At 44.5% G+C, this 519,801-nt stretch overlaps 1 protein-coding gene and 1 non-coding gene across 2 annotated transcripts; both read right to left on the bottom strand.

Annotated features, from left to right (window-relative positions):
- Positions 1-33,680: 33,680 nt before the first annotated feature.
- Positions 33,681-442,050, bottom strand: VPS53 (VPS53 subunit of GARP complex). Its single transcript, XM_069757361.1, has 22 exons — positions 441,915-442,050; positions 358,346-358,426; positions 351,066-351,115; positions 340,046-340,112; positions 296,401-296,487; positions 282,711-282,826; positions 281,027-281,146; positions 253,745-253,823; positions 250,910-251,053; positions 246,744-246,886; positions 231,745-231,886; positions 198,316-198,414; positions 187,053-187,147; positions 174,414-174,656; positions 162,554-162,701; positions 161,206-161,288; positions 156,691-156,769; positions 118,489-118,637; positions 108,105-108,174; positions 74,403-74,540; positions 52,738-52,842; positions 33,681-34,464 (listed from the first exon to the last, which is right to left on the bottom strand). The coding sequence occupies exons 1-22, from the start codon at positions 441,996-441,998 to the stop codon at positions 34,297-34,299; spliced, it is 2,490 nt and encodes an 829-aa protein (XP_069613462.1). The 5' UTR covers positions 441,999-442,050; the 3' UTR covers positions 33,681-34,296.
- Positions 442,051-442,540: 490 nt separating this feature from the next.
- LOC138673337 (small nucleolar RNA U3) lies at positions 442,541-442,758 on the bottom strand. The gene has a single exon (XR_011319974.1). It is a non-coding gene; the product is annotated as a small nucleolar RNA U3 (small nucleolar RNA).
- Between the last annotated feature and the right edge of the window lie 77,043 nt (positions 442,759-519,801).

Below are 519,801 nucleotides of genomic sequence, written 5' to 3' on the forward strand. Positions count from 1 at the left end.
CGCTTAAAAGCACTACCAAGGACCGCCTGGCGTTGGCGGAACTCGGATACCCAGGAGGAGGCACCTAAGCCAAAGGCTCGGCCCGGAACCAGCTGACGGTGCTGGAACCAGGTGGTGGACCCGAAGGTCCACAGGAGAGGAGAGAACAGCTAGGCCGCGAGGCAGCCGCAGTTACCGAACCCCAACAGTCCTACAGGGGGAGCTGGGCCTACTGGCACTACAGAACCAGCCTTGACTACCAGTTCACGCAGCCCACATAGGAAGCTCCTAAACTGGAGGCACCCTGGAGTTGGCTAACTCGACCGCACCACGACGGGGCAAGCATAGGCGTCTCAGTGAAGTTGACACAACCCCGAAACAGCTGACGGTGCTGAAACCAGGCTTGGCACGAGGGAGTACCTGTGACAAGAACACTGCCGAGAACCAGCTGGCGGTGCTGGAACCCGGATGCGTTGCCCCAGTGTGCAAGAGCCAATGGCACGACCGAGGACCAGCTGACGGTGCTGGAACCCGGTTACTAAGCTGTAGGTGCCCGCGCTTAAAAGCACTACCAAGGACCGCCTGGCGTTGGCGGAACTCGGATACCCAGGAGGAGGCACCTAAGCCAAAGGCTCGGACCGGAACCAGCTGACGGTGCTGGAACCAGGTGGTGGACCCGAAGGTCCACAGGAGAGGAGAGAACAGCTAGGCCGCGAGGCAGCCGCAGTTACCGAACCCCAACAGTCCTACAGGGGGAGCTGGGCCTACTGGCACTACAGAACCAGCCTTGACTACCAGTTCACGCAGCCCACATAGGAAGCTCCTAAACTGGAGGCACCCTGGAGTTGGCTAACTCGACCGCACCACGACGGGGCAAGCATAGGCGTCTCAGTGAAGTTGACACAACCCCGAAACAGCTGACGGTGCTGAAACCAGGCTTGGCACGAGGGAGTACCTGTGACAAGAACACTGCCAAGAACCAGCTGGCGGTGCTGGAACCCAGATGCGTTGCCTTGCCTATTAAAGATGGTCTTCCTAGAGCCCCAACTAGCGGTGTTGGAGCAAAGGGTAAGCAGGGGGAGATGAGTGTAGGCCGAAGCCTGCACTGGAGGCAGCTTTGTGTCTGCGTTGCGTTTGCAGGACACTTTGCCGGCTACACACTGGGGGAACAGCTGGCGTTGCTGAACCCCACTAACACAATGGCGTGTGTTTTTCTCTGTGCAGCTAGCACTTGCGGGCAAAAACTAGCAATGTTAGAGCCCGTGTTGAAGCAGGAGGAGGAGGAGAGGAGCAGAGTGTAGGCCGAAGCCTAGTTGAACCAATTTCAAAGGAAACCTTTAACCCCCCCCTCAGGTGTTACAAAGTACAAGAGACACACCTTGTGCAGTATTAATGCTGCACAAGTGAAAGGTTGCTCTATTAATTTGTCTACTTGCACACGCTGAATGAAAGACATACACAATTTACCCCATTCTACAGTCAAACTGTAGTGGATGCGTGACTTGGTTTTTTGATGAGACGCAGCACAGGTGTCCAAAATAACGCCTTGGTGCTTGGCGCAGCTTCCTGAGCGTTATTATTTGCTGTACAGGAGTCTGCGCTCTTGTGTTATCCCTTGGCAATGCCCTGTTAGCGCTGCCCATCTTATGACATCATTTCATGTTGGCCGGTGCGGTTAACGATGGCCATAAATCCCAGACCCACAGTGTCTTTTCATAAAGCCACACTGCGGTGCTGGGATTCGTGGCCTTGAGCAGTAAATATTTTGGCCGCTCACACACGTCCTTACACCTGCTTCAGACTGGGCGGCCTCTGCTGATCCCTTCTCGCATGCCGCGGCCATGAGGCTGCACAGTCTGAAGAAGGCGGAAGGAGATGAGTTAAGACAGGCGAAGATATGCACTGCTCGTGCCCATCAATCACACCCTCGCAGTCAAAATAATTAAGACAACGAGGAGCATTTTATTCAGGCAGGGCGGACGAACAGGCGCAAGTAGCCAACCAATGATGTCAGAAGACGGGAAGCGCTACCAAGGGGGTGCTGCGTATCATTAGAAAGGAAAGTCACACCTCAGGGACAGTGGAATGGTCTCAAAGAGACACATTTTGTACGTGTTGAGTTCCACGTGGGCAAGGAGAAAACATCAGCCACCTTGTACAAATGCAGCAGTACTGCTGTACAAGGTGGCTGTTATACATAGAAACACCTGGGGGTGGGGGCCAGGCTCCCTTCAATTTCAGTTCATGTGCCTGCGTGGCGTTTGCAGGTCACGTTGCAAGCTGCACAGCAGGGGAACAGCTGGCGTTGCTGAACCCCACTAACACATTGGCTGGTGTTTTTCTCTGTGCAGATCGCATGTCCGGGCAAAAACTGGCGGTGTTTGAGCCCAGGGTCATCAGGAGGAGGAGAGGAGCAAAGTGTAGGCCGAAGCCTGCACTGGTGGCAGCTTTTGGTCGGTTGTGCCAGCGTGGCTTGTGCTGGACACGATGCCGGCTACACAGCGGGGGAACAGCTGGCGGTGCTGAACCCCACTAACACATTGGCTGGTGTTTTTCTCTGTGCAGCTAGCATTTCCGGGCAAAAACTAGCGGTGTTTGAGCCCAGGGTCAGCAGGAGGAGGAGGAGAGGAGCAAAGTGTAGGCCGAAGCCTGCACTGGTGGCAGCTTTTGGTCGGTTGTGCCAGCGTGGCTTGTGCTGGACACGATGCCGGCTACACAGCGGGGGAACAGCTGGCGGTGCTGAACCCCACTAACACATTGGCTGGTGTTTTTCTCTGTGCAGCTAGCATTTCCGGGCAAAAACTAGCGTTGTTAGAGCCCAGGGTCAGCAGGAGGAGGAGAGGAGCAGAGTGTAGGCCGAAGCCTAGTTGAACCAATTTCAAAGGTTACCTTTAACCCCCCCTCAGGTGTTACAAAGTACAAGAGCCACTCCTTCTGCAGCATTAATGCTGCACAAGTAAAAGGTTGCTCTATTAATTTGTCTACTTGCACAAGCTGAATGCAACACGTACACTATTTAGCCCATTATACTGTTAAACAGTAGTGGAGGCGTGACTTGTCTTTTTAAAGAAAAGCAGCACAGGTGTCGAAAACAACACCTTTTTGCATGGGCGCAGCTTCCTGAGCCTTGTTAGTTGCTGTACAGGAGTCTGCGCTCTTGTGATCCTTTGGCCATGCGCTGTGAGCGCTTCCTGTCTTATGACCTCATTTCATGTTGGCCGTTGCGGTTAGCGGTGGACATGAATCCCAGACCCACAGTGTGTTTTCAAAAAATCACACTGCGTGGCTGGGATTCGTGGCCTTGTGCAGTAAATATTTTTGACGCTCACACATGTCCTTACACCTGCTTCAGACTGGGCGGCCTCATCTGATCCCTTATCGCCTGCCGCGGCCATGAGGACACCCAGTCTGAAGAAGGCGGAAGGAGATGAGTGAACACAGGCAAACATATGCACTGCACATGCCCATCAATCACACCCTCGCTGTCCAAAAAAATAAGACACCGAGGGGCGTTGTTTCGAGCAGGGGAGATGCACAGGCGCAGCCAGCTAACCAATGATGTCAAAAGACGGGCAGCGCTAACAAGGGTGGTGCTGCGTGTCATTACAAAGGAAAGTCACACCTCAGGGACATTGTAATGGTCTCTAATGAGACACATTTTGTACGTGTTGAGTTCCACGTGGGCAAGGAGAAAAAGTCAGCCACCTTGTACAAATGCAGCAGTACTGCTGTACAAGGTGGCTGTTATACATAGAAACACCTGTGGGTGGGGGGCAGGCTCCCTTCAATTTCAGTTCATGTGCCTGCGTGGCGTTTGCAGGTCACGTTGCAAGCTACACAGCAGGGGAACAGCTGGCGTTGCTGAACCCCACTGACACATTGACTGGTGTTTTTCTCTGTGCAGATTGCATGTCCGGGCAAAAACTAGCGGTGTTAGAGCCCAGGGTCAGCAGGAGGAGGAGGAGAGGAGCAAAGTGTAGGCCGAAGCCTGCACTGGTGGCAGCTTTTGGTCGGTTGTGCCAGCGTGGCTTGTGCTGGACACGATGCCGGCTACACAGCGGGGGAACAGCTGGCGGTGCTGAACCCCACTAACACATTGGCTGGTGTTTTTCTCTGTGCAGCTAGCATTTCCGGGCAAAAACTAGCGGTGTTTGAGCCCAGGGTCAGCAGGAGGAGTAGAGGAGCAGAGTGTAGGCCGAAGCCTAGTTGAACCAATTTCAAAGGTTACCTTTAACCCCCCCCTCAGGTGTTGCAAGGTACAAGAGCCACACCTTGAACAGCATTAATGATGCATAAGTCAAAGGTTGCTCTATTTAATTTTGCTCCTTGCACACGCTGAATTAAACACGTACACTATTTAGCCCATTATACTGTCAAACAGTAGTGGAGGCGTGACTACTAGTCTTTTTAAGGTGACGCAGCACAGGTGTACAAATTTACACCTAGGTGCTGTGCGCAGATTCCTTACCGTTGTTATTTGCAGTACAGGAAACTGCGCTCTTGTGTTATCCCTTGGCAATACCCTGTTAGTGCAGGCCGTCTCATGACCTCATTTCATGTTGGCCGGTGCGGTTAACGATGGCCATAAATCCCAGACCCACAGTGGCTTTTCCTAAAGTCACACTGCGGTGCTGGGATTCGTGGCCTTGTGCAGTAAATATGTTCGCCGCTCACACATGTCCTTACACCTGCTTCAGACTGGGCGGCCTCAGCTGATCCCTTATCGCATGCCGCGGCCATGAGGCCGCACAGTCAGAAGAAGGCGGAAGGAGGGGAGTGAAGACAGGGGAACATATGCACTGCTCGTGCCCATCAATCACACCCTCGCAGTCAAAATATATGAGACAACGGGGGGCGTTGTGTCGGGCAGGGGGGACGCACAGGCACAGCCAGCCAACCAACGATGTCAGGAGACGGGCAGCGCTAACAATGGGGGTGCTGCGTGTCATTAAAAAGGAAAGTCACACCTCAGGGACATTGTAATGGTCTGTAATGAGACACATTTTGTACTTGTTGAGTTCCACGTGTGCAAGGAGAAAAAGTCAGCCACCTTGTACAAATGCAGCAGTACTGCTGTACAAGGTGGCTGTTATACATAGAAACACCTGGGGGGGTGGGGGGCAGGCTCCCCTCAATTTCAGTTCATGTGCCTGCGTGGCGTTTGCAGGACACGTTGCCAGCTACACAGCAGGGGAACAGCTGGCGGTGCTGAACCCCACTAACACATTGGCTGGTGTTTTTCTCTGTGCAGCTAGCATGTCCGGGCAGAAACTGGCGTTGTTTGAGCCCAGGGTCAGCAGGAGGAGGAGAGGAGCAAAGTGTAGGCCGAAGCCTGCACTGGTGGCAGCTTTTGGTCAGTTGTGCCAGCGTGGCTTGTGCTGGACACGTTGCCGACTACACAGCAGGGGAACAGCTGGCGTTGCTGAACCCCACTAACACATTGGCTGGTGTTTTTCTCTGTGCAGCTAGCAGTTCCGGGCAAAAACTAGCGGTGTTTGAGCCCAGGGTCAGCAGGAGGAGTAGAGGAGCAGAGTGTAGGCCGAAGCCTAGTTGAACCAATTTCAAAGGTTACCTTTAACCCCCCCCTCAGGTGTTGCAAGGTACAAGAGCCACACCTTGAACAGCATTAATGTTGCACAAGTCAAAGGTTGCTCTATTTAATTTTGCTCCTTGCACACGCTGAATTAAACACGTACACTATTTAGCCCATTATACTGTCAAACAGTAGTGGAGGCGTGACTACTAGTCTTTTTAAGGAGACGCAGCACAGGTGTACAAATTTACACCTAGGTGCTGTGCGCAGATTCCTTACCGTTGTTATTTGCAGTACAGGAAACTGCGCTCTTGTGTTATCCCTTGGCAATACCCTGTTAGTGCAGGCCGTCTCATGACCTCATTTCATGTTGGCCGGTGCGGTTAACGATGGCCATAAATCCCAGACCCACAGTGGCTTTTCCTAAAGTCACACTGCGGTGCTGGGATTCGTGGCCTTGTGCAGTAAATATGTTCGCCGCTCACACATGTCCTTACACCTGCTTCAGACTGGGCGGCCTCAGCTGATCCCTTATCTCATGCCGCGGCCATGAGGCCGCACAGTCAGAAGAAGGCGGAAGGAGGGGAGTGAAGACAGGGGAACATATGCACTGCTCGTGCCCATCAATCACACCCTCGCAGTCAAAATATATGAGACAACGGGGGGCGTTGTGTCGGGCAGGGGGGACGCACAGGCACAGCCAGCCAACCAACGATGTCAGGAGACGGGCAGCGCTAACAATGGGGGTGCTGCGTGTCATTAAAAAGGAAAGTCACACCTCAGGGACATTGTAATGGTCTGTAATGAGACACATTTTGTACTTGTTGAGTTCCACGTGTGCAAGGAGAAAAAGTCAGCCACCTTGTACAAATACAGCAGTACTGCTGTACAAGGTGGCTGTTATACATAGAAACACCTGGGGGGGTGGGGGGCAGGCTCCCTTCAATTTCAGTTCATGTGCCTGCGTGGCGTTTGCAGGACACGTTGCCAGCTACACAGCAGGGGAACAGCTGGCGGTGCTGAACCCCACTAACACATTGGCTGGTGTTTTTCTCTGTGCAGCTAGCATGTCCGGGCAGAAACTGGCGTTGTTTGAGCCCAGGGTCAGCAGGAGGAGGAGAGGAGCAAAGTGTAGGCCGAAGCCTGCACTGGTGGCAGCTTTTGGTCAGTTGTGCCAGCGTGGCTTGTGCTGGACATGATGCCGACTACACAGCAGGGGAACAGCTGGTGGTGCTGAACCCCACTAACACATTGGCTGGTGTTTCTCTCTGTGCAGCTAGCATGTCCGGGCAGAAACTGGCGTTGTTTGAGCCCAGGGTCAGCAGGAGGAGGAGAGGAGCAAAGTGTAGGCCGAAGCCTGCACTGGTGGCAGCTTTTGGTCAGTTGTGCCAGCGTGGCTTGTGCTGGACATGATGCCGACTACACAGCAGGGGAACAGCTGGTGGTGCTGAACCCCACTAACACATTGGCTGGTGTTTCTCTCTGTGCAGCTAGCATGTCCGGGCAGAAACTGGCGGTGTTTGAGCCCAGGGTCAGCAGGAGAGGAGCAGAGTGTAGGCCGAAGCCTAGTTGAACCAATTTCAAAGGTTACCTTTAACCCCCCTCAGGTGTTGCAAGGTACAAGAGCCACACCTTGTGCAGCATTAATGCTGCACAAGTAAAAGGTTGCTCTATTTGTTTTGCTCCTTGCACACGCTGACTAAAACACGTACACTATTTAGCCCATTATACTGTCAAACAGTTGTGGAGGCGTGACTTGTCTTTTTAAGGAGACGCAGCACAGGTGTCAAAATTTGCACCTAGGTACTGGGCGCAGATTCCTGAGCGTTGTTATTTGCTGTACAGGAGTCTGCGCTATTGTGATCCCTTGGCCATGCGCTGTGAGCGCTTCCTGTCTTCTGACCTCATTTCATGTCGGCCGTTGCGGTTAGCGATGGACATGAATCCCAGACCCACAGTGTGTTTTCAAAAAATCACACTGCGTGGCTGGGATTCGTGGCCTTGTGCAATAAATAGGTTTGCCGCTTACACATGTCCTTACACCTGCTCCAGACTGGGCGGCCTCAGCTGATCCCTTATCGCCTACCACGGCCAGGAGGCCGCACAGTCTGAAGAAGGCGGAAGGAGATGAGTTAAGACAGGCGAACATATGCACTGCTCGTGCCCATAAACCACACCCTCGCTGACAAAATAAATATGACAACGAGGGGCGTTGTTTCTAGCAGGGCGGATGCACAGGCGCAGCCAGCTAACAATGATGACAAAAGACGGGAAACGCTACCAAGGGGGGTGCTGCGTATCATTACAAAGGAAAGTCACACCTCAGGGACAGTGGAATGGTCTCAATGAGACACATTTTGTACGTGTTGAGTTCCACGTGGGCAAGGAGAAAAAGTCAGCCACCTTGTACAAATGCAGCAGTACTGCTGTACTAGGTGGCTGTTATACATAGAAACACCTGGGGGGGTGGGGCCAGGTTCCCTTTAATTTCAGTTCCTGTGCCTGCATGGCGTTTGCAGGTCACGTTGCCGGCTACACAGCAGGGGAACAGCTGGCGTTGCTGAACCCCACTAACACATTGGCTGGTGTTTTTCTCTGTGCAGCTAGCACTTCCGGGCAAAAACTAGCGGTGTTTGAGCCCAGGGTCAGCAGGAGGAGGAGAGGAGCAGAGTGTAGGCCGAAGCCTGCACTGGTGGCAGCTTTTGTTCTGTTGTGCCAGCGTGGCTTGTGCTGGACACGTTGCCGACTACACAGCAGGGGAACAGCTGGCGGTGCTGAACCCCACTGACACATCACCTAGTGTTTTTTCTGTGTAGACAACACTTCCAGGTGGCAACTGACAGTGTTGAAACCCAGGGAATCAAAGAGGAGCAGAGTGTAGGCCGAAGCCTGCAGTGGAGCAAGTTGAAAGGGAACCTTTAACCCCCCCACCCCCCAGGCATTTGTTGCTGAAAGAGCCATCTTGTACAGCAGTAATACTGCACATGGAAAATGGTGGCTCCGAAAATTATGCTCCTTGCAAACGCTGAAGTACACACTCATATAATGTGTCCCCTCACACCGTCAAACCATCCCGGAAGTGGGACTTTCCTTTGTAATGTGACACAGCACAGCCGTCTTTCCAACCCCCTTGGTGCCGGGCGCCACCTCCTCAACGTTGTTTGGTTCTGTCACGGAGCCCGCGCTGTAATGTTATCCCTTGGCCATGCACAGTTAGCGGTGCCCGTCTTCTGACATCATGTAGGTGTCAGGCTGGCAGTGCCTGTGCGTCCAAGCTGCCCGAGATCCAACCTTGCAGTGTCATCTAATGTAGTCCCACTGCGGGCCAGGGATCCATGGGCATGCGCAGTGCATATCATCGCCTCTCACTCACCTCCTTCCTGCTTCTTCAGACTGTGCGGCGTCACGGCCGTGGCATGCTATTAGGGATCAGCTGACGCCGCCTAGTCTGAAGAAGCGTGAAGAAGGGGAGTGAGAGGCTAGTATATGCACTGCGCATGGCCATGGATACCAGGCCCACTGTGGGATCACATTAGACGACACTGCGAGGTGTGATTTCGGGCAGCGTGGACGCACAGGCGCAGCCAGGACGACAACAAATGATGTCAGAGGACGGGCAGCGCAAACTGTGCATGGCCAAGGGATAACATAACAGCGCAGGGTCCATGACGGAATCAAACAACGCTAAGGAGGCAGCGCACGGTGCCAAGGGGGTAGCAATGACGGCTGTGCTGCGTCACATTACAAAGGAAAGTCCCACCTCCGGGACGGTTGGACGGTGTGAGGGGACACATTACATGAGTGTGTAGTTCAGCGTTTGCAAGGAGCATAATTTCAAGAGCGACCTTTCCCTTGTGCAGTATTAGTGCTGCACATGGTGGCTCTTTCAGTAACAAACGCCTAGGGGGGGGGGGGGGACAGGTCCCCTTACATTTTAGTTGTGCCAGCGTGGCGGTCGCATGACACATTGCCGGATACACAGCTGGGGATCAGCTGACGTTACTGAACCCCAATAACAGAGGAGCGACTGTTGACTGTGCACACAGCACTTCCAGGCACCAACTGGCGGTGTTAGAGCCCAGGGACAGCAGGAGGAGCAGATTGGAGGTATTGCCGCACACACAGCTGGGGATCAGCTGACGTTACTGAACCCCAATAACAGAGGAGCGACTGTTGACTGTGCACACAGCACTTCCAGGCACCAACTGGCGGTGTTAGAGCCCAGGGACAGCAGGAGGAGCAGATTGGAGGTATTGCCGCACACACAGCTGGGGATCAGCTGACGTTACTGAACCCCAATAACAGAGGAGCGACTGTTGACTGTGCACACAGCACTTCCAGGCACCAACTGGCGGTGTTAGAGCCCAGGGACAGCAGGAGGAGCAGATTGGAGGTATTGCCGCACACACAGCTGGGGATCAGCTGACGTTACTGAACCCCAATAACAGAGGAGCGACTGTTGACTGTGCACACAGCACTTCCAGGCACCAACTGGCGGTGTTAGAGCCCAGGGACAGCAGGAGGAGCAGAGGAACAGAGTGTAGGCCGAAGCCTGATTGGAGCAAGTTGAAAGGAAACCTTTAACCCCCCCCCCAAGACGTTTGTAGCTGAAAGAGCCATCTTGTGCAGCACTAAGGATGCAAAAGGAAAAGGTTGCTCTTTTAATTATGCTTCTTGCAAACACCGAAGTAAACACTAAAAATGTGTCCCTTTATACCGTTAAACCGTTCCGGAGGTGCGAATTTCCTTCGTAATGGGACACAGCACAGCTGTCATTCCTATCCCCTTGATGCCGTGCGCTGCCTCCTCAGCGTTGTTTTAAGCTGTCACGGAGCCTGCGCTGTTCTGTTAGCCCTTGGCCATGCCCAATTAGCGCTGCCTGTCTTCTGACATAATTTGGTGTCAGGCTGTCAGTGCCTGTGCGTCCACGCTGCTCCAGATCCCACCTCGCAGTCTCATCTAACGTAATCCCACTGCGGGCCTTGGAACCATGGGCATGCACAGTGCATAACCTCGACTCTCACTCCCCTCCTTCCCTCTTCTTCAGACTGTGCGGTGTCACGGCCGTGGCATGCTAGGGATCAGCTGACGGCACACAGTCTAAAGAAGGCGGAGGGAAATGAGCGAGAGCCCGAGGGGAAGATATGCACTGCGCATGCCCATGGATCCCAGGCCCGCAGTGTGACTCAATCAGAAGACACTGCGAGGTGGGATCTCGGGCACCGCGGCCGCACAGGCGCAGCCAGCCTGACACCAAATTATGTCAGAAGACAGGCAGCGCAAATAGGGCATGCCCAAGGGATAACAGAACAGCGCAGGCTCCGTGACAGCTTAAAACAACGCTGAGGAGGCAGCGCATGGCACCAAGGGGGTAGGAATGACGGCTGTGCTGCGTCACATTACGAAGGAAAGTCCCAGCTCCGGGACGGTATAACGGTATCAGTGAACACATTTTATAAGTGTTAAGTTCTGCGTGTGCAAAGAGCTAAAAAAAAAGAGCTACCTTTTCCTTGTGCAGCATTACTGCTGCACAAGATGGCTCTTTCAGTAACAAACGACGGGGGGGGGGGGGGGGACAGGTTCCCTTACATTTAGGTTGTTGTGCCAGCGTGGCGGTCGCAGGACACATTGCCGGCTACACAGCTGGGGATCAGCTGACGTTACTGAAACCCAATAACACTGGGTCGTATGTTTTTACTGTGCAGCCTGCACTTCTGAGCCGCAACTGGCGGTGTTGGAGCCCAGGAATAGCAGTTCAGGTGGTAGAAAGATGAACACAGCAGGAGACCTGGATGACACCCAATTACTTAATCAGGCAGAGGAGTGGCAAATTCCTGCGAGATCCAGGCCTGGTTCATTTTCAGGAAAGTAAGCCGGTCAACGTTATCGGAGGATAGTCGCATGCGACGGTCTGTTAGTACACCACCTGCGGCACTAAAGACACGTTCCGATAAGACACTAGCCGCAGGGCAAGCCAGCACCTCCAATGCATACTGGCTTAGCTCTGGCCATGTATCCAGCTTAGAGACCCAAAACTTGAACGGGGAAGAGCCGTCTGGGAGTACAGTAAGAGGGCAAGCCATGTAGTCTGTCACCATCTGACGGAACCGTTGCCTCCTGCTGACTGGAGCCGCCGGTGATGGTGTAGACATTTGGGGCGGGCACACAAAAGTGTGCCAGAGTTGTGCCATACTGGGCTTGCCTTGGGCAGAGGCACTGCTTCTGCTCCCTCTTTGGGCAGAGCCTCCCCCACTGCCTCGACGCACTGAGCTGCTTTGTAAAGCACTAGCAGCACTCCTCTCAGTTGTACAGGAGATGATGGAATTCACCAGTGTGTCGTGGTACTCCCGCAATTTACGCTCCCGGGTCAACGCAGGGATGAGGTTTTGGACGTTGTCCCGGTAGCGAGGATCGAGGAGGGTGAACACCCAATAATCAGGCATGTTGAGAATGTGGTCGATGCGGCGGTCGTTTCTCAGGCACTGCAGCATGAAATCCACCATGTGCTGCAGAGTGCCAACTGGCCCAGAAACGCTGTCCCCTGCTTGAGACATGATCTCTGCCCGCTCGTCATCACCCCACCCTCGCTGTACACACTGACCACTGGACAATTGTGTCGCTCCCTCCTCTGGACGGAGCTCTTCCTCCTCCATTGACTCCTCCTCATCCTCCTCACAAATTGGCCCCTGCGTACCCCTTTGTGAGGAACCACGTGGCGCTGACTCTCCAGAAGCTGATGGAAAAGGTGACTCCTCATCCTCCACCTCTTCCACCACATCATCCCTTAACCCTTGCAAAGTTTGCTGAAGCAGGCAGATAAGGGGGACAGTCATGCTGACTAGTGCATCATCTGCACTTGCCATCCGCGTGGAATAATCAAAAGGACGCAAAACCTGGCAGACGTCCTTCATAGTGGCCCACTCTGTGGTTGTGAAGTCTGATCGGCGCTGACTGCGACTTCTTTGCGCCTGATGCAGCTGGTACTCCATAACTGCTTGCTGCTGCTCACACAACCGCTCCAACATATGTAACGTGGAATTCCACCGGGTAGGTAGGTCACATATGATGCGGTGTTCCGGAAGGCGGAATCGGCGCTGCAGAGCAGCAATGCGGGATCTGGCCAAGCTGGAACGCCGCAAGTGAGCACACTCTAGGCGGACCTTGTGCAGCAGGGCATCAAGATCCGGATAGTCCCTCAGAAAACTCTGCACAACCAAATTGAGCACATGTGCCAGACATGGGATGTGAGTGAGGTTGCCAAGGGCCAAAGCTGCCACCAGATTTCGGCCATTGTCACACACTACCATGCCTGGCTGGAGATTCGCTGGCAGTAACCACACATCGCTCTCCTGCTTTATGGCATTCCAGAGCTCCTGCGCTGTGTGGCTTCGATGCCCCAATGAAACTAGTTTCAAGACGGCCTGCTGACGTTTGGCCACGGCTGTGCTCATGTCGGTTATAGGTAAACGTTCACGGGTCCATGTGGGGGTGGACTGTGACGGATCCTGCAGAGAGGAATCAGAGGAACTGGTGTAAGAGGAGGAGTCGATGCGTACAGACTGGATTCCTGCAATCCTTGGAGTGGGCAGGACACGTCCTGCGCCACTCGCACGATCTGTACCTGGCTCAACAACATTAACCCAATGGGCAGTGAGGGAAACATATCGCCCCTGTCCATGCTGACTGGTCCACGCATCGGTGGTGAGGTGGACCTTGCTACTGACGGCGTTCAGTAGCGCATGTTTTATGTTTGCCTCAACATGCCTGTGCAGGGCAGGGACAGCCTGCCTGCTGAAGTAAAAGCGGCTGGGCACCTTGTACTGTGGGACTGCCAATGCCATCAAGTCACGGAAGCTGTCAGTCTCCACCAGCCTGAACGAGAGCATTTCCAGGGACAACAGTTTGGCAATGCCTGCATTCAGAGCCTGTGCTCGGGGGTGGTTGGCCGAGAATGCCCGCCTTTTCTCCCATGCCTGTACTACCGATGGCTGTAGAGTAGACTGGGAGTGTGAGGATGACTGGGAAGGTGGTGCTGTGGGTGGAATTACACAAGGTCTCTGGGAGGAAGCCAAACCAGCTGTGCGTGAGCTGGAGGAAGAGGCAACACGAGCTGAAGAGGTGGTAGCTGCCGCTGTTGGTTGGCCTACATCTTCAGTGTGTTTCTGTAACTCCACCGCGTGCCTGGTCCGCACATGTTTCCACATATTTGTGGTATTGAGGTTGCTGACATTTTTCCCTCTTTTTACTTTATGATGACACAGCTTGCATTTGACAAAACAAATGTCATCTGCAACTGTGTCAAAAAAGGACCAGGCACTGCAAGTCTTGGGAGCGCCCTTTTTGGCTTTGGAAAGAGACAGGCTCCTAACGGGTGCCAAAGTGGAGGCTACAGGCTCCGCAGTCTTCCCCCTCCCTCTCCCTCTTTGGCCCGTAAGAGGAAGCTCTTCCTCTGAGCTGCTCCCACCACCTTCCTGTTCCTCACGCCACGATGGGTCAAGGACCTCATCATCTCCACTACCCTCTGCCACCAACTGCTCCTCCTGGGTAGTCTCAGCAGCACAGTACGCACGAGAAAGCGGCACCTGAGTTTCATCATCAGATGCGTACTGCGCTGTGGTCACCGGAGGCACTAGCCCACCTGCCTCTTCAGAGTCAGAGAGAAAAAGGTGTTGGGCATCACTGCACACTGCCTCTTCTTCCATTTCTCCAATGCTGCTTGGCTGGCCCCCTGTTTCCAAGCCAAGAGATTCAGAGAACAGAAGTAGAGACGGCTCCTGTCCTGGGCTCTCTGACTGCCTGGCCAATTTGGCAGGTGGTGAAGAGACAGATGGCTGCTCTCCAGTGCTCTGTGCCTGAGAGGATGTGGCACTAACTGAAGTCGATGCCGAGGCGTTAGCTGCCATCCACCCGACAACGGCTTCAATTTGGTCTTCACGCAGCAGCGGTGCACGGCGCTCTCCGACAAAGCTGCGCATGAAGGACTGTTCCCTGCTGAAACTGAGTGACGACGAGTCACCGGCGCCCGCAGCAGGCACAGAATCACCACGTCCTCTCCCTGCTCCTCTCCCTGCTCCGCGCCCACGCCCACGTGCCTTACTCCCTGCCCTCTTCATCTTGGTTGACAGATAAAGATAAGCAGAAAAGTACTAAGGCCTTAGTGTGCTTATTCCTGTAATGCTCCTCCTAACAGGTGTAAGAAACACTAATGTTGTAAATTGTGGACTAAACTTTATTATTTTTCAAATGTGGCCTACACAAGTGTTAAGTTGTGTTTGGTGAACTTAACTTTTTTTTTTGTGCAGATCGGGCTACAGAGCTAGTTTAAATCACACGGAGACCGTGCAGACAGCCGTAAACAGCGCTGCAAGGCCAAAAAACCCTCCTCTAGGTTATCCTATATAGTGTTTTTCCACTATTTAGCTGGATACAAGTGGAAAGACACTAATAGGAATTTTTTTTTTCAAATTTTAAACTGGCTGCACTATTTGAAAAAAAGGAAATTGTTTTTCAAGGTATGAGGCAGTAACGCACCCTGAGCTGAATCCAACCGGCTATGGCTGCACACAGACTACAGGGCGAGCTGCGCTCACACAGAGACCGTGCAGACAGCCGTAAACGGCGCTGCAAGGCCCCAAAAAAACCCTCTAGGTTATCCTATGTAGTGTTTTTCCACAATTGAGCTGGAGACTGGTGGAAAGACACTAATAGGAATTTTTTTTTTTTCAAATTTTAAACAGGCTGCACTATTTCAAAAAAAGGAACATTTTTCTCAAGGTATGAGCCAGTAACGAACCCTGAGCTGAATCCAACCGGCTATGGCTGCACACAGACTACAGGGCGAGCTGGGCTCACACGGAGACTGTGCAGACAGCCGTAAACGGCACTGCAAGGCCAAAAAACCCTCCTCTAGGTTATCCTATATAGTGTTTTTCCACTATTTAGCTGGATACGAGTGGAAAGACACTTATAGGATTTTTTTTTTTCAAATTTTAAACAGGCTGCACTATTTGAAAAAAAAGGAAAATTTTTCGCAAGGTATGAGCCAGTAACGAACCCTGAGCTGAATCCAACCGGCTATGGCTGCACACAGACTACAGGGCGAGCTGGGCTCACACGGAGACCGTGCAGACAGCCGTAAACGGCGCTGCAAGGCCAAAAAACCCTCCTCTAGGTTATCCTATATAGTGTTTTTCCACTATTTAGCTGGATACGAGTGGAAAGACACTAATAGGAATTTTTTTTTTCAAATTTTAAACAGGCTGCACTATTTGAAAAAAAGGAAAATTTTTCTCAAGGTATGAGCCAGTAACGAACCCTGAGCTGAATCCAACCGGCTATGGCTGCACACAGACTACAGGGCGAGCTGGGCTCACACGGAGACCGTGCAGACAGCCGTAAACGGCGCTGCAAGGCCCCAAAACCCCCCTCTAGGTTATCCTATGTAGTGTTTTTCCACAATAGAGCTGGAGACTGGTGGAAAAACACTAATAGGAAATTTGAGAAAAAATGTGCAGCAGGCTGCACTAAGAGCAAAAAAGAACAACTGTGTGAGGCAGTGTGAACCCCCCCTGAGCTGAATACAACCGGGTATATGGCTGCACACAGACTACAGAGTGAGCTGCACACACACACACACACACAGAGACCTTGCAGAACGCTGTTAAAACAGCGCTGCAAGGCAAGAGCAAGGTGAACAGTGAAGAACACACAGCGTTTTGCTAAATTAGCCTTTGGAAAGGAAAATAAAGCAATTAGCAAGCTCAACTGGCCCTCAGTTAGAACACAGCGTCCTGTCCCTAACTGAAATCACAGCAGAGTGAGCGCAAAATGGCGGCAGCGCTTTTTTATAGTGCAGAGTGACATCATTTCAGCAGCCAATCCCAGCCTTGCCAGTACTTACATGCCCACCATGCTAAACAGGATGTGCCCACACTTTCATTCATTCCTCATTGGCTGCTGCGTTCAATTTGAATTCTGGGAACTTCCGATTCCGGTATCCGATATGCGGGAAGTATCGGAATTCGGTATCGGAATTCCGATACCGCAAATATCGGCCGATACCCGATACTTGCGGTATCGGAATGCTCAACACTACTCTTTACTGATAGGGCAGTGAGAATCTGGAATTCCTTGCCTGAGTAGGTGGTGATGGTGAACTCAGTCAAGGGGTTCAAGAGAGGCCTGGATGTCTTCCTGGAGCATAACAATATTGTATCTTACAGTTATTAGGTTCTTTAGAAGGACGTAGGTCTGTGGATTTATTCCGATGGAATATAGGCTGAACTGGATGGACCAATGTCTTTTTTTGGCCTTGCTAACTATGTTATCCACCATTAATATATAATCAGTTATTATGCAACCCGCTATTCCAAATATAAATTATAATCCACCACTGTGCCCCCACCAACTATAAACAGCCACTTTCCCCAACTAATCTATCTATATAATTGTCTGAGGGTCACTTCCGTCTGTCCTTCTGTCTGTCGGTCACGGATATTCATTGGTCGCGGCCTCTGTCTGTCATGGAAATCCAAGTCGCTGATTGATCGTGGCAAAACAGCCACGACCAAATAGCGACGGGCACAGTCCGGAAGAAAATGGCCGCTCCCTACTCCCCGCAGTCAGTGCCTGGCGCCCGCATACTCCCCTCCGGTCACCGCTCACACAGGGTTAATGCCGGCGGTAACTGACCGCATTATGCTGCGGGTAACGTACTCTGTAACCGCTGCTATTAACCCTGTGTGTCCCCTATGCGGCATCAATAGTAAAAAAATGTAATGTTAAAAATAATAATAAAAAACAAAAAACCTGCTATTCTCACCCTCTGTAGTCCGCCGAGCCGCACACGCCTGCCGCCATCTTCCATTCCCGGCGATGCATTGCGAAATTACCCAGAAGACTTAGCGGTCTCGCGAGATCGCTAAGTCATCTGGGTAATTTCGCAATGCATCCTGTGAACGGAAGATGGCAGCAGCTGTGCGCGTATCACCGGAGCATCGCTGGATCCCAGGGGTGAGTATATAACTATTTCTTATTTTAATTATTTTTTTTTAACAGTGATATGGTGCCCACACTGCTGTATACTACGTGGGCTGTGTTAGATACCACGTGGCTGCTATATACTACATAGGCAGTGTTATATACTACGTGGGCAGTGTTATATACTACGTGGATGTGCTATATACTACGTAGCTGTGCTATATACTACGTGGGCTATGTTCTATACTGCGTGCTATATACTACGTGGCCACTGTTATACACTGCGTGGGCAGTGTTATATACTGCCTGGCTGCTATATACTGCGTGGGCAGTGTTATATACTACGTGGCTGCTATATACTGTGTGGGCTGTTCTATATATTACGTGGCCAGTGTTATATACTGCGTGGCCTGTGTTATATGCTATGTCGCCTGTGTTAAATACTGCGTGGCTGCTATATACTGCGTGGGCTGTGTTATATAGTACGTTGCTGTGTTATATACAGCGTGGCCACTATTATATATTGCGTGGCCTGTATTAACGCATCGGGTATTCTACAATATGTATGTACATAGCAGCCACATAGTATATAGCACAGGCCACGTAGTATTTGTCGGCTATATACTACATGGCTCCTATATACTACGTGGCCTGTGCTATATACTATGTGGCTGCTATATACATACATAAATACATATTCTAGAATACCTGATGCGTTAGAATTGGGCCATCATCATTCATTATCAACTGTTCTCCCCCATATTCAATACATCATTAACTACCCCCACCCTCAAAATTCATCATTATTTGCTGTCCCCCAGGTCATCATTTGCTCTCCCACCTTCAATTCATCATTTGCTCTCCCCACCTTCAATTCAGTCGCTGTCCCTATTCCTCACACTCAATTCATCATTTGCAGTCCCCTGTTCACCTCACTTCATCATTTGTAGTCAACCTCAGTTCATCATTTGCAGTCCCCCTCCCCCCACTTCATCATTTGCAGTCCCCCATCCCCTCTCACTTCATCTGCAGTCCCCCCTGCCCCCCTTCACCATTTGCAGTCCCCCTCCCCATTTAATTAATTTTATAAAGAAAAAAAAGTATTTCATACATACCTCACTGACAGTCCCCTGCAGGCGCAGCTCTGCTTCTTGCGTCCTCGTACATGTCGGCGCATACGCGATTATGACATCGTGTACACACCATCATCTGACCAGAAATCCAGAGAAGGTGGAGGGAGCTGGAGCTGCGCAGCAGTCCAGGCTAGACAGCCGTGAAGCTCTGAGAAAGCTCCCAGGCCCCAGCATTGAGGTGTCCTCAGCAGCACATAGCACTTGAGTGCATGATGGGGCCCAGTGAGCAAAAGAACAAGAGGTGGAGCCCGGACCCCTCTGCACTTCTGCTCACCGGGCCCCATACAACAGAAAGGACAGTAATGCAGATGACCGGATGCAACATACAGATAGCACAAGGCAAGAACAGTCAGTGAACAAATAATTCTGTTTTAATGCACTAGTAATTTACAGTAACTTAACAGTTGGTGATCATAAGAAGGCAAATAAAAAAACAAAATACTGATATGAATGAATTAGTAACATAAGTTTCTTCATTGTATAATACTAATGCCCCACTCTCTTTCTCCGAGCCAAATCCCCGCATGGTTGGGCCTGACCAGGTCCAGCACATGAAGCTGCTCCTTCTGCCATTCTTCCGGTACAAATTAGTTCCACTTGATTGCACCTGGCCGGTAGATGGCAATCTTTTCATACTATTGCCACATCTCACAAAGGCTCTTCAGGGTTATCACTGCTTCCTCTTACATTCTTCCCCCTTTTTCACTCACCTGTTCCTTGGTAGTCTTTGCGTTTTTGTAGTTTCCCCAGTGAATATCCAAGTTCGGCCAATAGTTGAGTGCACTCCCAAATTTTCTGCTGTATCTATGACCAGAAAAAATCATCTTTAGCATACCGATTAGGGCAAACTCCGGCGTTGGCCTGCTCAGTCCTGCAAGGCTCAATCCTGCACCACCAACGCCTCTGGAGTCACCACCTGCCAGGTAACATAGAACTCTCGAGGAAGATGAATTCTTTGGCACAGTAGGCAACCTCTTAGGAAGAACCTTTCCTACTGGCCCAAGAACTGCAGGGTGTTTGTGTGTAAAGCAATCCTAGTCTTCTGATCAGGTCCTTGTCCAAGAGCAATCCAGTTTCTCAGTTTTGCCAGCTCTGGATCAGACTGTTGCAGATGTATTCACTCATCTCATGAAGTGCCCAAAATCTGGGTGGGTGGGCAACTACTGCAACCACAGCAAACCGTTTGAAGCCCGGAATCTTGTCACCTTCAAGCTCTTCATCTATGTCTCTCTTCAGGCCGGCTCGGGTGACTCAGGACCGGGCGCCTGCATACGTGTTCGGGGTCTTAAGCCGGTAGGAGATCTTGTACTGTACTAGGACACTCATGACCCACCGCTGCTCTAGCGCACCCAGCTTTGCATTTTCCAGGTGGTTCAAGGGATTGTTGTCTATTCGCACATATGTTTATGACCCTGACAAATACAAATTTATCTGTCATGGCCCATACTTGTGCCAGCAACTCCAGCTTTAACAAACTGTAATTTTCCGGATTCTTTTCTGTGTCTCTCAGCGACCGACTGGCATATGTGATCACTCTCTCTCTTTCCTCTTGCACCTGGGCCAGTACTTCCATCAGTGTACAGCATGGAGGGCTGAGAGAACTCAGCGTAGTCCAAGATTGGAGTGCTTCTCAGCACTATCTTCAATGCCTGGAACACTTCCTCTTGTCGTGGGCCTCACTGGATTTGCTGACATTAGGTTCCTCCCACTGTCCCCCTACAGCAACTCTTTGAGAGGTGCCGCAATCTTGGCAAAGTCTTTTACGAACATTTGGTAATATCCAGCTAGCCCCAGGAATACTCTCAATTCTGTCAGGTTGGCCATATCTGTACTGCAACTACCTTCTATGCAGTGCGGTATTCTCCCGCACTAGACACTGTGTGTTCCAGGTATTCAATTTCCCATATAAACAAGTGACACTTCTGGGGCTTGACTTTTTACCCATTTTTCTTTAAAGCAGCTTCAGTACTTGTTTCAGCCAGTTAAGGTGATTTTCGAACATGGCAAAATAAATGATTATGTTGTCCAAATATATCAGGGTGGCTTCAAAATTCAGATCTGCCAAGCATTTCTCCATCAAATGCTGAAAGGCCCCCCAGTACATTTGTCAGTCCGAAAGGCATTCGGTGAAACTCGAACAGGCCCATAGAGAAGACGAAGTCCTTTTTTGGGAGATCTTCCACAGCCACCATGACTTGCCATTATCCGCTGGCTAAATTAAGGGAGGACTATGTACTCATAGTGGCCATCTCGAGTGTTGAAAGTGGTTTTCCATTCGTCTCGAGAATGAATACGGATAAGGTTGTACGCTCCGTGAAAACACGAGCTCCTCCGGAATAAGAGGTAGCGGATACTTATTCTTTATCGTGAGGTTGTTAAGGCCTCGGCAGTCAATACATGGACGAAGAGAGCCATCCTTCTTTTTGACGAAAAAAACCCTGCACCAGCTGGAGAGGAGGACTTGCGAATAAAGCCCCTGGCTAAATTCTCCCGAACATATTCAGACATAGCTTGCGTCTCGGTGGGAGACAACGGATAAATTCAGCCTCTGGGTGGTGTAGAGCCTGGAACAAGATCGATTGGGCAGTCATATGGACGATGCGGTGGCAAGAATCTCTGCTTCTTTCTTGTCGAAGACATCCAAGAAGTATCAGGACTAAGGAAGTGGACCCTCTGGGTCACAGCTTCAGAGCCCCTGAGGACGAGTGAACCAGATGATGCCACCCCCTGTACAGGGAGAGTTAGGGACAGGCCCAAGGAGGGTGAAGCCGCAACTGCCGGAGCCAAAGGGACGACTGAAGTTAGAGCACAGAGAGAACGGCAGACGGAGGGAAGACGGAACTAGTGAAGTAACTAGAATGGCGGAGGCACTATACAAATGGAGACAGCAAAGACAAGGTACTGACCGGTAAGATGCTAGCACACGATAGGTGGAGACAATGGAAACTCAGGACTGGCAGGGTACGGCAGGAACACAGGACTGGCAAGGTAAGGCAGGAACACAAAGCTGGCAGGAGACAGCAGGAACACAGGACTGGCAGGAGACGGCAGGAACACAGGGCTGACAGAAAGGAACACAGGACTGGCAGGAACGGCAGGAATATAGGACTGGCAAGACACGGCAAACAGAGACAGTAAGAGACAGTGAAGATTCACAGATCTGAGCCTAGGAACCTAAGGGGATGCTGGCGGTAAGCCAGCGAAAGCAACAGAAGCAAAGGTGTCTGAGCAGGGCAGGCGCTGGGAAGTACCCGACGGGCGCCACCATATTGGAGGTGGAGCCGCCTGGGTCACGACCTCCCAGAAGCCCCAGCGACGAAAGGAGCGGATCTGCACATGCGCGGAGCGCAGAATGGACGAGTGCTGGAGAAGCTGTAAGACGGAGAGCAGGAGGGAGCATTGGGAACGTGCCGGCCGGACAGGTGAGTATGAGGAAGCGGCGTAACAAGAAGGAACAATAGGAGGAAGGTAAACTGGACGACACCGGATTAGGCGAGAAGAATTCTACGGCAGAGCTGGCCGCAGACAGTTACTCTGACAAAATAGTCTCCAATGCAGAATATCCCCAGACTGCCAGTCAAGATATGGTTCGTGAGTCTTCAACCAAGGAAGTCCAAGAAGAATTGTGTGGGACAACAAAGGCAGCACATAAAAGACTATCTTCTCCCGGTGCAGGACTCCAGTTCTTTGGTAACCAAAGTAACGAACTCCCGCAGGGGTTGGCCGTCGAACGACGCAATCTGCCGAGGAGTCTCCAGGACCTGACTGGAATCCGAAGTTTCCTAACCGCCTCGAGTTGGATGAAATTCCCGGCCGCCCCAGAATCTATATAAGCTAAATCAGAAAAATGTTTAGAACCCAGATGCAAAAGAACAGAAAGAGTCAGTGGTTGAGAGGATTCAGGGACACTTAGGGAGACCGCACTTACCTGTCCTAGGTGGAGGCGTTTCCCGGCCTTAAGGGACGGGAACGCAGAAGATGAGCTGCACTGCCACAGTAGAAACAGAGACCTTGGGCAAGTCTCTCCTTTTGGCGCTGCTCCACCGGTTTGAGACGATCCACCTGCATGGACCCGAAGTAGCAGAAGACGACACAGGACGAGGACGGGAAGGACTCAGAGTAGCCGAAGGAAAATGAGGAACCCTCCACTCTCTAGCGGACTCACGAATATGCTCCTGGAAGCGTAGGTCTATGCGGGTTGCTAGAGATATAAGATACTCCAAGGAAGTCGGAGTATCCCGGCCCGCCAATTCGTCCTTAAGTCGAGATGAGAGCCCTCGCCAGAAAGCTCCCACCAAAGCCTCATTATTCCATCCTAATTTGGATGAAAGTGTGCGAAACTGGCATACTAACCCACGGAGAGGGTTCCCTGGTGAAGGTTAAAAAGAGACTTGGTGATAGAAGCCAAACGACCCGGTTCATTGAATACTTTACGAAAAGTATCTAAAAAGATGGAGAGTTGAGAAACAATAGGGTCATCTCGTTCCCAGAAGGGGTTTACCCAGGCTAAAGCCTCTCCCTCTAAATGGGAAATCAGAAAGGCCAGCTTAGCTCTGTCAGTAGGGTATTGCAAGGGGAGCAACTCAAAGTAAAGCAGGCATTGGTTCAAAAACCCTCTACATAACTTAGGATCCCCACTGTAACATGGAGGTTTAGCCAAGCGTAGCGACGGATGAGGAGCCGCAGCCCGAGAAGGAACAGGAGCGGAAGACTGAAGGGCAAGAAGACGATCATCCACAGATGCCATGAAATTTAGGATGTGGGCTTGAGTGTCGTGCTGCTGAGCAAGCTCCTGTTGGAGACCTTCCAGATATCTAAAAAGATGGAGAGTTGAGAAACAATAGGGTCATCTCGTTCTCAGAAGGGGTTTACCCAGGCTAAAGCCTCTCCCTCTAAATGGGAAATCAGAAAGGCCAGCTTAGCTCTGTCAGTAGGGTATTGCAAGGGGAGCAACTCAAAGTAAAGCAGGCATTGGTTCAAAAACCCTCTACATAACTTAGGATCCCCACTGTAACATGGAGGTTTAGCCAAGCGTAGCGACGGATGAGGAGCCGCAGCCCGAGAAGGAACAGGAGCGGAAGACTGAAGGGCAAGAAGACGATCATCCACAGATGCCATGAAATTTAGGATGTGGGCTTGAGTGTCGTGCTGCTGAGCAAGCTCCTGTTGGAGACCTTCCAGACGAGAGATGAGACTCCATGGATTTCAAAAAGGACATAATCCTTGATTGATTCTCCTGAAGGAACAGTAGCTCCTTTTGGGTAGGAGACAGGGTACCAGCGGGGTCCATGGCCTGATTGTACTGTCAGATCTTTTGGATCTCCTAAAAGTGAACCCGCAGAACCACGACAACAAACCTCCCAAGGGTGAGCTGGCCTGGTGGACCACCCCCAATATAGGGAGCGTTAGGGGCAGGCCCAAGGGAAACTATTGCCGCAGAAGCTAATACCGGGGAACAAGAAGTAGGAGAGGAAAGACGCGGAGGTGGCTAAGGCGGAAACACAGGACAGAGTGGCAGTGACTGAAACACATAGAGGACTGGATATGGTGGACACCCAGGACAGACAGGGTATGGCGGAGACACAGGACGGGCAGGATATGGCGGACAGACTGGATATGGTGGAAACACAGGACAAGCAGGATATGGCAGACACTGGACAAGCAGGATATGGCGGAGACACTGGACAAGCAGGATATGGCGAACGCCCAGGACATACAAGATATGGCAAAGACACAGGACGGACAGGGTATCGCACTGGAGAGAACAAAGCACAGAGGGACCTGGGTCAAGAGAGGACAAATGACAATCAGGCAAGGAGCAGAGGAAGGAGATACCTTAAATAGACCGAGTGCTGCAGAACTTCCGGGTCGAGATCCTCCAGTCATAGAGAGGAGAAACGGAGCATCTGCAGAGCAGAGGAAGGAAGTGCGCGTGCGCAGAAGGAGTTGGAGAGGAGTGCACACGCGCACCCGACGGGAGCCAGGGACCGGCAGCGAGACTGGAGGAGTAGAGACCGAAAGGCGCGCGCACAACGCAAGAGCGCGCCAGGTCGGGAAAGTAAGTCGACGAACAGAAAGGTGAGTGGCAGGCGCGGCAGCAGGAGCAGCGGCAGATGCGGCGGCGTGTAGGGGCGCTGTGACACCATCTTTTTTGGAACTGACACCATGGAGCTGCCCAGGGACTCTAGCTCTTGTGGATAACGTCATTGCACAGCTTGTGTGTCAGCAGTACATTCACCTCCTGGTACATCTTAAGTGGGATCTGTCGATACCTCTCTTGAATGAGAGCAGTGATTCCTGGTGGTATCTCGTGCTGAATAGCCTGAGTGAACCCAAAGTAATCTCTGTGTCAAGTAAAAACTGCCTGATACCACTGTATTAACTGTTCAATCTGTCCAACTTGCCTCAAGGAGAACTTTGTGAGATTGGCCTCTATCTGTTCCAAGAGTTAATGTCCAGCTAGTGGTTCACTTCTGCCTTTTTGACTATTGAGCGACACCGCTAAGGTCCACGGGTCTCCTCCTACAGGTGTCTGTTCTATAGCATCAACTCTGGTTAGTTTTTCCAGCATTTTTAAAACTCAGGCCACTTCTCGTCAGGGCATCAATTGCAAACTTGCTCCACTCAAGTTTGTACAATGCACAGGTACTTGTCCCTGTCATACGGTGGACAGGGCACAGGCAACCAATAATCCGGAGATTGCTTCTTCCCCCTCAACAGGTTCACTTTAGATGTCCACACCCTCTAAGGATACATGGACCAATACAGGCATATTAAGTACAGTCTGTTCCACAAGCAGTGTCATTGTGGCTTCGGGAGGTATCAACACTTTGCCGAGATGCTGGGAGGCAGCTGGTAACTTCTGAATTGGTTTGAATCGCTCAAGTTATTGAAACACCCTCTTACTGGCCGGATCATGGGTGGCACAGGTACAGTCGTTTTTATCCGGGCCATCGGATACGAATTGTCTTACATCTTTTAATACATTCATGCCCAGGGTTACAATAGGTCCTCCTTGTCCACACTCCTTCACCAGCACTATTTTTTTAGGCCCAGATCTATTCCTCACACCTGTACAAACTTCCATACTACTCCAGCTACAGTAGGCTGGCCACCAGCAGTCGGATGGTGTGATCTTTTCTGGAACGAGCAATTTCAGGCGAGTGACTCTGGAAATATGCCTCAGGCATAGTGGTCACCTGAGACCCTGTGTCCATCAAGCAACAAAAGTGCTGCAAATTGAATTCAGCCCAGGTAATGGGTCTCTTGTTGACAATGCCCTCGGAGTCCCCTTATCTGCTCTCCAAGGTTCAAAACCCCACAGTACAGTATACTCCACAACAGTGAGGCACATGAGTTGGACAGACGCCCCCCTTCATCTCCTTTCTCGACTTGGACAGTCTCTTGACATATGCCCTCTTCCACTGCAAGTCCAACACTCTAGCTTGCATTCCACTGATGGGCTACATAGATGGTGTGGTGCAGCTAGTGGAGAAATGTCTTTCAAGCTCTAGCCTCCTTTCATGTTGGGCCATGAAGACAGCAGGGGTCCCCTTGATAATGCACAGATCATCTTGGATATCCTATATTTCTTGACACATCTCCCGAACTCAGACGGGCTCAGTGTGGGTTAACACAGGTGAGGCCACTTTATGGCTCCAGATTGCATCGGTCAGGACAGGTGCCTCCCTTTCCAGTACTCTAGATTTGTCCCTGACCTCAAGAAAGCCCTAATGTGGATTCAGGCACATCCACTCCTTTAAACTTTGTCTTAGGTAGGGGTCCCTCAGGCCAGCAACTAGTTGATCCCACAGCATTTCATTCAATGGACCCAGTCCTCTGTGGCCGTCTTGGGTCTTCTTGGTGATGTAGGCTGTCATTTCCTAGAATGCAATAGTGAGCTACTATTCCACCTTCCCCTTGGATACAATAAAACAACCGCATGCAGAGGTGACCTAAGTCCGTAGTGTCAAAGTGCTTGTCATCTAAAATTTTCACCACTTTATCCATAGTGTCACGGGTCCCTAGGTGGGCTGTACATAATCATCGTCCGGGTCTCTCAGTCAAGGGTCAGGAGAGCTAACTTGACCTGAACGGAGAGGGGCAGTGGATACATGCACAGCATGCTCTTCAATCTCTCTACCCAGTCCCACAGTGACACACAGTTTGCCGTGAACTGGCAAAGATTGTCTGAGCACTGCCCCCCAATATATGCAGCTCTCTCCCGATTCTGGCGGAGCTGCTCACTTACAGACTAAAGTTTTTCTGTCTGGCAGAGACTGGTGCTAACAACTCCATTCTCTGCCAGAGCCTCTCCCTGCTCCAGCTAACCTGTGCAGCACACAGTGTGAGGCAGCAGAGGCTCAGCTGATTAGACTAACCAGGAAGGAAAAGGCTTGTACATAGGTATCATGTCCGTCCCTCCCTCATCCATGCTTTCATGTGAAGCTCTGTCACCACTGTGGATGGGATGGGGAGTGCAGTGATTGTGCTACTTTCCACAGATATAGGATACAGCTGTTATATCCAATACTGGAGTCGTAGTGATGGGTCGTTCGAGAACGATCGGAGACAAAGAGCTAGCTCCCTGCTGTGAATGATGGGAGCCAACACCCCAGTGAGAGGCACTGAATTCTCTCAATGGGTGTATAATTCCCAAGTTCGGCAGATGTAACCCTGCCCACCTGAGATAAACGCCGCCCATTCATCAATTTCATTGCTTCAAGAGCCACCACACACAGACGTATCCAGGACATAGGCTACAAGTGTCACATTCCTTGTGTCAAGCCACTCATGAAATAGACAACGCCAGAAGAGTTACCTGAACCAAGGAGAAAAAGAACTGGACTGTTGCTCAGTGGTCCAAGGTGTTTTCAGATGAAAGTAAATTTTGCATTTAATTTGCAAATCAAGGTCCCAGAGTCTGGAGGAAGAGTGGAGAGGCACACAATGGTCTAGTGTGAAGTTTCCACAATCAATGATGGTTTAGGAACAATGTCATCTGCTTGTGTAGGTCCAATGTGTTTTAATCAAGACCAAAGTCAGCGCAGCTGTATAACTGGAAATTTTAGGGACTTCATGCTTTCCTCTGCCGACAAGCTTTTTGGAGATGAAAATTTCATTCTCCAGCAGGACATGGCACATGTCTACACTACCAAAAGTACCAACACCTGGAACTTAAATAAATTAATTTTTTGATGATATTCTTATTTAGTGAGAAGTACTTGTATATGTACTTCTCCATTAGTATACTATTAGCCATAGACCTTTCAAAATATAAACTTATAAGGCAGTTCTGTGCCTCCCATTAACTATAATTTCCACAGCGAATAAATATAAATCAGTCACTGTGAGTCTCCCCCAATTCATTTGGTTTGTATGTGCACACGTTGCATTTTTGCTGCAATGTGCCCCTTCCTGGTCCACTTGATGAGGTAATGTGTACCATCCTGGCCCCCTTCTTGGGGTAGTGTGCCCCATCCTGGTCCACTTCCTAGGATATTGTGACAAATCCAGCGATAACGTGCCCAATCCTGGTCAGATTCCTGGGGTACTGTGCCCAATGCTAGGGTGATATGCTCCTTCCTTGTCCCATTCCTAAGATAATGTGCCCCATCCTTGTCCTGTTCTTAGGATAATGTGCACAATCCAGCGATAATATACCCAATCCTGGTCAGCTTCCTGGGGCATTGTGCCCTTTCCTTGGTTAATGAGCTCCACCCTGGTCCTCTTCCTGAGGTAATGTGTCCCATTCTGTTCCCCCTCTTGGGTAGTGTGCTCCATCCTAGTCACCTTCCTGGGGTCATGTGCCCTGTTCTGTTCTTCTCCAACAGATAAAAAAGAAAAAAAAAAAAAAAGATTACGCTCGCCTTTCTCCATTCCCATGACGCGGAGTCCTCTTCTACAGCCGGTAATAATAATAATAATAATCTTTATTTTTATATAGCGCTAACATATTCCGCAGCGCTTTACAGTTTGCACACATTATCATCACTGTCCCCGATGGGGCTCACAATCTAAATTCCCTATCAGTATGTCTTTGGAGTGTGGGAGGAAACCGGAGTGCCCGGAGGAAACCCACGCAAACACAGAGAGAACATACAAACTCTTTGCAGATGTTGTCCTTAGTGGGGCTTAAACCCAGGACTCCAGCGCTGCAAGGCTGCTGTGCTATCCACTGCGCCACCGTGCTGCCCTGTGCTATCCACTGCGCCGCCCGGTACAGGCGCTGGTAGCTGTTCTCAGCAAGTGCACCATGGTGCATGTCATTGCAATACATCCATTGTGGCGGGTATTGTAGCACAGGGAGACGGTGGGTCCGCTGCTCCACAATAAGTTCTAACTAGTGATGAGCGAGTGTACTCGTTGCTCGGGTGACCTCCGAGTATTTGTTAGTGTTCGGAGATTTAGTTTTCATCGCGGCAGCTGAATGATTTGCAGCTATTAGCCAGGCTGAGTACATGTGGGGGTTGCCTGGTTGCTAGGGAATCCCCATATGTAATCAAGCTGGCTAATAGCTGTAAATCATGCTGCTGAGGCGATGAAAACTTAATCTCCGAGCAGTCATAAATACTCGGAGACCACCCGAGCAACAAATACACTCGCTCATCATTAGTTCTAACAAATATGTCCTGCAGATCGATGAGGGTCCATGTTCTAAAACCACCACTGATTGCACAAAAAGCCACTCTGAAATGTGCCTTTCATCACCAGCGCTCACTCTATTGGTTAAATAGAAAGTCTATGAGACTGTACAAAAAGTGGAGTAGGATCTCATATTTTATTGAACCTGTAAACCGCTTTGTGTGTAAGCTTAGGCAGCTTTTTGAGTGAGGGCCTTGGGACCTGAACTCCCACCAATCTGCAGAACCTTAGGTAATACCTATTCTTTCGAAAAAATAAAAATGGATAAACTGTTGTGTAAACTCTAAGTGACTAGATCTACTTTCACATTTCAAGAACCTAAAATATGGTTGTTCAATCATTTGCCATAATTTTATGATTTATAAGTTATTTCAGTGAGCTTCCTAAAATCTCCTTGAAAGCCTTGGTGTTCACTTGTACACCTGTTTGTCTCATTACTATCATGTCAAGCAAGTTTTTTTTAAGTATCCAGCAGGTTTCAAGTCATATTTTATTGAACAGACTGAAGATATATATTGAAATATATGCGAAAAAAGCAGCAATAAATGTTTGAAAAGATGCCTTTATTATTGGTGCATTTATGCCATCATGTTGTAAAACCATCTTATAGTACATAAGATTCATTAATGACTACATGGACAACATTATGAGGTGTCATTAAATATCAGCGATTGCCAAGTTCCAATTCTCTATAATAGTTTTAAGACATTCACATGGAGGTAAATTTTTTTTTTTTTTAGACTAGCGCAAGCACGGTTTCATTTTACTGCAGTTTTCAGGTAATTGTAACCAACATTTTTTTTTTGTCGGACACATATTAAGGTACACGTAGAATCACAGTAAATCAACCTGAAGTTCAGTTCGTAAGACCGTGCCCTTACTAATCAAAAGTCATTTACTGATTTTCTTTACGTTGATTATCTACTAACATACAACTGCAAGAATCATGATATATCAGTATGGAGGTTAGTGCAGACATGTTTAGCCTGCTTAATATTAAATGGCAAGTCAGTAACTATAAAATTAGCAAATAACATGAAGAATTCAGGGTCCCACAAAAGAGTTTTGATAGTGCTAACGAACACCGTATGCATTAGGCTTTTTTGTAAGGTTTTCAGCAAACCAAGTAAACTAAGTTAAGAAATCTTTATATCAAAAGCTCAGTTTCCCACAACCTAAATAACCATATTTGAAATGGGTTGTCCCACAAGAAAATATCACCTATCCTCAGGAACTCTAAGGGTGCTTTCACATTGAGTTCAGGCACCCGTTCGGTGGCCCTGTTAGGGCTTACATTCAAACTCCCAGCAAAACTAAATTCCGATGCATACGCCGATGAGGCCCTAGACTTTAATGGCGCCCGCAGAGCGAACGTGAGCTCTGACATGCATGATTTTCAGGCATATTCACTTGCTGGAATCAGACACCCAGACGCAGCCTACTAAGTCTGAGTGCCCATCTCCAGTACTCATACACGCCTGAAAATGAGGCACTGGATTATATACGACACTTAAAGTCATTGGAATAGGTGCTCAAGTAGGGTATCCATCCCAAAATCAATATAAGTAAAAAAAAACCTTACAGGCGACGCAGCTCGCCATATTCTCTGTGCCATGACACATGATTTATTTATCAAGCGGAAAACAGCATATACAACTGGTTATCCTGTTTACCCTAACTGCTACACCGGACTACATTTACCCGGTCTGTTTATCAGACCCACGGCACTGGTAATTTTCCCTGTGCTAGGACACGTGGTTCCCTAAACAAGCAGCATAGAGTTTCTGATGAAGTTCTATACCCAGACCGAAAACGTCTAATTGATCACTGTATGCAAAATAAATTGGAACCCCTTTTTTTCCAACACGATACATTTTGAGTGCCGAGTTTTTAACTTATATTGAAAATGATTAACATCAGAGCACAGGTTCGCTCTGCGGGCACCATAATAGTCTAAGGCTCTGTTAGTGCATACTTCCAAATCCCGTTTTGTGGTTGTTTCAGACGTAAGCCCCGATGTGACCACGGAACAGGTGCCTGAACACAATGTGAAAGCAGCCTATTAAATGTATGAATACAGGAACCTCCACAAAACACATTAGGTGCCCCAAGCCATACACCATAGGCGCTTCAATGAATTAAGTTGTGTATTCTGTATACATCTCATACCTCCTGGGAATAGGTGTTACTTTTTTTTCGTGGGATATTATATAACCTTAAAGAGGCATCTAAAAATTCCAAAATATCTTAATTTAAAAAAACATCTCAAGGCCTCAACCCAGTCAGACAGGAAGAATTGCAAGACTAATGGTTTCTACATATCTCAAAATTGCTACTAATCATCTAAACATCTGAAATTTTTAATTTTTCAATTCCCGTCAAAAAAGAAATATACAGCAAAGGCACAAATTTGCCACATTAAGACCCAACACTATAACTTGCAGCAAACCGTGGCAAATACATTACAGACTCTTAAAATCAAATCAGTTTAGACTAAGGAGTCAATTTTAGAAGGTCTTTATGCCTCAATTCTGGCATATGGTGGCTAAATAAATAATACATTGGTAATTTACTATTACACTTTAGGATTCCTACACATGTAGATGTTTGTGCTGAGTACTGTCTAGCAAAATTGCACATAGTTTAATGTAAGTGATCTGTATTCGCAACATGTCCCCCCCCCACTCCTGGTTCAGGACAAATTGCTGTGTGTAGGGGCCCCACTTTATTACAGACTTTGCCTTTTTTGGCAGTGGAAACCACTTGAAAGGATTTGAGTATCATGCCGTCATTCACGATTCCATCTCCAACTCTGGCATTTACAGATTGAAGTTGGTAGCCTGGATTACTGGATAGAGTCACACTAGGGGAGCATATAGGAATAATGTTAAGGGTACGATCAACCCCAGTTCTTTAACAGAACAGCTGTAGTGGACAGAACACTTTTGTTGTCTACCAACCCGTATAGACAGTATTCTAGGTAGAAGAAAAGAAAGATATATAATAAACCTACAAAAAGGGCACCGGAGGTAAAAAGCTCCGCCATAATATATAATATAGAAACCCAAAAGAGAAATGGACACTAAGAGCTAAAATATAACAATTTTATTGAAAAACCATATAGACAAAATACAGATATTCAGAGTAAAAACCAAGTAACAAGATGCAAAAAAAGAAGATAAAAGAGGCGACACTAGTGCCACACACGGAACAAGTGATATATTTATAGAGCAAAAAAATAGGTCAATTATACTGATACCATAAGTACAAATATCAAACAGCCCTCAATAAGATCAATATATATTGCGTAGTGCAAATAGTAGAGGTCAAGCTGATGTATTAAATGTATAAGTATATGAACATATGGCAACCGAAAGTAATTAACAAATGATATATGCTCACAGATAGCGTGCAGATGCAGGAAGATACACGGAATGCAATAAAAAATATATTTTTAAGTAAAGTGCCTAGTGCAGAATGATGTATACTAAGCAACATATGCGAAACGCGCGTCGGGGCTCCCTCTCCCGCACACGGCTGCAGGTTGGTACTCTGTGTATGCACTGTTTTTTCAACATTTCGCAGGCAGACTTTAGGCTCTATTTAATTATATGGGACTCTCCCTCGATGACTCATCCATGCCTTCGGTCTTGGCAAATCTGTGCCATATTGTATACTTTGCCACATTTAACTTATACTTAGTTCTCCACTGATATTACTTGTTACTGCTTAGTATACATCATTCTGCACTAGGCACTTTACTTAAAAATATATTTTTTATTGCATTCCGTGTATCTTCCTGCATCTGCACGCTATCTGTGAGCATATATCATTTGTTAATTACTTTCGGTTGCCATATGTTCATATACTTATACATTTAATACATCAGCTTGACCTCTACTATTTGCACTACGCAATATATATTGATCTTATTGAGGGCTGTTTGATATTTGTACTTATGGTATCAGTATAATTGACCTATTTTTTTGCTCTATAAATATATCACTTGTTCCGTGTGTGGCACTAGTGTCGCCTCTTTTATCTTCTTTTTTTGCATCTTGTTACTTGGTTTTTACTCTGAATATCTGTATTTTGTCTATATGGTTTTTCAATAAAATTGTTATATTTTAGCTCTTAGTGTCCATTTCTCTTTTGGGTTTCTAGAAGAAAAGAAAGGTAACAAGTCTTTTCAGTCCAAGAATTGAACATGTTTTTTCTAGGACAAGGCTAAGTGCACTGCTAAACATAGATCATGTTTTTACCAGAATAATCCGCAAAGTGCACAGGATAATGAAAACACGATAATGTATTTTATCTGATCCCACCATAGTTTGGGAGTCATGCAAGGAGTGCAAAAGGGAGACATAACACGCTTATCTGAATACCACATCTACTTTCATTTGGAGTCTGCTCCTCAGTAAGCCCGGAGGTATTTTATTGATACTCAGAAAAAAAACTAGACATTTTCCAGCAATTCATCTGAGTCTTTATAATAAAGTTACATTGGATGCACAGAGTTTTTTTTTACATCTTGTATTTATTGGTGGTTGTGGAAACCCATTTAGTAATATCGATATATAGGAAATTGAGTTGTATCACTTTAGCAGTCACAGTTTATAAGAGCCTGTTATCCCGTTGTGTGTTTTAGTGGTTAACACAGCAGGAATAGAAGTGCCTTTTGTAATAGACTGGACTCCATGCTATATTCCTGCGCACAAGCCCCAGGCAAAACCAAATCGAAAAATCAGGGAGAATAATTCTGCATAACCACATACTACCTAACAGTGTTTTAACATGCTTGAGGAACTGGCTCATCTCGATATGTTCTGTCTAGACAGAAAACCTCCTAGGGTTCAGCCAGCCCCAGTGTTTTCCTCGCTGGCTCAAACCTTGTGCAGCTGACACTTAGCATTATTAATTAAAGGGGATGTGACCGTATAATAGGATGGCTGTTCGAGTGCTAGACTGGAGCTGATTGTTAACACAGCTAGCATGCCACTGTTAAGTCCACAGGTTCCTCTAGCAGCTTTACAGTCGTTTCTTGATGAGTTTTTCCAGTTTTCTTATTCTTGAGGACTCTTGCTCTGGGGTCGGAGTTTGCAAAGTCACAGAGTTGTTTTCGGCCCCAGAAGGAGGATTTGGAAGTCTTTGTCGAAACAGGTCAAGCATGCTGCTCTGCTCACTCCGCTTAAGCCCCTGAAGAAAAAAAGAAAGCATGAAATTGGGGCAGAAAAAAAAAAGAACAGTGTCATATACTGTACATCATCTACAAGTAGAGAATCCATCCCTATTCCTCATATCATCTACAAGTAGAGAATCCATCCCTATTCCTCATGTACTGATTTCTACATTTATAGTACAAATAATAAAACTGACTGCGCTAGCTGCTTAATATATACGATCGGTGTTACTACAACACTAAAGAGAATGGAGATTTAAACAAAAGCCTTTTGCTTGGATTTGGCATTAACGAAATCAAACCAGTTTTTAATTTACTAAATCTATAGAAGGGTTGAAATATTTTTGTAATTACACTTGGAACATTCCCTTGCATAAAGTATCCTAAAAGCAAAACCTAGCCATATGACATGTATGAACAAAAGTAATAGAGCAGTGAAATATAGCTTTATTAAGTCAGACTGTAATCCACTTACACGTATAGAAAACTATATGTCTGTACTTTGGCTGGCCTCTATGTGCTTAATGAATTCTACATTTAACTTTAAAGAAACTGCTGACCAGCAGAACAAAGTAATCTAACAATGACTAAAAAAAACCAAGAGTTATCAGGAAGCAGATGTTCTCGAAACAAAGTCTTCTTCTATGAAAAAAAAAGACGCCCATCAGGCACATCTGAAAACAGAATTTAGAAACCTCGTAATCAAATGCAGTCTTAGGAAGTTATTCTGTCTGTTCTCGCAATAGAGGCTAATCTGTAAGCAGTGTCTCAAGAGGAAAATTGGCATAAAAGCTTTGAAACGTCGGCAAATGTTTTTTCGCTACTTGGATTTGTGCCAAATTTTTGCAACGTTTGCCATTTTCACGCCAGTTACTTACAGCTCCCCCAAAATGGGTGAAGCTGGGGCAGGAAGGGTGGGTGTGAGTTGCCACAGCTCATCTAATTCTTGATTGGAGTGAGAATTCTTGCATGGTGCAAGCTACTTGTCAGATGCTGCTGATTAAACAAAGAGACCTGCACCTCATCATTAATTATGAGAGTCTGACTCCCTCCACCCTCTCCTCAAGACCAACGAGAAAATCGCCAGTCTTGATCATTCGGGGTCTTCATGTCTAATATTTGACCATTTCCTTGGCTATGGTTTCTATTACAGAAACAAACTTAGCAACAATGATGTGCAGCATAAATGAACGCCGACCAGGAACATGCTTGCTGGTTGGCGGTTGTTCAATAGCTAATTTATATAGATCACCTTTGAAATGTAATAGATTGTTCAGAACGCAACGGCTGTCAGCCGACCAGCGCAGAGCCTGCTAGACAGGACAATGCATGGTCAAGAACGAGGATCTTTTGTGCAAATCAAAAGATAATTTCACCCAATGATGGAATATTTTGCTTGTTTATCAGGTGCCTGTTTAAACTGCATGAACATCGTGAAAGGACCCTCTATAACAACACTTGTTTCACAATAATCGTTAAGTGTAAATGGATCTTTACTTTTGGTACGGCATGCTGTCACCTTTCTTTTCAGCCCACAACTCGTTTACTTTGGGTCAGCAAACCCGGGCCAGTCCATGCATAAACCTCTAAATTCAGATGTGTGAAACTGGTCTTAAAACTCTCTCTCAGACCCATGTGTCTCATGGTAACAGACTTCAAGACTTCAATCCCTTCTGTTTACCTACTGAATATATTTAGTAATTGTACATAGTCCTGCATGCAGAAGGCTGTGTTCACACGTTGCGGTTTTTTCGTGGTTTTTCCTGATAAAAACGCTATAAAACCACAAAAAAAACGCATACAATAAGCATCCCATCATTTAGAATGAATTCCGCATGTTTTGTGCACATGATGCGTTTTTTTTCCACGAAAAAAACGCATCGCGGCAAAAAACGCAGCATGTTCATTAATTTTCAGTTTTTTTTTGCGGATTTCCCACTCCAAAATGCATTGGGAAGTGTCCGGGAAAAAACGCGTCAAAAACGCGGCAAAATCGCGGCAAAAATGCATGCGGTTTTCTTGCGGATTTCTTGCAGAAAAAGTCCGGAATTCTCAGGAATTTTCTGCAAGAAATCCTGAACGTGTGCACATAGCAGTTAGTTTTTTTCCATCAGTCCGTACCAAGATGGTAAAATTCCACTCAAATCATTTACAATTGTAGGAACCACTTTCACCGGTGTGAGGTCAAACTATTAAAATAAATGAAATACCCATAATTTGAAAGACTAGCTCAAGAATAAATCTAAAACAAGTCTATTTTTCCAGACATGTTTTATAGATTGACATTTCCAAAAGAAATTCAAAGTCTTTAAACAATATTCCAAATGAAATGTAAGATTCCTGCAGCAATGATTCACTTGCTAGTCTTCCACAGTCCAGTAGGACAATAGCAGGCATATACTGATGTGACAGATACAATCAGGACTTTGATAAGTACCCATTGGTTGTATGGGGTGTTTCTTTCTCGGAGGTTTACTAGTATTTCAGTGCTACACAATGTGGAGGCTGCCATTTTGACTGAGGAGTGAAGTAAAAGTGGTCGATTTGGATTTCATTCTGCAAGTTGCCCCAAGATCCTATTTGGCTGACTTCTGCAAGGGTTGTTGATAATTTCTTTCCTTATTTCCCCTGAGATCTGTCCATTTCTTCGGTTCTCTACAAATACTCCCTCTTTGCTGGGTGATCGCTATATCACTGGAGGCCTCCCTTTTTAGCACATTTTTGAGTGTCCTGTTCTGTCTACAAATAGACACACATCTACAAATAGCACATCCTCTTTGAGAGTCACTCCCTCCTAATTCTGTTTTGTCAAATGTTCAAAATAACATGAAAAAAAAACCAACTGTGTGAACTAAAGGATCCTATTCAAATCAGTTGACAAACTGATTGATGTGGATTTAGGAGCAGAATCTATTTCAAAGTCCTATATTCTAAAACTCTGAACACACCTTGATGTTACATTAACACAGTATTTGGTGAGTTCTTGATGTGGCAGATTTCCTGTAGTATTTCTGCACCTATTAAAATAAATTAAATTACTTGCATTTTGTCATTACAGTTTTGAGTGATTTTTTATATGTGCTTTTAAAATCGCATTTTTGACATTGCGTGTTTTTTTGTCTTTTTTTATGTGTCATGTGTTAAATAAAGCTGTTTTGTTTGTTATACTAATATGTGGCTTTGTAAAAAAAATATTTACTTAGTCATGTGCAGATTACATGCGTTTTTTACCTGCAGATTTTCCTCATCTTTGGGTAATATTTGCATATAAAACGGAGTATGACAAATATGACAATGTGGCCCTTGGGACCAAAAAAAGTTGTACGCCCTGCTTTAGAGGTATGTTTATTAAATAGAGAATGGTACATTAAAAAAGTCACAAATTTCTAGCCGCCTCCATCAAATGTACAACCATAACCACTGCAAAAAAAAAAAACACCACGTTTCTCATACCCTTAGTAGATTTTGACAGAATTAGAATATGTTCTTAAAAGGATAGTCCACTACTGGAAAAACCCCTTCTCAATTTCTATATTCCCCCCTATAAAAAAAAACAAACCAGCCTATAACCACCTCTGATGCCATTACAGCAATAATAACACTGACTTTCCTGCACCTCATGTGATGATGGCACTGCTAGCGCAGGTCAGTATAGGCTGTGTAGTGCAGAGGTATCCACGCTGTGCAGTGATGAGGCAGTGACCCAGGAAAAGTTCAAACTAAAGTCCGCGTACTCACAAAACAGGTAAGTAAATCGGATCCTCCGAATCGCAGCCGGGAAAAATAAAGACAGTCCGTGACCTGTTGCCGTGCGCGACTGCACTGCCGTGTACGCTGAGGGTGCCAGTACTTTTGGGGCAGCAAGCTACAGTGTGCAGTAGTCAGCACTGTTATAACACTCAGGATTAGGAGTACAATATAGCTTGGAGAGTATCCCAGTGAATTAAAATATAGCTTTTAATCAAAATCCTAAAATGGACATACATAACACAAAAAACACATGGATAAAGTGCTCGTGCAAACCAGTGCTCAAGAAATAAAAATTGGCTTGATCTCACCAATAGAAGCAGACGGATATCCACAAGTTCCTTTCAACAATTCTACCAGGAACAAAGGAGGTCCAGATGACAGGGTGGGGTAGGGGATACAGGGTTGCTTCCCTAAACCCGTTGTGCCCCTGTCCTAGCAAGGACAGGCCCCAAGTGAGACCTGCTATGGACACCCACCAACAAAAGAATAGGGTCATAAATCTCCCTACGCATTTCCTCCCCAGTCATGGGCATTCATCAGGGGAGTTCAGGACAGCCAGTAGGCCAGAGAGTATTAGATCTTAAATCCGAAATCAAATGTCCATCAGCATTGGATAACACAGCAGTGGCTGGATAACTATTAATAAGTGTGACTGTGTGTCACTGCCTTATTGTGAGTCCTAGGTATCCCACAGTATAAATCCCCTTAAATAAATTCCAGGAGGCATGGTCCGCCCCCGGCGTGTAACGTCATCAAGAATCACAAACCCCCATTGTCAATACTCATGTCCAATCAGGACTCGAGGAGTTGTGCTGTAGCCCAACTACCTGGAGACGTCCGCCATAGTGCCGGCATTGGTCACCAATCCCACACCGAATACACAGGATGTGCTCACGCTGCGTTCCAATAGTGAAACGCAGACTAGCCGGAAGTGACCGTGCCATCTTGTATGCGTAAGTTCTGGTTAACAGAGGCACACTGCAGAGCCATTATAATAAAGTTGCGTTCCAAGATGTAATCACTATTTACATAAAATAGGCTTTTCGGAGAATCTATGAGTAGGATAGCCAACCGATGATGTTGGAACCGCACTGAGAAACATCCACTACTCCAACCCCCCATTTTCTCTGTACACCTTCACTCTAAGGAATATATCCATCAGTGGTTAGAACTGTTACTTTGCAGCGTTAGGGTCCTGGGTTCAAATCCCACAAAGGACAATATCTGCATGAGTTTGCATGTTATCCCCATGTTTGCATGGGCTTCCTCCGGGTACTTTGGTTTCCTCCCACACTCCAAAGACATACTGACAGGAAATTTAGATTGTGAGACTCAGTGGGGACAGTGAATGTCACTAAAGCGCTGTGAAATTAATAAAATAATAGGGAGCAAAATAGATAAATATTCCATTCCTATAACTACTCTATGGGATACACGTGATCTACTCTAATCCTAATTTCTTCAGCCACAAATTGAACTTAACACTATTGACATTTAAACCAAGACATCTATGATTGTCACATACAGCACAACCACAGGGTTCAGCTTTAAATTTCTTATGAACCCAGTAGAGAAGATATTTTAATGATACCGCAATGGCGGCATTGTGTGGACTCTAGGGCACTTCTTATTTCATATAAGCATTTACCTTTTTATTTCACCTTTCATATTCAGGCCCTCTGTGACCCTCCTATCATTCAGCTCTGAATGTTTTCTTTGCATTCTTACTGTAACATTTTATTACTTTATAAAGATTTCAGTGGTTCTCCAAGAATAATATATAATAGCTCCCATCACTTAAATCAAAACAGCAGCCGGTCTTAGTCATGTGTAATTACGGGCTGCAGTCTTAAGAAATACAGCTCATGAGACATGGGTCTCAACTGACAGAGGAGCTGTTTCGTAAGCAAGCAACTCCAGGAGCCGAAGAAAAGTGTGTGACATGGGAATAAATACCCCCCCCCCTGCAGTCCTCAATGCTCTGTCACCCGAGGAGAAGATTTATTTCTTCTCCTGTTACATACATCTCCTCCAACTTCAGTATGTGTGTTTACAATACAACTCCTGTCAGTTGACACCCAGCTTTTGGAAGCTGTGTTTCTTCAGACTATAGTCTGGTCCTTATATTTTGATAGGTAGGAATTTTATAGATGTAGCAATAGCAAATTTGGCTCCATTTTTGAGTAGCTTTGCCATTAAAGGGATTATCCAGGACTTTTGAGTATGGCGCCATATAACAGGTAGAGTTGCTAACTACCTGCCTGTTCTGCACAAGGACAATCTCTACTGACTTAGCCAACAATTTCCCTTTTTTATTTCCCCTCTCCTCAACAGGGCTGTACTTTCTCTACTGCTCTGTGGATGGGGCATCACTGTAGATTCACAACCTGCTCCCTGTAGTTAGGTTGCAGGGAGTCTACTGTCAATCAGCATGTCAACAGCAATGACACCCCATTTACAGAGCAGAGTGGAAGAGAAGACGCTGCAGTGTTGACACGACATCAGCGGAAGCAGGCGTGTCCCTGGCTGGAGCGATCAGTGACTGCTCTGAGCTGGCAGAAATTTCTATATGGATAGCTTTACACTTTAACTTGTCTATGTGACTTTATTAACATTTGTATTTTATGGTAAACAAGACTTGTGATCTACTCGAGGTTGCATCCATATATTTTGTATCAGGGAATTTAAGCTCCCAATGTTCTTTATTCATTATGTACATAAAGTTAAACAGCAATATGCAGCAGGACAGACATAGATAAGCCCACCAGCATCAGGGGCTTAGCTACAGCATTCTGTAATGCTGTAGATAAGCCCCCGATGTATCCTGAAAGATGAGAAAAAGAGGTTAGATTTTACTCACCTAAGGGGGCGGTCCGATCAGATGGGCGTCATGGTCCGGGGCCTCCTATCTTCATAGGATGACGTACTCTTCTTGTCTTCACGCTGCAGCTCCGGCGCACTTTGTCTGCCCTGTTGAGGGCAGAGCAAAGTATTGCAGTGCGCAGGCGCCATGAAGATCAGAGAGGCCCGGCGCCTGTGCACTGCAGTACTTTGCTCTGCCCTCAACAGGGCAGAAAGTACGCCTGCGCCAGAGCGTGAATACAAGAAGAGGACGTCATCATAAGTAGATGGGAGGCCCCGGACCAGACCGCGACGCCCATTGGACCCGGACCGCCCCGGGTGAGTATAATGAGAGATATGATATAATAAAGATTATTATTTATTATATAATGAATCCCACTGTAGCCCACTCTGAGGGAAAACGTGCAGCCAGAAGCTCAAGATGTATCACACACTGGTTCACAAATCCCCTGCATGACTTGCTATCGCGAGAGTACTTATCTGGCAGTGGGAGGCGGGATAAGGTCGGAACATGGGTGGCAGTGGACAAACTAGCTGCAGCCACGCTAGCAGCCTGAGCAGCTACTGCGGTAACATCCACAGCCGAGGTTGTGCGCCTGAGAGCCACCAACCTGCCCTCCAGCTGCTACAGGGCCTGAGCATGTGACCCCCGACCTCCATGCTCAGAAGAAGAAAAGCAGGACTTAGTCCCAGGGATGCCTGCCCGCCGCTGATCAGTACTGGTTACAATTGCTGAGCCTGGAAGGACAGCAGTAACCAGCCGCACAGTATCAGCTTGAGCCAAACGCTTGGACCGACTTCTCTGTTGAACAGGCTCCACTGCGGCTGGAGGAGAATGGGAGACCGCAGCGGAGATGGTTCGAGATTCCCCCTGTGCAGCGGCGGGAACCCGACACCCAACACACTGACAGTAAATACAGAGCTCCTGTGTGTAATGGCACTTAGTGGTGCGTTTTAGTTTTTTTCAATTAATGATCAGTATTGTAGTATTCAGTCACTATGTGGTGGTAATACATGGTCTGGTCATGGTGTGGCAGTATTTGATCCTTGCATGTGGTATTATTCGTTCACTATGGTGGTAATACGTGGTCTGGTCATGGTGTGATGGTATTTGTCTCTTGTATGTTGTATTAATGGTCATTAATGGTCAAATATATTTGTCTAATTCCCTGTTATGATCTGGTGGTTTAGGAGCAACATGGGACGAGCTCTGAAGGAAGTGGTACCTGTACTGACCGCAGTCCCTAAGCTTAACACAACACTAGAAGTAGCCGTGGGATGCTCCTGACACTCCCTAGGCACCTCGTCACAGCCTGAGAACTAACTACCCCTAAAGATAGAAACAGGAAAACTATCTTACCTCAGAGAAAATCCCCAAAGGATAGATAGCCCCCCACAAGTAATGACTGTGAGTGGAGAGGGAAAAGACATACACAGAATGAAACCAGGATGAGCACAGGAGGCCAGTCTAGCTAAATAGATAGGACAGGATGGAATACTGTGCGGTCAGTATAAAACACTACAAAATATCCACAGAGTTTACAAAAATCTCCACACCTGACTAAAGGTGTGGAGGGTAAATCTGCTTCCCAGAGCTTCCAGCTTAACTGAATTAATTCATACTGACAAGCTGGACAAACATAGAAAGCACAGAACGGATAAGTCCACAACCTGTGGACAGAAAAGAGCAAGCAAGGACTTAGCTTTGCTGAACTGGTCAGGATAACAGGGAAATCCAAAGAGATGTGAATCCAACAGGGAACCATTGACAAGTGGCACAAGCTTAAGGAAAGAGCCAGGCTAAATAGCCGAGCAGAATAGACAATCAGTGGAAGCAGCTGCTGACTGCTAAATCCAAGGAGCAGCCATTCCACTTAAAACCACCGGAGGGAGCCCAAGAGCAGAACTCACGAAAGTGCCACTTACAACCACCGGAGGGAGCCCAAGAGTGGAATTCACAACATTCCCTTAAAGGGAACCTGTTACCCCCAATATCGAAGATGAGCTAAACCCACCGCCATCAGGGGCTTATTTACAGCATTCTGTAATACTGTAGATAAGCCCCCGATGTATCCTGAAAGATGAAAAAGAGAGGTTATATTATACTCACCCAGGGGCGGTCCTGCTGCGGTCCGGCCCGATGGGTGTCGCGATCCGGGTCCAGCGCCTCCTATCTTCATTCGATTACGTCCTCTTCTTGTCTTCTTGCTGCGGCTCTGGCGTACTTTGTCTGCCATGTTGAAGGCAGAGCAAAGTACTGCAGTGCGCAGGCGCCGGGCCTCTCTGACCTTCCCCGGCACCTGCGCACTGCAGTACTTTGCTCTGCCCTCAACAGGGCAAACAAAATACGCCTGAATTGGAGCCGCAGCGTGAATACAAGAAGAAGACATCATCGTAAGAAGATGGGAGGCGCTGGACAGGACCGCGACGCCCATCGGACCCGGACCGCAGCGGGACCACCCTGGGTGAGTATAATCTAACCTCTTTTTCTCATCTTTCAGGATACATCTGGGGCTTATCTACAGCATTACAGAATGCTTTAGATAAGCCCCTGATGCCGGTGGGCTTAGCTCATCTTCGATTTTGTGGGTGACAGGTTCCCTATAATTATTCTCATATACTGAGATAATCACTTTTTGGGTTTCATTGGCTGTAAGCCATAATCATCAACATTAACAGAAATAAACACATGCAATAGATCACTCTTTTTTTATTGACTCTATATAATATATGAAATTCCCTTTTTGTATTGAAGAATTGAACTAAATTAACTTTTTGATATTCTAATTTTGTGAGAAGGTCACATACATACACACACACGCGTGTATATATAGTAGTTTGTGTTTTTCATCTGCATTTCTTCTTACACAATGGTAATAATGGGAATGATCACTACTGCCCTACATATTCCTCAAATAAAGCTAAGAACTCTAGGGGGCGCCATACGCAGAAATAAGATCAACTATAACTCCATCCATAATTATGTCGTAATGTCAACTCTTATTCAAAATTACATTACAAGTATTATTGTGATGAATCTCTGACAGGAGCACTAACATAGCATACATGCCCTACAGAACATGCTACCTGAAAGAAGAATGAAGACTGACACACAGCAGACACATGGGGTCTTATAAACCTATACGAAACAGACTAAAGAGATTTGCAACAAGTGGCCCCAGCAAGAAACAAGTGAAATACCTTACTTTATGCATTTTATGACAAGCTGGAATAATATGTGCTTTATTTATTAAAATGAACAGGACTCTTAATAAATGTGGCACAATTGTCCTGTCTTATAACGAAAAAAAAACCTCTTATATTACAATGGTAAGTACTTTCATGGATATGCTTTAAAAATAGGAAAAAAGCGAAAGAAGAAAATGTCCACATATGGAGATGAAAAGAAAAAAAGGGAATACTATATTATCCCCGGGCCCTCAATATCTATCAATATATCAATATAGTAGGACACCTGGCTGCAGAGGTTGGCACCCTAAAAAGCAAAGCAAGAAATGGCACCCTGCTCCTCGTTGACTAACCTATCACCTGTTAATCCCTATAGATCATCTCTTGAACATGTGTATTACACCACAAAAGACACAAAACAAAAAAACAATGATATGATTTATACAATAAGCCACCATGGTCTATCAAAAAATCGTGGGTAGATATAAGCATCAATGCAATAACATCACTGAAAATATGAATATGCCTGGCATGAACAGATGTATATCATTTGGGAGAAGTACAGTAGTGATTTTTATATATGTGATTACTTCTGTCTGGTTGTTGTGATGTCATTTTTCTGGTGATTTTAGCAAACAGCAAGCAAATGGTTGTCAGCTATAAGGATGAAAATTGTGTTTGACATTGTTTTATCCCTGTATGTGTTAGTTTTCAAAATTTGTTGGGCCAACTGTTTTGCATATTTGTTGAGCGTGTTTTTTTGGCTAAAACATGGCAAAGACAAAGCATAATTTATTAATCTGAGAGTGAAGTCAGCCCAAAGCCAAAAAGAGGTAGCTATGGAATTCAACTACTCTCAGAGTCAAGTATAATAAAGAAAGCAAAAGAAATTTATGGAACAGCTGACAAACCTTGAAGTGGACGACCATGAAAAACTTCCTCCAAAGTTGATCACATTATTAAGAAAAAGTCAGTATCTGATGTCCATAAAAGTGCTGTATAGATTTTGCATAAAATGAAGGAAAAATACAGGGTCAAAAAGTGAATTGCCAAACTGTAGAGTGGCAGCTAAGAGCAGTAGGGTTGAATGCATGAATTCGAATCAAGAAGACTTTCATCTCTGCAAAGAACTGGAAGGTCTGACTTGAGTTTGCCAAAGAACACAGCCAATGGAAAGAGACACATTGGTCTAAAGTGTTGTGGTTGGATGAATCCAAGTTCAATCTATCTGGTAGTGATGGCAAGCACTATATATACCGCCGAATCAGAAAACGTAGTGCTGTAAGGTACCAAACACCTACAGTGAGACAATGTTATTGTTTGAGGCTGCTTTTCTACATCTACCTTTGGCCCTCTGCATAGAATTGATGGAAGTATGAATGCTACCATGTACAAGCATATACTGGAGAATGTAATGCTGCCACATACTAAAACCAATGTAGGCAGGCGATGGAAATTCCAGCAAGACAATGATCCTAAGCACACATCCAATTTAGTAAAAAACTGGTTAGCAAAGAAAAATGTTCGCCTGTTGCAATGGCCAAGCCAATCACCTGAGTTAAAATCTATAGAGCGCCTTTGGGATGAGTTAGGATGACGAGTTGGGGCCTGTACCCATAGCAATAAAGGTGAATTGTTTGCAGATTTGCAAATGGAATGGAGCAAGATCCCTCAAGATGTCTTGAATACCCTAGTGGCTTCAATGCCCCATCACTGTAGTGCAGTAATTAAAGCAAGAGGCTGTGCTATAAAATACTAAGTTATGGCTTTGTAACAATCAATTACTCTGTATGTTGTGATCTATAAATAGTATATGCAAAACTTTTGGCAGTCAGTATTCTTTAATTAAATGACCATAGCTATTTTCTAAACCATTTTGGTTAAAATTAAGGTCTTGCATGATCACAACTTCATGCACTTTCAATTCAACACCAGGAAAATGGCATCATAACAACCAAAAAGAAGTAATCACACTTATAAAAAAAAAAGCTAAACTTTTGGTCGCCACTGTATGTCCTAATAAATCACGGACTGGCAGGAGACTTGAGCGTCACAATGCAGAGGAGCAACAATATAGTTCCAAAGCGACTAGCGTTTAATTTAATATTAGAAAAAAAAAAGAGTCTAGTCAAGAGTCATAACTTAAGTAAAAAGATGAAAGATGTACTTCCCTTGGTAGATGTCCAAGCTTATGGCCAGGCGCATGCATATTTTTCCTGACTGCTCACAGCTGTGTAAGTACAATCATGCAAGTCACCAACACTTTGTGCAATTGGAGTACTGTTTAACCAGGTACAGAACTCGGGCCAAGTGTATTTAGGCAAGAGTACCGGTTGTTTCAGTGTGTAGTCTCCTTAAGAGTACTATGACTGGCAACACCACATCAATACAGTTAGGGCCAGAAATATTTGGACAGTGACACAATTTTCGCGAGTTGGCCTCTGCATGCCACCACATTGGATTTGAAATGAAACCTCTACAACAGAATTCAAGTGCAGATTGTAACGTTTAATTTGAAGGGTTGAACAAAAATATCTGATAGAAAATGTAGGAATTGTACACATTTCTTTACAAACACTCCACATTTTAGGAGGTCAAAAGTAATTGGACAAATAAACATAACCCAAACAAAATATTTTTATTTTCAATATTTTGTTGCAAATCCTTTGGAGGCAATCACTGCCTTAAGTCTGGAACCCATGGACATCACCAAACGCTGGGTTTCCTCCTTAATGCTTTGCCAGGCCTTTACAGCCGCAGCCTTCAGGTCTTGCTTGTTTGTGGGTCTTTCCGTCTTAAGTCTGGATTTGAGCAAGTGAAATGCATGCTCAATTGGGTTTAGATCTGGAGATTGACTTGGCCTTTGCAGAATGTTCCACTTTTTGGCACTCATGAACTCCTGGGTAGCTTTGGCTGTATGCTTGGGGTCATTGTCCATCTGTACTATGAAGCGCCGTCCAATCAACTTTGCAGCATTTGGCTGAATTTGGGCTGAAAGTATATTCCGGTACACTTCAGAATTCATCTGGCTACTCTTGTCTGCTCTTATGTCATCAATAAACACAAGTGACCCAGTGCCATTGAAAGCCATGCATGCCCATGCCATCACGTTGCCTCCACCATGTTTTACAGAGGATGTGGTGTGCCTTGGATCATGTGCCGTTCCCTTTCTTCTCCAAACTTTTTTCTTCCCATCATTCTGGTACAGGTTGATCTTTGTCTCATCTGTCCATAGAATACTTTTCCAGAACTGAGCTGGCTTCTTGAGGTGTTTTTCTGCAAATTTAACTCTGGCCTGTCTATTTTTAGTATTGATGAATGGTTTGCATCTAGATGTGAACCCTTTGTATTTACTGTCATGGAGTCTTCTCTTTACTGTTGACTTAGAGACAGATACACCTACTTCACTGAGAGTGTTCTGGACTTCAGTTGATGTTGTGAACGGGTTCTTCTTCACCAAATTAAGTATGCGGCGATCATCCACCACTGTTGTCATCCGTGGACGCCCAGGCCTTTTTGAGTTCCCAAGCTCACCAGTCAATTCCTTTTTTCTCAGAATGTACCCAACTGTTGATTTTGCTACTCCAAGCATGTCTGCTATCTCTCTGATGGATTTTTTTCTTTTTTTTCAGCCTCAGGATGTTCTGCTTCACCTCAATTGAGAGTTCCTTTGACCGCATGTTGTCTGCTCACAGCAACAGCTTCCAAATGCAAAACCACACACCTGGAATCCACCCCTGACCTTTTAACTACTTCATTGATTACAGGTTAACGAGGGAGACGCCTTCAGAGTTAATTGCAGCCCTTAGAGTCCATTGTCCAATTACTTTTGGTCCCTTGAAAAAGAGGACGCTATGCATTACAGAGCTATGATTCCTAAACCCTTTCTCCGATTTGGATTGGAAACTATCATATTGCAGCTGGGAGTGTGCACTTTCAGCCCATATTATATATATAATTGTATTTCTGAACATGTTTTTGTAAACAGCTAAAATAACAAAACTTGTGTCACTGTCCAAATATTTCTGGCCCTAACTGTATATGCTGGCAGAGAGCCACATACAGGGTCAATGGAGTGATCTTACCATCTGGTCTCCCGATAGACTCGCATTTTTATTCTTACAATATTAATCAACCAGAGAGGCTCTTTAAGGAGCTGACAATCAACAAGACAGCCTAGAGACAAGTGTCCATACAGGACTTGTCCAAACAAAACGCTTTCGAAACCAAAGAGAAACTTTTCTGTGTGGATTTCCTACTTTCACCCTTCGCTGTATCTAACATATATTAATAAGTGCTGTATTAACAGAAGGTAAAAAACGCACACATTATGAATAGCAAATCAATATGTTCCTGCAGTCTCACACTGCTAAAAAGTTTTGAGGACAAGTACACACAACTGTATTTTTAGTTTGAGTGTTTTTATGAATAAACGATAGCACTCGGAGCAACGTTGTTCAATTCGGCTGTTCAGATGTGTGTTTTTTTCATACAATAAATTTGTGAGTTAAAAAATAGCATCTTGCACTTGATTTTCCATATTTCAAACTCGCTTATTCAAGTCTATAGTAAAAAAGAAATTCAGATCCCATACAGGTTAACCGTATAGCATTCCGTTTTTATGGATACACTGCAATTCTTTAGGAAACTGTATTTGGTCTTGTAAATGGTAACTGCTCATGTATAAAAGCGGGTGCGACACGGATGCCATAGTGATGACAACTGAAATGAGGTTGTTTTTTTATACTCATGTTAACTTAGGGTAAGTCAAAGTGTATTCATAAACATGAATATCTAAAACATTGTATATTGTTGTTATAGTAAATCACAACTTTTTTCATTTCAGTGGCTAAGGTCAACAGTCTCATTGAGATACCAGTATTCCAGGGTTAGTTCAAGCATTGCTCGATACAATCTTTATTTCGATTTCTAGTTGCTAAACACACGTCATTTCAGACTAAAGGGGCATTTACACTGCAAGATAATTGTGAATGAGCATAGTTTAAAACTGTAGTTTCACGATTATGTCAACAGGCTGCCGATCACTAAATTAACACAAAATGCTTGCTCATCGGGTGAAATAATCTTTTATGCAGCATAAAAGATCATCGTTCTCAGCGATGCATCACTCTGAGTAAACAGGTCTCGTTCAGTTGAGAACAATGGAAGACTACAGATGTAGCCAATTTTACGTATACAAAAAGAGCACCATCTTGATAACTTTCTGTGGATTTAGATAAGTTAATGTTGCTAAAAACTGACCAATCTCGTTAGGTGTGAAATTACACTTTTGTGTGCTTTGACACCCCAGCGCGGCGTTATCTGCATTCACTTAACCATGGATAGATGCATGCTGATCAATCTAGTGTAGTATATATATATCGATCAGTGCGCATCATTTACTTTGGTCTACCTGTGTAAACAGGCATTCAAAACAACCGCAGATTGGTAAAAGTTCACTGATCAGCAGTAGTATCCTGCTGTCCGTCAGTATGTGTAAATAGACCCTAAGGCTGGGAAAGAAATTTGTAGACTGTAGATAGGTGAATATTTACTATTCGTTAGTCACTTAATAGTCCGTTTACACAGGCAGACTACGTTTAGCGATGTACACTGAACGATCAGTAATAGATTATTCAGGGCACATAGGCTGCCATTGTTTCGGCTCTATTCTGCCGAGTATGATGATCTTTTCTGCAGTATAAAAGATCATTTTAACAGATAAATCAGGTGACTGGCAGCCTCTTCACATTGATAGATTATTGTGAAATGATAGTTTGTAGGAATGCTCCTTCACAGTAATCATTCAGTGTAAGTGCAGTTTAATATTGTAAACTGGACAGTGTATTGCAGCTTGACCACTATTTGAAGCCCAAAATTATTTAACCCTATTATCTTATTATTTCTGTAGTGCATAGCTTAGTAGAATAGTGAGCTTGTCCCCAACTTGGATTCTGAATTAAATAAAAGGTGCCATACTCACTTGCCCCCCCATCCCACATAGGCAGCATATGCCACACCGGTAGTGATGACATTCACTTGTCACAGGCCTGTAATTGTCTACAGAAGTCGGGGGACTTGAACAGCGCATCATCAGATGTCAATTACATACTTATGGCACCGGGTCAGACCATGGAGCAGTCTCTGCCTGAGCCACAGTAAAAAAAAAAAACAAAATAAGTCCTGGGAAGCACACCTTCAGTAATGCTTGTCTTTATTCATCAGATGCAGAAACCATGGGATGGGATGAAATGAGTCCAATAATTTTCATTTGTTGAATAAATACAAGAATTACCCAAGTTGCGAATGCCAGGAATCTGGGGGATTTTTTATTATTGGGACTTCTATGTTCACCACTAGCAGTGGAGTGCCCAGCATTTTGATTTATTACGCTGGATCCCCGTGGCTGACAGCAGGCGAATATGTCAAATATTGTAAATTTCACAGAATCTACAGTGGAGGCAAGAAAGTATTTAGCCCAAAAAACACCTTTGATGGGGCCATCGAGTTACCATCACTGCAATTTTAACCCCCAAAATAAAGCAGCTTGTTTGACAAAGGGATTCAATACAATTAACTCATTTTATTTTATCTTTCAGTGCCATATTAAAGGAATTTTAAGCAATAAACCAATAATCAAATTGGCATTGTCATTATGATTATACCCTATCGGACACCATTTTGGATGCAGTGATATTCACAGTAGTGAATGCTTTGTATTAACACTCAAACAATTGAATAGTGCAGATACTTAAGCAACACCAGCTCTAAAAGTCTATTAGACACGTCCAGGAACAGCAGTGTGGGAACATTTGAGCTTACATTCAAGTGGAGATGCGATCACAATGGATGTCATGTAAGATTTAGGCTAAGTTCCCATGAGTATTTGGTACGTTTCTTCCGGAGGTGTCTTTTCATATCCAAAAAATGCAGCGTCTTACAGTTACAGCTAAGTGTTTGGGATTTATAGAAATCTCATTCCCATTATTACATTTTTAATGTAGCGTAAGCTGATCTGCGGTGTGTTTTTAAAGTCCGCATCATGCCAATTTCTCCTGTGATAAATATGAGTATTATTTGGGGACTTTCACCATAGACTTTAATTAGATGAGGAAAAACTGCAGGGAACTGCTAGCACAGCCATGCCCAGATCACTAAACGTCATCAACTTAAAGGGAACCTGTCACCCCGTTTTTTTAGAATGAGATATAAATACTGTTAAATAGGGCCTGCGCTGTGCGTTACTATTGTGTATGTAGTGTACCCGGATTCCCCATGTTTGCTGAGAAATACATTACCAAAGTCGCCGTTTTCGCCTGTCAATCAGACTGGTCAGGTCGGGTGGGCGTGGTGACATCGCTCTTTTCTTCCCCAGCTTTCCGTTGGTGGCGTAGTGGTGTGCGCATGTCACAGTGACGAATCCACTGCGCGCACGTGAAGAAGCAGCGCGCGATCTGCGCTATTACCCCCTGTCATCGGTGGGGGCGGCCATCTTCCTGGGGCCGCGCGTGCGCAGATGGGAGTGCTCTGCTGCACGGGGCTTCAGGAAAATGGCCGCGGGATGCCACGCGTGCGCAGAAGAGATCGCGGCGGCCATTTTCCCAAAGCCGAGATGCAAACTGACATGCGCACACCACTACGCCACCAACGGAAAGCTGGGGAAGAAAAGAGCGATGTCACCACGCCCACCCGACCTGACCAGCCTGATTGACAGGCGAAAACGGCGACTTTGGTAACGTATTTCTCAGCAAACATGGGGAATCAGGGTACACTACATACACTATAGTAACGCACAGCGCAGGCCCTATTTAACAGTATTTATATCTCAATCTGAAAAAACGGGGGTGACAGGTTCCCTTTAAGGTTACTGTGCTATATTTACCAGAAAAGTGACAAAGTTTAATTTCCTTATAGAAAGTTTGCTAAAAATTACAGTTTAAAAAATATAATGTGTACATAAAGAACATTTTAGAGAAGCAGAATAACTCAGAAGTAAAGTTGGCCAGAGGTCAATTTACACAATCTTTTCCCGGCAGCGTGTTTATAAGATTTTGTAAAATCCCACCACAATATATGCAGCTCATTTTCCACCCTTAAAAGCCTATATGGAAAATCTGCTGCATATATAACATTTGGGAACATATGCTTAAAAAGAAATTGAAAGCTTAACAGAAAAGTTCGATAAGTACGGTATTTGTTTTACAGGGGCTTAAAAACTAAACAAAAAAAAACTCATATCGCACTTAGGGTATATTATCCATGTAGGAAAATTCTCAGACAGTGTACTGCACGTTAACTAAATAGTCAAAGTATTAGAACGGTTGCCAATGTATAAGAGGCCGAGTCGCATCCTGGGTAACAAATACGTGTTAACGGATCATCAGATGGAAAGAATGATCTCTCTTAAAATCCCTTGCTATTCTTTTACATGACGTGACAAAGCTGTGCTAACAAACAGGACTACTTCTACCCACTTCCTGTGCTCTCACCTTCATCTCCAATATCTTCTGAAAAGTCTCGGTGTTGCAATCAGCAAGGAGTTTGATGTAATTATCCACAAAAACAACAGAGTTCTCATGAGGAGCCATCACCACCTAAAGAGTCGGGAGACAGACATATACAGTTACACTCATTGGCATTCCAAACACTATACTCACATCTTATTCTCTTTAACCATGACATTGGAGGGATTATCTATGATCTTATTTCACACCTATAGAATATGTTGTATTCTCAACGAGCAGATGTAAAACATACGGTAATTAGAAGCGATATAATCATCAGAAGGCCTTTTCAAGATACACTGGAAGCTCCAAGATCTCTTTATGATGGTACACCATGTTAGCCCAATCTCACTTCAGAACTGATAAATTAGGTGTTTATGGTCATGAATGAAGTTCTATAACGCAGTGGAACCAATAAGATGCTTTTCAATGCTCCTAAAGGCATATAGCGAAAGCTCTCCTACATCGATACGTGAGGCCATCTCTGGTATTTATCCTCCCTCTCCTTGCACACAACACTCTGTAAAAATATATGTATGTTACTGCTGCAATTTATACCATTTTATCCCAATGGTAGTAATACAATAGGGATTTAGAACAGTCGGTTCTTTTTAGAGCATAGGAAATAAATTAATTCTATATTCTGCTAATGTTCTCATATATAGTCAGTGTCAAATCTAGTACACACTATATCGTACTTATATTACCCTTGAAGGCAAATTCTTGAATATACAATGGGTACGGAAAGTATTCAGGCCCCTTTAAATTTTTCACTCTTTGTTTCATTGCAGCCATTTGGTTCATTTTTTTCTCATTAATGGACACTCTGCACTCCATCTTGACTGAAAAAAACAGAAATGTAGAAATTTTTGCAAATTTATTAAAAAAGAAAAACTGAAATTTCACATGGTCAGAAGTATTCAGACCCTTTGCTCAGTATTGAGTAGAAGCACCCTTTCGAGCTAATGCAGCCATGAGTCTTCTTGGGAATGATTTTTTCACACCTGGATTTGGGGGATCCTCTGCCATTCTTCCTTGCAGATCCTCTCCAGTTCCGTCAGGTTGGATGGTGAACGTTGGTGGACAGCCATTTTCAGGTCTGTCCAGAGATGCTCAATTGAGTTTTGGTCAGGACTCTGGCTGGACCAGTCAAGAATGGTCACAGAGTTGTTCTGAAGCCACTTCTTTGTTGGTTTAGCTGTGTGCCTGTGTGCGTAGGGTCATTGTTTTGTTGGAAGGTGAACCTTCGGCCAAGTCTGAGGTCCAGAGCACTCTGGAAGAGGTTTTCATCCAGGATATCTAGCTCAAAAGGGTGCTTCTACTCAATACTGAGAAAAGGGTCTGAATACTTGTGACCATGTGATATTTCCGTTTTTCTTTTTTAATACATTTGCAAAAAATTCTACATTTGTTTTTTTTTCAGTCAAAAAATGTAGGAAATTTTTTGAATTTACCAAATGGCTGCAATGAAACAAAGAGTGAAAAATTTTAAAGTGGGTCTGAATACTTTACGCACTCACTGTAGTTGATATTCTGAAAATAATAGATTACTTTTGTCTGTTTCAAGTTATCTTAGTGACTATTGTGGCTTTTTCTTAAGTCAACAGAAGGGTACCAACAATTTTGTCCATATTTGTAGAATTATATATACCAACATACAGTATCTTTAAATAACATTTTGACATTCTAAAGTATAAATGTACATAAATATATTTTACAAGTACCGTAGTTTCCTCAAATCTAACAAAGTGCATCTGGATTAATGTATAAGGCTATGTTTACACATAGCGTCCTGTCCCTGCGGGTTCTCCCGCAGCGGATTTGATAAATCTGCAGGGCAAACCCGCTGCAGTTATCCCTGCAGGTTTATCGCGGTTTGTCCTGCGGGTTCCGCTGCGGGATTTTACCCCCACTATTGATGCTGCATGTGCAGCAATATGCAGCATCAATAGTAATGTTAAAAATAATAAAAAAAAGATATACTCACCCTCTGACGTCCCGATCTCCTCGGCGCTGCAGGCGGCGGTCCGGTTCCAAAGATGCTGTGCAAGAAGGACCTTCGTGACGTCATGGTCATGTGACCGCGATGTCACCGCAGGTCCTGGTCGCATAGCAAACCTGAGACCGGACGGCCGCGTGCAGCGCTGAGACTTCAGAGGTGAGTATATCATGATTTTTTATTTTAATTCTTTTTTTTTTTTTTACTCAAAAAGTCTCCTCTCCTCCACCCCGGGTACCACCCGCACATTATCTGCTTACTTCCCGCATGGTGTGCACAGCCCCATGCGGGAAGTAAGCGGATCAATGCATTTCTATGGGTGCAGAATCGCTGCGATTCTGCACAAAGAAGTGACATGCTGCGGGTTGTAAACCGCTGCGTTCCCGCGCGGTTTTTCCCGCAGCATGTGCACAGCGGTTTGCGGTTTCCATAGGGTTTACATGTTACTGTAAATGCTATGGAAACTGCTGCGGACCCGCAGCTGCAAGATCGCCGCAGTTCCGCGGTAAAAACCGCAATGTGTGAACATAGCCTAAGGCTTAGAAATCTAGAACCATATCTATTCAATAATATGATCACCAATGCATCCAATACACATTCAGAAATGTGTTTATTACTAAAACAGGACTTACACTTGGAAGCTCACATACCTTGTGAATATTTAATATTTATATATACACTGCTCAAAAAAAAAAAGGGAACACAAATTCCACATCCTAGATATCACTGAATGAAATATTCCAGTTGTAAATCTTTATTCATTACATAGTGGAATGTGTTGAGAGCAATAAAACCTAAAAATTATGAACGTAAATCACAACTAATATCCCACGGAGGTCTGGAGTTGGAATGGTGCTCAAACTCAAAGTGGGAAATAAAGTTACAAGCTGATCCATCTTCAGTGGAAATGCCTCAAGACAAGGAAATGATGCTCAGTAGTGTGTGTGGCCTCCACATGCCTGTTTGACCTCCCTACAACGCCTGGGCATGCTCCTGACAAGGCGGCGATCTCCTCCCAGACCTGGACTAAAGCATCCGCCAACTCCTGGACAGTGTGTGGTGCAACGTGACGTTGGTGGATGGTGCGAGACCTGATGTCCCAGATGTGTTCAATCGGATTCAGGTCTGAGGAACGGGCAGGCCAGTCCATAGCTTCAATGCCTTCATCTTGCAGGAACTGCTGACACACTCCAGCCACATGAGGTCTGCCATTGTCCTGCATTAGGAGGAACCAAGGGCCAACCGAATCAGCATAAGGTCTCACAAGGGGTCTGAGGATCTCATCTCGGCACCTAATGACAGTCAGGCTACCTCTGTCGAGCACATGGAGGGCTGTGCGGCCCTCCAAAGAAATGCCACCCCGCACCATTACTGACCCACTGCCAAACCGGTCATGATGAAGGCAGCAGGTCGCTCTCCACGGCATCTCCAGACTCTGTCACGTCTGTCACATTTATATGTATCAAAAAACAGAGGGAAAAGAGAGCAGCACAGCTCACAAACAAGAAAAAATAAAATAAACTGTGGCACATCTAAAGTGTATAGCAGTCCGAGGGATAAATGGAGCTGCTTGCGTGAAATAAAGTCTGAGAAATATAAAAAAAATAGAAAAACGCAAAAGCACTCACCAAATATGCAGTTTCAAGTGTCCTTTATTGTAACACCATGCGGTACATCTTCACGGCACGGGGGAGTAGAAAAGGAAGGGTGGGAGTGCCGTGCCGTGAAGATGTACCGCATGGTGTTACAATAAAGGACACTTGAAACTGCATATTTGGTGAGTGCTTTTGCGTTTTTCAATTTTTTTGACATTTATATGTATAATCATAAATCACCAATATATCTTGTAGCTGAGAGTATACAACTCTCACCGGGCACCTCAAGGGTATCCAATAAAATAGACAACTGCAGATGCATGAAACCAAAAAAGAATGGAGTATACATGTCCCAAACACCATCATTAAAAGATCAAATACAAAGTTTATTTAACAATACAATGAAATTATGTATGCAGTGTATAACAACAAGGAGGTATAGCAGAGGAAACATGACAAGTACGCCAGATTAGGTCCGCTAAAGTGTTCTGTTTAGTGTTCCCTTTATTCTTTGAGCAGTATATATATATATATATATATATATATATATATATATATATATATATATATATATATATATATATATATATATACACACACAATTTCACAGTGTACACTATTTTACTAGATTATATGGGGGATGTGACAAAAATTTGTAAAGGGTTTGGTACATAAAATGTAATAGACTGGATGATCCAAATGCTTCTGACCAGCTAAACCTCTGGGCTTAAGGCCCAACCTAAACTTGGAATGTGAAGCAGAGGAGCTGCCAAGCAGACTGCACAGCTTCCAGAAAACCCCAAAGAGCATTCCAGCTCCCCAGGGATATTTTGTGGTTTCTGGAAGGACACAAAAACTACACACAGCATTATTTCTGCCACACTACAAGTTGAAACATATAATAAAAAATTTCCAGCTTTGCTTAATTAAAACGAAAAATCAGATTTACCTTCATTAACCCCTTTCTGCCATTAGACGTACTATTGCGTCCATGTGGGGTGGGCTTTACTTCCCAAGGACGCAATAGTACGTCATATGCGATCGGCAGCGCTCACGGGGGGAGCGCCGCCGATCGCGGCCGGGTGTCAGCTGTTTATCGCAGCTGACATCCGGCACTATGTGCCAGGAGCGGTCACGGACCGCCCCCGGCACATTAACCCCCGGCACACCGCGATCAAAGATGATCGCGATGTGCCGGCGGTACAGGGAAGCACCGCACAGGGAGTGGGCTCCCTGCGGGCTTCCCTGAGCCCCCCGCAGCAACGCGATGTGATCGCGTTGCTGCGAGGGTCTCTCCTCCCTCCCTGCTTCCTCCAGCCCCGGATCCAAGATGGCCGCGGATCCGGGTCCTGCAGGGAGGGAGGTGGCTTCACAGAGCCTGCTCAGAGCAGGCACTGTGAAGCAGCCTGCACTCCTATCAGATCAGTGATCTGACAGAGTCCTGTGCAAACTGTCAGATCACTGATCTGTGATGTCCCCCCCTGGGACAAAGTAAAAAAGTAAAAAAAAAAAATTTCAAATGTGTAAAAAAAAATAAAAAAAAATATTCCAAAATAATGAAAAAAAAAATAAAAATATTATTCCCATAAATACATTTCTTTATCTAAATAAAAAAAAAAAAACAATAAAAGTACACATATTTAGTATCGCCGCGTCCGTAACGGCCCGACCTATAAAACTGGCCCACTAGTTAACCCCTTCAGTAAACACCGTAAGAAAAAAAAAAAAAAAAAACGAGGCAAAAAACAACGCTTGATAATCATACCGCCGAACAAAAAGTGGAATAACACGCGATCAAAAAGACAGATATAACTAACCATGGTACCGCTGAAAACGTCATCTTGTCCCGCAAAAAACGAGCCGCCATACAGCATCATCAGCAAAAAAATAAAAAAGTTATAGTCCTGAGAATAAAGCGATGCAAAAATAATTATTTTTTCTATAAAATAGTTTTTATCGTATAAAAGCGCCAAAACATAAAAAAATGATATAAATGAGGTGTCGCTGTAATCGTACTGACCCGAAGAATAAAACTGCTTCATCAATTTTACCAAACGCGGAACGGTATAAACGCCTCCCCCAAAAGAAATTCATGAATAGCTGGTTTTTGGTCATTCTGCCTCACAAAAATCGGAATAAAAAGCGATCAAAAAATGTCACGTGCCCGAAAATGTTACCAATAAAAACATCAACTCGTCCCGCAAAAACCAAGACCTCACATGGCTCTGTGGACCAGAATATAGAAAAATTATAGCTCTCAAAATGTGGTAACGCAAAAAATATTTTTTGCAATAAAAAGCGTCTTTCAGTGTGTGACGGCTGCCAATCATAAAAATCCGCTAAAAAACCCGCTATAAAAGTAAATTAAACCCCCCTTCATCACCCCCTTAGTTAGGGAAAAATTAAAAAAATGTATTTATTTCCATTTTCCCATTAGGGCTAGGGTTAGAGTTAGGGCTAGGGTTAGGGCTAGGGTTAGGGCTAGGGTTAGGGCTAGGGCTAGGGTTAGGGCTAGGGTTAGGGCTAGGGTTAGGGCTAGGGTTAGGGCTAGGGTTAGGGCTAGGGTTAGGGCTAGGGTTAGGGTTAGGGCTAGGGTTAGGGCTAGGGCTAGGGTTAGGGTTAGGGCTAGGGTTAGGGCTAGGGTTAGGGCTAGGGCTACAGTTTGGGTTGGGGCTAAAGTTACAGTTAGGGTTTAGATTACATTTACGGTTGGGAATAGGGTTGGGATTAGGGGTGTGTCAGGGTTAGAGGTGTGGTTAGGGTTACTGTTGGGATTAGGGTTAGGGATGTGTTTGGATTAGGGTTTCAGTTATAATTGGGGGGTTTCCACTGTTTAGGCACATCAGGGGCTCTCCAAACGCGACATGGCGTCCGATCTCAATTCCAGCCAATTCTGCGTTGAAAAAGTAAAACAGTGCTTCTTCCCTTCCGAGCTCTCCCGTGTGCCCAAACAGGGGTTTACCCCAACATATGGGGTATCAGCGTACTCAGGACAAATAGGACAACAACTTTTGGGGTCCAATTTCTCCTGCTACCCTTGGGAAAATACAAAACTCGGGGCTAAAACATATTTTTTGTGGGAAAAAAAAAGATTTTTTATTTTCACGGCTCTGCGTTATAAACTGTAGTGAAACACTTGGGGGTTCAAAGTTCTCACAACACATCTAGATTAGTTCCCTGGGGGGTCTAGTTTCCAATATGGGGTCACTTGTGGGGGGTTTCTACTGTTTAGGTACATTAGGGGTTCTGCAAACGCAATGTGACGTCTGCAGACCATTCCATCTAAGTCTGCATTCCAAATGGCGCTCCTTCCCTTCCGAGCTCTGCCATGCGCTCAAACGTTGGTTTCCCCCAACATACGGGGTATCAGTGTACTCAGGACAAATTGGACAACAACTTTTGGGGTCGAATTTCTCCTCTTACCCTCGGGAAAATACAAAACTGGGGGCTAAAAAATAATTTTGGGGGGAAAGATTTTTTTTTTTAATTTTCACGGCTCTGCGTTACAAACTGTAGTGAAACACTTGGGGGTTCAAAGCTATCACAACACATCTAGATGAGTTCCTTAGGGGGTCTAGTTTCCAAAATGGTGTCACTTGTGGGAGGTTTCTACTGTTTAGGTACATTAGGGGCTCTGCAAATGCAATGTGACACCTGCAGACCATTCCATCTAAGTCCTCATTCCAAATGGAGCTCCTTCCCTTCCGAGCCCTCCCATGCGCACAAACAGTGGTTCCCCCCCACATATGGGGTATCAGCGCACTCAGGACAAATTGGACAACAAATTGTGGGGTCGAATTTCTCCTTTTACCCTCGGAAAAATACAAAACTGGGGGCTAAAAAATAATTTTTGTGGGAAAAAATTTTTGTTTTATTTTTACGGCTCTCCATTATAAACTTCTGTGAAGCCCTTGGTGGGTCAAAGCGCTCAGCACACATCTAGATAAGTTCCTAAGGGGGTCTACATTCCAAAATGGTGTCACTTGTGGGGGGTTTCTACTGTTTAGGTACATTAGGGGCTCTGCAAACGCAATGTGACACCTGCAGACCATTCCATCTAAGTCTGCATTCAAATGGTACTCCTTCCCTTCTGAGCCCTCCCATGTGCCCAAACAGTGGTTCCCCCCACATATGGTGTATCATCGCACTCAGGACAAATTGGGCAACAAATTTTGGGGTCCAATTTCTCCTGTTACCCTCAGGAAAATACAAAACTGGGGGCTAAAAAAATAATTTTTGTGGGAAAAAAATTTTGTTTTATTTTTACGGCTCTGCATTATAAACTTCTGTGAAGCACTTGGTGGGTCAAAGTGCTCACCACACCTCTAGATAAGTTCCTTAGGGGGTCTACTTTCCAAAATGGTGTCATTTGTGGGGGGTATCAATGTTTAGGCACATCAGTGGCTCTTCAAACGCAACATGGCGTCCCATCTCAATTCCTGTCAATTTTGCTTTGAAAAGTCAAACGGCGCTCCTTCCCTTCCGAGCTCTCCCATCCACCCAAACAGTGGTTTACCCCCACATATGGGGTATCCGCGTACTCAGGACAAATTGTACAACAACTTTTGGGGTCCAATTTCTTCTCTTACCCTTGGGAAAATAAAAAATTGGGGGCAAAAAGATAATTTTTGTGAAAAAATATGATTTTTTATTTTTACGGTTCTACATTATAAACTTCTGTGAAGCACTTGGTGGGTCAAAGTGCTCACCACACCTCTAGATAAGTTCCTTAGGGGGTCTACTTTCTAAAATGGTGTCACTTGTGGGGGGTTTCAATGTTTAGGCACATCAGTGGCTCTTCAAACGCAACATGACGTCCCATCTCAATTCCTGTCAATTTTGCATTGAAAAGTCAAACGGCGCTCCTTCCCTTCCGAGCTCTCCCATCCGCCCAAACAGTGGTTTACCCCCACATATGGGCTATCAGCGTACTCAGGACAAATTGTACAACAACTTTTGGGGTCCAATTTCTTCTCTTACCCTTGGGAAAATAAAAAATTGGGGGCGAAAAGATAATTTTTGTGAAAAAATATGATTTTTTATTTTTACGGTTCTACATTATAAACTTCTGTGAAGCACTTGTTGGGTCAAAGTGCTCACCACACCTCTAGATAAGTTCCTTAGGGGGTCTACTTTCCAAAATGGTGTCACTTGTGGGGGGTTTCAATGTTTAGCCACATCAGGGGCTCTCCAAACGAAACATGGCGTCCCATCTCAATTCCAGTCAATTTTGCATTGAAAAGTCAAATGGCACTCCTTCGCTTCCGAGCTCTGCCATGCGCCCAAACAGTGGTTTACCCCCACATGTGGGGTATTGGCATACTCAGGACAAATTGTACAACAATGTTTGGGGTCCATTTTCTCCTGTTACCCTTGGTAAAATAAAACAAATTGGAGCTGAATTACATTTTTTGTGAAAAAAAGTTAAATGTTCATTTTTATTTAAACATTCAAAAAATTCCTGTGAAGCACCAGAAGGGTTAATAAACTTCTTGAATATGGTTTTGAGCACCTTGAGGGGTGTAGTTTTTAGAATGGTGTCACACTTGGGTATTTTCTATCATATAGACCCCTCAAAATGACTTCAAATGAGATGTGGTCCCTAAAATAAAATGGTGTTGTAGAAATGAGAAATTGCTGGTCAACTTTTAACCCTTATAACTCCCTAACAAAAAAAAATTTTGGTTCCAAAATTGTGCTGATGTAAAGTAGACATGTGGGAAATGTTACTTATTAAGTATTTTGTGTGACATATCTCTGTGATTTAATTGCATAAAAATTCAAAGTTGGAAAATTGCGAAATTTTCATAATTTTCGCCAAATTTCCGTTTTTTTCACAAATAAACGCAGGTACTATCAAATAATTTTTACCATTGTCATGAAGTACAATATGTCACGAGAAAACAATGTCAGAATCACCAGGATCCATTGAAGCGTTCCAGAGTTATAACCTCATAAAGGGACAGTGGTCAGAATTGTAAAAATTGGCCCGGTCATTAACGTGCAAACCACCCTTGGGGGTAAAGGGGTTAATTTATAAGTGCAATAAAGGATGGATGCTTACACCTTTACTATTATTGTACACAAACAGAAAATGAAGATATACCTCTCTATAAGTAATATGAGCAACAGTGCATATAAATAACATTGGCCACTTCGTAAACACTGGTTTTGATCAAAAAAGTAAAAGCCATGCCACCAGTGCCAAGGTGTACCCAATCAGGACGGTCTGAACCTCTAATATTAAAATCTCACCAAGTGTCAAAATGACCTTAATGTTAATAAAGGCCGAGCAGGATCGGGGCCCAACTCTGGACACCCAGCTTGCGTGCACTAAGTGTAAAAAACTAAAGCAAAACCAAAATAAATGAGTACCGTATACGTTGGCATACATGCAACATGTCTAAAAAAAGAAACAAAAAACAAAATGAACATTGTATTCATATTGGGGTCATTTTTGACATATTGCAAGGTTTTAATACTAGAGCTTGGGACTGTCCCGACTAGGTAGACCTTGGTACTGGTGGGATGGCTTTTACGTTTTTTGTTTTAAATTCCAAAACAGAGTTTAACCAATGTTATTTTTATGGATTGTTGATTTTTACTCATAGCAGGGTATATGTTCATTTAGTTCTGTCAGGTTTTGTCTGTTCGGTTTTATTATTGCACACACTACTAAGGATTTCCTTCATCAAACTGTAGAAAACACCAAAAAAACAGGCAAAGGATCCTTACCTGTCCGGGCCTCAAATCAAATGCACTATCATGGTGCAGCAGGCCCGAGTAAAGCTGGCGACTACACAGGTGCTATAATACCACATGAGACAGCCAGCCTACAATCAGGGATTGGCCGCTTGGCACACCAGTGCAAACAGATAATCTGCATGCGGCAGTGTTCACACAGAGTGCAAAGCATCTGGTTCTCAGCCTATTAATGATGCCCTATGGCGGGCTGCCCAGTGCTAACTGTACTGCGTCCTGTGTGAACAGAGGCCACAGTTTACAAAGCCATCTGGGCCCAACTGCACCTCAAAACGTAAAAATAAAAGTGCACAAGAACATATCAAAATATGTAAGGTATTAGTTAATATTATGGCCACAATACGTAAGCTGGCAACCCACGTGATGAAGCGGCAGCGAAACGTGCATTGGAGTGGTGTGTGCGGGGGCAGTGGTGCGTCACACCGGTTGGTATTTGTGGCTGGTTTATTTATTATTTTGTCTCCCTGTTCATAGAATTGCACTTCAATTAGGAGAGTTTTTATGCACTGGCAATTTCCTAATGGATATCGCTATTATTTACATGGTTACACATATATGACATTTTTATACACGTGTATATGTATGTATGTATGTATATATATATATATATATATATATATATACACACACACACATATATATATTTCTTTCCTTATATGTGCACTCTTATATGTGTCATATTCATAGAAATATATTTTTAATACCAGTCATCATTCAAAATAAATAAGAGAACTTCTAATATCTAACATTTAATATATATATATATATATATATATATATATATATATCTCTATATATATATATATATATATATATATATATATATATAGAGATATATATATATATATATATATATACGTTCTCTAGAATTAGATATATTTTATTTATTTTTTTATCAAGTGGTCTGATGTACCCTGCCCTCCTCATACAGGTCCTATCACTTTTTGTATTATTATTTTTGTTTAAGTATTTTAATAAAATTCCTTATTTTTATTATATTTTTATTATGTATTGTTGTGTCATTTTTGCCTTATATGCTAATAAAATAATATCATTTTTACGTGGTTGACGAATATTTTCTTGGGTTTATAGGTAAGGATCTTTGCCTGTTTTTTTGGTGTTTTCTCTAGAATTGTGGAGGGTTTTTTTCCTCCTTTTGTGGTTTCATCAAACTGTAGTAGCAAGCATTCAGAGGACAGCCATGTACATCCTACAAATGTTTATGAACAGTAAGTTCACACTAGCGTTAGGATTTGTGTTTTTCTGTTCTATTATAGGGACAGAAAAACGGAACTCCTGCAATAAACGGATCCTGCCTATGACGGACATGAACAGTGCCAAACCGCCTTCATTAAAGGGCCACTGTCACCCCCTCCAGCCGTTATAAACTAAAAGAGCCACCTTGTGCAGCAGTAATGCTGCATTCTAACAAGGTGGCTCTTTTAGTTTTGTGTTCAGGTGTTATTAAAATAAAGCGTTTTGAAACTCTGCAGAAATACCTGTCTTTGTCCACGGAGGCGGGTCTGAAGCCTCCTCTGTGAAGTGCCCAACAGCCGTCACTCACATCTTCTAGGGCGATGGTCGCCGCCCCCTGCGCGCTGTTTTCTTTTCAAATCCAACTCTCACCCACGTCCCCCGCCCCCCGCCTTCCAGCCAGCTAGCAGGCAAGTTTCGTAGGTTGTTTCTTTCCCGGCGATTGCTATGAGCAGAAGGAGGAGGCGGCAGGATGAACTCAGCTGAATAGCCAGAGACTGGAAGGCGGGGGACGTGGGTGAGAGTCTGAGACATGCAGTGCGCATGCCCAGGAATCCTAGCCCCGCACTGTGCATAATGCATAACACAGTGCGGGGCAGGGAGTCCCGAGGTGGGTGGCCGCACTGCCAGCACAGGCGCAGTCTGCAAGCCTGGCTGTGACGTCAGACAGCCAGAGCTTACTGCGCCTGCCCCACAAATATTTACACAGCGCCGGCGTTGGATTTGAAAAGAAAACAGCGTGCAGGGGGCGGCGACCATCACCCCAGAAGATGTGAGTGACGGCTGTTGGGCGCTTCACAGAGGAGGCTTCAGACCCGCCTCCGTGGACAAAGACAGGTATTTCTGCAGAGTTTCAAAACGCTTTATTTTTAATAATACCTGAACACAAAACTAAAAGAGCCACCTTGTTAGAATGCAGCATTACTGCTGTACAAGGTGGCTCTTTTAGTTTATAACGGCTGCAGGGAGGTGAAAGTGGCCCTTTAACTAAAACGGAGGCTCATACGCAAGTGTGACCATAGACCAAGTAAATTAATTAATATCTTAAGAAGAAGCATGGCCCCTCATTTATAACTGTAGACCAACCAGCCTATGTCACAAATCATCTATGGGTACTTCCCAAACTTAAGAAACACACATACAGATCAGCAGTCGGAGTGACATTAAATAGTGCAGTAATCTGTCTGGGTCTTGTAGTTTTGGAGAATCTGGCCCACTATCTGATGCATAGCTTGTGTGGAAGGCACTCTCTCAATGCAGTGCATGCACTATAAAGTCCTTGGTATTCACGAGCTGCCACCTTATCCTACCATACACCTCTGATGGACTGCTTTCATCCAATGCACAATTACTGGGAGGAAGCAGTCAATCAATGACAGAAGGGCAGGGATACCCCCTAATCTTACCAATGCAGCGCTGCATCTGAAGTACAAGATTCAAGATTAGAGTGAACCTGTCACCAGGTTTGGCGAATATGAGATGTGGCCATCACCTTTCAGGGCTGATATACAGCATTCTATAATGTTGTATACCTGCCCATTACCCAACCTGTAAGAGAAGAACAAGACCTTTTATTATACTAACCTGCGGGGCAGTCTGGTCTGAGGGATGACGCTCTTCTTGGTCTGGTGCCTCCCATCTTCTTGCCATGCCGTCCTTCTTGGTTCATGTGGATGACTCGTCTTGGCATTGTGCTCCTGCGCAGGCTAACCTCTCTGCCATGTTGAGGGCAGAGCTAAGTACTGCAGTGCGCAGGCGCCGGGCCTCTCTAACCTTTCCCGGAACCTGCGCACTGCAGTACTTTGCTCTGCCCTCAACAGGGAAGAGAAGTAAGCCTTTGCAGGAGCGCGATGCCGAGACGCGTCAGCCACATGAACCAAGAAGGACGGCATGGCAAGAAGATGGGAGGCACCGGACCAAGAAGACCGTCATCCCTCAGACCAGACTGCCCCGCATGTTAGTATAATAAATGGTCTTTTTCTTCATTTGCATGTTGAGTTAGGGACAGATATACAGCATTATAGAATGCTGTATATCAGCCCTGAAAGGCGGTGGCCGCATCTCATAGTCGCCAAACCTGGTGACAGGTTTCCTTTAAGGATCTTTAAGGGAATGGGCACACGTTTAGTTACTTGTAGAATATTAATCGGCAGCAAAAACCAGAGTGTGGAAAGAAAAACGCTGTGTAAAATGCACACAGTTTTGATGCTTTTTCTTACTTAAGTTATTTTCCCCTTTTAATTGAATGGGTGAAAAATACTGCAAAAATTCAGAATAAATTGACATGCTACAGTTAAAAAAACAAAAACAAAAAAACACTTTGATAGTTAAAATCCACACGGAAACAATGAGCAGCGTGTGCATGAGAATTCAGAAATCATATTCACTTTACTAGTACTGTAAAAATAATGCATTTATTTCCCCAGAAAAAGTGGGAAAAAAAAACTTGTGACTAAGCCCTAAAACTACAGTTCAGACAGGTTGAAGTCAGAGGCACAAAGCCCAAAGAGGATCCGTATGCTGCAGTCTTCCTTGCAAATATTTCAGCTTACATTTATTTTCCATGACTTGACAATAAATGACTATTTTCATTTTATGACAGCTGTACATTTTATTATGCAGTATTATAAATGTAGGATCTGTGACTCAAGTGTTGAATGATATGTTATGTATGTTGTGTGACATCACTGCTCCCCAAGTTTACATATACAGGCTTTATGGCGTTTCAGAAAAGTGCTCTCAGATTTGACTGCCAGTGTCTACAACTGAAGATGACTAATATAGAAATAAGTTTGTGTGTAAATCATCAGACACTGAGACTTTATAGTAATGGGGAATGTCACGGTGGGAGACGTACCCTGACCAAAGATATGCTTACTGTTGGGGGGCTAAAACGATGACTCCGAAAGCTGCGATTCCTCAGGTTTACACTTGTTTAGCATTCAGTTCCGTCGTGCCTCACTGGTGTTACGCACGTACTGTGAAACTTGTAAGAGCCACCCTTCACTTTAAGGCTGTGATCACATGTTGCGGTTTTGCTGCATGCAAAACCTGCTCTCTTGGCGGTGAAGAAGCCGCTTACAAAAAAAAAAAGGTTTTGCTGTGTTTTTGTTGTCTTTTGCGCATGCCGAAAAAGTTTAGTGCCCCCCCCCCCAAAAAAAAAAAAAAAAATCATGATACTATTCTCTTAAGGATTTTGCATTAAAAACGCAGTAAAACCTGATATCTGCGTTTTTACGCTCACTCACTGCATTCTCTGGGTGAAGAATTGCTGCAAAAACGCTGAAAGAAGTGACAGTTGCAAAAACGCAGGAGTTTTTCCAATGTGAGTGCATGAGCGTTCAGAAATTGCGTAGCTCTTATTGGTACTGTAGCTTAATATTTGCATAAAAAATGTGAACATAGCCTAATGCAAACATTGGTTACAAAAAATTATTGCGTCTGTTTGTAGTTTATGAAAATGGTTTTCCAAGAATTGGGTATACTTTGGAAAATCCATCCGTTTGGAAAAGAATAATATTTGAAACATTTTCAATTTTTTTTTTCCACCATCGCATGCCACTGATATTATATTCATTATGACAACACATCATATGACCAGTGCAGTCAATCAATGCATAGTCGTGGGGGCAAAAAGAGCCGTGCCAGGATCTGTTTCAGTGGCCATACAGTATGAAGTGACATCTCTATAATCTTGACATCATGTAGGTCCAGCAGCAGTAAACACATTATTTTCGATAACTAAATACTGGCAGTGTATCAAAGTCTTGAAAGGAATCTGTCAGCAGGTTTTTGCTATGTATTCTGAGGATGAAGTAGGGGTTAAAACACTGAATTCAACGATGTGTCGCTTATCAAGCTGTGTGCTGTTTATTTATAATGAAGGTTTTATCATTCGGACATTATCAGTGCTGTGACTAAGTGGCTGACTCCACCCCTTCCTGTGATAAGCAGCTCACTGTCAATAGACCATGTACATACAGAGCCTGGTGTGAGTGTGTTTAGCTTTCTGCTTTATGCAGCATCTAAGAACTCGGATTGTGTCAGAACAGCTCCACCCTGTAACCTAAGTGATACATCGTTGAATTCAGGGTCTCTTTGCCTTCATTACGCTACTCTTGGATGAGGCGCTGACAGATTGCCTTTAATTTCAGTTGACTAACGTATACATCTTTAAGCAACCTGTAACTTGGAAAATGCCACAATTTTCAGTTGCACAGTTCTATACAAATAATAATACAACTTTTCAAATCTCATTAAAACCATGTCTCTTAGATTTGAACAGTTTTCCCGCCTATTGTTTATTACTAACAAGTGGGCTTTCAATCTCAACTTTTCATCCATGACAACAACAGACTAAAGAATATTTACATTTGCTCTTTCAATAAAACAATAAACCTTAGGAAACAGAAATTATTTCCTTACTGGGCATTGGTGGTGGATAAGTAAAGACGGGATCTAAAATACGCACTAGCAGGAACAATGGTATAGAATTGTTTGACCGCAGTACAACATGTCCTTTGAAAATAGATAGCTCTTTCTATAAACATCCAACACTTGTTCTGGCTCACATGGAAAAAAAAGATTTGCTAAATCACTTCCATATGGTCCTTTTTTGTAACTAAAGCTTTCAATGCAGAAACTGCATCCATTGCGATATAGTTGTCAAAGTTGAGTCCTCCGGCGGACGGTTTATTTAAACTGGTCTGCGCCACCACTTTCAGACGGGCAGAAAACTGTCCCAGTGTAGAATTATTTTTCTAAACTTTGCATGTCTTATCCAGTAATTGCTATGTTCAAGGGTAATCCCGGAGAAGGGAAAAGCTCAAAAAGTTCAAAATATTTGTCCAAGGTCCAAAAAAAACAAAAAACCCTTCTTCATACAGTATCATAGAAATGTTCTTAATTTTACCATATCATCCATCTATCTCATAGCAGTGATTTATGAGTGCTGTAGCAGATGCATTCTGCAAAGATGCTTACATATATACATTTAGAAAGGTTTGAAAAACACGATTTAGAGATAGCATCAGTTCAAGTCATTTAAAAAATTCCATCTCAAGTCAGGCAAGAATTTTATTCCATCTCCCAGCCTTCTTGACTACAGCAAAGTCCATCTCTACAATCAATATGATAAAATATGGCTTTCATTAAATTACTAATTTATTCTTCTCAGTACTATATACAAAAATGGAGAAAATGGTATTGGAAGTTTAGTCTCCTCGGTGTACAGTCACTTGAAAAGCATGGTGTTAATGTTAGGTATAAACTAACCATATACATACAATTTAAGTTAGTTAGACAAACAAACCCATAGATTTCATATGCTGGTTAAAAAAGAGATCGGGCAGGATATTTTTTGACATGCCCAATCATTTTTACCACTGGGAGATAAGCTACTGCTAAAAGGTTCTGGCAACAGGAAATTCCCCTTTGTGTACAGAAATAAACATGCTCGTTTGGCTATGTTATCGGAATAATATTGGGTGTAAATGTAAAAAAAAGCCTACCAGCCAAAAGAAGAATTCTTGCTTTTTTCAAAGTTTTTTGAGTTGTATAGCGCTCTTAAAGGGAACCTGTCAGTAGGATCAACCTTCCTAAGCCATCTATATGGGCATGAAAGTCATAGAAAGGTAAATAAAATTATTATTCCAGAGAAATCCTCTTTTTTCTTATATGTAAATGAATTGTTCAGATCTATGGGCAAAACACTGAACTGCAGGAGAATCTGCCTCCATAGCTTATTTTTTTAAAAATGGGGCGTTACCAATGTGTGACAAGTACCGTATATACTCGAGTATAAGCCGAGATTTTCAGCCCAAACTTTTGGGCTGAAAGTGCCCCTCTCGGCTTATACTCGAGTCACGGTGGGCGGCAGGGTCGGCGGGTGAGGGGGAGAGGGCGCTGAGGCATACTTTCCTAGTCTAGGCGCTCCTGACGCTCCCCCTGCCTGTCACACTGTCTTCGGGTGCCGCAGCTCTTCCTGTCAGCGGTCACGTGGGACCGCTCATTAGAGAAATGAATATGGACTCCACTCCCATAGGGGTGGAGCCACATATTCATTCCTCTGAGCGGTGCCAGTGACCGCTGACAGGAAGAGCTGCGGCACCCGGAGACAGTGTGACAGGCTGGGGCAGTGTCAGGAGCGCTGGGACTAGGTGAGTATTTTATATTCACCTGTCCGCGTTCCACACGCCGGGCGTCGCTCCATCTTCCCGGCGCCGCTCTGTCTTCCCGGCGTCTCTGCGCTCTGACTGTGCAGGTCAGAGGGCGCAATGACGCATATAGTGTGCGGGGCGCCCTCTGCCTGATCAGTCAGTGCAGAGAGACGCCGGGACGAGACGCCGGAACGAGACGCCGGGAGCTGCAATCAAGAGAGGTGAGTATGGCTTTTTTTTTTTATTGTTGCAGCAGCAGCAATGGCACAGCTTTATAAGGAGCATATATGGGGCAAGAATGAATGGTGCAGAGCACTATATGGCACAGATATGGGGCAAGAATGAACGGTGCAGAGCACTATATGGCACAGATATGGGGCAAGAATGAACGGTGCAGAGCACTATATGGCACAGCTATGGGGCAAGAATGAACGGTGCAGAGCACTATATGGCAGAGCTATGGGGCAATAATGAACGGTGCAGAGCACTATATGGCACACCTTTCTATAGTACATCTATGGGGCAATAATGAACGGTGCAGAGCACTATATGGCACAGCTATGGGGCCATAATGAACGGTATGGAGCATCTATTTTTATTTTTGAATTTCAGCGGTAGCTGCTGCATTTTCCACCCTAGGCTTATACTCGAGTCAATAAGTTTTCACAGTTTTTTGTGGCAAAAATAAGGGGGGTTGGCTTATACTCGGGTCGGCTTATACTCGGGTATATACGGTAATTAACACAGAACAGTAGAACTGAACTCTGTCTCCTAACAAACACATTTGCTGCAGATCGCACAGCTCTGCTGTATTGTAACATTATTGCAACCCTGTTTGCCTGTGAGATGGAAGGTGAGCGGAACCTGCAGATGTGTCAGTTAGAATGATACACAGCTCTGCAGTGAGAGCGGTTATTACACATAACACTGGTAATGAAGCCTTCATGTAAAATAATCCCTGGAGGCAGATTCTAATGCAGATCAGTGTCCGGAACAGCTTATTTACATATAAGAAAGACATGATTTTTCTAGACTAAGACATCATATCATAGATATCAAGGTATGATTTTTTTCAGCTTCCTACGACCTGCTTGCCCATATAGATGGCTTTAAAGTGTTGATCCTACTGACAAATTCCCTTTGAGGCTTAACAGAATTGTTATTCACCAATGAAACTAGTCAGAGTACATGTTTTATCTTCGCTTTCTATACAACATCTTTGATTTAACTCATCCTGGTCAGTCAAAATCACGTACACTTTTTATTTATTTTTTGTTTGGAAATCTTTACGACACCCAACCAAAGTTTAGCCTTAGTTAATTAGGCAATAGGAAAGAGTTTGTCACATCCATCTACTATATAAAGCTGAATGTGTGTATGTGTGTGTGTGTGTGTGTATGTCCGGGATTGGCATCTGCACCGTCGCAGCTACAGCCACAAAATTTTGCACAGTCACACGTCTGGACCCCGAGAGCGTCATAGGCTATATTGTGAGGCGAAATTTTAACCCCGCGCGTTCCAATTCACCAAATAATTTTGCCCCTATCTACATAATGGGGAAAAAAGTGAAAGGAAAAGTGTTCGAAGCGTCGCAGCTACAGCAACAAAATTTTGCACAGTCACACGTCTGGACCCTGAGAGCGTCATAGGCTACGTTGTGAGGTGAAATTTTAAGCCCGCGCTTTCCAATTCACCAAACAATTTTGCCCCTATCTAACATAGTAACATAGTAACATAGTTAGTAAGGCCGAAAAAAGACATTTGTCCATCCAGTTCAGCCTATATTCCATCATAATAAATACCCAGATATATCTACATAATGGGGAAAAAAGTGAAAGGAAAAGTGTTGGAGGCGTCGCAGCTACAGAAACAAAATTTTGCACAGTCACACGTCTGGACCCTGAGAGCGTCATAGGCTACGTTGTGAGGTGAAATTTTAACCCTGCGCTTTCCAATTCACCAAACAATTTTGCCCCTATCTACATAATGGGGAAAAAGTGAAATGAAAAGTGTTGGAGGCGTCGCAGCTACAGCCACAAAATTTTGCACAGTCACACGTCTGGACCCTGAGAGCGTCATAGGCTATGTTGTGAGGTGAAATTTTAACTCCGCGCTTTCCAATTCACCAAACTATTTTTCCCCTATCTACATAATGGGGAAAAGTGAAAGGAAAAGTGTTGGAGGCAAATTGACAGCTGCCAGATGTGAACAAGGGGGACTTAAAGAATGAGAGCGATGACGCAAAAGAGTATATACCGATCAGTTGCTAAGGTGGGGCCCCGACATGAGATACTCACCACACATGGGGATATGAACACACACACAAAATGCGCCACACACTACCACGTGCTTGAACACATATACCACCCTCAGCACACATTTCACCACACATACACCAACCTCGCCACATAAAAGTCGAAACACAAAAGTCGCCGCTCAAAACTCGCCACGCGCAAAACTCGCCACATGCAAAAACTAGGCTCACGCAAAACTCGCCACAAGTGCAAAACTCACCTCATGGAAAACTCGCCACACGCAAAACTTGCACACGCGGAAAAATTGCCACATGCACAAAATTTGCAACACATGCAAAAGTTGCCTCACACAAAACTTGCACATACTCAAAAGGCACCAGACATAAAACTCACCACGCGCAAAACTCGCCATGCGCAAAACTTGCTGCACACAACTTGCTACACTAACCTGTTACATGCAACTCGACACACGAAAAGTTGCTACACGCATGTTGCCACACAAAACTCATCTCACAAAAGTCGCTACATGCATGTCACCACACACAACTCAACACACACAACTTGACAAACGAAACTCACCCTAAAACACACACAAGTCTGGTATTAGCCTTCAAAAATAAAAATCTGATTAATAAGCAGACAAACTACAAGAGCAACAAATGTACCATATAGGAAATACAGCAGCTGTCAGTCACATGACCTGTCTATTATGTGTATGTGTGAGCTAATATATACTGCCAGGGGGAGGGCTTCCTGTTGGTTGGGGATTTATCAGGCTGCCAATTTATCTTACAAATACTGAGGTAAAAATACTGAGCAAATAACGTGTTAACGAGGTCTAATACAGGAGATCACACAGGTATATACTATATACAGGAGAGATAACACACAGGTATATACTATATAGAGGAGATGACATACAGGTACATACTATATACAGCAGCAGATTACCTACAGGTATATACTAAATACAGGAGGAGATGACACAGGTATATGCTATATATAGAAGATGACATACAGGTATATACTATATACAGGAGGAGATGACATACAGGTATATACTGTATATAGGAGGAGATGACATACAGGTATATACTATATACAGGGGAGATGACACACAGCAGGTATATACTATATACAGGGGAGATGACATACAGGTATATACTAGATACAGGAGATGACATACAGGTGTATACTATATATAAGAGAGATAACAAACATGTATATACTGAGGTGAAAATGAGAGGTGTGAGGTGAAAATGAAAAGGTGTGAGTGCAAAATAAGAGGAGTGAGGGAAAATAGTGTAGTGATCGGAAAATGACAGATGTGAGGTCGAAATGACAAGTGTTAGGGGGGAATGAGAGGAGTGAGGGAGAAAATGAGAGGTGTGAGGGAGAAAATGAGAGATGTGAGGGGGAAAATGAGAGGCGTGATGGGAAAATAAGAGAAGTGACGTGCTATAACTAACCACAGATATTTACTATGCCCAGGCAACGCCGGGCTCTTCAGCTAGTATAATTATAAAGGTGTTAGAAGCCTTCTGCTACCTTAATATGTGTAACTTTTCACTGTTTATATGATGCACAACCGAAAAACATGAACACAATGGCCTAGTGAACCGCTTACCTTCAGGATCATCTCAGCCCGAGTCATGCCTTTCACCACAATTTTCGTGTAACTTGCTGGAGCTTTTCGCACTACTTGTGAACCGATGGATGGTAGGTCTAGGAGGACGGTTTTCAGAGAGTGAGTATCAAGAAGAAGCTGTAAAGGAGTTAAACATGCATTAAAAGTGTGCTCATACAAGCAGACCTAAAACATTAATTAAAGGCTCACACAACTGCATTTACTTAGGGACTTTACAGTAGGAAAATGCCACACAAGCTAATTTCAAAAAGTAGCCAAGACCCTTTCAAGTGAATGAATTAGTCCTGAAAATGAGATATGAAGCCAGACATGGCACTCAAATAAAAATGGTGCTACATCCTCCTAAAATGCCGAAGGGCTGACTGCAAAATATTGCTTCATGATGAGATTGCTAACTTGTTAATTAGCATAAACATTTTCTGAACACGATTTACAAGTCTTAAAAGGTATTAATGAAGGGGATTAAAAATGAATAGACCGGTAAATAAACACTTCGTCACTGTGCTGTCTCAAGACATAGATTTTCCAAGCTTGTTCTGTTTCCATGTAAGAAAAGCATTTCAAAACAACTTTTGGAACACATTTACACCAACTGCATAGTAAGCAGTATATACCCATTACATCAATGCTTATTTTACAAGAAGGAGATTTATATTTAACAAGGAAGCACAGACCCAGGGAACTGACACTTAACTGCATTTACACTGGCGGGTAATCTGTCAGCCTCTACCGGTAACGTCACATCGACCACGGTGATTGTGCAGCATCAATAGGTTGAGTGATTGAACTGAGTATCCAAAAATTGCAAGTGCCAGAAAAGTCACCAAGTCACCATATTTTTCGGACTATAAGATGCACTTTTTCCTCCCAAATTTTAGAGGAAAATGGGGGTGTAGGATAATGATCGCCGGAGGCGGTGCATGCACAGATTTAAATCTCGAGCAGAGATGTAAAATCTGTGTGTGCGCCACCTCCAGTGGCCATTTTCCTGAAGCCCACCACCGAGAAATCAATATACAGAACGTGGTCTCCTCTCCTGTCTCACTGCCGACATTTTCTTGAAACCCAGCGCCCGCAGCCAGTATCCATAAGAAATTTGCGCATATACACTGCTGATTTGCTTACACGATGCCTAGATTGGGAGTATATTGAGCATTATTTTTTTGACATTTTAGCAATTTTTTCATGTTGAACTGGACAAACAATGTAAGTGTTTGCAGTAGGAATGAAACATGTTGTTTTTGTTTTTTTTTAATTTCAACTCTCAGTTGCAGAGATATTACCAATGAAAGCATGGTCACCTTGTCAGTTAAAAAAAAAAAGTTACGCCCAAGTGGGTGTTATCAGAAAGTAACTCTCGAAGGGAGAAGTACACACTCACAGAGAAAAGTATCTAATATTACCCACTAAGAACGTTTTATTTAACTCTGCAGCCACTATTACATCCCGTGTCCAGTGCAACATGAAAAATGTGGCAAAAGGTCCTCTTTAACCCTTTTAAGATCTTGGACGTACCCAAAAGTCATGGTTGGGAACTGGTTCCAGTCTTATGACGTATAGGTATGTCCTGGCAATTGTGTGGGCACAGGAGCTGCACCCACACGGTCACCACCAGGAGGTTAGCTTACATGACAGCTGACATCCAGCTCAGTGCTCACCCCACCCGCAGGTCTTTAACCCCTTAAATTCCGCAATCGATATTGATCGCAAAATTTAGGAGGCTGGGAAAGAGAGGGGGCCCCTCTCCTGTTTTCCTCATGATGACATCGTTGCCATGGCAACTCGAGGTCATCATTGTTACCCAGCTACGGAAAGACTACTCTTTCTGATTGCATTTTGTTCAGCAGAATAATAATGTAAATAAAAATGGTAGCTCTGAAAATGTCTCGCAAAAAACAAGCTGCCATACAGCTTCATCAATGGAAAAATAAAAAAGATATAGCTCTCAGAATACAGAGACGCAAAAATATATATTTTTCTATAAAATAGCTTTTGTGTAAAAGCGACAAAACATAAAAAAAAAGTGGTATTGCTGTAATTGCACTGACCAGAAGAATAAAGGTGCTGATCAATTTTACCACAAGTGGAATGACATTAAAAAAATTCCTGAACTGTTGGTTTTTGTTCATTCTGCCTCCCAAAAATCAGAAAAATCTCTCGCATGACAATGTGAACAGAAATATGGAAAAATTATAGGTCTCAAAATATGGTGATGAGTTTTTGCAATAAAAAGTGTCTTTTAGCGTGTGACAGCAGCAAAACAGAAACAACTCTATAATTCTGATATCCCTGTAATCGCACTGACCCGAAGAATAAAGTCATTAACCACTTATCCAATACGAGGAATGGCGTAAAAAATACATAAAACCAATTCCTGACCTGCTGTTGATTTGTTCATTCTGCCTCCCAAAGATCGCAGTAAGGCTCAAGCTCACATTTATTCTGCTGAGCGCTTATACCGGGATTTCTGCGTAAATCTTTGAAACACTTGATTCAGATAGAACCCCCAGGGGAAGATTCCCTATAATGAGGCAGATGGAGACACTGTGAACGCCGTCTGGCCTATGGTTCATCGGTGTCAGTCTTTTTAAGCGTGCATAATAGTGCGGTCGGCCATAGTTTTGTGCACTTCTGAAAATAAAGACAACTCTGGACAGAGGCCATACGGAGTCTAGAGTAACTCTGCTGCTTCATTACAGTGATTGGATCTGTCAGGGGGGTTCATCTGAATCACGTCATTCGGAGATGAAGACGAAAACCCTGATTTAAATGCTCAGCATAGAGCACAAGATACACTTGATCCAAAATGTTATGTAAAATGTTCCCAATAAAAGCTTAAACTCAATCCGCAAAAAATGCAAGTGCCCACTCAGGTACATCAAGCGAAATGGCTCTTCACCCCCCAAAAGAAAGAAATTAAGCAAATTCTGTGCTCCCGTATCTAAATGCCCATCTCCCTTCTGAGCCTCACAGTGTGCCTAAACCACATTTGGTGTCCATGTTTTTGGCATTTCTGTAGCGATGAGAGCCTGCTTAATTTACGGGGTCTATATCTCCAGGAGAACAAGCTGGGTACAACTCAGGAACATCCACTGCTGCTTGTTTTTGGAAAACACCCATGGGGTGAAATCATCACACCACCTGTAGATAACTTCCCAAAACGGTATCGTTTCCAAAATGGGGTCACTTGATGGAGGTATTCTGCTCTTATAGCTCTTAGAGGCTCTGTGTATGGAGTATGCAAATTATTCTAGGAAAATCTGTCCTCCAGGAGACAAGTAACACTTCGTCCCTCCAGAGTCTCTCGGTGTGGCTACGTAGTACTGTACAGCCACATATGAGGTATTGCCACGTACATAAGAAATTGTGTGACAAATTTTGGTGACATTTTTACCTATTTCCCCTTGTGAAAATATAAAATCTGAGGCTAAAACAAAATTTTTGTGCTAAAAATTTAATTATTTGTTCTTCACTGCCCAATGGTATAAAGTTTTGTGACACACCCATAGTCTAAATATGATCACTGCAGTCTTCGATGAATACACTGAAAGATGTAGTTTGTAAAATAGTTTCACTTATGGGAGGGTTTCGCTGTTCTGGCACCTCAGGAGCTCTGCTATTGTGACATGGCACCCTCACCATTCCAGCAAAATCTGAACTTCTATACGGCGCTCCTTCCCTTCTTAGCTTTGCACTGTGCCTCAAAATTAGTTCCCGTTTACATGTAGGGTATTGGAGCACTCAGGAGAACTTGCACAACAAACTGTAAGAGCTATTTTTCATATTAGCCCTTATAAAAATTAAACATTTGGGGCTAAAAACATTTTAGTGGTAAAATGCAATTATTCTTTCTACCCCGCCCAATGGTATAAAATTCTGTGATGCACATGTGGTGTCAACATGCTTTATACACCCGTAGATTAATTCATTGGGGAGTGTAGTCTGTAAAATGAGGTCACATATGGGGGGTTTCGACTGTTATGGCTCCTCAGGAGCTCTACCAATGTGACATATTACTCTCCAACCATTCCATAAAAATCAATGCGGTGATCCTTCCCTTCCGACCTTTGCACTGTGACTCAAAAGCAGTTTTCGACCACTCATGGGATATTTTTGTACTTAGGAGTAATTGCGTAACAAATTGTACTGTTCGTTTTCTCTTATTATCCCTTTTGAAAATTAAAAATTTGAGGCCAGAGCAACATTTTAGTGGAAAAATGGTAATTTTCCATTTACTCAGCCTAAAGTTATACAATTCTGTAGGAAGGTTAAAAATGCTCACTACACCCCTAGATTATTTACTCAAGATGTGCAGTTTGCAAAATGGGGTCACTTATTGGGGTTTCTGCTGTTTTGGCATGTCAAGGACCCGTTAAATGTGACATGGCATCCACAATCGATTCCAGCCCAAACTGAGCACCAAAATTCAGTAGGCGCTCCTTCCTTTCTGAACTATGCCGTGCCCCAAACAGTAGTTTTACATAATAAACGGGGTATTTGCGTACTCAGGAGAAATTGCAGAACAAATTGTATGGTCCATTTTCTCCTGTTACCCTTGCAAAAAATGAAACATTTCCGACAAAAGCAACATTTTTGCAGGAAAATTTTTTTCATTCTCATGGCTCAACATTATAAAATTCTGTGTGGGTTCAAGGTGCTTACCACACAGATGGGCAAGTTCCTTGAGGGGTGAAGTTTCCAAAATGGGGTAATTTGTGAGGAGTTCTACTGTTTAGGCACATCAAGGACTCTGCAAACGCAACATGCATCAGCTACCCATCACAGGCAATGTTGCGGTCTAAAAATAATACAGTGCTAACTCTATCCTTCCAGGAAGAAGCAATAAGCGAAACGCGAGTTGGGGTTCCATACCATTCTAAGGTTGTATTCCAGTTAATCTGCTGTACCCGTACCTCTTTGATCACCATCTAGGTTCTGCCATACTTGCTGCTATCATTTAAATTTTCTGTATAAGGTGATTCACCTATAATACTTTGTCTCATTTCTGCACTACAGAGACATATTAGCTATGTGGCACTATCATTGCACTTTATTAACAAAGCTAGCTATAGGGCACTTTTAGAGCACTTTGCAAATCTTGGTGTTGATTGACTTTATGTATGACATCTTTATGTGCATTCTATAAGTAACCTCTACATGAGCTTAGCCCCTTGTCAGGTGGAACAATTTTTCGGGTTTATCTCCATTCCCTGCTATTGCAGTGCCCCAGAGATCTGGTCGTTGCAGTATGACACTCTGCCACTAAGAGGAGTGATGGTATGTCTGATGGAACTAAAGGAGTTCTCCTGACCAGGTATCACCAGAACACATTACACTTCACGCTCCGGCCACCTGGGGGGAGAAAAAGGCTTTATTTATTGGGCCACTCCTCACACTGGTAAAACTAGGGGTTGGGGAGGAAGTTAGTCAGAAGCTGACTGGGTTGGATTCAGGCAACATCCCGTGGCAGGGGGTGTTGCAGGGAGAAGACACAGGGGGGTCCCTGTCAGGCGTGGGAACCTGGCAGGTGCCTAGCGAACAGAGCAGAACGTAACGGAACCGCGCCTGCACTACCTTGCGGCGGTATCCTAAGAAAGAGACACGAAGGGAAGGATATTGTGGAACAGTGTAAAAGAGATCAAGCAAAAAGGAGTACCAGTAGGAGTCGTGCCGTGAGACCGAGGCAACATCCTACTGAGGCGCGTAGCCGGTGGCCGGAACACCGTGGGAGTAACTGACTCTAGGCCTTACTTCGAACTCCGCAGGACAGTTAATTATAGGTTGGCTGTCTACCTTAAATTTCCTACGAAGACATAGGGGGCAACGCGTGGAGAGGGGTGTCTCTAGGGTCCCGGAAGAGCTCCAAGCCTTCCCGTCATACGGGTGCATCCTAACTATAACATACCTGGGGGACGAGAAACTAGTAACATCTGGAACTAAAGAGAGAGAGAGCTGTAGAGAACGAACGAACGAGAACAGCAGTTGTGAGGACTATTCTGAATGCTCAGCAGGGTAGGACTACAACACACAGGCGCTAGTGGTAGGCAACGATTTCCATCTGCGAAGGAAACTCTGGAAGTGCCCATTGGACCGGCCGGTCTCAGATAGTCCTGTTGAACGTGCTTTGGATTGAGGATCCTGAAGTCTTCAGTAAAGAGGTAAAGAGACTGCAACTCTGTGTCCTCGTTATTGACTGCACCCTACACCATTACCATCCACCTTACTGGGAAGCCCTGGGGACATACTTCACCTGTGGGAAGGTATACCATTCCAGCTGCCATTCCATCACCCCAGCGGACCCCACAGCAGCGTCAGTCACCCTGACCGAACACCACAGGTGGCGTCACGAACCCCTGACAGACTACTCCACCTTTATTGGACGCACCTTAGCAGGGTCGCGGACCGGGTCTAGCCACCGTGACAGCCTCAGAACCGAACCAGAGAGGCCCGGTACCGAGAACTCGTGGCCCTGTGTCTGGGGGCGCTCCACTATCATAATTTAAACCACTTTTTTTCAATTCATTTTAGTACTATTTTAGCATGTTCCGCGAGTCTCCTTACTTCATTGTATGTACTGACCCACTCTACTGACATTTTACAACTGAGAGACACCTGGTGTCATGAGATTAAAGTGATTTTTTTGTATCATGACACTTGTTCTATTATATTTGGTGTAATCCTTATGCATGTGGCTTTATTTTTGTATTTGTATCCCTGTACTAATTTTAAACTTTATTAATACATGTTCCAATAAATTTTTTTATTTTATCGCATAAGCTTCCTAATTCTTTTTTGGATCATATGTTTCTGGAAGTGTCACAAATCTAGGCTGTTTATGGGTTTAATTTGCATTCCAGGTGACCTCTGAGTGTGTCAGCTTACATCCTCACAGGTAGCCAGTGTTACAATACAGCAGAGCTAACATCAATGCAAATGTGTTTGCATTGGAACAAGGATCAATTTTGCTGTACTGTGTTGGTTATAATCAGGCACAGCTCTGCCAGCACGGTGAGGGGACAACGGCCCCTGAAAATGTGTGCAATGAGAAAAAGTTCTATTCTGTTGTATTGTGTTACTTCTGATCTCCCTATACAGCTGTGTGTCACCGTGAAATCAAAGTGTCAGTCATTACTTGGTTAACACTGGTAAATCCCCCTTTCATTTAAAATAAGCTCTGGAGGCAGATTCTCAGGGAGATCCAAGACCAGCCCATAGATCTTTATAGCTCATTTACATATAAGAAAAACATTGATGTCTCTGGAATAAGACATCGGATCGCAGATATGAAGGTATCACTTTATTCAACTGTCTATGACTTACATGCTTATGGCTCAGGACAGGATTGCTCCAACTGACAGATTCCCTTTAATAATGTTTTTGAGTCAACCATGAGAAGGACACTGAACAAAAATGCTGTGCATGGCAGGACAGCAAGGAGAAAGTCAACAACATTGCTGCAATATGCTGTTTGTTAAAGATCATCTCGACATACCAGAAGGCTATTTGAACATTGCTTTGCGGATCGATCAGGAAAAATAGACCTTTTTGGTTTAAATGAGGTTAGTTTGAAAAAAGAAAAATATTTCGCTTCACCATAAAAACCTCATTTTATCTGTGAAATACGATGGAGGTTATCATGGATTGGGCCTGTTCTGCTGCATCTGGTCCAGTTTGGCATCTTTGAAAGAACAATGAATAATAAATTAAACAAGCAAATTCTAAAGGAAAAATGTCAATACCTCAATCCATGAGCGGAATCTCAAATGAACGTGGTTCATGCAGAAAGACAGAAATCCAAAGTATCGAAGTCGTTGTACAAAAGAATGATTAAAGAATAATAAAAATAAAATTTGGAATAACCAAGTCAAAGTCCTGACCGTAATTCTGTAGAAATGTTGTCTTAAGATATAAAAGTGAGAATTTCATGGGAGAAAATCCACCACCATCACAGATTTGAAGATGTTTTGTAGGGAGTGATAAGCTAACATTCCTCCAAGCCCATGTGCACCAAGCCGATGTGCAGGACTAATCAACAATTGGTAGAAACATTTAGGTTAAGGTACCTTCACACTGAGCGACTTTAGACCGATAACGATAGCGATCCGTGACGTTGCAGCATCCTGGATAGCGATATCGTTGTGTTTGACATGCAGCAGCGATCAGGATCCTGCTGTGAGATCGCTGGTCGGAGCCAGAAGGCCAGCACCTTATTTCGTCGCTGGATCACCCGCTGACATCGCTGAATCGGCGTGTGTGACGCCGATTCAGCGATGTCTTCACTTGTAACCAGGGTAAACATCGGGTTACTAAGCGCAGGGCCGCGCTTAGTAACCCGATATTTACCCTGGTTACCATTGTAAATGTAAAAAAAAAAAACACTACATACTTACATTCCGGTGTCTGTCGCGTCCCCCGGCGTCAGCTTCCCTGTACTGTGTTAGCGCCGGCCGGCCGTAAAGCAGAGCACAGCGGTGACGTCACCGCTCTGCTTTACGGCCGGCGCTTACACAGTGCAGGGAAGCTGAAGGCGGGGGACGCGACAGACACCGGAATGTAAGTATGTAGTGTTTTTTTTTTTTACATTTACAATGGTAACCAGGGTAAACATCGGGTTACTAAGCGCGGCCAGGGGACTTCGGCATCGTTGGTCGCTGGAGAGCTGTCTGTGTGACAGCTCTCCAGCGACCACACAACGACGAAACAGCGACAGTGCAGCGATCGACATCGTTGTCTATATCGCTGCAGCGTCGCTTAATGTGACGGTACCTTTACTGTTGCACAAGGTGGGGGAAGGGCACACCAGATACTGAAAGCAAAGGTTCACATACATTTATTAGGTCAAATTTTTGAAGACATCTGAAAAATTCTGAAGGATTCACAAACTGTCAAGCACCACTCCAAATGCTATAGTGTTGTTTGTGTTATGTTAACAAGGGGGGGGAGATATTGAGCGTTCAAACCTCCCCCCCCACCCCGTCTTAAACCCCCGTCCAGGGCCGTATTTGCCACCAGACACGTGAGGGCACGTGCCTAGGGTGCCAGGATGCGGGGGGCGGCACCTAAGCAAGGTTTTTTTTATTTATTTTTTTAAAGGCTGGGGCCTGCCGCCCACCCCCCTCAACCCTAGCCCCTCCCCACCTCATTGAAGACGATATACTCACCCTCCTCCAGCGGTGCCTGGTCTCAGCGCCGGCAGCAAGTCCTGTGCTCACAGCGGTCACGTGGTACCGCTCATTAAGGTGATAAATATGGACGCATATTCATGACCTTAATGAGCGGTACCATGTGACCGCTCACACGAAGAAGCTTCAGCGCCGGGAGTCAAGACAGAGGTGCAGGAGGAAGAGTCCGTTCAGTGCGCTGTGAGGAGGGTGAGGGGCGGGGGAGGAGGAGGACGGGGGAGCCACGTATACAAGATGGGGGGGGGGGAACGGAGCCACGCATACGAGGAGGGGGGAACGGAGCCACGCATACAAGGATAGGAGGGGGGAATGGAGCCACGCATACAAGGATGGGAGGAGGAGGAGGGGGGAACGGAGCCACGCATACAAGGATGGGAGGAGGGGAAGGGGGAAGCAGAGCCACGCATACAAGGATGGGAGGAGGAGGGGGGGAACGGAGCCATGCATAAAAGGATGGGAGGGGGGGACGGAGCCACGCATACAAGGAGGAGGGGGGAACGGAGCCACGCATACAAGGATGGGAGGAGGGGAAAGGGGGGGAGCAGAGTCACGCATACAAGGACGGGAGAAGGGGGAGCAGAGCCACGCATACAAAGATGGGAGGAGGGGGAGCAGAGCCATGCATACAAAGATGGGAGGAGGGGGAGCAGAGCCACGCATACAAAGATGGGAGGAGGGGGAGCTGAGCCACGCATACAAAGATGGGAGGAGGGGGAGCAGAGCCACGCATACAAAGATGGGAGGAGGGGGAGCAGAGCCACGCATACAAAGATGGGAGGAGGGGGAGCAGAGCCACGCATACAAAGATGGGAGGAGGGGGAGCAGAGCCACGCATGCAAAGATGGGAGGAGAGGGAGCAGAGTCACACATACAAAGATGGGAGGGGGAGCAGAGCCACGCATACAAAGATGCAGTAAATAGTGATAACGGTCCTAGGAGCGCTGGAAATGAGACCAAAACAAGGATTTTAGTGTTGAACCACAACGCGTTTCAACGGTTAAACAGTCTTCATCAGGTGGAAGTTTCCAAACTTCCACCTGATGAAGTCGGTTTAACCGTTGAAACGCGTTGTGGTTCAACACTAAAATCCTTGTTTTGGTCTCATTTCCAGCGCTCCTAGGACCGTTATTACTATTTACTGCACTTTGTATCCTCCTAGAAGGTTAACGGCTGGAGCTGCGGTGGACCTTTTGCTTTCAATTGTAACTGTGACCCTCACAGCGCTCCCTAGTGACCGCTTTCTTTTCCCTTGAATTTCACGCATACAAAGATGGGAGAGGGGAGCCATGCATACAAAGATGGGAGGAGGGGGTGCAGAGCCACGCGTACCTAGATGGGAGGAGGGGGAGCAGAGCCACGCACACAAAGAAGGAAGGAGGGGGAGTAGAGCCACGCATAGAAAGATGGGAGGAGGGGAAGCAGAGCCCCGCATACAAAGATGGGAGGAGGGGAGCAGAGCCACGCATGCAAAGATGGGAGGAGGGGGAGCAGAGCCACAGATACAAAGATGGGAGGGGGGGAGCCATGCATACAAAGATGGGCGGAGGGGGAGCAGAGCCACGCATACAAAGATGGGAGGGGGAGCAGAGCCACGCATACAAAGATGGGAGCAGATCCACGCATGCAAAGATGGGAGGAGGGGGAGCAGAGCCACGCATACAAAGATGGGAGGGGGGGAGCCATGCATAAAAAGATGGGAGGAGGGTGAGCAGAGCCATGCATACAGGATGGGAGGGGGGAGCCACACATACAAAGATGGGAGGAGGGGGAGCAGAGCCACACATGCAAAGATGGGAGGAGGGGGAGCAGAGCCACGCATACAAAAATGGGAAGGGGAGCCATGCTTACAAAGATAGGAGGGCCATGCATATAAAGATGGGAGGAGGGGGAGCAGAGCCATGCATACAAAAATGGGAAGGGGAGCCATGCTTACAAAGATGGGAGGAGGGGAGCAGAGCCATGCATACAGGATGGGAGGGGGGCCATGCATACAAGATGGGACAGGGGGGGCCATGCATACAAGATGGGACAGGGGAGCCATGCATACAAGATGGGACAGGGGAGCCATGCATACAACAGGGGGAGCCACACAGAGCAGAACAGGACGGGTGGAACCACACATACCGGGATAGGAATGTGGGGACAATGCATACCTGGCTTTTACTCGAGTCAGTAAGCTTACCCAGTGGAGCTGAAGACACCGAAGATTAAGTTCACGGGGATGGGGGGATTTATTATCTGTGGAGAATTTGAGTGGGGATGGGGGTTTTTAATGTGTGGGGTGGGATTTGAGGACACAAAATGAATAGCAAAGGGGGAGATGGGGAAACCGTACAGGGGAATGGGGGGCATGTATGATGAAACAGTACTGGGGAATGGGGGGCATGTATGAGGAAACACTACTGGGGAATGGGGGGCATGTATGAGGAAACAGTACTGGGGGAATGGGGGGCATGTATGAGGAAACAGTATTGGGGGAATGGGGGGCATGTATGAGGAAACGGTACTGGGAAATGGGGGGCATGTATGAGGAAACAGTATGGGGGAATGGGTGCAGACATTATGGGGAGCGACAGGGGAATGTATATGGACACAGTATGAGTAGCGATGTGAAAAATGTATGTGGATAGATGTGAACAAGAGGGATGTGAGAGGAGACAGAATGAGGAAGCAAGGGAATAGTCTGAGGAGACAGTATGGGGGAGAAAAGTGAGTGGGCACAGAATAGAAACTGAGTAGTGGGGGGAAAGCATGGGGGGACAGTGTAAGGGCACAGGCAGGAGGGGATAGTATACCAAGGAGGGGGAGTGTGATGAGAGAGTACAGTATAAATATTGGGCCCTATAGGGGGGACACATTGTGAGAGGACAGTGTGAAGAGGGGGCCAGTATGGAAAGCAGAGGTCAGTGTGAAGAGCATGTACCATAAGAGGGACAGTGTGGGGGTCATATTTTGTGCAGACAATATAGTGAGGGGCAATTTTTTTTTATTCAGGAGCATTATAATGATACTTGTATCTTTAAGGGCATCATGTGGAGCTTTTCTGCAAAAGAACAGAGAAGATGGAAGTCTGCAAAGACGGGCTGTGGATGAGAAAACTCATCATGGGATCTGGACAAGATGAAGAAAAGAAGGAGAATGACTCCAGAGACGACGTCATCTATACGGTACCTGGATATAAATGTTATTTGTGATACTGACTATCTCTCATGTTTTTATTTATGTTAGGAGCATTAAAGAGGTTGTCCAGGTTTGTAATGAGCCTGCAGTCATTCTATGTGACTGCAGACTTCTGACTTCTCACAGTGAGCACTGCACGCTGTCAGGATTCTCTCACGCTGTGATCTACATACTACATACATGCAGTCACATGCTGACTAGACATGTGTGGTGGCCTCACTCAATGAAAATGAACTGAGTGAAGCCGGGCATGTCTAGTCGGAATGTGGTCAGAAGTATACAAATCACATGCTTGTGCTGACATGACTGTCCACCGGCCAAGGAGAATCCTAAAAGTGTGCAGTGCATTAGTTGTGAGAATTCAGTAGCCTGCGATGTCAGGATTCAGCTCTGCAGGTTCCAGTAGTCGTCACATTTACACTTCACTCATATGCGACTTTCATACTTGTGGTCCTGTGACAACAAGCTTCTCTTCAGCTTCTCTGTTTCTCACTGATCATTGACAGCATTAGGGAGAAGTACATGACTAAGTGTGAAAATTGCATATGTCCTTGGTGAATTCTTGCCCCGGGTGCCAGAAACCCTGGATACACCTCTGCCGGTATGCTACTGCGAGCGGTGATTACCGGATCCGGTGGAGGGAGGTCTGTGCACAGGCAGTGAGGCAGGGACTGAGGGTGTCCACAGAGAGAGAATGGAGACCCGGAGACTGCCTGTCCCAGTCTACGCTGTAGCCTCATTATCGTAGGAATGTCATTTAATACATTGTTTTTCTAAACCTTTATAGAGTAGTTTTAGGTCAGAGGGAGATGGTTAGGGATGAGCTAGCAAGGTGCAGGGACAGGTAGTGATGGTTACTTGCGGACATGTGCGACACTTGCGGTTTTGCCCTTGCGGTGAGACCAAAAAACACTGCTAGCAGAGTTTTTTTCCATTGCTGCAAATATCGCATTTGCCGGATCGCGGCAAAACCGCAAGTACCGCACATGTCCCCAAGTCTCATAGGGAATGAATGAGGCCGAACGCAGTGTTGTCGTAAGTGATCTGTTACACGGCAGATGCGGAAAAACTGCCGGATCTGCTGCAAAAGGCTACTTTTACATCAGCGATTTTTGCCAAAGTCACTGCCGATAGTGTCATACTCACCAAAGGGGGAGGCAGCACTAAAAGTGCCTAAGGCAGCAGAAACTCTAAATACGGCCCTGCCCCCGTCCCACTATTGACTTGTACTTGAAAAGGAGTAGATTCACCTAACCTGAAAAGTGCTCATTACAAAGAATACTCTTGCTTAGGCTACGGATGAAGGAAGTGAATAGGCAACTAAGCAAGATGAAGTCAACAACAATGTCTAGAGATGTAAATGTACAAAGCCATCACTGCATGTAAAAATAAAACCTATAGAAATGCCAGAGGGTTCTGCTTTTAGGTAAAACTTAACAGCAAAACATGACACAAACAATGGTGAATGTGTCTTAAAAGCAGTGAAGTGACTAACCAGTTCCTGCCAAGAGAAACAGACAAGAAAAAGAATGGGACAAAAGAGAAAAGAAACGAGGACACCTGCAAGCGGTGTTTGTGTATAGGTCAGCTCTCTCAGAACCTAAATCCTCATTATTGAAATCTACAGACCATAATAAAGTCTCCAGCTCAGTGATGCATTCAAGAATAAAAGGAGGAAACAAAATGACTGTTCTACTTAGTCAGTTAGGTGGCTCCACAAATGCAGAAGACCACCACAGTTTATATAGGCTTCCTGTACAAAAGGTTAATGAACCATTCTGCATTCTAAATACTGGGGCCCTAAAAATGGAGATGGGAAAGAAAACAGCCAAAATGCAATGAAACTGAAAAAACAAAAAATAAACAATAAAGGCTTCCAAAATTCACAAAGAAACTTGACAAATGATAGCCATGCCATCAATTTTTAGCTCAGATTTTTAAAGAGAACCTGTCACCCCCAAAATCGATGGTGAGGTAAGCTCACCGTCATCAGGGGCTAATCTACAGCATTCTGTAATGCTGTAGATAAGCTGCCGATGTTACCTGAAAGAGGAGAAAAAGACGTTAGATTATACTCACCCAGGGTCGGTCCTGCTGCGGTCTGGTCAAATGGGTGTCTCAGGTCCGCTCCGGCGCCTCCCATCTTCATTCCATGATGTCCTCTTCTGGTCTTCACGCCGCAGCTCCGGCGCAGACGTGGGAAATTTGCTAAACAAAATTAAAAACTCAGCTCTAGCTCCACCTCTCTGGTGGTCCCTACTGGTCTCTTGACTTTGATGCAGCAATCACGTGCCATGCATTAAGAAGTGCTCACAATCACTAATTCGCATTTATGCTTTTACAGCACAAAAATGTTGAGGGCAGTGATTGACTGCAGTGGTCATGTGCAAGTATGACATGTAATCACCAGCAAGCAAAGACTGGCAGGCATCTCCAGGACAGCAGTTGTGCTAAAGGAGATTGAGCAGGTGAGTATTGATTTATAGATTTACTAGCGGTTGAATCCGTTCTATGCCCGGGTGGCGAGCATTTTTATTGCTACATTTACACCACCATTTTTTTTTTTAAGATACTGTGTGTGCAAATTAGCATATACAGTGTCTTCAGCAAAATGGCATTGGATATCGTGGCATGCATATGTCCTGACTCCTGACTGTGCCATTTTATTGATGTATTGTACTACAAAATTAAAGTGAACCTGCCACCAGAAATAATGCTGCCAACCTGCAGAAATACGGTTAATCTGCGGGAAGAATAAAGTTCATTTTCTCACCGCTGCATTGGGCTGCGAGCAGCGTAATAACGATTTTAGAAAACTATATGTGATATTTGCGCTAAGTTTACCTATATGAAGCCATAAATAGTTAAAATACTGGGAAATGTCGTAAACAAGGTTCCCCATACAGGACTGTGATTAACAAGATGTGTTTACCTTAATATCAAAGAAAATGAAATCTGTGTCCAGTGCTGACATGCGGAAAGGTTCTTCACTCATGTGCTGAAAGGTTGGTATCTGAAGCCTTCTTTGAATCTCTGTTCCGGAAATATCCAATATGTTGCAGAGCAAATAGTAGTATAGGGGACGCTGTCCCGGCCGGTGACTAGCGTACTCCCCCAGAGCTTGGTAACTGCCGTGCACAGGCAGTGGCGGCCGCGTGTATAGAGCTGAAGCCGACAAGGTGCAGGACCTTGAGTGACGTCACAGTCATGTGATGTGTACACGTGACCAGCTGCAAAGCTGCGGAGCTGCGAATAGCACACAGGACCAACTAATCCTACGCGTTTCAGAGTCACTGACTCCTTCATCAGGGATGGTGCTGTGTGCAAGATGTGTGCTTTATATAGCGTGCCGCCTTTTTTTTTTTTATTTGCTCATTGGATAAAAGCAAACAGTTCTATCTCAGTATTTAGACCATGAGGTGCCAAAGTATTCAGTTCAAATATGTACCTCATTTCTTCTCTTGACATTTGGTGAATAAAGTTGGCACCCCTCCAGTCTTTTTTCACTATTTTCAGTCCAGTGACTAAGATGTCCTCATGTGAACCCCCGTGATATTTGGCAAAATGTTGAGATAAAGGGTGTTCCGAGAGTTTTTTTTACTAATGTTGCACAAATGTTCTCTTATCCTTACATTCATAGGGCGAATAGATTGTAGTAGTGCGACCTATGTATAGTTTCTTGCAAGGGCACATAATACTGTAGATAACTCCTTTAGTGGAGCAGGTGATGAAATCTTTAATATTAATTACTGTTGACTGATTGGAGATGGAGATTTGTTTGTTTTTTTGTGCCTAATTTCTTACATGATAAGCATTTTTTTGCATGGGAAGAAGCCATTGGGGCGTTTTGATAAAAAATGATGATTTTTTTCTTCTTTCTCCAGAGGTCTACATATCGTTGGGGCAATTAGATTCCCCAAATATTTTGCCCTTTTGAAAACGAATTTTGGACGCACTGGTAGTAACTCCCCAATTATCTTATCCTCTTTGAGTATGTTCCAATGTTTATTTACAATCTTGTTCAGCAGTCCACTTTTAGAATGATATTGCATTATAATTGGAATCTCATAATCTCCCCATTTTTCTCCATTCATTTTTTCTGACTTCTTTTCTATCTGCATCAGGAACCTTTCCCTCGGGTGTTCTCCAACCTGTTCCTTAGTTTCTAACAGGAATTTTTTGTCATATCCTTTAATTACAAATTTCTCCACCAAGAGGTTTGCTTCCTTATTATAGTCGTCCAGTCTAGAGCAATTTCTATGTGCCCTGATGAATTGCCTCTTTGGAACATTAAGAAGCCAACTGGGAAGATGACAACTGTCCAAGGCTATATAGTTTCCAGAATCAGTGGGTTTGTGATATATTTGAGTATGTATTTTGTTGCTATCAATAAAAATTCTTAAGTCTAAAAAATTTATTTCTATATTATTTATAACTGAAGTGAATTTTAAAAAGTAATCATTTGTGTTTAAGTGTTGAATAAAATCATTTAATAAAATGGGGCCCCCAGACCAAATAAATATGATATCGTCAATGAACCTCTGCCATAGGACCAGGATCGCCCGTAGCTCACCCCCGCTGAAGATGTTTTCTTCTTCCCACCTCCCTACGTAAAGGTTGGCGTAACTAGGGGCAAACCTGGTACCCATGGCAGTACCCCATTCCTGGGACTAGTAGTCCGCCCCGAATTTAAAATAATTGTGAGTAACTATAAAGTCGATACAATCTAGAATAAAAAGATTCTGATCCCTGTGTGTCTGGCTATTCTTTGACATAAAATATTCAACTGCTTCACATCCCTTTTTGTCCTCAATCACAGTGTAGAGGGAAGTTATATCTAAAGTCCCCATGATATAGTGTTCTTCCCATTGTATCTTCTGCAGAATATTTAAAATGTGTGCACTATCCTTCAAATAGGATGGAAGGTGGGGACACAGTCTCTGTAGGTAGCAATCCACAAATTTAGAAAGGTTAGATGTGAGGCCTCCTATGGCGGAGATGATCGGTCTGCCTGGTGGATGCAGCGGATCTTTGTGGACCTTAGGTAAATAATAAAAATATGGAGCCCGGGGATGCATGTTATTTACAAAATCAAATTCATTCTTATTTAATAATCCCTTTTGGAAACCTGTTTGTATCAAGCTTTGCATTTCTTTTAAATAGTTAGCTGATGGGTCCATGGTTAGTTTTTTATAGGTGCGATTGTCACTCAACAGCCGTAGGGATTCTTTATCATAAGCGGGAGTGTTGAGTATAACTATACCACCCCCTTTATCGGCCGGTCTGATGGTTATTTGTTTGTTGTCTTGAAGTTGTTGAATCGCCCTACGTTCTTGATTAGACAAGTTATACTTGAACTGAGAACATTTTCTGTCCGAAATTTTTCTAATATCCCGAGTCACGTTATTCTGAAAGGCCTCAAACGCCTCCGAATATTCCTGGATCGGGTTAAAATTTGATTTCTTTTTGAGATGGGTGTGTTCATACGGATCAAAAGTATCCATTGATCCATCATTATTTGCCATGCTTAGCTTCTTCTTTAGATAGTGTTTCTTAATAGCCAGTTTCCTCATGAATAGTTTCACCCCTATATAGGCCTGAAATTTATTGAACTTTGTACTCGGTGCGTATTTGAGGCCCCTATTGAGTAAGCAAACCTCATTGTTGCTCAATGTGTGATTGCTCAATACCAGCTATTTAAACACATAATAGATTCCTAGCATTTGAAAATAATGATAATACCCCAGGGATTTCCGGGGAAGAATCTAATTCACAACCTCTACGACAGAAACAGGCGCCATCTTTCATGTCAGGACAGAAAGATAAAAAATTACAACAAAATAAAATTAAACCAAAAACCACACAAAGCCATCTCCCTCCTTTTTTTCAAAAGGGACAAAGAAAAAACGAAAAAGGGGATGTAGGGGCGGGAAATCAACCAAAAAAGAGAGATCAGTACATCAACAACAGGAAAACATCTCAGCGCAATTAAAACAGAAGATCATCAATCTGAGCAATCACACATTGAGCAACAATGAGGTTTGCTTACTCAATAGGGGCCTCAAATACGCACCGAGTACAAAGTTCAATAAATTTCAGGCCTATATAGGGGTGAAACTATTCATGAGGAAACTGGCTATTAAGAAACACTATCTAAAGAAGAAGCTAAGCATGGCAAATAATGATGGATCAATGGATACTTTTGATCCGTATGAACACACCCATCTCAAAAAGAAATCAAATTTTAACCCGATCCAGGAATATTCGGAGGCGTTTGAGGCCTTTCAGAATAACGTGACTCGGGATATTAGAAAAATTTCGGACAGAAAATGTTCTCAGTTCAAGTATAACTTGTCTAATCAAGAACGTAGGGCGATTCAACAACTTCAAGACAACAAACAAATAACCATCAGACCGGCCGATAAAGGGGGTGGTATAGTTATACTCAACACTCCCGCTTATGATAAAGAATCCCTACGGCTGTTGAGTGACAATCGCACCTATAAAAAACTAACCATGGACCCATCAGCTAACTATTTAAAAGAAATGCAAAGCTTGATACAAACAGGTTTCCAAAAGGGATTATTAAATGAGAATGAATTTGATTTTGTAAATAACATGCATCCCCGGGCTCCATATTTTTATTATTTACCTAAGGTCCACAAAGATCCGCTGCATCCACCAGGCAGACCGATCATCTCCGCCATAGGAGGCCTCACATCTAACCTTTCTAAATTTGTGGATTGCTACCTACAGAGACTGTGTCCCCACCTTCCATCCTATTTGAAGGATAGTGCACACATTTTAAATATTCTGCAGAAGATACAATGGGAAGAACACTATATCATAGTAACATAGTTAGTAAGGCCGAAAAAAGACATTTGTCCATCCAGTTCAGCCTATATTCCATCATAATAAATCCCCAGATCTACGTCCTTCTACAGAACCTAATAATTGTATGATACAATATTGTTCTGCTCCAGGAAGACATCCAGGCCTCTCTTGAACCCCTCGACTGAGTTCGCCATCACCACCTCCTCAGGCAAGCAATTCCAGATTCTCACTGCCCTAACAGTAAAGAATCCTCTTCTATGTTGGTGGAAAAACCTTCTCTCCTCCAGACGCAAAGAATGCCCCCTTGTGCCCGTCACCTTCCTTGGTATAAACAGATCCTCAGCGAGATATTTGTATTGTCCCCTTATATACTTATACATGGTTATTAGATCACCCCTCAGTCGTCTTTTTTCTAGACTAAATAATCCTAATTTCGCTAATCTATCTGGGTATTGTAGTTCTCCCATCCCCTTTATTAATTTTGTTGCCCTCCTTTGTACTCTCTCTAGTTCCATTATATCCTTCCTGAGCACCGGTGCCCAAAACTGGACACAGTACTCCATGTGCGGTCTAACTAGGGATTTGTACAGAGGCAGTATAATGCTCTCATCATGTGTATCCAGACCTCTTTTAATGCACCCCATGATCCTGTTTGCCTTGGCAGCTGCTGCCTGGCACTGGCTGCTCCAGGTAAGTTTATCATTAACTAGGATCCCCAAGTCCTTCTCCCTGTCATTTACCCAGTGGTTTCCCGTTCAGTGTGTAATGGTGATATTGATTCCCTCTTCCCATGTGTATAACCTTACATTTATCATTGTTAAACCTCATCTGCCACCTTTCAGCCCAAGTTTCCAACTTATCCAGATCCATCTGTAGCAGAATACTATCTTCTCTTGTATTAACTGCTTTACATAGTTTTGTATCATCTGCAAATATCGATATTTTACTGTGTAAACCTTCTACCAGATCATTAATGAATATGTTGAAGAGAACAGGTCCCAATACTGACCCCTGCGGTACCCCACTGGTCACAGCGACCCAGTTAGAGACTATACCATTTATAACCACCCTCTGCTTTCTATCACTAAGCCAGTTACTAACCCATTTACACACATTTTCCCCCAGACCAAGCATTCTCATTTTGTGTACCAACCTCTTGTGCAGCACGGTATCAAACGCTTTGGAAAAATCGAGATATACCACGTCCAATGACTCACCGTGGTCCAGTCTATAGCTTACCTCTTCATAAAAACTGATTAGATTGGTTTGACAGGAGCGATTTCTCATAAACCCATGCTGATATGGAGTTAAACAGTTATTCTCATTGAGATAATCCAGAATAACATCCCTCAGAAACCCTTCAAATATTTTACCAACAATAGAGGTTAGACTTACTGGCCTACAATTTCCAGGTTCACTTTTAGAGCCCTTTTTGAATATTGGCACCACATTTGCTATGCGCCAGTCCTGCGGAACAGACCCTGTCGCTATAGAGTCACTAAAAATAAGAAATAATGGTTTATCTATTACATTACTTAGTTCTCTTAGTACTCGTGGGTGTATGCCATCCTGACCCGGAGATTTATCTATTTTAATCTTATTTAGCCGGTTTCGCACCTCTTCTTGGGTTAGATTGGTGACCCTTAATATAGGGTTTTCATTGTTTCTTGGGATTTCACCTAGCATTTCATTTTCCACCGTGAATACCGTGGAGAAGAAGGTGTTTAATATGTTAGCTTTTTCCTCGTCATCTACAACCATTCTTTCCTCACTATTTTTTAAGGGGCCTACATTTTCAGTTTTTATTCTTTTACTATTGATATAGTTGAAGAACAGTTTGGGATTAGTTTTACTCTCCTTAGCAATGTGCTTCTCTGTTTCCTTTTTGGCAGCTTTAATTAGTTTTTTAGATAAAGTATTTTTCTCCCTATAGTTTTTTAGAGCTTCAATGGTGCCATCCTGCTTTAGTAGTGCAAATGCTTTCTTTTTACTGTTAATTGCCTGTCTTACTTCTTTGTTTAGCCACATTGGGTTTTTCCTATTTCTAGTCCTTTTATTCCCACAAGGTATAAACCGCTTACACTGCCTATTTAGGATGTTCTTAAACATTTCCCATTTATTATCTGTATTCTCATTTCTGAGGATATTGTCCCAGTCTACCAGATTAAGGGCATCTCTAAGCTGTTCAAACTTTGCCTTCCTAAGGTTCAATGTTTTTGTGACTCCCTGACAAGTCCCCCTAGTGAAAGACAGGTGAAATTGCACAATATTGTGGTCGCTATTTCCTAAATGCCCAACCACCTGCAGATTTGTTATTCTGTCAGGTCTATTAGATAGTATTAGGTCTAAAAGTGCTGCTCCTCTGGTTGGATTCTGCACCAATTGTGAAAGATAATTTTTCTTGGTTATTAGCAGAAACCTGTTGCCTTTATGGGTTTCACAGGTTTCTGTTTCCCAGTTAATATCCGGGTAGTTAAAGTCCCCCATAACCAGGACCTCATTATGGGTTGCAGCTTCATCTATCTGCTTTAGAAGTAGACTTTCCATGCTTTCTGTTGTATTTGGGGGTTTGTAACAGACCCCAATGAGAATTTTGTTACCATTTTTCCCTCCATGAATTTCAACCCATATGGACTCGACATCCTCATTCCCTTCGCTAATATCCTCCCTTAAAGTGGACTTTACATAGAGACAAACCCCTCCTCCTCTCCGATTTTTACGATCCTTTCTAAACAGACTGTAACCCTGTAAGTTAACTGCCCAGTCATAGCTTTCATCTAACCATGTCTCGGTTATTCCCACTATGTCAAAGTTACCTGTAGATATTTCTGCTTCTAGTTCTTCCATCTTGTTTGTCAGGCTTCTGGCGTTTGCGAGCATGCAGTTTAGAGGATTTTGTTTTGTTCCAATCTCCTCACTGTGGATTGTTTTAGAAATGTTCTTACCTCCCTTCTGAGTATGTTTTCCTGGGTCGTCTTTGTTCGAGTCTAATGTTTTTCTTCCCGTCCCCCCTTCTTCTAGTTTAACGCCCTCCTGATGAGTGTAGCGAGTCTTCTGGCGAATGTGTGTTTCCCAGGTTTGTTGAGGTGTAGTCCGTCTCTGGCGAGGAGTCCATCATACCAGTAATTCACACCGTGGTCCAGGAATCCAAATCCTTGTTGTCTGCACCATCGTCTTAGCCAGTTGTTTGCATCAAGGATCCTGTTCCATCTCCTGGTGCCATGCCCATCTACTGGAAGGATAGAAGAAAAAACTACCTGTGCATCCAGTTCCTTTACTTTCTTCCCCAACTCTTCAAAGTCCTTGCAGATTGTCGGTAGGTCCTTCCTTGCCGTGTCATTGGTGCCAACATGTATCAGAAGAAATGGGTGGACGTCCTTGGAGCTGAAGAGCTTTGGTATCCTATCGGTCACATCCTTGATCATCGCACCTGGAAGGCAGCATACTTCTCTTGCAGTTATGTCCGGTCTGCAGATGGCTGCTTCTGTGCCTCTCAGTAGTGAGTCTCCCACCACCACCACTCTTCGTTGCTTCTTGGCTGTACTTTTTGCTGTCACTTGTTGCTGTGTGCCCTTTTCTTTTTTGCTTGCTGGTATTTCTTCATTCTTAGGTGTGCCATCTTCATCCTCTACAAAGATTTGATATCGGTTCTTCAGTTGTGTGGTTGGTGATTTCTCCATGGTCTTCTTGCTTCTTTTGGTCACATGCTTCCACTCATCTGCTTTTGGAGGTTCTCTGACACTTTTTGCACCTTCTGTGACCAGTAGAGATGCTTCTGTTCTGTCTAGAAAGTCTTCATTCTCTTTGATGAGTTTCAAAGTTGCTATTCTTTCTTCCAGACCCCGCACCTTTTCTTCTAAAAGGGCCACTAGTCTACACTTCTGACAGGTGAAATTGGATTCTTCTTCTGGTCGATCTGTGAACATGTAGCACATGCTGCAGCTCACCATGTAGGTTGTCACATCTGCCATGTTGCTCCTAGATCCTGCTGACTTGCTGTGTGTTTTCCTTCTTGTGTAATCTACTCAGCCAAGCTCTCTTGCAATAATGTCCTACAGGCAAAAATTGGTTTGATATCATGGGGACTTTAGATATAACTTCCCTCTACACTGTGATTGAGGACAAAAAGGGATGTGAAGCAGTTGAATATTTTATGTCAAAGAATAGCCAGACACACAGGGATCAGAATCTTTTTATTCTAGATTGTATCGACTTTATAGTTACTCACAATTATTTTAAATTCGGGGCGGACTACTACTCCCAGGAATGGGGTACTGCCATGGGTACCAGGTTTGCCCCTAGTTACGCCAACCTTTACGTAGGGAGGTGGGAAGAAGAAAACATCTTCAGCGGGGGTGAGCTACGGGCGAACCTGGTCCTATGGCAGAGGTTCATTGACGATATCATATTTATTTGGTCTGGGGGCCCCATTTTATTAAATGATTTTATTCAACACTTAAACACAAATGATTACTTTTTAAAATTCACTTCAGTTATAAATAATAAAGAAATAAATTTTTTAGACTTAAGAATTTTTATTGATAGCAACAAAATACATACTCAAATATATCACAAACCCACTGATTCTGGAAACTATATAGCCTTGGACAGTTGTCATCTTCCCAGTTGGCTTCTTAATGTTCCAAAGAGCCAATTCATCAGGGCACATAGAAATTGCTCTAGACTGGACAACTATAATAAGGAAGCAAACCTCTTGGTGGAGAAATTTGTAATTAAAGGATATGACAAAAAATTCCTGTTAGAAACTAAGGAACAGGTTGGAGAACACCCGAGGGAAAGGTTCCTGATGCAGATAGAAAAGAAGTCAGAAAAAATGAATGGAGAAAAATGGGGAGATTATGAGATTCCAATTATAATGCAATATCATTCTAAAAGTGGACTGCTGAACAAGATTGTAAATAAACATTGGAACTTACTCAAAGAGGATAAGATAATTGGGGAGTTACTACCAGTGCGTCCAAAATTCGTTTTCAAAAGGGCAAAACATTTGGGGAATCTAATTGCCCCAACGATATGTAGACCTCTGGAGAAAGAAGAAAAAAATCATCATTTTTTATCAAAACGCCCCAATGGCTTCTTCCCATGCAAAAAAATGCTTACCATGTAAGAAATTAGGCACAAAAAAACAAATCTCCATCTCCAATCAGTCAACAGTAATTAATATTAAAGATTTCATCACCTGCTCCACTAAGGCTACGTTCACATTAGCGTTACGCTAATGTGCGTCGCTGTTGCGTCGGCGACGCAGCGGCGACGCGCCCCTATGTTTAACATAGGGGACGCATGCGTTTTTTTGTTACCGTTTTTCGACATGTGCGTCGTTTTCGACGCTAGCGTCGGACGCACGAAAATGCAACAAGTTGCATTTTTCGTGCGTCCGATTTTCGTCAAAAAACGACGCACGCGTCGCAAAACGCAGCGTTTTTGCGCGCGTTTTTGGTGCGTCGCGCGTTGCGTCGCTGTTGCGTCGCCGACGCACCGGCGCGCAACGCTAATGTGAACGTAGCCTAAAGGAGTTATCTACAGTATTATGTGCCCTTGCAAGAAACTATACATAGGTCGCACTATTCGCCTTATGAATGTAAGGATAAGAGAACATTTGTGCAACATTAGTAAAAAACTCTCGGAACACCCTTTATCTCAACATTTTGCCAAATATCACGGGGGTTCACTTGAGGACATCTTAGTCACTGGACTGAAAATAGTGAAAAAAGACTGGAGGGGTGGCAACTTTATTCACCAAATGTCAAGAGAAGAAATGAGGTACACATTTGAACTGAATACTTTGGCACCGCACGGTCTAAATACTGAGATAGAACGGTTTGCTTTTATCCAATGAGCAAATTAAAAAAAAAAAAGGCGGCACGCTATACAAAGCACACATCTTGCACACAGCACCATCCCTGATGAAGGAGTCAGTGACTCTGAAACGCGTAGGATTAGTTGGTCCTGTGTGCTATTCGTAGCTCCGCAGCTGGTCACGTGTACACATCACGTGACTGTGACATCACACAAGGTCCTGCACCTTGTCGGCTTCAGCTCTATACACGCGGCCGCCACTGCCTGTGCACGGCAGTTACCAAGCTCTGGGGGAGTACGCTAGTCACCGGCCGGGACAGCGTCCCCTATACTACTATTTGCTCTGCAACATATTGGATATTTTCGGAACAGAGATTCAGAGAAGGCTTCAGATACCAACCTTTCAGCGCATGAGTGAAGGACCTTTCCGCATGTCAGCACTGGACACGGATTTCCTTTTCTTTGATATTAAGGTAAACACATCTTGATAATCACAGTCCTGTATGGGGAACCTTGTTTACGACATTTCCCAGTATTTTAACTATTTATGGCTCCATATAGGTGAACTTAGCGCAAATATCACATATAGTTTTCTTTGATTAACCACTTCTGGGACGATTGGGAGTGATTTCGTCCATATACGAGATTTGCTGCTTATTCACCTGGAGCAACTAAGCAGCGGCGTATGGTTCATTTTTAGACATAACAACGATTTTACCCTACAGATTAGCTGCATATTAATCCCCCAAGCTTTGTATATGATCCCCCAGCCTTGTCCCCAGTCCTATTATATGCCTCCCCATCCTGGTCCCCCATCCTGCCTGCACTGCTGCTGTTTAATATATAAATACAAAAAAAAAAAGCAATAAACACTCCTACACACCTGTACGTACTCCGTGCCCGTGCAGCAAGTTATCTGTGTTAAACATGTAAATGAAATGGCACCACAGTCGGTGTGTGAGCATAATGCGCTATCCGTCACAATTTTGTTGAAGACACTGTACGCAAATTTGTCTTCAATAAAATGCCGGCGGATATCGCGGTATGTGCAGGTGCGGACTCCAGCGCCACTCCTCCTCCAGCCTCGTCCTCATGGCACCGGAGATAGGTGGGGAGTCTGGCGCCGCACTCCTCCTCCAGCCTAGTCCTCATGGCACCGGAGATAGGCAGGGAGTCTGGCGCCACACTTCTCCTCCAGCCTAGTCCTCATGGCACCGGAGATAGGTGGGGAATCTGGCACCACACTCCTCCTCCAGCTTCGTCCTCATGGCACCGGAGATAGGCGGGGAGTCTGGCGCCACACTCCTCCTCCAGCCTCGTCCTCATGGCACCGGAGATAGGCAGGGAGTCTGGCGCCACACTCCTCCTCCAGCCTCATCCTCATGGCACTGGAGATAGGTGGGGAATCTGGCACCACACTCCTCCTGCCTCGTCCTCATGGCACCAGAGATAGGCGGGGAGTCTGGCGCCACACTCCTCCTCCAGCCTCGTCCTCATGGCACCGGAGATAGGCGGGGAGTCTGGCGCCACACTCCTCCTCCAGCCTCATCCTCATGGCACCGGAGATAGGTGGGGAATCTGGCACCACACTCCTCCAACTGCCTCGTTCTCATGGCACCGGAGATAGGCGGGGAGTCTGGCGCCACACTCCTCCTCCTGCCTCGTCCTCAAGGCACCAGAGATAGGTGGGGAGTCTGGCGTCACACTCCTCTTCCAGCCTCGTCCTCATGGCACCGGAAAAAGGCGGGGAGTCTGGCGCCACACTCCTCCTCCAGCCTTGTCCTCATGGCACCGGAGATAGGCGGGGAGTCTGGCACCACACTCCTCCTCCTGCCTCGTCCTCATGGCACCGGAGATAGGCGGGGAGTCTGGCACCACACTCCTTCTCCTACCTCATCCTCATGGCACCGGAGAGAGGCGGGAGTCTGGCGCCACACTCCTCCTCCAGCCTCATGGCACTGGAGATAGGCGGGGAGTCTGGCGCCACACTCCTCCTCCTGCCTCGTCCTCATGGCACCGGAGATAGGTGGGGAATCTGGCACCACACTCCTCCTCCTACCTCATCCTCATGGCACCGGAGATAGGCGGGGAGTCTGGCGCCACACTCCTCCTCCAGCTTCGTCCTCATGGCACCGGAGAGAGGCGAGAGTCTGGCGCCACACTCCTCCTGCAGCCTCATCCACCTCGCTATCACCACGAGGTAATGGACCGTCGGTGTATTAATGCATCGTCCTTTTGAAACCGGCCACACAGCGCTGGCGCAGTCTATACTCGCTTCAGACAGAAGGATGCATCCAGCATTATATTATAGATTTGATACATTTCTTGTACTTATTCCTTTTGTATTTTAAAGGGGTTGTCTTCTTTCAGAAAATCTCCATTCCTGGCTGCAGCTGGTTATAAATATATATAAAAAAATGCATTTTACTCACTGTACCTGAGTCCAGTGCTCTGACTCTGGCACTGCTCCCAGTGCCAGGTATTGGCTGTAGTGCTGACTTCACGTTTACAGTGCAGCAGCCAATCAGTGAGCTCAGTGGTCTGCTGGGGTAAATGAAACAACCTGACCAGGGCCGCTGAGATCACAGATTGGCTGCCATGTTCTCCATATGACATCGGGGCCACAGCCAATAAGGGACACTGAAAGCAGCATCAGAAACTAAACACTGGACCTGGGAATGGTGAGGAAAGTGAGGTTTGTTTGACAATCTGCAGGCATGAGTGAAAATTCTATGAAAGGGGACAACCCCAATTTTGCCAATTTAGTTGTGTGCAGTAAACTAATATAAATAGACTAAGCAAATAGGCAGGAGTATGTGTTTGATACCAGGACATTAGCCCTATTGGAGGACAGGAAGAGATTATGATCTCCGCACAGCACAGCAGAATATATTGGTGATATACAAACAAAGTAAATAGAAAAAGTAAAAACAAAAAAAGTAGTCTATATTTTGAGAGTCGTTTGCTTCCAAACAGTACAAAATGTTGGCTTTAATTTCTCTCGAAGGAAGACATATATCAAATGGATTTCTAACTTTCAGCCACATATGTCAACATGACATCTCCTGCAGATCAGCATTATGAAGGTCAGAGAGCTCCTGACTGTAATATATTAGTGTTTTTATGGTCGCTGATAAATGCTGTGAAGTGTTTGTATTTGTCTGGCGCAAGCGTAAAGTACAAAAAAGGAAGCTAAATACAACAGTATAAATAGAACTGCCAGGCAGGAAGCATGGATTAGTACACACAGCTTGTTCCAAACCTTTTGAATGACATGTATTTGGCCTCTTGTTCGTAAAAATGAAAAAGCAATCGACTGATATAGACAGGATTTTAGGAAACCGAAATAATTGATGGCAATGTGGTTTTTATTAAATAGTTTGATTTCCAGCACAACAAATGCTTCCTAATGAATGGTACAATAAGCAGCACTGACAACAGAGCGCAGAACGGTGTCCCTATAGTGGGGGTCTGCTATCCCATGGAGGTTTTCTGTAAAAGTGTATATTGCTACATGTATTCTCTTCCACTTAAGTTACATTAGAGAGCCAAATGACGGTGTTCAGGAGCAATTACAGCATTTATTTATTGCCCGGCTTTGAAGCTAGGTTAGAGGATAAGTTTCCAGGAGCACAGCATAGTAACTGGAAATCACATTCCAAGTCTGATAATAACGCAGGGTTGCCAGTATGGACAGCCATAGGTTATGTAACAAATCCATGTACCTTTTCAGTGAAGCTCAATGTCTACAGTGGCCATTGTAGTGCTAAGAATGTGAGTGACTGTGTACAAGCAGTGCTTTAGTACTATCCCACTAGTAATGAGTCAGAGTCTGCAATGTGGTCCAAGGCTGCACCTTTCCAAGTTCAGGTAATGCAGAGGGGGAGTTAGATTTTCACAGCATATTATCATGCAGGACCTAGTATGAGGGTGATGCTTCCCAAAATGCACATCACCAAGACAAGCTCTGGAGATTGCAGAACGTCTGCTGCGGACTGGACTTCAGGCTATAACTGGACTAGTACAGGATAATCTAAAGTAACCCTCCATTCAGTCACCTAGCGCCCTCCTCATCAACCACCCTTGCACCATTACGGCATTTTGGCTCCCCCATAAAATGCCGCCACAGCCGCAGAATGTTCTCAGTAAAGGTACCTTCACACTAAACGACGCTGCAGCGATCCAGACAACGATCCGGATCGCTGCAGCGTCGCTGTTTGGTCGCTGGAGAGCTGTCACACAGACCGCTCTCCAGCGACCAACGATGCCGGTAACCAGGGTAAACATCGGGTTACTAAGCGCAGGGCCGCGCTTAGTAACCCGATGTTTACCCTGGTTACCATCCTAAAAGAAAAAAAACAAACGCTACATACTTACCTACCGCTGTCTGTCCCCGGCGCTTTGCTTCTCTGCTCTGGCTGTGAGCGTCGGGCAGCCGGAAAGCACAGCGGTGACGTCACCGCTCTGCTTTCCGGCTGCCCGGCGCTCACAGCCAGAGCAGAGAAGCACAGCGCCGGGGACAGACAGCGGTAGGTAAGTATGTAGCGTTTGTTTTTTTTACTTTTAGGATGGTAACCAGGGTAAACATCGGGTTACTAAGCGCGGCCCTGCGCTTAGTAACCCGATGTTTACCCTGGTTACCAGCGAAGACATCGCTGAATCGGTGTCACACACGCCGATTCAGCGATGTCAGCGGGAGAGCCAGCGACCAAAGAAAGGTCTGGCCCTCTAGCCCCGACCAACGACATCACAGCAGGATTCTGATCGCTGCTGCGTGTCAAACTAAACGATATCGCTAGCGAGAACGCTGCAACGTCACGGATCGCTAGCGATATCGTTTAGTGTGAAGGTACCTTAAGTCTGAATTTCACCAACCGCAGCTTTTCATAAAGAAGTCAAAGACTATAGTGACCATTCAGGTAAAATGAAAATGGCAAACCTGAATGCATGATCGTAAATGAGAAGAGCAACATATATTTTCACTATATAATTGCCATGTAGTCAATTTTTCACTTAACTTAAGAGTAGATTTAAAGCGAATCTGTGAGCAGGATTTCACTCCCCTATTTATATGTACATGTAGTAGTGCTTTCAAATACAAGTCAAGCAGTAGCTCTACATGGCCGGTCCATTATGCAGTTAAAGAGAAATCAGCATTTAAATTGCTATGAAAATGAAGATAAAGGGCTATGGTAGATATGAAGCCTCTGTCACTGCAGCTCTATTCAATGGCTAGAGCCGCCTCCTCCTGCGTGACTGACAGCCAATATGATGTGTGACTTCAAGCAAAGGAGCCATCAGTCAAGCAAGAGGAACTGGTGCTGGACGGGGAATAGAGCTGGAGTGACAGAGGCTTCAGATCTTCAGCCTCATTTGCATATCAATTCAAACAATGATTTCTCAGTGACAGAGGCACGACTGATCACGTAATGGTATTGCTGAGCTAGTGGACATATCTATATATATATAATCGTCTAAGGGGCACTTCCGTCTGTTTGTCTGTCTGTCACGGAAATCCCGCGTCGCTAATTGGTCACGGCCACAAGGCTGCGACCAATCAGCGACGGGCACAGTCCAGCCGCAAATTCGCCCCTTCCTACTCACGGTCAGTGCCCCTTCAGTCAGCGCTCACACAGGGTTAATGGCTGCGTTACACCATGTTATGCCGCCGTGTAACGCAGTCAGTTAACGCTGCTATTAACCCTGTGTGACCAACTTGCCTATGCAGCATCAATAGTAAAAAGATCTAATGTTAAACATAATAAAAAAATAAAAAATAATTATATTACCTTCCGGCGCCTTTCCTGCTCCTCGCGACGCTCCGGGCCATGCATTGCGGGCTCGCGAGATGATGACACAGCGATCTCGCAAGACCGCTACGTCATCATCTCGCGAGACCGCAATGCATTCTTGGGACTGGAGTGTCGCAATCAGCATTGCTAAACGCCTCGCCTGGATCCGGAGGCCGCCGGAAGGTGAGTATATAACTTTTTTATTTTCAAATCATATATTTTAATTTTTTTTTTTTTTTTTTTTAACAGGGATATGGTGCCCACATTGCTATATACACGTGGGCTGTGTTATATACTACGTGGGCTGTGTTATTTACTACGTGGGCTGTGCTATATACTGTGTGGGCTGTGTTATATACTGCGTGGGCTGTGTTATATACTACGTGGGCTGTGCTATATACTACATCGATGTGCTATATACTAAATGGGCTGTGTTATACACTGCGTGAGCTGTTATCTACTGCGTCTCTGTGCTATATACAATGTGGGCTGTGCAAAATATTACGTGGCTGGGCAATATACTACGTGAGCTGTGCTATATACTACGTAGCTGTGCAATATATTACGTGGCTGTGTTATATACTGAGTGAGCTGTGCTACATACTACGTAGATGTGCAATATACATGGCTGGGCAATATACTACGTGGGCTGTTATACACTGCATGGGCTGTGTTATACACTACGTGGGCTGTGCTATATACTACGTGGGCTGTGCTATATACTACGTTGCTGTGCTATATACTATGTGGCTGTGCTATATGCTACGTGGCTGTGCTATATGCTACGTGGCCTGTGCTATATGCTACGTGGCTGTGCTATATGCTACATGGGCTGTGCTATATGCTACGTGGGCTGTGTTATATGCTACGTGGGCTGTGTTATATGCTACTTGACTGTGGTATATTTCACTCCTGTATCTGTGCATCATGAATTGTGGTATGTGTTAAAGACGGGGGCCCACAGACTCTTTCACCCGGGGCCCTCAAAAACCTGGATGAGGCCCTGGCTTCACTGATTGGTCTCGCTCGGCCGGCCGCGAACAATCAGCGACAGGCACAGTCCGCCCGCAAATTGGCGCGGAATTTGAACCACGCTTCGCTAATTGGTCGCACCTGGCCAGCCGAATCCTGTGTATAAATTGCATTATTCTGAAAACTTCATAAATAAACTACATACATATTCTAGAATACCCGATGCGTTAGAATCGGGCCACCATCTAGTAAATATACAGTTAGGGAGATGAAATCCTATGAACAGTTTCCATTTAAGCAATTAAACAATGCAAATATTCTATTTTCACATGTTGTTGCAGCATTTTTTTATGCAAATTAAGAGCTGCATTTTACAGTACCAACAAAAACAGATTTCTGAAACCCCATGCACACACTTTTTTTTTCCTGATTGAATTGTAAAACTGCAGCTTTTGAATTATTTCAGCATTTTTGCACCCATAGAAAGCAATGAGTACCGTAAGTGCAAAAAAAAAGCAGCAAACTTATTTTTTGCAGCATTTTTGGTGAAAAAATGAAGGTACAGCAGAATGTGAAACCCATTTATTTTTGTCATTTTCTAAGTTTAAATTTTACTGTAATTTCTTGGTATCCTCACATGGGCATGGCTGTTAGTATTAGTACAGTGTAATTAAATTAGTGATATGTGTTAATGTAAACAATGCCCTACCAACGTGTGAAAGTAAACAATGTCATACCAACTCAATGTCCTACCATTGTGTGAACATAAATAATGTCATACAAACTCAATGTTTTATGGTTTCACATAAGTCATGCATTGGTGGCCCAACACCTTGTATTGTTCATGCTTACAAAGTGGAAACAAATCTGAACTTGGGATCCTGAAAAACAAAGCAAAAAAAAAAAAAAACGGAGCAAGGAAAGAAGTAAAAAAAAGGCAGGAAAACCTGTGCTATAGCTGCAGCTTTTTAACTGTCAAGAGATCAGGTTTAGGCTGCTGAAAAAAGCAACAAAAAAAGCAATGTGTGAACATAGACTAATCAAGTAAAAAAAAAATGGTGACCATAAACCGCTCCATGTACACTGTCCACAAAGTTTTTATTTTATGCGATTCATTTTGTCTTGTCACAATACATTTTAAAGAAAGTATACAAATAAAATTGAACCTTTAGTAAAAAAACAAGTAAAGCAATGATGGACATTATATTCCATGCCATCGTCTGTCACTCTCTTACGATGTTTAGCAATTAGCATCCCAATTATGTAAGGGCCTCTGTGTTACTATGACGTTGTTTAAGCAGTTATGATAAAAGATTTGTTTTCTCATTTAACTTCTTGACATATTTATAAGATTTGTTTTTGAAGTTTGAGAAGTCGGCATGAAAGCGCAATTGAACAAGGACATGGTGGAATGAAGCTTAAAATCATCATAGTCTGAGCTACAAAATTCTGCAAGTGATGTCAGCACGGCAAGTAGACGCAGCTTGCCACAAGTGAAAGCGGCCTATTGTGCTTTGATAGCATACCAGCTGTCCTTAGTAAGGGCCTGTGGGGTATAATGTAGACTAGTCATACAGTACATAGTCAAGCCTGTGTAAATATTCAATTTATGGGGTTATAAATTACTAGAATTTCCATGAAAACTGGAAAATTGTCCATATATAATATTAGAAAACTACAATTTAGAGTATTAGTCAGGTGACCATAGAAATTGCTGCCACACAAATTATTCTGTATCAGTACAAGAAGTCACTGCCAGAAAAATGGTTACACCAACTAGGAATGTCGACCACCACTGTCTAGTGTTTACACACCCTATGGGCAGCAGCGGGTCTTGAACTAAATAGTTGGCACAAATTTAATTGCATTATGTATCACACATGTAATTACTCTCTACATACCTGTTCAGCTCCAACCATACTAATAGGCTTGCACTTAAAAAGGTGGTTGATAAACTTTGGAATGAAGGAGCTGAAAAACAGAATTCACAGTATGGTAAATAGGTAAATGCAGAAAAATAATCCTACCGAAACAAGTACGGATATGCACGTATTCACCCAAATGACCCACCAGATGTGATCATATAAAACTCTTAAAATAAAAACAGTAGAGACGGACTGACACTTCACTTCCGGCAACTAACGACTGCTTAAAACATACTTGTTTGCTGATCGGAACGCGTTTAATTGAAACAGCAGACCTTATTTCCTATGCTCACAGAATGATCAGTAATCAATAGTTCAGTGTGCATAGATTCATTGTTCTCGGCAGCACATGTCGTGTTTACACAGAATGGGTGCTGCGGAGAATGATCATTTTTAAGCCTACTTATAAATTATTGCACCAGACAAACAAGCATTTACCGTAAGCATTTTGCTCATTTGATGGTCAACTAGTAGCATTTTTACACTCTGTCTCATCATGAGGAAACAAGTGGTCATTGGAACACTAGTTGACAATAATCAGTCAGAGTAAATTCAGTTTAACACACTATGCACAAGAGATCTGGGGAATGGGGTTCTGGAACCCTGTCAAATAGAGTGGAGAGTGTATGCTCAACCTCTGCTCCATTATTTATGAGACTTCCGGAAAAAGCCAAGGAAAAGCCAAGTGTTATACCTGGCTTTCTTTAACAGTCTCAAAGACAAGTGATTGAAGCGGAGGTCAAGCATGTGCACGTAGAACCATTCAATGCTGGATTGCTTTGGATTCCAACATTCAGACCCTCAGCGATCATCATAGATATGGAATAACTTGTTACTTTTGAGAACGACCCTTTAAAAATGTGTGCTCTTTGAATGTAAATAAAACAGGGAATGTTTCCTTACTATAAATACCATGGAAAAACAACAAGAGAAAGAAAGCTATGCAAATAGGGCGCACGCCCCAAAAAATACAAACTGAATAGCAAAAAATACAAAAATAATTTATTAAAGAAAGAAACAAATGCACAAAAATAAAAACATATAAAATACAACAACCACACTACTGGTCCCAAGATATTCATATATAAACAGCCCAAATATAAATGATATTAGACGATATTTGTTTCTTTCTTTAATACATTATTTTTGTATTTTTTGCTATTCAGTTTGTATTTTTTGGGGCGTGCGCCCTATTTGCATAGCTTTCTTTCTCTTGTTGTTTTTCCATGATGTTTTTGCTATGCATTGAGCTGCACCCCTTTATATGTTCATCATAATTATGGTAGTCGCCCAGTTGTGGTGCTCCCTTACTCTCTAAATATTACTATAAATACCACTCTCTGCTCATTCTTCTCGACCTTTCTGCAGCTTTCAACACTGTTGACCACCCTCTCTTACTCTCTAGGCTCCAGTCACTTGGCATTAAGGACACTGCTCTCTCCTGGTTCTCCTCCTATCTTTCTGACTGCTCCTTCAGTGTTCTGTTCTCTGGCTCCACTTCATCTCCTCTTCCTCTCACTGTCGGGGTACCCCAGGGCTCAGTCCTTGGCCCCCGTCTCTTCTCCCTCTACACGGCCCCAATTGGACAGACCATTGGCAGATTTGGCTTTCAGTACCATCTTTATGCCGATGACACACAACTATACACGTCATCCCCTGACCTTACCCCCGCTGTACTACAGAACACCAGTGACTGTCTGTCTGCAGTCTCCAACATCATGTCTGCTCTCTATCTGAAACTCAACCTCTCCAAAACTGAACTTCTTCTGCTCCCGCCATCTACTAACCTCCCTAAATCTGACATTTCCCTCTCCGTGGGTGGCACCATAATAACACCCCGGCAGCAGGCACGCGGTCTGGCTGTTATGTTTGACACCAATCTCTCCTTCACATCCCATATACAATCTCTTGCCCGCTCGTGCCGCTTACACCTAAAGAACATCTCTAGAATCCATCCTTTTCTCACCATGGAAACAACAAAAACCCTCACTGTCGCCTTGACCCACTCGCGCCTGGACTACTGCAATGCTCTACTAATTGGCCTCCCCCTTACTCGACTTTCCCCTCACCAGTCCATCCTTAATGCAGCAGCCAGGGTTGTCTATCTAGCTAATCGTTACTCAAACGCGTCCGCTCTTCGCCAGTCATTACACTGGCTGCCCATTCATTACAGGATACAATTCAAAGTACTTGTTGTCACGCACAAAGCTCTCCACAGTGTGGCACCCCCTTAAATCTCCTCCCTCATTTCTGTCTATCGGCCTAACTGACCTCTGCGCACTGCAAATGACTTTCGACTAACCTCTGCACTAATCCGTACCTCCCTCTCCGGACTTCAAGACATCTCCCGTGCTGCGCCAATCCTCTGGAATGCTCTACTCCAAGATATTAGGACCATCTACAATTTGCAAAGTTTTAGGTGCACCCTCAAAACACATTTGTTCAGAGCGGCCTATCACGTTCACTAATCAAAGTCATTTTATGTTTGGGTGTGTAGCCCATTCACCATCTCCATCTATCCCCCACCCCCTGAAGATGGCTGGACCATCATTGTAAATACATAATTGTAAATACACACCTGTACTTTGTATCTCCCCCACCTCATTGTAGATTGTAAGCTCTCACGAGCAGGGTTGTCTTATTTTGCTTTAACCCCTTTCTACCATTGGACGTACTATTCCGTCCATGTGGGGTGGGCCCTACTTCCCATGGACGGAATAGTACGCCCAGCGTGGCCGGGTGTCAGCTGACTATCGCAGCTGACATCCGGCACGGACCGCTCCTGGCACATTAACCCCCAGAACGCTGCACTCAAAGATAACTGCAGCGTTCCGGCGGCATAGGGAAGCATCGCGCAGGGAGGGGGGCTCCCTGTGTGCTTCCCTGAGACCCTCGGAGCAACGCGATGTGATCACGCTGCTCCGAGGGTCTCCTACCTGCTTGTCAGAGCAGGCGCTGGTAAGCCTGGAGCACTGCCTGTCAGATCGCTGATCTGACACAGTGCTGTGCAAAGTGTCAGATCAGCGATCTGACACTAAAGTGTGATGTCCCCCCCTGGAGCAATGTAAAAATAAAAAATAAAAAAAACATTCCTAAATAAAGAAAAAAACAAATTGTTCCAATAAATACATTTCCTTATCTAAATAAAAAAAAACAATAAAAGTACACATTTAGTATCGCCGTGTCCGTAACGACCCGTGGAAGCACCGGCCAGGTGCGAAACGGCCGTCGTTCAGCCCTCACATTCCTTTGGAATATACCCCCGTGCCATGATATTGTTGCACTAATAAAGTTACCTGCACAGAAGATTGGTGAGTGCTGCCGTACTTTCTTTATATTTAATATGCACATGCTTATGCTCTAGCGGCTTCAGCACCCGACATCTGCAGCAGACCAGCGTTAGGTCCAGGATTTGGACTGTTCATTGTGTTTCAGCTTCGGTGGTGCGGATCCCATTCTTTTTTTTTTTTTTAATAATAATATGTATGTATACACTGAAGTACCTGATGTTTATTTTTTATGTGTTTGTATAATGTTAGTTCACATTATGAGATGGGCGGGACTTGATAGTGATTGGCTCCCTGCGTGGTGTCCACACTATTTAAGACCGCCTGTTAGCCATATTTGTATGCTTGAAAAAGACCAGCATATGGTCGAAACGTTGCTTATGCTTGATGGCTGAATAAAGATTTCTTTGGATTTATACACCCGGTGGAGCGCTGTTCCTTTGTGCAGACTGTGACGTGTTACCCAGGAGGGTTCCCTGGATATGGAACGAGCGCCCGAATAAGAGAGTGCTGTCGGTCACCTACATTTGCTATTTACCCGTCCTTTAAAACTGTCCCACTAGTTAACCCCTTCAGTGAACACCATCACAAAAAAAAAACGTGGCAAAAAACAACGCTTTATTATCACACCGCCGAACAAAAAGTGGAATAACACGCGATAAAAAAAAGCATATAAATATCCATGGTACCGCTGAAAACGTCATCTTCTCCTGCAAAAAATGAGCCAGCATACAGCGTCATCAGCGAAAAAATAAAAAAGTTATAGTCCTCAGAATAAAGCGATGCAAAAATAATTATTTTTTCTATAAAATAGTTTTTATCGTATAAAAGCGCCAAAACATAAAAAAATGATATAAATGAGTTATCGCTGTAATCGTACTGACCCGAAGAATAAAATTGCTTTATCAATTTTACCAAATGCGGAACGGTATAAACGCCCCCCCCCCAAAAGAAATTCATGAATAGCTGTTTTTTGGTCATTCTGCCTCACAAAAATCGGAATAAAAAGCGATCAAAAAATGTCATGTGCCCGAAAACGGTTCCAATAAAAACATCAACTCGTCCCGCAAAAAACAAGACCTCACATGACTCTGTGGACCAAAATATGGAAAAAGTATAGCTCTCAAAATGTGGAGATGCAAAAAATATTTTTTGCAATAAAAAGCGTCTTTCGGTGTGTGACGGCTGCCAATCATAAAAATCCGCTAAAAAACCCTCTATAAAAGTAAATCAAACCCCCCTTCATCACCCCCTTAGCTAGGGAAAAATAATAAAATTAAAAAAATGTATTTATTTCCATTTTCCAATTAGGGTTAGGGCTAGGGTTGGGGCTAAAGTTAGGGTTAGGGTTGGATTACATTTACGGTTGGGATTAGGGTTAGGGGTGTGTCAGGGTTAGGGGTGTGGTTAGGGTTACCGGTGTGTTTGGGTTAGGGTTTCAGTTATAATTGGGGGGGTTTCCACTGTTTAGGCACATCAGGGGCTCTCCAAACGCGACATGGCGTCCGATCTCAATTCCAGCCAATTCTGCGTTGAAAAAGTAAAACAGTGCTCTTTCCCTTCCTCTCCCGTGTGCCCAAACTGGGGTTTACCCCAACATATGGGGTATCAGCGTACTCAGGACACATTGGACAACAACTTTTGGGGTCCAATTTCTCCTGTTACCCTTGGGAATATACAAAACTGAGGGCTAAATTATAATTTTTGTGGAAAAAAAGATTTTTTATTATCACGGCTCTGCGTTATTAACTGTAGTGAAACATTTGGGGGTTCAAAGTTCTCACAAAACATCTAGATACGTTCCTTGAGGGGTCTAGTTTCCAATATGGGGTTACTTGTGGGAGTTTCTACTGTTTAGGTACATTAGGGGCTCTGCAAATGCAATGTGACGCCTGCAGACCAATCCATCTAAGTCTGCATTCCTTCCAAACGGCGCTCCTTCCCTTCCGAGCTCTGCCATGCCCAAACGGTGGTTCCCCCCACATATGGGGTATCAGCGTACTCAGGACAAATTGGACAACAACTTTTGGGGTCCAATTTCTCCTGTTACCCTTGGGAAAATACAAAACTGGGGGCTAAAAAATAGTTTTTGTGGAAAAATGTTTTTTTTTTTAATTTTCACGGCTCTGCGTTATAAACTTCTGTGAAGCACTGGGTGGGTCAAAGTGCTTACCACACATCTAGATAAGTTCCTTAGAGGGTCTACTTTCCAAAATGGTGTCGCTTGTGGGGGGTTTCAATGTTTAGGCACATCAGGGGCTCTCCAAACGAGACTTGGAATCCTATCTCAATTCCAGTCAATTTTGCATTCAAACGTCAAACGGCGCTCCTTCCCTTCCGAGCTCTTCTGTGCGCCCAAACAGTGGTTTACCCCCACATATGGGGTATCAGCGTACTCAGGACAAATTGCACAACAACTTTTGGGGTCCACTTCCTCCTGTTACCCTTTGTAAAATAAAACAAATTGGAGCTGAATTAAATTTTTTGTGAAAAAAAATTAAATGTTCATTTTTTTTTAAACATTCCAAAAATTCCTGGGAAACACCTGAGGGGTTAATAGTCTTCTTGAATGTGGTTTTGAGCACCTTGAGGGGTGCAGTTTTTAGAATGGTGTCACACTTGGGTATTTTCTATCATATAGACCCCTCAAAGTGACTTCAAATGTGATGTAGTCCCTAAAAAAATGGTGTTGTAAAAATGAGAAATTGCTGGTCAACTTTTAACCCTTATAACTCCCTAACAAAAAAAAATTTGGGTCCCAAAATTGTGCTGATGTAAAGAAGACATGTGGGAAATGTTACTTATTAAGTATTTTGTGTGATATATCTCTGTGATTTAAGGGCATAAAAATTCAAAGTTGGAAAATTGCGAAATTTTCTAAATTTTCGCCAAATTTCCATTTATTTCACAAATAAACACAGGTAAGATCACATAAATGTTACCACTATCATAAAGTACAATATGTCACGAGAAAACAATGTCAGAATCATCAGGATCCGTTGAAGCGTTCCAGAGTTATAACCTGATAAAGGGACAGTGGTCAGAATGGTAAAAATTGGCCCGGTCATTAACGTGCAAACCACCCTTGGGGGTAAAGGGGTTAATTATTGTATCGCTAACGTTGTTACTTATGACTTTTGTGTTTGAAACTGTTAAGCTGTAAAGCGCTGTGGAATATGTTGGCGCTATATAAATAAAGATTATTATTTAATATTCCTAATGACTGCATTTTATACAGAAACTTCCAAGGGCCTGCCATTCAGAAGCATAAGATAAAAGAGAGCTCATTAGAAAGAAAACCAATTACAGTCTATGCCTAAGAAGATAGCAAGAAATTGTGCCTCACATTATACCTTGAGAAACATGAATTCTAAAGAAAGCTTAAGATACATTTACCGTAAATAGCAGACCATTAGAATCCTCATAGGGTATATCTAAAAAAAAGTCTTACAATGTAATAAAAAGTCTTTGTTCAGAGCCCCACAAAAGCCATGTGGTTCATCACTTATAGCCATTCCATGAAGAAATAGGCGCTGAGAAGGTGTGCATAGTAGCAATCTGAAGGAACTTGTGTTTTTCCTGGTTTAAAGCTCTATTAGGCTACGTTCACATTTGCGTTGTGCGGCGCAGAGTCGGTGACGCAACGCACAACGCATGTAAAACGCATGCACAACGCAGCGTTTTGTGACGCATGCGTTCATTTTTTGCATGATTTTTGGCGCAGAAAAAACTGCATCATGCAGCGTCCTCTGCGCCCTGACAGTTGCGCCAAAATGACGCATGCGTCACAAAACGCAAGACAACGCATGTCCATGCGCCCCCCCATGTTAAATATAGGGGCGCATGATGCATGCGTCGCCGACGCTGCGCCGCACAACGCTAATGTGAACGTAGCCTTAAGCGTGTAAGAGGCTCCATTCCAAAACACTATTCACCCTTGATAACCCCTTTATATTAAACTGTGGAACATTTTAACTTCAGTTATGTGAACAGAGCCTCATATAGCAAAGTTTTCATTTGTTGTTTTTTAAGGCAAAAAAACTAGAGGAAAACTAGATGAAGTGAACACACTTACATTTATTTTGTTAATATCTTATATTTTATTTAATAAAAGTGCATGCCAATTCATTACAAATCAGGTATGCAGTCCTAGCCTATTTTTTGTATACCAAATAAATCTGAGTGTATATGAATTAAGTGCAACTAACTCCATATTAAATGCAAACTGCGATTCCAGTGTAAGAAAGGAAATAAAAGTGAATATAAACCAACAGTCTACACAGAGAATAGCCTTGTTTTAATGAAAATTTGTGAACACTGTATTATCTTGGTCCTCTGTATACACAAAAGAATGATTGTTATAAGACAAAATAAACAATATAAAAGATCCAAAGAGAATGGCTTAATTCTAGGAACTTGGTCGTGGGACAAAGCATAAATAACTAAAGGAAATGTGGAGCTTGCCCATACTGCTGGAAAGGCTGCACAAGCCAGGTGTCTAAATAAGTCCTGAAGGGTAACCTATAAGCCTAGCCAAGAACAGCGGGAGATTACTCAGCAATCAGCCTGTTCATTTATTAGGGGAAAAATAGCAGAAGGGGATAAGCTTGACTAGCAAATATCAATACGAACACTTAAGAACGAGCATTTAGACATAGAATCACTTGAGGTTAGAAAGAATAAAACAAAATTGAATTTTACCTTAAATGTCTATCTACTTTAATAAACTAAATAACTTTTCTAATATACTTAAAAAAAAATTCCCTACCGTTCCCTCTGCATCTTCCGTTTTTTTTTTTTTACATTTCTGTTCTAATAACGTGTCGTTTCAGAATCAGCAGTGTATGTTAGCATACTGAAACAGGAGGCCACCAGGGGATTGGGATTATGATCACTGTCGCAGCTGCTGAAATACGAGGTCATCAGTGAAGTCAGTTTCAGGGGCCGGACTAGTCCCTGCTGTACAGAGCATGCACCCATTATTAAAACACTTGCTCAGTATGTGCAGTGACAGTGCGCTTCCTTGCTTTGTCTAAAAAGAAGTGACGAGCCAGCAAGAGTGCGCACTGTCAGTGCGCATTGATAAGGAGAGAATGTGCAAAGCAGGGAGAGCAAAGACCAGTCTAGTCCTCAAAACGGACATCTCTAATGATGTCCCGTTTCAGTGCAGGTCTGTTTCTGGGGTTGTCTCCCTGCTTGTTGAGTACTCGCTTTTTCAATGCACACTGACAGTGCGCTCTCTTGCTGACTTGCGGCGAGTGAGCGCAGTCCCTGCGCATCTAAAGGATTATAGCACTATGAGCAGGGAGCGCATACTGAGAATGCATTGGAATTCAACAGCCGACGCATGCTCTGTAGAGCAGGGACTAAGCCAGCCCCGAAAAAGACGTCACAGATGATGCTGGCCACAGTGACGCCCCCTCCTGATGACATCTCATTTGAATATCCCAGCATACACTGGGGATACTTAAAAAGTCATTGGAACAGAAGATAAAAAAAACAAGGAAGATAAAGTACAGATGGAACAGCAAGGGATTTTCAATTGAAGCAAATTAGAAAAGTGATTAGATTATTAAATTAGATAGACATTTAGGATGAAACTCAACTTTGGATTCAGACCACCCCTTTAAGGCTCTGTCCACACTCTGAATTCCGAAATCCCACAATGGACAGCATCTGCAAATAGTCTGAATGCTCTCCATGTGTTGTGTAGTTTTCCTCCAGGTACTCCAAAGACATACTGATAGGAAATTTGGATTATGAGCCCCAATGGGGACAGTGATGATAGTGTCTGTAAAGTGATGGGGAAAATGATAGAAACATATATGCAAGCAAAACAAATAAATATAATAAACATACACTACCAACAGAAGGCTTCTACACAAGCCACTGTAGACAAATTACACCTCTCTGGCCTCATTTATAAGGGGTTGTCTAGTATTGGACAATCCCTTTTAGAGTTACTTCGAAATAAAATACCGTATTTGCAAGTGCAATACAACCATATACTTGTAAAAAAGAACATTGGAGACAAAAAAAAATCCTGGCTGATTGGTAAAGGCTGTGACGGTTTGGGCTTATGCTGATGAATGTCGGCAGAGGGTCCCTGTTAGAACGCAGGAGGGGCATACCACTGGGATCATGGTGCTCCTGAATACTTCTGCAGTTTGGACACATAGGTGCAGATGTTGGGTTAACTTACAATGAATGTCAAATATTGAATGCAATTTTTTACCATTTTTTTTTAATATCTAAATAGGCTCCAAATTGCGCTCAGGTTATTTTATGGTCTTAGTAGTAAAAAAAGATTAGCTAGTAAAGCAATATTTGCAGTTCCACATTAATTTTTACATCTTTAATATCCCGCTGTGTTTACAGCTTAGTATGTAATAGCATAATGCATTAGTGTAACAGCTCGTGCTTTTAGGCATTCCGCATACTCAGAACCCACCCAGAGAGACACTTTGAAGATTATATGAGGGAACTGTACATATAGAAATTCCTCCCGTAAATTGGCAAAGTAAGGCACCTGCAGATGTCATCAGAAATCCATTGGCTGCGGTTTATGATAACCTGTATTTTCTCAGTGTTAATAAGATGTAGGCTATTGCAAAACCCATGGGGAGAGCATGACAGCCCAAGTAAGCAGTGGTTAAGCCATTCTTGGGCAGGACGGCAAGGACCCAGCAACATAATACCTTTTAATATTATTCTAAAGCAAGCTGCCAGGAAAATCAAATTGTATCAACAAACAAAAACAAATGGAGAAAAACTAAAACCCTTCATTTGGACAAAAGCTCCTAGCAAAGAAAGCATTTACATATATTTAAAATACCAAATTGGTATTCTTGGCACAATTCTTGATCCACTTATTTTATCCATTGATGTTGTGTTCTGAAGGGCCAGCCTCAGACTTAACTACAGCCTTCCCGCTATGGTAATAAAACCCTAAAAACCACAGAGAACTTGTTTCTAGCAATTCTGCTAGAAAGAAAATAACTTACATGTTGTAATCTATCAAGTAAGAAATAATGGCCGCATTCATCGAGTCAATCAAACCTTTAGTAACTCACTTGGCAAATTTGATGCAGAACTGAGTGAAGTATTTTCGGGTAGACGCCAAGTTATCTCGAATAATGGGGACGTTCTGCTTCACATGTAGGATTATTGAAGTAACGTAGGGACTTTGGTCACCAACATGCTCCACATTCTGCCACTGCATCTGTACAACACAAAATACAAGATCAGAAATCCCTATACAATACAAACTTTAGGAAACGTGGCGGTGAAGTAACATGGGCAACGCTATACTAAGAGGGACTAATCAATGAAGGATTTTATCTAGAGATGCATTGTTACACCTTAACGTTTCCAAACCAAAATGATGATGCTTTCCTTACATTTTGGCTTGACAAAGGCTGTGTTGTGGCCAAAACATTTTTTTAAATTTATTTTGATTAATAAATAATTAACTATGGGATTACTCTAGAGCATTGGATACATTTCTTTGTGAAGCTATTCGATGTTAGGTCATCATTGTTGAGGGCTGTTATCTAAAGTTCTGAAAATTTGTGTTTTTGTGTTTATGATGGATTTCATGGCTGCACTTGAAGAGAACTTCAAGGTTCTACTACGGACCTTCATGTCTAAAAGTAATGATGGACGTGTGTCTCTAATTGAATGGTCCCTGCTATATTCTAGCTTAGAGCAGTTGTGTCTCAACACTGTCCACCTGCAGGTCGCAAACACTTTCTCAAGAGCAAGGATTTTGCAAATGTACTCTTGATGAAATATACCTGTTAATTGGTAGCCATTCCAGGTGACTAACAATATAGAATAGGCTCCAGCTCAGAAAAGAATAAAATTCCAAACTTTAATAAAGCACGTTTAAAATCATGCCGAATTCATAAAAAATGTACAAACATCAGCATGCATCACCTACGAGTGTCTGATGCATAAAGAAACCTTAATTATGGTGAACAGTGAGTGCATTACCAGTGCAACTGAAATAGTTTAACGCTTTGGTGAACACACTGGTATGACATGTATGACATGAAAATTAACAAATAATAATTTTTAATAATAATCTTAATTTTTATATAGCGCTAGCATATTCCGCAGCGCTTTACAGTTTGCCCGTTAGGGCTCACAATCTAAATTCCCTATCAGTAGGTCTTTGGAGTGTGGGAGGAAACGGGAGAACCCGGAGGAAACCCACGCAAACACGGGGAGAACATACAAACTCCTTGCAGATGTTGTCCTTGCCCTTCACTAAACCTTAACAAAGCTAAATAATAGAAAGATTAAATAAAAAAAAAAAATAGGATTGCAATAAAGAGAGAAGGGACAATGTTTTTGGGTGTTTAAATTGAAAAGAGCACTGCAATGACATTTTAGTTCAGCAACAGTAATAATAGCTAGCTATGCAAAAAGATCACAAAGACCATTACCATAGAAATAGCTATGCATATAACTGCTGAACATAGAACAAAAAAAAATGAAATAAAATGAAGTAAACAATTACAAAAAACTGCAAACACATTCAGTGGGTACGGAAAGTATTTAGAACCCTTTACATTTTTCACTGTTTGTTTCATTGCAGCCATTGGGTAAATTCAAAAAAGTTCATTTTTTTTCTAATTAACCCCTTCATGACCATGGGATTTTCCGCTTTTCCGTGTGTTTTTTCGCTCCCCTCCTTCCCAGAGCCATAATTTTTTTATTTTTCCGTCAATTTGGCCATGTGAGGGCTTATTTTTTGCAAAACAAGTTGTACTTTTGAACGACATCATTGGTTTTAGCATGTCGTGTACTAGAAAACGGGAAAAAAATTCCAAGTGCGGTGAAATTGCAAAAAAAGTGCAATCCCACACTTGTTTTTTGTTTGGCTTTTTTGCTAGGTTCACTATGCTAAATGCTAAAACTGACCCACCATTATGATTCTCCAGTTCATTACGAGTTCAAACATGTCTAGATTATTTTTTATCTAAGTGGTGAAAAAAAATCCAAACTTTACTAAAAAAAAAAAAAAAATTTGCACCATTTTCCGATACCCGTAGCGTCTCCATATTTCATGATCTGGGGTTGGTTGAAGGCTTATTTTTTGCGTGCTGAGCTGGCGTTTTTAATGATACCATTTTGGTGCAGATATGTTCTTTTGATCGCCCGTTATTGCATTTTAATGCAATGTCGCAGCGACCAAAAAAACAAAATTCTGGCGTTTTGTATTTTTTTCTCGCTACGCTGTTTAGCGATTAGGTTAATGCTTTTTTTATTGATAGATCGGGCGATTCTGAATGCGGCGATACCAAATATGTGTAGGTTTGATTTTTTTTTTTAATTGATTTATTTTGAATGGGGCAAAAGGGGGGTGATTTAAACTTTTATATTTTTTTTAATTTTTTTCACATTTTTTTTTACTTTTGCCATGCTTCAATAGCCTCCATAGGAGGCTTGAAGCTGGCACAACTCGATCGCATCTGCTACATAGCAGCGATCATCAGAAATGCAGGTGTGCTATGAGTGCCGACCACAGGGTGGTGCTCACAGCTACCGGGGATCAGTAACCATAGAGGTCTCAAGGACCTCTATGGTTACTATACAGAAGCATCGCTGACCCCCAATCATGTGACGGGGGTCAGCGATGCGCTCATTTCCGGCCGCCCGGCCGGAAGCGCCGGTTAAGTGCCGCTGTCAGCGTTTGACAGCGGCATTTAACTAGTGAATAGCGGCGGGTGAATCGCGATTTCACCCACCGCTATTGCGGGCACATGTCAGCTGTTCAAAACAGCTGACATGTCCCGGCTTTGATGCGGGCTCACCGACGGAGCCCGCATCAAAGCGGGGGTTCTGACCTCGGACGTACTATCCCGTCCGAGTTCAGAAAGGGGTTAATGTACACACTGCACCCCATCTTGATTGAAAAAAAACAGAAATGTGGTAATTTTTGCAAATTTATGAAAAAAGAAAAACTGAAATATCACATGGTCATAAGTATTCAGACCCTTTCAATATGGAGTAGAAGCACCCTTTTGAGCCATGAGTCTTCTTGGGAATAATGCAACAAGTTTTTCACACCTGGATATGGGGATCTTCTGCCATTCTTCCTTGCAGATCCTCTCCAGTTCCGTCAGGTTGGATGGTGAACGTGGGTGGACAGCCATTTACAGGTCTCTCCAGAGATGGGGTTTAGGTCAGGGCTCTGTCTGGGCCAGTCAAGAATGGTCTCAGAGTTGTTCTTAAGCCACTCCTTTGTTATTTTAGCCGTGTGCTTAGGGTCATTTTCTTGTTGGAAGGTGAACCTTCGGCCAAGTTTGAGGTCCAGAGCACTCTGGTAGAGGTTTTCATCCAGGATATCTCTGTACTTGGCTGCATTCATGGTTCATTCAACGAGTCGTCTTGTTCCTGCAGCTGAAAAACACCCCATAGAAAGATGCTGCCACCACTATATTTCACTGTTGGGATTGTATTGGGCAGGTGATGAGCAGTGCTTGGTTTTCTCCACACACCGCTTAGAATGATCACCAAAAAGGTCTATCTTCGTCTCATCAGACCAAAGAATCTTATTTCACATAGTCTGGGAGTCCTTCTTGTGTTTTTTTTTTTAGCAAACTCTATGCAGGCTTTCATATGTCTTGCACTGAGGAGAGGCTTCCGTCGGACCACTCTGCCACAAAGGCCCGACTGGTAGAGGGCTGCAATGATAGTTGACTTTGTGGAACTTTCTCCCATCTCCCTACTGCATCTCTGGAGCTTAGCCACAGTGATCTTGGGGTTCTTCTTTACCTCTCTCACCAAGGCTCTTCTCCCACATTTGCTCAGTTTGGATGGACAGCCAGGTCTAGGAAGACTTCTGGTGGTCACAAACTTCTTCCATTTAAGGATTATGGTGGCCACAGTGCTCTTAGAAACCTTGAGTACTGCAGAAATTCTGTTGTAACCTTGGCCAGATCTGTGCCTTGCCACAATTTTGTCTCTGGGCTCCTTGACCAGTACCTTTGACCACATAATTCTCATTTGGTCTGATAATGGTGGGCGGCACGGTGGCGCAGTGTGGGCGGCACGGTGGCGCAGTGGTTAGCACAGCAGCCTTGCAGCGCTGGGGTCCTGGGTTCTAATCCCATCCAGGACAACATCTGCAAAGAGTTTGTATGTTCTCTCCGTGTTTGCGTGGGTTTCCTCCGGGCACTCCGGTTTCCTCCCACATTCCAAAGACATACTGATAGGGATTCTAGATTGTGAGCCCCATCGGGGACAGTGATGATAATGTGTGCAAAACTGTAAAGCGCTGCGGAATATGTTAGCGCTATATAAAAATAAAGATTATTATTATTATTATAATGTGTGCAGAACTGTAAAGTGCTGTGGAATATTATCGCTATATAAAAATAAAGATTATTATTACTTGCACTGTGAGCTGTGAGGTCTTATATAGACAGGTGTGTGCCTTTCAAAATCAAGTCCTATCAGTTTAATTAAACACAGCTGGCCTCCAATGAAGGAGTAGAACCACCTCAAGGAGGATCACAAGGAAATGGACAGCATGTGACTTAAATATGAGTGTCTGAGCAAAGGGTCTGAATACTTATGACCATGTGATATTACATGTTTTTTTTTTAATTAAATTTGCAAACATTTCTATATTTCAGTTATTTTTTTCAGTCAAGGTGGGATCCTGAGTGTACATTAATGTGAAAAAATGAACTTTTTTGAATTTACCAAAGGGCTGCAATGAAACAGTGAAAAATTTAAAGGGGTCTGAATACTTTCCGTACCAACTGTAAGTGATACAGAACAGTTGAAATGGGAAAAATTATACAAATTTCAGTGTACATTAGCAAAAGAAAGTGCTGCATTTAATAGTGTAACATAATGTATTTACATAAATTAAAAAACAAAGAAGTGTGGTACATTTTTCAATTAAATACCAGAGTTCCCTATGGACCTAAATATTATGTTATACCATACACAGGTGTGTCACAGACTTTTATACCATTGGGAAGTGAAGAAAAAAATAATTAAAATTTTTACCACCATTTTCACACTGGGAAATGGGTAAAATGGCAGCAGAATTTGTCCCACAATTCCTACTGAATACAGAAATACCTCATATGTGGCTGTACTGTACTACTTAGCCATACGGAGTGAGAGCACTATTTGCCTCCTGGAGTGCAGATTTTCCTAGAATAGTTTGCGGATTCCATATAAAGAGCCTTTAAGTGCTAGAAAAGCAGAATCCCCCTCAAGTGACCACATTTTGGAAATTATAACCCTTTGGGAATTTATCTACAGGTGTAGTGACGATTTTGACTCAATGGGTGTTTTCCAGAAACAAGCAGCAGTGGAGGTTGCAGAGTGAAAATTGCAAACTGTCGTTGTAGTGACCAGTACGCAGTAGTGATCAGTATGCTGCTCTCACCAGTAGATTATGCCCAGCTCATGCTTCTGTCGACACGCACCTGTAAATTAGGCGGGCTCTCATTACTATAGAAATGCCAAAATGTGGGTGCTATATGTGGTTTAGACACACTTGGGCTCAGAAGCGGGGGGTGGGGGGGGGGTTAATTTGGATTTGGGAGCGGAGAATTTGCTGAATTTCTTTTAGGGAGCAAGGAGTCATTTAGCTTTTTAGCTTTTCCAGATCCTTTGTACTACCAGTAAGGTGGAAGACCCCTATATTTCCATTAACAGATGACAGATCTGAGTGGGGCTTGCTTTTTTTTGTGGATTGAGTTGAAGATTTCAATGGGAACATTTTGCATAAAGTTTGGGATCACATTTATCTGGCGCTCTACGCTGAGCACTTACTTTGAGCTTTCCATCTAAATCTCCGAGTGACATGACAGATGAAACCCCTGAGGAATCCATTCACTATGAGGCAGATTTACTCAGGACTTCATCTGGCCTCTGTTCAGTGGTGTCCTTTTCAGATTAGCACAAAACTGTGGCCAATGTCAATATTATGCAATCCTAAAAAGACGGACACCGCCGGATAACAGGTCCTATGGCGTCCACACTGCCTCATTATAGGGAATTTTCCGCCAGTGGTTCTGTCTGAATCACGTATTTCAGAGATTTACTTGGAAACCCTGGTGTAAACACTCTTCAAAGAGCACAAGATAAATGTCCCTGGGCTTTACTGCAATCTTTGGGAGGTAAAATGAAAAAATTAACAGCATGTGTAGAATTGGACAGAGTCATGTGAGTGCTTGATTTTTGCGTGACGAGCTTATGTTTTTATTGGTACCATTTTCAGGCATATGACAATTTTTGATCGCTTTCTATTCTGATTTTTGGGAGACAGAATGAACAAAAACCAGCAGTTAAGGAAATGTTTTTTTTATTTTTTATTTCTTTTTATACTGTTCCGCATGTGGTAAAATTTGTAAGACTGTTTTATTCTTCGGGTCAGTACGATTACAGAGTTACCTCATTTTTATGTTTTGGCGCTTCTACACAAAAATTATTTTATTTAAAAAAAATTATTTTGGCATTGCGTTATTCTGAGAGATATAACTTTTTCTGCTGACGGATCTGTGTGGCGGCTTGATTTTTGCGAGACAAAATGACATTTTCAGCGGTACCATTTTTATTTACATCTTTTTTTACTGCACTTTTTGTTTGGCGGTATGATAATAAAGCATTGTTTCTTGCCTCTTTTATTACAGTGTTCACTGAAGGGGTTAACTAGTGGGACAGATTTATAGAGCGGGTCGTTACGGACGTGATAATACCAAATATGTGTATTTTTATAGTTTTTTTTTTAATTTACATAAATGTATTTATAGGAAAAATATTTATTTATTTCATTGGGTATTTTTTTTTAAATATTTTTACACTTTGTAAATTTTTTATTTTTAAGTTTTCTACATTTTCTCAGAATGGGACATTACTATATTACTTCAGATCGCTGATCTGACACTCTGCACTGCAGAGTATCAGACCAGGATCTGACAAGCAGGGAAGGAGACATACCAGAGCCTGCCCTCAGCAGCCGCTCACAAGCTACCTTCCCTGCAAGATCCGAAAGGACTCCGTGGCCATCTTGGTGCCGAGGGTCTCCATGGAGACCATCAGGACAACGATATCACATCACATTGTCCTGAAGGAAGCGCGCAGGGAGCCCCCTCCCTGTGCGATGCCCCTCTATGTTGCTGTCACTACTAACAGCGGCATCAGAGGGGTTAAATGCCCATAATCGATTCTAGCACCGATCGTGGGCGTTGATGTGTGGTGTCATTTGTCACATACAGCTGGCTCCCGCACCCGATCGTCGCGGCAAAGCGTGAGGCCGCTCCGTACTAGTACTGCTGTCTGCGGGAGCGCATCTCATGAAAAACACTACTACTACTAGTACGGCGCATGTCGGGAAGGGGTTAAAGACAAAGAAAGATCATACCAAATAATTAGATTTAAACTTTGCTTTTGTTCTTTAACTTTGCATTTTGTTAATTGATACAACTAATATTTCTATTTTATCGCTTTTTTTGTATTTTGCAGCAATTTCGACACAGTTACCTAAACCTTTCTGCACAATACTGTACATACATAAATTAAAATTAGCTAACTTTTTACTTAAGTTCTCAAGAATACTCATTTTTAAATGCCTTATTAGGGCATGTATGCATCGTTGAAAGGGTGCCCCATTACACTGTTACTCTTGCAGGCCTGGTCACGTATTATATGGTTGGCTATTAATGTGAGTGGAAGGCATATAACACTACATTTTCCCTGTGGTAGCCATAGGAGAGGAAATGAATAAGATCATTGCTAGATTTCTAAAAAGAATGGGCCTGAGAGCTTTATCACTATAAACAGCCAAAAACAATATATCTTCAATTTTTCTTCTACAAGAGCAGGCATTACAACTCTTTTGTATCACCTTAAGGGCATGTGCATGACAAAAATGTATCTACTGAAGACCAGACTATACGGATTACTGAAGACCAGACTATACAGAATCCATGTGAATAAAGGTAGGACAGAAGGATGACAAAATGGCCCGACCTCTGTGCTGATAGTAAAGGAAGGACATACACAGGCAGATGGGGCAACATGGAAAGGAGAACACGGACATGGATTGTACCGCTCTCTGTATTTACCCCCTCTTCCTAAAATCGATTTTTAATACAAGTATAAATCAAATAGAGGTTTACACTCTTTGATGACACACTATAACCATGCCAGTAAATAATCTCAGGTCTCTGCAGCACAAAGGGATTATTTGTAGTGTCTATGGTTACAACACCGCTATTTATGTCACTTTCCTTTCCCATTTTAAAATCCCAAAACATTTTTCCATTTTTTTTTTAACTATAGAAAGTGGTCGGAAAATACCGTAGCTGTGATCTGAGATTTTAGTTTATCATTATTCTTCTCGTGCTAAGAGAAGCAGCAGCATGAAAATCCATTAAGGGAAAACTGAACTCCGCAGTGGCTGTTTTGCCCCTGTCAGAATACATTTTCTCATCAGGCTTTAAACGTTTTCCCCCTTGTGTTTTGCTTGGGCACAGTCCAGGTAGTTTTCAACTGCTTCCATCCAACATATATAATAATAAAAAGTCAGCATCTGCAATTGCTACCTGCTGACTGCAATTTGTCTGCACACAGGTGCCTGCCTGCTTGGCCTGGTACTGGGGACTAATGATCTCAAAAGGAAGCCCATATGAAGGAATGGCAATATAAAATTGTCTGGCTGGCTTCTACTTCAAGCAGTTATTGCAGCTATTTCTGCAATACAATTCATTAACCATTTATCAACAAAAACAAGCAGTAGAAATTGAAGTAACAGCTAGGAATGCTGCAGTTAAGTTTATTACAAACTTGCATCTTGAAAAGCACATAAAAAAATATTTTTTGCTAGGGCTACACAGCGCCATATCATAATGGTGTCGCAGTGTGACCTATGTAACTTAACTGTTGCACAGCTGCAAATGTTTCCAAATGTGTTAAATATTTCTGGCGCTGTTTGTAAGGCTGGTTTCACACTTGCGTTTTTTGCCGCTGCGCTTTAGCGCAAAAAAATGCATTCGTTTTTTCCCCTATACTTAACATTAAAAACGCATGCGGTTTTTATTCCATGCATTTTGCCGCATGTTTCTATGCTTGCGTTTTGTTGCGGAAATGCAACATGTAGTAATTTCTAGAGGCGTTTTTAAGCACATGCGTTTGCTTGCGTTTTTAAACTCATGCGTTTCAATTGAAAAAAACAAGAATACACACTGATAAGTCATCCCTAACCCATAAAGGTGATAAAGGGATCCAAACCCTAACCCTAGGGATCCTAACCCTAACCCTAGGGATCCTAACCCTAGGGATCCTAACCCTAACCCTAGGGATCCTAACCCTAGGGATCCTAACCCTAACCCTAGCTATTTCTGTTTATAGTGGGTTTTCTAGTTGATTTTGATGATTGGCAGCTGTCAGACACTTCTCATCATGCGTTTCATAGTTAGTTAGTTAGTTAGTTAGTTAGTAAGTAAGGCCGAAAAAAGACATTTGTCCATCCAGTTCAGCCTATATTCCATCATAATAAATCCCCAGATCTACGTCCTTCTACAGAACCTAATAATTGTATGATACAATATTGTTCTGCTCCAGGAAGACATCCAGGCCTCTCTTGAACCCCTCGACTGAAAAACGCAAATGCAGGAAAAACCGCATGTAAACGCGTCAAAACGCCGCGCTTTTTTACCACATGCAAAAACGCATGCAAAAACGCATGCGTCTAAAAAACACAGCGTTTGCACGCGTTTACATGCGTTTTTTTCACCACCTGCGTTTGCGTTTAAAACGCTGCATTTTTAAACGCAAATGTAAACTAGCCTTAGTTGTGTTTTTTTTTATTATGAAATTTCAAATTAACTATTATTCTCCCTGGTTTGCTGTTACCTACAGTGGGTACGGAAAGTATTCATATGCCTTGCAATGCTCATCACCTGCCCAATACAATCCCAACAGTGAAACATGCTAGTGGCAGCATCATGCTATGAGGGTGCTTTTCAGCTGCAGGGACAGGACGACTGGTTGTCATTGAAGGAAACATGAAACATGTGGCCAAGTACAGAGATATCCTGGATGAAAACCTGGATGGACCTCAGAATTGGCCAAAGGTTCACCTTCCAACAAGACAATGACCCTAAGTACACAGCTAAAATAACAAAGGAGTGGCTTCAGAACAACTCCGTGACCATTCTTGACTGGCCCAGCCAGAGCCCTGACCTAAACCCAATTGAACATCTCTGGAGAGACCTGAAAATGGCTGTCCACCAATGTTCACCATCCAACCTGATGGAACTGGAGAGGATCTGCAAGGAAGAATGGCAGAGGATCCCCAAATCCAGGTGTGAAAAACTTTTGCATCGTTTCCAAGAAGACTCATGGCTGCACTAGCTCAAAAGGGTGCTTCTACTCAATAGAATATCCATGTAATATTTCAGTTTTTCTTTTTTAATAAATTGAAAAAAAAAACAGAAATGTAGTAATTTTTGCAAATCAAGATGGGGTGCAGAGTGTACATTAATGTGGAAAAATGAACTTTTTTGAATTTATCAAATGGCTGCAATCAAGGGCGGATTATCAGAGGGTCAATATGGGCGGTAGCCCAGGGCCCAGTGGTCTGGGGGGGCCCTGGGCTACCGCACAGATTGACCCTCTGATAATCATCTGTGAATGCCGGCAGCCACCGCCGGCATTTATGTGCCCCCCCGCCGTACCCGGTGGGCAGAGAGAGGGGGTCCGCATCGGGCTGCGGCGGTTTCCTATTGACGTGCGGGCGCGCTCCCGCACGTCAATAGTTAACAACAGCCGCCAGCCAATTGGAGGCTGGCGGCTGATGTTGGCCGCAGGCGCACACGTCGCCGGCGTCTGACGTCATTGTCAGTCGCCGGCGAGTGTGCGCTGCTGCAGGGAGCTCGCCGCCTGGAGCGCGGACAGGTGAGGAGACTGCTTTTTTTTTTTTTTTTTTTATAATGGTGGACACACTGAAGGCAATGCTGGAGGACACTGGGGCAATGCTGGAGGACACTGGGGCAGATGGCTGGAGGACACTGGGGCGGATGGCTGGAGGACACTGGGGCAGATGGCTGGAGGACACTGGGGCAGATGGCTGGAGGACACTGGGGCAGATGGCTGGAGACACTGGGGGAAATGCTGGACATACTGGGGCAGATTGCTGGACACACGGTTGGTAATATTCTGGTATTCTGGACACACTGTCTGGGGGCAATGCTGGACGCACTGGGGCAGATTGCTGGACACACTGTCTGGAGGCAATATGCTGGACACACTGGGGCTCTATGCTGGACATACTGGGGCAGATTGCTGGACACACTGGGGGTAATATGCTGGACACACTGGGGCAGATTGCTGGACACACTGGGGGCAATGCTGGACACACTGGGGCAGATTCCTGGACACACTGTCTGGGGGCAATGCTGGACACACTGGGGGCAATATGCTGGAGACACTGGGGCAGATTGCTGGACACTGGGGCAATATGCTGGACATACTGGGGCAGATTGCTGGACACACTGGGGGCAGGACTGGAGGCATGGGCAGAATGTTGACACGGGGCATGATTGGAGACACGAGGCAGAATGAAAGACATGGGGCAGGATTGGATCATGGGGCAGGATGGATACGATGGAGACATATGGGGCAGGATGTGGAGATTATATGGGGTAGAATGGATACTCATGAGGGCAGGATGCGAGAACATATGGCTGGAGCCAGGAATGAGACACACGGGGCCAGGATGTGGAATATTATTACCATAGGGGCTAATTAAGGGATATTATTACTGCAGTGATGTATTTATTTTATTTTTTGAGTATACTGTTTTAAATGGGGGTCGGTCCTGTTACTGTGCAGAGTGACACTATATCGCCTTTTTTTCTTCATGTGGTGTAATGTAGAAGTTGTGAAAAATTAAGTAATGTGTTCTACAAGCGGAGCTCGAGATAACTGTGTTATTTCCTGCAGAAACGAGTCCTGGCTGGAAGAAATGATGGCGGTCTGTGCTGGATGAAAGATGAAGGACTTCACCTAGAGACGTCACTGGTGAGTCAGTGTTACCTATACACTGACACTATACACTGTATACTATATAGAGGTCCTGTGTATAATGTCACCAGTGATCTCTGTATTACCTCTACACAGACACTGCATACTAAGTACAGATCTCCTGTGAATACTGGCACTTATGGTGATAGTATTGTGTTGTTGTTTTTTACTGATCAGTATTGTAGTATTCAGTCACTATGTGGTGGTAATATGTGGTCTGGAAATGGTGTTGTGGTATTTGTCCCTTGTATGTGATATTTGGTCACCAAGTGGTGGTAATATGTGGTCTTGACATGGTGCGGTGGTATTTGTTCCTTGTATGTGATATTATTCGATCACTGTGGTTGTAATTTGTGGTCTGGTCATGTTGCGGTGGTATTTGTTCCTTGTATGTGATATTATTGGTCAAAATATACCTAAATTGTATTGCAGATTCTACCAAATATTTAATAGGTTACAGTAGAGTAGGGCCCGGCCATTTTTCTGGAATAATCTGGTTCGGGTATATCATGACCCCCGTCACATGACCCCCGTCACATGACCCCCCGTCACATGACCCCCCGTCACATGACCGGGTGGGGGGGGGCCCCACAGTGTCTGAACAGCCCGGGGCCCTGGCTACCCTTAATCCACCCCTGGCTGCAATGAAACAGAGTGAAAAATGTAAAGGGGTCTGAATACTTTCCATACCCACTGTATGTGTTTTTTTTTTTACTTTACTTCCTGTAATGTTTTGTTTGAGGGGATTATGAAAAGAGACGTCATCAGGAGGATGGCCTTGCAGTCACTTTTCCCTTCTATTACCCAGCTTGGTACATGACATTATCAGAGGGAGGCACTGTGGTCACTTTGCCAGTTCCTTTCATAGCCTCCCTCTGAAGACATCCAGAATCAAATGCAGTGATGGAGGCTGTGGGAGAGGAGATGTAACGTCAGCCCACAGCTTGTTTATCTGAAACAGGACTCCTTAAGGATCGGTAATAGAAGCAGGGTAAGTGACACTGGCACCACTCCTTGATAATTTCTTTTAGGCTATGGTCACACTATCAGTATTTTACATCAGTACTTGTAAGTCAAAACCAGGTGAGGAACAATCAGAGGAAATGTATAATAGAAACACGTCACCATATCTGCATTTTTCACCTACTCTACTTACAAATATTGATGTGCAATACTGACCAAAAACTGACACATTGTGACAGTGTCGGACTGGGGTGCCAAGGGCCCACCAGTAACATTGACTTTGGGGGCCTACTTTTCACCTGCATACAAATATTACACTACCCTCATTCACAAATTTACCCATATCTCTATATAATAATAAACTGGGTAGTTTGGTTAGTGAATGATGAGCAAGTCCTGCCCCACAGGTTTTATCACTGCCATAATGAATCAGGGGCAGCATCAAGGCACAGCCGAGTGGCACAAATGCTGTGGCTATAAAGCTTCTTTAGGAATTGCTCTAGTGCGACAGACACATGTTGCAGTGTAGCCCCAGCCTTTATGTTACCCCTTGCCACCTTGCAAAAAAGTAGGTCAGGCTTAGTGAAATGTTACAAGCCCGATTAACACCAAACAGGTTCACTAAAATGTATGCCAGAAACACAGCAGGTGTAGATTTGCTTTTCTAGTGAATTGTCAAGTAGAAATGCTGAATATTTATTAAAGTGGTTGTCTCAACTTCTTAAAAGAGTGAAATTGCAAAGCGCTTGTAAAAACATTCAACTTTGCAATTTACTTCTTACTAAAAATTCTCTCCATTCTCCAATCAGGAGGGATTTCAATTTCATGGTTTACTGCTCGCTGACTAGGTTACTGGCCACCACTGCAGTCTATCAGAGGTGACTGCTTTCCTAAGCAAATAGCAACTGCTTCCAATCTGTTTTCAACTTAGATGGGCAGATCTCTTTATCCAGAAACAATGACAGAAAAACAACTGGCACATCCAAACTAGTGTGAATAGGTGCATACCAGGAGCAGCTACCTCCATATACAATATACCAAGAAAGGTTGCACTCTATCGTGTCAAAGCATGTCGAATATGAAATACATGAAATATGAATAGCAAAATGGCTTTTTGAACATTAGGAAAAATATTTATGAGACGCTTTGCACAGAATTTGGCCAAATCGTGTGAGCCCATCAACCATCGTCAAGGTGGTCTCATTAATCTGATGGGTCCCTGACCACCCTCCCTTACTGACTGAGCACTCCTCCCTTCACCATGTGGTTTTTAATTACATCTAATCACACTTGGTTCCGGCCAACCCATATATGTAGGCTTTACTGAGAGGTGTCCACATTCACCCATGCATACAGACATTAGCCTTCGGTAAGTGTTCACATTTGGACAGGGAGGTCAGGGACCCATCAGATTAATGAGACTACCTTGACTATGGTTGATGGGCTCACACTATTTGGCCAAATTCTGTGCAAAGCGTCTCAAATATTTTTCCTAATGTTCAAAAAGCCATTTTGCTATTCATATTTCATGTATTTCATATTCGACATGTGATTTTGCCAAGATAAAAGTTTTGTCACCTGGTCATATAATGCACCCAATCCTAGTTTACATCCTCACCTGTGCTCAGTAAATGATCGGTTAATTAGAGTGTATATAAAAAGAAACCCAGCACCCCAGACCTTCACTTGAACTGCAACTTGAGCTCTGACAACATGCCAAAAATCCACCCTGCAACCAAAGCCTGCATTATCAAGAGGCTGAAGACCAGATCCACTGCAGAGGTGGCTGGCACCTGTAATGTGTCTCAGCGTCAAGTACAAAGAATTAAAAAAAGATTTGAAAAGACTGGAGATGTGTTTGACAAGCCCAGGTCCAGCAGACCTCGCAAGAAAACTGCTCAGGAGGAACGTTTGTTGGTTAGAAAATCCAAAGCAAGCCCCTCTTCCACTGCAGCAGAGCTCCAACAGACCTGGCACCTCAAGTCCCTGTGTCAACTAGAACAATTTGTAGGATTCTGTCTCGAAATGGCCTCCATGGTCAAATCAGTGCCCAGAAGCCAGCACTAAACAAAAAGAAACTAAAAAACCGTGTGGCTTTTGCAAAGTCCCACAGCCTGCTAAACAGATGGATGCTGGAAAAGTGGCAGAAGGTGGATTTCTCTGATGAATCTTCAGCAGAATTATACCACAGCCACCGCAAATACTGCAGGAGACCTACTGGAGCCCATATGGGTCCAAAATACACCCAGAAAACAGATACATTTGGTGGTGGAAAGATCATGGTCTGGGTTACATTCAGTATGGGGGGGGTGCGAAACATTTGCAAGGTGGAAGGCAATATCAATAGCCTAAAATATCAAGAACTATTAGCTACCTCTTTTATTCCAAATCATGAAAGGGGTCAAATTCTGGTGTAGGATGAAAGAGTAAGCTTGGAAGACAAAACCAAAGAATCTAGATGAACTCTCGGAGGCATGTAAGACTGCATTCTTTGCTATTCCTGATGACTTCATTAATAAATTGTATGAATCATTGTTGAACCGCACGGATGCAGTCCTTCCAGCTCATGGAAGTCACACAAAATATTAATTATGACTCTAATAGCACCACAACTTCATTTAGCAATGTTATGCAACATATATTTGTATTTTAAGCTAATTATTTGTTTGAATATCACATTACTTTCTGTGGGCGACGAAACTTTTGTCTTGCCAAAATCTGACCATTCTGTGTCCATTAACTGATCAATATTTCTGCATTCATGCCAATTTATTTTCTTAAACTAAACCACATTTCAGAGGGTTTCAGCTTTCAAAAGAATAATTTATACAACCAATGGATGAATTTAACTCGAGGATATAAGCTTTTATTTACATAACATGGATAAGCGACATAACTTCTGTCAGGGAGTGTTGTCAACCACTTTAAGGATACGTGCCACATTTTACACAAGCATCCTCTGGACTAAGACAGGTGTATTAAACACCAGAAGTAAATTCTCCCTATTAACTGCATCTAGACATCTGAAGGTTTATGCTAAAAATAAGAAATCAGATCAATGGAATTCAACATTTCCTAGGCCTTAAATTAATCATTATTCAGTACTCATTTACTGTATCCTGATAAAAGAACGTGGTCTGACTAGGACTTTTCCTTCTTTGTTTAAAAGCAGAAGAAATAATATAAACAAATACTGAAAATATACAATTACTTGTCTTCCTACCATTTACTTAAACTGACCAATCTTACTTTAGTCTATGTTCCCGATTCATCAAGACCAACAACGTTCACAACAGTCTTGATCAGGAGCCATGTTGGAGTCAGGCATTCTTGACTAATTAAGAGGCACACATGAGAGAATCATGAAAAGAGACATACACCTCGCAATAAATCTTACTCCAGTCAGGGATTGGGGTAAGATTTCTGGCATAAGGTACGCCACAGCTATCGTCATGAATTACAAAAGCTGTGGTGTTACATCCCAGTTCTGACCATTTTGATAGGATTGGCAAAACTGGAGCGAAAACACCAAAACTCAGCCGCTAAGGCGGGTGGGACTATCGAGAATGTGGAGGTTTGCAACAAGCTCTTGTGAATCCAACGGTCCCAGCTGCGGGCAACCCTACACCCATTTTGGGATTTATTCAGCAACAAGCCCAGAAGGACAAAGTGAGCTGGACTCCCTGGAGATACAGCAGAACATGTGCCAAGAGATTGGAGAGATGCTGAAGCTGAGGGTCATCCAACCATCCAGAAGCACTTGGGCCTCGCCTGTAGTCCTCGTCCCAAAGAAGGACCGGACAACCCGGTTCAGCGTGGACTACAGGGGGAGTCAAAGATGTCATAGTCTCCAATGCATACCCAATGCCGAGCATCGTTGACATGCTCGACCAGTTTGCCGGGCCAAGTACCTGACCATCATGGATCTGAGCCGGAGAAGTGCCAGCTGGGCATGAGTGAGGTTCACTACCTCGGATACTGGGTAGGCGAGGGGGCTATAAGGGTGTGTGCACACAATGCGCTATTGATGCGTTTTTATCCACGCGGAATCGGACCAAAAATGCCATGGAATCCTTATGCCAGCAAAGTCAATGAGAATCCTGAACTGCTGTGCACATGATCAGTATTTTTCCTTCCAGGATTTGCTGTGCGTTTAAGTCCACATCATGTCAATTCTTTGTGCGTTTTTGACACATTGAATGCACAGGAAAAAAACGCATGCAAAAACGCACTAAAATGCAGCGGAATTTTCTGCAGTGATTTTGCTGCCAAGAGAGATGCAGAAACCTTGCAGAAATTTCTGCAAGAAATTACTCAACGTACGAACATAGCCTAAAGCTATCGCTACCTGGCCCACCTCCAGGACCCAGAAAAAGGTGATTTCCTTCTTGAACACTGTTGGGAACTATAGGAGGTCAGTCCCCTACTATAGTAGCCTGGCCTCCGCAGTTGATTGGACCAATGCGCCCGCTAAAGGAGGGAGGTGTGAAGAATATTGGAGATCTAATTCTACGTCAATCATCTGTATCCTATTTGGCATAGAATTATATAAACCTCTTCAGCACGTGCTGTAACAGGACACCTGGACCAACTTCAAGGGATTCCTGCCCCCCACCAGCTAGCTGGTATGCAACCTTCTACAGGAAGACCCTCTGTGGATCCAAGCCAAGCAGCCTGAGTACTTTGCTCAGCCAGATAGGAGGATAAAGGAGTTATGGAAATATTATACATCCTAGCTGTACATTCTGTATATTTCCGAGATACCCAGAACAGGGCGAGCGCATGCTTGGATCTCGAGCCAGTCTTACACGCATGGAAAATGAGATATGTATAACAGCTCATAGGAGCTAGGTAGCAAAATTGTGTTTAGTCTCTATGAGTAGCAGGGGCCCGATCAGAGACAATGGCGCCAGAACCTAGGACCACCCAGATAGGAGTTATGATCTTTCATAGGTTTTGAGAGATTTATCTCCAAGCCTCCAGGGGAGGGGATTTAGGTTCAGCCCAGATGGCAGGAGGGGAGTGATCCTGAGGGTTAAATGCTTGTGTGAAGCATATACTATTGCTTTTTCTCTGGGAGGTCGCGAGGACACATTGTGTGAGAAGTCACACACAAAGGGGACCACAAGCCTCTCCTCTCATGTGGCAGCCTCTCCCCGGCAACAAAGGCTTTTCATCTAATTGGTAACTAACCATATGTTCTGATTAAACCTTTTGTCCTACCACTATTGTATTTACATATCTGCCCATCATATATGTATAACCATTGTATATATAGTGTATTGTCTAGTGTGCCCGTAAGGTGATTAAATATATAATTTAACCTCGGTCTGCTCTTTTATCTCGATCCACACGTCCATTTCTTGGCCTTATCTCACAGGTTACTGGGGGTGGGTTTCTGGCCCGATATAACGCTGTTAACGGACCAGGCGTATATTGAACGAGGAATTGGTGGCAGTCCTATCGAGCTGATAAGGTTCTGTTTCACTGGTGCTAGTGAAAGGGGCCTCTCAACCTGTCAGGGTTGTGGGCGAGTGTGGTGCCATGTCAGTGACTAAGTGGGCCAGCTTCTCTCACTGTCAGGGCCTCCCTGGGCCCGTGTGGATGGGGGGGGGGGGTGTCTATGTAAATCTGTGCCAAGCTGACCTTACGTGTCCTTACCACATGATCCCACTGATGTAATATTGACATCAGGTGGGGTGGCGTGGTGTGGATCCTTCACGTTCATCACATTAACCTACATTTTTTTTCATTTTGTTCTATTTTTATCAGTAAGTTCTCTATTCATGTTTATATGAGTAAAAAGTTTCCTTATATATGTGTATTATAAAAGAATGCACATTTATCTGCTAAGTGAATGTAACTTTCCAAAAATAAGATAACTTGCAGCTATTGCTGACATGACTGCTTCAATGTTTGTGGTTCATGTAAAGTGCTAACTTTAACACATCTATACCAGACATCCTTTGTCAAGCCAAACATAGCAGAGTCTGAGTGATCGGTGTGAAGTCACAGATTTGTGAAGTAGCTACAAGCTTATGCGAGGTTGAGGACACACACTGTCAGAAGTAACCTATTTGGCTAATGGTACAAAATAAAATTGAATTCTCAAAGTGGAAATAAACTTTAAAGGGTCTTTGCAAAGTATATTTATTTTATAGATCTTGGAATAAAAATAATTTCCACAATTAGATGTGTTTAAACAAATGTTCTCATGCTGAGATAATCTTATACATGTGTCCCAGCTATTTACTGTGTAATGGTTGTGTCTGACCACGCTGGAACATGGTACAGCATTGGATAGCAACTGATTCTTTATGGCTACGTTCACATTTGCGGCTTTGGACGCAGCGGCGTCGCCGCAAAACAACGCACGCGTCATGCTTCCCTATCTTTAACATTGGGGACGCATGTGCGTTCGTTTTCATGCGTTTTGCGACGCATGCGTTCTTTCGACGCACCTGGCAGTGCGTTGCAAATGCAACAAGTTGCATTTTTTCTGCGTCCAAAATTTTTAAAAAACGCTTGCGTCGCACTTGCGTTGTATTTGCGTCGTCGAAACTTCAAAACCTCCATTGAAGTGTATTGCCAACGCAGAAGACGCAAGTACTTGCGTTGTTGTGCGTTGTAGGACGCATGCGTTCTTTACTTTAAAAATAGAGACACTGAAAAGACCCTATATATTAAAAAAGGGTTGAACGCATGCGTCAAAAATGCATGCGTTCTACTTGCGTCTTTCGTGCGTCGTGCGTTGCGTCCACGACGCTGCATCCAAAGCCGCAAATGTGAACGTAGCCTAAGCGAGGCAAAACATTTCCCTGTCTGTTTTTAAACAATATTTTACATCAAAGAAAGTCAGCTGTGATCCTGTGCTATCCTGTCCATATCCTCTCTTTTGCTTCCTCCCCTGCCCAGGAGCTGTGATATGCTCAGACCATGTCCCTGTATGGTCAGACACAGACATTACACAGTACACAGCAGGGGCACATTTATAAGATTATCTCAGCACAGGAAGGTTATTTTAAACACATCCAATTGTGGAAGATATTATCATTCAAATGCAGCGCCCCAGAGATCTGGTCGTTGCAGTATGACACTCTGCCACTAAGGGGAGTGATGGTACGTCTGATGGCACTGAAGGAATTCTACTGACCAGGTATCACCAGCACACATTACACTTCACACTCCGGCCACTAGGGGGAGCCAAAGGCTTTATTTATTGGGCCACTCCTCACACTGGTAAAACTAGGGGTTGGATAGGAAGTTAATCAGAAGCTGACTGGGTTGGATTCAGGCAACATCCCGTGGCAGGGGGTGTTGCAGGGAGAAGATTCAGGGGGGTCCCTGTCAGGCGTGGGAACCTGGCAGGTACCTAGCGACCAGAATAGAACGTTACGGAACCGCGCCTGCACACCCCGCGGCGGTATCCTAAGAAAGAGACACGAAGCGAAGGATATTGTGGAACAGTGAGAAACGAGATCAAGCACAAAGGAGAGCCAGTAGGAGTCGTGCCGTGAGACCGAGGCAACATTCTACTGAGGCGCGTAGCCGGTGGCCGGAACACCGAGGGAGTAACTGAATCTACGCTTTACTTCAAACTCCGCAGGACAGTTAATTATAGATTGGCTGTCTCACCTAAACACCTACGAAGACATGGGGGCAACAGTGGGAGAGGGGCGTCTCTAGGGTCCCGGAAGAACTCCATGCCTTCCCATCATACGGGTGCGTCCTAACCATAACATACCTGGGGGACGTTGAACTAGAAACATCTGGAACACATTAGAAAGAACGAACGAACGAGAACAGAAGTTGTGAGGACTATTCCGAATGCTCAGCAGGGTAGCACTACAACACACAGGCGCTATTGGTAGGCAACGATTTCCACCTGCAAAGGGAATTCTGGAAGTGCCCATCGGACTGGCCGGTCTCAGATAGCCCTGTTAAACGTGCTCTGGATTGAGGATCCTGAAGTCTTCAGTAAAGAGGTAAAGAGACTGCAACCTTGTGTCCTCGTTATTGACTGCACCTCACACCATCACCATCCACCTTACTGGGAAGCCCTGGGGACACACTTCACCTGTGGGAAGGTATACCATCCAGCTGCCATTCCATCACCCCAGCGGACCCCACAGCAGCGTCGGTCACCCTGACCGAACACCACAGGTGGCGTCACGAACCCCTGACAGCCTGTACCACCTTTATTGGACGCCCCTTAGCAGGGTCGCGGACCGGGTCTAGCCACCGTGACAGCCTCGGAACCGAACCAGAGAGGCCTGGTACCGAGAACGCGTGGCCCTGTGTCTGGGGGCGCTCCACAAACATCTATTGACTAAAATGAACTTTGTTCGTGAGATAACCCTTTTAATTCTTTATATGATACAGTAAAACATAAAACGCATAGTTTACCTTTTAGGAAATTGTCTGAACGACAAATTTTTGAAAAGGGCATTACCATCTACAAGATCCTATCCTAATATGTAGTAGGTGTAATGATAATATTAGCAAATACCTCTAATTAGAAATGTAGTAGAGGTACCCAAAAAGACCAAAGTTAAGAGCTCTCCCAAAAGTCCATAAGACCTAGAGATGTACAGGAGTATTAGGCTATGTGCACACGTAGGAAATGTGGTGCAGAATTTTCTGCACTAAATCTGCATCTCCTGGCAGAATCCGCAGGTGCGTTTTTGATGCGGTTTTAGTGCTTTTTTTTGTGCGGAATTGATGCGGATTTTGTGCAGTTTTAGTGCAGTTTTTACCAATGCAGATTTCTATTATGGAGGGGTGCAGAAACGCTGCAGAAACGCACAAAAGAAGTGACATGCACTTCTTTGAAATCTGCAGCGTTTCTGCACCATTTGCAGCTTTTTTTTTCACATTGATTTACATTGTACTGTAAATCACAGTGCAGAAATGCAGCGTGTGCACATACCCTTAGCCAAAATTTCTTTACAAAATATTTCTTCATTACACAAATAGATACATACAATTAGAATAAAAATATGTATAGAAACAGAGTATCAGACATAAGCAAAAACCATACATATGTTATCATATGCAATTATCGTAACACCAATTGCAGAGTGTTTCCACACATGATATTAGTCAGAAAAATTAGGTCAGATCAAAAATAAGCTAAAAAAAATGGATAGTGGAATTTTACTCCTACTTGTGTAATATAGACCCAACAATAGTGATTTAATCATGTGTGGATACACATCTAAAAATGATGACCAGGATACAATTTTACAGGGATATAAGCAAAAATGTCCCTCTAAAATGAGACAATAAATAAGGTGATTTAGCGCAATATATATAGAAATATAAGGTTTAATATAGGAAATGTCCAGGATATAAGGACTAAATACTCAAATGATCCCTATATTATCCCAGAATAAAAAATACCACTGTGCCAAAATGGATAATTGTATGTGTATCAAAAACAGCACTCAGTGAGCAATGGACCACAGTCATTAGTGCTCAAGAGGATAAAGTATAGGCACAGTTATTAGGCAAGCCCGATATTCGTAAAACAGCACAGTCAAAGCCCTATAAAAATAATGTATGCAAAAATACAATGTTGATGCATAAAGTGAGACACATAAAACCTGTATAGTAGCCACGGAGCACCCTGACGCGTGTTCCAAGTTTCGGGAGCCGAAATCTCAATCTGCGCATGTGCCGACTCCGGTGGCCATTTTCCCGAAGTCCACCACATTGAAAAGCATGGAAAGTGTGGGGACTACAGGCTTTCACAAAATGTCGGTGGAATTCCCGCATTTCCAAATACCCCCTCCTTCCATCTCCCCACTCCTGCCGAAAGCTTCCAGCAGCAGCGACCACGCTCAACCGCAGACGTTAACCTACATTTGGATTATAAGACGCACCATTTTCGATTATAAGACGCACAAATATTTCTGGGGAAAAAGTGCGTCTTATAATCTGAAAAATTTGGTATGTAGTAGAAAAGCAGGTGGCAAGGTTCCAGATGGCATAAATGTGTCGCTGAGGTGGTTGGCATCAATAATGTAAAATCTGCACCAGGGACAGCTGGCTCAGAAAAGGGGCAGCATGCCGGCTCCCAGTGATGAATTGTACTCGTGTCTGAAAGGCGCGAATATAATTGAAGCTCTGACCGTCGGGTTAGCGCGATGTCAGCAGTGTGAACAGGTCATGCAATCACATGACGGCAATCCTGTGGAGCTGAAGTCAAGAGAAGCAATAGTGCGTGATAATCACACCATACATGTACCCTCTGGCTCAAGACAGAATCAGCTGTGGAGGATATCCACTAATAAAACATAACCTTTAATGATAAAATACTAAAAAATGAACACCCAATAGGACACAAACAAAAAGAAAATATAAAGTGCTCAGGTGAACCGGTGCTCAATATAAAAACATAATGGTTTGATCTCACCCAAGCTGCCGGACACTGTATACTTCCGCACGACACAGTAGAGATCCAGGTTTGTGAAAAGAGGCAGGGCTGAAATTCACATATCTACCCTGTGGCCCCTGTGTAACTCCTGTCCTGTAAAGGACAGGCCCCAAGTGGACCTCACTATAGGGGACCAACACACCCAATGTATATGAAGGCAGAGTCCCAAATCCTCTTGAGATATAGTTTCTTCCTCCCTACGCGTTTCAACTCCGGTCATGGAGAATCATCAGGGGAGTCACATAGAAGGAAGTGCCAACGGGCACAGAAATTATGAGTGTAAGTCCGTACAGAATATGGGCCCTGCAGTGGCTAGGCATCACAAGCTGGAAGTGACCGTCTGTGTCCACAGTCTCTGGTAGAAGGCTGAAGTCACCCAAGATTAAAGTGTTATGAGGGAAGATTTAGCGTGGGGATGGAGGTATTTAGTGTGTGGGGAGATTAGGATGGGGTTTTGTAGTTTGTGGGAAATATTTAGTTTGGGGTTGAGGGCATTTAGTGTGTGGTGGCAATTTAGGATGGGGATATTTAGTGTGGTGATGGGGTATTTCGTCTGGGGTAAATTTAGTGTAATGGGGGTGGGGAAGATTTGAGGAGTTTCTGGAGCAAGACAAGGACAGGTATAGACATAATATTGGGAGCAAGAGGGACATGTATGAGGAAACGGTATGGGGGATGGATGCGGACACAGTATGGTGCGTCGGGTGGATGGGTGCAGAAAGTATGGTGAGTGAGGGATGGGTGTGGACACAGTATGGTGAGTGGGGCATGGGTGCGAACACAGTATGGTGAGTGGGGCATGGGTGCGAACACAGTATGGTGAGTGGTGGGATAAGTGTTGTGAATTCTGCTCTTGCGCTCCCTCCTGTGGTTATGAGTGGTAGTGCTGCTGTCTTTGGATCACAGCATTTATCAGGTGTGTCCACTTATTGCATGGACTGGGCTATTTAGTCTTGCTTGATCCTTTAGTCTGTGCCAGTTGTCCATTGTTCTTTGGAGGATTCACTTCCCTGACTGGTTTCTCCTGTTTTGCTGTTCTTTTCATCAAAGATAAGTTCTGGCTTTCTTTTTGCTGTCCACATGCTGTGGGCCTAATAGTTCTGTGCATTTCCATGTTTTGTCTTGTCCAGCTTTGTCTGTGTAAGGATTTTTTGCAGCCAAGCTGTATCTCTGGAGATGCAGATATACCCTCCATGTCTTTAGTCAGATGTGGAGATTTGTATTTTCTGTGGTGGATATTTTCTAGTGTTTTAATACTGACCGCATAGTACTCTGTCCTATTCTTTCTTTTTAGCTAGAAAGGCCTCCTTTGCTAAATCCTGATTTCAGTCTGCGTATGTCATTTCCCTCTCCTCTCACAGTCAATATTTGTAGGGGGCTGTCTATCCTTTGGGGATTTTCTCTGAGGCAAGATAGTTTTCCCGTTTCTATCTTTAGGGGAAGTTAGTCCTTAGGCTGTGTCGAGGTGTCTAGGGAGTGTTAGGTACATCCCACGGCTACTTCTAGTTGCGGTGCTAAGTTCAGGGTCTGCGGTCAGTACAGGTACCACCTTCTCCAGAGTACATCACATGCTGCTCCTAGGCCACCAGATCAGAACAGTACAACTGGCCAACAATGAGTTAAACGCATCTCAAAAGAAGGGAAGAAAGTGCTGAGCCATTATTTTTTCTGTAGTCTGTTTTGTCTTTCCTTCCCTCTTTTCCTCTGGGTGGCTCAGGAGTTAGGCGCTGGCATGGAGGTTCAGGAATTGGTTTCTCGTGTGGACCAACTTGCTGCTAGAGTACAGGGTATTTCCGATTATATCGTTCAGACTCCGGTTTTAGAGCCTAGAATTCCAACTCCTGATTTGTTTTTTGGGGACAGGTCCAAATTTTTGAGCTTTAAAAATAACTGTAAACTGTTTTTTGCTCTGAAACCCCGTTCTTCTGGTGATCCCAATCAGCAGATTAAAATTGTTATTTCCCTGCTGCGTGGTGATCCTCAGGATTGGGCATTTGCCCTGGAATCTGGGAATCCTGCTTTGCTTAATGTAGACACCTTTTTTCAGGTGCTAGGGTTATTGTATGATGAACCTAATTCAGTGGATCATGCAGAGAAGACCTTGTTGGCTCTGTGTCAGGGTCAAGAAGTGGTAGAATCGTATTGCCAGAAATTTAGAAAATGGTCTGTATTGACTAAATGGAATGAGGATGCCTTGGCGGCAATTTTCAGAAAAGGTCTTTCTGAATCCGTTAAAGATGTTATGGTGGGGTTCCCCACGCCTGCTGGTCTGAGTGATTCTATGTCTCTGGCCATTCAGATTGATCGGCGCTTGCGCGAGCGCAGAGTTGTGCACACTGTGGCGTTGTCCTCCGAGCGGAGCCCTGAGCCTATGCAGTGTGATAGGATTTTGTCTAGAGCTGAACGACAAAGATTCAGGCATCAGAATAGGTTGTGTTTTTTACTGCGGCGATTCTGCTCATGTTATTTCTGACTGCCCTAAGCGTACAAAGAGAATCGCTAGTTCTGTTACCATCAGTACTGTACAACCTAAATTTGTTATCTGTGACCTTGATCTGCTCATTATCGTCATTTTCTGTCATGGCATTTGTGGATTAAGGCGCCGCTCTGAACTTAATGGACTTAGAATTTGCCAGACGTTGTGGTTTACCCTTGCAGCCTTCGCAGAACCCTATTCCTTTAAGGGGCATTGAAGCTACACCGTTGGCTAAAAATAAACCTCAGTTTTGGACACAGCTGACCATGTGCATGGCACCATCCCATCAGGAAGATTGTCGTTTTCTGGTGTTGCATAATTTGCATGATGCTATTGTGCTGGGTTTTCCATGGTTACAGGTACATAATCCGGTGTTGGATTGGAAATCTATGTCTGTGACTAGTTGGGGTTGTCAGGGGGTTCATGGTCACGTTCCTTTGATGTCAATTTCCTCTTCCCCCTCTTCTGAAATTCCTGAGTTTTTGTCAGATTTCCAGGATGAATTCGATGAGCCCAAATCCAGTTCCCTTCCACCGCATAGGGACTGTAATTGTGCTATTGACTTGATTCCAGGTTGTAAGTTCCCTAAGGGCCGACTTTTCAACCTGTCTGTGCCAGAACATGCCGCCATGCGGAGCTATATTAAGGAGTCTTTGGAGAAGGGGCATATTCGGCCATCTTCTTCACCATTGGGAGCAGGTTTTTTTTTTTGGTGCCAAGAAGGATGGCTCCTTGAGACCCTGTATTGATTATCGCCTATTGAATAAGATCACGGTCAAATTTCAATACCCTTTGCCTTTGCTTACTGATTTGTTTGCTCAGATTAAGGGGGCTAGTTGGTTTACTAAGATTGACCTTCGAGGGGCATATAATCTTGTTCGTATTAAGCAGGGTGACGAATGGAAAACTGCATTTAACACGCCCGAAGGCCATTTTGAATACCTTGTGATGCCATTCGGACTCTCTAATGCCCAATCTGTGTTCCAGTCCTTCATGCATGATATCTTTCGGAGTTATCTTGATAAATTTATGATTGTATATTTGGATGATATTTTGATTTTTTCCGATGATTGGGAGTCTCATGTGAAACAGGTCAGGATAGTATTTCAGATCCTCCGTGATAATGCTTTATTTGTGAAGGGGTCTAAGCGCCTCTATGGAGTGCAGGTGGTTTCTTTTTTGGGCTTCATTTTTTCTCCCTCATCTATAGAAATGGATCCGGTTAAGGTTCAGGCCATTCATGATTGGATTCAGCCCACATCTGTGAAGAGCCTTCAGAAATTCTTGGGCTTTGCTAATTTTTATCGTCGTTTCATTGCCCACTTCTCCAGTGTGGTTAAACCTCTGACCGATTTGACCAAGAAAGGCGCTGATGTGACGAATTGGTCCTCCGCGGCTGTTTCTGCTTTTCAGGAGCTTAAACGCCGATTTACTTCTGCCCCTGTGTTGCGTCAGCCAGATGTTTCTCTTCCATTTCAGGTTGAGGTTGACGCGTCTGAGATTGGGGCAGGGGCCGTTTTGTCTCAGAGGAATTCTGATGGTTCCTTTATGAAACCGTGTGCCTTCTTTTCTCGGAAGATTTCGCCTGCGGAACGCAATTATGATGTCGGCAATCGGGAGTTGTTGGCTATGAAGTGGGCATTTGAGGAGTGGCGACATTGGCTTGAGGGGGCCAAGCACCGTATTGTGGTCCTGACCGATCATAAAAATCTGATTTACCTCGAGTCTGCCAAACGACTGAACCCTAGACAGGCTCGATGGTCCCTGTTTTTCTCCCGTTTTGATTTTGTGGTCTCGTATCTTCCGGGTTCAAAGAATGTTAAGGCTGATGCCCTTCTCTAGGAGTTTTTTGCCTGATTCTCCTGGGGTCCTTGAGCCGGTCGGCATTCTGAAGGAAGGGGTGATTCTTTCTGCCATCTCCCCTGATTTACGACGGGTTCTTCAAGAATTTCAGGCTGATAAACCTGACCGCTGTCCAGTGGGGAAACTGTTTGTTCCTGATAGATGGACTAGTAAAGTGATTTCTGAGGTTCATTGTTCTGTGTTGGCTGGCCATCCTGGGATTTTTGGTACCAGAGATTTGGTTGGTAGGTCCTTCTGGTGGCCTTCTTTGTCGAGGGATGTGCGTTCTTTTGTGCAGTCCTGTGGGACTTGTGCGCGGGCCAAGCCTTGTTGCTCCCGTGCTAGTGGATTGCTTCTGCCTTTGCCGGTCCCTGAGAGGCCTTGGACGCATATTTCTATGGTTTTTATTTCAGATCTTCCGGTTTCCCAGAGGATGTCGGTTATCTGGGTGGTTTGTGATCGGTTTTCTAAGATGGTTCATTTGCTACCTTTGCCTAAATTGCCTTCCTCTTCTGATTTGGTTCCGTTGTTCTTTCAGCATGTGGTTCGTTTGCATGGCATTCCGGAGAATATTGTGTCCGATAGAGGTTCCCAGTTTGTTTCTAGGTTTTGGCGAGCCTTTTGTGCTAGGCTGGGCATTGATTTGTCTTTTTCTTCCGCATTTCATCCTCAGACAAATGGCCAAACCGAGCGAACTAATCAGACTTTGGAAACTTATTTGAGATGCTTTGTGTCTGCTGATCAGGATGATTGGGTGGCTTTCTTGCCATTGGCCGAGTTTGCCCTTAATAATCGGGCTAGTTCAGCTACCTTGGTTTCGCCTTTTTTTTTGTAATTTTGGCTTTCATCCTCGTTTTTCTTCAGGGCAGGTTGAGCCTTCTGATTGTCCTGGTGTGGATTCTGTGGTTGACAGGCTGCAGCAAATTTGGGCTCATGTGGTGGACAATTTGGTGTTGTCTCAGGAGGAGGCTCAGCGTTTTGCTAACCGTCGTCGGTGTGTTGGTTCCCGGCTTCGGGTTGGGGATTTGGTCTGGTTGTCTTCCCATCATGTTCTTATGAAGGTTTCTTCCCCCAAATTCAAGCCTCAGTTTATAGGTCCTTATAGGATTTCTGAGATTATCAATCCAGTGTCTTTTCGTTTGGCGCTTCAAGCCTCTTTTTCCATCCATAATGTTTTCCATAGATCTTTGTTGCGGAGGTATGTGGTGCCCGTTGTTCCCTCTGTTGATCCTCCGGCCCCGGTGTTGATTGATGGGGAGTTGGAGTATGTGGTTGAGAAGATTTTGGATTCTCGTTTTTCGAGGCGGAAGCTTCAGTATCTTGTCAAATGGAAGGGTTATGGCCAGGAGGATAATTCTTGGGTTGTTGCCTCCAATGTTCATGCTGACGATTTGGTTCGTGCCTTTCATTTGGCTCGTCCTGTAGTATATAACATAGCCCACGTAGTATATAAGACAGCTCACGTATATAACACAGCCCACATAGTACATAACACAGCCATGTAGTATATAGCACAGCCATGTAGGATATATCTCAGCCCACGTAGCATATAGCACAGCCACACAGCATATAACAGAGCCAAGTACTATATAACACAGCCCCTGCAATATACAGCACAGCCACATAGCATATAACACAGCCCACGTAGTATATAGCACAGCCACGTAGCACATAGCACAGCCTACGAAGTATATAACACAGCCCACATAGTGTATAGCACAGCCACGTAGCATATAACAGCCCACGTAGCATAGCACAGCCACGTAGCATATAACACAGCCCACGTAGTATATAACACAGCTTAGGTAGTATATGACAGCTCACGCAGTATATAACACAGCCCACGTAGTATATAACACAGCCCACGTAGTATATAACACAGCCATGTAGTATATAGCACAGCCACGTAGCATATAACACAGCCCACATAGTATACAACACAGCCCACATAGCATATAGTACAGCCACATAGCATATAACACAGCCACATAGCATATAACACAGCCCACGTAGCATATAGCACAGCCCACATAGTATATAACATAGCCATGTAGTATATAGCACAGCCACGTAGTATATAGCACAGCCACGTAGCATATAGCACAGCCTATAAAGCATATAACACAGCCCACGTAGTATATAGCACGGCCACATAGCATATAACAGCCCACGTAGCATATAACACAGCCACGTAGTATATAACACTGCCCACGTAGCATATAACACAGCCCACGTAGCATATAGCACAGCCCACGTAGCATACAACAGCCCATGTAGCATATAGCACAGCCACATCGTATATAACAGCCCATGTAGCATATAGCCCAGCCACGTAGAATATAACGGCCCACGTAGTAAATAGCACAGCCCACGTAGTATATAGCACAGCCATGTAGTATATCGCACAGCCACGTAGTATATCACACAGCCACGTAGCATATAACAGCCCACGTAGCATATAACACAGCCCATGTAGTATATAGCACAGCCACGTAGTATATAGCAGTGTGGGCACCATATCCCTGTTAAAAAAAGAAATAAATAAAAAATAGTTATATACTTACCTTCTGGCAGCCCCCGGATCCAGCCCAGGCCTTAGCAATGCTCCCGCCAGCTCCCATTCCCAGTGATCCTTTGCGACAATGACCTATGACGACGTAGCAGTCTCGCGTGATCCTATGTCATCTGGAGTCATTTCGCAAGGAATCTTGGGAACGGGAGCATTGCGAGGATTGGGAAGGCTGCGGGGGCCGCCGGAAAGTGAGAATAGCACGATTTTTTATAATTTTTATCATTTTTAACATTATATCTTTTTACTACTGATACTGCATAGGCAGCATCAATAGTAAAAAGTTGGTCACACTTGTCAAAATGAGGCCCCCCGTTTCTCTAGGGTCCAGGCACTTGCCTGGATGCTGATGCCGGCCCTGGGGAGCGAGGGTGATGGGATGTGTGCAAACTCAATTATGGGGAGATAGGGGGGGGCAGATGTGTGAAGTGACAGTATGGAGAGTGAGGGGCTAAGTACGTGAGGAGACAGTATGAGCCAGATGAGCTGGGGGTGCCCCCAGGAAGAAGCGCAAGCAAAACGCGTGTCGACTTTAGAAGAGACAGCGTGCCATAGGCATCTACGTGTCAGCATCATAGACACAAGTAATATGTACATGTTACAATCTGTTAAGTAGGATTGATTCACACATTGTTCGTTTCACTTTTGCTCCACTATGGGAGGAATTTTCCTATAGCAGTATCTATCTCCTTACATGGGGAGTGTACGCCATCTTTCCTGTATCACTTCAGCAATCGCCAGATCTGCAGCATTCACTATTCCCAGACAGCAGGGATCATTTGGTTAAATCATTACACCTCAATGCTTAAATTGTCTAAGGGAGGTTGCACCCATTGTGAGAACGGCATATGTGCACCCCCACATGCTTATACTGATATCTGGGAATAATTGTCTCCATGCAGATATCAGTATTACTGTGCTATATGGCCACATAATTATGTGCATGCTATGATTATCTGTTATGACCTGGTGGTTAAGAGGCCACACTGATATGACCTGGTGGCTAAAACGCAACATGGAACGAGCTCTGAGAAGGTGGTATCTCTACTGACCGCAGTCCCTAATCCTAACAACACAACTAGAAATAGCTGTGGGATGTTCCTGACACTCCCTAGACACCTCGTCACAGCCTAAGATATAACTACCCCTAAAGAAGGAAACAGAAATCTATCTTGCCTCAGAGAAAACCCCAAAAGGAAAGACAGCCCCCCACAAATATTGACTGTGAATGGAGAGTGAAATGACGAACTCAGAAATGAAATTAGAATTCAGCAAAGGGAGGCCAATACTAAACTAGATAGACAGAGAGCAAAGGATACTGTGCGGTCAGTATTAAAAACTACAAAATCCACGCAGAGTTTACAAAAATGAACTCCACACCGACTCACGGTGTGGAGGGGCAAATCTGCTTTCCCAGAGCTTCCAGCTAGCCTGAATAAGACATAGTGACAAGCTGGACAAAAGAGACAAAATGCAAAGCAATAGAGTCCAAACAAATGGACAAACAAAACTAGCAAAACTTATCTTTTGCAGACAAGGACTGGCCATATGAGAAATCCAAGGGAAGAATCAAATCCAACCAAGAACATTGGCAGCAGGCATGGACTAAAGCCCAGAGCAGGTTTAAATAACAAACCCAGGCTGTTATGAACAGGTAATTCAGAACCACAATGGACCTTGAAGTTCAGAGCACACAAGGTGACCTGACATTTACCAAAAACATAGGACGAGCTCTGAGACGTGGAAACTCTGCTGACCGCAATCCCTAATCCTATCACACCACACTAGAGGTAGCCGTGGATTGCGCCTAACGCTCCCTATGCAACTCGGCACAGCCTGAGAAACTAACTAGCCCTGAAGATAGAAAAACAAGCCTACCTTGCCTCAGAGAAATTCCCCAAAGGAAAAGGCAGTCCCCCACATATAATGACTGTGAGTAAAGATGAAATACAAACACAGAGATTAAATAGATTTAGCAAAGTGAGGCCCGACTTACTGAATAGACCGAGGATAGGAAAGATAGCTTTGCGGTCAACACAAAAACCTACAAACAACCACGCAGAGGGGCAAAAAGACCCTCCGCACCGACTAACGGTACGGAGGTGCTCCCTCTGCGTCTCAGAGCTTCCAGCAAGCAAGAAAAACCAATATAGCAAGCTGGACAGAAAATATAGCAAACAAAAATAACACAAGCAGAACTTAGCTTATGCAGGATAGAGAGGCCACAGGAACGATCCAGAAGGAAGCAAGACCAATACTAGAACATTGACTGGAGGCCAGGATCAAAGCACCAGGTGGAGTTAAATAGAGCAGCACCTAACGACTTAACCTCATCACCTGAGGAAGGAAACTCAGAAGCCGCAGTACCACTTTCGACCACAGGAGGGAGCTTGGCCACAAAATTCACAACAGTACCCCCCCCCCCTTGAGGAGGGGTCACCGAACCCTCACCAGAGCCCCCAGGCCGACCAGGATGAGCCACATGAAAGGAACGAACCAGATCGGCAGAATGGACATCAGAGGCAAAGACCCAGGAATTATCCTCCTGACCATAACCCTTCCACTTAACCAGATACTGGAGTTTCCGTCTCGAAACACGAGAGTCCAAAATCTTCTCCACTATATACTCCAACTCCCCTTCAACCAAAACCGGAGCAGGAGGATCAATAGATGGAACCACAGGTGCCACGTATCTCCACAACAATGACCTATGGAACACGTTATGGATGGAAAAAGAAGCTGGAAGAGTCAAACGAAAAGACACAGGATTATGAACCTCAGAAATCCTATATGGACCAATGAAACGAGGCTTAAATTTAGGAGAGGAAACCTTCATAGGAATATAACGAGATGACAACCAAACCAAATCCCCAACACGAAGTCGGGGACCCACACAGCGCCTGCGGTTAGCAAAACGTTGAGCCTTCTCCTGGGACAAAGTCAGATTGTCCACTACATGAGTCCAAATCTGCTGCAACCTATCCACCACAGTCTCCACACCAGGACAGTCCGAAGACTCAACCTGCCCTGAAGAGAAACGAGGGTAGAACCCAGAATTGCAGAAAAACGGCGAAACCAAAGTAGCCGAGCTGGCCCGATTATTAAGGGCGAACTCAGCCAAAGGCAAAAAGGACACCCAATCATCCTGATCAGCAGAAACAAAACATCTCAGATATGTTTCCAAGGTCTGATTGGTTCGTTCAGTCTGGCCATTTGTCTGAGGATGGAAAGCCGAGGAAAAAGACAAATCAATGCCCATCCTAGCACAAAAGGCTCGCCAAAACCTCAAAACAAACTGGGAACCTCTGTCAGAAACGATGTTCTCTGGAATGCCATGTAAACGAACCACATGCTGGAAAAACAACGGCACCAAATCAGAGGAGGAAGGCAATTTAGACAAGGGCACCAAATGGACCATCTTAGAGAAGCGATCACAAACCACCCAAATGACCGACATTCTTTGAGAGACGGGGAGATCCGAAATAAAATCCATAGAGATATGTATCCAAGGCCTCTTCGGGACCGGCAAGGGCAAAAGCAACCCACTGGCACGAGAACAGCAGGGCTTAGCCCGAGCACAAATCCCACAGGACTGCACAAAAGAACGCACATCCCGCGACAGATACGGCCACCAAAAGGATCTAGCCACCAAATCTCTGGTACCAAAGATTCCAGGATGACCAGCCAACACCGAACAATGAATCTCAGAGATAACTTTATTCGTCCACCTATCAGGGACAAACAGTTTCTCCGCTGGGCAACGGTCAGGTTTATTAGCCTGAAATTTTTGCAGCACCCGCCGCAAATCAGGGGAGATGGCAGACAAAATTACCCCCTCTTTGAGAATACCCGCCGGCTCAGGCAAACCTGGAGAATCGGGCACAAAACTCCTAGACAGGGCATCTGCCTTCACATTTTTAGAGCCCGGAAGGTACGAAACCACAAAGTCAAAACGGGAGAAAAACAGCGACCAACGAGCCTGTCTAGGATTCAACCGTTTGGCAGACTCGAGATAAGTCAAGTTTTTGTGATCAGTCAAGACCACCACGCGATGCTTAGCTCCTTCAAGCCAATGACGCCACTCCTCGAATGCCCACTTCATGGCTAGCAACTCTCGATTGCCAACATCATAATTTCGCTCGGCAGGCGAAAATTTCCTGGAAAAGAAGGCGCATGGTTTCATCACCGAGCAATCAGAACTTCTCTGCGACAAAACAGTCCCTGCTCCAATTTCGGAAGCATCAACCTCGACCTGGAACGGAAGCGAAACATCTGGTTGGCACAACACAGGGGCAGAAGAAAAACGACGCTTCAACTCCTGAAAAGCTTCCACAGCAGCAGAAGACCAATTGAACACATCAGCACCCTTTTTGGTTAAATCAGTCAACGGTTTAGCAATGCTAGAAAAATTAGGGATGAAGCGACGATAAAAATTAGCAAAGCCCAGGAACTTCTGCAGACTCTTCAGAGATGTTGGCTGAGTCCAATCATAAATGGCCTGAACTTTAACAGGGTCCATCTCGATAGTAGAAGGAGAAAAAATGAACCCCAAAAATTAAATCTTCTGAACACCAAAGAGACACTTTGACCCCTTCACAAACAAAGAATTAGCACGCAGGACCTGGAACACCATTCTGACCTGCTTCACATGAGACTCCCAATCATCCGAGAAGACCAAAATATCATCCAAGTATACAATCAGGAATTTATCCAGGTACTCTCGGAAGATGTCATGCATAAAGGACTGAAACACTGATGGAGCATTAGAAAGTCCGAATGGCATAACCAGGTACTCAAAATGGCCTTCGGGCGTATTAAATGCTGTTTTCCATTCATCGCACCGTTTAATACGCACAAGATTATACGCACCACGAAGATCTATCTTGGTAAACCAACTAGCCCCCTTAATCCGAGCAAACAAATCAGACAGCAGCGGCAAGGGGTACTGAAATTTGACTGTAATTTTATTTAGAAGGCGGTAATCAATACAAGGTCTCAGCGAACCATCCTTCTTGGCCACAAAAAAGAAACCTGCTCCCAATGGCGACGATGACGGGCGAATATGACCCTTCTCCAAAGACTCCTTCACGTAACTCCGCATAGCGGCGTGCTCAGGTACAGATAAATTAAACAGTCGACCCTTAGGAAACTTACTACCAGGAATCAAATCGATAGCACAATCACAATCCCTATGCGGAGGTAGGGCATTGGACTTGGGCTCATCGAATACATCCCGGTAATCAGACAAGAACTCTGGGACCTCAGAAGGGGTGGATGATGAGATAGACAGAAATGGAACATCACCATGTACCCCCTGACAGCCCCAGCTGGACACAGACATTGATTTCCAATCTAATACTGGGTTATGGACTTGTAGCCATGGCAACCCCAACACGACCACATCATGCAGATTATGCAACACCAGAAAGCGAATATCCTCCTGGTGCGCAGGAGCCATGCACATGGTCAGCTGGGTCCAATACTGAGGCTTATTCTTGGCCAAAGGCGTAGCATCAATTCCTCTCAATGGAATAGGACACTGCAAGGGCTCCAAGACAAACCCACAGCGTCTAGCATACTCCAAGTCCATCAAATTCAGGGCTGCGCCTGAATCCACAAATGCCATGACAGAATAGGAAGACAAAGAGCAAATCAAAGTAACGGACAAAAGAAATTTCGAGTGTACCGTACCAATGGTGGCAGACCTAGCGAACCGCTTAGTGCGCTTAGGACAATCCGAGATAGCATGAGTGGAATCACCACAGTAGAAACACAGCCCATTCTGACGTCTGTGTTCTTGCCTTTTAGCTCTGGTAAAAGTCCTATCGCACTGCATAGGCTCAGGCTCATGCTCAGATAATACCGCCAAATGGTGCACAGATTTACGCTCGCGCAAGCGTCGACCGATCTGAATGGCCAAAGACATAGACTCATTCAGACCAGCAGGCATAGGAAATCCCACCATGACATCCTTAAGGGCTTCAGAGAGACCCTTTCTGAAAATAGCTGCCAGCGCACATTCATTCCATTGAGTGAGCACGGACCACTTTCTAAACTTCTGACAATAAATCTCTATCTCATCCTGACCCTGACACAGAGCCAGCAAATTTTTTTCTGCCTGATCCACTGAATTGGGTTCGTCGTACAGCAATCCGAGCGCCAGAAAAAACGCATCAATATTACATAATGCAGGATCTCCTGGCGCAAGGGAAAATGCCCAGTCTTGAGGGTCGCCACGTAATAAAGAAATAATGATCTTAACTTGTTGAACTGGGTCACCAGAGGAGCGGGGTTTCAGAGCCAGAAATAGTTTACAATTATTTTTAAAATTCAAAAACTTTGCTCTATCGCCAGAAAATAACTCAGGAATAGGAATCTTAGGTTCTAACATAGGATTCTGAACCACTAAATCTTGAATATTCTGTACATTTATAGCGAGATTATCCATCAAAGAGAACAGACCTTGAACGTCCATGTCCACACCTGTGTTCTGAACCACCCTGATGTAAAGGGGAAAAGAAAGACAGAACACAGTGCAAAGAAAAAAAAATGGTCTCAGAACTTCTCTTTTCCCTCTATTGAGAAGCATTAGTACTTTGGGCCTCCAGTACTGTTATGAACAGGTAATTCAGAACCACAATGGACATTGAAGTTCAGAGCACACAAAGTGACCTGACAATTACCAAAAACATAGGACGAGCTCTGAGACGTGGAAACTCTGCTGACCGCAATCCCTAATCCTATCACACCACACTAGAGGTAGCCGTGGATTGCGCCTAACGCTCCCTATGCAACTCGGCACAGCCTGAGAAACTGACTAGCCCTGAAGATAGAAAAACAAGCCTACCTTGCCTCAGAGAAATTCCCCAAAGGAAAAGGCAGCCCCCCACATATAATGACTGAGTAAAGATGAAATACAATCACAGAGATGAAATAGATTTAGCAAAGTGAGGCCCGACTTACTGAATAGACCGAGGATAGGAAAGATAGCTTTGCGGTCAACACAAAAACCTACAAACAACCACGCAGAGGGGCAAAAAGACCCTCCGCACCGACTAACAGTACGGAGGTGCTCCCTCTGCGTCTCAGAGCTTCCAGCAAGCAAGAAAAACCAATATAGCAAGCTGGACAGAAAATATAGCAAACAAAAATAACACAAGCAGAACTTAGCTTATGCCGGATAGAGAGGCCACAGGAACAATCCAGAAGGAAGCAAGACCAATACTAGAACATTGACTGGAGGCCAGGATCAAAGCACGAGGTGGAGTTAAATAGAGCAGCACCTAACGACTTAACCTCATCACCTGAGGAAGGAAACTCAGAAGCCGCAGTACCACTCTCGACCGCAGGAGGGAGCTTGGCCACAGAATTCACAACACCAGGCAAGGCGATTAGTGAAGGCAGCTGCCACAGCTACCTAACGGAGCAGCAGTTCCACTCGAAACCACCAGAGGGAGCTCAAGGGCAGAACTCGCAAAAATACCATTAGCAACCACAGGAGGGAGCTCCAGAACGGAACTCACAACATATCTCTATGCATGACGGCTGGACACTGACTCAATTACGAGTCTTGTCTGCATATAAGGCATTCATTTATATATTGCTGCAGCTGCTCTCCTTGTGTGTTTTGGTTTGAGGTACCCTTTTAGATCATTATTGTTTTGTCTATTTTGCATAATTTTAATATTTTTGCAATAAAGTGTATTAATTCTATTGTGTTGCTATTGGACACGATCTCTATGCCGTGTATCTGCTGCATGATCAGTATGGCTCTATATGACATGGAATGTTGCCCTCTCCTCCCTTGAGGAAATGGACCTGGGTAGTATGTTTACCAGATTCTCTTCAGTATTCAGTATAAAAAAAAAGTTTAATGTAAATGAATCCTATTGGCTGAAGAGCAATTTAGTCTCAGAGGCGGTTACCTTGCTCATAGCGGTTAGTGCTGGATCACAAGCAGAATCTAGGTCTTGTACAAGGAGCTGAATGCTGTTCGAAATCACTCTAAAAGCAAAAGGAAAAAAGTTTCATTCTTTGGAACAAAATAAATAAATACCGTATTTTCCGGCGTATAAGACGACTGGGCGTATAAGACGACCCCCAACTTTTCCAGTTAAAATATAAAATCTTCTCAAAAGTCGGAGGTTGTCTTATATGCCGGGTGTCGTCTTATAGGGTGGGTGCGGAGCAAGCTGCGGTCGAAGTATATAGTGGGGGGGAGTGGTCCCGATGACGAGGTGAGGGAGCGCCTCACCAGGAAGGTGTAAGTGAAGCAAACTGTCAGCGTCTGGGATGCCAGGGGTGTGCAAATAAGAGAGAGCGATGCTGTGCCTAGAAAAACACTCCTCTTTCACTAATCTGGCTCATCCTTGAATCCTATTATCTCCTTCTCTGCCTCTGCTTCACTTACACCTTCCCGGTGAGGCGCCCCCTCACCTCGTCATTGGGGTCGCTCCCCCCACAATATGCGGCAACCGCAGATTACTCCGCACCTGCCCTATAAGACGACACCTGGCGTATAAGACGATACCCGACTTTTGAGAAGATTTTCAAGGGTTAAAAAGTAGTCTTATACGCCAGAAAATACAGTACATTTACACCACACTGCTATAGATAAATCCGATGGGCTGTGCGAACTAACTCTAAAATCCTGAATTACACCCCGCCATATGTAAGCATTAGCATGATAATATGTTGCTAACTGGCATACCTAAAAAAGAGAAAATTAGACCTTTGATTTCAACTCACATAGAACATTTTACCATTTTTATCATTAACCTGCACATTTATTTTAGTTAAAACTAAAACATTAGCTTTATGTGGAAGGAAAATGCATTGTTTTTTTAATTTTCTACGGCTACTAATTAATTATGTGGTTAATACAACTTAACATAAAATGTGTGGTGGTTTCCTCCATACCGTAGAGATACTGCAGGACTACAAGCATAACAATGGCTCAAGAGCTATAATAATCAGGAGAGCCCTTGGACTGACTGCACAGATTCATTTAAGGTTGTCAAAAGGCAAACTTCTTACATTATAATACACCAGCGAAATAAGGGAGCACAGACACTAAAATTAATAGAAAGATATACAAATATTTTATTAATAAGTAAATATCAAAAAGAATGACATACACATAAAAAGCATGATAGAATGTAAACAAAATTCCACCATGCAGAGAGGAGGAAAACCAGCCAGTACACTAACGGTAAAGCACACAAATGCAATAAGACCTGGGTAAATATCAAAAAAGGGCAGAGTTATACAGGATACTAGTGTATCTACAATGAGGGATCGTCCCTCAGGTACCAAAAAAGCCCCATATGTAGCTAGGAGTCATATAATCCAGGATATACACATATCACCAAAGTAGTATAAGCTTACCCATCATAAGTCCGCATTAGCGTGGCCTTCCCACCACCCCTATGTAAGACTCTGACCATGCTCTCGGCCACTCACTGCATTATATGCTTATATTGTATTTGCCAAACTTCTTACATTGTTTATATTAAATGCTGTTTGTCACAAGGTAAAGCTAACTGAAATCATATGAAAATACTATGGACTGGGTTTAAAGGTAGTATGTCACTCTCCACAAGGAGAAACGATACCCCTTAGACCCCAGTCCAGAGCCTCTCACCTAGCCAGATCAGTTCTCATACTTTGCACTGACGAGGGCCAACAGCCCGAAACACCGTCTGCAAATTGAGATTCTGATTTGGCTTTTATCCCAAGTCATATTGCAAGACTCATTAAAGGGTTGATTGTGACTTGTACGATCGATTGTGACAGGTGGCGCTATAGAGTTCAAGTCCTTTTTCTCTCTGAAGATGCAATTTGCATATTTTATCACCCCAAATTAACACTTCAAACTAACCAAGTAGGCTTGTGAGCAATGAAGCAACAATAAAAATAATTCTTTTAATTTTGAAATCTGTTCCTTGGTTGTCACCCAAAAAAACAACTTTATTGTTGTAAGCCAATCAGGGTACTCGATGCACCCTTACGTGACTAAATTCCTCTCTGCACCATTCCACTGACTTGTTTAGAATTGCTGACAGCACTGGCTTGCCCAGAGTGTCTGAAGATAAACCTCAGGTATGTGATTACTGTTCTCTTAAACAGGAGCGAGTACACAAATCACTCTCTCCTTGCTATTGACATCTGTATAGTTGTGTAGTAATGTTAGCTACAACGAAATTTGTGCGCTCACTCCTGCCCCTTTAACACGTGCGTTATTTTGGGTCCATATGCGATCCATTTTTGAAGGACTGAAAATACAGACATGCACACCCATTGTATTCAATGGTAGTGCACACGTCAGTTTTTTCAGATGGAATGTGTGTCCATGTGAAAAACACGCAGACATTTCCTTTTTTTCCCAGCAGCACAGAAAAAATGAGTGCCGCACACATGAGCAGTGATGACACACGGATGATATCTGTGTGACACGTACCAGGATGAAAAACTCAGGCAGTTGGGAAAAGCACCACAGTTAGCACTTTTCCCAGGCGCTGACTACAACTCTCATCATCCTGATCTGGTCTCCCTGCGATCAGCAAGACCAGGAGACGCTGATAACCATTTGAGTCAGCACCATCGCATGGGAATAGCGCTAACTACAACAGTCATCAAATTTGCCTGGTCTCCATTCGATCACCGAGACCAGTCGGAGCTAACTATAGTTGTAGTCAAAGCATTAAATAGATTTAAAAAGATGGCGTGAGGTCCAAAAACCATTGCAGATGAAGCAGACGGCTGCGGGCTTCTATTTTCAGGCTGGGACAGTCAATGGTTAATGATCTGTCCGGAGTCAAAGGATAGAAGCCAGCCGCTGCTCCAGAATTGGCACATCATACACGGATGCTACACTGTGAAAAGAGGGAGACACAAAAGCGCAAATAGGGTCTTATCAAACGTTACACAAAGTTGCCCACCAAGAGAACTACTCACACCTGGTGAGATTGAAGGAAGGACATATATTAATGGCGGCTGCTGCAGATCCACAGGTCATTGCATGACCTGATTGAAGCACACACTTAGATAGGAGAAAAAAGGATCATCCCCGCGCTGCCCCAAGAAGACTTTCAAAAACTGTAGAGGTTTTCAACGTGGTTCAGGTGACCCCTTCATCAGGACATACCACAAATATTGTACAATATTTGTGGTATGTCCTGATGAAGGGGTCACCTGAACCCTGAAACGCGTAGAATAAACCACGTTGAAAACCTCTACAATTTTTGAAAGTCTTCTTGCAGCAGCGCGGGGATGATCCTTTTTTCTCCTATCTAAACGGATGCTACACTGACACACGAATGGCACATGGACCTCACCAGTGCATGTTTTTTTCCAGTACCGGAATCACCAGGACATGTGAACGGGGCTTAAAGCAGAAAAGAATTAGAGAGGAGAGAGTGATTTGTGCACTCTTCTGCACTGCAGATATAGCAGAGAAGAGCAATGTCAGAAGTGATGAGAGAATGATTTGTGTGGTCTCTACTGCACTGCAGCTATGGCAGAGAAGAGCAATGTCAGAAGCAAAGACAGAGTAATTTGTCTGCTCTCTCCTGCACTGCAGCTATAGCAGAGGAGAAGAGCTTTGTCAGAAGAGAAGAGAGAATGATTTGTGCACTCTCCTGAACTTCAGTTATAGTAGAGAAGAGCAGTGTCAAAAGCCAGGAGAGAGTGATTTGTGCTCTCTCCAGCACTGCAGCTATAGCAGAGGAAAAAAAGCAATGTCAGAAGCGAGGAGAGAGTGATTTGTCTGCTCTCTGCAGCACTGCAGCTATAGCAGAGGAAAAAAAGCAATGTCAGAAGCAAGGAGAGAGTAATTTGTGTGCGCTCTCCTAAACTGCAGTTATAGTCGAGGATAAAAGCAATGTCAGAAGCGATGAGACAGTGATTTGTGCTCTCTCCTGCACTGCAGCTATAGCAGAGGGAAAAAAACAATGTCAGAAACGTGAGAGTGTGATTTGTCTGCTCTCTCCTGCACAAGGCAGTGATCACATAACGGCGGTATATCTTAAAACAAGGCTGCCGGTTAGAATGAGTGGCAGTAATCTATACAAGTGGGTTGAGAAGTTCATAGCGGCATTTAACCACGGTAAGGCTGCCGGCACACTAGCAGTATTTGGTCAGTATTTTACATCAGTATTTGTAAGCCAAAACCAGGAGTGGAACAAATAGAGGAAAAGTATAATAGAAACATATGCACCACTTCTCTATTTATCACCCACTCCTGGTTTTGGCTTACAAATACTGATGTAAAATACTGACCAAATACTGCTAGTGTGACGGCAGCATAAGGGTGCACTGAGTACAAGCTTACGTCGTTAGCTTGAAGTGTTAATTTGGGATGAAATGCATACCTTAACAGTAAGTACATATGCATAAGAAAGTTCAATAGCATACAAATACACCAAGAAAGCTAAACTTACGTGCTAAAAGTATCCATCTCTCCTGTAAGATTAATTCTTTCTATTAGTGTCACATCTACTTTTTCTTTAAGCTTCTCTTCTAGCTATAAGTAAAAATGACAAGAAAGTTATTTTAATAAAAGCAATTGTATTTAGTGTTTATTTTATTAAAATAATTTTGTTTTACCATTTCAGGACGTCTTCATTTGCACACTAATTTTCTTTCTGTAACTCGGCTGCTATAAGAGACACAGTTACAGAGGAAAAAAGTGCCCAAATTGTAAATGGAATAAGCAAAAAAAAAACAGCTGCAGTGTACACTCATCTCATCACACCTCCATTTTTTTCTGCTTCATTTTAGGTAGAGCAGTAGCATACCTATCGGGAGGGGGCAGAGGGGGCTGTCGCCCTGGGCCCCGAGCTCTGAGAGGCCCAACTGGAGCTACACTACTGCTAACTCCCTGCCCATCATCACAAGTTCAACTGTATTGGCTGAGGGCATTATTACATTCTAGGGTGCAAAAGGTGGGAACAATTTCTAGGGACCTTGCACAGGCCATTAATATATTCCAGAGGTTTGTTTTACCATCTAAAGGGCACATAGTACCACCCAGTAAGTACAGTAAGAGGGACACATAAGGCAGCAGCGGTTCAGTGCCGGGGTATCAGTAGGTTGAGGACTTTGTATAAGTTGGGCATAGATGGGGCTGCTCTGGAAATGAGAAATCAAATGTGACTTTGTTGTAATTTCTGCAACCGAGTCCTGGCTGGGAAAAGTTGTCATGTCGGTCTGGGCCAGATGGAAAAGACTGGAAAAGTGAATGACTCCATCAGGAAGAAATAATCTGTAAGTTACTATGTACAACTGTACTGTAATCTCCTGTATATTCTGCAGCACTGGTATCTACCACGATATGGTGCCCATATAGCAGTAATATCAGTGTTGGTCTTTGTTTCGAGATTTTTTTTAGTAACAGCTCTGTCATCTTCTTGTACATCCATTATTTGGGTGCGCCACCATAGCTGTAATCATGGTTACCAGGTTAGGGGTCCACTCAGACGTTTAGCCCCTCCTGAACAAAAACCCTAGGTAGAGAGAAATGGAATTCATATGCAAAATAGATCTGTCAGAATGGATGCAAACGGAATCAGATGGCCCCTGATGACTACAATGGGGTCTGTCTGGTTTCGGGGTATTTCTACGAATTTGAACAGAATAAAAAGTGCAGAAGTAACTTGTTACAGTTTACCTTTGAATCAGTTTTGTAACGGGGTGAACATAGCCATTGATTTTCACTTTTGAAGTGGTAAATTAAAGCAACTATCGGAAACAGAATAGCCACTGTGGTGATTACACACTAGAAGCTACCTGTTGTGTGGTTGCCAGACAGTACTCCGCTGTACTCAGGATGCTGCAGATCAGGCATAATTCTTCTGTGGTGAACTTGGCAACTTCCGAGCCTTCTTTTTCTTTGAGAAGACTAGTGATGGTAAGTCCAGTACTACTGCTGCTGGTTCTGATGAGATAAAGGATTAATCATTTATACTCAGCATCCAGAAAGGGATCCAAAAAACAAAGTAATCACCCAAATTATTCATCTGGTTAAGAATCATCACAATCAAACCAACAATCGTTCCTTTCCTTTTAGCTTTAAATTGAATATTTCATAAAAAAAATGATCAATTGTTTAAATCAGATTTTGCGTTACATGTATATTTTGAAAAAATGTTGGCAATGTTTTTTTTTTGTGCACTCATACTTCCTGTTCTTTCAGGAAGAGTTTAGCATGCTCCTTAAAGGTGTATTCCTAGCTCCAAGATCCTATACCAATATGTAATAGGTGTAGTAATAATAATAACAATAATAAAAGCAAATACCTCCTCCAGTTAGAAATGTAGTGTACAGCCAATTTGCTATGTCTTTCCCCATGTAGAGCATTGCAGGACCTTAGGTATCCATGGTTACGACCACTGATATAGTGACAGCTAGTTGCTAATGGTCCTAAGTACTTTTTCTGAGCTTTCCACAGATGACTTATGACCTCAAACCACATGAAAGAGGAATGTGCAGCGAAACAAAAAAGTATTTAAAACTCAAACTGCGCAGACATTTTTATTAAAACCCAAATTGCAGAAATTATTTTTAGGCCCAAATACATGTGGTGGACAACCCCTTTAAGTTATCATTAGCAATAGAAGCATTTTAAGTTAATAGTTGCTGGCCTTTTTCACAGATAAAAGAGGATTGAAATTGGAACAGAAAACATATTTTCTTAAAGGTTATGTTCAAAACACATCCTGGCTTGAAATAATGGAAACATGGAGGCAAACTACAATCAATTACTGAGCAGATTTCAGCAGTAGAGCTAATAGCTACAAGTGTGGTGAGCGACATTTTCCGTTTCTCGTGCCTTTTACCAACTGCAGGATATGGTCCAGCATGTGTCCAGACAAAGGGGAAAAAAGAAGAGAATAAAAGCAGTGGTAAGTGGTGGCAGGTGAAAGCTAATACGCCTTATTAGCTTTTCTTCTGCTATAAAATTGAGGTTTATTGAATTTTTGCTGAAAATGTTTCTAGGACATGTTTGATTTGGAAGCAGCAGATGAATTCTGCTGAAAACGTTAGATTTTCACATCAAGAAGACTTACAGGACAAACCCTTTGTCCACACACTATCCCACAGAGCAAAATGAAGACGACACAAAATAAACTAATGAGAAAGTGAGATCCATAAAGTCCGGAACAGATAACAAAAAACAGCCTTTACTAGAAGCGGTAACAGAGGGATTATATAGATCACATCTAGAAATGACGCAAAAACACGGCTTTTAGGGTGTGGCGCCTGATATACTTAAACTAGCACATTTTTAGACCGTGTAAATTTAGGCTAGATTTATTACATTTTATTAAATAAGTTGCATCTTTAGACGCTTAAAAAAGAAAACATTTTTATTTTAAGTCCCCATCTATTTACGGTAGTCCCATAATCTAAGCTATTTTCTAATAAACTTGCTTTAAAAATTCCCATCCAATCCCTAACTACACTATCCAACTGTTTTTGTATTTTTTTTTTTCCTATTTCCGGTCTGATGACAACTTGTTTGAGTATCACCAGTGACTGCTGGGATACTCAGACGAAGCACGATCAGGGGTAGAGGATGCAGTCACTGCCGAAACCTCTGTGCCCTCCCTGAAACAAAGGGTCATCAGTGACGCTCGTTTCAGGGGCAGTGCTGTCCTGATTGTGACCTTGAGGATGTCCTTAGTGCAGTGTCTCCCCCAGCGCTACGAGTGCAGCGTCCGGTCTGTTGTCGGCATAGATGAATAGTCGGCAGCAGAGCAGTGTCACTACCCCCCGCTGAGACCAATGACGTCACTTGGGGTGCTGTTCTTTTGCACACCGGGTATAGTGACACTGCTCTGTTGCCGGCTTATTACTATTCATCTATACTGAGTCCAGAAAGGATGCTGCGCCCATCGCACAGGGCTCTGGGGGAGACTGCACATGGGAGGGAGACATTACACAAGGGAGACAATCAGGGACACAGCAGGGACAGCAGCACCCCTGAAACGAGCATCACTCATGACTCTGCATTTCAGGGAGGGAGCAGAGGCTGTGACAGTGACCTCAGTATCTGCCCCCTGATGATGCTTCGTTTGAGTATCCCATCATGCACTGAGATACTCAAATGAATAGGCATCAGACAGGAAATAAGAAAAGAAAAAATACAAAAGTAGCTAAATAGTGTAGTTAGGGAACAATAGGGAATTTTTAAAGCAAGGATATTAGAAAATAGCTTAGATTATGGGACTAAATAGATCGGGAGCTAGGATAAAAATGCTTTTCTTTCTGAACATCCTTTTAAGTGTAATTTTACACTATTTGTTTTATGCAGACATCTCTGCAAATCAGTCGGAGCATCGACCGTTAATGCATGGACTGGCAGTGGGTCTCCCCACCCAAGCGTGACAATCTCATAGAATTATATGACGCTTGGGCAGGAAGAGTCACAGCCAGTCCATGCATTGTGGTCCAAGATTCGACAGATTTGCACGGACATCTGCCGCACGCCCTTAGCTGGCAAATGCACTCGGCTATATGCAGAACTTCCACAGTCTTGAATTAAGAGAGCTGGGGCATTCATGGCCACCTCACCTCTCACAGACGCCAGCCGGAATTGGGAAACAGGTGACCATTATTTGGCAAAGGAGGGACTCGCATCTAAATCAGACATTTAAGGCAAATCCCAAAGGTGGAATACATATTTATCACATATACAGGGCATAAGCTATGTATATATGGATATGCTATAAATGTCTTGTGAGACAATCCCTTTAATGCTTTAACATTTTGACTATTATTTTTTTTGCTTGTAGAAATTTGGGATTTGTTTTTTTATCTTCACTTTATCCTCTAAAGGGCTAAATATTTATTCCCGTCTGAGACATTTATGTCAAAGACCATAGCTCCCATAGAAATGAATAGAGAGAGCAAATACATTGATACCTCCCCATCCCTGACAACACCCAAAAAGGCCCTACTTTCTATATGGATGGGGGTACGGCATTGGGACCGTATCTATCGGACATTTGTTTTCAATATGCCATAAAGGTCTCTGATGGATCAACATCTTTAAATATTATCACAGGGTTAGCCCTGTATTAAACAGGAATTGTCACATGATGTCGAACACAAAGTGCCTACTTCAAGGTTGCATTTTTATTTATTTTTTTTACAATAAATATTAGTAATCACTTAACTAGTTAAACAAGAAAAAAACAAACAAACCCTAGTGGTTAAAAATTGACATGGATTGTCCACTTAACAAAAAAGTCGTTAAACAAACACATGCTAAAAGCTGCTAACTTTTGCCTGGACATGAAATCCCAAAAAATACCCCATAAATGAACTGGTCAATGAGTCACACAATTGTTAGTTGGAAGTCATGAGAACTGGTTTTAGACTTCTGAATGTTTCCATTCAGTGATGAGAACTTGGGATTCTGAAAATGGTAGAATGACGAAGGTAATGTTTCCAGGTACTAACTAGCCGAAGTTCATGGATACTAAAAGGGCCTTGTTGCCGAAACCTAATAGGTAGATTATGTTCAGTTCAAAACCAGACCATTTATTTCTTTTCACGTCTCAATCACAGTGTGTTATTTTCACAGATGACAGAGAAGCCTCCGTCCTCTCTCGTCTAGGACATGTTTGCTTTGGAAGAAGCCGATGAGGACAGCATAGGCCAGGTATGCCTTTTTTTTTAGATCTCATGAAAAAAAGTTTTAGAAGTTTCTCAGTGGAAAGGAATCTGCTGGTGTCCAGTTGCAAGTAAAAAAGAAACCTACACCTTTCCAGCTAGCACAATAATCCCCTCCTTGTACCACAGCAGAATAAAGATTTATTGGCCTCCACGATGACTACTACATTTAGTAACAGACATCATATGTGAGCACGAGAACAGCAATTCAGTGGTAGGAAACGGAGCCGACAAGACGAGTTCCTTACCGTAATGTACATGTGTAAGGAATTTACAAGGCAGCCGAACATTGAGACATTAATAAGGTGACTCGGCTAGTAAAGAGACTAACACACCACCGCTAACTACAGCTTTGTGCCTACCGTCTGTTCCACCTACAAGGAGCACGCTTTCAGAGTGACAGCTCGTACTAGTGAAATGCTAAGTTGATGTCAAAAGTGCTTCGTGCATAAAGAAACACAAATGTGAAGCACTCGGCACCGCTGTCACTACGTCTGACAGCACTTAAGGAGAAGGTGAGAAGACTTGCTTCTTAATTAGAACAGCACAGGTTCTATTCCACCAAGGAGAACTCAGACTAATGAGTCCCAACCTTATTATCATTGTATAGTCCCTGAAAAATGAAACCTGTCAAAGTAGCTTACTATATGGATAAGGAAAGCATCCGATACAAAAAGTCTGCCATTCTTATTGTAAAAGTGAGAGCACTAGATGCTGTTGTCTTCTGAGAGACCTCCGATTAGGTTTAAGGAGACTGTGAAATAGACAAAAAGAGAATTATTTACTCATGTTCTCCACTGTATGGTTGCAAAATTACCAGTAATAACTCTGGAATTCTTCAATATATCCCACCGATTCGGAGATTCTTTTTCGTGACACATTGTACTTTACGTTGGTGGTAAATTAGGTTAATATTTTTGGCGTTTATTTGTGAATATGTTGAAAATGTTGGTGAAAATTTCGCAATTTTCAAACTTTTAATTTATATGTCCTTAAACTAGATAGTTATATCACACAAAATAGGGAATAAATAACATTTACCACATGTCTCCTTTATATCAGTATCATTTTTCCAACAAAATTTACAAAACCATTTTTTTGGGGGGGACACCACATCCCATTTGAAATGGCTTTGAGGGCCTATGTGAAAGAAAATACACATTAGTGACTATTTTAAAAATTGCTCAAACCACATTGAACAAGTTTAATAACCCTTCAGGTGCTTTACAGAAATTAAAGCAATTCGGAAGGAAAAAATAAAATGTTATACTTTTTTCACATTTCACAAGGGTAACGGGACAAAATGGACTGCACAATTTCTTGTGAAATTTCTCCTGAGTATATGTTTAGGCACCCAGCAGGGCTCGGAAGGGAAGGAGCGCCATTCAACTTTTGGAATGCAAAATTAGGTGGAATCATTAACGGATAACCATGAAGCGTTTGCAGAGCCCTCAATGTGCCTTAAAAATGAACCCCCCCAAGTGACCCCAATTTGGAAGCTACACCCCTCAAGGAATTTATGTAGCTGTGTGGTGAGCACCTTGAACCCGCAGGTGCTCCACAGAATATTATAATGTTGAGCCGTGAAAATGAAACCATACATTTTCCCACAAAAATGTTGGCCTTGCCCCAAATTTGTCATTTTTACAAGGGTAACAGTAGACAATGGACCCCAAAATTTGCTGTGCAATTTCTCTGCAGTACACCAATACCCCATATGTAATGGAAAATTTCTGTTTGGGTGCACAAAAGGGCTTGGAAGTGAAGGAGCGCCATTTGAATTTTGGAGCACCATTTTGGCTGCAATAGGCTGCGTACACCATGCCACATTTGAAGAGCCCCTAACATGCCAAAACAGCAGAAACCCCCACTAAAATGTTGCTATGGCACCAAGTTTTAAATTTTCTGAAGGGATAGGAGGAAATGATCGTTACAACCCCTGACATGCCAGGACAGCAGAATGCTCTCCCCCCCACAAGTGACCCCACTTTACAAACTACACAGTTACAGTAAATGAATTTCTCTAAGGGTGCAGTCAGCATATTGACACCACATGTGCATCACAGAATTTTATAACATCGGGTGGTGAAGATATAATAATTACTAAAATGTCAGTTTGTTGTACAACTTTTTCCTGAGTTTGCTAATACCCTACAATTGGGAACTACTTTTCAGGCACAGTGGAAAGTTCAGAAGGGAAGGAGCGCCATATTATAAGGCAGATTGTGTTGTTATGGTTTGAGGGTGCCATGTCACATAGGCAGAGCCCTTGAAGTGCCATAACAGCAGAATTCCCCCATAAAGTGACCCCATTTTACAAACTACACCACTCAATGAATTCAGCTAAAGGTACCTTCACACATAACGATATTGTTAACGATATCGTTGCTTTTTGTGACGCAGCAACGATATCGTTAATAAAATCGTTATGTGTGACAGCGACCAACGATCAGGCCCCTGCTGGGAGATCGTTGGTCGCTGAAGAAAGTCCAGAACTTTATTTTGTCGCTGGATCTCCCGTGGACATCGCTGGATCGGCGTGTGTGACACCGATCCAGCGATGTCTTCACTGGTAACCAGGGTAAACATCGGGTAACTAAGCACAGGGCCGCGCTTAATAACCCGATGTTTACCCTGGTTACCATCCTAAAAGTAAAAAAAAACAAACACTACATACTTACCTAACGCTGTCTGTCCCCGGCGCTGTGCTTCTCTGCACTCCTGCACTGCTGTGAGCGTCGGTCAGCCGGAAAGCAGAGCGGTGACGTCACCGCTCTACTTTCCGGCCACTGTGCTCACACAGACAGTACAGGAGGAGTGCAGAGCACAGCGCTGGAGGACAGACAGCGTTAGGTAAGTATGTAGTGTTTGTTTTTTTTACTTTTAGGAAGGTAACTAGGGTAAACATCGGGTTACTAAGCGCGGCCCTGCGCTTAGTTACCCGATGTTTACCCTGGTTACCGCCATCGTTGGTCGCTGGAGAGCGGTCTGTGTGACAGCTCTCCAGCGACCAAACAGCGACGCTGCAGCGATCCGGATCGTTGTCGGTATCGCTGCAGCGTCGCTTAATGTGACGGGGCCTTAAGAGTGCATTGCCAACAAAACTTGTCACACAATTTCCATATGTGTCTGTACGGTACTGTTTAGCTAAAGGGCGAGACTAGGAAGGGAAGGAGTGCTATTTAACTCTTGGAGAACAAATTTTTGTGGAATAGTTTGCAGACTACATATACGGAGTCCCTAAGTGCCACCCCTAAGTGCCAGAGATCACAATTTCCCCTTCAAGTGACCACATTTTGGAAATGACACCGTTCTGGGAATTTATCTCCAGGTGTAGTGACAATTTTGACTCAATGGGTTTGTTTACCAAAAACAAGAAGCGAAGGATGTTGCCAGGGGCGAATGCCTTCTGGAACGGTCGCTCAGCAGCTGTTCAGGGCCGCCTGCTGCTTCAGCAGCTGCCAGACGGCACTGTACCTTCAGTTACAACTGCCTGGTCGTGGTGCTGACGTTGCATGCTGTGCGTGGCCACGTCCTGTCAGAGCGGCTGGCTGAAGGGGATTCCTGGCTGTCTACAGTATATCTCTGCAATCCAGGCCCTGTGCGGAGCAGAACTGCTGGCTCGGCCTCCCTCTCCTGTGCTGTTTCAGGGCTTCACTCCTGCTGGACAGCAAATTAATGGTAAAATGGATGTGTAGTGTCAGGGTACATACTGTCCACTGTGGTTGACTGGACGGAGGGCTAATATTATGAGGGTTTGCAGAAATGTATATTATTGTGGGGTCTGCAGCAATGTATTTTATACATTATTCAGGTATTTTATCCATCTCCAAATACCTGAATGTTCCTGTGTTTACTGTGCGCAGATTTCCGAGATTTCAACGCAAGATTGTGCGGATGTTGGATAGAGAACCTCGACCAACATCCAAACAAGTTCAAGCTGCCCTGCAGTCCGAGGGTACAACAGTGTCAACCCGTACTATCCATCGGCGTCTGAATGAAAAGGGACTGTATGGTAGGAGACCCAGGAAGACCCCACTTCTTATCCCGAGACATAAAAAAGCCAGGCTGGAGTTTGCCAAAACTTACCTGAAAAAGCCTAAAACGTTTTGGAAGAATGTTCTCTGGTCAGATGAGACAAAAGTAGAGCTTTTTGGGCAAAGGCATCAACAAAGAGTTTACAGGAGATAAAAACAGGCATTCAAAAGAAGAACACAGTCCCTACAGTCAAACATGGCGGAGGTTCCCTGATGTTTTGGGGTTGCTTTGCTGCCTCTGGCACTGGACTGCTTGACCGTGTGCACGGCATTATTAAGTCTGAAGACTACCAACAAATTTTGCAGCATAATGTAGGGCCCAGTGTGAGAAAGCGGAGTCTCCCTCAGAGGTCATGGGTCTTCCAGCAGGAAAATAACCCAAAACACACTTCAAAAAGCACTAGAAAATGGTTTGAAAGAAAGCACTGGAGACTTCTAAGGTGGCCACCAATGAGTCCAGACCTGAATCCCATAGAACACCTGTGGAGAGATCTAAAAATGGCAGTTTGGAGAAGGCACCCTTCAAATATCAGGGACCTGGAGCAGTTTGCCAAAGAAGAATGGTCTAAAATTCCAGCAGAGCATTGTAAGAAACTCATTGATGGTTACCGAAAGCGGTTGATCGCAGTGAGCAGAGGTGCTCTAAGAACTACTGGTATTTTCAAAATTAAAAAAAAAAAAAAAAGAACTGAGCTCCAAAAGTGATAATATGGCGCTTCCACAAAAACTTGATCTCAACATCATCTAGTCTGCCTGGGATTACATGAACAGACAGAAGGACTTGTACAAGTCTCCATCCACAGAAGACCTGTAGCTACCGTAATTTTCCAAGATGTTTGGAAGAAACTTCCTGCACAGGTCCTTCAGAAGCTGCGTGCAAATGTCCCTTGAAGAATGAATGCGGTTTTGAAGGCAAAGGGTGGTCACGCCAAATACTGATTTGCTTTAGAGTTCATGCATTTTGTTAATCTAATATATCAAGCTGAATGTGTGTGTGTGTGTGTGTGTGTGTGTGTGTGTGTGTCCGGGATTGGCATCTGCACCGTCGCAGCTACAGCCACAAAATTTTGCACAGTCACGCGTCTGGACCCCGAGAGCGTCACAGGCTATGTTGTGAGGCGAAATTTTAACCCCGCGCGTTCCAATTCACCAAACAATTTTGCCCCTATCTACATAATGGGGAAAAAAGTGAAAGGAAAAGTGTTGGAGGCAAATTGACAGCTGCCAGATGTGAACAAGGGGGACTTAAAGAATGAGAGCGATGGCGCCAAAGAGTATATACCGTACAGTTGCTAAGGTGGGGCCCCGACATGGGATACTCACCACACACAGGGATATGAACACACACACAAAATGCGCCACACACTACCACGTGCTTGAACACATATTACCCTCAGCACGCATTTCACCACACATACACCAACCTCGCCACATAAAAGTCGAAACACAAAAGTCGCCGCTCAAAACTCGCCACGCGCAAAACTCACCACATGCAAAAACTAGGCTCACGCAAAACTCGCCACAAGTGCAAAACTCACCTCATGGAAAACTCGCCACATGCAAAACTTGCACACGTGGAAAAATTGCCACATGCACAAAAGTTGCAACACATGCAAAAGTTGCCTCACACAAAACTTGCACATACTCAAAAGGCACCACACATAAAACTCGCCATGCGCAAAACTCGCCATGCGCAAAACTTGCTGCACACAACTTGCTACACTAACCTGTCACATGCAACTCGACACACAAAAAGTTGCTACACGCATGTTGCCACACACAACTCATCTCACAAAAGTCGCTACATGCATGTCGCCACACGCAACTCAACACACACAACTTGACAAATGAAACTCGCCCTAAAACACACACAAGTCTGGTATTATCCTTCAAAAATAAAAATCTGATTAATAAGCAGACAAACTACAAGAGCAACAAATGTACCATATAGGAAATACGGCAGCTGTCAGTCACATGACCTGTCTATTATGTGTATATGTGAGCTAATATATACTGCCAGGGGGAGGGCTTCCTGTTGGCTGGGGATTTATCAGGCTGCCAATTTAGCTTACAAATACTGAGGTAAAAATACTGAGCAAATAACGTGTGAACGAGGTCTAATACAGGAGGAGATGACACACAGGTATATACTATATACAGGGGAGATGACACACAGATATAGACTATATACAGGAGAGATGACACAGGTATATACTATATAGAGGAGGAGATGACATACAGGTACATACTATACACAGGAGGAGATGACACAGGTATATACTATATACAGGAGGAGATGACACACAGGTATATACTATTTACAGGAGCAGATGACCTACAGGTATATACTATAAACAGGAAGAGATGACATACAGGTATATGCTATATATAGAAGATGACATACAGGTATATACTATATACAGGAGGAGATGACACAGATATATACTATATACAGGGGAGATGACACACAGGTATATACTATATACAGGAGGAGATGGCATACAGGTATATACTATATATAGAAGGAGATGACATACAGGTATATACTATATATAGGAGATGACATACAGGTATATACTATATACAGGGGAGATGACACACAGCAGGTATATACTATATACAGGGGAGATGACATACAGGTATATACTATATACAGGAGATGACATACAGGTGTATACTATATATAAGGGAGATGACAAACATGTATATACTGAGGTGAAAATGAGAGGTGTGAGGTGAAAATGAAAAGGCGTGAGTGCAAAATGAGAGGAGTGAGGGAAAATAGTGGAGTGATCGGAAAATGTCAGATGTGAGGTCGAAATGACAAGTGTTAGGGGGGAATGAGAGGAGTGAGGGAGAAAATGAGAAGAGTGAGGGAGAAAATGAGAGATGTGAGGGAGAAAATGAGAGATGTGAGGGAGAAAATGAGAGATGTGAGGGGGAAAATGAAAGATGTGATTGGGAAAATGAGAGGCGTGATGGGAAAATAAGAGAAGTGAGGTGCTATAACTAACCACAGATATTTTATTTACTATGCCCAGGCAACGCCGGGCTCTTCAGCTAGTTTATAAATAAAAACGATTGACGCTTCTATTTTTGTAAACATTCTTACTTTGCAGCATTTTCCCCCACATCTGCCTTAAAGTTTTGCACAGCACAGTATATCTCAAAAACATTAAACAGAGAGATAATTCTGCGAACAATAGCTAGCACCAGTATCCAAATTAAAAAAGACATGGCACACAATTTCAGGGCATATTGAGGTCTTAAGGGTATCACAGCTATTTGCCAGAGCTGATAAGGAGAAATACGTTCTACGACACGACCCATTATGTATTACATTACCCATTTATTTGCATGTCTGGCATTTAATAATATTTTCCCACAAGCAACATATTTTCCCCTTCAAGGTTCAAATAAAAAATGGGCTTGTCTTTATGAGAGAACGCCTTTCTGCCCAGAAAATAAGGAACTATGGTAAATCTACACACCACAGATGAAAGTTTTGCATATGTGCAGCATTTTTACACTTTTAATGCTTGTTAGACAAGAATGCCTTACTTAATTCAACACAGAAAGAGGTGTATGGCAAGTTCTCTAAATCAGTAACGGATCAAGAACATCATTTACTCCAGCATAATACACTTTAGAGCAGGGGTGTCAAACTGCATTCCTCGAGGGCTGCAAACAGGTCATGTTTTCAGGATTTCCTTGTACTGCACAGGTGATAATTTAATCACCAACTCATTATTTGTGTAGGTGATTAAATTATCACCTGTGCAATACAAGGAAATCCTGAAAACATGACCTGTTTGTAGCCCTTGAGGAATGCAGTTTGACACCCCTGCTTTAGAGTTTTGGAAAAAGAGAAAAGTTAACTTTTATCAATAATTTAGTTTATTAAATCTAAATTAGATTACAGTTAAACTTACTTGGGCAAGTTACCGGATAGAATCTTCCAGGCGTATTCCCGCAGGTACTTCTGGAATATAGTGGTTAGGGCAATCATTGGCTCCCCAGTGCTTAGCTGTGAGCACTGGACCATACACTTCTTATAGTAGACAAACAGGTCAGCACAACTTGGAAGAACAGCCCCGGCATCTTCAGAAGTGGATTTTGGTGGCCCTTGGGCCTTGAAATCGCCAACAAAACGATCAATCAATTCACCTAGGTTCCTATGAGAATAGACATTGAATTTAGTTGAAGAGCAACTAGTTTATGGTATTCACACACAATGGCGGTTACGGTTGGGTGTACGGATTTTCAGGGAAAACAGCTTTTTCAATGCAAAATTAAACGATTGTGGAGGAAGAGACCAACCAAAAACCTTTTTACTTATTTGGTTATCATGTAGAGGGTTGTACATATGAGACTCCGTTTTCAAAGGTCCTTAAAATTCAAATATCCAGGGGAAAAAAAGCAAAAAAGTTACGGTATAGATTTCCACTATTTTAAGCATTCTTAGATTTTCCAAAAAATGCATGAACTGAATCCAAACCACATTTGTATCTCACATACCTGGCTGAATAATCTCGAGGTTCGATTTCTACAAAAATGTGCCAGTAGCAAAGGAAATCACATTCATTCTGCGGGCTTACAAATCAAAGAGAAGAGTTTTCCAATGAAACTACTGTGTACATCTGTTTTACATACATCACCCATAATGTAAAAGAAAAGTAACGTGGCGTGACACGGTCTCTTATTTCAGATGAGAAAATGTGCCTTAAAAATTAGCTTTTTGTTAACTTCTAGTACTACGGCAATGGAAGTTTGGAAATGATAAGACCAATATTGGCTTTGATGCCTCCTTCAAAAGCATGCTATTTAAGGGAGATAAATTGCTACCAGGCAACCCCCAGGAAGACTACAGGATCAAATCTTATCTAGCATATGGCAAGTGTAGCGCAGTGGTCTGTCAGGACCAAAACACATTATGTTGTATTGAAACTGTGGTTAAAGCAGAAGTCTTCATAGTAGTGTGTCATTGAGCTCCACAATAAAGTACTGAAAATGTATCTGGTAGTGACAAGGACACTTCTCACAAATTACGGTAGATTTTTATGGTTGATGAAGACAGAACCCACCACAAAGTTAGCACATATGTAAGAAGAGGCTGGTCACACTTATCCACATTGTCTTTCTGATCTAATGCTATACATACTAGGGGTCTTGAGGTAAAAAGAGGATCCTCACACTGCTGTCCACTCTGCTTTTCTGATCTAATATTGGAGATACCAGGTTGCTGAGGTAAGAAGAGGCTGCTTACACTGCTGTGCACCCTGTCAATCTCGTCTAATACTGGAGATATCAGGAGTGCTGAGGTAACACTGCTATCCACCCTTTCTGATCTAGTACTATAGATTGAGATAACAAGGGTGCAGGAGTAAGAAGAGGCTGCTTACACTGTTGTGCACCCTATCTCTCTGATCTAATGCTATAGATACTAGGTGTCTTGAGGTAAGAAAAGGCTGCTCACACTGCTGTTCACCCTGTCTTTCTGACCGAATATTGCAGATACCAGGGGTGCTAAGGTAAGAAAAGGCCACTTATAATGTTGTCAACCCTGCCATTCTGATCTAATACTGTAGATCAGGGGTGGGCAATTAATTTTGCCATGGGGCCGCATGAGAAATTGGGATGGTTTTAGAGGGCCGGACTAATATAATTAACTCATTTTCACCCAATACTGTATTATACGTATGCTATCTTTTCATAAACAAACAGACAGGGATGGCTCTGTTTTTGGAGTAATGCAGCCATGTTTTCCTAATCTTGGACAACCCCTTTAAGACTGTGTACTAAAACAGCAAATCCTCCCACTGTAACATAAAAGCACTATGGATTTTCCAGTTGGGGTCTGATCACTGCTTAAAAAAGGGAAACCTACCCCCAGTAACTGGATGACAAGGTAAAATGCTTAAAGGGGCCCGTCAGCAGTAATATTGCTGTGGAGGAGCTTTTTGTCCCCAATAACAACACACCTTTTGTACAGCAATCTAACGGACCAATATTGAGAAATCTAGTATAGACGTCACATGTAAATCGGGCTGGACATGCACTGGGGGCGTGTCACTGCAGCAGTATTGTCTTCCAAGTGCATTGATATTCCCACAGTGCACTTTTTGCATGATTTGCATATGGTTTCTATGCAAGATTTCTCAAGATTAGCACATTGGATCATTACAAATAAGATCTCAATTTTTATGGGGGGACAAGCACTAACACATTTACACCACTGCTTCCATATTTAAAAGAAAAAACATCCAGGAAGTTCCCTTTTAAAGGGGTTGGCCCGTGAAGAGCTATTATGACCCCTCTACAGGAAAAGAGCTGTCTGTCTGATCACAGGAGGGATCGTCTGCTCACAAGATCCTGCGCCCAAGTGGTGGACACATATGTGCAATGGCTATGGGGCTGACAGAAGCGCCAAGTGCTGGGGTATCTGTAACAGTCCCATAGTGTCTTGGGGGACCACCCAAATACTGAAATAGGGTCTCCGCACCCCCCGAGATCACACACGCAGCACTAGATGTACAGAGTTTGTATCTGTTATATAGAACACACAATGCATGATACGAAGCAGGAGCTTTCTATACAGGTGCACAGGCATGGAGCCCTCCTATCCCCTCACACAGAGACAGCAACTGCCCCCCAGTCACCTCTGCTGGCAGGCTGCCCCGAGCCTTGCATGCACCCCTCCTCTCCCACCTGCAGCCCCCATGACCTGCCCAGGACTCCCCTCTTCTGCAGCTCTTACTTGCTCTTGTGCAGACTTGATATGTTGACTTCCGTTGGCTTCTGGGATGCGGGGGAGGGCAGAAGATTGAGCAGGAAACAGGAACCTGGCGGCGCTGCTGCTGCATCCTCCTGCACAGGGGAACATGGCTCCTCATCACTCAGCTCTGCATGCGCAGTTCCGACAGCGTGTGGATAAGCTCGGGGCCTTCACTCCAGCCGCCAGCGGTCCTCCTCAGAAGCGGCTGGCCGAGCGGTGCCCGGGGCGGCTGTCAGAAGTGACAGCTTGCTGGCGGGCCGTTTAAAATCATCAGGCGGGCCGGATGCGGCCCGCATCTTGCCCAGGTCTGCTGTAGATGGAGGTACCAGGGGTGTGAAGTTAAGAAGAAACCGCTCGCACTGCTGTTCACTATGTCAATGTGATATAATACTGTAGATACAAGGGGATACTGAGGGAAGAAGAAACCGCTCACACTGCTGTTCACTATGTCAATGTGATAAAATACTGGAAATACCAGGGGTGATGAGGTAAGAAGCGGCTGCTCACACTGCTGTTCACCATGTCAATGTGATCAAATACTGGAAATACCAGGGGTGATGAGGTAAGAAGCGACTGCTCACACTGCTGTTCACCATGTCAATGTGATCAAATACTGGAAATATCAGGGGTGATGAGGTAAGAAGCGGCTGCTCACACTGCTGTTCACCATGTCAATGTGATCAAATACTGGAAATACCAGGGGTGATGAGGTAAGAAGCGACTGCTCACACTGCTGTTCACCATGTCAATGTGATCAAATACTGGAAATACCAGGGGTGATGAGGTAAGAAACGGCTGCTCAAACTGCTGTTCACCATGTCAATGTGATCAAATACTGGAAATACCAGGGGTGATGAGGTAAGAAGCGGCTGCTCACACTGCTGTTCACCATGTCAATGTGATCAAATACTGGAAATACCAGGGGTGATGAGGTAAGAAGCGGCTGCTCACACTGGTGTTCACCATGTCAATGTGATATAATACTGTAGATACAAGGGGTACTGAGGTAAGAATAGGCTGCTGACACTGCTGCTCGCCATGTCTATTTGATCTAATTCTGGAGATACCAGGGGTGCTGAGGTATGAATGCTGAGCAGGTACTGTGACAAGGAGATAACCTATACCATGTAATGTCAAACTTCCTAATGCACCTGCTCAGACACTTGTCCTATTAGCAGTCTAGGAAAGGTTTCTGTCAGCGTACCAAAACAGTTCAGTTTAATGTACCAGTGGATAGTGTCTTTGACAAAAGTAGTGTAATTCGCTAATTATACCATTTTTTAATCTATTTATAATGACATTTCTTTTATTTAGCTATGTTTTGCATGTCTGGAGAGCTCATTTATATTGTACTGGATTTTACATCCCAGTAGACATGACAGTTCTTTGCATTCTCAGAAAAGTCAGAGCACTTGCCAATACCTCCTCCTATTAATTATAGAGCAAAGAATATAGATTTAACCTGTTAAGAAATGGGACTTTTTTTTAGCGCTTTAATTTTTTTTTCTCTACTTCTTCCAAAATCTATGATTTTTTATTTCTCTTTTCACTTGGCTTTTTTAATGCAGATTAGTTGTTTTGAATGACTCCATTCATTTTAGCAAATAATATACTAAAAAAACGTTAAACAAATTCTAAGTACTGTAAAATGCTAAAAAAAAATGCAAATATGGCTTTGTTTTTGAGCTTTGTTGGTTGTATAACATTTAGTGTTCAGTAGAGATGGGCGAACCAGAACAGTGAAGTTTGGCGTCCGTACCGAACACCTACTTTTCAGGCAAGGACACCGCACACAGACTTCGCCAGGAAGTCTGTTGTTATTGTTCGGGTTCAGCTGGGCGTTTGTCACGCTGTCATGTGCGTGACAGAACGGCAAACACAGCTTCTAATCGGCAGTGAAATCATTACCGCTGATCAGAGAGCTGTGGTTCTCAAGCTGGCAAAAGACAGAATGAGCCCACAGCTGTGATCAGTGATTCATCTCCAGTCACTGGTGTCAACTGATGGGACTACCACTCCCATCAGCCGACGCCTTCTGCCGCTAACAACAGTGGGAGCAGGAGCGGCTGATGGGAGTATTCATCAGCCGCCTCCTGCACTGTAAATAAATAATTAAAAAAAAAAACGGCATGTGTTCGCCCCTATTTTTGATAAACAGCCAGGCAGAACTTACAGCTGGGGTCTGCAACCCTCAGCCGTTAGCTTCAGCAAGGCTGGTTATCAAGAATAGAGGGGTCCCCACACTGTATTTTTTAATTAATAAAATAAATAATAACAAAAAAAGAAAGGCTTGAGTTTCCCCCCCCTTTTTGACAACCAGCCTAGCTAAAACAGACAGCTGGGGACTAGTATTCTCAGGCTGGTAAAATGCCATGGATATTGCCCCCCCCCCACCCCCAGCTTAAAAATAGCAGCCCGCAACCACCCATAAAAGGCGCATCTATTAGATGCATCAATTCTGGCACTTTCCCCGGCTCTTCCCACTTGTCCTGTAGCGGCGGCAACTGGGGTTCATATTTGTGGGGTTGATGTCAACTTTGTATTGTCTTGTGACATCAAGCCCACAGATTAGTAATGGAGAGGCGTCTATAATAAAAGATGCCTATCCATTACTAATCCTGTAGTTATATGGTAAATAAAGACAACAAGAATAATGTATTTTTGTATACACTGTACGCACCCCACACACACACACACTGTATACGTATACACTGTACGCACCACACACAAACGTGCGCGCTGTATACGCCGTACACAGCCTCTTGCGCGATACCACCAGCGGAACACCGTCGCAAACACGCTGCCACCGGGATCAGCCGAATGATTCACTGACCACTGCCATCTTTGCACAGGAGGAGCGAATGCGCAGTTTTAATGTGACCGGCGCTATCTCTCTGCACAAAGATGGCGGCGGTCTGATTCACTGCGCCTGCGCAAATTCCGCACAGGCGCAGCGAATCATTCGGCTGATCCCAGGAGCAAATGCGCAACATGTCTACAGGCAGAGGAAGCCAGTCACATTAAAGGGGTTTCCCACGAATAAAAGTTCATTTTTAAAAATTGTCTGTGTCTGACTGTGTACAGAGCATACCACATCTCCTGGGCAGGGGAGGAAGCAAAAGACAATACTGACATTACAGCAGGGGATCACAGGGGATTTCTTTTGTCAGGCAAAATATTTCACTGTTTTTAAACAATATTTCACCTCACAAAATGTATCCTCTGCGATCTCCTGCTGTAATGTCAGTATTGTCTTTTGCTTCCTCCCCTGCCCAGGAGCTGTGGTATGTTCTGCACACGGTCAGACACAGACAATTTTTAAAATGAACTTTCATTCGTGGGAAAACCCCTTTAAAAAGCAAATATCAATGCCAAAATGGCTCCTCCTAAAAAGTACGCCAATAACAATGAAAGGAAAGCAGCAAAGGCACAACGTCGAAGGCAACAATGGGCAAATGAGACTCTTGAAGAGCACTTCTCAATGCTACAAAGCCTGCCCCCGTCGTGACATTACTGCCCTCCCGATGCGATAGCATCGGGCCTCCATCTAGTTATTAAATGTTCTGCTAAAAAAAGGGACTAGCAAGAAAAAAAAAGTGGACTTTTAATTTTACTTTCTTGTTAAATCAAAGTACTGTACCCACCTACTATAAAAAATAAAGGCTTATAAATAATGGGGCCAGTAAATTTCCACACTGCTGAGCAAGCATGAACTTAATTCATTCATTTTCCACAGACATAAAAAAAAACTTAATTTGTGCAGAAAAGTCCCCATCTGTAGTTAAATAAAAACACACTTAGTTCTACACATTTCATATCAGAAGTTCCCAGACCGTAAGGACAAAATGTTGTGCAGCTTGTAATAATAGCTAGGAAAAAAGAGAACTAAGGAAAACTGTATGCTGAGGAATAACAAATACATACTGTACATAGATTCACTGCTTGACATTCACTTCCAATGATTTTTCAAGAATTATAGAAAAGTTTTTAAAGAAACTCTGTGGTTGCGATCCCGACTGATCGATAGATTCAGCTTTTCCTAATTTTTTACCCCTTGACTGTATAGTCTGGTTAACTATACACACAAGCATTGTTGGAAAAATGCTACAGGTTTTTGTGGCAGTTCTGAAAGGAGAAGTTCACTACTTTATTGATGGCCTATCCTTAGGATGGGCCATCAATATTGGTTCTATGGCAGTCCAACACTTGGCACCCCCGCTAATCTACTGTTAAAGATGCTGGTCAGCAGTTCTTGGATGCTTCCAAATATAGCAACCATGCCATTTTTATAGTTTGCGCACATGGATAGATGGTAGATCTGTAGCATCCGGCCAACCCCTTTAAGTTCAAGAGTGGAATCCAACTTCTTCCTACTTGATCAACTTTTTAGCTTTGGTAAATAAAACCATATTACAAACTGCAGTGAATGTTTTCCAGAAACATACTTCTGTGTGAAATCACCCTAAGGTTAGGTGCACATTATATTTTTTCAGACAGATTCTGACACATGCGGATTTTGCCATGTTGTGGGTTTTCCCCATAGACTTGAATATGATGCTGAAAATCTCCAATTGAAATCCACGTATCGTATGCTTTTTTAATCCGTTCCCGCAGAGGAAACATAGTATAATCCGCAAAACAAAGTTTTATTTAAAAGAGACAAAACCGTAATAAAAATGCATGTAAAAGAGCTCACTAAAAAGGCAATAAAGAAAAACTTAAGAGACCTACATTAGCTAATTAGTACAGAAGTGCTCATCATGAGAACTGGCCTGAGGGTGCTTTAACATATGAAGCAAAAACCAGGAACGGAGAAGTAGAATCTTTTCTTAATTCCTTTCCTCCCTTCACTAACTATTTTTTTTACATTGGCATTAAACACGGAATTAAAGCGGCAAAAGTACCGTATATACTCGAGTATAAGCCGAGATTTTCAGCCCACTTTTTTGGGCTGAAAGTGATCCTCTCGGCTTATACTCGAGTCAGTACTGGCGGGGATGGGGTCGGCGGGTGAGGGGGAGCGGCGCGGTGACATACTCACCTGCTCCTGGCGCGGTCCCTGCATGTCCGAAGGTCTCCGAGCAGCTATTCCTGTGTTCAGCGGTCACGTGGTACCGCTCATTTAAAGTAATGAATATGCACGCATATTCATTACTTTAATCAGCGGTACGTGACCGCTGAACACAGGACGATGCCGCCGGCAGGTGAGTATGACGGGGGGAGGGGGAGCATTGCGCGATAGTCACCTGTCCTCCGTTCCATCGCTGCGCGCTGCTCTGTCTTCCGTCCTCTGGCTGTGACTGTGCAGGTCAGAGGGCGCAATGACGCGACTAGTGTGCGCGCCGCCCTCTGCCTGAACAGTCAGTGCGGAGGACGGGGAAGACAGAGCAGCATGCAGCAGTGGAACAAGGAAGGTGACTATCGCTGGTGCCGGGGGCCTGAGCGAAGAGAGGTGAGTATGTGATTTTTTTTTATTTTAATCACAGCAAATGGGGCAAATGTATGGAGCATCTCATGGGGCAAATGTATGGAGCATCTCATGGGGCAAATGTATGGAGCATCTCATGGGGCAAATGTATGGAGCATCTCATGGGGCAAATGTATGGAGCATCTCATGGGGCAAATGTATGGAGCATCTCATGGGGCAAATGTATGGAGCATCTCATGGGGCAAATGTATGGAGCATTTCATGGAGCAAATGTATGGAGCATCTAATGGGGCAAATGTATGGAGCATCTCATGGGGCAAACTTGTGGGGCATCTCATGGGGCAAATGTATGGAGCATCTCATGGGGCATAATGTGTGGAGCATCTCATGGGGCCATAATGTGTGGAGCATCTCATGGGGCCATCAACCTTTATGCAGCACTATATTGGGCAAATGTTTCTATGGAGCATCTTATGGGGCCAGTATTAACCTTTGTGCAGCATTATACGGGGTATATTTTAATATGGAGCATCTTATGGGGCCATCATAAACTTTATGGAGCATTATATGGGGCTCCTGATTCAATATGGATATTCAAAAAAACTTAACCTACTGATGTCTCAATTAATTTTACTTTTATTGGTATCTATTTTTACTTTTGACATTTACCGGTAGCTGCTGCATTTTTCACCCTAGGCTTATACTCGAGTCAATAAGTTTTCCCAGTTTTTTGTGGCAAAATTAGGGGGGGTCGGCTTATACTCGGGTCGGCTTATACTCGAGTATATACGGTACTCAAAGAAAATGTACCATCAAAATTTCTATTTCATAATCTGTCCCAATTACTTAAGGATGTGTAAGTGCATACAAATAATTACTAGTGAACTTGCTCGTATAAGGGTTATCCGAGCGTGCAGCTCCGGTCCTCTTCTAGACCACACGACCGGAAAATAGACTTGCCAGCTCACACAGGTGAAAAGTCTGAACTTGGTATTCACTTTCTCAATGTAAGCTTATGGAGCTTCCTTCTGAGGCTCCATAAGCAAATCTTTAACCTTCGTCAGGCTGCATAATTTTACAATGTTAACAGGCTGCAGAGGTACAATTGTACCTTCATATATATTTTATTGAAATTTGGCAAACATATTCTGGACCAAAACTGCAGAGATGTCACGAAATTTCAGCCCTCTCCGGCTTTTCGAAAAAAAAAAAGTTATTGCAATTTTAAAACGGAATAGTTACAATTGTACCTACTCAGCCGAACGAAGGTTAAGCAAGGAACTCTGCCCTACACAACGGTCCCTGTGTGACCTGGCAAAGTAAAGGAACAGTCATGTCCGACCGCAGTCGGTAAGTATTTTAATGTACATGCACACGATTCTAATGCCTACATAGGTAATTAGGATGGTTTATGGAATAATCACTTTTTTTTTTTAAGAACCTATTTTTAACATACAAAGTAAATTGGAAGATGATAGAGATGAGCTTGGAGTAATAATTTGTAATTAGACAAAACAGAGAAGTTAAAAAAATAGATAAAGCCAATTAATAAGAATAAGTACCATGCAATGCTTCATTTCATCTGCGGCAGAGCAGCACGGGAATTAAATACTTATCATGTTTCTCTGTAAAAATAGGTAATCCCTGGAAGTCTGAGCAGCAATACTCCTTGTATTCTGACTATTTTTAAGGGGACCCTAACAAGATAAAAATGTCTAAATATAAAAAAAATTAAAATCGATAAATAAAACTTAACCCATTACTTGCCAAATTTGCAATTTTCAATTTTTTTTTTATGACAGATTTTTAATGATTTGGGTCCTAATGGATCAGAAACATAATTTGCAAAATTTTTGCAAGTACGGATTTTTCAAAAAAGGGCGTCCCAATATCCAATTAAAAATGACAATGACATGATTTCTTATTTTGTAAACATTCATTTTACAAACACAACACAAAAAATTGGACCTAATTATAAAAATTATAAAATTTTAGTTGCTAGAAGCTAAAGATTAAGCGTCCCAAAAAAAGGACATTGGTAGATAATGGGTTAAAGGGAACTTGTCAGCAGGATTGTACACAGTAACCTACAGACAGTGTCAGGTCGGCTCTGTTATACTGATCACAATGATATCTTGGCTGATTAAATCCATCTTGTGGTTGTTCTTTAATCTTTATATTCAGTTTTGAGTTAATGATATGCTCATGCTCTCGGGCAGCCTGTGGGGGGTCTTCATGTGCTGCTCTGATTAGGTATTCGTGTGACAGGGTCACCAATGGGCAGGATAAAGGACGCGCTTCCGGTAAGCGCAAGTTAAATGCTGCTGTCAGAAATTGACAGCGGCATTTAACTAGTTAACAGCCACAGGTGGATTGCGATTTCACCCTGCGGCTGTTGCGGGCACATGTCAGCTGTATAAATCAGTTGATATGTGCCCAGAAAGGTGCGGGCTCAGCGCCGAAGCCCGCACCAAAAAGGGGGAGTCCAACATGGGTACATTATTATGCCTAACATCGGAAAGGGGTTAAAATCTTTAACCCCTTAAGGACCAGGTGTATTTCCGTTTTTTGCTCCCCATCTTCCCAGAGCCATAACTTTGTTATTTTTCCATCAATATGGCCATTGTGAGGGCTTGTTTTTTGCGGGACGAGCTATACTTTTGAACAGCACCATTGATTTTACCATATCTTGTACTACAAAATATGAAAAGAATTCAAAATGCAGTGAAACTGCAAAAAAAGTGCAATTCCACAATTTTTTTTTGTTTACCATGTTCACTAAATGCTAAAACTGACCTGCCATTATGATTCTCCAGGTCATTACGAGTTACCAAACATTTATAGGTTATTTTTTATTTAAATTGTAAAAAAAATTCCCCAAAAGTTCAAAAGTTTGTCACAAAAAAAGGCGCCATTTTCCGAGACCCATAGCATCTCCATTTTTCGTGATCTCAGGTTAGTTGAGGGCCTATTTTTTGAGCAACGATCTAATGTTCTTATTTATACCATATTGGTGTAGATATGATCGCCAGTTATTGCATTTTAATGTAATGCTGCGGTGACCAAAAATTCATAATAAAGGCATTTTGATTTTTTATCTCGTTACGCTGTTTACTAACTGTATTAATTCTCTTCACATTTTGATAGATCAGGCGATTCTGAACATGGCGATACCATATATGTGTTTTTTTTGTTTTTTTTTATTTAAATTCTTTTATTTTGAATGGTGAAAATGGGGGGTGATTTGAACTTTTATATATATATTTTTTTAAACTATTTTTTAAAACTTTATTTTTTTAAAACTTTTTACTTGCTTCAATAATCTCCTTGGGAGACTAGAAGCTGCGATCATCTAATTGCTTGTGCTATATGGAGCAGGGCTGCAGCCCTGATCTATTTAGCAGAAATGCTCACTTGCTATGAGCGCCAACTGCTGGGCGGCACTCATAGCGATCCTGCAATGACAACCAACGGGATCTCCTGCAGACCCCGAGTTTGCTTGCAAACTCATCAGCAACCCGCCGTTATGTGGCACGTGGTTAATTACATGCTTCCTGTGCGTGCATGTTAAATGTCCCTGTCAGAGAGTGGATCACGATTCCACCCGCTGCTGTTACAGGCACATGACAGCTGTTGACATCAGCTGTTATGTGCCAGAAAAGGTGTGGGCTCATCGCCGAAGCAAGCACCAAACAGGGGGAGGCGCCAATGTCGGATATATCCATCATTGCACGTTAAGGGGTTAAGACCAAAAAAGGGGAGCTTGTCAACTTATGGTGGTGTGACAGCATTAAGAAATACAAAGAAAAAAAAAAAAGTAAAAGAATTGCTGACAAGAAAATGGATTCTAAAAATTCCAAATAGATACAATACAAGTGACAGGACATGCTTTCGAAATAAAGTCTTTTTCAATATCAATTCAGGGTAAGCATTGGTTAATAAACTTGGAATAAAGCTTTCGTTTCTCAAAAACCTTTAGCTAAGGTTACAAATTCCTTTCAAGTTTAGGGTGCCTGCAAGGGAAACACTAATGGAAAACATTTCTGATTGAGTGGAAAAGAGGAAAATAAAAATGAAATTCAATGTAAAGTCAGGACAGGGTGTGGCGGGATTACTGAATCCTGGGATTACATTGGCTGGCAGGAAGCAAGACAGACCCCTGGCAGTGCTAGCCCCACTAAGAAGCTTACTGTGAAATGAGTTCAGTACTAGATGGAATTAGGTACCAGTGCCGCATAGAATACAACTAATAAAAAATATTCATTTAACATAATATATACAGAATTATTCAATTCTGATAAAATACAGTTATACAATCACTGTTTAGTTTTCAAATTCAATATCTAAAAAGCAGTATTTACTACTCACTTGTCTTGCGACTCTATATACACATATAGGTGGGGCTCAAAACACTTTGAAATGATGCCATGGAATGGATTTTCTGGGGCTTTGGGCTTCTTTGGCTGTTAACAAAAAAAATAGTCAAATGTAAAGAAAACCATCACTTGTTATTCCTACTGTGACATTGAAAAGACATGTGGTGGAAGCCAGAAGGACAGTGCTACCAAATTATTTCTAGGCTCTTGTGTTTTCAATTGCTTATCTGCATTCCAGAGACCCAGGTTACAGATAAAAGACCACCATTGGGAAGTGACCAATTCCTCCTCCATTAATGGAACTACACACACACGTATTGGATGCACAGTCCACGGAGTATCTTACTGCAAAGCATAATAGTAGAATTGAACCATTTGACTTAATTTGGTCAAAGTGGTTAGTGAAAAAGCTATAGTTATTGGATAGAGTTAGGTAAAAGAGCTTGCCATACACCACTATAGTCATGTGGGTTATTAAAATATATTTTCTCCTTAAATATCCATTGTGTACAGGACAGACCAAAAGTTTGGACACATTCTCATTTAAGGATTTTTCTGTATTATCATGACTATGAAAACTGTACATTCACACTGAAGGCATCAAAACTGTGAATTAACACATGTGGAATTATATTCTTAACAAAAAAGTGTGAAACAACTGAAATTATGTCTTATATTCTAGGTTCTTCAAAGTAGCCACCTTTTGCTTTGATGACAGTTTTGCACACTCTTGGCATTCTCTTGATGAGCTTCAAGAGGTAGTCTCCGGGAATGGTTTTCACTTCACAGGTGTGCCCTGTCAGGTTTAATAAGTGGGATTTCTTGCCTTATAAATGGGGTTGGGACCATCAGTTGTGTTGCGCAGAAGTTTGGTGGATACACAGCTGACAGTCCTACTGAATAGACTGTTAGAATTTGTATTATGGCAAGAAAAAAGCAGCTAAGTAAAGAAAAACGAGTGGCCATCATTACTTTAAGAAATGAAGGTCAGTCAGTCCGAAAAATTGGGAAAACTTTGAAAGTGTCCCCAAGTACAGTGGAAAAACCATCAAGCGCTACAAAGAAACTGGCTCACATGAGGACCGCCCCAGGAAAGGAAGACAAAGAGTCACCTCTGCTTCTGAAGATAAGATTATCCAAGTCACCGAGTGACTAGAGACTGGGTGGTATTGTAAGGGGATTGCAGTAGCCGCCCTGAGCCTCCGAGCATGTCCCGGGTTGGAGTATTTGTAAATGTACATACCTTGTTTTGTACTCTTGTTGAAATGTATATTTAATGCTGATTATATATATACTAGATGGTGGCCCGATTCTAACGTACCGGGTATTCTAGAATATGTAGATAGTATATAGCACAGGCTACGTACTATATTGCACAGTGACGTAGTATATAACACAACCGACTTAGTATATAACAGATTTAATATAGCGTACGTAGTATATAGCAGAGCTACGTAGTATATAACACAGCCACGTAGTATATAACATAGCCACGCAGTGTATTGCACAGCTACGTAGTGTATTGCACAGGTACGTAGTATATTGCTCAGCCACGTAGTATATAGCAGAGCCATGTAGTATATTGTAGAGCCACGTAGTATATTGCACAGCCCACGTAGTATATTGCACAGCCCACGTAGTATATAACAGTCACGTAGTGTATTGCACAGCTACGTAGTGTATAACAGAGCCCACGTAGTATACAGCAATGTGGGCACTATATGCGTGTTTAAAAAAGACTTAAAATAAAAAATAAACATATACTCACCTTCCGAAGGCCCCTTGAAGTCCTGGTGCCTGTGTGCGGTATGAGCGCAGGACCTGTGATGATGTCGCGGTCACATGACCGTGACGTCATGGCAGGTCCTTCTCGTATAGCATCCTTAGCACCGGAACCTGCTGCTCACACTGCCGAGGACAGCGCGCCACGTCGTAGGGTGAGAATAACCTTTTTTTTTATTATTATTATTATTTGTCACATTAGATCTTTTTACTATTGATGCTGCATATGCGCCAGTCGCTGATTGGTCGTGGCAAAACGCCCACGACCAATCAGCGACTTGGATTTCCATGACAGACAGAGGCCATGACCAATGAATATCTGTGACAGACAGAGACGGAAGTGACCCTTAGACAATTATATAGTAGAGAAATATATATATCTACTATATCTATTATATAGTTGCCTAAGGGGTACTTCCGTCTTTCTGTCTGTCCTTCTGTCTGTCTGTCGGCAACTTCCGTCACGGAAATCCCGCTTCGCTGATTGGTCTCGCCAGCTGCCTATCCTGGCTGTCACGACCAATCAGCGACGGGCACAGTCCGGCCGAGAATTAGTCCCTCCCTACTCCAGTGCAGTCAGTGCCCGCATATTCCCCTCCAGTCAGCGCTCACAAAGGGTAATGCCACCGTTAACGGACCGCGTTATGCCACTGCTATTAACCCTGTGTGTCCCCAACTTTTTACTATTGATGCTGCCTATGCAGCATCAATAGTAAAAAGATGTCATGTTAAAAATAATAAAAAAACAAAAAACCTGCTATTCTCACCTTCCGTAGTCCACCCAGGCGCGCGCCTGCCGCCAGTTTCCGTTCCCAGAGATGCATTGCGAAATTACCCAGAAGACTTAGCGGTCTCGCAAGACCGCAAAGTCATCTGGGTAATTTTGCAATGCATCCTGGGAATGGAAGATGGCGGCAGCCGCGCGCGCATCGGCACAGCTTCGCTGGATCCCGGCGGGTGAGTATATAACTATTTTTTATTTTAATTATTTTTTTTTTAACAGGGATATGGTGCCCACACTGCTAAATACTACGTGGGCTGTGTTATATACCACGTGGCTGCTATATACTACCTGTCCAGTGTTATATACTGCATGGGCTGTGTTATATATTACGTGGCCAGTGTTATATACTGCGTATCCTGTATTAACGCATCGGGTATTCTACAATATGTATGTATGTATGTATATAGCAGCCACATAGTATATAGCACAGGCCACGTAGTATTTGTCTGCTATATACTACATGGCCTGTGCCATATACTATGTGGTTGCTATATACATACATACATACATATTCTAGAATACCCGATGCATTAGAATCGGGCCACCATCTAGTATATATACAAGTGGTGTTCAAAAGTCCTGCACAGGCATAGGATAAATTGATTGATTTTTCAAGTTTTAAACGTTTTCTGTCGAATATCTTCGATGCTAATATGACATATTATATATGGTTTTGTTCAGAATACAATTTTGCATTCTCTCCCTGTAATATTTTAGCTTTTGAAGCAGTTTTGCCTGAAATTATTGCAACAATATGGGAATTGAAAGCAGAACTAAATATTGTACAGCTTCAGATCCAAACTTAGCCAATCACAGATGAGGTTCTTGTGACCAATCATAACCTGGATATGGCAGCCAATCACAGTGCATCACATCTGCTGCTTTGTTTGTTTGTTTTATCTGTTGGTCTATCTAGTGAATCATACTGTACAGTTTTATGATGGGAGCCTTCAGATTTTTGTCAGCGGAGGATCGTGTGCGAGTTGTGGTGCTACATGAAGAGGGTTATACTGGCCCCCGGATCACAAGGAAGGTCGGCTGTAATCAGAGTACAGTCGTAAGAATTTTGCAGAAACATGGACAGGCCCAGATCTGGTCGGCCCAGAAAGTCAACTAAAAGGGAGGATAGAGTACTGATAAGAACATCCCTTGCCAATCGAAAGCTCGCCTCTCCTCAGCTTCTGCGAGAATGGCAAGAAAAGTGCAATATTGAGGTAGCAACTTCAACTGTTAGGAAGAGATGTTTGGAAGCAGGATTGAGAGGGTCAAGGCCCGAAAGAAGCCATTGATGACAGCCAGACAAAGACAAAGGCGAAAACTGTGGGCATTGAAATAGTTAAAATGGAGGAAGGAGGAGTGGGAAAAAGTGCTATTTAGTGATGAAAGCACTTTTTGCATTTTAGGAAATGATGGCAAGTTATGTGAGAATGTTCCCACATGAAGAGTACAAGCCAGAGTGTTTGAGCTTCTCTGTGAAACATCCTATGAAAGCGACCCGTAGAAGCTCACTAGAGCGAAACGATCGTCGTCATAGGAACCTCAGGTTCTCCCTGCTGTATCCTGCTTTTTTAACATGAAGCCTCAATAAAGGACAGACTTTTTGCACAAATGGTGAGTGCTCGTTTTCTTGTTTATTGCACTATTGGAGATATCTTTTTCTGTTTTCTACGAGCACCCAAGTCTGTGGTGGCAAATAACAATTAACAGTAAAAAGAAAGCATTTGCACTACTAAAGCAGGATGGCACCATTGAAGCTCTAAAAAACTATAGGGAGAAAAATACTTTATCTAAAAAACTAATTAAAGCTGCCAAAAAGGAAACAGAGAAGCACATTGCTAAGGAGAGTAAAACTAATCCCAAACTGTTCTTCAACTATATCAATAGTAAAAGAATAAAAACTGAAAATGTAGGCCCCTTAAAAAATAGTGAGGAAAGAATGGTTGTAGATGACGAGGAAAAAGCTAACATATTAAACACCTTCTTCTCCACGGTATTCACGGTGGAAAATGAAATGCTAGGTGAAATCCCAAGAAACAATGAAAACCCTATATTAAGGGTCACCAATCTAACCCAAGAAGAGGTGCGAAACCGGCTAAATAAGATTAAAATACGGTAGATAAATCTCCGGGTCCGGATGGCATACACCCACGAGTACTAAGAGAACTAAGTAATGTAATAGATAAACCATTATTTCTTATTTTTAGTGACTCTATAGCGACAGGGTCTGTTCCGCAGGACTGGCGCATAGCAAATGTGGTGCCAATATTCAAAAAGGGCTCTAAAAGTGAACCTGGAAATTATAGGCCAGTAAGTCTAACCTCTATTGTTGGTAAAATATTTGAAGGGTTTCTGGGGGATGTTATTCTGGATTATCTCAATGAGAATAACTGTTTAACTCCATATCAGCATGGGTTTATGAGAAATCGCTCCTGTCAAACCAATCTAATCAGTTTTTATGAAGAGGTAAGCTATAGACTGGACCACGGTGAGTCATTGGACGTGGTATATCTCGATTTTTCCAAAGCGTTTGATACCGTGCCGCACAAGAGGTTGGTACACAAAATGAGAATGCTTGGTCTGGGGGAAAATGTGTGTAAATGGGTTAGTAACTGGCTTAGTGATAGAAAGCAGAGGGTGGTTATAAATGGTATAGTCTCTAACTGGGTCGCTGTGACCAGTGGGGTACCGCAGGGGTCAGTATTGGGACCTGTTCTCTTCAACATATTCATTAATGATCTGGTAGAAGGTTTACACAGTAAAATATCGATATTTGCAGATGATACAAAACTATGTAAAGCAGTTAATACAAGAGAAGATAGTATTCTGCTACAGATGGATCTGGATAAGTTGGAAACTTGGGCTGAAAGGTGGCAGATGAGGTTTAACAATGATAAATGTAAGGTTATACACATGGGAAGAGGGAATCAATATCACCATTACACACTGAACGGGAAACCACTGGGTAAATCTGACAGGGAGAAGGACTTGGGGATCCTAGTTAATGATAAACTTACCTGGAGCAGCCAGTGCCAGGCAGCAGCTGCCAAGGCAAACAGGATCATGGGGTGCATTAAAAGAGGTCTGGATACACATGATGAGAGCATTATACTGCCTCTGTACAAATCCCTAGTTAGACCGCACATGGAGTACTGTGTCCAGTTTTGGGCACCGGTGCTCAGGAAGGATATAATGGAACTAGAGAGAGTACAAAGGAGGGCAACAAAATTAATAAAGGGGATGGGAGAACTACAATACCCAGATAGATTAGCGAAATTAGGATTATTTAGTCTAGAAAAAAGACGACTGAGGGGCGATCTAATAACCATGTATAAGTATATAAGGGGACAATACAAATATCTCGCTGAGGATCTGTTTATACCAAGGAAGGTGACGGGCACAAGGGGGCATTCTTTGCGTCTGGAGGAGAGAAGGTTTTTCCACCAACATAGAAGAGGATTCTTTACTGTTAGGGCAGTGAGAATCTGGAATTGCTTGCCTGAGGAGGTGGTGATGGCGAACTCAGTCGAGGGGTTCAAGAGAGGCCTGGATGTCTTCCTGGAGCAGAACAATATTGTATCATACAATTATTAGGTTCTGTAGAAGGACGTAGATCTGGGTATTTATTATGATGGAATATAGGCTGAACTGGATGGACAAATGTCTTTTTTCGGCCTTACTAACTATGTAACTATGTAACTATGTAAAGTACACCGCTCAGATATCTGGAGGTGGAGCACAGGCGTGTCGGAGCTGATTGTGCGTCTGACTCTTTTTCTTTGATTTTTTCTGCATCCTATGAAAGTAATGGTCTGGGGATGTATGGCAGCCAATGGTGTTGGAAGGCTTCATATTGTGAAGGGTATGGTTAATGCAAAAAAAATACATAGACATCCTTAATAAGAAAATGCTGCCTTCTGCTCAACACTCTGAATTAAATAAAAAATAATAAATCTTAAAAAGTAAAAATTAAGGCTGTGTGACCTTGCATTGGAAGTTAATGAACTTAGAAACCTGTTCACCATTCTACACACTGTACTGGTGTAGGTATGGTTATGCTGTAAAAAAAAATTAACAAAAATGCCCATACCATAACAATTTATACACTTGGGACATTCAAAAATGAGTATGGCATACAATGAGCCATAACAAAAACATATCTGTTCCACCAGTTTCACTGTAGAGATGCAGAAGTATGAAACATATAGTTTTCTTCACGCCTATGCAGGACTTTTGAACACCATTATATATATATATATATATATATATATATATATATATATATATATATATATATATATATATATATATATATTCACTTATACATGTATATATATTTTACATGTGTGTTTTAACCCCATTAACCCCCAAGGCTGGTTTGCACGTTAATGACCGGGCCAATTTTTACAATTCTGACCACTGTCCCTTTATGAGGTAATAACTCTGGAACGCTTCAACGGATCCCAGTGATTCTGACATTGTTTTCTCGTAACATATTGTTCTTCATGATAGTGGTAAAATTTCTTTCATATTACCTGCGTTTATTTGTGAAAAAAATGGAAATTTGGCGAAAATTTTGAAAATTTCGCAATTTTCCAACTTTGAATTTTTATGCAATTAAATCACAGAGATATGTCACACAAAATACTTAATAAGTAACATTTCCCACATGTCTACTTTACATCAGCACAATTTTGCAACAAAATTTTTTTGGTTAGGGAGTTGTAAGGGTTAAAAGTTGACCAGCAATTTCTCATTTTTACAACACCATTTTTTTTTTTAGGGACCACATCTCATTTGAAGTCATTTTGATGGGTCTATATGATAGAAAATAACCAAGTGTGACACCATTCTAAAAAACTGCACCCCTCAAGGTGCTCAAACCCACATTTAAGAAGTTTATTAACCTTTCACAGGAATTTTTGGAATGTTTAAATAAAAATGAACATTTAACTTTTCAATGCAAAATTGACAGGAATTGAGATGGGACGCCATGTTGCGTTTGGAGAGCCACTGATGTGCCTAAACATTGAAACCCCTCACAAGTGACACCATTTTGGAAAGTAGACCCCCCTAAGGAACTTATCTAGAGGTGTGGTGAACACTTTGACCCACCAAGTGCTTCACAGAAGTTTATAATGCAGAGCCGTAAAAATAAAAAATCATATTTTTTTCACAAAAATGATCTTTCGCCCCCAATTTTTTATTTTCTTAAGGGTAAGAGAAGAAATTGGACCCCAAAAGTTGTTGTACAATTTGTCCTGAGTACGCTGATACCCCATATGTGGGGGTAAACCACTGTTTGGGCGCATGGCAGAGCTCGGAAGGGAAGGAGCGAGCGCCGTTTGACTTTCCAATGCAAAATTGGCTGGAATTGAGATAGGACGCCATGTCGAGTTTGGAGAGCCCCTGATGTGTCTAAACGGTAGAAACCCGCCACAAATGACACCATTTTGGAAAGTAGACTCCCTAAGGAACTTATCTAGATGTGTGGTGAGCACTTTGAACCCCCAAGTGCTTCACAGAAGTTTATAATGTAGAGCCGTGAAAATATCAAATCTTTTTTTTCCACAAAAATGATTTTTTAGCCCCCAGTTTTGTATTTTCCTATGGGTAACAGGAGAAATTGGACCACAAAAGTTGTTATCCAATTTGTCCTGAGTACGCTAATACCCCATTTGTGGGGGAAACCACCATTTGGGTGCATGGCAGAGCTCGGAAGGGAAGGAGCACTGTTTTGGAATGCAGACTTAGATGGATTGGTCTGCAGGCGTCACATTGCGTTTGCAGAGCCCCTAATGTACCTAAACAGTAGAAACCCCCCACAAGTGACCCCATAATGGAAACTAGACCCCCGCAAGGAACTTATCTAGATGTGTTGTGAGAACTTTGAACCCCCAAGTGTTTCACTACAGTTTATAACAGAGCCGTGAAAATAAAAATTCCTTTTTTTTCCCCACAAAAATTATTTTTTGGCCCCCCCCAGTTTTGTATTTTCCCAAGGGTAACAGGAGAAATTGGACCCCAAAAGTTGTTGTCCAATTTGTCCTGAGTACGCTGATACCCCATATGTTGGGGTAAACCCCTGTTTCAGCGGTCGGGAGAGCACAGAAGGGAAGGAGCACTGTTTTACTTTTTCAACGCAGAATTGGCTGGAATTGAGATCGGACGTCATGTTGCATTTGGAGAGCCTCTGATGTGCCTAAACAGTGGAAACCCCCCAATTATAACTGAAACCCTAATCCAAACACACCCCTAACCCTAATCCCAACGGTAACCCTAAGCACACCCCTAGCCCTAATCCCAACCCTATTCCCAACCGTAAATGTAATCCAAACCCTAACCCTAACTTTAGCCCCAACTCTAACTTCAGCCCCAACCCTAACTGTAGCCTTAACCATAGCCCCAACCCTAACCCTAGCCCTAATGGGAAAATGGAAATAAATACATTTTTTTATTTTTTCCCTAAGTAAGGGGGTGATGAAGGGGGGTTTAATTTACTTTTATAGCGGGTTTTTTTAGCGGATTTTTATGACTGGCAGCCGTCACACACTAAAAGATGCTTTTTATTGCAAAAAAATATTTTTTATGTTACCACATTTTGAGAGCCATAATTTTTCCATATTTGGGTCCACAGAGTCATGTGAGGTCTTGTTTTTTGCGGGACGAGTTGACATTTTTATTGGTAACATTTTCGGGCACGTGACATTTTTTGATCGCTTTTTATTACGATTTTTGTGAGGCAGAATGACCAAAACCAGCTATTCATGAATTTCTTTTCGGTGAGGCGTTTATACCGTTGCGCGTGTGGTAAAATTGAGAAAGCAGTTTTATTCTTCGAGTTAGTACCTCATTTATATCATTTTTTATGTTTTGGCACTTTTATACACTAAAAACTATTTTATATAAAAAATAATTATTTTTGCATCCTTTTATTCTGAGGGCTATAACGTTTTTTTTTGCTGATGACGCTGTATGGTGGCTCATTTTTTGCGGGACAAGGTGATGTTTTCAGCGGTACCATGTTTATTTATATCCGGCTTTTTGATCACGTGTTATTCAACTTTTTGTTAGGCGGTATGATGATAAAGCATTGTTTTTTGCCTCATTTTTTATTTATTTTATTATTTTCTTCTTTATTTAGGAATTTTTTAAAAATATGTTAATTTTTTTTTACATTGTCACAAGGCGGGACAACACTGTATAAAGTCAGATCGCTGATCTGACACTTTGTAGAGCACTGTGTCAGATGAGCGATCTGACAGGCAGTGTAGGAGGCTTCTCAGCGCCTGCCTGGAGGAGACTCTTGGAACAATGTGATCACATCGCGTTGTTCTGAGGGTCTCGGGAAAGCATGCAGGGAGCCCCCTCCCTGCATGATGCTTCCCTATGCCAACGGAACGCTGCGATCTTGTTTGATCGCAGTGTTCCGGGGGTTAAAGTGCCAGGAGTAGCCCATGACCGCTCCTGGCACATAGTGCCGGGTGTCAGCTGTCATAGTCAGCTGCCACCCGGCAGCCCTGCTATGTGTAGTACAAGCGATCAGATAGTCTAAGGCGACTATTAAAGCATGTAAAAGGTTAAAAAATAAGTTTTTACAACTATTTAAAAAATATAAAAGTCCAAATCATCCCCCTTTTGCTCCAATCAATATAAAATAATAAAAAAAAAAATCAAAATACACATATTTGGTGTTACCGTGTTCAGAAACGCCCAATCTATTAAAATATAAAAAGAATCATTCCGTTCGATAAATGGCGTAACAAGAAAGAAAATAAAAAAAGGAAGAATTACATTTTTTATGGTCCCCACAACATTGCAATAAAATGCAATTACAGGAGATCAAAACATTGTATCTATCACAAAATCATATCAATAAAAACGTCAGCTTGGAGCGCAAAAAAATAGTCCTCACCCGACCCAAATCCAGAAAAATGGAGACGCTTCATGTCTTAGAAAATGGTATCTTTTTTTTTTTTTTTTTTTAACAAACTCTCGATATTATTTTGCTTCCCACTTAAGTAAAAATAATCTATATGTGTTTGGTATCTTCAAACTCGTAGTGACCTGGAGAATCATAACGGCAGGTCAGTTTTAGCATTTAGTCAATATGGTATGCAAAATACCCCAAAAAAGAAATGTAGAATTGCACTTGGAATTTTTTCTCGTTTTATAATACACTATATGGTAAAATCAATGGTATTTTTCAAAAACACAACTTTTCCCGCAACAAACAAGCCCTCACATGGCCATATTGATCAAAAAATAAAAAGTTATGGCTCTGAAAGGAAGGGGAGAAAAAAAACAAAAACCCAAGGTGGTAAAGGGGTTAATTCCAATGTACTTTGTTCATGTGACCATCCCTTTTAAAGGATTGAAAATTCACAACTGTCTAACAACATCATCTCTATAACTTTTTCTCAGTGACCCTGTGAGTCTATTCGTAGTGTGGTTGCAGTGTACATCATAAAAAATATGCAAGGAGGACTTTCCAGCATTTGCCACTATAGAGGCATACAGTGGCATATGCTGCTCCATAAACATATACATACCAAATGCTCAATGTTTTTTTCCAGGTACCTATATATGGACCAGCATAGTAAACGACACGATTTAATACAGTTATAACAAAAAGAATGACATAATTTAACAGACATTAAAAATTACTGCAGAAAATGGGCTTAATACTCACTTTGTCCAAGTCACTATCTCTGTCGAGAGCAGACTCTTCTATGTTGTCATCATCCAAAAATGGGTTAGTAGAAACAGGAGGTTGAACTTCAGGCTTTTTCTAGAAAATAATTACAAAATTATTATTTTTAATAAAAATAATTTCATGAGCAAAAAAATGAATGGAAAAAATATGAAATTGCAATCGCTAACTAAAACTCAGCAATTGAGACAAATTACAATTTAGTTTTCACAATGTCAATAGCTGGAGGAACGTGCACACTTTCTGGGTTGGAAGAATAGTGATGTTCACCTCCTGGCACTCTTGGTTTAGAAATCAAATGAGAATTCCTCACTCCAAATTCCATAAGAGCAAAATGTAAGAACTTTCTGCTGTTTGCAAGAAACCAATCTGCTAGGGCTCACCGGGTGAGGAGCATCCACTAAATCTCTGGTCTGTGTGGGTATACGGATCCCAGACTTGGTGCAGATTCCAACGGACACATACAATCATGGCAACTAACACTAATTAGAAACTCAGGAACAGACGGACAGATGGATTGGGACCGAGCAGAGATGGATAGGAGTACAGATAATGAAGAATACCAAACAAGGAACACTAGAGTCAAAATTCCAAGACGTAGGTGTGCATTTCAAAGAACCTTAACTAGACATAGGGAGATTATGTCATTGATCTATGCCGGGCAACCTGCCAAACACGCCGTGGAACACAACAGAGGGCAGTAGACCCAGGATAATGAAACGGGTCTACAGGGATACCTGGGACTGATTTGTAAAACAATCAAAGAACAACAATTTAAATAGCTCAACAACTAATAAGAGAAGTGTTTTCTCTAAATTCATCTTATCACAATTTGTCACTTTTACTGACTAGTGCATGCTAGAGCACCCCTTGGTTGTTCTGATCTGCTGCAAGTGATGTGTAGCCGGATGCCAACATCTGTCAGCATACCTGAGGAATCTTAGCCCATTCCTCATGGGCAAATGCCTTCAGTTAATTAAATGGAGTCTGTCACCCCCAAAATCGTATATGAGCTGCGGCCACCGGCGTCAGGGGCTTATCTACAGCATTCTGTCCGGGGCCTCCTATCTTCATGAGATGACGTCCTCTTCTTGTCCCCGGCGCCTGCACACTGCCGTACTTTGCTCTGCCCTCAACAGGGCAGACAAAGTACACCTGCGTCGGAGCCTCGGCAAGAAGACAAGAAGAGGACGCCATCTGATTAAGATAGGAGGCGCTGGTCCGGACCGCAACACCCATCGGACCCGGACCGCAGCCGGACCGCCCCTGGGTGAGTATAATCTAACCTTTATTTCTCATCTTTCAGGATACATCAGGGGCTTATCTACAGCATTACAGAATGCTGCAGATAAGCCCCTGATGCCGGTGGCCGCAGCTCATATACGATTTTGGGGGTGACAGATTCCCCTTAATATTCTTAGGTTGCCAAGAGAGTGGCCCAAAAAGGTAAAGAGAAGAGATCATGGCCTTACACAAACAAAGAAAAGGATACAAAAAGTATCAAAGATATTGAATGTTCTTAGAGATACAGTTGTAAGCATAATTCACAACTTTAAAGTTAAAATAACACTGGTGACACCACCTAGACATGCCAGAGAGAGGAAGCCATCACCAGCTGCCAAGAAATTACAAAACCCGTAAGAAAATGCAAAAGATCCGCAGCAAGATTTGGTGGCAGCAGGTACTGAGGTTTCACAGTGCATAATTGCTGATCATATTTATGTCTGAGCTCCAAAAAAAATACCTCTACTGGCCCAAAAGCACAAGAAAAGTGAGATCCAATATGCTCAAAATCATATAAATATACCACAAAGAGGTGAATAATTCTAAAACTGAATTAAAAGTGGAAATTTGTGTTGAGTTTGGAGAAATCACATGTTTCATTACCTATGTTGAGCGAATTAATTTGCTCTTGTTTGATTGATTTATTTGAAACATATTTTCATAAATTTTACTAACAAACCTAATTTGCTATGGGGGTGGAATAATTTTGGTTGCAACAGTAAATTTCTCCAGAACTTTCATAAACAGTATTATGTTCACTCCCATAAATGCCATAATGGTCTGTTATGGGAAAATACGCAATACACTGGAACGAATTCTCTCAGGAACAGACAACGGCATGAGAAGAGGGGGAAGGGTGACTTTGCCAAAAGAGTTACTCAACCAAAAATTTGTATGAGAAATTTGTACGAGATACGCACCGAACTCTGAAATAGGCAGACAAGCTTTGTATGTAATGCATATATTTGCCATATATTTTCAAAAACAGACCCATTGACTCAATACTAAATATCATCTGAATGGAAAACATTAAAAAGGCAGCAAGTTGCTTTAGAAATTTATCACACTTTATTGCTACATTATCTTCTTCTTTTCACTTTATTTGCATGTTTTTATAAGTTTCTACAAGACTAGGGAGTCCACCACTCCTTAAGGGCCATTTGCATCAAAGCTGTTCCATCCAGCATGTCCACATGGATATTCCCTCTCTGAACCCTGCTCATACAGGTACTATACAGATGATCAGGTTTATAAATACATCAGATAGGGATTATATACATTAGTTAGGACTGCTCTATATGGGTATACCTTGACGACTGGTGGAGCAGCTTAGTATACATTTTTTTGCAAAAAAACGTATCAACTAAATACCCTGTTTTTTCCATCTTTTGACTAGCACTTGCTTATTACTGTGAATTTTTTTTACAACAGAGTATTTTTGACCTCACTGTGCTCTTTTGTGTCTTCATGTTTTTATAAGTGTAGACTAAAGTTCTCAAAAGCATATGTAACAGCCTCATATGAATGTTAAAACCTTGGTATAAAATTATCGTAGGACATTCCCATACACAATAGTCTGAATGGTATATATATATGTTTGCAAAAGTATTCACCCCTTGTCTTTCTACATATCTATATAATCATCTAAGGGGTACTTCCGTCTGTTTGTCTGTCTTTCTGTCTGTCTTTCACAGAAATCCCGGCTTAGTCTGGCCGCAAATTGGCCCCTCCCTACTCTCCTCCAGTCAGTGCCCCCTCCCTACTTCCCTCCAGTAAATGCCAGTGTGTCGCCCCATCCAGCACCACCTTTTTACTATTGATGCTGCCTATGCAGCATCAGTAGTAAAAAGATGTTAAAAATAATAGAAGAAAAAATTGTGCCATTCTCACCTTCCGCTGTACACTGATGCGCGCGATGCTGCCGCCAGCTTCCGTTCCCAGTGATGCATTGCGAAATTACCCAGATGACTTAGCGGTTTCGCGAGACCGCTAAGTCATGTGGGTAATTTCGCAATGCATCACTGCGAACGGAAGCTGGTGGCAGCATCGCGCGTATCGGGACAGCTTCGGTGGACGCCGGAGTGTGAGAATATAACTATTTTTTTCTTATTTATTTTTAACAGGGATATGGTGCCCACACTGCTATATACTGCGTGGGCTGTGTTATATACTGCGTGGGCTGTGTTATATACTGCGTGGGCTGCGCTATATATTACGTGGGCTGTGTTATATACTGCCTGGCTGCTATATACTACGTGGGCAGTGTTATATACTGTGTGGCCTGTGTTATATACTGCGTGGGCTGTGCTATATATTATGTGGGCTATGTAATATACTAAGTGTCTGCTAAATACTACGTGGCTGTGCTATATACTACGTGGCTGTGCTATATACTACGTGGCTGTGCTATATACTACGTGGCTGTGCTATATACTACATGGCTGTGCTATATACTAAGTGGCTGTGCTATATACTACGTGGCTGTCTGTTACGTGGGCTGTGCTATATACTATGTGGCAGCTATATACTACATGGCTATGTTATATACTACGTGGCTGTCATACTACGTGGCTGAGCTATATACTACGTGGCTGAGCTATATGCTACGTGGCTGTGCTAAGCGCGAGGTACGTACATACATACATATTCTCGAATACCCGATGCGTTAGAATCGGGCCACCATCTAGTCTATCTATATAATAGTCTATGGGTCACTTCCGTCTGTTTGTCACGTAAATCCCACGTCGCTGATTGGTCGCGGCCAGCCGGTCGCGACCAATCAGCGATGGTCACAGTCCGGCCGCTTATTCCCCTTCCCTACTCCCCATAGCAGTTTAGCAGTCCGTTAAACTGCATTACACTGCGGCATATCGCGGTGGAACGCAGTCCCTTAACACTGATATTAACCCTGTGTGACCAACTTTTTACTATTGATGCTGCCTATGTAGCATCAATAGTAGAAAGATCTAATGTTAAAAATAATGAAAAAAATAAAAAATCATTATATTCTCACCTTCCGGCGCCTTTCCTGCTCCTCGCGACGCTCCAGTCCCAAGAATCCACTGCGGCAATGACCGGAAATAACGTAGTAGTCTCGTGAGACAGCTACATCATCACGTGTTATTGCCGCAAAGCATTACTGGGAACAGAGCGTCGCGAGGAGCATCGCTAAAGGTCTGGGCTGGATCCAGGGGCCGCCGGAAGGTGAGTATATAACTTTTTTATTTTAAATTATTTTTTTTTTTTTTTAACAGTGATATGGTGCCCACATTGCTATATACTACGTGGGCTGTGTTAGATACTGCGTGGGCTGTGTCATATACTACGTGGGCTGTGTCATATACTACGTGGGCTGTGTCATATACTACGTGGGCTGTGTCATATACTACGTGGGCTGTGTCATATACTACGTGGGCTATGTTATATACTACGTGGGCTGTGTTATATACTACTATACATATTCTAGAATACCCGATGCGTTAGAATCAGGCCACCATCTACTGTGTCAATATTTTTGTAATACGATTTGTGTGATGCATCAACACAAAATATTTTAAGTTAGTGAAGTGAAAAGAGAAAAATATAGGCAAAAATTTAATTTATGCGATCAAAAAACTAAAAATTGTCATGTGCATATATTTATTTTTCTATGAAGCCTCTAAACATTTTTGTGCAATCAATTACCTTCATAAGTCACATGCTTAGTGAAAGGAAGTCAACCTGTGTGCAATCTAAGTGTCACATGTTCTGTCAGGTATATACACTTTACCTTTTCTGAAAGGCCACAGAGGACCATTAAGCAAGATGCACCACTACCAAAACAACACCAGGAAAACCAAGGATGACTCCAAACAAGTCAGGGTCAAAGCTGTTGAAGTACAAGTCAGGGTTTGGTTATAAAAAAAAATCTCCATCTCTGATGACCACCACAGAAAAACTCAAGTGGTATAAGGGGAAACTCGTAAATGTTTTGCAGTGGCCTAATCAAAGTTCAGGCTTTAATCCAATTGAGAATCTGTGGTCACACTAGAAGATTGCTGTTTACCAGAGGAAACCATCTAACTTAAAGGAGCGGAAGCAGTATTGCCTTAAGGAATAGGCAAAAATCCCATTGGCAAGATGTGGAGAGACACTGATCCAAAGCGACTTGCAGCTGTAATTGAAGCAAAAGGAGCCTCTATAAGGAATTGATTTTAGGGGGGTGAATAGTTATGCACACTGAAGTTTCCTAGCTCTTGTTCTTTTTTGAAATAGCAAAATAAGTGGAAAAGTAATATGAACACTAAACATACTAGGTATAAGGAAGAGCTGGGCCAGGAGGCAGGGAGTCAAGTGCCCCCTGTACTAGTCTCTAGGTACAGTGGGGGAGAAGGGGGGAGTATTTAGTAAGCCACCAATTGTGCAAGTTCTCCCACTTAAAAAGATGAGAGAGGCCTGTAATTGAAGTCATAGGTAGACCACATCTACGAGAGTCAACATGAGAAAACAAATCCAGAAAATCATCTTGTCTGATTTGGCAAGACTTATTTTTCATATTACGGGGGAAAATAAGTATTTGGTCACCTAAATTCACGCAAGATTTCTGGCTCTCACAGACATCTAACTTCTTAAGAGGCTCCTCTGTCCTCCACTCTGTTATGTAGGCAATCCAGTGACACAGTGTGCCAGCAATCAGAGCACATACAGTGATCTGACAATAACCCAAAAACAATAGAACGAGCTCTGAGACGTGGAATCTCTGTAGACCGCAATACCTGAACCTATCCTAAACACAACTAAAGGCAGCTGTGGATTGCGCCTGTCACTACCTATGCAACTCGGCACAGCCTGAGGAGCTGACTAGCCTGAAGATAGAAAAACAAGCCTGACTTGCCTCAGAGAAATACCCCAAAGGAAAAGGCAGCCCCCCACATATAATGACTGTTAGCAAGATGAAAAGACAAACGTAGGGATGAAATAGATTCAGCAAAGTGAGGCCCGATATTCTAGATAGAGCGAGGATAGCAAAGAGAACTTTGCAGTCTACAAAAAACCCTAAAGCAAAAAACCACGCAAAGGGGGCAAAAAGACCCACCGTGCCGAACTAACGGTGGACCCTTTGCGTCTCAGAGCTTCCAGCAAAAACGAATAGACAAGCTGGACAGAAAAAGTAGCAACAAAAGCAAAAAGCACTTATCTAAGCAGAGCAGCAGGCCACAGGAAAGATCCAGAAGCGCAGGTCCAACACTGGAACATTGACAAGGAGCATGGAAGATAGAATCAGGTGGAGTTAAATAACAAAGCAGCCAATGAGCTCACCAGAACACCTGAGGGAGGAAGCTCAGAAGCTGCAGTACCACTTGTGACCACAGGAGTGAATTCAGCCACAGAATTCACAACAGTACCCCCCCCTTGAGGAGGGGTCACCGAACCCTCACCAGAGCCCCCAGGCCGACCAGGATGAGCCACATGAAAGGCACGAACAAGATCTGGAGCATGGACATCAGAGGCAAAAACCCAGGAATTATCTTCCTGAGCATAACCCTTCCATTTAACCAGATACTGGAGTTTCCGTCTAGAAACACGAGAATCCAAAATTTTCTCCACAATATACTCCAATTCCCCCTCCACCAAAACCGGGGCAGGAGGCTCAACAGATGGAACCATAGGTGCCACTTATCTCCGCAACAACGACCTATGGAATACATTATGTATGGAAAAGGAGTCTGGGAGGGTCAGACGAAAAGACACAGGATTGAGAATCTCAGAAATCCTATACGGACCAATAAAACGAGGTTTAAATTTAGGAGAGGAAACCTTCATAGGAATATGACTAGAAGATAACCAAACCAGATCCCCAACACGAAGTCGGGGACCCACACGGCGTCTGCGATTAGCGAAAAGTTGAGCCTTCTCCTGGGACAAGGTCAAATTGTCCACTACCTGAGTCCAGATCTGCTGCAACCTGTCCACCACAGAATCCACACCAGGACAGTCCGAAGACTCAACCTGTCCTGAAGAGAAACGAGGATGGAACCCAGAATTGCAGAAAAATGGAGAGACCAAGGTAGCCGAGCTGGCCCGATTATTAAGGGCGAACTCAGCCAACGGCAAAAAGGACACCCAATCATCCTGGTCTGCAGAAACAAAACATCTCAGATATGTCTCCAAGGTCTGATTGGTTTGTTCGGTCTGGCCATTAGTCTGAGGATGGAAAGCCGAGGAAAAAGACAGGTCAATGCCCATCCTACCACAAAAGGCTCGCCAAAACCTCGAAACAAACTGGGAACCTCTGTCAGAAACAATATTCTCAGGAATGCCATGCAAACGAACCACATGCTGGAAGAACAAAGGCACCAAATCAGAGGAGGAAGGCAATTTAACCAAGGGCACCAGATGGACCATTTTAGAAAAGCGATCACAGACCACCCAAATGACTGACATCTTTTGAGAAACGGGAAGGTCAGAAATGAAATCCATCGAAATATGTGTACAAGGCCTCTTTGGGACCGGCAAGGGCAAAAGCAACCCACTGGCACGTGAACAGCAGGGCTTAGCCCTAGCACAAATCCCACAGGACTGCACAAAAGTACGTACATCCCGTGACAGAGATGGCCACCAGAAGAATCTAGCCACCAACTCTCTGGTACCAAATATTCCAGGATGACCAGCCAACACCGAACAATGAAGTTCAGAGATAACTTTAGTAGTCCACCTATCAGGGACGAACAGTTTCTCCGCCGGACAACGATCAGGTTTATTCGCCTGAAATTTTTGCAACACTCGCCGCAAATCAGGGGAGATGGCAGACACAATGACTCCTTCCTTGAGGATACTCGCCGGCTCAGATGAACCTGGAGAGTCGGGCACAAAACTCCTAGACAGAGCATCCGCCTTAACATTTTTAGAGCCCGGAAGGTACGAAATCACAAAATCGAAGCGGGCAAAAAATAACGACCAACGGGCCTGTCTAGGATTCAAGCGCTTGGCAGACTCGAGATAAGTAAGGTTCTTATGATCAGTCAATACCACCACGCGATGCTTAGCTCCTTCAAGCCAATGACTCCATTCCTCAAATGCCCACTTCATGGCCAGCAACTCTCGGTTGCCCACATCATAATTATGCTCAGCAGCCGAAAACTTCCTGGAAAAGAAAGCACATGGTTTCAACACTGAGCAACCAGAACCTCTCTGTGACAAAACCGCCCCTGCTCCAATCTCAGAAGCATCAACCTCGACCTGGAACGGAAGAGAAACATCTGGTTGACACAACACAGGGGCAGAACAAAAACGATGCTTCAACTCCTGAAAAGCTTCCACAGCAGCAGAAGACCAATTAACCAAATCAGCACCCTTCTTGGTCAAATCGGTCAATGGTTTGGCAATGCTAGAAAAATTACAGATGAAGCGACGATAAAAATTAGCAAAGCCCAGGAATTTTTGCAGACTTTTCAGAGATGTCGGCTGAGTCCAATCCTGGATGGCTTGGACCTTAACCGGATCCATCTCGATAGTAGAAGGGGAAAAGATGAACCCCAAAAATGAAACTTTCTGCACACCGAAGAGACACTTTGATCCCTTCACAAACAAAGAATTAGCACGCAGGACCTGGAAAACCATTCTGACCTGCTTCACATGAGAGTCCCAATCATCTGAGAAGATCAAAATGTCATCCAAGTAAACAATCAGGAATTTATCCAGATACTCATGGAAGATGTCATGCATAAAAGACGGAAACACGGATGGCGCATTGGCAAGTCCGAACGGCATCACTAGATACTCAAAATGACCCTCGGGCGTATTAAATGCAGTTTTCCATTCATCTCCTTGCCTGATTCTCACCAGATTATACGCACCACGAAGATCTATCTTAGTGAACCAACTAGCCCCCTTAATCCGAGCAAACAAGTCAGATAACAATGGCAAGTGATACTGAAATTTAACAGTGATCTTATTAAGAAGGCGGTAATCAATACATGGTCTCAGCGAACCATCCTTCTTGGCTACAAAAAAGAACCCTGCTCCCAGTGGTGATGACGACGGGCGAATATGCCCCTTCTCCAGGGATTCCTTCACATAACTGCGCATAGCGGCGTGTTCAGGCACGGATAAATTAAATAATCGACCTTTAGGGAATTTACTACCAGGAATCAAATTGATAGCACAATCACAATCCCTATGCGGAGGTAGGGCATCGGACTTGGGCTCTTCAAATACATCCTGATAATCAGACAAGAACTCTGGGACCTCAGAAGGAGTGGATGACGAAATAGACAAAAATGGAACATCACCATGTACCCCCTGACAACCCCAGCTGGATACCGACATAGAGTTCCAATCCAATACTGGATTATGGGTTTGCAGCCATGGCAACCCCAACACGACCACATCATGCAGATTATGTAGCACCAGAAAGCGAATAACTTCCTGATGTGCAGGAGCCATGCACATGGTCAGCTGGGTCCAGTACTGAGGTTTATTCTTGGCCAAAGGTGTAGCATCAATTCCTCTCAACGGAATAGGACACCGCAAAGGCTCCAAGAAAAACCCACAACGTTTAGCATAATCCAAATCCATCAGATTCAGGGCAGCGCCTGAATCCACAAACGCCATGACAGAATACGATGACAAAGAGCATATCAAGGTAATGGACAGAAGGAATTTGGATTGTACAGTACCAATGACGGCAGACCTATCGAACCGCTTAGTGCGCTTAGGACAATCAGAAATAGCATGAGTGGAATCACCACAGTAGAAACACAGACCATTCAGACGTCTGTGTTCTTGCCGTTCAACTCTGGTCATAGTCCTATCGCACTGCATAGGCTCAGGTTTAATCTTAGACAATACCGCCAAATGGTGCACAGATTTACGCTCGCGCAAGCGTCGACCGATCTGAATGGCCAAAGACATAGACTCATTCAAACCAGCAGGCATAGGAAAACCCACCATGACATCCTTAAGAGCCTCAGAGAGACCCTTTCTGAACAAAGCTGCCAGCGCAGATTCATTCCACAGAGTGAGTACTGACCACTTCCTAAATTTCTGACAATATACTTCTATATCATCCTGACCCTGGCACAAAGCCAGCAAATTTTTCTCAGCCTGATCCACTGAATTAGGCTCATCGTAAAGCAATCCGAGCGCCAGGAAAAACGCATTGACATTACTCAATGCAGGGTCTCCTGGCGCAAGAGAAAATGCCCAGTCCTGAGGGTCGCCGCGCAAAAAAGAAATAATAATCAAAACCTGTTGAATAGGATTACCAGAAGAATGAGGTTTCAAGGCCAGAAATAGCTTACAATTATTTTTGAAATTAAGAAACTTAGTTCTATCACCAAAAAACAAATCAGGAATAGGAATTCTTGGTTCTAACATAGATTTCTGATCAATAGTATCTTGAATCCTTTGAACATTTGTAACGAGATTATCCATTGAAGAGCACAGACCCTGAATATCCATGTCCACACCTGTGTCCTGAAACACCCAAATGTCTAGGGGAAAAAAAGACTGAACACAGAGCTGAGAAAAAAAAATGATGTCAGAACTTCTTTTTTCCCTCTATTGAGAATCATTAGGTTTTGGCTCCTTGTGCTGTTATGTAGGCAATCCAGTGACACAGTGTGCCAGCAATCAGAGAACATACAGTGATCTGACAATAACCCAAAAACAATAGAACGAGCTCAGACGTGGAATCTCTGTAGACCGCAATACCTGAACCTATCCTAAAAACAACTAAAGGCAGCTGTGGATTGCGCCTGTCACTACCTATGCAACTCGGCACAGCCTGAGGAGCTGACTAGCCTGAAGATAGAAAAACAAGCCTGACTTGCCTCAGAGAAATACCCCAAAGGAAAAGGCAGCCCCCCACATATAATGACTGTTAGCAAGATGAAAAGACAAACGTAGGGATGAAATAGATTCAGCAAAGTGAGGCCCGATATTCTAGATAGAGCGAGGATAGCAAAGAGAACTTTGCAGTCTACAAAAAACCCTAAAGCAAAAAACCACGCCAAAGGGGCAAAAAGACCCACCGTGCCGAACTAACGGTGGACCCTTTGCGTCTCAGAGCTTCCAGCAAAAACGAATAGACAAGCTGGACAGAAAAAGTAGCAACAAAAGCAAAAAGCACTTATCTAAGCAGAGCAGCAGGCCACAGGAAAGATCCAGAAGCTCAGGTCCAACACTGGAACATTGACAAGGAGCAAGGAAGACAGAATCAGGTGGAGTTAAATAACAAAGCAGCCAATGAGCTCACCAGAACACCTGAGGGAGGAAGCTCAGAAGCTGCAGTACCACTTGTGACCACAGGAGTGAATTCAGCCACAGAATTCACAACACCACTCATTACCTGTAGTAATGGCACCTGTTTGAACTTGTTATCAGTATAAAAGACACCAGTCCACAACCTCAAACAGTCACACTCCAAGCTCCATTATGGTTAAGACCAAAGAGCTGTCAAAGGACACCAGAAACAAAATTGTACCCCTGCACCAGGCTGGGAAGACTGAATCTGCAATAGGCAAGCGGCTTGCTGTGATGAAATAACTGTGGGAGCAATAATAAGAAAATGGAAGACATACAAGACCAATGATAATCTCCCTCGAGCTGGGGCTACATGCAATATCTCAACCCGTGGGGTCAAAATGATCACAAGAAAGGTGAGCAAAAATCCCAGAACCACATGAGGGGACCTAGTGAATAACCTGCATAGAGCGTAGACCACCATCAGCAACATACTACACTGCCAGGGACTCAGATCCTGCAGTGACAGATGTGCCCCCCTTCTTAAGTCAGTACATATCCGGGCCCGTCTGACATTTGCTAGAGAGCATTTGGATAATTCAGAAGAGTATTGGGAGAATGTCATATGGTCTGATGAAACCAAAGTAGAGCTGCTTGGTACAAACAAAACTCGTCGTTTTTGGAGGAGGCAGAATACTGAGTTGCATCCAAAGAACACCATACCTACTGTGAAGTATGGGGGTGTCAACATCATGCATTGGGGCTGTTTCTCTGCAAAGGGACAAGGACGACTGATCCGTGTACATGAAAGAATGTATGGGGCCATGTATCGTGAGATTTTGAGTGCAAACCTCCTTCCATCAGCAAGGGCATTGAAGATGAAACGTGGATGGGTCTTTTAGAATGATAATGATCCCAAGCACATACCGCCAGGGCAACAAAGGAGTGGCTTCGTAAGAAGCATATGAAGGTCCTGGAGTGGCCTAGCCAGTCTCCAGATCTCACCCCCATAGAAAACCTTTGGAGGGAGTTCGAAGTCCACGTTGCCCAGCGGCAGGCTCAAAACTTCACTGCTGTAGAGGAGATCTGCATGGAGGAATGGGCCAACATACCACCAACAGTGTGTGCCAACCATGTGAAGACTTACAGATAAGTTTGACCACGGATATATAATAAAATATGGAGATTAACTTTTGTTAATGACCAAATACTTATTTTCCACCATAATTTGAAAAATAAATCTTGCTAAATCAGACAACCTAGTAATAGTAACATAGTTATTAAGGTTGAAGGAAGACTAAGTCCATCTAGTTCAACCCATAGCCTAACCTAACATGCCCTAATATGTTGATCCAGAGGAAGGCAAAGAAACCCCTTGTAGCAAAGAGTAAGCTGCACATTGGGGAAAAAATTCCTTCCTGACTCCACATACGGCAATCAGACTAGTTCCCTGGATCAACGCCCTATCAAGGAATCTAGTATATATACCCTGTAACATTATACTTTTCAAGAAAGGCATCCAGTCCCCTCTTAAATTTTAGTAATGAATCACTCATTACAACATCATACAGCAGAGAGTTCCATAGTCTCACTGCTCTTACACAAAAGAATCTGCGTCTGTTATTATGCCTAAACCTTCTTTCCTTCAGACGTAGAGGATGCCCCCTTGTCCCCATCTCAGGTCTATGATTAAAAAGATCATCAGAAAGGTCTTTGCACTGTCCCCTCATATATTTATACATTAAAATAAGATCTCCCCTTAGCCTTCGTTTTTCCAAACTAAACAGCCCAAAGTGTAATAACCTATCTTGGTATTGCAGACCCCCCAGTCCTCTAATAACCTTGGTCACTCTTCTCTGCAACCGCTCTAGTTCAGCTATGTCTTTCTTATACACCGGAGACCAGAACTGTGCACAGTATTCTAAGTGTGGTCGAACTAGTGACTTGTATAGAGGTAAAATTATGTTCTCCTCATGAGCATCTCTGCCTCTTTTAATGCATCCCATTATTTTATTTGCCTTTGTAGCAGCTGCCTGACACTGGCCACTAAATGTGAGTTTGTCATCCACCCAGGTCTTTTTCATTGATGGTTTTGCCCAGTGTTTTACAATTAAGCACATAGTTATACATCTTATTACTTCTACCCAAGTGCATGACCTTACATTTATCGCCATTAAAGCTCATTTGCCATTTATCAGCCCAAGCTTCTATTTTACATAAATCATCCTGTAATATAAATTTGTCCTCCTCTGTATTGATTACCTTACCGTACCGCAGAGTTTAGTGTCATCTGCAAATATTGAAATTCTGCTCTGCATGCCCCCTACAAGGTCATTAATAAATATGTTAAAAAGAAGAGGGCCCAATAGTGACCCCTGTAGTACCCCACTGCTAACCGCGACCCAGTCCGAGTGTGCTCCATTAAATAACCACCCTTTATTTCCTATCCCTGAGCCAGCTCTTAACCCACTTACACATATTTTCCCCTATCCCCATTATTCTCATTTTATGTGTCAACCTTTTGTGTGGTACCGTATCAAAAGCTTTTGAAAAGTCCATATACACTGCGTCCACTGCGTTCCCTTGGTCCAGTCCGGAACTTACCTCTTCATAGAAATTGATCATATTTGTCTGACAGGAACGGTCCCTAGTAAACCAATGTTGGTATTGGGTTATGAGGTTATTCCTTTTCAGATACTCCAGCATAGCATCTCTTAGAATGCCCTCCAGGATTTTACCCACAGTAGAGGTTAAGCTTAATGGTCTATAAATTTCCGAGCTCAGTTTTTGTCCCCTTTTTGAATATTGGCACCACATTTGCTATACGCCAGTCCTGTGGTACAAGTAAAGAAGCTGCGGAGACACCATCACGTGTTTCTCGACGCAAGCAGTGAATAGCCAGGCCTTTCCCCGGGAAGGAACAACCACGGGAAGGGCAGCATCCTATGAAGGAAAGCCACCTATGCCAAGCATGGCATCCATCCACAGACAGCTGTTTCAGGGTGTTTGCCCCTCATCAGTGTGGAGTAGGAATCTGGCTATTAGGAGCAGTGCCTAGTAAAAAGGCTATAAAGGCACAGATGATTGGCCTCGGGGAGACCAAAACATCCAACACTGCGGAGACACCATCACGTGTTTCTCAACGCAGTGATTCCAGAACACTGCCCCCATCCCTTATGGGAAATATGCAGATGCATGTAAAGAAGCTGCGGAGACACCATCACGTGTTTCTCGACGCAAGCAGTGAATAGCCAGGCCTTTCCCCGGGAAGGAACAACCACGGGAAGGGCAGCATCCTATGAAGGAAAGCCACCTATGCCAAGCATGGTATCCATCCACAGACAGCTGTTTCAGGGTGTTTGCCCCTCATCAGTGTGGAGTAGGAATCTGGCTATTATTATTATTATTATTATCTGGCTATTCACTGCTTGCGTCGAGAAACACGTGATGGTGTCTCCGCAGCTTCTTTACATGCATCTGCATATTTCCCATCAGGGATGGGGGCAGTGTTCTGGAATCACTGCGTTGAGAAACACGTGATGGTGTCTCCGCAGTGTTGGATGTTTTGGTCTCCCCGAGGCCAATCATCTGTGCCTTTATAGCCTTTTTACTAGGCACTGCTCCTAATAGCCAGATTCCTACTCCACACTGATGAGGGGCAAACACCCTGAAACAGCTGTCTGTGGATGGATACCATGCTTGGCATAGGTGGCTTTCCTTCATAGGATGCTGCCCTTCCCGTGGTTGTTCCTTCCCGGGGAAAGGCCTGGCTATTCACTGCTTGCGTCGAGAAACACGTGATGGTGTCTCCGCAGCTTCTTTACATGCATCTGCATATTTCCCATAAGGGATGGGGGCAGTGTTCTGGAATCACTGTGTTGAGAAACACGTGATGGTGTCTCCGCAGTGTTGGATGTTTTGGTCTCCCCGAGGCCAATCATCTGTGCCTTTATAGCCTTTTTACTAGGCACTGCTCCTAAAAGCCAGATTCCTACTCCACACTGATGAGGGGCAAACACCCTGAAACAGCTGTCTGTGGATGGATACCATGCTTGGCATAGGTGGCTTTCCTTCATAGGATGCTGCCCTTCCCGTGGTTGTTCCTTCCCGGGAAAAGGCCTGGCTATTCACTGCTTGCGTCGAGAAACACGTGATGGTGTCTCCGCAGCTTCTTTACATGCATCTGCATATTTCCCATAAGGGATGGGGGCAGTGTTCTGGAATCACTGCGTTGAGAAACACGTGATGGTGTCTCCGCAGTGTTGGATGTTTTGGTCTCCCCGAGGCCAATCATCTGTGCCTTTATAGTCCTGTGGTACAGACCCTGTTATTGTGGAGTCTTTAAAGATTAAAAATAATGGTCTATCAATGACTGTACTTATTTCCTGCAGTACTCGGGGGTGTATCCCATCCGGGCCCGGAGATTTCTCAATTTTAGTGATTTTTAGACGCCGCCGTACTTCCTGCTGGGTTAAGCAGGTGACATTTAATGGGGAACTTTTGTTATCACTGATCATATTGTCTGTAAAGTTATTTAGCATATTGGCTTTTTCCTCATCCATCATTTCACCCAGACTATTTTTAAGTGGGCCAACACTATCATTTTTTAGTTTTTTTTTTCAAACATTTTTATTGGGATTTTAACTTTTAACTGGGAAGGTTAAATAAGGAAGGGACGGAGGGGAAGGGTGGGATATGAAGGCGGGAAAAATAAACCCCTATAACAATAGGGGAGACAGGCGGTCATACTATACTTTGGTATAAACGTAATGGAACGAAGTAGGATATGCATGTAAATTTAACATGAAGTAACGTAGTAAGTTACGAAATTAACATAGGTAATGCTGCGTGTATAATCGCTCAAGTAAACCTCTGAAACTGAGGTAACCAGTAGAGAAAAAAAAAAGAGAAAAAATAAAATACGAAGGCCTGTCTTGTCCAGGTCATCTCCAGGTGATTCTCAGACTTTAAATAGAATATACAATATATGGTAGCTTGTCATGTCCGGGAACATCCCTGGATGGTCCTGTGACTATGTGGGCAAAATGTTCGGTTCTTTTAAAAACATTATCAAGTGGAGTGAGGATTTTCTATTGACTGCTTTGTTCTGTTTGTAGTCCAAGATGGGAGACCAAGTGGAACATGTGGAACAAGTGGTTAAGTGATACCCCTGACCAGGTAATGAATTTTCCCTAGAGGCTTTAAATCAAGTAGAATATATTGAGGGTGAAGATGGTTGATTGTGGGAAGCCGATGAGGAAAGAACTCCGATTTTTCTCAGAAAAACGATTCCTTTATCCGGAGATGTGATGATTTTTAGTGTTGATGCATATTTGACTTGTATGGTGGAGGTCTGAGACCAGTAATAGGGAATTCCTGCGCTTAAAATAGGGATTTTTGTGTACTCACCGTAAAATCCTTTTCTCCGAGCCATTCATTGGGGGACACAGACCGTATGCTGCTGCCAATTGGAGGCTGACACTAAGTGATACAAAAAAAGTTAGCTCCTCCCCTGCAGTATACACCCTCCTGCTGGCTCTCAGCTAACCAGTTTGGTGCAAAAGCAGTAGGAAATCAATAACAATATATGAGCGTATAGCATGTCATATTCTAAAAAACAAGCATAAGCTAATAACAAGGTGGGAGCTGTGTCCCCCAATGAATGGCTCGGAGAAAAGGATTTTACGGTGAGTACACAAAAATCCCTATTTCTCCTTCGCCTCATTGGGGGACACAGACCGTGGGACGTCCCAAAGCAGTCCCTGGGTGGGGACAACAATAGATCAGGCCCTGTGTAACCGCTACTTACAAGTGCGCCACCGCGGCCTGCAGAGTCCGCCTGCCCAGACTCACATCTGTGGAAGTGTCGGAATTATAGTGCTTCAAGAATGCATGCGGACTGGACAAATCCGCAAGCTTGCAGGCGTGCCTTGCTGACGCCTGGAGCCTAGAACCCTTGATAGACAGGGAGATAGGCTGACATCTAGCACGGAAGGACTCTTGGATGGTGAAAAGAATTCACCATGTTATCATGGTCGATGAAACTGCTAAACCCTTCCTGAAAATGTCAGGAAGCCTTCCTCTACCGTCAGGAAGCCCAAATAAAACGTCCAACCTTCAGAAGGACGCCGTCCTCAAGGCGTACCTACTCAGAGCACTCACTTCGTCCAGAATATGGGGGATCTTATTCCATTTTGTGGACTGGAGCCAAAAGAGATGAGGGAAGAACTATGCCCTCATAACAGTGGTAATACAGTACCACCTTGGTAACAAGGGATGGAGATGGCCTGAGGACAACCTTGCCTCGAAGGTAATAAGGGAAAAAAGTCTGAAAGAGCAGAGAAGCTAGCTCCGAAGACTCGTCAGAGTGAGAATATCGCAGAGGAGAACGGGACAACTTTCCCTGATAGTAACATCTGCCCGGATGAAAAAGGAGCCTACTGTAAGGCTCCTAGGAATAATAAGGTCCCAATGATCTAACGGTATGCGATAGGGAAGAACTACATGTGAAAACTCCCTGTGAGAAAGTCCCTACTTGCAGTTGTAATGCGATAAGGCGAAAAAATAATAGCTCCGCAAACAAAAAACGGACGTGGTCAGTGCGGATCTCTGAGGATCTCTGGGGCCCCTTTCTGCTTCCGAAAGGCTTTCAGAAGCAGTGGAAGGGGAGTTATGGAAACTGGTACCACGGCAGAACCAGAGCATGGAGAGCGATGGGTCTTGGATCTCGGGGCCGAACCACGAACTCGAGTACATTGGCCTTCAGAGTCTGGATGTCATCCCACCTACGACTGGAGAGCTCCAGTAAGGACAGATCTGATGGAAGACTTCGGGGTGAAGTTCCCACTGACTTGAGGCGGAACCCTGACGGCTGAATTTGTTTGCCGTTCAAAGTTCTACTTCTGGGATATATACTGCCGAGATCACTGAATAATAAACTTTGGCCCATCAGAGAAAGTGAGGTACCTCGGTCATGGCGCCTGACCGTGGGTACCTGCTAGATGACTGACATAAGGCGCCGCCGTGGCATTATCCAATTGAATTCGGATAGGGTGACCCGCCAGAAGGCAGTGGACCTGCTGTAAGACTACCATTCGGATCTCCAGAACAATGATGGGGAGAAGAAGACTGGCATTGGTAGTTACTAATAACCATTGGACCGGGAGAAAGGCCCTGGATGAAGAAGGAGCTCATAGACTATTGTCTGAAAGTCTATTTGACTTGCTGAAGACGAGCGGAGCGAAGGAAACCGCTTCCATTGTAATCACCATTTTTCCTCAGAACTCTCTTAGCAAATCGAATGAAATGAGGGGATGAGTAATCAAGTCCTCAGAACTCTCCTTGCGCGAGCTCCCTGTTGAAGGGCCATGACCTTGTCTCGAGGAAGAATTACCATCCTTCTAGAAGTGTGCAGGATCATCTTCAAAAAGGATATCTGCTGGGCTGGAAATGAGAACTTGTCTAAGTGTAGCTGCCAGCCCAGGAGAGAAGGTATCGCAAGAGATATAGACGACTCAGCGTAGTCCTGGAAGGGCGGCTAGACAGACCAAACAGGGCAGGACGAGCACGCCTCTAGAGTGCAAGAGAAACAAGACATCCGCCATGACCCGAGCGAACACTCTGGGTGCTGAAGCAAGGCCGAAGGACAAGGTTGTGACTTGAAAATGTTGTTGACGAATGGAAAGGCGAAGGAATTTTTGCAGAGGGCAAGCAACCCGAATGTCGATGGATGCCGGAAACTGCACCTTTTTCTGTTGAAGTAATGGCTGAGCGGAGGAACTCCATCCAAAGAAGGAGGACCATGTCAAAGGTTGTTAGAAGTTTGAGGTCCAGGGTCGATCTTACTTTTCGTTCCCCTGTTTGGAACCAAGGTCCCTTAGATCTAGACTGTGCTGGACAATCCTTATACAATCCTTTGTCAGTCTCCTGCTCAAAGGATTTGATTGGCCAGTTGTTGCTGGTATGAATCAAGGTAGTTAAGGTCTCCAGCCAGGAGACCATTGCTCTAGCAATCCATGCGGCCGCTAGGGAGGATAGAGCGCTGGACCCGAAGCTGCAAGATGGAACGAACCAGATTTGCTATCTGACAGTCCGTGGTATTTTTAATTGATGACCCATCAGGTAGGGATACTGGTAGGTATACCACAGGAGATTCTACCCGGTTAATCTGCCCCATGGCAGAATGTGCGGCTGCATCCAGCAGGTCATAGTCTCTTGCCATCTCCTCTTTTCACGGTGCAGAGATAAAAATTAGGAACCCTCGATCCATCAACCTCTTAACAGGGAAGTGGAGAGGAATTGTCCGCCTTCTTGCATCCTCCACTAAATAGTGGTGATGCAGAGGGGGGAGCTCGTACACCAAAAAGGGTGCCTCTATATGTCCACAGAGTTCAGGTCTCCAGGTGGACAGGACAGGTTGTCTGGCGTTAGGCCTGGATGCAGAAGAGGAAACATGGAGACGACACTCCGTGTGCTCGTCTGTTGATGGTGTGGGGAGATCGGAGCCCTTTAAAGGACCCGTCGCCCTTAAAAAACAGGCCAGGCATGGCATCCCACGTAGAGGCTTCTGTCCAGTGAATCACTTATCCGAATTGAATGGCAAATGCTCTCAAGGGAGTTTAGTCTCTGAAGCTCTGGCAAGCTCAGGCAATATCCAATCCATATTCAGAGCCTTGTTGTCATCAAATCATTGGTGAGGGAGCACGAAACGAAAAACTTCCGTTTTCTAGATGCCTGTATGTTTTTAGACGCTTGCACGTTTCTAGAATACTTGCGGCCCCTGCTAGCCGACGGCTCCCATGTAGGATAGGGACCATGTATATTGGTCCTTCGAGCACTCCAAACACAGAGGGTACACAGAGGGATTCCATCTCTTGGTCAGAGAACCATGGATTGGTCAGTGAAGAAGTCCACTGAGGGGAACTAGAGGATAAAGCTGGGGTCGGCGGCGGAGGGCTCCTCGGACTGATCAAACGCCTTTAAGACCAGGGAATACTGGTCATGCACCTTTCAGACCAGGAATTATTGGTCATACGCCTTTAAGACCAGGGAATACTGGTCATGCGACTTTAAGAACAGAGAATACTGGTCATGCGCCTTTAAGACCGGGGAATACTGGTCATGCGCCTTTAAGATCGGGGAATACTGGCCATGCGCCTTTAAGAACAGAGAATACTGGTCATGCACCTTTAAGACCAGGGAATACTGGTCATGCACCTTTAAGACCAGGGAATACTGGTCATGCACCTTTAAAACCAGAGAATACTGGTCATGCACCTTTAAGACCAGGGAATACTGGTCATTCACCTTTAAGACCAGAGAATACTGGTCATGCACCTTTAAGACCAGAGAATACTGGTCATGCACCTTTAAGACCAGAGAATACTGGTCATGCACCTTTAAGACCAGAGAATACTGGTCATGCACCTTTAAGACCAGAGAATACTGGTCATGCACCTTTAAGACCAGGGAATACTGGTCATGCACCTTTATGACCAGGGAATACTGGTCATGCACCTTTAAGACCAGAGAATACTGGTCATGCACCTTTAAGACCAGGGAATACTGGTCATGCACCTTTAAGACCAGAGAATACTGGTCGTGCACCTTTAAGAACAGAGAATACTGGTCGTGCACCTTTAAGACCAGAGAATACTGGTCGTGCACCTTTAAGACCAGGGAATACTGGTTATGCGCCTTTAAGACGAGGGAATACTGGTCATGCGCCTTTAAGACCAGGGAATACTGGTCATGCGCCTTTAAGACCAGAGAATACTGGTCATGCACCTTTAAGACCAGAGAATACTGGTCATGCACCTTTAAGACCAGGGAATACTAGTCATGCGCCTTTAAGACTGGGAATACTGGCCATATGCCTTTAAGACCAGGGAATACTGGTCATGTGCTTTTAAGACCAGGAAATACTGGTCATGCGCCTTTAAGACCAGGGACTACTAATCGTGTGCCTTTAAGACCAGGTACTTCCTTACCCGGGTACTGATGTAGAGTCGATGTGCCCCTTTAATGCAAAAATACGGTCACCCCAGTGTGAGCTGGCCGGGTGGACCAAGATGGCCACCGGGAGCTGCAGAGTTGATAAAATCTCGCAGAGAGCGAGAAGCGCCAATTTGGGGGGCGGAGCCACAGACACGATGTTGAATAGGCCTAAGCCGGGGCCTAAATTTCTGTAGCCGGCGGACATCACCAGTGGGTCGTTCCAGGCAAGACTTCCAGGATGCGGCCTACAAATCGGCCGAAGCCGGGGACTAAATTTTTGCAGCCATCCAGAGCGTTACCTCAGAGAGGTGGGCCACAGGGAAGTGGCTGAGGCTGCCTGTCAGCATGTGAATATCCCACTGAAGATGGTTCCACTCACCATTGGTGCGCGTCCCGGCATGGAGCCGCCGCGGATGGGGGTTTCAGCGCTGTTCTGTGCAGCGTGGACGGTGCAGGGATAAGCCTCCATTCACCATCCGTTTGTTAGGGAGGTGGAGAGGACCCGTCCGCCTCCTTGTGCCATCCGCTTCACAGTGGTGGGACAGTGGGGGCTGCTCGGACGCCATAGAGAGTGGACTCTGTACAGCCACGGAGTTCAGTCCCCGGGTGGACAGGGCAAGTTGTCCGGCATTAGGCCTGGCTCCAGGAGAGGATACATGGAGGTGACACTCCATGTGGTCGCCTGCTGCTGGTGTGGGGAGATCGGGACCATGATAGGAATCGTCGCCCCTGAAGTGAGCTCAGGCATGGCTTCCCACGTCGCAGGAGAGGGTACGGGGAGGTATACTCGCCGTGCTCGCCTGTTGATGGTTCGGGGGAGATCGGAACCTTGAAAGGAACCGTCGCCCCCTTCACTCCGTTAATTAAAAAATAAAAATTTACAGAAAAGTAAACAATAAAGTAAAAACGTTGGGGTCTGAAACAGACCCATGTGCCTCCTACGGACACTAAGCAAGAACTGGTTAGCTGAGAGCCAGCAGGGGTGTGTATACTGCAGGGGAGGAGCTGAGAGCCAGCAGGAGGGTGTATACTGCAGGGGAGGAGATCACTTTTTTTTTTTTTTTTGTATCACTTAGTGTCAGCCTCCTATTGGCAACAGCATACACCCACGGTCTGTGTCCCCCAATGAGGCGAAGGAGAAAGTTCTCTAGTAATACGGTGGAATGATTTCCTTTTTTGAATTGTGGCTCTAGACAAAACCTTGAACAGAGTTATTTTGTCATATGGAGATGCGAGGGTTTTTGAGTTTCTTGTCAGGGCTAGAAGATCATTCCTCACCCACCCAGGGTAAAAGGAAACTATAACGTCTCTCTCAGTGTCCGAGATGGTGGTCTTGGAATTCTGAATGACCTCTCAACCAGGTTCGTCACTTTGGAATTGGGTAACAATTTGGATATCATGGTGGAGATATAGTTTTTTAATTGGGAGGGTTGAACCGAATTCGGGATCCCTCTGATTTTTAAGTTATTTTTTCTTTTAAAAGTCTTCATATTTGTTTAGGTCTTCCCTAAATAAGAGGATGTCGTTTTTTTATCTTCTCCAGGGAGTCTGAGAACAAGGACGAGTTCCTAGCGTGCTTTGGAAGTGGGGTTGTGAAATTTTTATAAGTCTTTTCGGTTGTTTTTGAAGGAAGTGAAGAAAGGTTATGGGCCTTCGTAGCAATAGATTTGGGGAATTTCACGATGGCTGACAAGGTGTCTGTTAGTAACTTTTTAATAAATGCCTCTGAGGCCGTTGTTTCGAGGTCAGATGTCAAATTGTACTCGACGCCGAACCCCCCTCCTGTGGTGTTCACTGATGATAAAAAGGCCTTACATATTTTTATCATAAATCCGACAGATGGGGAATTTTTTGACGTGGGAATGCTGTCCATTATGAGTAAGTTATGGGAGTTAATCCCAGACTCCCCCGAAATATGCTTCAATTCAGGGTTCTCTGTTTTTGAGTACTTTGAGAGAGCTCCCTGGAAGTCTGAATTTTGGGAATCATTAGAGCCTTAAGAGTGTAAAGAAGAGGAACTGGAAAACACTCCCCCACACGAAAATTCACTCCCCCCCCCAAGAGAAGAGGGCTCTGCCACTTCTGAGAGGTCCTCCGAGTAAACACTCCCCATCCCCCCAGAACCAGAAAGGACGGCAGGATCAGGGTGCGAGACCCTGCACAAAGTCACTAATTCTGAGTGGTCCTCCACCGCATTTCCATCCTCCAGAATAAGGGCCGACCCTTTATTAAAATCCCGAAAATAATTCCTAAACAGTTCCGCGAGTTCTGCTTTCCACTTATTGGGGTTAAACTCGGCAGGGCAATGGGAATTATCAGTAGGGGTAAAGGTGAAATCATCCCCTGTTGTAATGTGAGTTTGAGGTTTTACATAGGACTCAGCAGGAGACCCTATATCTGCAATTGACTGCATCTCTTTATAATTATGGTTGTCATCTCCGGAAATTGCTTTGTAGTGTCTTTTGTCTGGTGTGTCCCCATAGATCATGTCCCCCTGTATGTTCCCTGTGAGTTTCATGCAGCTATTAGGGGATTTAGGGTTGGCACACCTCCTTTGAAGTGTATGTTGCTGCTGCATACTGTCGCAGTGTTGGAGCGGTGTAGCGCTCACCGCGTCATATATGGTCTGGGTAGCACAACTTTCATCATTGGTCTCCTTCATTGTGGGTAAACTGGGGGCTTTTAGTTTATTCATGTGCAGGCCTTTTATCGGTGTGGGAGGCCTGCTGCGGTTATCATAGTTCCTGCAGCGTTCATGAACGTCCCCATCCCCCTGCAGAGTCTCGCAGCCGGCAGCCGCCGCCATTTTACCCTTCCCCCTGCAATCTCCTGCTTCCGTGAAAGTTACACCGTTGACTCCCGCTTTCTTAGCGGCATGGTAGTGATCATCGGGCCGGTTCTGCTGCCGCTGTGCGACGTCTCTCTCCGGCGCCGATGTGTCCTGTGGCCGTGGTGCGGCAGCTGACCGCAGCCTCGGCACAAACTCAGGAGCGCTGTGCCTCATCTGCGGCGGTGCAGGCGCCATCTTGCTTCGCGGTCTTCTCCCGACCTGCTGTGTCTCCGCTTCGTGCCGGTCACTGTCCTTAGCACTGTGGGGCTGATCCGGGGTTGTGTCAGCGGTGGGTGTCCTGCCGGTCAGGGGCTTTTTGTGCTGTGGTGCTCCCTGTTTCTTCGGCTTGTGCTGTGTGAGGGGAGGGGACATCTTAGTCCCTGCATACCCGGTCTGAGACCTTCTGTGGGTCTTTAGGGCTCTGTTCTTCTTAGCCCCTCTCTGGCTCCAATCTGTGTTGATCTTGTTGGGATTAGATCCCATCTTGGCTTGACTGGCTCCTGGCATGTTATAAATGATCCAGGATTACAAAAATCCACTTTTGTACGGTTTTTTTTAAGCTTTTTTAGGGGAATTAGCAGGAGCTCCTGTGAAACACGTCAGCTCCCTTCCCCTGGCAAACCACGCCCCCTCTCATTTTTTTAATTTCTTACTGTTTATGTAGTTAAAGAATATTTTGGGATTATTTTTACTCTCTCTGGCAATGAGTCTCTCTGTCTCAATTTTTGCTGCCTTGATTTGCTTTTTACAGAATTTATTTTCTGTATTTATGTAATGCCTCATCACTACCTACTTCCTTTAATTCTCTAAATGCTTTCTTTTTGTCACTTATTGCACCCCTTACAGCTCAATTTAGCCATATTGGTTTCCTCCTATTTCTAGTATGTTTATTACCGTACGGTATATACTGTGCACAGGTCCTATTCAGGATGCTAATAAACGTCTCCCATTTTCTTTGAGTATTTTTAGGTCTCAGGATATCGTCCCAGTTAACTGCACCAAGATCATCTCTCATCCGTTGGAAGTTTGCCCTCCTGAAGTTTAGTGTCCTTGTAACCCAAAGTGATTTACTGGATTTGTTTTCTCAATTTTGACTCTCGTAGTTGTGGTCTATCTATGATGTCAATTACAGCAGGGGTGTCAAACTGCATTCCTCGAGGGCCTCAAACCATGCGTGTTTTCAAGATTTCCTTAGCATTGCACAAGGTGCTGGAATCAGTCTCTGCAGGTGATTAAATTATCACCTGTGCAATGCAAGGAAATCCTGAAAACAGGACCTGTTTGCAGCCCTGGAGGAATGCAGTTTGACACCCCTGAATTACAGGCCTTGCGAGGCTGAGCTCTCCTTTAGAAGGTGTAGGTTTAACTTGAGCCTCACTATCCATGTAAATAACTGTGCACATTTTATTGTGTGTGTATAAAAGTGTTCCTGTATGTACCTCAGCATACGTTTGTATCTATTTCTGTATGTATATAAAAGCAGATGAGTGTGTGGGAATGTGTTATAATTTACATATATGTTTGTAATTTGTGCATCTGTGAAAACATATTGCCGTTTGTATGTGCATCTGTAGGTAAAAGTGTGGGCATGTGAAAACCCAGCTGACCGAATACAGATCTGCTCCATTGACCATCACTGAACCATGAATACGTTTGGGGTAGTCAGGATTTGAACCAATCGGTCACCTGACCCCCATGGATACATTTGGGAAAGCCAGGAATGGGATCAACCAGTCACCTGGTTCCATGGAGATGTTCGGAGAAGTCAGGTTGTGACCCTCCAGTCAACTGGCCTTGTACCTCAATGGACTGTCATCTTCCTAATCTTGCAGTTACCTCTTCTCTGTGCGTGCCACAGGTGGTGTTGTCGGCTCTGGAAGCTCTTAGGTTAATGCTGCTCTTATCCTGGCAAGTCAACGGAAGGGAGAGACTCTAATTTTGTGGTTAGATAAATAATTGCCACACTATTTTATTCTCACCCTGTGTTGTCTGAGTAGTATTATGCCCACAGTAAAAGGAGAGTGGGCATTCGGTAGGATGATCCCTGTGGTTAGAGTTAGCGGACCAGAGCACCAGGTGACTCCCGTGTCTCCTTAAGCCCCTACTAGATTAAAAAGGTATCAAGGATTGCACATGCGCGTTCAATCCCAACGTGAATGCAACATCAGGTGCAGCTTGCCAATTTTATACAGTAGGCAAATTAAACAGCTTACGGATCAACCACTACTCATGGGTTTGCGCCTTGTTGGGGTCAGTGGCTGGCAAGATTTGGGCAAACAAAATATGGGTAAAGCTATTCCTGTATCGCGATACATGTGTTTTGACTTGGATAAATTCACATAGTTAAATATTTGACCTACATGCCCTTTATTTAATGGATTTTCCTGAATGGCTTCACTAAATGTACTTTTTACTCATACTCCTTATCTGGCTGTTGTATCTTGACATTTGCCTATATTTGGTTGGGATCTCTTAGAATAGTTTTAATAATGTGCTAATAAAAGCATATTTTCAATAAAACAATTACTCTTTTGAGCAATTTCTGTATTGGTGGCACAATTGTATGTAGAAGTACATAGCTCGACGGAAATATTTTCCGGTGACGTTTTATTCATATAATACTAATGCACTGTATAGTTAAATGCTAGTAATTACTCAAGACCATTTAACCACTTGAAAACATCAGGACTTTTTTGTACTTTTTCCCGATGTCATCTTATGCTTTGGAAATTAAAAGTTTAACAAACGAGCCTTTAATAAAGCTTTATTTTTAAGGCTATGTGCACACGTTGCGGAATTGCCGCGGAAATTTCCACGGCAATTCTGCAACTCCTGCCACGGGTATATCGCATGCGGAATTGGCATGCATATTCCCGATAAACACTAGTGTTTTGCAAGCGTAATTAACTTGCAGAGTGCTAGCGTTTTCCAAGCGATCTGTAGCATCGCTTGGAAAACTAATTGACAGGTTGGTCACACTTGCCAAACATAGTGTTTGACAAGTGTGACCAACTTTTTACTATTGATGCGGTCTATGCAGCATCAATAGTAAAAAGATCTAATGTTAAAAATAATAAAAAAAAATTTAAAAAATGGTTATTCTCACCTTCCGACGTCACCCGATCTCCTCAGTGGTGCACATGGCGGCTTCCGTTCCCAGGGATGCTTTGTGCGAAGGACCTGGGATGACGTCATAGCATCCCTGGAAACGGAAGCCGCCGCGTGCACCACTGATAGGCTAAGGACTCTGGGGGCCATCAAAAGGTGAGTATATCACTATTTTTTATTTTAACTTTTTTTTTTTTTTTTAACAGTGATATGGTGCCCAGTCAGTGGAGGAGAGTCTCCTCTCCTCCACCCTGGGTACCAACCGCACATGATCCGCTTACTTCCCACATGGTGGGCATAGCCCCATGCGGGAGGTAAGCAGATCAATGCATTCCTATGTGTGCGGAATCCCCGCAATTCCGCAAATTAATGAACATGCTGCGTTTTGTTCTGGAATGCATTTCCGCTCAGGAAAAAAACGCAGCATATGCATACAAAATGCGAATTGCATTCTTTTAATAGGATGCTTAATGTGAGCGTTTTTTTTCACGGTTTTATAGCCCAATTTTGCTCCAAAATGCTGACTGCATAGCCTACAAATTCAAGGTCACAATGGTCCATTCACACCTCCAAGAGTTTTGGAGAGTCTTTGGTCCAGGCTATGAGCATTCCCCTTTTTTTATGACCAGGTAGAGTTATAGAAATTGCTGAAAGACATATATAAGCCCCCAAAAAAGGAATTGTGGACCCCTAAAAATGTTTAAGAAAGCACATTATTGTATTACACATCTATGTTGTACAGACAACCTTCCATAGACTTGTTACAAAGTGGCTAAAGTACATTGAAATATTAGCAATAAGAACATCACAGAGAGAACCACATAATAAAGACTACTTTTTGTCAAAGCAGCTACAAGTTTGTGAGTAATTGAGGAAGGAATTCAGATGACGTGCCAAGTCTGCAGTGGTCAGGCTGAATCAGAATCAGCTCTTTTCATTTTGTAATAGAAAAGGGAGAATTCAAATGAGAAAAATGTATATGTTCTTCATTAAAATAAACAGTAAAATATATTAAAACGAGCAGATTTAACAACACAGTCTCTACAGCTTGTTAAAGGATACGGTACTTATCGCCTAAATATACTTCCAGAATGTTTTGCTGGTTAAAAGTGACACGTCTGGATCCCGCATCGAACTCCAGAAAAAGGGACCCGACTAGGTGTTGGGACAGCCTATATGTTTCTTATTATTTCCTTGCAGATTTGAACCTGTTTCAAATCTACAGCATGTGCATTCTTTCATTGTTTTCATCCATTCTAATAAATGGGGGGAAAAAGCAGCAAAAATGTGCTTATTTTCCATTTTTTTCCAACACTCCAACATTTGCAACAGATTTTTCTTTGAAAAGAACAGTGTTAGACTGCCAACAAAGGCTGCTAAGTGGAAGAAAGGCTAGGGAGAGCTGGCTGGGCACATGGTTGACTCTGTTCTTTACAGTCCATGGTCAATGCTGAAACAGGTCTGTGCCATACATGTATTTGGCTGAACCACGACCCTTTAAGGTGCATCTCCACTTCGAAAAAGAAAAAAGGATTGCAGTGCAGGACTCTGCAACATAATAGTTTTTGTAAATCACTCTAAAAATTTGAGCTTTTTCTGTTTACCTACAGCACAGAACAATGGCGATCTGTGCTGTGGTCTGAGCTAAACTGAGCAGCGTTGTGCCCCTTCTGCTAGCGCCCCCAAAAAACTAACAGAGTACCGTATTTTTCAGATTATAAGATGCTCTGGATTATAAAATGCACCCCAAATTCTGAAGAGAAAAATAGGATGAGATCTCAGCTCCCGAGACCTTGGTGCCGAGATCTCCATCTGCACATGTGCCGCCCCCCCGGTGGCCATTTTCTCAGAGTCCACTGCACAGGAAACTATGGAACTGCGGCGGCTCTGACCTCTCACAAAATGTCGGTAGGGCCCCCACAGCAGCACCGAGACCCCCCGCAGCAGCACAGGAGACCCCCGCAGCATTACCGAAGACCCCCTCATCCCAGCTTGCAGCCTGCAGCAACGGTATCGGTAAGGTATATCCGCATCATAAGAGGCCCCCCGACTTTTCCCCCAAAATTTGAGGGGGAAAAAGTGAGTCTTATAATCCAAAAAATACTGTAACTGCAATTAATCACTTCCTATAACCATCAACAAGCTTCTTACACCTCTCAGCTGGAATGTTGGATCACTCTTCTTTTGCCAAATGCTCCAGGTCCCTCATATTTGAAGGGTGCCTTCTCAACAGCAATTTTAAGATCTATCCACAGGTCTTCAATGGGATTTCGATCCAGTCTCATTGCTGGCCACTTCAGAACTCCCCAGCGCTTTGTTTCCATCCATTCCTGGGTGCTTCTTGAAGTATGTTTGGGGTCATTGACCTGCTGGAAGACCCATGACCTAGGACACAAACCTGACACTGGGAACGACACTGTGACCCAAAATCCTTTGGTAATCTCCAGATATCTATCCTGCATTGCAACCCTGACATCAATTTTTCTCTGCCGTCCACATCCAGGGAGATTAGCTGCAGTGCCATGGCTCGTAATCCTCTTGATTATGTTGCGCACCGTGAACAAAAGAATAGCAAGATAATTGAAAATGGACTTGTAACCTTGAGTTTGTTGATATTTTTCAACAAATTTGGTTGTCAAGTCCTCAATCAGTTCTATTCTCCTCTTTCTGTGAGTCAACTTCTCCCCTTTTTATCTGGTTTCAGGTGCGATGTTCATATTGCCCACACCAGTTACATGCCACAGGTGAGTTTGACTCACATGTGTGAAACCCACGTTTTTGGAAAGGTGCCAACCGTTTCGTCCGGCCTATTTTTGGGGTTTTGTGTGAAATGATGTCCAATTTGCATTTTTTTCCTCTGTTTTTTTGTGTTGTTCCAATACACACAAAGGAAATAAACATGGGTATAACAAATAATGTTATGTTGCAATAATTTTATTTGAGAAATACTTTATTTGTTGGGGCAATTTCAAGGGTGCCAATACTTTTGAGTGTAATTAAGTATTAAACTGTAAAACACTGTGTAAAACAGTCACTGAGAAAGACTTGGGTAAACGGAAAACTGCACTTTAGTGACCAGTGCCAGGCAGCTGCTGCTAAGGCAAGTAAAATAATGGGATGCATGTATAGATGCTCATGACAAGAACATACTTTTGCCTCTATACAAGTAACTAATGCGGCCATACATAGAATTCTGTGCACAATTTTGGCCTACAGTGTATAAGAAGAATATATCTGAACTAGAGAAGGTTTAGAGAAAAGCAACAAAGGTTATTAACCCCTTCATGACCGGAGGTGTTTTCGCTTTTGCGTTATTTGCTCCCCTTCTTCCCAGAGCCATAACTTTTTTACTTTTCCGTCAATATGGCCATATGAGGACTTATTTTTTGGGGGACGAGTTGTACTTTTGAACGACACCATTGATTTTAAACATATCATGTACTGGAAAATGGGAAACAAATTCCAAGTGCGGTGAAATTGCAAAAAAAAGTGCAATCCCACAGTTGTTTTTTGTATTGCTTTTTTACTATGTTTACTAAATGCTATAACTGACCTGCAATTATGATTCTCCAGGTCATTACGAGTTCATAGACACCAAACATGTCTAGATTCTTTTTTTATCTAAGTGGTGAAAAAAAAGAGTGCCAATTTCCGATACCCGTAGCGTCTCCATTTTTGGTGATCTGGGGTTGGGTGAAGGCTTATCTTTTGCGCACCGAGCTGACGTTTTTAATGATACCATTTTGGTGCAGATACGATCTTTTGATCGCCCATTATTGCATTTTAATGAAATGTCGTGGCAACCAAAAAAATGTTATTCTGGCGTTTTAATTTTTTTTCCTCCCTACACCGTTTAGCGATCAGGGTAATCCTTTTTTATCATTGATAGATCAGGAGATTCTGAAAGCAGCGATACCAAATATATGTATGTTTGATTTTTTTTTTAGTTGTGTTATTTTGAATGAGACAAAAGGGGGGTGATTTGAACTTTAATATTTTGTTGTATTTTTTTATATTTTTAAAAACTTTTCTTTCTTTTTTTTTTTTTTTTTACTTTTGGCATGCTTTAATAGTCTCCCGATCGGCTCTGCTACATAAAGGCAATGATCAGATCGCCTGTATGTAGCAGAATTACTCACTTGCTATGAGCGCCGACCACCGGGCGGCACTCATAGCAAGCAGGCAGTGACAACCATAGAGATCTGCAGTAGAGCTCTGGTTCTCATGCCAACCCATCGGTGACCCGCGATCACGTGACGGGCATCACTGATGGACGGATTTGCTGGAAACGCATGTTAAATGTCGCTGTCAGAGTTTGACAGTGGCATTTAACGGGTTAATAGCCACAGGTGGATCGCGATTCAAAATATCTGACACGTGCCGGGAAAGATGTGGGCTCACCGCCAGAGCCCACAGCAAAGGGAGGATGTCCGACATCGGCGTACTATTATACCCGATGTTGCTATGGGGTTAAGCGAATAAGTGGACTGCAACACCAAGACAGGTGATTTAACTTGGGGTTATCTAGTTTGGAAAAATGGAGGTTTAAGGGCGATCATATCACTATGTAAAAAATATATGAGGGGACATGACAGAGATCTTTCTAAAGATCTTTTTACACTTAGGCTAGGTGCACACGTTCAGGATTTCTCGCAGAAAATTCCTGAGAAAAACCTGAAATTTTCTGCAAGAAATCCGCAAGAAATTTGCATGCGTTTTTGCCGCGGTTTTTGACGCATTTTTGCCACGTTTTTGATGCGTTTTTTTCCGGACATTTCCCAATGCATTTTGTAGTGGGAAATCTGCAAAAAAAAAAAAAAAAAACGCAAAAATTAATGAACAAGCTGCGGGAAAAAAACGCATCATGTGCACAAAACATGCGGAATTCATTCTAAATGATGGGATGGTTATTGTATGCGTTTTTTTTTGAGGTTTCATAGCGTTTTTATCGGGAAAACCCGCGAAAAAAGAGCAACGTGTGCACACAGCCTTAGGCCTGCAACAGGGACAAGGGGCAGGTGTTAAATCTAGAGGAAAAAAGGTTTAATCACAATCACAGATTCTTTCCTGTAAGAGTAGGGTTACTATGGAACTCTCTGCCACATGATGTTGTAATGGTTGATTCCCTGCTACGATTCAAGAAGGGTCTGAATGCCTTTCTTGAAAAATAATATTACGGATTATGGGCACTAGATTTATGATGGGGCATTGATCCAGGGAACTAGATTGCCGTATGGAGTTGAGAAGGAATTTTCCCCTAATAAAGAACTGTTAGTGTCTACCCCATGAGGTTTTTGCCTTCCTCTGTATCAACATGATAGGCTATAGGTTGAACTTGATGGACCCACGTCTACCTTCAACCTTAAAACCAAGAAACAGGACCTCAGGTATACTATTATCGGTTTTACTTTTAGTCCCGTCGCTAATACATCTATCTAGAGTAATTTATATTATCATACATACCACTGAGCACTTGTGATCTGATATGTATTACTACAGTATCTTTATGGGTTTTCATCCCAGCACGTGACTTGATGGTTATGGCTATTACATGCACAAAATAGGTCTCCTTTTCTTTATATTTTTATTCCCAATCCAATATGTTTTTTTGATGTGTTTCTAGTATTTATTTAGTGTGTGCATCCGGCTTATTTCTGTACCTCCACTGCACACCATTTCTTGATCCTAATAAAGCTTTTGTATTTTCACCATATATGGTTTACGCATTCATTTGACCTTATATCAGGTTCTTCTCTTGGTTTCTTTAAAAGCTGGATAATCACGGTTGTACTCACTCTAGTCTATGGGAGTTACAGAAAGAGCCCGAACTCTACACTAACATTCTCCCATATATTGTAGCTCCTTTCCACTTTTCTTTATATAAAAAAAATGAATAGAGAAGCAGAGCAGAGTTCACATATGTAAAGTGTTATAACAAGAAAGATAATATAGTACAATGGTCTTACCACAACAGTGTCGGTCAAAGTGCATCCAGAGAAACGCTTTGCTAGAAGTCCCTCAAAATTAGTGGTCCTCTGGATAGCAAAGAGCAGAAGCTTCACCTCAATCTCTTTAGCTCTTGTTCTCATAATTTTTGAAAGATCATTTCTACAGAAAAAAAAAAACATTTTTTAATAAACAATACAATTTTCTTGAAAAAAAAATGCAACAGTGGTATAATATAGAAAATTGCCAACGGAAAGGAAATTAAGCACTTGTTTCTGAAGATTTTCATGTAAAACCAAGTGAAGGTGATGTGTTCAAGATTTTATAAATGTACTTTTAGGCTATGTGCACACGTTCAGGATTTTCTGCAGAATTTTCCTGAACAAAACCAGACTTTCTGCAGGAAATCCGCATGCGGTTTTTTTTTTCGTGTTTTTCACGCATTTTTGACGAGTTTTTTGTGCATATTTTTCCGGAGCTTCCCAATGCAATAAATAGCGGGAGAAACGTGAAAAATCTGCAAAATTAATGAAAATGCTGCGTTTTTTTACCGCAATGCGTTTTTTTCACGGGAAAAAATGCATCATGTGCATAAAAATTGCAGAATGCATTAGAATGATGGGATGCTTAATGTATGCATTTTTTAAGCGTTTTTATCGCAAAAAAAAATGCAAATAATCCTGAACGTGTGCACACAGCCTTAAAATACAGTTGTGCTCAAAAGTTTACATACCCCGGCCAAATTTTTGCTTTCTTGTTTGTTTTTTTTTTGAGAAAATATGAATGATAGATAACTAAAAAAAAATGTTTTCTCCACTCGTGGTTAGTGGTTGGATGAAGCCATTTATTGACAAACTACAGTGTTTTCTCTTTTTAAATCATAATGACAACCCAAAACATCCAAATGACCTTGATCAAAAGTTCACATACCCTGGTGATTTTGGCCTGATAACCTGCACAGAAGTTGACAGAAATGGGCTTGAATGGCTACTAAAGGTAACATCCTCACCTGTGACCTGTTAGCTTTTATGCACACACACTGATTACAAGCAGAGTGAGTTTCTGGGATCCAACACTCTTGCATCTTTCATCAAGCCACTGACGTTTCTGGATTGTGAGTCATGGGGAAAGCAAAAGAATTGTCAACGAATCTAGGGGAAAAGGTAGTTTAACTATATAAAACAGGAAAGGGATACAAAAAGATATCCAAGGAATTGATAATGCTAGTCAGCAGCATTCAAACTGTAAGGCTAGGGTCACATTGCGTTAATAGCAGCCCGTTCAACACATGCGTTAACAGGCTGCTGTTAACGCAAGTGCCTACATGACATCGCGCTAGCGCAGATAGAGCTAGCAGATGCTCCATCTGCGCTAGCAGTGATGGACCCGGAAACGCTGCAGCCCGCGCCCAGGGTCTGTCACTCAATGACGGTACATCACTAGCACACGCCCATTGTGGGCGTGCGCTAGCGATGCGTCCAACATAGGAAGTAATGGCGGAGTTAACGGACTGGGTCACACCGCATTATGCTGCGATGTAACGTAGTCCGTCTAACGGACGACCAAAACGTAATGTGAACCTGGCCTTATTAACAAATAGAAAATAAGGGGCTCTGTAAAAACAAAAAAAGGTCAGGTCAGGTAGACCAAAAAACAGTTTATCCACAACTGCCAGGAAAATTGGTCGGGATGCAAAAAAAGACCCACTAACAACATCAGCTGAAATACTGGACACTCTGATAACTAGCGGTGTGGCTGTTTCAAGATTCACAATAAGAAGGCACTTGAAGAAAAATGGGCTGTATGGTCGAGTCGCCAGAAGAAAGCCATTAATGCACAAATGCCTAAGTATCTAGCCTAAAATACGCAAAATAGCACAGAGACAGGCCTCAAAACTTCTGTAATAAGGTAATTTGGAGTGATAAGACCAAATTGAACTTTTTGGGCACAACCATAAATGTTACATTTGGAGAGAGGTCAACAAGGCCTATGATGAAAAGAACACCATTCCTACTGTAAAGTACAGAGGTGGAGCGCTGATGTTTTGGGGATGTGTGAGCTACAAAGGCACAGGAAACTTAGTCAATGTTGAAAGAAAGATGAACGCAGCACGTTATCAGCAAATACTGGAGGCAAATTTGCAATAATCAGCCCGGAAGCTGTGCATGGACGTTCCAACATGACAAAGATCCAAAACACAAGGCCAAGTCAACCTGTCATTGGCTACAGCAGAACAAAGTGAAGGTTCTGGAGTGACCATCTCAGTCTCCTGACCACAATATCATTGAGCCACTCTGAGGAGATCTCAAGCATAGTAACATAGTTAGTAGTAAGGCCGAAAAAAGACGTTTGTCCATCCAGTTCAGCCTATATTCCATCATAATAAATACCCAGATCTACGTCCTTCTACAGAACCTAATAATTGTATGATACAATATTGTTCTGCTCCAGGAAGACATCCAGGCCTCTCTTGAACCCCTCGACTGAGTTCGCCATCACCACCTCCTCAGGCAAGCAATTCCAGATTCTCACTGCCCTAACAGTAAAGAATCCTCTTCTATGTTGGTGGAAAAACCTTCTCTCCTCCAGACGCAAAGAATGCCCCCTTGTGCCCGTCACCTTCCTTGGTATAAACAGATCCTCAGCGAGATATTTGTATTGTCCCCTTATATACTTATACATGGTTATTAGATCGCCCCTCAGTCGTCTTTTTTCTAGACTAAATAATCCTAATTTCGCTAATCTATCTGGGTATTGTAGTTCTCCCATCCCCTTTATTAATTTTGTTGCCCTCCTTTGTACTCTCTCTAGTTCCATTATATCCTTCCTGAGCACCGGTGCCCAAAACTGGACACAGTACTCCATGTGCGGTCTAACTAGGGATTTGTACAGAGGCAGTATAATGCTCTCATCATGTGTATCCAGACCTCTTTTAATGCACCCCATGATCCTGTTTGCCTTGGCAGCTGCTGCCTGGCACTGGCTGCTCCAGGTAAGTTTATCATTAACTAGGATCCCCAAGTCCTTCTCCCTGTCAGATTTACCCAGTGGTTTCCCGTTCAGTGTGTAATGGTGATATTGATTCCCTCTTCCCATGTGTATAACCTTACATTTATCATTGTTAAACCTCATCTGCCACCTTTCAGCCCAAGTTTCCAACTTATCCAGATCCATCTGTAGCAGAATACTATCTTCTCTTGTATTAACTGCTTTACATAGTTTTGTATCATCTGCAAATATCGATATTTTACTGTGTAAACCTTCTACCAGATCATTAATGAATATGTTGAAGAGAACAGGTCCCAATACTGACCCCTGCGGTACCCCACTGGTCACAGCGACCCAGTTAGAGACTATACCATTTATAACCACCCTCTGCTTTCTATCACTAAGCCAGTTACTAACCCATTTACACACATTTTCCCCCAGACCAAGCATTCTCATTTTGTGTACCAACCTCTTGTGCGGCACGGTATCAAACGCTTTGGAAAAATCGAGATATACCACGTCCAATGACTCACCGTGGTCCAGTCTATAGCTTACCTCTTCATAAAAACTGATTAGATTGGTTTGACAGGAGCGATTTCTCATAAACCCATGCTGATATGGAGTTAAACAGTTATTCTCATTGAGATAATCCAGAATAACATCCCTCAGAAACCCTTCAAATATTTTACCAACAATAGAGGTTAGACTTACTGGCCTATAATTTCCAGGTTCACTTTTATAGCCCTTTTTGAATATTGGCACCACATTTGCTATGCGCCAGTCCTGCGGAACAGACCCTGTCGCTATAGAGTCACTAAAAATAAGAAATAATGGTTTATCTATTACATTACTTAGTTCTCTTAGTAGCGCGCAGTTCATGCTAGACAGCCCAGGAATTTACAGGAACTGGAGACTTTTTGCCAAGAAGAGTGGACAGCTTTACCATCTCAGAAAATAAAGAACCTCATCCACAACTACCATAAAAGACTTCAAGCTGTCATTGATGTTAGGGGGGGAAATACATGGCATTAAGAAATGGGGAATGTGAACTTTTGATCAGGGTCATTTGGATGTTTTGGGTTGTCATTAGGATTTAAAAAGAGAAAGCATAGTAGTTTGACAATAAATACGGTAGCTTCACCAACCACTAGCCATGAGTGGAAAAAAAGTTTTGGTGTTCTCATTCGTATTCTCTGAAAAAAAAGCCAAGAATGCAAAAATTCTGCCGGGGTATGTAAACTTTTGCAACAACTGCACCTGGTTCCTCATACCAGGGTGAATGAGGGAAGATAGAGTGCATCCAGCAACATAAGTATAGGACTCAAGGATCCAGCAAAAATTAATCAATGCTCGTACAAGCCTCGTAAAGTTTCACATACAAGACTCCCCTCTCTTAAGGATAATAATAATAATCTATATTTTGATATAGCGCTAGCATATTCCGCAGCGCTTTATAGTTTTGCACATATCATCACTGTCCCCGATGGGGCTCACAATCTAGAATCCCTATCAGTATGTTTTTTGGAATGTGGGAGGAAACCGGAGTGCCCGGAGGAAACCCACACAAACACGGAGAGAACATACAGTACAAACTCTTTGCAGATAGGATAGGAAAAAGTGAGAAATAACTTCAAGAGCAACCACCAATTTATTTTTTCTGTCATAAAACAATAGTAAACACATGAAAATAAGCAACTTTGTGGTATATTCGAGAAATCTGCTTCTTTTCCCTCCTGGACTGATACAGTGCCTTGCCAAAGTATTCGGCCCCCCGAAACTTTTCAACCTTTTCCCACATATCATGCTTCAAACATAAAGATACTAAATGTAATTTTTTGGTGAAGAATCAACAACAAGTGGATCACAATTGTGAAGCTGAACGAAATTTATTGGTCATTTTAAATTTTTGTGGAAATTCAAAAACTTTAAAGTGGGGCGTTCAATATTATTCAGCCCCTTTAACTTAATACTCTGTTGCGTCACCTTTTGCTGTGATTACAGCTGCAAATCGCTTGGGGTATGTCTCTATCAGTTTAGTACATCGAAAGACTGAAATTCTTGCCCATTCTTCCTTGGCAAACAGCTCGAGCTCAGTGAGATTTGATGGAGATCGTTGTGAACAGCAGTTTTCAGCTCTTTCCACAGATTCTCAATTGGATTGAGGTCTGGACTTTGACTTGGCCATTCTAACACCTGGATACGTTCATTTGTGAACCATTCCATTGTCGATTTTGCTTTATGTTTGGGATCATTGTCTTGTTGGAAGACAAATCTCAGTCCCAGTCTCAGGTCTTTTGCAGACTCCAACAGGTTTTCTTCAAGAATGGTCCTGTATTTGGCTCCATCCATCTTCCCATCAATTTTAACTATCTTCCCTGTCCCTGCTGAAGAAAAGCAGGCCCAAACCATGATGCTGACACCACCATGTTTGACAGTGGGGATGGTGTGTTCAGGGTGAGGACCTGTGTTGCCTTTACGCCAAACATATCGTTTGGCATTGTTGCCAAAAAGTTCGATTTTGGTTTCATCTGACCAGAGCATCTTCTTCCACATGTTTGGTGTGTCTCCCAGTTGGCTTGTTGCAAACTTTAAACAACACTTTTTATGGATATCTTTGAGAAATGGCTTTCTTCTAGCCACTCTTCCATAAAGGCCAGATTTGTGCAGTGTACGACTGATAGTTGTCATATGGACTGTCCCACCTCAGCTGTAGATCTCTGCAGTTCATCCAGAGTGATCATGGGCATCTTGGCTGCATCTGTGGTCAGTCTTCTTGCTTGAGATGAAAGTTTAGAGGGACGGCCGGGTCTTGGTAGATTTTCAGTGGTATGATACTCCTTCCATTTCAATATGATCGCTTGCACAGTGCTGCTTGGGATGTTTAAAGTTTTGGAAATTATTTTGTACCCATTTCCGGCTTTAAACTTCTCCACAACAGTATCACGGACCTGCCTGTTTTGTTCCTTGGTCTTCATGATGCTCTCTGTGCTTCTAACAGAACCCTGAGACTATCACAGAGCAGGTGCATTTATACGGAGACTGGATTACACACAGGTGGACTATATTTATCAGCATTAGACATTTAGGACAACATTGGATCATTCAGAGATCCAAAATGAACTTCCGGAGTAAGTTTGCTGCACTGAAAGTTAAGGAGCCAAATTATATTGCATGTCCAACTTTTCAGTTTTTGAATTTCCACAAAAATTTAAAATAACCAAGAAATTTTGTTCAACTTCACAATTGTGCTCCACTTGTTGTTGATTCTTCACCAAAAAATTACATTTGGTATCTTTATGTTTGAAGCATGATATGTGGGAAAAGGTTGAAAAGTTCCAGGGGGCAGAATACTTTCGCAAGGCACTGTATGTCATTCCCAATGGTTAGGTAAAATCTGTGTTCATTTAAGACAGATTTTCACATTAAGATAGGAGATGACAAAATGCCTTTAAAATTCTATGAAGAAGGGAGTTGTCAAAGGGAAGAGCAGCCAGAAGAAGACATCCTACTACAAGTTCTCCTGAAATCATAGTCACAGTTCTCCACCGAACTGTATGAGCACCATCTTTCATCTTCTAGCTCAGTTATTAAGACAGATTTTACCAGTGAAGTGAGAATTTTGAGAATAAATTATCAGTTCGGAAGGAGAAAATAAAGAATTTCTCTGATAAGGTATATTACAAATTTTCCTATTTTTATATGAACTATTCATTTATATAAAAAAATAAAACGACAGATACTCAATAACCCCTTTGCCCCTCAATGCTGTTTCCATGTTTATGGCCAGGCCAATTTTTACAATTCTGACCTGTGTCACCTTATAAAGGTATAATAACTCTGGAAAGCTTAAACGGATCCCACTGATTCTGAGACTGTTTTTAGTGACATATTGTACTTCATGATAGTGGTAACATTTCTTCGATACGACTTGCATTTATTTGTGGGAAAAAAATGGAAATTTGCCCCAAATTTTGTAATTTTTATACTTTTCTTTTTATGCCCTTAAATTAGAGTTATATCACACAACATAGTTAATAAATAACATTTCTCACATGTCAACGTTACATCAGCACAATTTTCAAAGCATAATTTATTTTATAGGATGTTATAAGGGGTAAAAGTTGACCAGAGCTCTCGTTTTCCCAACAAAATTTACAAAACCATTTTTTTCAGTGACTGAGGGGCCTATATGGCAGAAAATACCCAAAAGTGACACCATTCTGAAAACTGCATCCCTCAAGGTGCTAAAAACCACATTTAATAAGTTTATTAACCCTTTAGATGCTTCAGAGGGATTTTTTGATGTGTCAGGAAAAATGAACATATAACTTTCTCACAAACATTTTACTTTAGACCCAATTTTTTTTTCATTTTTGCAAGGGTAACAGGAAAAAACGGACCCCAAAATGTATTAGGCAATTTCTCCTAAACATACCAATGCCCCATATGTGAGTGAAAACTACTGTTTTGGCGCATGGCAGAGCTCAGAAGGGAAGGAGCGCCATTTGACTTTTTGAATGCAAAATTTGCTGGAATAATTAGCGGATACTAAGTTGCATTTGGAGAGCCCTTGATGTGCCTAAACATTGGAAATCCTCCACAAGTGACACCGCTTTGGAAACTAGACCTCTCAGGGAACGTACCTAGATGTGTGTTGAGCACCTTGAATCCCCAAGGTGCTTCACTTAAGTTTATAACATTGAGCCGTGAAAATAAAAAATCATTTTCCCCGCAATAATAATTTTAGCCCCAAATTTTGTACTTTCACAAGGGTAACATGAAAATTGCACCATAAAATTTGTTGTGTAATTTTTCCTGAATATGCTGATACCTCATATATGGGAGTAAACTACTGTTGGGGCTCAAGGTGCGGCTCAGAAAATAAGTGATGTTTATGATTTGGGAGACAAAAATGTATTGCCACAGGTAGATCCATTCTTTTTTCTCTTATTGTGTGGTGGTGAGAATTCATTCTTGTTCTAAGCCTTTGCCCTGTCTCCCTCACATACAGACCCCCAGTTGGACATTTAGTACAAATAATTAGGTACACCACATTAGAAGTGTCACAGCTGAAAGTACCTGGTATCTTGTAGTCCTGATGTGAATTGGGGATGTTTATCTTCTCTGTGGTCATTATAAATGGACAGGTTTTACATTTTTTTTTAATTGCAAGGATAGGTACCTGCAGCTGTTGGAGAGGACAGGGAGCTCTTGACAATGATGCTTCTTATATTTGGGGGCTGCCTAAAACACAGTAGTGGGGGGTCTGGAAAAATGGATTTTAAGCGGGCATCTTTTTGTAGTAAAGGTTGTAATTTCCGTGCAGCTCCTCTTAGCATCTCCAGATTTGGATTGTAGGTAACTACTAGAGGTACCCGGTTATTTTCTTCTTTAGCTTTGTAATGCAGCAGGTGATTCCTTGATATTCTGGTAGCTCTTGTAATCTGGTTTTCAATTGTTCTTGGATGGTAACCCTGTTTCAAAAAGGTCTTTCTGAGGCAACCAAGGTGTTCATCCCTATTCATCCCTATTCTCACCGCCACACAATAAGAGAAAAAAGAATGGATCTACCTGTGGCAATACATTTTTGTCTGCCAAATCATAACATTATGGACATGAAATTACTTTTGTTAAAAGTTAGCTTCAAATCTAAGAGAGACAGAAGAGTCTGGGAATATAAACTGATGACGACCTTTGACAGTCTTAATGCAGGAATGAATGTGTCGCATGGATTTATGTCTTTTTACATCAACTAAGGAACTTGCCCCTCAGACTATGAGGGGTCATCACAACAGAACCTGACCCCAATCAGAGGACAATAAAACAATCCTTATCTAAGAACTGGCCCAATATTTACGGACATAACTGTTTATCACTCATGGTAATTCTGCTTCATGTCACCTGTCTTATCCATGGTTTTTCCTTTTTTTTCTGTGCTATGTTGTGCATAAATATGTGATTCTTCAGAATTTCTTTTAGTCTTTGCCTGATGAAAAGACCTGTGTAGTCTCGAAAGCATGCAATTCTTTACCATCTTTTCAGTTAGCCATTAAAAGGTATCAACCACTGAGGACTCTCAAATCTAAATATTTTTCTATCTACAGGCTAACACGGTACCAAGATATATATCTTTCCGGTGTAAAAAAAATAAAATGAACATGTAACTTTCTTTCACAAAAAAATTACTTCAGATCCAATTTGTTTTATTTTACCAAGGGTAACAGGAGAAAATGGACCCCAAGAGTTGTTGCACACTTTGTCCAGAGTACGCCGATCCCCCATATGTGGGTGTAAACCACTGTTTGGGTGCATGGCAGAGCTCGGAAGGGAAGGAGCGCCATTTGACTTATCAATGCAAAATTGGCTGGAATTGAGATAGGACGACATGTCTCATTTGGAGAGCCCCTGATGTGCCTAAACAGTGGAAACTCTCAAAAAGTGATGTCATTTTGGAAAGTAGACCCCCCTAAGGAACTTATCTAGATGTGTGGTGAGCACTTTGAACCCCCAAGTGCTTCACAGAAGTTTCTAATGTAGAGCCGTGAAAATAACAAAATTTTTCTCCACAAAAATGATATTTTAGCCCTCAATTGTGTATTTTCCCAAGGGTATCTGGAGAAATTGTACCCCAAAAGTTGTTGTGCAATTTGTCCTGAGTACGCTGATACCCCATATATGGGAGAAAACTACTGTTTGGGTGCATGGCAGAGCTCGGAAGGAAAAAGTGGTGTTTTGGAATGCAGAATTTGATGGAATGGTTTGCAGGCTTCATGTTGCGTTTGCAGAGCCCCTGATGTACCTAAACAGTAGAAACCCCCCCACAAGTGACCCCATATTGGAAACTAGACCCCCCAAGGAACTTATCTAAACGTGTTGTGAGAACTTTGAACCCCCAAATGTTTCAGTAAAGTTTATAACGCAGAGCCGTGAAAATAAAAAATCTTTTCTTTTCCACAAAAATGATTTTTTAGCACCCTAGTTTTGTATTTTCCCAAGGGTAACAGGAGAAATTGGACCACAAAAGTTGTTGTCCAATTTGTCCTGAGTACGCTGATACCTCCATATGTAGGGGTAAACCACTGTTTGGGAACACGGCAGAGCTCGGAAGGGAAGCACCATTTTACTTCTTCAACGTAGAATTGGATGGAATGGAGATCGGACGTCATGCTGCGTTTGCAGAGCCCCTGGTGTGCCTAAACAGTGAAAACCTCCCAAATCTAACTCCAACCCTAACTCCAACACACCCCTAACCCTAATCCCAACCACACCCCTAACCCAACCACACCCCTAACCCTGACACACCCCTGACCCCAACACACCCCTAACCCTAACACACCCCTAACCCTAATCCCAACCCTAACCACACCTCTAACCCTGACACACCCCTAACCCCAATCCCAACACACCCCTAACCATACCCCTAACCCTGACACACCCCTAACCCAACCGTAAACATAATCCAAACCCTAACCCCCAACCCTAACTTTAGCCCCAACCCTAACCATAATGGGAAAATGGAAATAAATTAAAAAAAATTATTTTATTATTTTTCCCTAACTAAGGGGGTGATGAAGGGGGGTTTGATTTAATATTTATAGCGGGTTTTCTAGCGGATTTTTATGATTGACAGCCGTCACACACTAAAAGATGCTTTTTATTGCAAAAAATATTTTTTGTGTTACCACATTCTGAGAGCTATAATTTTTCCATATTTTGGTCCACAGAGTCATGTGAGGTCTTGTTTTTTGCGTGACGAGTTGACTTTATTTTGGTACCATTTTCGGGCACGTGACATTTTTTAAATCGCTTTTTATTCAGATTTTTGTTAGGCAGAATGAACAAAAAACAGCAAGTCATGACTTTATTTTGGGGGGCGTTTATACCGTTCCGCGATTGGTAAAATTGATAAAGCAGTTTTATTCTTCGGGTCAGTACGATTACAGCGATACCTCATTTATATATTTTTTATGTTTTTTTATAGAAAAAATAATTATTTTTGCATTACTTTATTCTGAGAGCTAAAACTTTTTTATTTTTTTGCTGATGATGCTGTATGGCGGCTCGTTTTTTGCCGGACAAGATGTCATTTTCGGCAGTACCATGTTTATTTATATCCATCTTTTTGATTGCGTGTTATTCCACTTTTTGTTCGGCGGTGTGATGATAAAGCATTGTTTTTTGCCTCTTTTTTTTACGGTGTTCACTGAAGGGGTTAACTAGCGGGACAGATTTATAGGTTGTGTCGTTACGGACGCGGCGATACTAAATGTGTGTACTTTTATTGGGTTTTTTTATTTACACAAAAATGTATTTATTGGAACAATATCTTTTTTTTCATGTATTTAGGATTTTTTTTTTTGTTTTATACATGTAAATATATATATATATATATATATATATTTTTTTTTTTTTTTTACTTTTTTACTTTGTCCCAGGGTAGGACATCATGGTATAGTGTCAATAGTTTCAGATCGCTCTCAGTAGGCGCTTGCAAGCCATCTCCCTGCAGGACCCAGAAGGCCCACCGCGGCCATCTTGGTTCCGGGGCCTGCAGGGAGGACGATGGAGGAGATGCTCGGAACAACATGATCACTCACGTTGTTCCGAGGGTCTCAGGGAAGTACGCAACGTGCTGTACTATCCCGACCCTGGGAATTAAGTCCCAGGTCACCTCGACGGGATAGTTCGTCTAATGGCAGAAAGGGGTTAAAGTAGACATGATTATCTTGACCCGGCATCTCAGTAGAATAAGCTAAAGGGGAACACCAAAGTAGAATAAGTTATAGGGAAAGACCAATATTTCTATTAAAAAAAAAAAATGTCCACAAAGTATAGACTGTTAAAATAATAAAATAACTAATACTCGCATGGAAACTCTCCCCTGCTATGGTGTCTCCAGCAGTGTTTGTCATGAAACTGATTTTGTTAGTGGAAAGTTAAAGGGGTATTCCCACCTGCAACATCTTATCCCAATATGTAGTAGGCGTAATAATAATATTACTAAGTAGCTCCAAATATAAATGTAGTATAGTTCTTCTGATGAACTATATTGCTTACCCCCATGTGCAGGGCATTGCGGTTGCTTAAGCATACACAATTAGAACCACTCATATATGATACAGGAAAAATATTTATCTTTGCACCGTGTTAGCCAGTTGATAGAAAAATATGAAAATGTGAGAGTCCTCAGTGGTTGATACCTTCAAATGGCTAACTGAAAATAATGGTAAATTGCAAGCTTTCCAGACTACTAGAGTCTCTTCATCAGGCATAGAATAACACAAAATCTGAAGTGTCACATATTTATGCACAAGAAGACACAGGAATAATGCAATAGATAAGACAAGTGACGTGAAGAAGAACTATCAGTGTGGGACGAGGAGAAATCAGAAGCCCAGAACATGGGTTAAGCAACATAAATAAGAAGAACTATACTACATCTCTAATTGGAGGCATTTGCTAATATTATTATTATTACTCCTACTACATATTGGGATCACAATATATGTAATCCCAAGCCATCTCTAAAACAAAAAGGGGCCCATCCTGCACAGCATTGTATTGTGGAGTTCAATCTAGAAATCATAAACAGTATAACATGAGTCACTACGGCTTTTGGACCTATTTAGACAGATATGATAACCTTGTGATTTAGCTGTAATCTTCACATAGAGAAATCAGACACTTGTATTTTAGACTTTAGTCCCTTTACTGTTAGTTCTGGACAAGAAAGAACTGCGGAAAGGTGAGGAGTTCAGGGTACAATTCTGGGCTTTTAAGCCAGCATGCGTACCAGAAGTACAAAGCTCTGGCAGCATATGAAGTTCTCATTAAAGTGAGAACAATGACAGGTATAAAGGGTATTAGAAAAGCTCAAGGGGATTTCTTCTTTTTCCTGGAGTAAGCTCAGCACAGAATATATCATTAAATTGAACAACATAGCTGGGCGGCTCAAGGCCTTGCATTGAGCAATCCTTTCACGAAATGAAAAAAAGCCGTCGCCGAGGTAAAAAGGAAATGTATAATATTTTTAACTTGCGAGCGAGACCGGCGTTACTTGGGCTGCGTTATAGCACTCAGGGGTACCTATGCCAAATAAACAAGAATAAAACCAAGGACACCACTCTGTAATAAAAGCAGAAGCCTAGCTATAAACTCAGGAGTGAATCTGCACAAAATCAAACAGTGCTCAACATGAAAAATACAGAGAAATTAATTATAATAATATAATAATATAATAATCTTTATTTTTATATAGCGCTAACATATTCCGCAGCGCTTTACAGTTTGCACACATCATCACTGTCCCCGATTGGGCTCACAATCTAGAATTCCTATCAGTATGTCTTTGGAATGTGGGAGGAAACCGGAGTGCCCGGAGGAAACCCACGCAAACACGGAGAGAACATACAAACTCTTTGCAGATGTTGTCCTGGGTGGGATTAGAACCCAGGACCCCAGCGCTGCAAGGCTGCTGTGCTAACCACTGCGCCACCGTGCTGCCCAATTCTGCACAGCCCAAACCTACAGCAACTAGGAAGTCACAGGCGTGAATAAGGTAAAGGTAAACTTAATATTCTTAATTTCTTGATGAAATTGAATTAAACATTTGTTAGTAGTAAGTCAGTTCTAAGTTTGGGCTCCAAATATAAGCTAAACAATCTTGCATCATTTTTACCTGGCCCTGAAATCCTGTACTATAACGATATGAAAATATAAAGACAACGTAACTTCTTAAGATGGATCTAGAATCAGAAACTATCATTTTAGCCTCACAATTATAAGGAGCATTTTAAAAAAAAGCTGAATGTCTGAACCCGCAAGTCAGGAGCAATATGTAATGCTAACCTGCTACTACAACCCCCGGCAAAAATGATGGAATCACCGGCCTTGGAGGATGTTCATTCAGTGGTTTAATTTTGTAGAAAAAAAAGCAGATCACAGACATGGCACAAAACTAAAGTCCTTTCAAATGGCAACTTTCTGGCTTTAAAGGGAACCTGTCACCCCGTTTTTTGAGATTGAGATATAAATACTGTTAAATAGGGCCTGCGCTGTGCGTTACTATGGTGTATGTAGTGTACCCTGATTCCCCATGTATGCCGAGAAATACATTACCAAAGTCGGCGTTTTCGCCTGTCAATCAGGCTGGTCTGGTCAGGTGGGCGTGTTCACAGCGTTCTTTTCTTCCCCAGGTTTCCGTTGGTGGCGTAGTGGTGTGCGCATGTCCAAGGTCCGGATTCCCTGTGCCCACGTGAAGACACAGCGCGCGATCTGCGCTGTCATTCCTTTCATCGGTGCGGGCGGCCATCTTCCTGGGGCCGCGCGTGCGCAGATGTAGTGCTCTGCTGCACGGGGCTTCAGGAAAATGGCCGCGGGATGCCGCGCGTGCGCAGAAGAGATCGCGGCGGCCATTTTCCCAAAGCCGAGCATCATGAAAGGAATGACAGCGCAGATCGCGCGCTGTGTCTTCACGTGGGCACAGGGAATCCGGACCTTGGACATGCGCACACCACTACGCCACCAACGGAAACCTGGGGAAGAAAAGAACGCTGTGAACACGCCCACCTGACCAGACCAGCCTGATTGACAGGCGAAAACGCCGACTTTGGTAATGTATTTCTCGGCATACATGGGGAATCAGGGTACACTACATACACCATAGTAACGCACAGCGCAGGCCCTATTTAACAGTATTTATATCTCAATCTCAAAAAACGGGGTGACAGGTTCCCTTTAAGAAACACTAATAGAAATCAAGAACAAAAAATGCGGTCGTCGCCAGTAATGGTTACTTTTTTTAACCAAGCATAGGGGAAAAATTATGGAATCACTCAATTCTGAGGTTTTAAGGTTTTACTCTAAAGTAATAGCTATTTGCTATTAAGAATGGTTTCAAATAGAATGGTCTGGTTTCTTAACGTGCAACAATTTTCTGTGCTCCTGGTATCCTTTTATACCATTTCTGAAAGAAAAAAAAAAAAGGGGAAAGTTAATTTTGCCAAATGACCATTCTATTCTCTCATCTTACCTGGTTATATGGCAAAATTCCACAGCAATGCGTTCAGTCATACACCAGTCTGCTGGAAACATGCGCCCGTACTTTTCTTCATAATCCACTAGCTGACGTTTGATCCAAGCATAGCGTCTATCAATTTTATCCAGCCATGCAACCTGCCATATAAAAATAGATGTAAAGAAGGAAAAATTAGAAAATTCACTTTTGTTAATCATAGTTCATGCTTCTAAGGTAAAAAAAAAAAAAATCCAGGCGATCGGCGCTTCCACAGTGGGAGTACGGTAGGGATAGGATAAAAAAAATATTTGGGCATTTAAAAAACAACACGCTACAGCTATGTAAAATAAAGTTAACATGTGTGAAAAAATTCAAATGTTATTTAAAGTGCGCAATACTATTCACATAGTTCTGTAGTGTTTTTTAATGTTATTAACCTGTTTTCAGTATTGAGTCTGCGATTGCCTATGTATGAGGGTCATTGATGACAGACTGAAAACAAGTGGTGTTTAGGTACTTCATTTCCAACCCCATCCCAGCAGAGTGGAGCGCGTATAAGGTGATAGTGTTTTGTTATCTTTATTAGACACCTGATGAACGATGTATAAAGCCAAAATGCATTATGTTTTAAATGCCATTTTTATTTTAATAAAAATCATAGTTAAAGGGACACTGTCACCTGGATTTGGAGAGAACAATCTTCAGCCATGGAGGCGGGGTTTTGGGGTTTTTGATTCACCCTTTCCTTACCCGCTGGCTGCATGCTGGCTGCAATATTGGATTGAAGTTCACTCTCTGTCCTCCATAGTACACGCCTGCACAAGGCAAGATTGTACCTTGTGCAGGGGTGTACTATGGAGGACAGAGAATGAACTTCAATCCAATATTGCAGCCAGCATGCAGCCAGCGGGTAAGGAAAGGGTGAATCAAAAACCCCAAAACTCCGCCTCCATGGCTGAAGATTGTTCCCTCCAAATCCAGGTGACAGTGTCCCTTTAAGCATAGCTCCATTACCACCAATATTTCACTATCCCAGTTTCAACCTCCATCCTTTTTTTTTTTATATATTAGATACATTTTTATTTACGGTAACCAAATTCATAGTAGAAAGCAATAAAACAAAAATCGCAATGAGAACTACATTAGCAATGGTCATTAGTTTCAGAAATTCCCTTCCTCTCTTCCCCTCCCCCCATTACATACAAAAGCAGTGAATAATGCATGGTGTAACCTAAGATCAGGGTCATCTTCTCTCCACCCAAGGTGTCCATAATGTCTCAAATGTTCTTATGCCTTTTCTCTTAGCATAAATGTTTGTTTTTTTCCATATTCACAATAGAGTCAGACTGTCTGAAAAATTCACTCAACGTTGGTGGATGTTCATTTTTCCAGTATCTGGCAATTAGTTTCCTTGCAATATATAATAATCTAGCAATTGCCACCTTATATTTATTATGTCCCCGGACCTCCTCCACATATCCCAGCATACACACCACAGGATCCCTCTCAATCCTACAACCATATGCTCCTCCTATGGCACTAAGCACCGCTGTCCAATATGGGTTCAGATTTGGACACTGCCATAACATAAACCTCCATCCTTTTTAAAAAAAACATATTTTTGTATCCAGTTTCTACCACACTCCCATTGTGGAAGCGCCGGTTTACCTTCCTTACACTCTATCCCCCTGTTGGAACCCCATTGGAAACATTTCCATTAACATCCAGGCTGGTTGCTATCTGTATCGTGGTTCATTTTGGATCTTTATAGAGTTGTGCACTAGTTGGCACATCGTCTCAGGTGAGCATATACCGCAAACGTTTCACCTTTTTGTTATAATACAATAACTGTGATTAGATAGCGCTCCTTTTATTTTCCACAATCCTTAGGGAAGCCTACTTACTAACGGTTCGTGCTTCTAAAAACTGAAAACCAAAATGAAACCTGAAACAATGATCTTGGGCTGGTTAAAGCATTTTCACCATATTGTTACGACTAGGGTTGAGCGACCTTTACTTTTATAGGATCGGGTCGGGTTTCACGAAACCCGACTTTTTCAAAAGTCGGGTCGAGTGAAATCGGCCGATCCTATAAAAAAGTCGGGGTCGGGGTCGGCCGAAACTCGAAACCCAATGCTGTGCATTGGGTTTCCAATGGTTCCCAGGGTCTGAAGGAGAGGAAACTCTCCTTCAGGCCCTGCGATCCATATTTAAGTGTAAAATAAAGAATAAATATAAAAAATATCGCTATACTTATCCTCTGACGCGCCCTGGTACTAACCGGGAACCTTCCTTCCTTCGAATCAGCGCTTTCAGGACCTTGCGGTGACGTCGCGGCTTGTGATTGGTCGCGCGACCGCCCATGTGACCGCCGCGCGACCAATCAGAAGCCGTGACGTCACCGCGACGTCACCGAAGGTCCTGGAAGCGCTGATTCTTAGGAAGGAAGGCTGCCGGAAAGAAGCAGGGCGCGTCCGAGGGTGAGTATATACCTAATAGGAATAGGAATATACTCACCCTCGGACGCGCCCTGCTTCTTTCCAGCAGCCTTCCTTCCTAAGAATCAGCGCTTCCAGGACCTTCGGTGACGTCACGGCTTCTAATTGGTCACGCAGCGGTCACATGGGCGGTCGCGCGACCAATCACAAACCGCGACGTCACCGCAAGGTCCTGAAAGCGCTGATTCGAAGGAAGGAAGGTTCCCAGTTAGTACCAGAAAATACAAAAATAGGGAAAAAGGAAAAAATGGGAAGAAAATAAGTCAGCTCACCAATCCCTCAACAGTGCAATGATGTCCATGCACGGAGCCGCCTTGGTCAAGGGCGTAGTCCAGAGCCAGCAATGAAAAAGAAAAAATAATCTCCAGCATGGATCTTCTAAAAAGTCAATTTATTGAAAACACTTTAAAATGCAAACATTTGCAAAAAAGCGATGGGGTCCCAGGTGGTCAACGCCGACGCGTTTCGACCATCAGGTCTTAGTCATGGCATGAAAATGGAACCCCATATTAACATTTTATACAACACAGAACACTAAAACAACAAGTGCTTAGATTAAAACTCAGGTGGGCAATCAGAACATTCATTAGATTAACCCCCTGTGAACCGCAAAAGAGAAAGACATGTCTATAGAAAAAGAACCACAACGGTGTATCAAAAAATTACATTTAGCTGGAGTAATAGAACCAATTCACAGTGTGTACAATATTAAATATCACCTTCTTATGGAGAGGAAAAAAAAAAAAAAAACACAACTAAGACCTGATGGTCGAAACGCGTCGGCGTTGACCACCTGGGACCCCCATCTCTTTTTTGCAAATGTTTGCATTTTAAAGTGTTTTCAATAAATTGACTTTTTAGAAGATCCATGCTGGAGATTATTTTTTCTTTTTCAGTTAGTACCAGGGCGCGTCAGAGGGTAAGTATAGCGATATTTTTTATTTTTATTCTTTATTTTACACTTAAATCTGAATTCCGATACCAATTCCTGATATCTGAAACATATCGGGAATCGGTATCGGAATTCCGATTCCAGATTCAGAAGATCGTCGACTTCATGGCCGACCCCACACAGGGGTCGGGTCGGGTTTCATGAAACCCGACTTTGCCAAAAGTCGGCGACTTCTGAAAGTGGCCGACCCGTTTCGCTCAACCCTAGTTACGACAGTCGCAATCATTTTGCCTAGTTAAACCTATTGACTATTGTTGTAAAATAAAGAAAACCGCTACAGTGCACAATAACTGTACTGGACACAGTTATAGGGGGTTCCATCAAGACAATCGCTACAAATAGGTTATATGCTACAGCTTCATTATTAACCAGACATAAAAGCTCTTAAAAAAAGTGTGGCGCTATAGAGTTTAAGTCCTCTTTTTCTCAGAAGAGGCAATTTGCATATTTAATTTCCCAGAGGAGCGTTGCATGGCGAACAAGCCTCCTTACCTTGACAAGCCAGAGATGGTATGTCACTCTCCACAAGGAGAAACGATACCCCTTAGACCCCTGTCTTGCCCTATGGAATACTACATGTGACTGAACTGGAAGCTTCCCTCTGCAACTGCATATATTATTTAGGGGTCCTCTCAGGGGAAAATTCCATAATAACCAAATTTGGTATGCAAATAACATACATCAAGTAAGATACATTAATGTTTGTCAAAAACAACTTGATGCATACGTACATCTTGATTTTCCTGGAAGAGAACCAAATATTCAGACAGGTGCTGCCTAATAAATTTCTTGATGATCTCTTGTTTAATCCGTACATCCAAGACATTGGCTACCAAGCAGGCATCACGTAGGACATTACTGGGACCACCTGGTCTCTGACAAAGCAAAAACAAGAACAAAATGTAGGTTTATTTAACTTGATCTTTGCAAGGTGTCAGAAGTTGGGATAAGTGAACCCGAAACTGTAAAGGTCATGGTCCGTACCGGACACCTAGCGTCCGGTATCAAACCCAAACACAGACTTTGTACTGTATGTTCGGTTTACCGTTCAGGTTTGGCAGATTAATAAAGCTTGTTGAAGGGCTGCCAATCAACCAGCTTTTTTGATGATGGCACTTCCAGCTCCATCACAGCCATGCCAAATATTGGTATGGCTGTGATTCGCCGGCGCACCATGGTAGAAATGGAAAATAATAATAATGATAATAGAAGGGAGAAAAAAAACCTGGGGTCGTCAATATTTTTGATAACAATAGGAGGTAAGCAGACAGCTGCAGCCCCCAGCTGTCTGCTTTATTTTGGCTAGTCATCAAAAATAGAGGGGCCCCCAAAGCCGTTATTTTTATAACTCATTTAAAAAATGGAGTGGTGTTCCCCCAACTTTTCATAACCAGCCAAGGTGAAGACGACAGCTGGTATTCTCAGGCTGGGAAGGTAATTAGATATTTGTCCCTCCCCAGCCTAAAAATAGCAGCCCGCAGCCACCCCAGAAAAAGGAGCATCCAATAGATTTGCCAATTCTGGTGCTTTGCTTCACTCTTCACGCTTGCCCTGGTGTGCTGGCAAATTGGGTAATATTTGGGGTTGATGGTGGCTGTGTAATGTCTACTGACATCAAACCCAGAGGTTGGTAATGGAGCGGCATCTATCGGACACCCTCATTACTAACCAGGTAATTGAATAGATAAAAAAGACAGAATTTTTTTTAATAAAGACTTCTCTATGAAGTCTATGGAACTCCTTTCAGAGAACGCAGCAGCCACTGCTGGGACTCATGCTGCACACCACAATACACGGCTGCTGCGAATTGAGGTGACGCCAGTAAGGTCATTTAAGTTCATAGTGGGTGGTTCTCACGATGCACAGCGCCAGTGCGGCACTGATGAACGAACGCTCATCAGTCCAGCAATGGCGCTGCACATGGTGAGGACCGACTGCTATGAACTGAGGAGACCTTACTGACGTCAAATCAATTCACAGTAGCTGGGTCTCAAAAAGCACAGCGTGAGACCCGGCAGTGGCCGCTGCTCCAGTCTATGGGTCTGCGTTTTCTGAAGAGAGCTCCATAGACTGGATGAACAAGACGTGGATCATAGTGGGACTTTCATATTATGGATTACGTTGGACCCTGTGGATTATTTTTTTTTTTTTAATTACTAATATTTTTTTAATAAATAGGGGAAAGAGGGAAATTGTTGGGGTATTTTTTTTTTTTTTTTTTTCAATGCATTTTCTTCTCTTTTTGCAGTCTGGGGCTGATATTATTAGGTAGTGAAGGTCCAGGGATATTGGCCCCTTCCCAGAATAATAAGAGCAGCTCAAAGCTGTCTACTTTTCCTTGGATGGTTAGAACAATAGTGGGGACCTCACGTCGTTTTTTTCATTTATTTGTTAATAAGTACAATAAAATACACACACAAGGTACTTCTTCACTCCTCCACTTGGACTTCTGCCTCTTGGTTCAAGATTTTTCTTTTTTTTTTTTTTATTCTGTTATTTTAAGCCATTTTCCTATCCACATTTGTTTGCAGGGCAATTGTCCTACTCTTACCCCCATTCTATTTCCTTTTGCAGCCGCCTAGCCCTTACTACAATCATTTTACAATGATTTTTACAGCACCAAAGTTTGGTTCCCCAATGACTTATATAGGGTTCGGGAGTGGGGTCATGCTCGGGTCAAGTTCTGGTACCCAAACCAAACTTTTTTTCTCATGTTCTGCCGAACTCGCATTTCCATGGGTACGCTCTTCCCTAATCAGAAGTTATGTCATTTTTATGTATGTATGTGTATATATATATATATATATATATATATATATATATATACCGTATATTAAATACATTAATTCCAAATTTGTTTTACCATTTATGTGAATCTGAACAATATTACAAAATATACTACAAGTGCACGTCATCTAAATTTCATCTTCATTTATAAAGAAAAACTTTGTATTTTCCATTTTATGCAGACCTTTAGGGTCTGTGCACACATTAAGTATTTACTGGCTTTTTCTTACTTTTTATGCACAGTGAATGCCGGTTTCATATCTGCAGCATGTCAATACTTTCAGCGTTTTTCACCTATTCTAACGAATGGAGAAAAAAAAAAGCACCAAAAATGTGTGTATTTTGTTTATTGAGAGTCCTCAGTGGTTGATACCTTTTAATGGCTAACTGAAAAGATGGTAACAAATTGCAAGCTTTCCAGACTACTCAGATCTCTTCTCAACCACTGAGGACTCTCAATGCTAAATATGTTTCTATCTACTGGCTAGCACGGTACCAAGATATATATCTTTCCTGTATTTTGTGATGCTTTTAATCCTGCCCACACTTAAGTATTTGTAGACATTTCAACTGCAAATACTGAACATGTGTTTAAAATGCCAAAGTTACAGAAACAATTCTGCTGGTTTCATAATTTCTCCCAGATTCCCTTGCTCTCTGCCTGTGCATTGCTTGCTAATATTTTGCAAGTGTAATATGTACCTTATGGTTCGTACAACCAACAGATATCCCAACACATCAATATAATGCCTTTATGTCTTGCCCTTAGAGAAAATTACCTTTGTTCCCTGTGATGGAAATGCTTCTTCAAAATCAGCAAGTATCTGTTGTCCTAGCTCGGTCTGCGCAGCTTTAACTCTGATGAGAAAGGAATAAAAATAAAGTTAATTAAAAGAAATCTGCCACCAAGTATTTACCCCTTGCCTGAGAGCAGCATAATTTCGAATCCAGCGATGTGTCACTTACTGCACTGCTGCTTGCTGTATATAATTACTATTTTACCAGCAAGAGATTATCACTTTAGGACTAGTAAACCTGCTGCCATGTAGTCCTACATATTCATGAGCTCCGCATAACCCTGGCCCAACATCCTGCGTAAACAGTGTACACAGAAAGCTGCGCCTCAGTGGTGTAGACGGGGTTAAACAGAGCTCATGGTTCAGAAAACTGCTAGATCTGCAGCAGATAAAACACCAATTTTATCAAAACTGCAGTAAACAGCCATGTACGTGATACATTGCTGTAACCAGGGTCACTTAACTCTACATCATGCTTCTCTCAAAAGCAGTAGTAGAAACCTAGTGACCATTTCTTTTTAGCCCCTTCACGATGTATGGCGCATAGATACGTCATAGGTCGCCGCCCTCTCTTTGATGCAGGCTCCGGCGCTGAGCCTGCATTTTTATTTAGACACATAACTGATCTGATCAGTGGTCATGTTCCCCTAACAGCTGCGGGTGGAACAACAATCCACCCGCGCCTGTAACATGTTAAATGCCGCGGTCAATTTCTGACAGCAGCATTTAACATGAGAATGCCGGAAGCGCATCACAAACCACACCCTCCGGCGCCCCTGTCCAATGATTGCTGGGAGCTGATGGGTTGGCATGGCAACCGGTGGTCTGCAGAAGACTCCGGTGCTTGTCAAATTTCTGACAGCAGCATTTAACATGAGAATGCCGGAAGCGCATCACAAACCACACCCACCGGCGCCCCTGTCCAATGATTGCTGGGAGCTGATGGGTTGGCATGGCAACCGGTGGTCTGCAGAAGACTCCGGTGCTTGTCAAATTTCTGACAGCAGCATTTAACATGAGAATGCCGGAAGCGCATCACAAACCACACCCACCGGCGCCCCTGTCCAATGATTGCTGGGAGCTGATGGGTTGGCATGGCAACCGAAGGTCTGCAGAAGACTCCGATGCTTGTCAAATTTCTGACAGCAGCATTTAACATGAGAATGCCGGAAGCGCATTACAAACCACACCCACCGGCGCCCCTGTCCAATGATTGCTGGGAGCTGATGGGTTGGCATGGCAACCAGAGGTCTGCAAAAGACTCCGGTGCTTGTCAAATTTCTGACAGCAGCATTTAACATGAGAATGCCGGAAGCGCATCACAAACCACACCCACCGGCGCCCCTGTCCAATGATTGCTGGGAGCTGATGGGTTGGCATGGCAACCGGAGGTCTGCAGAAGACTCCGGTGCTTGTCATTGTAGATCGGCTATGAGCACTGCCCCCTGGCCAGTGTTCATTGCAGGTGATCATTTATGTTACACATGGAAAGGGCTGAAGTCTTGCTATGTGTAGTAATAATAATAATAATAATAATAATAATAATGTGTAGCACAAGAGATCAGACAATCGCAGCTTCAAGTCTCCTAAGAAAAGTATTGAACCAAGTAAAAAGTGTAAAAAAAAAAAACATTTTAAAAATCATTAACAAAATTAAAAATATATAAAAATTCAAATAATCCCCCTTTTGCCCAATTCAAAATAATTTAAAAAAAACTTTGGTATCGCTGTGTTCAGAAACACCATATCTATCAAAATATGAAAATAATTAATCTGGTCGGTAAAAAGAGTAAAGAGAAAAGAAATCTAGACACCAGAATTAAAGGGACTCTGTCACCTGAATTTGGAGGGAACAATCTTCAGCCATAGGGGCGGGGTTTTCGGGTGTTTGATTCACCCTTTCCTTACCCGCTGGCTGCATGCTGGCTGCAATATTGGATTGAAGTTCATTCTCTGTCCTCCATAGTATACGCCTGCGCAAGGCAAGATTGCCTGGTGCAGGCATGTACTACGGAGGACAGAGAATGAACTTCAATCCAATATTGCAGCCAGCGGGTAAGGAAAGGGTGAATCAAACACCCGAAAACCCCGCCCCTATGGCTGAAGATTGTTCCCTCCAAATTCAGGTGACAGAGTCCCTTTAAGGCTTTTTTTTTTTTGCCAATAACAGGAGATCAAAACATATCTAGCTCAAAATCGTATCAATAAAAAAAGTGCGCTTGGAGCACAAAAAATAATCCCGAAAAATGAAGACACCGGCAAAAATTGTGCCTTTTTTCCCCACTAACTTTGGATTTTTTCACCACTTACATAAAAAAAGAACCTATACATGTCTGTGGACACGTAATGACCTAGAGAATCATATTGGCAGGTCAGTTTTAGCATTTAGTGAACATGGTAAAAAAAAAAAAAAACACACCCCCAAAAAAACGATTGTCGAATTACAATTTCATCACACTTGGAATTTTTTTCCTGTTTTCCAGTACACGATATGGTAAAACCAATGATGTCATTCAAAAGTGCAACTCATGCCACAAAATACAAGCCCTCTCACGGCCATATTGACGGAAAAATAAAAAAAAGATATGGCTCTTGGGAAGAAGGGGAGCAAAAAAAACAAAGTGCAAAAACGGAAAATCCAAAGGTGGTGAAGGGGTTAGGCCTTGAATGTTTGCAACTTTCATATCTTGCAGTGCGAAGTATAGGCCCTTTCTATAAAGGTACCGTCACATTTAGCGACGCTGCAGCGATCTAGACAACGATGCCGATCACTGCAGCGTTGCTGTGTGGTCGCTGGAGAGCTGTCACACAGACAGCTCTCCAGCGACCAACGATCCCGAAGTCCCCGGGTAACCAGGGTAAACATCGGGTTACTAAGCACAGGGCCGCGCTTAGTAACCTGATGTTTACCCCTATTACCAATGTAAATGTAAAAAAAACAAACACTACATACTTACATTCCGGTGTCTGGTCACGTCCCTCGCCTTCAGCTTCCCGCACTGACTGAGCGCCGGCCGTAAAGCACAGCGGTGACGTCACCGCTGTGCTCTGCTTTACGGCCGGCCGGCGCTCACAGTCAGTGCAGGAAGCTGAAGGCGAGGGACGTGACCAGACACCGGAATGTAAGTATGTATTTATTTTTTTTTTACATTTACAATGGTAACCAGGGTAAACATCGGGTTACTAAGCGCGGCCCTGCGCTTAGTAACCCGATATTTACCCTGGTTACCATTGAAGACATCGCTGAATCGGCGTCACACACGCCGATTCAGCGATGTCTGCGGGAGATCCAGCGATGAAATAAAGTTCTGGACTTTCCTCAGCGACCAACGATCTCCCAGCAGGGGCCTGATCGTTGGTCGCTGTCATGCATAACGATTTAGTTAACGATATCGTTGCTACGTCACAAAAAGCAACGATATCGTTATGTGTAACGGTACCTTTAGGCATGGTCCTGCAGAATGCAAAGACTAAAATTCTAACATGAATACATATTATTGGATCATAGCATGGTGTTTATGCCAAAATACGATTGACAACTTTATATAGCGACTAGTGATGAGCGAATATACTCGTTACGCGAGATTTCCGGAGCACACTCGGGGGTCCTCCGAGTATTTTTTTTAGTGCTCGGAGATTTAGTTTTTCTTGCCACAGCTGAATGATTTACATCTGATAGCCAGCATAAGTACTTGTGGGGGTTGCCTGGTTGCTAGGGAATCCCCACATGTACTTATGCTGGCTAACAGATGTAAATCATTCAGCTGTGGTGATGAAAACATTCTCCGAGCACTAAAAAATACTCGGAGGACCCCCGAGCATGCTCGGGAAATCTCGAATAAGGAGTATATTCACTCATCACTAATAGCGACCCTTGTAATTATAACTAACCAGTGAACAACTTTTCTAGATATAAAGGGCAAGCATTTCACTGCATAGCTCTGGTATACTTCCAGTATACTTCTGGTTATGTTAGTGCTACAGTATAATTACCGTATGTAGATCTTTCTATAGTTAATGTTAGATGCAGACAGAAAAGTGATAAAGTATAATAGAGCCAACTTATCAATAATTGTACCACTTCCAGGTTTGTCTGCATTATATGGTAACTTAATATGCAGCTATATCGTAATCTGTGTTGGGGAATTAACATTCATATCATACCATAAATAATCAATTTAAGACTCAAATTAACCCACATTCTACAGCAATTGTGATCAGTCCTCTGGAATACAGTCAAAAATGCATTTTTGGAAGAAACAAAAAAATGCACAAATTACACTTGATAATTTGCTATATTAACATCAGACCAAGAACTTGGACTGAAATGCCTTTCTATTAATTCAAAAGTTTGAAATCACTATTTATTAAGGTCATATACTGTTCTCAATATTGAGATTGCAGCACCAAGAAGGAAAAGATATGGGGATATTGAAATCACAAGTATGATAGACATGTTAGGATGTGAAAAAGAGTGAAAAATGGAAACTAAATTTTCAAAATCTCAATGTATTCATTATCAGCTACAAGCACCCAGCACGGAAATATGTGCACTAATACACCTTGGCATGTCATCAATGAGGTTATTAAAGAGGTGGTCCAAACGGCAAAGAAATTTTAATCTTAATCACTATTTATTGCCCTAATCTAAGCTAATTTCTAATATACTTGCACAAAAAATTTCCTACTGTACACTATTATTGTATTTTTCCCCTCTTTCCTGTGTGATGACGCTTCATTTGAGAATCCCATTGTATTCTGCGATGTGCACATTGACAGCACTCTTGGAGTAGACAACATGGAGGAGAGCACACTGTCAGTGCGCTGTGTCAGAATATCCGGCGACATGCAGAGACCTGTGCCGCCCCCGTGACGTTGCTTGCGAGGATGGCTCTGGTCTTTGAACGCTGGATATCCGGCCTCTGCCCCGATGACGCTTTGATTGAGTATCACAGCATACACAGAGATTCTCAAACAAGTCATTAAGATCTGCTGCTGGCTTATCCCTTTACAATTGCTGACCAATGAAGTCTCAGATGTGATCGATGGGAGACAAATCCAAAAGATTTTGTAGATGATGGTATCATGTTTTAGGTCACGAAGGCTGCTAGTGCTTATAGTAGCATGAGAAACGTGCAGCCTTGTGTTGTTGTGTTAAAATGGACACTTTGAAGAAGTACAGTACTACTGCTCCCATGACCAAGTCAATGTTAAACTGATCTGTTAGTGTACCTGAATTGAAGACTAGAGAGCTCCAGCAACAGTACACTATGCCACCTCACACCATTATCCTGGGACTGGACCGATGTGACAGACCCTTGTGAAGGTCTCTTCATGGCAATGCCGATGTTGTCTCCAGACAAATCTCCGGCTATCATTGTATTCAACATGGCCTTCATTGCGGTTTTTCTCTGCAGTGTGAGACCAGTGGCTTGAGGTCTATTGAGAGCATGTAGCGTGACATCTGACTTGTAGTTCAATGTCGTAGCCTTGGTATGTGATGTGAAATTTTATTTGCAGTACAGAATGGTACGAACATTAATGCCTCGTGTTCCAGGAGCCGATTTTCAACATAATGCTAGGCCACATGTGGTACTGTGAGCAGCCTGCATGGCTTAAAAGTGCTACTATGACATGCAGCATCTCCAGGCTTTTCTCCCATCGAGCATTTCTGTGTCGTTATGGTCAATACCGTAAATGCAAAAGGAGCAGAGGATCTTGATGGTTTGCGTGCCCAAATGCATTCAGACTGGCAGAACATTCCTCAGACAACCATTAACAACATGACAAGGAATATAAGAACGTGCATTTCTGTAAATCGCACTCATTGTTGCTACTAAATAAACTGATAGATTTCGAAAATTATGTTTCCAAGTTTTCATCATTTGTGTATCATTAACAACTCTATTGATCCTATGATTTCCATAATTCCACAACTTTTCCTTCTTGGTGCTTTAATTTCAATGTTGAGGAGTGTACTTTTGTCTTCAACCTTTTCATCCTTAAGTGAAATGTACAACAATGGTTACTATACTTTATGTGTAATGTTAAGCATAAGCCTAGATCAAATTACCATTGTCTATAGAGCATAAAACTAGATCATGTTACCTATTGTTTATAGATCATAAATCTATATCATGTTACTATTGTCTATAAAGGATAAGCCTAGATTAGGTTACCATTGTCTATAGAGCATAAATAGGGATTTTTGTGTACTCACCGTAAAATCCTTTTCTCCGAGCCACTCATTGGGGGACACAGGACCATGGGTGTTATGCTGCTGTCTCTAGGAGGCTGACACGAAGTTCAGACAAAAAAAGTTAGCTCCTCCCCTGCAGTATACACCCTCATGCTGGCTTCCAGAGACCCAGTTCAGTGCAAAAGCAGTAGGAGATTAATAATAATATATCACGTAACATTAGAGTAAAACATGTCAAAGAAAGTCAAAAACCAAAAATGGTAACGAGCTGAACAGGCTAACAGGGTGGGTGCCGTGTCCCCCAATGAGTGGCTCGGAGAAAAGGATTTTACGGTAAGTACACAAAAATCCCTATTTCTCCTTCACCACATTGGGGGACACAGGACCATGGGACGTCCCAAAGCAGTCCCTGGGTGGGGAACAATACAACCAATTAACTCCGTGTACCATCTGACCATAAATGCGCGACGGCCGCTTGCAGAATACGTCTGCCAAGGGCCGCATCCGCAGAAGAATGAATGTGGACATTGTAGTGCTTTGTGAAAGTATGCAGGCTGGACCACGTTGTGGCCTTGCAAACCTGCTCCGCCGTTGCCTGGTGCCGGATAGCCCAGGAAGCACCTATCGACCGAGTGTAATGTGCTCTAATCCGCGCCGGGATAGGACTGCCCCTGACCCGATAGGATTCTTGGAAAGCAGACCAAATCCATCTGGCTATCGTGGCCTTAGACGCAGCCAAACCCTTTCTGTGACCCACCGGGAGAACAAAGAGGGAGTCCGATTTGTGGAAATGAGCAGTTCTGGAAATGTATCTCCTAAAGGCCCGTACGACGTCCAGGGTATAAAGGGCCTTTTCGACCCTGTGTTTTGGCTGTGGGCAGAAGGAGGGAAAAATGATGTCCTCATTAAGGTGAAAAGATGAGACCACCTTAGGGAGAAAGGCCGGAGATGGGCGTAGGACTACCTTGTCCTGGTGGGAAGGCAAGAAAAGGCGCCCGGCAGGATAAAGCGGCCAATTCTGAGACTCGTCTGATAGAAGTCACTGCTACAAGGAAGGCAACCTTCCAGGAGAGGACAGTTAGCGGACGTCCTGAAGAGGTTCAAACGGAGGTTCCTGAAGAACGCTCAGAACCAAATTGAGATCCCAGGTCTCTAACGGCATTCTGTAGGGGGGTACCACATGGGAGACCCCCTGAATGAAGGTCCTGACTTGCAAGGTGGCAGCGATCTTACGTTGGAACAACACGGATAACGCTGAGATCTGACCCTTGAGGGAACTCCGCGCCAGGCCAGAATCCAAGTCGGACAGTAAGAAATCCAAAATAGAAGGGATCGAGAAAACGAGCGGAGGGCGACCTCGGAGCCTGCACCATGAGAAGAAGGTTTTCCAGGTGCAGTGATAGATGCAAGCGGAAGACGCTTTGCGAGCGCTTACCATGGTGGGGATGATCTGCTGAGAGAAAGCGGCTTGAGTTAGAATACAGGTTTCAACAGCCACGCCATTAAACGTAGGGCCCCTGAGCTCTGGTGGTAGATCGGCCCTTGGCGAAGCAGATCTGGGCGGTCTGGTAACCGCCAGGGAACGTCGGATACGAGCTGAACGAGCTCCGCATACCATGCGCGACGTGGCCAATCCGGGACGACAAGGATGACTGGAACCCCCCTCCGTCTTGATTTTTCTGATCACCTTCGGCAGTAAGGGAAGCGGAGGAAACACATACGGGAGTTGGAACCGATGCCACGGGGATATCAGTGCGTCCACTCCGATGGCCTGGGGATCCAGAGAATGTGCTATGAAGTTGTGAACTTTGGCGTTCAGTCTGGACGCCATCAGATCAACGTCCGGGGTTCCCCAACAAGGGCAGATTTGCCGGAAAACCTCTGGATGAAGTTCCCACTCCCCCGAGGCAACACCCTGACGGCTGAGAAAATCCACCACCCAGTTCTCGACGCCCGGAAAGTGTACCGCGGAAATGGTAGAGTGGTTGGCCTCGGCCCAACAAAGAATGTGGGAGACTTCCTGCATCGCCGCCCTGCTGCGGGTACCCCCCTGATGGTTTATATACGCCACCGCTGTGACGTTGTCCGATTGAACTCTAATTGGGTGACCCGCGAGTAGGGGGTGAAAGAGTCTCAGGGCGAGTCTGATCGCTCGAATCTCCAGAATGTTTATAGGGAGCCTTGACTCCCGAATTGTCCAAAGCCCCTGGGCAGAGTGGTGTAGAAACACCGCTCCCCAACCGAGGAGACTGGCGTCGGTTGTTACCACTAGCCAGCGGATCGGGAGAAAAGACTTCCCCTGGAGGAGAGATGATCCCAGAGTCCACCATGTGAGGGCTTGCCTGATCCGTGGGGGCAGAGGGCATGGCCGATCGAGGGATAAGGGACTCCTGTCCCAGTTGTCCAGCAAAGCCTGTTGTAAGGGGCGGAGATGGAGTTGAGCGAAGGGGACCGCTTCTATTGCGGCCACCATCTTTTCCAGGATCTTCATGGCAAACCGGATGGGCCGTGGGCGAGGATGACAGAGGGTCCGAGCTCCCTGCTGAAGCTCTTGGGCCTTGGACCGAGGAAGCAAGACCAGTCCCCTTGATGTGTCCAGGATCATGCCTAGGAAGGAGATCCGTTGAGCAGGAATGGGAGAGAACTTGTCCGAGTTGATTAACCAGCCCAGGCGCAAAAGAGAATCCAAGGTAATGTGGAGGCTTGCTTCGTAGGCCTGATAAGATGGACCTTTTATGAGGAGGTCATCCAAGCATGGAAACACGACCACTCCACGAGAGGGAAGAATGGCCATGACAGCCGCCATGACATCCTGGGCGCCGTGTTAAGACTGAAGGGTAGGGCCGTGAATTGAAAATGGTCCTCTAGGATGGCGAAACGGAGGAACCTTTGATGTGGCGGGAAGATTGGGATATGAAGGTAAGCATATTGATGCTATTGATGCTAAGAACTCCCCTCTCTCCATCGAGATGACCGACCGGAGAGATTCCATCCTGAAGTGCCGTACTTTTACGTACTTGTTTAGGAGCTTCAGGTCCAAAATGGGGTGTACCGTCCCGTCCTTTTTTGGGACGATGAAGAGGTTTGAGTAGAAACCTCTGAATCTCTCGTGTTCCGGAACCGGAACGATGACCCCGCTTTGGCGGAGGGATTCGATGGCGCAGTGAAGGGCGCGAGACTGAGCTCCCGAACTCGGGAGACGAGAGGGAAAAAAACATGCTGGAGGGGAGGCGGAGAATTCTATTTTGTAGCCAGAAGACACCAGATCCCTGACCCATTCGTCGTGGATGACGGAGAGCCAGACTTGTTGAAAAAGAAGCAGACGTCCACCTACTTTGGAGGTGTCGACTGGAATAGTCCCCGTGTCATTGCGAAGGGAATCTGGCAGGTCTGGACCTGGACCCTCTGGTTCTGGGTTGCCTAGGCTTTCCTCGCCAGGACTGATTCGGCCTGAAAGAAGGTCGAGTCTCTGTCTGTGCGTGCGGATCGTACTGATCTGGATGAGGCGGCGGGATTGGACCAGAATGGGCTACTGCGAAAGGGCCGAAAGTGAAAATATTGTTGGCGATGAAAAGCAGCTTTGGGCCTGTGTTGCGGGAGAAACTTGCTCTTCCCTCCTGTAGCGTCGGAAATAAGCTGGTCTAGTTTTTCTCCAAAAAGACGCCCGCTCTGAAAAGGAAGGGAAATCAGAGACTTTTTTGAGGAGGAATCTGCACGCCACTCTCTGAGCCAGATAGCTCTCCTAATGGTGATGGCATTCGAAGCCGCAGTTGCTGCACAGTCCGCTGCGTCGAGAGACGCATAAATCACATAATCTCCAGCCATGGCAATTTGTTTGGCAAGGTCCGCCACCTCAGACGGAAGTTCCTGTTCCTGAATGGATTTTGCAAGGGCATCTGCCCAGAAAACCATTGCCTTGGCAACCCAAGCCGCAGCAAAGGAGGGAGATATAGAGGAACCTGAGGCTTCGTACACTGAGCGAGCTAGGGAATCTAGCTGGCATTCTGTGGGATTCTTGATTGAAGCACCATCAGGAACAGATAAGAGAGTTTTGGTAGCTAAGCGCGAAACCGGAGGATCTATGGAGGATCTACTAGTGGAGATTCCGTCCAATCTTTAACAAGATCTGCGGAAAAGGGATATTTCGATTCCAGGGCCTTTTTGCCCGTAAAACGCTTATCCGGACGCTCCCTGTGTCGCCTGACTATATCCAGGAAATCTGGGTGAGAGGCGAACGTCTTATGGGAACGCTTGGTTCTCGTAATGGAGACGGAATGGTCCGGAGCAGAATTAGGGTCATCGTCCACTTTTAGTGCATGATTCACTGCCTCGATGAGGGAGTCAACAGTAGATCTAAACTCCGGAGCATCCGGGTCTAAGGATGCGTCAGACTCATACTCAGAGTCGTGATCGCTACGGGCCCCTAGAGAGGGTGAGCGAGAAGTGGAGCTACCAGAGGCTGACTGGCGTGGTGAGTGCTCAGGGGAGGTAGTGCGGATCTGTTTTCTGGATGACCATGCCTCCTTCCGGTGAGAGCGGCCCCTGCTGGCCGACGATTCCCCTGTTACGGAGGGATCTCTTAACCCATGAAAAAAAGTGCCCCGCTCCCTAGAGGGGTCATGAAGGGATTTAATCGCTTTGGCTAAAGAATCCATGGACTGACAGTGACGCAGCCCACTCAGGGGGGCTAGATACACTGGGGTCGGTGGCGGCGGAGGGTTCCTGGGCACCGCAGGCTGAAGAGGGGGGAACTCTGAGGCTGAGGAAGTGGAGACTGGCAGGTGGTACACGCAGTAAAAAAGGTAGTATGCACCTTTGTGATCTTTTTGGCCCTTGACTGGGACATGATGTACCCTAATGTAAGAGATAGTCCTCAGGGTCTATAGACTATGGAAGCGAGGGCGATGCTGCAAGGGAGAACCTAACGTGGTCTCCTTACCCGTGTCCTGTGTCCCGCAAAGAGTGAGGCGGCGGCGGTGCTGAAGGGAAGACAGCCGGCGTGCAGAGCGCTGCACGTGGAGGAGCTGGAGCTGCGGTGTGCAGTGAGAAGAAAAATGGCCTCCGGGGGTTGGGAGGGTAATCTCGCAGAGAGCGAGAAGCGCCAGGACCGGGGGCGGAGCCGCAGGATGACGCGAAAAGGTGGGCAGAGCCTATCGGGATGCGGTCTGTGCTAGGCCGAAGCCGGGGACTAAATTTGCGGCTTCGGCACGCCTAGTGGAGACCCTGAAAAAAGGCGAAGGAGCCCTCCGGAACTGCTAGGACGACCGACAACCCCCCCATGTTATGGCACTTACCCCGAATAGAGGAGGATCGCAGAGAAGCTTGCTGCAGGTGAGCTGTGCCCGGGGTGATTAGGACGGTGCAGGGTTGGGGAAGCCTCTATCCACCATCTCCATGAGAGGGGGGGGGGTGGAGGGGAACAATCCGCCTCCTTCCATCATCCGCTTTCTCAGTGGTGATGCAGTGGGGGCTGCACGGATGCCACAATGTAGAGTGCCTCTGAACAGCCGAGGGAAAACCTGGTGGGCAGGGCAGAATGTCCGGCAAGAAAGACCTGGCTGCAGAATAGGATACGTGGAGGACACTCCATGTGCTCGTCTGTAAGAAGGGAGGGGACGGGGGGGGGGGGGGAGATCGGTGCCCCTGAAGGGGCCCATCGCCCCAAAAGTCAGCTCAGGTAGTGGCATCCCACATCGCAGGAGAGGATACGGAGAGGTAAAACTCCCGTGCTCGACTGTTGTTGGTTCGGGGAGATCGGAGCCTTGAAAGGTTCCATCGCCCCTTCATCCGGTAAAAAAGAAGAGAGTTAAATCCAGTGTGCCTCCTACAGACACTAAGCTTGAACTGGGTCTCTGGAAGCCAGCATGAGGGTGTATACTGCAGGGGAGGAGCTAACTTTTTTTTTCTCAACTTATTGTCAGCCTCCTAGAGACAGCAGCATAACACCCATGGTCCTGTGTCCCCCAATGTGGCGAAGGAGAAAACTAGATCATGTTACCTATTTGTTTAAAGGTGATAAGCTTTGATTATGTTACCTGATATGCTTAGATCATGTTTCTAATGTCTACAGAGCATGAGACTGCCGAATTACGGGGACAATCACTCCCATATGGCACTATATCAAGGGTAAATGTCATAGAAAATTCATTGAAACATTGCATCTATGCATATTATAGTGAAAGGTTAATTACCCATAGTTTTGGAGCTCAGTCCTGTAGGCGACCACTCTCCCCGACGCGCGTTTCACGAGAATGATTCTCGCTTCCTCAAGGGGGCATGGCCACTTGTGCCATATGGGAGTGATTGTCCCCGTAATTCGGCACATGTATGAAATATGAGCACCTTTTCTGTTTTATGCTGATTTATATACCTAATTAGCGATAATGTCTGAAACTTGTTAGATTGCTCAGTCCTGATTAGCGATCACGTTGCGCTGTCACCTAATACGATCACACAATTTTTTCCATACTTATGACAAATTGTTCTATCCATGTATTTATTGTTTTGTTGATATTTTATATTTAATAAAAGATATACTTTTTATACAAAAAACTCAATCTCCTAATGTTCATATTAATCTAGAGTTTGTATATATTATCAAAAAGAAAAAATAGACTATTATTTTTTCTTTTGCTATATTGTGCTGGTTTCTTTATATATAAGCCTAGATCATGTTACTTATTGTCTATAGAGGCTCAGCCTAGATCATGTTACCATTGTCTATAGAGGCTCAGCCTAGATCATGTTACCATTGTCAATAGAGGATCAACCTAGATCATGTTACCATTGTCTATAGAGGATAAGCTTAGATCACGGTACTTATTGTCTATAGAGGATCAGCCTAGATCATGTTACCATTGTCTATAGAAGCTCAGCCTAGATCATGTTACCATTGTCAATAGAGGATCAGCCTAGATCATGTTACCATTGTCTATAGAGGATCAGCCTAGATCATGTTACCATTGTCTATAGAGGATCAGCCTAGATCATGTTTACCATTGTCTATAGAGGATCAGTCTAGATCATGTTACTTATTGTCTATAGAGGATCAGCCTAGATCATGTTACCATTGTCAATAGATGATCAGCCTAGATCATGTTACCATTGTCTATAGAGGATCAGCCTAGATCATGTTACTTATTGTTTATAGAGGATCAGCCTAGATCATGTTACTTATTTTCTATAGAGTATCTGCCTAGATCATGTTACTTATTTTCTATAGAGGATCAGTCTAGATCATGTTACTTATTGTCTATAGAGGATCAGCCTAGATCATGTTACCATTGTCAATAGAGGATCAGCCTAGATCATGTTACCATTGTCTATAGAGGATCAGCCTAGATCATGTTACTTATTGTTTATAGAGGATCAGCCTAGATCATGTTACTTATTTTCTATAGAGTATCTGCCTAGATCATGTTACTTATTTTCTATAGAGGATCAGCCGAGATCATGTTACTTATTGTTTATAGAGGATCAGCCTAGATCATGTTACTTATTTTCTATAGAGTATCTGCCTAGATCATGTTACTTATTGTCTATAGAGGATCAGCCTAGATCATGTTACCATTGTCTATAGAGGATCAGCTTAGATCATGTTACTTATTGTTTACAGAGGTTCCGCCTAAATCATTTTACTTATTGTTTACAGAGGATACGCTTAGATCATGTTACTATTGTCTATAGAGGATAAACCTAGATCATGTTATCTATTGTCTATAGATCATGAACCAAGATTATGTTACCATTGTATACAGAGCATAAGACTAGATTCTGTTACTACTGTCAATAAGGATAAGCCTGAATTATCATTCATTCTAAACAAAATCCTGCTAAGAGTCTTGTTAAAAATGAGGCAGCATGGTGGATCAGTGCTTAGCACTGTAACCCTGGGTTCAAATCTCACCAAGGAAAACATCTACAAGGAGTTTGTATGTTCTTCTCAAGTTTGTGTGGGTTTCTTCGGAGTACTATGGTTTCCTCCCATACTCCAAAGACAGGATGGGGAATTTAGCTTATGAGCCCCAATGTGGACAGTGATGACAATTGTCTGTAAAGAGCTGTGGAATAAATGGTGATATATGAACGAATAGACGAAACAAGACTGCCATTTTGCTAAAGGGTCAAGTTACAGCTGCCTATTGAAGTAAGTGGAGAGGGAAAAGGAGAACCTGGGTGAAGTAGACAAAGAGATACGCGGCTGGTTCCTGCAAAATCTTATCTCGCTCCATTGATTGATTCACAGGCAGACTGCTCAGTACTGCTGCATGCTCACCAATATTCTGCTGCTTTTAAGGGTACCGTCACACAGTGGCATTTTGATCGCTACGACGGCACGATCCGTGACGCTCCAGCATCGTAACAATATCGCTCCAGCGTTGTAGACTGCTGTCACACTTTGCAATGTACGACGCTGGAGCGATAATTTCATGACGTATGTGCGATGTAGAAGCTGTTGGTTACTATGCGCACATCGTATACAATATCGTGCACACCTTTGTTACACCATGCGATCATGCCGCCACAGCGGGACACTAGACGACGAAAGAAAGTTTCAAACGATCTGCTACGACGTACGATTCTCAGCGGGGTCCCTGATCGCAGGAGCGTGTCAGACACAGCGAGATCGCTGGAACGTCACAGATATATCGCTGGAACGTCACAAATCGTGCCGTCGTAGCGATCAAAATGCCACTGTGTGACGGTACCCTAAGAGTGAGGTACAGTGAGACAGGAGAGCAGGAGTCCATCAGCTTTCTATACACAGTATGTGGGAGACTGCATCGCAGATCGCCTCCACCCATTAGCGTTGGAAAAAGGTGACATTTTGCCCAAATAACCCAATCATGAAAGCGGTAAAATATTTAAGTACCATAGGTATGCCATTGTTATATTCTCTTACGGTATATTAATCATGAATAGTCAAAACTGATCAAATATTTTCATAGCAAAAATAATCTCAAGAACAAGAATATCTCCAGTGAAAATATTAGCTTAATAGTATCTCAACCTGGAATTCAACATCTAGATCAAGTAAGAAAAATCTTATTTTTTCCTGCCTTTCACATCTTTTCCCTCAAGCATTCGAGCTGAAGTAGGAGTTACAAACCACAAGCTCTTTTTGCTTAGCCTACCAGAAATTTTAGACAAGGACTGGCAGCGCAGCATAAAAAGAGGCTGAGGCAGCCGGTCTTCACGGACTTGTGGTACAGTTGTTATGTCTCGGTGAAAATACTTTCCAGGCCATTTCAATTATTTGCTATACCCATTTAACCTTTTCAGGTTACAGACAGGGATTTAAAAAAAAAAACACAGTGCACTTTCTACATAAAAAAACAGCAGTTATTTATAAATGAATTAACTTTATAGCAAGTTTTATTAGTTTTCACATACACGGCTTTGCTGTTCTAAACACAAGAAACATGCCTGACATTGAAGAGAAGTCACCACATTTCACAATACAATTTACATATATTAATAAACAGATCTTCTGTACCTATGGGACTGGTGTACTTACTTTGAAAAGCCATATCAGAACGGTTGCCTATAATCAGGATATTAAAATGAACTAAACTAGAGAGTTCAAAAGTCCAAATGAAGCAGTGTTCACAGATCCTATTTACCAGCTGCAGATTGATCTGAGCAGTGCGAGATCCCAGCAGCCATGATGAGCCGTCAATCAGGCTAGACGGTCAGAGATCAAGTAAGAACTATGCAGCTCTGTGAAATATATGGGTACCATAATAGAAAAATACTGAACAGGAAAAGGGAATAGGAATTTTTGATGCTAAAAAATGCATATATTTTATTGTGAATCTCATACAGTGGGGAAAATAAGAGTTTGATACACTGACAATTTGGCAAGTTTTCCCACCTACAAAGAATAGAGAGGTCTGTAATTATTACAGTGGGAGAGACAGAATCTTAAAAAAAAATTAAAGGAAATCACAGTATGATTTTTACATAATTATCTTTTAATTGCATGAAATACGTATTTGATACAATGGAAAAAAACAGAACTTAATATTTTGTACAAAAATCTTTATTTGCAATTACAGAGGTCAGACGTTTCCTGTAGTTCTTGACCAAGTTTGTACACAATGCACCAGGGATTTTGGCCCACTCCTCCATACAGTTCTTCACCAGATCTTTCAGGTTTCGGGGCTGTTGCTGGGCAACATTGAGATTCAGTTCCCTCCATAGATTTTCTATTGGGTTCAGGTTTGCAAACTGGCTAGGACACTCCAGGACCTTGTAATGCATCTTACGGAGCCACTCCTTAGCTGCCCTGGCTGTGTTTTTTGAGTCATTGTCATGCTGGAAGACCCAGCCACGACCCATCTTCAATGCTCTTACTGAGGGAAAGAGGCAGACTGTTGGCCAAAATCTCACAAAATATAGTATGACCCCATCCATCCTCCTTTCAATACAGTGCATCCTGTCCCCTTTGCAGAAAAGCACCCCCAAAGGATGATGTTTTCCCCACCACACTTCACAGTTGGGACAGTGCTCTTGGGGTTATACCCATCCTTCTTCCTCCAAAACACGGCGATTGGAGTGGATACCAAAAAGTTTTATTTTAGTCTCATCTGACCACATGACCTTCTCCCGTGCCTCCTCTGGATCATACAATCATTGGCGAACTTTAAAAGAGCCTGGGCATATGCTGGAGGGAGCAGGTGGACCCTGGGTTCCCTGGAAGATTTTAATTCATGATGGCGTAGTGTGTTACTAAAGGTAATGTTTGAGACTGTGGTCCCAGCTCTCTTCAGGTCATTGACCAGATCATCCCATGTAGTTCTGAGCTGATAACGGACCTTCCTCAAAATCATACTTACCCCACGAGGCGAGATCTTGCATGGAGCCACAGACTGAGGAAGACAGTCAATTTGTGTTTTTTCCATTTTCTAATAATTGTGCCAACAGTTGCTGCCTTCTCACGAAGCTGCTTGCCCATTGTCCTGTAGCCCATCCTAATGCAGGTTAACAATTTAGTTCCTGGTGTCCTTAGATAGCCCTTTGGCCTTGGACATTGTGGAGAGGTTGGAGTGTGATTGTGTGGACAGGTGTCTTTTATACAGGTAACAAGTTAAAACAGGTGTAATTAATACAGGTAATAAGTGCAGAGTAGGAGGCCTCTTAAAGAAATACTAACATGTCTGTGAGAGCCAGAATTCTTGTTGGTTGGTAGGTGATCAAATACTTATTTCATGAACGCAATAAAATGTAATTTAATTATCTAAAAATCATACAATATGATTTTCTGCTTTTTATTTTTACACTGGGTCTCTCACAGTTAAAGTGTATCTATGATAAAAATTACAGAACTCTCCATTCTTTGCAGTTGGGAATACTTGCAAAATTATCAGTGTATCAAATACTTATTGTTCCCAACATACATATATGTATTTTAAAGATGGCTATAAGGTCAAAGATGTACCAGACAATATAACCATATCATAGGTGACAATGCATATATATGTACATATAGTAGTACATATTCCACATAGTACATATGTGGAATTGGGTTACAATGGGTGTCGTCTACATTATTACACTTAGCAGTAAAAATATATATATACATCCAGTAGTCCAGTATGCCAGCAAGTGTCAGCAACGGTAACAAAGTCACATAATGTAAACTGCCATTCACTGTACTGGCTAGAAAAAGGATAAGGAAGCATCCCCTGACCTGGAGGAGTCCCAAGACAACTTTGGGCTGCCCAGCTCAGATACTTAAGGTACCGTCACACTAAGCGACGCTGCAGCGATACCGACAACGATCCGGATCGCTGCAGCGTCGCTGTTTGGTCGCTGGAGAGCTGTCACACAGACAGCTCTCCAGCGACCAACGATGCCGGTAACCAGGGTAAACATCGGGTTACTAAGCGCAGAGCCGCGCTTAGTAACCCGATGTTTACCCTGGTTACCATCGTTAAAGTAAAAAAAAAAACCACTACATACTTACCTACCGCTGTCTGTCCCCGGCGCTGTGCTTCTCTGCTCTGGCTGTGAGCGCCGGTCAGCCGGAAAGCAGAGCGGTGACGTCACCGCTCTGCTTTCCGGCCGCTGTGCTTACAGCCAGTACAGGAGGAGTGCAGAGAAGCTGAGCGCCGGGGACAGACAGCGGTAGGCAAGTATGTAGTGTTTGTTTTTTTTACTTTAACGATGGTAACCAGGGTAAACATCGGGTTACTAAGCGCGGCCCTGCGCTTAGTAACCCGATGTTTACCCTGGTTACCAGCGAAGACATCGCTGAATCGGCGTCACACACGCCGATTCAGCGATGTCAGCGGGAGATCCAGCGACGAAACAAAGTTCTGGACTTTCTTCCCCGACCAGCGACATCACAGCAGGGGCCTGATCGCTCCTGCCTTTCACACTGGACGATATCGCTAGCCAGGACGCTGCAACGTCACGGATCGCTAGCGATATCGTTTAGTGTGACGGTACCTTAAATTGTAAGAAGTACTCTAGTAAATGTAAATGAGGTTTCTCAGGAGCAGATGGTTGGTTTCCACAAGGGGCCAGGCATAATGGTTTGTTGTGTCATGGGAACAAAGTGAAGGGACAGGTAAAAGAGCGCCTCCTCAAGACCAAAGAGAAAAAATCCAGAGGATATAATAGGTCGGTCTGGGAATTCGTACCCACAAGGTAGAGCATGTTCTTTACCCAGTGGCAGGCCCTATAGGGTGGTGGAAAAGGTGGGTGAGGTCAACTATAAAGTACATAGACCAGGGAAAAGGAAGGCCTTTCCGATATATTATGACAACCTACCAAAGCCCTGGAATGGTAGGGACCCACTCGAAACTCCTTGTCGGTTGACCTGGTCAAAAGCCAACCTTGCGGGTATTAAAGTGGATCCAGGAACTTTGCCACATTCCAAAAATCAGCACAGATGAAAATGGTTACCCAAACAAAGGGGCAGGTTCTTCCAGTTACTAGGTTACCCTTGTGTCATCAAGCAGAAGAATTAGGTTCAGGTCAATTTAAAGCTTTGTAGGCTCTGTGTGTTGGCAGTTGGTGCCTGCCGAGCTCTCGGCTTTGGGCTGAGAAGGACAGTATGTAGCAATGCCAGGTAGGCTAGGGTTAAATCCTTGCTCTGCAGGCTTTGATTAGTGCACCTGGCTAGCTCTGCATATAAACAGACTAGGCGTTCGTCTCAAGTCAGTCAGCTCAGGGAACCTGACCAAACTGAATGTGTCTTGAAGCTCGAAAGAGAGAGACAGGACAGAATTCCTCTGAAAAGAGTCTACACAAGCAGTGTACAGAGAACTTTAAGTATCAATATTTGCTATGGATATTAGCGGTTTTGTTTGCCCGAGCTGGGGCTAGTTCAGCCGTGTATGAGTAGCCAGGGTCTGCTCTGTTTAGTTAGCGCCTGAACAAACCTAGGGTTTTATGTTTAGGAGTTTTAGTTCTGTGCAACCTGTGGAAAGCAAAGGAAACTGCACGTGTTTGGACCAAAGCTGTATTGTCTGTGTGAACACTAGCTAAGGCCCAGAGAGAGTGAATCCCTATAATACACACATATATACAGGGTGGGCCATTTATATGGATACACCTAAATAAAATGGGAATGGTTGGTGATATCAGCTTCCTGTTTGTGGCACATTAGTATATGGGATGGTGAAAACTTTTCAAGATGGGTGGGGACCATGGCGGCCATTTTGAAGTTGGTCATTTTGCATCCAACTTTATTTTTTCTAATGGGAAGAGGGTCATGTGACACATTAAACTTATTGCGAATTTCATTAAAAAAAACAATGGTATGCTTGGTTTTAACGTAACTGTATTCTTTCATGAGTTATTTACAAGTTTATGACCACTTATAAAATGTGTTCAAAGTGCTGCCCATTGTGTTGGATTGTCAATGCAACCCTCTTCTCCCACTCTTGACACACTGATAGCAACACCGCAGAAGGAAAGCTAGCACAGGCTTCCAGTATCCGTTGTTTCAGATGCTGCACATCTCGTACCTTCACAGCATAGAAAATTGCCTTCAGATGACCCCAAAGATAAAAGTCTAAGGGGGTAAGATCGGGAGACCTTGGTGGCCATTCAACTGGACCACAATGACCAATCCACTTTCCAGGAAACTGTTCATGTAGGAATGCTCAAACCTGACACCCATAATGTGGTGGTGCACCATCTTGCTGGAAAAACTCAGGGAACATGCCATCTTCAGTGCTTAAAGATGGCAACACATCATCATGATGGTCGTTGTGTGCCAGTTGAATGGCCACCAAGGTCTCCCGATCTGACCCCCTTAGACTTATCTTTGGGGTCATCAGAAGGCTATTGTCTATGATGTGAAGATACGAGATGTGCAGCATCTGAAACAACGGATACTGGAAGCCTGTGATAGCATTTCTTCTGCGTGTTGCTATCAGTGTGTCAAGAGTGGGAGAAGAGGGTTGCATTGACAATCCAACACAATGGGCAGCACTTTGAACACATTTTATAAGTGGTCATAAACTTGTAAATAACTCATGAAAGAATAAAGTTACGTTAAAACCAAGCACACCATTATATTTCTTGTGAAATTCTCAATAAAGTTTGATGTGTCACATGAACCTCTTCCCATTTGAAAAAAAGTTGGATCCAAAATGCCCAATTTCAAAATGGCTGCCATGGTCACCTCCCATCTTGAAAAGTTTTCCCCCTCCCTTATACTAATGTGCCACAAACAGGAAGTTGATATCACCAACCATTCCCATTTAATTTAGGTGTATCCATATAAATGGCCCACCCTGTATATCGCACCACTCTAGAAGCAAGTGGGAATATGTGAAACACATCAAAAACGCCTTCTGTCTTTTATTGTTCAATCTGTAGTTTGGAGTAACTAATGGTTACTACCATCAAAATAAGAGAGGCTGTTTAGTCCAATGTTGTATTTGCCCAATTTTATTATGCACCTGTCATGCATCTCGGTTCGAATCCTTGAGCCTGTGCTTTGTGATCGGCTTCTCTGACCACCGAGCTACAGCAGATATACCTTTTCTTTGGATGCTTAGTTTCTGTTATCCTTGCTTCAGTCATTTTATGGTAAAAGTTGTTTTATTTACTCATTTGTCTGCCACATCACCTGCGGATTTATATACTTTCCCTCTGCTGGTATTTCCCACTGGTGATCGTCTCATTTGGATATTCAGCCATACTGTTGTAGTTTAAGTGAGTCAGTGAAATACCAGCTAGGGTTTATCTCTCTCCTGTTTATCTTCTTTGCCCTGCACTGATCTTCTGTCTCTTTTTAGGAAGTAGGCGGCATATTCTCTAACAGTAAGTACTTATCCTTTATTTTGTGGCTTGTTTTACTCACTGTGGATCTCTTTCTAATACAGCACACTTTTCCTTCTGTAGGTAATTGTCACTCTGCTCTATCATTTGGTTTTTTAAGAGGAACATGAAGAGATCAACGACTTTTCAGGCAGCATAGGCCCAAGTTGTCATTGTACAATTTGTGGTTAGAGATATCTCGGCTCACGCAGGAACCAATAGGGACTAAGGGATCAGTGTTAGAGTTGAGCGAATTTTTCAAAATTTGGTTACGATTTTGATCAGAAGCGAAAATTGTTTTTGCAATATTCCCTGAACACAGCTGAACCGTCATTGTAGTCAATGGGAGTAGAAATGAACGAATATGTTCAGAACAGATCATCAAACATAAATTCGGCACAAATAGGTTATCAATATCACACGAATATGACAAATTCAGATTTGGAGACAGATTCCGAACATATTCGCTCAACTCTAGCCAGGATCTCTAGTCTGTACTGGAACAGGCAGGGTCAGCTGCAGTTTCTATTGTGTTACCCGTTTTCCCGAGTGAATTGTTACACTATCATAACAGCACCTTGTGGATAATCAAGTAGGTGTTGAAAAATGTTGTCCTACATCTAATTTGCTTTTAAAGATTAATGGACTAATTTATAACAAAGCTGTGTAAGACGCATTCTAAAAATATAATACAAATTTGCACATTTTGATAGATTCTGCTAAACTGATTCTTAGGCTATGTGCACAAGTTGCGGATTTGCCTGCGGAATTTTCAGTGCGGTTTCTGCATCTCTTGGCAGAAACCGCAGGTCAAAATCTGCACGTTTTTAATGTGGACTTTGTGCATTTTTACTGTGGATTTACTGCTGATTCTGTGCGGATTTCATGCGTCTTTACCCCTGCATTTTCGTATAATGGAAACGCTGCAGAAAAGCATAAAGAATTGACATGTTCCTTTTTTTAAACCGCTGCGGATTCCGTGCGGAATTTTCCACACCATTAGTACAGCATTTTTTATTTTCTCATTGATTTACATTGTAGTGTAAATTACTTGCGGTTCTGCATGAAAAAACGCTGCGGATCCGCATTAAATCTGCAACCCTAAGATATAGATTGATGATAATTCACCCAATTTAATGGAGTCAGGATCTTCCAGGCTCCTGACATGTGCTTCATAATACTTGTGTCTGGTTTATATAAAATGGATTTTATATGTAGTATAAATATGGAAGTACCCAATTTTAACTTTTGTCACTCAAGGAAATGAGAAATGAGAAGCAACTGCCCGTGAGTCTATTTATTCTGGCTTACAGAAAATATATTTCCTTATTTCTGAGCACTGGAGATGTAAGCAATGAACTGGGTGTGCCTTTCATTTCCGTACAAATCATGATTCCTATCATAACCAGATGGAACGGTTATCAAAATGTAAACATCAGGAAGGAGGCTCGGGAAAGATACAACTAAAAATATCAGCCCTAAACAATCCATCATGTTTCCCATTGACATTTCAAAAGGGAGATGGCATCTAAGCCCTCATCTATCCTGAAGCGATCAATGCCTGAGAACCCTTAAATTGCTCCATGCTTCCAAATGTTTCCACTGATAAGAAAGAGACAGAGGACACATAATGGAAATGTATAATTGACTGTGAGAAGTGTGGAGGTGGCCTGAAAGGAGGTGACATTAAACGGCAATAGGGAGGCTTAACCAATCTCCTAGAAATACACTGGGGACAAATAGCAGTAGGAAAATCTACAACATAATTGAGCACAATTGGCTACATAGGACATTAAGGCAAGTGTTCCGACATTAGCGGTCACGAAGATTAATTTGTTAAAACTTTGTAAAATGTTGCTGTTACTTTCAAGTTACAGGGAAACCTTAGAGACAATGGCTATTTTAATAAAGTGTGTGTTATAAGCCCAGCACAACCTTCATCCATTGCCTCAACATCCGAATGAGGACAGCCCATGTTACGTATCGCCACTTTTTCTGTCAAACAGGGCCTATAATCAGGTCAAAAGTGAGCAGTTTTCGCACATATTGTATTACCAATGCTCACCTAAGTATTCAGTTTCTCATTTTCTGGTTTCAGAGACAGAGACCTTTTACTTTTAAGTCCTGTTTTTTGTGGTCTTTACAAGGGGTGTTGCTCACGGGATTCTCTGGGGGCGTGTCTTTACGCTGCTCTACATAATCACCTTATGAGCCACGCCTCTTAGCAGAGACCAGAAAAAGTAGCATCAATTTAAAAGGTCCATACCTCTGGAGCCATATGACCGATTTAAAAAAGACAAAAAGAATATTAGAAAACTGTTACACCTTAAAGAGTTTATGGTGTACACCTATCCCTACCGATCCCCAAGTGCACCAACTGCTAATCTATTTTAGTTTTTTACTTCTTGTCTGATGAGGATTCATTTGAGAGCCCCCAGTACATCGTGGGATAGTCAAACAAAGCGTCATCAGAGCACGGGGCACATACTGCGGTCACTGTCACAGCCTCTGCTCCCTCCCTGAAATGAAACCTTACCGGTGATGCTCGTTTCAGGGGTGGGGCTTGTCCCTACAATATGCACATTGACCATGTCCGCTCTCTTGGCGGCTCAAATCTACGGTAATGAGCTGGCAAAACAGGGTAATGATTAGGTAATTCAGAACCACAATGGACCTTGAAGTTCAGAGCACACAAAGTGACCTGACAATAACCAAAAGACAAAGGACGAGCTCTGAGACGTGGGAACTCTGCTGACCACAATCCCTAATCCTATCCAACCACACTAGAGGCAGCCGTGGATTGCGCCTAACGCTCCCTATGCAACTCGGCACAGCCTGAGAAACTAGCTAGGCCTAAGATAGAAAAACAAGCCTACCTTGCCTCAGAGAAATACCCCAAAGGAAAAGGCAGCCCCCCACATATAATGACTGTGAATAGAGATGAAAATACAAACGCAGAGATGACATAGAATTAGCAAAGTGAGGCCCAACTTACTGAACAGACCGAAGATAGGAAATACAACTTTGCGGTCAAGACAAAACCCTACAAACAACCACGCAGAGGGGCAAAAAGACCCTCCGCACCGACTAACGGTACGGAGGTGCTCCCTCTGCGTCCCAGAGCTTCCAGCAAGCAAGAAAAACCAATTAAGCAAGCTGGACAGAAAAAATAGCAAAACAAAAATAACACAAGCAAAACTTAGCTTATGCAGAGCAGACGGCCACAGGAACGATCCAGGAGGAAGCAAGACCAATACTAGAACATTGACTGGAGGCCAGGAGCAAAGCACTAGGTGGAGTTAAATAGAGCAGCACCTAACGACTTCACCACATCACCTGAGGAAGGAAACTCAGAAGCCGCAGTACCACTCGTGACCACAGGAGGGAGCTCTGCCACAGAATTCACAACAGACAGCGCTGATCTCCTGCGTGCAAGGTATCGTAACACTGCTGTGTTGTCGGCTCATTGTGATCAGTGCAGTAACAGAGCAAGGACCAATCCGGCCCCTGAAAAGAGCATTACTGATGGCTCTTTGGTTGACTATCCCAGGATGCACTGGAGGGCTCTCAAATGAAGAGTTCACCATACAGGAAGTAAAAAATATATATAGCACTAGCTGAAGAGCCCGGCGTTGCCTGGGCATAGTAAATATCTGTGGTTAGTTATAGCACGTCACTTCTCTTATTTTCCCATCACTCCTCTCATTTTCCCAATCACATCTCTCATTTTCTCCCTCACACCTCTCATTTTCTCCCTCACTCCTCATTCCCGCCTAACACTTGTCATTTCGACCTCACATCTGTCATTTTCCGATCACTACACTATTTTCCCTCACTCCTCTCATTTTGCACTCACACCTTTTCATTTTCACCTCACACCTCTCATTTTCACCTCAGTATATACATGTTTGTCATCTCGCTTATATATAGTATACACCTGTATGTCATCTCCTGTATATAGTATATACCTGTATGTCATCTCCCCTGTATATAGTATATACCTGTATGTCATCTCCTCCTATACATAGTAAATACCTGTATGTCATCTCCTCCTATATATAGTATATACCTGTATGTCCTCTCCTCCTATATATAGTATATACCTGTATGTCATCTCCTTCTATATATAGTATATACCTGTATGTCATCTCCTCCTGTATATAGTATATACCTGTGTGTCATCTCCCCTGTATATAGTATATATCTGTGTGTCATCTCCTCCTGTATATAGTATATACCTGTATGTCATCTTCTATATATAGCATATACCTGTATGTCATCTCCTCCTGTATATAGTATATACCTGTAGGTAATCTGCTCCTGTATATAGTATATACCTGTGTGTCATCTCCTCCTGTATATAGTATATACCTGTATGTCATCTCCTCCTGTATATAGTATGTACCTGTATGTCATCTCCTCCTCTATATAGTATATACCTGTGTGTCATCTCCCCTGTATATTGTATATACCTGTGTGATCTCCTGTATTAGACCTCGTTAACACGTTATTTGCTCAGTATTTTTACCTCAGTATTTGTAAGATAAATTGGCAGCCTGATAAATCCCCAGCCAACAGGAAGCCCTCCCCCTGGCAGTATATATTAGCTCACACATACACATAATAGAAAGGTCATGTGACTGACAGCTGCTGTATTTCCTATATGGTACATTTGTTGCTCTTGTAGTTTGTCTGCTTATTAATCAGATTTTTATTTTTGAAGGCTAATACCAGACTTGTGTGTGTTTTAGGGCGAGTTTCGTCTGTCATGTTGTGTGTGTTGAGTTGTGTGTGGCGACATGCATGTAGCGACTTTTGTGAGATGAGTTTTGTGTGGCAACATGCGTGTAGCAACTTTTTGTGTGCATGTGACAGGTTAGTGTAGCAAGTTGTGTGCAGCAAGTTTTGCGCATGGCGAGTTTTGCACGTGGTGAGTTTTATGTCTGGTGCCTTTTGAGTATGTGCAAGTTTTGTGTGAGGCAACTTTTGCATGTGTTGCAAATTTTGTGCATGTGGCAATTTTTCCGCATGTGCAAGTTTTGCGTGTGGCGAGTTTTCCATGAGGTGAGTTTTGCACTTGTGGCGAGTTTTGCGTGAGCCTAGTTTTTGCATGTGGCGAGTTTTGCGCGTGGTGAGTTTTGAGCGGCGACTTTTGTGTTTCGACTTTTATGTGGCGAGGTTGGTGTATGTGTGGTGAAATGTGTGCTGAGGGTGGTATATGTGTTCAAGCACGTGGTAGTGTGTGGCGCATTTTGTGTGTGTGTTCATATCCCCATGTGTGGTGAGTATCTCATGTCGGGGCCCCACCTTAGCAACTGATCGGTATATACTCTTTGGCGCCATCGCTCTCATTCTTTAAGTCCCCCTTGTTCACATCTGGCAGCTGTCAATTTGCCTCCAACACTTTTCCTTTCACTTTTCCCCATTATGTAGATAGGGGAAAAATAGTTTGGTGAATTGGAAAGCGCGGGGTTAAAATTTCACCTCACAACGTAGCCTATGACGCTCTCGGGGTCCAGACGTGTGACTGTGCAAAATTTTGTGGCTGTAGCTGCGACGGTGCAGATGCCAATCCCGGACATACACACACACATACACACACACACACACACACACATTCAGCTTTATATAGTAGATATTAGAAAATAGCTGAGATTATGGCATCAAATAGATAGGGATTTAGATAAAATTTACTTTTACCTTCAGACTACCCCTTTAACAATAGACGGCCAGTGTATCTAAACCATTAGGCAAGTTACATATCACAAGATGAAAAAACTCACCTTTCTGAGAGTTGTCGAATCTGCGGTATTCCCATGTACTTTTGAAAGTGCTCCAGGACATTCACCACCCCTTGGAGAAGGTTGGCAACTTCGCCATATTGCCTTTTTCTAGTCATAGCTCTTAAGAACAAATAGAAAAAAAGTACAATAAAACCACTGACTGGTGAAGCGAATAAGACCGATTATCGCTTGAGAATGGCACATATTAATGCATAGGATATACAAGACTCAGTTTACACTTATACAAGGCTCTACGCTGAGCACCAAGTTGGGGTTTCCATGTAAATCCCCAAAATACTGTATTGTGACAGGAACCCTGACAGAGCCATTGCCTTGAATGGAGTCGCTGCGAACAGCATTAGACAGCAAGTGAACTTTCAGATTTTTCAATTGATGTGTTAAAAGCAGAAATAATGGGCAAGCATAATGATCTGAATGATAATGACCTAATTAGCTATACAAGTGGGTAGGGAATAGCCAAAAAGGCAGGACTTGGGGGAACAGGGATACAGGTACCCAAGGCTAAATGGTGAGTGCGTGCGAGGACAAAGACTAGCCAGTCTGGTCCGAACCCATGAAAAAACATGGCATAGAAGCAAAAACTGCTGAAAATAATAAGGCCGGTTATGATAGGAAGGTGTCACTATACACAATGCATCACAGCTTTACAGCATATACTGGTCAAAGTGCCTATGTTGCCATGCCACCACTGAGAGTACTCACAACAGGCGGCATGTGAGCACGAGAACTGGACCGTAGGGTAATTAAAGAAAGTGGCAAGGCCTAAGAAAACATGTGGATTGCTGAGAGTGTGTGTCTCACTTAACGGTTGAGAACCAATGGCAAAATATTTCCCAGAAAATACGTGCATCTGCTGGTTTGCCATTCTCCCAGAGGATGCTTTAGGAAAATGGCAAACCAGCGGATGCACGGATTATCAGGGCAATATTATGCTGGGAAACCTGGGGACCTGGCATTCATTTACATGTGAATATTGTTGTAGACCAAGTGCACTCCTTTGTCAGTCATGATCCCTAATGGCAATGACCTTAAAGTTAGTGCAAATGGATTCACAGGATCCAGCCCATTGGCCACATCAGTTACATGCGGTTACTGGACGGGAGCCATGAGAACCACCTACTGCTAATGAAAGACTTTGAGCCACGCCAACTTATCAAAAGATGTTCTGAGGGCTGCCGTCCAGTGAACACAGATTACTGACATGGTCGCTGGACCAGGTCCTGCAAACTAAATCACCAGAACTCAAAATGGCCTCTTTCAGCAGAGAAATACTCCCTACTGCACTGTAGAAATCGCTCAGAAATGATTTGTGGAACATAAATAGTTTAATGTGTATATTTGACCTTCAGTTTCTCCAAATCTGATACAGCACCTACAGGGGACGCTTTAACAAATATAGTCTGATCCATTTAGGCCCACACTATACTAAAGACATCTGCTGCTACCTCCTTCGTGCCAGATGCCACACGGTCATGGCGGGTCACAGATGTTTTGGTGGCACAAAGGGGGCATGCACACTATTGGGCAAGTGGTTTTAATACTAAGTCTGTACATATACTTAGAAAGCTAAAATGAACTACTGAAACCGGTTGTGTAGAACAAGCAACTAGAATGTAAGTGGTCACAAGAATATCAATGAGGTCAGCACAGCTAACAAGCTTACTCCAGTGAGTCAACTCCTCCAGCCAGCATGTGTAGATGGTTCAGGGTTGTAATTGATGTGGTCAAATGGCGCTTGGCATGATCCAACTGCTTAATATCCCTTGTGATTTCTTTCACCTTGGAAGAGACACATAATGTTGGTTAATAATGTAATTTGCAATTGAAAATGAAGGTAATTTAATTTTGAACTTCATTTGTCACCAATTATGGTACAATTTCTAAGAAGAAGTCATACCCTGGGGTAATAAAGAGCTCCCTAGGTGACAGATGGCATGTATGCAGCCCATATTGCACCTAACCTAATTATGACAATATGTTTGCCAGGTTTCATTCTGGAAATAAAGATTTGTAGCTTTCCAAACTTTCCTTCAAACTGTTCACTGTAGTCAATGAAAAGTCTTGGTTTGCACAAAGAAAAGAAGGTTAATTACTTGAATTTTAGAAGGTAATATTATATGCTTCCAGACATCGGCCAATCCTACAGTGCTGACTGTCTAAGGCTACTTTCACACATCAGGCTTTTTGTTTCAGGCACAATCCGGCTATTTTTTCAGTGTTTATTTTTTTACGCCGGATCCGTTTTTTTCACACAGAGTTGTATTAGCGCCGGATTGTGCCTGATGGCCAGACGTTTTATCTGTTTTTTTCCGGATCCGTCCAAATAGTCGTTTCCGGCGGACAGAGAAAACGTCGACTGCAACTTTTTTTTATCCGGCGGGAAAAAACCGCACACTGACGGAATCGGCCAAAAACACATGAAACGGAGGTGTGAAACAAGGAGTCCGGCGGCTACATCCGGTTTTCAAAGCATTTTCCATACAAATCATGGAGATTTTCCGTTCTGGTCTCTCTCTCTCTTTTTTCCCCAAAACAGGAAGTCAAAAATCCATGCGAATTAATGAAGGACGGATCCAGCTAAATAACGGATTTGGCGCATCAGTTTTCCACAATTTGCGCCACATCCGTTTTTTTTACAAATTGGCTGGATTTAGCCTGAAAACAATTATTAGGGGAACAGATAGGGCAATCTGTCACAAAGACAGGGATTGTCGAACAGTGTGCTGCCTTCCTGGCGCTCGAGTCCAACACATCGCTGATCGGGTGGACAGATTACTGGGAGGGGCTGGTGAGGAACCAGCGGTCATGGTGCACATTGGCACAAATGACAAAGTTAGAGGTAGGTGGAAGGCCCTTAAAGATGATTTCAGGGAATTAGGCCGCAAGCTGAAAGCAAGGACCTCCAACGTGGTATTTTCCGAAATACTGCCTGTACCACGTGCCACGCCAGAGAGGCAACGGCAGATTAGGGAGGATAATAAGTGGCTCAAGAATTGGTGTAGGAAGGAGGGGTTTGGGTTCCTGCAGAACTGGTCCGACTTCTCAGTTGGCTGTTGTGAATTCTGTGGCTGAGTTCACTTCTGTGGTCACAAGTGGTATTGCAGTCTCTGGGCTTCCTCCCTCAGGTGTTTTGGTGAGCTCGTTGGCTGCCTTGCTATTTAGCTCCACCTGAGTCTGTCTTCCTTGCTCCTTGTCAATGTTCCAGTGTTGGATCTGAGCTACTGCATATTTCCTTGGGCCTGCTGCTCTGCTAGATAAGTGCTTCTAGTTTGTTTTCTGTTTTTTTTCTGTCCAGCTTGCTATTGTCTTTTGCTGGAAGCTCTGAGAAGCAGAGGGGTGCACCGCCGTGCTGTTAGTTCGGCACGGTGGGTCTTTTTGCCCCTTTGCGTGGTTTTCGTTTTAGGGTTTTTTGTAGACTGCATAGTTCTCTTTGCTATCCTCGCTCTGTCTAGAATATCGGGCCTCACTTTGCTGAATCTATTTCATTCCTACGTTTGTCTTTTCATCTTGCTAACAGTCATTATATGTGGGGGGCTGCCTATTCCTTTGGGGTATTTCTCTGAGGTAAGTCAGGCTTGTATTTCTATCTTCAGGCTAGTCAGCTCCTCAGGCAGTGCCGAGTTGCATAGGTAGTTGTTAGGCGCAATCCACTGCTGCTTATAGTTGTGTGAGGATAGATCAGGTACTGCAGTCTACAGAGATTCCACGTCTCAGAGCTCGTCCTATTGTTTTTGGTTATTGCCAGATCTCTGTATGTGCGCTGATTACTGCACGCTGTGTTGCCTGATTGCCAGCCATAACAGTACAAGGAGCCCCACCAATGATTCCCAATAGAGGGAAAAAAGAAATCCTGACATCATTTTTTTTTCTTAGCTCTGTCTTCAGTCTTTTTTTTCCCCTAGACATTAGAGTGCTTCAGGACACAGCTGTGGACATGGATATTCAGGCTCTGTGCTCCTCAATGGATAATCTCGTTGTAAATGTACAAAAGATTCAAGATACTATTGATCAGAAATCGATGCTAGAACCAAGAATTCCGATTCCTGATTTGTTTTTTGGTGACAGAACTAAGTTCCTGAGCTTCAGAAATAATTGTAAGCTATTTTTGGCCTTGAAACCTCATTCTTCTGGTAATCCTATTAACAGGTTTTGATTATTATTTCTTTTTTGCGCGGCGACCCACAGGACTGGGCGTTTTCTCTTGCACCAGGAGATTCTGCATTGAGTAATGTTGATGCATTTTTCCTGGCGCTCGGATTGCTTTACGATGAGCCTAATTCAGTGGATCAGGCTGAGAAAAATCTGCTGGCTTTATGCCAGGGTCAGGATGATGTAGAAGTATATTGTCAGAAATTTAGGAAATGGTCAGTACTCACTCTGTGGAATGAATCTGCACTAGCGGCTTTGTTCAGAAAGGGTCTCTCTGAAGCTCTTAAGGATGTAATGGTGGGATTTCCTATGCCTGCTGGTTTGAATGAGTCTATGTCCTTGGCCATTCAGATCGGTCGTCGCTTGCGCGAGCGTAAATCTGTGCACCATCTGGCGGTACTGCCTGAGAGTAAACCTGAGCCTATGCAGTGCGACAGGACTATGACTAAAGTAGAACGGCAAGAACACAGACGTCTGAACAGACTGTGTTTCTATTGTGGTGATTCTACTCATGCTATTTCTAATTGTCCTAAACGCACTAGGCGGTTCGTTAGCTCTGCCGTTATTGGTACTGTACAGTCCAAATTCCTTTTGTCCATTACCTTAATGTGCTCTTTGTCATCGTATTCTGTCATGGCGTTTGTGAATTCAGGCGCTGCCCTGAATCTGATGGATTTGGATTATGCTAAACGTTGTGGATTTTTCTTGGAGCCTTTGCGGTGTCCTATTCCGTTGAGAGGAATTGATGCTACACCTTTGGCCAAGAATAAGCCTCAGTACTGGGCCCAGCTGACCATGTGCATGGCTCCTGCACATCAGGAAGTTATTCGCTTTCTGGTACTGCATAATTTGCATGATGTGGTCGTGTTGGGGTTGCCATGGCTACAAACCCATAATCCAGTATTGGATTGGAACTCTATGTCGGTAACCAGCTGGGGTTGTCAGGGAGTACATGGTGATGTTCCATTTTTGTCTATTTCGTCATCCATTCCTTCTGACATCCCAGAGTTCTTGTCGGACTTTCAGGATGTATTTGAAGAGTCCAAGTCTGATGCCCTACCTCCGCATAGGAATTGTGATTGTGCTATCGATTTGATTCCTGGTAGTAAATTCCCTAAGGGTCGTTTATTTAATTTGTCCGTACCTGAACACACCGCTATGCGCAGTTATGTGAAGGAGTCCCTGGAGAAGGGACATATTCGCCCATCGTCGTCACCATTGGGAGCAGGGTTCTTTTTTGTAGCCAAGAAGGATGGTTCGCTAAGACCGTGTATTGATTACCGCCTTCTTAATAAGATCACTGTTAAGTTTCAGTATCCCTTGCCATTGATTTCTGACTTGTTTGCTCGGATTAAGGGGGCTAGTTGGTTTACTAAGATTGATCTTCGTGGTGCGTATAATCTGGTGAGAATCAGGCAGGGAGATGAATGGAAAACGGCATTTAATACGCCCGAGGGTCATTTTGAGTATCTGGTGATGCCGTTCGGACTTGCCAATGCTCCATCTGTTTTTCAGTCTTTTATGCATGACATTTTCCGTGAGTATCTGGATAAATTCTTGATTGTTTACTTGGATGACATTTTGATCTTCTCAGATGATTGGGAGTCTCATGTGAAGCAAGTCAGAATGGTTTTCCAGGTACTGCGTGCTAATTCCTTGTTCGTGAAGGGATCAAAGTGTCTCTTCGGTGTGCAGAAAGTTTCATTTTTGGGGTTCATCTTTTCCCCTTCTACTATCGAGATGGATCCGGTTAAGGTTCAGGCCATCCAGGATTGGACTCAGCCGACATCTCTAAAAAGTCTGCAGAAATTCCTGGGTTTTGCTAATTTTTATCGTCGCTTCATCTGTAATTTTTCTAGCATTGCCAGACCATTGACCGATTTGACCAAGAAGGGTGCTGATTTGGTTAATTGGTCTTCTGCTGCCGTGGAAGCTTTTCAGGAGTTGAAGCATCGTTTTTGCTGTGCCCCTGTGTTGTGTCAACCTGATGTTTCTCTTCCGTTCCAGGTCGAGGTTGATGCTTCTGAGATTGGTGCAGGGGCGGTTTTGTCACAGAGAGGTTCTGGTTGCTCAGTGTTCAAACCATGTGCTTTCTTTTCCAGGAAATTTTCTGCTGCTGAGCGTAATTATGATGTGGGCAACCGAGAGTTGCTGGCCATGAAGTGGGCATTCGAGGAGTGGCGTCATTGGCTTGAGGGTGCTAAGCATCGCGTGGTGGTATTGACTGATCATAAGAACTTGACTTATCTCGAGTCTGCCAAGCGCTTGAATCCTAGACAGGCCCGTTGGTCGTTATTTTTTGCTCGTTTTGATTTTGTGATTTCATACCTTCCGGGCTCTAAAAATGTGAAGGCGGATGCTCTGTCTAGGAGTGTTGTGCCCGACTCTCCGGGGTTATCTGAGCCGGCGAGTATCCTCAAGGAAGGAGTCATTGTGTCTGCCATCTCCCCTGATTTGCGGAGAGTGTTGCAGAAATTTCAGGCTAATAAACCTGATCGTTGTCCGGCCGAGAAACTGTTCGTCCCTGATAGGTGGACTAGTAAAGTTATCTCTGAACTTCATTGTTCGGTGCTGGCCGGTCATCCAGGAATCTTTGGTACCAGGGAGTTGGTTGCTAGATCCTTCTGGTGGCCATCTCTGTCACGGGATGTGCGTGCTTTTGTGCAGTCCTGTGGAATTTGTGCTAGGGCTAAGCCCTGCTGTTCACGTGCCAGTGGGTTGCTTTTGCCCTTGCCGGTCCCGAAGAGGCCTTGGACACATATTTCGATGGATTTCATTTCTGACCTTCCCGTTTCTCAAAAAATGTCGGTCATTTGGGTGGTCTGTGATCGCTTTTCTAAAATGGTCCATCTGGTGCCCTTGGTTAAATTGCCTTCCTCCTCTGATTTGGTGCCTTTGTTCTTCCAGCATGTGGTTCGTTTACATGGCATTCCTGAGAATATTGTTTCTGACAGAGGTTCCCAGTTTGTCTCGAGGTTCTGGCGAGCCTTTTGTGGTAGGATGGGCATTGACCTATCTTTCTCCTCGGCCTTCCATCCTCAGACTAATGGCCAGACCGAACGAACCAATCAGACCTTGGAAACATATCTGAGATGTTTTGTTTCCGCTGACCAGGATGATTGGGTGTCATTTTTGCCGTTGGCTGAGTTCGCCCTTAATAATCGGGCCAGCTCGGCTACCTTGGTCTCTCCATTTTTCTGCAATTCTGGGTTCCATCCTCGTTTCTCTTCAGGACAGGTTGAGTCTTCGGACTGTCCTGGTGTGGATTCTGTGGTGGACAGGTTGCAGCAGATCTGGACTCAGGTAGTGGACAATTTGACCTTGTCCCAGGAGAAGGCTCAGCTTTTCGCTAATCGCAGACGCCGTGTGGGACCCCGACTTCGTGTTGGGGATTTGGTTTGGTTATCTTCTCGTCATATTCCTATGAAGGTTTCCTCTCCTAAATTTAAACCTCGTTTTATTGGTCCGTATAGGATTTCTGAGATTCTCAATCCGGTGTCTTTTCGTCTGACCCTCCCAGACTCCTTTTCCATACATAATGTATTCCATAGGTCGTTGTTGAGGAGATACGTGGCACCTATGGTTCCATCTGTGGAGCCTCCTGCCCCTGTTTTGGTGGAGGGGGAATTGGAGTATATTGTGGAGAAGATTTTGGATTCTCGTGTCTCTAGACGGAAACTCCAGTATCTGGTCAAATGGAAGGGTTATGCTCAGGAAGATAATTCCTGGGTTTTTGCCTCTGATGTCCATGCCCCAGATCTTGTTCGTGCTTTTCATGTGGCTCATCCTGGTCGGCCTGGGGGTTCTGGTGAGGGTTCGGTGACCCCTCCTCAAGGGGGGGGGTACTGTTGTGAATTCTGTGGCTGAGTTCACTTCTGTGGTCACAAGTGGTATTGCAGTCTCTGGGCTTCCTCCCTCAGGTGTTTTGGTGAGCTCGTTGGCTGCCTTGCTATTTAGCTCCACCTGAGTCTGTCTTCCTTGCTCCTTGTCAATGTTCCAGTGTTGGATCTGAGCTACTGCATATTTCCTTGGGCCTGCTGCTCTGCTAGATAAGTGCTTCTAGTTTGTTTTCTGTTTTTTTTCTGTCCAGCTTGCTATTGTCTTTTGCTGGAAGCTCTGAGAAGCAGAGGGGTGCACCGCCGTGCTGTTAGTTCGGCACGGTGGGTCTTTTTGCCCCTTTGCGTGGTTTTCGTTTTAGGGTTTTTTGTAGACTGCATAGTTCTCTTTGCTATCCTCGCTCTGTCTAGATTATCGGGCCTCACTTTGCTGAATCTATTTCATTCCTACGTTTGTCTTTTCATCTTGCTAACAGTCATTATATGTGGGGGGCTGCCTATTCCTTTGGGGTATTTCTCTGAGGTAAGTCAGGCTTGTATTTCTATCTTCAGGCTAGTCAGCTCCTCAGGCAGTGCCGAGTTGCATAGGTAGTTGTTAGGCGCAATCCACTGCTGCTTATAGTTGTGTGAGGATAGATCAGGTACTGCAGTCTACAGAGATTCCACGTCTCAGAGCTCGTCCTATTGTTTTTGGTTATTGCCAGATCTCTGTATGTGCGCTGATTACTGCACGCTGTGTTGCCTGATTGCCAGCCATAACAGTTGGCTACAGGCTCTACGCTAGGGACGGGCTGCACCTCAATGGGGAGGGTGCAGCTGTGTTGGGGGAGAAAATGGCTAGAAGGTTGGAGGAGTGTTTAAACTAGGAATTGGGGGGGGAGGGTATTCATTTTATAGGAGGGTAAGATAGTGCAGATAGAGACCTGGGCACAAATAAGGAAGTTGGGGGTGGCGGTGGCATGGGGGGTGGGGTTAGAACAGTTAATAATTTAAGAAAGAATAGAGGTGCAGAGAGATACATAAAATGTATGTATACTAATGCAAGAAGCCTCGCCAACAAAATGGACGAATTAGAACTAATGTTGTTGGAGCATAATTATGACATGGTGGGGATATCTGAGACATGGCTGGATGAGAGCCATGACTGGGCTGTTAACTTGCAGGGCTATAGCCTGTTCAGAAATGACCGTACAGATAAGCGAGGGGGTGGGGTGTGTCTATATGTAAAATCGTCCTTAAAACCCATCCTGCGTGACAATATAGGTGAATTTAATGAAAATGTAGAGTCCCTGTGGGTGGAGATAAGGGGAGGGGGAAAAAATAATAAATTACTGATAGGGGTTTGTTATAAATCTCCAAAAATAATGGAAGCAATGGAGAATATCCTCGTAAGGCAAATAGATGAAGCTGCGACTCACGGAGAAGTCATTATTATGGGGGACTTCAACTACCCTGAAATAGATTGGGGAACAGAAACCTGCAGTTCCAGCAAAGGTAATCGTTTTTTTGACAACTATGAGAGACAATTACCTTTCACAACTGGTTCAGGACCCAACAAGAAGGGGGCCACTGCTAGACCTAATATTAACCAATAGGCCAGACTGGTGCATGGCCGCGGTGGCGGTGGGCGCCGCACGGCTCCGCTCCGTTAGGGCGTTAGGACCCACTACGAGGTTTGCCGTGAAGGGGCAGTGGGCTTCATACAGTCTGATCAGAATGTTAAACTGAAAACCTCATATTCAGTTATATTAATTTTTGCCTAGCGGCTTTAGATCAACGTATGATTTTGGGTTGTGCGGTTCATGCTCTTTTTTTTTTTTTGTTCTTTTTTGCAAAGAATATCAAATATAAGGGTTGGGGGCCACTTGGGTAATAGCGATCACAAAATAATAAGTTTTCATGTATCTTTTAAAAAGATGTGTAATAGAGGGGTTACAAGGACACTAAACTTCAGGAGGGCAAATTTCCAACAGATGAGAGAGGATCTTTGTGCAATTAACTGGGACGATATCCTGAGACATAAAAATACACAAAGAAAATGGGAGATATTTATTAGCATCCTGGATAGGACCTGTGCACAATATATACCGTATGGGAATAAACATACTAGAAATAGGAGGAAACCAATATGGCTAAATAGAGCTGTAAGGGGCGCAATAAGTGACAAAAAGAAAGCATTTAGAGAATTAAAGGAAGTAAGTAGTGATGAGGCATTAAATAAATACAAAAAAATTAAATAAATTCTGTAAAAAGCAAATCAAGGCAGCAAAGATTGAGACAGAGAGACTCATTGCCAGAGAGAGTAAAAATAATCCTAAAATATTCTTTAACTACATAAATAGTAAGAAACTAAAAAATGATAGTGTTGGCCCCCTCTGGGTGAAATGGTGGATGAGGATGAGGAAAAAGCCAATATGCTAAATGACTTTTTTTCATCAGTATTTACACAAGAAAATCCCATGGCAGACAAAATGACTAGTGAAAAAAATTCCCCATTAAATGTCACCTGCTTAACCCAGCAGGAAGTGCGGCGGCGTCTAAAAAAATCACTAAAATTTACAAATCTCCGGGCCCGGATGGGATACACCCTCGAGTACTGCAGGAATTAAGTACAGTCATCGATAGACCATTATTTTTAATCTTTAAAGACTCCATAATAACAGGGTCTGTACCACAGGACTGGCGTATAGCAAATATGGTGCCAATATTCAAAAAGGGAACAAAAACTGAACTAGGAAATTATAGGCCAGTAAGCTTAACCTCTACTGTGGGTAAAATCCTGGAGGGCATTCTAAGGGACGCTATACTGGAGTATCTGAAGAGGAATAACCTCATGACCCAGTATCAGCACGGGTTTACTAGGGACCGTTCATGTCAGACTAATTTGATCAGCTTCTATGAAGAGGTAAGTTCCGGATTGGACCAAGGGAACCCAGTAGATGTAGTGTATATGGACTTTTCAAAAGCTTTTGATACGGTGCCACACAAAAGGTTGATACATAAAATGAGAATGATGGGGATAGGGGAAAATATGTGCAAGTGGGTTGAGAGCTGGCTCAGGGATAGGAAACAAAGGGTGTTTATTAATGGAGCACACTCGGACTGGGTAGCAGTTAGCAGTGGGGTACCACAGGGGTCAGTATTGGGCCCTCTTCTTTTTAACATATTTATTAATGACCTTGTAGGGGGCATTCAGAGTAGAATTTCAATATTTGCAGATGACACTAAACTCTGCAGGGTAATCAATACAGAGGAGGACAATTTTATATTACAGGATGATTTATGTAAACTAGAAGCATGGGCTGATAAATGGCAAATGAGCTTTAATGGGGATAAATGTAAGGTCATGCATTTGGGTAAAAGAAATAAGATGTATAATTATGTGCTTAATTCTAAAACTCTGGGCAAAACAGTCAATGAAAAAGACCTGGGTGTATGGGTGGATGACAAACTCATATTCAGTGGCCAGTGTCAGGCAGCTGCTACAAAGGCAAATAAAATAATGGGATGCATTAAAAGAGGCATAGATGCTCATGAGGAGAACATAATTTTACCTCTATACAAGTCACTAGTTCGACCACACTTAGAATACTGTGCACAGTTCTAGTCTCCGGTGTATAAGAAAGACATAGCTGAACTAGAGCTGGTGCAGAGAAGAGCGACCAAGGTTATTAGAGGACTGGGGGGTCTGCAATACCAAGATAGGTTATTACACTTGGGGCTATTTAGTTTGGAAAAACGAAGACTAAGGGGTGATCTTATGTTAATGTATAAATATATGAGGGGACAGTACAAAGACCTTTCTGATGATCTTTTTAATCATAGACCTGAGACAGGGACAAGGGGGCATCCTCTGCGTTTGGAGGAAAAAAGGTTTAAGCATTATAACAGACGTGGATTCTTTACTGTAAGAGCAGTGAGACTATGGAACTCTCTGCCGTATGATGTTGTAATGAGTGATTCATTACTTAAATTTAAGAGGGGACTGGATACCTTTCTGGAAAAGTATAATGTTACAGGGTATATACACTAGATTCCTTGATAGGGCGTTGATCCAGGGAACTAGTCTGATTGCCGTATGTGGAGTCGGGAGGATTTTTTTTTCTCCAATGTGGTGCTTACTCTTTGCCACATGGGGTTTTTTTTTTCCTTCCTCTGGATCAACATGTTAGGGCATGTTAGGTTAGGCTATGGGTTGAACTAGATGGACTTATAGTCTTCCTTCAACCTTAATAACTATGTAACTATGTAACAAAAACTGATGTGTGAAAGTAGCCTAAAACTGACAAAATACACCTCATAGCAAAGCTACATATAAAGGGAGCCTATCAGAAGGTTTTTGCTATATAAGGCTACTTTCACACTAGCGTTTTTTGACGTACGTCGCAATGCGTCGTTTTGGAGTAAAAACGCATCCTGCAAAGTTGCCCGCAGGATTCGTTTTTTTCTCCATAGACTTTCATTAGCAACGCATTGCGACTTATCGCCACACGTCGCATCTGTCGTGCGATGGATGCGTCGTGTTTTGGTGGACCGATTGCACAATAAAAGTTCCATGTAACGTTTTTTGGTGCGTCGAGTCCGCCATTTCTGACCGCGCATGCAATGGGGCAGCGGATGCATTGTAAAACTGCATCCGCTGCCCACGTTGTTCTTCTTTTTTGCAGTTTGCGTCGGTACGTCGGGCCGACGCATGGCAACGGCCCTGTACCGATGCTAGTGTGAAAGTAGCCTAATCTGACAGCAGCATAATATAGGGCAAGACAGCCTGATTCCAAGGATATGTCATTCACTGGTCCGTGTGTTATAAATTTAATGCAGTATTTTTTCAGCAGGAGATTATAAAGGCCTGAAAAGGTCTCACGTGCATGGTCCAGCTATCTGTATAACCCCCCTAGGCGGATTATAATTTATCCCGGCATGGAGCTTTCCTAGAGCTCCGCTGCCGACAACACACAATGGCAGCAAAGCTCCGATGATGTAATCAGCCGGCACACACGAACATGTACTTGCTGGCCACAAGTACAAGCGAAGTCTCGGGCACTGGAGCAGAGTGCCAGGGAGAACAGGAGCAAGGTGAGTTTTTTAATTAATGGGTATGGGATGTGGGCCTATATATATGGGCTATGTGAGGACTCGTACAGTATATAGGTTGCTATGTGGGGGATCATACTGTACATGAGGCTATGTGGAGGCTCAGACAGGATATAGGAGGCTATGTGGGGGCTCAGACAGGATATAAGAGGCTATGTGGGGGCTCAGACAGGATATAGGAGACCATATGGGGCTCATACTGTATATAGGAGGCTATGTGGGGGCTCATGCTGTATAAAGGACGATATGTGGGGGCTCATACAGTATATTGAAGATTATATGGGACTCAAACTGTATATAGGAGGCTATGTGGGGGCTCAATGTATATAGGAGGCTATGTGGGGGCTCAATGTATATAGGAGGATATGTGGGGCGCATAATCTATATAGGAGGCTATGTGGGGGCTCAAACTGTATATAGAATACTAGGTGGGGCTCAAATTGAATATAGGAGACTTTACAGGGGCTCATACTGTATCTAGGGAACTATGTGCTGGCTCAGTGTATATAGGAGGCCATCTTGGGGCTCATACTATATCTAGGGGGCTTTGTAGGGGCTCATACTGTATATTGGGACTATGAGTTCGTGCTGTTCATATATAGGGGTTGTGTTGGGACTCACACTGTATGTAGGGGGGGCTATATGGGGACATATTGCTTGGGCCCGCGAGCGGTTATCCTCATTGCAGTACAGCTTATGTTCTCCTTTTGTTTTCCTGCTTGAAGGAATTCCCCTATGAATCCCTTAATGACCAAAAGCGGGAGGAAACGGGTAGGAAGAAGATGCCATTAGGCTTTGGTTGTTGATTCTGGGATCTATGCGGGGAACATATTATTGTAGGGGGCTATGTGGGGACTGTATATAGGGTGATGTTTGCATACTTTATTCTGCTCAATTTTAAGTCACACAACATTAAAAAAATTATGATTAATATGGTAATTTTTAGCATAATTAGTTTCAGAATATTGGTGGGGACTCCAAAACAGTCCCAGTCTCTCATGTGGCCCCTTGGGAAGATTAATCTCCCGCCCCTACTCGTATTATGTATAGTGCTGTACATAAGGAAAAAAATGCATGCGCCGCTATCTCTATCATTTTCCATCTACAGATATGCACAGGATCACCTGTGTGTTATTCACATAACCTAGAAAAGGGGATCATGTGACATGTTACATAATATGATCTGGTACCTGAGGGTGAGGGCACGCTTTCTAAACTTCCCAGGGCTCTGGCTACTCTTCATCCGCTCCTGGTAACCCCAACCTAACACAGATTGTCAGTTTTCTGTGAAAATGGTCAGCATGCTGTTAGAGGTGTGGGAAAGGTTATACACAGTTTAGCATGATAACCATTCTACAACAGATAAAACATGGAATCTATCAAAGCTACACCATGCAGTCCAGCAAGTGGTACATAGTTGGAATCAGGCTCTCTTGCCATATATTATGCTACTCTCAAATTACATAGCAAATACCTGCATACAGATTCCCTTAACTGGTACTTTTCCAAAAATATTTGGGAATCGCCTAGATAGAATTTGATTATTTAGTTTCACTCTTTAATGATGCAGCTTATTTGTCATTTTAGGATACAAGCACATTTTTAAGTCTGGCATGTGTCACTTCAGAATGCTTTTACTTTTTAATTAAGGTACGGTAAGTCATTAATACGAGATCTCAGGAAGTCCAACACAAGACAGTGCACACAACTTGGATGGGAGAGATAAAGAGCAATATTCAGTAGCAAAGACCGAGCAATGTATCGGGATTATGTGTTCCTCTCTCCTACACTTATTTTTAACGGTTTGGTGGAGGTGCCAAGTGTTGGACCCCCAGAGATCTCACACTCATGACTTATCCTATGGCTACGTCATCAATTCAGTCCTGGACAGCAACTTTAATACAAACTGTGGGTCTAATTACCCCAGATAACATCACCGATTCCTCAAACACAGATAAAGCAAATAAACCACAAACATATTTTGGGATCGAGTCTATTAAAAAAATTATAATTTGAGTTACTCCATGTTTATTGGCTAAAAGGCATGTTTTTTTCTTGAAGATAAAAATAAATAAATAAAAGTTATACATACAGACATGCTACACAACAAAAACAAATAACCACATAAAAATATGTATTATAAATATATATATTGTATACATGCACACACAGAACATACACACAAACACATAATATATTTTACGCTGTCTGTTGGGGGATTGTATAAAACCATCTTGATGTATAGCGCTTTAACATCTAAGGAATGCTCTCTACCATTTGCTCAGACTTCTCAGCTTTGTCCTTGATGTCTTTGATCTTGCCGAACAGTTGCTGTATAGCTTTCTGAGCCTCTTCCAAAGCCTGCGAATAAAAAACAAAGATAATCAGCAATTCATCAATGCTACGGAAAGATGACAGTATTTATTATTTAAGATGCAAATTCGGAACAATGTATTTAATCCAACCAGCGTCCACTTGCATCACGTTACTCATATAGCGTCTAAACGTAAATAAAGGGTTGTGTATATAACGTTTCACTTGAACATTTTATATATACAATAATGTGCACTTCTAAACACTTTCTTAATCTAGAATTTATGATAATAAACAAGATAAAAGCAGGACAGTTTGTTCTTGCCAAGCAAATGCCTCGATTCCCTTAAATACTATCTATATAAATATGTGCATTTTGGCTTCTCATGTTCAAACAGAAATCATCCATCAAAGGATGAGAACGTCGTATCTGCATTTTATGTGAATGAAATTATATATATATTTATATATATATACTAGCTATTGAACCCGTTCTACGCCCGGGTGGCGAGCATTTATATTGGTATATGGTCTCCATCCTGGTATGTGCTGCTCCATCCTGCGTCCCCATCCTGTCATGTGCTGCACCCATCCTGCGCCCCCATTCTGTCATGTGCTGCTCCTATCCTGCGCCCCCATTCTGTCATGTGCTGCTCCCATACTGCGCCCCCATTCTGACATGTGCTGCTCCCATCTTGCGCCCCCATTCTGACATGTGCTGCTCCCATCCTGCGCCCCCATTCTGTCATGTGCTGCTCCCATCCTGAGCCCCCATTCTGACATGTGCTGCTCCATCCTGCGCCCCCATTCTGACATGTGCTGCTCCATCCTGCGCCCCCGTTCTGTCATGTGCTGCTCTCATCCTGCACCCCCGTTCTGTCATGTGCTGCTCCCATCCTGCGCCCCCGTTCTGTCATGTGCTGCTCCCATCCTGCGCCACCGTTCTGTAATTTGCTGCTCCCATCCATATGCCCCATACGCTGCTCCATAAAGGTTTATGGCTCCCATAAGATGCTCCATATTATATGCCCCGTACACTGCTCCATAAAGGTTTATGGCCCCGTACACTGCTCCATTATGGTTGATGGCCCCATAAGATGCTCCATAGTATATGCCCCCGTACACTGCTCCATTATGGTTGATGGCCCCCATAAGATGTTCTATAGTATATGCCCCTGTACACTGCTCCATTATGGTTGATGGCCCCATAAGATGCTCCATGGTATTATATGCCCCCGTACACTGCTCCATTATGGTTGATGGCCCCATAAGATGCTCCATATTATATGCCCCCGTACACTGCTCCATTATGGTTTATGGCCCCCATAAGATGCTCCATTGTATATGCCCCATACACTGCTCCATAAAGGTTGATGGCCCCCATAAGATGCTCCATAGTATATGCCCCCGTACACTGCTCCATTATGGTTGATGGCCCCCATAAGATGCTCCATAGTATATGCCCCCGTACACTGCTCCATTATGGTTGATGGCCCCCATAAGATGCTCCATAATATATGCCCCTGTACACTGCTCCATTATGGTTGATGGCCCCCATAAGATGCTCCATAGTATATGCCCCCGTACACTGCTCCATTATGGTTGATGGCCCCCATAAGATGCTCCATAATATATGCCCCCGTACACTGCTCCATTATGGTTTATGGCCCCAAAAGATGCTCCATAATATATGCCCCGTATGCTGCTGCGATATAAAAAAAAAAAATACCATACTCACCTATCGTCGCTGGGCGCCGAGTGCTGGGGGGCCTAAGCAGGCGGGGACACTGGCGCGCTGTGGGAGTCAGGTGCCGGTATCGCCGCCAGCTCAGGCCCCCCAGCACTTGATATACTCACCTGTTTGTCCCGTTCCAGCGCTGCCCGCTGCTTCTTCTGGCTCCTCTGGCTGTGACTGTTCAGTCAGAGGGCGGCGCAGATTAAGCGTGTCATCGCGCCCTCTGAACTGTGAACGTCACAGGCAGGGGACCGGGACACGGAGACGGAGCCGCACGCAGCGCTGGAACGGGGGACAGGTGAATATACTTACCCTCCTGGCGGTCCCTGCCTCTCCTTTGGAGATCGCGGTGTGCGTTCAGTGTTTACGCATACCGCGATCTCCTGGGAACGTCACTCTGTGGGGTCCAGACTACGCCGGCGCTTGCGCAGTCTATAAAGGCTTCGGACAGAGTGACGCTCCCAGCGTTATATTATAGATATATACATTATATATACAGTAGATAGATAGATAGAGAGAGAGAGGTCAAAGATATCTTCCTTTCTCCTATACCCATACAAAATGAAACCCTTCTTTAAGCTCTGTGCCACTCCAATAAACTTCTACAAGACCTGTGGGAAACCAGGCTAATCCCCACCAGAGAGGAATTTTAAAAAATCCTAAACATTACCTCACTAAACCCTCTTCACCTCACAAATGTACGCTCCTTCTTAAATCTGTTGCAAATAACCCAGACTCGAACAGACACCTAACAAAGTCTGAGTTACTTTTGACCCCAACTAAGCCTCAAAAACAGATTGTTGTAACTCTAGAATCAAATAGTCTCTCTCCGAGAACCCAAGAAGTTCCCATTCATTAGCAAAAGGTGTAGTAGACATATTTCTGTAGTAACAGCCAGCTGTGTTTTGAGGATTTATGAAACCCAGGATTTCGGACCAGAATATTTAGATTTCTGGATATGACCACCCCATATCGTAGCACCGACCTTGGAGAGGAATCGCCACCATGTTGAGCTTTATGATTTTTGGAAACTTTGAAGTTTGGCTGGGGTGGTATGCCACCTATTCAATATTTTATATGTGTTTTCTTGCATATGACTGCATTTAGAGGAGTGCATCGGTGCAAGTAGACTTTTAGCCACTTACATAGTCAACATTGACATTTTTTAGGTCTATTTCCCCATATCTCAAACAAAATTTCAAGAAACAAACTTTCTTTTTAAATACATACATCAGCTAGGATCCTGAAACCTACTATGTGGAAATCTAACTCAGCACTCTTATCACCCAGTGGAAATCCAAGGTAGAACAAATTTACAGATGCGAAGAACTCATGTTGGGAACTCAAGAGCCACACACACTTTACAGAAATCTGGAATCCCTGAAGACTTTATCAACTACACCTCTGACTATAATTTCCGACAGGACTTTCCTTATCCTCATACTCTGACATTGAGCTCTCAAGCCTTCAAGAGTACACATAAATTTCTCCAGTTTAAAAGTCCTGGATTTCTACCACCCTCCACCCATTGAATTTCTGTTGACTTGTTTGTTTGTAATAAACTGTTACATGTCCCATAAATTCCCCCCTACAGATTATAACGTGCATATTATTGCTATTAACTTGATTTGCTGAGCAATTTACTGCATATGCCTGCAAACATATTCTTAGATTGTACCTTTGTTGTAACCAATTAATAAAATCCCAATAAAAATAATTTAAAAAGAAAAAAGAACATGTGCACTATGGATGTTCGACCACCACAGCTAAACAACGAGCACTATACATAAGAAAATCATTAATATCTCAAGATTGGCTAAATATGTTATCAAACAATAAATTGCAAAATGACTTGTTTTTACAAACAGTACCCAAGAATACCCATCTACAAATATGGGATTAACCCTGTAAAACTTGTTTAGCGGTGATAATTAGAATAGAAAATATAATAAAATGATGTCACAGGGATACAGCGAGAGAGTGGGTCCAGAAGATTGCGGCGTCTCCTTAAGCACTGATTAGAACTGCTTCATCATCTTATGAAACTGGGCAGGTTTTTTCCTTGCTGGCTGTGCAAGGGTTAATCAGTTCATTTGATCTCCTGAGGCTCTCCAACCTGTATTGTCTCAGCTGTTCAGTTGTAAGCCATTGCCCTCTGCGATATATATGCTCGCCAATGGCACTTGGGAATTGCCAGTGATTGCTCTCACTGCCTGGTTAGGATTTGGAGGTGAAGATCATGTTTGGAGAGTTATTCAGGTGATTGTTGTGTGGAATTAGTTTGCGTGTTCATCCTCTCGTATTTGGTTTCACTTTCCTATACACCTCCCAAGTTTTCTACTCAGTTTGGTGAACGTATTTTGTATAAATATAGTTTTAATTTATCCATGTCCATCTTCCCTTGTTTGCCTGGTTAGTGTTCTCATATACACTTCGGCCTCCCACCTCCCTGGTTGTGGGAGGGAACAGATAAGGGGTAATATAGGAGTATAGCAAGGCATGTGACCGCAGCATCTCCACCTTCATCAGTAATCCGGGGAACAGAGATTAGGGTGCCCCTAGTTCGACGGATTGAGTAGGCTAAGGGTACCGTCACACAGTGCAATTTTCATCGCTACGACGGTACGATCCGTGACGCTCCAGCGTCGTAACAATATCGCTCCAGCGTCGTAGACTGCTGTCACACTTTGCAATCTACGACGCTGGAGCGATAATTTCACGACGTATGTGCGATGTAGAAGCCGTTGGTTACTATGCGCACATCGTATAGGATATATGTTACACCATGCAATCATGCCGCCACAGCGGGACACTAGACGACGAAAGAAAGTTTCAAACGATCTGCTACGACGTACGATTCTCAGCGGGGTCCCTGATCGCAGGAGCGTGTCAGACATTGCGATATCGCTCGAACGTCACAGATATATCGCTCGAACGTCACGAATCGTGCCGTCGTAGCGATCAAAATTTCACTGTGTGACGGTACCCTAAGTCTGGATAGGATACTTTAAGATATTTAATCCATTGACAGACAGGGTCAGACCCAGGGTAATTAAGAGGTTGCTAAATAAGTCAAAATTTCAGTGGTGTCTCCTCAAGAATCACCAATTAAATCAGTAAAGGTTTTAAACATTTATCCATTCTTATTTTTGTACTGTTTTGAGGATGGAAAGTATAGTTAGGCTGTGTTACCCTATATACCAGGGTGTTAGAAGTAAGCCTGTTTGGTGCTGGAAAGCTGGGTGTGCACTAGGATGTTACCCAGGGCAGTCGTATTGCTGGCCTAACAAGACTGCGAAAGGTGGCATGAAGTGTGGTGAGGATTTGTGAACTGGTTGTGGTGTGCACTTAGCTTATTGTCAGCCTATTGCAGGGGTCTCAAACACGTGGCCAGTGAGCATCATGCAGCCCAAGGCAGCTTTATGTGGCCCGCAGGCCACTGAAGACCCCTTGACAATCCCAGCCTGGTCCAGGGGCCAGCCGACGGCAGCGCTTTACTTTAGTTGAATGTGTGCCCTTGGGAAATTATTATTATTGCGCAGGAATTGGCTCTCTGCACAGCAATACCAATGTTAGCCGCCGGCCAATTCGAGGCTAGCAGCTGACATCTGTGTGCTGGAGCGGCGGCACATGACGTCACTGCCACGCGCCAGCACGCAGATCTCAGCAGCTGGGCTCCGATTTGTTGGCTGGCATTACATGGCTGTCAGCCAACAGATACTTCAGCCGATGTGTTCTCTATGAGAGAGACGCCAACCGACATCTGCCATTAGATTAGCTTATTTACGAGAGGACAACACAACCGGCAGTCTAAAATTGGACATGCCTGATTGACATCTCCCCAGACACATTAGACTGTCAACCAGGCCAGTGGATATCGACCAACATTAGTCTAACATATATGGGGGGACAGGAGATGTTGAATATATTATTATATAGTGTAGGAGGAAAAGATTCAGTATAACTTAGTACATTCATTTAAATTCTTGATTACTTTAGATGCAATAGTCCCATGGGTGGTCTTAGCAGACTTCCTCAAAAAGCGCAAAGTGACCTGCTTAGCTCCTCAATGCGACAGCATGAACCATATAACAAGTACCCCTATATTGTACAATTAAAGTAAACATTTGTGGATTATCTGCCCGTCACTATTCTATTTTGGCTCAATAAAAACGTATTCCTGCCATGTCTCCAGGAAAAAAAGGCTGCAACTTCACAATAATGTGGCACTCGTTCTTAGCTTTACGTAACACAAAAAAGTTTTCTATACAAGCAGCCAGCTTTCATAACCAGAGAGACAGACAGGGATTCACACTGGTCTACATTGGCAAATGCTACTGCAAAAGTCAGCACAGAAGCACATTATCCGTTTGTTTTCTATAGATTTTTGGAGAAACGGCAAATTGAATTCTACAGTCTGTACAGCTAAGCCATGTACAAAGACCATGGGGATCAGTGAACCCATTTATAGACATTTGTGTTCTCCTTTTAGACCAAAAAATGTTGTTACATAGAAATGAAGCTAATGTAATAAATCATAACATAGCAAAACAGTCCACACTCCCATCTTTATCCCTCCATGACAAGTGGCTTTTCCAACAGATCTAGCCAAAGCTATAAATCAGCATACTAAACTATATACAATATTTCTTATTGTGGCTGCAGTTAGTGATATCACAATACATACTGTAGATAATACTAAAGTAATTCATAGTAAAAAATATATATCATATTGATAGGAATAGATTACATTTGTGCAAAACCCTCAATACGAATTATTTTCAATGCAGACTAGAGGTGAGAGCTTTTTGTTGAATTTATTTAAATTTTTTCTGCAGTTTCAAGAGACATAGTAACTAAAATTTAGTCCAAAGACAAAAAAAGTCAATTCATTAATCTAATAATCCAAGTAGTGTAATATACCGTATGTACATTTTTTTGAACACGTCATTAGTGATAGAAAAATGAAAATACTAAATAGCATTACATTGGGAAAAAGGACTGAAAAAAGAGAATAATGAATACATGTATGCAGAATATATAATATAGATACATAGCCCATGGGGTTGGGTTATGTGGACGGTGTGGTCAGATGCTGCATGTTTACTATGTTATACACCAGAAATGCATAAAATAGTAAAAATCCATGCCAGCTCACACCAACCTCTCACACAGATATGGACTTTGCAATAGTTCCTTTAGCGTAAATGTTTTTGTGATGGGTACATAGATCTGCTGGGAACAGACAAGGCTTGCAAATCTTTGGGAATATTGAAACCGGTAAATGCTGGAGAGTCAACTGTAATATTAATTTCTTTCCAACACAGAAATAACAGAACAAAACTAAATTGTAACGGTGAACTGTACTTGGAAACCTGGTAGTTCCGAATAGGGCTACCATGGACAAACTTTGCCCAAGGTACTCCATTTAAAGGGGTTATCCACAACTCGGACAACCCCTTCTCAATCATAGTTCCACCATGTAAAATAACAGCAGCTTCACTCACTTACGGAAGAAGTGAGCTGAAACAGCGCCAGCACCGGAGGAGTATAGACATTAAAATTTAACATAGGGAAACTATGGTGATTAAGAAGGGGTTGTCCGAATAGCGGACATGCCCTTTAAATGTTCCAATGGATAAGTGGCATCCAGCCACTAAATCATTAAGGAATCTGGACTTAGAGTTCCCTTGGTTGCATCCCTGGAGAAGCTTCCGGCCATTAGAAAAAAAGCTGACTAGTTGAGACAAAACCGGAAAGGGCAGATACGGGACAAAATCAGGTGATAAGGACGAGGTCAGTAGGTGACCAAAGGTGAAAAACGGTAGGACAGAGGCAGAATCATGAGACAGGCAGAAGGTAAAGTTAGCCCAAGTTCAGCTACAGTAGTCAGGCAAGCAGGGTCAAATATCAGAGCAATAGCTTGGTGGGAAGAAAGCATACACCATTGAAGAGTAATCTGGGCCAGGGTAGCTACATATTATAGTCTTCTAGTGTATAAAAGCTCTCCCAACATTTGGAAGAAATGTTTGCATGAAGCAAGCACTGAAGAATGGCAATTGAGGGAAGTCAAAGGTTATATGTTATTTTAATGGACTGCACAGAATGTAAGTTTAAAAATGGACCAGGGGGACATATGGGTAGACTAAATAATCATATGTTGAATTCTAATTAGTATGATGCAAATGTTGATTCAATAGACAAAACAGCATTAACTTTATTACTTTAACAAAATCCAAAAAAAAAAAAAAGTATGACTGTCACACCAGGGCAGGGAGATGCTCGTTGTGCAATGCAAAGGGAAGAGGTGAGGGAGCTGATAAAGGGAATCTCTGAAGGTAGGGAGAGGAGGAAGGTGGTGACCTCTCCAGACTCACCTTATGCTGACACCCTATCTCCGTCACTTGCCCAAGACTTGGTTGACCATGGGTCTTAGCTCTAGATAGCGAGCTGGGCAGCAAGACACTAATCTTACTTCTACAATATGACAACACAGGGAAAGGAGCAGACAGGGCAAACACACAACAAAGGATATCCACAGGAATCAAAAGGAACGCAAACAACTTCTCCTAGAACACAAAGTGTGCACACATTGCTGATTTTTCACGGTTTTCTCGCATTTTTTCGCGATAAAAACGCTATAAAACCGCAAAAAACAGCATACAATACGTATCCCATCATTTAGAATGAATTCCGCATGTTTTGTTCACATGATGCGTTTTTCTCCGCGAAATGTCCGGAAAAAAACGCATCAAAAACAAGCAAAAAACGCATGCAGATTTCTTGCAGAAAATTTCAGGTTTTTCTCAGGAATTTTTTGCAAGAAATCCTGAACGTGTGCACATAGCCTTAGCTTCTCCAGGAACATAACAGCTACTCTGGGTAAGGGTACTTTCACACTAGTCCGTCGGTACGGGCCGTCGCAAACCGTCGGCCCGACATACCGACGGACAGTGTATTGATTAGCACAACGTGGGCAGCAGATGCAGTTTTACAACGCATCCGCTGCACACTGAGTTCCGGGGAGGAGGGGGCAGTGTTTCGGCCGTGCATGCGCGGTCGAAAATGGCGGACCCGACGCACAAAAAAAGTTACATTGAACGTTTTATTGTGCGTTGCGGCCACCAAAAACACGACGCATCCGTCGCACGACGGATGCGACGTGTGGCAATACGTCGCAATGTGTTGCTAATGCAAGACTATGGAGAAAAAAACGCATCCTGCGGGCAACTTTGCAGTATGCGTTTTTTCTCCAAAACGACGCATTGCGACGGCCGTCACACAACGCTAGTGTGAAAGCAGCCTAAGGCTCAGGATAAAAACCTATTGCTGGCATGGGAGGAAGCCAGTAGTGAGTTTAAATAGTGAAGGGGGAGTGAATCAAAGAACAGCGGAGACCAAAGTCAGAAGGAATTTCAGCAGAGGTAAACCAAAAGAAAGAGTAAACCTGCACCACTCATGTGAAAGGTCAGGCGGGCTCCAAAGAGGACCTGCGATCAGCTAACCTCATCTTCTGATCCCAGGTGCACCACAGGGCCCTCCAGGGTGCGGCACACTCATGACAATAACTCAATGACAATTTTAGAAAACTATTTTTAGATGTATGTACATAGATATACAAATTCATTCTTGAATCTAAGCCATAGTAGGTAGATATGTTACTATTTCAATGTGTGGGGAAAAAATAACTGACTTTCTCAAAAATTTAAAATGGCCTATTTGTTGCCACTTTTTTTTTTTTATTGCTGAAATAAAGTTAAACCTATTTTTTCCATACTGTGCTCCTTTAAGCATGCTGCTATTGGTTCAACAAACAGCTCTTTAGTGTACTCCTGCTCCTAAGGACTTTACTAACGAGCCCATACACTGCTCTGTGCGCTTGGGGCACACCAAGTGTTGCGTGCTATAGTCGGGGATCTTGAACTTCACGGATCAGAAACATATGGCTATACGTTTTTACATTTTTGCAAATATTTTAAAGGGTTATATTCCAAAGATTTGATTAACTTAAAAATTGAAAAACAGATTCAAATAATTGAAAAGCAAAAAATATTGAGCATCGCCTTCACTGCCTTCAATAGAGAAATGTTGTCCTTGGGTGTTGAGCAGCCCCATGGAATGCTGACAGCTGTTACCATCTGACTTTGGCATTTAACAGCTTTACAAGGTTAAGGACCTCCTTGAAGGTGAAGCTTGGACATCTCGGAACTAGGTCTCCTTTGATGAGTTCTTCAATTTGCAGCCTCTTGCTGTCAGTGTGTAAATAGACTGTGCAGATTCCATGTTTTTCCTTCTCTAATGCTGGCAGTTCAGTCAACATATAAATAATCTTTCACTACAATCCGCAGGGCATTATACGGCAAAGTGATCCAAGCGAAGACATGTTTCTTCCTGCTGGAAATGTGGATTTGAACTATAAAAAGATGTGCACACTGTTTAGGTAGCACAGTAAACACCAAAAATGATCTATAGGTGTACAGCTAATACGAAGGCACAAGGGCACCGACCTGTCAGGTCTACCACAGTGCTCGTAAAGCAATCTCCTCTTATTTCATCGCTGAGTCAACAAGGTGCCCACAAGGGGCTGGTTACAGAGTCACCGATAATTCTATACACGCAGCTCAGCGTGGAATTAGCCAATATCGGGCATTAGGACTAAATAGCAGAAAATCCAATCTTACCTAATAATGACATTTACACTGTAGCAGAATGTTAAAGCCCAAAGGGCAAGATACAAGCAAATTCTCTTTTAAAGTTTGCTCAATTTTCACAAGTTCATTAGTTTTTGGATCAGTGATTGTTATCCAAAGGGTTTCCAAACAAAGTTATAGTAAAAGCATAGAAAATACTGACACTCAGTAGATTATGAAGACGTTGATTTAAAACCCGTGTAGGCAGAGCTATCCCGAAACTGGCGTAATTAGAACACAAAATGCCTGGCTTAAAAAAAAAAAACAATTGGATTTACATGTGCCACATTTTTTTGAAGCTATAGGCTGGCAACGAGCTGTAATTTACACCAATTTTTTAGATACCGGTAAATTAAAGTAAATTCGCTGGGCTGAGGGAGACCGTGTTACACTGATTATTTTGGTTTAAAAGTGTCATGAGCAGCACAAAAAAAAAAAGATAAAGACAACATTTTTGGGAGAACCACTTGTGAGCCAAAGATTGTAAATATTACACCTGTCCCCATTGTGTCAGTTCAAAATGAGGTAGATCACATCTTTCCCAAGTTCAGGCATGTTAGATTTTCGAAGGCCGTGTTGACATGTCCAGTAATTACCCGTTAGAACGGATCCAGCAGCAATCTGACATAAAACTGCAGACACAACTTTTTTGTTCAGCTAAAAAAAAAACTGAATTCAGCAAATATTTGTTTTAACATTGAAGTCTATATTATCCTGAGGAAGGCCAGAGACATGACGGATCTGACAGTTGAAGGCCAAAAGATTGCTATATACCCAGACTATTCTACTTTGGTGCAGAGACAACGGATGATGTTCACGGGTATCAAGAGACGGCTGAGGGAGTTGGGAGTAACATAGTAACATAGTTAGTAAGGCCGAAAAAAGACATTTGTCCATCCAGTTCAGCCTATATTCCATCATAATAAATACCCAGATCTACGTCCTTCTACAGAACCTAATAATTGTATGATACAATATTGTTCTGCTCCAGGAAGACATCCAGGCCTCTCTTGAACCCCTCGACTGAGTTCGCCATCACCACCTCCTCAGGCAAGCAATTCCAGATTCTCACTGCCCTAACAGTAAAGAATCCTCTTCTATGTTGGTGGAAAAACCTTCTCTCCTCCAGACGCAAAGAATGCCCCCTTGTGCCCGTCACCTTCCTTGGTATAAACAGATCCTCAGCGAGATATTTGTATTGTCCCCTTATATACTTATACATGGTTATTAGATCGCCCCTCAGTCGTCTTTTTTCTAGACTAAATAATCCTAATTTCGCTAATCTATCTGGGTATTGTAGTTCTCCCATCCCCTTTATTAATTTTGTTGCCCTCCTTTGTACTCTCTCTAGTTCCATTATATCCTTCCTGAGCACCGCTGCCCAAAACTGGACACAGTACTCCATGTGCGGTCTAACTAGGGATTTGTACAGAGGCAGTATAATGCTCTCATCATGTGTATCCAGACCTCTTTTAATGCACCCCATGATCCTGTTTGCCTTGGCAGCTGCTGCCTGGCACTGGCTGCTCCAGGTAAGTTTATCATTAACTAGGATCCCCAAGTCCTTCTCCCTGTCAGATTTACCCAGTGGTTTCCCATTCAGTGTGTAATGGTGACATTGATTCCTTCTTCCCATGTGTATAACCTTACATTTATCATTGTTAAACCTCATCTGCCACCTTTCAGCCCAAGTTTCCAACTTATCCAGATCCATCTGTAGCAGAATACTATCTTCTCTTGTATTAACTGCTTTACATAGTTTTGTATCATCTGCAAATATCGATATTTTACTGTGTAAACCTTCTACCAGATCATTAATGAATATGTTGAAGAGAACAGGTCCCAATACTGACCCCTGCGGTACCCCACTGGTCACAGCGACCCAGTTAGAGACTATACCATTTATAACCACCCTCTGCTTTCTATCACTAAGCCAGTTACTAACCCATTTACACACATTTTCCCCCAGACCAAGCATTCTCATTTTGTGTACCAACCTCTTGTGCGGCACGGTATCAAACGCTTTGGAAAAATCGAGATATACCACGTCCAATGACTCACCGTGGTCCAGCCTATAGCTTACCTCTTCATAAAAACTGATTAGATTGGTTTGACAGGAGCGATTTCTCAGTACTCCATGATGTTTCCAGCAAGACTGAGGGTGGTGGCGTTTGATAAAATTCATTTTTTTCAGAAGCCGGAGGACGCTACCCAGTGGATCGATATTAATGCTAAAAAGCTTAAAGGAAAAGGAGACTGAAACTGTGGGAAGAGTCTGATCTTGTTTACTTATCTGTCAGTTGGCAAAGAGTCATGTGATTGACAAACCAGGGGGTATGGGGGGTGAAGAAGGGAGCTGGATTGTATTCAGTTAAAGTTAAAGGGATGGTGTAATGGTTGCTGGGAAAGGGGGAGGAAGGGTAGGCGGCATATTTTAAGTGTATGCAGGTTTCTTGCGTGTGTAAATAATTCTACGTTAAAATGTTTTGAGATACGTTATTTTTCAAAATGTCTGAAATCCTGTTATGTACAGTGGTGGGAGGAGGGTTGGGAAGGTAATGCCAAACGGAGTGTTCGCTATGGGCGATGATGCCCCACTCTTGAAAAGAGGTGGAATGGTTAGATGTGAGGGGAGAAGGGTGGGAGGGGGAGTTGGGATGGGGGGAGGGTAGTTAGACAGCTTGGGCTCAAAATTGACGATACTTATAGTGAAGATGAGCCAAGTGATGGGGACCAGTTTTAAGATTTTGTGCTGGAATGTGAGAGGCCTAGGGGAGAAATCTAGACGTGCCGCATGTTTGCAATATGCAAGAGATCAACGGGCCTCAATGATATGCTTGCTGGAGACGCATTTGGTAAGGGAAAAGGTGGATGTTCTGAATAGACGGTGGATCCAGAAGGGATATCATTCTACCTTCTCCACGTATGCAAGAGGAGTCTCAATCTTGGTTCCAGCGGCAGTTCAGTATGAGGAGGTGAAGGTATGTGTGGATGTGGATGGGCAGTACGTACTAATACGGTGTATACTGTATGGAGTGATGTTGTGTGTTGCAGCAATGTATATTCCGCCTCCCTACTCTAGCAGGAAAATTAGAGAAGTAATGGAGCGAGTGGAAAGATGGGGGCCGGCACCGTTAATAATTATCGGGGATCTAAACAATATCTGTGATGAATATTGGGATAAAAATAAAAATACTCAGAATAGGTCGGAGGGACACATAACAACATTTGGCACCTATATACAGGAGATAGGTTTGATTGATCTTTGGAGGGTTAGACATATTGGGGAGAGAGGGTACTCATGTTATTCACCGGCGCATGCCACGCTCTCTAGGATTGATATGGCTCTGGGTAACAGGATTTTGGACACATTGGTTGGGGAGGTGAGATATCTGCCAAGGGCCTTGTTGGACCATAGTCCAATTGAAGTAGAGGTTAGATTGGAGGGGACTCACTCGCTAAGTGGGAGAGAATGGAAGATTCATCCTAATTGGTTACAGAGTATTGAGTTGGAAAGTATAGGACGGGAGGTAGCGGAATTCTTTCTCTTAAATGATGGAAGTACTGATGCTCTTACGATTTGGGATGCAATGAAGGCGTATCTGAGGGGACTACTGTTTAGGGACATTAGTAGGTGTAAGCGGAGGACGAGAGAGGCAGAAAAAGTGGCAGTTGAGGAGTTGAAGGAAGCAGAAGACGGGATGGCTACACTGGGAACCCCTGAGGCAGAGAGAAGGATGAAAAACGCACAAAATCATTTGGAAAAAATTCTGTTAGGCAAAGCCGAGAGGAAGCGGGATTTCCAAAGGGTATTGTTCTATCAGGAGGGAGAAACAGTGGGACATATGCTGTCGGTAGTGGCTGCTGCTCAGAGAGGTTCTTCATATATACATTCTTTGGACTCTGCTAGTGGAGGTAAAATAACGGAAACGCCTGAAATCTTGAGAGCCTTCGCGGACTTCTATGCAGATTTGTATTCCTCTCGGGTTGGTGAATCGGTCGAGGACACACTGACTTTCTTGGAAGGTCTGGATCTGCCGAGACTGAGTGAGGCAGATAGGGAGAGCCTTGAGGCCCCTATCACTGAGGAGGAATTGAGTCGGGCATTGATGTCTATGGCTAATGGGAAGGCGCCTGGGGTCGATGGGCTACCCGCTGAGATCTATAAAGGGTTGGCAGAAGTGTTGATTCCTAGATTAAAAATGGTATTGGAGGAAGCTAGGTCCTGTGGGCGCTTGCCAGCCTCTATGAGAGAGGCCATAATAGTGGTCATTCCAAAGGAGGATAAGGACTTGGGGAAACCGGAGTCGTACCGCCCAATTTCTTTACTAACTATTGATGTCAAGCTTCTGGCCAAGGTGTTGGCTCTCCGCCTCTCTAGTGTTATTGCGAGTCTGGTGCATTCGGACCAATCTGGCTTTATGCCGGATAGATCAACGGCGATCAATTTGCGGAGGTTATATGTAAATTTGCAGGTAGAGTCTGACAACTGTGGTCGAAGAGTGATTGTATCGCTAGATGCACATAAGGCGTTTGACAGTGTCGAATGGGGGTACCTCTGGCAGGTGCTGGAATGTATGGGGTTTGGTCCGCAGTTTGTGGCCTGGATACAGCTGTTGTACTCATTACCGTCCGCAAGAATTAGAGTAAACGGGGAGCTATCTCGACCTATAGGGCTGGCTAGGGGTACTAGGCAGGGATGCCCGCTTTCACCCCTCCTGTTCGCGTTGGCTGTAGAACCTCTTGCTGCTAAGATTCGGCAGTCGGATGGGGTCCCTGGGCCGTTGAAATTGTTGAGAGATTTGGTACTGTGTCGGGACTAACAATTAATTGGGATAAGACGGTTCTTTTTAGAGTGGATGACGTAGGAGAGAATGTGAGTGAGGATGTTGGGGATGAGAGGCTGAAGGTGGTTTCCCAATTTAAATACCTTGGAATATGGATTTCGGTGCCAATTGCGGAGTTCCTGCAAAGAAATTTGACTCCTGTTATGGGGGTACTCAAGGCAAAGGTAGATGCCTGGAATAAGCAACATCTATCGGTCGTCGGTAGGGTAAACCTTATTAAAATGGTCCTGATGCCTAAAATTCTTTATGTTCTACATAACGCACCAATTTGGATCCCGCGGGGGAAGTTCAGGCAGATTAACGCCCTTTTTAGAAGTTTGATATGGGGAAGACAATATCCACGTATTAGCCTGGAGACGCTTCAGCGACCCAAGGAAGATGGTGGTTTGGCTTTGCCCAACCCGGAAATATACTTCCTTGCGGCCCAGAGCCAGCATTTGAAGGGCTGGGCGCGAGGGGCGTCATCCAGTGCAGTACAACAGCTAATGGAAGAGGTGACGGACCGACGACCGATGGCCAGGTGTTTGGAAGATGGCTCTTTGAGTGCTCTGGGGAAAGTATACCCAACCCTGTTCCTGATTCGTAAATTATGGAATAGACTAAGGCAGATTCGTGGGGTTAAAGGGTTGACTAAATTCACACCGATATGGTCTAACCACAATTTAAAGGAATTTGAGGCCTTGGGAGGACTATTGGAATGGCAGAATAAGGGAATTTGCTTTGTTCACCAGATAATCCAGCGACAGGAACTGAAGTCCTTCTCCCAATTGCAGGAAGAATTTGGTTTGCGATCCACAGGGGAATATCAGTATGCGCAGATGAGACATGCCTTTAGAGCTCAGAATAAGAAGGCTGATATCAGGGTTCAAGATGATATAGTGTTGGAGTATGTGTGTGGTGACGGAACTACAAGGGGAGTTATTTCCACTCTGTATAAGGACCTTATGCACACGTTCCTGCTAGATTTCCCTATAAAGGCGAGAGCTAAGTGGGAGAGAGAAGTGGGACCGATGGAAAATGAAACCTGGGAATCGGTGATGGAGTGGGTTCCGCGACTATCCTTGAGTGAACCATATAGGCTCTCGCAGCTATACATTCTGCATAGGGTATATAAATCTCCGGAAGTGCTATACAAAGCGGGATTGCGTGCCAATTCTGAGTGTCCGAGGTGTGCGAGTGAGAATGCAGGAATATATCACATGATGTGGACGTGTCCGAGACTGGCTGCCTTTTGGGTGGTGGTTTTGAGCCGAGTTGAAGCAGCGTATAAGTGCAGAGTTCTTAGAGACCCGATAGTATGCGTGCTGGGATATGTGGAAGAAATTGGAGTTGGCAATACTTGGAAGATTGCAATCGCTAGGCTACTCTACATGGCCAGGAAAGTAATAGCACGAAATTAGATAAATGCGGAACCACCTGTGAGAAGGGAATTTCTCCAATATGTTCAACATGGTCTAAAATTGGAAAAGGGGGTGTACAAAAAAAGGGGGAAAATAGAAATGCTTAATAAAATATGGTCTCCTTGGCTTGATTTGGATTGAGGAGTATAGTCGTCGAGTTTCCTAAGACCTGGATGAGGATAAATTACACGAGGCAGAGAAGGCCTCAGTGGGGTGAAGATTGAGACTGAGCTGTCGTAGGGGGGAGGGGGGTAGTTGGGGTAATGTTGGGGTTTATTAAAATAAGAAAATGTGTATGTGATATAATGCAATGTAAATGGCATTCTGATGTTCTTCTTTATATTGTTAATAAAAATCTATTTAAATTAAAAAAAAAAACATTGAAGTCTATGGAAAATGGGTCCATTACTTAGCTGTCTTTTTTTTTTTCTTCATTTGAATAGGATCCACTTCCCTGCATGATTATAAGCAATGTTTTACCTCACAGAAATAATCAGCTGTGATTCGGTGCTGTCCTGTCAGTATACTCTTTTGCTTCCTCCCCTGCCCAGGAGCTGTGGTATGCTCAGACCATGTCCCTGTATGGTCAGACACAGCCATTACACAGCAGGGACACATTTATAAGATTATATCAGCACAGGGACATTTTATGTAAGCATATCCAAATGTGGAACTTATTATTCAAAGAATTATTGATTAAAATTAACTCTGCTCATGGGAAAATCCCTTTAACCCCTTCACAACCTTGGGGTTTTTCTGTTGTTGCGTTTTTCTTCCCAGAGCCATTTAGTCAATATGGCCGTGTGACGGCTTGATTTTGCAGAACGAGTTGTACTATTGAACATCACCATTGGTTTTACCATATCATGTACTGGAAAATGGGAAGAAAATTGCAGTAAAATTGCAAACAAAAAATGCAATTCCACAATAGTTGTTTGGTTTTTTTTTTGCCATGTTCACTGAATGCTAAAACTGACCTGCCATTATGACTCTCCAGGTCATAAAGAGTTCGCAGATGCTAAACATGTATAGGTTATTTTTTATTTAAAGGGAACCTGTCAGCAGGATTGTGCTCAGTAAACTACAGACAGTGTCAGGTTGGCGCCGTTATACTGATTACAATGATTCCTGGAGTGATTAAATCCGTCTTGTGGTTGTTTAATCTTTATTTGTAGCTTTCAGTTAATGAGATTATCGTGCTCCAGGGCGGTCTGTGGGTGGGGCTGAGGCTGGGGATTTATGTGGTATTCTGCTTACATATGTATCTGTAAGGCTTCAGTGACCTACCTCCTATTTTACATACTGCACATCGCATTGTGTGGAAAAAAAATTCATTTTAATCAGTATAACGGTGCTAACCTGACAGTGTCCGTAGTTTAATGAGCGCAATCCTGCTGACAGGTTCACTTTAAGTGGTGAAAAAAAAAAACAACAAAGTTTGCAAAAATAAAAAAGGCACCATTTTCCAAGAACCGAAGCGACTCCATTTTTTTGAGATATCGAACAGGGTGAGGGCTTATTGTTTGCGCGCTGAGTTGATGTTTTTATTGCTGCCATTTTGGTGTAGATGCGATGTTTTGATTGCCTGTTATTGGAATATTGCGGAAACCGACAAAAACAATTCTGACGTTTTGATTTCTTCTGCTTGTTACAGTTTACCGATCAGATTAATTATTTTTATATTTTGATTTTTGAATGCAGCGATGTCAAATATGTGTATTTTTTTAAGGTTTTATTTGAATGGGGGTGATTTGAACTTTTATATTTCTTTAATATTTTTAAAACATTTTTTCCACTTTTTACTTGTTTCAATAGTCTCCTTAGGAGACTTGAAGCTGCTATCATGTGGCATGGGAGCCGATTGGTGGAATTAGTGGCGAGCTTCCGGCGCTGTCATGTTAAATGCTTTTGTGTGAAATTGACAGCAGTATTTAACATGTTAACAGCTGTGGGTGGATCACAATTCCACCTATGGCTGTTAGGGGCACATGTCAGTTGATTAAATAAGCTGTGCCATGAGGGTTCATCACCAGAGTGCGTCATGGGTTGTGAAGGGGTTAAGGAAAACAAGGCAGTTTGGAAGCTAAGTCAGAAGAGAAACTCGAAAACCTCAAGCATTCAGGGTGCATTTACATTGACCGATGATGGCCATTAAACTACTGCCGATAGGCTACATGTAAGCCAATCATGTTTTCAGGATTTCCGTAGTATTGTACAGTTTCTGATATCTTGATGATAATCCCATCACCTGTGCAAAACTGAGGAAGACGTGATCTGTTGGGGGCCGTGAGGCCTGGAGTTTGAAAAACAATGATGTAAGCCAATCAGAGCTCGTGAAAATGTAGTATTAGTTTATAAATTTGGCAACCATATTTTGTACTGAAGACCATAAAAACGTCAAAGTCCATATCATTCTTGATAAACAAGCCTGGTTGGTACAAGCTTCAGAAGATGGGCCGATAAACATATGTTATCTAAACTGGATATCCCCTGTCCCCTTCAGTAAGGGATACAAGAATTGAAAATTAATTGTACTACCGCTCCATATTAACTCAGTGCCCGGTTATAGACTTGAAAATTACCTCATAAATTTACAGCCAGTCCTGGAAACCTGAGCCCGCTACTGAGGATATAAAAGATGAATTGGACAACTGAAAGGGGCTCACATGCTGGGGGTCAGCCAAGTCCGAGTGTGTTTCAACATTCTCCTATCCTCATGTCTATAGATTGAGACATTTGGGTATTTTCTGTTATTTCTCCTTACTTTTGGTTATGCATATTTCTATTTAGCCTTATTTTGTGTCTTTTTGTGCTTCTTGTAAGTGCTTTTTAATCCTAGAACTTTAGTACGTTTTGACCTTGAAAAACAAAGAAAGGGTGGGAAGCCCACATACACTGCTAATAGGGATAACCCCTTGAAATAATCCAACATGGGGGGTGCAGTATTCAGCTGGTAGTTTGCCGCGATAATAGGCAGCAGAATAAAAAATTCCAGCATCCATTCATAGATAATATAAAAAGTTATTTTATTGAAGATCCATTAAAAAATGACAAAACATATACAGGGAGATATAAAAAAAAAAAACTGACAAGCATTGAGCGGTACACCGCACTTAATCATAGCACAGTAAAAAAAAAAAAGAAATCACCTCAGAACATGAAATAGATTGAAGGGACCGATCACAAGCAAGAATAGAATAAACGTGGGGTTTATATCGCTTGGAACGCATCCGTTTTTTATATTCCACTTTGGATATTGTAGTACCTGAAAAATCCATAGCATTGTTGAGTGTGTTTGGCATTTTGGCTGCCAGATATCAGTAGGTACTTTGGAGACTCATCACCCCACTTGTTTGTTAAGTGATGGCAACGTGTTGTGCATCTGATGTGTGCGCTTTATCGGTGTGATTTATGCTCAATTTGCAGCCTGAGCGGAAGGTGAGTGAAAGTTAAAGGGAACCTGTCACCCCCAAAATGGAAGTTGAGCTAAGCACACCACCATCAGGGGCTTATCTACAGCATTCTGTAATACTGTAGATAAACCCCCGATGTAACCTGAAAGCTGAGAAAAAGAGATTAGATTATACTCACCCAGGGGCGGTCCCAGTCCAATGGTCATCGCGGTCTGGTCCGGGGCCTCCCATCTTCTTACGATGATGTCCTCTTCTTGTCTTCACGCTGCGGGTCCGGCGCCGGTGTACTTTGCCCTGTAGAGGGCAGAGCAAAGTACTGCAGTGTGCAGGCGCCGGGAAAGGTCAGAGGCCGGGCACCTGCGCACTGCAGTCGATTTTGGGGGTGACAGGTTCCCTTTAAAGGGGCTGTCAAGTCCAAATCAATAAGTCTGCAGTCACTCAGTGTGTGCTGCGGGGATTCACCGGTTTCAGACCCGGGACCGGAGGGTTTGTGTGTTATACATTCTCCTGACCAGTACACATCACTAGATGGGGCCTGGCCTCGCTCAATGCAAGTATATGTAGGCCACACATACACTTGCATTGAGCGAGGCCAGGCCCCATCTAGTGATGCGTACACTTAGTAGGCGTGGTCCACTAGATGGTGCGGCCTCACACCATACAGTGGGCAGCCGGTTTAGACAATCGATTCGGGAAACGAGCATTCCTAGGAACTTGTTACCAATTAATGTGCCCTTAGAAGCGAATATCCCTTTTAGTGATAATTCTATCAATCGCTACATTAATAGAGATCTGCTTTAATAGAGATGGGAACAAAGTGAAACAAAAATTGTAATTCTTCAAAACAAGCAACAGGACTCTAAAGCGCAACTAGAATTTTCAAAAATCACTAAGGGTTTCAACCTCACACTCACTACGCTTTTGTTTTTCTAATTTTTTTTTTTTTTTTACAGACTCCAAATGTTATGGCCAATGTCTTAGATAAGCAAAAATATGGTAAAAAATATTTATAGAAAAGATATCTTACATGTTGGAAGAAATAAGAATTAAGGGTCTGATACATCAAGGAGTTGTTCACCCTGGTGTTGAGAGGGCGTGCTCGAGGCAGACACTCGCGATTAATGAACGAGTGGCGTGCACCTCTGTGCTCTACACCAGAAGTCTCATTACAGTCAGGTACAAGCTCTTCATGAATTAGATGACCTGTGGCATCCCACCTCGCCGCACGCCAGTCACTTACATTTCTGCGGAACTAAGAGGAACTGGTGTGAAGATGTCAAAATTTGCTAAATTTAGGCGCAACTCCAGTTCCCTGATTTTGCCAGGGAATGCCGCAGCCAGCCAGTCATTTCATTAGCTGTGGGCGGCCCTGCAGGAAAAATGTAGTTTTACATAGCAGCCACAGAGATGGTTATCCATCTAATTCAATGCCTACCCCCGAGGCCAGATTCAAAGCCCCTCACAGAATTACTTGGTATTTTGCCTCACAGAATGGAGTTCCTAAGACCTCTTTCACATTTCTGTCTTTCTATTTCCGTCACAATGCGTCGTTTTATGAAAAAAAACAGATCCGGCAAATGTTTCTGTTGGATCCGTTTTTTTCTCATAGACTTGTATTAGCGACGGATTGTGACGGATGGCCATCCGTTTCATCCATCGTGCACTGGATCAGTCATAAAATTACTGTCCGTCGGGCGGTGAAAACGCACAGAGGAACGTTTTTTCTGTACGTCGGAAAATCGCTCACTGACAGGTCATGCGCTGCTCGTCGTTGGCTATAATGGAAGCCTATGGACGCAGGATCTGTCGCTGACTGTGAAAAGCAGGAATCCAGCGACGGGTGCCACCTTTAGAAACTGAGCATGTGCAGAAGAATTTCCCATCAGGGGAATATCTCTCTCTCTCTCTCTCTTTTTACTATTGATGCTGCCTATGCAGCATCAATATTAAAAAGATATAATGTTAAAAATAATAAAAAAAAAAAAAAAATACTGATATTCTCACCTTCCGGCATCCCCATACGTGATTCCCATAGAAGGTAATAAAGCATATGGCCAGCGACTGTCTTTTTAAGACAACTGTCTAACAAAATCAATACACTTATGCATATATAATTTTTTTTTTTTTTTTAACAGAAGTTATCACCAAGGCACATGGGAATTTAAGACAGTATAATTACCCAGATGTGCTTTACCAGGAAGACACATACATGGAAAACATCTGAAAAGGAAAACTCACGGTTGTATCTTTACTAGTATTTTTGATGGGGGGGAAAAATAACTTTCTAGGTGGTCAATCCTGATAATGGACTGTGTTATTTCCATTAGTCTGTGATAAATAGATCCAAATTAAAAGCTTAAAATATGCTATAATCTCAAGATCTGCACAAATGTATCACAAAAACATTCATTCCCTCCCTAAACGAATATCCACTTTATAGAGAATAAACCACATCTGCCCAAATTATTAGCTCTGGAACGCAGCCTCCAGCTCGGGAAGTATGAACTCTAATCACAGATAATGCTATGCATCAGACTAAACTATTGTGGGGTGAAAGGTGAACGTCAGATACCCCAAAGTGCTTAAGGTACCTTCACACTGAACTTAACAACGATAACGATAGCGATCCGTGATGTTGCAGCGTCCTGGCTAGCGATATCGTTGTGTTTGACACGCAGCAGCGATCAGGATCCTGCTGTGACATCGCTGGTCGGAGCTAGAAGGCCAGAACTTTATTTCGTCGCTGGATCACCCGCTGACATCGCTGAATCGGCGTGTGTGACGCCGATTCAGTGATGTCTTCACTGGTAACCAGGGTAAACATCGGGTTACTAAGCGCAGGGCCGCGCTTAGTAACCCGATATTTACCCTGGTTACCATTGTAAAAGTTGACGTCACCGCTCTGCTTTCTGGCCGGCGCTGACAGTGCAGGGAAGCTGAGGCCGGGGACAGACACCGGAATGTAAGTATGTAGTGTTTGGTGTTTTTTTTACTTTTACAATGGTAACCAAGGTAAACATCGGGTTACTAAGCGCGGCCCTGCGCTTAGTAACCCGATGTTTACCCTGGTTACCCGGGGACTTCGGCATCGTTGGTCGCTGGAGAGCTGTCTGTGCGACAGCCCTCCAGCGACCACACAACGACGAAACAGCGACGCTGCAGCGATCGGCATCGTTGCCTATATCGCTGCAGCGTCGCTTAATGTAACGGTACCTTAAGACAATGTACGGTATATTAAGTTCAGCCACATCTATTCATTGGGTTCTAAAGTGACAAAGCCTAAAGGTAGGGTTACAAGGTGACAAATCTCAGATAAGTTGTGCCACCAGAACAATTGTGCAATTTTGCTCTTACTTGCTCCAGCCTGATATATTACCAGGTAAGCAAAACCCAAACCCAGGAGGACTTGGATACAATTTTAAAACCTTAAAGAGGTTATCTGTAGTGATGAGTGAATATACTCGTTACTTGAGATTTCTCGAGCACGCTCAGGGTCCTCCGAGTATTTTTTAGTGCTCGGAGATTTAGTTTTCATCGCCACAGCTGAATGATTTACATCTGTTAGCCAGCATAAGTACATGTGGGGGTTGCCTGGTTGCTAGGGAACCCCCACATGTAAACAAGCTGGCTAACAGATGTAAATCATTCAGCTGTGGTGAGGAAAACTAAATCTCCGAGCACTAAAAAATACTCGGAGGACCCCGAGCGTGCTCGAGAAATCTCAAGTAACGAGTATATATATTCGCTCATCACTAGTTATCTGGGGCTAGTTTTTTTTTTTTTTTTTGTACTGAGCTAAGAACTGATTCTGCTTCTTCACGTCAGAGTAGCTTCCACTTCCGGGTTGCTGTCTGTTCTCATGCTGATTACCAGCTGGCTCACTGCAGTTATTGCAGAGGGAAGGCAGCAGTCAACAGAGCACAGCGGAAGAGAAACAACTGCTCTGCCGACGTGACATCACTGGATGCATCAGAATTGCCAGGAGGAGAGGTCCATCGCTGTTCTGAACTAGAGGGGATCCGAGCCGGGTATGATAGTCAAGTAGTTAGCAACTACCCTCTTATAAGTTCTTATACCCTAGAAAAATACATAAAAAACCCCACATAAATATGATAATTATTCAGAGATTTTTTACCCTGCAGCCACATGGACATAGGAGATGGAAATACCTTTTGAAAGAAATCTGTGCAGAGATAATTATACAGGAGAGCAGAGGGAGTGAACGGAGACCATTACCGTCAATACCATTATCCTATGTTCTCTATTCCATCTGTGCAAACAATGTGTTACCCATCATAATCCTGCCAGTGATAATGCATGACTGCTGAGGAGTGATGTGTACAGAACAGTAAATTGTGAGGCCCAATGCTCAGACAGCGATATAAAAAGAATTAGAGATATTGTATACTGCCAACATTTTGGAGAAATTGGTTCAAACGATATATTATTTTCAAACTTTATTCTTTTGAGACTTTTTACACTAAAATATTCCCTTTATATTTGCAGAGATGTATTTAGGTCCTTAAAATACGTGTAAAATGTGTAAGAAATATATTTAAGTAATAAAATAGCAATATAAACGATAGCGTGTATCTTTTGCTGCATACTATGCCTCAGACAGGCCCAGAAGACGACTATGCAGGACGCCATGTTTCCCTACAGAGGTGAAACAGGCTGTGAAGGTGAAGTAGGAGTCCAGCAGGAGACTGCCATACCAAGGGGCTACGCTACTGCAAGACATCCCCTATTAGAAATGACGGAAACATACTGTAACAGCTATATATTAATAGGTTTACTTTAACTATATAATGCAACCCACAATAAAACAACCACTGCCTCCTGTATACGTGAAATAACTGAAGTGCCAAAGCTTTCAAGGAAATCTGCTGCTCCCTTCACAGGAACTTCACACCCAGCCGGAGCCATTTCCACACATGAAAGGAGGTTAGCAGCCTTCAGATTTCATTTTGGGGTTCATTTTTAGTACACAGTGCAAGAACAGGAATGGCCAAAATAAACTTACATGGATGGCTGGAAGACCTTGCCATCATTACCCTCCCAAGATACCTCAGCACATAGTAGTAGTGGGGTGTCACCGGGCGGTTCGCTGCTGTAATGCGTAGATGTCAGACCGCAGCCCGGGGCCGATCCGGCCCGCAGTGGAAGTATAGGTGACTAGAATGTCTACTAGAGCACAGGCATGAGGCCTGATACTAGCGCTCTCTGAAAAGTGAGGGACCTCGGTCTATTCCCCAACTCTCCAGGAAGAAAGGAAAAAAAATCACCTAGCATTAGGGGGACAAGCTTGGGTGCCTATGGCACACAATGGCAATACATTTAACCCTTAGACCTAAAGGAGGGGAGATCCATACAGGTAACACATCTTAAAGGGAGTTTATCACAAGGTTTCTACTACCCCACATGGAGCAACATGATGTAGGGGCAGAGACCCTGATTCCAGCCATGTATAACTTTACTTAAAATCTGTGTTCTCCACTGCACATCTACCACTTCTCTGAACGCAAAGCTCCGTATAACCTCATCCACAACAATGACTGGCATCTTTCTATGTACGCTGTGCATAGGCAGAACGCTGTCAATAATTGGTGGGTTTGTGGTTAGATTACTTGGCAGCGGGATTACCAGTCTTCTAGTGATAATTTACAGCTGATAAAACAATAATTTTGTAAAACTTACCATAAGCAGACCAGTGGTGACATACCATTGGAATCAAGGTCTCCGCACCTAGATTATGCTGCTGACAGATTAGGTAGCAAAAAACTGGTGACAGTTTGACATTAAGAGATACACAATGAACAAAATAAACAGGATTACATTCAAACGGTGCTTGTCAAATCGGTGATATATGTCTGTAGGTGCTTCGCAAAGGATACCGCTGACAGATGCTACTGGGTTTATATGCAGCAGCATTTGTTGTCCATAAACTCACATTGAAAAAAAATACCGGAAGTACTGTACTTTTTCTTACACAGTCTCCTGCACTATTTCGTACAGCAAAAAAAACATAGATAAAAGTAAACACTTGTGACCTCTAGGAGGAGGATTGGGGCTTATAGATAACAGTGTGAGGTTCATCTTTATGGCTTATGACAAGTCGCTGATCCTTCACTGCCCCCTAATTTACATCCTGCATAAAAAACTATTGTGGGATTAGAAAAAAATTTTTAGCTTCATCAAAACGGCGGCGTCGGCATCTTTGTAATAGCATGATACATGCATTTATGCCAATAATACTGTGAGTTAAAAAAATTCTCTTAATGAAAATGGCGGCGGTGGCACCTGCGCAGTAGCATCTATCGAGTTTGGAACATGATGGACACTACTGCACAAGCGCTGCCGCCATTTTGATGAAGATAAAGGGTTTTTTTTACCCCACAATAGTATAGACATAGTATGTATAGGCTAACTTATTATTATAGATTATAATACTGAATATTATACATTATTCATTATGTAAAATGGGGGCAGGTCAGTGAATGATCAGTGACCTGTTAAAAGCCCATACAGATACATATATAAGCACATCAAAATGTATCGTTCCCTAGTGAAGTGGCAGCTTCCTGAAGACAAAGCATCCAATACAGACAAAATGAAGCTGCATGCCGTAAAAAATAAATTTTTACTAATGTATACAGTTTAAAATAATTTCTTAAAAATCAAGGAAGATAAATACATGGGAACAGTGTGTGCAAATGGATGCCACATCTTAAAGGTAAAATGCTACAAATTGAGGAAAGTGCCAAAAGGAAAATGAATATATATCAATTATTTTCACACAAAATAATATACCGTATATGAAGGCCAATGAGAAACAATATGTATAAATATATACGCGGAGTTACATTTAAACTTCCTATCAATAGATGGGGCTACAAAGTTACAAAAATGGTGTAGGCATGGGGAAATAAAGGCGTATAGCTTTATCCAGGCGAAACGCGCGTCGGGGTATCCTGCCACACTACAGGTAATATGCTTTGGCATGCACTATGCACTTTTACTTTTTGATTATTCTGCCTTCATGAATTAGAGCACTTTTGCACTTTTTGAAGGAACTCATGACAGAACATAAAACCTTGCTCAGCATATAGGAACGCCTTTATTTCCCCATGCCTTCACCATTTTTGTAACTTTGTAGCCTCATCTATTGATAGGAAGTTTAAATGTAACTCCGCGTATATATTTATACATATTGTTTCCCATTGGGCTTCATATATATTAGTTTGTGTGAAAATAATTAATATATATTCATTTTCATTTTGGCACTTTCCTCAATTTGCAGCATTTTACTTTTAAGATGTTGCATCCATTTGCACACACTGTTCCCATGTATTTATATTCCTTGATTTTTAAGAAATGATTTGAAATTGTATACATTAATAAAAAATTATTTTTTAGGGCATACAGCTGCAGATACATCTGTAAGCAGAGCACCACATAAAGCCCCGCCTACAGGCCGCCCCGAAGCACAAGAAGCTCATTAACTGAAAACTGCAAATAAAAATTAAACAACAACCACAAGGATTTCGTCAGCCAAGGTAATGTTTTAATCAGTATAATGGCTCCAACCTGACACTGTCTGTAGGTTACTGAGAAAAATCCTGCTGACAGGTTCCCTTTAAATAGACATCACTTGTGAGGGCAGCACTGGTCTCTGCACACCAGGTATTCTAACAATGTGCACTGACAGTGCTCTCTTTTGGCGGCTCATTAATTCTGATCAGTACCGGCGAGGGAGCGCACTGTCACTCTAAGGATTGCACAGTGACAAGAATCTACTGAGCATCCATTAAAATTGACAAAACTAATGCTGCGTTTTTTACCGCGATGCGGTTTTTTTGCAGAAAAAAACCGAATCATGTGCACAAAACATGCGGAATTCATTCTAAATGATGGGATGCGTATTGTATGCTTTTTTTTGCAGTTTCATAGCGTTTTTATCGGGGGGAAAACGCGGAAAAAACAGCAACGTGTGCACACAGCCTTAATTTTGCAGTGTTTTTTGCAGATTTCCCACTACAAAATGCATTGGGAAATGTCCGGAAAAAAACGCATCAAAAACGTGGCAAAAACGCATGCAGATTTCTTACAGAAAATATCAGGTTTTTCTCAGGAATTTTCTGCGAGAAATCCTGAACGTGTGCACAGAGCCTAACAGAAAATAGATTGGATTTTGGTATTACATAGGCTACGTTCACATTTGCGTTGTGCGATGTTGCGTCAGAGACGCAACGCAAACAAAAACGCAACAAAACACGCTAAAACGCAGCGTTTTGCGAGGCATGCGTCCTTTTTGCTGAATTTTGGACGCAAAAAAAAATGCAACTTGCTGCATCCTCTGCGCCCTACGCTTGCGGCAAAAAAACGCATGTGTCGCAAAACGCAGCACAACGCATGTCCATGCGTCCCCCATGTTAAATATAGGGGCGCATGACGCATGCGTCACCGCGGTTGCGCCTGACGCAACGCAAATGTGAACTTAGCCATAGATAGGCATTTATGATGTAAATTCATTAACAGCACTTGTTTGCCTAAAGTGTAGACAAAGGTAGTGGCACAAATGTGGCAAGATTCATCATTTTAAACAATAAATCATTAGAAATAAAAATGCTTAAAAACGTCATCAATAGGGGGTTAACTGGTTTCAGCAATTATCCCCCCAAACTATGCAATTAACACAAACGTCTGTAAGGAGATGACAATGGCTGGAGCGAGCGCTGCCTGGCCTAAATCTGGTCTTGTTCTACTCACTCCAAAAATACCAAAAAAGATCTCCACATGAATATACCCTAAAATTGGCCTGTGAGTGGCCCCCTTGTTCATAGTCCCTGACTTGCAATACTGACGTCTCCCCGTTCCACCGCTGTGGCCTCTTCTGCGTCCTCTCACGGTGACGTTTCAGGTCAGAGAGCGCGATGTCGTCACTACTGTGTGCCCTCTGCCTGAACAATCACAGTGCAGAAAGCCGGAAGATGTTGACGCTGAGGAGTCTGGAGCAGAGTTGAGGCCAGTGAGGAGAGGAGAGTATGTCATTTTTATTTTTTATTTTTTTTTAATGTTTAGAGCATCATATGGGGACAATTACATATGGAAAAGTATATGGGGCCCATTATTCTATATTGAGCACTTTGTGGTGCCCATAATACTGTATGGAGGATTATACGGTCTGGTTCCTGAGCTATTGATATCACTCGTGTATTGTAAGGCTATATGCACACGTTGCAGATTTGACTGTGGAATTTTCTGTGCAGATTACGCAGGTCAGAATCTACACCTTTTTAAGTGAAATATTTGAAATTGTACTCTCCCTATATTTCACTGCTTTATCTGTGCATCATAAATTGTAGTATGTGTTAAAGGGGCCCACTGAGACTCTGAGGCACAGTCACCTGGACAGAATTGCATGATTTCAATGCTGCGATAAATGACTAACAGTGATATTTAACAGGTTAGCAGCAACAACCGGACCTCACTCTGGTCACTGCTGTTGGAGGCAGATGTTGGCTACATAATACAGCCAGTATTTGCCTTGTGTGGAGCAGCATAAATTCCAGAACTCAATCCTTACACCCGCATTCACTCAATTAAATAAAAGTATGTCATTGGGTAGAAAGGGGTTAAACAGGAAGTTTGATGACATCACAAAGCACATGGCCATCATAGACATCATATGACATCACAACTGGTATAGAATGCACAAAGTGCAACACCTGAGCCATCTTGTTTCATTAGAGCCTGACAGCTTGAAGGAAACAAGTCCAGGTAGGAAACTCTTCGCTTACGACCTCACTCACAAATTGTATGGATGGGGGGTTAGTAGTGGGATGCAGAACTACATCCTTCACAAGAAAATCTCAGCAAAAAGAACAGTAGCATGTGTCCTGTGATTGTTAGGCCGGGATCACACATGCGAGAAACACGTCCGTGTCTCGCATGTGAAATCCAAGCTCTGGCGCCGGCACTCCAGAGCGGAGCGTGCGGCCCCATATGTTGCTATGCAGCCGCACACTCCGCTCTGGAGTGCCGGCGCCAGAGCTTGGATTTCACATGCGAGACACGGACGTGTTTCTCGCATGTGTGATCCCGGCTTTATAATGATTCTATGACTGGCCTAACAGGGGTACCAATGTGGACAACTCCTTCCCTAAATGAGGACTTGCTGGCGATCAACTGATCATGTGCCACTGGTCTTGAAGACCCTCGGCAATCGGCTGGTTTTTCCCCTCTATGACACCCATGTGCTCTAATAAAAGCATATAGAAAGGGGTGGGCCAGGTGAGACAACTCCACTTGGCTCGCTTTGCCATTAATTTTGTCAAAACATAGCGTTTTCATAATAAAAATTTAATTGCAGACTGCTACAGTTCTGCATGGTCAGCTTTCTTGGTCCTGTTGGGTCAGGGGTGACCGGGAGCTGGCAGTTTATCGTGATCAGGAATTGCAGTATGGCATCCTGGGGATTTCTTTAGTTCATAGAGCAGAAGGTTATACGGATTAGAATAAAATGGTGGAAATGTTTAGGTTTTAACGTGCGTCATGACTCAATTAAGAAAGAGGCTAGTGGTTATTTGCAGCCTGCGATTTTGTTTCATTATTTCAACTCTTCCATGATGTTGGAAACTAGATGCATAACAGCAGTGGGAGTAATCATGACATCACCCGGGTATGACATCACAATTGGTACAGAATGTATAAAGGTCTGGTCCTGAACCACCTTGTGTCCCCAGAGGGTGCAGCTTGATGAAGGCCAGGTAGGTAGCTATTCACTTAACACTAAGGCCCGATGTGAATACTTTTCTGCCCAATGATGACAGAAGCATTCTAGGAGTGATACCTTTATTGGCTAACCAGAAAATAATATGTTTGCAAGCTTTCAGAGCACAGAGGCTCCTTCTTCAGGCAAGATGACAGATAGATGCTATTACTCCCAGAATACTTCTGTCATCATTGGGCAGAAAAGTATTCACATCGATTTTTCTGGCTAACACGGTACCACAATACAATTTGTTATTGTACATCAACACTAAGGCCCCAAACACACATTGTGTGGCTGTGGGGTGTTTGTGGTGAAGTTCAGAACTGCACCATTTGCAACCAAAAAAAAAAAATCTCAGCAAACATCTGTGTTCTCTCTTGTGTATCAGGATGATTCCTTAAATAGGACCTATAATATCATTTTCTTTTTTGTAATGATAGGTGTTATGTCTCATCTAGTTCAGATGAGCAGCTGTAATGAAGTACAGACAGATGACGGTGGTGCAGCTGGATGGCCGAGCAGAAACAACCGAGAATGTTGGAGCTTGATGGCAGCAGGAAGACTAGAACAGGAACCACAGGATACCATGAGCAGAACTGAGGAAATGGCAACTGGCGTAATAGAGTTACAGACTCTAATCAGACTTTGATCAGAGTTTGATCAGAGTGGCATCAGTTTTTCTCAGACGTGCAGAGGGGGAAAAAAAAAGGTTTCTACACCTTCTCAATTCTGTCAGTCTGTGATAATCGGACCGGTGCGGTTTAATTTTTTCATGCACCCATAGACTTGCACAGCACATTTTGATCCATCCCTCGGATGAAAATGTGGAGTGAATCAGTGGGGGACTGGGTCCTGAGAAATCCATTGATTGCTCAAAACAGCTGCTCAACAGACAGAAGCACAGAGCTTCAGCCTGAGTGGGCTCAAATCTATGTACGGGCTTAGTAGAAAGTCTACAAGCCTGAACTCTGCTAGGTGTGCAAGCCTATATTCTTGATCTAATACACACACATTTATATGTACTAGCGGAAGAGCCTGGCGTTACCCGGGCATAGTAACTAATTGTGGTTAGTTATAGCACCTCACTTCTCTCATTTTCCCCCTCATATCTCTCATTTCTCACACCTGTCATTTTCCCCTCAGTATATACCTGCATGTCATCTCCCCTGTATATAGTATATACCTGTATGTCATCTCCTGTATATAGTATATACCTGTTCATCTCCCCTGTAAATAGTTTATACCTGCATGTCATCTCCTCCTGTATGTAGTATATACCTGCATGTCATCTCCCCTGTATATAGTATATACCTGTATGTCATCTCCTGTATATAGTATATATCTGTGTCATCTCCTCCTGTATATAGTATATACCTGAATGTCATTTCCTCCTGTATATAGTATATACCTGAATGTCATCTCCTGTATATAGTATATACCTGAATGTCATCTCCTGTATATAGTATATACCTGTATGCCATCTCCCCTGTATATAGTATGTACCTGTATGTCATCTCCTGTTTATAGTATATACCTGTTCATCTCCCCTGTAAATAGTTTATACCTGTATGTCCTCTCCTCATGTATATAGTATATACCTGTATGTCATCTCCTCCTTTATATAGTATATACTTGTATGTCATCTCCCCCTGTATATAGTATATACCTATATGTCATTTCCTGTATATAGTATATACCTGTTCATCTCCCCTGTAAATAGTTTATACCTGTATGTCATCTCCTCCTGTATATAGTATATACCTGTGTGTCATCTCCTCCTTTATATAGCATATACCTGTATCATCTCCTCTGTATATAGTATATACCTGCTCTGTCATCTCCCCTGTATATACCTGCTGTATGTCATCTCCCCTGTATATAGTATATACCTGCTGTATGTCATCTCCCCTGTATATAGTATATACCTGCTGTATGTCATCTCCCCTGTATATAGTATATACCTGCTGTATGTCATCTCCTCCTGTATATAGTATATACCTATGTGTCATCTCATGTATATAGTATATACCTGTGTGTCATCTCCCCCTGTATACAGTATATACCTGTGTCATCTCCTGTATATAGTATATACCTGTGTGTCATCTCCTCCTGTATATAGTATATATACACCTGTATGTCATCTCCTCCTGTATATAGTATATATACAGGTATGTCATCTCATCCTGTATATAGTATATACCTGTGTCATCTCCTCCTGTATATAGTATATAGCTGTATGTCATCTCCCCTGTATACAGTATGTACCTGTATGTCATCTCCTCCTGTATATAGTATATACCTGTGTCATCTCCTCCTGTATAAAGTATATACCTGTGTGTCATCTCCTCCTGTATATAGTAGATATACCTGTATGTCATCTCCTCCTGTATATAGTATATTCCGTTGTGTATTGGCCAGTCACGTAGCATGCACCATATCCCTGTTAAAAAAAAAAAGAATTAAAATAAAAAATAGTTACATACTCACCTTCCGGAGCCTCCCGATCGAAGCAGTTATCGATGGACCTCGCGCGCTCCAGTCCCAAGAGTGCATTGCGGTCTCGCGAGAAGATGACATAGCGGTCTCGCGAGACTACTACGTCATCATCTCGCGAGATCGCAGCATGGACCGGTTACCGGAGCATCGCGAGCGGGAAAGGCCTGTTGTGGTCCGAGGGGTCGACGGACGGTGAGTATATAACGATTTTTTATTTTTTTTATTATTTTTAACATTAGATCTTTTTACTATTCATGCTGCATAGGCTGCATGAATAGTAAAAAGTTGGTCACACAGGGTTAATAGCAGCATTAACCGAGGGCGTTACACCGCAGTCAACGTTGATATTAACCCTGTGTGAGCGCTGACCGAAGGGGAGTATGCGGACGACTGGCATTGACTGCGGGGAGGAAGGAGCGGCCATTTTCTTCCCGACTGTGCCCGTCGCTGATTGGTCGTGGCTGTTTTGCCGCGACCAATCAGCGACTTGGATTTCCATGACAGACAGAGGCCGTGACCAATGAATATCCGTGACAGACAGAAGGACAGACAGAAAGACGGAAGTGACCCTTTGACAATTATATAGTAGATAAGCGAATCGCTTCAGATAAGTCCTTATCCGAATAGCTATAGCGCATACCGAACAGCTGCATCGGGAACCCGGATACCTGGAGCGATCCCCATAATCAGCTGTCCGGTGCCGCAGCTGCATGTGTCGCAGCTGTGTGACATGTAGAAAAAAAGAGGGGCTGACAGCACTCACACAAAACGGGCGCTCGTTCCTTGTCCAGGGAACCAACCTGGATATATCAAATAGTCCAAACGAAGATGAACAGCGCTCCAGCCGGGTGTCGTAGTATCAAAAAGAACTTTATTAATCCATGTTGAAGCAACGTTTCGACCAGTATCCATGCTTGACAAAGACCAGGTCGAAACGTTGCTTCAACATGGATTAATAAAGTTCTTTTTGATACTACGACACCCGGCTGGAGCGCTGTTCATCTTCGTTTGGGCAGCTGTGTGACAGTCACAACACATGCAGGGAGAGCCTGTTTATTGAGCTAATTATCGGGAGCGCTCCAGGTATCCAGGTTCCCAACGCAGCTATTCGATAACCGCTATAGCTATTCGCTCATCCTTAGTGAACATAGTAAAAAAAACAAATTGTGGAATTGCACTTTTTTGGTAATTTCACCACACTTGGAATTTTTCCCATTTTCCTCTATACTATATTAAAATATTGCCTTGAAATATATCAAGTTAAAGGAGCGCTGGTAGGAATTTTGTTTATATTGTAGGATGAGTTCCGATTTTCACAGACTGACAGAATGGAGTGGGTTGAGAAACATTTTTACTTCTCTTTTCACGTCCGAGAAAAACTGATGGCAATCTCATCAAACTCTGATCAGAGTCTGCAATTGTATTATATTATATAGATGTCTGCAGAACAGAGGCGTATCTAGGGAGCAGCGTCAGGGGCACGTGCACCCGGGCACAATCTACAGGGGGTGCAGCCCCACGGACTGGGAGTCGGCTGTTCACAGAAGCTGCAGCGCACCGGCTCCCAGTGAACCATTGTACTCGGGTCTTACAGAAGCGAGTACAACTGAAGCTCTGACCGCCGTGTCAGAGCACCGCCAGCAGCGTGATCAGGTCATGTGATCACGCTGCTGACATGGGGGTCCTATTTTGTGCAGGGAATATAGTGAGGGGCAATTATTTATTCAGAGGCACAGCACAGGGCAGATATTTTTATTCAGGAGCGTTATACTGACACTGCTGCATTTAAGGGCATCGTGTGGGGATGTGCTGCACATGACCAGGGAAGATGGAGGTCTGCAGAGATGAGCTGTGGATGATAAAAGTCATCATGGCGTCTGGACAAAATGAAGATGAAAGAAAAAGATGTCTCTGCAGTTGTTCATCTAAATAGGTACCTGGATGTTAAAAAAAAAAATAGTGATACTAATTCTCATTTTTATTTATGTTAGGAGCAGCATTAAAGGGGTTGTCCAAGTTTGTGATGAGACTGCAGGCTCAGTGGGCACTGCACGCTGTCAGGATTCTCTGGTGCCGGCCATTTGCATACATGTGGTCACGTGCTGACTAGACATGAGTGGCTGCAAACTCCTAGGAGCAGGGTGTATATTAGTCTGTAAGCTCTCAGGAGAAGCCTGTATAGTGTATATTATGTATATTAGACTGTAAGCTGCTAGGAGCAGGGTGTAGATTAGTCTGTATGATCTCAGGAGCAGACTGTATAGTGTATATTAGACTGTAAGCTACTAGGAGCAGGGTGTAGATTAGTCTGTATGCTCTCAGGGGCAGCCTGCATAGTGTATATTAGACTGTAAGCTACTAGGAGCAGGGTGTAGATTAGTCTGTATGCTCTCAGGGGCAGCCTGCATAGTGTATATTAGACTGTAAGCTGCTAGGAGCAGGGTGTAGATTAGTCTGTATGATCTCAGGAGCAGACTGTATAGTGTATATTAGACTGTAAGCTACTAGGAGCAGGGTGTAGATTAGTCTGTATGATCTCAGGAGCAGACTGTATAGTGTATATTAGACTGTAAGCTGCTAGGAGCAGGGTGTAGATTAGTCTGTATGATCTCAGGAGCAGACTGTATAGTGTATATTAGACTGTAAGCTGCTAGGAGCAGGGTGTAGATTAGTCTGTATGATCTCAGGAGCAGACTGTATAGTGTATATTAGACTGTAAGCTACTTGAAGCAGGGTGTAGATTAGTCTGTATGCTCTCAGGAGAAGCCTGTATAGTGTATATTAGACTGTAAGCTGCTAGGAGCAGGGTGTAGATTAGTCTGTATGATCTCAGGAGCAGACTGTATAGTGTATATTAGACTGTAAGCTGCTAGGAGCAGGGTGTAGATTAGTCTGTATGATCTCAGGAGCAGACTGTATAGTGTATATTAGACTGTAAGCTGCTAGGAGCAGGGTGTAGATTAGTCTGTATGATCTCAGGAGCAGACTGTATAGTGTATATTAGGCTGTAAGCTACTAGGAGCAGGGTGTAGATTAGTCTGTATGCTCTCAGGAGAAGCCTGTATAGTGTATATTAGACTGTAAGCTGCTAGGAGCAGGGTGTAGATTAGTCTGTATGATCTCAGGAGCAGACTGTATAGTGTATATTAGACTGTAAGCTCCTAGGAACAGGGTGAAGATTAGTCTGTATGCTCTCAGGAGAAGCCTGTATAGTGTATATTACACTGTACGCTGCTAGGAGCAGGGTGTATATTGTCTGTAAGCTCTTTGTCTTTTCCTTCCTAGGGTCGACACTTCTGAGCTTATAATTAAATGCAGATATACAGCAATATGCAGCAGGACAGAAGTGATCCAGGGAAATATCCGATCGCCACAACTGGGGTCAGGAAGGAATTTTTTTCCCCCCTGAGGCAGAACTCTCCGGGGGGTTTCTTTGCCTTCCTCTGGTTCTTTGGGTCCAGTGGCTCTCAGTCGGTCCTCAGTGCCCACAGCTAATTCTGTTGTTTCCATGGGGTCTGACCTGAGAGTCATCATGATCATGGTTTAATTTCTTAAAAGGCCGGTAATATTTTTATTACAATGTTGCTTATTGCTATTCCAATTAAAAAAAAAAAAGAAAGAAAATAAAATTGTCATGTGAGTTTTTTCCTCTTGCCTTTGTTTTTTTTTACACAAGTAGAACCAGGAATTATGTGGGTGTTCATTTACAGAAGGCATACCACATACAGAATATCTCCACCCATTGTGGTAACAATGTCAACCCCTTTACCAAGTTACATTATAAGTGTTATGGGTGCCTAGTTCTATGATGGTGCAGGGCCCTAAAATAGTATATATCCTAAACAACAAACTACGAGAGAAGACTGAAGACTGGGACACAGAGCCGCTGAATAGACACAATGTTCTTGTATAAAAGTAGGAAACAGGCTAAAGAGGTCTGCAGCAAGTGGCCCCCAGGGACAAGGTCAGACTGGCCATCTGGCAATTCTGGCAAATGCCAGATGGGCTGATCCAGGTGTGGGCTGCATGAATTGTGACTTAGTTACTTTTAGCAGCTGTGGCGGAGAATGGAGCCGCTGGCTCATTACTCTAAGGCTGCCGTCACTCTAGCAGTATTTTGTCAGTATTTTACCTCAGTATTTGTAAGCCAAAACCAGGAGTGGAACAATTAGAGGAAAAATATAATAGAAATATATGCACCACTTCTGTATTTATCACCCACTCCTGGTTTTGGCTACAAATACTGATGTAAAATACTGACCAAATACTGCTAGTGTGACAGCAGCCTAACAGTTCCTTCGGAAGGCCTCAGTTGCTTCCTGCCTGCTGGAGGCCGGCCCAACACGGGTAATCCTGCAGCGCGATGATGTCACTACATTGTGACACTGACATGTACTACAAAACAGGATTGAAGAGGAGACGGTGGCTGCGGTGCAGGCAAAGGCTGGATTAGAGGAGTATTTGTTTTTATTTATTTTGTGGGATATGGTGCCGATAATAATGTGTGGTACATCATCATACTATATACGGGCCTGTGAGGCGGACCATCATACTATATGGAATGCTGTGGGGGACCATTATAATATATATGGTCCTATAGGTGGACTATCACAGTATATGAAAAGCTTTTGGGGGGACCATCATACCATATAAGGTCCAATGGGTAAGAAAGTCATTATATGAAAAGCTATGGGGATCATTAAACCATATAGGGGCCTGTGCTGGGACCATTATAGTATATGGATAGTTGTGGGGGACGATCATACTATACAGGGGTCTGTTGGGGGAGCATTATACTATATGGAAAGCTGTAGGGGACCATTATGCTATATAAGGTCCTATAGAGGGACCATCATACTACATAGGGTCCTATGGGTGGGACAATTATACTATATGGAAAGCTGTGGGGATCATTAAACTATAATGGGGCCCGTGTGGGGTCCATCATACTATATAGGGTCCTGTAGGGGCCATCATAGTATACGGGTTTATCGGGGACCCTCATACTGAATTGGGGCTGTTGGGGGTCATAATACTATATAGAGGTCGGTGGGGGATATAATAATATATGGGGGGTTGTGATTATCATCATTGTTTCGGGGTTATGGGGCACCAACATTCTGTATGGGGGACCATCATACTATATGAGGCACTGTGGAGAGACCATCATATCATATGGAAGGCTGTGGAGGGACCATCAAACTGTATTGGGGCTGTGGGGACCAATATGCTGTATGGTAGGATGTGGGGGCATACAATACTGTGTGGGGGTTCCATCACACTGCATTGGGGTTGTGGGGGACGATCATACTGTATTGGGGTTGTGAGCAGACTATCATATACTATATAGGGGCCTATGGGGGAATCATATTATATAGTGGTGTGGGGGGACCATAATACTATATAGGGGTATTGGGATACCATCATACTGTATTGGATCTTTGGAGAGCCATCGTACTATGTGAAGGGTCGTGCTGGGACCATTTTACTGTGTGGGGGATCATCATACTATATGGTAGGCTGTGGAGGGGACCACCATTATGTGTATGGTGACAATGATACTGTGTGCAGTGGCCATTAAACTGTGTGGCCTGTGGGTTAACCATTATAGTGTGTGGGGAAACCACCACACTGTGTTGGGGGGGGGGAAGGGGTGACCATTTTGTTTTGTGGTGTATGTGGAGGAATGTGGGACCATTATTCTGTTTTGGGGCACTTTTTGGTGCAAGAATAGTAAGGGGATTCAGTTGGGGCAAAATAACTGTGTAAGGGTTGAAATACATTTGCTTCTCCTAAACTTGGAAAGTCTGCCCTGCTGTGACGGAGCCTATGTTCTGTGACAAGACTTTTGCAAAGGGTTCCTGTAATTTCTATGTGCACCTATAATATTATAGGGATAGCACAGGAGGTATTATTATTATAAGAATGTACAGGGGTGTTTGTACTATAAGTGGTCAAGGACAATTATTATAAGGAGGCACACAGGGACATTATTACTATAGGGTGCTGTATAACTGGAAGGAGGGGCATTGTTACTATGAGGAACTCTAGAGGGATTATTATTACTGTGTAGGTACACAGAGGAGCCACTGCTATTGTGTGAGGCACAAAAGGAGAGTAATATTACTGTACAGGGCATAGAGGGGAATTACCGAGTATAAGCCGAACCGAATATTAGCCAAGGCAGCCATTTTACCACACTGGGAAAACTTACTCACGTGTGCCCGCTACTAAAGGTAATGAATATTCACTGCTCTCCATGCCTATGTGAGTTGAGAGCAGTGAATACTCATTCCCTTAAGTAGTGGGAACACGTGATCGCACGGCCGCTGTAGGAAGCCGGCGGCTGCGACTACTGTGCCCGCTAATAACCCTTTAAACCTTGGAGCTTTTATTGGTGTTGCTTTTTTGATTTTTGCTCCCCTTCTTCCCAGAGCCATAACCTTTTTATTTTTCCATCAATATGGCCATGTGAGGGCTTGTTTTTTTGCAGGACGAGTTGTACTTTTGAACAACACCATTGGTTTTACCATGTGGTGTACTACAAAACAGGAAAAAAATTCCAAGTGCGGTGAAATTGCAAAAAAAGTGCAATCCCACACTTGTTTTTTGTTTGGCTTTTTTGCTAGGTTGACAAAATGCTAAAACTGGCCTGCCATTATGATTCACCAGGTTATTACGAGTTCATAGACACCAAACATGTCTAGGTTCTTTTTTATCTATCTTTTTTATCTTTTTTACAAACTTTGTAAAAATAATTTTTTTAAAAATTGCGCCATTTTCCGATACCCATAGCGTCTCCATTTTTTGTCATCTCGGGTTGGGTGAGGGCTTATTTTTTGCGTGCTGACCTGATGTTTTTAACGATACCATTTTGGTGCAGGTACAATCTTTTGATCGCCCATTAATGCAATGTCGTGGCGACCCAAAAAATGTAATTCTGGCGTTTTGACCTTTCTCACTACGCCGTTTAGCGATCAGGTTAATCCTTTTATTTTATTGATAGATAGGGTGATTCTGAACGATTTTTTATATTTTTAAAAACATTTTTTTTTTTTTTTTTTTTAACTTTAGGCATGATTCAGTAGTCTCCATAGGAGACTAGAAGCTGCCACAGCCCGATCCGCTCTGCTACATAGAGGCAATGATCAGATCGTCTCTATATAGCAGATTTACTCACTTGCTATGAGCACCGACCCCTGGGTGGTGCTCACAGCAGGCCACCACTGACAACCATAGAGGTCTCCAGCCAACACACCGGTGAACCGCGATCACGTGACGGGGGTCACCGGTGTGCTTATTTCCGGGGCGATTGCCGGAAGCGTGATTTAAATGCCGCTGTCAGAGTTTGACACTGGCATTTAACTGGAGACCGACATCGGAAAGGGGTTAAAGAGAAATGAATATTCATTGCGAGCACAGTGAATATTCATTTCTCTTTAGCAGCGGGCACAGGTGTTAGCTGCAGCAGCCGGCTCCTGCCTCCAGTGACCCGCCACAGATGCTCCCTCTCTGTCTTGTGGGACCCTGACTTGAGTATAAGCCAAGGGGGGCTTTTTCAGCATAAAAAATGTGCTGAAAAACTCAGCTTATGCTCGAGTATATACGGTATTACTGACTAGGACACTGGTTATAGCACTATGTGGCTTGTGTAGAGGTGGGGGAATGTGAGGAGGGGGCTCTGTTACATTTTGCAGGAATGAGTTAAGGATGGAAGAAAAGGTAATGGCGGCCTGGACCAAATAAAAAAGAAAAAGGAAAATAAATGACAGTAATCAGCAAAAACGTAACTTCTGAGAACCTCTACAGTACACATATATGGTATGCAGAGCACTGGTGTAAAACGGACAATAATATATGGTCATTGTATGGTCTAGTACAGAGGTTTTAGTTATTGATCAGTATGGCGGTATTTTCACCACTGTATATCTGATGATATTTATCCGTTATACTGTAATGTTATTAAATCTTATGTAAAGTTATTATTGTAAATATAGATAGTAGTCTTGATTAGTGATAGCGAATATACTTGGTACTCGAGATTTCTCGAGCATGCTCGGGTGTCCTCCGAGTATTTGTAAGTACTCGGAGATTTAGTTTTCATCGCCGCAGATGAATGATTTACATCTGTTAGCCAGCTTGATTATATGTGGGGATTCCCTAGCAACCAGGCAACCCACACAAGTACTTATGCTGGCTAACAGATGTAAATCATTCAGCTGCGGCGATGAAAACTAAATCTCCGAGTGCTTACAAATACTCGGAGGACCCCCAAGTGTGCTCGGGAAATCTCGAGTACCGAGTATATTCACTCATCACTAGTCTTGATCCCCTTTTTCATGTACAGCACCATGGAATTAATGGTGCTATATAAATAAATAATAATACCGTATATACTTGAGTATAAGCCGAGAATTTCAGCCCATTCTTTTAGGCTGAAATTGCCCCTCTCGGCTTATACTCGAGTCATTCCCAAGGGTCGGCAGGGAAGGGGGAGCGGCAGCTGTGTAATAATACTCACCTGCTCCTGGCGCGGTCCCTGCAGGTCCCTGGTTCTCCGGGCGCTGACCGCTTCTTCCTGAATTGAGCGGTCACATGGTACCACTCATTACAGTAATGAATATGGACCCGACTCCACTCCCATAGGGGTGGAGCCGCATATTCATTACTGTAATGAGCGGTACCATGTGACCGCTCAATTCAGGAAGAAGCTGCCAGCGCATGGAGAACCAGGGACCTGCAGGGACCGCACCAGAAGCAGGTGAGTATAACGGGGGCATATTCACCTGTCCCATGTTCCACTTTCGGCGCCGCTCCGTCTTCCGCGTCCTCTGCAGTGACGCTCAGGTCAGAGGGCGCGATGACACGATTAGTGTGCGCGCCGCCCTCTGCCTGAACAGTCTGTGCAGAGGACGCGGAAGACACAGTGGCGCCGACGGTGGAACGTGGGACAGGTGAATATAGCAAGTGCTGGGGGCCTGAGCGACGAGAGATGAGCATGTTTTGTTTTTGTTTTTTTAAATCGCAGCAACAGCATATGGGGCAAATATTTCTATGGAGCATCTTATGGGGCGATAATCAGCATTATATGGGGCAAATATCTCTATGGAGCATCTTATGGGGCCATGTGCAGCGTTAAATGGGGCAAATATCTCTATGGAGCATCTTATGGGGCCATGTGCAGCATTATATGGGGCAAATATCTCTATGGAGCATCTTATGTGGCCATGTGCAGCATTATATGGGGCAGTTATCTGTATGGAGCATCTTATGGGGCCATAATCAGCATTTGTGCAGCATTATACGGGGCAAATGTGTCTATGGAGCATCTCATGGGGCCATAATCAGCATTTGTGCAGCATTATATGGGGCAAATGTCTGTATGGAGCATCTTATGGGGTCATAACATTTGTGCAGCATTACATGGAGCATATTTTAATATGGAGCATCTTATGGGGCCCATCATAAACTGTATGGAACATTATATGGGGCGTATTTTGTATGGAGCATTATATGGGGCCCATCATGAACTGTATGGAGCATTATATGGAGCTCCTGATTCAATATGGATATTCAAAAAAGAAAACTAAACCTACCGATGTCTCATTTAATTTTACTTTTATTGGTTCCTATTTTTATTTTTGACATTTACCGGTAGCTGCTGCATTTTCCACCCTAGGCTTATACTTGAGTAATTAAGTTTTAACAGTTTTTTGTGGCAAAATTAGGAGTCTCGGCTTATACTCGGGTCGGCTTATACTCGAGTATATACGGTAATTTCCTGTAGGCAGGATGCTATAATTAATAGAGACCTTAATCTGGGGAAGGAGGTAGGAACGGCATGGGACTGTGTGTTTTCAAATGCCAGGGCTGAATTTTAGTTCCAGTCTGTTCATGGTGTGAATGTAACTCTAATAAAGGACTGCATTAGCCATCATGATTCCTCAAAAAAGAGCCTGCCTGGAAGACCCAAGATTAAATTAAAAAAAAAAAAAAGTATCAAAAGACCGGAAGAGAAAGTCCCCCCCCCCATACTGATTAGGTGAGTTTCCCTTTCCATAACTGGTTTCCAAGTGCCTACAGGGTCACTATTGAAAGGTACAGGGTCACTGTAGAAAAAGCAAGATCCTGAAAACTGCACAGTAAAAATGTCTTATGAATGCTTCCAGAGTCATTAAGCAAAGACTATTGGCAAATACAGAAGGATTCTTCAAAACAGAAAAAATAGGAAAATTTAGAATTACTGCATACCTGTCTCCCATCCTGACCAACATTTGTTTGACCTCGTACTACAGTTCTTATACTGTCATCCAGACGTCTAGAACACAAAAAAACATATTTGTCATACTACTGCATTATAGTGTTACTTACTTGTTCTTCCGAAAGCAATTATGTGACATCACAAGCTTCATTTCAAAGAATAGATATTAAGACAGAATTTAGACTGCAGCTTTCGAAACACTCAAAGGAACAAAACCTTCAAAACCACTAATGACAGAATGTCTGTAGTATGCCCTTTGTGCCCTTAACTATGTAACTAAAAAATGCAAGAGCGCAATAGGGTCTTATCAGGGTAACATATGATTTAAAAAAAAAAAAAAAAAGACATGAGAACAAAGTGAGACAACACCTAAAAGGCCTGGAATCCAAGTGCAGCAGCTTCCATAAAATATTTCAGAATGAAGTGCCTCTGGAGTCACGACAAACCAGTAGTAAGGTAAAAATGTAGGTTTATTGTCAACGTGTTTGAACTGCAGTGACCTCAGGAATTTCTCCTCACAGTGAACTGCATTGAACTCGAGCTCAGAGCTGTACAGTGAGACTTTTACTCACTAGCAGTGATCTCACTGAGGTCACCGCAGGTCAGGGATCCGGCTGGGAATGCAGCCTCAGTGACCGGTGGTAACCTCGATGATGCCACCGCTAGTCATTAATGCTGCTCACTCTCTAGTGGCTTTCATCCTGGACGGCCGCTTCTTGGCACCGTCCAGGTTGAAAAATACTTATCCCAGACATGGATTATGGCATGGGACAGAACGACAGACAGATGAGAGATATGGCCATTTTATTTTTTTTTACAGGAGACCATGTCTTAAGTGCAATGGTCGTTAGGAGTGTATAACTGTGTGTTATTTTTATATAAAAAAAAAAAAAAGTAAAAGTGACGTGTTTTTTTTATTTAAAATAAAAGACTTTATTCTGGGTGTGTGTTTATTTACAATATAACTAGTGATGAGCGAGAGTACTCGTTGCTCGGGTGACCTCCGAGGATTTATGACTGCTAAGAGATTTCGTTTTCATTGCGACAGCTGAATGATTTACAGCTACTAGCCTGCTTGATTACATGTGGGGATTCCCTAGCAACCAGGAACCCCCACATGTACTTAGCCTGGCTAGTAGCTGTAGCTGTAAATCATTCAGCTGAGTTGAGGAAAACTAAATCTCCAAGCACTAACAAATACTCGGAGGTCACCCGAGCGTGCTCTGGAAAACCCAAGCAACTAGTACACTCGCTCATCACTAAATATAACTATAGAATTACTAATGGATAGGTGTCTTACAGACGCCTCTCCATGTCTAAGCTGTGATTTTAATGTCACTGGAAAATACAAAGGTGACATCAACCCCACAAACATGAACTCCACTTGTCACCACAGGGCAAGAGGGAAGATACGGGCAAAGCGCCAGAATTGGAACACTTAATATATGCGCCTTTTCTGGGGCAGCTGTCTGCTTTACCTTGGCTGGTTGTCAAAAATAGGGGGGACCACCATACTGTTTTTTTTGTTTGTTTGTTATTAAATTATTTAAATTAAAAAAAAAAAAAAAAGAGTGGGGACCCCTTTATTCTTGTTAGCCAGCCTTGCTAATGTTGACAGCTGAGGGTTGTAGCCCACAGCTATCAATTTTGCCTGGCTGGTTATCAAAAATACGGGGAAAATAAATTGTACTGGGGGTGATTTTGGAGACTTCAGCGACCCTACAGTTTTCATTGAAAAGTGGACACAGACATTTTTAAAACTTAATCCAATCATCTGTTTGTTTTCTTTAAAGGGAATCTGTCAGCAGGATTTCACAACCCAAATTATTTATTTATTCGGACTCCTATGACAGCACTACGAGAGAGGGGATCCGCCCTTAAGTAACAGGAAACCTACAGATACAAAAAGGGCGGTACCTCTCCCATGCATCAGTTAGTTTCCTGTTCCTGAAGGGACTGGATCCTACAGAAGACTTTCTACAGTAATTCCGGGCCGGCCGGACTGATTCAGGTAGCGAGGGGGTCCCCTACCTCGGCCGGTGCGGGTACCTGATGTGGTCACGGTGGCCCTGGCAGGGCTGCACGGCTGTGGCTAATCAGCGAGGAGTGGTCGCCAGGGGGTGTCCTGTCTCCGGAGCCAGCGTGCGCTAAGTATAGTGGTCCTCCCTCCCTCGTGTGCTGTGGGGCTCTGATGGGGCAGCAGCGTCTAGGGGGCGCCGGCCGGAGTACAGCTGGCTGGCCTCGGCGTTCCACGATGGCTGCAGCGCTGACAGGAAGTGCTGTGAGCTGTGGTGACGTCGGTAGGCGGAGCCGGCGACGACTTCCGGGTCGCGGAGCTCCTGCGCATGCGCGGGGGCTCCAAGATGGCGGCGCCCACTGGAGATTCATGCCGCTCTCCCTCAGGCCCTCGGATGATTCCCCACAGCTGCGGGGGGGGGGGGGCGGTAAATTCAAAACGGACGCTGAGCAAGGTGTGCTGACCGAAGGAGGGGCTTTATAAGAGAGCTCCAGCGGCGTGTTCCCGGCTTCTGGCTCCAAATTGCTGAAGATGGAGTCTGATCAGGATCAGCAGGTTGTGCTGCTGGACGAAGCATCCCAGAAGCCTAAGGAGAAGGAACACGAAAGAAGGAGCGATGGATCTGGCCGCAAAAGCTCCTCCAGACAGGGGTCTGGAGTGTCAGCCAAAAAAGATCCCCCTCGTACTTCGGTATCTCTCTGGGTGTGGGCAGCCACTGGTAAGTGATCTTCGAGAAAGTTCACTTAGTGACTAGTCTCCCCTCATATGTTTTGTGCAGGGAAGAAAAAACATCAGTATGGCGAAGCATAGGGAGTGTGCCATCTGCGGGGTTCCCTTGCCTGACTCACCCTAAAAAACTATGTGACTCCTGTATCCAGCAGACGGTGAGGTCCTGGAAAGAGGGGAGGGGGTATGGCATTTAGATCTTATAGACTAGTCTGCCTTAAGGTACCTTCACACATAACGATATTGTTAACGATATCGTTGCTATTTGTGACGTAGCAACGATATCGTTAATGAAATCGTTCTGTGTGACAGCGACCAACGATCAGGCCCCTGCTGGGAGATCGTTGGTCGCTGAATAAAGTCCAGAACTTTATTTCGTCGCTGGACTCCCTGGAGACATCGCTGGATCGGCGTGTGTGACACCGATCCAGCGATGTCTTCACTGGTAACCAGGGTAAACATCGGGTAACTAAGCGCAGGGCCGCGCTTAGTAACCCGATGTTTACCCTGGTTACCATGCTAAAAGTAAAAAAAAACAAACAGTACATACTTACCTACAGCCGTCTGTCCTCCAGCGCTGTGCTCTGCACTCCTCCTGTACTGTCTGTGAGCCGGAAAGCAGAGCGGTGACATCACCGCTCTGCTTTCCGGCTCCCAGCCAGTACAGGAGGAGTGCAGAGAAGCAGAGCGCAGCGCTGGAGGACAGACGGCTGTAGGTAAGTATGTACTGTTTGTTTTTTTTTACTTTTATGATGGTAACCAGGGTAAACATTGGGTTACTAAGCGCGGCCCTGCGCTTAGTTACCCGATGTTTACCCTGGTTACCGGCATCGTTGGTCGCTGGAGAGCGGTCTGTGTGACAGCTCTCCAGCGACCACACAGCGACGCTGCAGCGATCCGGATCGTTGTCGGTATCGCTGCAGCGTCGCTAAATGTGAAGGGGCCTTTACTTATCCCCTCAGGTAGCGGAAGAATCCTCTTCTACTGCGTCCAGTCTGAAGGAAATGGTTAGAATGGAGGTCAGACAGTCCATTAAGAACCTTTCACAAACAGGAGGCTCTAAGCAGAGAACTCAGTGGACGTCTGATTCGTCTGTGGATAGGGACAAGAGCGAAGAATCGGACGATTCAGCAGCATCATCCTCCTCCTCGGAAGAAGACGCTGCTCGTTTTTGCTTACCCTTAGAGAGGATAGACAAATTGATAAAAGCAGTCAGAGGCACAATGGGTATAATAGAACCCAAGCCTCAACTATCTAAAGAACAAATGATGTTCAGTGGGTTAGAACAAAGGAAGCGCAGGGTTTTTCCTATGAATGAAAAGATACAGGAACTTATTAACAAGGAGTGGAGGAAACCGGAGAGAAAAGGCTCCTTACCACCTGTGCAGAAGCGTAGGTATCCTTTTGATGACCCAGCAGTAGGTAACTGGGAAAAGGCCCCAAAACTGGATGCGGCAATTGCCAAGGTAGCAAAGCGATCCTCTCTCCCGTTTGAAGATATGGGAACGCTTAAAGACCCCCTAGATAGGAAAGTGGATACCTTCCTAAAGGGGACCTGGGAAATGGCAGCGGGCTCCTTAAGACCTGCGGTGGCGTCAACCTGCACGGCAAGGTCAATGATGGTCTGGCTGGACCAGTTAGAGACCCAATTAAGACAGGGGGCCTCTAGAGACTATACTCGCTGCATTACCTGTAATCCAGGAGGGGGCGGCTTTTTTATCGGACGCTTCAATTGACTCCGTTAAGTTGGCAGCTAGAGCAGCAGGACGTTCTAATGCTGCAAGGAGAGCCCTATGGTTGAAATGCTGGCCAGGGGATATGCAGGCGAAAGCAAAGCTCTGCGCTATCCCTTGTAAAGGCGAGTATTTATTTGGGCCTACCCTGGATGAACTCCTGGAGAAAGCAGGAGATAAGAAAAAATTTCCCTTCTCACCGGGTACAGATCGATCCAGATGGGATGATAAGCGAAAACGAGGTACAGGTCTCATGTTTCGCCGTAACCCGACAGAAAGCAAAAAACAGGATCAATGACTAGAAATCCCGGTGGGAGGGAGACTGTTGCATTTCTCGGCAGAATGGTTGAGAATCTCAAACAGCGTTTGGATAAAAGACACTATTTCCCATGGTCTCAAACTTGAATTTGTTCATACTCCACGGGACAAATTCAAGTTAACACCCTGGCGCTCATCTCCCACTGAACAATTTGCCTTAGAAGAGGAAGTGAGGACTCTTTGCTCTAAAAATGTTCTGGTAGAAGTGCCGTATTCTCAGGCAGGGAAAGGGTTTTACTCTCCCCTATTCCTAATCCAAAAACCGGATAAGACTTATAGAACCATTATAAATCTTAAGGGTCTCAATAAGTTTTTGGTAAAACATACTTTCAAAATGGAGTCCATCAATTTGACAATAAAAATGCTTTTCAACAATTGTTTTATGGTAGTAGTGGATTTGAGAGATGCCTACTATCATGTACCCATTCATGCCGATTTCCAACGATACCTGAGGGTAGCAGTGCTAATGGAGGGAAGGATTCAACATTTTCAGCTCAGGGCACTCCCCTTCGGGATAACTTCTGCTCCTAGAGTGTTCACTAAAATAATCGCTGAAGTCATGGAACATTTAAGGGAATCAAATGTCCTTATAATCCCCTACTTAGATGATTTCCTTATTATAGGAAATTCGGTAGATCACTGTCTGTCACAATGGGAGATTACTAAAGCTAAACTAGAACACCTGGGTTGGATCATAAACTTCGAAAAATCTAAGTTACAGCCCCTAAATATTCAAAAATTCCTGGGATTAATGTTGAATTCAGTAACACAACAGTGTATTCTCCCTATAGAAAAGATAGATCTGATTCAGAATTATGTATTAAAAGCAATTAATACACCCTCCATGACACTTCGGCAAGCAATGTCCCTACTTGGGTCACTCACATCTTGCATTCCAGCAGTTAAGTGGGCTCAGTTCCACACCAGATCCCTACAAAAAGAAGTCTTGTTCCATGACAGAGCCTTAGGAGGCGCGTTAAATGGGAAATTAACGTTGGGACCAATAACATTGGATTCCCTTAGGTGGTGGTTAGATAAACAAAATTTATCAGCAGGGGTTCCCTGGATAGTAGATGTCACCCAGGTGATAACCACAGATGCCAGCTCTTTGGGGTGGGGAGCCTATATGAGGGACATGGTGGTCCAGGGGCAATGGGAACCCTTCACAACATTCTCATCCAACCAAAGGGAGTTGTTAGCGGTTGAATTGGCTGTTAAAAAATTCCTCATATCTGCAGGGCCAGCACGTCAGAATTCTGTCGGACAACAGAGTTGCAGTCGCTTATATAAACCGGCAAGGGGGAACACGTTCCGAGACATTAATGCAGATCACGGATCGCTTGTTCCAGGTGGCAGAGCTCAATTTTCAATCTTTGACAGCTCTCCACATCAAAGGAAAAGAGAATGTGACAGCAGATTTCCTCAGCCGAAATGTATTAAAGCAAGGAGAGTGGTCTCTCAACGAGGACATTTTCAATCTTATCATCCACAGATGGGGTCAGCCAGTGGTGGACCTGTTCGCCACCAGAAGCAACAGAAAAGTAAAACTTTTTTGCTCTCTAAATCCCAGGGAGAATCCCCTGGCGGTGGACGCGTTTATAATAAAATGGGATTTTCCACTGGCTCATGTCTTCCCACCGCTGAACCTGATACCTCTAGTTGTGAGGAAAATCAGGGAAGATCGAGCAAAAGTCATCCTTATCGCCCCCTTTTGGCCCAGAAGAACCTGGTTTGCCTGGCTCAAGACAATGTCCGTATCGGTTCCCTGGGTACTGCCAGAGATCCCGAAATTGCTTTCTCAGGGACCAATATCCCATCCACAAGTGGCAGCGCTCCATTTAATGGCGTGGAGTTTGAACGGTCACTATTAGTGGGGAAAGGCTTCTCTCCAAACTTAGTAGAGACGCTCCTAAAGAGTAGAAAGCAAATAACTACGAAAATCTACTCTAGGACTTGGAGGAAGTTCTTGACCTGTTCAAAATTTAATATCCAAGAAGGGGTGCCGATGCAACAAATTTTAGAGTTTCTGCAGAAGGGGTTTGAGTTAAAACTCTCTACTAGTACCCTTAGAGTACAGGTCTCAGCCCTGGGTGCTCTGTTTTCCTGTAATATAGCTAACAACTATTGGATAGCGAGATTTATGAAGGCAGTTAGTAGAACTAGACCAGTGTATAAAGACAGAACGGTTCTGTGGGATCTAAATTTAGTTCTGTCCTCTCTAACAAAACCCCCCTTTGAACCTCTACAAGAGGCCTCGATCAAAATGTTGACACTTAAGACAGGCTTCTTGATTGCCATAACCTCAGCTCGCAGGATAGGGGATATCCAGGCGCTTTCCAGACTTCCCCCATACACAGAAATCTTCTCGGACAGGGTAGTCCTTAGACCAGACCCAGCATATCTGCCGAAGGTAGCGACACGTTTCCATAGATCGCAGGAGATAGTTTTGCCATCTTTTATTCCTAATCCCTCTAATCCTAAAGAGCAGGAGCTTCATACGTTAGACGTTAGGAGATCTCTTCTACAGTATATTTCAGCCACTGATAATTGGAAGAAAGATGGAGCACTGCTTCTTTCCTTCCAAGGTCCAAGAAAAGGGTGTAGTGTATCGAAATATTCACTGGCTAAATGGATTAGGGAAACTGTCTCTCTGGCTTATACAGCAGGCGGGGGGCCAGCTCCGCAGAATCTAAAGGCACATTCCACCCGGGCCATGGCGTCATCCTGGGCAGAAAGATCTGGAGTATCAGTGGAACAAATATGTAAGGCGTCCTAAAAAGACACAAAATACCGCGCTAAAAAATGCCACACTGCGGAAGCCACTAGTAAGTGTAGGTACCCTATTGGTTATATATATATATATATATATATATATATATATATATATATATATATATATATATATATATATATATATATATATATATATATCTTGGCTGGCTGCGGGCCAAAAATACAAATAACCCTGACGAATAGGTGCGTCTCACCTCGAAACGCGTTGGTTAATTTTGACCCTCCGGTGCTTCTGTAGTGTCAGTGACGTCACTTTCAGGTCGAGTGGCCGACCAGTATCGGCCATCTTCCTACTCCCTGCGTGCATCCAGGGACGCTACCGGCCGGGGCGCCTCTGGCTCTGCACCGTGCAAATCTCCTCCGTCCCATCCGCTCCGAAGCTAAGAGCGGCACAGGAATCGTGGATGCCAAAAGCATTTATCCCGTGGCCGAATAGAGCTTTCTCCACTTCTAAGCAGGTAGGCGAGAGCAATTATATCTGGAACTAGATTAGGCTGCCATTTCAGATTACTAGTGGCTGTTTGCAGGCGCACACTATATACTATACTACATATTATATATTTATATTTGTATTTTTGGCCCGCGGCCAGCCAAGATATATATATATATATATATATATATATGCCAATAGGGTACCTACACTTACTAGTGGCTTCCGCAGTGTGGCATTTTTTAGCGCGGTATTTTGCATCTTTTTAGGATTGTTTATTTAATCGGCAGGGGTCGGCACAACCCCTGTCTAAATACCAGCTGCTTCTCCTTTCTCTTTTTAGACCTAACATTAGTGCAGCGCCAGTGTGGTTACTGGTTGAAAATATGTAAGGCGGCCACATGGTCATCCCCTTCCACATTCTTTAAGCACTATCGGTTGGATTTGGGGTTCTCCTCTGATCTCTCCTTCGGGTTAAGGGTGCTACAAACTATAGTCCCTCCCTAAGGTAGCTTACATCTCTGTAAATCTCTCGTAGTGCTGTCATGGGAGTCCGAATAAAGCATTAAGCTACTTATTGGTAGCGGCATTTTTCGGAGGCCCATGACAGCACCCTTAGTTCCCTCCCTATTCACGTGGGGTTTGCACTTCCTAATATGTATATAGTGTGATATGTAGATCTCAGGTGTGGTGTCTAGTTACAATATAATAGGATGTTTTTCAAAATGTATATAATGTATATTTGTGTACCACTAACCGCGGTAGTCCTCTCAGGCTCTGAAATACAACTGATGCATGGGAGAGGTACCGCCCTTTTTGTATCTGTAGGTTTCCTGTTCCTTAAGGGCGGATCCCCTCTCTCGTAGTGCTGTCATGGGCCTCCGAAAAATGCCGCTACCAGTAAGTAGCTTAATGCTATTTACATGTAGTGCTTTCAAAAGACCAAGTCCAGCAATATCCATCACATGGCCAATCCATTCCTCAATTATTGAGAAATCAGTGTTTCAATTGATATGTAAATGAAACTGTAGCTCTGAAGCCTCTATTCCCCACCAGAGCTGCCTCCTCCTGCTTGACTGGTCTCTAAGCTAAGCAACTTCAGGAAAAGGAGTGGTCACTCAAGCAGGAGGAGGTTGGGCTGAGCAGAGAATAGAGGTGGAGTGACAGAGGTTTCAGATCTTCAGCCTTATTTGCATATCAATTAAAGCACTGATTTCTTAGTGACAAAGGAACTGATACTACTTGGATGACAAAGGAACTGAGTGGTATTGCTGTACTTGTGCATAAGTACTGTGACTTCCCTTTCAAATAGCTACATGCATAAATACCGTAGTTTGATGGGCGGGTGGGTCAAATCCTTATGACAAATTCCATCATAAAAAAAAAAACATGTCATCAGAATAAACAGATGGCATGATGATTTATTACTTGTTAATAAGTCTTGAATGTAAAATGAGCACAGTCCCAGAGTGCCGAGCTTACCAGGAGTTATAGTGCGGGAAGAATGAGGAGCAATGGTGTCCAGGCTCTTAGCATGTTAATTCCCTCTTGATTGACAACCCCGTGTGATTGAAGTCAGCAGTTGCAATGCAGGAAGTGGGATGTCAAATAAAACAGAATAGGTATGTCACAGAACACTGACTCTGCCCAGCTCCAGTACTGCCACCATTGCTATTAGCAAGCTTGATACATACAGAGAAAGCCAACGTCAAACATTATTTTTTCCAAATAGTAAAATAAACACCATACACAGCCACTTACAACGCTGCGAACACGTACTATATAATCATAGTAGGCAGATTCCCTTCACATGAGCAATAACACCTGAATTTATTATAAGCCACATATGGCTCCTGTTGGGTTTACACAAAGATTTTTATGACAACTCTATCCCCTATTAAAGTTATTAGTAGAAAAATTGAACCAAAATCATGCTAGGTTCAGGGTTTCAAGCTATAAACACCAGGTAGGGGTAATCTAAAAGCAATCAAATTGTTTCTCTTAAATATGGAAAAATGAGACTCAGAACCCAACTGGTTACTCCGGGCAATGGCAATATTTAAAGAGGATTTTTTTTTTTTTTAAACCATAAATTTTTATTGAAGTTTGCATATATGATACAGGAAAAGAAGAAACTTTAGTATTATCATATAGTACATTGCATCATAACAAGGGGGTAACAGTCCTTCATTTATGTTCTGATAACTGGCAATAAACTTAAGACGAGTACAATATTTAAATAGGATTTTTGATCAAAATGTGATTCTTCTGTTTAGACAAAGGGAAAGGTCTGTTATGTTTTTAGATAACCTCGTAAATGGCAGAAAACATTAAAGGGGTTTTCCCATGAACAATGTACATTTTAATCAATAGACCTTGGAATAATAATAATTTCCACAATTAGATGTGTTTAAAAATTTTTTTCCTGTGCTGAGATTATCTTATAAATGTGCCCCTGCTGTGTACTGTGTAATGGCTGTCTGACCCTGCAGGAACATGATCTGATCATACCACAGCTCCTGGGTAGGGGAGGAAGCAAAAGAGTATACAGACAAGACAAAATGGGATCATGTCTGTTGGTTTCTGTGAGGTAAAACAGGTTTTAAACAAGTAGTGAAATGTTTTACTTGACAGAAAGCAGTATCTGTGATCCCCTGCTGTCCTGTCAGTATACTCTTTTGCTTCCTCCCCTGCCCAGTATCTCTGATATGATCAGACCATGTCCCTGCACGGTCAGACACGGCCATTACACAGTACACAGTAGGGGCACAGTTATAAGCACAGGAAAAGAAATGTTAAGGCATCCAATTGTGGAACTTATTATTATTCAAATATGTATGGATTAAAATGTACGTTAACCCTTTTAAGGACATTAGAGAAGAATCCACACTGGAGCTATAGATAGAACTCGACACATTAGGCTTCTTTCAGGCGTTTACCAAGATTAGACATATACTATATTAAAAGGGTTTCTGTAATAATAAATCTCTTACCTTATTTTTAGACGGATTTTGTTCACAACATCATCAATGTTTGATAAGGACTGCAAAAAAGAAGAAACATTACCAAAAATTAGACACAAATAGAGATGAGTAGTCTTGAAAATACAGCCTGAAAGCCTTTTAAGAAACGTGTAAACTAATTTGTAATGAAACCAATAAAATAAAACTGTTCATGGTCATATTGTTCTATAGGTTTGTGAAGATCCGAATAGTCATGGGGTGGCATCCTCTCCTGCTGTTAGGGGGGACACAAAAAAAATGGACAGATTGGATCTTCTACTTCCAGTTCTGTGAAAAAGTTAAAGGGAATCTGTCTGTAGGACTGTCCTTCCTAAGCCGTCTATATGGGCATGCCGGTCACAGAAAGCTGAATAAAATGGTACTTTGATATCTGTGATCCAATGTTTTATGCATGAATAACCCACACTTTTCTTAATATGTAAATGAGCTGTGAAGATCTATGGGCAGGACATAGATTTCCCAGAGAATCTGCCTCCAGAGCTTATTTTAAATGACAGGTCGTGTTATCAATGTGAGACATGCAATGACAGACCGTCTGTTTCATTTAAAATTATGGGAGCCCATGTAAGTTTCTTAATTTCTTTTTCTTTAAAATTAACAGTTGCTGTCTGGTTACAGCCTATGTACGTTCGTTCTCTTTACGCTCCTACATAGGCTGGTGACAAGGTGTGTGTTTGTGTTTACTTATCGGCTGAGTAACGAGGGTGTCGGGCTGACATTTTTTTCATTACTAAGCCTACAGCTAGGTGTCAATGACAGCTGCTAACACCAAGCCCTACTACTGCATCAGCATGAAAAAGGTGGTGTTGAACCAAGAAATTACATCACAAAACTTTTTTTTTTTTTTTTTAATATTTTTATTTAGCTTAAAAAAAAATTCATTGCTATACAAAAACGTAAACAAAAAACGTGGCAAAAATGAGCATTTTTTCGGCAGTGTTTTTCCTGCCAAGAGATGCAGAAACCTTGCATACATTTCTGCAAGCAAATCCTGAATGTGCACACACAGCCCTAAACGGGAAAGAAACATTTAAACTTTGTGTGGTTTAAAAAGAAGCACAAATGTAACGGGTTTTTTCTTCTTTCTATAATTTTAGTCTCAGAATAAAACAGCAAACAATCGCTATGGCAGATTATTAGGCGAGCTGGGGCTGACTGGTGTACTCAGCAGAGATAACCAATGTGAACACAAAGGAGAACAGTGACCTCTAGTGGGTGTGGATGATGCAACAATCCAGTAGGACAAAATACAGTTCTTACATCTGTATATAAATAAAAGGAAACTTGATGCCTTGATTATTTTCCATCATTACACAGGCTGTCGTTGCTACGAACAGAAACCTTTTCCAAGGGCCTCAAGCCACATGCCGAAAACAATTCAAAATACAAAAAACACAGTTTTAGGTACATCACCAAAAACGACTTATTTGAGATTCACGTGCTTCAGGGCGGCCTGTGGGTGGGGCTCAGTGATGGCCTGGGACTGAAATTGAGCGCTGGCATCTGAAATCACACAGGCCCAAGCTGTCCTCGCCCCCAAGCACCAGATGGGGATATATTACTAATATTACCGTGCCTGGAGGAAACAAGAATTACTACAAGACCAATATTTCTAATAATGCCAATAATATCACTATACAAGATTAAATAATTATAATATCAAAATGATAAGATTGCAATATTACAGACAAATTCCAACAAATCATAACCAAATATTACCAGCATATACAGTATTAATAGCACCACCATACTGATCGCTAAAGGGGTCTATGTAACTTCAGACTTCTGCATCCTCACAGCGCACACTGACAATGCCCTGATGCCAGCACTGGGAGTGGCCGCCATGTGACCACAACTATGCGATTTTCACCCCTCCAGTCACATGCCCACTAGCTGTACTCGGCTTTGCTAATAATACTTGTATTCAGCAGAGCTTTGCACGTCTAGTTAGCATGTGACCGCATGTTTGCAAATCACATACTTGTGGCAACATGATCAGGGGTGTAACTACAGTAGGTGCGACACTTGCAATAATTGAGGACCCCATTAGAGGTTTAGCTTTGGGGCCTATGCTGTTCAAATTACGCCACTGCACATGACCACCAACTCCCAGCGCCGTCACCAGAGAATTCTCACAGAGTGCGAACTCTGAGCATTCAGAAGTCCAAAGTCACTGCAGACTTTATCCTCAAGCTTGGAGAACTACCATTGTACCAAGACTGATATTACCACCATACAGTGACCATATAATGGTAATATCCGTTTTACACCAGTGCGCTGCAGAGCATATATGTGTATATGGTGCAGGTTCTCCAGTGACGTTCTTTGTTGTCTTTCATTTAATTCATCACCATGACCTCTTCTTCCATCCATAACTCGTCCCTGCAAAATCTAACACAAAGGCATCTTCACTTTACTGATTTTCCAGGACTCTCCTCACATTATACCACCTCTACACAAACCACAACCTGTGATACCTTATAATAATTCCCCTGTGCCTCCTTTAATAATGCTCTCCCTTGACCTCTTATAATACTGACCCTGTACCTCCTTATAATAATGTAAAATATCCCCTGTTCTTTGTTATATTAATACTAATAATGACTCCTTGTTTCCCCTAAAATGGTAACAATCCCCCCATTGTGCCTCCTTATAATATTGACCCTCAGTGCCTCTTTACTGTAATAATGCTCCTGAGCAGGGGTGTACATAAAAATAACAGGTCCCATAGAAAAAGTCCCATCACGTCACAAAGAATATACCTCCGAACATTTTAAGGAATGGAAAAGGAAATGTATTGCAGCAGTTATTTTTCCCTACTGAAGGTCCAAAGTGGTCTCCCTCACTATGATACCCCTTTCATGACCCGCGTAGAGTATTATTCCTCCACAAAGTAGGATGACCCCACACAGTACAATACTCCACCTTACAGCTCCTTTCTAGTATGACTGTACCCCAACAGCCCCCCATATAGTATGATGGTTCACCTCATAGCCCCCTATGTAGTATGATAATAATAATAATAATAATCTTTATTTTTATATAGCGCTAACATATTCCGCAGCGCTTTACAGTTTACACACATCATCATCATCGCTGTCCCCGATGGGGCTCACAATCTAAATTCCCTATCAGTATGTCTTTGGAATGATGGGTCACCACAGCCCTCAAAAATAAAAAAAAAATCCCTATACCCACCAAATTCAGCCACCTCATCCTCCGCTAACGGCGCGATGCAGTAACGTCATTGCACCGTCGATTGCTGCTGGCCTCCGGCAGGTCGCAGACAGAAGGGATACCCGTGGCCTGATGGGGTAAGTGATACGCCGACTTTGTGCTTCATCACAACTGTAAACATTATGGGCGCCTTGAGGATGCAGATTCTTATAATGTAGCAGACAAGGCGGCCCACAACTGGACAGACCCTGCTGGCATTTGCCAGTCTGGCCCTGGTGGGGCTTTATGTGATGCTCTGCTTACATATGCATACGTATGGGCTTATGTCCGCTTCATAAGATGTTATGTTCCGATGCTACTGCGCAAGTATCGGAACAATTTTACTGAAGCCAAATTTTTCTTTAGTCTCCAGCAAAATGGCACCGGCAGCACTTGTGCAGTGCCATCTATCAGAAAGCAATCGATACTACTGCGCATTTTGCTAGAGAAAAAAAAATTGGTTGCAGTAAAATGGCGCCAGCACAGTTCCTATAGATGCTACTGGGCAAACGCCACCAGTGCCATTTTGATGAAGGGAATTTTCATTTTTTACTTGGCAATATTATAGGCATAATGCTACACATGATACTGCGCAGGAACCGCTGCCATTTTGCTCAATGTAAAAAAAAAAAAAGTCTAAACACACCATAGTATATTCAGTATGTAAAATAGGGGGCGAGGGGTCAGTGACCTGTTATAAGCCCATAAAGATTAATATCTAAGCAGAGCACCACATAAAGCCCCCCACAGGCCGCCCCGGAGCACGAGAATCTCATTACCTGAAAACTACAAATACAGAGTAAACAACAACCACAAGACGGATTTCATCACCAGGTATCATTGTAATCAGTACAACGGCACAGACCTGACACTGTCTGTAGGTTACTGGGCAAATTCCTGCTGACAGATTCGCTTTAAATCACCATGGATAGGTAAGTGATCAGCGGTCGGTCAATGCTGCAAAAATTGGGTAATGCAAAACAAATCTATAGAACAGTGAGATTAAATGGATATGACAATAGAGGGAGGAACAAGAGGTGCAGGAACAAAAATATTATAGTAGGTGGCCTAGTAGGAGATAGTTGAAAGCAATGGAGGTTGAAAAGTGGCCTGGAGGAGTGGGCCCTTTTTTAGGCAAGTAATTGCACTGAGGGTAAACTGTATCACGCGGTGTGACAATGCTGGAGATGCAGGCAGTAGACGAGTGAGGAGTTATCACAGCCTAAGACCCGACAGTAGTACACCCTGAGAAACTCATTCAGTGACTTTTCTCATACGTAAAGACACTTGACTGCTGTCCATCAGTTGTTTTTGTTTGTTTGTTTGTTTTTTAACCAGCTTTTCATCAGTATATGGCCAGTGTGTCAGTTCTTATCATTAGTGTTTCATCAGTGATTTTTTTCACTGGTGGTGAAAAGAAAAAAAAAAAAATCTGCAAAGCTTCTCCTATCCATTGCTATGTTAATCACAGACAGCACATGGATGCCACCCAGGTAGAACAGGTATGTGACTCACGGACGTCTGGGTAAGGTTTGTGTCTGAGTCAGCAGATTGGGAATATAACCATGTACACATTATAAAACCAAGGCTCCATAGATTACAGATAAAAAGAAAAAGAATTACATCTACAGCCTGGAAATCGAGATTGAGAGCTCAGAATGAAAACCATAACCAAAGGCTAAAGGGGAGATAAAGGAAAGTGTAGGTAACGGAATTTTAGGGACACGTTACAAGGACAGCCAGATTTGATAGGTGGGTTCGTGTCCAAAAATCCCCTTTAAGTTCACAACGCAATGAATGTGATATCAGGGTACATACAAGGCCCCTCCCTGTCTGTCACCACTAACACACTACATACATTAGTAAAGTAATGGTACAGATATTTTCAATTTACTAGTAGTCCTCTGATCGTTATATATTTTCTTCAGCTTGGTTTTCCATTAAAATATTACATTTCATTATTGTACTAGATTTTACCTGCTTTTGGTTGTAATCTGCGCACCAAAAAGAGAGGGGTAAGAGGATGTTGGGAATAAAATAATTGAGTTTCACTCATACTCAAGAACAAGGAATGCGACTATTTCTTAATCAAGTGTATGTGATTTATAACAATCCGGTTATCTGACTTGTTCTATTATCTTTAACATTCTATAAAAAAAAAAAAAAGTTTGATTAAAAAAAGGGTGGCCCAATAACTACAATGTTCTTTCTAAATATCAGTCTTTATACCCTAACCATTTTGTAATTAACATGGTTATAAAATTCTGTACACCTCTTCTCCTTATGTAGCAAATCCCTAAATGTGTTTTTTTTTTTTTACTTCACTTACTGTCACGTTTCTCTTGAGAAGAGGTTCACACAGGACATCACAGGAGGTTTGGGGTGCATTCGCTTCCCTGTAGCGTCCATCACCCCTTCTGGAACAGGATGTCATCATAGGTTAGCACTGCAATTACTTCAGTTTATTGCATCGCCGTCCTCTGTAGATGTCCTCTATACATGGTGACAGAAGCTCTGGGAGAGGCGAGTGCAGCGCCAGCACTCTGTTTCTATTGTTGTCACATCTTCTGTGAAACAAGTTCTCATCAAGGGGCCGAGATCGATGAAGGGACAGTGCCGCCCCACAGTGTCTAGCAGCGCCCTCAAATGATTCGACATCCGGGGCGGTAATAGTAGCTGTGCGAGGGACATCAGTGCCATCCCTTAATGACGATTTGTTTGAGGGCAGTGATAAAAGCTGTGGAGTGGTCAACACATGTAAATAAAACCTAACTTGTAATGGTAATAGATACAAATGCAACTCTTGGGTAACACTATATAAATATACACATAGAAATCAACAGTCAATAAAATATAGTGAAGCAATGAGCCCTCTACTATTGTAAACAGGGCAAAAAAAGATTTTACGTTACCAAGTTCTTGAAGCTAGTACACCAACAAATGCCGGAGTACAGAGCCCGCTGGATAGATACGTGAACTACCATCCCTTATCATGCCCTGTATGGTTCCCGCAATAACAAGGACAGTACGCAAGTGTGTCACCTAGAGTTGGGTAAAAGTTTCTCCCAAAAAATAGCTCTCCAGACACGTTTCGTCCTCACTAGCAGGGCCTCATCAGGGAGTGTACTTGCAAAGACATGAAAGAGGTTCCATTGGATCCAACTCAAAGGGGTATAAACAGGTCCTGCAGTGGCAGAGGGAACATAGCATGAAGAGTGCAGAGTGCTGCCCTTGTTAGGACGGGAGCCATACCAGACATGGCATCTCTCAGTGATCTGGCATCAAGAACTTGGCGAGATAAAACCCTTTTTATTTGCACTGAGCACTTTACTATTGTATCACTGTTTTACTGACTGCTGATTTCTCTATGTATACTTAAATAAAACGGCACCCTATATATTTCCATTAGTTAGGTTTTATTTACATGTATTGAGGACTCTCCTCTTGATGTAGTAATTATCCTCCAAAGAGTTAAAGCAGCCATCATCACTGATGGACTTGTAGTGTTGATAAGCTGTGGGGTGGCACTTACACAGCTTTTATCTATGCCCCTTGATGATGCTTTGCTTCCAAGTTAGAAGATGCGTGGGGGGTGATAGAAGCAGAGAGCCGGAGCTGCACTCACCTCCCTCACAGCATCCATTACCCATTTTACTCAAGATCCAGGACAACTTCAGTGGGCGACGACGCAAGAAACTGTAGGAAGCAACTGCGGCATTGCCACCTGACAACGACCTGTTCCAAGAGGGGAGATAGACGCTGCAGGGAAGTGCAGGCCCAGCCTTCCACACTGTCCTGTTGAAGACTCCTCGGGAAGTACAGTAAAAAAAAAAACACATTTAGGGATAAGCACGATAGGATAGGGCATTTTTATAATAAACCTAATTACAAAAGTGGTTATGGTATATAAATAGATATTTAGAAAGAACATTTTAGGTACTGGATCACCCCTTAAACACACCACATCTGCTCTAACTGGTGCCCAGTACTTACTGCTGTAATCCATTATCTTTCTAATGGCTAGTCAGACTTACCTGTTCAGTTGGAAACAGAGTGTTAATATATTCTACAGCATTGAAGTCTGAACGATCCAATGGGTCCTGGCTTGGAAATACCTACAAATCAAACAGAAATTACGTTTTAACCATGGAAGAAAATCTATAAATTTACAGGTAGGGGTCTAATATAATATAACAGAATAATAGCAAAGCAATCAGTTACCTAATGTCAGTACAACGGAGTTATCATGTAGACCAATGCCCTCCAAACAGTGTTACCTTCAAAGCCTCTTGCAATATACATCATACTATACAGATGCTAAATACAACACAATGGAAGTGAATGGGAATATGTCACCAGGGTTCTGCTATGTAATCTGAGAGCAGCATGCTATAGACGCTGAGACCCAGATTCCAGCAAAGTGTCACTTGCTGGTCTGCATGCTGTCATTTTGATACAAAAAAAAGTTAAATAAAATCATGAGGATTTTCTATGATTTGAGCAGTGCAACAGGAAAACATTCGAGTATTACATATAGCAGCGGCATAGTGCAATCAATGGCTGCAAGTCACGTGTCACCCACCAAGTCACTGTGATGGCCCAGTCTTGGGCTGCTTTCAGACGTGGACCACAATACATGGACCGCCTGTGGCCACCTGATCTGCAGTAACAGCCCGATAGGCGAATATAAGGCTGTGTGTTCGGGGGGGATCTAACACTTATATACAGTGATTTTGGTGCCCACAATGTCTGAGTGGGTATATATTAAGTTTATGGTGTGGTTTAAGAATATGACTGGCTCTAGTTTCTGAGATATTTAATAGGAATTTTGGCTTCAAAGAAATCGCTTTTATTGCATTGTAAGCCTACAAGTTGATATAAAATAATAATATGGAATATTTCATTACCTAAGACACTGTTAAAGAGTTAAAGGACCAAAAGCTATTGCATCTGTGATCACACACAAGCTGCACTGGGGAAATTAACTATTTTCATGGATGAATTGTCAAAAACTAGAATCAATTCAAAGTAATGGGATTTTTTAATTCAGCATCCTCAACATACCCTAAATCCATTCAAAAAACCTTGGTAGCGGAAAAAATTGTTTTTGTAGACCTAAGTAATCACTGCTTGGTGCATAGCGGTCCATACATGGAACATGAAATACTCTCCTCTGTAAGCGGCCTTAAATTTCCAGGATTAGAAAAAACCCTATGTAATTCACAGTCAATATTCTATCACCATGCACATGACATGCACCCACTGGTATATTAATACAGCGCGCCAACGGTGTGCATGTCAGGTACGCCAGTACAATGTGCCACTTGTACCCTTGTAGACATATACAGGTTCTCTTTCTTGGTCTCACACTTTGGGAGGATTATGTACTGCTTTATAAGTAACAAATCCAAGAGTGGGCACATAGCTAGGACATGGTTCCAGGGAAAGAGGAGCCGCAGGAGCCAGAGGAACCAGCAGTGCAAACATCATAAGAAGAGGGAGCACCACAGAACAAAGTAGGGTGATGTCACCAGCATGGAGGAGGGAGCCACAGAGCCACTAAGGCCTTTACATGATCTTTCTCTTACACAGACAACTCTACAGGCAACTGTCACTTGTCTGGAGAAGTCAATGGTCAGAAGCCACAGCATGCGCTCCCCTGTTCTGGACCAAGAAGCTGCAAACTTTGGCCCTTGTGACATATTTGCCCGGTACACTTGGAAGTGTACCCATAAAATCACGCAGTTGCCCCAAAAACGGTTGGCCTGGGACAGTCTGAGTCTGCTCATTTTAGGTACCACAGTGAAACTATAGCTGTGGCGGAGATGTCACTCAATTGGGGATGGTCCATGGTCACAACTTTGAAGCTTCAACCTGCAGGCAATGACCAGGCGCAGATAGGCAGCGATTTGGCTACAGCAACAGCCAAACTATGTACCTTATCCAATAACACCATCAGGTAGGTATAGTACCAGGCTGGCATGGTGCACAATGGCTAAATAAAGTTCAGAAGGAGATTGCAAAACTATGTATGAGCAAGTATGGCAGAAGCGGAGCTGGCAAGATCTCCAGAACCAAAGCATGAAGGGTCACTGCCTAGCACCACAGCCGGCGACAGCATGGGAGCTCGCACATGAGGTGCGCACAGCTGTGTACAGGCTGTATAGGAAGTCATATACTGACACATGGGAGCTCGTACATGAGGTGAGCACAGCTGTGTACAGGCTGTATAGGAAGTCATATACTGACACATGGGAGCTCATACATGAGGTGCGCACAGCTGTGTACAGGCTGTATAGGAAGTCATATACTGACACATGGGAGCTCGTACATGAGGTGAGCACAGCTGTGTACAGGCTGTATAGGAAGTCATATACTGACACATGGGAGCTCATACATGAGGTGCGCACAGCTGTGTACAGGCTGTATAGGAAGTCATATACTGACACATGGGAGCTCGTACATGAGGTGCGCACAGATGTGTACAGGCTGTATAGGAAGTCATATACTGACACATGGGAGCTCATACATGAGGTGCGCACAGCTGTGTACAGGTTGTATAGGAAGTCATATACTGACACATGGGAGCTCGTACATGAGGTGAGCACAGCTGTGTACACAATGTATAGGAAGTCATATACTGACACATGGAAGCTCGTACATGAGGTGAGCACAGCTGTGTACAGGCTGTATAGGAAGTCATATACTGACACATGGAAGCTCGTACATGAGGTGCGCACAGCTGTGTACAGGTTGTATAGGAAGTCATATACTGACACATGGGAGCTCGTACATGAGGTGCGCACAGATGTGTACAGGCTGTATAGGAAGTCATATACTGACACATGGAAGCTCGTACATGAGGTGTGTACAGGCTGTATAGAAAGTCATATACTGACACATGGGAGCTCGTACATGAGGTGTGTACAGGCTGTATAGAAAGTCATATACTGACACATGGGAGCCCGCACATGAGGTGTGTACAGGCTGTATAGGAAGTCATATACTGACACATGGGAGCTCGTACATGAGGTGAGCACAGCTGTGTACAGGCTGTATAGGAAGTCATATACTGACACATGGGAGCTCGCACATGAGGTGAGCACAGCTGTGTACAGGCTGTATAGGAAGTCATATACTGACACATGGGAGCTCGTACATGAGGTGCGCACAGCTGTGTACAGGCTGTATAGGAAATCATATACTGACACATGGGAGCTCGTACATGAGGTGAGCACAGCTGTGTACAGGCTGTATAGGAAGTCATATACTGACACATGGAAGCTCGTACATGAGGTGAGCACAACTGTGTACACACTGTATAGGAAGTCATATACTGACACATGGAAGCTCGTACATGAGGTGAGCACAGCTGTGTACAGGCTGTATAGGAAGTCATATACTGACACATGGGAGCTCGTACATGAGGTGCGCACAGCTGTGTACAGGCTGTATAGGAAGTCATACTAAAACATGGGAGCTCGTACATGAGGTGAGCACAGCTGTGTACAGGCTGTATAGGAAGTCATATACTGACACATGGGAGCTCGTACATGAGGTGCGCACAGCTGTGTAAACACTGTATAGGAAGTCATATACTGACACATGGGAGCTCGTACATCAGGTGAACACAGCTGTGTACACACTGTATAGGAAGTCATATACTGACACATGGGAGCTCGTACATGAGGTGAGCACAGCTGTGTACAGGCTGTATAGGAAGTCATATACTGACACATGGGAGCTCGTACATGAGGTGAGCACAGCTGTGTACAGGCTGTATAGGAAGTCATATACTGACACATGGAAGCTCGTACATGAGGTGTGTACAGGCTGTTTAGGAAGTCATATACTGACACATGGGAGCTCGTACATGAGGTGCGCACAGCTGTGTACAGGCTGTATAGGAAGTCATATACTGACACATGGGAGCTCGTACATGAGGTGAGCACAGCTGTGTACAGGCTGTATAGGAAGTCATATACTGACACATGGGAGCTCGTACATGAGGTGCGCACAGCTGTGTACAGGCTGTATAGGAAGTCATATACTGACACATGGAAGCTCGTACATGAGGTGCGCACAGCTGTGTACACACTGTATAGGAAGTCATACTGACACATGGGAGCTCGTACATGAGGTGCGCACAGCTGTGTACAGGTTGTATAGGAAGTCATATACTGACACATGGAAGCTCGTACATGAGGGGAGCACAGCTGTGTACAGGCTGTATAGGAAGTCATATACTGACACATGGGAGCTCGTACATGAGGTGCGCACAGCTGTGTACAAGCTGTATAGGAAGTCATATACTGACACATGGAAGCTCGTACATGAGGGGAGCACAGCTGTGTACAGGCTGTATAGGAAGTCATATACTGACACATGGAAGCTTGTACATGAGGTGAGCACTAGAGTTGAGCGACCTTGACCTTTTTAGAGTCGAGCCGGGTTTCGCGAAACCCGACTATCTGAAAAGTCGGGTCGAGTGAAATCGGCCGATTATGACGTAAAGTCGGGATCGACCGAAACACGAAACCCAATGCAAGTCAATGGGGCAGCATAGTCGGCAGTGAGTGGGGGCCAGGAAAACACCTAGAGTGCCCATTTTAATGTAAAAACCATCCATTCTTCTTAATGAAGCTTGTCAAGCGTAATTTACCTTATAATAATTGGAAGGCATTTGAAATTGGGGGTCATTTGGCTAAAGTTGTGTGGGGTAGGGCTGGTTCAAGTAATTAGTGGGCCCAGGAAATCTGGACCACGTCACGGCAGTGGAGCAGGGAGAGGTAAGTATTTCAACTTTGCAAGTGCTGTGATCCTGAGCAAGCAGGGGGGGCCCACTTGTTGGCATTGGCACTGGCACAGGGCCCCTCAAAGTACAGCGGTGTGTTTGCACGGCGGGGGCGCCTCCCACCGGCAGCAACACTTTTGCGTACTATGAGAGGCCCTGTGCCAGTGACGTCGCCAACTAGTATTCCTCCCCCCACCTGATGAAGGAACCTGCACTTTCATCTGCACCTTCCTCTTTGTCCCCGTGTAAGGTGGTATGGTATGCGGGAAGAGCAACCTGACTTTCAGCAGGGTCACAATGTTGTTGTGTAGCATGCACGGGGAATGTTGCGTTATGGGTCAATGTACCAGCAGACTCATCTATCACTGGCTGGGCAATGGGCACGATGAAGTGGAAACACAGAGATAGGCCCAAAGAATAAAGTGGGCTAAATGCAGTTCAAAATTGGTAACACAGGAATAACCAGGGGGCATTGCAGTGGAGGACAACTGGAATGAGAGGCTGACACAGAGAGTAGGGCCAAATCAGTAAGTAGTCGAAATGCAGTTCAAAATTGGCAACCGTAGTAAACAGGCGGCACAGCTTTGTTCAGTGGAGGAGAACAGCAAGGAGTGGCAGACACCGATAGTAGGCCCCAACCCAACTAGTAGGCCAAATGCAGTCTAACATTAACAACTACTTAACGAGAGCCTGAAAATGGAATTTCAGGACAGGAAACCAGGAGAACAGCAAGGAGTGGCAGACACCGATAGTAGGCCCCAAACCAACTAGTACGCCAAATGCAGTTGTTCCATTTAACCACAATTTAATGAGAGCCTGAAGATAGAAGCTCAGGAAAGGCAACCTGGGGAACACCTTGGAGTGTAACACACCATCTCTCTCCACCCCATACCCATTTTGTAGGCCTAATGCAGTGTACTTTTCTACAACTACTAAACGAGAGTCGGAAGACCGAAGCAATGGCAAGGAAACCTGGGGAACACCTTGGAGTGTAACACACCATCTCTCTCCACCCCATACCCAATTTGTAGGCCTAATGCAGTGTAGTTTCCAAGAACTACTAAACGAGAGCCGGAAGATCGAAGCTCAGGAAAGGCAACCTGGGGAACACCTTGGAGTGTAACACAACGTCTCTCTACACCACGGAAGGGCTGATTCTTAGGAAGGAAGGCTGTTGGAAATAAGCATTGCGCGTCCGAGGGTGATTATATTCTTATTAGGTATATACTCACCCTCGGACGCGCCCTGCTTCTTTATTTGGAATGAATGTTTATTTGCAATGTGGTGTTGACTTTCTCTATTATTTTGGTAATTAATGATTTTATTATTTTCATTGTTTTGCATCTTCTCGGCAATAATATAAAGAAGACGCGACAGGACAACACTCGGTGGATGCCATATGTGTGTTTTCAATTGAAAAAACCTTTCAGTTAACTACTTGCAGGAGAAAGTAATTGTAGCTGGTGGCCATTTTTAGTACTGTACCAGATTTTAGTTGTGTGTTTGTTTTTAATGTTAAAATGTCTGCATTTGATATCTCACCAGTATTTTCTTTTTTATAAGCAAAATACTTTTTTTTTTTTTTTTATGATGTTGGTTCAAGGGGTACACGGGCAGCAGTAGACAGGTCAGTGGAGGCCTAGTGGAAGGAGGGACCGCAGACAGGCTTCGAAGCCCTAACATAATAAATTGGGCTGCCTGTAGGCAATTTAAAATTGGTTCTAGGGGAACACGGGCAGCAGTAGACAGGTCAGTGGAGGCCTAGAGGAAGGAGGGACCGCAGATGCGCCAATGTTTCCCCCATACCAAATTTGTAGGCCTAATGCAGTGTAGTTTCCAACAACTACTAAACGAGAGCCGGAATATCGAAGCTCAGGAAAGGCAACCTGGGGAACACCTTGGAGTGTAACACACCCTCTCTCTACACCCCATACCCAATTTGAAGGCCTAATGCAGTGTAGTTTCCAAGAACTACTAAACGAGAGCCGGAAGATCGAAGCTCAGGAAAGGCAACCTGGGGAACACCTTGGAGTGTAACACACCCTCTCTCTACACCCCATACCCAATTTGAAGGCCTAATGCAGTGTAGTTTCCAAGAACTACTAAACGAGAGCCGGAAGATCGAAGCTCAGGAAAGGCAACCTGGGGAACACCTTGGAGTGGAACACACCATCTCTCTACACCCCATACCCAATTTGAAGGCCTAATGCAGCGTTGTTTCCAACAACAACTAAACGAGAGCCGGAAGATCGAAGCTCAGGAAAGGCAACCTGGGGAACACCTTGGAGTGGAACACACCATCTCTCTACACCCCATACCCAATTTGAAGGCCTAATGCAGCGTAGTTTCCAACAACTACTAAACGAGAGCCGGAAGATCGAAGCTCAGGAAAGGCAACCTGGGGAACACCTTGGAGTGGAACACACCCTCTCTCTACACCCCATACCCAATTTGAAGGCCTAATGCAGTGTAGTTTCCAAGAACTACTAAACGAGAGCCGGAAGATCGAAGCTCAGGAAAGGCAACCTGGGGAACACCTTGGAGTGTAACACAACGTCTCTCTACACCACGGAAGGGCTGATTCTTAGGAAGGAAGGCTGTTGGAAATAAGCATTGCGCGTCCGAGGGTGATTATATTCTTATTAGGTATATACTCACCCTCGGACGCGCCCTGCTTCTTTATTTGGAATGAATGTTTATTTGCAATGTGGTGTTGACTTTCTCTATTATTTTGGTAATTAATGATTTTATTATTTTCATTGTTTTGCATCTTCTCGGCAATAATATAAAGAAGACGCGACAGGACAACACTCGGTGGATGCCATATGTGTGTTTTCAATTGAAAAAACCTTTCAGTTAACTACTTGTAGGAGAAAGTAATTGTAGCTGGTGGCCATTTTTAGTACTGTACCAGATTTTAGTTGTGTGTTTGTTTTTAATGTTAAAATGTCTGCATTTGATATCTCACCAGTATTTTCTTTTTTATAAGCAAAATACTTTTTTTATTTTATTTTATGATGTTGGTTCAAGGGGTACACGGGCAGCAGTAGACAGGTCAGTGGAGGCCTAGTGGAAGGAGGGACCGCAGACAGGCTTCGAAGCCCTAACATAATAAATTGGGCTGCCTGTAGGCAATTTAAAATTGGTTCCAGGGGAACACGGGCAGCAGTAGACAGGTCAGTGGAGGCCTAGAGGAAGGAGGGACCGCAGATGCGCCAATGTTTCCCCCATACCAAATTTGTAGGCCTAATGCAGTGTAGTTTCCAACAACTACTAAACGAGAGCCGGAATATCGAAGCTCAGGAAAGGCAACCTGGGGAACACCTTGGAGTGTAACACACCCTCTCTCTACACCCCATACCCAATTTGAAGGCCTAATGCAGTGTAGTTTCCAAGAACTACTAAACGAGAGCCGGAAGATCGAAGCTCAGGAAAGGCAACCTGGGGAACACCTTGGAGTGTAACACACCCTCTCTCTACACCCCATACCCAATTTGAAGGCCTAATGCAGTGTAGTTTCCAAGAACTAGTAAACGAGAGCCGGAAGATCGAAGCTCAGGAAAGGCAACCTGGGGAACACCTTGGAGTGGAACACACCATCTCTCTACACCCCATACCCAATTTGAAGGCCTAATGCAGCGTAGTTTCCAACAACTACTAAACGAGAGCCGGAAGATCGAAGCTCAGGAAAGGCAACCTGGGGAACACCTTGGAGTGGAACACACCATCTCTCTACACCCCATACCCAATTTGAAGGCCTAATGCAGCGTAGTTTCCAACAACTACTAAACGAGAGCCGGAAGATCGAAGCTCAGGAAAGGCAACCTGGGGAACACCTTGGAGTTGAACACACCATCTCTCTACACCCCATACCCAATTTGAAGGCCTAATGCAGCGTAGTTTCCAACAACTACTAAACGAGAGCCGGAAGATCGAAGCTCAGGAAAGGCAACCTGGGGAACACCTTGGAGTGGAACACACCATCTCTCTACACCCCATACCCAATTTGAAGGCCTAATGCAGCGTAGTTTCCAAGAACTACTAAACGAGAGCCGGAAGATCGAAGCTCAGGAAAGGCAACCTGGGGAACACCTTGGAGTGGAACACACCATCTCTCTACACCCCATACCCAATTTGAAGGCCTAATGCAGCGTAGTTTCCAACAACTACTAAACGAGAGCCGGAAGATCGAAGCTCAGGAAAGGCAACCTGGGGAACACCTTGGAGTGGAACACACCATCTCTCTACACCCCATACCCAATTTGAAGGCCTAATGCAGCGTAGTTTCCAAGAACTACTAAACGAGAGCCGGAAGATCGAAGCTCAGGAAAGGCAACCTGGGGAACACCTTGGAGTGGAACACACCATCTCTCTACACCCCATACCCAATTTGAAGGCCTAATGCAGCGTAGTTTCCAACAACTACTAAACGAGAGCCGGAAGATCGAAGCTCAGGAAAGGCAACCTGGGGAACACCTTGGAGTGTAACACAACGTCTCTCTACACCACGGAAGGGCTGATTCTTAGGAAGGAAGGCTGTTGGAAATAAGCATTGCGCGTCCGAGGGTGATTATATTCTTATTAGGTATATACCGTATATACTCGAGTATAAGCCGACCCGAGTATAAGCCGACCCCCCTAATTTTGCCACAAAAAACTGGGAAAACTTATTGACTCGAGTATAAGCCTAGGGTGGAAATGCAGCAGCTACCGGTGAATTTCAAAAATAAAAATAGATACCAATAAAAGTAAAATTAATTGAGACATCAGTAGGTTAAGTGTTTTTTTGAAAATTTATTTAGAAGAAAACATTAAATTAGCACTGTAAGTGGAAAAAAGGGTCAACAAAAACAATACGGTAACAACAATAACTTTAAAAGTACAAAAACCATAGATCAATCAGCAACCAAGCTAACCACAAGTTAAAATCCTTCAAATTCACTGGATTCATCATCTGTATCTCCAAACAGAGCCTCAAATTCAGCTGGTAAGAGGTTATCAGCATAGACGTTGTCATCATCACTGAGTTTGTCATCATCGTCACTGCTGTCATTCTCATACAAAGCGTTGTCTTCACTGCCATCCATAGCCTTACTAATGCCACACTTCTTGAAGGCCCGTTGCACCATGTCCTCTGGAATCTCTTCCCATGCATCACGAACCCACTTTGCTATTAATTCTATGTCCGGCTTCATCAGATTTCCAAGTTTTGTCAGTCGGGCTTGACCAGATGACATCCATTCATGCCACATCCTTCGCACACGGTCTTTGAAAGGTTTATTTAAACACACATCTAGGGGCTGCAGTACAGATGTAAGTCCACCTGGAATAACCGCCAAAGTAACTTGAGAAGACTTTGCCAGTTTTTTTATGTCATCAGATGTGTGTGCTCTGAACATATCCCAGACTAGTAATGATGGTTTTTTCTTTAAGGCTGCTCCTGGGCGTCCATTCCAAATTTCTTCCAGCCATTTTTTTGTTCCATCTTCATCCATCCAGCCTTTAACATGCGCGCGCACTGTAATTCGTGGTGGAAATGTGACCTTTTTTGGCAAGGTCTTTCTTTTAAAAATAATGACAGGCCGCAGCTTAGTTCCATTAGCCAAACATGAAAGAACGACTGTGAAGTGGTTTTTTTCATTTCCTGTGGTTCTGAGTAAAATAGTTTTGTCTCCCATATTTGCCACAGTTCTGTTGCTTGGAAGATCAAAAGTCATAGGTGTTTCATCCATATTTCCAATATCTCCCAGGTCATAGTTATGGATCCTTCTTTGTTTTATGATGAATGAATGGAATGACATCACTTTTTCATCAAGGTCTTTTGGCAACTTCTGTGAAATCTTTGTTCTTTACCGCAAACATAGGCCAAATCTACTCATGAAGCGGGTACACCATCCTGCTGATGCAACAAAATTTTCAATGCCTGGTGCTTTCAATTTGTCTTCTTTAGCCATCTGAAGAGCACGTAAGCGAATTCCCATGCGTGTTACGCAGTAACCATTTTGACGACACTCCATAACCCATTTATGCAACTCAGTCTCTAGAGCCTCATATGACGTCTTCAAACCACGTCGAGCTTTTTTTGCCTTTGGAATCTTTACCAAGTCAGCTTTCATTTTCCGCCACTCTCTCACTTGTTTTTCGTTAACACAAAATTCCCTACTTGCTATACTGTTATTGCTTTCTTCTGCTCTTGACACAACCTTAAGTTTGAAACCAGCTTCGTATGACCTGCGTTTTTGTTTTGGTCCAGGATCAGAAGTATTGGGATCCATTTCTAACGGGATAAAAAAAAAACGTTAAAAAAAAACCCATACTATAGCGATTAAATTCTCAAAATACTGTATATCCAAGACCACAGACCACGTAATGCTCCATAAAGTTCATAATGGGCCCATAAGATGCTCTATATAAAAATGTGCAACATATAATGCCCCATACAGTTCATTATTGCCCCATAGCTGTGCCATATAGTGCTCTGCACTGTTCATATTGCCCCATAGCTGTGCCATATACCTAGTGCTCTGCACCGTTCATATTGCCTTATTGCTGTGCCCCATACAGTGCTCTGCACCGTTCATATTGCCTTATAGCTGTGCCCCATACAGTGCTCTGCACTGTTTATATTGGCCCATAGCTGTCCCCAATACAGTGCTCTGCACTGTTTATATTGGCCCATAGCTGTCCCCAATACAGTGCTCTGCACTGTTTATATTGGCCCCATAGATGCCCCAATACAGTGCTCTGCACTGTTTATATTGGCCCCATAGATGCCCCAATACAGTGCTCTGCAGTGTTTATATTGGCCCCATAGATGCCCCAATACAGTGCTCTGCAGTGTTTATATTGGCCCCATAGATGCCCCAATACAGTGCTCTGCAGTGTTTATATTGGCCCCATAGATGCCCCAATACAGTGCTCTGCACTGTTTATATTGGCCCCATAGATGCCCCAATACAGTGCTCTGCAGTGTTTATATTGGCCCCATAGATGCCCCAACACAGTGCTCTGCAGTGTTTATACTGGCCCCATAGATGCCCCAATACAGTGCTCTGCAGTGTTTATACTGGCCCCATAGATGCCCCAATACAGTGCTCTGCAGTGTTTATACTGGCCCCATAGATGCCCCAATACAGTGCTCTGCAGTGTTTATACTGGCCCCATAGATGCCCCAATACAGTGCTCTGCAGTGTTTATACTGGCCCCATAGATGCCCCAATACAGTGCTCTGCAGTGTTTATACTGGCCCCATAGATGCCCCAATACAGTGCTCTGCAGTGTTTATATTGGCCCCATAGATGCCCCAATACAGTGCTCTGCAGTGTTCATAGTGACCCCATAGATGCCCCAATACAGTGCTCTGCAGTGTTTATAGTGGCCCCATAGATGCCCCAATACAGTGCTCTGCAGTGTTCATAGTGGCCCCATAGATGCCCCAATACAGTGCTCTGCAGTGTTCATAGTGGCCCCATAGATGCCCCAATACAGTGCTCTGCAGTGTTCATAGTGGCCCATAGATGCCCCACATTAATCTGTGCGATGGCCGCTGCTGCTGCAATAAAAAAAAAAAAAAGCCATACTCACCTCGCTACTTGCAGCTCCCAGCGTCCGGTCCCGGCGTCTGTCTGCACTGACTGATCAGGCAGAGGGCGCCGCGCACACTAGTGCGTCATCGCGCCCTCTGACCTGAACAGTCAGAGCGCAGATAGACGCCGGGAAGATGGATCGGCGCCCGGCGGCTGGAACGAGGACAGGTGAATATAACATACTCACCTAGTCCTGGCGATCCTCGCGCTGTCCCCTCCTGTCTTCCGCGCTGCAGCTTCTTTCTCTGTCAGCGGTCACCGGCACCGCTGACAGAGAAATGAATACGCGGCTCCGCCCCTATGGGAGGTGGAGCCGCTTATTCATATCTCTAATGAGCGGTCCCACGTGACCGCTGAAGAGAGGAAGAAGCTGCAGCGCGGAAGCCCGTGGGACGGCAGGGACAGCGCGAGGATCGCTGGGACTAGGTAAGTATACCCCAGCGCCCTCACCCCCTCACCCGCCGACCCCACCACTACCGTGACTCGAGTATAAGCCGAGGGGGGCACTTTCAGCCCAAAAATTTGGGCTGAAAATCTCGGCTTATACTCGAGTATATACGGTACTCACCCTCGGACGCGCCCTGTTTCTTTATTTGGAATGAATGTTTATTTGCAATGTGGTGTTGACTTTCTCTATTATTTTGGTAATTAATGATTTTATTATTTTCATTGTTTTGCATCTTCTCGGCAATAATATAAAGAAGACGCGACAGGACAACACTCGGTGGATGCCATATGTGTGTTTTCAATTGAAAAAACCTTTCAGTTAACTACTTGTAGGAGAAAGTAATTGTAGCTGGTGGCCATTTTTAGTACTGTACCAGATTTTAGTTGTGTGTTTGTTTTTAATGTTAAAATGTCTGCATTTGATATCTCTCCAGTATTTTCTTTTTTGTAAGCAAAATACTTATTTTTATATTTTCTGATGTTGGTTCCAGGGGTACACGGGCAGCAGTGCCCTGGTCAGTGTAGTAGTAGTTGAAAGAATGGACCGCAGACAGGCATCGAAGGCCTAAAATAAAAAAATTGGGCTGGCTGTAGGCAATTTTAAATTGGTTCCAGGGGTACACGGGCAGCAGTGGTGTGGTCAGTGGAGGCCTAGTGGAAGGAGTCACCGCAGACAGGCATCGAAGGCCTAAAATAATAACACATGGCTGTAGGCAATTTTAAATTGGTTCCAGGGGTACACGGGCAGCAGTGGTGTGGTCAGTGGAGGCCTAGTGGAAGGAGTCACCGCAGACAGGCATCGAAGGCCTAAAATAATAACACATGGCTGTAGGCAATTTTAAATTGGTTCCAGGGGTACACAGGCAGCAGTGGTGTGGTCAGTGGAGGCCTAGTGGAAGGAGTGACCACAGACAGGCATCGAAGGCCTAACATAACAAAAATGTCAATACAATGGTATTGCCAGTGGCAGGCATTGAAGGATGTCAGCGCATAGACTAAACATTGGTGGAGCTGTGAGATAATTTTGCAAGTGGTAGAGCACTGTTTGAGCTGGGGTGGGGGGAAACTGTCTTGTGGCCGGCGGTACAGGCCCAGGGCCCCTCATATTACAACGGTGTGTCTGACGTTGGGTGCGCACCACCACCGCCAGAGACACTTTATTGTACTAGGAGGGACCCAGTGGCAGTGCCGTCGACCAAAAGCGGGCTCACCCACCTCTTCAGACAAACTGCACTCTCACGGGTGCTGTCGCCAAGTGTCGATACCACGGCCCCGTGTGGGGAGTTTGGCCATTTAGTGAGGTGTAAACATGTCGTATGCTGGACAATCAGGTGCTGAAAATTACGAGATTGGAAAAGGCATTCAGAATAGTCCACAGGCAAGACCTTTTCATAGGAAAGCTAGGTGTCAGCCGGGCAAGGTGGGGCAAAAGATTTCGAAATCCAGTTGTGGTTCATTTTAATGAAGGTTAGATCATCTACATTTTGGGTAGCCAGACGAGTCCTTTTTTCTGTTAGTATTGAACCTGCAGCACTGAATACTCTTTCTGATAGGACACTAGCTGCCGGGCAAGCAAGCTCCTGCAATGCATATTCTGCCAATTCTGGCCAGGTGTCTAATTTTGATGCCCAGTAATCAAATGGGAATGACGGTTGAGGGAGAACATCGATAAGGGATGAAAAATAGTTTGTAACCATACTGGACAAATGTTGTCTCCTGTCACTTTGAATTGATGCTGCAGTACCTGTCCTGTCTGCGGTCATAGCAAAATCACTCCACAACCTGGTCAGAAAACCCCTCTGGCCAACGCCACTTCTGATTTCTGCCCCTCTAACTCCTCTGGTCTGCTGGCCCCTGCAGCTCGTGTGAGAACGATCACGGGCGCTGTGTGCAGGGAATGCCAGAAGCAAACGGTCAACAAGAGTTGATTGTTTGGTTGCTAATAATAGCTCCAAGTTCTCATGTGGCATTATATTTTGCAATTTGCCTTTATAGCGAGGATCAAGGAGGCAGGCCAACCAGTAATCGTCATCATTCATCATTTTAGTTATGCGTGTGTCCCTTTTGAGGATACGTAAGGCATAATCCGCCATGTGGGCCAAAGTTCCAGTTCTCAAATCTGCGGTTGTGCTTGGTTGAGGGGCAGTTTCAGGCAAATCCACGTCACTTGTGTCCCTCAAAAAACCAGAACCCGGCCTTGCCGCGCCACCAATTTCCAGTGGCCCCGGAAAAGCTTCCTCATTAAAAATATAATCATCCCCATCATCCTCCTCGTCCTCCTCTTCGCCCGCTACCTCGTCCTGTACACTGCCCTGGCCAGACAATGGCTGACTGTCATCAAGGCTTTCCTTTCCTCAGCTGCAGACGCCTGATCCTTTATGTGTGTCAAACTTTGCATCAGCAGACGCATTAGGGGGATGCTCATGCTTATTATGGCGTTGTCTGCACTAACCAGCCGTGTGCATTCCTCAAAACACTGAAGGACTTGACACATGTCTTGAATCTTCGACCACTGCACACCTGACAACTCCATGTCTGCCATCCTACTGCCTGCCCGTGTATGTGTATCCTCCCACAAAAACATAACAGCCCGCCTCTGTTCACACAGTCTCTGAAGCATGTGCAGTGTTGAGTTCCACCTTGTTGCAACGTCTATGATTAGGCGATGCTGGGGAAGGTTCAAAGAACGCTGATAGGTCTGCATACGGCTGGAGTGTACGGGCGAACGGCGGATATGTGAGCAAAGTCCACGCACTTTGAGGAGCAGGTCGGATAACCCCGGATAACTTTTCAGGAAGCACTGCACCACCAGGTTTAAGGTGTGAGCCAGGCAAGGAATGTGTTTCAGTTGGGAAAGGGAGATGGCAGCCATGAAATTCCTTCCGTTATCACTCACTACCTTGCCTGCCTCAAGATCTACAGTGCCCAGCCACGACTGCGTTTCTTTCTGCAAGAACTCGGACAGAACTTCCGCGGTGTGTCTGTTGTCGCCCAAACACTTCATAGCCAATACAGCCTGCTGACGTTTGCCAGTAGCTGCCCCATAATGGGAGACCTGGTGTGCAACAGTGGCAGCTGCGGATGGAGTGGTTGTGCGACTGCGGTCTGTGGACGAGCTCTCGCTTCTGCAGGAGGACGAAGAGGAGGAGGAGGGGGTGCGAACGGCTACAGCCAATTGTTTCCTAGACCGTGGGCTAGGCAGAACTGTCCCAAACTTGCTGTCCCCTGTGGACCCTGCATCCACCACATTTAACCAGTGTGCCGTGATGGACACGTAACGTCCCTGGCCATGCCTACTGGTCCATGCATCTGTTGTCAGGTGCACCTTTGTGCTCACAGATTGCCTGAGTGCATGGACGATGCGCTCTTTAACATGCTGGTGGAGGGCTGGGATGGCTTTTCTGGAAAAAAAGTGTCGACTGGGTAGCTCGTAGCGTGGTACAGCGTAGTGCATCAGGGCTTTGAAAGCTTCGCTTTCAACTAACCGGTAGGGCATCATCTCTAACGAGATTAGTCTAGCTATGTGTGCGTTCAAACCCTGTGTACGCGGATGCGAGGCTAAGTACTTCCTTTTTCTAACCATAGTCTCATGTAGGGTGAGCTGGACTGGAGAGCTGCAGATCGTGGAACTAGTGGGGGTGCCGGTGGACATGGCAGACTGAGAGACGGTGGGAGATGGTATTGTTGCCACCGGTGCCCTAGATGCAGTGTTTCCTACTACGAAACTGGTGATTCCCTGACCCTGAAGGCTTTGGCCTGGCAAAGAAACCTGCACAGATACTGCAGGTGGTGCGGAAAATGGTGGCCCTACACTGCCGGAAGGGATGTTGCGTTGCTGACTAGCTTCATTGGCCGAGGGTGCTACAACCTTAAGGGACGTTTGGTAGTTAGTCCAGGCTTGCAAATGCATGGTGGTTAAAGGTCTATGCATGCAACTTGTATTGAGACTTTTCAGATTCTGTCCTCTGCTTAAGGTAGTTGAACATTTTTGACAGATGACTTTGCGCTGATCAATTGGATGTTGTTTAAAAAAATGCCAGACTGCACTCTTTCTAGCATCGGATACCTTTTCAGGCATTGCAGACTGAGCTTTAACCGGATGGCCACGCTGTCCTCCAACAGGTTTTAGCTTTGCCACGCGTTTTGGGCAAGATACGGGCCCGGTAGATGGAACCTGTTGCGATGTTGATGCCTGCTGCGGCCCCTCCTCCTCCGCTTCAGAACTGCTGCCGCCTGCACCCTGTTCCCCCAATGGCTGCCAATCGGGGTCAAGAACTGGGTCATCTATTACCTCTTCTTGTAGCTCGTGTGCAACTTCGTCTGTGTCACCGTGGCGGTCGGTGGTATAGCGTTCGTGATGGGGCAACATAGTCTCATCAGGGTCTGATTCTTGATCAGCACCCTGCGATGGCAATGTTGTGGTCTGAGTCAAAGGACCAGGATAGTAGTCTGGCTGTGGCTGTGCATCAGTGCACTCCATGTCAGATTCAACTTGTAATGGGCATGGACTGTTAACTGCTTCACTTTCTAAGCCAGGGACGGTATGTGTAAAGAGCTCCATGGAGTAACCCGTTGTGTCGCCTGCTGCATTCTTCTCTGTTGTTGTTTTTGCTGAAGAGGACAAGGAAGCGACTTGTCCCTGACCGTGAACATCCACTAACGACGCGCTGCTTTTACATTTACCAGTTTCACGAGAGGAGGCAAAAGAGCTAGAGGCTGAGTCAGCAAGATAAGCCAAAACTTGCTCTTGCTGCTCCGGCTTTAAAAGCGGTTTTCCTACTCCCAGAAAAGGGAGCGTTCGAGGCCTTGTGTAGCCAGACGACGAACCTGGCTCCACAGCTCCAGACTTAGGTGCAATATTTTTTTTCCCACGACCAGCTGATGCTCCACCACTACCACTACCCTCATTACCTGCTGACAATGAACGCCCCCGGCCACGACCTCTTCCACCAGACTTCCTCATTGTTTTAAAAACGTTAACAAACGAACGGTATTTGTTGCTGTCACACAACTTACACGGTGAGCTATAACTTCAGTATGATTTAGCTACCCCTTTACAGGTGGGTGAGACCACAACGAAAATCAGCCACAATGTTACACACTCTGTTGTTGTTGGCAACAAATGAGATGGCACACACGCAGGACTGTCACTGAAGCGCAAATGAAAATATTTATCTCCCACTGATTTGTGTTTGTTTTTTTTAAAAGGGAGACTTCAGAAAAAAAAAAAATTTAAAAAAAATTATTTTTTACAGAAGAATTTATAAAACAAATAAAATGAAATGATTGTTTCAGGGAGAATTTAGGAAAAAAAAAAAAAGGCTTTGTAGGGCCCACTGAGTGAGAGAGGACGCACACAGGAGTCAGGAGTGGCACACAAGCCCAGAGGCCAATATTTATCTCCCACTGATTGATGTAGTGATTTTTTTCGGTAGATTTTGGAACCCAAATCAAGCAAAAAAATTAATAGGCTTTCTATGGCCCACAATTGGGGAGAGAGAGAGAGATGGCACACCCAGGAGTCAAGACTGGCACACAAGCAGAAGGGGCAATATGAATCTCCCACAGATTTTTTTTTTTTTTTCAGGGAGACTTGAGAGAAAAAAAAATACCAAAAAAATGATTTTTTTCAGGAATAATTTAGAAACCAAAGAAAATAAAATGATTGTTTCAGGGAGAATTTAGAAAACAAATAAAACAAAAAATAGGCTTTCTAGGGCCCACTGAGTGACAGATGACGCACACAGGAGTCAGGAGTGGCACACAAGCCCAGAGGCCAATATTAATCTCCCACTGATTGATTTAGTGATTTTTTTCAGGTAGATTTTGGAACCCAAATCAAGCAAAAAAATTAATAGGCTTTCTATGGCCCACAATTGGGGAGAGAGAGAGAGATGGCACACCCAGGAGTCAAGACTGGCACACAAGCAGAAGGGGCAATAGGAATCTCCCACAGATTTTTTTTTTTTTTTTTCAGGGAGACTTGAGAGAAAAAAAAATACAAAAAAAATGATTTTTTTCAGGAATAATTTAGAAACCAAAGAAAATAAAGCGATACATACATGCTAGCCACCTTAGGGAGAGACCCAAGTTGGGCTAAATGTAGCGGGACGAAAGAGACCGAAAAGCCCTCTACTTAAAGGAAATACATAGTGGATGCTTTCCTGAAACGGAAAGTACTTGCAAGCAGCATAATACAAAGAATAGCAGGTTTACCCAGAATCCTTTGCAGTAGGCGGAGCTATGCAAATCATCTCTTTCCACCCCTGTCTAATCCACAGCGCTTGGAATCGCCAAGCGTGCAATGCTGCGGATTAGTTTCTAAATTTACACAGCCAACCAATTCCTACCTGTGGACACGTGTTTCGGGCTTTAGGCCCTCATCAGCACAGGGCTGGAATTGGTTGGCTGTATGGAGTGGGGCTCGGTGAGCAAGCGATACATACATGCTAGCCACCTTAGGGAGAGACCCAAGTTGGGCTAAATGTAGCGGGACGAAAGAGACCGAAAAGCCCTCTACTTAAAGGAAATACATAGTGGATGCTTTCCTGAAAACGGAAAGTACTTGCAAGCAGCATAATACAAAGAATAGCAGGTTTACCCAGAATCCTTTGCAGTAGGCGGAGCTATGCAAATCATCTCTTTCCACCCCTGTCTAATCCACAGCGCTTGGAATCGCCAAGCGTGCAATGCTGCGGATTAGTTTCTAAATTTACACAGCCAACCAATTCCTACCTGTGGACACGTGTTTCGGGCTTTAGGCCCTCATCAGCACAGGGCTGGAATTGGTTGGCTGTATGGAGTGGGGCTCGGTGAGCAAGCGATACATACATGCTAGCCACCTTAGGGAGAGACCCAAGTTGGGCTAAATGTAGCGGGACGAAAGAGACCGAAAAGCCCTCTACTTAAAGGAAATACATAGTGGATGCTTTCCTGAAACGGAAAGTACTTGCAAGCAGCATAATACAAAGAATAGCAGGTTTACCCAGAATCCTTTGCAGTAGGCGGAGCTATGCAAATCATCTCTTTCCACCCCTGTCTAATCCACAGCGCTTGGAATCGCCAAGCGTGCAATGCTGCGGATTAGTTTCTAAATTTACACAGCCAACCAATTCCTACCTGTGGACACGTGTTTCGGGCTTTAGGCCCTCATCAGCACAGGGCTGGAATTGGTTGGCTGTATGGAGTGGGGCTCGGTGAGCAAGCGATACATACATGCTAGCCACCTTAGGGAGAGACCCAAGTTGGGCTAAATGTAGCGGGACGAAAGAGACCGAAAAGCCCTCTACTTAAAGGAAATACATAGTGGATGCTTTCCTGAAACGGAAAGTACTTGCAAGCAGCATAATACAAAGAATAGCAGGTTTACCCAGAATCCTTTGCAGTAGGCGGAGCTATGCAAATCATCTCTTTCCACCCCTGTCTAATCCACAGCGCTTGGAATCGCCAAGCGTGCAATGCTGCGGATTAGTTTCTAAATTTACACAGCCAACCAATTCCTACCTGTGGACACGTGTTTCGGGCTTTAGGCCCTCATCAGCACAGGGCTGGAATTGGTTGGCTGTATGGAGTGGGGCTCGGTGAGCAAGCGATACATACATGCTAGCCACCTTAGGGAAGACTCTTAGGGAAGAAAATAAAATGATTGTTTCAGGGAGAATTTAGAAAACAAATAAAACAAAAAATAGGCTTTCTAGGGCCCACTGAGTGACAGATGACGCACACAGGAGTCAGGAGTGGCACACAAGCCCAGAGGCCAATACTAATCTCCCACTGATTGATTGATTGATTTTTTAAGGTAGAATTATGAACCCAAATCAACCAAAAAAATAAATAGGCTTTCTATGGCCCACTATTTGTGAGAGAGATGGCACGCTCAGGACTGGCACACAAGCCCAGAGGCCAATATTAATCTCCCACTTTTTTTTTTTCCAGGGAAAATTTATAAACCCAATAAAATAATAAAAAAATAGGCTTTCTATGGCCCACTATCTGAGAGAGAGAGAGCTGGCACGCTTAGGACTGGCACACAAGCCCAAAGGCCAATATTAATCTCCCACTGATTGATTTATTGATTTTTTTCAGGTACAATTTAGAACCCAAATCAAGCAAAAAAATTAATAGGCTTTCTATGGCCCACTGATTGAGAGATGGCACACACAGGAGTAAGGAGTGGCACACAAGCCCTGAGGCCAATATTTTTCTCCCACTGATTGATGTTGTGATTTTTTCTGGTAGATTTTGGAACCCAAATCAAGCAAAAAAATAAATAGGCTTTCTATGGCCCACTGAGTGAGAGATGACACAGACAGAGATGGCACTCTAGCAGAAATGTCAATCTTAATCTCCCACCAAAAAAAAAAAAAAAAAGAACTGTCCTTCAATTACTATCTCCCTGCAGTAATCTCAGCCAGGTATGGCAGGCAGCAATAAGGAGTGGACTGATGCACAAATTAAATAAAAAGTGTGGACAAACAAAAAAGATAGCTGTACAGAAAGGAAGGAACAAGAGGATTTGTGCTTTGAAAAAAGCAGTTGGTTTGCACAGCGGCGTACACACAGCAATGCAGCTATCAGGGAGCCTTCTAGGGCAGCCCAATGAGCTACAGCGCTGAGGAAAAAAAAAAAAAAGGAGCTTCCACTGTCCCTGAACACCGAAGGTGGTGTTGGGCAGTGGAAATCGCTACAGCACAAGCGGTTTGGTGGTTAATGGACCCTGCCTAACGCTATCCCTGCTTCTGATGAAGCGGCAGCAACCTCTCCCTAAGCTCAGATCAGCAGCAGTAACATGGCGGTCGGCGGGAACTCCCCTTTATAGCCCCTGTGACGCCGCAGACAGCAAGCCAATCACTGCAATGCCCTTCTCTAAGATGGTGGGGACCAGGACCTATGTCATCACGCTGCCCACACTCTGCGTTTACCTTCATTGGCTGAGAAATGGCGCTTTTCGCGTCATTGAAACGCGACTTTGGCGCGAAAGTCGCGTACCGCATGGCCGACCACGCACAGGGGTCGGATCGGGTTTCATGAAACTCGACTTCGCCAAAAGTCGGCGACTTTTGAAAATGTTCGACCCGTTTCGCTCAACCCTAGTGAGCACAGCTGTGTACAGGCTGTATAGGAAGTCATATACTGATACATGGAAGCTCGTACATGAGGTGTGTACAGGCTGTATAGGAAGTCATATACTGACATGGGAGCTCGAAAATGAGGTGCGCACAGCTGTGTACAGGCTGTATAGGAAGTCATACACTGACACATGGAAGCTCGTACATGAGGTGAGCACAGCTGTGTACAGGCTGTATAGGAAGTCATATACTGACACATGGAAGCTCGTACATGAGGGGAGCACAGCTGTGTACACACTGTATAGGAAGTCATATACTGACACATGGGAGCTGGTACATGAGGTGCGCACAGCTGTGTACAGGCTGTATAGGAAGTCATATACTGACATGGGAGCTCGTACATGAGGTGCGCACAGCTGTGTACAGGCTGTATAGGAAGTCATATACTGACACATGGGAGCTCGTACATGAGGTGCGCACAGCTGTGTACAGGCTGTATAGGAAGTCATATACTGACACACGGGAGCTCATACATGAGGTGCGCACAGCTGTGTACAGGCTGTATAGGAAGTCATATACTGACACATGGAAGCTCGTACATGAGGTGAGCACAGCTGTGTACACACTGTATAGGAAGTCATATACTGACACATGGGAGCTCGTACATGAGGTGCGCACAGCTGTGTACAGGCTGTATAGGAAGTCATATACTGACACATGGAAGCTCATACATGAGGTGCGCACAGATGTGTACAGGCTGTATAGGAAGTCATATACTGACATGGGAGCTCGTACATGAGGTGCGTACAGCTGTGTACAGGCTGTATAGGAAGTCATATACTGACACATGGGAGCTCGTACATGAGGTGCGCACAGCTGTGTACAGGCTGTATAGGAAGTCATATACTGACACATGGGAGCTCGCACATGAGGTGCGCACAGCTGTGTACAGGCTGTATAGGAAGTCATATACTGACACATGGAAGCTCGTACATGAGGTGTGTACAGGCTGTATAGGAAGTCATATACTGACATGGGAGCTCGAAAATGAGGTGCGCACAGCTGTGTAAAGGCTGTATAGGAAGTCATATACTGACACATGGAAGCTCGTACATGAGGTGAGCACAGCTGTGTACAGGCTGTATAGGAAGTCATATACTGACACATGGGAGCTCGTACATGAGGTGAGCACAGCTGTGTACAGGCTGTATAGGAAGTCATATACTGATACATGGGAGCTCGTACATGAGGTGAGCACAGCTGTGTACAGGCTGTATAGGAAGTCATATACTGACACATGGGAGCTCGTACATGAGGGGAGCACAGCTGTGTACACACTGTATAGGAAGTCATATACTGACACATGGGAGCTCGTACATGAGGTGCGCACAGCTGTGTACAGGCTGTATAGGAAGTCATATACTGACATGGGAGCTCGTACATGAAGTGCGCACAGCTGTGTACAGGCTGTATAGGAAGTCATATACTGACACATGGGAGCTCGTACATGAGGTGCGCACAGCTGTGTACAGGCTGTATAGGAAGTCATATACTGACACATGGGAGCTCGTACATGAGGTGCGCATAGCTGTGTACAGGCTGTATAGGAAGTCATATACTGACATATGGGAGCTCGTACATGAGGTGAGCACAGCTGTGTACACACTGTATAGGAAGTCATATACTGATACATGGGAGCTCGTACATGAGGTGCGCACAGCTGTGTACAGGCTGTATAGGAAGTCATATACTGACACATGGAAGCTCGTACATGAGGTGAGCACAGCTGTGTACACACTGTATAGGAAGTCATATACTGATAAATGGAAGCTCGTACATGAGGTGCGCACAGCTGTGTACAGGCTGTATAGGAAGTCATATACTGACACATGGGAGCTCGTACATGAGGTGAGCACAGCTGTGTACAGGCTGTATAGGAAGTCATATACTGACACATGGGAGCTCGTACATGAGGTGCGCACAGCTGTGTACAGGCTGTATAGGAAGTAATATACTGACACATGGAAGCTCGTACATGAGGTGTGTACAGGCTGTATAGAAAGTCATATACTGACACATGGGAGCCCGCACATGAGGTGTGTACAGGCTGTATAGGAAGTCATATACTGACACATGGGAGCTCGTACATGAGGTGAGCACAGCTGTGTACAGGCTGTATAGGAAGTCATATACTGACACATGGAAGCTCGTACATGAGGTGAGCACAACTGTGTACACACTGTATAGGAAGTCATATACTGACACATGGGAGCTCGTACATGAGGTGCACACAGCTGTGTACAGGCTGTATAGGAAGTCATATACTGACATGGGAGCTCGTACATGAGGTGCGCACAGCTGTGTACAGGCTGTATAGGAAGTCATATACTGACACATGGGAGCTCGTACATGAGGTGCGCACAGCTGTGTACACAATGTATAGGGAGTCATATACTGACACATGGGAGCTCGTACATGAGGTGAGCACAGCTGTGTACAGGCTGTATAGGAAGTCATATACTGACACATGGAAGCTCGTACATGAGGTGTGTACAGGCTGTTTAGGAAGTCATATACTGACACATGGGAGCTCGTACATGAGGTGAGCACAGCTGTGTACAGGCTGTATAGGAAGTCATATACTGACACATGGGAGCTCGTACATGATGTGCGCACAGCTGTGTACAGGCTGTATAGGAAGTCATATACTGACACATGAGAGCTCGTACATGAGGTGAGCACAGCTGTGTACAGGCTGTATAGGAAGTCATATACTGACACATGGGAGCTCGTACATGAGGTGCGCACAGCTGTGTACAGGCTGTATAGGAAGTCATATACTGACACATGGAAGCTCGTACATGAGGTGTGTACAGGCTGTATAGGAAGTCATATACTGACACATGGGAGCTCGTACATGAGGTGCGCACAGCTGTGTAAAGGCTGTATAGGAAATCATATACTGACATGGGAGCTCGTACATGAGGTGCGCACAGCTGTGTACAGGCTGTATAGGAAGTCATATGCTGACATATGGGAGCTCGTACATGAGGTGAGCACAGCTGTGTACACACTGTATAGGAAGTCATATACTGATACATGGGAGCTCGTACATGAGGTGAGCACAGCTGTGTACACACTGTATAGGAAGTCATATACTGATACATGGGAGCTCGTACATGAGGTGAGCACAGCTGTGTACAGGCTGTATAGGAAGTCATATACTGACACATGGAAGCTCGTACATGAGGTGCGCACAGCTGTGTACACACTGTATAGGAAGTCATATACTGATACATGGGAGCTCGTACATGAGGTGAGCACAGCTGTGTACAGGCTGTATAGGAAGTCATATACTGACACATGGAAGCTCGTACATGAGGTGTGTACAGGCTGTATAGGAAGTCATATACTGATACATGGGAGCTCGTACATGAGGTGCGCACAGCTGTGTACAGGCTGTATAGGAAGTCATATACTGACACATGGAAGCTCGTACATGAGGTGCGCACAGCTGTGTACAGGCTGTATAGGAAGTCATATACTGACACATGGGAGCTCGTACATGAGGTGCGCACAGCTGTGTACAGGCTGTATAGGAAGTCATATACTGAGACATGGGAGCTCGTACATGAGGTGAGCACAGCTGTGTACAGGCTGTATAGGAAGTCATATACTGACACATGGAAGCTCGTACATGAGGTGAGCACAGCTGTGTACAGGCTGTATAGGAAGTCGTATACTGACACATGGGAGCTCGTACATGAGGTGAGCACAGCTGTGTACACAATGTATAGGAAGTCATATACTGACACATGGGAGCTTGTACATGAGGTGAGCACAGCTGTGTACAGGCTGTATAGGAAGTCATATACTGACACATGGGAGCTCGTACATGAGGTGAGCACAGCTGTGTACAGGCTGTATAGGAAGTCATAAACTGACACATGGAAGCTCGTACATAAGGTGAGCACAGCTGTGTACAGGCTGTATAGGAAGTCATATACTGACACATGGGAGCTCGTACATGAGGTGAGCACAGCTGTGTACAGGCTGTATAGGAAGTAATATACTGACACATGGGAGCTCGTACATGAGGTGTGTACAGGCTGTTTAGGAAGTCATATACTGACACATGGGAGCTCGTACATGAGGTGCGCACAGCTGTGTACAGGATGTATAGGAAGTCATATACTGACACATGGGAGCTCGTACATGAGGTGAGCACAGCTGTGTACAGGCTGTATAGGAAGTCATATACTGACACATGGAAGCTCGTACATGAGGTGTGTACAGGCTGTATAGAAAGTCATACTGACACATGGGAGCTCGCAAATGAGGTGTGTACAGGCTGTATAGGAAGTCATATACTGACACATGGAAGCTCGTACATGAGGTGAGCACAACTGTGTACACACTGTATAGGAAGTCATATACTGACACATGGAAGCTCGTACATGAGGTGAGCACAGCTGTGTACAGGCTGTATAGGAAGTCATATACTAAAACATGGGAGCTCGCACATGAGGTGAGCACAGCTGTGTACAGGCTGAATAGGAAGTCATATACTGACACATGGAAGCTCGTACATGAGGTGAGCACAGCTGTGTACAGGCTGTATAGGAAGTCATATACTAAAACATGGGAGCTCGCACATGAGGTGAGCACAGCTGTGTACAGGCTGTATAGGAAGTCATATACTGACACATGGGAGCTCGCACATGAGGTGCGCACAGCTGTGTACACACTGTATAGGAAGTCATATACTGACACATGGGAGCTCGTACATGAGGTGAACACAGCTGTGTACACACTGTATAGGAAGTCATATACTGACACATGGGAGCTCGTACATGAGGTGAGCACAGCTGTGTACAGGCTGTATAGGAAGTCATATACTGACACATGGGAGCTCGCACATGAGGTGAGCACAGCTGTGTACAGGCTGTATAGGAAGTCATATACTGACACATGGGAGCTCGTACATGAGGTGCGCACAGCTGTGTACAGGCTGTATAGGAAGTCATATACTGACACATGGAAGCTCGTACATGAGGTGTGTACAGGCTGTATAGGAAGTCATATACTGACACATGGAAGCTCGTACATGAGGGGAGCACAGCTGTGTACACACTGTATAGGAAGTCATATACTGACACATGGGAGCTCGCACATGAGGTGTGTACAGGCTGTATAGGAAGTCATATACTGACACATGGAAGCTCGTACATGAGGGGAGCACAGCTGTGTACACACTGTATAGGAAGTCATATACTGACACATGGAAGCTCGTACATGAGGTAAGCACAGCTGTGTACAGGCTGTATAGGAAGTCATATACTAAAACATGGGAGCTCGCACATGAGGTGAGCACAGCTGTGTACACACTGTATAGGAAGTCATATACTGACACATGGGAGCTCGTACATGAGGTGAACACAGCTGTGTACAGGCTGTATAGGAAGTCATATACTGACACATGGGAGCTCGTACATGAGGTGCGCACAGCTGTGTACAGGCTGTATAGGAAGTCATATACTGACACATGGGAGCTCGTACATGAGGTGCGCACAGCTGTGTACAGGCTGTATAGGAAGTCATATACTGACACATGGGAGCTCGTACATGAGGTGAGCACAGCTGTGTACAGGCTGTATAGGAAGTCATATACTGACACATGGAAGCTCGTACATGAGGGGAGCACAGCTGTGTACAGGCTGTATAGGAAGTCATATACTGACACATGGGAGCTCGTACATGAGGTGAGCACAGCTGTGTACAGGCTGTATAGGAAGTCATATACTGACACATGGAAGCTCGTACATGAGGGGAGCACAGCTGTGTACAGGCTGTATAGGAAGTCATATACTGACACATGGGAGCTCGTACATGAGGTGCGCACAGCTGTGTACAGGCTGTATAGGAAGTCATATACTGACATGGGAGCTCGTACATGAGGTGCGCACAGCTGTGTACCGGCTGTATAGGAAGTCATATACTGACACATGGAAGCTCGTACATGAGTTGAGCACAGCTGTGTACAGGCTGTATAGGAAGTCATATACTGATACATGGGAGCTCGTACATTAGGTGCGCACAGCTGTGTACAGGCTGTATAGGAAGTCATATACTGACATATGGGAGCTCGTACATGAGGTGAGCACAGCTGTGTACACACTCTATAGGAAGTCATATACTGATACATGGGAGCTCGTACATGAGGTGAGCACAGCTGTGTGCACACTGTATAGGAAGTCATATACTGATACATGGGAGCTCGTACATGAGGTGAGCACAGCTGTGTACAGGCTGTATAGGAAGTCATATACTGACACATGGAAGCTCGTACATGAGGTGCGCACAGCTGTGTACACACTGTATAGGAAGTCATATACTGATACATGGGAGCTCGTACATGAGGTGCGCACAGCTGTGTACACAATGTATAGGAAGTCATATACTGACACATGGGAGCTCATACATGAGGTGAGCACAGCTGTGTACAGGCTGTCTAGGAAGTCATATACTGACACATGGAAGCTCGTACATGAGGTGTGTACAGGCTGTTTAGGAAGTCATATACTGACACATGGGAGCTCGTACATGAGTTGCGCACAGCTGTGTACAGGCTGTATAGGAAGTCATATACTGACATGGGAGCTCGAAAATGAGGTGCGCACAGCTGTGTACAGGCTGTATAGGAAGTCATATACTGACACATGGAAGCTCGTACATGAGGTGAGCACAGCTGTGTACAGGCTGTATAGGAAGTCATATACTGACACATGGAAGCTCGTACATGAGGGGAGCACAGCTGTGTACACACTGTATAGGAAGTCATATACTGACACATGGGAGCTGGTACATGAGGTGCGCACAGCTGTGTACAGGCTGTATAGGAAGTCATATACTGACATGGGAGCTCGTACATGAGGTGCGCACAGCTGTGTACAGGCTGTATAGGAAGTCATATACTGACACATGGGAGCTCGTACATGAGGTGCGCACAGCTGTGTACAGGCTGTATAGGAAGTCATATACTGACACACGGGAGCTCGTACATGAGGTGCGCACAGCTGTGTACAGGCTGTATAGGAAGTCATATACTGACACATGGAAGCTCGTACATGAGGTGAGCACAGCTGTGTACACACTGTATAGGAAGTCATATACTGACACATGGGAGCTCGTACATGAGGTGCGCACAGCTGTGTACAGGCTGTATAGGAAGTCATATACTGACATGGGAGCTCGTACATGAGGTGCGCACAGCTGTGTACAGGCTGTATAGGAAGTCATATACTGACACATGGGAGCTCGTACATGAGGTGCGCACAGCTGTGTACAGGCTGTATAGGAAGTCATATACTGACACATGGGAGCTCGTACATGAGGTGCGCACAGCTGTGTACAGGCTGTATAGGAAGTCATATACTGACACATGGAAGCTCGTACATGAGGTGTGTACAGGCTGTATAGGAAGTCATATACTGACATGGGAGCTCGAAAATGAGGTGCGCACAGATGTGTACAGGCTGTATAGGAAGTCATATACTGACACATGGAAGCTCGTACATGAGGTGAGCACAGCTGTGTACAGGCTGTATAGGAAGTCATATACTGATACATGGGAGCTCGTACATGAGGTGAGCACAGCTGTGTACAGGCTGTATAGGAAGTCATATACTGACACATGGGAGCTCGTACATGAGGGGAGCACAGCTGTGTACACACTGTATAGGAAGTCATATACTGACACATGGGAGCTCGTACATGAGGTGCGCACAGCTGTGTACAGGCTGTATAGGAAGTCATATACTGACATGGGAGCTCGTACATGAGGTGCGCACAGCTGTGTACAGGCTGTATAGGAAGTCATATACTGACACATGGGAGCTCGTACATGAGGTGCGCATAGCTGTGTACAGGCTGTATAGGAAGTCATATACTGACATATGGGAGCTCGTACATGAGGTGAGCACAGCTGTGTACACACTGTATAGGAAGTCATATACTGATACATGGGAGCTCGTACATGAGGTGCGCACAGCTGTGTACAGGCTGTATAGGAAGTCATATACTGACACATGGAAGCTCGTACATGAGGGGAGCACAGCTGTGTACAGGCTGTATAGGAAGTCATATACTGACACATGGGAGCTCGTACATGAGGTGAGCACAGCTGTGTACACACTGTATAGGAAGTCATATACTGATACATGGAAGCTCGTACATGAGGTGCGCACAGCTGTGTACAGGCTGTATAGGAAGTCATATACTGACACATGGGAGCCCGCACATGAGGTGTGTACAGGCTGTATAGAAAGTCATATACTGACACATGGGAGCCCGCACATGAGGTGTGTACAGGCTGTATAGGAAGTCATATACTGACACATGGGAGCTCGTACATGAGGTGAGCACAGCTGTGTACAGGCTGTATAGGAAGTCATATACTGACACATGGAAGCTCGTACATGAGGGGAGCACAGCTGTGTACACACTGTATAGGAAGTCATATACTGACACATGGGAGCTGGTACATGAGGTGCGCACAGCTGTGTACAGGCTGAATAGGAAGTCATATACTGACACATGGGAGCTCGTACATGAGGTGAGCACAGCTGTGTACAGGCTGTATAGGAAGTCATATACTGACACATGGGAGCTCGTACATGAGGTGCGCACAGCTGTGTACACACTGTATAGGAAGTCATATACTGACACATGGGAGCTCGTACATGAGGTGAGCACAGCTGTGTACAGGCTGTATAGGAAGTCATATACTGACACATGGAAGCTCGTACATGAGGTGAGCACAGCTGTGTACAGGCTGTATAGGAAGTCATATACTGACACATGGGAGCTCGTACATGAGGTGAGCACAGCTGTGTACAGGCTGTATAGGAAGTCATATACTGACACATGGAAGCTCGTACATGAGGTGTGTACAGGCTGTTTAGGAAGTCATATACTGACACATGGGAGCTCGTACATGAGGTGCGCACAGCTGTGTACAGGCTGTATAGGAAGTCATATACTGACACATGGAAGCTCGTACATGAGGTGCGCACAGCTGTGTACAGGCTGTATAGGAAGTCATATACTGACACATGGAAGCTCGTACATGAGGTGCGCACAGCTGTGTACACACTGTATAGGAAGTCATATACTGACACATGGGAGCTCGTACATGAGGTGCGCACAGCTGTGTACACAATGTATAGGAAGTCATATACTGACACATGGGAGCTCGTACATGAGGTGAGCACAGCTGTGTACAGGCTGTATAGGAAGTCATATACTGACACATGGAAGCTCGTACATGAGGTGTGTACAGGCTGTTTAGGAAGTCATATACTGACACATGGGAGCTCGTACATGAGTTGCGCACAGCTGTGTACAGGCTGTATAGGAAGTCATATACTGACACATGGGAGCTCGTACATGAGGTGCGCACAGCTGTGTACAGGCTGTATAGGAAGTCATATACTGACACATGAGAGCTCGTACATGAGGTGAGCACAGCTGTGTACAGGCTGTATAGGAAGTCATATACTGACACATGGGAGCTCGTACATGAGGTGCGCACAGCTGTGTACAGGCTGTATAGGAAGTCATATACTGACACATGGAAGCTCGTACATGAGGTGTGTACAGGCTGTATAGGAAGTCATATACTGACACATGGGAGCTCGTACATGAGGTGCGCACAGCTGTGTACAGGCTGTATAGGAAGTCATATACTGACATGGGAGCTCGTACATGAGGTGCGCACAGCTGTGTACAGGCTGTATAGGAAGTCATATACTGACATATGGGAGCTCGTACATGAGGTGAGCACAGCTGTGTACACACTGCATAGGAAGTCATATACTGATACATGGGAGCTCGTACATGAGGTGAGCACAGCTGTGTACACACTGTATAGGAAGTCATATACTGATACATGGGAGCTCGTACATGAGGTGAGCACAGCTGTGTACAGGCTGTATAGGAAGTCATATACTGACACATGGAAGCTCGTACATGAGGTGCGCACAGCTGTGTACACACTGTATAGGAAGTCATATACTGATACATGGGAGCTCGTACATGAGGTGAGCACAGCTGTGTACAGGCTGTATAGGAAGTCATATACTGACACATGGAAGCTCGTACATGAGGTGTGTACAGGCTGTTTAGGAAGTCATATACTGACACATGGGAGCTCGTACATGAGTTGCGCACAGCTGTGTACAGGCTGTATAGGAAGTCATATACTGACACATGGAAGCTCGTACATGAGGTGCGCACAGCTGTGTACAGGCTGTATAGGAAGTCATATACTGAGACATGGAAGCTCGTACATGAGGTGAGCACAGCTGTGTACACAATGTATAGGAAGTCATATACTGACACATGGGAGCTCGTACATGAGGTGAGCACAGCTGTGTACAGGCTGTATAGGAAGTCATATACTGACACATGGAAGCTCGAACATGAGGTGAGCACAGCTGTGTACAGGCTGTATAGGAAGTCATATACTGACACATGGGAGCTCGTACATGAGGTGAGCACAGCTGTGTACAGGCTGTATAGGAAGTCATAAACTGACACATGGAAGCTCGTACATGAGGTGAGCACAGCTGTGTACAGGCTGTATAGGAAGTCATATACTGACACATGGGAGCTCGTACATGAGGTGAGCACAGCTGTGTACAGGCTGTATAGGAAGTAATATACTGACACATGGGAGCTCGTACATGAGGTGTGTACAGGCTGTTTAGGAAGTCATATACTGACACATGGGAGCTCGTACATGAGGTGCGCACAGCTGTGTACAGGATGTATAGGAAGTCATATACTGACACATGGGAGCTCGTACATGAGGTGAGCACAGCTGTGTACAGGCTGTATAGGAAGTCATATACTGACACATGGGAGCTCGCAAATGAGGTGTGTACAGGCTGTATAGGAAGTCATATACTGACACATGGAAGCTCGTACATGAGGTGAGCACAACTGTGTACACACTGTATAGGAAGTCATATACTGACACATGGAAGCTCGTACATGAGGTGAGCACAGCTGTGTACAGGCTGTATAGGAAGTCATATACTAAAACATGGGAGCTCGCACATGAGGTGAGCACAGCTGTGTACAGGCTGAATAGGAAGTCATATACTGACACATGGAAGCTCGTACATGAGGTGAGCATAGCTGTGTACAGGCTGTATAGGAAGTCATATACTAAAACATGGGAGTTCGCACATGAGGTGAGCACAGCTGTGTACAGGCTGTATAGGAAGTCATATACTGACACATGGGAGCTCGTACATGAGGTGCGCACAGCTGTGTACACACTGTATAGGAAGTCATATACTGACACATGGGAGCTCGTACATGAGGTGAATACAGCTGTGTACATACTGTATAGGAAGTCATATACTGACACATGGGAGCTCGTACATGAGGTGAGCACAGCTGTGTACAGGCTGTATAGGAAGTCATATACTGACACATGGAAGCTCGTACATGAGGTGAGCACAGCTGTGTACAGGCTGTATAGGAAGTCATATACTGACACATGGGAGCTCGTACATGAGGTGAGCACAGCTGTGTACAGGCTGTATAGGAAGTCATATGCTGACACATGGAAGCTCGTACATGAGTTGTGTACAGGCTGTTTAGGAAGTCATATACTGACACATGGGAGCTCGTACATGAGGTGCGCACAGCTGTGTACAGGCTGTATAGGAAGTCATATACTGACACATGGGAGTTCGCACATGAGGTGAGCACAGCTGTGTACAGGCTGTATAGGAAGTCATATACTGACACATGGGAGCTCGTACATGAGGTGCGCACAGCTGTGTACAGGCTGTATAGGAAGTCATATACTGACACATGGAAGCTCGTACATGAGGTGTGTACAGGCTGTATAGGAAGTCATATACTGACACATGGAAGCTCGTACATGAGGGGAGCACAGCTGTGTACACACTGTATAGGAAGTCATATACTGACACATGGGAGCTCGCACATGAGGTGTGTACAGGCTGTATAGGAAGTCATATACTGACACATGGAAGCTCGTACGTGAGGGGAGCACAGCTGTGTACACACTGTATAGGAAGTCATATACTGACACATGGAAGCTCGTACATGAGGTGAGCACAGCTGTGTACAGGAAGTCATATACTAAAACATGGGAGCTCGCACATGAGGTGAGCACAGCTGTGTACACACTGTATAGGAAGTCATATACTGACACATGGAAGCTCGTACATGAGGTGAACACAGCTGTGTACAGGCTGTATAGGAAGTCATATACTGACACATGGGAGCTCGTACATGAGGTGCGCACAGCTGTGTACAGGCTGTATAGGAAGTCATATACTGACACATGGGAGCTCGTACATGAGGTGCGCACAGCTGTGTACAGGCTGTATAGGAAGTCATATACTGACACATGGGAGCTCGTACATGAGGTGAGCACAGCTGTGTACAGGCTGTATAGGAAGTCATATAGTGACACATGGAAGCTCGTACATGAGGGGAGCACAGCTGAGTACAGGCTGTATAGGAAGTCATATACTGACACATGGGAGCTCGTACATGAGGTGAGCACAGCTGTGTACAGGCTGTATAGGAAGTCATATACTGACACATGGAAGCTCGTACATGAGGGGAGCACAGCTGTGTACAGGCTGTATAGGAAGTCATATACTGACACATGGGAGCTCGTACATGAGGTGAACACAGCTGTGTACAGGCTGTATAGGAAGTCATATACTGACACATGGAAGCTCGTACATGAGGGGAGCACAGCTGTGTACACACTGTATAGGAAGTCATATACTGACACATGGGAGCTCGTACATGAGGTGCGCACAGCTGTGTACAGGCTGTATAGGAAGTCATATACTGAAATGGGAGCTCGTACATGAGGTGCGCACAGCTGTGTACCGGCTGTATAGGAAGTCATATACTGACACATGGAAGCTCGTACATGAGGTGAGCACAGCTGTGTACAGGCTGTATAGGAAGTCATATACTGACACATGGGAGCTCGTACATGAGGTGAGCACAGCTGTGTACAGGCTGTATAGGAAGTCATATACTGATACATGGGAGCTCGTACATGAGGTGAGCACAGCTGTGTACAGGCTGTATAGTTAGTCATATACTGACACATGGAAGCTCGTACATGAGGAGAGCACAGCTGTGTACACACTGTATAGGAAGTCATATAGTGACACATGGGAGCTCGTACATGGGGTGCGCACAGCTGTGTACAGGCTGCATAGGAAGTCATATACTGACACATGGGAGCTCGTACATGAGGTGAGCACAGCTGTGTACAGGCTGTATAGGAAGTAATATACTGACACATGGGAGCTCGCACATGAGGTGAGCACAGCTGTGTACAGGCTGTATAGGAAGTCATATACTGACACATGGGAGCTCGTACATGAGGTGCGCACAGCTGTGTACAGGCTGTATAGGAAGTCATATACTGACACATGGAAGCTCGTACATGAGGTGTGTACAGGCTGTATAGGAAGTCATATACAGACACATGGGAGCTCGCACATGAGGGGAGCACAGCTGTGTACACACTGTATAGGAAGTCATATACTGACACATGGAAGCTCGTACATGAGGTGTGTACAGGCTGTATAGGAAGTCATATACTGACACATGGAAGCTCGTACATGAGGGGAGCACAGCTGTGTACACACTGTATAGGAAGTCATATACTGACACATGGAAGCTCGTACATGAGGTGAGCACAGCTGTGTACAAGCTGTATAGGAAGTCATATACTAAAACATGGGAGCTCGCACATGAGGTGCGCACAGCTGTGTACAGGCTGTATAGGAAGTCATATACTGACACATGGGAGCTCGTACATGAGGTGCGCACAGCTGTGTACAGGCTGTATAGGAAGTCATATACTGACACATGGGAGCTCGTACATGAGGTGAGCACAGCTGTGTACAGGCTGTATAGGAAGTCATATACTGACACATGGAAGCTCGTACATGAGGGGAGCACAGCTGTGTACAGGCTGTATAGGAAGTCATATACTGACACATGGGAGCTCGTACATGAGGTGAGCACAGCTGTGTACAGGCTGTTTAGGAAGTCATATACTGACACATGGAAGCTCGTACATGAGGGGAGCACAGCTGTGTACAGGCTGTATAGGAAGTCATATACTGACACATGGGAGCTCGTACATGAAGTGCGCACAGCTGTGTACAGGCTGTATAGGAAGTCATATACTGACACATGGAAGCTCGTACATGAGGGGAGCACAGCTGTGTACAGGCTGTATAGGAAGTCATATACTGACACATGGGAGCTCGTACATGAGGTGCGCACAGCTGTGTACAGGCTGTATAGGAAGTCATATACTGATACATGGGAGCTCGTACATGAGGTGCGCACAGCTGTGTACCGGCTGTATAGGAAGTCATATACTGACACATGGAAGCTCGTACATGAGGTGAGCACAGCTGTGTACAGGCTGTATAGGAAGTCATATACTGACACATGGGAGCTCGTACATGAGGTGAGCACAGCTGTGTACAGGCTGTATAGGAAGTCATATACTGATACATGGGAGCTCGTACATGAGGTGAGCACAGCTGTGTACAGGCTGTATAGTTAGTCATATACTGACACATGGAAGCTCGTACATGAGGAGAGCACAGCTGTGTACACACTGTATAGGAAGTCATATACTGACACATGGGAGCTCGTACATGAGGTGCGCCCAGCTGTGTACAGGCTGTATAGGAAGTCATATACTGACACATGGGAGCTCGTACATGAGGTGAGCACAGCTGTGTACAGGCTGTATAGGAAGTAATATACTGACACATGGTAGCTCGTACATGAGGTGCGCACAGCTGTGTACAGGCTGTATAGGAAGTCATATACTGACACATGGGAGCTCGTACATGAGGTGCGCACAGCTGTGTACAGGCTGTATAGGAAGTCATATACTGACACATGGGAGCTCGTACATGAGGTGCGCACAGCTGTGTACAGGCTGTATAGGAAGTCATATACTGACATATGGGAGCTCGTACATGAGGTGAGCACAGCTGTGTACACACTCTATAGGAAGTCATATACTGATACATGGGAGCTCGTACATGAGGTGAGCACAGCTGTGTACACACTGTATAGGAAGTCATATACTGATACATGGGAGCTCGTACATGAGGTGAGCACAGCTGTGTACAGGCTGTATAGGAAGTCATATACTGACACATGGAAGCTCGTACATGAGGTGCGCACAGCTGTGTACACACTGTATAGGAAGTCATATACTGATACATGGGAGCTCGTCCATGAGGTGCGCACAGCTGTGTACACAATGTATAGGAAGTCATATACTGACACATGGGAGCTCATACATGAGGTGAGCACAGCTGTGTACAGGCTGTCTAGGAAGTCATATACTGACACATGGAAGCTCGTACATGAGGTGTGTACAGGCTGTTTAGGAAGTCATATACTGACAGATGGGAGCTCGTACATGAGTTGCGCACAGCTGTGTACAGGCTGTATAGGAAGTCATATACTGACACATGGGAGCTCGTACATGAGGTGAGCACAGCTGTGTACAGGCTGTATAGGAAGTCATATACTGACACATGGGAGCTCGTACATGAGGTGCGCACAGCTGTGTACAGGCTGTATAGGAAGTCATATACTGACACATGGGAGCTCATGAGGTGAGCACAGCTGTGAACAGGCTGTATAGGAAGTCATATACTGACACATGGGAGCTCGTACATGAGGTGCGCACAGCTGTGTACAGGCTGTATAGGAAGTCATATACTGACACATGGAAGCTCGTACATGAGGTGTGTACAGGCTGTATAGGAAGTCATATACTGACATGGGAGCTCGTACATGAGGTGCGCACAGCTGTGTACAGGCTGTATAGGAAGTCATATACTGACACATGGAAGCTCGTACATGAGGTGAGCACAGCTGTGTACAGGCTGTATAGGAAGTCATATACTGACACATGGGAGCTCGTACATGAGGTGAGCACAGCTGTGTACACACTGTATAGGAAGTCATATACTGACACATGGGAGCTCGTACATGAGGTGCGCACAGCTGTGTACAGGCTGTATAGGAAGTCATATACTGACATGGGAGCTCATACATGAGGTGCGCACAGCTGTGTACAGGCTGTATAGGAAGTCATACTGACATATGGGAGCTCGTACATGAGGTGAGCACAGCTGTGTCCACACTGTATAGGAAGTCATATACTGATACATCGGAGCTCGTACATGAGGTGAGCACAGCTGTGTACACACTGTATAGGAAGACATATACTGACACATGGGAGCTCGTACATGAGGTGCGCACAGCTGTGTACAGGCTGTATAGGAAGTCATATACTGACATGGGAGCTCGTACATGAGGTGAGCACAGCTGTGTACAGGCTGTATAGGAAGTCATATACTGACATATGGAAGCTCGTACATGAGGTGCGCACAGCTGTGTACACACTGTATAGGAAGTCATATACTGATACATGGGAGCTAGTACATGAGGTGCGCACAGCTGTGTACACAATGTATAGGAAGTCATATACTGACACATGGGAGCTCGTACATGAGGTGAGCACAGCTGTGTACAGGCTGTATAGGAAGTCATATACTGACACATGGGAGCTCGTACATGAGGTGAGCACAGCTGTGTACAGGCTGTATAGGAAGTCATATACTGACACATGGAAGCTCGTACATGAGGTGTGTACAGGCTGTTTAGGAAGTCGTATACTGACACATGGGAGCTCGTACATGAGTTGCGCACAGCTGTGTACAGTCTGTATAGGAAGTCATATACTGACACATGGAAGCTCATACATGAGGTGCGCACAGCTGTGTACAGGCTGTATAGGAAGTCATATACTGACACATGGGAGCTCGTACATGAGGTGCGCACAGCTGTGTACAGGCTGTATAGGAAGTCATATACTGACACATGGGAGCTCGTACATGAGGTGAGCACAGCTGTGTACACACTGTATAGGAAGTCATATACTGACACATGGAAGCTCGTACATGAGGTGAGCACAGCTGTGTACAGGCTGTATAGGAAGTCATATACTGACACATGGAAGCTCGTACATGAGGTGAGCACAGCTGTGTACAGGCTGTATAGGAAGTCATACTGACACATGGGAGCTCGTACATGAGGTGAGCACAGCTGTGTACAGGCTGTATAGGAAGTCATAAACTGACACATGGAAGCTCGTACATGAGGTGAGCACAGCTGTGTACAGGCTGTATAGGAAGTCATATACTGACACATGGGAGCTCGTACATGAGGTGAGCACAGCTGTGTACAGGCTGTATAGGAAGTAATATACTGACACATGGGAGCTCGTACATGAGGTGTGTACAGGCTGTTTAGGAAGTCATATACTGACACATGGGAGCTCGTACATGAAGTGCGCACAGCTGTGTACAGGCTGTATAGGAAGTCATATACTGACACATGGGAGCTCGTACATGAGGTGAGCACAGCTGTGTACAGGCTGTATAGGAAGTCATATACTGACACATGGAAGCTCGTACATGAGGTGTGTACAGGCTGTATAGAAAGTCATATACTGACACATGGGAGCTCGCACATGAGGTGTGTACAGGCTGTATAGGAAGTCATATACTGACACATGGGAGCTCGTACATGAGGTGAGCACAGCTGTGTACAGGCTGAATAGGAAGTCATACTGACACATGGGAGCTCGTACATGAGGTGCGCACAGCTGTGTACAGGCTGTATAGGAAATCATATACTGACACATGGGAGCTCGTACATGAGGTGAGCACAGCTGTGTACAGGCTGTATAGGAAGTCATATACTGACACATGGAAGCTAGTACATGAGGTGAGCACAACTGTGTACACACTGTATAGGAAGTCATATACTGACACATGGAAGCTCGTACATGAGGTGACCACAGCTGTGTACAGGCTGTATAGGAAGTCATAAACTAAAACATGGGAGCTCGCACATGAGGTGAGCACAGCTGTGTACAGGCTGAATAGGAAGTCATATACTGACACATGGAAGCTCGTACATGAGGTGAGCACAGCTGTGTACAGGCTGTATAGGAAGTCATATACTGACACATGGGAGCTCGTACATTAGGTGCGCACAGCTGTGTACACACTGTATAGGAAGTTATATACTGACACATGGGAGCTCGTACATGAGGTGAACACAGCTGTGTACACACTGTATAGGAAGTCATATACTGACACATGGGAGCTCGTACATGAGGTGAGCACAGCTGTGTACAGGCTGTATAGGAAGTCATATACTGACACATGGAAGCTCGTACATGAGGTGAGCACAGCTGTGTACAGGCTGTATAGGAAGTCATATACTGACACATGGGAGCTCGTACATGAGGTGAGCACAGCTGTGTACAGGCTGTATAGGAAGTCATATACTGACACATGGAAGCTCGTACATGAGGTGTGTACAGGCTGTTTAGGAAGTCATATACTGACACATGGGAGCTCGTACATGAGGTGCGCACAGCTGTGTACAGGCTGTATAGGAAGTCATATACTGACACATGGAAGCTCGTACATGAGGTGTGTACAGGCTGTATAGAAAGTCATATACTGACACATGGGAGCTCGCACATGAGGTGTGTACAGGCTGTTTAGGAAGTCATATACTGACACATGGAAGCTCGTACATGAGGGGAGCACAGCTGTGTACACACTGTATAGGAAGTCACATACTGACACATGGAAGCTCGTACATGAGGTGAGCACAGCTGTGTACAGGCTGTATAGGAAGTCATATACTGACACATGGAAGCTCGTACATGAGGTGAGCACAGCTGTGTACACACTGTATAGGAAGTCATATACTGACACATGGGAGCTCGTACATGAGGTGAGCACAGCTGTGTACAGGCTGTATAGGAAGTCATATACTGACACATGGAAGCTCGTACATGAGGTGTGTACAGGCTGTTTAGGAAGTCATATACTGACACATGGGAGCTCGTACATGAGGTGAGCACAGCTGTGTACAGGCTGTATAGGAAGTCATATACTGACACATGGAAGCTCGTAAATGAGGGGAGCACAGCTGTGTACAGGCTGTATAGGAAGTCATATACTGACACATGGGAGCTCGTACATGAGGTGAGCACAGCTGTGTACAGGCTGTATAGGAAGTCATATACTGACACATGGAAGCTCGTACATGAGGGGAGCACAGCTGTGTACAGGCTGTATAGGAAGTCATATACTGACACATGGGAGCTCGTACATGAGGTGCGCACAGCTGTGTACAGGCTGTATAGGAAGTCATATACTGACACATGGAAGCTCGTACATGAGGGGAGCACAGCTGTGTACAGGCTGTATAGGAAGTCATATACTGACACATGGGAGCTCGTACATGAGGTGCGCACAGCTGTGTACAGGCTGTATAGGAAGTCATATACTGACATGGGAGCTCGTACATGAGGTGCGCACAGCTGTGTACAGGCTGTATAGGAATTCATATACTGACACATGGGAGCTCGTACATGAGGTGCGCACAGCTATGTACAGGCTGTATAGGAAGTCATATACTGACACATGGGAGCTCGTACATGAGGTGAGCACAGCTGTGTACACACTGTATAGGAAGTCATATACTGATACATGGGAGCTCGTACATGAGGTGCGCACAGCTGTGTACACACTGTATAGGAAGTCATATACTGATACATGGGAGCTCGTACATGAGGTGAGCACAGCTGTGTACAGGCTTTATAGGAAGTCATATACTGACACATGGAAGCTCGTACATGAGATGCGCACAGCTGTGTACACACTGTATAGGAAGTCATATACTGATACATGGGAGCTCGTACATGAGGTGCGCACAGCTGTGTACAGGCTGTATAGGAAGTCATATACTGACACATGGAAGCTCGTACATGAGATGCGCACAGCTGTGTACACACTGTATAGGAAGTCATACTGACACATGGAAGCTCGTACATGAGGTGAGCACAGCTGTGTACAGGCTGTATAGGAAGTCATATACTGACACATGGGAGCTCGTACATGAGGTGAGCACAGCTGTGTACAGGCTTTATAGGAAGTCATATACTGACACATGGAAGCTCGTACATGAGGTGTGTACAGGCTGTTTAGGAAGTCATACACTGACACATGGGAGCTCGTACATGAGTTGCGCACAGCTGTGTACAGGCTGTATAGGAAGTCATATACTGACACATGGGAGCTCGTACATGAGGTGAGCACAGCTGTGTACAGGCTGTATAGGAAGTCATATACTGACACATGGGAGCTCGTACATGACGTGCGCACAGCTGTGTACAGGCTGTATAGGAAGTCATATACTGACACATGGGAGCTCGTACATGAGGTGAGCACAGCTGTGTACACACTGTATAGGAAGTCATATACTGACACATGGAAGCTCGTACATGAGGTGAGCACAGCTGTGTACACAATGTATAGGAAGTCATATACTGACACATGGGAGCTCGTACATGAGGTGAGCACAGCTGTGTACCGGCTGTATAGGAAGTCATATACTGACACATGGAAGCTCGTACATGAGGTGAGCACAGCTGTGTACAGGCTGTATAGGAAGTCATATACTGACACATGGGAGCTCGTACATGAGGTGAGCACAGCTGTGTACAGGCTGTATAGGAAGTCATATACTGACACATGGAAGCTCGTACATGAGGTGAGCACAGCTGTGTACAGGCTGTATAGGAAGTCATATACTGACACATGGGAGCTCGTACATGAGGTGAGCACAGCTGTGTACAGGCTGTATAGGAAGTCATATACTGACACATGGGAGCTCGTACATGAGGTGAGCACAGCTGTGTACAGGCTGTATAGGAAGTCATATACTGACACATGGGAGCTCGTACATGAGGTGAGCACAGCTGTGTACAGGCTGTATAGGAAATCATATACTGACACATGGAAGCTCGTACATGAGGGGAGCACAGCTGTGTACAGGCTGTTTAGGAAGTCATATACTAAAACATGGGAGCTCGCACATGAGGTGAGCACAGCTGTGTACAGGCTGAATAGGAAGTCATATACTGACACATGGAAGCTCGTACATGAGGTGCGCACAGCTGTGTACAGGCTGTATAGGAAGTCATATACTGACACATGGGAGCTCGTACATGAGGTGCGCACAGCTGTGTACAGGCTGTATAGGAAGTCATATACTGACACATGGAAGCTCGTACATGAGGTGTGTACAGGCTGAATAGGAAGTCATATACTGACACATGGGAGCTCACACATGAGGTGTGTACAGGCTGTATAGGAAGTCATATACTGACACATGGGAGCTTGTACATGAGGTGAGCACAGCTGTGTACAGGCTGTATAGGAAATCATATACTGACACATGGGAGCTCGTACATGAGGTGAGCACAGCTGTGTACAGGCTGTATAGGAAGTCATATACTGACACATGGGAGCTCGTACATGAGGTGAGCACAGCTGTGTACAGGCTGAATAGGAAGTCATATACTGACACATGGAAGCTCGTACATGAGGTGAGCACAGCTGTGTACAGGCTGTATAGGAAGTCATATACTGACACATGGGAGCTCGTACATGAGGTGCGCACAGCTGTGTACAGGCTGTATAGGAAGTCATATACTGACACATGGGAGCTCGTACATGAGGTGAACACAGCTGTGTACACACTGTATAGGAAGTCATATACTGACACATGGAAGCTCCTACATGAGGTGAGCACAGCTATGTACAGGCTGTATAGGAAGTCATACTAAAACATGGGAGCTCGCACATGAGGTGAGCACAGCTGTGTACAGGCTGAATAGGAAGCCATATACTGACACATGGAAGCTCGTACATGAGGTGAGCACAGCTGTGTACAGGCTGTATAGGAAGTCATATAGTGACACATGGAAGCTCGTACATGAGGTGCGCACAGCTGTGTACACACTGTATAGGAAGTCATATACTGACACATGGAAGCTCGTACATGAGGTGAGCACAGCTGTGTACAGGCTGAATAGGAAGTCATATACTGACACATGGGAGCTCGTACATGAGGTGCGCACAGCTGTGTACAGGCTGTATAGGAAGTCATATACTGACACATGGAAGCTCGTACATGAGGTGAGCACAGCTGTGTACAGGCTGTATAGGAAGTCATATACTGACACATGGGAGCTCGTACATCAGGTGCGCACAGCTGTGTGCAGGCCGTATAGGAAGTCATATACTGACACATGGAAGCTCGTACATGAGGTGTGTACAGGCTGTATAGGAAGTCATATACTGACACATGGGAGCTCGTACATGAGGTGCGCACAGCTGTGTACAGGCTGTATAGGAAGTCATATACTGACACATGGGAGCTCGTACATGAGGTGAGCACAGCTGTGTACACACTGTATAGGAAGTCATATACTGACACATGGAAGCTCGTACATGAGGTGAGCACAGCTGTGTACAGGCTGTATAGGAAGTCATATACAAAAACATGGGAGCTCGCACATGAGGTGAGCACAGCTGTGTACAGGCTGAATAGGAAGTCATATACTGACACATGGAAGCTCGTACATGAGGTGAGCACAGCTGTGTACAGGCTGTATATGAAGTCATATACTGACAAATGGAAGCTCGTACATGAGGTGCGCACAGCTGTGTACACACTGTATAGGAAGTCATATACTGACACATGGAAGCTCGTACATGAGGTGAGCACAGCTGTGTACAGGCTGAATAGGAAGTCATATACTGACACATGGAAGCTCGTAAATGAGGTGCGCACAGCTGTGTACAGGCTGTATAGGAAGTCATATACTGACACATGGAAGCTCGTACATGAGGTGAGCACAGCTGTGTACAGGCTGTATAGGAAGTCATCATATACTGACACATGGGAGCTCGTACATGAGGTGCGCACAGCTGTGTACACACTGTATAGGAAGTCATATACTGACACATGGAAGCTCGTACATGAGGTGCGCACAGCTGTGTACACACTGTATAGGAAGTCATATACTGACACATGGGAGCTCGCACATGAGGTGAGCACAGCTGTGTACACACTGTATAGGAAGTCATATACTGACACATGGAAGCTCGTACATGAGGTGCGCACAGCTGTGTACACACTGTATAGGAAGTCATATACTGACACATGGGAGCTCGCACATGAGGTGAGCACAGCTGTGTACACACTGTATAGGAAGTCATATACTGACACATGGAAGCTCGTACATGAGGTGCGCACAGCTGTGTACAGGCTGTATAGGAAGCCATACTGACACATGGGAGCTCGTACATGAGGTGAGCACAGCTGTGTACAGGCTGTATAGGAAGTCATATACTAAAACATGGGAGCTCGCACATGAGGTGAGCACAGCTGTGTACAGGCTGAATAGGAAGTCATATACTGACACATGGAAGCTCGTACATGAGGTGAGCACAGCTGTGTACAGGCTGTATAGGAAGTCATATACTGACACATGGGAGCTCGTACATTAGGTGCGCACAGCTGTGTACACACTGTATAGGAAGTTATATACTGACACATGGGAGCTCGTACATGAGGTGAACACAGCTGTGTACACACTGTATAGGAAGTCATATACTGACACATGGGAGCTCGTACATGAGGTGAGCACAACTGTGTACAGGCTGTATAGGAAGTCATATACTGACACATGGAAGCTCGTACATGAGGTGAGCACAGCTGTGTACAGGCTGTATAGGAAGTCATATACTGACACATGGGAGCTCGTACATGAGGTGAGCACAGCTGTGTACAGGCTGTATAGGAAGTTATATACTGACACATGGAAGCTCGTACATGAGGTGTGTACAGGCTGTTTAGGAAGTCATATACTGACACATGGGAGCTCGTACATGAGGTGCGCACAGCTGTGTACAGGCTGTATAGGAAGTCATATACTGACACATGGAAGCTCGTACATGAGGTGTGTACAGGCTGTATAGAAAGTCATATACTGACACATGGGAGCTCGCACATGAGGTGTGTACAGGCTGTATAGGAAGTCATATACTGACACATGGAAGCTCGTACATGAGGGGAGCACAGCTGTGTACACACTGTATAGGAAGTCACATACTGACACATGGAAGCTCGTACATGAGGTGAGCACAGCTGTGTACAGGCTGTATAGGAAGTCATATACTGACACATGGAAGCTCGTACATGAGGTGAGCACAGCTGTGTACACACTGTATAGGAAGTCATATACTGACACATGGGAGCTCGTACATGAGGTGAGCACAGCTGTGTACAGGCTGTATAGGAAGTCATATACTGACACATGGGAGCTCGTACATGAGGTGTGTACAGGCTGTTTAGGAAGTCATATACTGACACATGGGAGCTCGTACATGAGGTGCGCACAGCTGTGTACAGGCTGTATAGGAAGTCATATACTGACACATGGAAGCTCGTACATGAGGTGTGTACAGGCTGTATAGAAAGTCATATACTGACACATGGGAGCTCGTACATGAGGTGAGCACAGCTGTGTACAGGCTGAATAGGAAGTCATACTGACACATGGGAGCTCGTACATGAGGTGCGCACAGCTGTGTACAGGCTGTATAGGAAATCATATACTGACACATGGAAGATCGTACATGAGGGGAGCACAGCTGTGTACAGGCTGTATAGGAAGTCATATACTGACACATGGGAGCTCGTACATGAGGTGCGCACAGCTGTGTACAGGCTGTATAGGAAGTCATATACTGACACATGGGAGCTCGTACATGAGGTGAGCACAGCTGTGTACAGGCTGTATAGGAAGTCATATACTGACACATGGGAGCTCGTACATGAGGTGCGCACAGCTGTGTACAGGCTGTATAGGAAGTCATATACTGACACATGGAAGCTCGTACATGAGGTGTGTACAGGCTGTATAGAAAGTCATATACTGACACATGGGAGCTCACACATGAGGTTTGTACAGGCTGTATAGGAAGTCATATACTGACACATGGGAGCTTGTACATGAGGTGAGCACAGCTGTGTACAGGCTGTATAGGAAATCATATACTGACATGGGAGCTCGTACATGAGGTGAGCACAGCTGTGTACAGGCTGTATAGGAAGTCATATACTGACACATGGGAGCTCGTACATGAGGTGAGCACAGCTGTGTACAGGCTGAATAGGAAGTCATATACTGACACATGGAAGCTCGTACATGAGGTGAGCACAGCTGTGTACAGGCTGTATAGGAAGTCATATACTGACACATGGGAGCTCGTACATGAGGTGCGCACAGCTGTGTACAGGCTGTATAGGAAGTCATATACTGACACATGGAAGCTCCTACATGAGGTGAGCACAGCTGTGTACAGGCTGTATAGGAAGTCATACTAAAACATGGGAGCTCGCACATGAGGTGAGCACAGCTGTGTACAGGCTGAATAGGAAGTCATATACTGACACATGGGAGCTCGTACATCAGGTGCGCACAGCTGTGTGCAGGCCGTATAGGAAGTGATATACTGACACATGGAAGCTCGTACATGAGGTGTGTACAGGCTGTATAGGAAGTCATATACTGACACATGGGAGCTCGTACATGAGGTGCGCACAGCTGTGTACAGGCTGTATAGGAAGTCATATACTGACACATGGAAGCTCGTACATGAGGTGCGCACAGCTGTGTACAGGCTGTATAGGAAGCCATACTGACACATGGGAGCTCGTACATGAGGTGAGTACAGCTGTGTACAGGCTGTATAGGAAGTCATACTGACACATGGGAGCTCGTACATGAGGTGAGTACAGCTGTGTACAGGCTGTATAGGAAGTCATACTGACACATGGAAGCTCATACATGAGGCGAGCACAGCTGTGTACAGGCTGTATAGGAAATCATATACTGACACATGGAAGCTCGTACATGAGGTGAGTACAGCTGTGTACAGGCTGTATAGGAAGTCATACTGACACATGGAAGCTCATACATGAGGCGAGCACAGCTGTGTATAGGCTGTAAAGGAAATCATATACTGACACATGGGAGCTCGTACATGAGGTGAGTACAGCTGTGTACAGGCTGTATAGGAAGTCATACTGACACATGGAAGCTCATACATGAGGTGCGCACAGCTGTGTACAGGCTGTATAGGAAGTCATACTGACACATGGAAGCTCATACATGAGGTGAGCACAGCTGTGTACAGGCTGTATAGGAAGTCATATACTGACACATGGAAGCTCGTACATGAGGTGCGCACAGCTGTGTACACACTGTATAGGAAGTCACATACTGACACATGGAAGCTTGTACATGAGGTGCGCACAGCTGTGTACAGGCTGTATAGGAAGTCATACTGACACATGGGAGCTCGTACATGAGGTGAGCACAGCTGTGTACAGGCTGTATAGAAAGTCATACTGACACATGGGAGCTCGTACATGAGGTGAGCACAGCTGTGTACAGGCTGTATAGAAAGTCATACTGACACATGGGAGCTCGTACATGAGGTGAGTACAGCTGTGTACAGGCTGTATAGGAAGTCATATACTGACACATGGAAGCTCGTACATGAGGTGAGCACAGCTGTGTACACACTGTATAGGAAGTCACATACTGACACATGGAAGCTCGTACATGAGGTGAGCACAGCTGTGTACAGGCTGTATAGGAAGTCATATACTGATACATGGGAGCTCGTACATGAGGTGCGCACAGCTGTGTACACACTGTATAGGAAGTCATATACTGACACATGGAAGCTCGTACATGAGGTGCGCACAGCTGTGTACAGGCTGTATAGGAAGTCATACTGACACATGGGAGCTCGTACATGAGGTGAGTACAGCTGTGTACAGGCTGTATAGGAAGTCATACTGACACATGGGAGCTCGTACATGAGGTGAGTACAGCTGTGTACAGGCTGTATAGGAAGTCATACTGACACATGGAAGCTCATACATGAGGCGAGCACAGCTGTGTACAGGCTGTATAGGAAATCATATACTGACACATGGGAGCTCGTACATGAGGTGAGCACAGCTGTGTACAGGCTGTATAGGAAGTCATACTGACACATGGAAGCTCATACATGAGGTGAGCACAGCTGTGTACAGGCTGTATAGGAAGTCATATACTGACACATGGAAGCTCGTACATGAGGTGCGCACAGCTGTGTACACACTGTATAGGAAGTCACATACTGACACATGGAAGCTCGTACATGAGGTGAGCACAGCTGTGTACAGGCTGTATAGGAAGTCATATACTGACACATGGGAGCTCGTACATGAGGTGAGCACAGCTGTGTACAGGCTGTATAGGAAGTCATACTGACACATGGGAGCTCGTACATGAGGTGAGTACAGCTGTGTACAGGCTGTATAGGAAGTCATACTGACACATGGAAGCTCATACATGAGGCGAGCACAGCTGTGTACAGGCTGTAAAGGAAATCATATACTGACACATGGAAGCTCGTACATGAGGTGAGTACAGCTGTGTACAGGCTGTATAGGAAGTCATACTGACACATGGAAGCTCATACATGAAGTGAGCACAGCTGTGTACAGGCTGTATAGGAAGTCATATACTGACACATGGAAGCTCGTACATGAGGTGCGCACAGCTGTGTACACACTGTATAGGAAGTCACATACCGACACATGGAAGCTCGTACATGAGGTGAGCACAGCTGTGTACAGGCTGTATAGGAAGTCATATACTGACACATGGGAGCTCGTACATGAGGTGAGCACAGCTGTGTACAGGCTGTATAGGAAGTCATATACTGACACATGGGAGCTCGTACATGAGGTGAGCACAGCTGTGTACAGGCTGTATAGGAAGTCATATACTGACACATGGAAGCTCGTACATGAGGTGAGCACAGCTGTGTACAGGCTGTATAGGAAGTCATATACTGATACATGGAAGCTCGTACATGAGGTGAGCACAGCTGTGTACAGGCTGTATAGGAAGTCATATACTGACACATGGAAGCTCGTACATGAGGTGAGCACAGCTGTGTACAGGCTGTATAGGAAGTCATATACTGACACATGGGAGCTCGTACATGAGGTGAGCACAGCTGTGTACACACTGTATAGGAAGTCATATACTGACACATGGGAGCTCGTACATGAGGTGAGCACAGCTGTGTACAGGCTGTATAGGAAGTCATATACTGATACATGGGAGCTCGTACATGAGGTGCGCACAGCTGTGTACAGGCTGTATAGGAAGTCATATACTGACACATGGAAGCTCGTACATGAGGTGAGCACAGCTGTGTACAGGCTGTATAGGAAGTCATATACTGATACATGGAAGCTCGTACATGAGGTGAGCACAGCTGTGTACAGGCTGTATAGGAAGTCATATACTGACACATGGAAGCTCGTACATGAGGTGAGCACAGCTGTGTACAGGCTGTATAGGAAGTCATATACTGACACATGGGAGCTCGTACATGAGGTGAGCACAGCTGTGTACACACTGTATAGGAAGTCATATACTGACACATGGGAGCTCGTACATGAGGTGAGCACAGCTGTGTACAGGCTGTATAGGAAGTCATATACTGATACATGGGAGCTCGTACATGAGGTGCGCACAGCTGTGTACAGGCTGTATAGGAAGTCATATACTGATACATGGGAGCTCGTACATGAGGTGAGCACAGCTGTGTACAGGCTGTATAGGAAGTCATATACTGATACATGGGAGCTCGTACATGAGGTGAGCACAGCTGTGTACAGGCTGTATAGGAAGTCACATACTGACACATGGAAGCTCGTACATGAGGTGTGTACAGGCTGTATAGGAAGTCATATACTGACACATGGGAGCTCGTACATGAGGTGAGCACAGCTGTGTACACACTGTATAGGAAGTCATATACTGACACATGGGAGCTCGTACATGAGGTGAGCACAGCTGTGTACAGGCTGTATAGGAAGTCATATACTGATACATGGGAGCTCGTACATGAGGTGCGCACAGCTGTGTACAGGCTGTATAGGAAGTCATATACTGATACATGGGAGCTCATACATGAGGTGAGCACAGCTGTGTACAGGCTGTATAGGAAGTCATATACTGATACATGGGAGCTCGTACATGAGGTGAGCACAGCTGTGTACAGGCTGTATAGGAAGTCATATACTGACACATGGAAGCTCGTACATGAGGTGCGCACAGCTGTGTACACACTGTATAGGAAGTCACATACTGACACATGGAAGCTCGTACATGAGGTGAGCACAGCTGTGTACAGGCTGTATAGGAAGTCATATACTGACACATGGGAGCTCGTACATGAGGTGAGCACAGCTGTGTACAGGCTGTATAGGAAGTCATACTGACACATGGGAGCTCGTACATGATGTGAGTACAGCTGTGTACAGGCTGTATAGGAAGTCATACTGACACATGGAAGCTCATACATGAGGCGAGCACAGCTGTGTACAGGCTGTATAGGAAATCATATACTGACACATGGGAGCTCGTACATGAGGTGAGTACAGCTGTGTACAGGCTGTATAGGAAGTCATACTGACACATGGAAGCTCATACATGAGGTGAGCACAGCTGTGTACAGGCTGTATGGGAAGTCATATACTGACACATGGAAGCTCATACATGAGGTGCGCACAGCTGTGTACACACTGTATAGGAAGTCACATACTGACACATGGAAGCTCCTACATGAGGTGAGCACAGCTGTGTACAGGCTGTATAGGAAGTCATATACTGACACATGGGAGCTCGTACATGAGGTGAGCACAGCTGTGTACAGGCTGTATAGGAAGTTATACTGACACATGGGAGCTCGTACATGAGGTGAGCACAGCTGTGTACAGGCTGTATAGAAAGTCATACTGACACATGGGAGCTCGTACATGAGGTGAGCACAGCTGTGTACAGGCTGTATAGAAAGTCACATACTGACACATGGAAGCTCGTACATGAGGTGAGCACAGCTGTGTACAGGCTGTATAGGAAGTCATATACTGACACATGGGAGCTCGTACATGAGGTGAGCACAGCTGTGTACAGGCTGTATAGGAAGTCATATACTGACACATGGGAGCTCGTACATGAGGTGAGCACAGCTGTGTACAGGCTGTATAGGAAGTTATACTGACACATGGGAGCTCGTACATGAGGTGAGCACAGCTGTGTACAGGCTGTATAGAAAGTCATACTGACACATGGGAGCTCGTACATGAGGTGAGCACAGCTGTGTACAGGCTGTATAGAAAGTCACATACTGACACATGGAAGCTCGTACATGAGGTGAGCACAGCTGTGTACAGGCTGTATAGGAAGTCATACTGACACATGGAAGCTCATACATGAGGCGAGCACAGCTGTGTACAGGCTGTAAAGGAAATCATATACTGACACATGGAAGCTCGTACATGAGGTGAGTACAGCTGTGTACAGGCTGTATAGGAAGTCATATACTGACACATGGGAGCTCGTACATGAGGTGAGCACAGCTGTGTACAGGCTGTATAGGAAGTCATATACTGACACAAGGGAGCTCGTACATGAGGTGAGCACAGCTGTGTACAGGCTGTATAGGAAGTCATACTGACACATGGGAGCTCGTACATGAGGTGAGCACAGCTGTGTACAGGCTGTATAGAAAGTCATACTGACACATGGGAGCTCGTACATGAGGTGAGCACAGCTGTGTACACACTGTATAGGAAGTCATATACTGACACATGGGAGCTCGTACATGAGGTGAGCACAGCTGTGTACAGGCTGTATAGGAAGTCATATACTGATACATGGGAGCTCGTACATGAGGTGCGCACAGCTGTGTACAGGCTGTATAGGAAGTCATATACTGATACATGGGAGCTCCTACATGAGGTGAGCACAGCTGTGTACAGGCTGTATAGGAAGTCATATACTGATACATGGGAGCTCGTACATGAGGTGTGTACAGGCTGTATAGGAAGTCACATACTGACACATGGAAGCTCGTACATGAGGTGTGTACAGGCTGTATAGGAAGTCATATACTGACACATGGGAGCTCGTACATGAGGTGAGCACAGCTGTGTACACACTGTATAGGAAGTCATATACTGACACATGGGAGCTCGTACATGAGGTGAGCACAGCTGTGTACAGGCTGTATTGTAAGTCATATACTGATACATGGGAGCTCGTACATGAGGTGCGCACAGCTGTGTACAGGCTGTATAGGAAGTCATATACTGATACATGGGAGCTCATACATGAGGTGAGCACAGCTGTGTACAGGCTGTATAGGAAGTCATATACTGATACATGGGAGCTCGTACATGAGGTGAGCACAGCTGTGTACAGGCTGCATAGGAAGTCATATACTGACACATGGAAGCTCATACATGAGGTGCGCACAGCTGTGTACACACTGTATAGGAAGTCACATACTGACACATGGAAGCTCGTACATGAGGTGAGCACAGCTGTGTACAGGCTGTATAGGAAGTCATATACTGACACATGGGAGCTCGTACATGAGGTGAGCACAGCTGTGTACAGGCTGTATAGGAAGTCATACTGACACATGGGAGCTCGTACATGATGTGAGTACAGCTGTGTACAGGCTGTATAGGAAGTCATACTGACACATGGAAGCTCATACATGAGGCGAGCACAGCTGTGTACAGGCTGTATAGGAAATCATATACTGACACATGGGAGCTCGTACATGAGGTGAGTACAGCTGTGTACAGGCTGTATAGGAAGTCATACTGACACATGGAAGCTCATACATGAGGTGAGCACAGCTGTGTACAGGCTGTATGGGAAGTCATATACTGACACATGGAAGCTCATACATGAGGTGCGCACAGCTGTGTACACACTGTATAGGAAGTCACATACTGACACATGGAAGCTCGTACATGAGGTGAGCACAGCTGTGTACAGGCTGTATAGGAAGTCATATACTGACACATGGGAGCTCGTACATGAGGTGAGCACAGCTGTGTACAGGCTGTATAGGAAGTTATACTGACACATGGGAGCTCGTACATGAGGTGAGCACAGCTGTGTACAGGCTGTATAGAAAGTCATACTGACACATGGGAGCTCGTACATGAGGTGAGCACAGCTGTGTACAGGCTGTATAGAAAGTCATACTGACACATGGGAGCTCGTACATGAGGTGAGTACAGCTGTGTACAGGCTGTATAGGAAGTCATATACTGACACATGGAAGCTCGTACATGAGGTGAGCACAGCTGTGTACACACTGTATAGGAAGTCACATATTGACACATGGAAGCTCGTACATGAGGTGAGCACAGCTGTGTACAGGCTGTATAGGAAGTCATATACTGATACATGGGAGCTCGTACATGAGGTGAGCACAGCTGTGTACACACTGTATAGGAAGTCATATACTGACACATGGAAGCTCGTACATGAGGTGCGCACAGCTGTGTACAGGCTGTATAGGAAGTCATACTGACACATGGGAGCTCGTACATGAGGTGAGTACAGCTGTGTACAGGCTGTATAGGAAGTCATACTGACACATGGGAGCTCGTACATGAGGTGAGTACAGCTGTGTACAGGCTGTATAGGAAGTCATATACTGACACATGGAAGCTCGTACATGAGATGCGCACAGCTGTGTACACACTGTATAGGAAGTCACATACTGACACATGGAAGCTCGTACATGAGGTGAGCACAGCTGTGTACAGGCTGTATAGGAAGTCATATACTGACACATGGGAGCTCGTACATGAGGTGAGCACAGCTGTGTACAGGCTGTATAGGAAGTCATATACTGACACATGGGAGCTCGTACATGAGGTGAGCACAGCTGTGTACAGGCTGTATAGAAAGTCATACTGACACATGGGAGCTCGTACATGAGGTGAGCACAGCTGTGTACAGGCTGTATAGGAAGTCATATACTGACACATGGAAGCTCGTACATGAGGTGAGCACAGCTGTGTACAGGCTGTATAGGAAGTCATATACTGATACATGGAAGCTCGTACATGAGGTGAGCACAGCTGTGTACAGGCTGTATAGGAAGTCATATACTGACACATGGAAGCTCGTACATGAGGTGAGCACAGCTGTGTACAGGCTGTATAGGAAGTCATATACTGATACATGGGAGCTCGTACATGAGGTGAGCACAGCTGTGTACAGGCTGTATAGGAAGTCATATACTGATACATGGGAGCTCGTACATGAGGTGAGCACAGCTGTGTACAGGCTGTATAGGAAGTCATATACTGACACATGGAAGCTCGTACATGAGGTGAGCACAGCTGTGTACAGGCTGTATAGGAAGTCATATACTGATACATGGGAGCTCGTACATGAGGTGAGCACAGCTGTGTATAGGCTGTATAGGAAGTCATATACTGATACATGGAAGCTTGTACATGAGGTGTGTACAGGCTGTATAGGAAGTCATATACTGATACATGGGAGCTCGTACATGAGGTGAGCACAGCTGTGTACAGGCTGTATAGGAAGTCATATACTGATACATGGGAGCTCGTACATGAGGTGAGCACAGCTGTGTACAGGCTGTATAGGAAGTCATATACTGATACATGGGAGCTCGTACATGAGGTGAGCACAGCTGTGTACAGGCTGTATAGGAAGTCATATACTGATACATGGGAGCTCGTACATGAGGTGAGCACAGCTGTGTACAGGCTGTATAGGAAGTCATATACTGATACATGGGAGCTCGTACATGAGGTGAGCACAGCTGTGTACAGGCTGTATAGGAAGTCATATACTGACACATGGGAGCTCGTACATGAGGTGAGCACAGCTGTGTACAGGCTGTATAGGAAGTCATATACTGATACATGGGAGCTCGTACATGAGGTGAGCACAGCTGTGTATAGGCTGTATAGGAAGTCATATACTGATACATGGAAGCTTGTACATGAGGTGTGTACAGGCTGTATAGGAAGTCATATACTGATACATGGGAGCTCGTACATGAGGTGAGCACAGCTGTGTACAGGCTGTATAGGAAGTCATATACTGACACATGGAAGCTCGTACATGAGGTGAGCACAGCTGTGTACAGGCTGTATAGGAAGTCATATACTGACACATGGGAGCTCGTACATGAGGTGAGCACAGCTGTGTACACACTGTATAGGAAGTCATATACTGACACATGGGAGCTCGTACATGAGGTGAGCACAGCTGTGTACAGGCTGTATAGGAAGTCATATACTGATACATGGGAGCTCGTACATGAGGTGCGCACAGCTGTGTACAGGCTGTATAGGAAGTCATATACTGATACATGGGAGCTCGTACATGAGGTGAGCACAGCTGTGTACAGGCTGTATAGGAAGTCATATACTGATACATGGGAGCTCGTACATGAGGTGAGCACAGCTGTGTACAGGCTGTATAGGAAGTCACATACTGACACATTGAAGCTCGTACATGAGGTGTGTACAGGCTGTATAGGAAGTCATATACTGACACATGGGAGCTCGTACATGAGGTGAGCACAGCTGTGTACACACTGTATAGGAAGTCATATACTGACACATGGGAGCTCGTACATGAGGTGAGCACAGCTGTGTACAGGCTGTATAGGAAGTCATATACTGATACATGGGAGCTCGTACATGAGGTGCGCACAGCTGTGTACAGGCTGTATAGGAAGTCATATACTGATACATGGGAGCTCATACATGAGGTGAGCACAGCTGTGTACAGGCTGTATAGGAAGTCATATACTGATACATGGGAGCTCGTACATGAGGTGAGCACAGCTGTGTACAGGCTGTATAGGAAGTCATATACTGACACATGGAAGCTCGTACATGAGGTGCGCACAGCTGTGTACACACTGTATAGGAAGTCACATACTGACACATGGAAGCTCGTACATGAGGTGAGCACAGCTGTGTACAGGCTGTATAGGAAGTCATATACTGACACATGGGAGCTCGTACATGAGGTGAGCACAGCTGTGTACAGGCTGTATAGGAAGTCATACTGACACATGGGAGCTCGTACATGATGTGAGTACAGCTGTGTACAGGCTGTATAGGAAGTCATACTGACACATGGAAGCTCATACATGAGGCGAGCACAGCTGTGTACAGGCTGTATAGGAAATCATATACTGACACATGGGAGCTCGTACATGAGGTGAGTACAGCTGTGTACAGGCTGTATAGGAAGTCATACTGACACATGGAAGCTCATACATGAGGTGAGCACAGCTGTGTACAGGCTGTATGGGAAGTCATATACTGACACATGGAAGCTCATACATGAGGTGCGCACAGCTGTGTACACACTGTATAGGAAGTCACATACTGACACATGGAAGCTCCTACATGAGGTGAGCACAGCTGTGTACAGGCTGTATAGGAAGTCATATACTGACACATGGGAGCTCGTACATGAGGTGAGCACAGCTGTGTACAGGCTGTATAGGAAGTTATACTGACACATGGGAGCTCGTACATGAGGTGAGCACAGCTGTGTACAGGCTGTATAGAAAGTCATACTGACACATGGGAGCTCGTACATGAGGTGAGCACAGCTGTGTACAGGCTGTATAGAAAGTCACATACTGACACATGGAAGCTCGTACATGAGGTGAGCACAGCTGTGTACAGGCTGTATAGGAAGTCATATACTGACACATGGGAGCTCGTACATGAGGTGAGCACAGCTGTGTACAGGCTGTATAGGAAGTCATATACTGACACATGGGAGCTCGTACATGAGGTGAGCACAGCTGTGTACAGGCTGTATAGGAAGTTATACTGACACATGGGAGCTCGTACATGAGGTGAGCACAGCTGTGTACAGGCTGTATAGAAAGTCATACTGACACATGGGAGCTCGTACATGAGGTGAGCACAGCTGTGTACAGGCTGTATAGAAAGTCACATACTGACACATGGAAGCTCGTACATGAGGTGAGCACAGCTGTGTACAGGCTGTATAGGAAGTCATACTGACACATGGAAGCTCATACATGAGGCGAGCACAGCTGTGTACAGGCTGTAAAGGAAATCATATACTGACACATGGAAGCTCGTACATGAGGTGAGTACAGCTGTGTACAGGCTGTATAGGAAGTCATATACTGACACATGGGAGCTCGTACATGAGGTGAGCACAGCTGTGTACAGGCTGTATAGGAAGTCATATACTGACACAAGGGAGCTCGTACATGAGGTGAGCACAGCTGTGTACAGGCTGTATAGGAAGTCATACTGACACATGGGAGCTCGTACATGAGGTGAGCACAGCTGTGTACAGGCTGTATAGAAAGTCATACTGACACATGGGAGCTCGTACATGAGGTGAGCACAGCTGTGTACACACTGTATAGGAAGTCATATACTGACACATGGGAGCTCGTACATGAGGTGAGCACAGCTGTGTACAGGCTGTATAGGAAGTCATATACTGATACATGGGAGCTCGTACATGAGGTGCGCACAGCTGTGTACAGGCTGTATAGGAAGTCATATACTGATACATGGGAGCTCGTACATGAGGTGAGCACAGCTGTGTACAGGCTGTATAGGAAGTCATATACTGATACATGGGAGCTCGTACATGAGGTGTGTACAGGCTGTATAGGAAGTCACATACTGACACATGGAAGCTCGTACATGAGGTGTGTACAGGCTGTATAGGAAGTCATATACTGACACATGGGAGCTCGTACATGAGGTGAGCACAGCTGTGTACACACTGTATAGGAAGTCATATACTGACACATGGGAGCTCGTACATGAGGTGAGCACAGCTGTGTACAGGCTGTATTGTAAGTCATATACTGATACATGGGAGCTCGTACATGAGGTGCGCACAGCTGTGTACAGGCTGTATAGGAAGTCATATACTGATACATGGGAGCTCATACATGAGGTGAGCACAGCTGTGTACAGGCTGTATAGGAAGTCATATACTGATACATGGGAGCTCGTACATGAGGTGAGCACAGCTGTGTACAGGCTGCATAGGAAGTCATATACTGACACATGGAAGCTCATACATGAGGTGCGCACAGCTGTGTACACACTGTATAGGAAGTCACATACTGACACATGGAAGCTCGTACATGAGGTGAGCACAGCTGTGTACAGGCTGTATAGGAAGTCATATACTGACACATGGGAGCTCGTACATGAGGTGAGCACAGCTGTGTACAGGCTGTATAGGAAGTCATACTGACACATGGGAGCTCGTACATGATGTGAGTACAGCTGTGTACAGGCTGTATAGGAAGTCATACTGACACATGGAAGCTCATACATGAGGCGAGCACAGCTGTGTACAGGCTGTATAGGAAATCATATACTGACACATGGGAGCTCGTACATGAGGTGAGTACAGCTGTGTACAGGCTGTATAGGAAGTCATACTGACACATGGAAGCTCATACATGAGGTGAGCACAGCTGTGTACAGGCTGTATGGGAAGTCATATACTGACACATGGAAGCTCATACATGAGGTGCGCACAGCTGTGTACACACTGTATAGGAAGTCACATACTGACACATGGAAGCTCGTACATGAGGTGAGCACAGCTGTGTACAGGCTGTATAGGAAGTCATATACTGACACATGGGAGCTCGTACATGAGGTGAGCACAGCTGTGTACAGGCTGTATAGGAAGTCATATACTGACACATGGGAGCTCGTACATGAGGTGAGCACAGCTGTGTACAGGCTGTATAGGAAGTTATACTGACACATGGGAGCTCGTACATGAGGTGAGCACAGCTGTGTACAGGCTGTATAGAAAGTCATACTGACACATGGGAGCTCGTACATGAGGTGAGCACAGCTGTGTACAGGCTGTATAGAAAGTCATACTGACACATGGGAGCTCGTACATGAGGTGAGTACAGCTGTGTACAGGCTGTATAGGAAGTCATATACTGACACATGGAAGCTCGTACATGAGGTGAGCACAGCTGTGTACACACTGTATAGGAAGTCACATATTGACACATGGAAGCTCGTACATGAGGTGAGCACAGCTGTGTACAGGCTGTATAGGAAGTCATATACTGATACATGGGAGCTCGTACATGAGGTGAGCACAGCTGTGTACACACTGTATAGGAAGTCATATACTGACACATGGAAGCTCGTACATGAGGTGCGCACAGCTGTGTACAGGCTGTATAGGAAGTCATACTGACACATGGGAGCTCGTACATGAGGTGAGTACAGCTGTGTACAGGCTGTATAGGAAGTCATATACTGACACATGGAAGCTCGTACATGAGATGCGCACAGCTGTGTACACACTGTATAGGAAGTCACATACTGACACATGGAAGCTCGTACATGAGGTGAGCACAGCTGTGTACAGGCTGTATAGGAAGTCATATACTGACACATGGGAGCTCGTACATGAGGTGAGCACAGCTGTGTACAGGCTGTATAGGAAGTCATATACTGACACATGGGAGCTCGTACATGAGGTGAGCACAGCTGTGTACAGGCTGTATAGAAAGTCATACTGACACATGGGAGCTCGTACATGAGGTGAGCACAGCTGTGTACAGGCTGTATAGGAAGTCATATACTGACACATGGAAGCTCGTACATGAGGTGAGCACAGCTGTGTACAGGCTGTATAGGAAGTCATATACTGATACATGGAAGCTCGTACATGAGGTGAGCACAGCTGTGTACAGGCTGTATAGGAAGTCATATACTGACACATGGAAGCTCGTACATGAGGTGAGCACAGCTGTGTACAGGCTGTATAGGAAGTCATATACTGATACATGGGAGCTCGTACATGAGGTGAGCACAGCTGTGTACAGGCTGTATAGGAAGTCATATACTGATACATGGGAGCTCGTACATGAGGTGAGCACAGCTGTGTACAGGCTGTATAGGAAGTCATATACTGACACATGGAAGCTCGTACATGAGGTGAGCACAGCTGTGTACAGGCTGTATAGGAAGTCATATACTGATACATGGGAGCTCGTACATGAGGTGAGCACAGCTGTGTATAGGCTGTATAGGAAGTCATATACTGATACATGGAAGCTTGTACATGAGGTGTGTACAGGCTGTATAGGAAGTCATATACTGATACATGGGAGCTCGTACATGAGGTGAGCACAGCTGTGTACAGGCTGTATAGGAAGTCATATACTGATACATGGGAGCTCGTACATGAGGTGAGCACAGCTGTGTACAGGCTGTATAGGAAGTCATATACTGATACATGGGAGCTCGTACATGAGGTGAGCACAGCTGTGTACAGGCTGTATAGGAAGTCATATACTGATACATGGGAGCTCGTACATGAGGTGAGCACAGCTGTGTACAGGCTGTATAGGAAGTCATATACTGATACATGGGAGCTCGTACATGAGGTGAGCACAGCTGTGTACAGGCTGTATAGGAAGTCATATACTGACACATGGGAGCTCGTACATGAGGTGAGCACAGCTGTGTACAGGCTGTATAGGAAGTCATATACTGATACATGGGAGCTCGTACATGAGGTGAGCACAGCTGTGTATAGGCTGTATAGGAAGTCATATACTGATACATGGAAGCTTGTACATGAGGTGTGTACAGGCTGTATAGGAAGTCATATACTGATACATGGGAGCTCGTACATGAGGTGAGCACAGCTGTGTACAGGCTGTATAGGAAGTCATATACTGACACATGGAAGCTCGTACATGAGGTGAGCACAGCTGTGTACAGGCTGTATAGGAAGTCATATACTGACACATGGGAGCTCGTACATGAGGTGAGCACAGCTGTGTACACACTGTATAGGAAGTCATATACTGACACATGGGAGCTCGTACATGAGGTGAGCACAGCTGTGTACAGGCTGTATAGGAAGTCATATACTGATACATGGGAGCTCGTACATGAGGTGCGCACAGCTGTGTACAGGCTGTATAGGAAGTCATATACTGATACATGGGAGCTCGTACATGAGGTGAGCACAGCTGTGTACAGGCTGTATAGGAAGTCATATACTGATACATGGGAGCTCGTACATGAGGTGAGCACAGCTGTGTACAGGCTGTATAGGAAGTCACATACTGACACATGGAAGCTCGTACATGAGGTGTGTACAGGCTGTATAGGAAGTCATATACTGACACATGGGAGCTCGTACATGAGGTGAGCACAGCTGTGTACACACTGTATAGGAAGTCATATACTGACACATGGGAGCTCGTACATGAGGTGAGCACAGCTGTGTACAGGCTGTATAGGAAGTCATATACTGATACATGGGAGCTCGTACATGAGGTGCGCACAGCTGTGTACAGGCTGTATAGGAAGTCATATACTGATACATGGGAGCTCATACATGAGGTGAGCACAGCTGTGTACAGGCTGTATAGGAAGTCATACTGATACATGGGAGCTCGTACATGAGGTGAGCACAGCTGTGTACAGGCTGTATAGGAAGTCATATACTGACACATGGAAGCTCGTACATGAGGTGCGCACAGCTGTGTACACACTGTATAGGAAGTCACATACTGACACATGGAAGCTCGTACATGAGGTGAGCACAGCTGTGTACAGGCTGTATAGGAAGTCATATACTGACACATGGGAGCTCGTACATGAGGTGAGCACAGCTGTGTACAGGCTGTATAGGAAGTCATACTGACACATGGGAGCTCGTACATGATGTGAGTACAGCTGTGTACAGGCTGTATAGGAAGTCATACTGACACATGGAAGCTCATACATGAGGCGAGCACAGCTGTGTACAGGCTGTATAGGAAATCATATACTGACACATGGGAGCTCGTACATGAGGTGAGTACAGCTGTGTACAGGCTGTATAGGAAGTCATACTGACACATGGAAGCTCATACATGAGGTGAGCACAGCTGTGTACAGGCTGTATGGGAAGTCATATACTGACACATGGAAGCTCATACATGAGGTGCGCACAGCTGTGTACACACTGTATAGGAAGTCACATACTGACACATGGAAGCTCCTACATGAGGTGAGCACAGCTGTGTACAGGCTGTATAGGAAGTCATATACTGACACATGGGAGCTCGTACATGAGGTGAGCACAGCTGTGTACAGGCTGTATAGGAAGTTATACTGACACATGGGAGCTCGTACATGAGGTGAGCACAGCTGTGTACAGGCTGTATAGAAAGTCATACTGACACATGGGAGCTCGTACATGAGGTGAGCACAGCTGTGTACAGGCTGTATAGAAAGTCACATACTGACACATGGAAGCTCGTACATGAGGTGAGCACAGCTGTGTACAGGCTGTATAGGAAGTCATATACTGATACATGGGAGCTCGTACATGAGGTGAGCACAGCTGTGTATAGGCTGTATAGGAAGTCATATACTGATACATGGAAGCTTGTACATGAGGTGTGTACAGGCTGTATAGGAAGTCATATACTGATACATGGGAGCTCGTACATGAGGTGAGCACAGCTGTGTACAGGCTGTATAGGAAGTCATATACTGATACATGGGAGCTCGTACATGAGGTGAGCACAGCTGTGTACAGGCTGTATAGGAAGTCATATACTGATACATGGGAGCTCGTACATGAGGTGAGCACAGCTGTGTACAGGCTGTATAGGAAGTCATATACTGATACATGGGAGCTCGTACATGAGGTGAGCACAGCTGTGTACAGGCTGTATAGGAAGTCATATACTGACACATGGGAGCTCGTACATGAGGTGAGCACAGCTGTGTACAGGCTGTATAGGAAGTCATATACTGATACATGGGAGCTCGTACATGAGGTGAGCACAGCTGTGTATAGGCTGTATAGGAAGTCATATACTGATACATGGAAGCTTGTACATGAGGTGTGTACAGGCTGTATAGGAAGTCATATACTGATACATGGGAGCTCGTACATGAGGTGAGCACAGCTGTGTACAGGCTGTATAGGAAGTCATATACTGACACATGGAAGCTCGTACATGAGGTGAGCACAGCTGTGTACAGGCTGTATAGGAAGTCATATACTGACACATGGGAGCTCGTACATGAGGTGAGCACAGCTGTGTACAGGCTGTATAGGAAGTCATATACTGATACATGGGAGCTCGTACATGAGGTGCGCACAGCTGTGTACAGGCTGTATAGGAAGTCATATACTGATACATGGGAGCTCATACATGAGGTGAGCACAGCTGTGTACAGGCTGTATAGGAAGTCATATACTGATACATGGGAGCTCGTACATGAGGTGAGCACAGCTGTGTACAGGCTGTATAGGAAGTCATATACTGACACATGGAAGCTCGTACATGAGGTGCGCACAGCTGTGTACACACTGTATAGGAAGTCACATACTGACACATGGAAGCTCGTACATGAGGTGAGCACAGCTGTGTACAGGCTGTATAGGAAGTCATATACTGACACATGGGAGCTCGTACATGAGGTGAGCACAGCTGTGTACAGGCTGTATAGGAAGTCATACTGACACATGGGAGCTCGTACATGATGTGAGTACAGCTGTGTACAGGCTGTATAGGAAGTCATACTGACACATGGAAGCTCATACAGGTCCTTCTCAAAAAATTAGCATATAGTGTTAAATTTCATTATTTACCATAATGTAATGATTACAATTAAACTTTCATATATTATAGATTCATTATCCACCAACTGAAATTTGTCAGGTCTTTTATTGTTTTAATACTGATGATTTTGGCATACAACTCCTGATAACCCAAAAAACCTGTCTCAATAAATTAGCATATCAAGAAAAGGTTCTCTAAACCAGAGGTCCCCAACCTTTTTTGCACCAGGGACCGGCTTTAAGCAAGACCAGTTTTCCATGGCCCGGTGGGGTGGGGGTGGGGCAGGGGCGGGGCTCTGGTCATATGGGGGTGGAGTTATGGAGGGGTGGAGCTTAGTGCATACTTATCATATAATTATGACATTTATAATGAGAATGTGATTCTCACACACACACATTCTCACACACACAATCACACACACACATTCACACACACATTCTCACACACACATTCTCACACACACATTCACACACCCCTCTCACCTCTCCTCGCACTCTCCCACAGCATCTCATTGCCTTCCTCTGACACAGCCGGCCGCTGGATGATGACGTCATCCAGCGGCGCGTCTGTGTGAGAGGAAGCAGGAAGACAGATCGCTGGGCAGTGGAGCTGCAGGGATTTCTCCCTGCCCGTCACAGCCACCCTGCAGGGGCTCCCCTTCACCTCTGCACTTGTTGGGAGCCGGCGCTCTGCAGTTTCTCTGTGCCGGCTGTCAGCTTGACAGTCGGCACAGAGAACAGCTGACTCCCTGACCGGGGGCGGCAGAATGCAGCCGCCGGGGGAGACACTGCGGACCGCCGAATGAGGCGGCCCGACTGCGCCCCCCTGCCGGCTGCGCCCCCCTAGATACGCCACTGGGCGTGTCAGTGAGGAGAGCCTGCCGCCCCACCCCGTCAGGAACACACCATGCTGCGCAGGAGGGCTGTGTCACTAAGACCCGCCTGACGCCCCGCCCCGTCCTGCATAATGTTCTCTGCCGGGAGCTGCGAGCTGTCACAGAGCGTGCTCTGACCAGGCGCAGGGCCACGAAGCTAGCTGTCAGCGGCGCCGCGGACCGGCTGAAAAACCCCAACGGCCCGGTCCTGGTCCGCGGACCGGCGGTTGGGGACCTGTGCTCTAAACGACCTATTACCCTAATCTTCTGAATCAACTAATTAACTCTAAACACATGCAAAAGATACCTGAGGCTTTTATAAACTCCCTGCCTGGTTCATTACTCAAAACCCCCATCATGGGTAAGACTAGCGACCTGACAGATGTCAAGAAGGCCATCATTGACACCCTCAAGCAAGAGGGTAAGACCCAGAAAGAAATTTCTCAACAAAAAGGCTGTTCCCAGAGTGCTGTATCAAGGCACCTCAATGGTAAGTCTGTTGGAAGGAAACAATGTGGCAGAAAACGCTGTACAACGAGAAGAGGAGACCGGACCCTGAGGAAGATTGTGGAGAAGGACCGATTCCAGACCTTGGGGAACCTGAGGAAGCAGTGGACTGAGTCTGGTGTGGAAACATCCAGAGCCACCGTGCACAGGCGTGTGCAGGAAATGGGCTACAGGTGCCGCATTCCCCAGGTAAAGCCACTTTTTAGCTACAGAGAAGCAGCACTGGACTGTTGCTAAGTGGTCCCAAGTACTTTTTTCTGATGAAAGCAAATTTTGCATGTCATTCGGAAATCAAGGTGCCAGAGTCTGGAGGAAGACTGGGGAGAAAGAAATGCCAAAATGCCTGAAGTCCAGTGTCAAGTACCCACAGTCAGTGATGGTGTGGGGTGCCATGTCAGCTGCTGGTGTTGGTCCACTGTGTTTCATCAAGGGCAGGGTCAATGCAGCTAGCTATCAGGAGATTTTGGAGCACTTCATGCTTCCATCGGCTGAAATGCTTTATGGAGATGAAGATTTCATTTTTCAGCACGACCTGGCACCTGCTCACAGTGCCAAAACCACTGGTAAATGGTTTACTGACCATGGTATTACTGTGCTCAATTGGCCTGCCAACTCTCCTGACCTGAACCCCATAGAGAATCTGTGGGATATTGTGAAGAGAAAGTTGAGAGACGCAAGACCCAACACTCTGGATGAGCTTAAGGCCGCTATTGAAGCATCCTGGGCCTCCATAACATCTCAGCAGTGTCACAGGCTGATTGCCTCCATGCCACGCCGCATTGAAGCAGTCATTTCTGCCAAAGGATTCCCGACCAAGTATTGAGTGCATAACTGAACATTATTATTTGATGGTTTTTTTGTTTGTTATTAAAAAACACTTTTATTTGATTGGATGGGTGAAATATGCTAATTTATTGAGACAGGTTTTTTGGGTTATCAGGAGTTGTATGCCAAAATCATCAGTATTAAAACAATAAAAGACATGACAAATTTCAGTTGGTGGATAATGAATCTATAATATATGAAAGTTTAATTGTAATCATTACATTATGGTAAATAATGAAATTTAACACTATATGCTAATTTTTTGAGAAGGACCTGTACATGAGGCGAGCACAGCTGTGTACAGGCTGTATAGGAAATCATATACTGACACATGGGAGCTCGTACATGAGGTGAGTATAGCTGTGTACAGGCTGTATAGGAAGTCATACTGACACATGGAAGCTCATACATGAGGTGAGCACAGCTGTGTACAGGCTGTATGGGAAGTCATATACTGACACATGGAAGCTCATACATGAGGTGCGCACAGCTGTGTACACACTGTATAGGAAGTCACATACTGACACATGGAAGCTCGTACATAAGGTGAGCACAGCTGTGTACAGGCTGTATAGGAAGTCATATACTGACACATGGGAGCTCGTGCATGAGGTGAGCACAGCTGTGTACAGGCTGTATAGGAAGTTATACTGACACATGGGAGCTCGTACATGAGGTGAGCACAGCTGTGTACAGGCTGTATAGAAAGTCATACTGACACATGGGAGCTCGTACATGAGGTGAGCACAGCTGTGTACAGGCTGTATAGAAAGTCACATACTGACACATGGAAGCTCGTACATGAGGTGAGCACAGCTGTGTACAGGCTGTATAGGAAGTCATATACTGATACATGGGAGCTCGTACATGAGGTGAGCACAGCTGTGTATAGGCTGTATAGGAAGTCATATACTGATACATGGAAGCTTGTACATGAGGTGTGTACAGGCTGTATAGGAAGTCATATACTGATACATGGGAGCTCGTACATGAGGTGAGCACAGCTGTGTACAGGCTGTATAGGAAGTCATATACTGATACATGGGAGCTCGTACATGAGGTGAGCACAGCTGTGTACAGGCTGTATAGGAAGTCATATACTGATACATGGGAGCTCGTACATGAGGTGAGCACAGCTGTGTACAGGCTGTATAGGAAGTCATATACTGATACATGGGAGCTCGTACATGAGGTGAGCACAGCTGTGTACAGGCTGTATAGGAAGTCATATACTGACACATGGGAGCTCGTACATGAGGTGAGCACAGCTGTGTACAGGCTGTATAGGAAGTCATATACTGATACATGGGAGCTCGTACATGAGGTGAGCACAGCTGTGTATAGGCTGTATAGGAAGTCATATACTGATACATGGAAGCTTGTACATGAGGTGTGTACAGGCTGTATAGGAAGTCATATACTGATACATGGGAGCTCGTACATGAGGTGAGCACAGCTGTGTACAGGCTGTATAGGAAGTCATATACTGACACATGGAAGCTCGTACATGAGGTGAGCACAGCTGTGTACAGGCTGTATAGGAAGTCATATACTGACACATGGGAGCTCGTACATGAGGTGAGCACAGCTGTGTACACACTGTATAGGAAGTCATATACTGACACATGGGAGCTCGTACATGAGGTGAGCACAGCTGTGTACAGGCTGTATAGGAAGTCATATACTGATACATGGGAGCTCGTACATGAGGTGCGCACAGCTGTGTACAGGCTGTATAGGAAGTCATATACTGATACATGGGAGCTCGTACATGAGGTGAGCACAGCTGTGTACAGGCTGTATAGGAAGTCATATACTGATACATGGGAGCTCGTACATGAGGTGAGCACAGCTGTGTACAGGCTGTATAGGAAGTCACATACTGACACATGGAAGCTCGTACATGAGGTGTGTACAGGCTGTATAGGAAGTCATATACTGACACATGGGAGCTCGTACATGAGGTGAGCACAGCTGTGTACACACTGTATAGGAAGTCATATACTGACACATGGGAGCTCGTACATGAGGTGAGCACAGCTGTGTACAGGCTGTATAGGAAATCATATACTGATACATGGGAGCTCGTACATGAGGTGCGCACAGCTGTGTACAGGCTGTATAGGAAGTCATATACTGATACATGGGAGCTCATACATGAGGTGAGCACAGCTGTGTACAGGCTGTATAGGAAGTCATACTGATACATGGGAGCTCGTACATGAGGTGAGCACAGCTGTGTACAGGCTGTATAGGAAGTCATATACTGACACATGGAAGCTCGTACATGAGGTGCGCACAGCTGTGTACACACTGTATAGGAAGTCACATACTGACACATGGAAGCTCGTACATGAGGTGAGCACAGCTGTGTACAGGCTGTATAGGAAGTCATATACTGACACATGGGAGCTCGTACATGAGGTGAGCACAGCTGTGTACAGGCTGTATAGGAAGTCATACTGACACATGGGAGCTCGTACATGATGTGAGTACAGCTGTGTACAGGCTGTATAGGAAGTCATACTGACACATGGAAGCTCATACATGAGGCGAGCACAGCTGTGTACAGGCTGTATAGGAAATCATATACTGACACATGGGAGCTCGTACATGAGGTGAGTACAGCTGTGTACAGGCTGTATAGGAAGTCATACTGACACATGGAAGCTCATACATGAGGTGAGCACAGCTGTGTACAGGCTGTATGGGAAGTCATATACTGACACATGGAAGCTCATACATGAGGTGCGCACAGCTGTGTACACACTGTATAGGAAGTCACATACTGACACATGGAAGCTCCTACATGAGGTGAGCACAGCTGTGTACAGGCTGTATAGGAAGTCATATACTGACACATGGGAGCTCGTACATGAGGTGAGCACAGCTGTGTACAGGCTGTATAGGAAGTTATACTGACACATGGGAGCTCGTACATGAGGTGAGCACAGCTGTGTACAGGCTGTATAGAAAGTCATACTGACACATGGGAGCTCGTACATGAGGTGAGCACAGCTGTGTACAGGCTGTATAGAAAGTCACATACTGACACATGGAAGCTCGTACATGAGGTGAGCACAGCTGTGTACAGGCTGTATAGGAAGTCATATACTGATACATGGGAGCTCGTACATGAGGTGAGCACAGCTGTGTATAGGCTGTATAGGAAGTCATATACTGATACATGGAAGCTTGTACATGAGGTGTGTACAGGCTGTATAGGAAGTCATATACTGATACATGGGAGCTCGTACATGAGGTGAGCACAGCTGTGTACAGGCTGTATAGGAAGTCATATACTGATACATGGGAGCTCGTACATGAGGTGAGCACAGCTGTGTACAGGCTGTATAGGAAGTCATATACTGACACATGGGAGCTCGTACATGAGGTGAGCACAGCTGTGTACAGGCTGTATAGGAAGTCATATACTGATACATGGGAGCTCGTACATGAGGTGAGCACAGCTGTGTATAGGCTGTATAGGAAGTCATATACTGATACATGGAAGCTTGTACATGAGGTGTGTACAGGCTGTATAGGAAGTCATATACTGATACATGGGAGCTCGTACATGAGGTGAGCACAGCTGTGTACAGGCTGTATAGGAAGTCATATACTGACACATGGAAGCTCGTACATGAGGTGAGCACAGCTGTGTACAGGCTGTATAGGAAGTCATATACTGACACATGGGAGCTCGTACATGAGGTGAGCACAGCTGTGTACAGGCTGTATAGGAAGTCATATACTGATACATGGGAGCTCGTACATGAGGTGCGCACAGCTGTGTACAGGCTGTATAGGAAGTCATATACTGATACATGGGAGCTCGTACATGAGGTGAGCACAGCTGTGTACAGGCTGTATAGGAAGTCATATACTGATACATGGGAGCTCGTACATGAGGTGAGCACAGCTGTGTACAGTCTGTATAGGAAGTCATATACTGACACATGGAAGCTCGTACATGAGGTGCGCACAGCTGTGTACACACTGTATAGGAAGTCACATACTGACACATGGAAGCTCGTACATGAGGTGAGCACAGCTGTGTACAGGCTGTATAGGAAGTCATATACTGACACATGGGAGCTCGTACATGAGGTGAGCACAGCTGTGTACAGGCTGTATAGGAAGTCATACTGACACATGGGAGCTCGTACATGATGTGAGTACAGCTGTGTACAGGCTGTATAGGAAGTCATACTGACACATGGAAGCTCATACATGAGGCGAGCACAGCTGTGTACAGGCTGTATAGGAAATCATATACTGACACATGGGAGCTCGTACATGAGGTGAGTACAGCTGTGTACAGGCTGTATAGGAAGTCATATACTGACACATGGGAGCTCGTACATGAGGTGAGCACAGCTGTGTACAGGCTGTATAGGAAGTCATATACTGATACATGGGAGCTCGTACATGAGGTGCGCACAGCTGTGTACAGGCTGTATAGGAAGTCATATACTGATACATGGGAGCTCGTACATGAGGTGAGCACAGCTGTGTACAGGCTGTATAGGAAGTCATATACTGATACATGGGAGCTCGTACATGAGGTGAGCACAGCTGTGTACAGGCTGTATAGGAAGTCACATACTGACACATGGAAGCTCGTACATGAGGTGTGTACAGGCTGTATAGGAAGTCATATACTGACACATGGGAGCTCGTACATGAGGTGAGCACAGCTGTGTACACACTGTATAGGAAGTCATATACTGACACATGGGAGCTCGTACATGAGGTGAGCACAGCTGTGTACAGGCTGTATAGGAAGTCATATACTGATACATGGGAGCTCGTACATGAGGTGCGCACAGCTGTGTACAGGCTGTATAGGAAGTCATATACTGATACATGGGAGCTCATACATGAGGTGAGCACAGCTGTGTACAGGCTGTATAGGAAGTCATATACTGATACATGGGAGCTCGTACATGAGGTGAGCACAGCTGTGTACAGGCTGTATAGGAAGTCATATACTGATACATGGAAGCTCGTACATGAGGTGCGCACAGCTGTGTACACACTGTATAGGAAGTCACATACTGACACATGGAAGCTCGTACATGAGGTGAGCACAGCTGTGTACAGGCTGTATAGGAAGTCATATACTGACACATGGGAGCTCGTACATGAGGTGAGCACAGCTGTGTACAGGCTGTATAGGAAGTCATACTGACACATGGGAGCTCGTACATGATGTGAGTACAGCTGTGTACAGGCTGTATAGGAAGTCATACTGACACATGGAAGCTCATACATGAGGCGAGCACAGCTGTGTACAGGCTGTATAGGAAATCATATACTGACACATGGGAGCTCGTACATGAGGTGAGTACAGCTGTGTACAGGCTGTATAGGAAGTCATACTGACACATGGAAGCTCATACATGAGGTGAGCACAGCTGTGTACAGGCTGTATGGGAAGTCATATACTGACACATGGAAGCTCATACATGAGGTGCGCACAGCTGTGTACACACTGTATAGGAAGTCACATACTGACACATGGAAGCTCCTACATGAGGTGAGCACAGCTGTGTACAGGCTGTATAGGAAGTCATATACTGACACATGGGAGCTCGTACATGAGGTGAGCACAGCTGTGTACAGGCTGTATAGGAAGTTATACTGACACATGGGAGCTCGTACATGAGGTGAGCACAGCTGTGTACAGGCTGTATAGAAAGTCATACTGACACATGGGAGCTCGTACATGAGGTGAGCACAGCTGTGTACAGGCTGTATAGAAAGTCACATACTGACACATGGAAGCTCGTACATGAGGTGAGCACAGCTGTGTACAGGCTGTATAGGAAGTTATACTGACACATGGGAGCTCGTACATGAGGTGAGCACAGCTGTGTACAGGCTGTATAGAAAGTCATACTGACACATGGGAGCTCGTACATGAGGTGAGCACAGCTGTGTACAGGCTGTATAGAAAGTCACATACTGACACATGGAAGCTCGTACATGAGGTGAGCACAGCTGTGTACAGGCTGTAAAGGAAATCATATACTGACACATGGAAGCTCGTACATGAGGTGAGTACAGCTGTGTACAGGCTGTATAGGAAGTCATACTGACACATGGAAGCTCATACATGAAGTGAGCACAGCTGTGTACAGGCTGTATAGGAAGTCATATACTGACACATGGAAGCTCGTACATGAGGTGCGCACAGCTGTGTACACACTGTATAGGAAGTCACATACCGACACATGGAAGCTCGTACATGAGGTGAGCACAGCTGTGTACAGGCTGTATAGGAAGTCATATACTGACACATGGGAGCTCGTACATGAGGTGAGCACAGCTGTGTACAGGCTGTATAGGAAGTCATATACTGACACATGGGAGCTCGTACATGAGGTGAGCACAGCTGTGTACAGGCTGTATAGAAAGTCATACTGACACATGGGAGCTCGTACATGAGGTGAGCACAGCTGTGTACAGGCTGTATAGGAAGTCATACTGACACATGGGAGCTCGTACATGAGGTGAGCACAGCTGTGTACAGGCTGTATAGAAAGTCATACTGACACATGGGAGCTCGTACATGAGGTGAGCACAGCTGTGTACACACTGTATAGGAAGTCATATACTGACACATGGGAGCTCGTACATGAGGTGAGCACAGCTGTGTACAGGCTGTATAGGAAGTCATATACTGATACATGGGAGCTCGTACATGAGGTGCGCACAGCTGTGTACAGGCTGTATAGGAAGTCATATACTGATACATGGGAGCTCGTACATGAGGTGAGCACAGCTGTGTACAGGCTGTATAGGAAGTCATATACTGATACATGGGAGCTCGTACATGAGGTGAGCACAGCTGTGTACAGGCTGTATAGGAAGTCACATACTGACACATGGAAGCTCGTACATGAGGTGTGTACAGGCTGTATAGGAAGTCATATACTGACACATGGGAGCTCGTACATGAGGTGAGCACAGCTGTGTACACACTGTATAGGAAGTCATATACTGACACATGGGAGCTCGTACATGAGGTGAGCACAGCTGTGTACAGGCTGTATAGGAAGTCATATACTGATACATGGGAGCTCGTACATGAGGTGAGCACAGCTGTGTACAGGCTGTATAGGAAGTCATATACTGACACATGGAAGCTCGTACATGAGGTGCGCACAGCTGTGTACACACTGTATAGGAAGTCACATACTGACACATGGAAGCTCGTACATGAGGTGAGCACAGCTGTGTACAGGCTGTATAGGAAGTCATATACTGACACATGGGAGCTCGTACATGAGGTGAGCACAGCTGTGTACAGGCTGTATAGGAAGTCATACTGACACATGGGAGCTCGTACATGATGTGAGTACAGCTGTGTACAGGCTGTATAGGAAGTCATACTGACACATGGAAGCTCATACATGAGGCGAGCACAGCTGTGTACAGGCTGTATAGGAAATCATATACTGACACATGGGAGCTCGTACATGAGGTGAGTACAGCTGTGTACAGGCTGTATAGGAAGTCATACTGACACATGGAAGCTCATACATGAGGTGAGCACAGCTGTGTACAGGCTGTATGGGAAGTCATATACTGACACATGGAAGCTCATACATGAGGTGCGCACAGCTGTGTACACACTGTATAGGAAGTCACATACTGACACATGGAAGCTCGTACATGAGGTGAGCACAGCTGTGTACAGGCTGTATAGGAAGTCATATACTGACACATGGGAGCTCGTACATGAGGTGAGCACAGCTGTGTACAGGCTGTATAGGAAGTTATACTGACACATGGGAGCTCGTACATGAGGTGAGCACAGCTGTGTACAGGCTGTATAGAAAGTCATACTGACACATGGGAGCTCGTACATGAGGTGAGCACAGCTGTGTACAGGCTGTATAGAAAGTCATACTGACACATGGGAGCTCGTACATGAGGTGAGTACAGCTGTGTACAGGCTGTATAGGAAGTCATATACTGACACATGGAAGCTCGTACATGAGGTGAGCACAGCTGTGTACACACTGTATAGGAAGTCACATACTGACACATGGAAGCTCGTACATGAGGTGAGCACAGCTGTGTACAGGCTGTATAGGAAGTCATATACTGATACATGGGAGCTCGTACATGAGGTGCGCACAGCTGTGTACACACTGTATAGGAAGTCATATACTGACACATGGAAGCTCGTACATGAGGTGCGCACAGCTGTGTACAGGCTGTATAGGAAGTCATACTGACACATGGGAGCTCGTACATGAGGTGAGTACAGCTGTGTACAGGCTGTATAGGAAGTCATACTGACACATGGGAGCTCGTACATGAGGTGAGTACAGCTGTGTACAGGCTGTATAGGAAGTCATATACTGACACATGGAAGCTCGTACATGAGATGCGCACAGCTGTGTACACACTGTATAGGAAGTCACATACTGACACATGGAAGCTCGTACATGAGGTGAGCACAGCTGTGTACAGGCTGTATAGGAAGTCATATACTGACACATGGGAGCTCGTACATGAGGTGAGCACAGCTGTGTACAGGCTGTATAGGAAGTCATATACTGACACATGGGAGCTCGTACATGAGGTGAGCACAGCTGTGTACAGGCTGTATAGAAAGTCATACTGACACATGGGAGCTCGTACATGAGGTGAGCACAGCTGTGTACAGGCTGTATAGGAAGTCATATACTGATACATGGAAGCTCGTACATGAGGTGAGCACAGCTGTGTACAGGCTGTATAGGAAGTCATATACTGATACATGGAAGCTCGTACATGAGGTGAGCACAGCTGTGTACAGGCTGTATAGGAAGTCATATACTGACACATGGAAGCTCGTACATGAGGTGAGCACAGCTGTGTACAGGCTGTATAGGAAGTCATATACTGATACATGGGAGCTCGTACATGAGGTGAGCACAGCTGTGTACAGGCTGTAAAGGAAATCATATACTGACACATGGAAGCTCGTACATGAGGTGAGTACAGCTGTGTACAGGCTGTATAGGAAGTCATACTGACACATGGAAGCTCATACATGAAGTGAGCACAGCTGTGTACAGGCTGTATAGGAAGTCATATACTGACACATGGAAGCTCGTACATGAGGTGCGCACAGCTGTGTACACACTGTATAGGAAGTCACATACCGACACATGGAAGCTCGTACATGAGGTGAGCACAGCTGTGTACAGGCTGTATAGGAAGTCATATACTGACACATGGGAGCTCGTACATGAGGTGAGCACAGCTGTGTACAGGCTGTATAGGAAGTCATATACTGACACATGGGAGCTCGTACATGAGGTGAGCACAGCTGTGTACAGGCTGTATAGAAAGTCATACTGACACATGGGAGCTCGTACATGAGGTGAGCACAGCTGTGTACAGGCTGTATAGGAAGTCATACTGACACATGGGAGCTCGTACATGAGGTGAGCACAGCTGTGTACAGGCTGTATAGAAAGTCATACTGACACATGGGAGCTCGTACATGAGGTGAGCACAGCTGTGTACACACTGTATAGGAAGTCATATACTGACACATGGGAGCTCGTACATGAGGTGAGCACAGCTGTGTACAGGCTGTATAGGAAGTCATATACTGATACATGGGAGCTCGTACATGAGGTGCGCACAGCTGTGTACAGGCTGTATAGGAAGTCATATACTGATACATGGGAGCTCGTACATGAGGTGAGCACAGCTGTGTACAGGCTGTATAGGAAGTCATATACTGATACATGGGAGCTCGTACATGAGGTGAGCACAGCTGTGTACAGGCTGTATAGGAAGTCACATACTGACACATGGAAGCTCGTACATGAGGTGTGTACAGGCTGTATAGGAAGTCATATACTGACACATGGGAGCTCGTACATGAGGTGAGCACAGCTGTGTACACACTGTATAGGAAGTCATATACTGACACATGGGAGCTCGTACATGAGGTGAGCACAGCTGTGTACAGGCTGTATAGGAAGTCATATACTGATACATGGGAGCTCGTACATGAGGTGAGCACAGCTGTGTACAGGCTGTATAGGAAGTCATATACTGACACATGGAAGCTCGTACATGAGGTGCGCACAGCTGTGTACACACTGTATAGGAAGTCACATACTGACACATGGAAGCTCGTACATGAGGTGAGCACAGCTGTGTACAGGCTGTATAGGAAGTCATATACTGACACATGGGAGCTCGTACATGAGGTGAGCACAGCTGTGTACAGGCTGTATAGGAAGTCATACTGACACATGGGAGCTCGTACATGATGTGAGTACAGCTGTGTACAGGCTGTATAGGAAGTCATACTGACACATGGAAGCTCATACATGAGGCGAGCACAGCTGTGTACAGGCTGTATAGGAAATCATATACTGACACATGGGAGCTCGTACATGAGGTGAGTACAGCTGTGTACAGGCTGTATAGGAAGTCATACTGACACATGGAAGCTCATACATGAGGTGAGCACAGCTGTGTACAGGCTGTATGGGAAGTCATATACTGACACATGGAAGCTCATACATGAGGTGCGCACAGCTGTGTACACACTGTATAGGAAGTCACATACTGACACATGGAAGCTCGTACATGAGGTGAGCACAGCTGTGTACAGGCTGTATAGGAAGTCATATACTGACACATGGGAGCTCGTACATGAGGTGAGCACAGCTGTGTACAGGCTGTATAGGAAGTTATACTGACACATGGGAGCTCGTACATGAGGTGAGCACAGCTGTGTACAGGCTGTATAGAAAGTCATACTGACACATGGGAGCTCGTACATGAGGTGAGCACAGCTGTGTACAGGCTGTATAGAAAGTCATACTGACACATGGGAGCTCGTACATGAGGTGAGTACAGCTGTGTACAGGCTGTATAGGAAGTCATATACTGACACATGGAAGCTCGTACATGAGGTGAGCACAGCTGTGTACACACTGTATAGGAAGTCACATACTGACACATGGAAGCTCGTACATGAGGTGAGCACAGCTGTGTACAGGCTGTATAGGAAGTCATATACTGATACATGGGAGCTCGTACATGAGGTGCGCACAGCTGTGTACACACTGTATAGGAAGTCATATACTGACACATGGAAGCTCGTACATGAGGTGCGCACAGCTGTGTACAGGCTGTATAGGAAGTCATACTGACACATGGGAGCTCGTACATGAGGTGAGTACAGCTGTGTACAGGCTGTATAGGAAGTCATACTGACACATGGGAGCTCGTACATGAGGTGAGTACAGCTGTGTACAGGCTGTATAGGAAGTCATATACTGACACATGGAAGCTCGTACATGAGATGCGCACAGCTGTGTACACACTGTATAGGAAGTCACATACTGACACATGGAAGCTCGTACATGAGGTGAGCACAGCTGTGTACAGGCTGTATAGGAAGTCATATACTGACACATGGGAGCTCGTACATGAGGTGAGCACAGCTGTGTACAGGCTGTATAGGAAGTCATATACTGACACATGGGAGCTCGTACATGAGGTGAGCACAGCTGTGTACAGGCTGTATAGAAAGTCATACTGACACATGGGAGCTCGTACATGAGGTGAGCACAGCTGTGTACAGGCTGTATAGGAAGTCATATACTGACACATGGAAGCTCGTACATGAGGTGAGCACAGCTGTGTACAGGCTGTATAGGAAGTCATATACTGATACATGGAAGCTCGTACATGAGGTGAGCACAGCTGTGTACAGGCTGTATAGGAAGTCATATACTGACACATGGAAGCTCGTACATGAGGTGAGCACAGCTGTGTACAGGCTGTATAGGAAGTCATATACTGATACATGGGAGCTCGTACATGAGGTGAGCACAGCTGTGTACAGGCTGTATAGGAAGTCATATACTGATACATGGGAGCTCGTACATGAGGTGAGCACAGCTGTGTACAGGCTGTATAGGAAGTCATATACTGACACATGGAAGCTCGTACATGAGGTGAGCACAGCTGTGTACAGGCTGTATAGGAAGTCATATACTGATACATGGGAGCTCGTACATGAGGTGAGCACAGCTGTGTACAGGCTGTATAGGAAGTCATATACTGACACATGGGAGCTCGTACATGAGGTGCGCACAGCTGTGTACAGGCTGTATAGGAAGTCATATACTGATACATGGAAGCTTGTACATGAGGTGTGTACAGGCTGTATAGGAAGTCATATACTGATACATGGGAGCTCGTACATGAGGTGAGCACAGCTGTGTACAGGCTGTATAGGAAGTCATATACTGATACATGGGAGCTCGTACATGAGGTGAGCACAGCTGTGTACAGGCTGTATAGGAAGTCATATACTGACACATGGGAGCTCGTACATGAGGTGCGCACAGCTGTGTACAGGCTGTATAGGAAGTCATATACTGATACATGGGAGCTCGTACATGAGGTGAGCACAGCTGTGTATAGGCTGTATAGGAAGTCATATACTGATACATGGAAGCTTGTACATGAGGTGTGTACAGGCTGTATAAGAAGTCATATACTGATACATGGGAGCTCATGCATTAGGTGGGGACATTTGTGTACAGACTCTATATGAAGTCATATACCGATATATGGGAGATTATGCTTCTGCGTGCACTCAGCTGTGTTCAGGCTGTATAGGGAGTCATGCAGTGATATATAGAAAGTCATGCTTGAGCATGCACACAGCTGTATCATGCTGTATAGCAAGTCATATACTGATTATTGATGAACGAACATGCAAGGATAAGGTGTTGGAGTCCCAGTATGTCTCGCGGCTGTTCAGCAGCTGCCACATATGCAGGGATTGCCTAGAACATGCATGTGTTGAGGCTGTCGAACAGCCGGAAGACATGCTGCTGCAGAAGTTCATACATGAGGTGCACACAGCTGTATACAGGCTGTATAGGAAGTTAAATATCGGTACATGACAGCTGTATAGGAAGTCATTGTAATACATGAGAGTGCTCATACATTAGTCCCAGCATGTCTCGCGGCTGTTCAACACCCGCATCATATGTAGGGATTGCCTACCATGCATGAGTAGCGGCTGTTGAACAGCCGCAAGATATGCTGCTGCAGTGACTCAAACATATTGTTTGAGCACACCGAAGACACTCGGTTAGCACCCAAGCATGCTCGGATAACACCTTATTGGATGTTCTTCCCAACCTGAACCTATGGATATGTCTAAGATCGTGAAGGGGTTAATGAATCAGGAGTGTCTGGCAAGTGTCCTGCACCTTTGTGTGAGCTACACCACAAAAGTTACTCCAGTTGGGGACTGGAGTAAGATTTGTGGTCTACGGAACGTAGTCTCCTATCATATTGTACATTTGACGAGCGGGGGCATCCTGCCACAGCCCTGTCCACTTAGCCGAAGCTGCGTGAAAATGGAGTGAGGGCACTCAAAATTTCAAAACTTTAGTGACGTCTCACTGGCGCCAAAACTTTGTGAATTTTAAACCTTTGTACAGCAGAATTCTGGAGTGGTCTGCAGGCAGTGTGTGTGACTGCCGGTGTGTGAATCCTAACAGCAAGCCTATCACACGCTCTCAGAAATCTCAACTGTTGATATCAGTTACATGACCACTGGAGCAACGCTGAGCACGTCTAGCGAAAATCTGACAGCCAGGTCTCTGCAGCATTACAGGAGAATTCGGACAGCGTGCAGTTTGCATACAATGTAAGGAATCAGAAGCTTGCCGTCTCCGAGTGACTTCATACTTTCATCATAAGAGAACACCCCTTTAACCCCTTCAAGACCTTGCCCTTTTACATTTTTGCATTATTGTTTTTCGCTCCCCTCCTTCCCAGAGCCATAACTTTTTTATTTTTCCATCAATATCGCCATGTGAGGGCTTGTTTTTTTGCGGGACAAGTTGAACTTTTGAATGTCATGTACCGCCGCAGCCTGCATCAAAGCGGGGGTAAGGGGTTAAGGTCCTTTTACACTGTACAATTATTGTGAACAAGAGTACCTTTAATTTGTCTCTTTAACCCCTTCACGACCTTGCCCTTTTCCGTTTTTGCGCTCTCTTTTTTCACTCCTCTCCTTCCCAGAGCCATAACTTTTTTATTTTTCCGTTAATTTGGCCATGTGAGGGCTTATTTTTTGCAAGACGAGTTGTACTTTTGAATGACATCATTAGTTTTAGCATGTCGTTTACTAGAAAACGGGGAAAAAAATCCAAGTGCGGTGAAATTGCAAAAAAAAGTGCAATCCCACACTTGTTTTTTGTTTGGCTTTTTTCACTAGGTTCACTAAATGCTAAAACTGGCCTGCCATTATGATTCTCCAGGTCAGTACGAGTTCATAGACACCTAACATGACTAGGTTACATTTTATCTAAGTGGTAAAAAAAAATTCCAAACTTTGCTTAAAAAAAAAAAAATTGCGCCATTTTCTGATACCCGTAGCGTCTCCATTTTTCATGATCTGGGGTCGGTTTTTGGCTTATTTTTTGCGTGTCGAGCTGACGTTTTTAATGAAACCATTTTGGTGCAGATACGTTCTTTTTATCGCCCGTTATTGCATTTTAATGCAATGTCTCGGCGACCAAAAAACGCAATTCTGGCGTTTCAAATTTATTTCTCGCTATGCTCTTTAGTGATCAGGTTAATCCTATTTTTTTTATAGATCGGGCGATTCTGAACGCGGCTATACCAAATATGTGTAGGTTTGATTTTTTTATTGTTTTATTTTGAATGGGGCAAAAGGGGGGTGATTTAAACTTTTATATTTTTTTTATTTTTTTCATATTTTTTTAAACTTTTTTTTTTTTTTTTACTTTTGCCATGCTTCAATAGCCTCCATATGAGGCTAGAAGCTGGCACAACTCTGTCTCAAGGACCTCTATGGTTACTATGCAGACGCATCGCTGACCCCCGATTATGTGACGGGGGTCGGCGATGCACTCATTTCCAGCCCGATGGCCGGAAGCGCCGGTTAAATGCCGCCATCAGCATTTAACAGCGGCATTTAGCTAGTTAATAGCGGCGGGTGAATCACGATTTCACCCGCCGCTATTGCGGGCACATGTCAGCTGTTCAAAACAGCCGACATGTCCCAGCTTTGAGGTGGGCTCAGCGCTGGAGCCCACATCAAAGCAGGGGATCCGGCCTCTGCAGTAATAGTACGGTGGAGGTCGTGAAGGGGTTAAAGAAGCACTGCTATGACTGTGTTTACCTTCTTAATATATTGCTTTCATCATATTATATAGCACTGTTTACTTACAATTGCTCATTTTGCACTTCTACCCAGCTAATTCTTCTCTTTTCCACCACTAAGGCCACAGCTTTAGTACACAAGACCCTCCAAACATACAAATACACTTCTCAAAAACATTAAGGAAACATACAAATTAGAAAAGGTGAAAAATATTTACTGAAAAATTTGTTGAGAACAAAATGTCGTTTCAATGGGAAAACCAAAATCTCAAAGCAATTAAGGACAAGATTCCAAATCCCAGCAACGCAAAGTCAGATACCGGCTCGAATTAGCTGCATTCAGGATAATGGCGTTTGGCTGACGACATCTGGTCATAGTCTTGAGGATGGACAGTTTCCTGCGGATCAGGGCATCAGTGAGCTCCTGATCAGTCTCTGGCGCCACTTGGCATCGGCGGACGGACTGAGACATTGTCACAAAGGTTCTCCATTGAATTCAGGTCTAAAGAATGTGGGGACCAGTCAGCGACACCAATAACATTGCCATCTAAGATCGGCTTACCCACTGACCATACTGGGCCGGGCATTGTCCTGGTGTAACTATGTATCTGAGAATTTCATCCCTTAGCGCAGCTGGGATCATGTTAGCCATCAACAAAAGGCTCCTGAGACCGTCCAATAACATGCCACTCTACGCCATCACCGACCCACTGCCACGCTGGATGATGGTCCAAGCAGCATAACATTCACCACCGTGTATCCAGAATATTCCATGCCGGTCACGTGCTCAGGGTGAACCTGCTCTTATCTGTAAAGAGAAGACGGTGCCAACAGCAGCAGGGACAATTCTGGGGTTCTCTGGTGGATGCCTACCCAACTGCTCAGTGCCAGGCTGAGGGCAATGTCAACACTGCCACCTTATGTACTCTGACAGCTTGGCTAGACACAAGCACAGCAGCTGGAGGTTATTCTGGAAGGTTCCTGACCCGAGGCTGTCATAGTCCAGGCACAATCACTGCACAGACCACTCTATAGGGCACTATACCCACTGACAGCTCCCCTCATAAGCCTGGCATGCACAGTGGGCACTCACCAGTCACTGCACAGACCACTCTATAGGGCACTATGCCCACCTCTGTACACACTGCCAGCTCCTCTCATAATAAGCCTGGCATGTACAGTGGGCACTCACCAGTCACTGCACAGACCACTTTATAGGGTACTATGCCCACCTCTGTACACACTGCCAGCTCCCCTCATAATAAGCCTGGCATGTACAGTGGGCACTCACCAGTCACTGCACAGACCACTTTATAGGGTACTATGCCCACCTCTGTACACACTGCCAGCTCCTCTCATAATAAGCCTGGCATGTACAGTGGGCACTCACCAGTCACTGCACAGACCACTTTATAGGGTACTATGCCCACCTCTGTACACACTGCCAGCTCCTCTCATAATAAGCCTGGCATGTACAGTGGGCACTCACCAGTCACTGCACAGACCACTTTATAGGGTACTATGCCCACCTCTGTACACACTGCCAGCTCCTCTCATAATAAGCCTGGCATGTACTGTGGGCACTCAGCAGTCACTGCACAGACCACAAGTCCTGGTGCTCCTATAGGGCACGATATGTGGCTCTCCTCACCTGCTCTATGGCTTGCTGCACCTCTGGTGCCAGGTGTAACACATTCTCCAGCCCCTCCACCACCTCCAGCTCATCTTCCTCCATCCTGACCGGCTGCTTCTCTGCTGCTCACTCTGGCCTCTTCCTGGTGCGAGGTGCACGCTGGGAGGAAGTGATGTAACCATGGTGCTGTGACTAACACCATGGCAGCCATGTTTAGTGAGGGAAAGGAGGCTGGCACTGTGGCACTGCCTGTATCTATTATCTAAGGTCCCGATGACATAAAGCTGCACGCAGTCCGCATAACACACCATTGCGGTCCCATAGGCAACTTACCTCATAAGTGTCACAGCAATCTACCAGAGACCTGATGTTCTCTGTTAGTGGACTCACCCGCTTAGCGCCATCTATTGGTTGTGGAGATCGAAAAGGAGAACGCCAATAACTATCAGTTGTATCGTATAACTAGCGACCTCTATTGGTTCGGACGTTCCACAACACATCAATGTACGGAGCAATAGATCTGACTCGTTATCCAGCACCAGCAGCTACTATACCTGAGACGATATTAGAAGCATTAATTATGCACAATCCATGAATGGAATACTTGCAGCCAACTCTTCTTTTTACCAGATTAAAAATACCCAACCACTCAGCTTGTGATCTCCCCCTCCGCCCTCCCTGTAACAGAGAAGGAGAACGATCATCACCAGCAATCAGCCCCTGCAATGAAGCAGAACTGAGAGCTCACTTCACGCTCAGGAGAGATCACTACAGCTCCTCCTCGTGGTTGGGAAGTTTGGACACTTTAGAGCACATTTCTCAAGTTACACACTATAGAAATGATCCCTGATAGTATAGTCTTAACCTCTCTCTTGCTGCAATGCCGGTAGGGACTGTGCGGGACCCCCTGCTATATTACGGAGATCTGACACATGATTCGCTATTCTTATTTATTACAGGAAGTTAAAGTAATTCCATCTGCAGAATGTTAAAATGAAGATAAGATTCCTTACAAAAGCCTTCATATGTGATCTACTTCCGATAAGTTAGTAGTGTAGCCTCTCGGGAATATTTGCATACTCTCCACCTCCCGACCAATGGCAGAACAGATTAGAGCCATCTGTGGGAGGAGCAAGCCCCTCTAGGAGTTCAGAGAGAAAGAGCGCCATTGGTTAGAGTTTGTATGTAACATGGCCAGTAGCTCTTTTCTTTCCCCGAGCTGCTGCCTGAGCCTCAGAGGCAGAGCGGAGGTTGGGGGCGACCAGTGACCTGTGTGACTGCATGTTATTGGGGGGACCAGTGACCTGTGTGACTGCATGTTATTGGGGGCGACCAGTGACCTGTGTGACTGCATGTTATTGGGGGGACCAGTGACCTGTGTGACTGCATGTTATTGGGGGCGACCAGTGACCTGTGTGACTGCATGTTATTGGGGGCGACCAGTGACCTGTGTGACTGCATGTTATTGGGGGCGACCAGTGACCTGTGTGACTGTATGTTATTGGGGGGACCAGTGACCTGTGTGACTGCATGTTATTGGGGGCGACCAGTGACCTGTGTGACTGCATGTTATTGGGGGCGACCAGTGACCTGTGTGACTGTATGTTATTGGGGGGACCAGTGACCTGTGTGACTGCATGTTATTGGGGGCGACCAGTGACCTGTGTGACTGCATGTTATTGGGGGCGACCAGTGACCTGTGTGACTGCATGTTATTGGGGGCGACCAGTGACCTGTGTGACTGCATGTTATTGGGGGCGACCAGTGACCTGTGTGACTGCATGTTATTGGGGGCGACCAGTGACCTGTGTGACTGCATGTTATTGGGGGCGACCAGTGACCTGTGTGACTGCATGTTATTGGGGCGACCAGTGACCTGTGTGACTGCATGTTATTGGGGGCGACCAGTGACCTGTGTGACTGCATGTTATTGGGGGCGACCAGTGACCTGTGTGACTGCATGTTATTGGGGGCGACCAGTGACCTGTGTGACTGCATGTTATTGGGGGCGACCAGTGACCTGTGTGACTGCATGTTATTGGGGGCGACCAGTGACCTGTGTGACTGCATGTTATTGGGGGCGACCAGTGACCTGTGTGACTGCATGTTATTGGGGGCGACCAGTGACCTGTGTGACTGCATGTTATTGGGGGGCGACCAGTGACCTGTGTGACTGCATGTTATTGGGGGGACCAGTGACCTGTGTGACTGCATGTTATTGGGGGGACCAGTGACCTGAGTGACTGCATGTTATTGGGGGGACCAGTGACCTGTGTGACTGCATGTTATTGGGGGCGACCAGTGACCTGTGTGACTGCATGTTATTGGGGGCGACCAGTGACCTGTGTGACTGCATGTTATTGGGGGCGACCAGTGACCTGTGTGACTGCATGTTATTGGGGGCGACCAGTGACCTGTGTGACTGAATGTTATTGGGGGGACCAGTGACCTGTGTGACTGCATGTTATTGGGGGGCGACCAGTGACCTGTGTGACTGCATGTTATTGGGGGGACCAGTGACCTGTGTGACTGCATGTTATTGGGGGGACCAGTGACCTGTGTGACTGCATGTTATTGGGGGGACCAGTGACCTGTGTGACTGAATGTTATTGGGGGCGACCAGTGACCTGTGTGACTGCATGTTATTGGGGGCGACCAGTGACCTGTGTGACTGCATGTTATTGGGGGCGACCAGTGACCTGTGTGACTGCATGTTATTGGGGCGACCAGTGACCTGTGTGACTGCATGTTATTGGGGGCGACCAGTGACCTGTGTGACTGCATGTTATTGGGGGCGACCAGTGACCTGTGTGACTGCATGTTATTGGGGGCGACCAGTGACCTGTGTGACTGCATGTTATTGGGGCGACCAGTGACCTGTGTGACTGCATGTTATTGGGGGCGACCAGTGACCTGTGTGACTGCATGTTATTGGGGCGACCAGTGACCTGTGTGACTGCATGTTATTGGGGGCGACCAGTGACCTGTGTGACTGCATGTTATTGGGGGCGACCAGTGACCTGTGTGACTGCATGTTATTGGGGGCGACCAGTGACCTGTGTGACTGCATGTTATTGGGGGCGACCAGTGACCTGTGTGACTGCATGTTATTGGGGGCGACCAGTGACCTGTGTGACTGCATGTTATTGGGGGCGACCAGTGACCTGTGTGACTGAATGTTATTGGGGGGACCAGTGACCTGTGTGACTGCATGTTATTGGGGGGCGACCAGTGACCTGTGTGACTGCATGTTATTGGGGGGACCAGTGACCTGTGTGACTGCATGTTATTGGGGGGACCAGTGACCTGTGTGACTGCATGTTATTGGGGGGACCAGTGACCTGTGTGACTGCATGTTATTGGGGGCGACCAGTGACCTGTGTGACTGCATGTTATTGGGGGCGACCAGTGACCTGTGTGACTGCATGTTATTGGGGGCGACCAGTGACCTGTGTGACTGCATGTTATTGGGGGCGACCAGTGACCTGTGTGACTGAATGTTATTGGGGGGACCAGTGACCTGTGTGACTGCATGTTATTGGGGGGCGACCAGTGACCTGTGTGACTGCATGTTATTGGGGGGACCAGTGACCTGTGTGACTGCATGTTATTGGGGGGACCAGTGACCTGTGTGACTGCATGTTATTGGGGGGACCAGTGACCTGTGTGACTGAATGTTATTGGGGGCGACCAGTGACCTGTGTGACTGCATGTTATTGGGGGCGACCAGTGACCTGTGTGACTGCATGTTATTGGGGGCGACCAGTGACCTGTGTGACTGCATGTTATTGGGGCGACCAGTGACCTGTGTGACTGCATGTTATTGGGGGCGACCAGTGACCTGTGTGACTGCATGTTATTGGGGGCGACCAGTGACCTGTGTGACTGCATGTTATTGGGGGCGACCAGTGACCTGTGTGACTGCATGTTATTGGGGGCGACCAGTGACCTGTGTGACTGCATGTTATTGGGGGCGACCAGTGACCTGTGTGACTGCATGTTATTGGGGGCGACCAGTGACCTGTGTGACTGAATGTTATTGGGGGGACCAGTGACCTGTGTGACTGCATGTTATTGGGGGGCGACCAGTGACCTGTGTGACTGCATGTTATTGGGGGGACCAGTGACCTGTGTGACTGCATGTTATTGGGGGGACCAGTGACCTGTGTGACTGCATGTTATTGGGGGGACCAGTGACCTGTGTGACTGCATGTTATTGGGGGCGACCAGTGACCTGTGTGACTGCATGTTATTGGGGGCGACCAGTGACCTGTGTGACTGCATGTTATTGGGGGCGACCAGTGACCTGTGTGACTGCATGTTATTGGGGGCGACCAGTGACCTGTGTGACTGAATGTTATTGGGGGGACCAGTGACCTGTGTGACTGCATGTTATTGGGGGGCGACCAGTGACCTGTGTGACTGCATGTTATTGGGGGGACCAGTGACCTGTGTGACTGCATGTTATTGGGGGGACCAGTGACCTGTGTGACTGCATGTTATTGGGGGGACCAGTGACCTGTGTGACTGAATGTTATTGGGGGCGACCAGTGACCTGTGTGACTGCATGTTATTGGGGGCGACCAGTGACCTGTGTGACTGCATGTTATTGGGGGCGACCAGTGACCTGTGTGACTGCATGTTATTGGGGGCGACCAGTGACCTGTGTGACTGCATGTTATTGGGGGGACCAGTGACCTGTGTGACTGCATGTTATTGGGGGGACCAGTGACCTGTGTGACTGTATGTTATTGGGGGCGACCAGTGACCTGTGTGACTGCATGTTATTGGGGGGCGACCAGTGACCTGTGTGACTGCATGTTATTGGGGGGACCAGTGACCTGTGTGACTGCATGTTATTGGGGGCGACCAGTGACCTGTGTGACTGAATGTTATTGGGGGCGACCAGTGACCTGTGTGACTGCATGTTATTGGGGGCGACCAGTGACCTGTGTGACTGCATCTTATTCCCCGTGTACACACATAGATATGGAATATACCTGTCCAGAGCTATGGTTGCATGTGTATACATTGCCTCTGCAGCTGCCTGCCCATAGCTATGTGTACGTACTGTGTATACATATCTATATATATGCACTAACTGGCTCTGCAGCAGTGAGGCCACAGACATATATTTATTTAATAGCGCCATCAATTCCACAGCACTTTACAGACATTATCTGCACTGTCCCCATTGGAGCTCACAGTCTACATTCCCTGTCAGAATGTCTTTACAGTGATTATTTTGTATATATACGCCTCTATCTGTGAAGCAGTGGCGTAGCTAGGGTGTTGGTTCAGGGGTTTCTGAATGGGCCCCTAACCAGGTAACCGCGCTGTTACTGAAGATAATCTCTATATAAAGACTGACATCGATATTACCGCCATATGGTCAGTGGTAGATACCAGCCCTACAGAGCTTATAAGAGATCACAGTACAGTTACAGATAATCTCTTACCGCTGACGTTCGTTCTGGTGGAGTCGTTCACATTTCCCGACCTTCCCATCTGTTCCAGACCAGGACTCGGCTACAGAGAAGACAATAAAGACACTTTTGCTCACATTTCCTGCACCGTCCCCATCTATTTCCAACCTGCACAAACTCCTCATCTTGCTGATACCCCAATGCTGAAGCGCTGCTGCCATATGTACTCCTATTACTGCACCTACTTTTTGGTAGTATGTGCCCTCTAGATCAGACCTGGGCAAAGTGCAGCCCACGGGCCACATCCGGCCCTCTGACTGTCTCAGTCCAGCCCACGGTCCGAGACAGCCGAGGGGCTGAAAACTGTGGCCCACGATCTGCACCGTGCCCGCTCACTGTCTCCGCTGTCTACCGTGGTGGCTAGGAGCTGGAGCGGCATCAGCGGAGCAGCAGGTCACAGGAGGCTGGCGCCTGCTGCTGCTGCTAATTCCTGTGCCCACTGCTAAAGAGAAACGAATATTCACTGCATTCCACGCCCATGGGCATGGAGGGCAATAATTATTCTTTTATCTTCAATAGCGTCTTGGTATGATTGGCCCCAACCCCGGTCCTGGTATGCATGGCCCCATCCTTATGATAGGCCCCCACCCCCATCCTATTATGCATGGCCCCATCAGAAAACATTAAAAAAAAACACATTACACTTACCTCCCCCCGCTCCCTCGCAGTGTGCTGCTCCGTTGCCAGCAGCTGCTTTATGCTTGTAAGCAGTCACTGGCAGGGACGTCATGAGCTGCTCACAAGCAGAGCACAGTTGCCAGAATACTCACTGCTCTCTACGCCGGGACTGTGCGTGCAGAGAGCAGCTAGTATTCATTTCTCTTAAGTAGAGGAACATGTGATCGCCGGCAGCAGCAGGAAGGCTCCAGTTGACACTGTGCGCACTACTGAAGAGCAATGAATATTCACTGCTCTCTGCGCACACAGTCCCGGCGTACAGAGCAGTGAGTATATCGGCAGCAGTGCTCTGCTTGTGAGCAGCACATGACGTCAATGCCAGGCACTGCTTACAAGCATAAAGCAGCTGCTGGCAATGGAGCAGGACGCTGCGAAGGAGCGCTGGAAAGGTAAATGTAATGGTTTGGTTTTTTAATGTTTTCTGATGGGGCCATGCATACCATGATGGGGCCATGCATACTAGGAGGAGATGGGGCCCTGCATACTAGGACAAGATGGGGCCCTGCATACCAGGACCAGGATGGGGCCATGCATACTAGGAGGAGATGGGGCCCTGCATACAAGGACAAGATGGGGCCCTGCATACCAGCACCGAGATGGGGCCCTGCATACCAGGACCGGGATGGGGCCATGCATACTAGGAGGAGATGGGGCCCTGCATACTAGGACAAGATGGGGCCCTGCATACCAGGATAGGGACGAGAGGGCCATGCACACCACGATAGGGATGACGGGGCCATGCATACCAGGATAGGGATGAGGGGGCGATATATACCAGGACTGGGGATATTAAGTACAGAATTGACCACATTTTTTGCTTCATTTTGTTTTTCCTAATTTCCTCCTCTAAAACCTAGGTGCGTATTATGTTCCGATGCGTCTTATAGTCCGAAAAATCTGGTATATCCATGCTGACTGCATTGGCGGAGAAGGGTCCTCCCGCCATTTCCTCCACCAATCGGCGTGTGAAATAGCTGATGCGATGATGTCATTTAATCGTGTCAGCTGTGTACTGCGGAGAGTCAGCGCACTGGAGACACCAAGACAGAAGCAGAGTGCCGGGGAATAGGCCCGAGGTGAGTGATTTTTTTTTAGTTATTTATGTATATGGGATATTGGCTGCACATGGGGAGGCTATGGGGGTCTTAGGCCTCTTTCATACTTCCGTCGTTTGGCATCCATCGCAATCCGTCGTTTTGGGCAAAAAACGGATCCTGCAAATGTGCTCACAGGATGCGTTTTTTGCCCATAGACTTGTATTAGAGATGGATCGCGACGGATGGCCACACATTGCGTCCGTCGTGCGATGGAACTGTCGTGTTTTGGCGGACCGTCGTCACAAAAAAATGTTCAAGTGAACGTTTTGTTGTCCGTCGCATCCGCCATTTTCGACCGCGCATGCGCAGACGAAACTCCGCCCCTTCCTCCCCGGACTGCAGAATGGGCAGCGGATGTGTCGAAAAACTGCATCCGCTGCCCACGTCATGCAAAACTTTCACAACGTCTGTCGGTACATCGGTCCGACGCATTGTGACGGACCCATACCGACGGAAGTGTGAAAGAGGCCTTACTGTGGACATCGGGAAGCTATTGGGGTGTTATTGTGGACATGAGGAGGCTATGGGGCTATATGGGTCTTACTGTGGACATGAGGAGGCCTCATATGCAGGACATGGGGAGGCTGTGTGGGCCTCATGCACTGGACATGGGGAGGCTGTGTGGGACTCATAAGATGGACATGGGTAGGCTGTGTGGGGCTCATAAGCTGGACATGGGGAGGATGTGTGGGCCTCGTGCTGGACAGGGAGGCTGTGTGAGCCTCATGTGCTGGACATGGGGAGGCTGTGTGGGTCTCTTATGCTGGAAATGGGGAGGCTGTGTGGGCCTCATATGCTGGGCATGGGGTGGCTTTGTGTGGCTCATGCTGAACATGAGGAGGCTGTGTGGGGCTCATGCTGGACATGGGGAGGCTGTGTGGAGCTCATAAGCTGGACATGGGAAGGCTGTGTGGGCCTCATGTGCTCGACAGGGAGGCTGTGTGGGCCTGATGTGCTGGACATGGGGAGGCTGTGTGGGCCTCATGTGCTGGACATGGGGAGGCTGTGTGGGCCTCATATGCTGGGCATGAGGAGGCTGTGTGGGCCTCATGTGCTGGACATGGGGAGGTTGTGTGGGCCTCATGTGCTGGACATGGGGAGGCTGTGTGGGCCTCATGTGCTGGACATGGGGAGGCTGTGGGCCTCGTGCTGGACATGGGGAGGCTGTGTGGGCCTCATGTGCTGGACATGAGGAGGCTGTGTGGTCCTCATGTGCTGGACATGGGGAGGCTGTGTGGGCCTCATGTGCTGGACATGGGGAGGCTGTGTGGGCCTCATGTGCTGGACATGGTGAGGCTGTGTGGGCCTCATGTGCTGGACATGGGGAGGCTGTGTGGGCCTCGTGCTGGACATGGTGAGGCTGTGTGGGCCTCATGTGCTGGACATGGGGAGGCTGTGTGGGCCTCATGTGCTGGACATGGTGAGGCTGTGTGTGCAGGGATCGATTTGTTCCACCAACACCCCCGAGCCGTGAGCATGATGTTATACTCGCTTGAATAAAGGATTTATACCACTCTAGGACTGGTGAGTGTTGCCGCAACTTTTTTCTACTTATTTTAGACTCTATATAGTATAAAGCAACCCATAGGCCTCTATAAAGTATAATGCACTCTCCCTAGGCAGATTCTATATAGTATAATGCACTCACCATAGATAGACTCTACATAGTATAATGCAGCCCCATACACTCTATATAGTATAATGCACCAGCATAGGCCTCTATACAGTATAAAGCACCCCGATAGGCAAACTCTATATAGTATAAAGCACCCCCATGGACCTCTATACAATATAATGCACTCTCCATAGGCAGACTCTATATAGTATAATGCACTCACTATAGGCAGACTCTATCTAATATATAAAGCTGAATGTGTGTATGTATGTATGTATGTGTGTATGTCCGGGATTGGCATCTGCACTGTCGCAGCTACAGCCACAAAATTTTGCACACTCACACGTCTGGACCCCGAGAGCGTCATAGGCTATGTTGTGAGGCAAAATTTTAACCCCGCGCGTTCCAATTCCCCAAACAATTTTGCCCCTATCTACATAATGGGGAAAAAGTGAAAGGAAAAGTGTTGGAGGCGTCGCAGCTACAGCCACAAAATTTTGCACAATCACACGTCTGGACCCTGAGAGCGTCATATGCTATGTTGTGAGGTGAAATTTTAACTCCGCGCTTTCCAATTCACTAAACAATTTTGCCCCTATCTACATAATGGGGAAAAGGTGAAAGGAAAAGTGTTGAAGGCAAATTGACAGATGCCAGATGTGAACAAGGGGGACTTAAAGAGTGAGAGCGATGGCACCAAAGAGTATATACCGTACAGATGCTAAGGTGGGGCCCCGACATGGGATACTCACCACACACGGGGATATGAACACACACACAAAAGGCGCCACAAACTACCACGTGCTTGAACGCATATACCACCCTCAGCACACATTTCACCACACATACACCAACCTCGCCACATAAAAGTCGAAACACAAAAGTCGCCACTCAAAAGTCGCCACATGCAAAACTAGGCTCACGCAAAACTCGCCACACGTGCAAAACTCACCTCATGGAAAACTCACCACACGCAAAACTTGCACACGCGGAAAAATTGCTACATGCACAAAAGTTGAAACACATGCAAAAGTTGCCTCACTTAAAACTTGCACATACTCAAAACGCACCACACATAAAACTCGCCATGCACAAAACTTGCTGCACACAACTTGCTACACTAACCTGTCACATGCAACTCGACACACAAAAAGTTGCTACACGCATGTCGCCACACAAAATTCATCTCACAAAAGTCGCTAAATGCATGTCGCCACATGTAACTCAACACACACAACTTGACACATGAAACTCGCCCTAAAACACACACAAGTCTGGTATCCTTCAAAAATAAAAATCTGATTAATAAGCAGACAAACTGTTATGATCAGGTGACCTTGGAGCAGCATTTCACTGGAGTAGGTGGTAACTATACTGACCGCAAATCCTGATCTTAACACCGCAACTAGAAGTAGCCGTGGGGTGTGCCTAACAAATCCTAGACACCTCGACACAGCCGGAGGACTAAATACCCCTATAGATGGAAATAGGAATTCTACCTTGCCTCAGAGCAGAACCCCAAAGGATAGGCAGCCCCCCACAAATATTGACTGTGAGTAGTAGAGGAAAAGACACACTCAGGCAGGAAACGGGATTTAGCAAAAGAGGCCACTCTAGCTAAAATAGGAAAGGATAGGACAGGATACTAAGCGGTCAGTATTAAAATCCTTCCAAAAAATATCCACAGCAGAAAATACAAAAACTCCACCATCTAACTAAAGATGTGGAGCGTATATCTGCAACTCCAGAGAATCCAACAAGACTGAGAAAACACTGACACAGTCTAAGCTGGACAAGAGAAAACAAATGGATAGTACAGAATATAAGCACACAGCTTGTGTGCCACAGAAAAAGAAACAGACACTTATCTTTGCTGAATTGGCAGCTAAGCAGGAGAAGCCAGACAAAGATCCAACACTTCCCAAGAAACATTGACAACTGGAAAGGACTAATGAGTCCTGCAAACCTAAATACCCCAGTCAGAATTGCAATCAGCAGATACACCTGTCCAAGACTGCAGCCCAGGGACAACTGCATTACCACCTACAACCACCGGAGGGAGCCCAAAAGCAGAATTCACAACAGTACCCCCCCCCCTTGAGGAGGGGTCACCGAACCCTCACCAGAGCCCCCAGGCCGATCAGGATGAGCCAGATGAAAGGTACGAACCAAATCAGCGGCATGGACATCAGAGACAAAAACCCAAGAATTATCCTCCTGGCCATAACCCTTCCATTTGACAAGGTACTGAAGCTTCCGCCTCGAAAAACGGGAATCCAAAATCTTCTCAACAACATATTCCAACGCCCCATCAACCAACACAGGGGCCGGAGGATCAACAGAGGGAACAACGGGCTCCACATATTTCCGCAATAAAGATCTATGGAAGACATTATGGATAGCAAAAGAGGCCGGAAGCGCCAGTCGAAAAGACACCGGATTAATAATCTCAGAAATCCTATAAGGACCAATAAACCGAGGCTTAAACTTAGGAGAAGAAACCTTCATAGGAACATGACGTGAAGACAACCAGACCAGATCCCCAACCCGAAGCCGGGAACCAACACACCGATGACAGTTAGCAAAACGATGAGCCTCCTCCTGAGACAACACCAAATTGAACCATCTTAGAGAATCGGTCACAAACAACCCAGATAACAGACATCTTCTTGGAAACAGGAAAATCGGAAATAAAATCCCTAGAAATATGCGTCCAGGGCCTCTCAGGGACCGGCAATGGCAAAAGCAACCCACTAGCACGGGAGCAACAAGGCTTGGCCCGCGGACAAGTCCCACAGGACTGCACAAAAGAACGCACATCACGCGACAAAGAAGGCCACCAAAAGGACCTACCAACCAAGTCTCTGGTACCAAAAATGTCAGAATGACCAGCCAACACGGAACAGTGAACCTCAGAAATCACTCTACTAGTCCATCTGTCAGGAACAAACAGTTTCCCCACAGGACAGCGGTCAGGTTTGTCAGCCTGAAATTCCTGAAGAACCCGTCGTAAATCAGGGGAAATGGTAGAAAGGACCAACCCTTCTTTCAGAATACCGACCGGTTCTAAGATCTCAGGAGAATCAGGCAAAAAACTCCTAGAGAGGGCATCAACCTTAATATTCTTAGAACCCGGAAGCTACGAGACCACGAAATCAAAACGGGAAAAAAACAAGGACCATCGAGCCTGTCTAGGATTCAGCCGTTTGGCAGACTCGAGGTAAATCAAATTCTTATGATCGGTCAAGACCACAATACGGTGCTTAGCTCCCTCAAGCCAGTGTCGCCACTCCTCAAACGCCCACTTCATAGCCAACAACTCCAGATTGCCAACATCATAATTGCGTTCAGCAGGCGAAAACTTACGGGAAAAGAAGGCACACGGTTTCATTAAGGAACCAACAGGATCCCTCTGAGACAAAACGGCCCCTGCCCCAATCTCAGAAGCGTTAACCTCAACCTGAAACGGAAGAGAAACATCCAGTTGGCGCAACACCGGAGCATCAGTAAATCGACGTTTAAGCTCCTGAAAGGCAGAGACAGCCGCAGAGGACCAATTCGCCACATCAGCGCCTTTCTTCGTCAAATCGGTCAAGGGTTTAACCACACTGAAAAAATTAGCAATGAAACGGCGATAAAAATTTGCAAAACCCAAAAATTTCTGAAGGCTCTTCACGCATGTGGGCTGAATCCAATCATGAATGGCCTGAACCTTAACCGGATCCATCTCTATAGACAAGGGAGAAAAAATAAAGCCCAAAAAAGAAACCTTCTGCACCCCAAAGAGACACTTAGACCCTTTCACAAACAAAGCATTGTCACGAAGGATCTGAAATACCATCCTGACCTGTTGCACATGAGACTCCCAATCATCGGAAAAAATCAAAATATCGTCCAAATATACAATCAAGAATTTATCAAGATAAGTCCGGAAGATATCATGCATGAAGGACTGAAAACAGATGGAGCATTAGAGAGCCTGAATGGCATCACAAGGTATTCAAAATGGCATTCAGGCGTGTTAAACGCAGTTTTCCATTCATCACCCTGCTTAATACGAACAAGATTATATGCCCCCCGAAGGTCAATCTTCGTAAACCAACTAGCTCCCTTAATCCTAGCAAACAAATCGGTAAGCAAAGGTAAAGGGTATTGAAACTTGACCGTGATTTTATTCAAGAGGCGATAATCAATACAGGGTCTCAAGGAACCATCTTTTTTAGCAACAAAAAAGAACCCCGCTCCCAACGGTAAAGAAGATGGTCGAATATGCCCTTTCTCCAAAGACTCCTTAATATAGCTCCGCATGGCGGTATGTTCAGGCACAGACAGGTTGAAAAGTCGACCCTTAGGAAACTTACAGCCTGGAATCAAGTCAATAACACAATCGCAGTCCCTGTGCGGTGGAAGGAAACTGGACTTGGGCTCATCGAATACATCCTGAAAATCAGACAAAAAGTCTGGAATTTCAGAAGAGGAAGAAGAGGAGATTGACATCAAAGGAACATCATTATGAACCCCCTGACAACCCCAACTAGTCACAGACATGGACTTCCAATCCAACACAGGATTATGTACCTGCAACCACGGAAAACCCAGCACGATAGCATCATGCAAATTATGCAACACCAGAAATCGACAATCTTCCTGATGGGCTGGCGCCATGCGCATGGTCACCTGTGTCCAAAACTGGAGCTTATTTTTAGCCAAGGGTGTAGCATCAATGCCCCTTAAAGGAATAGGGTTCTGCAAAGGCTGCAAGGAAAAATCACAATGCATGGCAAACTCAAAGTCCATTAAGTTCAAGGTGGCGCCTGAATCCACAAACGCCATGACAGAAAATGATGACAATGAGCAGATCAAGGACACAGATAACAGAAATTTAGGTTGTACAGTACTGATGGTAAATGAACTGGCGATCCTCTTTGTCCGCTTAGGGCAGACAGAAATGACATGAGAAGCGTCGCCACAATAATAACACAACCTATTATGACGTCTGAAACCTTGTTGTTCCGTTCTAGACAGAATCCTATCACACTGCATTGGCTCAGGAATTTGCTCTGAGGATAATGCCACAGCGCGCACAGTTCTGCGCTCCCGCAAGCGCCGGTCAATCTGAATGGCCAGAGACATAGAATCACTCAGACCGGAAGGCGTGGGAAACCCCACCATAACATCCTGCGGGTCGCCACGCAGCAGGGAGATGACGATTTTAACCCGCTGAATGAAATCACCGGAGGATCGAGGTCTCAAAGCAAAAAATAGGTTACAGTTGTTTTTAAAACTCAAAAATTTGGACCTGTCACCAAAAAAAAAATCAGGAGTAGGAATCTTCGGTTCTAAAACAGGAGTCTGAACAATATAATCAGAAATACCCTGTACCCTAGCAGCAAGCTGGTCTACACGAGAAGCTAATTCCTGAACATTCATGCTAGCACAAGGCTCCTCAGCCACCTAGAGATAAAGAGGGAGGAGAAGACAAAGCAGACTGAGGAAAAAAAATGGCTCAAGACCTTTCTTCCCTTCTTCTGAGATGCATTTAACTCATTATTGGCCAATTGTACTGTTATGATCAGGTGACCTTGGAGCAGCATGAAAACTTTCACTGGAGTAGGTGGTAACTATACTGACCGCAAATCCTGATCTTAACACCGCAACTAGAAGTAGCCGTGGGGTGTGCCTAACAAATCCTAGACACCTCGACACAGCCGGAGAACTACATACCCCTATAGATGGAAATAGGAATTGTACCTTGCCTCAGAGTAGAACCCCAAAGGATAGGCAGCCCCCACAAATATTGACTGTAAGTAGTAGAGGAAAAGACACACGCAGGCAGGAAACAGGATTTAGCAAAAGAGGCCACTCTAGCTAAAATAGGAAAGGATAAGACAGGATACTAAATGGTCAGTATTAAAATCCTTCCAAAAAATATCCACAGCAGAAAATACAAAAACTCCACCATCTAACTAAAGATGTGGAGCGTATATCTGCAACTCCAGAGAATCCAACAAGACTGAGAAAACACTGACACAGTCTAAGCTGGACAAGAGAAAACAAATGAATAGTACAGAATATAAGCACACAGCTTGTGTGCCACAGAAAAAGAAACAGACACTTATCTTTGCTGAATTGGCAGCTAAGCAGGAGAAGCCAGACAAAGATCCAACACTTCCCAAGAAACATTGACAACTGGAAAGGACTAATGAGTCCTGCAAACCTAAATACCCCAGTCAGAATTGCAATCAGCAGATACACCTGTCCAAGACTGCAGCCCAGGGACAACTGCATTACCACCTACAACCACGGGAGGGAGCCCAAAAGCAGAATTCACAACAACAAACTACAAGAGCAACAAATGTCCCATATAGGAAATACGGCAGCTGTCAGTCACATGACCTGTCTATTATGTGTATGTGTGAGCTAATATATACTGCCAGGGGGAGGGCTTCCTGTTGACTGGGGATTTATCAGGCTGCAAATTTAGTACTATATACAGGAGAGATGACACACAGGTATATACTATATACTATATGCAGGAGGAGATGACACACAGGTATATACTATATACAGGAGCAGATGACACACAGGTATATACTATATACAGGAGCAGATGACACACAGGTATATACTATATACAAGGAGGAGATGACTTACAGATATATACTATATACAGGAGCAGATGACACACAGGTATATGCTATATACAGGAGGAGATGACTTACAGGTATATACTATATACAGGAGGAGATGACACACGTATATACTATATGCAGGAGGAGATGACACACAGGTATATACTATATACAGGAGGAGATGACACACAGGTATATACTATATACAGGAGGAGATGACACACACATATATACTATATACAGGGGAGATGACACAGGTATATACTATATACAGGAGGAGATGACATACAGGTATATACTATATACAGGAGGAGATGACATCCTGGTATATACTATATACAGGGGAGATGACATAAAGGTATATACTATATACTGGAGGAGATGACACACAGGTATATACTTTATACAGGAGCAGATGATACACAGGTATATACTATATACAGGAGGAGATGACTTACAGGTACATACTATATACAGGAGGAAATGACACACGTATATACTATATACAGGAGGAGATGACATACAGGTATATACTATATAAAAGAGGAGATGACACATAGGTATAGAGGAGGAGAGGACATACAGCAGGTATATACTATATACAGGGGAGATGACATACAGGTATATACTATATACAGGAGATGACATACAGGTATATACTATATATAGGAGGAGATGACATACAGGTATATAGTATATACAGAAGAGATGACATACAGGTATATAATATATACAGGAGGAGATGACACATGGGTATATACAATATACAGGAGGAGATGACATACAGCAGGTATATACTATTTACAGAGGAGATGGCATACAGGTATATACTATATACAAGAGAAGACATACAGGTGTATACTATATGTAAGGGAGATAACAAACGTATATACTGAGGTGAAAATGAGGGGTGTGAGGTGAAAATGAAAAGGTGTGAGTGCAAAATGAGAGGAGTGAGGGAAAATAGTGGAGTGATCGGAAAATGACAGATGTGAGGTCGAAATGACAAGTGTTAGGGGGGAATGAGAGGAGTGAGGGGGAAAATAAGAGGAGTGAGGGGGAAAATGAGAGGTGTAAGGGAGAAAATGAGAGGCATGATGGGAAAATAAGAGACGTGAGATGGTATAACTAACCACAGATATTTACTATGCCCAGGCAACGCCGGGCTCTTCAGCTAGTATAGTATAAAGCACCATATAGGAAGACTCTATATAGTATAATGCACCCCCATAATCAGACTCAATATAGTATAATGCCGTCCCCAGAAAAAAAAATACTTACCTCTCCTCCTCATTTCCCCACTGTTCCGAGCATCCGCTCATCTCATGTCAGCGGGCACCAAGTAATGACGTAATCACGCTCGCTGTCAGTGTCTGCATCAGTGGCGTCAGATGCTGAGAGGTGGAATGATGGGAGAGGGAGTGTGACACTTCCTGTCTCATCAGTGTTTTCAACTGTATTGGCATTGGAGTTAAGGTCAGACGAGTTTGCTGGCCAACCAAGCACAGTGATACTATTGGTTTTAAACCGGGTATTGGTACTTTTTTGTAATTGGACAGGTGCCAAGTCCTGCTGGAGAATTAAATTTCCATCTCCAAAAAGCTTGTAGACGGCTGCACTGACTTTGGTTTTGATGAAACACAATGGAAGCTGCTTGTGGTCTAATGTGAAGTTTCCACAATCAGTGATGGTTTGGGGAGCCATGTCATCTGCTGGTGTAGGTCCACTGTGTTTTATCAAGACCAAAGTCAGCACAGCCGTCTACCAGGAAATTTTAGAGCACTTCATGCTTCCCTCTGCCGACAAGCTTTTTGTAGATGGAAATTTAATTCTCCAGCAGGACTTGGCACCTGTCCACACTGCCAAAAGTACCAATACCTGGTTTAAAAACAACAGTATCACTGTGCTTGATTGGTCAGCAAACTCATCTGACCTTAGCCCCAGGGCCGGACTGGCCATTTGGCAATTCTGGCAAATGCTAGAAGGGCCTGTCTGGTTGTGGGCTGCCTTGCTGCTGCATTGTTAACAAAATCTGTGTTATCAGGACACCCATACTGTTAAGAGTTGTGATGGAGCACAAAGTCGCTGACTCCTTTACTTACCCCAGCAGGCCACGGGTATCATGAGACATATTGGTCTTGTAGTAAATCTTGTTTTCCCTCTATCCAGGGTAATATTATTAATATGTCGCATCTGGTGCTTGGTGATGGGGACAACATGGGCCTGTGTGATTTCAAATGCCAGGGCTGAATTTCAGCCCCAGTCCGTACCTGCTTAGCCCCATAGAGAATCTATGAGGTATTGTCAAGAGGAAGATGAGAGATGCCAGATCCAACAATTCAGATGAGCTGAAGGCTGCTATCAACGCAACCTGGGCTTCCATAACATCTCAGCAGTACCACAGGCTGATCGCCTCCATGCCACGCTGCATTGATGCAGTAATTGATGCAAAAGGAGCTCCGACCAAGTAGTGAGTGCATTTACTGAACATACATTTCAGTAGGCTATAAAGGCACAGATGATTGGCCTCGGGGAGACCAAAACATCCAACACTGCGGAGACACCATCACGTGTTTCTCAATGCAGTGATTCCAGAACACTGCCCCCATCCCTTATGGGAAATATGCAGATGCATGTGTTAGGACTGGCGGAACGCACCAAGTAAGATGATATAGATGCGTTCGCAGTCCGGGGTCCACCGTGCAGGCGAAACCCGCTGCTAGTGAAGGACAGACTATATGGCGGTACTTAAAAGTATAAACACGTGGGTTAAACCTCACCCAACGTGAAGAAAGCGATCCTGTTAAGTCACAGGACCGCGGTACCGCACATAGAGCGCGAGCAAGTAGTCAGCGAACTTAACCCCGAAAGGGATTGAAGTCCGATTAGACCCTTGCTGGCACAACACCGCAACTGGGTGTGCAATGAACCTTATTATTAATATATGAGCACAAGAGTGCGTGCAATGCCGCACTGACGGACGCCACCAACCACCCAGGCTTGGGTATGGAAAGCGCAATGCAAGCGCACGGCGCCGTACTGGCAGGCACAGCTATAGGACGCTGTGATGTGTGTAACATACAGATGGACAGTCGGGCGCTAGAGAGCTACCATCATCCGCGAGCAATCAACAACTCTAGGGAGGGATACTTAGGAGCTTTCATCCATCAACATACATCCATCTACACACACACATAATAATTGTACACTAGCGCATGGCCGTGCGGTCATGCGCAGTTTATATAGTTGCAGGACAGGAAGTGGCCACAGAAACTTTGCCCTTCCAAGACCTGCCAAGAGGACCAATGGAATGCGCTGCAGAGCCTGAGCACATGACCCTCGATCTCCAACGGGAGATCTTGCCCTGGGCATGCTCAGTGTGCGCAAATAAGGACTTAGTCCCAGAGAAGTCCGCTCGCTGCTGACCAGCACTGACTTTAATGGCAGGAGCTGAAGAAGCAGCAGTAACTCTCTGTACAGAGCGAGACCGAGCAAGACGCTGGGACCGACGTCCCTGCTGAGCAGACTCCACTGTGGCTGGATAGGAATGGGAGACCGCAGCGGAGACGGCCCGAGATTCCCCCTGTGCAGAAGTGGGAACTCGAGACCTAACAGCATGTAAAGAAGCTGCGGAGACACCATCACGTGTTTCTCGACACAAGCAGTGAATAGCCAGGCCTTTCCCCGGGAAGGAACAACCACGGGAAGGGCAGCATCCTATGAAGGAAAGCCACCTATGCCAAGCATGGTATCCATCCGAAACAGCTGTCTGTGGATGGATACCATGCTTGGCATAGGTGGCTTTCCTTCATAGGATGCTGCCCTTCCCGTGGTTGTTCCTTCCCGGGGAAAGGCCTGGCTATTCACTGCTTGCGTCGAGAAACACGTGATGGTGTCTCCGCAGTTTCTTTACATGCATCTGCATATTTCCCATAAGGGATGGGGGCAGTGTTCTGGAATCACTGCGTTGAGAAACACGTGATGGTGTCTCCGCAGTGTTGGATGTTTTGGTCTCCCCGAGGCCAATCATCTGTGCCTTTATAGCCTTTTTACTAGGCACTGCTCCTAATAGCCAGATTCCTACTCCACACTGATGAGGGGCAAACACCCCGAAACAGCTGTCTGTGGATGGAAACCATGCTTGGCATAGGTGGCTTTCCTTCATAGGATGCTGCCCTTCCCGTGGTTGTTCCTTCCCGGGGAAAGGCCTGGCTGTTCACTGCTTGCGTCGAGAAACACGTGATGGTGTCTCCGCAGCTTCTTTACATACATTTCAGTAGGTCATCATTTCGGATGTTGAAATAATTTTTTCAAGCTGGTGTTATAAAGTATTCTAATTTACTGAGATAATGACTTTTGGGTTTTCATTGGCTGTAAGCCATAATCATCAACATTAACAGAAATAAACATTTGAAATACATTACTCTATTTGTATGACTCTATTTAATATATGAATTTCACTTTTTGTATTGAAGAACTGAAATAAATTAACTTTTTGATGATATTCTAATTTTGTGATATGCACCTGTATATATAACAAGCCTCTCTAGAGCTGTGGCCCATACCTATGCCTATGAGTGCATGCATATGGTCCTTCCTCTCAGTACCAATATATATATCGAGGTTGGTAGCTTCAGTGATGTAAGCCGGGAAAGCCTGCTCCAGCACGTATAGTGCTGAGATAGTTAATAGGGCATATCGGGGTCAGGTTTTACGAGCAGTCAAAGAGATGGGTGGGACTCACTACTCACATATCCTCACTACGGGGGGGGCTTGGTATAGTAGGTGGGACTGACTGCTACATATCCCCACTATGGGGGCTTGGTATGATAGATAAAATGGAGACCAAGTGTCTCATTCAGTGTCTGTGACTAGACGTGTGGCGGCCTCTAGTGTGTTTGCTGAAGGACCCTGACCTGAGCGGGTGAACCTGCATTACTAAATGGACTGTTTACTTTCTGTTTTTTCACTTTGTGCCAGAAAAGGCTGTCTTTTGTTTGCTTATGTTGAGCGGTTTATGAAATCCTACAATTGGTGCTAGAAGCACGTGCACGAATCCTGAGGGGCAGTGGGACTGCTGCAGAGATATTGCATGTTGTGGGTGAAAGCGACTGCAGGAGCGAAAGTCAACAACATGGTAGAGTTGATAAAGCAATTGGTGCAGGCTAATCTCCTGCAGCAACAGCTGTGGCAACAACAGCAGACTCAGCAGCATAGGCAGCAGATGGAAATCCTAGTCGTGGCATTTTGTGGCAGGACAACCACTCCACTCCCAAGTCCAGGTGGTGACTCACACGTGAGGCAGACGGGAATGAGAGCCTTACAAACGAAGACCCCAGGTGATGACATCGACGCGTTTCTGACAGTTTTTAAAAGGGTGACAGAACAGGAGAGATTGTCTTCAGATCAGTGGGCGAAGGTTCTGGCGCCATATTTAACAGGGAAACCGCAGAAAGCCTATTATGATCTGGCCTTGCAGGACGCAAAAGAGTATGCCAAGTTGAAAACTGAGATCGTGAGATCTTCCAGCCGGCCCTCTAGCCATGTCCTTAGGTCTCGCACGCGTGTGCTCCCGCCATCTTAAAGGGCAAGCAGGTGCACTTGCTGTTTCCTCTCCAGCCAATAGCTATGAAACACTATGTATATATTGCTTCCTCCCCACTGGGGAGGTGCCTGAGCAACCTTCCTGTTTCGGTCTCTGTTGTGTATGGTCGCATACCAGTGCAAGTCCTGCTTGCTGTACTCCAAGTGCAAATCCTGCCTGTTGTACTCCAACAACAAATCCTGCCTGCTGAACTCTGAAGCAAATTCTGTCTGCTGCACTCTAAAACAAATCCTGCCTGCTGCACTCTGACACAAACTCTGTCTGCTGCACTCTGATGCAAACTTGGTCAGCTGCACTCTGATGCAAGCTCTGCCTGCTGCTCCATTCATTTTGTCCTTCTATTCCAGCTGCTGCACGACCTTTGGTCTGTCCTGGAGTGGCACCTGGCTTTCATCAGGAGCCAAGTCTAACCTCACCATCAGAGGCTCTAGTGAATAGTCAGGTGATCACTAAGTCACGACCCTCCAGGCTCTCCATGGTTCATGGCACAGTGGTTCCACAACCACGATAGCGACAGTTTGCTCAGGCCATGGACCCTGCTGGATCCCGAATCCCATCCAATCAGACCATATACCAAGAGCTCTGTTGACAGAAAAGCATACAAGAGAAGTTGTCTATGCAGTTGCAGTCCCTGACTACCAATATGGAGGCCTTAAACATCTCTCCAGAGTCTCCTCACGTTCATGCAACCGGATCTTCTCTGGAGACCTCTCGGCCAGTCTGCTTAGTTCGAGCTTCAGGTCCCCGACTCGCAGCCCCACCATGCTTTAATGGCAATCCTAAGCTCTGCCATGGGTTCATCAATCAGTGCCGGCTACATTTTGAGCTCCTTCCTCATCACTTCCCGTCAGACAGTACAAAGGTAGCATTTCTTATATCACATCTTGGAGGAGTGGTCCTGGCGTGATTGAATCCATTGTGGGAGAGAGAGGATCCCATCATCTCCAATTTCTCCGTATTGATTGAGGCCTTTTGCAAAGTTTTCGATGAACCACCTCATCAGCTTCCACTCTGCTTCACTTACGGCAGTGCAACTCATCTGTGGAACAATATGTGGTACGCTTCCGTACTTTGGCTTCGGAGCTCGGTAGGAACAACGAAGCGTCAGAGGGACTCTCTGGAAACATAAAGGATGAGTTAGCGGGTCGCGACCTACCAACTGCCTTCGACGACCTGGTCTCCCTGGCTATCCGTATGAACCTACATTTACAGGAGCGCAACCATGAGGTGACACATGAGAGAAGATTATGGCGTCTGGCTCCGTGCTTTCGGAGACCACTTGTTCCTCCATTCTCCCTTGTTGAGGCCTCACCAGAGCCTATGCAGGTCGACCGCTTTGCTCTTGCCAGTCAGCGACAGAGGGATCGCCGTACTAAAGGCCAGTGCCTGTTCTGTGGTGACACAGGTCACTTCCTCCCCCCCCAGCCGGTAAGGCCGGAAAACTCCAGCATCTAGGTTCAGTAGGAGAGGCCTTTCTAGACGGAAAAGACTTCTTTCAACCCCTGACTCTTACTGTGGCCGTGACAACCGGTGAATCCCAGTTTGTTAAGACAGCGTATGTGGATTCCAGAGCAGTGGGAAACTATGTTCTCCAGGCTGTAGTGGATCGCTTCCAAATTCCAGTTAGTCAACTTTAAAACCCTCTGGCTATAACTTCTGTTGATGGGGGAACTCTTCGGGAGACAGTTACTGAGCCACTAGTGGTCCCTATTGGGATGCTTCACACAGAGAAGATAGTCTTCTATGTTCTTCTTCACATGTCTCACTCCTTTCTCTTAGGTTTGCCATGGCTACGACAACACAAACCTGTGTTGGACTGGGCAACTGGAGAGGTGCTCCGCTGGGGAAATTCCTGTCATGAGAGATGTCTAGTTCCAGTACGTCCAGCTAAGGTCCCGCCTTCTCCAGCATCACTGCCCGGTTTGCCGTCTGCATATTAGTCCTTTGCAGATGTTTTTGACAAGAAGAAAGTAGAGACTTTGCCACCCCAAAGGCCATATGACTGTCCTATTGACTTAGTTCCAGGTTCTATGCCCCCTAGAGGTCGAATCTACCCTCCAGCCGAGACTCAAGCCATGTCGGAGAACTTGCTTTGCGGGTTCATTCAGAAGTCCTCCTCTCCTGCTGGGGCTGGGTTCTTCTTTGTTAAGAAGGACAGATCACTCCGATCCTGTACCCTATTCCCTTAATTCCTGAGTTTGACTGGTTAAGAGGTGCCAGAATCTTAACCAGATTAGATCTGAGGTGCGCCTACAATCTTATCCGCATTCGCCAGGGAGACGAATGAAAGACGGCTTCATCACCAGGGATGGACATTATGAATACCGATTGATGCCCTTCGGTCTCAGTAATGCACCAGCCATTTTCCATGAGTTCGTCAATGATATCTTCCGGGACCTGCTTTATACCTGCGTTGTGGTGTACCTGGACGATATTCTGGTATTTTCCCCGGATCTGGCCTCACACAGACGAGCAGTTTGGCAAGTTCTTCAGCGCCTTAGAGAGAATCGACTCTACACCAAGTACAAGAAATGCGTTTTTAAACAGTCCTCCCTTCCTTTCTTGAGTTACATCTCTGCTATGACCTGAAAGGGAGCAGATCCAAAGAACTGGTCCTCCGAGGCTGAAGAGGCCTTTCACTTTCTCAAACAGTTCTTCTCCATCGCACCCGTTTTACATCGTCTGGATCTGAATAAACAGTTCTTCCTTGAGGTGGACGCATCCTCATTGGGGGCCGAAGCTGTGCTTACTCAGAAGTCCTCCTCGAGTTGCCGCGAGTCCTGTGGCTTCTCCAAGGCCTTCTCCACTCCAGAACATAGCTACTCGATCGGAAATCGGAAGTTGCTCGCTGTTAAGATGACTTTGGAGAAGTGGCAATATCTGCTGGAGGGCGCAGTTTATCCAGTAGTTATCTACACAGACCATAAGAACCTGGCGTATCTCCAGTCCGCTCAGAAACGTAATCCTCTCTAAGCCAGGTGGTCTTTGTTTTTTGCCTGCTTTAACTTTTTTTGCATTTCAGATCCGGTGACAAGAATGCCAGAGCTAATGCCCTCTCTAGCTCATTTCTGTCTGGGGACCAAGAGGAGGATCCTCAATTTATCATTGAACCCTCTAAGATGGTTATGGTCGCCCCTGTCTGCCTGTCGCAAATTCCTCCAGGAAAGACCCTTGTGGGTGAATCTGAGGAGTTTTGTCTTGGAGTCACTCATACAAGGTGGCTGGTCACGTGGGACAAAGGAGGACATTACAGTTGATCTCTTGTCACTACTGGTGTCCATCCATGAGGAGGGAGATCTATGCTTATGTGGCTGCCTGTCCGAATTGTGCCCGCAATAAAGTTACTAGACAACTTCCTTCCCGTTCTCTCCTGCCATTACCGGTACCATCCGATCCTTGGCAGCACATAGTAATGGACTTCATTATGGATTTACCAGTGTCCGAGGGTTGCACAATCATCTGGGTAGTCATGGATCACTTCTCCAAAATGGTGCATTTTACCCCGTTATCTGCTCTCCTGTCCGCTCCTGAATTGGCTGACAGCTTCATCAAGCATATTTTTAGCCTGCATGGATTTCCTCGCCACATCGAGGTTCGCAGTTTACTTCCAGATTCTGGCGAGCGCTCTGTCAACATCTGTATATCGTCTTGGTTTTCTCCTCGGCCTATCACCCTCAGTCCAATGGACAAGTGGAGCGTGTCAACCAGGTCCTGGGTAACTACCTGCGACGCTTCGTCAATGCCCACTATAATGATTGGGTGAAATTACTTCCCTAGGATGACTCCTCGTACAACAATCATGTAGGTGAAGCCTCTGGAGAGTCTCCATTCTACATTGTGTTCGGTTGGCAACCCAAGGTTCCCCTCCTGGTGAGGGTTCCTTCTGTTGTTCCTGCGGCAGGTGTCCTTTCCAAGGATTTTGAGAAGTTGTGGGAGGTCACCGGAGCCATGTTAGAAGTATCCTCGTCTCGTATGAAGAGACATGCAGACAAAAGGCGTCTGGATCTTCCATGCTTCCATCCTGGAGACAAGGTATGGCTTTCGTCCAGATACGTCCGGCTGAAAATCCCTTCTTACAAGTTGGGTCCTCATTTTATTGGGCCTTTCAAGGTGTTGAGGCAAATCAACGAGGTCTCCTATAAATTGAAGCTGCCTCCTCTGCAGATTCTAAATTCCTTTTATGTATCCCTACTGAAGCCAGTCATCCTGAGTCCCTTCTTCAAGGATCTCAGTACCACGCCCATGCCAACTGCTTCGGATGATGTTTTCGAAGTGGAGAACATCTTGGCCATGAAGAAGGTGAGAGGTAAGACCTTCTTCCATGTTGACTGGAAGGGATTTGGTCCCGAATAAAGGTCCTGGGAACCTAAGGAGAATATTCGATACAATACATAGTTACATAGTTACATAGTTATTAAGGTTGAAGGAAGACTATATGTCCATCTAGTTCAACCCATAGCCTAACCTAACATGCCCTAACATGTTGATCCAGAGGAAGGCAAAAAAAACCCATGTGCAAAGAGTAAGCTCCACATTGGGGAAAAAAATTCCTTCCCGACTCCACATACGGCAATCAGACTAGTTCCCTGGATCAACGCCCTATCAAGGAATCTAGTGTATATACCCTGTAACATTATACTTTTCCAGAAAGGTATCCAGTCCCCTCTTAAATTTAAGTAATGAATCACTCATTACAACATCACATGGCAGAGAGTTCCATAGTCTCACTGCTCTTACAGTAAAGAATCCGTGTCTGTTATTATGCTTAAACCTTTTTTCCTCCAACCGCAGAGGATGCCCCCTTGTCCCTGTTTCAGGTCTATGATTAAAAAGATCATCAGAAAGGTCTTTGTACTGTCCCCTCATATATTTATACATTAAAATGAGATCACCCCTTAGTCTTCGTTTTTCCAAACTAAATAGCCCCAAGTGTAATAACCTATCTTGGTATTGCAGACCCCCCAGTCCTCTAATAACCTTGGTCGCTCTTCTCTGCACCCGCTCCAGTTCAGCTATGTCTTTCTTATACACCGGAGACCAGAACTGTGCACAGTATTCTAAGTGTGGTCGAACTAGTGACTTGTATAGAGGTAAAATTATATTCTCCTCATGAGCATCTATGCCTCTTTTAATGCATCCCATTATTTTATTTGCCTTTGTAGCAGCTGCCTGACACTGGCCACTGAATTTAAGTTTGTCATCCACCCATACACCCAGGTCTTTTTCATTGACGGTTTTGCCCAGAGTTTTAGAATTAAGCACATAATTATACATCTTATTACTTCTACCCAAGTGCATGACCTTACATTTATCCCCATTAAAGCTCATTTGCCATTTATCAGCCCAAGCTTCTAGTTTACATAAATCATCCTGTAATATAAAATTGTCCTCCTCTGTATTGATTACCCTGCAGAGTTTAGTGTCATCTGCAAATATTGAAATTCTACTCTGAATGCCCCCTACAAGGTCATTAATAAATATGTTAAAAAGAAGAGGGCCCAATACGATACACTTTATTGATCCTGGGGGGAAATTACAATTCTTCTCTGGAACTTCCTTGATGGTTTGAAGAGGAGGGGGCGTAAAGGAGGGGTACTGTTAACACCACGCCAGATCCCTGCTCTGACAGGCAGGGTTGGCAGCATACTTCTTCACTCACCCATGCTGCAGATGGTTCTTTCCTTTCCCATGCTCGGCATGCCTCCAACCGGCCCTCTAGCAATGTCCTTAGGTCTTGCACGCGTGCGCTACTGCCCTCTTCAAGGGCCAGTGCATGCACTTGCTATTTTTTTCCCAGCCAATGGCTATGAAACACTATGTATATATATTGCTTCCTTCCCTCTGGGGAGGTGCCTGAGCAACCTTCCTGTTTCAGTCTATGTTGTGTAAGGTCACATACCAGTGCAAATCCTGCCTGTTGTACTCCTAGTACAAATCCTGCCTGTTGTATTCCAAGTGCAAATCCTGCCTGCTGCACTCTGAAGCAAATCCTGCCTGCTACACTCTGACACAAACTGTCTCTGACACAAACTCTATCTGCTGCACTCTGATACGAACTTGGTCAGCTGCACTCTGATGCAAGCTCTGCCTGCTGCCCTATCCAGTCTGTACTTCGGGTCCAGCTGCTGCGCGAACGATGGTCTGTCCTGGAGTGGCATCTGGCGTTCATTGGGAGCCAAGTCTAACCTCACCATCAGAGGCAGAGGTGAATAATCAGATGATCACTTAGTCACGCCCCTCCAGACTCTCCGTGGATCGTGGCACAGTGGTTCCACAAATCATGACCATGACAAAAGGTACCAGGCGGACGAGAGTTCCTTGGGAATGCTAAGGGTTTTAGCATTTTCATACTGGAGTTCTCAAAGGGGGGGCTGACACCCAAAAGAGGGGAACTAGAGCCACATCTGGGGGGTGTCCAAGAGCCCACGAGGCGTCTGAGTTTTTGTCAAAGGCCCCATCTAATAGTGTAATTTGCTGTAGGAGTCATACCCCAGGTCACATAGCTTCCCATTGCCCCATGACTACCATGCCAAGGACTTCAACATAGAACAGCGCTGCTCCTATTTTGCATATCTTGCCTGCAGTGATATCCCTCAACCGGGTGAGGAACTCAGGCATGCACCATATCAGTGAGCAGAGTGCAAATGACTGGTCTGTTGGACTCAAAGAGTTTGGTAACCCTCATGAGGGCCACAATTCCTCATCAGCTGAATCCTGGGGAGATGGTGGGTGTCCGCTGTATCCATGGGGATGCTAAAGAATGCCCTGTGGCCCGAGTAGTCATAGTGACAAACTGTGGCAACGAGTCCCATGAGGTGAGTGTAGTCAAGGACCTTTTCCACCATGTTAAAATAGGGTGGGACTTTGCATGGTTTTGAGACGTGGGGAAAAAGGGAGGTCACCTAGTTGATGACAGCCAGGTCACTACTAAAGAAACCTTGTGGCAGGCCGCTGCCAACAGGTTTCCCTTTTGTGTGCTTGTTAGTGATGAGAATGAAGCAACATCCCCGAAGATCAGCATTTCTGAGCTGCAAGTGTCCGAGAGAGACTTTGGAACCGACCAACTCAGGATTTAACTCTAAAAGGGGCGTTTGATAATGTGTCTGTACTTAATGGTGTTGCTCAAGAGTCGGAGGCTGATAACTGATCCCCGTATTTTACCGTGAAGAGGGAATTACTACATCGGTTCCCAAAGCTGAGAGGGAAGGTAATCAAGCAGTTACTGGTGCCAGGGCCATACAGACACAAGATGTTACACATAGCCCATACACATGTGTTAGGAGGTCATCCGAGGGTACAAAAAACCCAGGAACGGATCCTGCAGAGGTTCTACTGGCCTGGTTGTCACCAAGAAATCATGAATAATTGTAGGTCCTGTCCCACCTGCCATCTGACCTCCCTGGTGGCTCACTTATGTAGCCGCTTAGTGCCATTGCCTGTCCTTGAGGTGCCATTTGACCGTATAGTCAAGGATCTAGTGTGACCCTTGGTCAAGTCTGCCAGAGGGAATCAATATATCTTAGAGGTACTGGACTATGCTATACGGTATACAGAGGCCATAAAACTACTAAACTCCTCCAAGTGTATAGCCCGGGAGATGGTCCTTATATTTTCTAGAATAGAGTTGTCTAAGAATATCCTAAAGGGGTAAAGGACCACATTTATGTCAAAGATGATAAGGGCTTTGTGCAAAAACCCTGCAAATCACACAATTCCGGACCTCAATCTTCCATCCATAGGTGAACGGCTTGGTGGAAAGGTTTAATAAAACCTTGAATGCCATGTTGAAGAAGGTCATACAGGACGGCGAGACTTGGGTTGTCTACTGCTATACCTTCTGTTGTCCATTAGAGAAGTCCCACAGCCCTCTATTGGGATATCCCCTTTTGAACTGTTGTATGGCCGACATCCCCATCAACTCCTGGACATAGCAAAGGAGACCTGGGAGGCGGAGTTGACACCCTACATGAGTGTAATCGAATATGTGGCCAAGATGCAGGAAAGAATTGCCGAGGTGATGCCCATAGTAATAAAACACCTCCTCAAATCACAAAAGGCACAGTAGAGGTCATACAACAGATCGGTGAGGGAGAGACACTTCAACGCAGGGGATTGGGTACCGATGCTGGTACCGATGTTGGAGAGGAAATTCCTGGTCAAGTGGCAGTGCCCTATGAAATAATTGAAAGGATTGGTAACATCAACTATAAAGTCCAACAACCACGAAGAAGGAAGCCCTATCAACCTGATTAAGGCATGGTGAGATAGGGAGCCCATGGAAGCTCCGTGTTTGGTTGCTAAGTCTGAAGATGACGTTAAAGAGGTTCAGGTGGCAGAGTTGCTCTCACATGCCCAAAAGCAACAGTGCTGAGAGTTGCTACATCAGAACAGAGGCCTGTTCTCAGAACTACCAGGTTGTACTCAGATCATAGCGCATAAGGTTCTGATGGAGCCTCATGTCCAGGTAAACTTGAAGCCGCATCAGATTCTTGAAGCATGCCAAGAGGTGATCTCAAAAGAGGTGAAGTGGATGCTGAGCCAGGTAGTCATTGAAGAGTCTAAGAGTGGCTGGTCCAATCCCATAGACTTAATGCTGAAACCAGATGGAGAACAGTGGTTTTGCAATGACTACAAAAAGCTGAATGAGGTCAATACATACCCAATGCCCTGTGTCAATAAATTGATTGAAAGGCTAGGCCCACCCTGTACATTACCAACCTTGACCTCACAAAAGGGTATTGGCAAATTGCCATGTCCCAAGACGCCATGGAGAACACAGCCTTCTCAACACCAGACAGATGCTTCCAGTGCACAAGGAGGCCGTTTGGGTTACAAGGAGCTCCAGCCACCTTCCAGAGAGCTTTGGACCAAATCCTAACTCCCTATAAGAGGTACGCAGTGGCTTACCTCGATGACATTGTGATCTTCAGCCAGGTTTGGGGAGCCATCTGAGCAAAGTCTGGGCAATACTTGATGCTCTATGGAAGGTGGAGTTTTCCATAAATCTGAAGAAATGTGCCATGGGAATGGAGGAAGCTAAATACTTGTGCTATGTCATAGGCAGGAGCGAAATAAAGCCCCAAATAAATAAAATTGACGCAAACCAGAGTTGGCCACAATCTCTATCAAAGAAGCAGGTCAGAGCGTTCTTAGGCATCGTGGGCTACTACCATTAGTTTATCCCTAACTTCATCATGATAGCCACCCCTCTGATTGACCTCCTTAAAGGAATGAAATTGGCTATGGCTAAGTGATCTCCAGAAGCTGAGAGCCTACCAGGAACTAAAGCTAACCTTGTGTAAACTGCCAGTGTTGGTGGCACCAAATTTCTCTAAGAAGTTTGTGGTCCAGACGGAGGTGTCAGATGTCAGGCTGAGCACTGTCCTATCACAAGAGGTGAATGGGGAAGAACACCGCATATTGTATCTGTTTTAAACATCTTTTTATTGGGTTATAAAAGAATAAAAGAAACAACATATACAAACAGTTCTCTTCAGAAACAGGTGAATTCTTGATGTATTCTGTGTCTCGTTTTTAAGACAAAACAAATAAAGACTGACATTTCACATGGATAATCCATAAGAATTAAAATGTTTGGTATACAACTCATTCGAAATAGATTAGGATATATGAATGATTACATTTGGAAAGATAATAGAGCATCAGAGATGTGACGCCTGTTGCATTCCATGAAGATTATAGTGGGAAAGAGAAAAGAGAAAGATGGGGAATAGCGTGGTAGGAAATTTGCAACTCAAGTAGAGGTGATGTCCGACGAGTTGTGAGAAAGATAAGGGTAAACTCAGGAGTCCAATCAGGAAGTTTGTATTTATGTCATTAAATATTCGAGTACTTAAGAATTTTATTGGTCGTTTGTGATTGTCAGGTACTCATCGCTCACTCTAAAAGCTCTCCAGGGGGCCCAGGTTTTGAAGAATTTATCTTGCGAGAAATAGGTATATGCAGTGATTTCCTCTATGTAGTAGAGTTGGTCTACCTTATGTATCTAATCCGAAAGGCTCGGACAACCCTTGGATAGCCAGTGGGGGGGGGATGAGAAGTTTAGCTGCTGCAAGTAGAAATGCAAGTAAGGATTTATTTCTATATTTGGCGTTATCCCCTGACCAATTCAGGAAGATAAGTGACAGAGACGGAGGGCTTAATAGTTTGCAGATTTTAGTTATGTATTTCAATATTACCTTCCAGAAGGTTTGTATGTTGTAGCATGACTGTTGTGAATTCCGCTCTTGGGCTCCCTCCGGTGGTTGTAAGTGGCACTTTTGTGAGTTCTGCTCTTGGGCTCCCTCTTGTGGTTTCTAGTGGTATGGCTGCTCCTTGGAGTTAGCTGTCATCAGCTGCCTCCACTTATCTTCTCTTCTGCTCGGCTATTTAGGTCTGGCTCTGTCTTCAGCCAGTGCCACTTGTAAATAGTTTCTGGTTGGATTCACATCTCTTTGGAGTTCCCTGTTATCCTGACCAGTTCAGCTAAGCTAAGTTTTTGCTTGCTCTTTTCTGTCCATAGATTGTGGACTTATCCATTCTGTGCTTTCTATGTTTGTCCAGCTTATCAGTGTGAATTTATTCTGTCTTGCTGGAAGCTCTGGGAGGCAGATTTGCCCTCCACACCTTTAGTCAGGTGTGGAGTTTTTTTTGTAAACTCTGCGTGGATTTTTGTAGTGTTTTATAATGACCGCACAGTATTCCATCCTGTCCTATCTATTTAGCTAGACTGGCCTCCTGTGCTCATCCTGGTTTCATTCTGTGTATGTCTTTTTCCTCTCCACTCACAGTCATTATTTGTGGGGGCTAATCTATCCTTTGAGGATTTTCTCTGAGGCAAGATAGTTTTCCTTCTTCTTTCTTTAGGGGTAGTTAGCTCTTATGCTGTGACAAGATGCCTAGGGAGAGTTAGGAGCATTCCACGGCTACTTCTAGTGTTGTGTTGAGCTTAGGGACTGCGGTCAATACAGTTACCACGTCCTTCAGAGCTCGTTCCATGTTGCTCCTAGACCACCGTATCATAACAGTACAAGTGGCTAAAAATGAATTAAATGCATCTCAAAAGAAGGAAAATAAAGTTCTGAGCCTTTTTTTTCTGTGCTTTGGTTTGTCTTTTTTTTTTTCTTTTCCTCTTGATATCTGGGTGGTTCAGGATATATGCTTTGGCATGGATGTTCAGGGTTTGTTTTCTCGTGTGGATCAACTTGCTGCAAGATTACAGAGTATCCAGGACTATGTTGTCCAGACTCCGGCTTTAGAGCCCAGAATTCCTACTCCTGATTTGTTTTTTTGGGGACAGATCCAAGTTTTTGAACTTTAAAAATAACTGCAAATTGTTTTTTGCTTTGAAACCCCGTTCTTCTGGTGATCCCATTCAGCAACTAAAAATCATCATATCCTTGCTGCGTGGTGACCCTCAAGACTGGGCTTTTTCTCTTGAAACAGGGGATCCGGCATTATTGAATGTAGATGCATTTTTTCAAGCGCTCGGATTATTGTATGACGAACGTAATTCTGTGGATCATGCAGAAAAAACCCTGTTGGCCTTGTGTCAAGGTCAGGAAGCGGCAGAGTTATACTGCCAGAAGTTTAGAAAATGGTCTGTGCTCACTAAATGGAATGAAGAGGCTCTGGCTGCTATTTTCAGAAAAGGGTCTTTCTGAAACCCTTAAAGATGTTATGGTGGGCTTTCCTACGCCTGCCGGTTTGAGCGAATCTATGTCTCTAGCCATTCAGATTGATCGGCGTCTGCGCGAGCGCAAAGCTGTGCACCATATGGCAGTATCCTCTGAGCAAAGTCCTGAACCTATGCAATGTGATAGGATTTTGACTAGAATAGAACGGCAGGAATTCAGATGTCAGAATAGGCTGTGTTTTTACTGTGGTGATTCGGCTCATGTTATCTCTGATTGCCCTAAGCGTACTAAGAGAGTCGCTAGGTCTGTTACCATTAGTACTATACAGCCTAAATTTCTCTTATCTGTGACCCTGATTTGCTCATTGTCGTCCTTTTCTGTCATGGCATTTGTCGATTCAGGCGCTGCTCTGAACTTAATGGACTTAGAATTCGCCAGGCGCTGTGGTTTTTCCTTGCAGCCTTTGCAGAGCCCTATTCCTTTGAGGGGCATTGATGCTACACCCTTGGCCAAGGATAAACCTCAGTACTGGACACAGATGACTATGTACATGGCTCCTGCACATCAGGATGATTGCCGTTTTCTGGTGTTGCATAAACTCCATGATGTTGTTGTACTGGGATTTCCATGGTTACAGGAACATAATCCGGTGCTGGATTGGAAAACTATGTCGGTGACTAGTTGGGGTTGTCGAGGAGTACATAGTGACGTTCCTTTGATGTCAATTTCCTCTTCCCCCTCTTCTGAGGTCCATGAGTTTTTGTCAGATTTCCAGGATGTATTTCATGAGCCCAAGTCCAGTTCCCTTCCTCCACATAGGGACTGTGATTGTGCTATTAACTTGATTCCTGGTGGTACGTTCCCTAAGGGCCGACTTTTCAATCTGTCTGTGCCAGAGCATGCCGCCATGCGGAGCTATGTTAAGGAATCTTTGGAGAAAGGGCATATTCGGCCCTCTTCGTCACCATTGGGAGCAGGTTTCTTTTTTGTTGCTAAGAAGGATGGCTCCTTGAGACCCTGTATTGATTATCGTCTTCTTAATAAGATCACGGTCAAATTCCCCATACCCCTTGCCTTTGCTTACTGATTTGTTTGCTCAGATTAAGGGGGCTAGTTGGTTTACTAAGATTGACCTCCGAGGGGCATATAATCTTGTTCGTATTAAACAGGGTGACGAATGGAAAACTGCATTTAATACGCCCGAAGGCCATTTTGAATACCTCGTGATGCCATTTGGGCTCTCTAATGCTCCATCTGTGTTCCAGTCTTTCATGCATGATATTTTCCGCAATTATCTTGATAAATTCATGGTTGTATATTTGGATGATATTTTGATTTTTTCAGATGATTGGGAGTCTCATATGAAGCAGGTCAGGATTTTGTTCCAGATCCTTCGTGATAATGCTTTATTTGTGAAGGGGTCTAAGTGCCTATTCGGAGTTCAGAAGGTCTCTTTTTTGGGTTTCATTTTTTCTCCCTCGTCTATAGAAATGGATCCTGTTAAGGTCCAAGCTATTTATGACTGGATCCAACCCACATCTGTGAAGGGTCTTCAAAAATTTTTGGGCTTTGCTAATTTCTATCGCCGTTTCATTGCCAATTTTTCCAGTGTGGTTAAGCCCTTTACTGATTTGACAAAGAAAGGCGCTGATGTGACTAATTGGTCCTCTGAGGCTGTTGAGGCCTTTCAGGAGCTTAAACGCCGATTTACTTCTGCTCCTGTGTTGCGTCAATCGGATGTTTCTCTTCCTTTTCAGGTTGAGGTCGACGCTTCTGAGATTGGGGCAGGGGCCGTTTTGTCTCAGAGGGAGTCTGATGCTTCTTTGATGAAACCGTGTGCTTTTTTTTCCAGAAAGTTTTCGCCTGCGGAACGCAATTGTGATGTTGGCAATCGGGAGTTGTTGGCTATGAAGTGGGCATTTGAGGAGTGGCGACATTGGCTTGAGGGAGCTAAACACCGTGTTGTGGTCCTGACCGATCATAAGAATCTGATTTACCTCGAGTCGGCCAGGCGGCTGAATCCTAGACAGGCTCGATGGTCCCTGTTTTTCTCCCGTTTTGATTTTGTGGTCTCGTATCTTCCGGGATCTAAGAATGTTAAGGCTGATGCCCTCTCTAGGAGTTTTTCGCCTGATTTTCCTGGAGTCCTTGAGCCGGTTGGCATTCTTAAGGAGGGGGTGATTCTTTCTGCTATCTCCCCTGATTTGCGGCGGGTGCTTCAGGAATTTCAGGCTGATAGGCCTGACCGCTGTCCAGTGGGGAAGCTGTTTGTTCCTGATAGATGGACAAGTAAGGTAATTTCTGAGGTTCATTGTTCAGTGTTGGCTGGTCATCCTGGGATTTTTGGTACCAGAGATTTGGTTGCTAGGTCCTTTTGGTGGCCTTCCTTGTCGCGCGATGTGCGTGCTTTTGTGCAGTCCTGTGGGACTTGCGCCCGGGCCAAGCCTTGCTGTTCCCGCGCTAGTGGGTTGCTTTTGCCTTTGCCAGTCCCTGAGAGGCCCTGGACGCATATTTCCATGGATTTTATTTAGGATCTTCCTGTTTCCAAGAAGATGTCTGTTATCTGGGTTGTTTGTGACCGGTTCTCTAAAATGGTCCATCTTGTACCTTTGCCTAAGTTGCCTTCCTCCTCAGATCTGGTTCCATTATTTTTTCAGCATGTGGTTCGTTTGCATGGCATTCCGGAGAATATTGTGTCTGACAGAGGTTCTCAGTTTGTCTCTAGTTTTTGGCGGGCCTTTTGTACTAGGATGGGCATTGATTTGTCTTTTTCTTCGGCGTTTCATCCTCAGACTAATGGCCAAACTGAGCGAACTAATCAGACCTTGGAGACCTATTTGAGATGCTTTGTGTCTGCTGATCAGGATGATTGGGTGTCTTTCTTGCCGTTGGCCGAGTTTGCCCTTAATAATCGGGCTAGTTCGGCTACTTTGGTTTCACCTTTCTTTTGCAATTTTGGTTTTCATCCTCGTTTTTCTTCTGGGCAGGTTGAGCCTTCTGATTGTCCTGGTGTTAATTCTGTGGTGGACAGGCTGCAGCAGATTTGGACTCATGTGGTGGACAATTTGACGTTGTCTCAGGAAAGGGCTCAACGTTTTGCTAACCGCCATCAGTGTGTTGGTCCCCGTCTTTGTGTGGGGGATTTGGTTTGGTTGTCTTCTCGTCATGTTCCTATGAAGGTTTCTTCTCCTAAGTTTAAGCCTCGGTTTATTGGTCCTTATAAAATATCTGAAATTATTAATCCGGTGTCTTTTCGTTTGACTCTTCCAGCCTCTTTTGCCATTCATAATGTTTTCCATAGATCTTTGTTGCGGAAATATGTGGTGCCCGTTGTTCCCTCGGTTGACCCTCCTGCCCCGGTGTTGGTTGAGGGAGAGTTGGAATATGAGGTTGAGAAGATTTTGGATTCTCGTTTTTCGATGCGGAGGCTTCAGTATCTTGTCAAGTGGAAGGGTTATGGCCAGGAGGATAATTCTTGGGTTGTTGCCTCCGATGTCCATGCCACCGATTTGGTTCGTGCTTTTCACTTGGCTCGTCCTGATCGGCCTGGGGGCTCTGGTGAGGGTTCGGTGACCCCTCCTCAAGGGGGGGGTACTGTTGTGAATTCCGCTCTTGGGCTCCCTCCGGTGGTTGTAAGTGGCACTTTTGTGAGTTCTGCTCTTGGGCTCCCTCTTATGGTTTCTAGTGGTATGGCTGCTCCTTGGAGTTAGCTGTCATCAGCTGCCTCCACTTATCTTCTCTTCTGCTCGGCTATTTAGGTCTGGCTCTGTCTATAGCCAGTGCCACTTGTAAATGGTTTCTGGTTGGATTCACATCTCTTTGGAGTTCCCTGTTATCCTGACCAGTTCAGCTAAGCTAAGTTTTTGCTTGCTCTTTTCTGTCCATAGATTGTGGACTTATCCATTCTGTGCTTTCTATGTTTGTCCAGCTTATCAGTGTGAATTTATTCTGTCTTGCTGGAAGCTCTGGGAGGCAGATTTGCCCTCCACACCTTTAGTCAGGTGTGGAGTTTTTTTTTAAACTCTGCGTGGATTTTTGTAGTGTTTTATACTGACCGCACAGTATTCCATCCTGTCCTATCTATTTAGCTAGGCTGGCCTCCTGTGCTCATCCTGGTTTCATTCTGTGTATGTCTTTTCCCTCTCCACTCACAGTCATTATTTGTGGGGGGCTAATCTATCCTTTGGGGATTTTCTCTGAGGCAAGATAGTTTTCCTGCTTCTTTCTTTAGGGGTAGTTAGCTCTTAGGCTGTGACGAGATGCCTAGGGAGAGTTAGGAGCATTCCATGGCTACTTCTAGTGTTGTGTTGAGCTTAGGGACTGTGGTCAGTACAGTTACCACGTCCTTCAGAGCTCGTTCCATGTTGCTCCTAGACCACCGTATCATAACAGTACAAGTGGCTAAAAATGAATTAAATGCATCTCAAAAGAAGGAAAATAAAGTTCCTATATCATTAGAACATCTCCAGCAGGTGGCTGTGGATTTAGGATACCACAGGTGGGATAAGATTGGGGTGGTGTACCATCGGGTGATGATTTTGTATGAGTTTTCCTGAACTCTGATGCAGCTTGATGGGCCATGTGAGTTTTTATAAATTTAGTCTACTTCCCAGTCTTGTAGATCAATACCCAGGTCTTTCTCCCAATTATAGATGAAGGCTCGTTTGATTGGGGTTGAGTTTATTATGATTATTTACTTTTTTGGCTATTATGATTATTTGGTAGATTTTGGTTAGTACACCTTTTGGAAGTTTCTGTTGGGCTAGGTGTTTCTCAAAAGTTTTTAATTCCCTGTTGATGATACCTGCGCTAAGGTAGGATTTTATAGCGATCTTGAGTCTGTTATAGTGAAGAAAATTTAAATTATATTGAGGGAATTTTGTTTGTAACTCCATCAGTGGGAGGAGAGTGCCATCTGTCATTATACATTCTAGGTTGTCTCTAATCCTGTATAGGGGGTCAGACATTGTGATTGGAGAGCCGTTCGGATAGAGACCAGGCAAATCTATTACTCTAATCAATGGGGATGGTAAGGGCATTAACATTTGAGGGTATTTGGACCAAGTCCGAATCAAATTTTTAGTTATGGCATTTGGGATTTTTAAGTTGTGTATGAATTCTTTAGAGGCATGAAGTATAGTGTGTAGAGGGACTGGGACCATAGTATCTGCAATTTGTGTCCAAAGTTTATTGGGGTTATCCCTTCACCAATCTATTAGTAAAGATAGTGTCGCCGCAGTATGGTATTTCTGGGGATCAGGAGCTCCCATTCCTCCCCTAGATCTGGGGAGTGAAAGCGTCATGTAATTGAGTCTGGGTCTAGAGTCTCTCCAAATATATTTCCCAAAGATTGTGCAGACTTTTTGAAAGATCGCATTAGGGACAGATATTGGTAGCATATGTAACTAAACTTAGGGAGCACAAACTCCTTCAACAAATTCTTCCTCCCCATCCAAGAGACATAAGGGCCCCCCACGTCTTTATTAGTTCTAGTGTGGTTTTGAGTAATGGAATATAGTTAAGTGAAAAAAGTAAGTGCCAGTGTGGGCTTAATTTAATCCCTAAATATTTAATAAATCTTGAATTCCATTTTATGGGAAATTTGGTTTTAATGTCACTTTTTTTGGAAGTGCATTTGAACAGCAAGGTTGATTGCTGTTGAGGGGAACTAGGAAAAAAAAAAAAAAATCTCTATAAATCTTCAGCAGAGCGAGTGTGAGCGAGCTGAGTGTGGCCTGAGTGTAAGTGTGGATGGCGGTAAGTGTGACTTGTGATTCAGTGACTTTGGAGTCAGGGAGTTTTCAGGGGAGGAATTACTGAATTGCTGTCTGATTTTTATTAATACTTTGTATTTTTTTTTATTGAACTGTTCTGTCTGGTGCAATCCCCATTAGGAAATGTGCTCCACGATTGTTAATGCCATCCAGTGCACATCTTGCCACATGTATGCAGTCCTTGAGCAGCCGATCGAGGGTGCATACTGCTGTGCGAGATGTGAGCACGTTGTGCATTTGGAAACCCAGATTCTGACTCTAAATGTGCAGCTGGCAACACTGAGATCCATAGACAATATGGAGAGGAGTCTTCTGCTCACGGAGCAGACGCTCAATGGGACAGATGAGGGGGGGGGATGGTGGGATGGAGCTGCAGGACAATGAAGTAGCAAGCTGGGTGACAGTTAGGAAGCGGGGTAGAGGGAAGAGTGCCAGGGAGGCTAGTCCTGATCTGGAACACCCCAATAAGTTTGCTAAGTTGGCAGATGAGGGGGGTGCCAGTACAGGGGTAGCACTGCTGCAGCCAGGCATGTCCTCTGAAAGCCGGAGGAGTGACTGCTCCAGTAAGGAGGGAAATAGGAGAGCAGGGCAGGCCAGACAGGTGCTGGTAGTGGGCGACTCAATTATTAGGGGAACAGATAGGGCAATCTGTCACAAAGACAGGGATCATCGAACGGTGTGCTGCCTACCTGGCGCTCGAGTTCGACACATCGCTGATCGGGTGGACAGATTATTGGGAGGGGCTGGTGAGGACCCAGCGGTCATGGTGCACATTGGCACTAATGACAAAGTTAGAGGTAGGTGGAAGGTCCTTAAAGATGATTTCAGGGAATTAGGCTGCAAGCTGAAAGCAAGGACCTCCAACGTGGTATTTTCCGAAATACTGCCGGTACCACGTGCCACGCCAGAGAGGCAACGGGAGATTAGGGAGGTTAATAAGTGGCTCAAGAATTGGTGTAGGAAAGAGGGGTTTGGGTTCCTGCAGAACTGGGCCGACTTCTCAGTTGGCTACAGGCTCTACGCTAGGGACGGGCTGCACCTCAATGGGGAGGGTGCAGCTGTGCTGGGGGAGAGAATGGCTAGAAGGTTGGAGGAGTGTTTAAACTAGGAATTGGGGGGGAGGGTATTCATTTTATAGGAGGGGAAGATAGTGCAGACAGAGACCTGGGCACAAATAAGGAAGTTGGGGGTGGCGGTGGCATGGGGGGTGGGGTCAGAACAGTTAATAATTTAAGAAATAGAAGTACAGAGAGGAACATAAAGTGCATGTATACTAATGCCAGAAGCCTCGCCAACAAAATGGACGAATTAGAACTAATTTGTTGGAGCATAATTATGACATGGTGGGGATATCTGAAACGTGGCTGGATGAGAGCCATGACTGGGCTGTTAACTTGCAGGGCTATAGCCTGTTCAGAAATGACCGTACAGATAAGCGAGGGGGAGGGGTGTGTCTATATGTAAAATCATCCTTAAAACCCATCCTGCGCGATAATATAGGTGAATTTAATGAAAATGTAGAATCCCTGTGGGTGGAGATAAGGGGAGGGGGAAAAAATAATAAATTACTGATAGGGGTTTGTTATAAATCTCCAAAAATAATGGAAGCAACGGAGAATATCCTCGTAAAGCAAATAGATGAAGCTGCGACTCAAGGAGAAGTCATTATTATGGGGGACTTCAACTACCCTGAAATAGATTGGGGAACAGAAACCTGCAGTTCCAGCAAAGGTAATCGGTTTTTGACAATTATGAGAGACAATTACCTTTCACAATTGGTTCAGGACCCAACAAGAAGGGGGGCACTGCTAGACCTAATATTAACCAACAGGCCAGACCGCATATCAAATATAAGGGTTGGGGGTTACTTGGGAAATAGCGATCACAAAATAATAAGTTTTCATGTATCCTTTAAAAAGATGTGTAGTAGAGGGGTTACAAGGACACTAAACTTCAGGAGGGCAAATTTCCAACAGATGAGAGAGGATCTTGGTGCAATTAACTGGGACGATATCCTGAGACACAAAAATACACAGAGAAAATGGGAGACGTTTATTAGCATCCTGGATAGGACCTGTGCACAGTATATACCGTATGGGAATAAACATACTAGAAATAGGAGGAAACCAATATGGCTAAATAGAGCTGTAAGGGGCGCAATAAGGGACAAAAAGAAAGCATTTAGAGAATTAAAGGAAGTAGGTAGTGAGGAGGCATTAAATAAATACAGAATATTAAATAAATTCTGTAAAAAGCAAATCAAGGCAGCAAAGATTGAGACAGAGAGACTCATTGCCAGAGAGAGTAAAAATAATCCTAAAATATTCTTTAACTACATAAATAGTAAGAAACTAAAAAATGATAGTGTTGGCCCCCTTAAAAATAGTCTGGGTGAGATGGTGGATGAGGATGAGGAAAAAGCCAATATGCTAAATGACTTTTTTTCATCAGTATTTACACAAGAAAATCCCATGGCAGACAAAATGTCTAGTGATAAAAATTCCCAATTAAATGTCACCTGTTTAACCCAGCAGGAAGTGCGGCGGCGTCTAAAAATCACTAAAATTGACAAATCTCCGGGCCCGGATGGGATACACCCTCGAGTACTGCAGGAATTAAGTACAGTCATTGATAGACCATTATTTTTAATCTTTAAAGACTCCATAATAACAGGGTCTGTGCCACAGGACTGGCGTATAGCAAATGTGGTGCCAATATTCAAAAAGGGAACAAAAACTGAACTCTACTGTGGGTAAAATCCTGGAGGGCATTCTAAGGGACGCTATACTGGAGTATCTGAAGAGGAATAACCTCATGACCCAGTATCAGCACGGGTTTACTAGGGACCGTTCATGTCAGACTAATTTGATCAGTTTCTATGAAGAGGTAAGTTCCGGATTGGACCAAGGGAACCCAGTGGATGTAGTGTATATGGACTTTTCAAAAGCTTTTGATACGGTGCCACACAAAAGGTTGATACATAAAATGAGAATAATGGGGATAGGGGAAAATATGTGCAAGTGGGTTGAGAGCTGGCTCAGAGATAGGAAACAAAGGGTGGTTATTAATGGAGCACACTCGGACTGGGTAGCGGTTAGCAGTGGGGTACCACAGGGGTCAGTATTGGGCCCTCTTCTTTTTAACATATTTATTAATGACCTTGTAGGGGGCATTCAGAGTAGAATTTCAATATTTGCAGATGACACTAAACTCTGCAGGGTAATCAATACAGAGGAGGACAATTTTATATTACAGGATGATTTATGTAAACTAGAAGCTTGGGCTGATAAATGGCAAATGAGCTTTAATGGGGATAAATGTAAGGTCATGCACTTGGGTAGAAGTAATAAGATGTATAATTATGTGCTTAATTCTAAAACTCTGGGCAAAACCGTCAATGAAAAAGACCTGGGTGTATGGGTGGATGACAAACTTAAATTCAGTGGCCAGTGTCAGGCAGCTGCTACAAAGGCAAATAAAATAATGGGATGCATTAAAAGAGGCATAGATGCTCATGAGGAGAATATAATTTTACCTCTATACAAGTCACTAGTTCGACCACACTTAGAATACTGTGCACAGTTCTGGTCTCCGGTGTATAAGAAAGACATAGCTGAACTGGAGCGGGTGCAGAGAAGAGCGACCAAGGTTATTAGAGGACTGGGGGGTCTGCAATACCAAGATAGGTTATTACACTTGGGGCTATTTAGTTTGGAAAAACGAAGACTAAGGGGTGATCTTATTTTAATGTATAAATATATGAGGGGACAGTACAAAGACCTTTCTGATGATCTTTTTAATCATAGACCTGAAACAGGGACAAGGGGGCATCCTCTGCGGTTGGAGGAAAAAAGGTTTAAGCATAATAACAGACGCGGATTCTTTACTGTAAGAGCAGTGAGACTATGGAACTCTCTGCCGTATGATGTTGTAATGAGTGATTCATTACTTAAATTTAAGAGGGGACTGGATACCTTTCTGGAAAAGTATAATGTTACAGGGTATATACACTAGATTCCTTGATAGGGCGTTGATCCAGGGAACTAGTCTGATTGCCGTATGTGGAGTCGGGAGGGAATTTTTTTCCCCAATGTGGAGCTTACTCTTTGCACATGGGTTTTTTTTTGCCTTCCTCTGGATCAACATGTTAGGGCATGTTAGGTTAGGCTATTGGTTGAACTAGATGGACATATAGTCTTCCTTCAACCTTAATAACTATGTAACTATGTAACTATGTAACTATGTAATAATATTGTGGTGAATATTTATGTTCAATGCCTCAGATTTATCTAGATTTATTTTAAAGTTTGAGAGACTTCCAAACCTCTCGAACAGTTCTAGTACTACTGTAATTTCTATATTAGGGTTAGTCAAGGTTAGTAACAGGTCATCAGCAAAGGCTGCTACAATATGTGAAGTCCCATTAATTCGGACTCCTTCAATGTCTGGATGTTGTGTGATATTTTGGATTAGGATCTCGATTGAAAGAATGAATAATGTGGGTGAAAGGGGACAGCCCTGTCGTGTACCATTCTTGATTTCGAAGGGAGAGGTAAGGTCTCTATTCACTCTCACCTTAGCAGTGGGGGAATTATACATTTGGAAGACAGCTTTTATCAGGGCTGGGGGGAATCCGCACCGCATATTGTATCTAAGTCGGAAACTGAAATCCTGTGAAAAGAATTATTCCATATTGGAGAAGGAATGTTTGGTCATCAAGTAGGCTTTAGACACTCTAAGATACTACCTCTAGATGCTACTAGGCAGGAAATTCAGGCTAGTGTCCGACCATGCCCAACTGAGGTGCATGAACAATGCGCGAGTGACCAAGTGGTTCCTAGCACTTCAGAATTTTATTAGCTTCCATGTAGAGCATAGGTCTGAGAAACTGCATGGAAATGCTGACGCTCTATCGAGAGTCCACTGTTTGATGGCATAAGGTATCAAGCCCCCTGGCTTTGGGCAGAGGGGGACATGTAAGATGGCCGCCGGACAAGACCTTGAGGGGAGATATGTATCATCGAGGTTGGTAGCTTCGTTGATGTAAGCCGAGGAAAGTATGCTCCTGCACATATAGTGCTGAGAGAGTCAATAGGATGTATCAGGGCTTGATTTTATGAGCAGTCAAAGAGATGGATGAGAATGACTGCTCTCATATCCCCACCCTGCGGGCATTATATGGCAGATAAAATGGAGACAAAGTGTCTCATTCGGTGTCTGTGACTGGAGATGTGGAGGCCTCCAGTGTGTTTGCTGACCTGATCAAATGGACTGTTTACTTTCTGTTTTCTCACTTCACAGATTCAAGTTATTTCTGTGACCAGTGTGGGTTTTTCTGTCATTAAACGCCGGGTACCAACAAATTTGACCACACGTGTGTGTGTGTATATATATATATATATATATATACATATATATATATATATACAGTGGGGCAAAAAAGTATTTAGTCAGTCAGCAATAGTGCAAGTTCCACCACTTAAAAAGATGAGAGGCGTCTGTAATTTACATCATAGGTAGACCTCAACTATGGGAGACAAACTGAGAAAAAAAAATCCAGAAAATCACATTGTCTGTTTTTTTAACATTTTATTTGCATATTTTGGTGGAAAATAAGTATTTGGTCAGAAACAAAATATCATCTCAATATTTTGTTATATATCCTTTGTTGGCAATGACAGAGGTCAAACGTTTTCTGTAAGTCTTCACAAGGTTGCCACACACTGTTGTTGGTATGTTGGCCCATTCCTCCATGCAGATCTCCTCTAGAGCAGTGATGTTTTTGGCTTTTCGCTAGGCAACACGGACTTTCAACTCCCTCCAAAGGTTTTCTATAGGGTTGAGATCTGGAGACTGGCTAGGCCACTCCAGGACCTTGAAATGCTTCTTACGAAGCCACTCTTTTGTTACCCTGGCGGTGTGCTTTGGATCATTTTCATGTTGAAAGACCCAGCCACGTTTCATCTTCAATGCCCTTGCTGATAGAAGGAGGTTTGCACTCAAAATCTCACGATACATGGCCCCATTCATTCTTTCATGTACCTGGATCAGTCGTCCTGGCCCCTTTGCAGAGAAACAGCCCCAAAGCATGATGTTTCCACCACCATGCTTTACAGTAGGTATGGTGTTTGATGGATGCAACTCAGTATTCTTTTTCCTCCAAACACGACAAGTTGTGTTTCTACCAAACAGTTCCAGTTTGGTTTCATCAGACCATAGGACATTCTCCCAAAACTCCTCTGGATCATCCAAATGCTCTCTAGCAAACTTCAGACGGGCCCGGACATGTACTGGCTTAAGCAGTGGGACACGTCTGGCACTGCAGGATCTGAGTCCATGGTGGCATAGTGTGTTACTTATGGTAGGCCTTGTTACATTGGTCCCAGCTCTCTGCAGTTCATTCACTAGGTCCCCCCGCGTGGTTCTGGGATTTTTGCTCACCGTTCTTGTGATCATTCTGACCCCACGGGGTGGGATTTTGCGTGGAGCCCCAGATCGAGGGAGATTATCAGTGGTCTTGTATGTCTTCCATTTTCTAATTATTGCTCCCACTGTTGATTTCTTCACTCCAAGCTGGTTGGCTATTGCAGATTCAGTCTTCCCAGCCTGGTGCAGGGCTACAATTTTGTTTCTGGTGTCCTTTGACAGCTCTTTGGTCTTCACCATAGTGGAGTTTGGAGTCAGACTGTTTGAGGGTGTCTTTTTATACTGATAACAAGTTTAAACAGGTGCCATTACTACAGGTAATGAGTGGAGGAAAGAGGAGACTCTTAAAGAAGAAGTTACAGGTCTGTGAGAGCCAGAAATCTTAATTGTTTGCTTCTGACCAAATACTTATTTTCCACCATAATATGCAAAAAAAATTATAAAAAAACAGACAATGTGATTTTCTGGATTTTTTTTTCTCAGTTTGTCTCCCATAGTTGAGGTCTACCTATGATGTAAATTACAGACGCCTCTCATCTTTTTAAGTGGTGGAACTTGCACTATTGCTGACTGACTAAATACTTTTTTGCCCCACTGTATATATATGTATATATACACACTGCTCAAAAAACTAAAGGGAACACTAAAATACCACATCCTACATATCACTGAAATATTCCAGGTGTAAATCTTTATTCATTACATAGTGGAATGTGTTGAGAACAATAAAACCTAAACATGATCAACGTAAATCACAACTAATATCTCACGGAGGTCTGGAGTTGGAATGATGCTCAAAATAAAAGTGGAAAATGAAGTTACAGGCTGATCCAAATTCAGTGGAAATGTGTTGTGATAAGATAATTCAGTACCACAATGGACATAGAGGTCAGAGCACATACAGTGACCTGACAATAACCCAAAAACATAGAACGAGCTCTGAGACGTGGGAACTCTGCTGACCGCAATCCCTAATCCTCTCCAACCACACTAGAGGCAGCCGTGGATTGCGCCTAACGCTACCTATGCAACTCGGCACAGCCTGAGAAACTAGCTAGCCTGAAGATAGAAAATAAGCCTACCTTGCCTCAGAGAAATACCCCAAAGGAAAAGGCAGCCCCCACATATAATGACTGTGAGTTAAGATGAAAAGACAAATGTAGAGATGAAATAGATTTAGCAAAGTGAGGCCCGACTTTCTGAACAGAGCGAGGATAGGAAAGGTAACTTTGCGGTCAACACAAAACCCTACAAAAACCACGCAAAGGGGGCAAAAAGACCCTCCGTACCGAACTAACGGCACGGAGGTACACCCTCTGCGTCCCAGAGCTTCCAGCAAGCAGGAAAAAACAAATAGACAAGCTGGACAGAAAAAACAGCAAACAAAATAGCAAAGCAGAACTTAGCTATGCAGAGCAGCAGGCCACAGGAACGATCCAGGAGGAAACAGGTCCAATACTAGAACATTGACTGGAGGCCAGGATCAAAGCACTAGGTGGAGTTAAATAGAGCAGCACCTAACGACTTCACCACTACACCTGAGGAAGGAAACTCAGAAGCCGCAGTACCACTTTCCTCCACCAACGTAAGCTCACAGAGAGAATCAGCCGAAGTACCACTTGTGACCACAGGAGGGAGCTCTGCCACAGAATTCACAACAGTACCCCCCCCTTGAGGAGGGGTCACCGAACCCTCACCAGAGCCCCCAGGACGACCAGGATGAGCCATATGAAAGGCACGAACAAGATCGGGAGCATGGACATCAGAGGCAAAGACCCAGGAATTATCTTCCTGAGCATAACCCCTCCACTTAACCAGATACTGGAGTTTCCGTCTTGAAACACGAGAATCCAAAATCTTCTCCACAATATACTCCAACTCCCCCTCCACCAAAACCGGGGCAGGAGGATCAACAGATGGAACCATAGGTGCCACGTATCTCCGCAACAATGACCTATGGAATACGTTATGTATGGAAAAAGAATCTGGAAGGGTGAGACGAAAAGACACAGGATTAAGAACCTCAGAAATCCTATACGGACCAATGAAACGAGGTTTAAACTTAGGAGAGGAAACCTTCATAGGAATAACACGAGAAGATAACCAAACGAGATCCCCAACACGAAGTCGGGGACCCACACAGCGTCTGCGATTAGCGAAACGTTGAGCCTTCTCCTGGGACAAGGTCAAATTGTCCACTACATAAGTCCAAATCTGCTGCAACCTGTCCACCACAGTATCCACACCAGGACAGTCCGAAGACTCAACCTGCCCTGAAGAGAAACGAGGATGGAACCCAGAGTTGCAGAAAAACGGCGAAACCAAGGTAGCCGAGCTGGCCTGATTATTAAGGGCGAACTCAGCCAAAGGCAAAAAGGACACCCAGTCATCCTGATCAGCAGAAACAAAGCATCTCAGATATGTTTCCAAGGTCTGATTGGTTCGTTCGGTCTGGCCATTAGTCTGAGGATGGAAAGCCGAGGAAAAAGACAAGTCAATGCCCATCCTAGCACAAAAGGCTCGCCAAAACCTCGAAACAAACTGGGAACCTCTGTCAGACATGATATTCTCTGGAATGCCATGTAAACGAACCACATGCTGGAAGAACAATGGCACCAAATCAGAGGAGGAAGGTAATTTAGACAAGGGTACCAAATGGACCATCTTAGAGAAGCGATCACAGACCACCCAAATGACTGACATCTTTTGAGAGAAGGGAAGATCTGAAATACAATCCATAGAGATATGTGTCCAAGGCCTCTTCGGGACCGGCAAGGGCAAAAGCAACCCACTGGCACGAGAACAGCAGGGCTTAGCCCGAGCACAAATCCCACAGGACTGCACAAAAGTACGCACATCCCGCGACAGAGATGGCCACCAAAAGGATCTAGCCACTAACTCTCTGGTACCAAAGATTCCAGGATGACCAGCCAACACCGAACAATGAACCTCAGAGATAACTTTATTGGTCCACCTATCAGGGACAAACAGTTTCTCCGCTGGGCAACGATCAGGTTTATTAGCCTGAAATTTTTGCAGCACCCGCCGCAAATCAGGGGAGATGGCAGACACAATTACTCCCTCTTTGAGGATACCCGCCGGCTCAGATAAACGCGGAGAGTCGGGCACAAAACTCCTAGACAGAGCATCCGCCTTCACATTTTTAGAGCCCGGATGGTACGAAATCACAAAGTCAAAACGGGCAAAAAACAGCGACCAACGAGCCTGTCTAGGATTCAACCGCTTGGCAGACTCGAGATAAGTCAAGTTCTTATGATCAGTCAAGACCACCACGCGATGCTTAGCTCCTTCAAGCCAATGACGCCACTCCTCGAATGCCCACTTCATGGCCAGCAACTCTCGATTGCCCACATCATAATTTCGCTCAGCAGGCGAAAACTTCCTGGAAAAGAAGGCGCATGGTTTCATCACCGAGCAATCAGAACTTCTCTGCGACAAAACAACCCCTGCTCCAATCTCAGAAGCATCAACCTCGACCTAGAACGGAAGCGAAACATCTGGTTGACACAACACAGGGGCAGAAGAAAAACGAAGCTTCAACTCTTGAAAAGCTTCCACAGCAGCAGAAGACCAATTGACCACATCAGCACCCTTCTTGGTCAAATCGGTCAATGGTTTAGCAATACTAGAAAAATTGCAGATGAAGCGACGATAAAAATTAGCAAAGCCCAGGAACTTTTGCAGACTTTTCAGAGATGTCGGTTGAGTCCAATCATGGATGGCTTGAACCTTAACAGGGTCCATCTCGATAGTAGAAGGGGAAAAGATGAACCCCAAAAATGAAACCTTCTGAACACCAAAGAGACACTTTGATCCCTTCACAAAGAATTAGCATGCAGGACCTGAAACACCGTTCTGACCTGCTTCACATGAGACTCCCAATCATCCGAGAAGATCAAAATGTCATCCAAGTACACAATCAGGAATTTATCCAGGTACTCTCGGAAGATGTCATGCATAAAGGACTGAAACACTGATGGAGCATTGGCAAGTCCGAATGGCATTACTAGGCACTCAAAATGGCCCTCGGGCGTATTAAATGCAGTTTTCCATTCATCGCCTCGCTTAATACGCACAAGATTATACACACCACGAAGATCTATCTTGGTGAACCAACTAGCCCCCTTAATCCGAGCAAACAAATCAGATAACAACGGCAAGGGGTACTGAAATTTAACCGTGATCTTATTTAGAAGGCGGTAATCTATACAAGGTCTCAGTGAACCATCCTTCTTGGCTACGAAAAAAAACCCTGCTCCTAATGGCGACGATGACGGGCGAATATGCCCCTTCTCCAAGGACTCCTTCACATAACTCCACATAGTGGCGTGCTCAGGCACAGATAAATTAAACAGTCGACCTTTTGGGAATTTACTACCAGGAATCAAATCGATAGCACAATCACAATCCCTATGCGGAGGTAGGGTATTGGACTTGGACTCATCAAATACATCCCGGTAATCAGACAAGAACTCTGGAACCTCAGAAGGGGTGGATGACGAAATAGTCAGAAATGGGACATCACCATGTACCCCCTGACAACCCCAGCTGGACACAGACATGGATTTCCAATCTAATACTGGATTATGGACTTGTAGCCATGGCAACCCCAACACGACCACATCATGCAGATTATGCAACACCAGAAAGCGAATAACCTCCTGATGTGCAGGAGCCATGCACATGGTCAGCTGGGTCCAGTACTGAGGCTTATTCTTGGCCAAAGGCGTAGCATCAATTCCTCTCAATGGAATAGGACACTGTAAGGGCTCCAAGAAAAACCCACAACGCCTAGCATACTCCAAGTCCATCAAATTCAGGGCAGCGCCTGAATCCACAAATGCCATGACAGAATATGATGACAAAGAGCAGATCAAGGTAACGGACAGGAGAAATTTTGACTGTACCGTACCAATGGTGGCAGACCTAGCGAACCGCTTAGTGCGCTTAGGACAATCAGAGATAGCATGAGTGGAATCACCACAGTAGAAACACAGCCCATTCAGACGTCTGTGTTCTTGCCGTTCAACTCTGGTCAAAGTCCTATCGCACTGCATAGGCTCAGGTTTAAGCTCAGGTAATACCGCCAAATGGTACACAGATTTACGCTCACGCAAGCGTCGACCGATCTGAATGGCCAAAGACATAGACTCATTCAGACCAGCAGGCATAGGAAATCCCACCATGACATCCTTAAGGGCTTCAGAGAGACCTTTTCTGAAAATAGCTGCAAGCGCACCTTCATTCCATTGAGTGAGTACGGACCACTTTCTAAATTTCTGACAATATACCTCTATCTCATCCTGACCCTGACACAGAGCCAGCAAATTTTTCTCTGCCTGATCCACTGAATTAGGTTCATCGTACAGCAATCCGAGCGCCAGGAAAAACGCATCGATATTACTTAATGCAGGATCTCCTGACGCAAGAGAAAATGCCCAGTCCTGAGGGTCGCCACGTAAAAAAGAAATAATGATCCTAACTTGTTGAACTGGGTCACCAGAGGAGCGAGGTTTCAAAGCCAGAAATAGTTTACAATTATTTTTGAAACTCAGAAATTTAGTTCTATCTCCAAAAAACAAATCAGGAATAGGAATTCTCGGTTCTAACATAGAATTCTGAACCACAGTCTTGAACATTTTGTACTCTTGCCATGAGCTGATCCACACATGAAGACAGACCTTTAATGTCCATCGCTACACCTGTGTCCTGAACCACCCAAATGTCTAGGGGAAAAAAAAGGCAAAACACAGTGCAGAGAAAAAAAAATGGTCTCAGAACTTCTTTTTTCCCTCTATTGAGAATCATTAGTACTTTTGGCCTCCAGTACTGTTGTGATAAGATAATTCAGTACCACAATGGACATAGAGGTCAGAGCACATACAGTGACCTGACAATAACCCAAAAACATAGAACGAGCTCTGAGACGTGGGAACTCTGCTGACCGCAATCCCTAATCCTCTCCAACCACACTAGAGGCAGCCGTGGATTGCGCCTAACGCTACCTATGCAACTCGGCACAGCCTTAGAAACTAGCTAGCCTGAAGATAGAAAATAAGCCTACCTTGCCTCAGAGAAATACCCCAAAGGAAAAGGCAGCCCCCACATATAATGACTGTGAGTTAAGATGAAAAGACAAACGTAGAGATGAAATAGATTTAGCAAAGTGAGGCCCGACTTTCTGAACAGAGCGAGGATAGGAAAGGTAACTTTGCGGTCAACACAAAACCCTACAAAAACCACGCAAAGGGGGCAAAAAGACCCTCCGTACCGAACTAACGGCACGGAGGTACACCCTCTGCGTCCCAGAGCTTCCAGCAAGCAGGAAAAAACAAATAGACAAGCTGGACAGAAAAAACAGCAAACAAAATAGCAAAGCAGAACTTAGCTATGCAGAGCAGCAGGCCACAGGAACGATCCAGGAGGAAACAGGTCCAATACTAGAACATTGACTGGAGGCCAGGATCAAAGCACTAGGTGGAGTTAAATAGAGCAGCACCTAACGACTTCACCACTACACCTGAGGAAGGAAACTCAGAAGCCGCAGTACCACTTTCCTCCACCAACGGAAGCTCACAGAGAGAATCAGCCAAAGTACCACTTGTGACCACAGGAGGGAGCTCTGCCACAGAATTCACAACAGAAATGCCTCAAGGCAAGGAAATGTGTCATGATCCCAATGGCAGGGGATCACAAAAGGACAAGCACACAAAAAACAGAACAAGCTCTAGGGTGATGGAAACTGAGCTGACCGCGATCCTGAACCTAATTCACAACACTAGCAGTAGCCGGGGAACGTGCCTACGATGATTCTAGACGTCTCGCGCCAGCCGAAGGACTAGCTTCCCCTATTAGAAGAAACAACGACCTCTCTTGCCTCCAGAGAAACACCCCACAGAAATAGCAGCCCCCCACATGTAATGACGGTGAAATGAGAGGAAAGCACATACGTAGTAATGAAAACAGATTCAGCAAAATGAGGCCCGCTAAAACTAGATAGCAGAGGATACAAAAGTAAACTGCGCGGTCAGCGAAAAACCCTGCAAAAAACCATCCTGAAATTACCTGAACTCATGTGCCAACTCATGGAACATGAGGAGTAATATCAGCCCACTAGAGCAACCAGCAACAAGGAATCACATAACTGCAAGCTGGACTAAAACAAAAATAAAGCAAAACGTGGAACAGGAAAATCAAAAACTTAGCTTGTCCTGAAGATTACAGAAGCGGAAGCAGAGGTAACAAGACACACTGATTACATTGATCGCCGGCGAGGAAATGACAAGAAAGCCAGGTTAAATAGGAAACTCCCATATCCTGATAGAACAGGTGGACACCAGAGACCGCAGAGAACACAAGTCACCCAGTACCATCTGTAACCACCAGAGGGAGCCCAAAAACAGAATCCACAACAGTACCCCCCCCCTTGAGGAGGGGTCACCGAACCCTCACGAGAACCACCAGGGTGACCAGGATGAGCCCTATGAAATGCACGGACCAAATCAGCAGCATGAACATCAGAGGCAACCACCCAAGAATTATCCTCCTGACCATAACCCTTCCACTTGACCAAATACTGAAGTTTCCGTCTGGAAACACGAGAATCCAAGATCTTCTCCACAACATACTCCAATTCTCCCTCCACCAGCACCGGAGCAGGAGGCTCAAGCGAGGGAACAACAGGTACCTCATACTTCCGCAACAACGACCGATGGAACACATTATGAATAGCAAACGATGCCGGGAGATCCAAACGAAACAACACAGGGTTAAGAATTTCCAAGATCCTATAGGGACCGATAAACCGAGGCTTGAACTTAGGAGAAGAGACCTTCATAGGAACAAAACGAGAAGACAACCACACCAAGTCCCCAACACGAAGTCGAGGACCCACACGGCGACGGCGATTAGCAAACTGCTGAGCCCTCTCCTGGGACAACTTCAAATTGTCCACCACATGACTCCAAATCTGATGCAACCTATCCATGTCCACTCCAGGACAATCAGAAGGCTCCACCTGACCAGAGGAAAAACGAGGATGAAACCCCGAATTACAAAAGAAAGGAGAAACCAAGGTAGCAGAACTAGCCCGATTATTAAGGGCAAATTCGGCAAGCGGCAAAAAGGTAACCCAGTCATCTTCATCAGCAGAAACAAAACACCTTAAATAAGTTTCCAAGGTCTGATTAGTTCGTTCCGTCTGGCCATTCGTCTGAGGATGGAATGCAGACGAAAAGGACAAATCAATGCCCATCTTAGCACAGAACGTCCGCCAAAATCTAGACACAAACTGGGATCCCCTGTCAGAAACAATGTTCTCCGGAATCCCATGCAAACGAACCACGTTCTGAAAAAACAGAGGGACCAACTCAGAGGAGGAAGGTAACTTAGGCAAGGGGACCAGATGAACCATCTTAGAAAAGCGGTCACACACAACCCAGATGACGGACATTTTTTGAGAGACAGGGAGATCCGAAATAAAGTCCATGGAAATGTGCGTCCAAGGCCTCTTCGGGATAGGCAAAGGTGACAACAATCCACTGGCCCGAGAACAGCAAGGCTTAGCCCGAGCGCAAACTTCACAAGACTGCACAAAAGAACGCACATCCCTCGACAAGGAAGGCCACCAAAAAGACCTGGCCACCAAGTCTCTAGTACCAAATATTCCAGGATGACCTGCCAACGCAGAAGAATGGACCTCGGAGATGACTCTACTGGTCCAATTATCCGGAACAAACAGTCTTTCAGGCGGACAACGATCAGGTTTATCCGCCTGAAACTCCTGCAAAGCACGTCGCAAGTCTGGGAAGACAGCCGACAAAATCACCCCATCCCTAAGGATACCAGTGGGCTCAGAATTTCCAGGGGAATCAGGCACAAAACTCCTAGAAAGAGCATCCGCCTTCACATTCTTTGAACCTGGCAGGTATGAAACCACAAAATCGAAACGGGAGAAAAACAGTGACCAACGAGCCTGTCTAGGATTCAGACGCTTGGCAGACTCAAGGTAAATCAGATTTTTGTGATCAGTCAAGACCACCACACGATGTCTAGCACCCTCAAGCCAATGACGCCACTCCTCAAATGCCCACTTCATGGCCAAAAGCTCCCGATTACCAACATCATAATTCCGCTCAGTGGGCGAAAACTTTCTAGAAAAGAACGCACATGGCTTCATCACTGAGCAATCAGAGCTTCTCTGTGACAAAACCGCCCACGCTCCAATCTCAGAAGCATCAACCTCAACCTGAAAAGGAAGCGAAACATCTGGCTGACGCAACACAGGAGCAGAAGAAAACCGGCGCTTAAGTTCCTGAAAGGCCTCCACAGCCGCAGGAGACCAATCAGCAACATCAGTACCCTTCTTAGTCAGATCCGTCAAAGGCTTAACAACACTAGAAAAATTAGTTATGAAACAACGATAAAAATTAGCAAAGCCCAAGAACTTCTGTAGACTCTTAAGAGATGTAGGCTGCGTCCAGTCACAAATAGCTTGAACCTTGACGGGATCCATCTCAATAGTAGAAGGGGAAAAAATATACCCCAAAAAAGAAATCTTCTGGACTCCAATGAGACACTTTGAACCTTTTACAAACAAAGAATTGGCCCGCAGGACCTGAAACACCTTCCTGACCTGCTGAACATGGGACTCCCAGTCATCAGAAAAAACCAAAACATCATCCAAATACACAATCATAAATTTATCCAGATATTCACGGAAAATATCGTGCATAAAGGACTGGAAGACAGAAGGAGCATTAGAAAGTCCAAAAGGCATCACCAAATACTCAAAATGGCCCTCAGGCGTATTAAATGCGGTTTTCCACTCATCACCCTGCTTAATCCGCACAAGATTATACGCACCACGAAGATCAATCTTAGTGAACCATTTAGCCCCCTTAATGCGAGCGAACAAATCAGTCAACAATGGCAAAGGATACTGATATTTGACCGTAATCTTATTCAAAAGACGGTAATCTATACAAGGCCTCAAGGAACCATCTTTTTTGGCCACGAAAAAAAAACCTGCTCCCAAAGGAGATGAAGATGGACGGATATGTCCCTTTTCCAAGGACTCCTTAACATAATCCCGCATAGCAGTATGCTCTGGCACTGACAGATTGAACAAACGACCTTTAGGAAATTTACTGCCAGGAATCAAATCTATAGCACAATCGCAATCCCTGTGAGGAGGAAGCGAATTGAGCTTAGGCTCCTCAAAAACATCCCGATAATCAGACAAAAATACAGGAACCTCAGAAGGAGTAGATGAAGCGATAGAAATTGGAGGTGCATCATCATGAACCCCCTGACATCCCCAGCTTAACACAGACATCGCCTTCCAGTCCAAGACTGGATTATGAGTTTGTAACCATGGCAGACCAAGCACTAAGACATCATGTAAATTATACAGTACCAGGAAGCGAATCACCTCCTGATGAACGGGAGTCATAGGCATGGTCACGTGTGTCCAGTACTGAGGTTTATTCATAGCCAAAGGTGTAGAGTCAATTCCTTTCAAAGGAATAGGGACTTCCAGAGGCTCCAGACTAAACCCACAGCGGTTGGCAAATGACCAATCCATAAGACTCAGGGCAGCGCCTGAATCCACATAGGCATCGACGGAAATGGCTGATAATGAACAAATCAGAGTCACAGACAGAATGAACTTAGACTGTAAAGTACTAATGGCAACAGACTTATCAACCTTTTTTGTGCGTTTAGAGCATGCTGATATAACATGAGCTGAATCACCACAATAAAAACACAACCCATTTTTCCGCCTATAGTTTTGCCGTTCACTTCTGGACTGAATTCTATCACATTGCATTGTCTCAGGTGCCTGTTCAGAAGACACCGCCAAATGGTGCACAGGTTTGCGCTCCCGTAAACGCCGATCAATCTGAATAGCCATAGTCATAGACTCATTCAGACCTGTAGGCGCCGGGAACCCCACCATAACATCTTTAATGGCCTCAGAAAGGCCATCTCTGAATTTTGCAGCCAGAGCGCACTCATTCCACTGAGTAAGCACCGACCATTTCCGAAATTTCTGACAATATATTTCTGCTTCATCTTGCCCCTGAGAGAGAGCCAATACAGCTTTTTCAGCCTGAATCTCTAGGTTAGGTTCCTCATAGAGCAAACCCAATGCCAGAAAAAACGCATCCACATTGAGCAATGCAGGATCCCCTGGTGCCAATGCAAATGCCCAATTCTGAGGGTCACCCCGCAGGAAAGATATAACAATTTTGACTTGCTGAGCAGGGTCTCCAGAGGAGCGAGATTTCAAAGAAAGAAACAACTTGCAATTGTTCCTAAAATTCAGAAAACTAGATCTATCTCCAGAAAAAAACTCTGGGATAGGAATTCTAGGTTCAGACATAGGAGCATGTACAACAAAATCTTGTATATTTTGAACCTTAGCAGCAAGATTATTCAGGCTGGAAGCCAAACTCTGGACGTCCATGATAAACAGCTGAGGTCAGAGCCATTCAAGGATTAAGAGGAGGTAAGACGCAGCCAGGCTGCAATTAAGGCTAGGCAGCAAACTCTGAGGGAAGGAAAAAAAAAAAAAAAAAACTTCCTCAGACTACTTTTCCTCCTACTTCAGCCAATACGATTACCACTTTTAGGCCGGCGATACTGTCATGATCCCAATGGCAGGGGATCACAAAAGGACAAGCACACAAAAAACAGAACAAGCTCTAGGGTGATGGAAACTGAGCTTACCGCGATCCTGAACCTAATTCACAACACTAGCAGTAGCCGGGGAACGTGCCTACGATGATTCTAGACGTCTCGCGCCAGCCGAAGGACTAGCTTCCCCTATTAGAAGAAACAAAGACCTCTCTTGCCTCCAGAGAAACACCCCACAGAAATAGCAGCCCCCCACATGTAATGACGGTGAAATGAGAGGAAAGCACATACGTAGTAATGAAAACAGATTCAGCAAAATGAGGCCCGCTAAAACTAGATAGCAGAGGATACAAAAGTAAACTGCGCGGTCAGCGAAAAACCCTACAAAAAACCATCCTGAAATTACCTGAACTCATGTGCCAACTCATGGAACATGAGGAGTAATATCAGCCCACTAGAGCAACCAGCAACAAGGAATGACATAACTGCAAGCTGGACTAAAACAAAAATAAAGCAAAACGTGGAACAGGAAAATCAAAAACTTAGCTTGTCCTGAAGATTACAGAAGCAGAAGCAGGGGTAACAAGACACACTGATTACATTGATCGCCGGCGAGGAAATGACAAGAAAGCCAGGTTAAATAGGAAACTCCCATATCCTGATAGAACAGGTGGACACCAGAGACCGCAGAGAACACAAGTCACCCAGTACCATCTGTAACCACCAGAGGGAGCCCAAAAACAGAATCCACAACAGAAATGATGCTCAGTAGTGTGTAGCCTCCACGTGCCTGTATGATCTCCCTACAATGCCTGGGCATGCTCCTGATGAGGCGGCGGATGGTCTCCTGAGGGATCTCCTCCCAGAACAGGACTAAAGCATCCGCCAACTCCTGAACAGTCTGTGGTGCAACGTGACGTTGGTGCATGGTGCGAGACATGATGTCCCAGATGTGTTCAATCAGATTCAGGTCTGGGGAACGGGCTGGCCAGTCCATAGCTTCAATGCCTTCATCTTGCAGGAACTGCTGACACACTCCACCCACATGAAGTCTGGCATTGTCCTGCACTAGGAGGAACCCAGGGCCAACCGCACCAGCATATGGTCTCACAAGGGGTCTGAGGATCTCATCTCGGTATCTAATGGCAGTCAGGCTACCTCTGGCTAGCATATGGAGGGCTGTGTGGCCCTCCAAAGAAATGCCACCCATACCATTACTGACCCACTGCCAAACCAGTCATGCTGAAGGATGTTGCAGGAAGCAGCTTTCTCTCCACGGCGTCCCCAGACTGTGTCACATCTGTCACATGTGCTCAGTGTGAACCTGCTTTCTTCTGTGAAGAGCACAGGGCGCCAGTAGCAAATTTGCCAATCCTGGTGTTCTTTGGCAAATGTCAAGCGTCTTGCACATCATTGGGCTGTGAGCACAACCCCCATCTGTGGACGTCGGGCACTCAGACCATCCTCATGGAGTCGGTTTCTAACCATTTGTGCAGACACATGCACCTTTGTGGCCTGCTGGAGGTCATTTTGCAGGGCTCTGGAAGTGCTCCTCCTGTTCCTCCTTGCACAAAGCCTGAGGTAGCGGTCCTGCTGCTGGGTTGTTGCCCTCATATGGCCCCCTCCACGTCTCCGGGTGTACTGGCCTGTCTCCTGGTAGCGCCTCCAGCCTCTGGACACTACGTTGACAGACACAGCAAACCTTCTTGCCACAGCTCGCATTGATGTGCCATCCTGGATGAGCTGCACTACCTGAGCCACTTGTGTGGGTTGTAGAGTCCGTCTCTTGCTACCACGAGTGTGAAAGCACAACAAACATTCAAAAGTGACCAAAACATCAGCCAGAAAGCATTGGTACTGAGATGTGGTCTGTGGTCCCCATCTGCAGAACCACTTCTTTATTGAGTGTGTCTTGATAACTGCCAATAATTTCCATCTGTTGTCTATTCCATTTGCACAACAGCATGTGAAATTGATTGTCAAACAGTGTTACTTCCTAAGTGGACAGTTTGATTTCACAGAAGTTTGATTTACTTGGAGTTATATTATGTTGTTTAAGCGTTCCCTTTATTTTTTTGAGCAATATACAGTATATATATATATATATATATATATATATATATATATATATATATATATATATAGATATTGTAGCATGGCTAAAGGGTTTGTAGTCGATGGGAGGTATGTGCCACATAAGTGCCTGGTTGCTGTAATGTAGCCCAGAGTATTCCTTTCTTGCACATAATCTTGTATATGTGTTTCAGGACCTGTGGTAATGTCAGACCACATGGCTAATCATGTGATGGGTTACTGGGTGGGGTTAGCTCTTTATAAGACTGGCTAATCCTTTACACAGCAGAGATGTGTGGAGGTGAAACCCTCCTGAGTGTGTTACGGCTTCAGGACTGAGCCGGATGAACTGGACACTTGTTTTCTTTACCTGAACCAAAGGCTATTTGTTTTCTGTTGTTTGCCACATGGTTTATGAAGCAATAAACCCAGTGAACTTTAAAGGAACACGTCTCCTGAGTGTCAGCCGTCGCAGCTGAGTGAGTGAAATCCTTACAATTGGTGGAGACGTGCGAGCAGCGTTCCCAGCGGAGACGTGAGTTTATTTTGAATGTCCTGGGTCAAGGCTGTTGCAAGCCAGCAAGCATTGCCGGAGAAAATGGAGGACCTGGTGAAACAATTGGTCTAGATGCAGTCACAGCAGGAGAAAAGGCAGCAAGAGACCAACAGGCTGTTGATGCAGCAGATACAACAGAGCCAGCAGGAGCAACGGCAGCAGATGCAACAAAGCCAGCAGGAGCAACGGCAGCAGTTACAACAGAGCCAGCAGCAGATGCAGCAGAGCCAGCAGGAGCAACGGCAGCAGATGCAGCAGAGCCAGCAGGAGCATCAGCAGCAGATGCAGCTTCTGGCAACCGCCATCCAGGGCAAGGCGAGCGCCCCAACCCCAGGTTTGGCTGATGACACCCACGTCCGGAAAACGGTAAGACGCGCGTTGCAGAAAATGACTCCCGGGGATGATGTTGAGGCCTTCCTGACGGTGTTTGAGAGGGTCGCTGAGAGGGAAAAACTTCCGCCAGAGCAGTGGGCAGAGGTACTTGCGCCATACCTGACGGGAGAACCCCAGAAGGCGTACTATGATTTGACCTTGCAGGATGCCAAAGAGTATCACAAATTGAAAGCCGAGATTCTCGCACGTTTGGGGGTGACACTGACTGTCAGGGCACAGCGAGTTCACTCCTGGGGCTATCACCGGGACAAACCACCTCGTTCCCAAATGTTTGATCTGTTGCACCTGGTCCAGAAATGGCTGCAGCCAGAATCCTCTGCGCCTGCACAGATGGTAGAACGGGTGATGATGGATCGGTTTGTCCATTCCCTCCCGAGGCCTATACAGTCTTGGGTTGCCCAGGGTGATCCCCAGAATGCCGACGAGCTGATCGGACTGGTTGAGAGGTACCAAGGGTTGGAAGGCTCCTTCGGGAGGCAGCCCATGCCGTACTGGGGATCCCAGAAGGCAGCTGAGTCCCAAAAAGGGGTGGTGCGTCCAAGGTCACAAAGGGCGGGGGAGGTGGTGCCCAAGGTCCCCACGGGTGATATTATTTGTTGGAGGTGCCACAAGCCAGGACATATAGCTGCCCGTTGTTCCCAAACCACTGAGCAGATGGACTGCAGCATGGGACGCCGTTGTTCATACTATGCGTATCCAGCTTGCAGTGTGAACTCTCCGCCCAACGAGGGACCTCAAGCATGTCCCGTGAAGGTGAACGGTCAAGCAGTAACGGCACTGTTAGACTCGGGGAGCCTAGTGACCCTGGTGAGGGCCACTTTTCCTCTCCACCTGCTCCCGGGAAAGAAGGTCGGAGTGCGGTGCATACATGGTGATGCAAAGGACTACCCTGTGGCCAGTGTGAACATTGAAACGACATGTGGCACGGAGTCCCACATAGTCGGCGTCGTTCAGGACTTGTTGCACCCTATAATTATTGGCCGGGATTTCTGTTTGTTTTGGGATTTGTGGGGGAAAGGTTCTGAGCTCCCTAGCAAGAGTAGGGAACCAGTGAACCCGGGAAGGGTGGTGCCACACCCCGAGTCAGACAGATTTCCTTTTTGTGTCCTGGCTGGAGATGAGGAGGAAGTGTCCCCTGCATCTGACATTCTGGAGTTAGAAGTATCCGGTGAAAATTTTGGGACTGCCCAACATAGGGACCCCACTCTGAGGGAAGCCTTTAATAATGTCACAGTTATTGACGGGGTGGTACAGGAGCCGGGGGCAGACACAAGATTTCCCCATTTTCTAATGAGCAGGGAGTTGTTGTACCGGGTCACGAAAATAAGGGAGGAGTTGGTAGAGCAGTTGGTAGTGCCGGGTCCATATAGACGGAAGGTGTTGGACATGGCCCATTCACACATCTTGGGTGGACACCTAGGGGTGGAAAAAACGCAGGAACGGGTTGTGCAGAGGTTCTATTGGCCTGGGTGCCACCGGGAAATAGTGAACTATTGCAGGTCCTGCCCTACATGTCAGCTAACTGCTCCCACTCCTCATTTCCGGAACCCCCTTGTGCCACTGCCCATTATTGAGGTGCCATTCGAGAGAATTGCCATGGACTTGGTCGGTCCCTTAGTTAAATCAGCCCGGGGCCATCAGTATATATTAGTCATCCTGGACTACGCCACACGCTATCCTGAGGCAATTCCCTTGAGAAATTCTTCTTCAAAGAGTATAGCTCGCGAGTTGGTCCATGTCTTTTCCCGGACAGGTCTGCCGAAGGAGATCCTGACTGACCAGGGGACACCTTTCATGAGCAAGGTGATGAGGGAACTATGCAAAGCCCTGAAAATCTCCCAGTTGAGGACCTCGGTGTACCATCCCCAGTCAGATGGCCTTGTTGAGAGATTTAACAAGACACTGAAGAGCATGCTGAGAAAAGCTATAGAGAAAGACGGTAGAGACTGGGATTGTCTCTTACCCTATTTGATGTTTTCCATTCGTGAAGTTCCACAGGCCTCCACAGGTTTCTCACCGTTTGAGCTTCTGTATGGCCGACATCCACGAGGACTCCTGGATATAGCCAAGGAAACCTGGGAAGCCGAAGTCACGCCCCACAGAAGCGTCATTGAGCATGTGGCCCTGATGCAGCAGAGGATTGCAAAGGTGATGCCTATCGTGAAAGAACACCTTCTCCAAGCACAAGAAGCTCAGGCCAGGGTCTACAACCGGTCTGCAAGAGTGAGGCAATTCAATCCGGGAGACCGAGTTCTTGTGTTAGTTCCGACAGTGGAAAGCAAGTTCTTGGCCAAATGGCAAGGGCCATATGAGGTTGTCGAGAAACTTGGTGAAGTAAACTATAAAATTCACCAACCAGGAAGACGGAAACCATTCCAAGTATACCATGTCAACCTTATCAAGCCGTGGCAAGATAGAGAGCCGACAGTAACTCCATCGTTGTTAAGCAACCCAGAAGATGAGGTTGGAGCGGTTACTATAGCGGAGACGCTATCGGAGTCCCAGAAACAGCAATGCCGGGAGTTACTCCAGAAAAACAGGGACCTGTTTTCCGAGTTGCCTGGGTACACGAAGGTCATAGAGCATGAGGTCCTGACAGAGCCCCATGTGCGCGTGAACGTGAAGCCCTATAGAATTCCTGAGGCCCGTCGAGAAATAGTCTCCAAGGAAGTGGAGCGTATGTTGAAGCTTGGAGTCATTGAGGAATCCAAGAGCGGTTGGTCAAGCCCAATTGTCCTGGTCCCAAAACCTGATGGGGAGTGGAGATTTTGCAACGACTATAGGAAGTTGAATGAGGTCTCCAAGTTCGACGCATATCCCATGCCCCGAGTTGATGAGCTCATCGAAAGGCTTGGGCCCGCCAGGTACATAACCACCTTGGATTTGACGAAGGGGTATTGGCAGATCCCCATGGCACAGGAAGCCAAGGAGAAGACGGCGTTTTCTACACCAGATGGATGCTTCCAGTATGTCCGGATGCCATTTGGCCTACAGGGAGCTCCGGCCACCTTCCAAAGGGCTATGGATAGAGTCCTTGCACCCCACAAGGCATACGCTGCTGCGTACCTAGATGATATCGTCATCTTTAGCCCGGACTGGGAGAGTCATCTGGAGAAAGTCCAAGCGGTGTTTGATGCTATAAGAGAGGCCGGATTTACAATAAACCCGAAGAAGTGTGAATTGGGTAAAGAAGAAGCTAAGTACCTTGGATACATAGTGGGTCATGGAGAAATAAAACCCCAAATCAGTAAAGTGGAGGCAATTCAAACATGGCCAAAACCAGTTTCCAAGAAGCAAGTTAAAGCCTTCCTGGGAATCGTGGGATATTACAGGAGGTTCATCCCAAACTTCGCCACAATGGCGGCGCCTCTGACTGACCTGCTAAAAGGGACAAAATCAGTAATGGTTAAGTGGTCCGAAGAAACAGATTCAGCCTTCCAAGAAATGAAAGAGGCTTTATGTAAGCAACCCGTTCTGATGGCCCCAAACTTCAAGAAAGAGTTTATTCTTCAGACAGATGCCTCAGATGTTGGGGTGGGAGCAGTCCTTTCCCAAGAACTACATGGGGAGGAGCATCCTGTTCTCTATCTGAGTAGGAAGCTGTCCTCATCTGAAAAGAACTACTCAGTCGTTGAGAAGGAGTGCTTGGCCATAAAATGGGCAGTGGACACATTGCAGTACTATCTGCTGGGACGTAAATTTAGACTGGTATCTGACCATGCCCCACTTAGGTGGATGAGAGAAACGAAAGGAAGAAATGCTAGAGTCACCCGTTGGTTCTTAGCCCTGCAGGACTTCAGTTTCCATGTGGAACATAGGGCCGGAAAGCTGCACGGTAATGCGGATGCCCTATCGAGAATCCCTTGTTTAGTGGGGGAAAGTGCCAAGCCCCACGGCTTTAGGCAGAGGGGGGAGGTATGTAGCATGGCTAAAGGGTTTGTAGTCGATGGGAGGTATGTGCCACATAAGTGCCTGGTTGCTGTAATGTAGCCCGGAGTATTCCTTTCTTGCACATAATCTTGTATATGTGTTTCAGGACCTGTGGTAATGTCAGACCACATGGCTAATCATGTGATGGGTTACTGGGTGGGGTTAGCTCTTTATAAGACTGGCTAATCCTTTACACAGCAGAGATGTGTGGAGGTGAAACCCTCCTGAGTGTGTTACGGCTTCAGGACTGAGCCGGATGAACTGGACACTTGTTTTCTTTACCTGAACCAAAGGCTATTTGTTTTCTGTTGTTTGCCACATGGTTTATGAAGCAATAAACCCAGTGAACTTTAAAGGAACACGTCTCCTGAGTGTCAGCCGTCGCAGCTGAGTGAGTGAAATCCTTACAATATATATATATATATAATAATAAAATAGGCCTCTATCGAGCAGGGAGCCCATACCTATGCCTATGTGTGTTTATGTATAACGTGTGAGGGTTTGACTCGCTTGGCTGCTTGCAAAGGTAGACTCAGTAATGGTCCAATCAAGAGAAAAATGAATGGCACTGAGATTTTTCGTGTAATGAATTACTTACTGGTGTACCCCTCTGAATCATTGGCACATTGTGGGAGTGGAGAAACCAGATGGAGGGTGCTTGCCAGGAATAAACACGTAGATGAATCCAAAAAGAGAAGAAAGCAGCAACACTTCCATTATGTGACGAAGAAACCTTAATCCTTTATTTTCTATACATATTCATGGACAAGGTGGTGCGGGCAGGGTGAGTGCAAGTAAAAGGACACTTGACTTGCACTCACCCTGCCTGCACCACCTTGCCCATGAATATGTATTGAAAATAAAGGACTAAGGTTTGTAGACTCAGTAATGCCTCTTGAAGTAAATGACCCCCTTGTTTATTAGCACACTAAATGGTGGCCCGATTCTAACGCATCGGGTATTCTAGAATATGCATGTCCACATAGTATATTGCACAGCCCACGTAGTACATTGCCCAGTCACGTAGTATATTGCCCAGTCACGTAGTATATTGCCCAGCCACATAGTATATTGCCCAGCCACGTAGTATATTGCCCAGTCACGTAGTATATTGCCCACACTCTATTAGCGGTGGATACCGCATTTATCCCTAGTGTCCCTGCGTACTGACAGCTCTTTTGAGCCTCAGCGCCACCCATTATTCTGACTCACCGTCAGTTGACCAGCCTGGTTCTGTTTCTTCCCGGCTTGTTGCTTTTTTTCCAGCATGTCTGATTGATGCAAATCCGAGTAGTCTATTGTTTTTGGGGCCATACAAGTATACAATTATACCTAGCACACTGATGAAGGTCCAGTATCGACCGAAACGTTTGTGATTTACTGTATGTAATAAATCCCCACTTTTTTGCATCACAACACCCTGGAGTGTGCTAGTCACTTTATATTGTATACGTTCAGGTTTGGGCACCTATGACTGTGCACCTCCCCTATTTAGGCTGTGCTTAGCATCTTCTATATCGTAGTATATTGCCCAGTCACGTACTATATTGCCCAGCCACATAGTATATTGCCCAGCCATGTAGTATATTGCCCAGCCACATAGTATATTGCCCAGTCACGTAGTATATTGCCCAGTCACGTAGTATATTGCCCAGTCACATAGTATATTGCCCAGTCACGTAGTATATTGCCCAGCCACATAGTATATTGCCCAGCCACGTAGTATATTGCCCAGCCACATAGTATATTGCCTAGTCACATAGTATATTGCCCAGTCACGTAGTATATTGCACAGCCCACGTAGATAAACCTGAATAGAGAAATCACAGCTAAGATGTGGTCTAAATCATTCGCTATCACGCATGGGATGTCGGTTTCTTGCAGGATTCAGGAGCTAAATTGCCCAGCCACATAGTATATTGCCCAGTCACGTAGTATATTGCCCAGGCACGTAGTATATTGCCCAGCCACATAGTATATTGCCCAGTCACGTACTATATTGCCCAGTCACGTACTATATTGCCCAGCCACATAGTTTATTGCCCAGTCACGTACTATATTGCCAAGTCACATAGTATATTGCCCAGCCACATAGTACATTGCCCAGTCACGTACTATATTGCCCAGTCACGTAGTATATTGCCCAGCCACGTAGTATATTGCCCAGTCACGTAGTATATTGCTCAGTCACGTACTATATTGCCCAGCCACATAGTATATTGCCCAGCCATGTAGTATATTGCCCAGCCACATAGTATATTGCCCAGTCACGTAGTATATTGCCCAGTCACGTAGTATATTGCCCAGTCACATAGTATATTGCCCAGCCACGTAGTATATTGCCCAGTCACGTAGTATATTGCCTGTTGTGAATTCTGTGGCAGAGCTCCCTCCTGTGGTCACAAGTGGTACTTCGGCTGATTCTCTCTATGAGCTTCCGTTGGTGGAGGAGAGTGGTACTGCGGCTTCTGAGTTTCCTTCCTCAGGTGATGTGGTGAAGTCGTTAGGTGCTGCTCTATTTAACTCCACCTAGTGCTTTGATCCTGGCCTCCAGTCAATGTTCTAGTATAGGACTTGCTTCCTCCTGGATCGTTCCTGTGGCCTGCTGCTCTGCATAGCTAAGTTCCGCTTTTGTTATTTTTGTTTGCTGTTTTTTTCTGTCCAGCTTGCTTGGTTGGTTTTCTTGCTTGCTGGAAGCTCTGGGACGCAGAGGGTGTACCTCCGTGCCGTTAGTCGGTACGGAGGGTCTTTTTGCCCCCTTTGCATGGTTGTTTGTAGGGTTTTGTGTTGACCGCAAAGTTACCTTTCCTATCCTCGCTCTGTTCAGAAAGTCGGGCCTCACTTTGCTAAATCTATTTCATCTCTACGTTTGTCTTTTCATCTTACTCACAGTCATTATATGTGGGGGGCTGCCTTTTCCTTTGGGGTATTTCTCTGAGGCAAGGTAGGTTTTTTTTCAATCTTCAGGCTAGCTAGTTTCTCAGGCTGTGCCGAGTTGCATAGGGAGCGTTAGGCGCAATCCACGGCTGCTTCTAGTGTGGTTGGAGAGGATTAGGGATTGCGGTCAGCAGAGTTCCCACGTCTCAGAGCTCGTTCTATGTTTTTGGGTTATTGTCAGGTCACTGTATGTGCTCTGACTTCTATGTCCATTGTGGTACTGAATTACCGAATCATAACAGTACTGGAGGCCAAAAGTACTAATGATTCTCAATAGAGGGAAAAAAGAAGTTCTGAGACCATTTTTTTTTCTCTGCACTGTGTTTTGCCTTTTTTTTCCCCTAGACATTTGGGTGGTTCAGGACACAGGTGTAGTGATGGACATTAAAGGTCTGTCTTCATGTGTGGATCAGCTCACGGCAAGAGTACAAAATATTCAAGACTTTGTGGTTCAGAATTCTATGTTAGAACCAAGAATTCCTATTCCTGACTTGTTTTTTGGAGATAGAGCTAAGTTTCTGAGTTTCAAAAATAATTGTAAACTATTTCTGGCTTTGAAACCTCGCTCCTCTGGTGACCCAGTTCAACAAGTTAGGATCGTTATTTCTTTTTTACGTGGCGACCCTCAGGACTGGGCATTTTCTCTTGCGCCAGGAGATCCTGCATTAAGTAATATTGATGCGTTTTTCCTGGCGCTCGGATTGCTGTACGATGAACCTAATTCAGTGGATCAGGCAGAGAAAAATTTGCTGGCTCTGTGTCAGGGTCAGGATGAGATAGAGGTATATTGTCAGAAATTTAGAAAGTGGTCCGTACTCACTCAATGGAATGAAGGTGCGCTCGCAGCTATTTTCAGAAAGGGTCTCTCTGAAGCCCTTAAGGATGTCATGGTGGGATTTCCTATGCCTGCTGGTCTGAATGAGTCTATGTCTTTGGCCATTCAGATCGGTCGACGCTTGCGTGAGCGTAAATCTGTGCACCATTTGGCGGTATTATCTGAGCATAAATCTGAGCCTATGCAGTGCGACAGGACTTTGACCAGAGTTGAACGGCAAGAACACAGACGTCAGAATGGGCTGTGTTTCTACTGTGGTGATTCCACTCATGCTATCTCTGATTGTCCTAAGCGCACTAAGCGGTTCGCTAGGTCTGCCACCATTGGTACGGTACAGTCAAAATTTCTTTTGTCCGTAACCTTGATCTGCTCTTTGTCATCTTATTCTGTCATGGCATTTGTGGATTCAGGCACTGCCCTGAATTTGATGGACTTGGAGTATGCTAGGCGTTGTGGGTTTTTCTTGGAGCCCTTGCAGTGTCCTATTCCATTGAGAGGAATTGATTCTACGCCTTTGGCCAAGAATAAGCCTCAGTACTGGACCCAGCTGACCATGTGCATGGCTCCTGCGCATCAGGAGGTTATTCGCTTTCTGGTGTTGCATAATCTGCATGATGTGGTCGTGTTGGGGTTGCCATGGCTACAAGTCCATAATCCAGTATTAGATTGGAAATCTGTTGTGAGTTCTGTTTTTGGGCTCCCTCTGGTGGTTACTGATGGTACTGGGTGACTTGTGTTCTCTGCGGTCTCTGGTGTCCACCTGTTCCATCAGGTTATGGGAGTTTCCTATTTAACCTGGCTTTTTTGTCATTTCCTCGCCGGCTATCAATGTATTCAGCGTGTCTTTTTACCTCTGCTCCCTGCATCTGTTATCTTCAGGACAAGCTAAGTTTTGATTTTCCTGTTCCACGTTTTGCTTTATTTTTGTCTTAGTCCAGCTTGCAGATATGTGATTCCTTGCTGCTGGTTGCTCTAGTGGGCTGAAATTACTCCTCATGTTCCATGAGTTGGCACATGAGTTCGAGTAATTTCAAGATGGGATTTTGAAGGGTTTTTCGCTGACCGCGCAGTTCACTTTTGTATCCTCTGCTATCTAGCTTTAGCGGGCCTCATTTTTGCTGATTCTATTTTCATAACTACGTATGTGCTTTCCTCTCATTTCACCGTTATTACATGTGGGGGGCTGCTATTTCTGTGGGGTGTTTCTCTGGAGGCAAGTGAGGTCTGTGTTTCTTCTGATAGGGGAAGTTAATCCTTCGGCTGGCGCGAGACGTCTAGGAATCATCGTAGGCACGTTCCCCGGCTACTGCTAGTTGTGTGTTTAGGTTCAGGATCGCGGTCAGCTCAAGTTCCATCACCCTAGAGCTTGTTTTGTTTTTGTGCTTGTCCTTTTGTGATCCCCTGCCATTGGGATCATGACAGAAATCCATGTCTGTGTCCAGCTGGGGTTGTCAGGGGGTACATGGTGATGTCCCATTTCTGTCTATTTCGTCATCCACCCCTTCTGAGGTCCCAGAGTTCTTGTCTGATTACCGGGATGTATTTGATGAGCCCAAGTCCGATACCCTACCTCCGCATAGGGATTGTGATTGTGCTATCGATTTGATTCCTGGTAGTAAATTCCCAAAAGGTCGACTGTTTAATTTATCTGTGCCTGAGCACGCCGCTATGCGGAGTTACGTGAAGGAGTCCTTGGAGAAGGGGCATATACGCCCGTCATCGTCGCCATTAGGAGCAGGGTTCTTTTTTGTGGCCAAGAAGGATGGTTCGCTGAGACCTTGTATAGATTACCGCCTTCTAAATAAGATCACGGTTAAATTTCAGTACCCCTTGCCGCTGTTATCTGATTTCTTTGCTCGGATTAAGGGGGCTAGTTGGTTCACCAAGATAGATCTTCGTGGTGCGTATAATCTAGTGCGTATTAAGCGAGGCGATGAATGGAAAACTGCATTTAATACGCCCGAGGGCCATTTTGAGTACCTAGTAATGCCATTCGGACTTGCCAATGCTCCATCAGTGTTTCAGTCCTTTATGCATGACATCTTCCGAGAGTACCTGGATAAATTCCTGATTGTATACTTGGATGATATTTTGGTCTTCTCGGATGATTGGGAGTCTCATGTGAAGCAGGTCAGAACGGTGTTTCAGGTCCTGCGTGCTAATTCCTTGTTTGTGAAGGGATCAAAGTGTCTCTTTGGTGTTCAGAAGGTTTCATTTTTGGGGTTCATTTTTTGCTCTTCTACTATCGAGATGGACCCTGTTAAGGTCCAAGCCATCCATGATTGGACTCAGCCGACATCTCTGAAAAGTCTGCAAAAGTTCCTGGGCTTTGCTAATTTTTATCGTCGCTTCATCTGCAATTTTTCTAGTATTGCTAAACCATTGACCGATTTGACCAAGAAGGGTGCTGATGTGGTCAACTGGCCTTCTGCTGCTGTGGAAGCTTTTCAGGAGTTGAAGCGTCGTTTTACTTCTGCCCCTGTGTTGTGTCAACCAGATGTTTCGCTTCCATTCCAGGTCGAGGTTGATGCTTCTGAGATTGGAGCAGGGGCTGTTTTGTCGCAGAGAAGTTCTGGTTGCTCGGTGATGAAACCATGCGCCTTCTTTTCCAGGAAGTTTTCGCCTGCTGAGCGAAATTATGATGTTGGCAATCGAGAGTTGCTGGCCATGAAGTGGGCATTCGAGGAGTGGCGTCATTGGCTTGAAGGAGCTAAGCATCGCGTGGTGGTCTTGACTGATCATAAGAACTTGACTTATCTCGAGTCTGCCAAGCGGTTGAATCCTAGACAGGCTCGTTGGTCGCTGTTTTTTGCCCGTTTTGACTTTGTGGTTTCGTACCTTCCGGGCTCTAAAAATGTGAAGGCGGATGCCCTGTCTAGGAGTTTTGTGCCCGACTCTCCGGGTTTATCTGAGCCGGCGGGTATTCTCAAAGAGGGAGTAATTGTGTCTGCCATCTCCCCTGATTTGCGGCGGGTGCTGCAAAAATTTCAGGCTAATAAACCTGATCGTTGCCCAGCGGAGAAACTGTTTGTCCCTGATAGGTGGACGAATAAAGTTATCTCTGAGGTTCATTGTTCGGTGTTGGCTGGTCATCCTGGAATCTTTGGTACCAGAGAGTTAGTGGCTAGATCCTTTTGGTGGCCGTCTCTGTCGCGGGATGTGCGTTCTTTTGTGCAGTCCTGTGGGATTTGTGCTCGGGCTAAGCCCTGCTGTTCTCGTGCCAGTGGGTTGCTTTTGCCCTTGCCGGTCCCGAAGAGGCCTTGGACACATATCTCTATGGATTTTATTTCAGATCTTCCCTTCTCTCAAAAAATGTCAGTCATTTGGGTGGTTTGTGATCGCTTCTCTAAGATGGTCCATTTGGTACCCTTGTCTAAATTACCTTCCTCCTCTGATTTGGTGCCATTGTTCTTCCAGCATGTGGTTCGTTTACATGGCATTCCAGAGAATATTGTTTCTGACAGAGGTTCCCAGTTTGTTTCGAGGTTTTGGCGAGCCTTTTGTGCTAGGATGGGCATTGACTTGTCTTTTTCCTCAGCTTTCCATCCTCAGACTAATGGCCAGACCGAACGAACCAATCAGACCTTGGAAACATATCTGAGATGCTTTGTTTCTGCTGATCAGGATGACTAGGTGTCCTTTTTGCCTTTGGCTGAGTTCGCTCTTAATAATCAGGCCAGCTCGGCTACCTTGGTTTCGCCGTTTTTCTGCAACTCTGGGTTCCATCCTCGTTTTTCTTCAGGGCAGGTTGAGTCTTCGGACTGTCCTGGTGTGGATACTGTGGTGGACAGGTTGCAGCAGATTTGGACTCATGTAGTGGACAATTTGACCTTGTCCCAGGAGAAGGCTCAACGTTTCGCTAATCGCAGACGCTGTGTGGGTCCCCGACTTCGTGTTGGGGATTTGGTTTGGTTGTCTTCTCGTCATATTCCTATGAAGGTTTCCTCTCCTAAGTTTAAACCTCGTTTCATTGGTCCGTATAGGATTTCTGAGGTTCTTAATCCTGTGTCTTTTCGTTTGACCCTTCCTGATTCTTTCTCCATCCATAACGTATTCCATAGGTCATTGTTGCGGAGATACGTGGCACCTATGGTTCCATCTGTTGATCCTCCTGCCCCGGTTTTGGTGGAGGGGGAGTTGGAGTATATTGTGGAGAAGATTTTGGATTCTCGTGTTTCAAGGCGGAAACTCCAGTATCTGGTTAAGTGGAAGGGTTATGCTCAGGAAGATAATTCCTGGGTCTTTGCTTCTGATGTCCATGCTCCCGATCTTGTTCGTGCCTTTCATATGGCTCATCCTGGTCGTCCTGGGGGCTCTGGTGAGGGTTCGGTGACCCCTCCTCAAGGGGGGGTACTGTTGTGAATTCTGTGGCAGAGCTCCCTCCTGTGGTCACAAGTGGTACTTCGGCTGATTCTCTCTATGAGCTTCCGTTGGTGGAGGAGAGTGGTACTGTGGCTTCTGAGTTTCCTTCCTCAGGTGATGTGGTGAAGTCGTTAGGTGCTGCTCTATTTAACTCCACCTAGTGCTTTGATCCTGGCCTCCAGTCAATGTTCTAGTATAGGACTTGCTTCCTCCTGGATCGTTCCTGTGGCCTGCTGCTCTGCATAGCTAAGTTCCGCTTTTGTTATTTTTGTTTGCTGTTTTTTTCTGTCCAGCTTGCTTGGTTGGTTTTCTTGCTTGCTGGAAGCTCTGGGACGCAGAGGGTGTACCTCCGTGCCGTTAGTCGGTATGGAGGGTCTTTTTGCCCCCTTTGCGTGGTTGTTTGTAGGGTTTTGTGTTGACCGCAAAGTTACCTTTCCTATCCTCGCTCTGTTCAGAAAGTCGGGCCTCACTTTGCTAAATCTATTTCATCTCTACGTTTGTCTTTTCATCTTACTCACAGTCATTATATGTGGGGGGCTGCCTTTTCCTTTGGGGTATTTCTCTGAGGCAAGGTAGGTTTTTTTTCTATCTTCAGGCTAGCTAGTTTCTCAGGCTGTGCCGAGTTGCATAGGGAGCGTTAGGCGCAATCCACGGCTGCTACTAGTGTGGTTGGAGAGGATTAGGGATTGCGGTCAGCAGAGTTCCCACGTCTCAGAGCTCGTTCTATGCTTTTGGGTTATTGTCAGGTCACTGTATGTGCTCTGACTTCTATGTCCATTGTGGTACTGAATTACCGAATCATAACAATTGCCCAGCCACATAGTATATTGCCCAGCCACGTAGTATATTGCCCAGTCACATAGTATATTGCCCAGCCACATAGTATATTGGCCAGCCACATAATATATTGCCCAGTCACATAGTATATTGCTCAGTCACGTAGTATATTGCACAGCCCGCGTAGATAAACCTGAATAGAGAAATCACAGCTAAGATGTGGTCTAAATCATTCGCTCTCACGCATGGGATGTCGGTTTCTTGCAGGATTCAGGAGCTAAATGATAAAATATTGATGTATTGGTACAGAACACCCGTTAAAGTACATAAGATGTACCCGGCGGTTTCAGATATGTGCTGGAGATGTAATGCAGCAATTGGATCAATGTTACATGTGTGGTGGGACTGTCAAGGGGTTAGATCCTTATGAAATTAAAGGGACACTGTCACCTGTATTTGGAGGGAACAATCTTCAGCCATGGAGGCGGGGTTTTGGGGTTTTTGATTCACCCTTTCCTTACCCGCTGGCTGCATGCTGGCTGCAATATTGGATTGAAGTTCATTCCCTGTCCTCCGTAGTACACGCCTGCGCAAGGCAAGATTGCACCTTGTGCAGGCATGTACTATGGAGGACAGAGAATGAACTTCAATCCAATATTGCAGCCAGCATGCAGCCAGCGGGTAAGGAAAGGGTGAATCAAAAACCCCAAAACCCCGCCTCCATGGCTGAAGATTGTTCCCTCCAAATTCAGGTGATAGTGTCCCTTTAAATATTCCTGCTATATAACCATATTACTAAAACTCAGGTGGAAGCATCTCCAGAAATAGTGCTGTTATCCATTTTTCCAGGTGCCATATCTAAAATCAAGAAAGATCTGCTACCATTTTTTATGATAGCGATGCATCAAATTATACCTAGACTTTGAAGATCTTCGGTTTTACCAAAAAAGATAGATTCGGTATTGGCGATGAATGTCTTGCAGCGAATGGAGGAGATCAGGGCGTTTGATGATAAGACGAGTACTAGGTGGTTTGCGGTATGGCACCCATGGATCCAATTTAAAGAATCAGAATACTTCCAAACATGGTTAACATAAGATATGTGTTCTCAGACCCTTTGGCAGATAGGGACCGGTTGTTGGGATGTGAGAACTTCGATGTCCACTTTCTTTCTCTTTTCTTTCTTTGTTCTTTCTTTGTCCTACCTATGTCTTTTATTTCTTGTTTTTCCTTCATATCTCTTCAATTTTATTTCCTAATGCCATTAATCTTTTCCCCTCCGCATTTAAGAAATACAAACAAGTTACATGTTGTAGCATGAACATAGTTGGTTCATTATGTTAGTGCTGAAACAACATTTGGGAAGGGGAAAGGGACTGGCTGATTCTGTATTTGTCTCTTCCATTTATTTAATATGTAATGTTTTCAGATGTTATAAAAAATACTTTAATTGCTTAATAAAAATATATTGAATGATAAAACATAAACCTTAGCACAGTTGAATAAAGTGAGCGTGGCCTTTCCGGCCTAACGGAAAACAAAACAAAGATAAAGTAAAAAAGAGTCCTTTCCCTGCAGGATTCACCCACAGCTAACGCACAATGTCCTCTGTTCTTCCTGGAGCCATGTGGGAGTTCCTCCTCTCCCAAAACACAACACACACTAACTTTCTAGTCAAGCTATTTAAAGGGACTCTGTCACCTGAATTTGGAGGGAACAATTTTCAATCCAATATTGCATGCTGGCTGCAATATTGGATTGACGTTCATTCTCTGTCCTCCATGGTACACGCCTGCGCAAGGCAAGATTGCCAGCATGCAGCCAGCGGGTAAGGAAGGGGTGAATCAAACACCCGAAAACCCCGCCTCTATGGCTGAAAATTGTTCCCTCCAAATTCAGGTGACAGACTCCCTTTAAGCTAGACCATGTGATGATCACCTGACCGTGACATCATCCCAGGTCCTGTCAGTATACATGCTGGCGTCAGCTCTGCAGATGGAGATATGGTAAGTATCCTCCCATCCACTCTATGGGTGCCCATATAAAACACCCCATGTATGCAACTTCAAGTTAAACCTCTCAACACGTAGTGTGCTGGAGGAAAAATATCCTGGTTTCACATCACTGATGACAGTATGTGCAGTGACACATATCTCCTCTCATACACTGTGTCAGTGATCCTGTCACAAAGGGTATGTGCAGATGATCTGGAACTGACAGTGCTTTGGACACAGCGCATGTTCGCTGCGTCCAAAGTGCTGCCATCTATTGAATGCAAGTGAATTTCCGTGTTTTCACTGAAACGTGCAGATTCACCTTGTCCGATACATTGTATGGGTGAAATTTCTCTTGTGGCATTTGACATGCTGCAATCTGGAGAGATACCTCGCATGTCCATCTCTGTGGGTGAGCCGCGGGCATCTCTGGACGTATAGTGGACATGGGATTTCTTAAAATCCCATCCACTATGCAGTAACATCTGGATGCTTTACTGATCCTCTGCACATACCCTAAGTGTATCCTTCTTCTTTGGAGCTGTGAACCTGTACCTATTAGTGTGTGTGTGTGCACATACCCTAAGTGTATCCTTCTTCTTTGGAGCTGTAAACCTGTACCTATGCTACGTTCACATTTGCGTTGTGCGCCGCTGCGTCGGCGACGCAACGCACAACGCAAATAAAAACGCACCAAAACGCACGCAAAAACGCTGCGTTTTGCGATGCATGCGTCCTTTTTTGCCGAAATTTGGACGCAAGAAAAATGCAACTTGTTGCGTTTTCTGCCCGCGACGCTTGCGGCAAAAAAACGCATGCGTCGCACAACGCATGTCCATGCGTCCCCCATGTTAATTATAGGGTCGCATGATGCATGCGTCGCCGCTGCGTCGCCCGACGCAAACACGCAAAACGCTAATGTGAACGTAGCCTTTAGTGTGTGTGTGTGTGTGTGTGTGTGTGTGTGTGTGTGTGTGTGTGTGTGTGTGTGTGTGTGTGTGTGTGTGTGTGTGTGTGTGTGTGTGTGTGTGTGTGTGTGCCTCCTGCCTCTTTGGAGTTGTAAACTGGAGCCACAGACTTGATGTAATCTTCATTTCTCATTGTTCACATGGTTAAACCATGAAGCTGCTGTAAGGAGCATGTACAGGATAGTTTTTCATGCAGATTTGAGGACAGGTTCCAGGTTTAACTGTGCCTGAAATTTGTTTCTCATGGATGCAAATAGCATTTCCGCAACTTTTTTCAGATTTTGCATGTTCCATCAGAAGTATTCATCAGGAGAACACTCAATGTCTGGCTGTAATATATCCCAACCACTGTATAGGTGTACACTGGTATACATCTGTTATACATACCCTTAGTAGCATCAGCCAAGTCCTTCACTTTATACATCACTAAACCTCCAGACCAGCACCAAACAACCTGATGATTCGCTGTGTTCCTAGTACAGTTCATATTTTATCCAGCAGTCTGTGACCTGAAAGAAGAACCCACTTCTGTACTGATGCTGTCGTGTGTGTACATACTTCAGTAGGATAAGAGCATGATACCTGCCGGTAGTGCATGCATTCTGGCAGGTATGTGCAGCTGGGATGCCATCGGGAACGTTCACCTCCTGATGTGGAAGTGAGCAGTGCCAAGGATTATGCTCAATTTCACTTAATGATAACAGCCAAGACTTAAAAATGGGTCATGGCTTAGGGGATTAGCTTAGGATGTTACACTTCGGCCTAGGAATTATTTCTTGTAAAGAGAACTTAGCCACTTTACATATTGGATTACCACCTCTTCCACCCAAAAAACTAAAATATATGAATAAATACACTGTATATATATATATATAATATATATATATATATATATATATATATATATATATATATATATAATCTATATAATTGCCTTAGGGTTTTTCCGTCTGTCTGTCTGTCTGTCCTGGAAATCCCGGCTCTCTGATTGGTCGAGGCCGCCAGGCCTCGACCAATCAGAGACGGGCACAGCATCGACGTAGAAATCCCGCGTCTCTGATTGGTCGAGGCTGCCAGGCCTCGACCAATCAGCGACGAGCACAGCGACGATGATGTCATAAAGGACGTAGACATCCCGCGTCTGATTGGTCGAGGCCGCCAGGCCTCGACCAATCAGCAACGGGCACAGCGACGATGATGTCATAATGGTTGCCATGGCGACGATGATGTCATAAAGGTTGCCTCGACCAATCAGCGACGGGCACAGTCTGCCGCGAATTCTGGAATCATCATTGTCCATATACTACGGGGACATGCATATTCTAGAATACCCTATGCGTTAGAATCGGGCCACAATCTAGTCTACTATATAGTTGTCTAAGGGTCACTTCCGTCTGTCCTTCTGTCTGTCTGTCGGTTATTCATTCGCTGATTGGTCTCGCCAGCTGCCTCTCATGGCACAGTCCGGAAGAAAATGGCCGCTCCTTACTCCCCGCAGTCAGTGCCTGTCGCCCGCATACTCCCCACCGGTCACCGCTAACACAGGGTTAATGCCGGCGGTAACGGACCGCGTTATGCCACAGGTAACGCACTCCGTTACCGCTGCTATTAACCCTGTGTGTCCCTAACTTTTTACTATTGACGCTGCCTATGCGGCATCAATAGTAAAAAATGTAATGTTAAAAATAATAATAATAAAAAAAACCTGCTATACTCACCCTCCGTAGTCGCTCGCGCCGGCCGCCATCTTCCGTTGCAGGTTCCGGTGGCAAAGATGGTATGGGAGAAGAACCTGCCATGACGTCACGTCATGTGACCGCGACGTCATCACAGACCCTGCGCACCTGCGCTAGAAAGACCTGCCATGACGTCACGGTCATGTGACCACGACGTCATCACAGGTCCTGCGCTCATACCAACCCTGGGACTGGAAGCTGCCGTGGACTACAAGGGGCCCTCAGAAAGGTGAGTATATGTTTATTTTTTATTTTTTAACCTGTGACAAACCTAGCTGGGCAATATACTACGTAGCTGGGCAATATACTATGTGACTGGCCAATATACTACGTGGCTCTGTGCTGTATACTACTTCTCTGTGCAATATACTACGTGGCTCTGTGCTGTATACTACATCACTGGGCAATATACTACATAACTGGGCAATATACTATGTAACTGGCCAATATACTACGTGGCTCTGTGCTGTATACTACATCACTGGGCAATATACTACGTGGCTCTGTGCTGTATACTACGTGACTGGGTAATATACTATGTGGCTGCGCAATATACTACGTCACTAGGCAATATACTACGTGACTGGCCAATATACTACGTGGCTCTGTGCTGTATACTATGTCGCTGTTCAATATACTACGTCACTGGGCAATATACTACATGGCTGGGCAATATACTACGTGGTTGGGCAATTTACTACGTGGCTGGGCAATATACTACGTGACTGGGCAAT

This window comes from Ranitomeya imitator, chromosome 3 (genome assembly GCF_032444005.1).
Source record: "Ranitomeya imitator isolate aRanImi1 chromosome 3, aRanImi1.pri, whole genome shotgun sequence".
NCBI classification, from domain to species: Eukaryota; Metazoa; Chordata; class Amphibia; order Anura; family Dendrobatidae; genus Ranitomeya; species Ranitomeya imitator.

Bases quoted from the DNA above. Each gene is read 5' to 3' on its own strand.
- VPS53 (XM_069757361.1), bottom strand. From the start codon at position 441,998: ATGGAGGAAGATGAGCTGGAGGTGGTGGAGGGGCTGGAGAATGTGTTA. The intron at 162,702-174,413 runs GTAAGTTTAACT...TTATCTCATCAG, and splicing joins CTATCCGGTAACTTGCCCAA to AACCAGCAGCAGTAGTACTG. The intron at 108,175-118,488 runs GTGAGTTACTAA...TCTGTTTTTCAG, and splicing joins TTCTGCATCAAATTTGCCAA to CTCCTTCATTCCAAAGTTTA.